The sequence below is a fragment of the Gavia stellata genome, chromosome 6 (assembly GCF_030936135.1).
Source record: "Gavia stellata isolate bGavSte3 chromosome 6, bGavSte3.hap2, whole genome shotgun sequence".
In the NCBI taxonomy this organism is placed as follows: Eukaryota; Metazoa; Chordata; class Aves; order Gaviiformes; family Gaviidae; genus Gavia; species Gavia stellata.
The window spans coordinates 7,779,430-8,356,145 of NC_082599.1; the positions used below are offsets into that span (position 1 = coordinate 7,779,430).

Below are 576,716 nucleotides of genomic sequence, written 5' to 3' on the forward strand. Positions count from 1 at the left end.
AGGCTCAGACTCTAGTTTCACATATAGGATACAATTTATCCCAAACACATCCTAAAATGCACATGCAACATGATTACATCTTTTCTTAGTCTCAGTGTTGTTCCAGTGTAGATCAAGCCTATGAAGTAAATTTTGTGTTTTGTCCTTCAGGGGCTGAAAGTTAGGATTATCCTGCTAATCTCAGTCTTTCTCATGACCACTTTTGCTAAAACCTCAAGCTCACACATCTACTTCTAGAGGACTGTAAGGGGAGAACACGATCAACTGAAGTGTGCTCCTCCCCAGGCACAGGTCTATCAAAAGAAAAGCTTTGAAGATAATTGCAACCTGGCCCAGCATACCAGTGGGAGCCCACACAGAGGCATTCCCAAACAAGCACATGTCCCCAGTCCATCTCTTAGACCACCTACAGAAAAGCTGAAAGGACACTGGAAGTCTGCACATCCAGCTGGACCAAAAAAAGCTCAGGGAGTCATCAGCTACTTAAGCTGGACTCATCTTCTGTTATTGCCGGCCAACCGCACAACGAAACCCTACACGGCTCCCATGCAAGCCATGTGTCAGGCCTTCCCAGTGGCATCCAGGTGCTCCTTCCTTCAGAGTCTTCTTGGGGACTCCAGGGAGTGCTAGAGCAATTCTAAGATTTCTCCCAGTGATTCTAGGAATTCCTTCAGTATCCTGATGAAAAACTAACCCAACCAGTTGAATTGGTCCTCACAAAGACATATCCCCATCCACCGTTTACTCTCATGTAAACCCACAGATCAAAACCATTCAGAAATGACCACGTTTATCATTTGCTCCAACATGTCCATGCCAACAGCTATTGCAGAAACGCTCTCAGAATTTCCCTGCCTCTTGATGGTTGTTTAAGCCAAACACCCCAGTAAAGTTGTAAATGAGAAAAACAAGGCAAAACCCCGATCTTATCATCCATATCCTCAAAACCAGTCCAAGCTGAGAGAAACACTTCAGGCACCCATGTAATGCTTTATAGGCATCATTACTGGCCAGAGGTTGAGCAACTGAGATTTGTACTATTGACTGAAGACATTTCTTGTACGATCTACAAAAGGAAGGGACAATTTATCATTTACTTTATTTTTCTAAGTAGGAATGTAGCAAGAGTACAGGAAAAGGAAAACATGATTGACAGTCCATATATAATTCAGTATGTTTCACTTAGGAGATCTCAGAGCATTGTAATTAGTGAAAAATAAATTTTTTTGCCAAAGAGCTATCACCAAGTCAACTCACAATAATTGCAGTTTCAGTTGAAAGAGTGAAGGATTAGTTTAGAGAATGCAATTTAATGTTACCCCAATTGATAAGGCTCTTAAGCTTTGCTAGTAAAAGAGCCAAACCAGCCCAAAACAAACCACAGCAGACCTCCCAATGACTGATGACACTCAAGTACTGTTTGTTAATACATTAATATTAATAGCAGTCCAGAACCTGCATTATATTGCCAACAACAGCAATCTCCACAGGTCACGTTTCCCTGCTGATATCCATAAATATTTTTGACCACAAATACATATTACATAAAACTAAAGAAATATTTACATCAATTACAGCAACTAAGAATGACTCTGGGAAAAACATCCTACTTTCCTGAAGTACCTCAACACCTTAAAATGGTAATTTGGTTCTCTTTGTTGCCTGTTCCATGTGGTTGTAAGGTTTTTAAGCAGTTCCTAAATAATGCCACCTTCAAGCCAAAAAAGCCTAAATTCTGGAGGCAAGACAGCCCAGCAGGCAAACGCCCAGGGTGCTGGGAGCAGAAAGAAATTCTGAAGCCAAATTGCTATTCAGAAGTTTGAAAATAAGTTAGGAATTTCCCCCAGAAAAGCTCCGCCTGGCTGAACTGCTGGCTGCCAGGGAAACATGAATCTGGACGGCTCTTCAAGGGACAAGGCATTCACCTGCTGCCAAGGAGCGACAGGTCTGCTCCTATTCCTGAGCTGCCAACAGGCTGAAGTAGCTTTTGCAACACCCAGGGCAAATTAGCATGAAAAAGAAGTGCAACAAATGAAAAATGTCATGAAGATGAAGGCAGAAAGTGGTCACAAATTAGCATTTTCCAGGCTGCGACTGATTTGTGGGTTGTTCTTCAATTATTCTGGGTTTACAAGATCGTTACTATAAATATACTCATTAAGCTACTGCAAATATTTGGTGAAGCTGCTCACCTAGTATTCATTTTTATGGAATCACATAAGATATTCGTAGGCCAAAGTTTAACATCAAAGTTCAGAGAAATGCTGATCAGGTTAATAAGGAGTGGAGTTCACAATAACGTGCAAATAAAACTTCTCACACCTTGTTCTAATTCATCTTCACAATAGCTCTATCAAGGAGATAAGGACAAATTATCCTCCTTTTTAGAAATTAAGGAAAGAAAAGCAGAGAAAGTCATTTACCCAGAGTCACTGCGGGAGCAAGCAGGAGCTAACAAGCTTTTGATCTTTAGTCACGCACTAGTCGGCACATGTCTTCCAGATCTACCCAGGCACCGTTTCCCACCGCAGCTACCAGATCTGAGGCGAATTTCTCATTGCAAGGTCCGCCTCTGTGTCAATACTGTCAACCAAAATTTCAACAGAAAGACATGGGAATACTTCCTAATGAAACAGTTCAGCAGTGAGATGAATTAAGGACCGATTCTCCTTGCAGGCTTGGCACATAAGTCTCATTAAAGTTAACAACAGATATGAGACTCATGTGCAAGGGAAAGCGATTAGAGCCTTAAATCCAATCAATGTCAGGTTTACTTCATTGTTCCACTTCAACAACTTCTTTACTGCCTACACTGATGCTGCTTTCCCAAAGAAGTTTATTTGTACTTGCATTCTTCTTTCTGCAGCAATTTTTCTTAGAGAAATGCAAATATTCTGTCTTTGGCTTTGCCAACAGGGCTGCCTCTATGAGTAAAAATGGTCACACCTGGATAACTGGAAATGTGAGGATTAGGGACTGTTACAGAATTAAGGACTTCAAACAAAACTATAAGCAAAGCTCGTAATTCAGTGAAGGCTGAGAACTGCCCAGAGGGATGAAGATGTACACGTGCTCCTTATTTCTTTGTTCACCATGGCAAAAACGCACTAGGAGATTTTGGGAAACAGCAACTTTCTTCTTGAGCAGCAGGACTCCACTTTCAGAGGCAGGATAACTCAACAGTTCCTATCTCTCACACACAAATATATACAGTTAAACAGCCTAGCACTGTGTTTCTTTTTTTACCAAAAATAGCTAGAATCAACCCAGGGAAGGACTACATAGTGGCATTTTGGCCCCACAAACCCTGCTTTGCCTACCTGCTTAGCACAAGGCTGCTCACCTCCCCACCGCCCACCAAAGCCCCTCTCCAGGTTTGATTCCACATCCCAGACCCTCCAGGTCACAAATGAACAGCCAAGGCTGTCTTTTCCACGACCCTTACTCTGTTTACCTGGACCCAGTGAAAGCTTATAAATGGCATATATGTATTACACAAGAAGAAAAAAATAAAGCTAGTCAAGAAAATATGGTTTATACACAGAAGCTCTAAGATGTCAGAGAGGTCATAAATCAGGGAATATTCCTAGAGATGTATGTTGTGCTACATGATAGAACAGTCTTAGATTGGCAATAATACAAAGCTTGGTAATTTTTAAGCACAGACAGAGAAAAAAAATTGTGTATAGAAGCTTTTCCAACGTGCCCGTAGCAAAATGAAATAATGTTCTGCTCTCCACCAGCATGAGAAGCACTTTCCACCCTTCTCAAATAATAGCCATACTGTCACTTATGTGACCACCAAGGTCTGCAGAGGAAATCTTTAACTCTTTTCTCTCAATCTGTATACAGGCAGTAAACAAAAGCATCCAAAAATATGTATTAAAAATATATATATATATAAAATAAGTATGATTACACTGTAGTTTTTTCCTCTCTGACTGGTACTTTTCATCATTCAAATCAGGGAGTGACAGAGCAGGAGGCATAACCCTATTCTATAATTTAAGATTCTTTTGGGGGATCAAGAATTACTGCAGCTATCCAGATGAAAAGAAGATAAATATCTTACATGGGTTTCTTAAGAATAAATCACAAACTAAACTAATTTAATCTGAAGCAGTAAACAGCCTCTGAGTAAAGAAAAAAAAAACAGCAGATACGATACACCTTGAATTCTGCAAAGATTCTTACATTGTTGCACAGGTCATTCTCATAACCAAATTAGGGAAATAAGGTATAGATAAAAATTACCATGAGAGTGTCCCCTCTCAAAAAGCCCTCAAAAGGGCAACTAGTAATGGCTTGCCACTAAGGTTGGAAGACTCCTGCATAGCATTACTGTTGGCCTGGTTGTAGGCAGTGCTTTTATTTATTATCTGGAAAACAGATTAGAAAAGATTATTTCATAATTATTATGAAATAATTTCATTTAGACTGCAAGAGGTTTCTGAGCTTTTTTAGGGACAGCAAGAGTAACCAGTATGATCTTGCAAACTGGATAAATGATCCTAATCCGTGAAATGAAACGCTATAAACTACAAAGTGCTAGAGAAAGGAGGAAGGAAATGCGTAAATATGAAGCAGGGAACAGCTGGCTATTAGCCAGGCTGCTAAAAGGGATAACTACTTGAGGATGAGTCAGTGACATGAAATCGCTGCAAAAAAGGACAAATGTCAGAACAGATATAGTAGGAGAGCTGTCAGAAAGTATTAGAGGCAATTTTTCCACTTCATAAGACTCTTGTGAGTCCCCTGCTATATCTTGTTTGTCCAGAGCTTTTTCAAAACACGGTGCCCCAAAATGGAACAGTCCAGAGAACAAGAGGATTATCAGAGATGATCTATATGTTGATAGAACTAGGGTTTCAAGACTAGGAAAGAGAAGACAAGAAAGAACCAGTCAATCATTGTCATAAGGATGTCAACTAGTCTCCATGGTCACTAAACCAAGACCAAAAATAAATCAACTTAATTTGCAGGAAATAAGATTTAGGTTGGATACGAGGAATAATTTTCTGTCAAGATGATGACAAAGTTTAAGGGACTACCAAGGATACTGCAGAACCTGATGCTTTGGAAGGTTGCATACCCTACTAGTAAGAACTTCAATCAGAAATGGTTTAGCTAGAGGTGGCCTGATCTTGTTAGCTCTGGAGCCTGGATCCAAGTTTTGTAATACCCCACACACCCCACTTTCATGGAAAGGGTGGTCTTGGACGAGGGAGGCCGTAGCATCATCTCCTCTTCCCGTCTGGATTCAGCAGAGGCAACTCTTCAACCTGTACATCTGTCTGTGTGCAGGACCAGGATGAGAGAGTTGGTTGTGGGAGGACCATGTGCTGCTTAAGCAGGCGTTCCCTCTTTTCACCGGTCCTGCTGGCCCTGCATGACCTATCAGCCATCCATGACCCCAATCCAGCCTAGCTACATCTATTCTGCTTTAGGGCAAGAGGCTGGACTGAGTGATCTCCTATGGTCCGGAATGGGAGGCCAATGCTTCCAGAAGGTGTGTCACAGAGACGGGGCTTAAGACCTTGGCTTTGATTTCATAAAGGCTGAATCCATTCTAGCTTCAATTGTTTTCTCCCATAAGAGACAATTTAATTACGAGCTGTCTGATGATGCACAGCAGGAATGAAATATAGTTTTTGTAACATTAGCCCTGGCTCCCTTCACCACACATCACAAATGGAAAGAAAAATATATATTTGAATAGTCTTGGTCTTAAGTGACTCTAATAGCTCTCTCACATGCTATAGTCTTTGACGTATTCTTACAATCACAAAATTTTTAATAATTTTTTTCTTTCATTCAGTGCTTACCTATTCAAATTATTCATGCTAGAGAACAACTTTCCACAAACAGGGTTCTATGCAAAGTCTATATTTTTCAACAAACTACATCATTAACATAGAAAATAATCCCTGAAGCACATGAACAAACACATAGATACTGCTATCCATTCTTGATTGTTCCTTCAACCACATCAACTCCATTTTGCCTGTGCACTCAGAACTTTAACTGCAATTAGTGGACAGTGGGTTTTAGCCAGTCCACTGTTCCCACAGTGAATGGGCAAGGTCCTGTAGGTGCCAACCTTTTTGTCTCTCAAGTCTTCTTGTCTGCACAATCCCCTACTCTTTGGCGCCAGAAACACGGCATTATTTTGGCAGAAACCGCACCTTCCCTTCAGCAAAACCCAGGGATCACTTTTGGGAAAGAGAACTCCACAAAAAGTTCAAAGTTCAACTCACAAACAGGTCAAGTAGATTTTCTGACCAGGTCTTTCTTTATTCTATGTTTACATTGCAAAATGCTCCAACCAGGCTAAAATCCCACCCAAGGTGTTCACCAAACACTTTAGCGACATCTCAGCATTCTTGCTAAATACACAAGCACTTTCCATTTCGCTTATAGTGAGAACACAGTACAAAGACTGCCCATAAAGTCAATGACAGATTCAAGAGTAAAAAGTGTCCTGACTCATTCATGTTCCTCAGCTAACACACCCTTCTGCAACCAGCTCCATAACCCATGAGAAGATGAAGTCTGGAGTTGGGAGAGGTGAACCGGTTGTCACCATACTATAACACTAAGTCACACCATTGTCCTTGTTTGCTTTGCCGCTTATGGATTTTTCTTCATACGCTGTCTGGGTAACACTGATGAAAGCCCTGTTCCATCATAGTGGGCTTGCTGCGATAATATTTATATATGATAAATAGGTTCTGAGAGTGCAAGGGTGAAATATGACCCTGGCACAGTACGACATTTAGTAATTAACCAAGTTTTGGAGTTTCAAGGTACGGAAACCGTGGTCTGATTAGCGTCAAAGCAGTAAGCACTGCCTTTCAAAGTCTTTTATTACGGGTGCAGAAATGAGGAAAGATAGTTTCAAGCAGCCAAAAATGTAAAGCTTTCATTTCAACACAGTTCTTTATTCCTTTTGCTTTTAGCTGGAGAAACACAGGCATGATACAATGCCCAACCAGCCATGCAGCAACCTGCTCAGCTGCAGTGCTCGGCAATTTAAGGTTTTCCTTCAGGTGCTGACAGTCATGATGCAAAAGGAAAGCCACATGACTGATTACACCACACACTCTCTCCAGAAACACAGAATAAAAGAGGGACGGGGGGAAAAAAACCCCAAATCTTCCTGTTTAGGTGGAGTTCAGGAGCTAGACAAAGAGATTGTTCTCTTACATGTGTCCATCTTTCCTCCCCAGACTGATAAATACATTCCTCGGGATGATGACAAGGAAAGCCCAGTGTGGTGAGAGGTCGGGCAGGCGGAGGATAGCAGGTTGGCAGTCATGAAAGCAGGACATGCATCCTTTAGCCCCCAACTGTCCAAATATCAGATGCAGATTTTAACTCTCTGGTTACCAACAACAGATGCCAGAAAGTGGTAATGAGCAGCATGGTCATCTCATTGAGAAATGGGGCCTTATTTCCACCAAACAAATTTTGATCCACTAATTTCTAATTCTGGTCATCTCTTGTTTACCAATTATTTTCTTAAAGTAGGCCTTAGGGGTATCATCAAGCCTAAATCATTCTTTTGCTCTGAACCTGTATAGAAAAACACATGTTACTTCGGAAAAGTTAGAGAACAGGCCCTGAGCAAAGCTTTCTGTCTCATTTTTTTGGAGAACAAAACCAGATTTACAGTCTGAAGCTTTCTGTACCAAATTCAAAATTTTAAAATATGGGTCAAATTTGCAGTGTAAGGACCTTAATTATTCTCTTAAAACACAACCTATGTTTTCCCACAGTTATCCTATAATGCACTATACAAGTAACCAGCCCAACTGTACAAAGGAGGCTGAGAAAAGAGAACAAGTTTTCACCATGGCATTAGAGTGACAACCACTGGTTACCAGACTTCACTGACAAATTATTTCACCTGCTATTGCAAATCCTGCATTCCTAAGCACTTTAGACAAACCTCTTCATAAACCTCTTAATCTGCCACTTGAGACAATTCCCAGGCTGGAACATTCAACTCAAAGTAATATAAAACTAACCCTCACCAAAGAAAACTCACAGCTTTAAGAAGGTGTGCTCTACAGGAAATTTAGCTTGAGTCAGACACTTGCAAGTTCATTCAAACCCGACTGATCTCTAAAGGCAGAGGTTATTCTTTTAAGATGGGAAGAATTGAAAGGAAATTAAAGGTTAAAAAAATGTTTAAGATAAAAATCACACAAATGAAGAAGCCAGAAAGAAACAGTATCTGCCAGCCAGTTATTTTTAACAAACCCCAAAATACCAAGGTATAACTATAAGGTTGAAAAAGGTAACCCACTAAACTGAAAATATAGATGAATTCATATAGCCAGAGAGTTTTCCTTATCTGTTTGGAAATTAAAATATGTGTATATAAACCTGTCCAGGTCAACAGCAATTTTACTCCTGAATTAAGATGCTGTTGTTGGGAAGTATGAAATCTTCCCAGATGTAGATTACAATTCCTGAATCCTGGAAGATTGCATCATCAGGTCAACAGGACACTGAATTAAGAGTCATCTCTGTCACTGACATACTTTCTGACTCTTAGTAAGTAATTTCTCCTGTGTTTGTTTCCGTTAAAGCCCTTCCTCAGCTTTGATCATAAATAATATAAACTCCTCAGGGTAAAATTTTTCATTCAATATATGTCTATTTAGGGCCTAGCACCAAGAGGAACCGGGATTTTACTTTAATGCAAGCAGCAACAAAGAGAGATTCATAAATCCCTCAAAGCCTGTTCTTCCCACACAGTTTGATTTCTGCAGAGGCCAAGGAATGTTATACGATAATTTCTCTATTAATCCCAATCCAGGTGTTCTACCTGTTGTATCCCTTCCACTGGTTATCTCCAATTCTGAATGTAACTGGCACTGAAGCCTCAAAAACATTAATTACAGGTGGAACATCTGATGAGGAATTTAAATGTAAAGCAAAAATCCAGTCCTCTGTGAGTAGAGAAGTTAAAAACCATCTGCACTAGAAAGACTATCTGATGTACTATCACCTGATAACTTACAGTCCGTGTCTGGCAAGGACCTACTAATGCTTATTCAAGGTCATAAAACAATTCAGAGTGGAAGGGACTTCCAAGTCTCTAGTCCCACCTTCTGCTGAAAGCAGGGTCAACAGTGAACTCCAACCAGGTTGCACAGGGCTTTAGCCTGTGAAAACCTCCAAAGATTCATAATCTTTGATGATCTGCAAGAAGCAATCCCCTGTCAAAACAACCCAGGAGGTTCTGGCCTCAAAACAAAGGTTTGTGTGTGCAACCCCTCCAATTCACTCTGACGTGGAAGCATTATACTATTGAGCTGAAGGTGTTTCCATCTCACCTTCTCTCTTTTAGCCCAGCAGCCTCAAAACGCATCTGCAGCCTTAAAAACCCCAGACGTTGCGTTGATGATCAAGTGAAATTCTGTGTACATGTAAGCTGGAGACGGAATTTACTCAGGTTTCAGTAGAGCCAGTCCTTAGCTACGGGGCCCCAAATATGCAGAGATATGAACATAAACCTAGAAATTCCTGCTTAGAACTACAGTTCATAATTATATTCATTTTAACGAGACAAACTGCATTTTCAGCAGCATATCAGTTTCTTATTCAGCAGATGAGTTTAAAAGGCATTGCTCTAAGATCCAAAGATGATAAGATCAGAAGATAGTTCAGGTTGGAAGGGATCTACATAAATCATCATCCCAACCTCAAGCTTAAAGCGTGGTTAGCTATGAAGTCCGACCAGGGGTTTAAAAGAAAAATATAGCCACACCATCAAAGTGACTCTACAAACACCCCATTTTTCAAAAAAGAAAACAAACAAAAAACCAAATCATATTTTTAATTCAATATTTGGAAAACACATTTGGAACATTCAGTTTTGGTTATGCAGGAAAACAGACAATATTGGGTGGATGGTGAATTGTTTTGGTATTACATAAGACATTGGTTAAAAAGCCATGTGACTTCAAAGGGAGATTACACAAGGTTATAGACCTAGGGTGAAATTCTGGCTCCGATTAAAATCACTGGCAAAAATCCCACTGGCTTGACCACTGCCAGGATTTCACCTCTAATCTGAAATGCCTGTGTTTTACCATGCAAACTCACGCATGCAGACCCAGATGTATCTTACAAGTGCACTCTCTGCGACAATAAAGCCTGGAAAACTTATGTGATCTCCCTCAGAGCTGTGGGTTTTGTCTCATTTTTAAGATATTCTCTCTTCCACTGTACATTTTTCTTTCTATACAAATTAGGAAGACTGTGTACACAAGCAAAAACAATGGAACTGTCTGGGAAAAAAAGCTGTGAAACAGATTTTTCTGTTCTTTCAGGCCATGGCTTTAGGAATAGGGAGGAGCACAGAAACCTTCCTCCCATTTCACTGCCTTTCCCACCACCGGTGAAGCTGGAGAGACCATGCTCCATCTTCAATAATGGCACAAGTGTGTTTTCCTGACACACAGTAGGTTGCAGAGCATCCTTTAGAAAAGCACCCTGAGATGAGCACAGTGCCTCTGAAACCCAGGTGAATGCAGAGGTGGGAATACTGTTCACATCAGCATTTCATCCGCACTTCTGACATCCACCTTCTCCTTTTTAATGTCCACTTACCTCTCCCACAAGGATGCTATCAGGGGAACAACTCCATGACTGAAAAAAACAGTCAAAGAGCAGTCACGGAAGCACCAGTAATCGTTCTTTGTACCACAGATAATGTTTCACGTGGAGACCAGCAGCCCAAAGGCAGTCAGATGAAAAATAAATTCTGATCCTGATTCTTACAGTGTTTCCTCATTCCCCCAGGCAAATCCTGTTTGACTGTTCCAGCGTGTCCTGCACCAGCAAGCTAGTGAGCATGAGGCCAAAACCTCTACACGTTATCAACACAGCAATGGAGAGAGACCCAGGAACCGCCTTCCATGCTATTCCAACAGGACATCATCCACTGCTGTCAGTGCATAGTTAAAAACACATCTTACAGCCCCCTCAGATGCTGTCTGGGGATGCTTGCTCTTCCCAGCAAGTATAGAGTTTATGCATTATCATATACTCCTCCCTGCCAGGTAAACCCAAGACATCCAAATTTATTTCAGCAAAAGGCATTGCTGTAGTCCATCCCAATGTCACCAGTCATTTCACTCATGCTTCCAACACATCTCTGCACTTCAGCAAGAGGTTTCCCCAGCTAAAAAATGAGCATAATGCTCATTTACAACAAAAGCGGTGTGACAGTTAACTGTGTCACGCTTGTGAAGACCTCTGAAAATACAAATCACTATAGAGTTGAATTATTAACCTTGATTATTATTGCTTATGCAGAACTTTGGGTTGGGGTTTACAAAGGCATGAGAAGATTAATTATAACTTGTCCTAAAAGCAAAATAGGAGGAAGTGGAACACCCTCAATTTTGCTCTCATGAAAAAACGCAGTCACTTAGAGCAGCCTGAAGATGCTGAGATTGCCCAGCTCAGTAGCCAGCGTACCAGAGTGCTCAACTGAGCACTAAGCACACAGCCCACAGGAAAGGGATCAGTTGATTCCTGCCTCTCAGCGGCACACAGAGCAGCAATACAGTTTCCCAAACACATCAAATGCTCCTTCTCAGACTGGCCAAATGACAAACCTTAACATGTACACAACTGAAAAGCATCAACTTGGGAAGATCCTCCTCCCAAAACCACAGCTGTGAATTTTGTCATAAAGTTTGCTTTTTGTAATCTGCTACTGTCAGGAACTTAACATAGCAACAATAATTTAAATTCCAGGGTTCATAGAAAATATCAGAGTCTTCAATGCAAGTTTTAAAGTTTTCAGTGTTTTAAATATACACAGTGTACTCTTCTGTGCGCAGTGCAAACACTACGTGACTGTTACACCGCTGGGCTGTGGAAGGAGCAGAAGTAGCTGCGGTTGTGGGGAGATAGGTGCTTTATTAGTGCGTGCTCAGAACTGATATAGAAAATCCAACACAACTTCTATGTGAAATTACACCCCTTGTAATTCTGGAAATGTGTAAAGCACAGCATGTGAAATAGAGACAGCACCGGTCTTACTTTTAGAGAAGTTAAGCAACTGTCTAGTTTCTTCAAAAGGCCTGTAGGATCCTCAGATTTTTTTTTTTCCCCCCTTCTCAAAATACTCAAATCGTAGATTTAAATCTATCACAGACATCTTGCACTATGAACTCTACTCTCCAAAACTATTGACATCCTTGTACTTATCATTGTCCAAACAGATGAAAGAGCTAAATAACAAGAATAATCCACGTCAGCACAACAAGAAAAATTAACCTACTGCTAGCAATAGTCAATAACTTTTTACCTTGATCATATCTCCCTAAAGAAGGAAGCACTGCACTTTAGAAGACCTCAATACAAAGATTAACACAGTTGAGCAGTTTAGGTACCTCTGCAAGTCAAACTGTGGTTCCTGTGCTGATACTGAAAAACTTTTGCCGGCTGTAGCAGCAGAGCGAGCTAATTTCTTCAGAGGATGGGGGCTAGTAGCTTAGACCTCTTTGGCTGAACACACTGTATGTGCTAATCAGAATTAATACGCTTGATTCAGCCACTATTTCTTTATTTGGATCTAAACGTTCACAAAATCAGCAGGGATTTTTTTTTTTTAATCTTGCTGCAGATGGAAATTTCCATACTACAGTTCTGCAATGATTGTAAACAGGAGACTGGTTTCAACATCATCAGATCTTAACCCTTTATATAAAAGAACAGTGGCTGAATAATCCGTAGGGAAGGGAGAGCAGGGCAATCCAACAAGGGCTCTGTGCAAAAAGGAGGAACTGAAACAGAAAGCTACATTTCTGCTCAGCTCCCCATTTTTAAACTCTAACGAAGACAAAGAAAAAGGAAAAAAGTAAAAGAAAAAAGATAAAATGAAACAATAGGTCACTAACTTTGTAGAACTTAACACTTTATAGTTAAAATCTGCATCTGCTCCTTAATCCAATATTATATATTAGCTTGTACATGACAAAGTAAACAAATTATAAGAAAAAAACTTGTACAAATTCTACAGGACTCCTTCCAACTCCCTCACCTCCTAGTTCAAGAGGTATATACACTTTTAATACTGGATGACTTCATTTTTGAACCATGGCATCCAAAATTTGACATCTTTAGTCTTTTCTCATTAACCTGAAGAGTGAACAAGCACAGAAAATGCATCCTAAAATACAATCTTTCTCATTCACATTACCAGACTGATGTGTGGAAGGAGAAGCAGACGATGCTGTGGGCTTCCACCATCCATGCTCCATATCCCTCCAATTTGCTGTAAGTGCTGGAGAAGCAGCGACTCTGCCTCTGTCATACCTTTAATAAAATACGTGTACACAGGAAAAAGAGATGGGGTTTCGGAGTTTCCAACTCTTGTCCTATGCACAGCAGTTGATATTTAGGCTACTTCAGGATTTGCCTCAGTCTTCAGACATCAATGGAGGGATTAAATGTTCCAAGGGTGTATTTATGTAATCCAGGTCTAAGTTATCTGAGGGTTAGATTATCCCTGCCACAACTCTCCATGGCAGCAACCAGGCAGGTTTGCTTTTGTTTTCCCTCCAAGGAATAATAGAGTGAAAAATAAAATAACAGTTTTTAAAAACACAATATCTAAAGAGCTAATGAATTTCATAGTGATTTAGGGTTAAATCCCAAATTCTAGGTATTTCTTAAGGCTTAAATTATAAAACAAATGCAAAACTGTCAAAACCTTGTGTTACATCAAACCCATGAAATACAACCAATCTGGTTAACAAACACACATTCCCCAAGCAGAGATGTTCCAGTTCCTGACTTCTGTACTTCGTACCAAGAAGTGATCCAGCCGAGGCAGCCTTGTGCGAAGTTTGCAATCTCCGCTGGAGAGGATTTCCCCTAAAAGTCTGACTTGAACGTTCTCACCTTTCAAAAGATTTACTAGACTTGTTTATTGTCCGTTGTTTAACATGATACTCTCACAAAATCCTCTTGCTATGCTGTTACAGCAGTCTGAACAAAACCAAAAGCAAGATCCAAATGTTTAAGCCTCCTCCTACTTCTAGCATATTTTTGCCACCAAGGGACTATACCATTTGGTCCCTATACTTCTACATCCACTAATTGAGAGTGCATCTCATCTGCATTGAAACATTAACAGCACAAAACCAATCATCAACCATCTATCACACTTGTGAACTGAAATCTGTGAAGTATCATACCACTGATAAATCCAGATATCACTGTGTCCTTTCAAACTAAGATTAATTTTCTTCCTCGCAGAGGGGTTTCCTTTTATTTTTTGCTTAAACCTAACTGGAGGGAACTGAAAAGCCTGGCCCTTTGTGAGTACCAGTCCCTTGAATTCTATTTATTTGACCATTTTGACTTCTTTTTCAGTTCTGCATATGTTACTTGTGGGCCTGTTTTCACTAAACTGGCAGTGATCCCCATTAAGTTAAATTTTGTATTTTTATACACATTAACATGGATACTTTTTGAGACTCTGTTTTTATTTAAAAAAAATAATAATGCTGCCAAAAATGGCTACTTTCATACACATGTGAGCAGGCGATATGGTTTGCTGCTGAATTATTGCATAGATTTGAACACACTGCTCCGAGAAAAGATCTGTAATTGTTTAGCGGTTGGGTTGCTGGCAGAATTCCCTGCCTGGGGCTGTTTTTATAAATAGGCCTGAGGACAAACAAACAAGTTACTAATAACAAGTCGACTGTTCTGTTTTGAAGCAGCCCTGCTTTGTGTTGTCCAGCACACGAGAAGCTCAGATGGCAAATATAGCAAAACCCGTGGCAAGAAGTATGGGTAGATCATGCCAGGAATCAGTGGCACTTCTATTTCTTTAAAATGCTAAAATTTTAGTTCACTAAAATAGCTTAATTTGGGGGAAATACCAAAATACACAAGGCTGTGTATGGCTGTGCTGTTTCAGATCTCCTCTTCCACTATTACTAGGTAAAGTTAAGAAAACAGGTAAAATGGCTTATTAACAGACATCACTAACTCCAAAAAGCCTGGTGAATGCCTAAAGCAGGCTGGTCTTGCTTTTTCCACCAGTTCTTTTCACCATATCCCACTCGTCACTACGTCAAAGATCTGGACAATACTCAGAACATCCTGTTTGATCTTAGGAAGTTCTCAGATTTGTCAGAAACACTATGGTATCTCATCACAACTTTTACTGGGATCTTCTCTTTCCATAGGTAATCCACTGGGTGCTTAACCAAGAGCAAAGGTCAGATTTTCTGACATCTCTATTTCAGTCTGTTCCCCTAATCTCATCACACTGCAATTTTTTTTTCGTGGTTTCAATTGTCTTGTGAGGATGATTTAGGCTAAATACTCAAACCCATTTGTGGTCCTTCAGTACCTTCCTTTGAGAAAGACACACTTTCTTGGATATCTTTCTCTGATATTTCATATACTTCTTTCTTTTTCAGGGAGTAAGTACAATATCAGTAGAAGATATTGTTCACCTTTGGCCTTGGAAGCTTATTTGTTACGAATCAGTGGAAGCCAGAGGAGTTTATACACGAACAACACATCCTGGTGTAGTAATTCTTCCAAGCATTGCAGCTATAGTAAATTAGTTTGGAGGAAGGTAAGGAAAATTAGGCTCCTTACCCTTTTAAATTTCTCTTCTATTGCTTATGGATTTTATCTCTCTTACTTGGAGGATGATCTTCACCAGCCTCTACTGGCCCAGGGTTCCCTGATGTAGACATCGTAATTTTGCTGCCTGCCGCCCATTGTCTCTGCTAAGCTTCCTCTTGCAGGGGCTTATTTTTTTTCCATAACTGCATTGGGTTTGCTTTGTTTTGTCTTTTGTATCCTCCTTGGAGAGCATACTTTGTCCCCACAACTCTCCTCAGACACTTAGCAGCTCTTTTATCTCTTTCTTTATGTCATTCAGCGTTAGCAGCTTAGTCTGTGAGAAAACAAATCCTCTTTTTTCCTGATAAGAAGAGCCACTTATGCTCTTCCTTCCCCTTTGTTTTCTCCTCTCTTGGGAAGGAAGATCTAGCCAGTTCTAATGCCACTTCATGAGATGACGCAGGCAAGAACATGAAGTCTAGTGGACCATACGCAATTGCTACAGAGGTGAGCACTTTTCTGATAATACCCAGAAACGATGGAGTCAGCATGGATTAAGGAAACAACAAAGCGCTCAGCATTTATGGCAACACACTGACGCATTTCGGGGCACGTGCTGCAGCCCCAGGGGAAGCAGGAGTAACATTGCTAACATAGATGAAAAGACTCTAGGTAATAGTATAAAACCACGCTTGCCCAGAAGAAAATCCTCTCTGGTAGAACTACATTGGTCCTAACAGCAGCAGAGCAGAAAGAGGAGTTGGTAGGAATCATACTCGAGAGAGCAGCAGCTGGTTTCTCTCCAGAATCACCAGCCACAGAGACAGAGTCCCCTTGGCATGGCAAATGCCATGCAGCCCTCCCAGAGAGTGCCCTCACAAATCAGCTTCACTGCCACGAGATGAATTTGTACTTGGTTGAATTTCAAATGGTCCACAGCCTGCAACATAAAACTATCACAGCTTTCAGCAAAGCATAACTTCTCAGACCTCCACAGGATGGTGGTAGGGTGAACAGACACCGAAATGGACACCAGCATCCTCCCAGTATGGTCTAGATTGACAGATGAGCCAAAGACAATGCCAGGCCAGGGGCTAGACAGTACCTGCTCCGTGGATATATGGACTACTACAGGGCTGTTAATTCAGCAACTTTTCCAAAAGCACTAAATCCACAGGAAAAAAAACCCCTTACTAAAGCATAAGTATTACTCAATAAATTACTTAAACATTTCACTACATTAGTTTACATACATGCAAACAGCTTTCTTCTTGAAATCTTGCTGCTTCTCAGCAGGTATCTATCAGCACAAGAAAACCTTCAGAGCACCTACTTACACAAGAAGGGGAGAAAACCACATTCTTTTTCAGTTTTAAGGAAACCAGTTGTTTCTGCAAGTTTCTGCCGTCCTGCTATCCCCCAGCTGCTCCAGCCCCACCGTCAGCTTTAGCCAATTGTAAGTCATCAGTTTTCAGCACACAATGCAGCCGAAAGCCAATTCGGCTGGTAGCACTGCTGGAGACGACTCATTATTTGCCCAGATCTTTTATTAACCTTTTATTTCCCTTGAATATCACCACTGAAAAGGACAGCTCACATCCTGCAAAGAGACCAGAAAATAGATAGCAAAAAGGGGGGGGGGGGGGGAGAATATAAGAAAGGGAAGCAGGGAGTAAGAAAAGTTTATAAAATGTAGCAGAAAGAAAAAGGAAACAAAGCTTTAAGAATTATTCCAAGCATTATCAGCCTCTCAAGCCAGCTGGAGAAGACCCTGAAGCAGAGTCTGAGCAGCTACTTCAAATGGGCTCAGCATCTCTCAAGAACTATATACCCCATCAATAAAAGAAGTGTGAAAAGGAGGTTACCCTAAACAGAGGGAGACCAACATATAAGCAAGTTTAGCTCCAAAGGTCATGTTGTTTTAGCCAAACCACCAAACATCTGCCCCATCCGCTTGCCCTAATCACTCTCTACTGTAAATTTGAAGCACTAGACAGCTACTATTGCTGCAAGGATGACAAAAGTAGTCCTAACTAAACACATTTAATTCTGTCCTAACAATCTGGTCAGTTAATTAGTTTGCCTTCCTGCACTAAACTGATCAATTTTCACTTATAGCTCTACAACAAGAGGTCTATAGGCTATACAACCTATAGCAAACCCAACCCAAATACTTAGCAAACCCAACCCCTGTTTTAGTGGGCTATAATTTTACAAACTTTGGCAGACGTTCCTCTCAGACATACATTTTTTCAAGCTAAGTTTTAACTAAAATCAGGATAAAAAAAGGCAAAGTTAGAAAAAGAAATTATTTGTCAAATTAATAAAAAAAATACAATATTGAATCAAAAAGACCTATCACTGCCACCAGGACCATGAAATCTGGTGGGGTCTCATGGGGTAACACAGGTCTGTCTTGTGCCATCTCTGTGAGACTCTGCCCAACTATGGCCTAGTGATAAGCCAGACAGCTGTGGGAGAGATCTCAATTTCTTAATAAATTCTTCCAAGATTTAGTTTGTACACAGCAAACCCTTTGTTACCCCCTGTACACCCTCTTGCTGTTTCTCTTTGCCACATTGGGCCACTCAAGTGCCAGCTATCAGAGCTGACAGCAAGGAGAAGTCTCTTGTGCTCTCTCTTGCTGGCACCCCGGGCAGCATGGAGGACAACAAATAATTTAACGTCCCTAATGCAAAGAGAAGCAATAATCTCTCCATGAAACAGTTTACTGAAACCTAGGCAAACAACCTCAATATGTTTAAGCTAAGCCAGACACCTTGGTAATGATACCAAGCTACTGGGCTCACTCCCTAACGGAAGCACCAGAATATCTCACAGGAAAGACTGGATAATGTCACTGAGTGGAGGAACAGAAATCAGGTTAATTTAATCAATTTAATTCAATTAATTTAGTTTAATCCCTAAATTATGTATTTATAGACTATAATTTTGCCTAAAACTTGAGCATTCATTAGCTAGATAGAGACAAACCAAAGTGTACCTGTCTTGAAAGTTAACTAGAAGCATTGTAATACTGCTATGGATAAAGCAAGTGTGATTACAGCACGCATCAGGAAGCCTCCAGAGCAGAAAAAAAGCTTTAATACCATATATATATTAGCACTGTGAAAACTCATCTGGAATAATGTGTACAGTTCTGGTCATCTGTGCTCAGGAAAGGTTAATTCAGCTGGGAACAGGTGCACCGAAAGACTATTTTGACGATGAGAGGAACACAGAGTCTCCTTGTGGGACGTGACTAAAAAAGCTTGGCTCGCTTAGTTTCACAGTTGACAGCTGAGAGTGTATGTGATCCCTTTCCAAAGTTACATAAGGTGGATAAACACTAACAAGGGAGAAGAGAGATAAAGGACACTTTGTGGGTGCAAGCAGAAAATGGAAACTGATTGTGAATAAATTCAGGTTGGAAATTAGGAAGGGAAAAAAGTGAAATTCTGGAGGAACGCTTTAATGAGAACAAGAAACATAACTGCTCTTCAGACTGACGGAGCTTATTACAGGAAGATATGATGGGGCTGCCTACAAGATTTTCCTACAGGAGGAGGAAACAGAAATAAATGGCAGGTTAAAGAAGGCTCCTTCTTGCTTTATGCATCTTCTACAGCAAGAAGGGCAAGGAGTGATAATTATTTATAGCATTTTCTTCTAGGCTCAAGAAGTTCTGCTCCTATTGTGGAGACCCAATAGCTGACAGATCTGCAGAACAGAAGCAGTGCAGATCTCTAATGACTGAAGGTGAGGAAGGGCTGCAGACATCTGGAAAGAAGTCATTCTAGGTATAATGCAAGGGTCGACATAAAAATATAGGATGATTCAGAAGGCTAATTCTGGACCGTTTTCCAAATTTGGAAAGAGACTGGTACACAACACATGCCCACATGTCAGGGAACGACCCTTTCAGTCGTTCAGACCTACCTCAAGACATGCTAAACACGTCATAAGAAGTCCTTGCTCTCTAATGCCATGCTTTTGATCCTTCTCAAAAACATCACATCAAACGTCCTGCAAGGATTATATGCAAAAATACACATGGAAATATGGGTGTATGCAGGCACACCCATATATATATATATGACAAACATGGGATACTACTCATAAAAATATATCATTTGCTTATACAACAGTTTCAAATGTCCCAAGATTTGATGAAGAGCTGATTAATGACTCCAAAGTGGAATGAAGATGATCCCACCTATGTAAACTAACCAACAAGCAGAAATGATCTCTGTAACCTACTGAATAGCTCAGAAAAAAACCAAGCAAGCAAACACTATTTCTGTCAACCTGAAAGAATTTTTTAAAATAGATTTAAAAGAGAAGCACAAAAAAGAGGAAGGAAAAGCTTTAAAAGTGAAATTACAAGTAAAACAGGACAGAAAGAAAAGAAAAAAAAAGCTTCCTGAAAATGGATGGGAAAGGGAACGTACCAACACTGTTTGTTGTTTTTCTGTTTCAAGCATTTGACCAGCCATCACCATGGCCCTTACTTTCACCTGTCTCAGCCACCTGGAAGACTACTTTTACCACATCTAGAAAAACCAGACCCTCATTGGGAGAATGCTGAACTGATTTGTCACCGTCTTTCCAGGTTCAAACCACAGTTCCCACGGTGAGGGCGCCCTTCGCAGCACACGCTCTTCCTCAGCTCTCCCCAGGGCTTAGGGAACAGCCAGGTCTCCAGAGGCATCAGCTGCTGTAACTTTGGGAGTCTGGTGACCTGTCTTTTAAAATAGTGGGAGTAACTTCCGTTGCTCCCTCAGCAGTGCTTTTATGGATCCAAGAGCATGCCAAAACACTTCTTGCCCTTGCACACAACTCGACTAACAAAAGAGCAGCTGTACTCAGTTTAAGGCAAGGCTATACTTTCCCACCCCTTATTTAACGCTGGCTTATTTCCATCAGCCTTAACAATAATGAACGGCAGAGAAGGGAGGTTTTATGAGGAGCCATAGGCTCATAGTGTCGATTCTGCCTCAACTGGGTCAAACTGACTTCATCTACAACTGAAGGCAGTAAATCTATTTACATAGGAGTCTGGCAAGAGACCTCATCACAGGTAAACTCTTGAGGCCAGAGGGAGCCTCATTACAGTTGATCTTATATATGAAAAGCTCCATACAGCATCAGTGCAGAATCAGGAGTAGAGTGGGCCAAGACATCTGCCAGTGCTGAATTACCTCGAACAGTCTGGCTCTAAGCACGATGGGTTTTTTAGCTTACGCGTAAGACTAGGGAGCCATTGAGCTCGACTTTCCAGCTTGCTATAGACTTGGGCAAGTTACTTGTTGTATTTTTGCTTTCCAAGCTTTAAATCAGAAATAATGATACTTCCAGGGCAACATGGGTATTACTAACTCAACCATTTCTCCTAAACATTTTGAAATTTGCAGAAGGAAGGAGATGGAGGAGGGCAGTGCATTAGGATTATTATGTTATGTTGGCTCTCTCACCAGGCTTTCTTTCAAGGCGAGTTTTAAAACAAATACTTGGATCAAATACCCCATCAATAAAAACCTGGATATCCTCCAAAACTCCACTTCTTTGGCAAGTTCAAATAAAGCAGGTCTCCCTGCATTTAAGGTGTAAGCAAAAACTTGAGTGCACAGAAGGTTGATATTAGAGGGTACACTTGTCTGATAAGAGCTACGATCTACAGAGGATAAACTGAATAGCATATGGATAACAAGATGAGACTGGGGATTATCAGGATCTTGCATGTACCTGAGAATTGACAGTCCAATGATTGGTGATATTTTACATTTCGGCTTCAGAGTAATTAGGACATTGATATTACTTGGTTCACCAGGAACCCTTCCAAACCAGGGCCAATGCAGGCAGGCAAAATGCTACAGAGGCACTCGAGTTCACACGGAATGAACAAAAAAATATTTTTCTCTAGACACAGAGAAGTAAACCACCTATGTCCATTCAAGATCTCACAATACTTTCCTTTAGAAAATGAATTTTGACTCCAGACTCTGTTCCACACATTGCATTTTTTGGCAAAGTCCTCCCTATCAGATATTCCAGATGAAGTAATTTTCTTGAATTCCTGCATAAATTTTCCTAGTACTGCTAAGCACCAGTGAAACACCTAGTGATCTCTGTCCCAGATCTATCTGTATGTCAGTCATATAAGGCAAAACAAAACTACTAAAGCACTTCAGAGCTTTTCATATGAGAAGGTTTGTATCAGTTCCAGAGTTTAGCCCACATACTCTGTACCCAGCAAAGTAACTAACTGCCAGAAGGTCAGTGGAGCGAGCACTTGGTTTGGGCTACATGCTCCCTTCAAGATCAAGAACAAAGCCATCAGGGTGTTAGGGTCAAGACTGCTGTGTTTCATACTTCAAGGATATCCTCTTCCTCTACAGCCCTGACACGTGGAAGGAGAAGCACAGCTGGATCCAAGATAAAGCAAGTTTGTGGTTAGGAGGTTATACTGTTGCTTGCAGTCTGCCTAGACTTGGCCTTAACCACCAAATAGACTGTGTATTTTTGGACTGGTGAGGAAACAAGACATTCATGACCTGATTCAGAAATGAAAGCTTTGGACAAAGTTTTAGATTAATCTGTTAATGAATTACCAGCAATAGCTGAGTTTATGTTTGACTGAATTTCTATGGTCAGCTTAATGAATACCTATCCTCAGAAAAGACTTCACCAAGATGAACGTTCATACTCGCTCTGCTTTGAAGTTATACATAAAATATACAAATATGTTGCACCAGTCACAGTTGCTTTACATGTACTTTCCCAACAACAGAAAGTCAAGAGCAAGGAAATGTTAAGACTATTGCCAGAAACTTCCTTCCCAAAGTTATAATCTCCTGTGCAGCCCAACCAATGTGCCAGACCAAGAACTCCAGCCATCGGAGGTAAATCCTGTCCCTCCATTGGTATCACGGATCCTTTTCTGAGCAGTTCTGTAAAATGACACACAGGCAGACTCATGGACACAAGTGCTGAAAAGCCTGAATAACAGAACATCCTAGAAAGGAAAATATGAACTTCCTAAGGCCTATTTTTAATTAATTACCAGATGGAAATGAACCTTTCTCAGAACTTCTGGAAGCTTCTCAGAAAAGTCAAGCTGTCCTCGGAACTGGCCTTGTGTGCAAATCGGGACAGAAAAAAGAAGGTTTTTTTCTATTAAATAGATCATGATAAATTCTGACACAGTGCTCAGAAAACAACATTAACTAAATCACCATGATGATTCCAACAAAAAAAAATCTAGCCAAGTATATGTACTACACATAAAAAACCTCATATATTATGCAAACATACATAAACCAGTTTGAATTTACAAATCCTCAGCCTGTGCACAAAGGCATACTTTATTTAAATGACTGTTATAAATCCATATAAAGTACAGGACTTAGCCTTATAACTGTCTCTTGATCTCATATAGTTACCAGGCCTCTATTTAAACAAAATACGGTCTGTCAGAATTCTGTTTGGCCTTTTTGTACTTTGTCTCTACAAGAGGGATGTGAAAGAGAAAGGCTGAACATATTTATTCTGGTCTGGGCACCTTGCCAATACTCACAGAGATATTTTAGGTTTTCTCGCTTGCAGTGAGTTCAACCTCTTACCTGACTCCCTGTTTAGACCTCTGGAAGAAACCACAGCTGCAGAATTACAGTTTTAACAGAATCAGAATAGCAGGGAGGGTGAATCATAGCATTAGCCATATATTACCACCCTACCCTGGTTTCACTCTCCCATCTCCATCGCAGATCTCTTATATCAGGCATTTTGCACAGTCCTGTTAAATGTGGTAAGATTTGTGGCAAGCAGCGGTGTAAAGGTTGTCTGCAAGGAAAGAAAGCCCTCAGCAGAACATCCAGAAGAATCTTAGATGTTTGTCAAATTGAATTATTACAAAACTGAAAAAAATACTCACATTTTGGTATCTATTGATGAGGTATTTACCTGTACATCATACTTTGCTCATTTATACTTTATACACTCACAAGCTTCAGGTGGTTCCTTCTCCCACCCCTCTAACCTGCAGAGCCTCATAATGAAATCTTAATATTTTCATCTTGTGCAGAAATAGTGCCTCCAGCTCCAGCCCCATTGATGACAGCGGTTTCAGTGATGACAGGGAAAATATTCCCACTAAGGCAAGTAACACCAGAATCACACCCAGCACGTCTCGAGGTGAGCAGCTCATACAGCTGGAAAGCATCTTCCAGCAGGTTCAGCAGCTCCCTGCTCTGCACTGAACAGGTCACTTAAGGCAAAAAAATATTCTTTAAATCCCCTAAAATGCTAATTGTGGGTATCCTCCATGAAACAGCAGGAGCCTTGTGGCTCCCATTAGCATTAAGCATCCCACCCTTGGGCAGCCAAAGTCACAAAAATTTCTGAAAAACCTGATATTCATCCCTAAAGTTTGCCCACGGCTTAGGGATGTAAACAAAACTAAACATCCTTCCCATAAAGACCCAACACGGAACTCTGTGAGACTGATTTCTGTGGTCTTTGTATTTTGTGATTGTGGTGGGTTTTAGAACCGTATCTAGAGACAGCAGCTAGTGCTTTTGGCTGGGGGGATACTGCTAAGGGCATATTATCTCCGTAGGGGTTACAGTGGCTTTCAGAAATCACAGGATTACAAAAATAGAAACACATAATAAAGAGAAATCTGATGTGAAAACTGGAAGACTGGGAAGAAGACTGAGAAAATAAGATCTTTTGGCAACATGCTCAAAATCAGTCTTAGTCAGCAAAGACGTTTAGGAGATCGCTGTGAAGTGAATTTCCCAGCCCAGTGCCAGGAAGTCGGATTTCCACGCTACAATGATAAATATCTTCAGTGGTAATTGCTGGAAGGCCAATCCTGCCTGTCAAAATAGAAGCACCACAATGGACTGTTGTGAGGAATTTTATATGATGAACTTGATTTGCGCTCTGAGCCACAATCAGTCTTCAGGGCTGTCCCCGTGATAACTTTCACAGCACTGAATTTACATAATTTTAACTAAAAAGGGATAAATCTGAGTCCTTGGACAAACCGTGCTATCTTTCTGCATTCTCACTTTTCTGCACTGCTATCAGCAATCATATTTCTACTAGTAAATAGTTTTCCACCTTCTTTAACTCTATTATCATTTTCCATTTAAAACACACTCTGGCATAATCAGACTGCTTTTCAAGATCAATCAGTCCTGGTAGGAACAAGTGTCTGTCTTGGAGAAAAAGCCATTACATTGGCATAATCAAGTTACTAATGATAGGCCCATTATATAATCAACAAATTGGTGTTTCTGCTGGCTATTCCCTTTCCCCTTGCCTCCGTAATAGTTCTCGGTTCAGTTAGACATTTGCGATTCATTTACTAAATGGATAAAGTGAGCATTTGGATTTCTACCAATTGTGTTGCATCGTGCTGATTACTAATTGCAGCTGCTGCATTTCACTGCAGAAATATCTACTTTTCAGCATAAGTATGATGATCTTTCAGGCACAGGTGAACATGCAAGTGCCCTGTGTATCACTTGTGTTTTCTGTCTCCTTGATGTAAAGAGTCTTTTCATCTCCAGGGGATGATGAATGCCAGAATGGGCTGGTAGTTTCCCTGTGTAGCTAAAGTTCCACTGTGTAATAAAGTATAAATCTACTCATTTTACTTTATGAATCTCACTAACTTTACTAACTTCATTTTCAATTGCTCATAATTTTGTATAGCTCCCATCCTATAGGATAAATGTTCCATTTTCAGGCTCATGCCACCAAACGGTCATCCCTTCATCACTGTCTTTACCTGATTTTTTTCAGTGTTTAAGCAAAATACAGTGTAGATATTTCAGCACAACAGCTCTTGAGAGGAAATTCTATTTTTCATTATGAATAAAAACCCCCAAATATGACACTTTATTCTATTTTATTTATTCTATATAATTGATCTGCAAAGCACTTCAGCCTGCTTTGGGTTAGAGGACACAGTATGGAAGAGAGTCACTTAGATATTTAACTCCACTTCAGCAGAATATATTTTGAAATGCTACTACCATGTTACATTAATAATGAATTCGTTTAAATTTCCCATTCCTAATGTTTAGGCAATACCAAATAACTAGAACCAAAAATTAACAGATAATTTCAAGCTAGCTCAGCAGTAAATTGCCACTACCTGTTATAATTCATGGTTGCTGAAGTCTACATCCCCAAATAGCCAAGAAAGCCTCTAGAGGTAAATAAATAAAAAAAGAAACCTTCTCAAATTATCTGGCGGGGAAGACTAAAGCAGAGGATTCCTGTTGTGGGAGTTCTCCTGTGCAACATGTACATTCCCAATGAGCAAGCCTAGGCATATTTGTTTTTACACAGTCGTTTCTACACCAAGACACATTTCCATTCCCCCCTCCCTCCTTCTCCTTTTGTATTCCATCGTCCACATCAACAATTAGTGGAAGTGCCTGGCTGTGCCTGTTCACATTGTTCCCAGACTTTTCTCTCCCCCAGTGAGCTCTGAAGACCATGCGTTATTTGACATGACATGACTTGGAGGCCTTCTACAGCAACAGCCGTATGCAGGGAAGCAGATAGAGACAAAGAAGAAGAAAGTTAGTCCCGGTTACAAGTACCTGGGACAGCAGGACTGAAATCAATGTGTTAGTCTCTTAGCACAATACCCCAGGTGACTGGACTTTAAATTACGTAGTCTTGTAAACCAAAAAAACCCAAACCCCACCAGAAATAAAAACAGCCTAAAGGTCAAGATACAAAGTCAGCTCGTTGTTCTATTTGTTTTGTGACATTAAAACACAGGATATGAAATCGAAAATAATCTTAGTACAGCTAGAAACTAAATCCAAATCCAGATGTTTTAACATCAGGAAGAAGCATATTCATAACGTGGAGTTTTTCTGAAATAACTAAATATCTATTGCACTTTCCATCACAGTTCATTTCTCTGCAACATAAGCAATCTGCCAGCTTGTAAATACACACTGAATGTATTCAGTTTATAGTAAACAGCTGCGCACAGGGCAGCTTCCCTTCACACACACAGGCTCTGCACTTGTGTCCTTACACGTTTTTTAAATTAACCTAGTCAAGTGCACAGAACATTCAAGACCATAAAACATAATCAAAGGTACCTCTGGAAATGAACTCTTAGAAATATCTTCTCTGAAAATGGATGTTTCCTTAGAGTGTATACTTAATATTTCCTCTCATTTTGTGGTTAAAGTCCACAGAAATTAGATCTTACTGTTGCTCCAAGAGAAGGTAATGCCCAGACATATGTCCCCAGATGTTCAGCCTGTGTGTTCCAACTCTCATCCATTAAAGTGCATATACTGCCATTGATATTACCAGCCTTCGCTTTTACATGTGGGCCTCTTCCTGAGTTACTTCAACCCAAATACAGTCAAGGCTAAAAGCTTGTTTTACAACTGATATGTATAGAGACATTTCGAAGACTAAGTTGGTTACCCCATCAGCTTCTCACAACCTGAGGAGCTCCCCTGCGTCCTCCCATCTCTCTCCGGTGACCTCAGCAAGCAGCAGCCCACAAAGCAATACTGACACTGACTTTCAGAACTCCAAATATCTTTAAACCCAAATAGCTCCGCTTCATAAACATGCTGACAAAAAGTACATGCAGATTATGGCAGTGAAATATATTTTTCCTTTTAAAACATTTATATTGGAAAGTAAATTTTAAATAACTATCCACAGTGAGTCTAAACACATTAAATGCCTACAGTAGTTCACAAAACTTTAAAAGTTTACACAGGTAAAAAATATATAAATAAAAAATCCTCTCAAATTTTAAATTATTGCAGCTTTTTCTCAAGTTGCACTGAAAAGTTGAAGGAAACAGAAAAGGAATTTCTTTCTGAAGTCTTTATCATATGTAATACTTGGTCACTCTCAGTCAAACATAAGGTCGTACATAGACTTTTATCGTGTGTCACAACGGATTGTGCTGCACTAAGTATCAGTATTAGTTTCAGTCTTTATCATCAAGAGAACAGCTGCTATTTATCTCTTCCCAAATTACTTCCTAGTATTACTTTCAATCTCTGTTCCATAAAAAACAAGCTTCTGACTTGGGGTTTTTTGTTGGTTCTTTTTCCATTTTAGCTATCAGGCACAAGAGAATGTTATTGGGAGTGGAGAAGTAGGAAAATCAGCTTCTGCTTTGTAATACAGGTATAAATAGCAGAGGGGGAAGAATGGCAGCTTGAAAGATGTAAAGCTCAATTTTCAAATGTATTTAAGGACATCCTGATGCAAGTGGACTAGTAGGATCTTCAAATACCGCAAAGGGACCTAATGTGCCTAAATTCTTTTGAAAAGCCCATCTCTCTGAACTACTAGGCTTCTTAGCACCTTTTTTTTTCCTCAGTGATTGACCTTGTGAATGGCATTTCAAGTAAACTCGAGTCATCTGTTGTTCTCGGATTTTTGGATCTCAGCTTATAGACAGATGGACATCAAAAGTGAATGAGTTACCAAGGCTTACCAAATTACCACTCACACCATGAAAACAAAACATGTTGGCTAACTAAGAAGGCATTGTAAGGCAACATGTTTTATTTAGCACTGCGGTGGGATAGGAGGATGCACATAGTCTGTTAATAAAGCCAGCTGGTGAAGAGCAGCTTGCTTTGCCTTTGTAACTAATGGTTGAGGTGCACCAAGACAGCTGATGAATACTGGGTGAAAAATATTTTTTTCTTACTAAGTAATGGAGACTAGCCCACTACTGTACATGGTTAAGTAAGGCATGTTTCCTCTTTTGCTGACTTCAGTGTTTTACAGCTGAAAATCAGAAGAGTTCATTCAACTTTTGCATGCCAACTGATGATGCCTCCACAGGTCTGCCACAGTGAAAGGAGCCAGAACTCTAAGTACACAATACAGAAAACAGAATTGAAATAATTGCAGTTTTTGAATTACTGGTATTACTTGATATAGAAAAATGTTGGCATGTACCCTCCTGCCTCTGCATAGTTTAAAGCGCATACAGTCATTCTCAAAAACATAAAAAATACAAGGAAAATGTGTAATTAATCATCACCCAACTAAAAGAAGTCTATTAAATTAATATTTACCTTTAACATAAACTAGCTAAATAAAAGGGTAAAGAGAACAGCTGAATAACATCTACCTCCTATTCATTTCTGGCTATAAATCTTATGTTTATGAATAACGTTGGCTCAACTTTTCAGATGGCAGAAGGTCTCCATTTTCCCATAAAAATGTAGAGTTGATCTAGCATTAGTAGAAGGAGTATCCAAGAAGAATAGTGTTGAGATCATGCTGGTATTCTCTCTCCTGCACTAGCTGGCAGCAGTATTGGGGAATGGCCAGCTCCAGCAACTGGAAGGACAAGTCAGTGGCGTGCAGGAATGAAGACAGGATGCCTGCAAACTCTTTGGAGGGTGCAGTACATTGAACGTGGCTGGTAAGGCACTGTTTCAGATGTCCCAAACCCCATCTGCTTGAGTTTATAGATTACTACATGCTAAATGGCTGCAGAAGCCTTGTTTCAAGAACTCTACAACTGATGTGCCACCAGCTATTCAGAAAAAACAAGACTAATGTTTCACAGCTTTCAACAACCACATGAACCACATGGAGGGTGTGATAATTAGGCACACTCATTGAAGTACCACTTTTGATGCTGGAAGTTAATACAGTCTCCTCTAATTTATCTAATATCCTCAATCCTTGGTCTTCCTGATCAGACTGCCTAAAGAGTGTTATTTTAGGACACAGCGTGACTGTCTGTAGACATTAGACTGGAATCCTTTCACTTCACGTGTATTTTCAAAAAGCAAAAGGAAAAATACTTTCCACCACTGCTGACTTAGGTTGAGCTTGCACATGGATCCTTATTGGACAAATACCATAGGAAGAAGGTTGGGTTTATGGTTAGTGAACTAGGTCTCAAGACTTCATGAGTCGAACTGTCACACTCCTGTAGAACATGGGGCAAGTTGCTTAAACTCCAATCATCTACTTGAGTACCAGTACTGCAAGGACAATGCCATTTCCTCTCACCTACCTCCAGTCTATAACATCTATCAAGGCTTTAAATTCTTCAGAGAGTTTGTCTTTACTAACATATGTATCCTTATGCATGCATAGCCATCTAGCTCAGCCACATTCAGTCACGGATGGAAAGAACATCCCATGAGAGGTTTCAGTGTTTCAATGTGGCATAGTGATACTTTAGAAGTTTATTCTTTGTGGACCTCAAGCTTCAGCCATTCAGCAATGCAAAGATTACATCAAGGACTCTCCTCTGCCCAACCTCAGGCAATACAGCAGATAGAGATTCAGACAGCTAGGTGATGATTTAGTGCTCTTATCCCTGAACTGTCTTTCCTCATGCTTCTTGGTTTAGATCACGCTTCCAACCCAGAAGCCATGATTAATACTTAGTAACAGCAAATCCCCCTCTAATTAATTTATGCAAAAGGAATGACAACGCATGATGAAAACCACATTCCAGAAGATGCAATGCTCTACTGAGAAGCTGGCAAACTCCCATGCATATTGTGATAACACTGACTAAGCACCTTTTTTTAATCATCTCTTCCTTACTGTCCCTTTCTTCCACAAGCCTTGCTGGGACTATTGTGCCTCCAGTTTCAACTCCCATCTCAGAGCATGCTCTTCCCAGAAGTCTCTACGCTACACAGCCAAATCCAGTTTTAGTCCCCAGATGGACACTATGCTTTTGGGACAAGATCCAACCAACTGTGGAGTTAAATTCAATGTGCCAGTGTAGTGGCTGAACAATATTTAGTCTCAAGGAGCTTTCACTTGCCCAGATGCATTCCTTCAGAGCAATGAAGTCGTGCAGTCTCCATCCTTGAAGATATTAAAAATCTGATGGGACACAGTCCTGAGCAACCTGCTCTAGCTGACTGCAGGGTCAGCAGGAGAACTGGACTAGACAATCTCCAGAGGTCTCTTCCAACATTAACTATTCTGTGATTCTGTAAAAACACTTGTTAGCAGTTACACCTTTTAAAGGCCACATCACCAAAAGCAAGGTAACACAGACTTAGCAAACATATTAAATGCACAACTATTTAAAGGCATAGAACAGACCTGAATGTGGGGAAACTTGTCAAAGATTATGGCTAGGTAGCAAAAATAGAGTCATCATAATACACTTCAGGATTCTGTGCATCATTCCAGGGGTCTTTCCCGATTTCCATGTAGAATCCATTCAAAGTAAGTGGCATGCAGGTAACAATCCATTTCTTCGACTAGACAGGCTATAGGTCATACTAATACCACCTGTTTAGTCCATCACATTCTTACAACTATACCTTTTCTATGGAGAGTTTGTCCTCTGTGCTGGTTTTGGCTGGGAGAGAGTTAATTTTCTTCATAGTACCTAGTATGGGGCTGTGCTTTGGATTTGTACTGAAAACAGCGTTGATAAAGCAGGAGTGTTTTCGTTACCACTGAGCAGTACTTGCACAGCGTCAAGGCCTTTTCTGCTCCTCACCCCACCCCACCAGCGAGTAGGCTGGAGGTACACAAGAAGCTGGGAGGGGACACAGCCGGGACAGCTGACCCCAACTGACCAAAGGGATATTCCATACCATATGACGTCATGCTCAGCATATAAAGCTGGGGGAAGAAGGAAGGGGGGGATGTTCGGATTGATGGCGTTTGTCTTCCCAAGTAACCGTTAGGCGTGATGGAGCCCTGCTTTCCTGGGGATGGCTGAACACCCGCCTGCTGATGGGAAGTAGTGAATGAATTCCTTGTTTTGCTTTGCTTGCCTGTGCGGCTTTTGCTTTACCTATTAAACTGTCTTTATCTCAAGCCACGAGTTCTCACTTTTACCCTTCCGATTCTCTCTGTCATCCCACCTGGGGGGAGTGAGTGAGCGGCTGGGTGGTGCTTAGTTGCCAGCTGGGCTTAAACCACGACATCTTCACTGAAATGTTTCTTCATGCTTGGATTCAAATTTTACCCCTAATCTAGCTCACCAAGTACTGATTTCTCTAATTCCATGGAAAACATGTTTCCAAACTCTTCTAAAGGAATCAACAGCATGTAGCTTCTACAAACCAGATCCGAACTTCAGTCATTCATAAAAGACCACTACTAAGTCTACAACTGAGCAGGAAAATCCTGTTTTGTAGTGCTGTAAGCCAGCACTCTGACCACTCAGATAGCTTTTCTTTCTTCAGCTTGCAGAAGCAGAGTATTTTCTTATTTACATTGTTCCAGCAGCATTACCAACATGAAAATATGACTGAAAATTGCACAATGCTTGTTGCGAATAAATTATGATAAAGGCTTCATAACATGGCAGATAACGCTTATAATGCACACACTTCCTCCTAATGAAACTCCAGATCTATGAATGTGTTCTCCAGCAGCTTAAAAAAGGCATATAGCTCTATCACCCTGACTGCAAAAATAGATTAAGTCTTCAGCTTATGACATAGGTTCTGGTTTTGGAGCAGAAGGTCACAGGCACCCTTTGCAATAATGACCATAAGGTCTGAACAATCACGGTGTGTGATATGAATGACAACCATGAAACACATACTGCAATGCATTTGCTATGCATCCCACTAAGTCACGCTTACATAACGTAATTTACTGTCATGCTAAATTATATGAAAATTTAAAGGACGCTATATACCATTCTATGAATCCTCAATGTCAAAAACTGAAGTACCATGTTATGTTTCGGTTCTCTACCATGTAAATAATGCTTTCATGCTTTAAAGATTTCATATGTAGTTATATGCAAACAATTTAAGAGAGACAGTATTACAGAAGCAAACACTAAACCGAAGCATTATATTCCAGTTTCTACAACTACCTGAAGAATAAACACAGAAATCATTCTGCAGCAAAAATTGTCATATACATCGCTGTTTCAACCCACTGTTAGTACTAGAAATAGTTAAGTAGTAGCATAACACTGTAACACCAAACTACCAATAATAGTTTATATTTATTGATGGCATCTTACATTCATGTGTATACATAAGTTCTCCTTTCCAGGGGAAAAAACCATACTCCATTCAAGATACATTCAAGCTGCTTTTTCTTTTTGTCTTTGAAGACATGCATAACTCTCCCTATTTGTTAGGCCATAACACTTTCTCCAGTGTGTCTATAGCACAAACAATAGTAGAAAATTGAGACAGCAGTCCTCTGCAACCAGATCAGGCCCTGAAAGCAGGCTAATTGTCAAAGCCTGATGATCAGTTTAGGGCAACGTAGCCCACAAAGGGCCTATTTCTATGCCAGACAGACATATTCTGTGACATCTCCCGTCTGCTACTGATGTCTTCCTTGATGCTTTATTTCCCTTGTAACCAACTCTGCTCTTTCATTATTCCCTATGCATTGGATGCCTTTTGGTAGAAATCCAGCTCTTCTTCAAAGGGCTGAGAATTATACGTGGTACTTCACTCAACATGAATGTCCATAATTTGGTCTACCAACAGCCATGCTGACACAGTTTGGGCTTCTTTCTACTCCCATTAGCCCTGCCAAGCCAGCACACAGGCACACCAGCCCACTTCCAGGACAGTCCATACATTGTCAACAAAATGATTGTTGAACCCTCTCTTCAGCGTCAAATTCTGCTTTTGGTCACATCTGAGCAGCTCCCTTGAATGCAATGCAGTACCCAGGTGAAAATGGGCATAAGTTGAACCTTGCAGGTCTGTTAACAGGCACTGGAACCTCCCAGGTGGAGATCAGTACTTTCCACTTCACTCCTGATTCCTCTAGGAGCACGACATTTTCTTCTGTTTCAGTAATTCCCAACACAAGCATGGTGTGAGTAACCTTCCCTGAGGCCAAAAGTCTCACCAACCACATTTCTGTGAGATTCCATCCACATTTGTGACTTCTTCCTCCAAGGAAATTCACATTCCTCTGAGCCCAGAGTCCTCACAGGCTCACAAGTATAAATAAAGGAGATTGGATGAGACCACTCAGGAGCAGAATGTCCTACCAGAAAAAGCGATGTTTTAAAGAAGCAGTACTTTTCAATAAGCTGATGATCTGTTTGTGTTATGCTTTAAAACCAAGAAGACTAAGAGCTTCCTTAATTACAGTGGCAGCTGTTATGACTGCAAACATGAATCCCTTCTTCTTCCTTGAGATAGATTCAAAGTGCAATCTCAATACTCCTGAGCAAATACCTCTTGCCCTTTCAGATCCTTAATATATCAGCCCTTTAGGGAGGAATCCAAATTTAAACTTCAAGGCCACAGAGGCTCAGGACAACTCAGAGTCTGCCCTATGAGAGCAAGGGGGAGGACAGTTGCAGATTTAATTTTAGGGAAACATTTCTTTCTCCTCTGTCTCCTTCTCTCCCCACCTCCTTTTCGCAAGAAGCAAACATTTTTTTTCATTCCTAGATCACATCGGAAGCCGAGTCCCTCATCTCCTTTGAAAGAATTGACCAGCTTATTCCTCATCTGCAGCTAAAGTGATCCCTAGACTGAAGTGCTGTTCTCACAAGCCCACCCAGCAATTAGCAGGAGACAAGAAGCACCCTGCAAAAACTGTGACAGCACAAAATCATTTCACAGTGATTTATTAGGCATGCAGCCATTAATGACTTTGCAAGTGTGGAAAGCAAGATGGAGGGGCAGAGCCTGAGCCAGCACTAGCTGTCAGAACAGCATTGTCATCTATCGGTTTAGAAATATTTAAGCCATCTGATGTTTCAGCCTGGCATCCCGATATAACAACAGGCCTGGAAACAGCAATAAATTTGCATATTGAGGAGTCTGTTCAAAATCATAGAGGCTGACAAAGAAATGGGAGAAAGTGTGCAGAGATGTTTGTTTGTGTGACATTGAAAATAAAGGATCACGATCTCCAAGAGCATCCTTCTAGTGCATTGACTCTGCTGTCAGGGCTGAACTAGCAGAGGCAACAGGCACTTCACTGTTTTTATATTTGTTTTCAGATGTTATTTTTGTCCTTATTGTGAAAAAATCTCTTGTTCTTTTGAATAAAAGTCACCTTGTGATGTATTTGGGAAAAATCCAAGGAAGTGCCAAGGTTCTGCAATTCCCACCTGCTGGGAGCAGCAGGTGCTTGGCACTTGCCATGGTGAAGTTCTTGAGACAGGTTCTGTCCTCAGTTGTGCTGGTGTAAATACAACATAACTGTGCTGGCACTGACAGAATTATCCCAGATGAAATTCAAAGTAAGCAAGAGCAGAATCTCCCCTTTTTCTCTGCAGCAACATGGGATTACAATGGTAACGTTAACATTAGAACCGATCAATTTTGCAAGATGACAAAAGAACATACTGATCTCACCGCTGTGAGCTCCTACTCAGCAGACAATTGCATCCTATCTTAGAACAGAGTTTTTTAAATGTTCAAAGCAATGTGCAAGCATTAACTTCTAATGGCTTACAAAGGAATTTTATAACGCTAATGTTTTCATGTTACAGATGTAATGCATCTAGAGAGCAAAGGTTTCTATTCAAATCTGTAGCAGCTTTCAAAGATATTTGGACCAGAAGTTTCCATTTTGGCATCTCTAATTTCAAGACCTCAGAACATGCTGCTGGGAAAGACAGAGGTGACCTCTACTTTACAAAGGCTCCTGCAATTACATTATGGTCCATCTAAATAGCTAGTTTGTTAGTCAGTTGTGTATTTGCAAAGAAAACAACAAACAAACAAACAAACCAAAAAGTTGTTCAATCAGTCCAGCAATTTAGCAAATACTTCCCTGCCATGCTAACAGAATACAGTGGCCCCCACTTTATTCTTGGCTACTGAACGACAAGTGGAGAGCAGCTAGGAAACCCAACTGGCAGGAACTTAGTGGTCTACCGCTATTCCCAGAAGCAAGGGTTGGGCACCACCCACTTGTGCGGAAGGAGACCGAGCACAGAAAGAAGGTGAAAATAGAGTGTTTCCAGACTTTTTGTATCACGTCTTGCTCTTGCTTGAGAAAGATATACCTGAGAAATGCCCTGCAGTGTTGCAAGACACAAAACCAGCTTTCTTAAATTGATCCATTTTTTCCCACTGTCACAGGCAAACCCAAAAAGTAAAAATATGTGCGAGGGGGAAGAAAAGCATACAACTTTCTTTTCAGACATGCCTATTATTCCACAATCCTCTAACCTAATTGTAGCATATTTTGCATTATTATTTTTTTTGCACAATTTTTGTCATACTTTTTCAGTCAGCATTACTGTGTGACTAATAAATATGTTTTAGGGCAGCCTGCATCACAACAGTACCTTTCTGTCCCACTGCTTTCTCTTTCAGAATCGACTCCTCTCTCCCCTCCTATACTCAGAACTTGTTAGTCCTTCTCTTGTTCCTAATTTGAAGATCTCAATGAGCAAGAATTACATGTCTCAGCAATAAACATGATCTCACAGAAAAACAAAGAAGAGGATGAACAAAATAAAAATTACTGTCTGGTGAAAGCTCCCTTGACAACTACAGCTACACCGACAGGCGCCACTGAAATAATAGGAATGATGCTTCAAAACAACAGCCAAGAAAACGTTATGAAAGAGAAAAAAAAACAGTCTAAATGGATCTTTTCAAATGCAGATTCCACTGTCAAATGAGGAGAATGAGAAAAATGTTCTTTCTTATAGCACAGTCATATTTAAACTCTGCCAGATAACAGACAACCACTCAAAATGGGAGTACAACCTGAAAGATCCTGGGCCCAATAGTCCATTTCAGGAATGCTAGAATGATGCAGAATGGAACAGAAGGGTCATATTTTGGGGGTGGAAAGGAGGGATGGAAGGTGTTATCTCATCACCAAATCTTGAATTGCTTCCAACTGGGTGAACAATAAAACTTGTGTCGACTTCAGTGCAATATCAGGCATTTGCAGGCTTGTGTCTGAATAACTACCACTACCAAGGTGACAAACTGCACAGCAAAGAAGCCAAGAGATTAATGAACATGAAGAAGTATGGCCCACTACTAATGTTCCATCCAAGACAGAACTAAGACAACACTCATGAAGAGAGGTTGTCTATGGGCTTAGGGAGGCAATTAGGAGAAAGCATTAGCCTTCGTCTGTCAGTAATTCTTAAGTGCAAATGAGTTACTTAGGCACTTTTTCCACCTTAGCTTCACAACCATAAAATGGGGAAAACTGCTGTAACTACTGGTGTGGTCAGAGTTGTCTGGTGGTCGGAAGGTATTTCAAAAGCACCAGATGGATCCTGTAAAATCCTGTAGCAACCGCAGCATCTCCCAAACCACCTATGGCTCTTCAGCAGGCAGAAAACGCAGCTTTTCGGAGCAGAGGTGGAGCTCCAGCTGCACAGAAGTTCCTGGCTAGACTGAGTCAGAGGTGGGGGGCTATGGAAAGAGATGGCAGAGACAATGCAGCAGGCAGTGTAGAAAGGAATAAGATGCAGAGGGTGAATGTGGTACATTTTATTTTCTTGGTATTTTACATTCCTATTGTGAAGTACTACCGATAACACAGCAAAGACTATTGCCTAAAAACTCCGGTCACAAATACATAGGCAACACCCATGTTAGCAGGAACAGACCCTTTTCTCCTAGTACTGGATGCACTCAGAGCACCAGAAGTTTGGCTTAGGCTCCTGGGCTTGCATTCCTCTCCCGAGAAAAATGAAATCTGCAGAAGAGCCATGCATTTCTCCTCCATTTTACCCTACACACTCAAGACACCTAATAAATTTGCTTTGACTTCTTATTCTTCCCTAAAACAAAGAAAAACCAGAACCAGAAATAACTTTTTGCTCCCTGGTGGCCTGGCAGAGACACGTGTAGGATTGTTTCCCACTTTTATATAATGCGATTAAAAATTAAAAAAAACCCAGATTGCCCAGAAAAAGATACAGGGACTCCTCCATTTCTTGCCAAAAGCACTGAAACTAAGAGCACATCAGGACTGAGAATAAAAAACTAAGTAGTTACATAGATAACAAGAACGTCCTAATAGTAAAGAAAAACAAAAATCAAAGTTTTGAAAGGCATGTAAACTCTGAAGAAAGAGCCAGCCAGCCTTTTAGTACTCACTGGGAACAGAGAGAAACTTTTGGTCTGAGGTTATTCTGTATCTATATACTACAGTTCCTTGCGTGTTTCTTTATAGTGTGGATAGACGAAAGAGAACAGATTCAGTGAACAGACTGCATGGCTCACTAGTCTGCTCCACCATGGCAATACAACTGTTCCTGCTCTTTCGGCAATAAACAGACTGCTTGTGTCCCAATCTGAGCGAGCTCTGGCTTCCCCAGCCCTGGGAAATTCAGATGTGGGTTAGTCCTGAGAGAGGGAAGAGTCAGATTAGACACGGATTCAGCCACAAGGCACGGACAGTTCCCAGAGCCAAACCTGGCGATGCCGGGACCCGCATTCGGGGGTGAACAGCCCTTTCGCTGCGAGTCTGCGTGAGAACTGGATGAGGCACAGCGACCCAAACCCGCAGCCCAGGGCAGGGAGCCGTGGTGCAGCCGGAGCTGTCCTCGCTCCTCCGCGCCGCGGACCCCGCACCCCCCGCACTGCACGGGGGGCAGAGACCACGGGGCCCCCCCATCCTCCAGCCCACCCCAGATGTGGAGGACTTGCCTGTTGCATGGGCTGCACCCCCCAGCCCAGCATCCCCCAAACTCCAGACCTCAGCGGCAGGAAACACCTCTCCCGGCCCTTCGCTGCGCTGCGTGTCAGAGAAAAACATGCCCCAGCGCCCGAGCCACGCCAGCTGCCGAAGGGGAGGAAGAGCAGGGAGCCACTTACGGGGATGTGCACTCGCAACATGAGCTTCTTCTGGCTGGAGCTTTTCCTGCTGCTGCTGCTGGAGGCATCTTTCTTCTTGTCCATGGCAGTGCTTCCCATGTCTTCACCCAGGCGTGGTGCTGGGCGGTGGGTCTGGAGAGGGAGGCTCCTCTTCCACCTCTCCCCACCGTCCCACCGGCCGCAGTTACTCCAGGCTCCTTATTTTCTTTTTTCTTTTCTTTTTTTTTTTTCTAATGGCCTTAGGAAATGGGGGGGGGGGGGGGGGGGCAGGGGGAGGGGGGAGGATGGGAGAAGCAAAGGGAAGGGGAGGAGTTTCTCCAGCCACGGTCTTTAATCCCAGCAGCGAGGTGTCAGGGGGGACCTTCTCAAGAGCATGAGATGCCCTTACAAACGCTGCTCGTTTTCTCACTCTTCCGCCCTTTCAAAAATATCCGGAGCATCCTGGGGGGGTGAGAAAGTTTCCTTCCCCTCGCCCAGCCCGGCTGCACTCTCCCCGAAAGAGAGGAAAAAAAAAACAACCCAAAAAACACCCAAACGCCACAAAAGCCCGAAAAGGGGAAGGCGCTCGGGCGAGGCTCCTGGCAGACCGGCGGCCGCGGGGGGGCCGGGCCGGGCCGCGGAGCGTGCGCGGATGCCCCGCGGCGGTCCGGCTCCGCGCCCCGCGGGGAGCTCGGCGGGCGAGGGCTGCCCGGCGGAGCGCCGGGGGGGGCTCGGCCGGGGAGGGAGGAGGTTCCCGGGCGCTGCGGAGAGCCCCGGCCGGCACGCCAGGAAGTGCAAAACGAGCACGGCACAACTTTCCCCCGCGGAGAGCTCCGCAGCCCTCCGCGTGTGCGGGGCGCGCTGCACCCGGCCGCTTCCCCCGGCTCCCGCTCGCCGCGGGCCCCTGTGGAGGGGGGGAAGAGGAGCTGGGACCGTGCCCGCATCCCCCGGGCTGCGGGAGCACGGGGGTGGGCGAAAAGGCTGGGTTTCACCTTGCCAAAGCCGCACAAAGGCGGCGCGGCTCCCTTCGCTCCCGACCTCACAGGCTGCTTCCTCACCTCCCTCCCCCGGGCTTTCTCCCGGTCGTGCCCTAAAGGACGGTTCTTTCTCCCGGAGGCAGCCCCTTCCCACCCCTCCGTCCCCGCAGCGCCCCCGGGCCAGCAGCACCCTTGCGCAACCCGGCTTTGCACAGCCCAGCCCGGCTGCTGCAACGGCCCCGCGGCCCAAGGGACGGCGCCGGGCACGGGGACCAGCCCGGTGCCCCGGCCAGGCTCGCTCCGCCTGGGCAAAACCACCGGGCTGCCCTCCCCCTTGCTGCCAGGGAGCTTGTGCCAAGCCCAGGAGGGCCCCAGTCCACTCTGGAACATAGGTTTTTCCGCTCCCTCCCTCCAAAAAGCCTTCAAACGCGAATGCAAATTCAGCCGAGCAAAAAGAGGCAGATCACACCCCGCGGGCAAACGATTTTGGCGTTACGGAGTATCTGAAAAGGAAAGGCTTTCAGAATCCACTTCACCTGTGGCTGCCCCGGTTGCTGGCGTTTGGGAGCGGGCTGCGTTGCAGCTGCAGAGCAAACCCAGGCCAACGCCAGCCCTGCTGCCAGGCCGGCTTTCAGGGCTGAGACTTTGGGACAGCGGAGAGAGATGGCTTTGCCTCATAACAGCAAGTCGTTTTCATCCACATAGAAACAAACATATATTCTGGATCAAAATACGAGGTCTTGTTTTAGAGGTGACACTCTTCTTCCCTTGACAATCTCTGCACCATTTTACACTGTCTGAATCTGACAATTAGATCAAGCCCGTTACAGCCACAGGCCTTTGATCACGTCACTTAAACACAAATTTTCACTGGGTTCAAAGCTGCACATGTATGTATTCACAGAGTCTACATCATAATTACCTCCAACAAATCTTACGGGATTCTATGAAACAATGATTTATAAGCATTGAGGGGAGAAAGGGAAGTGGTTTCCGCAAAAATGTTATCTTCTGAAAAAATATAGGACTGCGATGGCTATCTTGAAGAAATACAAGAATTCAGATTTATTTCCCTCCTTATGGAAGTCTCAGCATATAACAGATGCAAAGCTAGGTCAGGCATGAAGTCTGTAGCCACTTCTCTAAAACCGTACAGAATCACATAAAAATATGAACCACCTTCTTTAATGCTATATATAACTGTCCTATAGGTTCCTACAGGACATCGTGGAAGGCAGCAGACCCAGAAATGAGACCGCAGGGGTTAACAACCTTGTCACTGGATCAAAAAGGGATATCAACGGCACACGGACCAGGGAAGCAGAACTCCCCCAGACAGTAAACGGTGCCTGGGGCAGCCTTGGAGACCCCCTGAAAAAGAGGAGCAGTGTCTGTAACACGCTTTCCCCCAATATTTATATAAACTCTTCTGCCAATGCAGTGGTGCTGCTGAGGGATACGGGAATGACTGACCCCTGGAATCAAGAAGTGAGAAAATTACTAATAAACATGTCTATCAAAAAACTGTCATGATATTTTTCATTGCTAGTATGGTCTTGAAAGTTAAAAAAATGAGGGGAAAAAAGGTAGAATTTCTTTAGAAGGATTTTAGCACTAGGTATCGTAAGTAAGCAGATCTCCTGGCTGTTCTTTAGTAAATTAACAGACATTTGAGGTAGAATAAAATCTACCATATATAAAATCCATTCCCTTATTTATGCAGAATTGTTTCCTACAATATTATGATTTATTTTCCACATTTAGTATTTTAAATCTAAATTCATTCCTTCTCTTCTTGTAGATTATTGATATGAATAATGGTGGAAAATGTAAAATAAGTTTCAGGAAGTAACATAAAGGCAGTATGACCGAACTCCCAAACCTAAAAATACCCCATTAATTAGCGCCCCCCCCCATCATGATATCACCTTAAGCATATTTATAACTTTAATAATACCACACTGTGGGGTTATTCTTATTTTTCTCCTTTGATCCTCTAAGATCCCAAATACAACCTTTGATCCTCCAGTCATATTTTTAAACTTTTCATTGCAGCTCTGAGGATTAGAGACACACTTTAAAAAAAAAAAACAAAACCAAAATCCTCCTACAACTGCTAGACTTCAGGAGCTTGACTCCCCATAAAATCAAGTGTTAATAAGACCCTGCTATAAAATAAAGGAATCACCAATTATTTCAGACAGTAAGGCATCATGCTTTTATCCTTCTTCTTTTTATCTTTCAGGGACAAATGCAGCCATCATATGAACAAGCAACATCGCAAATACTTTCAATGAGAGTTAAAATTATTTTTTCCACATTAAATCCTGTCAATTTGACTACTAACAACCGTGTTTTCAGGGCATGTAAGCATCTAAATTATTAATTTCACAGACAAATGGGTACTAAAATACTTTTGAGAATGTCACCCTAAGTACTTAGAGGTTTCACGCACGCACCCAGGGCAGGGTGGGTGGGGGGGTGTCACAGCAGAAGAGGATCTCAAACACACCAGCCCCATTTTGCCTCTCCCTAATACCATCCAGGTGCTCCCCATTACCAATCCATACCTGTGACTCAGCCGAAGTAGCACTTGCATTTTGGACTACACCCCATCACAGGACTTGTCCTAGTTATTCCTTAAATACAGGTTGAGTCGATTTTTCCATGATAAATTCCCAGAGTACATTCCTAAGTTTATAAAATAGCCATAAAACTTTGCTTTGAGCCTTGGTTGTATTGATTGTAGTTGCCATAAGTAAAATAGTATGTCACCAGCTCACTTTTGTGCTGAAATTTCACATGCAATATGTAGAGATTTTTTTTAAGACTTCAAATTTAAGTGGAAAAGTGTGTCTAAAAAAAGTGGTGCATGGGGACAATTATGTCAGTTGCAGGGGTTTTAAAATCTTTATTAAAACCAGTGTTTTTTGCTAATGCTTTAAAGTTTGTTTTTAGTCATATTGCCAAGCACTTACATATTTTATTAGCGAAAAAAAACTATCTATGAAAATAACTATTGTTCTTTCTCTTCAGACTACATATATTAATCTTACTGTAAGCATTTCATGTAGATTTTTCATGCATGCAATCTGTAAGTATTTTGCAGCCACTAAAACCTGCAGAAATCCCATTTTTGGGGACTAAATTTCCTACTATAAATAATGCCTATATTACACCAGGATAAATATTGTAATTTCTCGGATCAACCACATTATTTCTTATGAAAGCGTATACATATATTCTTACTTGGGACTTTCAAACCTTTTTAAAATATTTCCAGGATTTAAAGACAAATATTTGAAAATCAGTATCTTTTGAGATCTGGATGCCCAAGAACTTGTCTGGCTGTTACTGGTACCCAGTATCCCAGAACCTACTATGCTTCATCACAGCTACTTTTCTTGTTATTTTCTTCTTATGCTAACTTTTGTCCACGTTGGTCTCTGCAGTTCCTCTTCTGCCTATCCCTTTCTGCTCTGCTTCATATTCCACCTCTTGTTCTCATCCTACCATTTTTATTCTCCATCTTTCTCTGTTCTCCAGTTTGCTGCTCACTTCCCTGAGCATGCATAAAGTTGATTGTTCGGCTTCTGTTCAACACATTTAATAGCTTGAATTCGACCCTGCTGCATAGGGCTCCTTAACTTAATCAACAGCACAATGTAATTAACACAACGCAGTAACGGGATGCACAAGTCTTTTCTGTAGGGGCCAGCGAGGACACACCCCCCTACATCTGTCTGCCCCTACTCACACTCTCATCTGCTACATGCTGACACTCAGCACAGTGCAGGGAGCAGTTTTCAAGTCAAGTAGAATACAGTCAACATGCAGAAATATCTGTAGACAGCTAAATTGCATTGTTTGCAGCAAAACTGCAATTAAAATGGTCTTCCGTGGGAAAATTTGCAGGGGAAATTGCAAGCCTGGCAGGAAAGCCTAACTGGCTGAAGGAAGGTGAGATAATGAGGTTAATGAGAGAGGAACTTCTGGTCCCCAGGAACATGACAGCAGCAAAGACTGACAAATGTTTATGCTGAAGGAGAGAAGTTGTGTGGTCAGGTGGCTGTGCTTCCTCTCCAGGCTGTCAGACACTTTCTGGTACATGAGTGGTTTCTGAAATAAATTCTCTCTCGTCACCTGAAGCCCAGCAGCATGCGGTGCTGTTTTAAAGCTGTTTGCTTTGGTTCAGCCATTCTGCCCTACAGCCCTCTCCCTCTTGCTCACACCATTTCTGCTGGTGGGCTGGTCACTCCAGAGCTGCTGCATTGATTCACCCACTGAGTCAGCGAGATGTCTTCTCATCCGGACCATACTGTGGAGGAAAGGAAGTGAGAAAGAAGCAGTTTCAGACGAACTTTCTAGGGTGTTTCTCTAATTTAATCTGACTGCTAATTTCTCTCCAAACAGCCAAGGGCAGGGGCAGTTTTTTGTTTCCTTTCCTAAAAGTGTGTCAGTTGCAGATCTTGTGTAGCTTGACAATTGATCCTGGGTGTCAAAAAGTTTCAGAAGTCTTCATTTGAAATGAGTAGGCCCATGCAATGGATTAATTTGGTAGGTAAAGAGCCATAGCATGGTTGGCATGGGCACTGGTGCAAGGATTGGCAAGAGGCTCCCCGCTTTGCCAGATGCAACGCTTGCCTCATTATCTCCCATCTTCATGGCTCCACAGCCATAGTCCTCCTGCAGTTGCCTGCATAGTCCATATACTGACACCACAAGAACAGATGCAACCACAGTAAATCAGATGGGTGCATGATGATGTGACCTGAACCACATTGCATGGTGCACATTAGTGCCAGCACTGTACTGTAGACTATGGTGACAGGTAAGTTCAGATCCACATTTGCATCACTATAGTGTAAGAGTAAAATAAGAGTAATACTCTCAGTGTCATCTCTGCATAGAAAGTAAGTGTCTGTCTGGGAGACCTGATTAGGTAAAAACATGAAAAACACATTTTCTTTTTTGAACCATGACAGCTTGATAAAAGACCTTGAAGCTGATTTTTAAGGTTCACACAACCTCTGTTGGTTCTGAGAGCCAGGAGAGCCTTCCAATGATCAAAGTACATTCTGAGATAAATAATATCTTTTTTTTTATATTGGTTTCTACGTACAAAAACATTTCCATTAACTGGAATGATGCTGTTCAGCCTCAAGTTTTCTTAGTACTGAGGAATCACAGAAGAGATGGACAAAGCCCTGTAAAGCATCTAATTTCCTCCTTACCGATACAGGAAAATTTATTTTTTATTTTCTACTGATTGATTGTGATTCAGACTTTCTGGCTGTTAGCCAGACACAATACTTAGTGCTTTTGATTTGCATATATAGGCCTACAAGTTAGACAGATGCAATCAAAGTTTAATATAGCAGATTATATGCAAAACCAGTGAAAAGATACTCATTTCCCATACAGCACAATTTTTGTCAGTCCAGCAAATTAACACAGAGAAGTACAAATAGGCTTCAAGAGGAGTCTGCTTTTCATTTTCTTTTCCAACAGTATGCATAATGCAGTACATTCGCTAAAAGAGCATTTAAAGGAGGCAGAGGCATAGTTCTACCAGATATGTGTGGGCACAAGAACAAAAAGTGTTTTCAGCAGTAAAAATCTGAAAATACTTCCATGTTCTTCCCAGTGAACTGGGAAGAATTCAGAGAGCTGAAGAATTACAAACGCACGTTCTATGAGCCTTCTTTGTGCAATAATCTCAGAATTTATTCCTTGGCATAGAGTGTGTTGGGCCTCAGACAGTACTGCAGGCAGTAACAACGCTTTCCTTCTGGAGCAAAGTGGGTGAGACTGCCCCAAAACCTCAGCCTGTTACTGCTCAGTGGTGCAGATGTTTCCAAAAGCAATCATAAGCAGTCAATTTCAGGATGGTCTGTAAGACCTCAAAGAAAATAATTTTTGCATGTTTAGTTTCAAGTTTATTATGCTGCGAAGTATTGGTGGCAAGGTATCCTGAAACATACCTGTAGCAGTGTTCCTCCACTTGACCTCCGCCCAATGCCAGTGTTAGGGGAAGCAAAATTGCATTTACCAAGAGTATTTCCTGCATAAAACAATTCAAACATGGTATTAACTAATAACAGCAGAGCACCAGAAATCACATTATGTGTGGAGAACCAATGAGATGGTGATCATTTATGGATGATACAGAGGAGTGAATAAAAAAGGAAGAAGCCCCAGAATGATATGAAACCTCATCTGCACAATGGCTTCCAGAACACACACTGAGACTTCGCTGGTCTACACAGCTTGGCAGGACCTATGGATGTCACATGCGTGCAACAAGATCCAAACATCAGAAAAGCATGAGAGGTGAATGCCAACTTCTTGTTTTCATAAATAAATTGTATTTCTCTTGTCCCAAGAGCACAGTCTTACCAAATTAGTCCTGCTTGCAACAATGCCAACACATTATTTAATCCCCAGCTAGCTGTTCTGTCTAATTGAGGTGCTGCAGAAATTGTTTTTAGGCTTCTCCATGAGTGATGAGCACAGGCAAGCAGGATGAGCAGGCGTGAAGTGTGCATTGATGCAGATCCAAGATGCCATCTCTCCAGAACAAAAAGTGACATGTTGGAAAGGTTGCTCAAAAACAGTACTTTCATCTACACTAGCAAACTAAAGAGCATCAGTGCACTGAGTCAGTGCCTGACCACTGTCCTGTAGCTGTCCATATTGTTAAATTGTTCACACAGTCTCTGCAGAATTTTGGCTCAGGCCAACTACAACTCTCCAAGACATTGCCAAAGCATGGTTCAAGAATTAACACCAGTCAGAGATCATTCCCAGTAGGAAGCTTGGACGCGGCTGCTCAGTCTCAGAGGTAGGAGTTATACTACAAGCCTTGCTGTAACAGTTGGCCTCAGGGCAAGAAAGCCATCTGAGGTCTGCAGCCTGGACCTGTGCCAAGAGGATGGAAATGTCAGATCCTGGCTTCCCTACATGCCTGGGCTCTCTGCAAACAAAACTGAAGTTGCTCCTCAGTCTTTTCAAGGCCTGTCAGCAGACCAATTCCATAGGAAGAGACAAACACAATGTCCTACTATACTACTACTGTTTTCAGCAGAAAATGATACAAGGAGGAATGCTTTTCACATTGTGCTGAGGTGTATAATGCTGAAGGTAGCAAGGGTCATAATTATTAGCAAATCATTCTGACACATGAATGGCGATGGATATATCCAGTTAAAGACCGCAGATTGTGCATTACCATAGCAACAACAGAATTCCAAAAGAAGTATGTATTTATAACATAGCAAGCACAGGTTTAACACATTTAATTTTTCAACTCAGTCTGAGGTTCTAAAGGCAGGAGAATAGCTTTAAATCTCTCCAACAGTGTTAGAAAATGGCAAAAAGGCAAAAATGACAGTAAGGGAAGATTTATGGTAATATAATTTTATGTCAGGAAGAACTTCTGTTTTGAAATATCTCAAAATAACTGTAATATTTTTCTTAAGATGATATTCTAAAATCTTTACAGAAGAATTTTAGAAGCAACAAATGTCTAGAGATGATCCTAGAACATGAAGGTGCTCCCCACCCTGGATCCAAAGAGCTCCCAACAGATACTAGTTAGTGTGATTCAGTGTAGCTTCATTGAGATTATGAATTATTTCTCGATTAAATTTTTGATTGTGTTTTATTATGCAAAGTACCTGGACTTCAGAGTCTTAAATGAAAAATGAAAAGCGAACACCAGAGATGCTTATAAGCTCAGTAGATACATGTAGGATAAAAAGCGAAATAAAGAAAAAGAATGGCTCAAGGAGAAATTCTAGGTGTTGGAGATAGGAGACAAAACCAAATAAAAATCATTAATTGATTGTGTTCTGTCACTGATGAAACGGTTATAGTTGTAGTGTTCCTAGGTAGGGCAGGAAATAACATCTGAAATGCACAAGGTATGGTTAACATGAATCCGCAGAGGTATGCTGGCCATGCAATCAGAGTATTTTCTACTGAATGTCCCCCATGAAATGAAAAGAAAACCAACATGAAATAGTTCTTACGTTTGTAAGTGGTAACTGATAGGTCCCCATTAAGGCCAGCTTAATTACTTCCAATAGAAAGCAGTCAGTCTTCCCAGCTGTCTGGCTACTCAGTGCTGCGGGGAGAGCACAGAGAAAAACAGTCTTGAATTTATGTTACTTTAAGTCAAATTGACTTCCCCATTTGTGCTGTTTACTCCTTATTCAGCAATCACCTTACAGAGTCAAACAAACAGAAGCAACCAGCAGGAATATCTTTTTTTTTGTGAACGAGGACACGGTCAGAAGCTCACACAAAGTGCTGGGGAAGTGTGGAAGACAATAGGAAGTATCGATATAGTGCAATTGCCTGCAGGAATCATGAAGGGATGGGATACAAAAGATCTGCTTGGAAAGAACAGATGTCAAGGTCATATCCAAGGACGTCACACTTCCAAGGGTGAGAGACAGGGTCAGGTGCTGGAGAGAAAACTGGCCAAGAATCAATGCAGAAAGCTCTCCCAGCTGGAATATGTGATGGACAGCTGCCAACCAGACTGAAAGAAAAGCAGTTTCTTAGTAAAAATTTTGCAAAATAGCACGTAAAGAGTAATAATAAAGTCCTAAAATGCCCTGAGAGGTCCCCACCTACAGACTAAGCGCAAACCCAAGAAAGTGGCATGTGCTTGAACCGTAATTTAGAGACAAAGACCATCAGGTGTTTATTTAGCAGGAGAACTGGTGGAAAGTCAACTGGCTGAAAGGACTGTAGAATCCCCTTAGCATCACTAATACAGGACACTTGCATGGGGTGACATGATTGGACTGAGGCCAAGCAAAGGGCCACGTCTCCTCCTCTTCCAGCGCCCTTCCCTATTCACAGAGCAGCTAGATCTGGCAATGATTAATATCATGAACTACTAAAATCCTGCAACAAAACAGAGCTCCTAGTGTGAAAAAGTGGTACTGCTGTATGACAGAAGACTACAATCAGCAAACACTTGTAGGAGAGGAACAGAACCTACGTACTGGAGGAGAATGAATAGCAGGAGGAAGATCAAAACAAGGAGATTAAAGTCCTGTATCAGGTGAGATGTAAACAACTTCTGCATCTGTTTCTGTGAGCATCTCTGCAAGCTTCCCAGATGACAGGAAATGTATAACCTGGAACTTATGGTCTTCTTTTTAAAAATACATTTATTTTCTTTTATTTTCTGGCATACATAAAAACGTGGGTGGGAAACATGGGAGACTCTCTAAACTGAGTGAAACATGCTCATTATGCCCTAGCATTACTGTGGTCCACAGAAGACCCATTTCCACTGGGAGATGATCATGAGGTGAGGGGTCCCAAGAGTCTCGGTCCTCCACTCCAGTCTGTCCTGGTAAGCAGTTATGGGACCACAACAGCCTGGGTGAAAGGAGGGAGAGAGCAGTCCTTTCAAATTCCTGTCAAATTCCTGTCAAATTTCTTCCTGCCCATCAACAATACTCCTGATGGCATAAGGCTGATCATGTGGAAGATTTTTCTTCATTGCACAGTAGTAAGCTCTACTGAGCATTATTCTGTTGTCTGAACTGATAGTAGAATTATCAGTTATTCAGAATAATCACAATTATGAATATCTGAACTGATACTTAATATATAGGAGGTTATAATGGCAAGCATTTTGTGCCTGGGAACTCCAAATCAGAACTGTAACACATCTGTATTTTGACTAGCATATACTACAAGAGTAATTAAATAATGTATAACTAATTAAGAATATAGAAGAACCATCCATATGTAAAAATCACCATAGACAGGTCTAATTTTATATTAAAGGCAATGCCAAAGTAAAGATACAGAATTGCTAATATGCAGACATAAACATATGTGCCTATGTGGCATATATATCCCAAACCGGTCTCAAGCATTCCATACAAAATTGGCCCCACGGTAACTATATATTTTCTAGTGAGGAAAAAGTGTTGATAGTTTTTGCTGGAAGCAGGCCATTAATTACTAAAGTTGGGGCTAATCCTGCAATCTTATCACAACGAAAGTTTTGTTTTTTTCAGGACTTCAGGATCCATATTAAACAAATATCTCACTGCCAAAACAAAATGCAAAGTACTTGGTACAATGTGTTTGATTTAACAGAATATTCAGGTTTGTTATTCAGATGCCACTCTTAGACACTTGATGCTCCGAATTTACTTTTTGCTATTTGGACTATCAGTTACACTATTCTTCAAATCCCTAAGGTTTGCTGTCATTTAACTCAGCAGCAAGACTTGACTCCTGGGAGGAAACTCGGACATTTGATTTTAAGCTGTTTGGAGATGAAGGGACAACTTTTCCCATTCATCTCTTCAGAATCTGACAGTAATCCCTTAGCAAAAGGCTTAGTCCTACCAGAACACAGATGTCCCATGAAATTAGGGCAACTTCAGGAAAAATATTTCTAGTGCATTCTGCTTATTAGCACTAAAAGAGAAGCTGAGGAAATCCCAATACCCAAACAAGTATATATCAAAGTTCACACAAATATTTATCACTAAATCACACAAAAAATTACAGCTTCAATGGTAATGTTGAGTGAAGGATACCATTTTCTTATCTGTAAAAAATTATGTCTCTCTAATTCTTTTCACAGTAAAGCTGCTTCATTATTTATCCTCTGGATAAGCAATTACTAACAAAGTTGATTCTGAGTAGTGCATGCTGTTTTTCTCTTTGATATCTACTAGGAGAAACCAGATATTTCAAGTCACAAAAGCCAAATTAAAACAAACTCCCAAAACTGAAGAATTGCTCTTAAGCAAATAAAAAGCTTTTGGTATCAAAGCATCACTGGGCAGGAGGAAACATGTACTTTCTCCTCAAAGACAACTGGAGAGCCCTGGCATTACGGATTTATAAGCTCTTTCAAAAAGCATCAGCCTGACTCTGAAAGTTTTCTCAGCTCCAACTCAAATCAATTAAGCTGAAATCTAAAGTTGACACAAGAACAAATGTAAAAAAAAAAAATTGGCATGTATACATTTAGTACAGAAATTAGAAGAAGTTTCTTATATATATGAGAAAGCAAGTTCTGGAATGGATTTTCAATGAGAAACTGGGGCAGAAAAAAATAACTGCAATATATTAATGAAAGGGATTGTATACAATATGATATGAGTTATAACAGGTGATTGGAATATGTTCCCATGCAGAATTTAAACATCTCAGAATTAAGGCCAACAAGGTGTGACTACAAAAAGATTAGTGTCAGATTCACAGCTGGATACCACACCTGCATCTGCCCTGCCATTATATTGTCCAAATATAGCCCCCCAGTTTACCTGTTATTCAGAAAAAAAAAAATGTAACCCTTGGTGCTTTCAAGCTAGAAAGCCTATGCTGAAAGCACCACAGACTAGCTCTTCTATCAAGCTCATTTTGAGTTATAAACTGAAATTAAAGAATTTACTCATTTGAGTGAAAGACCATTATTCCCTTAGAATAATGTGGATAGAAGCTAAACTATTCAGATGCTCCAAGTCCTCTGAAGTTTTCCCAGAATATATGTGCTTGCCCAGAAGGAAAGGTGTGTTCTCCCAAAATTCACTGGGAAAGAATAAGAGTGACTTATTTTACCACAGTCCTACAGACTGTGAGATAGTTCTGAACATTATGAGACTCTTTCAGAGGTCCTGGCATCTCCTGGAAGTACCATTAATCCAAAGAAGGTATGGCACTACCATGAGCGAAGCAATTCAAAATGACTTCTCAACCAAGTATCAATTAGCCCGGTAAAGATTACTGTCATGAAAGTAAATCTTGTGGTATGAAATCTGTGGAAGTTAAATACTTCCAGGGCACAAGGCAATTCTAGTTGGAGGAAAAGGAGTACAATCAGTGAATAACAAAAAAAAGCACACAAGTTAAGGAAGGCAAACAAGGGTGGAAGCCAAATCAGATCTCAGCTGCCACTGGACTTGAGAGTCCCCAGGCTACATGCCCTCTGCCACTAGTATTGACACAGGAATGCATTGTCCTCTTTATCCCTCCAAAACACTGCAAGTCACTGAGAGCTTCTCCTCCAAGTCAAATGTCACAGTTAAGCTTCAGTTTTATAGTGGTTTGCAGACACAGTTGTGTAAATGCGAGCACCTCATGGAGCCCTCAGAAACTTCCTGAAATCAAATGCTGAACTTGTCTCTTGTGAGTAACACAAAACCACAAACCAGTCTTTTCATGTGCCTTTATCACATCAGATCTTCAGCTTTTTTTGTAGTCTTACAATGAGCCAAAGTAAACCTATTTTTCATGCATTACCGTTAACCTATAAAATCTACATTTTGTCTTTTGTTAGACAGAAGAGTTTTGGAGCCCTTGGTGATAAACATTGATAATCATTGCTCAACATTTTAAAATGTGCCTATTTAAACTTGGTATGAGTATTCTGCAGATTTTTTTTTTAGTGTCCCTCCAAAGTGTTTGCCTGCTTTCTGCAAAGAAAATAAACAGAACAAATATTATGGTACCACAAGTTAGTCAATTATTAGCCTTTGCATACCTACATCACGGCCTTTCTTTACAAGGACACATGTTAATATATAATAGAAGTGTATTTCAGTCCTTTTTTAATTGATTTTTCAGACGCATAGTGCAATCTTATAAGGTCAGCTGGAAAGTAAGTTGACCAAAGAGAGGCCTTTCAGAAAAATGAGCAACTAGACACACATAATGAGAAATACAACTGGAGCTAAACATATGAAAATTATTTTCATTTCGTAGCAGTCTCAGGCTGGCATTCAACATGCACCCACCAGCCTCACTTAAGTCTGAATGAACTGTCCATAATGGTCTTAAACTGTGATTCTAACACTTCTCAGATCAGAGGGATGTAATAAATGTAGTGGGCCAAATTTACAACCCACTTTTTCAGGATGCTGGTGCCTACCACAGCTGTGACTATCCCTGTGAAGATGCAATTGCTATTTAATACACAGTCGTCATTTTGAGGATGTAGAAATTGTAAGTGGTGAAACAGCAATCAAGTTTAATCTGATTTTGTGCATAGGAAATGAGGTGGCAGGGAACCCAAAATGGCCAGACAAAGTACGCACAGCATTCAAAATTTTTGTGGCTACGTTCAGAGACAGAACTAGGAAAATGTGAGAGAGAAAGGTTTTATTCTGAGACAGATTAAGGCAAGTCAGAGTTTTGTGACCAAAAATATTCCTAACACATAGTCACAGATAAAAATGACCAGAGAAAAAATACGAAGAAAATTGGAGAATGGTAGCCAGAGAATAGCAAACTGACTCATGCAGCCTGAAGACAAAAACTGAGCCAAGGAACCAGAGACCAAAAAGTAGTCTGGACTCACCTGGCTCACTGGGGGACTTTTGATAAGATAAAGAAAATCGTATCAAAACAGTCCACTTCAACTTCAACAAACTGCCTGAACTTTGTACTTTTGTGTCAGATATGGTCAGTTTTAATGCAAGAAGGACTGTATTACAGGTCATCATAATGTTCTCAGACCACGTTTATTCTGTACCAAGTTCAAAGTCTTAAAGATGTAAAAACACCTGAAAAAAGTTATACCAGAGGTGTAAAGGTATGAGGACTGTAAACTACACACAACCCTGCACACAAACCCAAAGAACTCATGAGTGGTACATTCAATATATCTGGTGGCTAAATTCTCCCATTTCTTCACTAAGCGAAGGTGTGAGGGGCTCAGGAGGAAAAAGGCCCCTGTAACTAAGAGTTCCTGAAACTGTCTGTCTAGAAACTCCACTTCCCAGTTTTGCCATCCATTTATCTTCAAGTATTGTATTTAAATTGCTAAAAATGAGCTGATTTCAGCTGCATTTTCAAATGGAATTATAATAATTTATTATTTATGAATTGCACATTATATATTTATAAGTTATGATTTGCAAAATTTAGCACCCTGTCTGAAGGGACCTGTAAAGGAAAAAAAGAAAACGCCAAAACAATTCAAAACAGAAGCCAGGAATGTGTTCTAATCAAAGCATAGAACAGAAAAATTAACTAGGCACTTTAAAGACAGTAGTGTACAGAAATGACCTGATCTCCTTCATTGACATAAGTCTGAGTGTCCTATCATAAGAGGTAAGAAGGGAAAGTGTTACCAGGGATAGGTGACAAGACAGTCTGCTTTAGGCTAGAACAGCTGTTCCAGGAGACTCTAAGTAACTTCTTTATCACTAGAACATGAAAGATGTAACTCTGTTTTCTAGGTGAACCAAGTCTGATATAGACAGCAGAAACTAACCAGTCTGTCAGCATCTTACTGGAGGAGATGTTGGAGCAGCTATGAAAGGGCTTTAGTGCCAAACATAATCTTAGTGACCCATCTTGTATCTTTTTGTAATCTTCTCCATTATTGAAAATCTTGTGTTCTTAAGTCTTGTTTTATCCCTAATTCTTCTCTAGTGGTAAAGCAGATCCTACACATCTGACATATGAATACAGCACTCCTTTCAGCATCATGAATCTATTACTTGGTGGGTGAATGGCAAACTCCTGCAATACTTATCGCATACCAGTTGTGGGACTCCCACAAGTCACGAGGCGGATCTCCCACTGAGCTGCAAGGTCTGAGCCCCAGGCAGACAGCACAAGTTCCTGGGGTGAAAAGCAGCACTTGCTTAGCAAGTTTTAGTCCAAGTCTCCTTGGCAAGCAGTGAAGTAATGGAGGGGTTGGAGATTTAGGGTCACCACTACAATGTTATTTTTCAAGCTGACAATCTAAATTACATCTCAACTTATACTGATGAGATTCTGTAATGTTACATATCTCATGTAATATGTTAGTGAGATGCAGGTGGATCTAATTAGATCCAGAAACTTGACAGAAAAACCAAAAAGAATTTGGAACTGTCTGGGTAAACCTAGGACAGAAGCCTGAATGCAGCAAATGCTTTTCTGTTCATATTGTCTTGGGGTTTGAAGTGCGTTCATGTGAGTTTGGGATGGGTCCACATGCTTTATGAGTTTGTTTTTCATTTTGTTGCATCAGAAAAAAACTATATATAAACCCGGAAACCTGAGATACCTATGTTTCTTTTAGCAGTATAGACTTTAATCTGGCCATACAACACACGCATACATGCTAAAAGTAAAGTTTCTGTCTCTTAACAGCTGTGAGGAAAACCTGAAGAATTTGATCAGCACAGACAGTCAGGTGTGCAAGGAACCTGGAATAAGAATTCTGAGACCTCTATATTAGCTCAAATGCCTCCTAATGGCAATCTGAAGGCCAACATTGTTAAGTAAGTTAATCATTAACTTATTAATATGCTTATCAATCATATTTTTTGTTTATTATTGTTTATTATTTTGTTTATTATTGTTTGCATAAGAAAACAAAGGCAGGTCAAATGCCTTCCTTGGTACCCCAAATTGGATGATGTATCTGCTGTTGTACCACATTCCCTACCTTCCAGTCACAAAGAAACCAAACTGGCAAAATAACCGAGATGTCCACTGTCAGTTTTAGAAGCAGTTAGAGGATGTCTACTGCCAAATCATTCAAGACCTGCGTTTTGAGAGTACTGTGTGCTCACAGTTTTCACTGAAGTAACTGGGAGCTACAGCAGGTCAGGTTATATCTCCTTGCCCCCTGTTCTCAGCAGGGACCCAATCCCACATGGTTCATTCACCATCACTGACATTAGCAATCTGAGGCAAGAACAAAGAAGGCAACCGACTCCTCCCATCTGGGAATTTTGCCCAAGAGAAATCTTACGGACGTTAAATTCTGTGCTATTGTTTTCTCATTTGTAACCCAGGACTTATAAGTCTTCCCTATTTCAAAGGGCTGTGGAATGATAAAGGGTTTAACACAGATACACTCCAGTAATAACATAACATGCTACATATCCATGAAACATTCTCTGGGAGCCTAACAGAATTGGACAAAAATGTTTTTAAAAGCCATAGCTGGAAAAGCAAAGCTGTCTTTTCCTTCTGTTCTAAGTCAGCATTGGCAGGAAGGGATATACTGCAGAAAGCACACAATAATTTTTCTGCTTTCAAGTGTGGAAGAGAGTAAGAACTGTGTTACAAGAATATTGCATTATAAAACGATCATCTGAGAAAGCACATGTCATGTAGTTTACACAAATATCACTGACCTTACTGTTTCTCCTGGTTTTGCTCAGGCTCTCTCCTGGACAGCACGTGGGACACCAATAATCTAGTATCTGCAAAGAGATAAGCACCTCATTCCAGGTGAACACTTTTGCCTATGGAGAAACACATTAAAGTCAGTGGAGCTAACCATGCACAAAAGCATGGTAATTGTAGTCCAGCTATAGCATTAGACTTTTGGATCCTGCCCTTAGCACCATATTGGACTCAACCCTTCTGGCTTAAACTTTGCATGACAGGGCAATTTGTATTACCATTACTCTAAGGGAATTTCTCTCTTCTGCCTGCTCTTGCCAACAATGTTGGCTAGTGAAGACTTCTGTGTAAAGGAAAAAAATATTCTGCAGCTTACCCTCTCACTTCCAACTCCTCATCCCTAGAATATGCAGTTTTAAAGCAACCTTTTGTGCAATACACAAAATGAAACAGCTGGCTGCCCAGAAGGCCTCACCCAAGACAAAAGAGTAACAGTCCTTCAGTTAATCTATCTCCCTGGCTCAATCAGACACCAAGGAATCCAGAGCCTCCCAGACTTCTGGGAAGCAAGCAAATATCCTAAAATGCCGTAGGTCAAACCATCTAATGCTTCTTTGCTGTCTCTGATCCATAGCTGTTACGGAACTGCTAGTCCTCAGACTGGTGGCTATTGCTGATATGCTGGTGGCAGCATTAGCTGGCAGGACGCTGTCACTGCTAGGATTGTGCCATTCCTGTTTACAGAGCAAAATGAAATCACCTCCCAGACTGCATTCCAGAAAAGGCCAGGTAGCTGAAAATGCCCCTTTGTAAAAAAGGGTGGGGGAATAAAAAAAGGCAAACAGGAATGTGCGTGTACTTTGTCGAGCTTCTTTTTTTTTGTTGTTTAGCTAAATACTTTTGGTGTGTTGGAAGCAAAGAAATAGCCTTGGGCTAATACCTGCAGATTAAAATGTGAAGTTGATCACTATCAAAAATACTTTGTGACCTAAAATGAAGCTCTCAGTAATCATCACAAGTGGCAATAAGCAAAATGAAGAATTAAACTTCTTTAAACCATCACGGTGACTTTGTCAGACAGAGTACCCAAAACTTAAGTTCCACTTTAACTCTGACAGCTTAAATAGTTTTTACTTTGCGTGGTCTGGCTTTCTTCACAGGGACGGATTTCACTGTTATACGACGTGATTTGATGGCAGTGTACCAGCAACGCTCTCCACATTTCTCTGCTGTTAGAAACTACTCTCACCATTTCAGTCCTGTGTTTCAGTTATTTATACGGATCTCTATTACTAGCAGATCAGAAAATCTCACAAACTTACTTCCCATCACTCCTTATCTCTGTTTCCTGTAAGTCAAGATCATAATCTTATTCCCACTGAAGAGCTGAGGAATGGAGGCACAGTGAGAAGTGATTTCTATATGAGAGTTGGTGGTCTAAGAAGAAACGGCATGCATCTACAGAAATCCTGGTTGGAAGCCAAACCAGATGACCACTTTTGAACCGAATCGAACTAAATTAAAAAAAGACTTTCTGCAGCACTCAGCATGATGTTATTTATGCCTTGAAATAGCATATCTGTTCCCCAGATCTTCCCATCCAATTATTTAAAGGCTTGGTCCAACAGAGATAACGTACAGAATCTGACTGTCAAAAGATCTGCTGCCAGCTGCAGTCACCTGCAGGGACTGGGAAGAAAGAAATGTCTGATGATAGCATCAAGACTTTGGCTGAGACTGTTAAGCTTCATAAAGCTGTCATTGTTTGAAAAGTGATGTCTGTTCCTTCTGCATCGTGATGGAACCAGCAATGATCCATCTCTTGGATTTTACCCAAGGAAAGGCCAAAGAGAAACGTGAAAAACAAAGGAAATGGGCAGACCGCTGTTGCCTGCCTCTGCCCCCAACCACAACCCACACGAGCTCAGTTTGTTGTTTTGGCAGGAGAGCAGGCACTGAATAAGCAAGAAGAGTTGAAACTGGCAGAACAGTCAGAAAAGTATTTAGAGTTGTTTATGTATGAATGATTGCAGGGTGGGAAGGGCAGACATCTTCTATTTGGATAGATCAGGTAAAGCCCTGGGGGCAGTGCTGAAAACAGAGCCCTTTGCAATCAGATGAGTAACATGATCCTGGACTGCTTTCTCTTTTCCCTCTGTGCAGACTCCAAGTTACAGTCGAGCTTTGCCTTGGAGTCCTACTGAACGCTGCAGTTGCAGGCATTTGTTAAATCCTGCTATAGCCCAGAGGATGCCTACCACTTTAATCCTCTTTATTAATAACGCTCAAATTCTCTGTGTTGTGGCCAAGGTGTGCTTGCTGACTCTCAGTCTCAAGAGGCCTTCGAATATTTATATGGTATATTTACCTCCCTCTGATTTCATTACAGTAGTGATACTTGGCACTTCTATGCAACCTCCTATAAAGAAAGGACAGGTCCATCACTAGTAATACAGGTGTGACACCACCAGCTATGCTTCATGCTTAAATTCTGAGTAGTAAACAGGGAACCAGTCTAAATGTAATGACTGTTTTGCACAGCTAATAATCTGACTGAGAAACTGCTAACATTTGAAATATTCACCATTGCCTTTATCATGAGCATTATACCCTTTGTAAACACAGCCACCGTGGGCAGCAATACATAAGCATTCATCAATGCACACAAAAGTTTAAGTGTGCTTTGCATCTCCCAGGGCCCTGATGAGGATGGTAAGTGTTGTTACCCTCTGCCTGCAGACAAGGTGGCTGATGCAAAGGTTAAGCGGCTAACAGCCTTTGCTGTAAGCATATTTCCCCAACCAGGGTGACTTAGTGACTTGGGATCCATTACAGTTTTTGAAGGTAATGTTGAGATAACACAGCACCAAAACTGCTTTACGTAGTTTATATGTCTTTTCTGAGAGATGTTGTCAACAACTCATAGCCTGAGGATGTTTGAACTTCACTTGCACATGGTGCCAAATTATATGTTCTCAGGAGGATCACGCCTACATGCAAACAGGCAAGTTGCTATTTGCTTTTGCCATTTTCCCAGAGGAAATGGTGGTGCCAGACAAGTGTGAGCAGACCAACCTCATATAGTATGTCTGGCTTTGTGGTTTGTAACTTTGTGTAATTGCCCAGGGACACAGAAGGGTGACTCTAATCCAGGAGAGCATGAGATCCCCCTACCAGATCAAGTCTCCAGGCTCAGACATACATGAACTTTCCAAATCTGAATCAAACTTTTATCAAAATTTCTCACTGTTCCTCATTGTCCTGGATTCCTAGAGCGTTTGCCCTCAGCCTAGGTGTAGATTTGGCCCAGAGCTGAAGAATGGAGATTGTAACTGATACTAGCTTGATGATGAAGAGATAACTATTGGAGCTCATAACCATCACTTAGACATAAGTAAACTAAAACAATATACAAGCTATTTTTTTCCAAGTAGGGATTCTTGCCATCAAAATGAAGACAAGGAGACCATTAAATCTGCTTTGGGTAAAACACAGAAAATTCTATCTACCTACTTGCTAAAACCAGGAAATCAGATGTTATAATCACTCTTGAGGATTAATTTTGAGCCAGATCTCTGAGGTACTACCATGCCTCTGTGTACTGTGACAGCCTTTCTCTTGTCTTGCATTAATGATTTGTCAGACCAAGATTTTCTGAGTTTAAATATATTCAATAATGATTATCAGTTTTATTTAAGTTGGTTACTGAGCAAGAAAACGATCAATTTTAGTTTTCAGCTTATCTTTGTAATACATAATGCAAGAATTTTCTGAACCTTTCTTTGCCCTCTAAACATAAATCACAAAATTTGCACTTTTTGCTAGACTTCTGCATGAATTGTCTTACCAAGTCAAATAAGCAGATGAAATAGATTCACTTAATGAGCCCGGATAAGAGGGGGAACAAAAGAAGATGAAAAAATAAATCCAAACCTCACAGTAATTGAAATGGACTGTTTTGATTTTCTTTATGTAGGTGCCAAGATATGAGAAGTGGGCATTGAAAAGGTATCTTTAGATAAGTCCCCCAGAGGTAAGAGTTATCCATTCTAAAATTAAATCAATGCTACAGACGACACTATAAAGAGAGCTAGCTTTAAGTGTACAAGCCTGAATGTCAGAAACAGCCTGGACATGACAGTGTAGAGCTCTCTGCAGGTTAATTGATTCTCTTTCTTTGCAAGGTGAAGACACAACCTAGCTACATGCCTCCTCATTCAGAGCACCATGACTTCTAAAGACCATATAGTTCAAACTATTAAAATTAGCAGGGTAATAAAAACAAAATGCTGAATAAAAAACAATAGAAGATATTTCACTTTGTCTCTTTTTTTAATTAGTTTTTAATTTGACTCTTGATGAGCCATCATTTTATGTTATGGGTGAATTAGCAGGAAGAGCTGCCCTGTTCCTGACTTACAGTTTTCTCCCAGGTTGATGTGACAGATGGGGGCTGCACCAGGCAAGAATCACATTCAGACTTTGGTGGAGAAGGCACCACAAAGGGCTCAAGACCTACATATGTCCAGCTTTTATGCTACTCACCACTGGGTTAGATGGGCTTTCTAATAGGACATTAAAAATACTGCTAATCTCTGACTTCTTTCTCCTTAGTCTTCTCTATGGGGCATTATGGGTCAGAGAGAAGTGAAGTTTTGTGTTTGGGTTTTGTTTGGGGGTAAATCTTTTTTAATGGAAGTACACACTCATATAAAATAATTGTACTTGGCAAGAAAATGGCTGAAGATTTTAGCTAAAAAAGTCTTTCTTTTCTTGTGTAGTCAGTAAATACCTAACACACATGGAAAAAGATGATTTTGTTTTGTTTTGACTAGTATGGAAAGTTGCAAAGCATTAAAAATTACTAACTTTTGATTTTTAAAAGGAAGAACATATGTAATGTTGCTAACCAACCAGCTTTGTATCACCCTTTGAAAGGTAAAATAATTGCAAAACTTGATAGGACTGAAGATGACTGGCTACAAGATGAGCACATTCGTTTTAACTTCCAGTTGAAATAGGTAAGTTAGAAAGGCAATAGTTCTAGGAAGATCCCCAAGTCCGGTCCCTTTATGACAACTTCCCAACACTCTAATCAGTTTTTTCAATCACTAAATTGTACATCGACACATGTGGTGCAGTGAACTTTTGCCAAAGAAAGTGGTAATAAAACTGACTGGGAGATACATTTACCTAAATGTGTTCAGGCTATTCAATAAATTGCTTACCCAGTGTACTGTTGTGGGGACCCACCTAGTGAAAGCATGAAGAATTGCACCAAACCAGAAAATGAAAGAAAGGGAATATTGAGCCAAGGAGACAAATAATTGAACAATATAATTTAGAAGGTTCCAAGTGGTGAAACATGTGGCAAGACGAGAGAGACCACAAATTCCAGCCAACCTACAATCACCATCTGGTATTACTTTGCAACTCTCAGATAACTTGGTTCCATAACATGGTACAGCCGAAGCTTGCACTTAGGAGAATGAATAATATATTTTGTTTTAACTGAAATTGGTACAGTGCCAGAAGACATATTTGGGAATTATACTCAGTATTACCAGCCTGAGCACTAACAAAACCAGGAGTTGGTCTCTGTAAAATCAGAAGAATGGCTTTATTAAAAACCACCAGAAAATACTTCACTTTGTCTCTTTTTTAAATTATTTTTTAATTTGACTCTTGTAGGATGAGCCATTATTTTACGTATGTGTCAAATCTTCAAGGTTTTATTCCTCTGACCACAAGGGCTGGAGGCTTTCATTACAACTAAAGCTAGAATTTTTACCTTATTTCTTTTAGCAACAAAGGCTATAAGAACACCACTAGGATTGTTTGTTCTACAACAAATTTTTACATAATGAAGTGCTGCAAATTTTGTTACAACTAAAAACAATCTGTTCAAAGGGATTTTTCCTTCCTCGCTTATCTAATCCACAAGACAACCAAAAGTTTCATAAGTAATAAATCTCCAAGATATGTAGACATTAAAATCAGACACCTGGCTAAACCATGGGTATTTTCTCTTAATGACACAAGGTGATATGCTCTTTTTTCCATTACAAGGACATACAAAAGGGGTAGATATTTGGTATTCATTTAGTATTGAAAATAGCTTGTAGTACTCTTTTTCTGCTTGAATGAAGCAGCAAACTTCTTTTGGTTTGCCATCTGAAGTTCCTCCAAAACAAAGTTGCAAATACTAAATATCCAGTCACAAATAGCTATGTTATAGTGTAGGAATTCCCTCCAAACTCTTAGAATCACTTGCTTTTGATTCTGCTCTTGTCTATACATTTTTAGGTCCATGTGGTTTATGTGACGTTGTTTCCAGAAAAGTCGTGGATAACCAACCCCACAGAACCACTTGCTAGCATCTGGAACTGTCACTTAAGTTTGGAGAAGAGCCATACACATTTAGAGGCAAGAACAGAATTCTAGTTTATCTATCCTAATTACAATTTTCTTCTCTCTTTCTTGACAAGACTATTGCAAGAAAATCCTGACTCTTCTAAATCCTCCTCATGCCAACCAGCCTAATCTTAGACCTTGAAAATATTTTATTTCCACTTTTTTCTCTTCTTATCTTTTTCAAGATACTACTACTTATTAGCATTTCTCTAACAAATGATAATTTACATAAAATTCTACCTGAAAACTAGGGCTCCTGTAAGAGTGTGTCCTAGTAGCCCGAGCACTACTACTTGGGACATGGGGACTCTCCTCATGGTTCTGGACTACAGAGAAACATCAAGGCACGCAGGCCATATTTGCCTTCTGCCTGAACAACCACTAGTGTCTCTGAAAGAAAGGGAAGCAAGCATGACTATTAGAGCACTCATTCTTCAGAGCAGTGATTTTTGACCCCAGTAATAGGAATAGAAAGCCTTGCTCCCTAAGGCCTTCCTCTTTGGCTCAGCACCTTCTATCCCTCCCTTCCCCTTTGCTGAAATAGTTCCTTTTCTCCTGTCCCCTCCCTGCTTCTCCTTCCTCTTCTCAGCAGCCCCAAATAAGTAGAAATGGCTGTAGGAAGAAGACAGGATATATTGTTGCTTGTGGTGATTGGAGTTGAGACACACAGCTGCAAGGGCAGGTCTGGGGTTCCCATAACCCTCACAGTGCTATGGGTGAAGGAGACTCCTCTCTGTGTGTCTCTCCAAAGCCTCCTCAAGCCTCCTTTCCATCTATAGCTTCCACAACATGCTGCTGACCCATTCCCCACCTGGATCCCCATCACCATACAGTATCCTCTAACTCCTGCTACTGAAAATGTTACCTAAAACTGAGAAGCTAATTCTTCTTATTGTAAATGGCGGTTAGATCCTAAATGGCATTGCTACCAATCCCTCTTCTGCAGCTTTGCGGCCTTCTGTAGCTTCCATTTACCTTTTACACTTTCTTATCCTCTGTCGATACTTTGGGTGTTTTATCCTGCTCTGACCATGTCCAATGTCCCAACAGAAATAAACAGATGAGCTTTGTAACACCAGGGGGCATCTCACAACTTGCACAGAATGTTATGTTATCCCCTCGTACAGCACAATGTCTATCCAGGACAGATTTTAGCAGTATTCAACTTCCATTTTCACCATTTTCCTTAGGCAGTATACTTCTTTCAGAGCTTGACATTTTCAGATAATGCAATAATGGTTTCCTCCAGTCATTCATTTAATTGCCTACTAATCCTTCACTAAAGTCATTAACACAAAGGTCATGTTATTTGTATCAGGGTTTTTTAATAGGCCCCAATATTATCTTGAGATTTTTCATCATACAGATTTTTTTTCATGCTAAAATAAGGAGTAAATTTACAATTAACTATTAGCTATAAGAATAGAATTTCTCTTCAGCTTCTCACATATGCATAACAAGATAGGAAACACAACTACTATTGAATTTCACATATTCTCCTTTGAAAAAACAATACAAAGATGAGGTATACTGCTAATACATCTCAGGCCTCTGAAAAAGAAGAATGATTTAGAGTAAAAGTTTCAAAATGGTTGTCTGGTTGTTCATGAAAATTGTTGTGGATTTTTTTTAGGATGGGTTACAGAAACAGCAGACAAGAACGACAAACTGGAGAGGGGCATGGAAGAAGAAGGGGTACAAGCCCTGTAATTCTGCAACAGATAGTAAAGTTGGTACAGAGAAGCAGGAACTGCCCCCAGTTGGTATGAATCAGCATAATTTTGTAAAACCAATGGGAAAAATAGAAGTAAATTGAAACTATGACTATTACTGAATAATAATCTTTTGCTTGTTACACATACTTCCTTTTTATGCTTTTTTCAGTGCTAGGAAAGTGAAAATCCCATCCTTGAGAATGCAGAAAGCAAAACTGTAGTACGAAAAATAAAATAAAGGCTCAGCATCCCATTGTACAATAGGTATGGGGCTAGAGGCTGAGGTATCTTTTGATGAAATATACTGGGAAGATTATACCTGCTATGAGAAAGAATAACCAAAAAGATACCTGTACAATAGAAGTGCCACAACTCAGGCTTGGAGTCTTTGTCTCAGTTTGAACTCTATCTAACCTCTGTTTACGTGACATAACTAAAAGTTTTGGTTTCCATGCTTCAGGAAGTCTGAATCTTTCTCACATACTTACCTATGAAAATCACATTTCAGACATTTTCATCAAAACAGGAAGACAGAGTGATGCAACAGAGTAAGCACTGAAGGACTTTGTTCTATTTTTTGTCTGCCACTGCTCTGTTGGATGACCTGGAACAAACAACTTCATCTTTCTGTGCTTTAACTTCCCCATCTGTAAAAAGAAGATAATGAGACTAACCTCCTCTGCAAGTAAACTTTTTTCCTCCTCTTATCAAGGAGTAGAAAGAAAGATGGAAGGAAAATCTTGCTAGAGTTCTAATATAATTCATTGGGAAAAAGCCAATTCAGTTATAAGATTTCTGAGTTTTATGGGATTGTTTTCATTCTCAAAACTTTGCAAAACAGTCCAAAATGGAAAAGAAATCAGCCCAGGCTGGCCCAGACCCCAAGCCTGTGAAGTGATCTGAGCACAGTTGAGCAATGCTGGACAGAACGTTTAGCCAATTACCTCCCTCCACAGATTCCAAGGAATGTTTTATTTCAGTAAAAAAGAAATGACAGAAAATGTAGCATCTCGCTCCCAAATCTTAAGAGTGAGAACTTCTGAATAACAAAACCAGATGGAATTTTGTCAGCAACACTTCAAAGATAAAACACAACCTTTCCACAGTTCTGGAGAGACTCTACAGAAAATATCAGAAAAGAGGTGTTAAGAAGTACAGAAAAATAACACAGATCGGGCTGAAAAAAGAAGGAAAAAAGTTGAAGGGAATTGAATAGAGCATGACAATACTATTCTTCGCTGTATGGTCAGTGCTGCAATTCCTCGCTAAGACAAAACAGGGCAAGATCCTTAGATCTGTGAATTCTCCCAAGCACTGTCACTCACGCAACTGGCTGCTTCTTCATGTTCCTGCAGACTTTAGGGCCACATCACACATGCTCATCATTCCACCCCACAACTTCTTTCTTGCTTCATTAGCATGGGTTAATGTTAATATATTTAGCTGATTGGTAGATCTTATCTGTGTCCCGTGTGTGGGAAAAGGGACAGGGCCTGCCCATTATATCATATTAGGTTTGTTCTTGTCTATGCCTCATCATAGCTTGTTTTAAGATAGCCAAAAAACAAAGTCAGAGCTTGCTGACTTGTTTTGTTAAAACTTTCATCAGCCCAAGAGGACAGCACTAGTGCTAAAAGTTTTGTCTTTCCAATGAGAAAATGTAAATAATTTGAAGTGTGAGAGATTGAGGAAAAAACTGATTCTGCTTTCCAAAGCTCATCTAATTATCATCTGGCTTTTCTAGTTACCTTTCCTTCTAATTTCTTTGGCCTGAATATTAGCCCAAATTCTTCTTAGGCAAGTTCTGCTACTCTAACAAGATCTAACTGGTTGGATTCACAGAAGGGTGTAAAGCCTGTCATCAACCAAATTAGTTTTGATTTACCTTCGTGAAAAAAATCCCTTTCAGTTACAGGATCTAATGGCTTAAGAATTTGTCATTCTGGTGGCTTCATCAGCAGTACATGTGGTTGCCCCAGGACTCTTGGCCATCGGGTATCTTCCAGGCTTACGGAGTCACGCAACTGTGTTCAAAACGTCACTACACATCAATGCACCATTATACAATGCACCATGAATCTAAACCTTCACACAATCCTCATATTGTCAGTAAATCTGAGTATCTTAAGAACATTTTTCATACATAATCTCCTGTAGTCTTCCCCTAAATCAATCCCAGATGAATCAACTCGGTGGTCTGACTAGCTAAGGAAACTTAAGGAAATAGCATTAAAAAGCTAAGCAATATACCTTCTGGTACAGCCCGGCAAAACCCATAAATTCTGACACCTAGACAGAAGTGTCCCCATGCAGATGTCTTCACCTGAATATAAGTTCCTCCTACAGTTCATAGAGAACTACTCAGTAAAGTTATAGAAGCTGAGTTCAGCTGTTCAAAATACACTGATATATCTACCTTAAGGTGGTCTGAATAGCTTGTGGTATCAACTATGAGCAGGGTTCAGCTTGCTAACTGTACAAGCTTAGTGACAACTGTGATGGTTGGAGATATCAAAGACTTCCACGTGAGACTTCAGATGCGACAGGCTTTTTAGGAGACCTGCTTCTTCTTGGAGCAGGAGGCCAGGTAGAAAACTCCACAATGCCTAAAATGGCATTTGATGCCTGCATTTATGTAACTAAATCTCACATTAGTTCTCTACTGAGTATAAAGGGAGCTTAGACATCTGGTTCACATGGAGACACCTACACACTGAAACCCAAATTTAGGTGTCTTAATCTGCTGGCTGAATCCACCCCTTTACTTGGAGATTTCCTGAGCTGGCAGCTGCATTAGCATTATGTTTAAGAGGCCTCAATGGACATTTTTTCCATTTCCATTTCTAATCCACTCATGAGCACATTCATACTTTTGGCCTCTACAATAAACTTGCAGCAATTTACAATTGTAACTCAAGAGAAAACATACTTTCTTTTGTTTCTTTTAAATTTACTGCCCGGAAATTTCACTCCGGACACCTAAATCTTGTGCTATAAGAAATACAGGATTCACGCTCTCTATGACAATAGATTTTTATGCCATTATCACGTTCCTTCATAGTCCTTTTCCAAGTCAAACCATTCCAGTGTATTTAAATGCCTTTTTTTTTTTTTTCTTTAAGGAAGCAATTCCATACCTCTGATCAGCTCATTGCTTTTCTCTGTACCTTTCTTGGTGCTTTAGGGAGAATTCCACAACAATATTCAAGATGTACAAGCACTTTGGGTTTTACAACAGTATTCCATCTTATTCTTCATTCCTATCCTAACATACCTAACATCCTTTTTGCCTTTTCACCTACTACAAAGCACAGAACTGACGTTTTCAATAGACTAGCCACAACAGCTCCATGGATTCTTTCCTGAGTGCTCCTAATGTATTTAAGGGTATGTGGAATGAACTTGTTCTACAGGCTTTTTCCCAGCAGTGGATAACAGTCTCTCTCTTCTATTCAGACTTCTATTTTTGCAAAGCTATTTAGAATATAATCTCTTTGACATCTCTGCCCACTGTCAAGTTTGATTAATATGGCCCAGGATTTCAAAAGTATTTGAGAAAAGAGAGCAGATCAGATAAACCCATATACAAATTCTGAGTTGTCATTCAGCCTTCTTTCTTTTGGAAAGCAGGCAAAAAACCACGTTAAGTGATATGCAGCAAAAGCAACAGTAGGAAGGAACAGTCTGAGAGCAACCAGATAAATGTCCTGCTTCCTCAAATACCCCAACTAAACTGTCCAGCACTTAAAGGACTTGTTTACTCCATTCAAAACCATAATCACATAGAAACTCTGCTAGGGGATGTGCAGACTCTGACTTCAGTCATGGACAGCCCATAGGCAAACTATCATAAAAGGAAACCACTGAAACAAATGCAAGTTCTCCCAGTTATTGAAAGAACAGTTAGAGTTTCCTCCAGTCTTCTCTATCACAGCTGGTCAACAAGGTCTACACATTACTTGGAGAAATTTGTTCTGAATGAGTTGGATTTAGAAAACTAATATACATTAATTCTGTTTGGGTTTGGGGATATTCGCTTCCTTTTTCACAAAGTAGAAGAGACAATCTAAGAAATGAGACAGAACTTAAGGCATATCTTTTGTAGCTCAGTGTCCCTTTCTTTTGTGTCATTTCTGTGTCCGAGATGTGTCAACAACAGAAACATTTAATAAATGAAATTTCAGTGCTAGAGTACATATGGATCCCAAATTCTGACCTCAACCCATATTGACGGAGGATTACTTTGGGTAACGACTTCTTGCCAGCACTTTTATATGAGTTCTTGTCCCTCGCTGCGAGCACATAGGAAGTGGGTCAATTAGTTAACACTAATGAGTTATCATAGAGTATATTAAGCAATTGGGCTGGGCAGATTATCATTATCAGGGATTTTGAGAAATGAAACACATGTCTCAAAGACCTTACAGTAAATGACGCTAAAAAGTAGCAGTTTATTAATTCTGTTAATAAAATGATAATCCAAGCACCAGGGAAACTCTTTTTGATAAGAACTAAACCAGCTATTTGGGTAGATTAAATACCTGGAATTACAAGGTAGGCAAGAACTGGCCAGATTAGAAGGACTTCAAGGATAATGGTTCTGCAGAAAGCAGATAGCATACATGCTGAGGTGGCTTTTACCTAAAAGAGCTTAACACACACCTCCAGTCCTCAGGCTAAATTATGATATGAGAGAGATCAAAGCTGCATATTAGCCATTATGAAACAGGAATTATGAAAAGCTGGCTGATGGGGATGCTGACTATGTGGCTATCTCATTTAACTGCACACATTACTTTCATCTTGATCCCTGCTACCTCCTTGTCATCTGCCTACTAACACCTCCACAGACTGTCACTCCTTTTTCTCTTACTGCAGCTTCTGAATATATATTGCCTTTTTGCCCTCTGTACTTTAATGCTGTAGGTACAGCTTTTTGCCAAATTCTGTATTCTGCTCTATTTGTGTTATCATAAAGCACCTTGCCATAATCTCTGGACACCAGGGGCAATATCCACCAAAGAATGGGCTCAGGTGTGTCAACCCTGTTTAATTTGCACTCTACTAAAATAAAATCTGCCATCATCAAAGTGTCACTCAGCAGCTCAAGTTCTGTATCTGGGTATTCACAAAAAAGCTCCCAGTCCTGACTACGCTGAGCAAATCTGACACTTAGTTTGATCTTAAACCTCACCAGGGTTTACAAACCCAACATGCCTTCCAGTTTCACTCCTCCTCCACCTACCAAGTCAGGTCCTGCACGAAGATGGATCAATGGTGAAGCTACCCCACCACCCTTTTGTCTAGTAAATCAGCAGTTAGGTCACTTAATCTGGATACGAAAGATCTGAGGGTTCAACACACCTCTCCACCTGTGAGAATATAAACTCTTGTCACTATAGATGTACATTAACTGTCAAGCTCATACTATTTTAGGGTAGTTGTGGCTGATTTCCCTCAGCTAGCTCCCCCTTCCTGCCAGACAGCTACTCAAACGACAGGGTGAGGAAAATGTTGCTAGTTGGCCCAGACATCCTCCATCAGCCTCACCTACACCTCTTTTCCCCCCTTCAAAGCCCCTGGACAAGTACTTCCAGAGGCTATTTAAGACGATGAAGCCCAAAGCAGACACCTCCTTGAGGGGCTGGAAAAGGCTTTAGTCCTCAGAGAGAGCTGCAAGGGAACTCCTTGCAAGCCTAGGGGCTACTGCCTAGCGGGATGGGCAGATGCACAGCAACTCTGAGGGGAGAAGGGGGTTGAAGGCAGCACATTCACATCCCTCCAGCCCTGAATCCCCCCATAGCTTCATGGCCGTGCACCGCTCAGCAAAAGGGAGCCAGGCAAGAGCCCCACAGCCCCTACCGCCCTCCTCCCTCAGAGATCGCCATCTTCTCAGGCCGACCCGGCCCCGCCTGTCATGGCGGCCGCGCCCCAGCCTCACGTGACGGCGCCGGCCGGGGAGGGAGGGGGCAGGAGGCGGGAGCGATCACGTGGCGCCACCGCCGCGCGCGAGCGGTGCGCGCCGCCGCTGCCGAGGGCACGGGGCGGGCGGAGGGGCGATGCCGCCGCCGCGTCCCGCCGGCCGCCACCGCCGCGGTGAGTGCGGGGCCGCCCCCGCCGCTCCCGTGTGGTGGGATGGCGGCGGCTCCCGGGCTGTGAGGGACCGGGTCGGTGGTGGCGGTGTGAGGGATGGCGGCCCCAGCGGGGGAACCGGCGCCGGTGTGAGGGAGCAGCCCCGGGGGTTGAGGGACAGGGTCGGCGGCGGTGTGAGGGGCAGCCGCGGGGGGTGAGGGGACGGCGTCTGTGGCGGTATGAGGGGCCGGGGCCGGCGGCGGTGTGAGGGGCAGCGCCGGGGGGTGAGGGACGCGATCGGCGGCGGTATCAGGCCGCCCCTGGCCGTTTTCCCGCCTGCCCTGAGGGAGGCGGCGGAGCCTGTCCCGGGGGCAGTGATTCCTGCTTCCCAGAGGCCGGGTCACATGCAGGGCTTCTCCCTTTCTGTCCAAAGTGAAAGGTGTGAGCTTATAGTGGGGAGGCTGTGCTTGGCTGGGTCGCTGGGTGAGCCAGCCGCAGGGTGAGGGCGATTAGTTTAACCTGACCAGCAGCACTCCCCTGGGGAGAGACCGTGAGGCCGGCGTGGGTTGTGCTACATAGGATGGAAGACAACGTGATTGCTATCTTTTTAGTCTAAATGCATGTGAAGCAGCGGCAGCCCGCCTGCAGGTAGACTGTGAAACTATGCAACTGTCAGCCCGAAACGTGGGGATCTGTACGTGTTAGTTTTGCTGGCGCTGCTCCTTTCATTGATTCGTTTGCAGGGTGAGGGCAGGCGTTGCTTTTTGGAAGGCTGTTTGACCCTGTGGTGTATTAAAGCTTTCTTATCTTTATGACTGGGAAATTTATTTTTAAACCGTTTTTCTTTTTTGTTCCCGTGGTCTTCAGTATATACCTTGCAACATTGAGGCTTTCTTTTTCCTGTAAGCAAATATGTGTTATTCTACGTGGCTGGTCTCCAGCCCTTCTAGTGAGTTCCCGTTGCCATGTGGTATTTTTCTTCTTCTTTTTTTTTTTTTTTTTTTTTTTGTGTTAAAGCTTACAAGGAAGGCTGCAACAGAAAATGCTAATAGCAAATTAGCTGTCTCCAAATTACCTGGAAGGCAAAAGAAAAGTTCTCTGGTCCCTTGTTTGCATGAAAACAGACTGAGCTGAGCAAGTAACCAAAAGCTCTGTGCTGCTATTAGCAGGGGGTTTAGGAGGTTGGATTCTGCTGTAGTGTGGCACTGGAAGCAAACACTGCATTCAGAAGCTGCCTTTCCAGATAGCTACTTCACCTTTGTTCACTTCTCCATAGGTGTCAGCCTTAAAACTGCCATTGAGACTAATTAAAACACTAATGCTGTCTAGTACAGCATCTCTGCCAAACTGTATCCTGACTTCTTTTCAGTATCAGTTGCAGGACAGCTGCAGTAGACCTTACAGAACTTTGTTGTATAACTAGATATAAAGTGCAGCCCATACTCTTCCAAAGAAAAAAAAAAAATCTCATGACCTGGCTTTGTTGCTGCTCTGTAAACAATCTGTACTTCACCTGTTTGGTCTAGTGTATTTGGAGTAATGCTTTCTGTTTAAAGGAATGGTGAAATCTCTTAATGCCAGTATGGTAATTATGCAGGTGGGCAGGATCATCATCACTGCCAATATGCTTTTCTTTTTTTCTCTGGAAAATGCATTTCAACATAAGATCAAATCCCTTCTGTCCTTACTTAGAAAGAGTAGTCTGTAAGTGACATTAAATATTCTTGAATACTTTCTGATCTAGGATCTGCTTTTTTTTTCTTTCATATGGGTCTCATCTTAATAGGAAACTGCTCCCAGACATCTCTGATTAGCTTAAGCTGATCCAAGTGCAGGCTGTGCCCAAGAAAGGGTGGTACCAACCTCTCCCTGACAGTCTACTTCTGCCCTGTGACCCTGTGGAGAACCTCTGCGTATGTGAAATAGTGCAGCTGGGATTTCTAGACCTCATTTTAGAACAGCATAAAGGTCCAGGTGGTTTCACATAAGAGGCTTTTGATTAACAAGCAATTGGCCTCCCCCAGTATAACTGTCTCTGAAGAACTGCATGCCTTCTGCATAAGCTTTTCCTCATCTCTGGGTAAGATAAGCTCCTGCAGAGTTTTAGGAGCTCTTCTGCAGCAGGGAAGGAAAGAAATAACACTGCAGCTCTAATGAGCCTTCATCTCTCAGCCTCAGATGAGGAAGCCAGCAGGCTATGTGACATGTGTTCTGGTTTAAGAGATTCTGACTGCAGATTTCAGGGCCTGTTGCCTGTCTTATGCTACCTAATCACTTTGTCTCGGAGGATGCAAATCAATACTCCATTATGCATAGGAGTAAAATGGAAAGAGTTCCTGATAAGCTGCTGTGTAACAGTAGTTTATGAGAATGGGTGAATCTGTTCATCATTTTCATAGTGATGTAAAATAACAGTAGGTGTGATTCAAGCTTTTTAGGAGGAAGAAAGCCCTGAAACAACGTGGCAAGGGAAATAAAGATGACTTACTAGTATTTTGAAAATTTGTCTATACAAAACATGCTTCCTGATAGTAGATACTAGAGAAACAAAAGTTTTAATGGTAGTTATGGGGCATGTGTGTGGAGCATGGCAAACTGTGGGTCAAACGGATGAGATTAGAAGTATCTGAGCAGACAGTAAAAATGGGGATTTCAGATCTTCCAACAAGAAAGAATAGGGTACTGTGGGGATGAAAAGAACAGAGGGAGGATCATTCTCACTTTAGTTACATTACCTTGGAAGGTACTGTAAAAAGGTTGTGGTCTGAGCAGCAGGCAGGCTGAGTTTGGCAGTGTGGCAGCTGCATGTTGATTACTGAAGCAGACAAGTAAGGGGAGACTTCCAGCTGAAGGGAAAAGGTAAAACTTTGAAAAAAATATGATCATTCCTTTCTGTGACACTTCAGTTTATTGACTTCCTAAACAGTACCGCCTGTCTGGCTAGACAATACTACAGTTACAGGTATCCCTAAAATCAAGCAATTTTCTTTAGTACCATTCATTTTGGAGAGGTGCTGCAGTACAACTCTGTTAATTGCTGTTTAAGAGCAAAAGTATGCTCACGTATTTCAAGTGCAGAAATTAATTTTTTTTTCTTTCTCAAAAAATACTACAGAGGTGAAGTCTGTTTTAATCCATGTTAGAGTGTGGGAGGTGGAGAATCTGTCTTGATTCTTATCTGAGGTTTCTTTTCAAAACATACGGTGGCTTATGGAGATGAATGCATCTGCTGTTGCAGCTACTGTGTTAATGTATAAAGTACTGTCAGTACAAAGGCCTTGGCTGTTAAACCAGTGTTTAGCAGCGTGAGTAAATGCATTTGTTCAGTGCATTTTGTGTAAGAGTTAATAGCATCCACCACATCCTTCAGCTGTGCTCTAGTTTCTAATGTGAGTCAGCATTGTTTAATGATTAGTGTAAATATTTTATTTGAAAACTCTGTAAAAACTAGAACTATGCTGCAACGAAAAGGGAGAAAATTAGGAAGCTGATGATACTGTTTCAATCAAAAGTTGACTTCAAGTATAGTAAGTTTCAGATATTTTGTTCTATGAACTTCTGAACTCTTTCACTGAGATGTGGTAATATGCTAAGTCTGTAGGTTAAACAACTGATGGTGTTACCAAAATGCAGAGTATGGATCGAAATGCCCGTAAGAGTGATGTGCTGTATCTCAGCCCTTTCTTGTGCAGTCTAGGTTTTTTGCAGGCAGATACTTTGTGCGTTTGAAACTGGAATACAATGCTCAGGGGTGAATCAACTTCTCCATTGTTTACACTAGTTAGAAACCCCCAATGCAGGGAACCTCAGGACTTCCTACTGCCTGCTTTATGCTTTGTAGTATGAGCAAGAAATAGGTGTGCAGGCTAGGGAGGAATCCAGACCCCACTACCCCATACTGCTTACAGCTGGGTACTTTGACAATCTTTGCTGGCTCTAAATTCAGTATGGGGCAGGTAAGCTGTTATGGTTTTCTCTCTTGTGGCAGTAGTGGCATTGCAAGTTCTGTGTTTGAGATTGAAGGTTTGCTATGACTGACAAGTTATACCTTATCAGCTGTGCTACAGTGACTGTTCATGTGCATGCTCCAACTCCTCTTGCCATGGAGCAAGCTACTTTGACAAATATCATTTCTCTTGCCGTGCAAGAGGGAAGGAGTAGGTGCATGAAGTAATGTTGCAGACCGGCTGATGGGAGGTAACTGCTTACCTGCAATAACTTTTTGTCATTCCTAAGACTTCAACTATGAGACACTGCACTGTTTAAGAAGTTGAATTTTAAATTGACAGGTTAAGCTAATAAATTTGCAGAGGCATGCTAAACAGAAGGTACCTCAGTAAATGATTGCTATGTGCCAAACTGATTTAAGGAAATACTTAATGAATGTTAGGAGCATGTTCATAGAGGTCTTCTAGTTTATGTAAAACCATCCAAGTATTGCTTGGCTAAATGACACAGATCTTGTGCAGGCAAGGATTAAATTAGATGCTTTAAAACTTGGAGGTGGCCTTAATTGAAACAGAGATCCTTTTCCAGGAAGCACAAAACTATCCTGTTTTGATACACAATTCCTTATGAATCAATCTTCGTAGGTATTTTGACTATTTTGCTAATTCCTGAAGTGTAACATCAAGAATAAATGATGTCACTGTCTGATACCTCTTGTATTTGTTCCTGAGTTTGCTTTCTGGAAGTGCTGTTTTTAGTTTTCTGTTTCCTGGAATACCTTATTTTTGTCAGTTAACATGAATCTCTTATCTCTTGCGTCAACAGACGCTGAGACTCATTGCCTGTGAAGCAAGAGAAGACTAAGTTTTGGATTACATGCTAGCCTTCTGTGCTAGCAGTGTGTTGGAAAGCATGGCTCCTAGTGAAGTGGGAAAATGTATTTTTGATCTGCTATTCATTCTGTTGCAACATCCTTGATTTCCACATCAAAATCCTGAGTATGTTTTCCCATTAGAAACATTGGCAATAGATAAGTAAAAAGTGACCAACAGGGGATGGAAAAGGAGTGGTCCACAACTCCATCCTCAAAGGAATTTCTTTGGAGAAGGAGAGAATTGAGTCTGTAAGATCATGTAGAAAGGGATGAAAGACAAAGAAAACTAATTTTTGGCATAACTTGCAGAAGTTTGCTCTCCCTACAGACAGTATAAAATCTCTTTATGCTAGTGATTTATCATTCTAATCCAACATTTAATGTCCACAAAAATGTTTTTTTCAGAAGCATGCTAATAGAAGGTCTGTTTACTTACATATTTGGCAAACTTCATACCCTATTGTCAAATACAATATTTGGCAAGATAAGCTTATATTAAATTGATAGCTTAGTTTAGAGGTCTGAGTGAAAGTGTTTTCATTGACTGCATCTATATGTACAGTTGTACCAGCAATGGTACCTCTTTGTTAATATTACTGTATTGTGTTGAGGAAGGGGAAAAGAGAGAATGTTTCCTATACAAGAGTTTGCTAGTATAATTTAGAAATAGGCTTGCTAGGGCAGCAGAAGGAATGAGTTATTGCTGCTCTAACCCAGAGCCCTGCTTGGTATTTGTATCCTCTCCGGTTATTGTGGCCTCAGAACCTTTGATGTATAGGCATTAACACATCATTCAGTTTTTATAGGTGGGAGCTGAGACAGTGAGTTGCTGAGGATCTCATCAAAATCTTTAGCAGAGCAAACAGTTCAACCAGAATGTCCCATGGGTCAATCTGATAACTATACAGGTGTCCTGGTTCACTCAGTGAGTTGAACTGAGAACAGGTAGTAGGTGTATATCCTTAGGATTCCTCTCTTATATTAATGGCTGGGGACATTAGTGAGAAAATGAGAGAAGTAGAGAGAAACTTGTGTACAGAAATTACTTTAAATTTCTGTTAAGAAAATGGATCCAAAAGCAAGAAGATTGCAGGGTTTTCTGGTCTTTCTGAGGACGAACTCCTGAGTGGCAAAAAGGAAAGTCCCATGCCTCTTGTGTTCCAAATGGTATGGGTACTGTGGACTCTGTGCTAAAGAGTGGAGTGAAAAACTCCAAGTGACCTTTGTTTCTGGACATGAGAATGCAAATGGACATTTAATTCAATCAACACCTGCTTTTAGTATTTCTTTCTGTTCTACTTTTTTTAACAATGGCCATCCACCCAGGAAAACTCAGTTAGGACATGATGTATTGAGGAACTCTCTAAGATAGTGCCATCTCTTAATAGCGTGGAGAAATGTAACAGGAGTTAAGAACTCCAAGTGGTTTAGAATGAGTTAAATATTTTCCTATCATGGGCAGTTTGTGGATTTAAACTGTAACTTGTTTTAACCTCACTCATATTTCTGGTGCTACATTTCATCTCTTATTTTAATTGAATAATGTCTGTGTATATTAATATTAGTTACTCAAGCTCCTTAAAGGTGTTTGGACCCGTGCTAACCAAACAGTTGCAAGGACAGACTGTGGTGCTACAGCAAGTAGCTCACAGGCTAGTGTTACCTTACTGTGGTAATTTCTGACATCTGTAAGTGAATGTAATGTGTCTGGGATACAAACATGGCACTTCTATTGTATTTTACTGTTTAAGTTTCTGCAAGGTTTTCCTTTCCAATGTGCAGAAAAAGAGAAATTAGGTAGCCTTGTATGATTTGTGGGGAGTAATCTTGGAGGTCTATAATCTGATGCTGTAGAATAAGATGCAATGTAACCATTCTCACTGTCAGCATTACAGAGTTTCCAATTCTGTAGTAGTAGCAGTAACTTAATTGCAGCAGTTTTGCATTTCGTAGAAGTTCAAGTATAGTCTTTTAAAGTTTCTAGTCTGAGTTTGCGGATGTGTTTAGTGTATTTGTTGTATACAGCTGTTGATTTCATACCAAGTTCTGCACAAGTGGATGGTGGATGTCTGTTTGGAGCTAACTGCAGAACTGGGATTTGTAGACAACCTTGTGCAAAATGCAGTGTCCATGGGCAGTAGTCACAGGTTTAAAATTGAGACGGGTCAACCCCAGTTTTCACTGTCCCACTCAAAAGTACTTCAGTGAGGTCTTGTTTTGTTGCCAAATGTGCTGCCAGCTTTTTTGGCAGGAGGGCTGTACAAATGAAGTCTGAATTTTTTTTTTTCCTAAGAATTGGAAAATGCATTTTCACTTTGCTTGTAAAAGACTGGAAAAAAGCCCAAAGCACTTCTGATGAAAATTTCTGAAGATGAACAGAAAGCATACCTAGAAAATTTCAGTCAAAAAGTGGAAATTTTATAAAATTACTAGTGATTTGGAAAATGAGGAGTAAAGGAATTTTTAGAATTGAAATGTGTATACAAACGTAATGATCATTTTATCTAGCGACAGTGTATGCAGTCCAATGAGAAATAGCCTTGCAGCATTCATGTCCTAAGATCCATCCAAATTAGCCTGTTGTCATAGAGAAGCTTGTGTTTGTTACCCTGTTCCCAGTTAGGACTTGCAAGCAGTACTCAGCAACAAAGTGTTAAGTTTCAGGCTCAGCGTTTTATTGTTCACTGAGAATGAAGACACCAACTGGATTTGACTGCTACTGCGGTAAATGTGTTTTCACTATGTAACCTTGCACTGCTTCTTTAGTGCCGACTCTTCTGGAACAAGGTGAGCGTTCTACTGTTCTGCTGTTCATGTAGAAGTGTGTCTTATATAATTATTTTGCACGCATCTGTATTTTTACTGTTATTATGGTGAGCTTTGCAGACATAAAATGTAAGGTACAGCTAAGTAGATTTTAAACATTTAGGAAAGGTATTAAGCAGCTTACTTGTGTGTAGTTGACCTTGTAAGCTCTATTACATTTTGCATTTGTATATACCACTGGAGGGTTGTTAAACTAATATTTGGATACAAGGATCTTTAATGTGAGAGAGATGCATTGAAAAAGAAGTTGTCAGTGTGGGTTTTTTTTAAGCTTGCTGTTTTCTAAGATATATGTGAAGAAGGAAGGGCTGTATTACAAAATGCATGCATCTTTCTTTGAAGACAGTACATGAACATTCTGGCTTCCTTGAGAGCTGGTTTTGCTAATGAAAAGAAAATCTCACTGTTTCAATTGGAAGAAAGTATTTATTAGCAACGAAAAGGAAGAAGGTATTTTTAGGACTCCATGAATGGCATGACATGTATTTATATGCCAGATGGCTTAAAGTAACATTCAGCCAAACAGCCTTATGGTGCAACACTTGGTAGGGGGATAGGTAAGAAGATTCCATGCATATAATTGTGCTTTGGGAAACTAGTAGCTTTTTGAGGGGGGAATAAGGACACTGCAGCAGCATGCAACTGTCTACTGTATAGCACTTATTTACTCAGTATTGAGCACTAGGATTTTGGTAAGCTCATGTTTCTAATCCAAGTGTACTTGTTTTCTCTAATCAGACGGGACTGTTATGTTGCTTTTCTTGATGCAATGTTGTGCCACTGGTTGTAACTAAAACTGGTGTTCTTTTCTGTTGTTTGTTAACATGAGATCCTGACTCTTATGAAACTTTTTCTTTCTGAAACTTGTAACTGCTTTTTCCATTAAAATTGTGTCCTTAAATGAGAGCCCTTGTGAAATAGTCTCACTCCTTAGAGAGGAGGAGTATGTGGGGAGAAAGGTATCCTTTATCAGTGAGGAAAAAAAAAATCTAGTGTGTTTTATTGTTGATAAAGAAGTGAAAGATGTTACTGCAGAAGATAAAATTTCTTTAAGGGAGCATTTGAAATGGAGGTGGGAAAAGAAGGAACTTTACATTTTTATAATAGAAATGCTAAAGTGTTTGCATTCACTCTGGTATGGCAGCCTGCTAAGTAAAGCTTTTTTACTGGAGTTGAGAAATTCCAAAAAGCTTGATAAACAAAGTTATGTTCCTAGAGGAGGTGTTTTGATATGTAGTCTACAGATTTAAAAATGATAGTATGCAATATTTAGACATCTCTGGTTAAAGTCCAAAAACTGAAATACAAATGAGTATATGAGTCATTTGACAGCAGTAAAATAGTGAGGAGTGAGAACCTAAAGACATAAAGAAGATGAATTGTTAAATTTTTCATAAAACACTTGATGCTTTTCAGGCTTAGTATACTCATAGTTTCTTAGGTCTTCAACAATTCATGCAACTAGTCTATCTATGTGCCTTTCTTTATCGATAAAGTATAATGAAATTTATTGGTATTCTAAGGTTATTTATCTGTAAAGTGTTGATCAAAATTTTGTATTCATTCCATCTTGGTGGCCTTCCGTTGAACTTATTCTAGTTTACTGATGTCTGTCTTGCACTGGCAAATCCCAAACTAGGTACAGTACTCTGCCTTTGGTCTTATGAGTGCTGCGTAGGGTGGTGTAATTGCATCCCTCAGTCATCTGGCTGTGCTCCTCTTGATAAGCCCGTATGCTGTCAGCTGTCGTTTCTGCAACTGTGCGCTGCTGGCTTGTGTTCAGCCAGACCCCCCAGGTGCTTTTCTGCAGAGCTGTTCCCCAGGCTGTGTCAGTGGCCAGGGAGTTTGTCTGTCCCAGGTGCAGGACTTAACATTTGTCCTTGCTGAACATCAGGAGGTAGGTTCCTGTAGGCCCAGCCTGTCCTTACATGAGTACTTGTCTGCCTATATTGTATCAAAAATAGCCACGATTCATAAAGTACAATGACCCATCCCTTCTGTAAGGTCAAAAATTAGTGGTTGTTTTTAATTAAAAACAAACTGGCAGGTAGATCCAATTTCGTGCTAAAACAGTTCAGTAGGAGGGTTTTTTTTATAAGGAGTTAAATTGGATTAGATTCTGGAGTACATGAAACACTAAGCTTTTATTTGGAAATACCTCTGGCTTTTGTTCTGAATATATGTTCAATGGATATTGCTCCTAGTGATGTGTGTTGGAGTCTGAAACAAAAGCTGCCTAAGGTGTCCCTTTTTCATCTTGCTAGTCTATTAACTGTGACTCTCCCTTAAGACTAGTTGCAATGTAAGGCATGCCTGGAAAAAACTAATTCTCATAAAAGTGCAGAAGCTACTGTGAATGGCATCTCCATTTGTGTGATGAGTGTATTATTGGAGTACTACTTCTTCCTAATCTGGCTTCTGTTTGTTGTACTGTTAATGCTGTTGTTTGCTAGTGATTCAACAAGAAAATAGGAAAGCCTGTTCATGCTGTTGCTTGTTTTGGAAAAGGAGCGATGGTAGCCATAACATCTTGGAGGCCAAGAAATATATAAAGAGTTAAGGCTATAAAAAGAGCAAAATTGCATTTCTAAGTAGTGTTACTTTATCTTCTTGGGTTTTTCTCTCCCAAATAAATAACAAAATAAAAATTAAAAGCTTCTGTAGAAGGTCATGCAGCAAATTATCCTAATAATCTGTAGGAAGATAAAATTAGTTTAGTGATTTTTTTTTTACTAGAATGTTCTTTAAAAATGAAGATTATACACGTCTGTTCCTTCCCTTAATATAGGTCCAAAATATACAGGCAGTCGTGCAGGAAATCTGGGTAGTATGAGTTGTATCTCTGTCTTCGTTTTCTTTTTTTTTTTTAAGAAGAAAAGCTGTTCTTGGAAAAACTACAAGCAGACTTTAAGGTTTTCTCAAATAATTCTTACTCCTATTTCAAAAATCTTGAGTTTAATCTGATCCTCTGTTTGACCTCTGACAAACATGAGTTTTGGCACAGTCATGAAATATCTAGTCATACGGTGTGTTTACTAAACCGTTGAGGTTAATCCAAGCAGATGTCAGTGTTTAAGCAGTGGCTGGTCATAGAGCCTGTAGCTGCTTTTGCTCTTTAAGCCAAAATATTGTGAAATGTGGTTGGCATTTTTTTCATTAAAAATATTGAAGGCCAACACATTGGGCCAGTGTTAGAGCTGCACAGGTTACTAATTATTACAAACTCTCCCAAGCTGTCTGGGGGAACAGAGTTGTATCATTGTTGGGCCAATTATTAAATGAATGTAAATGTTACTGGGTTTGAAGTATGAAATGAATGTCATGCTGGTGTTGTAAGTATGCTACAAGAAGCTGGTGCAACGTGGAAAGCAGTATTGCACAGTAATTACTGAAGCTCAGGTCTGGCAGATAGGCTCCTGGAGTTTTTTTCAGCTTTGCAATTGAGTGACTTTCAGAGACTTTTAGTGAGTGACTAATATTTAACTTTTGTTGTTCTCTTCAATTAAAAAAAAAACAAAAAACCCAACAAAAACCACCAATGATTTACTACTTGTGCAAGGAACTGAGACTTCTGTACTGGAATTCATGGAAATTAGACAGGAATATTTTACTCTTGGCATTTCTGGCATGTGGGTCTGCAAATTCAGTTCAAAGGCTTTGCCAAAGTCTGAAAACTATCAGGCAATAAATATGACAGTCAAAACAGAGCAACAAGAGAGAGACTGAAAGGCAGAATATTTGGTTAGAAATTCTCAGAATACTGTGCCTTCCATCTTGGTCTCTTCTGAGCTGATGCTGAAGGGGGCAGCTTCTAAGATGAATTTTTTCCTTTCTTGGTCACTCCAGTTGCCTCCAAAATGGATTGTAATTTCCTGATGTAGGAGATGCTGCCACCTTGAATGATTTATGTTTGTCGTGTTGAAGTATCTCTGGATTCCTAAGTATACCAATGTGAACAGCCATAAATTCCATGTATCGTGAGGATCTTGTGTATGTGAATGAATGCTTGTAAAATACTTAAAGGTGTTATCATTTATTATTTGCTGTGAAAGCTCCTGTATTGCCAAGGGATAAGAAATCTGTTCATTCTGGATGTTCTTCACCACATGAGTTTTTGGGAGAGACAATTGTTTGAGGTATTTTGGAAACTTACTTTTGGCAGCTGTGTTGCTTTTCATAAATGGATGGGAAAAATACGGTAGACCCTTCAAGCCTAGTCTCAATTACCAGGAAAATCTGTGAGGAACTTTATTACGAAACAATTCTTCTTGATATGTTTAAATCATAGATTTTTTTTTTAATGGCAATTAGTATTTTTGTTTGCATTTGAATGAATAAGTAGAAATGGGTTTTAACTATACCGTGCAAACAGCAATTTATTGGTGACTGGACTCAGTGTTACAGTATTTATTGCATAGGTGAAAATTATTCTTACGAGCCCATTGACATTATTTAGATAATGCAATTCTGCTTTTTTGATTTAAGTTGCTTCTGTCTAACTCTTCAAACCTGCTAGCTCTGCTTGCATTAGCAGAGCTTTAGGGCTGTTGAGTTAAAAACATATATAATCTGTTTCTCTCATGCGGCATGTATCAGGGTTGAGAAAGATTCTAATACTTTGGATTTGAAAGGCATATCCTTTGTATCTCCTGTATTCAGGAACAGCTTGTCTGCATTAAAAAAAAAGGGAGGGAAAAACGTGGAAAAAAAAGAAGAAAAAAAGAATGGTTTGGCTTTGCTTAAGTTTCAAAATCTTGTTTGGAGAAACCAGCTGGGAGAGGACGGATGTTTAAGACAATCATCAGGGTATTGTGACCATGCATAGGCAGTCAGAGACAGTTGTTGGGTAAATTGGCAAAGCGTGTTTCCTAGAAGACTTCACAGAACTGGAGAGTGAAATAGTCTGGACAGGGTAAGGCTTTTATTCACTGTGTCTAGATGGCTTGCAGAAGAAAGACGTACATAGGGAGATGGATGAGGTAAGAATCAAGGGCCAAGTGGCTGCCTCAGTGAACTGACTGTTTCCTCCTGGGTCCTTGCGACCAGCTGAATTATTCTCTCCTTCCTTCCTCTGGTGTGTATCAAAGTGGTTCTTTTTTTGTTCCATGCTGAAATGAGTGAAGGGATACTTGTTTCTTAGTATATTGAGGAGAGGCAGAGTTGTATTGATGTGATTGTGCTTTGTATGCATAAAAGTATAGGGTTGGAAGGGTTCTCCTGGTTCCTCAGAGCAGGTCTGAAGCAGGACTGGCATTGCTTAGGACTTGAAAACCTACTGTGGCCTCTTTGATGAAACACATCTGTAAGAAGTGATGGTCAACCTAAAACTGTCTAAAACTGGAGTGTGCAGCTCTGATGCAGATTGTGACTTCTGTGGCTGCTTAAATGGTAGAAGTGGTTGAAATCCATAGGACAGTAGTTCTGTAAATGCATATGTGTTGGTGAATAAAGTAAACTAATAAGCCTCAATGTGCTTTTTGTAGGCAGGGTTTAAATTTTTTCCTTACTGCCTTCAAAAGTGTCTAACAAAACATTTGGTACTTAAAGAAAATAAATAATGAGTCCGTATTTTCCTGCCAAATGTATTACTAAATGTCTTGGTTGAATAGCAAGCTACTGAAAGGGCCTAGTTTTCTGCATTGTGGAGGTTCTGTCATTTGATTTAAATGCAGTATTTCAGCCTTTGTATCCTTTTACAAAACTGCGAAACAGTGGAGGAGGGGAAAAGAAGGTGAAACAGTTCTGCTCTAGCAAGGAGCATGTGGAAATAATACCATGCTCAGGTTTGTGTTTCTTGGCTTTGTAAGAGTAACCAAGTGTATGCTTTCAGCCTGGTCAGAGGGCTTTCTGGAGATGGAAGGGATGTACAGCAGTCTTTTCACTGTGGTGATTACTCATTTATCCCTTTCTCTTTAATTTGTGTATGCCTGATGTTGGTCACAGCAAACTTTAACTTTAGTGTGGCTAGAAGTGCCACAGCAGCAAGGTGGAGCTCCGAGCTGTAAGAGAGATGCAAGAAGCTGGGGAAATACTTAGTCCATGATGAATTCTGCCCTGCGTGCCTGTCTTCCTACTATTACCTGAGATAGCAAGGGTTATCTTTGGTTTTCCTGTGCGAGCTGTAGTGTAGATGTATCCTTAAACAGCTCTGAAATGAAAAGGTTCCTTCTCTGTTATAGTAATTTTTATCTTATTAGAACAATTATGTTCCACAATGTAAGTGCATGTGCCATGATGTTAGGATTGTGCATCTGTGTTACCATAGTGAACGGAAAAACAACTCTAGCAGGTTTTGAGGAGCAGTATATTAGACTTGGACAAGTCTTACAGCAGATGACCTCCTCGTGGCCATGCAAAAAAAAAAAAAAAAAACCTGGCAAGCACCCAGATCTTCTTTTATGGATAAGTATTAATTGTCTGCAGACTGTCAGGCAAGAATAACTATTATAATTAGAGGATACAACTGTTTATCTATTCTTGCTCTTTTGCAGCCTTGCATGCTTTTTCTGAGCCAGATTTGCCTTGCTATGATCATTGACCACTGCTCGCACAGGGAATAAGGCATTGGGGATAGGTGGTCTGTACCACTCCAACTGGTGAACTCATTCTGCTAGCTAGAATGATGTTTTTTTAAATCATTTCTGCCCCCAGAGCATTTGTTGCCTGACTAATTTCATGGCCCTACAGCTAAGCAGCAAGATTTCTGTGTGACAGTGTTAGAGAAAGAGCCTGTTTCACAGAGCATACAATTCATCTGTATGCACAGGGTCAGTATGAGATTTAAACCCTGTTTAAGACCTTTTTAAGCTCCTTGGGCTTAACTGCTGCGTAGATTGTTGCCTTGCAGAAGTGAGGGAGTTTGACATGGCAAGAGTAATGGGTAGATTATTTTTGAGGAGGTTTGGGTTTTTTGCTTTATTTTAATTTGTGGATATTTTATTTTTGGAAGGGAGACAATGACCTGCTGCAGTCTGGGAAATGTGAGCTTGAATTTTGACATGTATTCTTTTTGGATGCAAGTCACTTAGGACTCAGAATTACATTGCCAAAATAAGTGGGATCTTTATAGGTTTCTTTGGGATCATGCATGCCTTCTACCTCTGTTTAGTAGTTTTTCATATTGAGAAAGGAATAATCTGTTTGTACTCGTAATGTTGTTGTGGTTTGTTCTTTGCCATGCTGACCTGAAGACTTCTGGTAGTTTCTGACTTTTTGAGAAGTCTGAAAAATGCATCAGCATAAACCCTTGACTCTTAAGCCAATAGTTTATTTTCTTCGAATAAATGTTTAGCTAATTAAAAGGTGATTAAATGGTTTGCTTTTTGTTACTATGCAAAGAATTTGTTGTGATTAGATAATGATGAGACAAATCTAATTCTTTGAGTTAGTGTTTTTCTCAGTTTTGGGAACTGAGCTGTATAGTTTGGGTTTTGGTTTTTTTTTTTTGTTTGGAACCTTTTTTAGATTTGAGACACTCCAGAAAGTTTACCTGATTCTCCTGGGCCATATATAAAATGTCATCACCAGCTTCATATGCTTCTCTTCAGGGATTTGCTTACAATATTAATTTTCAATATAGCTTGGGGAAATTGTGTTAGTGGATGGGTGCCTAAATTAAAACTCTGGCCTTGGTTGCTTCCTTCCAGCTCTAGGTGGGCATCTCCTCCAGGGAGTGTGGAAAGCTCTTCTGCAGTCAGCAGAGGCCTGCAGGAACCCAGTAAATTACTTTGGAACTTTTTGCTTTTTCCCTATCCATGTTTCCTTTCTTTCTGCAGACAAGAGTGTCTGTAAATGTGACTTATCTTGGTTCTATGTGTTGTTACATTGCACCCCATGACTTCTGGTATTTCTGGGATGCTCATGATGGCTGTTCTTGAATTTGGGGCAAGAAGGACTGAACTATGTAGCTTTTTGAATCTGTATTCTCTCATTCCATGCTTTAGGATAGGAACTGAACTACAAAAATGGACATGTCTGGACATACTCTTGGGCAGCTGGCTCCAGGTGGCCCTGCTTGAGCAAGGGGGTTGGACAAGGTGACCTCCAGAGGTCCCTTCCAACCTCAACCATTCTGTGATTCTGTGAAGAATCAATTCCCTGCGTGTAGTATATTTAGTTGAACATTGACATGTTTAAATGAATGCAGGCACACAAGGAATGTACTGTTGTGGAAGAGAGATAATTATGTAACTATTATGAGGAAAAATTAATAATTTTTACCTTTAATTGGGATGTGTCACTGGGCTCTTAGTGATTGTTTGCTTCATGTTTTAAAGCGGTAGTATCCACACAGAATGTGCAAACTGGTCATGTTTATTTTTGGAATGGGAAAGTGAAAAGGGATTTCATTCTTAAGGTCTGTGCTTAAAGTTTAAGTTTCAAAAATCATTTAATGGAAGAGCAACCTATAGAATGCATTTCCTAATTTATCCGCCTGATGAGGTAACAGGCAGCACTCTCAAAATGTGTGTTTTCACTCTCTTTCAGGTAATTGAGAATGGGTCCTCAACGATGCTAAGTCTACAATGGGAAGTGTCACACTTCGCTATTTCTGCTATGGGTGCCTTTTCACATCCGTGACCTGGACACTTCTGCTCTTTGTTTATTTCAACTTCAGTGAAGAGAACCAGTCCTTCAAGAATGTGCCCGTCAAGGGGCTGGAACCTCAGAGGCCATTTCCAAAAAAATTCTACCCCCGTTTTACACGGGGGCCTGTTCATATACCTGAATTGCAACAGAAAGAGAATAAGATAGGAAATCCTCTTGGAAATCATGTCCAGGACCCAGTTAAGGGGGAGGTGGAATTCTCTCCTGAAATGGGTAAGTGGTTTTCAGTGCTGGTGACAAAATCATTAAAACAGTAGAAGAAATGAGATATTAAGGTTGGTTGGTTTGTTTGGTTTTTTAAAGGATGGCAGGGAAAATTGTGTAATGAATTAGTTTTGTTTGTTAAAGTGCAGGTGGTACTAGTGGCTCTCTTCATTAGGAATTACTTGAAATTTATTCTATTGTGTTTAATCCAAAATATACTATACCTAATATTTACAGCTGTGCTGTGTAAATGCTAATGAGGAGGACTGGATTACAGCAAGGTGTCTACCCTTGATGTAGTTTTTGCTTTTGGAAGGTTCAGTGTGTGCTTGTTTCATATCTTACTCCTGTGTTGACTCGGCTCAAATACATGAACTTTTATTAGCCACAGAGAAACCCTACTCATATGCAGTAATTAAAAATAGCTTGATAACAATACACAGTGAAGAGGACCCATTGATTTGGAGAATATCCTTGGAGTACTAAATCATCTACAAAAAATGTGTGTGGGACAAATTATAACGAAAGATTTATTGAGATGACAGTGGTTAGGGCCAAATCCTGCTTACTTTGCACCAACAAAGGTCTGTGTGTTTCGTTGGAGCATATTTAATCAATGAGATGATTTGGGTTTGTCTTCCAAACTAAAATGCTTTGTATATTTAACTGCTTACAGCTTAGTGTTAGCTGTTGTGTTCAGATATGCAAACTGAGGCATGTTGCATACTGGCCTACAAACTTGCTTTAAGTGTGGAGGCAGACGTTGAGTGTTCTGGTACCAGTGTCTGCTGCTTTGGGAATTATGGCATAGTGCCCTTCATAGCCAGGAGTGTAATACTCATATCTGATTGAAGTCCTCTGTCATTGCCTTGGATGAATGCTGGATCACCAACTTCAAGAGTTTATAGAACTTTACCAAACTTCAGTTTCCAAGTTGGTCGTCAGATGTGTGGGAATATATAGGAAAAATGCCAATTCACGTTGCCCTGTGGCATTACAAATGTTTATCAGTTCAGTGCAAAAAGCACGAGAGCCAAATGAGGTGAAGGCCAGTCCAGAGGTGGCCGTTTCTTTCCAACTCTTCGGTACTGGCCAGGAAAGAAATTGGACCTTTTTAACTGAGAAGTCCCTTGATCTTCAAACCAAGTGACTGACTGGTTTGGTTGGTGAAAGCCAAAGGGAATTATAGTGCCAGGATAAATTCCACATGAATCATCAGGAGGCGGCTCGCTCTGTGTTAGAATTAGATCAGGTGGTGCAGGAAAAGGCTTCCTGTCTATCTAGGGTAGAGCAGTGATAAACACACAAAGCAAAAAAAAAAAAAATGAAAGAGTTTGGCATATGATAGCCAAAACCAAACTGTCATCTGGTAGAACAATCTCTTTTTTATTTTTTTTTAATCTGGGAGAGCCACATAACACTGCTGAAGTAAAGCCTAAACTGATGTTTCAATTGGAAACCCCTTATTTTCCAAGGGCTTTCATCTGCTGTTTGGACTGAAATCGTTCAGGCCTTTTGCATGCATTTTGGATATTGTTCTTCATGAGAATGTTTTAAAAATATTAGCATTCCTTCTTATCTATATTCAGAAGATCAGAAAAAAGTAGTTAGTGATTGGTTATGAATGGATTGTAGAATGAAACATTTGGTATGTGGTTCTTAAGCTCGTCCTTGGTATAAAAAAAATGTTTTAAGTTGACCCAGTGGCACAGTGTTACTGTGATGCTGAGTATTTAAGAATGATTGAGCTGGGTGTCTGAACTGGCAAGCCAGAAACCTTACTTTGGAAATGCACATGGTTCAAATGAGGACTGAGTGACTGCTTTAGACTGTTGGTGCTGGAAGAGTGGCACTGCATTGTGAACAAACATCATTCCTGTCCCCGTGATGCAACTTATCTGCAGTGGGAGCACTCATCCGTGAGCATGATAGCGTCAGTCACCACAAAACACACTATGTGGGTGTATCCCACGTCTTTTCCAGATAAGACTACCCAGCACTTCCCACTTGCTCCTGCACAAATGTCAAGACATCTACTCTTGAAGTGTCTGATGGTGCAGCTGCATTGCCACTGCTGTACTAAAGACTAAAAGTGAGAGATGGAAAATGTAAATTGTGGGAATGTGGATGCACAGAATTCCCTCTAGAAGGTCATCTTATACCTGTAGGTAGACTTTGTTGCTGAAACGCAACTGGTGGTGACACAGCTGTGCTCTGAAGGCCAACCAGGACTACTTGTTTGAAAAGGAAGAAAGCTTCAAAACTTTTTAAATGACCTTTTCTGTTCTGTTTTTTAACCCATCTCATTTTCTCTGGGCTTGAGCTCAGCTGGCTTTTGCATAGCTGTTGAAAACTGGAGAACACGAGGCATGAAGAGAGGCTGAGAGGATTTGGTTTATTCTGCCTTAGAGAGAAGGCTGAGGGGTGAGATTTTATTGCTGTCAAGAGCAACTTAATGGGAGGCTGTAGGGAAGATGGAGACAGACTCTTTCCAGAGGTGCATGGGATTATGATAAGAAGTTAAAGCAAGGAGATTTCTGTTAGATAAGAGGAAAAACACTTTCAGTGTCATGGTGGTCAAATGTATGAACAAGGATATGAAGTTGTAGAATCGCCATCCTTGGAGATACTGGAGGCTTTCAAAACTTAACTGGACAAGTTCTGAGCAACCTGATCTAGTTGGACCTAGTTTGAGCAGAGGATTAGACCATATGTCCCTTCCAGCCTAAATTAGTCTATGATTCTATGAAACATAGTATCCTGCATGTATGGTAGCATGTGAATGAGGAGCCCCCTTGTTAATTATTTTCTGCAGATTTTGAACCATAGGGAGATGATGGGCAGGGTGGAAGGAGATAAATTACATGATCCTCGCTCACTTACACTGAAATGTCAGTGAAATTGCCTCTGTAGCTTGATAATAGCTGGAGAGGATGTATGCATCTCGTTCTGTGCAGCCAGCTGAACAGAGGCAATAAAAAGTCATTGCTCTGCTACGTGAATTGTTGCAGAAGTGGCTAGCAGACACAGCTGGTGGCTACCACTCCCCTCTTCTCCCTCCTTTTTTTCTGTAGAAGAGTTGAGTAAGGACCATAATATTTTGTTTCTGTTCACACTGGTGAGTATATGGCTCAGTGAGAGAGAAGCCCATGGCACTGAGTCAAGGCAGGCAGGATGGCATTGAGGATTTCAACCTTGGCCTCTAGCAGTGTACTTATTTATAGCAGCAACTGCTGCCTCTGCCATGCTCAGCAACAGTTGATGCTTCTGCTAAAATAATCAATAGAGAAAGAGCTAGCTCTGTTGCTATTTTACTTGTTTATATCACCTGGGACTTTGACAGCAAGAATTTTACAGTTTTTTCTTAGCTATTTTTATGTTACTGCAGACTTGAGAAAACAGCATGAAATTGGAGTTGCTATTGTGAGGGTTTTTCTACCATTGTAAATGTATTTTGTCTCTCAAAAATCCCATTACAGACCCTTCATCTGTATGGATAGGTGCTGATGCATTGTGTGCCAAAGTCTATCCTCTGTTGCTTGTTTGATGTTGGTTTTTAGGTGGTGCTAAGAATTAGAGGCCATTTAAGTGAAGGGAGTCTGTCTGGTAAGGCAATAAACACAATGGAGCCATCAGTCTTTGGAGAATGATTTCATTTTATTATAGCTGCAAGGGCTACTCAAAGTACCGCCTATTTGTGAGCGATAACAAAAATAGTTGCACAAAAACACACATTGCGAAACTAGAGGGATTTTTGAAGAACATAATGGGTTTTAGGGGAGGTTAAAGCATATGTTTCAATCCTTGATTGTTTCCAAAGGATATTTTTGAGCCTGTTAACTGATCTTGGTGTGTTTTTTTCGCAGGAATGATTTTTAATGAAGAAGATCAGGAAGTAAGAGACTTGGGCTATCAGAAGCATGCTTTCAATATGCTTATCAGTAATCGGCTGGGATACCACAGGGAGGTGCCTGACACAAGAGATGCGAAGTATGTACTAATTTTTGGAGAGAACATGGTATAATTTCATATGTTTGAGGACTCGTTCGCATTATACCTGATGTAGTATTTAACATTTTTGGTATTACATTCCTGTTAGATACTGATTCAGCCTCCTGTGTTGCTGAAGGCAGATTTTCAGCTGTTTAAACAGGAGTGCTTGAGATTAGGATTTCTATTCTTTGGACTCTTTTGTCTTTTTTGACTGAATATTGTTTCTGGAGATACAATTTTTTGCCAGCTGGAAAAGGTAAAGCCCCACAGAAACCAGGCTCCGTGAAAAAAAGAAAGACTGTTACTCCCTGAAAGCAAAGTGTTTTACTGATTCTTAATTCACTTTAAGAATGCTTAATGAAGAACCAGATTGGATATACACTTATTGAAACTTTTATCATCTTAATTTAGATGTTGTGAGTAGTAGGATTGGCAGACAGCTATTTTGATAGAAAAAAGATTCTGAAAATAATACTTTAAATAAAAGTCAATGTGGAAAAGACCTAGGAATCAAACTTTCTTTCCAGCAATACTAAGATTACATGTCCTATATCTCTCTCATCTTGCTAGCTGTGTACTCAGTTACTTAAAGCACGCTATAATATTTTTGTTTTTTGAAGCTTCATTTTGAGATACTCAGTGCTGTAACTACCAGAAGAGATGCTATAATTCTGTTTGGTACCTTTGGAAGATGGACATTAAATGTTCCAGTGTCCAAGTTAATGAGAGACTTTCCCCTTTTGTACTATTCCACATTTGTTTTAAGCCTACAGAGGATAAGATAGAAGAATGACTGATGACAAAGGCTCTCTGTTTCTCAGTTAAAGTCCTTGCTTGATATCTGGATTGCACTGCTCTGAATACTTTCTATTAAAAAGCAGATATTTTTTTCCTATAATCTGTCAGATGCATATGGGGGGAAAAAACCCACCACTGTAACAACAACAAAAACCCCAACGTTGAACTGAAAAATAAATAAACCTGCATCTGTTTTTCTAGTGGTTTCTCTGGTGTGGTTAAATGTAATGCATCGTACTTGCTGAAATGTCTCTCCCAAGAGCAAAGTTCATTTCAAGTCAATGAAGACTTTTCTTGTATACTTCTGGGTTTTCATTTATTGTTCCTTATTTTTATTGGATTCTGTCATGCCTGGCATCTTCATATGGCATTAATCTGTGATACTGTGCCATATTAGAGTATGGAAAAAAATTGAAATATGGAGAGAGAAAGAAAGAATGACCTTCTGCTTTGAGTGGGATGCAGTTTGCAGATTAAGATGCTTAGACAGCTGCATGTTAGTCAGTTGTCTCTGGTTTTGTTATAACTAGCAGAGATCCAGTCAATGCAGTTAATGGAGCATGCAGAGCTCTTCAGCTGACAAAATGCACTTGTCAGCCTTAGGGTAAGCTGACTCCACATGTACTCCACTGACAGCAGTGACTAGACTTAAGTGTCTTAATCTGCAGCCTGAATCCCAGCCTTGGTTGTCTAAATAGGTATTGAGCACCACTGGAGGTATTCTGGGATATCCAACCTAGTCTCCAGCAGCTGGCCAATAAAGTTGTGGGTTTTTTGTAGGCCTCATGTCATATTTGCCATTCCTGTACATGTCTGAGGTACCCAAGGGTACTAGACAGTGTTTTCACAGCTGAAACAAGCCCTTAATGTTTCCTGTTGTTTATGTCTTGAGGATCTGTGATTCTCACTCCTACCCCAATCCGTCATATCCTCTGTTTTCTAACAAGTAGCAATGTTAATTATAAGCCTGTGTTATGTGGAGAGTAACTGACTATTCTGAGCCCTACTGCCGATGTTACATGCCTGGGCTCTTTATGTTCAAGTTAAGGGTTCTTCCTACACATGCAATGTTTGCTTGTTATTTATGAAGTTTCACTAGTGACCTAGCCCTATGGAAATCCCACCGAAAATAAAGTGATAACTACTATATTTCTGTTTGCAGATGTAGAGAGAAGTCCTACCCTGCTGATCTGCCATCTGCCAGTGTTGTTATCTGTTTCTACAATGAAGCGCTTTCTGCCCTACTTCGCACAGTACATAGTGTCCTGGATCGCACTCCTGCACACCTTCTTCATGAAATTATTTTGGTAGATGACAACAGTGAATTGGGTGAGAGAACCTTTCAGTAATATTTTTGGTCAGTGCTTATACTTCTTGACCTTCTTGTCTGTTCCTGTGCTTTACTGAGTGCTCAAAATAAAGATGTGGAAGCCATGATGCAAAACCAATTTGTACTGCAGTCCATCTCCAAAAAGTGCCAGGCAGTACAGATGCGTGATGTTCTGAGAAGCCCACAGTGACATCCACTTTGACACCGGTGCCATTTTGCTGATGAGCTTTGTATCATACAGACTTGAAAATTCAAAAACAGGTTTTGAAGCTAATAACGAGGAGTGTGTATTTGCGGAGGGGGTGATTAAGCAGTTGTTTATAGTTTAGCTGTCTTTAACAGTACCTTGCTTGGGCTGCTCTGGTGCTCAGAGCAGATTACACTGATCTTCCCTTAAACTTTGTGGGCCAATACTAACTGTGAATGCATCTGAAAAGAATTGAATGCACATAGTCTCAGCTGCGGTCTTGCAAATAAGTTGATGTGGCACTATGGAAACAGTGTGTCAGTGGTTTTGTACTTGCTCAGCGTTTCAGACGGGCGGCGTGCTGGGACGGGGGCTCGGCCTTTGCTGAAGGGCTCTGCGTGGCTCTCGCACAGCCTCTTGTGGCCACCCTAGGAGTAGCTGTCCCTGGCTCTTGGTGGAGCAGCCTCTACTCCCTCGGTCTGGGAGGGGCCCTAGAGGGGTAAAACTTGCAGAATTGCTTTACTGTTGCTGAAAGATTGATGCTTCGGCATTTTTCTCTCAAACGATGGACAAGGCAAAGACAGACACGCAATTCAAGCCTTTTGGCACTTCAAAAGCAAAATGCCTGTTGAAGAACGTGTTAGTGTAGCAGTACTTGCAAGCAGGACCGTGCAAGTTCCCTCCTTGCATCTGTACAAGTCCACAACTTTTTGCATTTTTAAAATTATTTTTAGATCGTATTTTTTTCAGTACGTATAATTAGTTCTCTTGGTCTCATCATTTGGTTTCTGGATTAAGGTCTCACTTGCTCTAGTGAGAGAGACTGATTTTAGATATGTATAATGGAGAATGAAGTTCTCTTGTTAAGCAGCTAGTTTATTTCTCTGAGGTCAGATCAAATGTTAAGATACAAGAGGGACAGTGTTTGATCTTTGTTCTTTTGCTGATGATAATGCGTAATATCTAAAAGCTTGTTTTGTGTTTTGGAAGCAATATACACTCTTTGCTACAAAGTCTCTTGTGCAATTTGTTGTTTTAAATTTTCGTAACATTCATATTCAGAACTAAGCTTACTTCAAAACCCCGTCTTTTGAATACGGTAATGCATTTAGTTAATGCTTCTGTTTAGGCAGTAATACCATCACTCTTCCGGTCTGTTGCTAATTTGAAGGCCAAATTAGGTTCAAAACCTTCAAGTAGCTACTTTTGCCTTTCTGACTTCAAATGAACATGTTTTAAAGCCGAAAATGGGAGGAGATATTGCTGCTCTCAGTGATGATGATACTACCAATGTTTGCACTGCTGCTTAATTATAATGGATGGAATTTTACAGCTGAAGAAAAACAAAGCTGGTTTGGTGACTGAGGAAATGGACAAAGACTTTGGCTATGCCATGGATCTTATGTGAACTTGGGCAAATTGCTTTAATCTCTATGACTCTTTGATTATTTTTATTTAAATTCATTTTCCCTTCATTACATACTTCCTGAAATGGTACCTTAGGTGAAATTCTGCCTATTTCTTCAGCTTTAAATATAGGAGCTCTGCTGCACGTCAGTGCTGTTGTGCAAAGCTTGGGTCTTTGCATCTGGTTTTGCCTCAAAGCTTCTTACACTCAATCATCAACAGTCTTACTAGCTAAGCAGGCATTTCCACGGCTCAGCTGAGCCCACTGTTACATTTTTCTTTCCCTTTGCTGCAAGGCAGGATTTCTTTTTCTAGTACAAGCACTTTCTCCCTGATTTAGGCTTTACCTGCAGGACATGTTGAAGGCTGTTACTGGAGGCATTCTTCTACCCAGAAGAAGAGACTGAAGAACAGAAAAGGAGCAAATTGTCTGCAACTCAGTACTTTGAAATAATAACACCCCTGACTCCCATCCTAGATTTCTCTTGTTTGGAAGAGCCTTCATTACATAGATATGGAGCAAGATAATGGCTAAAGTAATCTTTGGAGTCTCCAAAAAAATCTTTCCTATTGTCTCTGACAGATTATGTTACATTCAAGACCACGGGAGAGAATTCCTATGACCCAACTGAATCCAGTCTGCATCTCTCCAGAGACTTTTCTTTATCCTAGAATATCCTCTAGCACCATATTTGCTATTTGGTACTGTATTGGCTTTGTGTGGCAACGTTTTGGTAGCGGGGGGGGCTACAGGGGTGGCTTCTGTGAGAAGATGCTAGAAGCTTCCCTCATGTCTGACAGAGCCAACGCCAGCTGCCTTCAAGACAGACCCACTGCCTGCCAAGGCCAAGCCAATCAGCGACGGTGGTAGCGCCTCTGGGATAACATATTTAAGAAGGGGGGAAAAACCTGCATAACAGCAACTGCAGCAGAAGAGAGGAGTGAGACTATGTGAGAGAAACAACTCTGCAGACACCCAGGTCAGTGAAGAAGGAGGGGGAGGAGGTGCTCCAGGCAGCAGAGCAGAGGTTCCCCTGCAGCCTGTGGAGAAGACCATGGTGAGGCAGGCTGTCCTCCTGCAGCCCACAGAGGTCCACAGTGGAGCAGATATCCACCTGCAGCCCATGGAGGACCCCACGCTGTAGCAGGTGGAGGCCTGAAGGAGGCTGTGATCCTGTGGGAAGCTCATGCTGGAGCAGGCTCCTAGCAGGACCTGTGACCCTGTGGAGAGAGGAGCCCACGCTGGAGCAGGTTTTCTGGCAGGACTTGTGACCCTGTGGGGGGCCATGCTGGAGCTGTCTGTTGCTGAAGGACTGCACCCTGTGGAAGGGACCCACGCGGGAGTAGTTTGTGAAGAACTGTAGGCCGTGGGAAGGACTCACATTGGGGAAGTTTGTGGAGGACTGTCTCCTGTGGGAGGGACCCCACACTGGAGCAGGGGAAGAGTGTGAGGAGTCTTCCACCTGAGGAGGAAGGACCAGCAGAGACAATGTGTGAACTGACCTTAACCCCCATTCCCTGTCCCCCTGTGCTGCTGGGAGAGGAGAAGGTAGAGAATTCGGGAGTAAAGTTAAGCCTGGGAAGAAGGAAGGGATGGGGGGAAGGTGTTTTAAGATTTAGGGTTTTTTCTCATTATCCTACTCTAATCTGATTGGTCATAAATTAAATTCATTTTTCACAAGTTAATAGAATCATAGAATGGTTTGGCTTGGAAGGACCTTAAAGATCATCTAATTCCAATCCCCCTGCCATGGGCAGGGACATGTTCCACTAGACCGGGTTGGTCAAAGCCCTGTCCAACCTGGCCTTGAACACTTCCAGTGTTGAGGCAACCTGTTCTAGTGCCTCACCACCCTCATGGTAAATAATTTCTTCCTAATATCTAATCTAAATCTACTCTCTTTCAGCTTAAAGCCATTACCCCCTTGTCCTATCACTACATGCCCTTGTAAAAAGTCTCTTTCCAGCTTTCTTGTAGGCTTCCTTCAGGTGCTGGAAGGCTGCTATAATGTCTTCCCAGAGCCTTCTCTTCTCCAGGCTGAACAACCCCAAGTCTTTCAGCCTGTCCTCGTAGGAGAGGTGCTCCAACCCTCTGATCATCTTCGTGGCCCTCCTCTGGACTCACTTTCAACAGGTCCATGTCCTCCTTATGTTGGGCGCCCCAGCGCTGGACGCAGGACTCCACCTGGGGTCTCACGAGAGTGGAGTAGAGGGGGAGAATCACCTCCCTCGACCTGCTGGTCACGCATCTTTTGATGCAGCCCAGGATATGGTTGGCTTTCTGGGCTGCAAGTGTGCACTGCTGGCTCATGTTGAGCTTCTAGTCAACCAGCACCCTCAAGTTCTTCTCCTCAGGGCTGCTCTCAATCCATTCTCTGCCCAGCCTGTATTTGTGCTTGGGATTGCCCCAACCCACATGCAGGACCTTGCACTTGGCCTTGTTGAACTTCATGAGGTTTGCATGGGCCCACTTCTCGAGTCTGTCAAGGTCCCTCTGGATGGCATCCCTTCCCTCCAGCGTGTTGACCACACCACACGGCTTGGTGTCATCAGCAAACTTGCTGAAGGTGCACTCAATCCCACTGTCCATGTCACTGACAAAGATGTTAAACAGCACGAGTCCCAGTACTGATCTCTGAGGGATGCCACTCATCACTGGTTGCCACTTGGAAGACTGTATTGCCCGTGACGGTAATTGCTGAGTGATCTCCCTGTCCTTATCTCAACCCATAAGCCTTTCGTTGTATTTTCTCTCTCCTGTCCAGCTGAGGAGGGGGAGTGATAGTGCTTTGGTGGGCACCTGGCATCCAGCCAGGGTCAACCCACCACAGGTACCTTCTCATTCTTGATCCACAATGCTGCCTTGCAGTGCAAAGGCTGAGACCTTAACATTTGGAGTTGCGTCTGGGAATCTCATTTTCAGTCTTCCTGCCTGAAAGCTCTTGTGCTCCCGGAAGGTTACAGCTCTTGCTTCCACTTCTGTTCCTTTGGCATTTAATCTTGTTAGCAGCAACTTTAATGTTTGAACTGACATTCATCAGAATAATAGTATTTATTCCAGCATATCCTCTGTTGAAAGTCTGTCTACCTCTCTATTCCAAGGTTCTCTATGAAGTCTCAGCTAGCTTTTTGTTTTTCTTCCTCATTTTATAGTCCTCTTTATTTCTTCATAAGCTTACTAACTTCTGGTTTTCCATTACTTCAGTCTTCATGTGTCCATCTTCTCTTCAGTGGTAAAACTTTGCTGCCTGCTTTAATGTTACAAACTGCTGTCCTTGGGGGGGGGAAAAAAGTATTGTTACTCTTAGAATCGTCACTGATGTTAGTTAAGTTACAGTAGTGCTTATAGACTTCAGCGAACTTTGCTCTCCTTCAAAAGCACATGCTTGCCAGCAGTGTCTTTGATCCTTTTGGTTTTTAAAAAAGCAACCACCTGAGACTGAGTTGTAATTCTTAGTATCTGCTATTGTATCAGCTAAGCAGGTAGTGATAATGAAAGGTGTCTTCATGCTACTTTTTAAAGGTGTCAGTGTTTGTTTTAGTGTATGGAACACAGTAATTTAAATCACTTGCCTGTGTGAAAGGGCTTTCATTGCTTCTGGTGCAAATGACAGTCACCATGAGAAGAATTTGGAAAGAGAAATGCTGTTTCTTTGTACAGTGCCTTTTATTTTATTTTTTTTTAGCAGCACTAATTCCTTTTAGCATAGAGTCTAGTAGTTCCAGTTAACTTGAGTCATATTGTACTGCAGGCTTTGCGAACAGAACAAAAAGATAACAATCCAGTCTGTATTAAGGAATCCAACGCTAAGTATAAAAACCGGAGACAGTGACAGTGCATAAAAATTTCGTTGGGAAAATAGAAGGAAGTGTTTATCAGCAGAAATGCGCCTTGGGCAAGGGTCCAGTCACATGGTCCATCACCATTTTCAATGCAGGGTATGTAACTGCTTTGTCTGTGTGGGTTTCCACAATGCAGCAGGAAAAAGTGAAGCAGTTAATAGGAAAATGTGAGAAAAAAAACAATAAAAAAAGGCCACAGGAATTGGAGGGCAGGTGTAGGATGTGGGATGGCTGATTGTCCTTTGGTAGTCTTGGTTTGAAGCTGTGCTGTATTGGGATAGCTTTTTGATCACTTTTTTGGTCCTTTTTGAATTGAACATCTTGGGACTTCCAACAAAGCTTTCACAGTTTCCATCCTGTTGTTGAACTTTCTTTTCTCAGCTGACTTGAAGAAAGACTTGGGTGAATATGTTAAAACTCAGCTTCCAAAAACCACGAAATTGGTAAGAAATGAGAAGCGGGAAGGCTTGATTCGAGGCAGGATGATTGGAGCCTCTCATGCCACAGGTATACGTTCTTGTTTCTCTTTTCCTTGTGTACTTTGATTATATGTTAATTGGGTGATTTCTCTTTCTGTAGCGCAGCAGCTCTTTCAGATATTGAATGTTTGACCTGTGATTGCTTTAGCCCACTGTAGGGGCTCTGCATGTCGTGCCATGTTCTAAGCTACACAAGGGGAAGAAAGACTTGGGATAATGCCATCTTAAGTGAGAGACATTTTAGCAATTGTTTCAGAATATCAGAAACTTTGAAATGAGTTAATTGCATTGATCTTTAGCTGTTATATTAACCTATGTTGCAACAGCTACACAAAGTGTCTTCAGTAATACCTGTATAATGATAATTGGAGACCTTAACTAACATTACCTGTGCATTTAAATGTTTACATCATGCAGTTGACCATGATCTTTATAAAGCTTTCTCCAGTATTTCCTCATAGCTTTACTGAATTAGTCCTTACTTGAGGTTTTTCTGTTACTCAATGAGAAGGAAGCAAGGAGGACTTGGTACTTGCTTATATGTAACTATAGAGTAGATATAACAAATTCACTGTTTTTTATAGTGTGTAGTTAACTTTAGGAAATCTATGCTGTGTAAGAGAGGGGAGATGTTTTTTCAAGTCACCCAAACAATGACTTCGCAAATTTGGAGCCAAATTTGAGTGTATCTTAAACCTTGTCTGAACTGTTGATTTGTATTTTTTTTTTCTTCCTGTGGAAGTTTGCTTTCGATAAAATGAGTTAATTTTTTAGAGTGGGTCAGTGAAATGGTAAAACAAAACCAGTGCTTGACAAAATTTAGTGAGGCAATGTAGAATTTTCCCTATTCCTGCCCTGAAAGAACGTTGTCTCAGGAATGTCTCCATCTGTGCTAGGTGTTGTGGTCACAGAATGTTTTCTGTATGTTTCACTGAAAACTATTGCTCTAAAATGGCAATCTGCTTCCTTGTTAAGGTACACTCTAATCTGGCTTCTAATTCATCCATCTAATTGTAATGTTTCTCATACAAAGCTTTTCTGTTGTTGCACCGAGTGTTAATTGGGATAAACTATATTTGGCGCTTTATGTACACTGTGTGCGCCTTTTACCATAATATGCTTCCCAGTTAAATTCTTTGGCGTCTGAAAAACTATGTGCTACTTTCTCAAATAATTTTGAGTGGCAGATAAAGTCTCTTAATTGGTGTTTACTCATTAGCATTGTAATGGCATAATCCAGAGAGAAAATTGTGCTTGCACTTTCCAAGCTGTGCTACGATTCATTTGAGTTAGTGCAATTTTAAGTCATATTATTGCTTTTCTGAACTGCTGGAGTCTGTTGGTTTTTTTTCTCCTCAGTCAAATACTGTCTGTTGTTCATGGGTGACTCATTATATTTGTATGTTTCTAAGCTGTTTTCTTTAAAGCTCTTTCCCATCTCTTCCACATTATTCTAGCATTACATAAATTTTATGTTGTGTCATAAAAATTCAGATGGCTTTTTAGACTGATTGAGCCTGAAGGTTTCTCATGGATCAAACTATCGTCTCCGACCATGGCGGATAATCCCCATGTAAATTGATGGACTGAAGTGTTGCTTGGTCTAATACTGGTGGATTTGACTATGCCCGTTTAGGGCATTCACTCTCTCCTTTTAAACTGGTATGAATCCACAATCCCTCTAGAGCTAACGAAATGGAGAGATGCTTTATCTTACTCCATATTCAGGAATTGAAATGCTGTGGCCTGTGTCATGGATGAATGCAGATTAATTAATCAGAATGGCTTGGTTTAAAATCCACAGATCTTAGCTGCAACAGTAACTGGATGGATGCTGAAGTGTGATACGAAGCGAGCCCAAGGCAATTACAGTCAGTGGACAAAACTAGCTTTGTCAGGGGGATAATTCATCCAGCGCAGTATTTGTCATCTTCAGCTATCTCTGTAGTCTAACTCAGGCATGGGAGATGCTCTGCATTAGGACAAATGCACCACTTGACTCTTAGAGTGCTAGTCTGATGATGCTTCATTTAAAGTGCAGTAGCTCTGCTGAATCTGGGTAGAACATGTGATGAGTATAAAACCCTGTCAAAGAAATGCAAATAACGGCTCACTTGAGCAATTCATAGCTAAATGTGAATAGCCAGGATCTACCTTCTGCCTTTGACTGAACTAGTCCCTGCGGAGTCTCTGGTTTGTCAGCGTTTCCGAGTGCAGATGGTGTTTCCCCTCTTTTACACAGGGTGGTGAGGATACTGCTGATACTTTGCTGCTGATATAATTGTGTATGTGTTTGTGTGTTTCATGTTACCATGGATCTTTGTGTTTTGTGTGCTTTGGCCTCTGTAGGGAAAGTGCTGGTATTCCTGGATAGTCACTGTGAGGTGAACGAGATGTGGTTACAACCTCTGCTGACTCCCATCAGAGAAGATCGCAGGACTGTGGTGTGCCCTGTGATTGACATAATCAGTGCTGACACGCTTACCTACAGCTCTTCCCCAGTTGTGCGTGGAGGGTTTAACTGGGGCCTGCACTTTAAGTGGGATCTTGTTCCTTTGTCAGAACTGGAAGGACCCGAGGGAGCCACTGCTCCGATCAAGTAAGGTTCCTCCTATGTGGTGTGAAGCTCTGTATAACATATGGATGATCAGAAGCATTTCTTATGCGTTATGGAGTGTATCTGGGTGTGCAGTTTTAGGAGCAGATGCCGAACCTGTCAAATATGACTTGTTTATTTTACTGAGAAATAGTTTTGGTTACTATTACCTATTTCAGTTTAATTTCTTGCATTAATCACAAATTAGATATATCTGTCTTATTAGGTCAAGAAAGCACACTTTTAGAGAATGCTTGTGCAACAGCAGCTTTTGCTAAAGACAAAAGTCTTAAGGAGCTTATGCTATTCTGTATTAAATCTGTCCAATAATTTCACTTTTGAGCTATGCATTGATGTTTGTTTCCAGTTGATGTTTCTGTCGATGTGTTTGGCTTAATGATGATTTTGATAACTGCCTTTATGCTAGTAATAGCCTGCATATCCCACTAATATAGGCTCTATAGTTTCTGCGATGAAATACTAAAGAATTGCTAGATTGGGAAAACATGGTTTTGCGGTAATAGGAAGGTGGTTTCCTAGCTGATGGGAGAGAACATCAGAACATATGGTAATTTTCTATGTCAACATCATTTTTTTTGCTTTAGATTTCATTTATATTTTTCCTCAAACAAGCAATTATTTTGTCACAAAGCTTCCTAAATGAACACACATGGATGTGAAAACTATCTTTAAAATATTACTTATGTCTTTGCACAATGTGGCAAATGCCTAAAACTGTCTGTTGGAAGCCTGTCCGTATTGTTTTTGTGGTCTGAATTGCTTGAGAGTTGTTCTGAAACAAAAGGCTTGGTAAAGCTTAACACTAGGACTTGAAAGTTACCTTCCTTAATCTTTTAGCCATTGATGGTTGTCTCACCTGTATAGAGCTGGCAATATCTGGTTCCTGCTGGACACGTAACTGGTGTCAGTAGACACCATTTTTTAGTAGCAGACACATATGGTTCAGGCATGAGAATAGAAGCTGTTCCAGTGTGAATCCCTTTGTGAGAAGGGCCAGTGCTGGTAAAGAAATGGCAAGAAGCTGATTGTGCTTTTTCTAGTTGCAGGTATCCATCTCAGTAGAGCATTCAGGTTTGTAAGGTGGAAGAAGTTTACCTTTTTTACAGACTGACTCTTTGCAGCGCATGTGGTACTTCTGTAAGATTTCAAAAGTGAATCAGGAATTGGGCAGTCTCATCTCTCTCTCATTCTCTTCGCTTGGTCTGTAAATGAAGAGCATTTCAGGCTGACGCAAACAGCTCCAGCACAAGGTTTTCTGCTGTGGTCTGACAGCTCTGCAGTTAGTCTTTCCATGTCTACCCATCACAAGATTTGGTCTGAGAAGCCAGGAAACTTCTTAAGTTACTTAACAGTTTGACTGGCTTGTTTGGAAGGTGTCACTGTGGCAGTTTCTGAAGCTAGAAGGGAAAGGACAGACGGGGAAAATCTGAGTGGGGAACCAGTGTAGACAGTCTTAAAATCCTTATTCTGTTAAGGACTGTTCTCACAGTTAATCTGGAGCATGCCCGAAGGTTAGTTCTTGCTGTGTTCAACACTATTGTTGCATTCCTTCAACTCACTTTTAGGAAAAACTCCCATAGAAAAGGTAGAGGACTTTAAAGGGAGTCTAATAATCTAAAACGATTACATTTTCTGACTATGAAAGTGACTTCCTACTTAGAAGTCTCTGCCTGCTTTGAAAAAGAAGCTAGATTGCTATTTAACCTTTGAAAATGGCTTTCCATCAAATGGAAAGTCTTACGGTTTAAGTTTTGGAGACCTTCATAACGAAATATTTTGGTGTCAGGGATGGAAAAATTGAGAGCAACCTTTCAACCCAGGTTTTAAAGTGACAGAAACTGTAGCAGAAAATTGTGTGAGAACAAGCCAGATTAGGCTTGGTTTCATCACAGATTTTTATTAACAAGGATGAGAAAAAGACGGTTTCCAGTCCATTGTATGTTACGATTATCATATCATATTTATGTAGTGTTTTTACTCTCTTTTATACTATTCTAGGGCATCCACATGTTATAAATTTGTGATACAGTAGCAATTCAATTTAGAGACTGTACAATGGGGATCATATACAGATTTTTACAAAATAGAGCGCCATTCCAATAACATGCAGGCAAGGCAAAAAACTGAGGAACCCCAAAGAGAATCTGTGCAAATATAAAGACTGTGAATAACTCATTAATAAACTGATCATTGCATCAATGATGAAACAATGCTGCTCCTGGTATTTAATTTCTATCTATGAGATAGAGTAGCATTTCTTTTAGCAGCCTCCTGGCTTGTGTAATTTAAATTTGCACATTGTTTCTTGATGTAATTTAATATGGGAAAGTAATGTATACTCTGGATTCTACTCCTTCTGCAGTTCAGTCAAGCCTGGTCTGTATAATTTCTCCCTGTAAGAGGGGGAAGAACACATTATTGTGTGCAAGTGTACGCATTTGTAACTGTAGGGGAAATAGCTTCTGGTAAAGACAGATTTAATTAAATGCAGCTCCTAAATTTCACTGTAGAAAACTTGATGGACTCCAAACTTGCACAGGTTTTTACTTTTTTCTCCTTTAGCAGAGAGACAGCCACCCTCTTTCCCTGTCCTAGCCCTTTTCCTCAAGTTTACTATACAAAGAAATATGGTTTATAGGTATTGGAATAATGAAGGATCACAAATACCACTTCCAGATCTGATTTTGAAAATGTTTTGAGACTAGAAGTGTGATCTGATTTCTAGTGTCTGCAGGATTTAACTTGTATTATGTAGGTTTAAATTTAAGCTTTGAGACTAGCTGATTCAGCTAAAATTAGTGGTTCTTTCTCTAAAAGAAAATTAACTTCTTTTAATATTCCTTTTTAGGTCACCTACTATGGCTGGAGGCCTATTTGCCATGGATCATGAGTACTTCAATGAACTTGGACAATATGATAGTGGCATGGACATCTGGGGAGGAGAAAATCTGGAAATATCTTTTCGGGTAATCTAGCTTTTATGTGTATTGGAGTATGAACCTCAGTGTCTGGCTGCTTCTCCTTATGTACAATTTCTTTAGCACTGGACTAGCTATTTACACACAAATTGGCACTTTTGTTCTCAGGAAGGATGCCTTCAGTGCATAGTAACTGCCTTTACAATAATCTTCAAGTTAAGTTTTAATGGAAAGTTTGAAGAGAATTTTGAGCTCTGTAGTTAAATGTTTGTGGCTTTTTCTTTGTTTGGTGGAGCATTTCATAATACCTATAGAGAAGCATAAGAAAAGAATAATTATGCAAATTTCTGAGAGGAGTTTATAAGCAATGTCTAATGAATTTCACAAGTCGGTTAAAAAGATGAATGGCTCACAGCATCATTAGTAGTAAGTAGGCTTATTATATTTCCTTAGACATGTATGGGGCTTTTCAGACACTTCAGCCTCCTTTTTGAGGGCCTGGAAATGTAAATATTTTATAACTAAGTTAAGAGTCATATAGAGGAGTCAGCTTGGTTGGGAAGATAATGAGAAAGTTGTAATCGGGAGATACGTCATTGGGCTTCCTATATTTTATCTCATCTTCCCTGTCACTCCACTGAAGGAAAAACAACTTTTTGGGCTCAACGTCATGTTTACCTCTTCACTTTTGTAAAGTGGATTCATCAACAGGTTTGACAAGAGTCCACCTGAAAATGAGATGCTATCATGACAAATATGAAAAGGGGCTTAAAAAAATGAAGTTAACATTAAAAAAAAAAAACCAAACCCAAACACACAACCCCCAAAACTTTAGAGAAATCTGTCAAATTGGTTCATTAGAGAAATCAAGATTAGAGCTCAAAAATAAGAACTGGCATTTCATAAATTTGAGTGACTTTAAAGGGGTATGTACTGAATAAATAAAATCTTTCAAGTTTTCAATACAAAATATAATTATTAGATATCTGAGTAGAATTGTATGGAGTGAGAAAATTATTGTTGTTACTGTGTAATACACAGTTTCAATAAAAAGGGCTTTGAAAAATTGGAGTACATTCAGAGAGCTTTATAAGGTCTGGAAGCTCCCTCTCCCTGAGGGAGAGTTGTAAAGAGCTTTAGTCTTTATCTTATCTAGGAGGCGTTTTAAAAGTGAATTGATTATAAACTGCTAATGTGAGAAGACTTTTTTTTTTGAGATCAGAGAGCATGTTAGTCCAACAAAGGGCCAATGATGATAATTTGCAAGAAGCTGAAGTTTATAAAGAAATTTAAAAAAATAAATGGAAGTAGAGTGTAAATTGAAATCTAGATCTGGGGTTCAACGGAGCTAGATTAAGACACCTAAATGTAGTATCTGAATGTGAACTGTATTTCTGAGATCCCGTATACTTAACAGAAATAAACAGCTGTGTAAAATAGGTGCTTATACTTAGCTGAAGAACTCTGCAGGCTCCTTTGATGACATTGATGGATCTTTATTATCTGTTGTGGAAGTGTGAACATGTAATTCTCATGTAGGCAAATTAGGTATCTTAATCTGCAAGTTGAATCCCAGACCATATATTTCAGTGTTTTCTAACAGGTCATTAGACCATAACATTTTAGAAAATTTACAATTTGTTTTGGGAAAGCCATGATGTGTTATGTGGAAAGTGTGATGATATGACAAAAATAGTCTTTTCTAACCTGAAGATTTATTAATTTAACTTGTCAGAAAGCATGATGTGTAGGACAACATTGCTGACACCTAATCACGTCATCATGTATAAACCTACCAAAGTGTCCCTTGAAGAAAGGGAAGAGGTAGTGAGCCTTGTCAGTATACGTACAACGAGGTGTGTTCTGGTTTTGTATGGACAGATCTGGATGTGTGGTGGTAGACTTCTGATCATCCCCTGCTCCAGGGTGGGACACATTTTCCGTAAAAGGCGTCCCTATGGCTCACCAGGGGGACAGGACACTATGGCTCATAACTCACTGAGGCTGGCACATGTGTGGATGGATGAATATAAGGTAAGAGTTAATTCTAGGTCATGAAATGATGTTATTACCTGGCTTGCTTGACCAAGGACTGTATCACAGTGGGGTCTGTTAGCATCTCTAATGGGGTCTTCCTTCTGTAGTCTGATTTCCTAATGTTAATTTTTGGTATGAATTCTTAAATTCTGTAGGATTGCTGTTTGGTTTTTGAGTGCTCAAGGCTACTCCCTGTTACTTCTGCTGCCTGCAGAAGATTCAGTTTTCTGCCTTTTTAATGAAGTAAAATATGCCAAATTAAGTTCTTGTAAGCTCTGCATTGCATTGTGTCCAAATCGGTATTACATGGCAGCCATATACCACTGCTATATGCCTTCAGGTAGTTTCCATGTTGGTGAGACAGGAATTTTGTTGGTTGGTTGTTTGCTTTCTGTTTTAATTAGCAGTCTGATTCTTAGTCTGTCTTGCCCTGGAAGATCAGTCAGGACTGACTTCTGGATTCAAGGACAAGTATTCCTTCCTTGTCTTCAGATCTTGGTAATGGTGGTTTTAAATGTAGGTCAGGTTTTTGTGAAGCCCTGATCTCTGTGATACTTGAGGACGTTTTGCCTTGTGAGACCATAGGATTTGCTGTGTGGCCAGCTACTGTGGTCCCTACAATTTCTTTACAAGACGTATTTTATTAACTCTATATTCCGTAAATGTTTATGTTTCAAACCCCATCCTTTATCTTGATGTTCAGTCAGTTTGAGGAACCCATTAGGGATCATTAATTTTTATCTCCATTCTCCATCTCCACAATGCGTTGGTAGATTTGATCTATCACTTTCCCTTTTATTGGTGTCTGGGCATTGTTGTTTTGTGATTAATGATGCCTTTCTCTGAAGCTTGGAATTGATTCTTTGTTATAATTTCCAGCCAATACTGCTTTGTCGAACAAGGACTTAAACCGCTGATTCTAGCAGTCTCTTATCACAGGCTTGTGTCCTGAACTTTTCTAGCTGTTTCTCATCTAATTCTCTGATAGTTGCCAGAGGCTGTCATTATGACAGATTTATGTATGGAAGGCAAGCCTGGAAATATTTTTGTTTTTATAAGCGTAATGCAAATATTTAGGGCCAGTATCATTTACTGAAGTGATTGTATGATGAATAGTACGAAGATGAGACTTAAAGGACCTGTTTTGCAGCAAAGAGCAAATATCAATATTTAATAAACAAAATTCTATAATGGAAGGGAAACAGCAAAATTTTCATAACTGTTAAAAGCAAAATGTAAAAGTAAGTTCATGTATACAATGGAAATAAATAATGCAGAAAAGGTAAGATACTAAAATTTGATTTTAACCAGGAAAGAGGCAATTGGAATAGCAGAGCTACTTTTTTGAAGCAGACCAATATCTGATAGTGATGTCCAGTCTATCTCCAGACTTCCTCAGAGTTGTCCAACAGTCCAATGTACTTAATGCTTCCCCCCCCCGCTATTAAAATAGCAGTGATACATTAATCGCATCCAAATGCTCAAAGATCTTGATAAGGACAGATGTGTAATGTGTCTTGAGATGACACTATCTGTCATCTGAATATCAGAGATAGCAGTAGATAACTGAAAACTGTCAGAACCACTTTATGGTAAGTAAATTCCAGATGTCTACTAGAGATTAATCCAGCAAAATACCATAGTTCAGTGCCCTGAAAACTGATTTCTAAATAATATCTAGTAAACAAGTTAATGTGCAAATACAATGCCTTTTCTATGAGCTCTGTAAATCTAGCTGGAATTAGACTCTACAAGGGGATTTTTCTTCTAGTTTTGGTAATAGTATTCATGCCACATTGTACATTCATGAATTCCTGCTTGTCCCCATTGTCTCTGCATTAGATTTGAACAGCACATAAGATTGAGCTGGAATCTTAATCTGTCCTTGTCTAACCAGGTACAATTCCAAGTATAATCATAAATTAGAATATGAAAAAATAACATTGTGGGAGCCTTTCTGGAGAATGATGCAGATGAATGGGAAAAACTGGGCTTCACAGAAAGCCAAGGTGACAGTTCCGATTCTTCATGTGAATAAATGCATGGTCCCACTGAACTTCACAAGATAGTCCTATTTATAGGTCTATTCCGATACGGATTTTTTTTGCCCTGGTAACTTGTAAAGTTGGCTGGAAACTGTGGAAGACAAAATACACTTGAAACCCACAACAACAAGAACAATCAATTGGACAATCAAACTAATTTAAAGAAACCTTGGCAAGATGAGGATGGTGACAGTATACACATCTGTTTCTGACCTCATGACTCTAGGATGCCTTTATTGCCAATGGAGTGCAGGGCTGATTTGTTTCCTCCTCAAGTTGGCATCTAAAAAAGGTCAGCAGATTCATGCCCAAGAACTGTCTTCATCAAAAAAAGCAGCCTAGAAAGGTTAGAGTTAGGCCAGATAAATCTCACCTCCTGTGGCAATCTAAACACTGGAATTTCCTAATGCTAGTTTCAAATTTAATGGCTGAAATGAAACTCTGGGAGTCCTGCAAACAGGAAAAAGTTGGAAATCAATAATCTGAAAGTCTTTTCCCCTTGCCCCCACCCTGTTTCTTTTAAATACAGGAGCAATATTTTGCTTTGAGACCTGAGCTAAGGATGAGGAACTATGGAAATATTACCGACCGCGTAGAATTGAGAAAAAGATTGAACTGCAAGTCATTTAAGTGGTATTTAGATAATATCTATCCTGAGATGCAAATATCTGGCCCCAATGCCAAAGCTCCGCAGCCAGTTTTTATTAATAGAGCACAGAAACGACCGAAAATAATCCAGCGTGGAAGGGTAAGATAAACTTTGTTAAAAATATGGAATTCTTTTGTTTTTAATTATTTTGAGATTCTTTCTGAAAGATTTGTTCAAATACAAGAAAAATAGTCTGCTTCTATAGAGCATGGAGTTTTAGTTTTGCAACAACTGTCTTGAAAATAACAGAATTTGTGTCTTTATCTAAAGGCAAATCAGTTTCACTCTTATCTATATTTCAGGTCCTCTTCAGACTAGATAGTATTCAATGAGGTTTCTTACCTCAAAGCTCGGAGTTACGAAGTTTTGATGTCTTTAGAATGCTCTTTCATGGCTGTTGGTTCTGAAGATGGATTTGGATAGAGAGAAATTTGGCCTCAAATATTCATGCTCTGTTGGTTTATGATAAGAGTACAATGTAATTAGTTGCCAAATTCACTACTTCGCAGAAAATTATCCAGTAAAAGATGAACATTTGCATTTGAGACTGGCTTTTCTAGTCTTGACTGTTAGATAATGAACAAAAAATGAGTATTGCTCCTTTTTTCTTCCAAGTAGAAGTGAAGAGAGATATGTTTACGTGTGTTCATGAAGGAAATCATGATTAAGTTCACGCTTTAGCTCTGACACCTATGTTTATGGGTTTGTATGCAGGCAAAGCCAGCATACAGTTGCATCTGTTCTCTCCAGTGCCAAATTTGTCTGATGTGTGCTTTTTATGCTTCCCAAAAATAATGGATAACTTCAAATCCAATATAACTTTCTCAAGGTCTTCTCTGTGAAAGAGAAGACCTTTGAGTAAACTATTTCATGTGCACATGGATTATGGTTAGCAGATTCCTTTCTAGCTCAATAACTGGAAGCATTAAGTAGGGTTGTAGCCCTCTCCACAAGGTAGCACAGTCTGCAGTAGCTGTTGACAGTTGCTGGTCCTGCGAGTAGATTCAGGCTGGAGGACCTGAGTTCATGCAGAATCTATTGACATCATTAGATTTTTGCTTGGAAGCAGCTATCTGGGAATCCACAATTTGTGCAGTATTTTTATAATTGTATCCCAGCCAAGCTGTAAAGTTATTTATTAAGGCAAACACGTGTAGTTTCCCTGAATAAAACTGACACAATGGGCTGATACCCCTACTTGTTAAATGCTGTTATTCCCCTAGTCAGACCTTTTTTTTTTATTACATTTAATAGCTTTCTGCTTTCATTCAGACAGAAGTTTAACTAAGGAATTGCTGATGTGGGGGAGGCTACTGAGGGATCTGAATCCCTCAACAACACTTAAGGGGAAATCTTCCTAGCAATAATTTCCCATGGTTTAATTCGGAGACAAACTTTGTGCACCCTTTAAGAAGAGGGGACAAGACACAGAAAAATGCAGTTCCTTGGCTTGGTTCTCCAGGGTTCAAGAATTATACCCAGCATTGTGTGAGAGAGTCAGCTTTGGCTCTGATGATTGTATAAACTACTTCCAGATGCCTAGAAGGAACAGAACGATCAGCCAATGTCACCACTGTGTGCCAGACTCTTTAGGATTCGGGATGAATCACTCCAAATCTCAGCTTATTCTCAAAAACTAATTGGACCAGAGATAAGTGCTGGTTTGACAGCTGGGAAGAACTGTAATGATCGCAAATTGTGACAGTTCTTAACAGTGTTATCAAATGCTGATCATCATGGCCAATAAAAACAAGGACAAATCATATAAAACTCATGTAGCTGTATGGTTTGAAAGCCTTCTGTTGAGTGAGGAATGATGAAAATGAGATCTCTCCTAGAAGTCTCTGGAGTGTGAGGAAATATTACTTAGAAGGTTTTGTGTAATTTGTTTCAGATGTGTGTAGGGAACTGGAGAAACATGGTGCGCTTAAGGAGGCTGTTGCTGTGCCTTGGGACAGCTATTTCCAGAAATGGTGTTTAGTGAAGAATATGATTTGGTATTTGCGGTCTCTAATTTTGCTATCGTGTGATGGAGCATCCTTTCTTTTTATTACTGGAAGTGTCTTTTTGTTTCTAAAAATCTGTAGAATAGATACAAATGCCGAGACAGCTATGTATGTCTTCATAATAAAATGCAGCTAGCTAATTAATCAGCCTGGCTTTGAGTTCAGGACAGCGAATTCTTTTTTTCCTCCACAATCAGCTCCAGATTGGAAATAATTATTTTTAAGGTGGATGCCAGATCTGGGGCCCTGCCATCTCCCACACACGCGCACACACAATGGCTGTCAAATGCACTCCCATGCACTTTGTAGAGAGCAGGGCTCTTCGCTGCGAGGAAGGAAATGGCAGTTGTGGCCATTGCTAGAATAATTGCCTTTCTCCTTCACACCCTTGGCTGCATGCAGTGCAGTTCTTGATGTGCAGACTGCAATTGCTGCCTGAATAGCCTGCCACATCAAGGGAAGAAAAATAATTAGGCTGAAAAGTCGTCCTCTGTTGGTCACCAGTTAGTTCAGGGCATGCGCATGATTTAAAGCGAGAATAGAAGTGTTTTGTCTCATTGAGTAACTGTGGAGATACATGATGATCTTGACTATTCTTGACTGTTGAAATAGGACAACCTAATCTTCAGACTCTGCAGAAATCCTCTTGGGTGAGTTTTAGGGTGGGCATCGTTGCCCAAGCCAGGAGAGAGATTGCTAACTTGCTGAGAACCTCTTTGCTTGCTTTGATGGTAGATGCTTCCAGTTTTGCATCACAGGACCTGAATCTAGTCCTCTGACACAGCATTACTCCAAATCGGACTAGGTAGTGCATTTGAACTAGAAAGAGCATTTGGATGTTTGTAAAATTTTCTCTGCTTCCCTGATCTGTCATTAAAATAACATAGCTGATAACTGTGGCTTTTCAGTTACTAAATGCTCTTGAAAATCAATTTGCAAACAACATAAGTATCTGAAGTTATTTAAGTAATTCCTTCTCTGTTCTCAGAGTTAGTCCTGCTTCATGAAGAGAGGCTGTAGGAGGAGATTTATGTTTAACCTAAACTGTAGTAAAATGTAGCTTATACAGTACAGTCGATATTCCTGAGCTAGTGAGTATTTGGGGCCTGAGACTTCCATGGAGAGTGAAGAGGGGGAAAGAAACTTGACAGAGTATGGTCATCATGTGCTGGGCCAGGTTGTGTGTACTGCACTTGTACCATAAAGAGGGAAATCTTGATGTAATTAGAAAGCAAAATGGAACTATTTAATGCTGTTTTTTCTCCCTTATGTGAAAAACAAAATGGTATTTTAAAAGGGAAGAAAAGGGGGGGGTTTATTGCAAGGGGGTTTTTTGTGAGCACACTGAGTTCTGGGGCTTCCAAAGCATTACCATATGTTCCCTTTGGTATGTGATGCTTGTTGTTTACTCTCTCCATCAAACTGTTTTCCTTTCCTAGTTGTATCACCTTCAAACCAACAAATGCCTGGTCGCCCAGGGCCACCCAAGTCAGAAAGGAGGCCTGGTAGTGGTTCGGGAATGTGACTACAACGATCAAAACCAGGTATGATACTTCTATTTATATTGAATAGTGATTCACATCTTACAAATTGCTGATATGTTCTCCGGCTGGCAAAATGCCCTAGTATAACATCTCATGAGCAAGCAGGCTGATTTCAGAGTATTGTCCAAACGGCAAGGCTGGCCGAGGAGACTGTGGAGCTTGCTGCTCTGTACCTACTAATGCTGAGTGTTGGATATTATAATCTCCTATCTTTATGGCATGAATCTCTGTATGTGGCTGAAGACTATCCTTAAGTGGCTCCTGACAGGTTCATAATCCACTGATTGACACTTCAGAATTTGTAGAAGCTCTTTCAGTCCGTTCCTCATACTGGGATTTAAGGCAGCCTTTTCCTGACCTGCTGTTCTTTGTGTACTGTACAACTAGTCCTCTGCTGCTGGAGTGGCTGTAGTTTGGGGTGAATGAATGATTTGTTGTTATCTTTAAATAGAAGGAATTATAAGGAATTTAGAAAATTCTTTGGCTACAGGTGAGCATTAATTGGGGATGGATGTGAAAATCTAACAAGAGTTTTTATATTACTACATGAAGCCTTTGCTATTCCACTTCTATTCTTTCAAGCAACAGAAATTCAGGACTTGGATAAACAATCTCCAGGGTAGAGAGATCTTCACCTAATGCCATAAAGACTTACCTAGCGAAGAACTACATTGAGAACATTATTATTTAGGAGCCTGTGGGACCTAAGTTTAAAAACTAGGTCATATCTAAAGAGAGAAGTAATCAAAGACACAAAATAAATGGAGCATGGGATGTGCTAGAGTAACTTGATACTTTATGAAAAGGGCAGTAATTTTCAGGATATGGAAACTGCAGCAGTAGAAGCAGGATGATTTGTAATAGTCCCAAACAAAAAGTTTTATGCTTTGTCAACTAATGGGACTTTCTGCCTCCTACCTGTGGTCTCACCAGTTGAATGTGACAGAGGGAGACAGTGTGATGATGGGTGTTAGCCAGCGTCTGGATGAGTGTGGTTGGCTGTAGATCTGTGGTCTCCAGTTGCCACTTAGACAGGACCAAACAATACATCCCTGCACTTTGCCTGTGGAGTACCGAGTAATCATCTCTCTAACCAAATTGTAGGTCCCTGTTTTAAAGGTGGATGAATTTGAGCTGGAATGGGATTCAAGGTTTTCCTATGTGATCTCTTCCATTAGCTGCAAGAAAGCCAGCAAATCTTACTGCGTGTGTAAATGTAATAGTAGCTGATTGGCACCAGTGATTGTACATTTACAGTGCCAGAGGTGTTATGCTGCTTTCTGAGCCATTCAGTCTGTGAGTGAGAAAGCGGCAATAACCTCCAGTGGATGATGTCCACAGTAAGAACAGATGGGTCCTCACAGTTACTGTTTCCCTTCTCCTTCCTGCAATATTTCTAATAGTGAACTGCCACATGGCTGGAGGAGGAAGACTTGGTTTTCCATATCAAAACCTGTTTCTCATTTTTTCTCCTGGAGACAGAAACTTCATTTAGCGTTTTGGTATAGAGAAAGACGAATTAATGCTTGGATTATTGATCTTTAGCTTCTTTTCTCATGAATCTAGTTTAGTAGTGGTAAATTAAGGAATTAGTTCTCATAAAAAACCACTGGCTGCTATCTTCTTTCACAGTGATCTTGTTCTCCAACCAAGTATGTTAACCAACACTATGATTTTCTGCCGTTGGACTTACTTTGTTCTCCTAATAAATCCCAAGAGTGCATTCAGCCAGCTTTCTTTCATATCCTCTTGAACAATCTTGCTATAGACATGTGAGAACAATGTAGGGAAAGACAACACTTAATTGACAGCTTCTGCTTATAAAAATAGCCAGAAACTTCCTGAGTATTGGAAGCTTTTAACTGTTGTTTCTGGTAACACTCAACCCATTGGCATTTTCAGCTGATTTTTGCTCTAGAAACATCTGTTTTATGCCTCTGGCCTAATAAGAAAGCCTGTGTTGTGTCTGGTGAAAGGCAGGTAGCCAGCTATCCTGTCCCCTGGATGCCCACTGGCAGCAAGTTAAGAGTGTGTTGCTTAATACACACAGTGCAGATAGTTATTCTGGAAGATATCAATCTACACTTCGTGAGCAGTATTTTTGTGTCTTTTTAGTGTTTTTCTGAGCCAAAGATGGTATTTTTGTAGAATTTTTGCTTTTTCTTGAGTGTCTAATTGTATTTTGACCTCATGTAAGTTTTCAGCATCCTGCAGCAGTGAGTACCACAGCTTAGCTGTGCTTTCTGTGGAAATAATTTGATGCCACTTGGTGCTGATTTCATTTGATGCCAGCTAATTTTTCCCTGAGGAACAGGTGTAAATTATCACTGTTTATCTCTTTCCAGGCTGCTTTTTCTCTGTGAATAGGTAACACCTTCCTTGAAAAATACATGCCACTGCTCAGTAAGTTGAAGAGGCAAGGTGCAGTCTACCTGGGAAAGCACACAAAGGGCTGGGAAAACAAAACTGGGCTGCCTTAAGACTCATTGATTGCAGTTCTTTTGGTTGGAAAATGGTCTTCTGTGTAATATAGACGATTCATGCATGTGAGAGCCGACCTTGAAAAGTGTGTGTTAGGAAACCAGACTCACTAAAGTAATGAGACTGTCCTTATAAGCAAGTCTGTTTTGCCTCTAGTTTATGCTTGCTTTGTTTTCTCTAGCCTTCATGGCTTCTAAGAAATTTCAAATTCTCACTTAAGTCCTGGATTTAAAAGACGCAACAGATGTTGTGTAACTTGTAGTTGTATCACCATTATGGGTAATACTTTTAATTGAAGTTGACTTAAATGATCATCATTAAGTAAAGTTAAAAATTACTCAAGCACACCGAACTATCCTGTTTTCTAGGACTTGACACGACAGTGACATTCAGTTCATCTTTTTGCTATAGAAAGAAAAAGCAGTAAGAGAAATGGTTCTCACAAAGGTGGTGCATCTAGAAAATATTTAAATTTTTATCTTTCTCTAAGTTATAGTAAAAACTAGGACGTTTCATTAACTGTAACAGAAATACGCAGTCTGGGATATTACTGGGGATTGAACACATATCTAGGAATAAGCGATGAAAATTTTGTAGTTAGAAATAGCACAAGTAGAAGAGGTGACAAGATCTTATTAGAACGAAGGTCAGCGCAGAGAGGTCTGAAGTAACAGAAGAAGCGGAAAAATTGATTGTGAATTTTGCAAACAGAAGACTAGCATGGAATGAGAAATTTTGTGGTTGAAGAGTGGCTGTGTGAAGGAACTGCCAAGATTGCCAAAGTAAACACCTTCCTGAAATTCAGTAGTGTGTCTGACCTCTTTCTGGAAACAAAATGAAAATGCACAAGGTAGTGCACACCGCAAAAACCTTGGTGTTGAAGGATGATAGAAAATATTTAAGCGCATTGAAAGATCATCATGAATGACTAGAGATGCCTGAAAAGTGGAAGTAAGAAACTGTGGTTTAGATCCTAGCCAAAACCATCATGCCAAGGTTAATCAGGTGGTGATTATGACTCAAAGATGCTGAAGCAGACTTTTGGCTAGATACTGCCGTAAAGGAGGAGTGGAAGTAGTTACTGACAAACCTGGAAGAGAAGCATCAAAGAACACTGAAAAGGAAGGTTTTGGAGTGAAGCACAATGGCCAATATAGAACTGACGAGTGGGAGTGTTTGTGATCTAACAGCTAAAAGAAGATTGGGTTTGTGATGTAGCTAATGAGTGCTTGCCTTTTTCCTCACCTAAATGCTTAAAGCCAAGTTCCTTTTCCAAAAAAATCTCCTCTTAAAGTCCATTGAATATGGATTTTTTTCTACTGTTTTCAAATATGCTAGGTTGAGTCTTAAGCTTTTACTTTCTGTGTTGTTATAACCTCTCCTCTGTGTGTTCACTTAATTTCAATAATTTAACCTTTCTCTTACTCAGCAATATATTAAGCTTTAAAAATGTGACTGCCGTTCCAGCTGGGGATGGTGCTGAGGTGTCAAGGCATGTGCGTCTGTGCTCTGGGCCTTTAAAAATTAACTGATTTGAGCAGGGATTTTCAGAAAAGCTCTGTTAACACTCTTGTAGCGCTTTATAAACGTAAGAGTACGTACTTTACAAACTGTTCAAGAGTCAGAGTCTAGAAGGATACGCTCACATGTGCAGTTCTTCTGTAAGATCTTTGTCCCTAAACCTCTAGATCATGGCTGTTAGTTTGCTTTTCTGATACAACAGATGTCTAGAGTGAGTGTGAAGACGTGCAAGTTAAGTCTGCTTGCTGCTTTTCCATAAACTATTGAAGGAACACAATTCTTCAGTCCCTTTAACAATTGTCATGAAACATCAGCAACACACTGAACTGTGAAACAGAAAGTGTGTATCTGCTTTGGAAAGACCTTCAGGAGGACGTTGGGTTTTGAGGATAACAATAGATTAAAATAATGGTTATAGACCACCAAACTTTGCTGTTTCTGATGATTTTCACAAGTCATTTGGTGCTGTGATGTCATTGTTATCCATAATAACAGGAGCTGGAGTATATGCAAATAGCTGTGATAATGCACATTGCTAGGCACATCTCTTCCTCAGTGCTGAAGCAACTTTTCTGTGCTCTTAAGCTGAATTTTTGTCTTTTAAAAGCTGTCTGACAGAATAATACAGTAGTGTCAATCTAAGCAACAGACTGTAACTGGTGAAATTACTGGAATGCTTCTCCAGTTGGCACGGTTCACGGCAGGGATTTTCTTTCACACAAAGGGCTGTTTCTGTAGTAGTTACTGTCTTGTATTTACTGAAAACTTTCAATGCATTCCTCTAGTGCTAATGCAATTTGCAGACCAAATAAGAGTGTATATCCACAAAGCTTTTGCCAGCTGGCCAGCCATACCTTTTGCTACACTCCACTGCACTCTGAAAACCAAAGGGTAGGCTGATGCTTCCTGGTTTCATATAATTTTGAAATACTTGTTCCGTAGGAACAGTGAGCTTCCCTTGTCTACCTACTACAGATTCTTTGATTTATTGTGTATCCCTAGGTCCGGTGATAGGTTTTGTTTCAATACAGTTGTCTGTATTGACAATGGACTCAAAATCTTCTATAGGCAACTCAATTTTTCAAAAGGAAATGATAGTATGGGCCATCCTCCTAGATGATGAGGCACCATTTGAGCCCTTTCCTCACTTGAATTTCCTCTGAAGTACTTCAGCTAGCTGTTATCTATTTACATTAATTAATCTCATTGTAAAAATAATTTCATTTTTCACAAAAAAAGTGCAGTAACACAGCCTTATATCTCTTTATCATGGTAAAAAATAATCCCAGAGGGGGATCACTGGGATATACGGGTGTATGGAGTGAGTGAAGACCATGCCTCCTTTACCAACCTGAAACCAGTTAGGAAATCCAAATATTAGTAAAATGAGAGAGCAAAAAAGCTCCACTATCCATTTTTCAGCAATGTCACACTGCTGTCCTTGCACGGAGTTAAACTGTAGTCATCACTGAAATTATTCATTAAGCTGTATATGAGGAGAAGCTCTGTTTCTACCCACCTGTCTGTATGTAAATGAGATTAATGAAGTCATCTTAGCAATCAATCCAGGAGAAGGCTGGGTGATTTGTTTGTGTTACATGAGGGTTAAGTAGAATCCTGAAGATACTAGAAGCCCTAGGAAACCTCAGTCTTAAATCTGTAAATAGTCTGAACTACCTTTTGAGGGGACTAAATTCAAAATCCAGTTCTTCCTAAGCTGCACATGCATAAAAAAGGTTTATACTAACAGAGTTCATACTTTGGACCTCCTTCCATGTATTTTGTCCATGAGATCTACTCTAGCACATGCTGTGCATCTGTCTGTAGGTGACCAGAAGGATACACTGGCCAGCTTTGCTCTAGCAGTGAGAACACTTAACCCAGATCTGTGGGTCCCAAGGCTGAAGTGGTCCTTGCACCTTTCCTCTTATCCTGTTGCCTGTGTTGAGAGGCAGGGAAAAAAGAGCTGCTAGGAAAAGGCCAATCCTACAGCATTTGCCAAATTAAATAATTTATTTAACCCAAAACTTGATCAGTTTCATTACGGAGAGAGGTTTTTCCGTAATATCTGCCACTTAGGTTTTATTTGAAAACAGAAACAATTCGTTATATTCTGATTGCATCCCGGTGTTTTTCTTTGACTCCAGTGAAACTGGTCAGTGATTTTCCTTAGACCTGTGGAGCAGATCAGTCATTAGCATGTGTCTCTGAGGGACAACAATTAAAGGTGCTGCTTTTGTCTGTGGTGGGAGCTGGGCACAATTCCATTTTTAGAAACCGGAATCTGACAGTCATGCTCTCCTAGGTGTTAGGACTTGGATGCAGGATGAAAATATCCTGCACCTCGTCTGTTACCCTTTTTTTTGGATAAAATTTTTAAAATGTAATTTTTTTTGTGGAAAATAAGTAGGAGTATAAAACCTGACATCACTCAGAACTGAGATATAAATCCTAGGCAAGCACCTTATTGATTATAGACTTTTGATATTGTTCTTGAGCTTGAACACAAGCAAGTCATGGACAAAAAGAAAATGAGAGCAGTTTATTCTCCTTGTAGATCACATGCCAGCAGTGCTGGCTGCTAGGAGATGTTTCCTTCCTATACTGGGCTGTTGCTCCTGACAGCCTATAACAACAAGAGCTAAACATCGTTCTTCCAGTCTTCAGCAGCAAAGTAGTTAATAAATTTTGGACTATACAAAGGCTTACAGTTATAGGACAAAAAAACCCCATGGGCTGGCTTTGCTTTCCTCATGCTTGAATCTGTTAATAATCTGCAAGTTCATACTGATACTTTAATCTGAGTTTGGAACCGTAATATGTCTCAAATTTGGGCCTTTTTTCCTCTTTGCTTTGTTTGCTACACCAAACACATAATTAGTTTGAAATTAGTTTTGGCTGTCTTGTATAAGCCTTCCTGGAGAAGGAAGGCCGGATTTAACCACTGTTGTGTGTTCTTTGCCATTACTCAGCTTTTGATTAAAGGTCTGCTCCCTGTGCCACTGCAGTCTTCTCTCTCAATTCTTACTGTTTACATCTGTTGTTTGGATTTGGCTCCATCATTACTCTTCTTTTAATAATAATACTCTTCTGGCAAGTCCTGCTATTTCTCCATTCTCTCCTTCTCTTTAATCTTGCCATGGTTTCTTTCTCATGAGAGGGTTTAAACAGAAAAAGTATGTTAGAAGGCACAGAACGCCTGAGGTTAGGGCAAATTTTAATGTAATACCTGCACTTCCTCAAAGGAGGCCTTCACTGTATTATAATAGTCACTGTGATAATGAATGAGCTGCATGCTTTCCAATCATGCTGTCCAACTGAGGCAGTGTCCTGAAACACAGCTCCTTCCAGAAGGCTGTTCTTCGTTTCATCAGACAAAAAAAAAATAAAAATTAGAATTGTCGTCTCGTTTGCCTGACTTTTATGCCTGGAATTTGATATTCTATACTCTGAGTGTGAAACTTGTGCAGACTTAGTGGCTAAAAAAAATAACTTGCACAGTGGGCATGGTTACTGCAGCACTGAGCTGTGTGAAATCAAGGCTGACCAGGACTGTAAGAAGAGAGCACCAGAAGAACTTAGCATGCCTGTAGGTACAAGTACTTCTGGTACAGTTATGAGGGGCTCAATTCCCTCTCATTCAGAGGCAGAAGTCAGGGACAAGGAAGTTGATGATGGCAAGTGAGGCGAATGAGCGGGGCTGCTCCTTGTACACACCAGCCTGGGGTCAGGTCTGGGAATGGCAGCAGATTGAGACCTGGCCAGCTGTGCTGTTGCCTGCTGAGCATCCGGAGAGGTTGGGAGATGCTGTCCAGGTGCTGTGTGACTGCAGGGGCCCTGCTGTGCTATCAGAATAGCAGTTGTCTGGTGTTTAGCCAGATGGTCTCTGCAGACTCTCCCTGCACTGCAGAGTTACAGTTTTCACATACTTCTCCTTTTCCCTACCCCTATGTAACCCAGGATATTTTGAGGTGCACACACCGAAGTTCCTTCATTTCTTTGCTTTCTGGCATAGGGGTCAGTCTCCTGTTGGTTAAGAGAGCTCCAGGTCCTCTGCCTAACTGATATTTGACTTTACAGGCCTGATGGCACTGAAGGAGGAAAAGGGGACTATAGACTCCTGCATTTGGACCAGGGTGATGGTCCAGCTTCCCTGAACCTTTAGCTGTGCCAGACGTGCCTCACTCCAAAGCAAGGTTTAGGCAGCCCAGTGAGAGCTAGCAGAGTATGGGTATGAACTGCAGCAACTGAAGGCCTAACACTTTTTTTTTATGCCAACAATAAAAATACCTGCTTCTGCTAAAGTAGCATGTGGGAGAGGATAAACTGACAGGTTGAGTGTGTCTTTGCTTCTTGTTAGAGGTGATGGTGGTTTTCAGTGTGATAACAGAGAAACTCCTGTAATGTCATGTAAATTCAGGAACCCAAATGCAGTTGAAGCTGCAAATGTGAACCAATGCATTCTTGCTTTATACAGGTGGGCCCCAGGGAGGGGCTGAATTTGGTTCCCACCACTGTGTGAGCTGCTAGGATATTGTGTAGGTCCTTGAGGTCCAGATCAAGACATTTTCATGTTGGTTCAGCTAAAACAAAGTGGGTGTGATGTGGGAGGGCTAGTCTCCCTCTGAGCATGGCACAGAGCAAAAGCAGTTTGGCTGGGGAGCAGAGAAGTACATAAACCTGTCAGTTATGGAGCATGTAGTTTCAGAACAGGAATTGTGAAGCAGTGATTTCTCTTGCTCCCCGGAGAGCAGTGTGGAAAGTTTTGATAGCACCTGGATGTCAGCGATCATCTTCTAATTGAGTGAAGACCTTTGAGGACCAGGCCACCAGCTGTAAGGAGTAGGACCTTGGGACCAGTGTGGGGACTTGTGTAGGCTATCTGGCACCAGAATTTGCACAGCTGGTTTTGGTTTCTACAAGCTGACCCCAGAGCACAATGTTAAATAAATTCCTATGTGTTTATGGCTAAATGCAGCAGTTTCAAAGAAGATTGGAGATACCTTTTGACCTCACATGCCTGCCAAGCTACTTCCCCACAGCTCTTGGGCCATATGCTCTCATCCAGCGTCCTCCTCTGGCCCCTTGCTGGCTCCTTATGTAGAGCTGAGGCAATCCACCACAGCCCCTCCTTCATGACTAAACGATCATCTTTTGAATAAGGAAATTTACTGCCTGGCTTAATGACTTGGCTCAGAGAGTGGCTGGTCACCTGCTCAGAGATCCACCACTTGCCTGTCTCGTTATCTTGTCTAGCTGCCTGGACAGAAGGAACGTATGGGGTCTGCTTGATTTTAAAAATGCTAGTTACAGGGCAGAAACACCATTGGTCCTTTTAGTGCCTCTGCGTGGGCTAACACTGTGTGATGTTGGGAAGGCAATAGAGCACTGCAGCTGCATTTCAGTTGCTGGAAAAAAGGCAGCAAAGAGGCAGTGGGCGTTGAAAGGCACATCTCTAACATGCAGATGCTAAAGCGCCTCCTCTGTAGCTGAAAAAAAGATGCGAGGCACCTACCCGGAAACATTGGCATAAATCTCTTTCTATCTTTTCTTTCAGGTCTGGATTTACAATGAAGATCATGAGCTCATTTTAAATAATCTCCTTTGCTTGGATGTTTCGGAAACTCGCTCGTCCGATCCACCTCGTCTCATGAAATGCCATGGGTCCGGCGGCTCACAGCAGTGGACATTTGGGGTAAGTGGAGTGGCTGGTGTATAGCATGTTGCTTCTAATTAATGTCTTAATAAGTGACAATAGCACTAACAGGACATCAGGGTCGAGTTTAATTATGACCAAACCTCAGATGTACAAAGTAAATTGTACTGGACTAGGCCTACCCCACAGTCTAGGCAGCCTGTACAAAAGTTGCATGGGCTTTGGTGGCTGCATTTCAGCCTGAATAAGACTTTCGCTGAGCTCTGGGACATGCAGGCTCTCCTTTGCAACACAGGAAGGTTTCTGCAGCCCTGTTTAGCCTTTTTTTCTGCTTGTCACAGCCACCTGCAGCACTTGTGGCTCACAGGGACATGCTAGAGAGAACAAAAATGACCCTGCAGCTTTTTGTTGTCTTGTGTTTGCAGGACTGGGAGACAGAAGCAGTCCATGTGGTAATTTTTGCTTAGTGCTTAAAGATGCACAGGGCAGAGCTGAGGATTGACAGAGGAGGTTTTTTGCAGTTGCTTCTGCCCTATAATTGCATTGCGTTAGCTTAATCGCTTAGAGCCTGGAGTGGCTGATTTCACAAAACTGAGCCAGTGCTGCATACATGTGAGATTTGACTCCTGGGTATTAACTCAGAGGCTGCTCTCTCACATGCCCTCCACATAGCAGTGAGTCTGTAGTACAGATATGGTTGAACAAAGAGGAGGGCACTGCCAGAACTGCCTGTTGCGCTTCCAGGAAAGCTCTGCATAAACTGTCTTGGGTTCATACCATGCTGCTTGTTGGCAGCCCGAGTTCCTAAGTGGAGTCAAGTAAGGAAGGCTGTTACAATCCAAGATGGTTTGGAGATACAGAGGCAGATATGGCGTGAGCCCAGGGTTGTGCATGTCTGACACCTGCAGAGACATCTTGCAGCTCTGCCACAGTCTGTACCAGCAGTGCCACAGCCACGGCTGCAAATGGTGGTGGGAGTAGCGAGCTGAAAAATTTTACTGCTGATAAGAGATTATTCAGGGTTCTTCAGTTTGAGTTAGGGGACAAAGATTTTACAAGGCTGAGAGAACGGCCATTGAAATTCAATGCACCTATCTGTTAGGTGCACACCTGTGGTGGTGGTGGAGAATCTGGGCTTCATCTGTGAAACGTGGGCTTTGAGCTGGCCATTGCCACTGGGGGTACAGGCAGTAGATCTGATAACGGTGTCAGATTGGTGCTTGGTAATGATCAACAACAAAAGAAAGTGAATCAAGTATCAGATTGATTAGGAAAGGAATAGGAGCCAAAGCAGAAAAATGTCATCACACCATTGTGGTTTGCCCGTACTGCATTTGCTGGTCGCCTCCTCTCAGAAAGGCTAAATTAGGGCTGGAGAAGGTTCAGAGATGGGTGGCAGGGCAAATTGAAGGTGTGGGGCACCTTTTACATGAGGAATATGTGAGCAGGCCATGACATTTTAGGTAAGTGAAGACTTGTGGGAGCAAGGAAAAAGACGTTAGGTGTGTGAGTCACTGGTACAGACAAAGGCCAACTGTGCACTGTCGGTTACAGTACAAGACTCGGAGGTGGGGGGGTATTCTGAAGAAGCTTTGTATATTCTTGCCATGTCTTCTCACTTCACTGGGCATCTGCTTATGGCCATAAGCAGTGACAAGGAGTGTGGTGGAGCTGTTCTCACGTATCTGCTCCCTCCATGCAGGAGAGCCAGACCGGAGGTTGCTGCCCATTGAAGCTGTTGGTGCTGTGCAGAGAGCCCTTTCCAGACAGAAAAGGGGCCTCCAAAGTGCCCAAAGCAGCTGCAACAAGCTGTTATGGGGTGGGGTGGGGTGGGGAGGGATGACAGGGTCCTCTGGGGGGGAAAAAGAGAAGAAGGATCTGTTTCCTTCTCACACTTGACTTAGCGTCTGGCCTTGCCCTGGTTGTTGGGACCCACCATGCAGGAGAGGCCTGTCGCCCCGTGCGACAGCTCCCCAGCACATGGGTGCTGAGGGCAGCGGCATTGCTAAGGCTTGGCCAGATGCCGAGCAGGGACATGGCTGTGCTGCACTGTAGCCTTATAGGCTTTCCTCTTTGCTGCGTGCTGGGAATGGTTTTGATCATCCCTCTACCTCATTAAGAAACTACGGTATAAGCAAAATCCAAACTGGGTCCCTGTAAGGACATGAGCGCCTTCATTTCAAGGTCTGAACGTGGTTATGGGGTGTGCTGTACTGTGGCTTTTAAATGGTGCTGCTGTGGGTCTGGTGCGTCAGGGAGGCTGCTGAAAGCTCATCTGTCAGGAAGGAGCATTCCCTCCCCTTAGGCATCGGTTTTGTCCTCAGTTTGACAGTGGAGTAGAACAGAAGTTTTCATAAATAAATCCCATCTGTCTTTCTCTCTCCTCTAGAAAAACAACCGCCTCTACCAGGTCTCCGTGGGGCAGTGCATGAAGGTGGTAGATCCGCTTAGCCACAAAGGGTACGTGGCCATGGCCATCTGTGATGGGTCCCTTCCTCAGCAGTGGCATTTTGAGAGCTGAGACAGCGAGGATGCGGCTGAGAAGTGTTAAGCCAAGACCCGATTCTCCTTCAGCCATGATTTTAAGTCATTCTGGAGGGCTTTGCAAGGAGCCCTTAGCTGCTACACCCGGCACAACCATTGCAAGGACCCTTTAGAAAATCCTCTGCTATAAAGAGCTGTGTGCATGAGAAGGTCCATGTGGTCACCGGTCCCTGGTCAGGTGCAGCAGCCCCACTGCTGAACAACACGTAGAAGTGCAATTTATCAGCGGTTCCTTGGATTATCCTGGATTATTGAACTGTTTTTAAGTAAGAGAAATTATTAGAGCAATGTAATTTAAATTGTGAGATTTTAGCTTTGTGGATCTTTTAAATGACAATGACAGAAAGGAGTCAACTTCAAGTATTTCATGTGCAGTATCTCATTAATTTACGTTTTTAGTATGGTTTTACTGGCCAAATTATTTTACTTTTTCTGGAAAAAAATTTTTATTCCCTTTTTTCTTCTGAAAATTGTCATTTGTAATATTTAAATTTAGCTCTTTTAATTTACAATTTTAGGACATTTCACGTAGTTTAAATTCTTAGCTGTCATTCGTCACCTCATATTTAAAACAAAGTAACTATTACAAAGTCTATTTTGATGACTCATGACAGTAGCTGCATTTAAAATAAAGTATCATTTTTTTATTAATCTGTATGGCCTTACTCTTTGTAGCTATTGGACCAGAAAGCACCAGCTAAGAGATTGATGCAAACTAATGTTCACATGATTTGTGTCTTCCCTTGTTTTCACTCCCTTTTCTTCACAGCCGGCTCTTTCTCCCTCTCTCATATCTTGGAAGGTTTGACAGATAATTTCTCTCCCCCCCCCCCCCATTTCTCTGTTTCCTTTCCCAAGTTCTTTTATTTCACTTTTTACCTTTCTTTGACTTCCTGCCTCAGGCCCGGAGTGCACAGAAGCTGCTGCAGAAGAGAAAAGCCGCTCTTACCCAGTGTATTTTTTCTTAGCCATGTTGGCCTTGTTTATCACGCCGCAGCGACCTGCCTTCCCTGGGAAGCATGCAGTCCAAACGCCGCAGCGCCAGGACAGCCTTGCCCTTTTGCTTGGGCAGCGGAAACATTTTCCAGCTGCACAAATACTCCAGCATCCAGTTATTGACATTTGGGCAGCGTGAGGCAAATAACGATAATGTTGGAGTAATGATAGACCCACGTCTTCCCGCAGAGAGGAGAGATTCACTTGTGACAGATTGCATTTGGTCCTTCAGCCGTCTGCCAGTGCAGCCACCCTGGGGGGAGAAGCGCAGGAGGAAGAAAATGAGCAGGTAAGAGCGGTCCCTGGCCACTGCGCAGTTTCTTGCCTCCTTCAGTGGAAGCAGTGAGTCACAGGCAGGGAGGAACCAGCTAAGTAGGGTTTAACTGTAAACCAGAACAATAGGCTGAAGCGGAAGTTCTTCCAGATAAAGCATTACCATGGGAATAATTAAGTCAGACAGCAGCCAAGTTCCTTCCTACCACCAAAAGTCTCTAAAAACAACCCCAGCCCCCTTCAGCAGCTGTATGTCGGCTGAGGCCTGTGCTGTGCACCTTGCTGGGTTAGGCGGCCCTTGTAGGGACACCCAGAGTCTTGAAATTGGTTCCCAAACCGCTGTTGCAGCGCAGTGTGGGGCTGCCCGGCCTTTGGGGCTGGAACAGATTTGCACAGTGTCAGCTCAGAGTGGCCTCTGAACCCTTTCAGCGGCGACGAGGGTGGCATAGAACCAGCCAGCGCAGTGTGCGGACAGCTCGAGAGCGGGTTTGTCCTGCCTGTCCTTGCACAAATACCTGCCTCCTTCAGGGGGGACACCTGGGTGGGTGTTGTGCATGGAATTAATTCCAGTCCTTGTTGGGGATGAAAGGAAGGGTTGCAGCTTTGTTTACGCCTGTCTCGTTAACCCCGACTGCTCCCACGAGCGAGCGTGAGGCAGCAGTGGGTGCTGGTACAGCTGCTCCCAGCTGTGGGCTGGGCTTTCCTGTAGGCTGTGAAATGTGTTTTGGCTGTCCCATTGGCTCTGCAGTAGCCTTGCTCTGCCTTTTTTTCTGTGGCTTTAAAAAATAATAAAAACTCAAAAACCAAACAAATCCTCAAACAGGCACAGCAGAAGCTTGCTTTATTTACAGTCCGAGTCTGTTGCCACAGAGAATTTTTGACCTTTTGCTCCCAGTGAGGAAATTTGGAGGCTGCTGTCAAAACCAGCTCAATCCATGTGGTCTTTTAAGCCTGCACTAACAGACAAGAATGTAGAATTGATGGACCACTGAGTTGCAGCTGGATTGTTCCTTAATATAAAGAAGGTAAGATAAACATTCAACCTCATTCTCATATAAATAATAGACCTTTTTTTTTTTTTCCCCTCCCTAAATGAGCAATACCCATGTTGGCAGCGCTGCGTGCGTGGGCCTGCAGCTTCAGCCGGAGCTCGTGGGGCTGGGCTGAGCCCTCCCACACAGGCCGTGCCGTGCTGCCTCCGCACGCCCAACCACTGCCAGGACCTAGGGACCGGTGCTGGTTTCCAGGAACAGATGGAGGCAATGGCATTTTGGACAGTGTCAGCCATTTCTGCAGTGAACAATTTCTGGCCACAGCCATAGCTGTTCAGTGCTGCAGCTGCACAGCCAGGTCATTGCACGTAAAATTTAAACAAGCAAGGGTTATGACTCTCTTCTGTGCGCACCCAGTCCTGAATCAGTTGCCTGTTCTCAGCTAGGCCTGGCCTGGGCTGCCTGTGGTCAAGTGGAAATTCTGTTTTCTTCCTATATTTGAGTGACCACTCACAGCTGGCCCTTGGGAATTTGGCTGAATAGGAAGACTAGAAGGAAAAGCCTTATCCCGAGTTAGAAGCTGTCACAGCACTCAGTTTGCCATTGCCATACTGAGAAATTTATTATTTGTAAAAGAACTGTGCCTGGGACTAGTTTTTAAGCCTCTGCATCAAATGTCTCCTTATTGAGGGCTCATGGAGTCGGTAGTGACCGTGGCTGACAGCAGCTTTGCTTCGTGGCTCATTTCTGTCATGTTTCCGAGGTTGGCCTGCCCTGCGTGAACTTGTGGTTGCAGGCCAGGGCTGAGGTGGGCATTCAGGAGCAAAATGCAGCTCCTCGAGAGCTGCTGAACTAGCCACTGCTCCGAGCTCCCGCCCCCCTTCAGCTCATCCTGAATGCCCACACCACACATTCTCAGGCCCTGGGCAGATGACAGCTCCTCTGCCTTCCAGCAGCTGAAGTGCACGATATAAATAACTAACACTGGAGAACAGCTTTGGCCTGGCTTGTTCCCACTTTGCTGCAATAAATCTTGGAGCCCTTTTTTAGCCTTGACCCAGGACTGAGGTCTTGATAGAAAGAAATACCTCTGGTGTCAGGCAATTTCATTGCAGCAGTGTCATGGTTTAACCCCACACAGCCCCTCACTCACCCCTGCCCCAGCAGGATGGGGGAGAGACTTGAAAGGGTGAAAGTATTAAAAACTTGTGGGTTAAGATAAAGACAGTTTACAGGTAAAGCAAAAACCATGAACACAAGGCAAAGCGAAACACAGCATTCATCCACTTACCCACCGACAGGCAGGTGTTCAGCCATCTCCAGGAAATCAGGGCTCCATCATGAGTAACTTGAGAAGAAAAACACCCTACTGCTGAGCATCTCCCCCTTCCTCCTCCAGCTTTTATTGCTAGCTGTGACGTCCGAGGGTATGGAGTAGCCCCTTGCTCAGTCAGGGTCAGCTGTCCCGGCTATGTCCCCTCCCAACTCCTTGCCCAGCCCCAGCCTACTCGCTGGCGGGCTGCAGAAAAGGCCTTGACGCTGTGCAAGTGCTGCTCAGCAGGAACTAACACATCCCTGTGTCATCAACAGTGGTTTGGTCACAAATCCAAAACACAGCCCCATACAAGCTGCTGTGAAGAAAATTAACTCTAGCCCAGTCAAAACCAAGTACAAGCAGAAGAGAGCATTGCTGCTTTTTTAGCATCTTTGGCAGATTTTTGGGGGGAAAACATGATTGTGGGGAATGATACCTGGTAGGTGCTCAGGACATGGCCTCACAGCGTCGACGAGGGGAATGGAAATGTTTCTTGCTGATGGAAGCAGACACTGAAATCCTGAAAGAACTAGAAACCAGACACCCCAAATGAAAACAGGAGGATATAATTTATAGATGTAAAATATTTTTATTTGTAAATGCTGATCTTCTAAATCTGTTTCCACAAATTCCAAAACCCATAACACTCTGTATACTTCAAAAAATTCTTTTTTTTTGTGTTGTTTTTGTGTTTTTTTGCCAACATTAGATACTATTATACAGAACAGAAAAAACTGTAGGACAAATACTGGTAGGATGTTGGAATATTGTACAAGAGAAGAAAAATATTCAAGAAACAATTTCATACAGCTATTTATCAAGAGAAAAATATATACAATTGATTTATTCTGTAAGATAAAAATACATCATGCCATATACATTACAAGTTCAGAACTGTATTACTGAATATACCAACAGTTTACAGTCCACTTTAATTGTGCACACAAAAAAAAAACTTCATTTTTTTATATTTAGCCTGTGAAGTGTCAGTACCAGAATTTTAAGTACAAAATAAAAAGCTAACCTGGTTCAAAATGCTGATTAAATTTCTACAAGCAAACACAAAACAGTGTTTATTTTTTTAAAGAAATGTAAACAAAAACAATCCATACAAACACATCTTTAAATTACATTTTCCAAACCCCTATTGCCAGAGTCCTGCAGCTGCAAGCACGTTACATCTAATTTTTTTCCTTGTTTTCCTTTTAAGAAGGCTATCATATCAGACTTAAGCTCCAACTACATGATTCTATGCTGTTTACATGATTTAATGTAGGCTGAACAGTCACCTCATCTTGACTACTTTTGCTGAAGAAAAAACCATGTCCAGCCTCTATTTTGGGTGGTTTTAGCAGTTATTCACAGTTATCACAAATTGTAAGCACAAAAAACCTGACTTAAGAAATAGGGATGCAACAATATAATACAAATAAAATTAATCTAAATTACCCAAACATCTACAAAAGTCAGAGGTGTAATATACATGCCCTTACCAGGCTTAAGGTTTACTTAAAAAAATTCTAATAAGACCACAGTTGAGACTGCTTGAAACATAAAAAAACCCCCTCTCTTTAAATTGAGATTTTGGTTATTCCGTAATTGTAATCACATGTCTGGTAACACATGAGATCATATTGTAACATCCCTATTGACAGTTTATAATAAGCACCCGAACTGCTGCAGAGTCTGGTAGCATTTGGTCAATAACTATTTTTATACTGTATTTTTTTTCTCAAAATATTTACACTTTTGTACAAAGTAACAGAGTTTGTTAGTTCTGCAGGTAACAGCAGCAGCTTGGCTTTCTTCTAACTTTCTTTTTAAAAATAGCTTCATTCACTTATTCAATAATAAATACAAAAAGGTTCTCTTATTTTACAGAAATCAAAAACTACAATAAACTGACTCATGGAATCAAGTATTTAAATGTATTTTAGTGCAAGTTATTTTTTCCCTTAGCTCTATCCCTAAGGAAGTCGTTTCAGTACATTCCTTGTTCAGTGGTGTCTACTTTTATTTAAAATTTTTCTTTAATTAGAGGGCCTGCCCCTTTATCAAATAAGGCTGTGGCCAGCACTTTGGACTTCTCCCTTTCGCTGGTGATTTCAGTCTTACATTCATATATGCCCACCTGCACTCCCGCAGGTCAGCCATCGGTTCTTTGCCCAAGTTAAACAGTTTCTCCTTAATGAGCTCAAAAACAAAAGTGCTGGACCATTCTGTTAATTCAGTTTAACCTCCACGTGTCTGGAAAGTTAGCTTCAGATTTTGCCGGCTTGCTTCTGGTGCTTGGTTTGGTTTTTTTTTCCTTTTTTTTTTTTTCTTTTTAAATACTTGAGTAGAAATCTGTACTTCCAGAAGTGATTTTTTTTTTTCCCCCTTCAAAAAGGCAACAATTTTCCGTCGACAAAATCAAAATGTGAATCACTTCTTCCTAGGGACAAGCAACCCTCAAAGACAGCAAGGAATGCATTCTAGTTCATCCACTTTCGGCAGTTTACAGCTCCACAGTGACATGGAATCTTGTGCTGGTCATCTTCGAAATCAAACTTGTAGTCATAGCAGAGCTGGAAGAAGATGCAGGAGGATGGTTATGGAAGAACGATCTACCACAGCTTTCCTTCTACCTACAGCTTAAATAGCAAACCGCGCTAGAGGCTGCACTGTTAGGAACTGGCAAGGTTTAAAAGGGAAGAAGGGAAGGGAAATGTCACCCCTCCTACCCCAGCACAAGTTGTGCTACTGGCCGTGGACATCACCCGACTATCTAGAAATGAACGCAAGGAGCAACAGGTAAGTGAGAACAAAGGCGAGCGCCCTACCTCCTCCCCCTTCTGGATTCTCCTGCTGGAGCTAATGATAATCTTGTGTCCTCTCTCGAAAGTTACCACCTCAGCCACACAGTTAGGTGCACACGAATGGTTGATATACCTACGAAAACAGAGTTTAAGAAAGGTAACCTTTTAAGAAAACGCACCTCTTGAGGCAAATCTAAACCAAACCTTAGAATGACCTTAGCTTCAGGGGCGCACTGACTTCCCAGATACAATTATATTACTCTGTACTTGTTTCTTTACCTAGAAAACGTCAAAAAAATCAAGCGTTAAAAAAAAAATCCCATTCTTTCTTCATAGCTGCCATGAAACAAAGATGAGCAAAGCTAATGAAAAAGAAGACATTATTTCAGTGGAATAGTCCGAAGACTGAATGTACCAGCTCAGAGCATAAAAACCATTGAGAAAACCACAAACCCGAGTCCCTCACAAAGAGCCCCAGGCCAGGGAGCGTGGATGACTCCCCAGAAGGAGGTCAGAGATCTCTGCAGAGCCACCCACCTTGCAGGACCTCCCGTCAGGGTAGCGTCGATGACGTGGTCATTGTCAATGCGGAACATGTACACGCCGCGGTTCTGAAAAACAGAATTGGAAACAAGATTCTTGGAGACTTTACGTAATTGTCAATGATCAAAACGAGGCAGCAGGGTGGGCTACCTCCGAGTGTCCTCCGCTTTCGGGATCAGACATTGCCCACAGGCTCAGGAGGGAAAGCGCGAGTCGCATACTGCCCTTGCCCTCGCTGGCTTGTGAGGGAGTGGATGGGTCACAAACATTAGATCTCTGGTGAACTACCATTTCCCTAATAGCTTCTGTACTGCCTTTCATCCAGGATCTTGAAGCGCTTCACAAATATGTGCTGTTACAATACCACCGAGTTGCACACAGGAAGTTGCTTTAAATTTAGATGTTCTCATGAAAAATTGAGGTCCTGGCATCTCTGTCAGAGCTGTCTTTGTCGTCTGGGACAGAGGATATATATTACCTACCTGGCCAGGGTGCTGTGAGATTTATTAAACATTTAAATACTCTGATCCTTTGATAAGAAACATTGTAGACTCCTCTGGTTTTATTTTTAGCCTACTGCATTTATAGCACAGCAGAAAACAGAAATCAGGGGACCCGAATTCATCAAATAGAAGAACAGCATTTGTTTTGTTGTATGAACGTTTGAAAGGGGAAGGCGAAAGAAAGAGCGAACAAACACCACCCGTACCTGAGATTCATAAAGCTTCTCCTTCCTGTTTGCTACCTCATTCCGGATAATAGTTCCAATATATTCAATGACCATAGTGTGCTTTTCAATGTCTCTAGCAGCATATAAGCCCAGGCCCTACAAAAAATATGTTGCTATTTAGAATTTTGTAATAAATTTACATTTACATTGCATTCTTCACCGTGCCCCAAAACTGTTCCTGCAGAAAATCATGTGAAAAGTAAACTACCCAGGAAGAATGAATCGGCCCCGATAGGTAACGGATGCTGTAACAGCCCAGATGCAGAACCCAGCTTCACGTTGCATTTTCGAGATGCAAGAAAACATACTTGGCTTCTATCGGGGTGAGAAAGCTTCTCTTACACCTCTGACACCTGACTGTGTAAAGATTATAAATCCACTGAAAAATAAAGCCAGCCTTACTAGAACGGAGAAACCTAATAGGAGCACAACAGCACAGTTAAGTCCAACCTAAAATAAACAACTGTGTTCATAAAAGATTAATGACAAAGCTTTCGCAAAATAGTCTGTGGAGCAAAACCACCAACATGATTACATAAAGCAACAAGTTTATTATTTTTATGAATGCAAACAAGTATTGGACTCTCCATGCTGGTCTCATACCACTTCACTCAGCTTGGTCTGAGCATGTCATACTTCCACTGTATATTCGTATTTTTATTAAGTTTTACTAAGTTTTTGAGAAATATGCTAAAAAAACCCCAAACCTCCAAAGAAACTTTTTTGTCTAGATGACAGCAACAAATGAATTCTTAAGATATTGACAATATCTTAAGTAAGATTTCTTTCTAGTTAAGTCTATGGAAGTGATTTGGCCCCAGAAAAATTGCCAATTTGGGGACGAGAGTTGAAGGAATTTTGCAATTCCTTTAGTTTTAAATATAAATTTTATAAAAATTTCTACAGAAAATATACACAAATATAAAATTTGTCTAAAATATATGTAAATGAAAGTATAAGTAATAAATTTTAGTATACATTTCCTAAAATGAGAACTGACCTGAATCCGAGAGCGAGCTAGATACACATTGGACTTCCATTCAGTTTTCATTTTGCGGTACTGAGAGGACTTGGAATGGACGAACTGCTTACTGTAAGGCGCGTTCAGTTCTCCCGTAACTGTGCTCTGAAATGACTTCGATGTGCTGGTGCTATTCAAGGTGTGAGGCCTGTAGGAATTGGGCATGTAACGGGAAAGAATACAAGAAAAACTGAAGATTTCTCTGAAAACAGTCACAAAACCCATTCAAAATTCCTTTAGACATACAGACACTGAAAGCCAGCTAGCAGAGACAACAAAGCAGTTCCTTTGATTCGGGCATGCACATACACAGCCAACGACGACAGGGTTTGTAAGCAGCAGACGAAAGCACAAATAACCCTAAGCAGCCTATAAACCCTGGGCTGTACTATGTGAAATTAAAACAAAATACCTTAACACAAACCTCTTGACATGGGTACTCATTTTAGGCTCGGCACGGGCACAGCCCGTGGGGTTGATGGCAAGAGGGAGTTCCATTAAGGGGTTTCGGCCATAGCGGAAAGTGTAGTTCTCACAGGCCTCAACCCCTGGCAGCTGCAAAAAAACAGACAAAAAGAAAAAAAAAATCCAAGTAATTCTATGTTAATCGTGGGTAACAAAGTATTTACTTTTCCACACTTATTCCTGTTCCCCTTCTCATGTGTATATCCAACAATTTGGGGTGGTCCAGCAAGAACTGGGATGGTGAAGACTCACCGACTCAGCAATCCTGGCCACTGCAGAGACTGTCAAACCAAAGAGGTCTTCACCCTTCAAATAGCCGGGAAACAGCTGGAGCATTTCAGATTCTTTTCTAACAGAAGCAACGGGCTCCAAGATTTTATCCCACACACCTACACAACCATATGGGAAAGAATTACAGGGATCAAAAAAATAAAAGGCTGTCCTACTGGTTTTCAAACAAACGCCTGAGGCTATCAGGAACCAGAAACCAATACTGAAAAAGCATTCTGTCGTTGGTTGCATACACAAACAGGCCGGTGTTTCAAAAGTGAAGCGGAGAATCATTTGGCAAGTTGCTATTTTGTCCTGAACAAAATCCCAAACACACACAACATTTCCACTGCACCCTCGATTCTCAGGAATGGACTTGTAGTATTGGCAGCATGGAAACTTTCAGTCCTCTGACAATAATAAGATAGACAGATTCTCCTGAAAAAACCTGCACAAAGTAGAATTTTCTGAAAATAAACTATATATTCTATTTCCATTGATTGATTAGTCAGCTCTCAGTTGTATGTGGGCAATTCGCCCGGCAGTGGTTTGACGGGGCAGAGCGAGACTGAGCGTGTCAGTACTCGCAGCACGAAGGGGTTAAGACCCAGAGCATTACAGGCCACGCACACGTTCACCCACCATGCTCCCAAGACCTGCCTGGCATGTTCACAGTCTCAGGTATCATTCCTCACCCCACCAGAGACAACGTTACCTGCCCTGAGAACGACATGGTCAACTCAACCGTCTTTTTATTGCTTACTAACTTGAGCACAGCTGATTTGAAGATAATTGAGTAATGATAACATATTTAAAGAAAGTCACTTTTCATGAGAGGAAACCTATGCTGACATTCCTAATATTTTAATTCACTTTCAATACTCAGTCCTGGGTCTCCTCTAGGAACTTGTAACAAGTCCTATTTGCAGCTTATACAATTTGTTCAAATGTGTCCTCAGTCTTTGTAGCACGATATTAAAAATGGGCCCTGGAAATGGGCCTAACTCTAAGCGTTACATTAGAATAGTCTCTGCAACATGTTACTTGAAACATCTGTCATACATCTGGTAAGTATCAGCAGCAACAAAACTAACAGCAAACCCACAAAAGTCACGATCTTAGTTCACAAACTTTACCTTTTGGTGTGGTGTCAGTAAGGACCAGATCTTCGTGGCCTTGCTCCACAACCTTGATGACAAACAATGGAAGCCCGTCCTTCTCCTCAATTGAACAGAGATAGCGACAGCGTCTGTTTGCGTATCTCATGCTCCAGTACAAGCGGCTGGCCTCGTAACCCACGGGGAAGAGTGCTTTTGAGGAGTGGAAGGCCTGCATCTGCTGTGGCAGCAGCTGACCGACAGCATGGAAAATCAGGCTTCCCACACGGAAAGTGTGGTCACGTTCTCCTCGCTGAACGATGCTAGCGATCTGCCGCACTTCATCACGCTGAACGTAGACCCTCCTGAAGACTGCAAAGTAACTAAGTTCTTGCTCATGAGTTCCCTTTGGTTTGTGCATGGGGCAAAGCATGGTTTTGTCTTTAAAAAACATGCATTGTGCTTTAATGGCACAGGTAAAGTGATAAATATTGGTGCACCTTAACCTGTGACAACCGCTGGTGGCACCCATTTTGTGACAAAACATGCATTTCATTTGCAAGCCTCTTCGCAGTGCTAGTTCCACGTTTATTAAGGCACCAGCTTGTGTCTCGTAGACTTCTGTAGACCAAAGAGCACAGTTCAAATGGACCCAAAGGTCTAAATCCAGGTTAAGAAGCCTTGCTGGTCCATCAGTTAATCCATCACCTTCCTCGTGACAGAAGCAACATTTCCTGTAGTCCTTAGGCACAGGATCTGGTTTAAGGGTTGTGCCCAGTTTTTTAAGAAATTCATCTATTTCTTCTTCACAAGGAGGTTTGAATGATCCTTTAGGAATCACAATCTGAATGCTCCACTTTTTCCATTTCATTCCTTTCCATTTCTTACTTGGAGGCCGACAGTCATTAAGACTACTGTGTATTGCTTTTAACCTAGGTTTTAGTTTCACCGTTACCTTAAGCTCATCCGGTTTTGCCTCTACCTTGGCTGCTTCAAATGCAGGGGGGAACATGATGGGAGGTGATGATGGTGGAGAAACTTTTTCCTGCAACTGAGGCAGACAGTGGACATCCAGAGTGGAGATGTTGTTGCTGTACTGATGGAATGCTTTAGGCGGCCTCTCTTTCATCGGCGACTGTGGCAAAGATGGAACCGACTCCTGCTAGATCAATAGAAAACTCTTAAGAAAAAAATCTCAAACCGTTAACCATTAAATGTATCTTGAAAACACTGCCAGGTCAGTATGGAAAAGGCTACTCAGAATGCCTAAAATTCATGATGCAGCAACAGAGAAAGATGGAAATTACCCTGACCCGTTGTGGTGGTGCATTCCTTCCCCCTTTCCCTTGGATAGCTCTACGATCTCAGAAATTCCAGCTAGGCCCTGGCCTTTGTGTAACGAGTTGGGTGGTCAAGCGTCCCTTGACCGCATCAGGGACTCGTGCATGGCTGAGGCAGGGAACAGCACTGACTGTACCGGGCACTCCTGTTACCTGGCCGAAGCGGGTAACCAGAGCAAGAAGAATGGGATGATCCGTCATTCCCTGACAGCCCTGGAACACTCCTTATCAGGATCATAACCCAAGTGGAATGACACCATAGTTATCAAAATTCCATCATTTTACTGATGACTAAAGCCAATCATCTCGCCAACCTATGAACAGTGGTCCCAAGTAAGGCCCTTTGAGCTCCCCTGGACCGCAGCGGGCTGTGACCAGCATCTCCTGGCGCGGGACGCCTCTCAGAGTTTCGCAAACTCTCCAGTTTGTGAATTTTGGAGGACTGCGCCAAGCTGGCGATGGGACCTGGGCTAAAACCCTCTCCTCCTTGAGGCTCAACCCTGACCTGTTGAGAAATGCTGAGACATTGGAAGTGAATATTTTCACGGAACTCGAGGGCAATTTTTAACAGGTATACCTTTGTGTGTGTGTGTGTGTGCGTGCATGTGTGAATCGATCTGTAATCAAGTTATCATTGTGATTAGCTCACTTTGGAAATCTTAAACTAATCCATGATTGTTGCTAAAATCTTATGATTTACCTCAAACTGTAAATGAACCTCAAATTGCTGCTAAATACATATAATCCTTTATATAGAGCCCGTTGACCAAGTCTGAGTCTAGAACTGGACCTATCTGTACCTAAACTCCTCTCTGAGAAGTTTAGAAAGCAAGGGGGCCTATTCCGAACATTGTGACTCAATGGGAGGATTTCTTTGTTCCTTGTAGCCTCTCTTTTCCTTTAGACATAAACCCTTGACTAAATCTGAACTAAGTCTGGATTCACCTGCACCTAAACTCCTCTTTGAGAAGTTCAGAAAGCAAGGGAGCCCATTCTGAACCTCATGATTCAATTGGAGGGTCTTCCCTACTCTTTACCCCTTTTGTTTCTCTGCTCTCTCTCTCTCTCTGTATAAAACATTCTATTTCTGTTTTAATTTAATCTTCCTTTGATGTTTTAGTAAGTAATAGAGTAGACCTTGCCATCAAATGCTGTTAAATCACATTTTTACAAGCTTCTATTAAAATTGCTTTTGCCAATACCCTTGACAGTGATTCTTTAAGTGGCCTAAATCACTCATTCACATCACCCGTGTCATCACAGCTTGTACCAGGACACAGAGCACAAAAGTTCTCCCAGTCAACCTAGAACATCATGCCCTTTAATACAGAAGAGGAAGCACAAATAATCCTTTGTCCAGGTTTTGAATGAAAAACTACTCAATTGCCCTACATAAGCTAACTGACAGATTTAGTTCTTAGGTATTTTTAGAAAGTTTTGTTACAACACAAAATAACCTTAAGATATGGGTCACAGAATTAATTTAAAGAGTAAGAATCTTGTTATTTGGTAGAAGCAGAAGATTTGGAATTAATGCCACATATTTTTCCTGGAAACAAGTAAGGAGGAAATTTCTGCAGGGCTCTAGATTAGATACATCTTGAGGACTTAACTATTCAGTCACAGTAAACAAGAATTATACCTGCAGAGATTTGTTAATTAAAAAAAAAAAAGAGAGAAAAAACAAGAACAACAAAGGAAGTTTAGATTAAGAAGTGCTTAATGTGGTTTGTATGATTAATATTGAAAGACTAAAAGGAAGGATCAAGAGGCTGAACATGACATGTAATCAACTTAATTATATAAGTGCTGATGCATTTGTGCAGAAATGTTACCCTATTTAAATACTAGTGAAATAGAGTTACATGGGATACTAAAAGGATGTGGATGTACACATGTTTATCTTCTCCAGGTTTGTTTTTTTGTTTTTTTTTCTTCTGAAAAATAAGTAGAACACATTTGAAGGAAGGCTGCAATTTTTGCAGTAAATATAGGACTATGAAGCACATGGCCTGTTCTGTCCACTGGTTTAAGAAAAAAAAAAGGTACATTTGAACTAGAAAAAGCAGAAACCAAGCTAGTCAAAAGAAGTACTCAAAAAATTTTATCTACGAGAAAATAAACTTAGCAGGATCATTTATTCTTGAATGGAGACTATTCCACTTCTGGTCATTAAACAAACAGAAAAATTTAAGTGATCTTCCTTTGAAATGGAATGAACCTGGACATAGCAAGAAATAACGCCCTGTGTGGAAGTGCTGAATTTCTCTAAGGTGTTGTATACCCCTTGCAGTGTCTGTAGGTAGAGAACTACAGCCTACTATTTGGGACCACCTGAGAAAAATCCCTGGCCTAATTCCACTTTCAGCTGAACAAATTTCTTATAATGTCTTTCTCCAGTAATTAGAACCTCTTTTTCCTCGTAACTGTCAGTTAGCAGGCTCTTTACTAGTGTTTTGGTAATAAATGCTTTAAAATGGCAGCTTTGCCCAAATAAAGTAATGGAATAGGATTGTATTTTTCCAGTTACATTGAATAAATAGAAGTCTTTTTGCAAACTTGCTGTTCGGTTATTATTTGCACAGTTGTAAATCTTACTGTATGAGCCAAATCAAAATGTGGAATATGGCCCTTAAAGATGTACCTATGGTTCTGTACAATGCCCAGAGAACTTAAATGACTACATTTTGAGACTATATCTTCAAAGCCTGTGAGGACAGCAAAAGGTGGCTACTCTTCCGCCATGCACCTCTGTCAGACAGGAAGTTCTGCAAATATGAATTTTACTTCATGCTGCTGGTTCAGAATCTTAACGTCTGAATACAGAGCAGCTCATTTATAAACCTCTAAAATGAAGTGCAAACTTCCCCCTCGGCCCCTTTCTGTTCTTCAAAAGAGAGCTGCAATAATTTCTGCTCACTAGGGTCTACCAGCATTTGATACTTACTTTGTTCTCTGAGTTTTTTGCTTGCACAGCTGCTGAATAAAGAACAAAGCAGTTGTTGCTACAGAATACAATGTCCTTCATTTTATCAGAGCCTTCTTGGGAATCCTGGGAATCAAACATGGAATATTATCAGAAGTGCATTTTAATACCATTCTTCACATAATAAGTGTAATGAAACAAAGTCTTCCAATCTGGCTAGAAATTCTCTATTTGTAGAACATTTGTGAAACAGTGAGCGATACTGTGATATAAATAGATTATTTGACAGATCTAACGTTACCTCCACCTACAAGCTTGTTCTTCAGCATTTCTTGCCTTTAACAGAAGTTTAACAATCAAAATAAAGCATTCCATACCATGCACCCATCTGCTCTGTAGGCCCACTTGCAAAGTAAAACCCATTTTATTTTATCTTTAGATGGCAAAAGAATGTCTATTTCAGCCTAATCAAAGACAGAACTTACTGTTTTATCTACTGATCCATCTGCAAAACATTACTGGGAACTCAGTGCTTTTCTGACTACATGAACCCATTACTTGTGTATATAACTTTTGACTAGATACCTTCGTTGCATAATTATTTCCATCTCATTGAAAAAGCAATGGTACTTTCTGAATGAATGACAGTTCCCAATGTAAATACAAGAGACTGAGACTGAAATCCAATTCCTGCTCAAAAAGGGTACAAGTATTCTTGCTCTTACAATACTTCCTGACATGGCAATACGGTGTTGCCTTACAAACAAGCTTGTTTTGAATTAAGGTCCCTGAAGTGGTCATGGAAGGAGACTAGTAGCAGAATTTAGGAAGCTGCCATATATGGGACCTATTTTATGAAACGTACTGAAATTCATTTTACAGAAGTAACAACTTTCACCCTTCTTATTTGTACTATGAATGTGCTTGAATGTCCCATCCTGAATTAGGACACACATAGAAGGGAGACTACAAAGAAACCTGGAAGTGGTATCAGTCGGCGTGACAAGCAGTAGTCTTTGTTGCCTTTGTCTGCTCATTCACCATTGCATGCAAGAAACTATACTTCCACTGCAGTACCTGTTTAAGGAAAGGCAGGTCTTTGAAGGACTTCCGCACACCACTACCAAGGACCACAACTTTGCAATGAGAGCACCATCGAGGTCTCAATGCTGAGCCTTCTGCAATATTCTGACTGTGATCCTTATAGCCAGCTATACCTAGAAAATAGGTAAGTGTTAGAAGCTGCATCTGATTAAACAAAACTTATGAGAAGTCACAGTATTTTTCGGTGGTCTAAAGGAGTAGCATCCTCCTGGATAGGGCATGGAAGGCCAGCTTGAAACTACGTCCTGATGGGGAAATGGTTTAAACTAGACCAAAACTAACTGTGCGAACAAAAAGGCAAAAATACTTTCTTGTATAAGAAATGAACAACTAAACCAACACAGGAATACATGCTTTAACAATTGTGTCAAGTTTTCCAGCATAGGAACAATCTTTCTGAATGATGGATTTAAAATCAGACTGGACAAAAAAACCCCTAATAATGTTGGGAACTACCGGAAGAAATATCTCACCGACAGCGACATAGACAATATGATGGAAAACAGAGATGAATCAGACCTATTAAGTTATGGTTAACATCAGGAGCAGGTCCACATGTACTGATCACGTAAGAACAGAAAAGTATTATTTAAAACATGAATCAATTATTTAATTCTAGAGCATGAATTTATGAGGCTGAAATGCATTAGTACTGACTCAGTTAAAATTTTGGTACTGAAAACTTGAAAGAATTAATGCCCACTCACCATTGCTGTTTGCAGGAAATGGCACATTAGGTTGCTTCAGTCCGTAAGAGCCTAGGATCCTGGCAGGTCCCATGGATCCTGCCTGAGGACCCTGGAGTAGTAAGTGTTGCCTGTACTCCATAGATGGGTTTGCTCTGTGACTGTTGGCGGTTGCCATGGAGGATGGGATGTCTGGAGCATTACTAACCTCATAACTGTTGGGAATTCTGACGTGGAGCAGGTTGGAGAATGCCGCTACAACGCTACTAATGTTCTAAAAACAATAATAAAAACATACCTTTGTTTTCATCAGACAGGCAGTTAAGATAGCAGTAATATAAATTATTAAAAGATTGCAACAGCTGCTTTATTGTACTATGCTATAACCCCTTCAGATTCTCTATACATAAAATACATTAACTGCTGTTGTACTTTATATATGTAACACAAGCTTATTTCTTTTACCTCAGCAGCTGTGGGATGTAAAGTAATTGCTACAGATATAAGGCCAGATTTAGGACCATTCTGGGATGGTCCAAGCTGAGAGGCAAAAAAGCCAGAACCAGCTAATGCTCCTGAACCAGGTTCTGATTTTATGTAATTCCTTTTGGCTTCCGAACCTGAAAATAAAGCGAAATACACCAGGTTAATCCTACACACATGTGAATGCAAAAAAAAAAGCCTAGTTCTAACTGTTCACCCTGCTGCACTCTCACCTTTTCCAGTACTGCTAGGTAGGATGGGAATGATGGGAGATGGTACAGGTTCTGGGTTCTCCTCCTTTACAACCGACAAGTCTGGATACCTACTAATTTCCATTCCCACCACGCTTTCAGGAGAGGAAGAAGGAACAAAGCTGTCAGGAGTGTCCCTGTCCTCACAGTGATCTTGAACCCTGGAACAAAACCCAAAAAAGCTGTTTTGGAAACGGCCTAAAAACCTTTGGTAAGCCAAAGTTATAAATCATGACAGGGAGCTATAATGAGCTTGCTTCTTGCTACTAGTCATGGAAAGCAATTAGGTGGTAGGCCACTCCTGGGTATCTCATACTCCACTGCACATGGTAGTTACTTGGGAAAGATACATAAATAAAAACAGAGGCACTAACAAAGCCCAGGCTCCATCATAGAACTGTCTGCTCCCCACAGGTCTACCTACCTGTGTAAAAAATTACTATTTAATATTTAAACTTTCTGGCTTAAGTGTATTCATCAGTCCATCCCCCCTCATCCACACACAGGCTTCAGTGCTTCAAAGCCACCCAACTTTTGTTTAGGCAAGGTAAATGGTGGCAAAAGGGAAGTTCTTTGTAAGGAGACTCATGTTCTAGCAAACATTTCTCACACGGTAACAGAAACTGAGTAGAGCTGGAGAGTTTTCAGGCTGACTCTTGCACAGTACTGCTGTCTGGTACAACAGTCATGGACTGTCATGGTGCAACAGCACCATGCCGCTCCAGGAAAAATACCAATTTGTATAGTTTTCGTCCACTTTTAAGAGAGCAAGGTAATGAATTCTTAACAATTTAACAGAATCTAGAGTCTAGCAATGGCAGAAGTCACCTATTTCACTATGCTGCTCTCTACACGTGGAATGCTAAGAGTTAACCAGGACAAATTATCCCAGTTCTCTGCACTGTGGGGCTGTGCACAATGGATTTCATTTCTTCACACCTTCAGAGTCTCATGTCCTACTAAAAAAATCACAGAATCTGCTCCAAATAAGTTTTTGAAGATGTCAAGGAAAACCTACCTTAACTCCTCCTGATTGTTGTGAGGTGGTGTTGGAAGTGAAGCAGGCACATCCACAGTTTTAGGGCCCTGAGCCATTGCTCTTGCTAATAAATCATCTTGTGGTCTGAAAGGCAACTGGAACTGCTTTGGTCCCAGAGCTTTGGTAACTAAAACCAGAAACGCACAGCACAATGAGACATCTGTACAGCTCTTCCATTGATATATATTCTGTGTATCGGGGTATTGGTGGCTCCCTGATACAACCAAGGCATAACAGCAGATGGTGACACTTCCATCCAACTTGTAGTTTAAAAATTTGTGACCGTTCATGATTAATCTCCATATTTACAAAAACCTGCAAATATTCAGCAAAAAGGGCTTGAAAGGCTTTTGAGTGTGCCTTCTGCCAGTATGAGGATTTTGTTTTTACTTAAAAAAAAAATAAAAATCAACAACTTTGTAACAACAAAGGAAAAGGGGTGGGAAAAAGGATTTTAACCACTGAACAGTCCTTACGAAGAGGCCGTATAAAGTTTTATGTAATAGAAAGCAATTCTAATTGAGCAAATTACAAGCATCAGAAAATATATACTGACTACATACAAAGCCTGCTGAGGATACATTTTGGGTAGGCTGCTTTTGAGCTCACTCAACTAACTGGTTAGTCATTTGTACTGGACATAAAAAATGGATTTTAAGGTTTTCATTTCTTAAGAGTGCTTCTAGCTCTCAACATGTTTTCAGAAGGGAATAGGGAAAATCATTTGACATTATAGTGGTGTAAAATAAAGCTGGATCATAATGATTACAACCTTAAAGGGTCTAGGCATACTGTTTTTATAAAAGAAGACTATAGCAACTGAAAAGCATCCCAGTTATCTATTCTGTAATTTGCTACAAACTTGATTCACTTCTTACAGAAACAATACGTATTAGTCTTACCATCATGACCTCCTAACATACCAGCCTTGCCAGCAAGTTCCTCAGTGGTTGCAAAGCCATTTACCAACTTCTGGCACGCCACCGGAGGTGGTGTGGGAGGAAGAGAGGCTGGAGGTGTTGGAGGATTGCTCAGATTGTTCTGCTGCATGAGATTAAAGAACCGTAAATCAGTCATGGAACACATACTAGATAATGTAACCCACTCACATATTTTTACACCTAGAGGTAGCACTGATAAGCAGTGATAGTTAATTCTTAAGTATGTGACCAAACACATAAAAGTATCTACTATAAAAGACACAATGCTTTGCTTTTCTTGTATCAATGATATTATCAGACAAATAGTTTACATGAGGAGTATACATTACTGAAAGAAGATATAGCTAAATTATTTACAGAAAAGCACAAAGAACATTTTTAGAAACAGTCTGGGAGCCCCAGCAAGTTCCTAAAGCAAAGGTCTGAACTTAAGATTGAGAAAGCTGTTCCGCAGTAACTCTCCATCACCATAAACAAGTGTGCTGGTTTTGGCTGGGATAAGAGTTAATTTTCTTCATAGCAGTTAGTATGGGGCTGTGTTTTGGATCTGAGATGAAAACAGTGTTGCTAATACAGGGGTGTTTTAGTTACTGCTGAGCAGTGTTTGCACAGAGTCAAGGCCTTTTCTGCTTCTCACACCACCCCACCAGCGAATAGGCTGGAGGTACACAAGAAGTTGGGAGAGGACACAGCCGGGACAGCTGACCCCAACTGACCAAAGGGATATTCCATACCATATGATGTCATGCTCAGTACATAAACTAGGGGGAAAGCTGGCCGGGGGACCGCTGCTTGGGGACAGGCTGGGCATTGGTCAGAGGGTGGTGAGCAATTGTTTTCATTTGCATCACTTGTCTTTCTTGGGTTTTATTTCTCTTTTTTTTGTTATTTTGCTTTTCATTCCTATTATTACTACTATTATTATTTTATTTCATTTTTTAAACTGTTCTTATCTCAGCCCACGAGCTTTCTCACTTTTGCTTTTCCGATTCTCTCCCCTATCCTGCTGGGGCAGGAGGGGAGTGAGCGGGCGGCTGTGTGGTGCTTAATTGCTGTCTGGGGTTAAATCACAACAACAAGTCAGCTTACCCGATTTTCACTAAAAGGGACGCTACCTCACATTTAGCACAGGATGAGCTTTCATGGAAGCAGTTACCATGGAAAAGCAGATACTCTGCAAGTTCACACTCCAGGCTACTTCTCGCTAGCTTACTGAACTGCCCGTATTTTAAACGAAAATTAAACGAGAACTTCAGTATCTGCTCTTGTTGCAGTCATGCCCACAAAGCTAATACTTATTATTCAGTTTTGACCACAGCAACTATTTCTGCTAGGTCCCATTCTCAGCTTACATGCCATGTGAGGCTGGAGTAAACACCACTGTTTTTTAGTAAGTTACTGAAGTTTTTTTATATTAGGGTAGCCAAGCAGCAGATTTGATTCTGTCTGTTCGCTATCTTGCTGCTCTCCCAATATTGCCACTCTGATCTCTGAGACCGAGTTTTAAATTCTGGGGGTTATTAGCTCATCAACAATCAGTCTTATTTTGTTCAGAGTTGTCAGGTTCTTAGTTAGGGCTTAGTGGACAAATGAGGAAAGTCTATTTCCCATTTAATTCACATTAAGAAATACTTTAATGCTTTCAAATACTTTGCAAAGTACTGAGAATTCAGCCTTTTCTGCTCCATGAAACTGTAATTACAATTTTCACTGTTTAGCGTCCACTTGTAAAAGGAATACTTGTAGTTTTTAATTAGTTTACAACACAGTTTCCAGAACTGATCTCCGCTTTCAGAGAGTAAAACAATGGTGACTGTTTCACCACTGCACTGTCTATCTAGTCTAGCAACAGAAAATTATTTTCTTCTGGTTGCATAAAAGGCAGGAACTCTAACCAACTAGTAGTAATAATGTCATAAATTTCTTTTCCCGCAGAGAGCACACAATAGAAATCCAGATGAAAACACGATGGAAATCCAGATTAAAACAGTACCTTGTAAATGAGCTGGGAGTAGTAATCTGAAGCCCCATCAAGAGTAGCACTACCAAAACTTCCTACAAGTCGATTTCCACCATTTAGCTGGCCACTGCCGTAGGGAAGAAAGTGTGCAAAGCTCACTCCAATTATTGGTTCCATCAAAGGCAGAAGAGAAAGCTGCTATATTAAAAGAAAAAGAAAGTTAGAAATTACTTTAACATCAAGCATCACAAATCTCCAAACATCAGTAGAGTGGTTTCTAATTTAAAAAAATAATTGGAGTTTACCCACTATCAGAAAACTGTGTCAAACAGAGGGCTCTCTGGTTGTTAAGGAAGGTGGTCCCCTGCCCATCGGAGCCGCATCCCTGGCTCCCTGCTAGTTCAGTAACAGAGGTTGCCAGGGCTGACAAGAACTCCATGACTTTGAGACTGCCAAATGCCTGCCATGTCAGTAGATCTTCCAAATGGAAATAAAGCCAAAACTTAAAATTTCCTAGTTTTGTGGAAGTTTTCATTTTCTCCACCCTGTACTCAAAGTTCAACTTAATGATCAACTTCATTTCCATCATGAGAAGCCCACTCTTTCAAGTGTCCTCTTGATGCATTACCCAGCATCTGAATACCTACCTGTTTTAACTGGATGAATGTATCAGCGTTAGGGTAAATAGTTTGCTTTTCTTCTTCCTCTTTTTTTCTTTTCTTGGACCGAGGAGCTGCCTTCTCTCCTGTCCGCTGAGTTCGCTTATTTCTCTGTTTCTTGGTTTCAGGTACTACATCTGTTCTCTGAAGCTGGCTGTTACTACACCCAAATGTACCTTGCACCTGGTTTCCTGCAGTTTGCTGGTATAAAAAAAGAAAGTGAAGGAGAAATTTTGACATTTTAATATACAGTTCATTCCAATTTACTGCACAATAGTCTAAAAGAACACACACAGTATAATAAATCTCATTGATAACAAACTGTATTTTACGGTTTGTTTACTTTGCTGCCTCACTGGCAACTGTAACTCCTGTACTGTCCCTACACACAGAATTATGACTTATCTTTAACACCACTGACATCTGAAAACATCATTAAAAACTCACAGACCAGAAACATTTTCTTTTGAATACCCCCTAAAATAAAGTTACATGTGCATGCAACCTTAAGAGATTTTCACGAGGGCCTAATGAAAGGCAGATCTGGTTACAGAAAAAAGGCGTGTAAGTTAATAAAATACAAATGTATTTTGAGGTTAGAAACAAAAACAGTGTTGTGAAACACTTCTGGGTTGTACCATTTGCTTAAATACTTTCAGTACGAATTTGCAAAGCCATTCTTCACATAAAAGGATAGTTGTGTAAAAGTAATCAGAATGGGATTTGGTAACGCCACAGATAGTGGCAAGCCGAAAGAAAGTCCAATTTCTTTTTATCAATTATTATTTTAAACAGCTCTACATGACCCCTACCACGAGTACTCTCACCACTATTCCTGTCATACGTGTTTTAACCGTGGATCTTTAACACTTACCTAAGTTACCTGCTGCTCACAATTACCTTTATTTTTATCAGTATTCATTTTGAATGCGTTTACATTTTGCCTCAAGGATGTATTTAGAGTTTAGGCAGTCAGAGAACAAAACTGAGACTAAAGTCTACAATAAAACGACCAACAAATCTAAGTGTAAAGTGTATCCTACCTCCACAGAAAGCAATTTTCTTTAGGTCTGTTTTTAAGAATCTTATAAATTATTAAATCATATAATGCCATTAATATAAAGAATTAATGTTCCCTTCCATTAAAATAAAATTCATTAGAGAAATATTCTATAACACAGAAATCCAGCAACTGTAGATTTAACAGTTTCACACTTCTGCCAAAAATCCTAGAGCATAGTCTCTACCAAAATTAGAGACAATATATGATTTCCACAGGCAAAAAACGAGCATGGACTTGGTTCCTTCACAGAACACTCCAAATGGTGCAGCTGAAAGGGTGTGAAGCCCAGCCCTATACCTCTGCAAAGGCACACAGGTCATCCTATACATGACTAAGGTGGAGACACAGAAGAAAGCAGCATACAGACATACCGTACACTGTGCAGAAACACAGCAGTAGGTAATTAAGAGTCGTACTGTAAAATCTTGCCTTAATCTTGGTAAATATTAGGAAGTGGAATTTTTTTAAGATGATTATCTATAGAAAAATAATTTTTTTGCATTTTAATAATTTCTGAATACCCTGATCTATGAATTCATACTAAAACTTGTTCTTTTTGTAACACAGATGATTTACTCATGGAGAAAAGGCAGAAAGGGGGGTAAAAACTCCTTAAAGCTTTTTATTCCACCCTTGTGCAGGTAGGTTATCCCCCCACCTTTTCACAAATGCCCACGGTTAAGGCACAAGCTAGCCTTTGATTGTTGATGACCACTGTATAACAAAACCACTAACAGGCTCACCATTCCTTCAGCTGGATTCTGCTTTTCTGTTAACCTCTTATCCCCAGAAGCCTCCTCTTCTGTTCGGCCGCTGTTCTCTGATTTCTGACTTAGAAGAGATGAGGACTTCTTATTTTTAAGCAGATGTTTCAGCAATTCGTTCCCTGACTCCCCTTTCGCTGCTGGAACGCTAGCTGGTTGTGCTGGACTCTGAGCTGAAGAGGCAGGTTGTGATGTGACCTTATCTTCTTCCACCTTAATACTGCTTGGATTTTCTGGTTTAGGCTCACCTTGACCTGAGCACTGATCAGTTTCTGCCTTCTCTAGTTTAACTTCTTGAATGCTGGTAGGTGTATCTGTTTTAGCCTTTTCAGTCTCTGTATTTACACTTGGCTGTTTCTGTGGCAGACTGCTGTTGGGGAGCTTACATTCCAGCTCTGGAGAGGTCTGGCTCTCTCCTGTGTTCGATGCTGATGGGCCCGTTAACTCCACTGACTCTTGTTCATCTTGATGACGTGAAAGTTCATTGGGGGTGTTAACTGTGGGGGTGGAGGTAGAATCAGAAATGGTTGGAGTTGATGGTGCAGTTATATCTGAATGTGGAGTTGACGGGGCTTTTATTGACTCGGCATCATCATCCTTTTTCTTTTTTCGTGTCCTCTTCTTTTTTCCTTTCTCTTCTGGGATTATGTCAGAATATAGCTGTATAAGAGACTGGCTTGATCCAGGGAAGTTCGCTGCCTGGGGCACACTAGTGTCTGAACCACATGGGGCACCACTACTGAGTACTGTAGATGAAGGTACAGCAGAAGCAAATGGAGGCCTGACTTGGTTCTGTGTAAAGGTGGCCCCAGGAAGATTCCCATGAGTTTGTTTTACATTATGGAAATTAGGGGCTCCACCTGGAACAGCAGATGCATCAGGTCCAAAAGTTGTAGGTCCCACTGACCTTCGCTCACTGCTTTGCATAAAATTTGTGGCAGGAGGCGAGGTCACAGGACCTTGTTGCAGAATTTGCCCCATTTGTTGCTGCTGTTGATGCTGTGGAGACTGCTGAAGAGGTCGCGGAGTTTGTATGAAATCACAAGGTAGATCAGAATTAAAGAAAGGTATCTGAGATAAGGATGTTTTGTTATTTAATTCAGACCCTATCATACTGTGCTGTTCTAGTTCCATTCTCTGCTGTAAAGCCCTCTGTCGATCTACCTCCTGCATAAGCTGAATGCGCTGCCGTTCCTGTTGCTCTCGTAAACGCTCCTTTCTTTCCCGCTCTTGAAAACTTTCACTAAAAGGGTTATTGTCCTCAAACTCCACCCTTGGTGGTGGCCCTGACTGTGCAGTTGCATTTGGACCAGGCACAGGAGCTGGTGTACCAGGAGCAATTGGCAACAGTGTCATTGGAGGCTGCATCCTTGCTGGATTCATGGAAATATGACTTGCAGGGGCATTTGCAGATTGCCATCCAGATAAATTTGGCATTCTGGTTGGGTTGGATTGCCCAGGGATTACCACTGTATGCTGCTGATGCTGGAGCTGTTGTGCCACCATGGGGAAGTTTTGCTGATTCATTGCTGGTGATGTTCCTCCTGGAACCATTGGTGGTTGAGCCTGGACGCCTGGCATTATAGCATGGGGTGCCATTCCACACTGCTGCTGCTGCTGCTGCTGCTTGATTCGATATTCCTCAATTAGTTCTGCATGCTCTTTCTGCTGCTTTCGAATCTAAAAATTGAAAAAGTCATTATTCATCTCTGACATGTACTGACTATGTAAGTACCATAAAACATGTTACTCACCATTATAATTTTAGTAGAAAATGAACCTCAGGCAAAAACAGCATTTCTGCACAGTCTTCTTTTCTCTCCCTTTTAAAGCCTAAATAGCCATAATTTCATCAGAAAAACTACCCATCCCAAAATTTTAGAAAAAGTAACAGTGTCTTGAAGTTCTAATTACATACCAAGACGGCACTGTGCCAGAGAATATACAAACCTAAACCAAAAGTGATCCCTGTCCTACAGATCTTATCATCCATGCACAGGATAACAATAGTTGAGAACAGAGAGGAAAAAGGAAACAGTGAGATGGATGATCTTCACACATCAGGAAAAATTTTTAGAAGATGTAATCGAAAAGGCAAAGTTTGCAGGAAAACAGTGAGGTAGACTCCCATTTATGCACAGGCAGATCCTCAAACATCACACTGCAGATGAAAATGGCAACCACTGCTTGAAAATTTTAAATTTTGGGATGAAAATAAACTTGACTTGGACACTGAAAGTTAAGCCTAGTAGTTTATTCTTAAGGCAAGCAGGAGAAGCCAGTGGAAGGATATGACAGTGTCAGCCAGACACAGATACCCAATTACACTGCTCTCTAAAAAAAATAAAACAACTTGTAATCCACTGGTTAATAATACATACATTATTCGTTAGATTATGACTTCTACAACTTCCATTTGCTGTTTATACTGACAGAAAAAGTCCGTAACGTAATTAAAAATGTTTGATAGCACTCTCCTTTATCTGGGGCAAGAGACAAACCAGAAAGTTCAGGATACCAGAGATATTACAGGTGACACTCCAGAATGCAGGACAGATGCACCCAAAAGGCTATTTACACGGGAATCTCAGGTCCAAGGTGATTTACAAGCTCTGGCTGGGCGTTGACACCACCAGATAAACAGTGCCGCTGCATAAAGCCACCAACCGGATTGATCTGCATTGCACAGTGCAGTGCTCCAGGGGGGTATACAGCACTAAACCTGTGTTGGCTCTGTATGCCTACACAATGAGGCATCCAAAGCACTATGCCCTCCCAGGATCTGCAGTGGCGGATCAGCCACATGACTGTACTTGGAATTAGCTGAGATCTCAAAGGACCAGCACTGACTACACCCAGCTGGACCTGAGCAGACCTGCGCAGATCGACCTGGTGATTTTAACAGTGTAGGGGAGAACAAGGCAGAGCTTATTAGCACAGGCACTGTGCCACACCAAAGCAGTTAAACTGCCCTGGCCGCAGAGACAATATGGTAGTGTCTGCATGGCTCTGTGCCTAAGCCAATAACCCTGTCAGACATAAGCTGGTGTTGCACTAAGTCAGCTCTGGTTTCTCTGTGCCTGTGTCCAGGACCAGCAATTCACAGGGATTTGAGAGCCATTTTCTCTATATATACATATATAGACTTTGCCCTTTTCAAAAACTAACAGAGGTTTGATTACAGAAATATTACTTGATCTGATTTGAAAGAGTGGTGAATTGCTTCAAATAGAAGGTCCTTAAAAATATACTTTAATAAAACCTTATTTAAGCTCTTACTAGGTATGTAACAAAGTGCCGTCTAGGATGTGGACGACTGGTCTAAATCAGTAGTTGAAGGGGAGTGGAGGGCATTTACCAGTAGTATATGAAACTTAAGTTTAAAAATGAAAAATAAAAGAACCTTAATTACAGTGCACTAAAGGAATCTGACAGCAATGTCATGATTAGCAGCTGTTACTGCAACATAACTCTACCGTAAGACTAGACTGACGTATGTATGATAAAGATTGGTTAAAGTGGTTTTTTTTTGCATTTATTCTACTTGTGACTCATTGTGGAAGGGAAAAAAAGAAAAAGGAAGAAATGATGTAGACATAATTTATCTGCTCCATCTCTCTTCCACACAGTGAAAAGACGAGCCAACTAATATTCCACCCATACTTTGTGTTGAAGCAACACAGGAGCAAGAACTCGAGGGTCAGATATCACTTAGGACTTCATTCCAAGCAGCCCGCTGCCAATTTTCTCCCCCATATTAATAAAGGATAATTCTGAAGCATTTTCCTGTTCAGCAGGTCTAGCTGATCCTGACAATCATGCCAGATAATTTATAAACAACGTCTGGAGGAACACAGCATTCAATACTGTTGGCCAAAACATAGATTTATCAAAGCTATCACAGGTTTAACTTTAATCTCACTTACTGTAATCAGAGTTACAAGATGTAGCAAGCAAAATTCCAACTGAATATAAAGAAAGAAAAACAAAACCCAGTGAAAGTGGTTACACATTGGAACAGGGTCCCAGAGAGGATGGGAAATCTCTGCCTTTGGAGACTTACAAAACTTGACTGACAAGGTGCTGAGCAACCTGATTTAACTGTGAAGCTAGTTCTGCTTTGATCAGTAGACTAGATGATCTCCAGATATCCCTTTGACCTCTATTATTCCATGATACAGTAACAGATAACACACACTGATGATCAGCGTCTAGGAACTAGACAAATCATAAAACTAGACTAATGCTAAAGATACAATGAAAAGAGATTTTCAAACAGTAACATTTAACGGACATATAACCAAGAGGTTCTGATTACGTAAGGACACCTAAAAAGACTGAGTTATGAGGTTCATTCAAGCCTGAAACAAAGCTCTGCACGCTAAGACTTTCCTCTGAATCTTTCATTTATGCTTTTCATGGTGCCAGGAACTCTGTTGCAAGTCATTTTGCCAAGCAATTTCCCCTCTTCCCAAAGTACTAAACCAGCTGTTTGTCGTAATATTTGCCACAGCATAATCTCCTACAACTCCGGTGTCACCGGTAATCCAGAGTAATGCTGTTACACACACAAAATGTGATGGGGAGTGGCTCGCTTTAAATAAGCTCCACTGTATTTAAGCATTTCAACTCACCTTTTAGAAGATTTAAAGGAAAGAGTCGTACCAGTATGACAGTTTAGTATTAAGGTGATCAGTTTGCATTCCAGATGATTACCTGTTCTAGCTGTTTTTGGACCATACTTTGCTGCTCAGTAACATGTTTAAGCTGTTCTGCATCTTCTTCTGGGAACTCACGGCCAGCTTTCTTGGCTGTACGCTGTTTTGCTGAGAGTGCCTTTTTCGATTTTCTGTGTGCTCCAATTTGCTCCTCAAGGTACTTCTGTTGCATTTGAAGAAGTTGTTGTGTTTCTTGCAGCCATTCCTCATATTGCTTTCTTTGTGAGTCATCTAGAGAGAAGGGAAATTAAGTATGATATGATCTCATCCTGGGGGTGAGCTCTCTTTAGAGATGAAGTTCACAATCAGGTTCCCCCCTTATTTTAAGAAACCATTGGCCAAGTTCAGCCAAATTTGACAGTGGATTTGGTATCTCAAGAGATCCTGAGCTCTTGGAGTGATTTGAGTAAAAGAGACAGAGATCCAAATTACCACATTTGTTGAGAGAATGCAGTTTTAACATAGTCCCTTAATTTCAAGATACACCAGCCCGCTGTCTTGCCAGTAAATGTGCACTTGCTAGCCAGTGAGCAAATGTAGCTTTGAAAGTAGCTACAGAACCTGGTGGTACCCTGCTCTGCCACAGAAGAGGGGACATGGAAGACCTCTGGAAGTACTCAGATAGAGGGAAAGAGATTAGGGAGTAAGGACACAAATTCACAGGAAACACGGCCTCATTAATTCTGGTGTTTGCAGAAGAGTCTTGTACATTCAAAATATATTTTTATTACTACTTCTAAGAAAAAAAAATTAAAATTATAAACATCCATCAAATATTCATGAAATGGAAGAAAGATATTTTCTTTGAAGAAATAACTTTCTGTCAGTCCTCTGCACAGGGCCTTCAGCACCAGCGCCTTTTCCTCCCCACAAACAAATGCACTCTCATTTAGACTGTAACTGAGACATGGTTCTTTTTATAAATGAGAAGTGCTCATCTGCTATGAGCAGTCCATTGCTCTCAGATGTTTTTCTCAAGGCAAAACAATCATGTCCAATAACAGTTGATCTGCACTAAGCCCAGAAGGCAAAAGAGAAGGTTTGGTGATGGTTATCATTTGTCTCCTGATAGCATTGTGGCAATGAGCTGGGTAACCAGGAATACGGCATGGATCTTCCTTGTAAAGAAAGTTTGTTCAATAAAGATACCTACACAACAGTATGATTTCAATATAATCATGTCCTCCTTGTGCTCCAGTCCCTACCACCTTCCACTTTAACAGTCACTGCGGCAGCGACAGCCATCGATTAACGGCTCAACTAAATCAATTCACAGAGCTAGCTACAGTCTCGAGGGGCGCGCACTCTTTCAACGATAAATTCTGCGAAACTAATCACATAACCTGAGGGGACAATTGAGTGGAAACAATGGAGGCTAACTGCAGATGGGAGCAGCACGAAAGTGCAAATGAAAGTACTGAAATATTAACAAGTTCCAGGTAAGAATAACAACTACTGAAATGAGAAACAGATTTTCTCAAGTGCTCAGAACCACCACCACCCAACCAGAGCAAGGCCACTGCTGAGTACCATGTCAAATCTCACCAGAAATTAACACAGATTATATTGCAAAAGCTCCTTATTGCATACTCAGTGCTATTCCAGTTTCTGGAAAAAGTGAAGGTGTTTACTTCTGTTTCTTATTCATAAATATCAAGCAAAGTTTTTGCAGTGATAGAAATACTTTTTTACATGTGGTCTTCCTCTCCCAACATATGCTCAGTTTTAATTTCTGCTAATAGATCGTTCTCCATCATAAGAGACTAGGATTTACAATAGATCTAGGGCAACCAGAAACAAGGAACACAAAATACTGGTGCTATATATTTCTGCTTTCAACAACTGTGGTTCCCAGCCAGTCTCACTTAACTAATGCCTGGAAAGCTTTTATTTGTATTTGTTAAAATGACAATGATGCTGCACAAAACTTTTTGCTTCTGAAATTAAAAAAACCCCCATCAATATAGACTGTTCTCACTGAGCTCAGAATATTGCAACACAACCAAAGACCAGGTTTTTTACACAGCAGTCTATCAGTTAATAGATTACTGTTCTCATACAAATCCAAAGAATGCTAATTTTCTGTTTATTCTGTTTCCCTCTTTCCTTGTGGTGTTTCTTTGAGGACAGCTTCTAGAAAAAATGTTAATAGCATTTACTATGCAACCCTTTATTAGTTGGTACCGTAATGATGAAATGACTGAATTTTAAAAGGATGAATTTTTGAGAGACAGGTACATTTATGGGTATTTTATTTTAAAGAAAACAGAACTGCAGAATGAAACATCAACATACAATAAATTATTAAATCTGTACTTACTGACAAAACCAGGACCAAAATTGGGAGGATTAGGTCTAGAAATCTGAGGTGTCAAACTTCCATCCTAGAAATTTCAGTAAAACATACAGACAAGGATATTAAATCATTATTCAATTAAACCCCCAAAACCTAGTTATTATTATTAAAGACTTTTGTTTAAATCCCATATCAAGTTGTATTACCTGTGTAATTGCCTGCTGCATATGATTTTGACCTTCACTGGTCTGAGCCCCTGGCACTGGCTGACCCATAAAGGGAAACCTATTGATATATAAACAGAAAGTGGAATTATAACTTTTAAAACTGGTGGGTATTTTAGGAGAGAGACAACCTTTTGTATTACACCAAACTTACACAAAGCATCCAAATGTTTTATAGACATTTGCTTGAACTTCTGTACCAAACCATTTCAATGTCTGGAGAATATTAATTCTCATTTGATGCTACAACACTTTGCCCTTGGTTGAAACCACTGCATTTTACACTTTTCAGAGAGATGAAGTAAATGTGATGTACTGTGCTCAAACAGTGAAGACGCACAAAAAAAATAAAACTGTATTTGTGTTTTAATATATTAAGATTAAAAGAAAAAAGATCTAATGGATTTAGGTATCATGGTCACCAGCACAGTCAACAAGAGTTGGGTAAATGTACACCTCTGATAAGCTACGTATTATCATGTAACACTGAAGTATGTGTTAGGAAGGAGACAAGGGCCACACAAAAAGAAAAGATGCAGATCCTTTCTGGCCCATAGACTCCTTACCTATGGTAAAGGCAGTCATGGTGAAATCTAAACAGTTCATAGCTCCTTTTGTCTTCAGAATGGATTTATAGAGAGGATGAAATTTCCATTACTTAGGTTAAATCTTAATTATACTTAGCATTAAATGATATGCTGCAACATGAAGTTTAATCGTTACACAGCCATCAAGTTTTCAAACGCAACGCGTGGGAGATGTGTCATTACATAATTAGTAAGTGGGAAAACAAGAAAAGTATCAACAGTGAAGCCATGTTGACCATGTTGACCAATGACATTATAACTGGAACACAAGTCTGATGCATTTTAGTACTTTTTATAGTTTCTACTGCCACACTGGTTTTATTCTTCGGAGATAATCTTGTATTAGCATGGACTATGAACTACATGACAAAAAGATCTTTTTCCACTTTTAATTTTTTTCTTTTCCTGTGCACAGCCTCCCCTAGCTCTATCATTTCCTTTTCCATTTTGTAGCCCTAAAGAATGCTATCAAGCGCTGCCTACCTGTTCATCACCATTGGTGGCATCCCCATGTTACTCTGCGCCATGACTTTATTGATCCCCTTAAGAGCTACCATTTTTGCTTTCATTATAGGATCAGTAATTGCATCAAAGTCTATAAAAGAAAAACAGTAAAAATGAATTACATAGCTGAACATTACATGTTATTAACTGGAACTGACTTGTTTAGACCTAGTTCATGCATAAATCATCAGTAAAACAACATAATTGCATTACTATTTCACATTACTTGTCCTCTCCACTTTGAAATTCATCATTAATATGTAGTTTCATGTATCGTCTATGGAAAGTTACTCCAGCAGTAACTGTCCTTGTTTTCAGCCACAACATGCAAAGAAAAGCAGGTCAGTCTGAGAAGGGCTCTAGACCAAATTTGGTCTATGACCCAACAGATTAATAAATTCTATGTATAGGTTTAAGAATCAGGAAGAAGAGTTGTTTCTGTGAGTTCAGTTGGCAAGACTAACACACCACCACTAACATACTAAGAAAACAGTTTAGCCGCTCTGTAATCACCAGTAGCACTACAGGCAGAAAGGCATACGCCCAATACAGCATCTGAAAAGACCATAAGCATGATGAACTCCGCCTTTTTGCTGTCTCTCCCGTTAGGTGCCTCACACAGAGCAGTATAAACGGGAGTACTGAACAGCTGAGGTTGGAAGTGACCTCTGGAAGTCATTTTAGCCACCTGGGGTGGCTACAGCAAGTTCTAGCCACACTACAAATACGGAACTGTGCCTTAGGGGATAGGTTAAATTGGTCTTTTGAATAAACAGCCTTGGTGACCAGTGTAGTTAATAATAACACATTCCTCAAAATTTCGTATTTCATTAATAACAATTAAATGATAGTGATGGTCTTGATCTGAATGCTCAAACTGCTATGTTATATTAAACAGGAAATCACAGTTTATCTTAAACACTTTTAGTATGTGCAGAATTATTTGTGATGTTTCTGGGCCTTGCCTATATTGTGAGTTAGTAATACAGCTTTCGACGATGCCTTTCCTTGAGACACACTAAAGACTGCAAAAAAAAGTTATAAAACAACCATAAACAGAAAATTGATAGATCAAATATCAAAAGGTCAGCTATTGCACTTGATCATTTAATTTTGTTTACAAAGGGTGCATTTACTCCATATCATGTATGAGAACCTAAAGGATAAAAAGAATATGCAACAGAGCTGATGACGGAAAAATTAGCAGTCATGCAGAGTTAACCTGATCCTGGTAATGTCAACCGGAGCCTTGCCATGGAGTTCAGAATTCCACCTACATGCTCAATTTCCATACTCCCATTGTACCTACTAGACAGGTTGTATTTTGTTATGCCACTTTCAAGCTCCACATATCTACCTGCTTCTTTCAGTACTGCGGATTATTTAACTATTTATTGTTTTATTTTTAAAAAAATTAACAAGAACACAAACAAACAGATCACCCACATACCAATACTGGGGAAAAATGGCTCCGAACGCTGGCGAATCATGGCTTGCATCTGTCGCTGCTGCTGCTGCTCCTGTCTTTCCTGATCCAAAAGGTCCTGCAGAAGAAGTGGCTGTTCCTCTAGCAGAAGTGGTCTCTCTCGATTTTGTTGTTGAGCTAATGGTTGAGGAAGCATTATCTGTTGGGGACCAGATATGCCACTAGGACCAGGACGGTTTGTTACAGCCACAGTTTGATTAGGTGTCTGTCCCGTCCCAAAGTTATGATTAGATGACTGACCCTGAATAAAACCTGGATTTGGTGACCCTTGAGAAAAATTATGGTTCATTCGTGGAACCATGGTCAAATTTGAATTTAAAGTGTTTTCCAAGATCTGTCCACCAGGTGTCATTAGTGTTTGTGGAATACCTGATGCATGGTTCATTTGTGTTGCGGGCAAAGATTGAGATGGAGATCCTAGAGTCCTTGCTTCAGCATTATCTGAGCTTTCATTAGCTAGCAAACTTGAGAGGACTGGTGTGGACCCAGAAATACTGCAGGAACTTACTGCTGCTTGAACAGGCAATGAAGCAGATCCCTGAGCATCCGGACTAGGCACAGTTGTTTCTTGACTAGGAACAGCAGTAGTTTTCTCAGGGAATTCGGGGTTAGCAGGCTGCGCAGGAGCCTTTTCTCCATCCTTTAACTCCACTTCAGCAGCCTGCTGAGTACTTGTGGATTCAGCATTTCCATCACTTTTTTCATTTTCATTCTTCTTTTCCTCCTGAGTGTTTGGGGAAAGTACTTCTGTTTTAATTTCATTTTCTGTAGCAGATTTCTTCTGTGGAGACTGGGTCTCAGGAGGGGAAACAGTTCTATCACCTTGTTCTTTCTGTTTCGGTTCTTCTGTCTTGCCCTGGATATCAAGTTTGTCGTCAATGGGGACACTAAGATCTAGTTCTTCATTAAACATTCCTTTCTTATCCCCCATATCAAGGTCTGGGTCTGTGTATGCAATTATATCAAATTCCCCAGATCTTAGAAGATCATCAAGGTGAGGATCATTGGTTTCCAAATTATCTAAAGTGTCCAGTTCATCTCCTTTCCCATCCTCTGTGTCTAGATTCAAATTTTCCAGATCCTCATCATCTAAATCCTTGACTTCAACCCCATCAAGGTCTTTCACATCCAAATCTTTTACAGCAGGATCATCAGGATCCAGCTTTTCTTCTAGACCATCACTCGGCTGGTTGGGAATCTGTAAATTTGGAGATTCATCACTTGGTGCAGATGTAGACAAAGATGGTCCTGGGAATGCATCAGCAACTGGTGGATGACTTAGAGAACGTATTACAAGTGCAGGTGGGTTGTCAGGATTGATTTGATCCTGCTGGGATTGTGATATATGCTCCAAACTTGTAGACATCTGCAACTGGTTAGGTATACCTTGAGCATTATGTCTTAGTGGTTCTGCCTGTCTTGGGCCTGGAAACTCCTGCCTGGGTATAAACCCTGCATGTCGTTGATGTTGTGCTGCTGCATCCATAACATTTGCAGCAGAAGGATTAAAGGGCAGCCTTGGCCTCCCATCAGGTGCTCTGTGACGTAACTCAATAAATGCCTGACCCAATATATTGTGCTGCTGAACTGGAATTCCCTGTGGAGGAAAATGTTGAGAGATCCCAGATGTATTATTTATTTGCGGATTGTTCACTGGCCGAGGCATATCAATAGACAGAGATCTTCTCAGCTGTGGTGGAACTCCAGGGCGTTGCATTGGCTGCTGAGGACCAAGGAAACGTTCTTGACCTGATGGTGGACCATGGCCACCTCCTGGAAACCCATATCTAAAATAAAGTATGAAAGATAAAATAATCTTTTTTCTCAGGACTGCCTAGTCTGGCATATTTGACTAAATAACTATTCACCAAAATGCTTTACATGATACATTCATTAAGATATTTAAATAAATATTTTGACTAATTACGCTTACATTTAAATGAGCTTTATGACTACAATAAAATAATTGCTTTAATTATGTTTAATAAACAACCTGTTTTCAATTCCAATAATAATAATGGATAGAGAACTCTGATAGTATGAACTATCTTAGCAAATAAACGAGCTGTTAATGCAACTCAGCGTAAAAAATAATATTGTGTGGATTTAGAAATTACTGAAATAAATCCAAAATACTGAAAATAATAATTCCTGAGGTGACAATGTATGTCAATACTGGTATTAATTTTACATCATAGCATTCACCGTAAAAATGGCACAGACAGAAGTTGACAGTTGATTACATACTCATTATAAATGAAAACAAGAATATTACATTTATTCTTTATTAAGACATCAAAGCTAAAGTCAGACCTTTCACTTTTTTTTAAAAAAAGAAATGCCCCAAAACCACAGGCAACAAGATCTTTCAGGTCACATAGCTTTCACAAGTATTGCAGTTTCTCGATTTTTATTTCTGATTAATTCCCAATAAAAGACAGTGTAAACCAGTGTTAGTGTAAAATATACATTCTAATGTTTCAGATGCTTACAGGAAAACTCACTATACATACTGACTTCAGGAAGATTACTAGCTACTGTAGACAACACAGATGATTTTTCACCAAAAAAACCCCTTTATCTAACAATATATGTAAATGTAGAACTACTCCTATAATATCCTGTTTTAAGAGATCAAAGAGCTTACCTAAGACCATGAGGTCTCATCCCCATGGCATTCATATCGCCTGGAAACTGGGGTCTATTGAACTGCCCATCAGCAGGAAATGGTCCACGTTGGTCTTTTGGGTATATGGTAAACCTTGGCCCACCTGAAGGGACAACAGAGGACCTAATATTCCCAGGATATGGAGGAGGAGGGCGGTTAAAAATTTGATTTAAGTTGTCTTGCTGCCAATGCTGAAGAGGAGTTGCATGGGTAGGAGCTGCTGCATCCTGCAAGGCTTTTTCCTGACGAACCGCATTCTTCTTCTGCTGCTGTTGCTGTAGAATAATTTCACGTAATTTCTGGCGCTGTTTAAAAAAAATAATCACTGTGCTTGACACTGCAAATGACATATTTTGAAGTACTACACTCCACCAGGTTAAGCCTTTTGGAGGAAAGAAATTCTTCAATTGCTACAGAAAAGTTTTATAAACTACCATAATCACCTCAGAAATTAGAAGAGGGATCAAATGGTGCAAGATGCTGGTAACTCAACTTAATCTCCAGACCACGTCAGCCAACTGAAAAGTTACATGTCTAGTCTGAGATCTTTGGCTATACTCCCTTTTTCAGTCTGTGAACAAGTCACTGACAATCAGTTCTACATCTCATCTACTATAGGATAGAATTAATTGTCCTTTCAAGGTGGGTTTTTCCCCCTCACACTGTAGATAAAAGAGCTATTACAGACAAATTGTCTACATCTTCAGTGGCTTCAAAGAAGGCCTTTGCTTCCTTTTTGGATCTTGTCCAAACTCCTTAAAAATTACTGATGTTTCTATATTCTATATATTGTGGTTCTATCCAGGAGGACCAAATTAACATACTAAGTGAATGAAGATAATTCTACATTATATAGCTATGTTTAATGGCAAGAAACTTCCAATATTAACAAGAACGGGGGAAATTCTTCTACTTATGCAATTTTAATACCATCAGTATTAAACATTATTCTCACCTGCCTTAACTTCTCAGTATCTGCTTGAGACATATTCATGGTATTCTGTGTATCTGTTACTCCTGTAGTGGGTGCCGGGCCAGGAACTTGTGAAACTTTCGGAAATTGTTGTCCTTGAGAGCTCATTGGAGAATTTCCAGATGCACTGAAGTTGCCCTCAGATCCAGGCCGTGGCTGTTCAGCAGCATCATGGGCCAGCTGACCAGTTCCAAAAGATTCTGGCTGAGGTCTTGGAGTCATCGGTGGTTGCTCATATGGGTCACGTGCTGGAGCAGCTGGACCATGGCTAAATGAATCTGTTATTGCAGGTCCTGCAGGTCTGGGAGTTTGAGAACATGGATCTGATGGCCTGACAAAAGTGCCCTGCAACCTGTTCTGTGGTGTCTGCAGGAAAGGATCTCTATTTGGTATTAGTCCTGGTCTTGTCATTGCAGGTCTGTTAAAACTCTCTGGAATCCCTGGCCTTGGAGTTGCTGGTTGCTGAGAATAAGGATCACTGAGAACAGGCCTTGGTGTTCCAGGAGGCTGGGCGTATGGATCAGAATGTCTCTGATTTGATGGAGACTGAGCAAATAAATCCGCTGGCTGAGCAGGTCTTGGTGTTGGTGGTTGCTGCATATATGGATCAACTGCGGTGGGCCGAGGAGTTCCTGGAGGTTGGGCATAAGGATCAGCAACTGGCCGAGGAGTACCTGGAGGCTGGGAGTAAGGGTCCTGAGAAGCTGGCCTTGAAATGGGTCCAGACTGAGGGAAAGAATCACTCTGTTGTCGCACTATCCGGGGTGGATGGGTAAAAGTCTCCTTTATTGCAGGATGGGGAGTAAGGGGAGGCTGGCTGTATGGATCATTAGGCTGATTATGGGAAAAGTTATCCACTGGCCTTGGTGTCAAAGCGGGCCTTTCATATGGATCAACAGCAACGCGCCTTGGTGTAGTTGGCATTGATGCATATGGGTCTTGCGGGGACTGAGGTGGGCGCATAGGAGTTTTAAAAGGTCCAGGGCTGCCATCAACAGGAGTAGGAGTAGGAGTCAATGGTGGCCGTGCATACGCATCAGCAGAAGTTACTCTCTGTCTCTGAAACGTATCAGTTCTCGGAGCTGGCTTAGTAAATGGATCACTGCTTCCAGCTGTTAAAGGAACCTTCCCTGACTGTTCCATAACTATGGGCGATCTTGGCACCCCCAGTGGTTTGGAGAACTGCTCTGATGCCATGACAGGCCTGGGTGTGTCTGGTGGCTTTGCATAGGGATCAGTACTACCTGGAGATGAAGAACATGAATCCCTGACTGGTGAAGGCCTGCTTCCTGATGGTTCAGTTACCTGAATGGGCCTAGATATGGATGACTGTGGTGCACAAGTATCTAATGGTGCAATGGAACTTCTCCTAACAAAGTTTTGGTTAATGGGTGCTGGTCTAGGTGTTCCCACCATTTTAGCATATGGATCCATTGGAGAAGGAGGTCTCGTGTTTGTGGAACCTGGAGAAAACATCTGTTGTGATGATGTCTGAGGAGTCTGAGACTGAGACAGTGAATCATGTACTGGGATTCGGGTTGGAGTAGGGGGTGGGGCTTGTGGTTTTAGGAATACATCATCTGAGGATGCTGACGTAGGCGTAGCAGGTAGCTGCTGCTTTGTAAATAGATCCTTATGGAATGTCTGTTGTGCAGGAGACATACTTCCATTGCCAGTCTGTGGTGTTAAGGGGCTCTGTATCCCACTGCTAGGTGTGTCTGAGCCAGACTGGTTCAGAACCTGTTGTGAACCAAACTGCTGCTGCTGCTGTTGCTGCTGCTGTTGCTGCTGCTCATTTTTCACTTGTTCAAGCTTCTGCGTGGCTTCTATTTTGGCTTGCTGCTTACTTTTTTGCCGCATTTGCTGTTTTAAAATCATGAGGAATAAGGTTACACTTGTAAGTCCAGGGTATACAAAATCCTTCTGATGACTGAATCTATAACCGAACTTTAGGACACGTCAAAGTTCAATTATAAATTATTGTAAATTGCAAATCTTAAATGCAATGGGAGCAGACGATCTAGCTAATTGTGAAGTTCAATTACCTTGCCATGCACCCTGATTACCTGGGAAGAAGCATTTCCCAGGTTGCCTAAAGAGCAGCACTGCCTTCCAAATTTATACTCTGAAGATGAAAGGTTACTGACAGATGCAGCACTGACGTGAGGCAAACAGGCTCCAAGAGACAACCAGCCCAATCTGAAGCAGCAGTCTGCAGGACAAGGTTACTGCAATATAGGGTATATAAAAACAAACTACTGCACTAGCCAGCCATACAGAGAAAGAATAACCCATTTCCATAATAGGTAGGATTTAAGAGTCAAAGTTTTAAAACAAAGTATTCATAGAATCATAAAAACGTTTAGGTTGGAAAAGACCTTTAAGATCATCGAGTCCAACCATTAACCTAACACTGCCAAGTCCACCACTAAACCATGTCCCTAAGCGCCACATCCACATGTCTTTTAAATACTTCCAGGGATGGTGACTCAACCACCTCCCTGGGCAGCCCCTTCCAATGCCTGACAACCCTTTCAGTGAAGAAATTTTCCCTAATATCCAATCTAAACCTCCCCTGGCACAACTTGAGGCCATTTCCTCTTGTCCTGTCACTTGTCACTTGTAAGAAGAGACCAGCACCCACCTCCCTACAGCCTCCTTTCAGGTAATTGTAGAGAGCAATAAGGTCTCCCTTCAGCCTCCCCTTCTCCAGACTGAACAACCCCAGTTCCCTCAGCCACTCCTCGTAAGACTTGTGCTCCAGACCCCTCACCAGCTTCGTTGCCCTTCTCTGGACACACTCCACAATGTCCTTCTTGTAGTGAGGGGCCCAAAACTGAACACAGCATTCGAGGCGCGGCCTCACCAGCACCAAGTACAGGGGCACGATCACCTCCCTACTCCTGCTGGCCACACTGTTTCTGATACAGGCCGGGATGCCGTTGGCCTTCTTGGCCACCTGGGCACACTGCTGGCTCATATTCAGCCGGCTGTCAATCAACACCTCCAGGTCCCTTTCCACCAGGCAGCTTTCCAGCTACTCGTCCCCAAGCCTGTGGCGTTGCATGGGGTTGTTATGACCCAAGTGCAGGACCCGGCACTTGGCATTGGCCTCGGCCCATCCATCCAGCCTGTCCAGATCCCTCTGCAGAGCCTTCCGACCCTCGAGCACATCAACACTCCCGCCCAACTTGGTGTCATCTGCAAACTTGTTGAGGGAGCACTCAATCCCCTCATCCAGATCATCGATAAATACATTAAACAAGACCGGCCCCAAAACTGAGCCCTGGGGAACACCACTTGTGACCAGCCACCAACTGGATTTAACTCTATTCACCACAACCCTTTGGGCCCAACCATCCAGCCAGTTTTTTACCCAGCAAAGAGTGCACCCATCCAAGCCATGAGCAGTCAGTTGCTCCAGGAGAATGCTGTGGGAAATGGTGTCAAAGGCTTTACTGAAGTCTGGGTAGACTACATCCACAGCCTTTCCCTCATCCACTAAGCAGGTCACCTTGTGAGAGAAGGAGATCAGGTTAGTCAGGCAGGACCTGCCTTTCATAAACCCATACTGACTGGGCCTGATCGCCTGGTTGTCCCTGGTTCTAACATTTACAAGCAGCTTCTCTTCTGATAGCATCTATTTTCTTCCTATGCAAAATGCCTAACTTTATACACTTCTACAAAGAAAGATTAAAATTGATTTTACTACAACAGATTCCAACAATGCAATAAAAAGCTAGAAGAAAAATAATAAAACACCCTAAATGCAACACACCTGTCTGAATTTCCATTCCTGCTCATGTTCCGATTCCCTCTGTTTTAATGGATCTTTAAAGAGGTCGGAGTCGATGCGTGAGCTAGGATCAATGCTATCCTGTTGCTGCTGCCTTTTCATGGAGTCATTTGACATCTGTACTTTATTGATGCGCAAAGCAGCTCTATTATCTCTGGCTTTTTGCTGGGAAAAGATAAAAAAAAAATGCAGTTAGCCTTATTTTCTTCTGCTAAGTGTGAGCACTACATCTGTTATTCCTACAAAATCTATCACCAGATTATCTGTACAGCCTGTTTTAATCACACACACGCTTGTGAAAACTAAATTACGCACTTTAAAAGGAATTCCAAAGGGAAAATACTTCATCTCTATAGAAATTAACATACATGGAAAGAAATAAGGAGTTACTAGCAGTAGAGATCCTCTATACTTTAAGAGCGTCTGTTCAGGTACTGCGCTGTGCCAAGAAAGCATGAATCCCACCAGTTTACCTTTCAAATCACATATTGGTGTGGTCTGCAGTCTGAAGACATGAGCACAGCAGATGATGTTTGGATCAATAAAGGCCCTTAATGTGGAGAACTTCAATGACAAGAAAAATACAGCCTACTCCATTAAATAGCCTCTACAGATCTCAGTCTGTGTTAAGTTAGCAGTATAAACATAGGATATGGGCTTATGGATCAGGAAAAATTGGATGAAAGAACAGCAATTCCTCTTCAGTGAGGCATTTTACAGCCATACTGACATTTTAAAGCATCTAATGGAAGTTTTACCAGCAATCTAGGATATGATTCCTTTTCTGAATCAAACCCTCACATCTTCTTTTTCACAATTTTATTTTCAGTTGTCAAGTACGGGTTGCCTAGCAGAAAAGGCTTTAATCCTTCCTCACCAACAATGAAACAGTGACATGGATGAGAGCACCAGTGTCACAGCAGCAGAAAAATTAGTGTCATTTTCCCCTATAAGTGATGGGATTGTGCATACTAAGGAAAGTAAAAAGCCAACAGTGAAAATTTATCAACACTCTACTGAATTTCATTTCTAAAGTAGACTTTACTCATCCCCACAGAGTGTAAGCCCCTCAGGAGAGGTACCACAGCAGCTTCCTGCGTCCAGAATGCCAGAACACTAGCAACGGCTGAATAGCAAGAGTCCACAGACTCTAACTTCTGTGAGGAAATAACTACTTCTTGCTATATAAATACTTATGTGTGCATGTGCGTGCACATGTATGCACCCTCCTCCCAAACATTAAGGAAATGATTTTGCAGCTGCTTTTTGGATATCCGTCAGGAAGAGCAATGAAAAAGAAAAAAATCAGTAATAGAAATAACTGTGAAGTGATAAATGCCTGGATAAAAAAATCACCCATGTAAGTGGATAGTATCTTATAAATACTACACAGAAGGAATCACCAAGATTAAAGATTATAGCATGGACAAGATGACATAGAGGTCCAAAGATGCTGAAGTTATAGGCCTGAATAAAAAGCAGAATAATGATGATGCCTCAGTGATACAAAGACGACAATAGAGAATTGTTCTTTTAACTGGAAAGGTGTTCAGAAAGATCCAAGAACTCCATTTCCCACATTGAGTTTGGGGTAATGATTTATCCTCTAAAAGTTGTCAGAGAGATAAGGCGTTTTTTTAATTTGGACGGTAGGAGATGATGTTGGTACTGTTAAGCTCTGAGTCATCAACATACAGGGGAATCCAATTTGCTTACTAATGAGACTGTATTAAAAAAGTGCAGGTGGGGAGAGGCTAAGAGACTGAAAACCTAACCGTGCGAAATCCAGAGAAATCTACAAAGTAAGAATGATCATCCAATTGCTGTTGTGAAGAAACAAAGAAAAGATGAGAACCAGGAGAGAATGGAGTGATAGGAAATTAAAGAAAAGTACATTTGCTAACAATGGCTGGGAAGGTCAAAAAGAATTAGTAATACAGGTTCTGAGATTTGGATGCGGACAGGCTTCAACAAGAGGTTTCAACAAAGCATAAGGGTCACCCTTTGAATGGCAGAAGTTCTGCAGAATGGAATCAACGATCACGTAACTCCAGATAGCTACTACAAACATGTGTGTTCCCTTGAATCAGATGCAAAGAAGGTGACAAAATGGAAGATATCAAAAGAGTTTCCACCACAAAGCAACAGAAGAGAGTAAGTAGTGAAGGGGGACAGTAAAGCAAGAACACAGGAGTAGAAGAAAATGCGGAAAGTAGGGCTGCGAGCACTGACATCTCTGGAATGGTTAGTTCAACAGCTGAAAAACTTCAGCAACTCTAATGGGGCAAAAAAAAAAAAAAACTAGTGAGAGGGGAAGATGAAAGAGGGGAAGGTCACATAGTGATTTGTTATTATCCTTCTGAAGAAACTGATGAGATCATGTGCAGAAAAAGACAGCAAATAAGACTTGAGGTATGGATCAAATGTAGCAAAGAGGCAGTGGGAACCACAAATGTTCTCATCTCAGCTGACGTCTTTAGATTGCACAATGCTAACATAGTTTATTCCAAGGATGTAAAGCAAAGAAAACAGGTAGAAGTATTCAGAGTTAGAAGTTAAATTACGAAGGCATTCTTGGAGAATGTGAACTTTCACTAACCCTAGAAATTAAATTTGTTTTTAAAAAAGAATAAAAATGAAAACCTTATAGATTAAATACATATTTGCTGGAAGTAGGGAATGCAGGTGGTAGTTGCTCTTACCACATATGGAGCCCTCTCCTGTGAGCTTGCTTTCCTCCACAGTTTAGCAATCTGCTTCACTCTTGTAGCCCAGTCTGCAACCAAAAAATGTGTTAATACGCAAGGCTTCAATAAGTCTATTTTACATTCTTTCAAATCAAGATGCATAATTTGCTACAAAATATTTAACTTTATTCAGTAAATCACTCACCTGGGAATTCTTCCTTTAGGTTAGGGAAGTTGATATTTGTATAGAGAACAGGTGCTACTGTTGCCATTTCACCCAATGCTTCTTCTTTTTCCCACTTAAGAGTGCTTCTTTGAGCATTGGACATTGTATCGCCTTCACCTTCCAAAGGTGGAGCAGATGGTGCCCATGAGCTGTTCGGATCACTTACCATTGGATTGAACGCTGGATTCTTATCCCTGACAAATCAGAAAAGGGTTTTGTTTTATAGACAGATTGCTCTCAATATAAAAAAAACCCAAAACCAATTAGCAAAGTACTTATTCTGTTTGCTATTTCAGTAGTGAACAGGCTGCAAGAATACAGAAGTTTTTGTAGTGGCTGTCAAGAACTAAGTAGTTAAATACTAATAATATCACAGTATTAATAACAACACCACCCCCCAAGTGATAAATGCTAAACAATGGATATTTTTTATTTCCCATCTTGACTTACCTGGTATCAGTATATGGTTGCTGTGTAATGGGAGAGAAAGTGCCCAGTCCACCTCCAGCAGTCAAAGCTGTATGAGGGAGATGAGGGTTAGGGCCAATCAAACCATTCATAAGGGGCACTCTTGGAAACGTATTCTCTCCTGGAAAGAAGTAGTTTACTGTTTTAAAGGGTGACTACTTTTAAGGTAGAGGTGGAAATTTTCAGTGAAAAACTGATGTCTCATCTAATGACAAACTAATTGCTTTAAAATTTCATAGCACTGACCTTACATTTTTGGAAAAGATTTTAAATCCATTTACATTGTTTCCCTACAAGCTTAAGGGGTTCTTTTCTACTGTATCACATCCCTGCACAGATTTTTTTTCTTGTCTGAAAAATCAGTTTTTTTAAAATGGATTTCCAAAACTTTCGCAGTAGCCCATGCTATGGTACTGCACTTTATACTGAGGAATATTTGTAAAGGCTAATGGTCTGTCATATTTGTTATACCCAGATCTAAGCAGCAAGCATGGAGAAAGTTGCTTTTGGTCCTTGCAGAATTATAATTAGCCAACCTGAATTAAACATCTCCTCTTCTGAGACTTCTGAGCAGTGTACCAACGTAAGCCTCATTACCTACTAACTCCCTAATTTGTAACCAATGAAATAGATAAATCTAGTCAAATGAGCATCAGCATTTTCTAATTAAATGTCCAGCTCAGCAGTATGAAGGCAGAAAATTTTATTTATTTGATTACAATATTAGGCAAATGTGGCACAGGCAGATTCATTCCAGCAGTTGGTCTTTGCAGATATTCCTACACAGAATTAATACTGGCCTTTGAATCTCTGTCACTTAAGTGTGATTACAACCGTTGTCCCAGTGTTTTCTTAAAAGCACAGAAGTAGCTCAGGAATTAGATGCATCTGTAGGATAACAGTGTATCATTCTCTCATGCTTTAGGAGACTGTCTTGTGATCTATAGGTTACATACACCATGTAGAAAATATAGTTCGGATGAAAGTAACTCAAAATTTAAGAGAACGTGCTTTATTATAGATGCTAAACAGGTAGTATACGGTAACTGTGAAGACCTGGCAAACAAACAGGATGGAGAGTCAGGCCTCTGGTTTGCACTGTAGGATCACATATCTTTATGAGAAGAGAGCATTGATTTTGTTTGAAATTGCTGAAACTTGATGCAAGCTTCCCCATTACTGAAGCATTTATCTCACAGAAACATGTGGATCATTACACCGTAACAGAACCAAATTATACATCTAAAACTTTGGCAGTTCCCACAGGGAGAAGTTAAACAGTCTTAGAGTTCACATGCTGAAGTTATCCCAAGTACTCAAGTAACTGGGAAACAGACAAAGATATCTGTATTATTTTTTGCTTTAAATCACCTCATTATTTGCTTTAAACTCTCTCCTTTTTAAGACTTTTTAGTGTCTTTCCTTTTTAAGGAAATTCATCCAACTAGGAAACCAATCATTTTTCTTCTTATGATTAATTCACTGGTGAAATCAATTTGCATACTACTTATTGTAGTACCAGTATAACAGAATGGGCACTCTTTACATGAGCTCAGGAGAAATCCACTAGAGGTGATGTCTGATGAGAAAAGTGTGCATTTAATTATGCTCATACATAGTGCTAAAAAAAATTAAATAAAAATGCTGTACTGGTAAAATAAATAAAAAATAAAATAAATCTGTCCCTTGCTTTCAATATAAGAGGAAGAATATGCTGTATCAACTCATGATAATTTTAGTAGCAAAGAAAATAAAATATAATCTCCCAGATACATTTCAAAATTACTTAGCCTTCTCTCTGTATTTGGATAGGACTTGTTAACATGTTAAACTGAATTCTTAAAGGAAATTAAGATGCAGTAAATCACTTTTATACAGACTCTTTCCTTACCCTTGAGGAGGTACTCAAAAGTAATTGAAGAGTAAAGTCAGAAGAGAACACATGCTTTATCACAGATTTCAAAAATATGAAAGTGTCAGCTAAAATAAAAGCTCCAATATGTCAGAAAAACATAAAATAACTGTCCCTTTCTATTAGCAATATTTACATGCATGTTAATTACATACTGCCTTCAGAACAGTTTTAGAATACTATTTCATAAATGAACTATGCCAGATTCCACAAATTAACGACAGCAGAAAGTAAGGCGTGTCCTACTTTCACATCAGTATTTAAAAGAACTCCCCTGACCAGACTGCTGTTTTTAAAAGTAACAAAGGAACATACCTTGACTGTGCAAAGACATTAGTTGTGGTGGTGGTGGAGGCTGTGGCAAAGGAGCTGGCTGCGTGGTTGCTGGACTTAATACAGCTGTGAACAAATCTTCAACATCCTTTCCTCCTAGCTCTGCAAAAACACCATGCATGAGTTGGCTGGCATTGTATATAAACTATATTTTATAAAAGATAACAAAGATTAAAGCACATACCTGGGATTTTGTACAATTTGCCAAGAATAGCACCTGGACAAAGTAAAGACAACACAGAATGAGTAATCATCAAAAGATGCAATAAAATTTATTCTGCAACCAAGTCCAAATAGGTATGTTACAATACATAGATAAGTAATTTGAGGAAAAAAGAGTTTTCTACTTAAGTCTTCTAGAAGACCAAGATCAAGGACAAAAAAATTACCGTCTGTGACCATTTTGTCTAGTTCTGGACTCAGGATTCCATCCAACTGTTCTTCACTCAGTGGTCGTGAACTTTGGTTGACATTCGGCTGAGGCAGAGAAGAAGGATCATCAGAGATGGGACCAATATCCAATCCAGCTGAAGGAAGAAAGAATATTAAGTTAGACATAAATAGTAGAATTTATTGGTACAGAATAAAGAGCATAAAACCTTTTTTTTTCTCTAGAGCTGAGCTATCAACTAAACCAAGACTTTCTAAGATTTCAAAGGTAATGCAAAATAAGACAGTCATTCAGAAAAAGTAAACAAAACTGCCTCCAGTTTCCTGTATTGTTTGAGAAATGTTAATTGACTGGAATGCAACTGGAAGAACGGGAAATTTTTGTTGAAATAAGACTACTGAGTTTAGGTACAGCATGTTGTCGAGTGTATAGTTTTCGGTATATAGGTTCCACTATAACTATTTTTCACATTTTAAAAACAATCAAACCAACAGTCAATATGGTTCATCCTCATGTACCTTAAGGTTCACCTCGAATGTTCTTATAGTAATACCTTAAATATCTACTGAAGTGCTGTTGAATGTAGTCAATATCAACAAGTCTTAGCAGCTTCTGTTTCGAAAACAACTACTGTCTGATGTAACCCAGAATATTCAAAGTGATTTGTTGGTACTGAGAAAACATAACTAACTAACTACATAAATTTCCTAACATTCTTTACAAGTTAATAAATCTCTCAAATGAGAAAGGTATTTGAAAAAAGAACTACACGCTTCAGTATTTAAAATATATTTCTGTATTAGATACCAAATAAAAACAAATTTAAAATAAAGAAACATGCCGTTCTACTTATTGTCAACCTGTGTTTTACATAGAGTGATGAATCATCATCCAGTGGAAGCAAAAAGATTTTATGCTGACTGCTTTATTAATGCTTTAGTATATTCACATTGTTAAAATGCTTTTAATTTACAAAAGATACCACTATGATAAAAACTACACACTACTACTAGAAGCAATATTAAAATTAACAGTGACAGCAAGAAAATGCATGGTTTTGTATCATGAAACACAAAAACTCAAGAAGGTTTTTAAAAGCTGTAAGCAAAACTTTATGCAGTACTCTTAAATGCGGAGTGCAGAGTTTATAGGTCGTGTTAAGACTCAAACACCACAGAAAGAGTGGAAAATGAAAGCATGAATTAGTGACACAGTAAAGGAGTACTAGTTTCTACACATGCAGTTCTTTCAGCTAAAACCACTAGGAAAGATGACTACTTCTAACCATGGATCATCCATTGTTTAGTTTCTTACCAAATGGGGAGGGTGAGTTCTCAACCTGGAAAGTGCATAAATCAAGACCTACAGGACCCAAACCAGATAAAATGGATGATTATAACACGAAAACAAAAAAAAAGTAAAGAAAAAGCTGCATGCTGAAAAAAGCTACGCAGATATGATAGACAACGGCAGCTACATTTTATTCTCTCTTAAGCAGCAAAGCAAAGAGCCAAGTAAAACAAAATGTTGAAAAGGCTGAGGATTTTTTTTTGGTAGAAGACAACAAAATCATCTCAAACTGAGGTATTCTTAAGATATGAAAATTGTATCTGAAATCACCTAGAGTGTAACCTATAGATATAATACAACAAATACCTCTATAATAAAGAGAAAAAAAGAAAACAAATACCAGAGAGACCTTACAAACATACATACCTGAATGATCTCCAGACTTTACCAAATCATCAGAAAGTATTCCAAGAATATCATCATCAGTATTTAAGACCTCAGAAAGATCGGCTAAAGGATCGTCGGTGCTACCTGTATAAGACGTAATAAATAAAATCAACGAGTCGTGGCATTTATACATGACTCCGGTGTTGTGCTATAGCTTGAGCTGTAAACTCACACACAGTTTTACCAGGCTATAAGGGCCTTCTATAGTGTGTTACGTACTGTGAGTCACTCTGGGGTGAGAGACTGTGCTGACTAGCATCCCCTCCCAGCCAGTACTGCAGCCATCTTCACATGCTTACATTGTTTAGTATTTTCTCCAACACAGTAAGAGTGATAACGTAATCAATCATGTGGAAAAAAGACTGGATGATTTTAGAGGAACAAAACCCAAGATCTAGTGAGAACCTGCAACCTCTAAGACAACAAAGGCCTATGAATGTAAAAGTCAACAAACGGGTTTTATAAAGGACACAGCTCACAGCTAATCAACAGGGAATCTTTATTTTAAAAAAAAAGGTAAGAAAGTGATCAGTTACTTCTCTTACCACCACTATCTTTCTTAAGACTACAGAGCAACCAGTTACTACACCCTGATAGAGAAGCAAAATGTAAAAGTAAGAAGCAGTAGTAAGTAAATGGAAATTGGAGATGCTATTTTTAAGATCAGAAGAAATCCTGAAGAAGTGAGAACAGCCAGAGGTAGAAATGTCATGTTTGTTTGTCATCTAGGAAAAGCTGGCCTGGTCCTAGCAATAAGTTATTTAATATTGAATAATAAATTCTGGATATGATTATCTTCTTGACATCCAATTCATTAGAGAAAAAACCTCAAAATGGCCCATCCGGTTTTACTAACTAGTTTTTTGAGACTATTACAGATGTGCAACAATTGAAGAAAATTGTTTGACAAATAAAAGTTGAGAAAAGTATTTTTCAGAAAAACTGCAGACTATCATGACTACATGAGCAACCACTGCAAGACCAGTGAATCAACAAAGAGATGGTAAAATACATAAATACACATGTAATTAAACAGAGGAAAGTGATTAATGTAAATCATACAATGTACAACATGGAAAACAAATACGGGCAGGTTGAAGAGGGTCAAAAGAGAGTCAAAGAGCAAACTTATTTCATAGATATACGGGTTATCTTTCCCACTGTTACAACCCGACTGCCCCAAGAAAGTATTTCTAGCTTAATTCAGAGAACTGGTGCCAAGGATTTACTTGTATCATGAGGCTGCTTGCCAAGCTGCTAAATTTTAGCCATTTAAGTGTTCCTTCTGCTGTTTTTCAGAGACAACCCCTTTCCCTTCTGCCATTATTTTTATCCTTTGTAATGCAGACAAGACGATACCATCCTAATCAATTAATGTTCTATGTTTGCCAATCAACTAGGTGGATCAATATGCCAGTGCAGACCAGTCCGTTTACACGTACATACAGAATACGGTTCCTATTGATATCAGAAGTATTAAAAAGTGCCTCAAAACCACATCACTTTGTGAGTATAGTTATTTTGTGTACCTGATAAAAAGTACTATGAAATGTAAGGTTTTAAACTGAATGTAGTTGTTGGGGGTTTTTTGGTGTGTGGTGTTTTTTTTTTTTGTTTTGGTTGGGTTTGGGGTTTTTTTAGGTACTAGTTTTCCTTCTGGCAATTTGGTCTAATTATGCAAGTAACTAACTAACACCAGGCACCACAAGGTGATTTTAATGACTTCAGCTGGCTGGTAGGCAAAGGATTGACTTTAGCTGTTCTTTAACTTCCCTGAATTCCTACTTGAAGGCAGGTAATTATCAGGGAGAAAAAAGTCCTTATGAAGGAAGCATCGAGACTGTATTAGCAGCCTTTTAATTCTTGTGTAGTATTTTATGTTATGGTGTTATTCTCCACAGCCCTTAGTAATGTGCATGAGAACAGTCCCTAAAAACTCAACTTCTGATTTAAATATAAATGTATGGAATAAGTAGCTAGAAAGAGCTGAGGTGGATAGATGTAACTGAAGAGTTTCCTGCTTGTACCTACGAACTGGCTGAATAAATTCAGGCTTCAAATTAGAGGGCTCCTAACTATTAAAGCAATCGGATTCTGTAATGGCCTTCCGATGAGATTAGTAGGTTGGAAAAAAGCTACCTACTTTCAAAATGGAGTTTGTTAAGTCTATAAAAAGGCTGTTAGCGATAGCAGAGGGCTAGACTCTATGATCCATAAGTCTCATACAAGACATCTAATCTAAAGCATATTTTTACATTTTTCTTCTATTTTTTTCCTGATTTTAATTCCGTGTGTGCTAAATATTATCTTGGAAACAACTAAATCACTTTAGTCAGCTGCTTCAGATCAGAATCAATAGCTGGTTGACATCTGCTGCGAAACAAATAGCTCAATACTGCTCATTAATTTGACTCTTTCAGGATGGAGATGAAAACTAAGACAAAGCAAAAAGGAAAATAATTTGCTTGTAATGTTGGATCTCTAAGAGAGCACAGTTCTACTGCTATCTTGTGATCCTGATTCCTCTGATGCATTTACTTTTATGTATTTATGAAGTTCTAAAAGAATAAAAACACCTCTCCCAGGGCAGCAGCCACCCTAAGATGTTTAAACATGCAATAACATATCTAGGTATAAAATGTCCCAGCAGCATTTGCGTCACTTGCACAGAGATTCAGATGACTCCTCTCATTTTGTCTAGGAAGAATTTCTTTAGCATTCTCTGGAGACCCTACTTAAACAGATGACTTTTTCGGCATCCCTAGAAAAAAATACATTGAATTTAAGCTATTTCAAACTAAAGGAAAGATCCAATTGCCAGAGCCTTCACAGAACACCTCGCCAAGTGGCCTCTTCTTCATCAGAGGCACCCAGGTCAAGAAACTCAGGAGAGATGCGGACAAGTCCATGGACCACTGAGGACGCAACAGATCCCAATCATAACCTTCAACTTTACTCGTGAACAGCCAGAGAGACCCTGGAGATCTGGTGCTCTGTGTTCCCAGTGAGCAACCCTTCACACTCTGGTCTAGCATGGTCTTGGAAATTATTTTAAGGGTTGGTCCCATGCAAAATACACTGCGTAGTGTGCCACACGTTATAAAACCACAGAAACAGTGAGTCTTGTAACTGAAAACGAAAACTGCAACCTCTTTGCCAGACAGAAATCAGGACTGGGAGCCTAAAGCTCACTTCAGTCACAGTTACTAGAAATTAATAGCAAACAAAGGACTCCAAAAACCGTCTTCTGGCTATCATTGCCAATCCCCATCACTACTGCAATCTTGTCCAGCAAAAGGTTCAGCTACCCTTAACCAAGCTCTAAGAATAAATAGTCACAGAACATGCCACTGAAATGCAGTGTCAGCTCACAAGCAGACTGAACACATCACTGTTTGACTCCCTAGCAGCCCTACGCACATGCTGAAAAGCAAAGCAGATAGAGTAACTTCTCTTTAGAAGCTTGAGAGCTCTTTGGAAGATGGACAAGTATATCTAACCCTTAATCCTGGGATTAAACAAGTGGAGTTTCCAAAAGAAGAACATCTTCCTTGTGGAAAAGACCTATCAAGTTAAGCAAGGACTCTCACAGGAGTCAGCAATCCTTGTGCAAAATAGCACTGTAGGAAAGTAACACAGCCGGTAACACTATGGTCCGACAGACTCCCAGTGCAGTGAATAAAGCAGTTCATGTGGTTCCTGCTCCAAAGGCAGGTCTGTATCGAAACGACGAAAATATCACAGGTGCTCTCGGACACCGTTCTCACCTCCAGCTCCTCTGCAATACCAGCCAGAAGGGAAGATGGGACTGTTGCTAGCTCAGCCATTAGCCAATTTACCAGGGTCTCCACCACTCAAAATGAATCTGGCTCTCTCACACATGTGGATGCTGTTGTGGAAATAACTGTCTCCCACAAAGTCACAGTGAAAGAGTTAAGAAAAATTGCAGTGGAACTGATCAATACTGGCAGATGACTTCACCCACTGGCGCTCCAACTACAACAAACAGCTCCGTCTGGACACAATTTTGGCTGGAAATCTTAACAGTTGAGAGACAATTGTTGGGAACATTCCTATGGCCAGAAAGTACTGTCCTTTGAGTTGCTCGTATATAAAATGGGAAAGACAGTATGTTACCCACTAAACCATTGCTAGTGATTTATTTATTAATAGCCATCTCATTATGATTTATTTCTGAATAAAAAGAAGAGGAAATGACAAAGTTTTACAACTTTGCTTATTCATAAAGAACAGATTTTTTAAAAATTCCTGTCAAACTTTGGAAAAATAGAACATTAAATTAACATCAAGTTCATGAATTTCTAAAACTTTATACTAACATAATATATGAGTATTAATGACTTTAATCTTGCAGTTGGTAGGCCAGTAAAGACTTCTGAATCTGTATTTCTCTGGCTTCAGAAAAATGCTGGGGTGTGAAAAAGTCTACATGAGCGTATTTTCTTGTAGTGTTGGAACCAATGAAATACAGACCTTGAAACACTCCACTTGCAGCAGTTTCCCCTTCAGGGGAAGATAACTTTTGCATTCTCTATTACTCACCATCTCAAATGTATAACAATCAATGTTTAATTATAATGTAGCCTTTTGCTTTTCATTTAGCAGATTTTCACTAAGTAACTATCACAAACAAGCAACCTCTCTTCAAATGACTCTCTGGACACAGGAAACTATACTGATGTGTACAAACATTTTTAGATGGAAAAATTTGTGAAGATGAGCTGAAACACAAGCCACAAATTAACTAACATACACAAGAAATAGTAACAGTTTAAAAATACAGAATGCTAAGACACCTTTAGCTAACAGCGCATACTACAAGACACAGAGAAAAAAGTAATTTGGAGGGGACAGTAAGGTTTGCACTTTTTATTGTTCCTTTGTGTGAAGCTACCCTTTCAGCAGCACTTTACAACCCTCTGGCTATTTGCAAAACTCTCAGCAGCAACTTCAGTAAGGTTTTGCAATAGCAAAAGCAAAAGATTGCCTAGGGGCTACAAACTGTACCTGGAAAGGGCACTCATGTTCAGAAAGGACATGGTGAACCAAAAACTCCAAGGAGACTGGCAACCTAAAATAATCTAAAACATTAAAGAAAATAAAAGCTGGATGATATTCATCCAACTAATATTCATTATAGTACTAAAATTATCTTTTAATTAGATTATTTTTGTCTTCTTCTATAATGGATCTGTAGGCTTATTCTCACACAGAATTAATTTTCCTGGATTTTACAGACATGGACATTACAGTCAAGGAGTTGCAGATTTGCATCAAGTGCCAATTGTTGTGCCATCCACTGCTCTTTCTGAAAAAGCTGAAGCCCTGGAGCTGAACATCAATGATTATCAATGTAACTTAACCTCGCAAGTACAGTTAATACACAGAATGTTGAAAAACACATCAGATAAACATTGTGAGAATAGTGGGAAAGAGAGCCCCAGTTGCAACAACAAAATCAAACTACTGAATTATCACTAACTTTAGCTTTGTATACCTTGAGGTCCCAGTTTTGCCTGAGCTGGCGTGGAGGCTGAGCTAAGAAGGGGGTCAGATGAAGGATCCAGGAAATTGGTGGTCAGATTTGTTTTACATGAGAGCGAAAGTGATTCTTCAGGTAAATTATCTAAGCTCATCTTGTTTTGTCTACTGGTATCTAGTAGGTCTTTCCCAAAGAAAGCTTCCTGCAAAGAAGACAAAATGATTCTATGTAGGAAGAAAAAAGTTGCATTGAAAAAGTTGGGTAAATGGCAAAGTTAAAATTAAAAGCCAATGATTACTAGAAATATAAAAATACATTCTCAGTCTCACATGCCTTCTGGTATGGCAGTATCTCTTCCAGGCTATGAGGCGTGGATACGGTGGATACAACTTACCTGAGGTAGCTACATTATTATTATTTTATTATTAAATTCACACCTTAAATTATATAGAAAAACTATAGTCTTTTTATGTATATGTGGCACAGACAGTTCTTCAGTATTTAAAATATTTCTCCTCGCTCAAAAAGGACAGCTGAAGAAGGGGAATACCACTGAGCAACTTGATCAAGGCCACACAAGAAATTTATGAAATACCTGCAAGCGCACCGTGCTCCAAATTCTAGAACGATCATACACTGTGTTTCACTTAGCACAAAATCACCCTAATGTCAAACTGCAATAACAAAACACCTAAAGCTGTTTAACTTACATTAGTATCTTTCAAAATATTATCACTCACCTAAGCCTGAGTAGTCAGTAATTTGACAACAACCTATCAAATTTTCAAGCCGATTTTTATTCATTATATAAGAACTTTTTCTGTTTTCACGTAGTCTTTAAATCTTGATTTAGGATACAGCTGGTAAAAATAAAGCTAAAGGTAGATTTTTCCAGTATCAGTTATTCCAACATAAGCAGAAGAAGAATGTAAAAAATATTCTATGTTTTACAGCAGTAAAATGTGCATTAAGAAAAAACTATTTATCCTTATTAATCCAAAGGAAATGTTACTTAAGTATTTTCTTTCCAATTCACTTCCCCACTTATGAAATACAAATTATTTTTAGACAGAGATTGTTCTGCCTCTCTGTCAATTCTTTGCTTTCAATCCCAATATAGTCTATGTCATAAAGTTTGGTGAAAATCTGCAAGTTGATAAAGTTTTCATGAAAAGGTGGCTCAGAAGAAGAGCAAGCCAAATAATGTTCTCAGTGAGAGATATATATAAACCAATCTGTTTATAAACCAGTTGAAGGTAGGTAAGTTGCTCAATCACCATTAATATCCTGGTTATCATCGACAAGTGCTACCTCTTACCTGCTAGGGACATCACAGAATTAATGGGGGGAAAGAGCAGAGATTATTGTGGTAGGGAGATGCAGGGCATATAAAAACACAAAACTGTAGGAAAACAAGTTTCCCCTATCAAATCATGTTCTATAATCTTCTGAAAAGAAAAATTAGTATCATGAGGAAACAGCATGATCAGGGCTAAGACATCCTACAGAGTTGAATGCTGAAAGCGTCGCGTGTCAGTTCAGACAGAAAAGAAAGGCTTTCTTCCCCCCTTCCTCCCCCTTTCAGAACAAGTAGAGATCTATACATTGAGGAATAATACCAGAGGACTGGAGATTTAACGTAATACACAGCTTTCTGTACAAACTTGTGAATGTTCTTTACAGAAAACCCATTTCATTTGAATGATAAAATGGGAATCTGAAAAGAAATATTAATGATTTAAATGAACTATGAATCAAGACACATAAAGATTAGGTTTTTAAATATATTTACACAAGAAGTATAACAATAGCTTTACCTGCAAGTAGGCAGGAAAGGTTTCTTCAAGTTTATTTTTCTTTTTTCTGTAACGCTTTTTTATTTTCTCAGTACTTTCAGAAGCTGGGGTAGACTCCTCAACTGGAGTGTCTGGCAGCTGTTCTGTCCAACCTAGAAAGTAACATTCAGGCACAAATAAACAAAATACTCGGTATCTTGCTCTAAAGATACAGTGGCAGCACGCCTAACACATCTTGCTACCTATCTGGGTGCATGGGTTTATTGAGTATCACTCTAGATGTATTCTAAAGGTGGCTTTTACCTAGCCAGCTGTGAACCGCCACCTGATCATCTGAGCTCTGGCAGTAAGAAATACCGTATGTGACACTAGTCACATCACTACCTTGTTGTACCTCAATGGCTGTAGATACACCTTTAACTTTTATATCTCCAAGCCAACCTAAGAATTTGGTAATTTGAGAGAAATTGTAGGAGCCATTCAACCAGACATTTGAAGGATAATTCCAAAATCATCCATGTTGAGTTACACATTAATCACCTTTCATTTCTTACACTAATTTTTCTCCAATTAAAAGTAAAAAATAATTTTTAAAAAAAAATCCGAGAAATTACTGTTGTATAAATAATGAACAGGCCAGAAAAAGAAATCTATAAAGAAGCCCTTCAAGAAAAATTACATATTTATTCAACTATTATATTCCAAAGTGGCACTGTTTTTTCTAATAAACGCAAAAGCACATGTGCTCATCAATCATTCAGTACTTATTTCAACAGACCAGTGAAAACTCCGCAGGTAAAAGCAGAACTTTAAGTCTTCTACTTCTGTCTTGCCAAAGCTAACTACATTAAGTTAATGACCCTGGAAAGTTATTTAAGAAACTATATTATTGTGGTAGTAAAATCAGCTACGCTTTGTACTGTAGTGATCTCTTGTACCATATTCAGAGGACAGTGAGTAGAACGAGGCTCACCAACACTGTGACCTCTGCATTGTTTGAGAGTGAGCTTTTGCAAAGAAAGGGGATGGAACATGATAAGAGTAGCAAAAAAACTTGGGAAAGCCGATGACTACTGGCAGCTGAGAAGCAGGCTCTCAGCAAGCTACAATGATTTAAAACATACAAAGACTTTTCTGAGTTATTTTTTTCTTAACAAGCAATTGTGTCTGAGCAGACAAAAAGAAGCTCAAATTTTAACTGTAGAATACTTGTTCAAGAATACCTCTTTTTAACAATATGCATTGTACTGTTACCCAGAATGAAGAATTAAACTTTTTAGCCTTTTTTTTTTTTTTTACTTAAAGGAGCAGATCCCTATAGAAATGAAAATCTTTAGAGCAAAATTTTCAGCACTACCTGAAACAATGTGGTATACTATACTGAAATAATGTTTACAAAGCAGAAAAACATAGCTGTAACACTAACATTAAACAGAAAGCAAGCACTATGTCTGAATAGGGGACCCAGCTAGAATACTGGGTTGCACTGATAAAAGAAACATTTGCTGGCTTCATAAAGTAGTTCTACAAATGCAAGCAAGAACAACATTTAACCATTAGTTTTTAATACCGCCTGCTTGCTGCAGTAAAGATCCAGTCTCCACCATGTTGTATAAATATATAGCAAGAGACTGATCTGGCTCTAGAAAGGTTACAAACTCAACAGCTAAACAGAGAGGAGAGATCAAAGGCCAGAGTCTTCTAATTGAGATGATATCAGCCAACCTTTAGAAGCAGCTGCCTCCTTCTACTGACTTCATAGGAAAGAGGCTCTGAACTAAACATATTCCACATCTCACCTTAATGATACCTCAGTATTTTCTAGATTAGATACTGTGAACAAATCCAGATGGATGAAATAATTTAGCCCATAAACAAAATCTGACTTCTTGTGAGGTGCCCAATCTACCGAGTACTACAATGTCAGGGGGATTAAAATGGCTTTGCTATGAAAAGAAAGATCAAACAGAGCAGGATTCTCCAGCCCTGGAAAAGACAACAACTGATGGGGGAATATGACACATGTCTAGAAAATATTTTTGTATTAGATTAATACAGAATGTTTTTTTTTTAAATCATCTTTTGTAACATAAAATGCAAGGGTAGCTTATGAAACTCTCAGATATCAGTTTATAATGAAAAGGAATTATTTCTTCATGCAACAACAGTGTATCATTGAACTCATTAATATGGCATTTTCCAGAGCATAAACAGATACATAAAAATATCAGACACATCTGTGGAACATGGACTACTGGTGAATATTAAAACTGATGGTTCAGAAGACACCTCTGGATCAGGACTACATCTGGAAGAAGCTGTATCAGAAAGAGGATTACTCTAAACCCACTTCATTTCTTACACTTTTTTCTGTCTTCTACTGGTCAAAGCTAGGTTAAACAGAGCTCTGACACAATACAGCAGTCCTTATAATCCTCACTGTTTATCTCCCACAATAGCCTGCAATTCATTGTTTCAGTTTCTTTGTAAATCACGGGCTCTGCTGAAATTATAAGTATGTAGGAATGAGTATTTTCAATTGAATTAATAAAGCTATCACGACAAACATAAAAAACTTTTTCCTTTGTAGCACATCTCTGGAAAGAATTGTATGTTGATGAGTTGCATTATTTTTATTGCATTAAGCATGAACAAAAATTTAAAAACAAGTTTCTGCACTTACCTTCATCTCTGCCAGGCAACTGCTCAGACACAGATCCAGAAGAATCTTTCCTGGAGAGAGATCTTTTAGTCTTCCCCTGTCCCGTACGACTTCTCTGACGTACCATAAATCCACCGATACCTAACAAGGAAGCAAAAATTCAGTATATTGACTAAAAATATGTTTCATAGCAAGAATGAGAGCCAAGATTATTCTGCAGGTAAAGGGTACTACTGCATCTGTAGAGGTCTAAGAATGAATCTGAGATACCTGAGGAGTTTTCATTCAGAGTTTTACGAACCATTTCTGAATTTTAATGTCTTGGTGGGTACATATGTAATTATCAAAAAGGTTCCAAACTTTAGGACTGTAAAACATCCACAAGAAGTTCAAACCGTGAAACCTGGCAACTTTCAGATGTTGGTTTTCCCCTTCCTTGGCAAGCTGATGAATTGCTAGAATTAAAAGTCAATCTACCAAATGAAAACTATTAAAGAATCTTAAATGACCATAGAAAACCTCTACAAATTGCTCTAGAGAGCCCACCACTCCAAATGACAGTACAAGAGATGGACGTATCACAAAATAAAAAGATAATAATCAACATCATATTGCCTGAAACTCCAGAATCCTTCACTAGAGATTGACTGAGGTGCTCCTGATCCTTTACAGTTGGTGTGTATATATATGCATGAATCAGATTCAGGTTTCATTTTTCAGGGAAACTGTTGGCTGCAGAAAACTAACAGATGGTTGCTCAACTCATGATCCAAAACCACTCCGAGCAAAAGAAACTCTCTTCTCTTGAGGACCCAGCAGTGGAAATAAATAGCTTATTGAGGTACATTACTTGTAGAGAAAAAGGAAATCTCTGTTAAGTGATGTGGGTTTGTCCACCATCTCCACAGGGTGGAACATGATGGACGGCAATATATACATGGGCATGACCTGCTGAGACAGGGCTCTTACTCAGCAGTGTGGGAAATGACACGTAGAGGGTAAAAGGTGGTAGAGATCTATTTAGCTACTGATAGAGAAGCAAGAGAAACTGAGCCATGTTGTAACTTCTGCTTCATTTCCTTCCTTCACTGTATTCCTCGCCTTCACCTCCTCGATCATATCATTGCCTGTTCTCCTCCCCTACTATCTTCATGATCAGAGGATATGGCCTGTTACAGCAAGCAGGATGGGTGTGACTGGCAAAAACAGTATTTGTGACTGCAAAGACTACAATCAACTTACTATCCACAGTAGTGGGAGGCTGCATAATGAAGCACAAAACCAACACGTAACACAGATTCTGAGACATACCAAGGTATGGGATAGAGGGCTCTTCAAAAAGCCAGGCAGTGTCTCAGCAGAGCTTATTATCTTGGGTTCAGTTTTAGCCCTAATGAATCAGAGCTACCTCCTATGGAGTCACTTAGGTACCTCTATCTTTTTCTGCTTGGAGACAGCTCAAGTGTTCCTGCATCCAGGACACATAGCTAATCCACAGTCAAGATAATTAAGAGTTGACTGCACTAATAAATTAAAATAAATTAATTCTTCCAATAACTGAATTCATTAAAATTCACTGCCAGAAGTCATCTGCAAATATTTAGTAAATTACTCTTATCAAGTATTTCAGAAAATAAGTAGGATACCTGCAAAAAGTTCTCTGAAATTCAGATATTGTCAAATATATACATACACACACAAAAAACCTGGCCTTCATCAATTATATAAATACAGTACATTTTCCTATCAAGTTAAGAATCAACACAAGGTATAGATATGAACTACTAACCAATAATTGACAGCATACTAAAAACAGGCATACTGCTGAGCAGCAACCTTTGGAAATGTATTTTGATAAGAGGACTAAAAATTATTTTAAACAGAACAGGGGAAAAAAAAAAATCTAAACTCAACAATTAGCAGTAGAATACTTCAGAATTCCATACTAATTTCCAATGATTTTTTTTAATTATACAGAAAAGAAGTGTTAAAACAAACAAGGGACACACATTCATATCACTTATTGCATCCTACCAGGTCTATATGGTTTTCGCTTCCTTTTTTTAATCCCGTCAGCTCCTTCTGACACTTTGGTATCATCATCCACAGCTTCCCGTTCTGGGCTGGAATCTGATTTTCCATCACAATCCATAAGATCACCTTCTGCAGAAAAGAGGCAATGGTAACTTCAACTGGAAAAGGGAAACAAGATATTTTTCCAAAATTTCTACATCTGACTGATTTCTGAGAAACTGATTGAGAATGACAAATTTTTCAAGAGGGTGAAAGATACCTACACTCGCTAAACACTTTTGGCAAACCCACCCTATCTATACACAAAGACACAGTATATACATACATTTTCTGCGAGACGATGGCTACACAAACCCAGAGAATAAATGCTATCATTACTATATGTGAATCTGAGAAATCTTCTTGGTGTCCCTTTCAGAAGCCTGCGCTATTGCATTTTCTAAGTGTTTGAGCAATCTCTAGCCATACACCAGGGAATATGGATACAATTTACCATGCAAGATAGAATTCATTTTGTTTACTGTCCTCCTAAGTTTTGTTTGGTAGGGCCTTTTTTAATTGAGAAGACAGACTGAAAAACTGCAGCCTGCACTTGGAAGGTAATGTATAATGACTCTTAGTTTGGAGGGTTCTTGACCTGAAGCTGTGTGACTGACTGAAAGCACACTTATCTATGCAGAGGAGGTCGACTTACATAGTAGAAAATACAGCCCAAAGGAATTACTCAGCCTTGAAGATGAAGACTGTAATTTTGAGTTTGAGTTTATATTCTTTGGGAAAGCAGAGTAGAAACAGATGTAAAGTACGATGGCATTAAAAAGCCTTTGGTGTGGAAGAGAGAGTGAGTTAATTCTGTTTCTTATATCACCAAAATGTCAATATAATAATGACCTTACATCTTCATTTTATTGTAAAGCTTTCGAAGCATGTTAAATACACTCTTGCCTCCAAAAAGATACTGGAATTCAGATTCCCTGCTTTGGATTTAGCTGTACAATTCTATATGGTCTAAAACCACATACAGTTGTAAGAGGGAGAAATACTGTTGTAGCAGACAGAGCTGGACTCTTTCATACCAATTCTGCCGTGGTAGAACTACAACCCTTACTCTTCCACAAGCTGGGTCACAGAGCAGACTTTTCCATCGATAAAGACTTTTCTGAGTTCTACCAACAAAGCTGGTGGCTTGGCAAAGGCAGTCCCCACTGACCACCACAGTCAACTCCCTCCTCCCCTTAAGAGCATGTGCGAGCCCTCTTTGCAACCTGCCCGCTTCTAGCGGAAGAGAAACCTGCTTCAGTGCTAACATATCCTTCTACACAAAGCAGTGTGCCGAATGCTAAACCCCACAGTGGTCCTTGCCCATCTACTTAGAAAGCATACCTCTACAAATAGTAGCAGAAGAGCCACATTAAGTCTACCAAAGCTGAAGCTCCCGAAGCAAGCTGAATTTCCAAGTGGACTTTAAATAATGTGGAACACCTGATCAAAGGCTATAACAAGATGGTAACAGAATTACCACAAGCTCAGTTTTCTCAGATACAGCACCTTTTTTCCATCGGGAGCTTTGGAGTGGCAGTAAGGGTTATTCCTGTTTGCCAGGAATTACTACACTACATTGCTCCAATCAAAGCTGTGGCACAGCTTTATTCATCCTGATGCCCACACCAAAATTTCAGACATCCAGAGTACAGGAACTGTTCCACTCTACAGTGCACATGTAGAGCTTCCTGCCAAGCTACCATGTACATGCTGTGCTGTTACTGTCACACAGATGAATGTGCTCTAACTCTCAAAAAGGCAACGAAAGGTGATCAGAACCAAAACTAAAGTCTGTGGAAGCCTTGGCTCTCCCTTTCATACTCTGCTATTACATTTATGTATCTTGTTATCTAGTTGAAAAGGGATACCTACAAAAGCCAGCAAGCAGACAGTTAGTTATATAGAAAACAGGCACATGTTTGTAAAAGTAAAGATGATTAACACTGAAAAAGAACAACAAGGGGAGTGCTTAATTCTCTATCTTGATGCCTTCAAACCAAAATCAAAAGCTTTTTTGCTTTCAACAACCCACCTGACAGACTATATGAAAGTATGAGATGAAATTTAAGAGTCAGTGTAATGCTAGGATAATGTACCAAACCCTGTGAATACTGAAGGAAATGAAAGAAAAGCAACTAGTTAACTGTTTGAAAGGTTATAAACAAATAAAGGGAAGCCATTATAAAAAAAATACACTTCTAGTCAACAGCAGATGGTTAAGACTGTGCTAATCAAACAACAGGAACGATACTTATATCAACAAGTTAACATGGAAACTGCACTGATGGTTAAACTACACAGTTATCTCAAGTACATTCTCTGCATCTAAAAAAAGCTTCTTATGACATTTAATCTGATTAACAACAAGGCCATGTTGCATAAACAGAAAGCACTTTAGATTGTGGTGAGGTGGAGTGCCTATGTTCCTCTCATAACAGACACCTGCATGACTAATGTAATGACTTTCACACCTGCCATTTAAGTAAGCCTTTCCCCAGGCCACGGATTAACACCTATTCTACCAACACTCTTATCAGGACCTACAGCCAGACCATGGCAAAGAGGACAGAAGAATGGTATTGTACCATGCTGGCTGCTGTTTCTAGTGTTGAAGAGTGGGGATTTGAAGAGTGGGGCTGGCTGCTCCTACATGCTTCTCCCACTCTCATCTCCCACCTTTTGTCTCCTCTGGCTGGGGCTGCTGTGCTTGCTCAGCTGTGAGGGATGAGGGAAGCAGATGAGACAAGTATTGGTGGCCTTGGGATGCATGGATCTTTGCTTCATGTCTAGACTTGTGGTGGAAGGAGCTCTCCGAAGGGCTTCTACCATTGACTGAAATGTCATCCCCATACACAGAGATGTGTCTGGGTAGGCAAGCATAAGCCCAGATCCCTTCATCTCTCATTAGCCTTGGAGGCCACAAAAACACTGTTAAATCTTCCCCTCCCTCCATACTACACAGACACCCCATCCTGGAACCTGAAACCCTTCACTAGGGCTCTACATACAATGTCATCTACTTGAACTACAGCAACACCCAGAATTCACTTCTAAACTCAAATTCTGTCTTAAATTCTATTTTGGAGATGAGGACAAACAAAACATTCATTTCATCTACGGAAATACAAGGAAATTATTTTTTTCTCAGTCTCTCAGGTCAGCCCACCTCATTTCTTTCAGAAAAAAGAAATAGTCTCAGCAAAGACCTTTTTACTCCACTTTCCCCTTTGTTTTATGTACCAGCTTTACAGTGACCTAGACGTTGCTTTGCTGAGCCAACGTTACCACTTTCAAACAGCATTTGCACTAGATTTGAGAGCCTCAAAATACACTTGCACTCAGTGAGTACGCAATATTTCCCACAGGTAACCCAAGGATTAGACAAAAAGGCAACTCCTATTTCCAGTGTTGCCAGCCTTAGGAAGTTGAGTTTCCTATAAGATGGATGACCCATAAACAGAACAACAACAAGAAAAACCCCTGAAATGGACAACAACGAGCCATGAATATTGTCCAAGTTATTTCCATACAGCATTCTGACCAGAACATACGAATATCAGATAATAAAAACTCCCTGGGATATCTGCAATATATACATGTACTGCAACACTCCAGGATACAAGACATGCCAAAAGTCGACTGCTACCTCTACTGTCATCCATCTCCCCATCTCTTGAGTGTTCTGACTGGGCATCTGGGGGTGTCTGAAGCACAGCCACACTGTTCTGATTTATAATCTTCAATTTAAGCTTTGGTTTCGTCCGTTTTCTTCTCGGTACTGTAACAGTTAGGCTCTGTAACTGAGACATGCCGGATTCTGTCAAGCAGACTCCATCCTGGGTGTATGTCTTCGGTGGGTCTATAAAAGTTAAATGAATCATAACAGCAATATAAAACTCTTTAACTTACAAGGCTTAGATTTTTAGGAATAGCACTTTTAAGAGTTAATAATCCACATGTATGGAGCTGATTCATGAATGAGGGAATTGGTATAAATAAAAGAGAGATATCTGATACTGTCTTAGACATTACAGTTACAGCTTTATAATTTAGAGCCTGATGTCAAATCCAGCAACAATCCATTATATTGCTACAAAACAACTTATATCAAGGACTCATTAGAGAGTATGATTTGATTATGGAAACTGGTGCCTTGCAGGGTATTTCTGTATCCCTGGCACTCACAGAAAACTGTGCAAGTCTTACTTTGGGTCCCTGTTGCTTATCGGCCAAGGCCCTCATCCAGCCCTCAGCACTGTACCTTCATCTTATTAAAGACCTTAAGCCTCCCAGAACTCTTGCTAACTCAGGCAAGTTATTAGCCCTACTTTACAGGCAGACAAAAACCAATTTGTATCAAGTGAGCTGCTCAAGATCAAATTGGAGAAATCGTGGGCAGAACCCAAGTCTCCCAAGACCTGCAAGACTGCTTCTTCCTCAAGCTATTACATGACAATTGAGTCTACCGATAAACTCTAACATTCCTTAACTTACCACGCAGAAAGGCACTGTCACCTGTGCTAGGGCCCTGCAAGTGGAGGTTTGGGAACTTTCAGGGAATTACCAAATAATGAAGAGGCTACAATGATGCTTCTGCTCTTTGGAGCCAATTAAATAATGATTTGATAACACAATTTTTGAAAACATAGAAACATCGTAACTTTTGTTCCCTTTAACCAAAAATATTTTCTTATGTAACATCTCACACCTCAAAACACAGCTGGTTCTGAACACAATTCTTCCTGGATGACAGCCTTCTTACATTGAACTACAAAAGGAGTGTTTGCTTTAAAAAAATCGCATACTCTTTTTCTGATTGAAGATTTGAAGGGAGAACCTTCTCTCAGAACTACATTTGTGCGGTATCAAATGGAAAAAAATTCTCACATGATGGAAGCTGTCCTAACATGATAGAAGCTGTTAGGCACTATCATTATAAAAAGTGACTTATGAGTAGGCTTGTCAAGATTATAAAACCCTAGCACAAACCAGACAAATACAGAAAAGTTGTGTCCTCCTACAGCTCGAGCCTGTCAACATTTGTGTACATGCTTGACTCAGCCCCACTGTGTTATCACCACTAATATTAAGGCAAGCAACTAAGTCTGCAGGATCAAAGCACAATTTAAAGTAATTATTATAGTGCAGGTATGGCAGGCAAAAGAGAAGAAAGAAGACAGAATGAGGAAAAAAAATAAGAAAAGCATGCTGCGGTAACTGAAGGATAGTTAATGCTGTGTGTTATAAAATCATAGATAAAGGAATCTTTGTCTCATGTAAAAATATACCCTTGAAATATGCTAAATGATCAAAGATTAACCATTTACATTCTTTACCTAGTTCTTTTGATTTTGAAATAATCTGAGCTCCAACTGATGAATCACAACAGTCCAAAGAAGGCACTGAAAAATATAAGGAAAATAATTTCAACTTTTAAAAATGGTGACTTGATTTAAACTGAAACTGTCAGTTAATTTTCCTTCAAACAGTTCTGTGAAACTCCCTAATTTATACTGTTGATAACATTCACTACCACCTTTAAAATAAACTGGTTTTCAGCGCCACAGAAGATGTGATTACAAAACAAGCCTGATACCAACTGAAGTTCTCCAGCTTCCTAGAGCCAAGAATGGCACCGGAACGGCACTGAACTCAATGGTAAATGATCTCCTTCTACTGAACCAAGGGCAATGAATACACTGGATCTATTAGATTGGAAATTAAGCTCTACACTAGTCATGACGTCCAGGTTTTGCTGACCTAAGCACGAAAAATGGGAGGGCTTTGTGAACTGGGGATCGATTGCTGTCGTATTTCCCCGAGGAGGGGCAGGGACACTCCGACAGCTTTGCACACAACATTTCAGCTGTGTCTATGCTGTCAGGTCTCATACATGAGAAACAAAATAAGGCTGATAGATCTGAGAACAGATGATACATGACTTGTTGAAGTTAACAGGGTAATTCTTATTCAAGATAAGAATATCGATAGATGAACAGCAAAACCTCAATTTAAAAACTACAGCTTGTGCGTTTCAGGGAAGCACTGGAACAGTATGTCTGAACAAATAGTGATCAAGATGTCCTACAACACTGTGCTACTCTTGTGGGTAGAAATGCTCTTCCCATCTGCCTTAATTACAATAACCGTAATCATGCCTCACTAACTTGTGATGTGCAGACTAGACTTTTAATATTAGTAGTGACTTTACAGAGATTATGTAGACAGAGTAAGTAAAGTGAAAATTAGAAGCTTCTATCTCACAAACACTGAGAACTAGAATCAGAAAACCTGTTAGTTTGGCATGGTTAGCATTACCATATAGTCAAGTTTATCCACACTTTTTTCGCCTAGAAATCTTATCCACACTGAATTTAGCACTCAGACAAACATCTGGAGTATTTACTTTGCATCTGCCACACAAGATGAGACCACTGAGGCAAAGCACGTGTGGGAGGTTCAGCATTTCTCAGGCATATCAGACCACTGCACCTGTGCTGCTGCTGACCATCTCACACACAATATGGGAGTCGGGGGCAAGACTAGGATAAGCACAAAAGCTTTCAAGTAACATTCGAATTCTTTGCTAAATACAACAACTAATATGAAATCCAGAAGATACTTTCTAAGCAGATAAAAAAATACAGGGAAGTGAAAGTCTGTCTTCAAAAACCATAGTCCTGTGGAAGTTTTATGTAAGGTGTAACTAAAATATATAACCTACAGAAAACCAGTATTCTATGCAATTGGTGAATGAAAGCAGCCTGTGAGTTACTGAAAAACTGAGACACAGAAGTGGAAGGAAAAGACAAGGAAGAAAAGAAATTGAAAATGAAATTTTGAAAGAGATGCTGAGCTGGAAGAAAACTAAAAAATATGGGACAAGCTGCAGGATGGAAGATACTCAAAAGCACTGTATTGAAACAACAGAAAAAAGGAAGATCGTAAGAAATACTCAAAGTGGAGTAAGACGTCATCTGTTCATTTAATTGGTTATAATTTACAAGATGTTTTAAGACAGAGATAGCAATTATTGACTGGGAATCTAAGGTAAAGAAAAAAATTCAGAAAGACAGCTATGAATGGGAATTTGAAATCCTTATTTAAAAGTCAAACAACAGGGAGCGTTCTTCTGGTCCAGGTCAGATTGTGAACGATTTTAGCTTTGGAGACTGAATAGAGTTGAAATAGTCAAATAAACAAGCTGATAGTGACAGAGGTGAGGCCTTCAGAGACCAATTCACAAAAGCTGCACAAACAAACTGTATCTGAAGACAGTATCAAACAGATTTCCAGAAAAGGAGCCAATTAGAGTGCAGATTAAGGATGAAAATCGATAAAATGATTAAGAGACAAACACAGTACTGTTAGAGAAAGACTGTTTGAGGGCAAAAAGAAAAGAAAAATTGAACAAAAAAGTGCTTTCTGAGGCAGTTAGCTGAAGTTTAACCAAAATTATTACAGTTGTTTGCAACAGGGTTTAAACATGCTGAATATCATACAGCATTTAGTAGCTTCAGCTGAAAACAAATAATTGCACAGAATACAATACGATGAGAAGAATCACAGTTTCAAAAAGAAAGGGAGCTGCCACTTGTAAGGCTGTAATAGAAAACAACAATTCTAGGAAGAAATTAGATCAGCGTAAGGGACAGAGCAAAATGGTTGATGTAGAAACACAACACTAACAGAGCTCTATTGGATGCCTGCATAACTGTGTGCATGATGCAGGGATTTCTTTGTAAATACAGTAACTTACAAGAACATAAGAGCTGACACAATAAACATAGCAAATAATAAAAAAAAAAATCAAAAGTTCATTTTGTAACATATAGTATTATGTTGCTTTTGTATCCTGTATTTATAAAGCACACAGAATTAAGTTCCAAAATGAAGAAAAATTTAACTACATTTCATAAAAATTGTACAACAGAGGCTCTCAGCCACAATATGTGTATCACTGGCAGTACCAAGCATCTCTGAATTAGTAAGTGAAACGAACTCGTTGCTCCCTCTGTGGGCATGCTTACTTGAGCCACAGGAGAAATACAGGCACACAGGCAGCTACCAGAAACTGGTACCAGATCAGCTGTAACTAGCTAAAGAAAACCAGGCAGAGCTGGTCCCTTTGCGTCCTGCAGAGAAACAAAAACAGCACCAAGGGAGGAGGAAGCTGGAGTATGTGGATGGGGAGAGCATGGGAGTAAGTTGGGAAGGGATGAAATTTGCAGAGGGGGCATATGACATACAAGGGCAAATGACAGAAAGGCAGAAGTGATGGGTAGATGGTCAAGAATTGCTCTAGGCTAGGAGTGAATGTAGGTGATGAGAGGTGCACGCACCTCCCCTGAATGTGCGGGAATTACATACAGCACAGAGGAACAGCTGCTGCTACCTAGAGCAGCTGCTAGTACCCAGTCATGATAATATTCAAGCAATCTAAATTAGAAAAAATTTTCTAGAAGGCACAGCAATATGCTGGGGGACATGTTATAACTTGAGACTATACTAAAAGGAAACTGATGAATTCCTGATCAGAGATGATTATTTCAAAAGAATCTAGTAATGAAGGCTTATGGTCTACTACTTCGGAGCAAATCTTACCACACTCTGGCTTTTGATATTTATGTATGTTCAAGAAGAAAAAAAAGTATTTATCTTCTATTTCTGTTTCCTGAAGAAAATGACTTCATAAGATTATCAGATATGCATCTGATGTTCTTAAGATGATACAGGGAAGAGCTCTTAGAAATTTAAAAGTTCCCATTTTCTGAAGCGAGAAAAATGGAAGCTCTTTCTCAACACCTGCATGCTGGAAGTATTTACTCTTTACCAACAGTAAACCTGCAATGTACTGGTAATTTACTAGGTTGAGGGGCTCTTGCTTCTGCTACAAAGTAAGTAGTTAAAAAGCTTGCAATAATACTTGCAACACTTTAATATCCTCTGTGATACATCAAATGGAAAAGAGCAAGAACCATCCCAGTAAGAAACACACAATGTAGTACATTTTAAGAAGCTTTCTACTGTTAACTAACATTTGTTTCTCTAAGTTTATCAAATGCTAATTGTTCTCACCTTGAAACAAAAAATTATAGAAAATTTTCAAAGGAGTTGTAGAAGAATTAATGGAAGACCGAAAACATTTCATATAAAAGTACATGCAAGTATTTCTATGAACATGCATCAAATGACATACTCAGACATGCAACTGTGCAAATGTACATGTGTTAAAGAGGTATTATATATACTGAGTCAAAACATGAAAGAATAAGCAGAGAAACTTGCCTTATAAAAAAAGGTGAAAAAAAACCCTGCAAAGAAAGCTTGGGGACTCCCTAATAGGTCTCACGGGACTGGTTCCTATTCCTTGGAAGACAAATAGAAGCAACACAACTTCATGAAGATGTTGCAGGAAGGACTAACTCAGGGGCCAGCTTATGCCCAGAAGTGAAACGTCTCTGATACCATCTTGTGAAGTTGTTCCATCTCACATATTATGGGCTTTAATTATCTCTAAAAGGTGGCTCTGCCAGCTCAAAAGAGAAAGGAAGAGGCAGTATTTCTTACTTAGACCTTTTTGTTTTAAGTGCCCAAAGCTTATTATCAAAATAAACAAAAATCTGTGTTATATCTGCAAGTTTCTTGTTTTACCACTTACAAAACCTCTTTCTTTTTTAATTTGTCAAAGCAGATATCAAAAATGAAATGACTTGCAGAAATATATACGCATAAGTCACTCTTACTTCTAATAGTGACAAAAGTGGGATACTTGGAAGTGTTCCACAACCATGTGTAGTTGACAAGAGAGTATATAAACCTCCAAGGTCACGTCAGTAAGTTACAATTACTGCCACACCGTTATGAGGACATGCCAATGTAAAGGGCCGTTAGATGCTCTATTGAACTTTTCTTGGCAGACCTCCTGAACACACACCTCATGAGATCTTCAATCTTGATCAGGAAAGCCCATCTTACCGCCACCTTTTTGGCAGATACGCACATTTCTTGAAACATTTGCTTAGTTCTTGTACCTTCCTCCTACCATACTCTCATGATACCCCAAGAAAGGGTTAATCTAAGCACTTCAACGTGCTAAAAATGGCTATAGGTGTCAACGCTCTGTTAAAGTAGCGGACTGAAGCAGAAGCTCCTGTGAGCTGACATGCAGAGAAAACAGACCTGGGATACCACTCTTCCAGCAAGAACATCAATCATGTAACAGGCCAACCTAATTGCTGACAGGCCACTCACAACAACATTAACCAGTACCATCCCACAGAAACAAATGCTGTAGCTGTGCTTAAAGAGAAAAAAAACTGCAGTAACCTCAGCTCCTGAAGTACCACTGCTACAGAACTACATAATACAGACTAATGAGGAAGTTGGTATATCTATTCACTGGTAACATGTGTGGAGAAGAGCAATGTTCACCAGAAAGAACTATACTTTTTAACTAACAACAAAGCGGCAACTCCCGAGCAGGAAAGTATGGTGAATTCTTTCAAAGACCGCAGCTAGGGAGGGAAGCACTGGTCTTAAATACCGGGAGAGCTGAGGGAGTGGCTTTAATAAAACATGAGGGAGGAGGGGAAAAATGCTTATATGGACTACTGTTACAGCTCCTGCTGCTTCAGACGGCCTCAAAGTACTGAGATATAGAAAGTTTTTCAGCTTGGAATTGATTTTCAGATTCTTCTGCAGTTAATAACTTCAGACAACTGGGCTTTCTTCCTTCCACTTGACAAAGTGAGGTGCCTTTTACCCTTTCAATACCAAATGCTTGTAGTCATTTACCCAAATTATCTTCAATAAATCTCTCCAGAATTCCCCCTGCTAGGATTTCTTTGGCCTTGCAGCCCATCACTAGAGGGTACGAAAGAGCTGAGGAGACTTCCAGAAGGCCCTTAAAATAAACACGAAAAATCTTGCTTCTACCATGAGCCCAATCTCCACCAGAGAAAAGAACCGTAACACATTCCCAAACCTATTTATTGCAGTGTGCAATCCTGCCATTGGTTTCAATTGTCTTCTTACCGTTTGTTGGTGGTATGTATGGCCTACAAATGGTACAGTCAAAACCCATATCAGCTATGTTTTCCACTTCCTCCTCTGTGTTTAAGTTCTGACAGATTGCATGCATCCATCTAGAAATTAAGTGGGGGAAAAAATACAATTTAAAGGAAATATGTGGTGTTTTAGGAGACCCAAATATCAGTATATGGTCCAAGTAAATGTGAATACTTGTTTAAATTCTTTTAGGGAGTAATGATGAATCAGGTTCTCCATATATAGCATTCCCCTACGGTGGTGTGTGCTAAATACTGTATATACAGTATCAGATTACCTATTTTCCTTCACAGGAAGGAAATCTCTATAAAACAATGTCCCGGAAACAAATATGTCTTAGTATTATAATTTTCTCCCTATATTGCAATAATTTCAACTACTAGCTTCATACAATGCAATCTAGATTTAGCCTCACAACAATAGCCTTGCGAGGTAAATTAGTTTTGTTTTTTCAGAGGGGGAAAATGAAGCACAGAGTGATTAATTAATTTGCCCAGAGTCGTATAGTTAAGTCTGTGGTACAACTAGGACTGAACTAATAAGAGACTTCTGAGACTCAATCGAGTGCTCTTTACTACAAGACCACTCCCTTCATCTTTATGCTTTTACATTAGGGGAAAAAAATTAAAATAAGCCTTAAACAGGAAAAACCTGTAAAATATTAGAAATCCTTACCGATCACATTGTCTACACTGAATTATAAGCTCTTCATCCCTGTAAGTGCGATAGCAGATTGGACAGGTAGACAAACTTGCGCAGGGAGCACACTGTGTGTAATTATTTTGCCATTCACATCTTAAACCTGGAGAAGTTGCTCCACAGTGTCTGCACCAAACACACCTGCAGAACAGACAAAATAATCTATTACTTTCAGTTCACAGGAAGATTATTTTGTGGCTTTAAAACCCTCCCACTTAGAACTGGGTGAGTAATTAAGTTTACATCACTAACCATTGGGGGGGGGGGGGCACGGGAGGCAGAACTCATTTCAGGTCAAACAATATTTTAATTGAATGAAAATAGTATTATTTAGATTTTGAACATTACCAATCTTTTTCATACTTTTAAAAGAAAGTTCCTAAGTAAGAATTCCCTTCAATCTGCAAAAACAGGCAGATGGGTGTTTCTAACAGCTCAACAAGTCAAAGGAGTCCCTGCTTCCAGTTGCCATTCACTTTGAGATATGGAGACTTAACCATGTGAGAGGTTTAGTCCATCTGTGTTTCACCCTGGTAAAACTAATAGTTTTCAGAGGGTTTTATTTTGAGAACAATTTGGTGAAGTACCCATTCATTTTTCCAACTGAACATTGACATGAATGGTCCAAAGAATGCAAATTGGATTTTTTTTGGCTAAGAGTTTCAAAAGAAAATTTTTGTCCACCTCTACTCCTTTGGTTTTTCGCATGAAGAAACAGTATTAAGAGGAGATAACAGTTTCCCTATTAAATTGATAATTCAATGAAACAATTGAGGAGTATTTTGTTTGCTCTGTTTAATACACCGGACTCAAGTACAATTAAAACATTATTACAATTCAACTGACACTGCAAATATGAAGTGACAAAACGAAACCAAAGAGGCCAGCAGTCAATATTTCTGACCCCAGAACCAAACACACCATTTGCACTTCCAGCCTCCCTTTGGAACTGTCTGCAGGGGCGGATCTAAACAGTATGTGTGGTAGCTGATGTCACAGTCATCACAGAGAAGCAGTCTTCCTGGGTCTGTCGCCTTCCCACAGGCTTCACACACTGTGCACTCCAGGCACCTCCAACCTTTGCTAAGCACCACTTTAGTAATCTGCAAATGGCAAGGTGAAAATTATTTGAAAACTGCTCTATCAAGTGCGATCGTTGTACAAATTAAGGTCTGGCTAGCAGAGCATAGGATGCTCTTCTGTGCACACTATCCACATCACAAGTAGCTGTTTATCAATTAGACTTTCTGAAGCTTCAATAAATGGGAATGGATTAAACAGAAAAGAACTATAATTACTGATAGCTGATACTGTTCCAGAATATAATTTCTTCAGATAAACAAGCATACCAGAGAATATATACTGCACTGGATCTACATCTAGGACAGTTTACTCCTTACAGGAGTAGCTGGTTCAGTAGGGAAGAAGAAGAACATAAAGCTGCTTTTTTTCAGCTACATAGTAAAGCCAGGATTCAGCTCAATTTAAATACAGTATCGTTCCTAAATTATCTGTGATAACCAGGGCTGGGGTTTTAGTCATCTGAAGCAAACGACTGATCTATTGTAATTAATAGCTAATGTAAGAGTAGTATATAAACACAAAGCCAAATTATAGTTGCATGAAATACACATATGGCATTTTGTAAAGTACATTTAAAATGAAGTTTTGTGACATGTTTAAAAAAATCCCATTTTTACATTGATGTACTTACATAATAAACAATAGAGTATATAGCGTATATATTGCAGTAAATAGCTTATTATGTGCTTGCTAAGTCATCTCATACCATTCAAATTTAATTTTCACACATTCTCTCCTAGACTAATGAATGTAAAATGTATTAATTAACCACTCCAACTGCTGTCAACTCTGACAGCCAACAGACAAATTGAATCAACTAAACCTTATGCCCCTAGTAAATGAAGATGCAGTATACTTTTTTCCTTTGTTTTTAATTCTGCTTGTATTTAGGTTTTAAGCTTATATCTCAAACTGTTATTTTAACCAACTGCTGGATAATCAGTGCTATTTATGGTTGCAGAATTACAAAAAGGTTAATTTCTCTTGAGGCGATGCATACTATAAAATGACATTTAATTAAAGTCTTTCACAAGTCGCATACAAATAATCGTCACATTAGCTGATGAATATCTAACAAGTTAATGACTTCCCTAATTACCACAAAACCAAAGGCAGCGTAGTGCTATTGAAGTACAATATGAAAACAGTGTAATCAAGTTAATTTTTTTATGTAACAAAAGCACTCACCTTAATACTGACACAGTATGGATGGTAACACTGACCACACTGAGAACAGGCAAGCAACCTGCCCTCAGCACCTTGGCCAAAACTCCCACAAACTACGCACATATCCTGAAACGATAGAGAAGAGCAGATTTTCAACATGTCAGACACTAAATTCTGAAAACATGTAACTGTAAAATCCAACTAGCTTGCTGTGTAATTTAACTCCTAAGGAGCATTCATTTACTTTTTTCTAACTAAAAGCAGAGAAACAAAGTGAAAATACAGTAACTATTATCCTAACCTGATGGAGAGTGAACTTGTCGCTGTTAGAGAAGAGGACAACTGTATTATGCATTGAGTTTTCTTCCTCATCTTTGTTAGCTGAAATATCCATAGTTGTGACCTATTAAAAAGACCACAAAACATAAATAGCAAGAACATCACATTTTCTGAGACATGAGACAAGATGAAACTTAATTCTCTCAATATGTTAATTTTTAATAGTACCAGAGAATACAAGCTTTGCAAATATTTATTTATACAGTATGAACTTTCATAAAAGCTACCTTCATCAGAAATCACTATATTAATTCACATTTTCACATCAGTACAAGCATCATCACTATTTCAGTTTTACAGACACATTCCCTTCCTCTCCTTCGTTCACCTTTACACATTACCCCATTGCACTTCAAAATGGAAATGGAAGGGAAGAGGTAGTCTAAGAAAAAATATAAATCACTAAGCAGAAATTGTCATACTGTGACCAGTCTGCTCTGTTCCCTTCATATAAACACTGAAGTTCTTCTCATCAAAGTTAATTGCAGCGACATACTTTTGAGTATTAATTCAAAGAGCAATTGCAGAAATGTAATTTGTCCCATATTGCTTAAAATGTGGTTTAGCTAATGTTCCAAGTATGTTAGAGGAATAAGCAAGTGTTCTAAAGTTACAAGAGCTAAGATACTCTCCGTAAGCAGTTTCTTTATGAGGCTAATCTATCCTGCCCATAAAAACTTGCACTGAACTTGCAATGGCTGTTTTGATCTCAATCCATAAGCTCTTACTGTAGATTGTCGTTCTCTTTTTGATCAAGAGATTGTTATTCTGACCTTCCCTTTATTAATTCAGCATATACATGTACATATAGCTTCTCAGGAAAAAAAAACATGCAAAAGAGACTTCAACTGTGTTCTGACTTCCATGCAAATCTTGCTATGCAGAATTTGCTATCCATGAATTCTAATTAAGACGCCTAACTATTTACTCTCTGAACCAGTAGCAGCCATGGAAGTTTGGAAGAGCACACAGTTCTATATAAAAGAACAAATGCATGATAGAGAAATATAACCTTGTTTTACCAGATGTTCTAATTTTATAAATGTGGATTGTTTTAAATACAGTTTAAGTCTTACACAGATAGTTTTGTTTAAATAATAATTTAAGTATTTTACAAATCCAAACATCACTCTAGAGGCAAATCTAAATACCGTTACAACAGCTACAGGAATCCTTCTGATACACTGTTGCTGAAAAATCAGCATTTACTGAGAAACAGCTAAAAAGGGGATATATCGTTAATGCATTTTAATTACTGTATGGTTGAGAGCACTGCAGCTATAACTAACTAAATAACCAAAAAACAGATGAAACACCTCTTGATACATTCAGGGAGAGCTTTTCCCTCGCATGTTATTTCCACAGGTTTCGCAAAGTTCTTGGGATTGCTTTCACATACAAAAGAGCAGTATTTGAAGGACTGAATCCCTGCAATTTTGATGCTTACTTAATGCCAGCCGTGACCCAGCTTGAGTTGACCTGTACCCACCCTCTTACCCATTCCCATAATATACCAAGATATTTCCAAATTTGTGTAGTTGTCCACTGGTGATAATCTCATGCTGAGGAAGAATCAGTTTGTGCAAAGGGGCTGAAAATACTCCCATTTCAAACATTTATCTGGCAAAAGGCTGATCTCTTGGTATTGTTGCCTTCATCTTCTCTATCACAAGATAGCCACATCTCTGCTCTCTAACTCTGAAGCTACCATTTACTTGATGAGTCAAAAGGTTAAATTTCTATAGGAAATTGTGGAGAGTGATGTCCATTTTGTATTTATAGCAATTTACCAAACTCAGTAACCTCTATTCAGTTACAAAAAATTTTAAGAGTTTGTTCTGTAAAACCCAACTTCCCTTGAAGTATAAATTTGTGCTTTGTAACATAGAATCATAGAATAGTTGGGGTTGGAAGGGACCTTTAAAGGTCATTTAGTCCAACCCCCTTGCAACAAGCAGGGACATCTCCAACTAGATCAGGCTGCTCAGAGCCCCGTCCAACCTGACCTTGAATGTTTCCAGGGATGGGGCATCTACCACCTCTCTGGGCAACGTGTGCCAGTGTTTCACCACCCTCATTGTAAAAAAAATCTTCCTTATAGCTAGTCTAAATCTACCCTCTTTTAGTTTAAAACCATTACCCCTTGTCCTGTCGCTACAGACCCTATTAAAAAGTTTGTCCCCATCTTTCTTACAAACCCCCTTTAAGTATTGAAAGGCCGCAATAAGGTCTCCCCGGAGCCTTCTCTTCTCCAGGCTGAACAAGCCCAACTCTCTCAGCCTGTCCTCATAGGAGGGGTGCTCCAACCCTCTGACCATTTTTGTGGCCCTCCTCTGGACCCACTCCAACAGGTTCATGTCTTTCCTGTGCTGAGGACTAAATAATTATGTGAATGCCTCCAATTCAACAAGGTACCTATGACTAGCCTGAGCGGAATTCATCCTTTAAATTTAAAATTATGTATTTGCTTATGAATCTTGACCATTCAAATGTTTAAAAGGGAACAATGATAGAGATGTTTGTTCCTTTCCCAGATCACAAATATTAGAGTATTCCCAGAAATTATTATGCAGCCAGCAAAAAGTGGCACAGCGCTGTATAAACTGAAACAGATTGTATGTTAGAACACAAAAAAGCCGCTCTAAAGAGAGTCTGAATAATTACTTCATAAAGACATAAAAAATGAGTTAGTCCTCCTCTGAACATCAGGAACAGGATGCCTTTCAAAATCCACAGGGCTGATTGATAATCAAACCTTAAAAGGTATGTTCAAATAAACCAAGTCCGTAGCAGGAAAAAAACTATTAATTTTTTGCAGTCCAGATTTCCAACAGTTTTTCATACCAAAACCCCTCTTCTTATGAGGAGCAGATCGGGACTGTGTAAGATTTAAGAGTTTTAAAAGGACTCCAAGTATGAAATAGCTTAACTATCAATTGCAGTGAGCAACGACTTGCTTAGAATCACTTCAGTGCTGTAGGAATGGGAGATGGCAAATTGAACTACCATTTTCTCAAAAGTTTCTGAGGGGAAGCTGTGTACCGTCCTACAGAATATGAGACATCTGATCACAACAGAGAACTTGCAGCCACGCTGATATATATTAGACTTTGTTAAAGAGTCAAGGAAGCTTTAACTATGGTAAATCAAGATCTATCAGAGCTCTCAGCAAGCCTGGGGACAGGGAAATCTGATTGATGTAACTTATTTCATTACCAAATTCTTTTGGCAAAGTCCTTTGCCAATGCTCCTTAGAAAAAGGTAAACTGACACAGAATTAGAGAAATGGTCCCTATATTGACAGAAGACACGAAATAAAGAGTAGAATAAATTATCAATTTTCTATGTGGGAGAACAGCACTAGTGCAAATCTGATAGGGGATGTCTGCTAAGAGGCTGTAGTGTTCAACACACTCGTGCGCAATCTGAAAAATCAAGCTAGGAGCAAGGTGACAAAGCTTGCCAACAGTATTAAGATCTTCAGAGTAATAAAAAACGGAAGACAACTGAAGAACTGCACAAGAACTTCATAAAGCTGAGTGCTGGGCTATAAATGGGCAGATGAGAGTCCACAAAGTAAAAAAATGAACATGACAAAAACAACTGACAAGGATGATCAAAAATATGGAATAGCTTCCATAAAAGGAACAACTCAGAATATTGGGATTCTCCAGAATGGGAAGGAAAGAGTGGAAGGAAAAGGATGGAGATCTATAGAAACTGAGTGGCGTGGGTGGAGGTGAATAGAAAACAACTCTCCACCGCCTCTTCTGAAGAGCACTAAGGAGCAGGCTGTGAAACCAGCAGGCAGCAATTTAAAACAACAGGCTGATGAGCTGTAGAACTTAAAAGTTAACATGGTTTCCAGAAGTTTTTAAAAATGAATAGACAAATTTATGAAAGAAAGCTCCAACACAGGCTGCCCAAGACAAAAATGCCACCTCCTGTTCAGCAAGTCCCCAAGCCACAAACTGTTGAAGTGTCTCCTTCTCTAGGCCTCTTCTGTTTCTGCACTCTTCCCCCAGCACTCAGTTCTGCTTCCCTGGGTAGAGGAGCCTCTGGTCTGATCTCCTATGGCTGCTGTTACATTCTTATGCACAAGCCTTGCTCTCTCCTTTTCTGTTGTTCCAGTGAGTGCTGCCTTTACCCAGCATGTTTTCCACCCAAGGAAATGGAAGGAGTACTCTAAGCCTCCCAGTAGTTGTCCCCTTAAGTGGCAAGAGCAGCATAAAATTGCTTCAGGTCCATTAAGCTACAGGGCTCTAATTTTTCATTACAAACACTTAATAATAGCCAGGCTTTATCAAGTACCTCTGCTTTTTAGTGCTCTTTAGTTTTATACAGTATTTTAATACAATAATTATAGCTGAATAAAATCATGTTACATTAACAGAGTGCAATATAACTCGAAAATAAATGTTCTTACCCCTGGAATGACTACAGTCCCAACTCCATTTTTCAGTTTTGATCTACCTCTGCCGCCTCTTCCTGAAAGACCTGCACCACGTGGCCTCCGCTTCCCTGGGAATCCTGATCCACGGCCCTATTCAATATAAGATAACAATTTAAATGCGACCTGAAGTTCTTTTGTTATATGGGATTCAAGCTTGTTCAATGCATCTAGAGAAAAACATAAGTAAAAAACCACCCTATGATTTCAACTGCATTATGAGCACACTAGGCCATAGTCATTACATCACTACATAAACCATTGTGAAACACCTTTAACTACTTACATGACATAGTATGATCACCTTTATCACCAGTGAGAAAGCAGCCAAAACCAGAAATGTTTATTTTCTGCTCAGGAATAACTGGAAATACAGAAATGTATTTTTTCCCCCCAGTTACCAAGTATCCAGAATAAATATTCTCTATTCTACGACTCATTTTTCTTTTCTTTTTAAACAGTCAGCTCAGACAGTCATGGGACTTCTGAATAGGGTCTGGACACTCGATTACTTGCAATCATAGATGCTTTTCTGATGCTACGAATAATCAAGTAAACACTGGAATGTATTAGGACTCAATCCTGCTCACAAGGCAGGAGCTGGCTCCACCAAACTCTCTTAATTCAGCAGATACAGAGAGGGCTTTTTATATTAATTACATCTATCACGCTCAATCAACGTTTCCCATAATACAATGTTTTTCTTACAAAATATCCACTCATTTTCAGACAGCTTCTTTTTCCCCCTTCCTTATCTTACATGCAGACATACGGTTGCAGTGTTGTGTGCTCTGGAATACTCACAGTATGTTCAACTACAATCAACTGTGGAAAAGCAAGCATGTTTTTAATAATAATTACCTTATGTTAATACTGTGATTTAGTTTGAATTTCGTGATGTGTTTTTTTTATTTCAAAATTAACTAACCACAAAGAGGACCCCTAATCCTCATTAATATTTTTCCACAGAGAAAAAGAACATATTGACAATGTCCCTGAGTTCTGGCTGGTATGTCAGACACCTTCACAACATGTTTCAGAGCCTCTAATCTGTGTAAATGACGATAATTATGGTATATGCTCAAATAAGCATACTATGAAATAAGCAATGAGATTATTTATTGCATTTCAAATTTGTGAATAATCTCGGCTCCTAATATAGCCCAACTCCATCCACCAAGTAGCTAGATACGGTGTCTGTACCCAAACGTTTGCTGGAAACTACTTTTAATACCAAGACAAAACATATACTCAATAAAACAATGTTGACGGAACCACAAAGCTCCTTGGGGATGGTGTCGCCAACAGACATGAACAGTCTTTACTGATGCAGACAGGAGTTCCCTGGATGGAAAGCAGCTCTATGGGCTCAATATTACCAACAATATTTTTCAAATATGCCAACTCCTGTTTTAAAGAAGATATAGAAGTTTATGGTCATAATTAAAGGGAAAATCCAACATCCCAATGTTAAAATTTTATTAACATCCATCTATTAATGGAAAGAGAAATTAAATTGACTTACTCTTACACAGCGAGGAAATGTAACACAGTGCTATTTTAGTAACTGAAAGGAAGGATGCTACTGACGGCTTGAGTATTTACATGTACTAAGGTGAAACGAAAAAAGTTGTCCTTACATATATATGGAGTTAATACATATGCACACACAGGACATACAAGCATCATTTTTTTAAGATGTAAACTCTTCTGACATGTTTCGTATTTTGTCTGTTTCGGACCACGTATCAGTATTGTTATTTTCACACAACTAGTAACAGGAATAAGCACATACTTGTATCAATGTTAATGCTGAATATTAAGCTGAAAATTAATGCTTGAAGCAGCAAAAGCTAAGCTAATGTCAAATTAAAATAAAATTAGCATGAGAGTTAAAGTGAGATGAAAATAAATCATTGGGAAGCTACAGCTATTTGCCAGAGTTTCATCATTCACCTTTTTTGCCTTTATTTAAAAATAATAATTCCACTCAGTTTCTTCAGGTGTTTTTAATGGTAAACGTCACTGTGGATGCAAGCTTTGGTCCATCTAATCAGGTAGGAAAGTTTTTATTTATTCCCCCATAAGCTAAAAATGATGTCACTTTGAAGCCACTCTGCAAGATTTCTCCACAGCAACAAATTCAAGCCAGCCTTCAGATCCCTGCTCCTTTCCGTGCCTGGCTTACCTTACTGCCAGTCTTAAGGACATTCTCCTTCTCAGGTAATTTATTTTGACAGCTACGTAAAGCCAACCACAAAAAGTGATGTACTAAACACATACAAAAGATTGGTAATACAAGCTATTCTTTGCCACTCAAAATCAGGGCAATGCCATCATACTGTACACTCTGGAACGCATACATTTTTTTAACCTGAAAGCTCCAGAGTTTCAGTAATTTTTAAAGGCCTTAAACAGTAATACAATGAAAGATTTATTCAGTTGTGAGATACAGAATTTCATCACTAGTCTCTACAGCAGAAAGATAGCAACGGATACATGAAAATAAATTCAAGTTATTTACCACTTTGATGCTCCAAATGGCACTGCCAGGAAGCTGTCTGGATTTAAAAATGTCCCGACCTTCTGAAATGTCTGGGGACCAGGAAGGTGGGCTGACTGTATTATTGGTACTCCAAGCCCCCTAGGATACGGTAGGTGAGAAAATAGATGTATAAAACTTCGCAACGTAAAAAAAAAAAAAAGAAAAAAAGAAAAAAGCAAGCAACAACAAAAAAAAAATCTGAAAAGCAAAGCACATGCAGGCATAGGCATTTCTATGTTAAGCAGTCAATTAGTTCACTGAGTGAGAGGAAGGTGGGAAGTTTTTAGGTTATCATTGAAACATACACTGAAACAAATATTCACCTCCAGCAGATGGTTAAGTATATCAAAATGAGTTTTATAAACAAAGCATAATACAAATCAAAAGCAATCAATTGTAACAACAACAAATAATACCCCTAAATTTATTGCAGCAAATGAGGAAGACAGTAGTTTGAGATGGTAACATACCCTTTTACACCTCAAATCACATTCTGAAAGAATAGATGGCCTTAGTTGACTTTTGAGTCTAAACTATTAACAATCACAGCAACAACTAGTTTCAGAAGCGTGTGAATCAAAAGTAATATAAATAAAGCATTGGAAAAAAAGAAAAGAAAAATAGCCATGGTAATTAACAAAGTAGCTCTTTCCTGCACGTTTGCCACTAATAAACCATTATAAAACCCCACTACTAAGTTTTTTTCACCCCCGTGTTTTCATGTTACAGTATGGTATATATTTTTAATACGTTATTATATACATGTAATAATATACAACCATATGGTATACCTACAAACTCGTTTAAACTAATTGATTGTTGTCCCTATTTATATAGTTCCCATCATGGCGAGACATTGTATAACTCTGTCATGAGCAATATGGCAAAACAAGAAGAAAATGCTAAAATGGACAAGAAAAAAAAGGCTGAAGTTCCTCATACACATTAAAATCTGTGGAAGACTTCCTCGAACCCTGAGTAAAGGCTGCAGGAGACAGCCATCAATGACTTAATAAATGACTTCATTCTATATTTACAAATTAGATTACTTATAGGATAATATGTTTTCCTAATTCTAAGTCTGTGAAAGCAAGAAATAATGAATACCAAGATGAGAAGTAAAACAGATGAAAAGTATAGGTTTCCCTTCTCGAGAATGACATCAGCAGTAGAAGCGCATGGATGATACAGAATAACCTCATGCATACTAATATAGTCCCAACTATTCACACATGCATAACTGCTCACATGGGCAAGCCCAAACACATTTACTCCTTTGAATACTAGTCTATACAATAATAAGCATTAAGAAAAACGAGACAGCTTTGCAAAATGTGGGTTTTTTCTGAAATGAAATATTCTCCATCAAGAAATGGTTAGCAATCTGCTACACCACTTAGACACCCACAAGTCTATGGGACCGGATGGGATCTGCCCAAGGGTACTGAAGGAGGTGGTGGAAGAGCTCCCCAAGCCACTTTCCATCACCTACCAGCAGTCCTGGCTAACTGGGGAGGTCCCAGCAGACTGGAGGTTAGGCAAACGTGACGCCCATCTTCAAGAAGGACCAGAAGAAGGATCCGGGGAACTACAGGTCTGTCAGCCTGACCTCGGTGCCGAGGAAGATTATGGAACAGATGATCCTGAGTGATATCACTGTTCCCCAGGGCTCAGTACTGGGGCCAGTTTTGTTTAATATCTTTATCAATGATCTGGATGAGGGGATTGAGTGCTCCCTCAGCAAGTTTGCAGATGACACTAAGTTGGGCGGGAGTGTTGATCTGCTCGAGGGTCAGAAGGCTCTGCAGAGGGATCTGGACAGGCTGGATGGATGGGCCGAGGCCAACTCTATGAGGTTCAACAAGGCCAAGTGCCGGGTCCTGCACTTGGGTCACAACAACCCCAGGCAACGCTACAGGTTTGGGGACGAGTGGCTGGAAAGCTGCCCCGCAGAAAAGGACCTGGGGGTGTTGATTGACAGCCGGCTGAAGATGAGCCAGCAGTGTGCCCAGGTGGCCAAGAAGGCCAACGGCACCCTGGCCTGTATCAGAAATAGTGTGGCCAGCAGGAGTAGGGAGGTGACCGTGCCCCTGTACTCGGTGCTCGTGAGGCCACAACTCGAATCCTGTGTTCAGTTTTGGGCCCCTCACTACAAGGAGGACATTGAGGTGCTGGAGCATGTCCAGAGAAGGGCGACGAAGCTGGTGAGGGGTCTGGAGCACAAGTCTTACGGGGAGAGGGTGAGAGAAGTGGGGTTGTTTAGCCTGGAGGAGAGGAGGCTGAGGGGAGACCTCATCGTTCTCTACAATTACCTGAAAGGAGGCTGTAGAGAGGTCGGTGCTGGTCTCTCCTCCCAGGTGACAAGTAATAGAAGAGGAAATGGCCTCAAGTTTCACCAGGGGAGGTTTAGACTGGATATTAGGAAAAATTTCTTCACTGAAAGTGTTGTCAGGCATTGGAACAGGCTGCCCAGGGACGTGGTTGAGTCACCATCCCTGGAGGTATTCAAAAGACATGTGGCGCTTAGGGACATGGTTTAGTGGTGGACTTAGCAGTGTTAGGTTAATGGTTGGACTTGATGATCTTAAAGGTCTTTTCCAATCTAAAAAATTCTATGATTCTGTAATTCCAAGAATGTGTGGGAAACAGTTTCTTTGGAATCAACAACTCATCAAAAGATATATTCGTCTCAGACTGCAAATAGGTATTTTGCTAACAGCTGTGCTGACTGAAAATAGGGTTAGCCTTCAACTGATTTCAGGCCAGAAGGATCACAGGCAAGACCTCCCTAATCCACATAAGGCACAGCCAGGTTAGCTCAATCTGCTGATAAAGGTGAGTATGAGCCAACATCTTGCTCACCCTCGAGCACATGAGCTTACGTGACGCCTTCTGCTTGCAGAGCTGGGTAGGCAGTAACCTATGGCTGCTCAGATAGCTCAGTATCCAAACAGGTATAACAGATCCAAAAGAAAAAGTTTGTCAGCGACCTAAAAGTCTAATTACGCATAAAAGCTGCATTTTAAAAATGCCAACACTGCCCAAGTGGTACAACCCACATTGTGGTCACAGTGGTATTCAGTATAAATCTGCTTTCTAGGAGTTTAGTTATGCCTGCATGGGAAAGGGAATATGGACAATATAGCACTTAAAAAAACCCCCACAACAAAACCAAAAACAAACCAAAAAAACCAAAACCCCCACCACTTTACAAGTTTGTCTGCACAAGGGCGTATGCAGACACAAAACCTACAAACCGCTCAGTGGCCAGAAGATTAACTCTGTGTTTTCAACTTCCCATCATTGTCCTCCCTCTGCCAAGGTGCTTCCAAAAAATACTCCAGCTGAACTGCTAGTGCCAGCAACTGCTCACCTGCACTTGGGTTAAAGTGAGTATGCTTGATTAAACAGCTTATATTGTAAGATTTTGCTATCCCGGTTTTTTGCTTGACTTCAGTTAGATGGTCATCACGCAGACAACTCAGCAGGTCAAAAGGATCAACAACCTCTAACAGGGGAATAGTGTTGAGCAGAAACCTTCTGTACACGCAAAGCTAGAGAGGGATGGACAGAAGGGCATAACATTCACGTCATAACATGTGCACAATTACACCAAGTCGGAAACAGGTGGTAAGAAAGCAAGGAAACTTCCACAGAAACGGAGGCTTGATACACCTACCAAACACATTCCTGGAGTGACTCCTCTGAAACACACGCCAGCCTCTACCTGTGCTGAACCACCCCGGGCTCCCTGCCAGTCAGCAAAGGGAAATGGGTGCTTGCAGAAGGCAACTCACCACATGGGATGGAAGGTGTCAGATTAGTCTCACCCTACGTGCCCCTACTTCTCTCCAGTGACTCTAATGGGAGCCTCAAGGTGACTACAGCAGATCTTTAATACTGCAGGTATCTGCAGTTGGGTGAATCCCACTCCTCAAGCCCACAACAACTTCCACCAGGCAGAAATGGCAAGACTGAAGTCTGATTTTGCTATATCAAGAGGACTGTAGCTTATTAATCAGTTCTCTGTCGAAATCTCATGTTTTTACTAAGTACTGTCACACAAGGTAGCAACTATATCAGGAGGTTAGTGACAATAGGAAATTCAACTTTACTATTCTAGCCACATTTTTAATGTCAAAGAATGTTCCATTTTAACATGATAAAATTAAAAATTTCATTCAATTTTAGTTACAGTTTCCCTGTATTTCTAAAATTCATAATGCATAGTAATTGTTCTTATAATATGGCAACTAGAAGAAAATCTGTGTAGCAACACAAAGAAAACCTGTCTATCGTAGAAACAATCTTTACATCAATCTGTAAGGGAGGACATGCTGGATAAAGGTCAAAATTCAAGATCTCGAACATGCTGAAAATACTTAATCAACAACTAAAACTACCTACTCTTATTTGGGACGTACAAAATTATTTTCCTTTTAAGAAGATACACTTCTCTAGTGATTAAGTATATTCAAAAGATTAAAAAGCTAATAGAATATTAAATCTGAATATGAAATATTCGGTCTTGCAAAACAAAATGAATTGTATATGATTCATGAACCATATTGTTAAGAATTAAATTGGAAATTTAATCCAAGTTTTATTGTAGATCAGAAACATTTGAATTCTTGGTCAGATAAACTTAATTAAAAACACACGCTTCCACAATACTATGAACAAATGAATTACATCAAAGAGATGCATTAATTATATTTTGGCTTTTAATTAATGCCTACTGCCACACAACAGTGAAAGGAAAGTTCTATTCAGTTCATTTACATCAGAACCACGGCAATAATTATGTACTATGACAGAAACAGGAAGTTCTAATTCTCCATCATATTCTTGAGTCCTTGAAATCGAACAACACAGCTGCAAGTAAATTATAACAAAAGGAAACCCAATGTCAGCAAGGGTCAGGAGATCTCACTAAATTACCACTGACTGTGTTTGGCAGCTTAGTGCTTTACGAAATCTACTGCAATCACAAGTGCACAAATCTGGATTTGCATTTTAATATTTAATGTAATTTTAGAGTTGTGAACAAAATTTAATCTGTTCAAAATATAGCTCCCTTCATAAAAAAAACATAAAACCCAACAAAAACTAATCCTGGAAAAAGATTCTTTTTGATCTTTTTTTCCTACATCTACCACTACAACAATGTACTTAGTGGTACCATGTAATTGAAGACAGCAAAAAAGCCATTATACCCAAGAAAGAACATACATCCGAACCCATCACAGCGCTTTGCATTTTTCAGTGTCATTTTAGAAAAATCTCTTAAAACACCTAGAAATATATAGGGAGCCGTATAATAGTGATCACTAATATCTTCATGATGAAAGTTAAATACCTCTAATAATAGTATTTTCCATGGAATGCATTCTAAAATAATACTTAGGATAAAACAAAAACAGTAGGTTATTATTTTCTATTCAATATTACTCTACAGACTATTCTCACCTCTTTGCCTACCAGTCTTACAATCCTGCATATGTTGTAATGCCCTCCATTTACCGACTTCATATTACACTTTCCAGTACACGGTACTGTTGCAAAAACAACTATTTCAACTACCTAACTATACACAGAATAATATAATAACTACACGTAGACTATACCCAATACCATTTAAAGTATACCTCCACAGAAAAAAATACCCATTTTCCTTGTGAAGATTTATTTCAAACTAGTTATACGTCAGATTAGTCATTAATAAACTTACACAATAATTTCTTTTAAGACTACTACTTCAGAAAAAAAGAAATATGAAAAAGATTGAAGAGAGGTCCTGCCCTCAGCACAAATCTGCAGTTCGTAGGCAAGGGTGGAGAATCTGCATATTCCATGGAGAAGACATTGTACAGACACAACTCTGAGGACAGCACTATAAAAACTTTATCACGCCGGCAGCTACTAGCGAGTATCTCTGATCTAGGAACAACTATCTTTCGGATATATCTGAAAACCAATTTGGCTCCATTACAGAGTAAGATAACAGAAACAGAAAAGAGACAGCCCATGGACCAAAACCCATGGGAAGTCAGTGAAATGCTAAGCCTGGCAGATAGAGGGTCCTCTCACTGGGCTGGATGCAGGTTTAAAGCTTACCTGTAGCTGAAGGTACGGATAATATGCTATCCTAACAAACACTGTTAGCAGAAGTGCACTTTACTGACAGGTGTTCTTATATTGATTTATACATAGTACCCCTTTTGATTAGAAGATGGATTTTCTCCTGTTGCTTCTAACCAAAATAGTGATGCCTGCAAAAATGCTAGGGGGGAGAGGGGTAGTGATGACAGTGACACTGATAGTGCAGCCCTGGAAGGGACTCATGAAGCCTTCTTAAACAGGATATTGTCTTTACGGTTTGTGAGATGGGTTTTAGTCCTTTCAAAATAGGAGTGATGTAGTGGTGTTACACATCACTAAAGCCTATTACAAATGCAAACTACTAAGATCCAATACAGGAAATCACTTCAGATTATGCATAACTTTGTATTCAATAGCTAAAGTGAATAAATTATTCAAATATATTTTATTAGCAATTGTATCAATAGAATTTGAAGAAAAGGATAATCATTCGTCCTACTGCCCAGCACAATATATTAAATCTAATGAAAACAAATCCAAATCAAAAAACTATTGCTTTCCATGGACTCCACTGACTCCAGTGAAGTATGCCTCTTTTAAAATTGAGGAGCAATATATTCAGGTTCCAGAGAAATTTTTTTCCTAGTCTTCTTCCTACGAAGTTCCATAACCCCATTGCAATGGATTTTTTTTTATTATTATTTTTTAAGCAGGAACAGGACATTACAATAAGGTAAACTAGGTATTAAAACATTTAAATCTTCTAGGAGAAAGTGAAGAATATTGCCATCTATGGAAACTGGCTAATGTTGACTTGTCTTTGGGGTCCACAGAGTAATCAGACTCTTTATGAAGTATGTATTTTAAACCTGTGCAGTCCTGGACAAGCAGCCAGTTCTGCAATGACAGTTCCTTCGTGCAACAAAAGAAAGCGACTGTGGAGCCAATGTTAGCTTTACCAAGTATAGGAGCCACAACCTCTTTAATCAATAAAAATAACCCAATCCTGCTCGTGTAACTTTTCTCTGTAATTTCACTGCCCTGTAAGACACCTTGCTAAGATATCACCCAGCTGCAAGGTAACATTTGTATCACGTAACCTAGGTCCTGACACAAAGCAACACAACAGCATTAATGTTATTTTTTAAACAGAAAGAAGCAGACCTCAGACTTACAAAATTAACCTGCTTTTGAGAAGGCAAATCTTCTTCAGTGACACCCAGAGAAGAACCACGCATGGCCTGGTTTATTCCAAACTGCTATACCTATAACTTCATAGAAGCATTTTTTCCTCAGAATTGTTTTCCTCACTTTTTATTTGTTTTGGATCAACGTGATCATCTTCAGACAGACAAGCACTGAAACACTGTGTTAGGCTAAAATGTTTTAAAATAAGTTTATGTCCCTTCTTCAGCAGTGAGCCCACACTTGGCATAGAAAATTAAGATGGAATGGCAGAAAGCAGCACTTTTCTCAGCTGCCAACACCTGCCCAATATGATGCTCTCCCTAAGCCAAAATTGTGAGAAAACATCCATTTTGAAGTGTCTGTAGAGCATGACACAAAAGAACAAAAGGTCTTAATTCTTTGGTTTTATACCTGGTGAAAACCTGCTTACTTGCCTTCAAACCTGCCCCAGAGAACTGTCCTGTAACAGGAAACCAAGCCAGACTCCGACACACATAAGCGTCTGGAGAACATTGATGGCAGGCAAGAGAGAATGTCAGAAGGAAGATTACAGTTACAGCTATGAGGCTTCTTTCTTTTGCCAATTTGTGAATCAGTTTCTAAAATCATACATAATGAGTTGCTTATCAAGAAACTCATATATAGGGCTGCTGGCGCAAATATCAGAAAAATGTAGCATTTTTTCTCCTGAGAACTAGAACAAATATTAACAAAAAGATCACTATGTGTAAAGTGTACTTTTTAAGATGACATAAATTGAGCAGAATTAGATAAAAACACAAGGTGTTTGTTGACAATCAAATACATTTAGAGGCTTCTGCTCCTATCCACAACTCTTGATTCAGAAATGTACACAATTCTTTAAAAAAACTGCACATTTAGAGCAAAAATACTAATTAAAAAACCCCCAAACCTAAACCAATTTCTGTGTGCAATTCAAAGGCTAAAACATTTAAGCACATGCTTTGCCTATCATGGATTTGTCCAATTACATATTGCTCCAAAGGAAAGCACCTACCTGTAACTGGACATTTCTAAATCTCTTTATTTATACTCTACAGACGATCATTTGAGAGGTTTCAGTCCCTCAGCAAAGGCCCAGAGCAGGAAGTTAACACGGCAAACTTACAGCACCGGAGATAATTTTGTCACTGCTTAAAGCATATACATACTTCTGCAAATATGATATATACCTTACTGCACAGTGACCTGGAAAAATCTAACTGCAGCAAAATAAACACAGAATTCCTAAACTCAGAGGAAGCATAAGTAAGGTCCTAATAATAAAGCTGGTTTTAGAAAACATCTATTATAGACAAGCTTTTTCTCTTTTTTCAAAAGACACATTATCTACAGGTACGAGACTTGTATCTTCATGTCCAACGTGGAAAATGAGATGAACAAAAGTAAAAACTGACTGATGAAGAGTCTGAAAAAGATCCCAAAGCCCAAATCCCCACCTAGTTAAGCTGAATTTAGATTAATGGTCAGAAAAAGTGTATATTTTTCACTAATCAAGTATCCACAGGGCCTTCATTTTTTTTCAGTCCTTACTCAAGACAATTTTTCGTTGCTTTCCACAAGGTGCCGATCTGTGCTAAAACTAAATAATCAATGGAAAGCAAGAAAGTGAACCGGGACTTAAAACAAAGTATGCACGTGATTTTCTTACCAGAAAATTGGTATTCGCTTCACAAAAGTTGCCACTTTATAGGTGTTTGAAGTACAAGACAAAGATAATCAAAATCAAAAGAAACCTTCATAGACTTCCAACATACTTTTACAAGACAGATCATGAATTTTACAAGTAACTGGTCCAATTCTACAACTGGTACTGCTAAGCTGCTAACTACCTTTTTATTTTAAAATATAATTTGCAAACTGTTAAACAGATTATATTGATTTAGCATCTCAGCTAGGGTCTTGTGTTACACCTGACTGATGAACTGTAATTCAACTCTTTTATTTGCATTACTCACACCACGTATTAAGAGGTTAATGTCGATACTCTTGTACATAGAATATACAAATTGCTACTTTTACAGCTGATTTTTTTGTTTGTTTTTTAAGATGCATATCTATTCTGCTACAGGCATTTACAATTGGGGTCAGCCTTCATGTCTTCCTGAGTGGGTTCTCTAGTGGTTAACTAATTTTATTACCAGTATCATGACGCTGGTTCCCATGCAGAACAGGGGCAAGTTGCACAGAAAAATAAATACAACTCTTACTGGAACACGTCAGAAGACAAATAAACTTCCCCAACAGAAAACCTGAATTCATTTTAGATTGCCTAAGAACGCCACCCCTCTTCAGTTTGCCTGATAAGCTGAGAAAAGGCATTTAATTTTTAAGACAGTACAGAGTATTAAAAAAAATTATTTTTATACATGCTTGTATATGAGGGTAAAAAAACCACCCAGAGATACTCTAAGACGTTCCAAATGTACCTTCTTATATTATGTTTGTTGCCTTTATTATGTATTTTTAACCCTTTCAGAACACTATGTCATACCTTTCTTAAGAATCCAGAATTTTGAACCCTTAGGTAACACGTAAAAATGGAAAGAATTGTGCAATATATAAAAAGCTTTTTTAACACTAAATTCAGAAAAGCATGAAATCACCAACCTAGAAGTCCCAAAGGCTAAAAATAAATTGTGACGAGAACAGAAATTAAACACTAATTTGTCACACTGACACATTTTTTGTGTAGAACTTTGCAAACACAAAATAAATCCTACAGATTCGTGAACTATTATCCCCACAACTACGCGACTCGAATAGAGAGCAAGATGTTGCAGAAGGCGAAAGACTTGAGGATTCTTTTCACTTATCAAATTTAATCCTAGTCGAGCCACGATTTGTACCAGACAGTTCTTACATGGTATTTGCTAATATAACAAAACCATCAAATTATTTGCAACACCATTAAAAATGTTGATCAAGATAGTATCTGGCAGTGTGACGGAAACAGGAGCTGTTGCAGGTTCTTCTATAAAGCCAGTGTCAGAAACGTTAACACACTTTGAAAGTACTAGCCAAGATAAATGCATGTATGAAAAAGATTAAGAGATAAGTTAAAAGACACAGTATTATGTATATCTGCATTTGTAGCATTTGTATTAAAAATATAACAAATTTTCTTTTATTTTGCTCTAAGCATGAGCCAAAAGAAACTTTAATTCTCTCTAGAGAACCTTCATGATGTCTGATCTCTCAATTATTTAACATGAAGTTACTTTCTGGAAGAAATAAACTACACATTCACTTAGAAGAATAAATGCATTCGATGTCCTAAAAAATAGGTGAATTTAATGCATTATACTGAAATTTGAACTATGTGCTTCATAAATGTATAATGAATTATTCTACATGCTTACCTGTCTTGATCTGGGTCTTCCAGGAGAAAACTTGCGTTTGGTGATGGCTGGTTTTCCCATGCCAATTTTTGGAGTGACTGATATGTAAGTCGTTGGGAGAGCACTGCCAGCAGTGGAAGGCAATGCTGGGGGCTGGCTGTGCTGTACATCTCGTGCAGAATGCAAGTCTAATGAAACATCAGGTGAGGAAGACACATTTGTCTTGTTTATGTTAACTGATGGGGGAAGTGAGGGGTAAGTCTCAGCTGGTGATTTTATGGGTTTGTCTCCAACTGGTGAACTACTTGCAACACCTTCATTTGCAGAAGTAGTTTCTACTTCTGGAAGAGCTGGTGTTTCTGACTTTTCATGGGTTTCTCCTTTTTCTACATCTTTTTGCACTTTTATTATTTCCAGTTGTTGTTCTACAGGGATACAAATATCTCCTTTACTTTCAGTCTCTTGTATTTCTGGTGTCTCAGATACTGAAGACAGAGATCGAGAGTCTACTGTGGATACTTCTGACACCTCCACACTACCTTGTGGCAGCTGTGTCTCTTCCACTTGTTTGTCTAACTCCTGCTGTATTACAGCTTGAACACCTTCCATCACTTCCATCATTTTCTCAGTCTGACTGTCACCAGATGCTGGTGTCTTTTTAGGAGACATTTCCATTTCAGCTGAATTAATTTCAACAGAGACTTCTGTTTCCAGTTCTGTGGTCTTCTCTTCTGGTGATATGCCTGTAACTGAGTACAACCATATTAAAGGCTCAGTGCAAAAAAGACAAACGTACACAGGTGTACTAGTCAACAAGTATACTTGGTACACATCAAGTACACCAAGTATGTATCACTTTACTTAAGTAAATTTAACACGTAGCTTATAATATACTTCATAAATACCTTTCTTTGCACCTATGTTTATAGTAGTCTATGTTTTTAGTATTTATTCCTACTGTTTGATCATTATTTTTCTCCCCTGGAAACACAGCATAGTAAATCACAAGAAAATAGACCCAATATTCATTTTTGAGGAATCTGAACACACATTTCCAGGTAGGCAGCTAAAAGTAGCTTCTCCTTTTTCATTTCTGTGTACTGAACACGTATGGTAGCATAAATTAATGTATTTTAAGCAACTGTCCCAACACTTCCAAAAAGTAGACAGCTAAGAAGAACAGGACAAGTACAAATAAAAAACATTTCCCTCCTAGTGCTCCTTCAGACTTTAGGAAATCACCTGAAATGAAAACAGCTGGATTTCTTTACAAAAATATTTGTCTAGCCTTCCCTTGAACCAAATCAAGCACCTTTCATCCACAACTTTCTTCATCAAGGAGTTCCAGCGTCTTGTATCTGTTCCATGGACAACCACATTCTTCGCTCTGAATTTGGCTTTTCATAACTTCTTTTGACGGACCCTGATTCTCTTACAGGCCACTTGCTTTCTATTACACTTGCACTCTTCTTAAATTCACACTGCTACAACCTCCTTAGCCACTACAGTTCAAAGCCTAGCATTTTATTATGAATGTGTCTTCACTGGTAGTTTTAAATCATGGCACTTACACCACAGGCTGTGATGCATAACAGAGTGATCACAGCTAGCCTGCAAGGTATTTTTTTGCTCTGGCTTTAAATGCAGGTTTCTTGATTGCCCTTAGAGCAACCATCCTCCAACATGGCTGGAGGTGGATGGGACATACTAGAAAGTTCTTCGCCATTGACATCGGTCACTAACACATTGAGAGAACTTGACCCAGAAACCATTCTATTTGTATCCTTTTCTTTAGCTGGTACTTCATGTGTGATTGAAAAGATGCATTTATTCCCAGAACATAAATGATCAGCTACTGCAGCACACCCTATCTGGATGAGTACGTTTGTTTATTGAGCAAATCATCTTTTATTTACAAAGGGAAAAAAGAAAAGAAAAGAAGAAATCCTTAACCAAAGATACTTGTGGAGTTACAACCACAAAGCACATAAACTGGAAAGAAGTTCTACAGTGTGTCCCAGTACACACCAGGGAAAATTAATCCAATCCAGTTATTTGCAGCTACAAATAAGGAAGACTTGAAGAGAAAGTGTGAGTGACTGTATTTGAATAACAACAAATAGTGGGTCTTACTATAAACCTCCAGTGTACAAAAGCATTTAACTGTATTTCCAGCTTTTGGAGAAAGTCAGTCCCAACAAACAAGTAAAACAATTTCCTACACAAATATTCTGAAGACTTATCTTTGCCTTCAATAAAATACTTCTTCAGCAAAAAAGTTAACAACTCTTCCTTCAGAGTTTAGATAGTAGAACTGATGTAATTTGTCTCCTACTGCTTTCCAGGCACTTTTTCTCTTAAATTTATAAAGTACCACAAACCTCACTGAATGGAAGAGGGTTCTGAAGGTTCTGTACTGGCATTTTCTCAGACTGCAAAACTCTTTCTTACCGTCTGTGACACATCCAACAGCTGATTCTTGACCAGGGCCATCACCAGTAATGGGTTGTTCCTGAAATGTCACATCCTCTCCACCACTTTCCATTTCCATTTCATTTGCACAAGCTTAAGGAGAGGCAAAGAAGTTATCAAAATCGATATGATGTTTATTCTATTATTTTGGCATCAGTAGTTGCTGTCGCTGTTTTACCTTTTGGCTAAAGAGAATGATATTTAACTATATGATAGGAGTTAGGACAAATCAGGTCAATGAGAACATTAGGGAAACTATATAGTACTCCTTTAAGAGTCTTTTTCTCATTAACACTGAAGCTGTTTTATACCTTTCAGACAGTGAAAAATGTCTGTAAAGCAATTATATATACCTAATTGTGGAAATTAAATTTACACGTAGTCACAGACTATTGCATTACCTGAGCAATACAAAAGGTCTTTTGTCAAATTCCAGTCTGCTGAATTCAACAGAACTTGTAGCATGAATTTTTATGCAAATACAATGGCTTATGGCGTAGATATGAGGTTCCATCTACTATCAGCACTTGGAACACTGATTTTCAACCAATCTGTTCAACAATATGAAAACTAAGTTTTGCCACTTCAGAACTAGGATGCCTTCATCTGTGAGTTCCTCATCTTAAATAAAGGAATTTGCATGGAAAAGGCGCTATTGAGCACTTCTTTGGCTGACAGCATTGTTACAGAGCACAGAAACAGGAAATACTGATTTTTTTTCCTGGTGTAAAAGCTTTTTCAGTTAAGGAAATTCATTAAAATGCACTAGACAAAGTAGCAGCAGGAAAAACAAAGTATATAGTAAGTGTTAACTTAAAAGGAACTGATCCTCCACGGATGTTAGCACAAAAAAAGTCAAACGAATATAGCTTTCTGTTCAGGAAAGTCTCTTTAAAGTTCAAAAAGCCAGGAACTATTAGGTGATGCTACTTATAGCACCTGAAAACTGCTCTCAGACTCTGCCAACTTTAAAGTGGTATTTTAACTTTGAGGAAATGATCATTTAGATTGGCTCCAAATCTGATTTTAATGTACAAAAGTGCTCTCCTGGGTATAAAACACTGCATGACTGCACTGATGTAATAGCTCCAAATTACTCCTAGCAGCTGAGATGACAGTCCTGTTCTTCCTTGGGGAGAAGAGTATACTTGTCAATGCTTCTACTAGCTAGAAATCCTAACAGAAGTATTACTTAAAACTTTAGCCTTCCAAATAAAACTGTTACTTATTCAAAAGGGTTTTCAGAAGATTGGGAGTTTTTCCAGTGTAAGTTTTGGATATTACTTGGATATCTTCCTAAATGTTCTAAACACACTGTCTGAGAGCCCAACAGCCTCTACTTTCACAATGGAACTGGTCTTCAAAGGTTGAAGTCACAACTTTCTCCTAACTCAGTGCGCATGTTCATTGACAGAATTCTTCCACTCATTTACGTACATCTACCTACTGCCACTGCCCTTCCTCCAGAATCATCTTTTTCATCATTTCTTTACTGCTCATGAAAGGTATGCACTTACGTGTACAAGCTAACATCAAAGAGAATGACCTGTTTACACAAAACATCAGTTTGAACACACAAAAGTTACGAGTTTTGTGGTAGTCCAGTAATTCCCCTTTCCAGTCAAAAAGTATTGCGCTTTTGAGAACACAGATACTTATGCAACTGAGCTATCTCTTTGTTTTAAAAAAAGATCAATGCACAAGCATTGTTGTTTAGGCATCAGAAAAGCACATGGCAGTGGTAGTGCAGTTTACAGAAGTTGGAAGGGACCCATAAGGATCATCGAGTCCAACTCCCTGCTCCTCACAGGACTACCTAAAACTAAACCATATGACTAAGAGCATCACCCAGATGCTCCTTGAACTGACAGGCTTAGTGCCATGACCGCTTCCCTGGGAAGCCTGTTCCAGTGACCAACCACCCTCTCAGTGAAGAACCTTTTCCTGATGTCTGATCTGAACTTCCTCTGATGCAGCTTCATTCCACTTCCTCATGTCCTATCGCTGGTCACCAGAGAGAGATCAGCACCCCCTGCTCTGCTGCCCCCCTTGAGGAAGCTGTAGACTGCGATGAGGTCACCTCTCAGCCTTCTCTTCTCCAAGCTGAAGAAGCCAAGTGACCTCAGCCGCTCCTCTTAAGTCTTGCCCTCGACGCCCTTCACCATCTTGGTCACCCTCCTCTGGACACAGTGATAGTTTGATGTGCTTCTTATATTAGGTGCCCAAAACTGCACACAGTACTCAAGTTGGGGCCGCACCAGTGCAGCGTAGAGTGGGACAATCTCCTTCCTCTGTTAGATTTTACCTTGCTTCCAAATTTAACCACAACTGTACTTCTCTTAGGAAACTCAGTCTGCATGACAGTAGGTGTTATCCAACAGAGCACGTGGTGTGAAATACAGAGGCATTCAGTCAGGAGTTTGTTACACAGGTCTTGTGGATGACCCACTGGACTCAGATCAACAGGTAAAAGTTCTCTCTGTGCTTTCCTTACTGAGTAATTTTTTAAAAAATACTTCACCTTTTTCTGCAACTTCCTTTTTCACCTTTTGCTTGCTTTATCCATTTAGACAAGAATCACTCAGAAACAAGATGACTAGTCATATATTATTTTGAAAAAGGACACTCAATTAAAAGCTGTGCAGTTAAATATACCCATCCCTTGAACACAGTCCAGCTTCCATTGCTGTGTCCCACCTGGACATAGTGAAAAGAATGGGCACTATGAGACTGACAAGTAGCAAGAGGGAAACAAACAGGAAAACTGGACAGCTCCAGGAACATCTACCAGAAGCTGGCTTGTGCCTGGTAGTTAGGCACAAATGAATACAACAGTTAGGCTGTCAAATGAATACATTTATGAACTGTACCATATAAAAAAAAAATTGGAGACATTTACAGCTACAGGCTGGGAAACTGGAGCTGGAGGGTTGAGAGCCACCATTAAGGTGCTTACTTGCCCATGTGTCTAATACAGGATCCTGAAGCCAGAAAGCATGTTGAGAAGACGGTTTACCCATGGATTGCTTGAGAAGCTGCTGCTAAATAAAGGAATGGATGAACTCCACAGAGTAGAATATGAGTTGCTGGTTCACAAAAGACTTAGTGAGACAGCTGCAGGTATTTATATTTATGTTAGCATTTTGGAAATATAAAGATTACGTTTGATTACCTGTTATACTGTCGGGTTCAGGAATGAGTTCAGAAGTGTCCATTACATCACATGACTGAGTCTGATCCCCTTCTCCTTGTTTACAAAGAGTGCAGATGTAGTCTTTCAACTGAGACTCCAATTCACTACCTGGAGATCTGTCACATTCTATGTGAATCCATCTGGGGAGATTAACTTAGTGTGACTATGATTTTAATAGCAAAAATATAAAGTATCCTAGTAAAAATCAATTAAAAATAGCACTGTTTTCCATTCCTATGGGGAAACAAAAATTTCAACCGATGCTTTATTACAGAGAATTTTAGAGAAATAAGCATGATACATCAGTATGTCAAACAGTGAAGAAATTTAAACACAAAGACCTAAACTATCACTAAAGCCAACTGGACACCAGAACATGTATAGCAATATCAAGGTGTTGCACAGCAAGATACAATAGCATCGAACATGAAACAGTCTACATTCTTAGAAGATTCCCAACAGTGCTTTTTTCTTTTAATTACTGGCATAGCAAAACACATAAAATTAAATAGAAATACCTACTTGAAAATTTAACGTAAATATACCATTGCAAACAACCCTGTTTATACAACAGTCTTTACAAGTGAGGATGATGACTCTTCTGGTCTGCTTACTCACAAAATAGATGCAATGTAAGAAGCAGCAGCAACAGCACATATTTCTCTGTACGCCTCAGGTAACTGCCAATTAACACTTATTTGATAAGACTAAAATAAGACTACCTACTATTATTCATTGTATTTAGGGATGAAGGATCATAATATTGCAAAACAAGATACTACAGCATTGTACATCAAACACAGTCTCCACCCTTCACAGAAACGTATCAACGTTATACAGCTTGCCATAAGCTTTAGGCATTTTAGTACAGTTTAACAAAAATTAGGATTCTTACCTTTTGCACATGTGACAATGCAACATATCTTTCTGGAAGTCTTGGAGGCACAGTTTTTCACAGAAAGGACAAGATAAGTTGTCTTGCTGTTGGTAACAACTGTCACATACCAAACAATTATGGTGCCACTGACAACTTGTTCGTGTGCCACACTCAGCACATACTCTACAGTTCTAGAGATCACAAGAATTTAGTTGTTAATTATGGTATTTCGCAATGTAATAGAATTGCCAATAACTGACATTTTCCTGTTTTGAATTAAATTAAATAAAGTTTCTGTCCTTGATAACACTAATAAACTATCCAGGATCTGGTAATAGAGCATGAAGAGCCTGTGCAACAGCAAGAAGAGCTTCCTTGCACTACTCCCTGACTTGAAAGGAGTATTTCTTGTGATACCAAACTTTTTTATGCCTAATCTCGGTCACCTTATGACTGCCACAAACTGACTATGAAATTACATACATCTCATGCACACCGACTTCCCTTGTTATGTATTTTTATTACTACTTACACTTACTCACAAAGTTACTGATTAAAGAACAAATTCATCCTGCCTTCCTGAAATGCAGAGGAACCCTTGAGCTGCAAAAATGCTGTTCTGGTAAGCCCGAAGTAGTTGAATATAAAGAGCCTTCAAGTATAGATTACGCATACTACTGCATAGGTTTTAGTTTACGTTTTAGTTTACATTAGATCATGAGAGCAGCTGTCATTAAGTGAAGGTTATCCACTCCACCTGGATCCTACACTTCTCTTTTCCCCTATGGGGGTTGATTTACTCTCCTACATAGCCTGCTTCAGCCACATTAACAGCTACCCTCACAGAGCAGCTGTAGAGCCACATGATTACATACAAATGGGATTCCTTCAGAAATTACAAGTTATGTTACACGGCAACAGCAGTCCACAATACACCTAGAACAGCATAACGTGGGTAACAAAATTTGGGCCCCTATGATGACAAGGAATTATTCTGAAACCTTTCAACTTACTTTACATTTCCAACCATTTGTTGGTACAGCGTCCATAACTGGTTGTAGACAGAAAGTATGGTAGCCTTTGTCGCATGTATCGCACACCAGCATCTTGTTGTCTTCCCCAGAATGTCTAAGAAAAGTAACAAGTGATTAAAAAAATTATTTAAACAAGCCATAACAAAAAACCTATTTAATGAAAAGTCTAAACAGGAAGGCACAGAGCTGAGCACATCAAAATATATGAATACCACTTACAAATAGCTCCAAAGAGAATGCCCTCAAATTCATATTTAAGTACGAGTTAAGACCACTATGCTTACTTTAACAAGTGCTGAGCCTGTGCAACCATTCTGACTCGTAGAAATGGGCCCACTTTCATTTACACACGTGTAGGCAGATTTAATGGCCTTTCTGTACTGAAATCAGTTCAAAACCTGAAATATGTACTTTATTTCTTTCTGAAAAGAACATGCAATTGTACTTGTTCCTACAAACAGTCTGACCGTATTTTTTCCAAAGAAGAAAACGAGCCATCACCTCTGACTACCAGAGCTCCTACAATGTCAACCAACATGACTGCACAAACAAAACAAACGTTAAAGTAAGAGATTTCAATTTTCCTACAATCATGTATTACAGAGCTCCACCACAAATTTCAATGATAAAATAAATTTGCGAAGAACAAGACAAGTAGTTTGGTAATATCTAAAGGCATTGTGTTCTGCCTTAAGTAAGAAAAAGCGTACAGGCAGTCAGAGTTTTGTAAGTGAACCCTTATAGTATCACAACAATTATGTTTCGTTGCCTCAGTATTTGTCTGGTGTAACAATTCAATCATGGTCACTCGTGTCACTTTTTTCCTTTGCTCAAGTAAGCCATGGTTTTGTTTTCATAATGACTCATTAACTGCCTCTGAAAGATATTACGAAATAGAAGAGAGGGCCTAATGCAGGGGACCTACTCAGTGTGGTACATGCACAGCTGAAATGTCAGCTGAGTAAGTCCACAGGTTCCCAGACTGCAAAGGCACTACATTAAACTGATTTGTTAATTTAGTAAATTTGAGAAAAATCCTCCTGTATAAAAGGAGGAAAAAGTAACAAGGTTTTGCTGCTCTCCAGAACCCACCAAGATGACAGTAACTCTGGGGATATAATGCACAGGCGTTCCAGCTCGGCTCTTTTAGAAGAAAGTTCCCAACACAAGGGTTTGTTCAGCTATTTAATATAGTATCATAACAGATGTATCTGGGCAAATAATGTATACTTTTTGGAAAAAAAGAACAGTTAATAAAATAGATGTTTTAAAATCACAGCAGATAAATCTCACACCATCCTCCTCCACGTCCTTTAAGTCTCACTTACTTGCAGTTCTGGCACACTTTGCAATCAGGACACTGCCAACCTGCTCTTTTTAAAGGTGTAACTTGTATGTCCAGGCACATCCCATGGTAGTGCTGGCCACAGGTAGTACAAAAAAGTTGATCTAAGAGGTCTCCAGGGCTGTCGCACACTGCACAATTTGCTTCTTCCTTTGCTACAAAGAAATAATTTTTTCAATTATTATTTCATTCAAAATTATGAACAATTCAATGAACCCAATGAAGCCAAGAAATTCTTTAGTATTTCTGATACATAAAAAAACTTGATCATTCTTATGAAAATCCAATTTAATTAATATACTTAATAAGTACTCCTTTCATTTGGTTTTCTGATAAACTCAACTAATCTTCTCATAACAAAAATACATTCATTTTAAACCTTAATAAAGTCTTACCAAAAGAAAGTTTTATTCTCCTCAAGATAAAACTGAGAGCTTTAGGACCAACTCTTCTTTGGAACAAGTACAAAATAAAGCTCCTAACGGATATAAAACTATTATTTAGCTGAAGTGTTTGCAACATGGTTGCTCTAACTTGAGTTAGGGCAAGTAAGCAAGCCTATGGATTTGAACTAAAACCTGATGGAAGACAAGCCTTATGAGTAAACCCTTCCCATGTTCTGTCATCAAAAAAAGAGAAATACTAACTTTGCTGTGCACCACTATCAGTCTTTAAAAACAGGAGAGTATGAACTTGCAACTTTCTCATACCTGAACATACATGAATTCTTGGGTACATGAACCGGGAAAATAGGTCTAAACAAATGCACTCTTAAGCTGATCCTACCATAGAGCAGTTTTCATAAAACCCAGTACTAACTGCGTCATTTGAATACTGCGTACTTACATCGTTCAGGAGCCTGATCAATGTGGTCTGGACAAAGGAGGGACAAGTTACTGAAATCCTGAAATGTGCCTGCTCCAGCAGCACAGGGGTAATGGTACATCTGGGTACATTTCTCTTCACAGCATTTGATAGTGGCTCCAAGGTGCTTACAATATGCACATCGCTGAAAAACAAACATAACAAATCATTCAAAAACTATTTTTTCTTGTCATTTTTCAGCCAGATCTGTTCCCCAGCCTCGTTTAACAGACAAACACCTTGGCCAGTAGACGGGAGTGAACACTGAGGAGAAGGAAATTAGTGCCTGGGACTGTGTCTTCCAGTGACACTCCCCGTTCTTTCCAACTTAAAATGTTTAACGAAACCCACTCTAAATGCACTCTGATGACCAGGACTCTTCTTTTCCCAGAAAAGCATTTTTCTTCTATATGTCATCTAACTTGAGCTATGCCTTCAGTAAAGAGGCTTGGAGACTTATTCTGAGTAATAAAGGCAGACCATGCTCCACTGTCAATAGGTTATAACTAAAACCACACAGCTCTGTAAGTTGTAATGTAAAACTGTAGACACCGTAATCAGAAATGCAAATGGAAATGAAATATGTTCTACTGAAAACCTTACTGACATTATACAATTCTCTCTGGGATGATAATACATTACATAACCTAGCACTTTCTTCTCATCTCTCCTTTCAAGGCTACACACATATCACCACCAAATTTCAAGGACTCATAAATAAGCATGATTATTATTAGAGACCACAGTCACATTTGTAAAGAAATAATTTCTCAGAAAGAACTACCCAATAACCCTCCAGTTCTCTAGTCAAGAGGGAACAGATTCCATCAGTCGGCTTGTAAAGTATCACCCACACCCTTCTGATTCAGTTAATCAGTCTTTTTTCTTTCTTGGATACATTACAGTCCCTGAAGCACTGTAACATGCTTTTGCACTTTTTCACCAAGGCAACAATACCTTTTAAGGCTAGAGCACAGCACTGTAAGATCTGGAGTCAACTTAAGAAAAAACAGGTCAGTGGCTCACAGGAAGGCATACATAACATAAAGCAACAACTCAGCTCAGGGACTTTCATTTTTCATAACAAAAATATAATACTAACACACTGGCATGTTTGATTACTAGCTCAAGTGTCAAGTAACATCCAAATATGAACATATACCAAATCAAAGGAAAGTTACATACTGCATCTGCTTAATTTTTAGAATACAGACAATATTTATTATCATAATTCTTCTGTGTTTCAAAGCCTGGCATGAAATCAGGCATGAAATAGTGCTACTGCAAGTCCACAGATATCAAAACCAGCCCATACAAAAATACAAATCACAAAGCTGCCTGTGTTAACAGCTACACTGATAATCTTAAAACCTGATGAAATTAACATCTTCAGCAAAGTATCTGCCTACACCACAACTCATGGACAAGAGAAAGAAAAAGTATTAGTTTATGCTAAACACAACCGCAGTGTAAAAAAATAAAACGCTTCGGCACAGAAATTAAAGCGGGTCACTAAGGATAGCTACTGCCATGTTTCTATGCTGCAATGCTTAGTCTAATCTTCAGATCTGCAAGACATCTCACTGCTACCCATGTCTCTAACACCTACTAACAGTATGGAAAAGGTGTATTCTGCTACTTAACTAGCTGAAATGCATAGGAGAGGAGGGGGGACAAGATGAGCAAACAGTAACATGGAGTTCCTGAAGCAGGTGAAGAAGGTAGCAATAGTAATTACAAAGCCAAAGTCATGCAAGAAACTCATTTTAGGAAACAATATATTCAGTAAACACTCACTGAGGATGCTGTAAAAGGTAAAACCTGAACTTAGATACGAAATCATGAAAATATAGCCCAAAGCCTCCAACTTCATGAACTGCAGCTGCACACTAAACAGCATACAACCCGCTGCACTATTTTGTACTTGGCACTGCTACAGCCTACTGAGATGGCCCAGATGATAGCTAAGGCTCAACTCTTACAGGCCACACATTTTTCAAAGATATTACTCAGTAAGAAACAGTCGGAACAGGAACTTGGGAGGAGCCAGGGTCCGAAACGTGTTCCTCAAGAAAGTATTCAACAGAGACTTTGTTGGATCCCACAATTAACCCTTAAGAATTACCTAATCGGGAAAGAAAATGATGAAAGAACTGCAAGCACTCAAAGAATCCAAGATTTACTAAAAGCTGGGAATAATGGATTAAATAGCAATATAAATGGCATTTTTAAACATCACATCTGTTTTTCAAAACCACCAATCAACAATGGCACAAAACAAATGTAAAATCAGAATATACCTTTTCCCAAATGCTGTATGATTGAATGATGAAATTGTTAGAAATGAGCAAACTACAGGATTACTACAAAGCCTTGAAAAATGTTGATGTTGGTTTAAGGAACCACGTAAAGATGCTGGAAGAAAAATGGAAGCCCAAATTACATTTAATTGAACCCTTCAAACCCATCTGGTAAACTGCTCTGGCAATGAAAAGCATTTGGCAGCTAAGTAAAACACACACTTTAAAAACAATGTGGTATATATCATCTGAAGCAAATAAAAAGCACAGAATATCAACATTTGCTGAATTTATAAGAGAGATAAAGCAGTCTGAAGAAGCAAATGCCCAAAGGGATTTTTCTGGCAACAGCTGTGTATAAGAAGAGTTTCTTTTCCAGCAGTAGAAGCCAACACTTCTCCGAAACCAGACCCCAGAAGAACAAGTATACAGCTATTACGATTAACTAACCTTCATGAAGAAAGTAAGGATATGACAGTGAAGTACATTAATTAAAAAAAATAATTAAAAGCTCTGTTAAATAAACTCAGTAACAAATACTACTTTACTAGTCTATTGCTAAAATATGGCATCAGGACAGTAGGAGGTGGAAGAAAGGAATAAATCACATAGCCAGTGAGATGCAAGTGTCTTTACCACACTGTATGAGGACAGTAACAGAGACAGAGACAGTACGGAATCTTCAATTTCATTAGCATGAGCACAAAATAAGGCATTACGTGAAGGGGGTGGAAGGTGAATCCAAGTACTCAAACGGTAGGTATAGGAAAACGGCAAGCTGTCAAAGCAAGCCAAACACTGTTTTTTTCATGGATCAAATAATTTTACAGTCCTGTTCTGCAGAAAAAACTTTACAAGGTGTCAGAAAGCTAGAGAGATAGTTCATTACTTATTTATAATACATTCAATAAAATAAACGTCACTAAAGAACAGTCAGCAGACTATTTTCCTACTCAAAAAGTCCTTCATTGGTTACAGACTGTTTTCTTCAGCAAGCTCCTAGTGCACTTGCCCATGGCAAGAAAGCTCTGATCCCATCCATACTTCTGCTACTTCTTACTCTTGTAATTTCCATGATTTAAAACTGTCCGCACCTCCTTCTACTTGATCTTTTTCATGTTTTTCTTTTACATCTGTTTTTTTTAATACAGACAGAAAAGGATCTCATTTTTAAAAGCAACGAGCTATGAGCTCTTTCAAATTTCATTTTAAAATTCCCTTTATCCACTAATCCCATTGGATCAAATATGACATTGTTATACAAATACAGTGAAAGAGGAAGAACTAAGTGAATTAACAGAAAACATAAGAAAACCTAATCAATCACCTCCTCTCTTTTCTAGTTTTATGGGAGTACATCCTCCATGAAATAGAGTGGCAGAAACCACACAGAAAATTTCGGGGAAGACAAAAACTCGTACTGCCATGCTGGAATCATAATCGCACCAAAATCAACTGAACAAAAAGATTAGTTCTGCCTGTGGCTTGGAAGCTCAGCTGAATGTCACAAATGCTCCTGGCTTTAATGCAAACAGATGGCTAAACTGTAAAACAGTGACAAAAGAAACAGCTTACTGTTTACATCTTTCTAACCTTCCTACATCATTAAAAAAAAAAAGAATTGACAAAAGATGTATTCCAACTTTACATAAACCTTCCATACTTTGAAGTGGTCCAAAACTGAGCCCAAGTTCAAATGAAGAAAAGATGCCTGTGTTTACGATACTGTAAGATTTTAGCCAGATAGTACTAAGAACAAATCAGAGGTCATTTTTTGTCATTATTTTATTGCCCTTAGAATTACTTTACAGTATTATTGTCTCAGCAGCTGGACAAGTAACACCCCTTAGGAGGCAGACATTAAAGAAAGGCTAAAATATGGACTTTGAATAAATACTTATTTGCGACCTGATTAGGGCAGTAAAGTTAAATGTTAGTATTAGGTATTGCAAAATGTTTTTTAAGCAAAATGACAAAAGGTTTTCACTGATTATTAACTTATTTAGCTTTCAAAAGGTCAGCCAACAAAACCTATGATAACAATAAGCAATTTTAATTTTATGATAGTGTTCCCAAAAATGCACACAAGCCATCTGTCCTTAGTTAAACAATTTAATGTACTACCTGTAAGAACAAATTTCAGACTGTTTAGCTACTGAAAACTGCTATCATACAAACCTGTAACTAAGGAGAACTGGACCTTAACATCCTGTCATTAACGAGACCACAAAGAAATTTCACTATAAACAGTGATTAATGAACTATGTTCTCTAGTAGTTCTGATAATCTTCATTGATTACTCCATCATCTAGAAAAAGCTTTACATTGCTTATAGACACTAATCACCATTAGCACCTCTAATGTCAAATACACCATTTTAAGTAACATAAAGCATTTAAGAGCACAATGCAGTAAGATGGCAACAGAAAAAGAATTAATGGCTTCCAACTGAACTGATTAGAAAAGGTACTAAATAACACGCATTTCCAGGAGTACTGGAAATCACCTCCTCATTTTTTAATTTTGTATTAATCATGTCACAAATTTGGACATTAACTTCAATTTACAACAAGCAAGTCAATCAGAGATCGGTTATTTTTATTCCTCCACCCTTAACACATACCAAAATTGAAGAAATTAAAATTCAGATTTCTCTCTTATAACTGTAATTTAAAACTATAATGTTCTTGACAGAGACAGCATATATTAAAACTTTATTACAGTATCCACTTCATGTTCTGAGTGCTCTGAAGTAAGCTTAAAAAAATAAAATCACAATTGTAGAAACAAACTATAAAGTTTTGCTTCTAAAACTGCATGAAAAAACATGGACAACCAGAAGAGATGCAATTTAGCCGAGCTCAACACATGACTGAGAAAGACTGTCTTCTAATGCAGAATTCTTGACTAGATACTCCATCTGTCCCTAATCTATCCAGTTAATCTGTACAGGAATAAGGAACAACGGTAAGAAGATACAAACAATGATGACTAACACCACTATCAGTGACTCAACACATGTAATCAAGATAGAAAGCGAAAGTCCCTTTAAGTGTGGAGATTTCAGGCTTTCTACAAGTCACTACTTTGTTCCTCCTTCCCACCAGTTGCCTCCTTTTTTCACCTTTATAAAAAAACTACATTAAATAAATGGTGTTGATACCAAGGCATCTAAAAATTGGGACAATAAAGCATTCATGTTTTGCACGGGTGTTTTTCATAATAGTTGTGATAGGTTAATAACCTGTTAGAAGCAAGTTTCCTAAGGGAGATAATATTTTTCATCTGAAACAGGTAGAGGAAAACATGCAAACTTTATGGCGCACAAATCCTTTGTCATATAATCTGAAATGTTCCCAAACCCTGTCTATTCAGAAGTTCCACAGAAGGGTTTGTGTGCCTTGAAGTTGTATTATTCTCATTGTTACATAAGCTAGTGGAATAACTGCACGCATACAATTTCCTCCACATACTCTGCCTTTGCTGCTTTTTTCACACTTTCATGAGGAAAAGCATTTTTTTTATTCACCTCCTTGCCTTCTACAAGATTTAGGATAATGTAAATGTTTTGAGTGAGTCTAAGGTTTCCCACAGCTAACAACCAACTATTCCCTTAATTCTCATCTAATATCCACCATGACAGAAAGGCACACACAAGCCTTTTGTTTAGTTAGCGTGTCAACAATGAGAAGGTCAGTAATGTTTAATGTAATTTAAATTGTGATTATTAGGCCTCAGCATCAGCAACTTCAGGACAAACAAAGCAAGAACAGAAATCATCAGCTTTGGTGTAAGGCTGCTTTCTGGCAGGCTCAGAAAACAGACTATTGTGCCAGTTCCATTTGATTCATGCTCGGAAGGTCTTAAGAAGTATGTGTAGACATTTCTTTTTGTTGGCAGAGCACAGTCTGAGCCACAAATGGTTGGAGGCTTGAAAAAAAATAATCGGGGGAAACATTGCTACATGCTTGTTGTTTAATGATCTTCTCTAGGCATCTGTTACTGGTCATTGCAGAAGATGCTGGGTTGAAGTCAACTTTCTGTCTAATCCAGCACAGCTCCTACATTCCTAAATCACGTATAGGGATTCTGAAGTGGATTAAGCATTCTATAGGTTATGTCTATGCTACAGATCCTCTGTAGCTACAGCTAGGCTGGCATAATTACATTTGCAAAGCCATTTAAGAGAAACTCAGTGAAAGGAGAATTTACTGCTGAGACAGTCACACTGTGCTTGAGATGAGGACATCTAAACTTCAGGCTCGGAATTTTGTGTCTATATATGAGCCAAGTGTTTAAGCTCCCATTACACTTAATAGAGACTTAGTAATTTTATGGAATTTACTTCATAGCAATTCAGCTGATTGAACAGTGAGTGTCCATTTTCAGGCTCCATTGACAATACCGGCCAGACCTCCATTGCCTATAATTCGAATTTAAACACAGCTCACAGGTACATATGTCCACAGGGAGGTCTAAATTTAGATTACAGTCTTGAGCTGAAGCCTGCCTAAAATACCTTGACAAGAGTTCTGTATTGGTAACACAGCTAAGTCCACATCAAAGGCTTTGTCAGCGTGGCACTATCAATGAAGGGATGGATGTGAATGGGTACTGCTTACAAAGACTTCCACATAAATTCTGTTCTATTCATGTAAGTTTTCTGAATGATAGAAAGTTGGGCTAAAGCTTCACATAACACATGCCTAAATTCTCTTAAATACTTTTGGAACACTTAGTCAAAACTTTCCAGCCATTTCTGAGAATAGAAAAGTCAGTAAGAAAAACATTTTGCTCATCTTAAAAACAACCTTACTCACAGGCCTTGCAATTTGGCAGAAATTTTAGTGTGGGAGATGCAACTTTTGCCCTTACCCTGCAGATCTATCCAGATGTGGCCAAGCTTGAGAAAACTATTTTTTTAACATAAAACACTTCCAAAAGTTTGTCAGTGAGGAATCACAGAAAAATCTACTCTCATTGATCATGACTGATCCTCTCCAGTTTCTAGCACTGGTCGGACTACATGTACCTTCTTCAAAGATTGCTTCAGTATGACGAGGATTAGAGAGAGGAAGTCTGTAATAAATACTCTAAAAGCCTAAGCACAATAAGCCACTGGAATGGAAAGCAGACATCCCTAAGGCTCTTCATACTACTGTCACTTAAATTGTCTGGGGAATGGGAGTATCCAGTACACAGGCAGACGGACAAATACAGGCCAAAGAGACAAAAAGGCCTAACTACACTGTGTGAATGAGTCTGATGAGACTGGGAGGAGAAACCATGGACTGAGATGGACGCTGAGGATAAGGATGGCACTTCAAGGGTGAATTAACTAAAACCGGGCACTAAAATTGGATAAAGAGCTGGGGAAACTGATGTGCTAAGACACAGGAAATGGTGAAGGGACAGATCTCAAAAGGATCTGGTGAAAAGGGAATAGAAAGGTTAAGGAGGTGGGATGCAGGAAGAACGAGGAAGAGTGGAAGTGGCTAAAAAAATCAACTTGAACAAAAAGTCAGAAGTCTGCAGCAACTGAAATTGGATGAAGACTACAAGGAGGAAAAAGACACTGTCCTCTGACTCCTAGTGCTATATCGCTATCATTTAGCCAGCTCAAATAGCAGAGGTCTGCATGTAGCCATAAAGGTTTTAGACCTGCAGTTTGGGAAGTCTGCCTTTTCCTTTTTTTCACTGATGGAAGGAAATTATATAGTCAGCCAATTACAAGGCAACACAGATACATAGAGACACAGATGAAGGAATGAACACATGTGCACAACTGTCACTATGTATTGTAAAACACAAAAAGGACTGCAGATCAAACATGGATTTAATGCATAAAATAGACCTCTTAAAAGGAGTCTCTGCATTAAAGAAACCTGTTACTGCTAGGACTGTGCTTAATTTGTAGAGAGAAAAAAGTATGTATTGCAACAAGTTGTGAATTGCTTGCGGGAGAAAAAACCACTTAGTTATGGCAACTGAATGATGACCTGCAAAACAGTTCTAGCTTCACTTCTTTCATAGAGCTCCTTTACGATATCGGGCAGGGCACTAAGTAAAAATTTTAGTCCTTAACCTTACTTTTAAAAGCTTGGGGTTTTTTCCCCCCTAAAAATACAGTCTTGATTTCTACATAGATTATGTGCTCACAACTCCAACAGAATGAAGAAAGAACTGTGATATCAGTGCAACTTTATAAGTAAGTCTGAGCATTTTTATAACTCTTTCAATTTGCCATCCAGATATGGATATTAGCAGATATTTTTAAGTAGAAGAAACAAAAATATTCAACTTCTTTTTGGGAAAATGGAGCCCAAGATGCATAAAAAGGCCACATAAATCTGCTATTTGGAAAAATTTATAGACAAGTTATTCACATGTTTACTATAGTAGAAACAGCATAAAGAAACTCATGCGGAAATGAGTAATTTGAATAGTCTACATGAAATGAGTAGTTGAATAGTCTACATACCTACACATTGAACAACAATGAAAAAATGTAATATTGAAGAGGTTTTTACTAAGACAGCAATGCCCATCCTATGGGCTGAACTAGACACTAGCTGTTCTACATGTGATAATACAATTAAAGACTGCATAATCAGACATACACACAAAGGATATTAATCATGTGCAAAGGATATTAATTGTGTGCAGACAACCTGTCTTCTGGCATGTCCTAAGTTTGTGTTTGATTTTATAGTCTTAATAATGCGTTCTTTTAACAAAGGTTTTGTAGATATATTAACTCAGTTTAACAGAAAGTTAATGTTGGCAAAAGTCACTATATACACTCAATGATATGCCTAATTTACAAGGTAATAGTAGGGATGGGGTTACAAGGAACTCTGGATTATGTACAGACATAAAAAAATACAAGAATTTCCTGCCTTTAATACCTTCCTCATTAGCGAGCACCTCCTTAGTATTCCTTCCCCACTGACTGCAATCAGTACCTTATTGTTCATAATTCCTATTTCCTTGGCTGTTCCTAAATTGCGCTCTCCAAATGGCACAGAGTCATCGTAAACAAAATCCTACATCTTCAGTTCACTAATTTCTGTAAATTGAGCTCAAATAAAGCAATTAGATGGCATACTTTGAAACTACCAGCTTGAAACATTAATATAATTTCTTTTCTAATAAAAGCTTCACATGTTTTATCTGGCTGGGGATTTTAAGTTTTTTTCAATTTGACTAAATTAGTCACTTACACAGATTTCTCCCATTCCTCCTCCCAAAACATGGTATCCCCAAACATTACATATCCTTTTTTAATTCACTAGGTACTGAAATAAACAAATAAGCCCCTTGTCTTTCATCCTATTCCATCACTGGCATTCCTTGGGGAAGCATCGTGAAGTGCGACATCTTGACCTAGAATTTAAAATCCTGAAATTACCGGTCAAACATTTAGCAGGCAATTCAACAGTTGCTCTGGGGGTCAGGGAGGGGAGGATAAGAAGGGGCTGTTCATTTCATTTTGCAGCATGCTGCCTCAGTAGCTTGTGAAGAAAAAAGCTGCCAAATTTTGTAATGAATTCCACAGAACATTAAGTCTGATGCTTAGCAGAAGCCATAACTGTTAAGTAAATTATATCCTTTTGATGAATACCCTTATTTGAAAACAACATTGATTCTTCTAACCCTTTAGCAGTGTCCCAAAACAGATGTGCACAACTGCAAATTCTGTTTGCTTTCAGGTTTACGAAGTGTGATGACATTTTTACAATCATGCATGAGCCCTTTTACCCAGGAGTAAAATAAAACACAATAATTCTTCTCCATCTGTTTGTTAATTTTGCATTCATTTAACTTTGCATTTTAAACTAATAATCATTTTCTTATAATATAGTTTGTTCCATTGGTAGAAATTACAGCTGTTCAATTAAAAAAAATGGTTTATAACAATATACAGTTTTCCTCTAAACACTTCCATTGCTCTTAATTATAGAGATATTAGGGCCATCAAATGGAAAAAACTGCCAGGAAATAGTGTTATGCTTTATATGTCACAGATTCCCTTAGTAAATGTATATATTTACTTCTGTTCCAGCACCAATTCCCACCTGGTCTCTTTTACATTAAAATTCCTTTTCTCCACTACAATATTCTGTGTCGTTTTTAATGTTGCTATGTATAACAGGCTTCTTACACTCTTGAAGGAGTAAGGCACAAACATATGAAGCTTCTGTTTCATATGTAGTGTAGAGACAAACGAAGCACAGTCCTATTTCTTCATAATGCTTTTCCTTAATCTCTCATGACAGGCCAAGGAGGTTTTGATATTTTTATTCTTACCTGGTTACAGCTAAACTAGGACTAGAATAATGTCCTAAAAGCTTTTTCTCACAACGTTTACACTAAAATGGGGAAATCCCATTCCTTCATCAAAAGTAAAACCACATTGAAGTAACATGAATAATACATCAGAAATAGTGAAGGGGAAATAATTTGAGTCTACAAAAGACATGGGCCTGGAGAAAGAGCAGGAGCCAGCCTGGGATTCTGAGAGTCATATTTTGCATTCTGCATTAATCTCTGGACAGCGCATTTCCCTGCCGGTGCACACAGACCAGGCTGTAAGTCCACAGTGAGGTTACAAGTCCTAAACATAGACTGTCCACATGCTAACACAGTGGAAAGTCTACTTCATTGTGGTTCCTAGGCTCAATAATCATCATCAACCTCAAGTAAACTCTTCAAGAGACAAAGGCTGCTCAGCGAATTCATGTGAGCAGTCCAGTAGTATTAAAGAGACTGTTCAGATAGTTAAACCAATAAAGATTCAATCCCTGTTTTCTAAAGCCAATTTTATCTGATGGCATGGAAATCTTAGCACCAGATGATCATCCTAATTCTGTGGAGGTGTCAAGATAACAATGCTGTCACAGTACTAGGATGAATACTTTACCAAAAACACCCATAAAGCAAGAGATGGTTTACCACCAAACGGACTTCTTTCAATTAAAGGAGTTCAGCAAAGGCTGAAAAAGATCAAACTGGTGCGTGAGAGTATAACAGTGCACTCACCTACAGAAATGAACTTCCAGAAGTACCAAACACAACAGACTCACATAAAATTAAGAGTGGAAGTACAGCCATATGTTACTGTGATGCTCAGCTTCTAGCCTTACCAGCATCTTGAGTATTCTGACCTTTTAGTTTCTCAGATGAGTGAGCATTGCTGCCAGGTCCGACCTTTACTGGGAGATTTATCCATCACAATATTTTACATCTGACAGAAAGCAAACATTCTGGAGGTGCCCAAGGCACATTCTGATGTGATAAATGCGTAACAGGAACAGTCTTCCCAACAATTCACCATCTATTTCAAGTTACTCTCATTAAAAAGACTCACCTGATACATTTGGGAAACCTGAAACTCTTACCTATTCAACGCACCAAATCCATTTACATTTTGGAAAATTAGCGTTTTCCTCACAAAGATCAAAAAATTATGATAGCAACTCAACTGTCTTCTTGTATTATTTCTCTAAAAGCCTCGCTTTTAAAGGTTTATTATTTGTCAACATATCTCCCTGGAAATACCATACAAATAACACCTAATATTGCCATAACAACCTGCAGTAATTGAAAGGAAAAAAAATACCAACCCAGTATTTGCTTGGGTATTTGACAGCTGTTTATTTAAATCCAGATTCACTATTTACTCTGCAGTATCTGCCACTCTCCCCAGTTCTCTGCAAGGCAATTTCATACGTACAAAAGCCGAGTGGGGGAAAATTTTTTAAATGGAAGGAAATATTATTTTATGAATTAAAAACTGAAGTGAGAAGGCTGGATGTGGAAATAACTGCAGTGTTATAAAAACAATTGTCTAGATTGCAAATTGAACACATGTATTCTCATTGTATCTGAAGTGAGACCATGTCAGAGCAATATATGTAGTGTGTATCAAGTTGTTTTACCAATGTTAGATGCTCCAAGAAGCAAGTATTTATTTATTTCGTAACAGCTACTTTCTCCCCTCGATGTACTGAAGAGGAACATGACATCTTTGAAGGAATACATTTAATATCACTGAACAAAAAACACACCAGTAAAAAAGCTTATAGGAAGTGCTGATTTGAGAATGTGCCACTTCATCAGTTCTTAAATTAATATTATTAAATAAGATTCTTATTATTAATATTAATCATGACTATGATTCATGGAAAAACTATAAGTTCATTATTGACAGCAGGCCTACCACTGTCTGCCTTTTTATTCCCAGGTCAGATCTGCAGAATGATGAAGACAATTATATAAAGGCAAATAAACAATATTAATTCTTTCACATGAAGAGTTGACTATAAATAGTAGCCTAGATCATTAGAAAAAATAGCTTTAATGCACGTAGTGTCTGTATTTATCACTGAGTGTTATGCACTTGCACATGAAGGGCAGTTGGTCCACATTTGTGAAGATTCATAACATGTCTCTCTCATGCGTGATTTGCTCCATGTTATTAAAAAACCACTCAAGGACACCTGCATTAATGGGACTACTTCATACTGATGCCTGCAATATTTATGCTCAATCTGCAACTCTGGGACAGAACTTACACTAATGGAAGTCAATAACAAAATCTTTAGGGAGTTCAAAACTATTTTTTGCTAATGGTTTGATTTTGCAAGCTGTTGAGTACACCAATCTCGAAAGCAGTTTTTAGGCTACTGCTTAAAAGCAAACCGATGCCAACAGACTAATATGAGTACTCCTGAGTTTTAAACTAAAATATGTTTGTATGATCTTTCTGAGGATGAGTGAAACCCCAAATGAAAACCCATAATATAATTTATAATGGCAGGAAAATATATTACTCAGACTCTCTTCATTGGAATAGTCAAAACCACTTTATAACTCTAATTTCATTAAAGAGTCTGAACTTTAAAGTTCTCATTCAACAAAAAGTATGTGACCCACATCCATGAAAAATTTAAAAGACATGCTTAAATAAAATACTATTTAAAAGGAAAACTGCTACAAAACCAAGATTAGAGTCAATTGTCTAACACTAACCAAACAATGTTACAGCTCAGCGAATATACCTACAACTTGTCCCATAGGGGTATTTTTTCCTTTTATTCATGTGCTGTTAAAGAGGAAGCTTCTGAAGGCAAGGAAGATGCCTTGTTATTCCTATAATGCTCAAAGCATAATGAGGACCCGTCCTTGACTGAAACTAACCAAGATTAACTACAAAAGACTGATTAATCTTTTTTCATAAATGTAACAATCACACAAAGGCAAAATTAGACCCTTAAGCACTAACATTAAAAAAACGAACAGATCGATCCACATTAGTTATAGAAAAGACCAAATATAAAATATTTAAATAAGAAGCAGCCACGAGTGAGGTGGCAGTAAGGTAGGAAAATGAGGGTTGCATTCAAATACCTACAAAAGTGAGGAGATAGGCAGTGCTGCTGCACTTCCCTGTGTAAGTTTCTATGGGCTTACTGTTGGCACGCTCGTTAAGAGATGGGTACGGTTTCCTGCCTTTTTTTAATATATATAGAGAGCTCCAGTCTTCTTAGCTGCTGAAAATATTAATGGAATAATAATTTAAATAAATTTCTAAATATTTTCCTAAGTTTTTAAAAGAACATTTTGTTATTTCCTTGTTCCACATTTAAAATTTGGGGCATTTTATTGTCATTTTCTTAGTTTGTAGACCTTAAAGGACTATGCTACTGTTGCTGAGCACAGACAGATTGTTCTACAAGGAAGCACCAAAATGGGTCAGTCCCACCAGCCCACTGAAGCACTAGCTGAGAAAGAAGGTACAATCTTTATTTAAGAGACAGTGCGATTTTCCTTTAGTGGGCCTTCTTCACTCTTCAGAGATCAGGTTCTCCCTGTTTTTAACACATAAGCCCCCAAAATAACTTGGTATAGATAGATTATAAAATCTTGAAATGAACTGCCCAGCAACAGAGCGCCACCTCAACGTGAACTAGTATGTCACTGCCTTAAATGCTTAGGGTAACCTTTAAGAAAGACACCCAGCAGGGATGGGGTGGGAAGAGAAAAAGAATATAGAGAATTTCTTTGGGCGTATTATGAAAAAAGTGTTTTCTACTCAAGTCATGCAAAAAGGAAGAAAAGGTCTTTGTGAAACACACTTCACCAGTTTGGAACACACACTAAACAATTTCACTTCAGAGCTTTCAGTAAATTATTTCAGTGAATGTTACTGAATAAAGGAAACCTGCACTGGAAATTCCTTCAGGAACATAGCCCTTTCATGTTTCTCAGCTAGGCTTTTCGGCTTTCATTTCTGGGCTATTGCTGCTTCTCTCTCAGACTCTCTCTGTGCCCCTAGTCCATTTTGTCTGCTGCCTACACCTCACAGACTGCCCTTAGCATCTGCAATGCTTATCATCTATTCAGCATCAAAACCCCCTCAGAAACATCTCTGCAGCAACAATCTCTCTCCCCTGATTCTAGTACCCACATATTCGACATCTAGGGTTCAAGCAAGGTGCATCTTTCAAAGCATTCATCTTGAAAAAAATCCCACAGATTGAAAACTCTAAGGCTGACTCTGCTTTCCGACTTCAGTGCCAAGGGAGCGCTCACAGGGCGAGGTCCCACAGAATAGCCTCCTGGCACCACAGCAGGAAACCAGCAGCACCACTGCAGTGGGAGAGAAAAAGGAATAGGTGAGGCTGAAAAATCAAACACTTTCCTTTAGATGAAGCCATATGAACCATCTCAAGGAAAGACGCCTTGTACTGCCTAAGTAACCCAAGTCTTTTCCCTCCTCATTTGCTACCGTGTTCCAGAAATGCAGTTATGATGGGAAAGATCATTTATGTAGATTTGCCTGCCAGAAATAACATTGTGCTTCTGTTCAGGTCTGCAAAATTGCATGGAGAACCGGCCAATGAAGTCAGAGAAATTGTACTCATGCACTGGAAAAAAATGATGGTTTATGAAAAGTGCTCTCTTACTCCAAATAAAGTTTATTACTTAACCCTAAAATGTATATATTAGAATACATGCACTACTCATTGTCTCTTGACAAAGCTGGCACGGATTAAGCTCTAGCACTTATTTCTTACAGACCAAAGGAGGAACAAGACACAGTTGCACTCTAATCAGTGAGTTATAACGTGCACTGACAATACTACTTGCTATGCAGACAAATTCACAATTTTTTTTTTTTTCCATATACTTGGAAACAGAAAGGTAGGGATACAAACACAGCTGTTATTTCACAGAAGGCTCAGGACAAAGCAAATCAAAAGGAAAATCTCAAAAAAAAAAGTTTAAAAATGTGCATCTTTTCTTTTGCTTCATCTGAGAAGACAAATGCTCCTCCGAACTGTGGTTCATAAATTAATGCCTGCCTTCCTCTTGTAAATAGAACCCTTGAAGACAATACAAAAATTAACTACAGCTATATTGGTCTCACATTATCATGTGCTCTCTTTTCTAATCAACAGGTCAGAATCATGATGATAACAGGTTATAAAGCGAGGAACTACTATAGAGACTAAAAAGACACGTAAGTATTTGCACTTGTTACGAATCAAACTCCCAAAATAAGTACTTAGAAAAAGCGCTAAATCGAACACTTTGCCAACATTTGGTACAGTGATACTCTACTGTATATTAGCACATAAACAGGACAGTGTGTTTTATGTCTCTAAACAAAGGAACATTTTTTGTTCTTGAGACGCTAATTAAAAAAAAGTGCTAAACTAGGGATGTGTCACATAGCCTTGAAATAAGTATCTCTTCAGATTTATAATACACTTTTCCACTCATAAAAATTCCAAAGACCTTAACACGCTGAAGCACAGTACTAGCTTTACTGGAAGATTAACAATAAATATGTTAAATAATGGGAAAATAAGTGAAAAATTACTTATTTCTTTAAATTAAATTCTGGATAGACACAAAGTCAGACAGCCTAATAATTATCAGATTATTTTAGAAACAAGTTTTTAAATAAATAGTTTCAGTTTAATACTGTATCTTTTTATCCCCTTACTTTTTTCACTGGCTGTCTGACTTGAAAAGTTATTTAAAGATAACAGCATATCTCACATCAGATAGATTCATATTTCAGATTTATACTATCTAACAACTGGTGGGGAAAGAAAAAACAGATCAGCTATTCATTCAAGAAACCTCAATTAGACTATCGGAATCAACACTTATAAACAATTTCTCCTTCAGTAATGTACACAAACTTACTTGAGTATCGAAGTATTCATGAGCGAGCAACAATTACATCAGAAACACTAAGAAAATAAATGACGTTTTCTTTCTCAATAAATGGAAAATTCAAAATTAAAATCTATTTCAGACCCCTTCTTTCATCAAGTGTTTAGACTTTACATTAGCCACATTTCTTCCACATGCTACTGCCTACTTCATGATCATAATGTTCAGACAGACCGCTCTAGTTCACAGCCATCCTTTCAAACTTTTAAATACATCACTGAAGATCCACATCCAAGTGTGGAGTCTAATTAGATCCCAAGGTACCCATACTGTACGTGCCAAAATAATTACAAAAACATATTAGAAGCAGAGAAGCATAAAGTTCTTGATTCACATTTACTCAGTTTAAACTATTACTTCATTTTCTTAAATATCAGCAGGGATATGGAAAAATGTATTTTATTTTGTACTAGAAAATGTGGTCCATGAGACAACTGGGGAAACTGAAAACTATCTTTTGAAAGCTGAGTCCTAAACTCCATAGTTTTAAAGGTGTCATGTTTTGCTAGGGAACAAAGTTCTTTATCTGTAGCAACTGTAATTTAGTTTTTTCTGTTCTGTGTTTCACTGCAAAAGAAAAAATAGAATGCACAAAATCCCACTGGGTAATTTGAAACAAAAAAAAAAAAAAAAAATTTGGCAAAAGTGACTACAGGGTTAAAAACAACTACTAGGCAAAAAGCTAGTGGGTGGTTGTGGGGGCTTTTTGCATAAAGTATATTAAATTAGAGTTTATTTGCTTTGGCTCCTAGAGTCAGATTATAGGTGAGAAGAAAATGGGAAAGGGTGAATTTTTCAATAATCCTAGTGATTTCAAATGTCAGCCTTCTTCCTTCTTTTTATCTGCTTGTTCTCACTTTTTCCCTATGCCTGGTTCCTTTCTTTTGATGCATGCTTTTCAAAGCAGCTGCTACAGGACAATGACTTCAAATGAACAACAGTGTGTCACAGCAAAGCATATTTTGGTTCAAATTAAAGAATACATTAACCACTGCTCATGTGACTATTATTGAGAATTAAGTTGTAAATCTTACTAAGCAGGCAAATATCTGTTCTCAAACTGCTGGACCTGCAAAAAACTGAACACACATACAGGTCTCGAACCTGAGCAGATTTATCAAAGCTGTACTGACATCATTTATGGTGTACAAAGGTGTTAGAAGAATTACACGTACTAAACCAAAAACAATGATGATAATTTTAAGATATCACATCTGCTTTGCAAAACTTGGAAAATACAGTTATAAAATAATTGACATAGTGTTTCTGATGCCATTAAAAAGCTGTAAGAACCGTCTGATTCATGTTCTCCATGACACAAATGATCTGGCTTTAGGTGACTAAAATCCAAACTGTTCTGGAACAGAGTAACTCATGGAAGATAATTTACAGTGTTAAAATGTTACCAAAGCTGTACCCTTAGTCACTACGCCTTTCCTTGAAGTACAAAGCTTGTCCTCATTGGCAGGGAAATGGCTACAGATCTCTAGAGAAACTCCAAAATAACAATAGGAAAATTCATGCAAAACTGAAATACCTCATGGCCCCCACTGCTGAACTGTTACAGTATTTCTAAAACATGCTAGGAACTGAATGAAACTACTAAACTGACCAAAAGCATATGGAAGTGTCTTCTTGACGAGACATATGTCACTATTCCTCTATTCTTCCTCTAGCACTTTCTGTGCTAGAGTTCTCTAAAAGACAGCAACCCGTGAAAAAAAGTAGAGATGTTATTTTGGAAGAACACTCCCTGCAGTACTTCGTTCCTCGGCTGCAAGACAAAAGTAACTACAGGACGAAAAAAAAAAAAACACCTCTGTAAGATAAAATCAGAAGGCACTCCAACAGAGCAGCCAGGTAGTCAATCCCAAGCTGCAGTGAAGGAAAATGAAGAGAAACCAAGTGCCTGTGCATGCAAAAGTACCATAAAAAACTCAAGAGTTCGGAGTGGAACTTCTGAATACCAGAGCTGCTCATTTAGTATCATGTTACAAAGCTTCTCCTTGAAAAATGGGCAAATAGAGGACTCTGCCCAGAAATGGCATAAATTATGATAGATTATGGTTTTTATGCATTTTTCCCTGGCTTTAAGAATTACTAGCTCTTCCAATAATGAAAAAGGAAGAAGGGAGCTTTCACAGCGCCAAGGAACTGCAAATCCTGCACTCTTATCTCAAAAAAAAGACATCGCTATGTGCTCTGTTCAGCTAGGTTGAGACATATATGAAGCTAACACTGTCCCTATCTTCGGGATTCTGTCATCTAAACCATTTTTCACACACACAGTTTTTATGTGGACAAAAAGTAAAACTAGCTGAAAAATTGCTATGGCTAAATGGGCACAATCCTCCACAGTGTAAGAAGTTAATAGTATATTAAGATGTTGACGCTTATCTTTACATACAAGGAACAATGAAAGGAAGTATCAATTTAGTCAAATCAGTTTTCCACTTAAAGCAGCACAAGTCAACATACACACATACCACTAAAAACACAGTCAAGTCTCAACAACATGAGAAGTGTACTAAGGCTATAGGGTGAAAATACATTCAAAATATGAACAAACACTTTAAAAAAAGTCCCCTCAATTTATTTCTTTATGGTCTAGCTTGGTAAGCATCATGCTAGAACTGAGTCTTGAGCAAAGAATTAAAAACAGTAGATGGAAAGGGCTTTAAGAAACAGTCTGAGTGAGATATTTAATATGCAAGCCTTGTAACATTGCCCCAACTTGGAAGCATCTACAAACAGTGCAATCTCCTGCCTCTGGTGACAGAATTCAAGGGAAGCTGCCTTAAAAAAATTTTCAAGATTGCATTACCATGTGAAAAGGGCTTACAGGAGAGGAATGTCAAAACAGCAGATCGTTTTGAGTTTGGAACAAGGCAAGGTACTATTGATTAGCTTGCCTCTATGCAAAGCAACAACTCCTACAGTTCTCAGCAATGATACCATGCCAAACGCAAGCCTGCAGAAACTTAGCAGGAGCTGTAAACAGCTGCCTTGTACAGAGAGAAGATACTGCCCTGATTAACTAAAAAAAAAAAAAAAATGGATGGGTGGGAGAAGGCAACTGCAATTTTTCAGCTGTCTGGCTGCAAGAGTCTTGGTCCTGAAGAAACACTTGACTATTACTGGAAAAATGAAAGCTGTGAAGTAGATAAATATGCAAAGAGCTAAACAGAATTTCAAAGAAAACAGAAATCCACATTTTATAAAATGGAAACAGAGTAATGCAGTATTTTGGAATGACTGCTTCAGACACTTCATTATTATCATGTTTCCCCTACTCAGTCCCTAAGTAGATAGGAACCTCCTCCTTGGTTTCCACCAATACTGTTTTCTTTGACTTTAGTGTCCTTGACAAAGTCTCCCAGATGTGTAAACTGCTTTCTACATCTTATCAGAAGAGAAAGCTGGCTGGGAAAGTTATCATTGCATTCCTTTCTTGTGCACAGTTTGTTCAGAAGTGGTTCAAACACATCATTTACTGAGTCTTCCTTAAATTCACTTCTTGAATTGAGCTACTTACATATTGGGGGGAAAAAAGCAGCCCACCTTATTTGGGACTTCGTAGCATACACAAGAGCTATGGCTAGATAAGGTAAGGCAGACAAGTAGTAAACGTCATTATTTCCTCAGCTGACTGTAGAGAAACAGCCACCTACTCAATATACGTGAAATAAACAAGGAATTTATAAGGCACTATTTAAAAATACCTGAAAATATTTCAGAAGCCACTCTTGTTAAAAGCTGAGCAGATGCAAGCCCTGAAGGCCTCCATTTTAAATCGTAATGCCAGTAAGTTCACACTTCCAAATATCAAAAAGCACTATAGTTAAGAAACCATAAGACTGAAGCCAGAAATACAAGAAAAAGCAGAAAACTCTGCTTGTCCATATCTATTATTTTTTCAGCAAAAACCCTGATTTCTGTTCAATCAGTTTCCTTTGCTTAGTTTACCTTACTAAGATACCGTCTTTGCATCTTACCACAAATATCCGTAGAAACACCTTACTGATAAAACTCCATCTTCACAAAGCTGACAATATGACCGCTTCTTTACTATGGCAATTTTTATGTACTGAGTAGAGCAGTTATGAATTATAAGACAATTTAGTTAAATTTTGGATGAAGCAAATCACTGGAAGTTTTCTCTCCTCCTGTCTATATTCCAAAGAGTTATTTTCTTTCAAAACTTGAAACAAAATTACTCCAGCATCCCATGAAAACCTATTAAAGTAGCAGGGGAAGGAACCACCATGTCTGGGTGTTCAGGCTTTTTAACTTAGATACAGTACAAGGTCCAGAGATAAGTATGTGAATTCGTAAGAGTCATCTTGAAAAAAGCTCTGACACTATGCTTGTCACCTGGATCACCTGTTCTTCCTTATGACTTTTTAAACTTAGAAAGTGGTTCTGAGAAAATCCATGACTCTCACTTGCTGAGATAAGTGAGGTAAGCAAGACAAGCAATGAGATGAAATGACTCACCTATACCACCCCTAAGGGCTAGAGCACATCTACTACCACAAACCTAACTGTATATTCCAGCTTTTATTTGTCAGTTGTTATAAAACAACACGATGCACAAGATTTCAAACACTTCACGTATACAGATGTATGTATGTGCACTCATTAATATTAAAAGAGAGGCAAACCCAAGACTTTGAAAGAAAGTCAAAGAACCCACCTATGTCTAGACACAAATATGTGTAACGAACTGGTCAGACATCTTTGCCAGGTCCTCAAAATGAGTGAATAAAAAGAAAGAACTGAAGAAGAAAGACATGCTAAGCAGGGTATTTTGTGAAACATGCACAGATACTGAGAACTCCATAGTATCGTATTTTAAATCTTCAGCAAACACGGGTCAAGAAGAAAATCAAAATGAATTAACATACATACTTTGGAATAGGTCAATGAAATATGTCCACACGAACTTTATTAATGCAATCACAAGTTCAGTGAAGCCAAATGGAGATCTCAACTGGTAAACAGAGTAATAAGAAACACTGTCACATCCATTTAAAACAGATTTGCAAACAATAGGCAGCCTAACTAATGAGAAACATGAATGTAACTTATAAGTTAAAGAGACCCTCAAGGTAAGAACAGCCCCAAAACCCTCTCCACTGATTAAAAGACCTAAACCAACGGAATACACTATCAAGAAAAAGTTTGTTACATGTCAAAAATTAACCTGTACATGAACATGATGTCAATGCTCCAGACCACATCATAAAGCCATGTCATGCAGAGGCACTTCCAAGAAGACAGAAATGCCCAACCAAGCAAACAACAACAACAAAAAACCAAATCTGATGGCAAGTAGAGGAAATAGCATTCAGCTTGTTTTATTTAAACTATTTTTCTGTATGGCCTGAGCACATACTTGCATCTGCATTGCCAACAGTATTGAGAACATTTAAATAGAAACTTTACTTTTAAAATGCAGTAACATCACATTAGAAAGAAGCCCAAAATTCTAGCAAAGAACAAGCAGCTATAAAGGCAAAAACACACAGTAAATTAATTGCTATACTTTTTGTTCAAAACTTTTTAAAATATTTCGCACAAAGAAAATTTCTTCCCTTAAGCTTTTCCACTATCACATAGGATAACCAGCACCTTATACTTTTTTGTGCCTTCTTTAGCTTAGTGACAAGTTAAAAAGCAGTAGAAAAATTGTTACCAAGCACTACAGCCTGGACAGAAGCAAACACAGGATTACTTGGACTCCAAAGCAGTTATACACAAACTCTTTGAGCAACCCCCACATTGCTGCTCCATAGTCAAGAACAGAGAACTAAAGAAGAGTTTGCTCCTTATTTCTTGAAAAAAACTAAAAGCAAAACTTCCCTGGTGTGATCATGGGATAAATATGTCCCATTTCATCTAGCTATTCCTCTAGAATCAATCACAGTTGTGCTTTTACTCTGCTCTCCCTGGGGATGTCACAAGAAGGATAAAAGAGAATAACCAAAACATCATTCTTTGCTGACTGACTGCTGTATTACAGCAAAGAAAGTTTCTCAACGGTTTCAGCAAAGATTGAATAGAAAATATGCAGAATGGCATTTGATTCAAATTTCTCTCATCTCTCTGCATTGCACCGAAACATGTGCAACGGGTTCTAAAAATTATTTGCAGAATTTGAAAAGATTAGTAGAGAAGCTACAGAGCAGCACATGGAAAGATAGGGTTGAAATCGAAACTGTCACACCAGAGAGATGTAGGATTCTTCAAGAATTCTTATTTAAATTTTTGCATTATAAACATCTACACAAAACTTAAAATGTACTACTGATGTGAAGGTGAGGCACCAACACCCTGAGGCACAGGGGAGGAGCAAGGTACCATACAGAAAGAAATGGAACTGAAATAATGGAAATAGGATGGAATTCAATAGAGCAAAATAGAAGCTTGAACAATGCAGCAAAGATTTCTGTTAGAAACCAAAATATCATAATGAAAATTACTGCAGATGGGAATAAGCTGACAACAAAATAACTACAAGCCACCATCACCAGCCAAAAACAAGGAGAAAACTTTTCAGCAGGAGGATTTTTTTTTTTTTTTTAAAAAAGTAACCGATTTTGGATGTTCTTTCAATTCTTTTTATAATTTTTTATACACGCACACACACAAATGCTTTAACATCTTTAAGCTCATTTAGAACTTCATACTGTCAGGTTCATTCATTCTGAATAGTCTTTTATTTTGAAAGCAGATACACAGAAATCAATTAAATTATTCAAAGCAAAGCATTTATTCAATATGAGTAAAAAGCAGAAGGTGCAAGGAAAGCTGTATTATATGGCTTGTATTGAAAGACTGAGTTAAAGCAGCTTTTTAGTCCACACAATGGAGAACATTTACTGGTACCTTCTGCATAATTTTTTTATTTTAAATATAATGCATGAAAAACTTTAAGAATCAAGTACAAACAAGCCTAAGCATGGTCATAGGAAAACCAGCAAAAATTACACAAATTTGTTGATAGCATGGCTGATTAATATAGAAAAAACCTAAAATTATTAAAATAATCTACCAGACATGATTAAATACAACCAAAAAATATAGCTACACATGGTAAAAACCAATGTGAAATAGGTCTCTCCATCATTTCAAAATGCTATCAGAATATGACACCAGAAGGAGCCTGTCCTTTTCAAAGGTACCTACTTTTCTAAATACATTACCATTTCAAATTAAAAACCTAAATATTTATATATGTATTTCTATCAATATTTAAAGTAACAACATAGGCTTTGCGGTAAACACTAGTTTTCCTATGCCAACCTGCTTTTTGAAACTGGTATCAAAGTAATTGAGAAATTTTTTACTATATTTGGATCATATAATTTCAGAATATAAACTGGCAAAATAAGTATTTCCTCTACCTAGCGGGGCATTTGCTAATTTGAACTCAACTTTTCTTTTGTCTGTATTTTGTTTTGGTCAGTCAGGTACTTCCTACATTCTAGTTACCTCAGAACTAATTAGTGATATATTCCATGCAACTTCATAAACGTTTTTAGCAAATTGCAACAGCAGATTTTATCATGAAGACCTGTCCAAAGACACCTTATTATGAATGTGAGCTCAGAGATCCGTATGTGGATATTTTTGGTCATACCTCATACTGCATTAGTCTACTGTCTTTTTTGTCAACCCCACCCCCTATTTTCTTGCTGGCTTGAACATTCAATTCTTTTTACTCACTTCTGTGCTCCCTGAGACAACAGCTTTGTCCACGTTCACCGATAGCTGCTCTTCAGTCTGGCAGACTCCCAATGACCACTCCGCACAGCGGTGATGAGCCCAGCAATGACCTAATGCATTACAAAAGAAAAAGAGCTTTGGTTGTACAACTCTGTCAAGCGCTTCCTGTAAGTATGGAACTTAGGTCTAGTAGTAAATACTTGCCAGATAAAATGAATAGTCTCTCTTCCTCCTGTTTTTCTTGTTGCAACTTTTAATGCCCTTATTATCATACACTAAATATCATGCAGTTACTATCAGACCCTAAATATACTGCATTTTTTTGATACATAACACACCTTCCTCTTCATTTCAGCACATTCTGTATATCTGTTTCTAATTTTCAGATGCCTGATCATACAATTATAACAGTGGGGTGTATATGATTCTGTAATTCTATGACTTTATGATTCTATATGCAATGCTTAACACACACACAGAGTTACATTTGATCTTGTATTTCACTGTAGATAACATTTGTCCATGTATGCACTCTTTAACTTATGATTCCCAAGGACTAGGTACAGATCTGTATATTAATGTAGAACATGCTTGCATGATGCTTTAGAATTCTACACAAAACTTTTAAAAGCTCAAAATACAGCATGAACAGAAACACCATATAAATGACTAAGAGAACTATGTCAATACAATAAACACTTTATAAAGATATAATTAGAAATGTTTATCTACATAACAAAAAAACCTAATCAGAATTTGCAGAATTCAACAGGTATCTCTCTTAAAAGAAGTTTCGAATTCAATTCTGGGAAAAACAATGTCAATGATACATACTTCCAAAGGAATTCTGTGACAGCTTTATACTGGATTCAAAATGATGTTTTACATTAGCTGTTGAAATTAGGTACTTAGTCAACTTGATCATTCAGCAACAAAAAAACTCCTCCAAAAATATCTGTAAGAGCCTGGGAAGAGTCATCTACAAATAGTAACAAGAACTTAGAAAAACTTAGATTGATAACCATACACACAAACAGTATGGTATAACTATTTAAAACAAACCATTAAATTATATTTTTTGTTTTTAATTAGACTTTGAAATTAATTTCCACACTCATGAAATAATGACATCTATATTATTGCACAAACGTATTTCCATTTTTGAGGCAAAATACGTGAATAGACTACTGGCATCAAAGCATTTGGACATAGATGCTTTCTGAAAAAGTAATTCATAACTGAGTAAAAAGAAAAGTTCCATTAAAGTGAAAGAGCAGATGACAAACCAGACAGTTTTCTGACAGAAAACCTGCAGATACTGGAAACATGCAAATATATTATGCCTCTATTGTTCTATCAATACTGCTCTTTTAAATCTCCCCTTCCATTATTTCCGATAACCACGCATTAGCAGCAGGAGATTAGGTAAGGCTACAAGATCAGGACTTCAAGAATTATATTAAGCTGTATCTCATTTATTTTTCTTTTTCTCCCCAAAATAGAATCACAATACTGAAGATATTACTACCTGAACACCAGTTCAGCAGAAGATTACAAATATTTCCCCATACAAAGCTGACAACGATTCTGTCCAGTACTTGCAGAGGAGACTATAAAAAAACACTATGTAACATTGGCAAAAGCTACAAAAGCATCATCAAACACTTGACAAACACCAGAGCAAAGAAAAACAACAGCTGAAAAACTTCACTCACTGTCATTGTAGCTACTGTACTACTACTGGATGGGAAAAAAGGAGAATAGCAACACATCTTACCTGTTGGCTCAAATAAGGCTTGAACATCAATGTCATCTGGTAAGCCAACTAAACTGAGTTCATCCCAGAATTTGACAACCTGATCGTCAGAAGCAGTTTGGGTGCTCACACTTGTACATGATGCTATACTCGATCGAGATCTGTATCGGGGAGCAGAAAAACAAACTTAGAAGTGACCACATTCTTTGTTCAATTAGCTAGATACTTGTAAATGATCCAAAACTCAGGGAAAGTGAGTATAATTTTTTCCAAACGTGCTAAAATATAGATCAACATGAACAAAAGTCGTTCTTCCTGATACTTCAGCCCAACATTTTTCCCCAATAAAAAAGTTTTCAGTTAAAGCTGCTATTCAGTAGGCAAGAAAAAGTGCTTGGTAAAATGCCCCTTCCCCCAGCCTGCTCTCTTCCAATTCTTCAGGACACATACGCTTCTTTTTTTCAAGTCCACTTCTGTTTGGTATTAAAACTTGCCTAACCCTAGGAACGGAGAATTAGGTAACAGCACACAGCCTGTATTAGTCTGGGGAAGAAGAGATGTAGAAGAAAGAAAAGAGAGGGGTGTTAAGTGGCGAGCACCAGCTGCAGCTTTCATGTGGCCTTCTCCTTGCAGTCTTAACAGCTGGGTCCAGGGCACAGCATTGGCAGTATCCTCAAAGGAGCCTGCCACAGCCAGAGGTAAGGTGCCTGGATAAAATACAGCAGCTATGGGGGAAAGGTAGAAAAAAGACCAGGAGTGAAAAATCTGCTTGGAAAGAAATATCTTTATCCAATGCCATCAAGATGTTTCTAAAAAAAAAAAAAAAAAAAGTTGGTGTAGGGGAACATGAGGAAAGGAGTGTGGGGGAACCGAAAAATGCAGTGATATAAAGACTACTGTACTGTGCTGACATGGGAGGATCTAGTTTATAACCTTATTAATTTGTTCCCCAAATTCTAATCTCAATAGAAAACAGTTAATAAAACTCAGATTACTCCATTTAAAAAAAAAAAAGAAGTGATGATTCTTCCTCACTTACTTCCTGCAGGCAAAAAACTACCTTGGACATCGAAGGAGCTGCATTAAAGCTTACTGACAGAAAAGACCTGATCTCTGATGCTTCAACGGTAAGTAGGAAAGGCAGTGCTGCGTTTTCTATTAAGGTTCTTTGAATGTCATTATTCTCCCCCATTAATAACTCAAATGTATGCACTTGCTATTACTTCTGAGTTTCTAGAGTTGAGACAGCACAAAACCACCTCTCTTTCCTGACTGCTTATAAACTCTAAAAAAAGATGCGGAAAAACAACCTATCTCCAGTAAGCCAAGAGATACAGTAAGCACTGGAATTTTAACCTGTGATAACTTTGCTTCCTGAAAACCATGCATGCTTTACTTCAGCAATTACATTCAGAAATACATGAAAAACACTTAGCTGGGGGCGGGGGGGAGAGGGGGGAGTACCATCCCTCTTGTACCGCCAAAGAAAGTTTAAAAATTATTACGATACCCTCATAACCCACATCATGACAGAAGCTAAACATCAAAAAAAACCCCAAACCTGTTAACTCTGGCACTATCATCATTAAGACTCCCCTTACTAAAGCATTAAATTGACCCATTCTGTTCAATAAAGCTGGTTCCTGAACACCGCCACGTCCAGTGGAGCCCCCTCTAACACGGAACTGCTACTCAAAAGACAGGCGTTAAAACGAACATTAAAAAAACCTAAAACCCAATTGACCAGGCATTTTTATTGAGGTGAAAGCTCTCTCACAAGATTAAACTGAGCCATTGAACGAACATCCCAATTTAATCTGCAATTAAATATTTCTGAGTGTATTTTGGCCAGATCTGAAGAACAGCGGCCCGGCCCGGCCCGCGACGCCACAGCCCCTCAGGAGGCCGCGGCCCCTCAGGCGGCTCCGCCTCACGGGCGGGCGCGGCCGCCGCCTCCCTCATTGTTCCCCTTCCTCGGCCGGGCCCCGCGGGCTGGCGGCGGCCCCGCGCCCGCAGCCAATCCCCGGCCTCCAGCGCGGCGCGGCGCGGCGCGGCCGGCCCCGGGCCTGGCGGCCGCCCACAGCCCCGCACCGCCCTCCGGAGCCGCGCCTCCCCCAGGGCCGCCAACGCTCTGCCGCGCTGCGCCACCCGCGGGTTCACAGGCAGCCGCTGAATGAACGCGTCTGACTGCGGGGACAGCACGAGCCCACGGCGACAGAATCCCTACAGCTTGGGAAAAACTCGTCTGCAGACAGGTTTAAAAACACGCTTCTCCGATCGGTCACATCTTAAGTGCCACCGCCAGACACACAGAATCGCAGAATCACTACGGTTGGAAAAGACCTGTAAGATCATCAAGTCCAACCATCAACCCAACACCACCGTGCCCACTAAACCATGTCCCACAATGCCACGTCCACACGTTCCTTGAACACCTCCAGTGAGGGTGACTCCACCACTTCCCTGGGCAGCCTGTTCCAGTGTCTCACCACTCTCTCAGGAAAGAAGTTTTTCCCAATACCCAGCCTGAACCTCCCCTGGCGCAACCTGAGGCCATTTCCTCTTGTTCTATCACTTGTCACATTGAACAAAACTTCACCGTGGAGCTGTGTATGTGCCTGTCAGAATTACTGAAAGGTGGAACCAAAACCTGAGGACTCGGGAGGCCGCCCTTCAATGGCTAAAACCAGCCTGTTGGGAGACCTGCCAACGAACCCCGCTTCTGAAGGGTAAGAAACACGCGCTACGTGCCTGCACCAATACTGCTGCCACTGCAAGAGCCAGCTTTGGAGGGCAAGGGGAAAAAGCTTCAACAAGGTGGGCAGAGGCTTGTAGTTACTCCGGACTACAAAATACACGAAGTGTCGGAAGTCCCTTATCGTCTACTCTTGTGTATACTTTTACTTCAACCTCACAAGTAGATCTGTGCTTTACAGTAACTGTGTTTCTTTTCTACAGTCTTCCAGAGGCAAGATTCTCACTGGAGGGGAGAAACCAACCAATCTTTAAAAAGCAGAAGAGACAGCTATTCCTATACCGCTTGCATTTTTGGTTTTTTTTCTCAAAAAAAAAAAGACTAATATTAACACACTGCATTTTCACAAATACAAGTTATGTGCCTACTGCAGTACAGCATCTGTAAAGATGCTTCCTGAACGTCATGCAAAACAACAACAACAAAATACGTATTTATTGTAGAACGGACTTACTTCTTCTGTCCTCTCTGTTTGCGCGGCACTGAGTTTTGCCTTGGAGTTCTCTCACAAGCTCCATCAGTGCTGTCGCTGGCTTCACTCTTATTTAAAGGCTGGTTTTTCCATGGGATAACATACCCAGGAGTTGGACTGAATTGTTTTAAGTCTCCTTGTCCTAATGAGCTCCGTTCTCCACAGTAACAAAAGGCGCAGAGTTGTTCGCTGTGAAAGGGAAAATAATTACTTCTTTTTGGGGGGAGGAAGCAGCAGAGGATACCCCATCAAAGAGCAACTTTCATGCCAATTTAACCCTTTATAACAAAACAATAAAAGCTCCCAAGTGCTGTCAGCTATGAGAATTCAGCATTCAGAAACACTATTTCCAGCTAATTTAAAGTTACATTAAAAACTTTTTTTGTTCACAGAAGTGCATGATTAACAAAACACAAACCCCCACATATAACATTCAAATGATTAATATAACCTTTTTATTCAAAAATTCTGTATCTCTAGACATACGCTTGCTAAATGGTGTTGGAAAAACAGGACAAAAAAAAAAAAAGAAGAATGGGAGGAAGAACTTTAATAAACACCTCACACCCATTAAAAAGAACTCAGCATTGCCATCACAGAAGAGGCAGAGCTCTGCCTTTTGGAACACAGTTAGCACATTACTACACATACACCCTTCTGTAAACCCATACACCTTATGTGTAACACAATGTGCAAATACTATACACCAAAATGTTTAATGAAACATGGAAAAAAATGGAGTAATAAGAAAATCACAGCAATGGCTACAGCCACACATACCACTGCATACGACATCCACAAATCCAAATATCCTTGTTTAATTTAGTATTTAAAAACAAAACAATAGTTAAAAGTTTTACTAGAGGAAATTTATGTTTACAGAACTGTGACCACTACAATATCCCTGTACCATTTGCAATTACGTTTTAACGTGTGTAACATAGCAACAGCATTGAAATGACAGCTCTGACAGCGCTCCTTGTGTCACATCATATGGAAGCTACTGAAAAATATTTCTATAATAAACATACCCACAAACTTAAAATGTGAACTTCTGCAACTAATGCAGTTCGCATTAAAGGAAGGCCATTTAACACATCTTTTTATGCTTAAATGAGCAATTCTGTTTTCTTCATATTTACACCCCTAATACCCCAAAAAGATGCCTCAGGGAATCAGGCACTCGGAGAGAGGCTTGGTTTAGCCTGGATCCCATTTGAATAGATCTCAGTGCATCTGCAAGGTGGCACATTTGGGTTTGGGGCACTCTGTGTTGGGTTGGTGGAGGGAGGTAAGGTGGGAGGAAGAGAAAACCTTAAGGCTAAACTCCTGTATAACATTCACTAAATTCTGGGGGGAAAAATTAGAGAGTGCCTGAGCTGTTCAGCCAGGTGAGGCAACAGCAGCAACAGGAAAAGGCGAAAGTAGAAAAGGAAAGTTCCGGTTGAGAACAGAAGACACTGAGAATCCAACAAAGCCCCTTCGATTTGGTTTAGCATACTCTGGGATGTGTCTTTTTGCCCTCACCGTACAGCAACACGGGGCGGGGGGGTAGAGAAAGAAAATACAAGTGGGTATGTAAAATGCCTTTGAACTGCTCTACTATTACAGCACTGGTAATAGCAGGCAGTCAGATGCTAAGGAAGGGAGCAGCATGTCACAAGTCCAAAATGAAGCCCAGAATGAAGCCACATACTTTTACTTTACACGCTCTACAGGTAGGATTGCACTTTCCTTAAGGCAGACAGACCTTTGGGGACATGCAGGTTGGTGGGCAGGTAAAATAGGTCCCCTCATGGTACTCAAATTAAGACCCTAGCATAGCACTGTTAGGAAACATTCATCCTCACGTGCATGGCCTCGGTTGCACATCCCTCGCTGATCTTGCCTGAACACAGGACCAGCATCAGCCAGCACAAACCCCGGAGCTGATGGTAAATGTCTGACATGTTCCAGAAATCTTTAGAAAAAAGTACCCGGAGATAAAAAGATGCAAAGAAAATATGGATAAACGTAGCATAAGAACAGGGGAAAAGTGCATAGTTACAGCTAAATAGTACATATGTCTATTTTATAAGCTAGTTTTCAGTGTGACAGAGCAACAAATAATAATTTATTTGTATGTCAGTGAATACAACCACTAGACTACCAGTGAAACCTCATCTGGCTTCGCAGGCAGAGTTTGTAAGAAGGAAAAGCAAAGCTATTTATGCTAGTTGAGACTAGAGAGACTTGTGAGGAGACTTAAGAGATTTAAACAGGCAGCACCACAGTATATAAATTACACCAGTTACAAACACAAGATTATCCACAGTGGAATAAATAATTATTCATGCATCCTGTCAGGACAGACTATCACTGCTCATTAAAAGACTCAAGGATAATTATGACTAAATAAACAAAGCTCCTTAAAGTGAAGTCATAGGAAATATGCCATAATGTTAAGGTTTATAAAAAAGAAATATGGAACAGTAATTAAAAAAAAAATTTTAAAGCGGTACTATTTGAAAAAGGAATACAGGGGTAAAGCAGCTATTTCTGGAGCCTGTAAGGCAGCTCCTGTATCACAACTTCCAGCAGCAGCTTTCTGCAGGCAGAGTGAAGTGAAGCAACAGGAGCAGCAAGTTTCACAGCTACTCTGCAGCGTGGTGCGGACAGCTGTGAAGCTGTCAAGAATCATATGGTTTGTGCTACTGCTCCTGCTCCAGCAAAGCTGGGGACGGCAGCTGAAGCAACCGCTCGAGCGCTCGCCACGGGGAGGGGGCTGGGGGGACCCTTCGCTAAAGGTCTGCGAACACACAGATGCAGAAGTTAAAGACAGGAGCAGCAGAACATTCCCAAACCACAGCCAAGAGACTGTGGGGCTGAGATAGAGGCAAGGGAGTATAAAAGGGGGGAAAAAAGGTTTCACACTTTCCAGGAAGGGTAAGCAGAGGGGCTTCAGACATACCAGGCACCCAAATACCTAGAAACAACCTGCGGCAGCGTGCTCCCTGCCTAGCATCTGGATGCTAGAGAGACCCTCTGCAGGAAAGCCACGGTCCTCCACTTCCCAACATGTCACACTGCTGATTTGTCATGCAGTACAAAGTGACCAGTTCCATCACGTTAGCCTTTTAGGTTTAAGTGCTCAGTAAATATTTTACGTTATGTCTGTATGGGCAGAAGGTAGTTTTTTATTCCTATCATCTGAGGATTGCAGAAAGTACTTACAAATCTACTTTCCATATGTCAATATGCAATTAGAGGGTCTAAATCTGTGATGCAAGAAGAGCTTTCATATTGAAGATAACAAAATTGAGATACTGGCAACTCTTAAGATCAAATCCTAGATCTGTTATCATAATTAGCATATTTTCAGAACAGGCTAATTCAAAATGGGATAACAAGCAAGAGACGATGTGTCACATATCTTTTTATAAGCTACTAAGGAAAAAAAAGAGAAAGCTCACCAATACTCCATTTAATATACATCTATGATGCTCCAAAACAAAATATAAATTCATCATTATTCAAGTCAACTTAAGTCCTAAACTCTCCCAGAACAAATGCCTCCTTTTTATATAGGTTTAAAATTCCACAGGTGGTTTATTACCAGAAGGTGCTTATATACCTCACCTCATCCCAAAGGCTTTCATACATCTGTATGCGCAGAAATCTTAACACATAAGGCAGAGGAAAAAAAATATGTTCAGAACAAACCAGACATACAAGTGGGTTTAGGCGATGCAGTAAGAGGCAATAAAGTTAATAATGTCTGAAACTAATGTCTGTTCCTACCAAGCCATGAGAGGAGATCCAGACTTGGATCCTGGAAGAAAGATGCCCCTTCTAACAAGAAACACGTAGGTCTCAGCACTCTGCCGCAGCCATTTTCTTCTGCAAGTTCTTATTTCATTGAGTTGTCTGGTCAGCGCCTCTTCCTCATGCAGAGTTTACTCAAGCCCCTGACAAGAATCGAAGATGCTACAATCCTCCCCAGTGCATATCCAGACAAAGGAAAACAAAATGCCCTCCAGCCAGTTAATCCTAGAGGAAGGGAGAAGGTCACTATTTCCTCTACTTGATCAATGACACAGTCATTAGGACTCATCCTAAAACACAGACTTTCCCATTGAAAGGAGTTCATTTCAACACAGGCAGTATTGGGCAACTAGTTGCACAATATTAAATTACAACCAGAGAAGGAGAAACATCTTCTGGTTTGCTTGCAAATATTCAGTCAGAGAATTAAGGTAAAATTGACAGTCCTCAAAACTTTTTTTAACAGAATTAAGGCTGACCATCAGGATTACCAACACTTCAAGCGCACCAAGTGCCGCTGTAGTTATACTCCCAAGAGTAAGCAGAAGCCCCTCCTGGATCCTTCTGAGTTGGGAAATGGCACGGGGGTATCCTGCGTCAGCCAAAGCTCCTTGATAATAAGCAGATGTGCAGACTGACTTATGTAAACATGTTTTGTTTATGCGGTGTCCCATATCTCACAGATCTACACTTGTGTCTGCATGAGTACCGTGCTGTGCAGCTGGTGGAAATCTTCAGACTGGCCCACATGAGTTTGTGTGACCCTCAACAGTATCAGATGTGACCTCTCACTCTCCTGCCTATTTTTCATACCTGGATAGAAGGCACGACAGTCTGCAAAGATATGGGGCACTGCCATCCACCCGCAACTCTGTGCATACAGCTGGGGGAATAAATTTGCCTTCCTCATTTTCATAGGAATAACCTCCTTCCGTGTCTCCAGGATCCCCTAACAGCTAAATGCCAAGGAAGACAGCAAGTGGCCTATGTTGAGCATGTCTATCCATAACACAACTTAAAGTTACACAATGCTTCTACTACTAAATGGCGAAGGAGGCGGACTAAAGAAAAACCTGCAGCTGCCTGTTCTCCCAGAGGTATTCAAGGTCCCCTTCTTTCACGAGAACATGCACGAGGGAATCCAAGCATCCTACAAAGATGAACGAAAGCTGACCACAGCAAGAGAAATACAAACTCATGGATTCAGCTCAAGAGATGCTCTCCTCCCACCCCTTCTCAAATCCCTCCCAGCCTACTGTGGGACACCAATTATGAAAGAAGTTTTACTGCGCATTCACCTTTTCAACCAATCTCATTAAAAGCAGAGGTTGTTGTTGTTGCTTAAACCGGAAAAGGCACTGGATTGTATCTGAGAAAACCCAATGCATGACAATTCCAGTAAGATCTGCTAGCTACAACCATCGCTTTAATATTAAATACTAAGTTACAGGTGATCACTACTGCCATTTGCCATGATAACGATTGCACTACAGTTAAAAAAAACCTGGAAAGTATAAAGATCTATTTCATTCATGCTTTGGGTTGAAAAAGAAGGTGAAGAGGGTATAATTTGATTTTTGCTATGAGTTAGTTTGTTTTTAAAGAAATTATGCAATAATTTTCCTCAGTGTCTGGAAATGCCTTCAGGATGTCTTTTTCACACACACCTTAGCATTTTTGAAAGGTGAAACTGAGAAGCATAAAAACTTGGATTGTGTCGACAAAGTTGTTGGAGAAATTTAAAATGTTTTTAACATCCATTATTCACAATTAAAATTAAGCTCAGCACAATGAAATGGAATATTTGGAACATCATTTGTACTGATTACTGAAGCAGGCTGATGAGAATTGGCCTTGAGAATTCTTCTCCCACCTAACCCTGTTAGTAGTTTTAACATATGTTAAAAAGGCTAAATTGAACACTACAGGGGACCTACTATTTATTTAGCTATGCCAAGTTGTGCTAATGCACAAACTACTTTGCCTTCATTCTCGTTTTATGTTGTATTATTTAAAGAGTAAATTGTTTTTCTCCTTAGTGAAGATGCACTATTTTATCATTCCTGTAAATTCAAATCAAGACCTGCAAGTCGCGTTTTAAGTGAAAAAATGATTTCTGGCTTAAAACAATGCCAGGGGTCTGCATCAGTGTGAATTTTAATATATGTGAGATATTCACAGAGGTGAAGTTATTCTAAAACTCAGGGATTTAAATATCCTGTAAATATCTGGACCTCAATAATGAAGATGCTTGAAAGGAAACTCCCGAAGAAAACTCATTAGGAGATGCATAACAACTTCACATCGATACAGGCTTAACAACCCAATAAATCACACTTCTGAATGAATGATACTAAGGATAGAGAAGGAAGAGAAGCACAACATAGAGCTACCACAAAGAGAAAGATGCAAAAGTTCTCAGCTGCAAGCTGTATTTAAGCGTTTGACATGCACAGTGCTTTCTTTCCAATAGGAAACGGAATCACAGAACAACTTGAAATTTTGAAGTGGTTTGACACTATTACGCAGAGTTGGTTTTGAAACAAGTATTTAACTTGTGCAGCACAACTCCTTTAAAAAAAAGGAGGCTGGGAGGGAGTTCATATGAACTTCAGGTGAAGAATTTTAAAACTTCAAGTTTGCACAAAGCAACTAAACTGCATTAGACAATAATTGCTTTCCGATTTTTTCAAACCAGCACAGTTGGAGTTCTACAGCCATATAATTAACTTAATGACACTCTTCTCATTTGAAAGAAAGAAAGAAAACATTACGCTCCAAACACCACCACCAAAACAACACATTTTACTGACATTTTAAAATTTAAAAGATATGAAAATATGCTCTTATTCACCATCAATATGCATCAGCTTTAAATTAAACAAATGTTTAAAGTTCAGTTAGGATTTCACAAACCCCAAATGCATGAGGGGTTACCAGAATGCCACTGCTGAATAAAGTGAATTTAGAGGTCTACTCCAAGTCCATCTAGAAATCATTCTTTAATGTCTAATTGAACTTATTTGTAGTATGAAACAAAAATCCCATATAAAATGCAACTGTGAGCATACCTGAAGGGTGATAGAATCACACAGAATCACAAAGGTTGGAAAAGACCTATAAGATCATCAAGTCCAACCTAAAAAAAAAAAAAAAAACCAAAAACAAAAAAAAAAAAAACCACCACCTAGAAAAAAAACACAAACTCACACAGTTTTGAGAGGCAATTTATCCTGCGAGTGATAAAACCCAAACAAAAAGTATGGTGGCCTGTATCTTCAGTGTGCCTTTGTGCCCGGAGAGTATTGTCTGTTCAAGCCAAATTTCCTCTCTTGGCAAATCAACACAGATCACACCAAAACCACATGAACCTCACAGAGGTGGCAGCACCTCTTAGGACGCAACTTCATATGAACACTAAGTAGGGTCTTACTACCTGAAAATTACTGAAATTTAACATATACCAAGCTGGCTTGAAATAGTAGTTTTTCAAGAAAGTTTCATCAAAATTGTTCGGTCACATTAGGGAATGGAAAAACATGCTGTTCTGCATAATTCAAACTTCGTATTTTTTCTTTGGAGATATGTTTACAGAAGAGATGAAATACAACAGAGTGGGGCTCTTTAGTCATAACTGTGCTGGGTCAGATTAAAGGTTCATCCAGCCCCATATGGTCAGTGTTAGAAACAGGATAAGCAGATGAACAGGGGATGTTAAAGAGCAGGGCAAACATACGATACTACCCATACCTCCCAATATTTTCAGTTCATGGCCTCCCTGAATCAGCTGTGATTCCTATATAGTCAGTAATTCTCTATTTCTCTTTCATGAACTAGCCCAGTCTGCTCTTGAACTCACATAAATTTTCAGCAATCCACAACATCCTTTGGCAAGAATTTCCATGTCACTCCTAGACAACTATCTGCTGTACAAAGAATCACCTCCTTTTATCTTGCATCTGGCCCTTAAAAGTTTCATTTGACAACCCTCAGTTTCTTGCATTAGAAGAAACTGAACAGCCAAGATACAGATATGCAAGAATGCCATCTATGATTTTGAAGCTTATCTTCCTCCTCCATCCTGTTTTACAGACTGAAGGGTCCTAGATTACTCAACTGGAAGCTACTCCAGATCTCTTATCAACCCTTCTGCTGTTCTGTGAAATTTTTTAAGTTTTACTATATTAATTTTTGAAGTTACAGATATACTTTCTATAAGTCTATGAAAATTAGTCCAAACTCATTTCTCTAAATGTTTCTAACCTCACCAAGAAGATCACATGTGCTCAAGCAAAGCTTTAGCGCCATCGAAGCTACAAGCTCAAAAATTCTCTCTTCACTAAGCATGCTCCAGTCTCTTTCAGCCCTATGTGCAAGCAGACTCCACATGCACCATCCTTACCCTGTGAACAAACATCCTATTGGCAAAGGTTAGAGACGCTCACAGGGATCATCTCTGCAACTACAGCTTAGGGATGCTGTGAGTCCAGATTTTGCCATTTAAATTACCTGTACTTTCAATCAGCTGTGAAATGGAAGCGAAGGAAGGAATGATGAATGAATGGGCAGGGCACGACAGGGGACTTGCTGTGCGAGGGAAATGGAAGGCAATGGGGAAACAGAACAATTGCTTGTGGGGAATAATACAGGTCACACCAAAAGTCAAAGGAAGCGAGAAGAGAACACAGCCTCAGTTGACAAGGAAAATGAACAAGAAAAAGGAGAAAGGAGCGAGAAGAAATATCATGCCCGAGAACCACCAAAGATGGAGGGAAGGAAAACACAGATGAGGCAAACAGCCAAAAAAAAGAAGAAACTGCAACTGAGTGGACACTGAAACCAGGATTAGAATCTGATGAGCAGAGACTAGGATTAGAACTAAAGAGAACAGGAATATGATGAGGAGTCAACAACATGAAAAAAGACAAGAGTCTGACAAACAAAGCTAGAGGCTAGAAGGCTGCGATTAGTGGCACAGAGTCTAGTTGGAGGTGTGTAACAAGTGGTGTTCCCCAGGGGTCAGTCCCGGGTCCAGTCCTCTTCAATATATTCATCAATGACCTGGATGAAGGGATAGAGTGTGCCCTCAGCAAGTTTGCTGATGACACAAACCTGGGAGGAGTGGCGGACACACTGGGAGGCTGCGCTGCCATTCAGCGTGACCTGGACAGGCTGGAGAGTTGGGCAGAGAGGAACCTGATGCAATTCAACAAAGGCAAGTGGAGGGTACTGCACCTGGGGAGGAATAACCCCAGGCATCAGTACAGGTTAGGGGCTGACCTGCTGGAGAGCAGCTCTGTGGAAAGGGACCTGGGAGTCCTGGTGGGCAACGGGATGACCATGAGCCAACAATGTGACCTTGGGGCCAAGAAGGTCAATGGCATCCTGGGGGTGCATCAAAGAGTGTGGCTGACAGGTCGAGGGAGGTTATCCTCCCCCTCTACTCTGCCCTGCTGAGGCTGCATCTGGAGTGCCGTGTCCAGTTCTGGGCTCCCCGGCTCAAGAAGACCAGGGAGCTGCTGGAGAGGGTACAGCAAAGGGCTACGAAGACGATTAGGGGACTGGAACATCTTTCTTATGAGGAAAGGCTGAGGGACTTGGGTCTTTTTAGTCTGGAGAAGAGAAGACTGAGGGGGGATCTCATAAATGCTTCTAAATCCTTAAGGGGTGGGTGCCAGGAGGATGGGGCCAGTCTTTTTTCAGTGGTGCCCAGTGACACGACGAGAGGTAACGGGCACAAACTTGGTCATAGGAAGTTCCATCTAAACATGAGGAGGAAGTTTTTTACTTTGAGGGTGGCAGAGCACTGGAACAGGCTGCCCAGAGAGGTTGTGGAGTCTCCTCCTCTGGTGATATTCAAAACTCGTCTGGACACATTCCTGTGCAACCTGCTCTGGGTGAACCTGCTCTGGTGGGGGGTTGGACTAGATGATCTCCAGAGGTCCCCTCCAACCCCTATTGTTCTGTGATTCTGTGAAAAGATGACATTTGGAAGAACTGAGAGCAGACACTGTATTCACTCAACACTGGAACAGAACTAACGATCCCAGACTCTTAACACTGCTTATGACTGACATGTCCCTGTGCAATCCTCTGACGAAGGAGGCATCCCATCCAATTGTGAGCTTGCTCTACGTGGGACACTGTGTAACAAGTACTGCTATCAGTCCTTCAGCATGGTCTGACAGACTGCCAGCCATGAAATCCTGCTCATGGGATGCTTCTGTTTGGCTGACTGCCATCTCTCAGAGGAAAGATGGTCTGTCCAGTCAACAGAACTGACCTGCCAGCACTAGGGTTGCTGCCCACCAGTGCCAGGACAGCTACATGTAAGCAGCAGGACAGACCCAGGTGGAGACAAGCGGCCTTAGTCAGATGGGAGAGAGACAGAACAACTGCCTAAAAACCTCCGTGAGAGGCTGAGAGTCGGACTCCAGAAACCTGGAGCACCTGCTCACGCAGGGCAGGAGACATTTCTTAGTATGGTTTCTGTGGTTGGACCATCTTATGTAACAGATTAATTCAGGAGCAAAGGTTCGTCCAACTTAAAGGCCTGGTCATGAATGTCATTGCTCATGGGTGTCAAATCCCACAAGGCGCATGTTCTACATGAGAGCATTGAACTCATTATGGTCACAATGTCAATTGTTCAAACTAAGAAAAAGGCAGGATTAAGGCTGCCTGTGAAGCCTTTCTTTGGCCCCATTTGTGCAATATGCCTTCTGTGCTTCAAGAAAGATGCAGACCATCTGGAGAGAACTCAAAACAGCAAGAAAAATCAGAGCTCAAGAAAACATCATCTAGAAAGAAAGTATGAACAAATTTGGGATTTCTGTTATGAGGTAAAGCATGCTGGGGAAATAAACTGAGAGCCTTTTGCAGAAACCTATCCTCCATTATCCTTGGCAGATGGTAAAAGTATGGGATAATGAGATAAACCCAGAATGAGGTGAGTGTGGGTTAGATGTGAGGAAAGTGTTTCCAACAGTAAAAACAAAGAAGAGACTGGAAGGGACTGTTTAGGGAAGATCTGGAGTTTTTGTTATTGGAAGATTTAAGAGCAGTTTATGTAAACTTCTGTCAGGAATGACAGCTGTGGATATCTACCTTGGAAAAGGAGGTGAACTACATGACTTCCAAAGGTCCCTTCCTGCCCTATGAATCTGACATAGAGCTGCTTTAACAACAATCCATCATAAAACTCTTCCTGAGACCATTTCCCTAGTCAATGTATGAATAGACAGGATGGACAATAGTAAATATTTAACTTTTTTCCCCACTTTCCAGTGTGTAGTCTTAGTCTTTACCTACTGACAATATTCCAATTTTCCCCCTAAGCCAAATCAGTAATTTCACTCTGGACTAGACTGGTCATTGATATAATGCTGAAATATTATTTCACTATTATTAAATAATTTATTTGTGTAAGACGAAAGAATGCTATCTCCACTTTGCAGATGCAGAAGTCAACCACTGACTTCAGAGGAAGATACTGTAAATGCTTACATGGTTCTAGATCTGAAAGCGTAAAGGCAAAACTCTGCAATGATTTCAAGTGCCCTGTTTCGTGCGTATGGTCCATTCTCTGCAGAAAGAATTCTTGTAGAAAAACATTCATGTATCTCCTAAAATATGTGCTTGCCTTTGCAACATTAACAATTTTTTAAATGTATTTTCAATATTAACTATTTTATGTAACTCCCTCCTGCCTAAAGATCTAGCTTGTCCTTCCATCACTGCAGTGTTATTCTGCCCAGATTATCTAATCTCTCTGCCACTCCACAATTTCTTTTTCCACTTAGTGTTGCAAGTTTCGTAATGCGCTCTCTTTAAAAATTAAAAAAAAAAAAAAAAAAAAAAAGAAAAAAAGATAAGGAACAAAGATAAAGAAGTTCACTGCTACTTTTTCACCATTTTCTTTGTTCACACAATCAACAGATGTTCACCAACCACTTCTTTTCAATGCAATAAAGCACTCCAGCCCTCCACCTCCAGACTCCAAATTTGATCTTAGCAGCAGCAACAAAATAAGGGGAATAGTGCAATTGGTCTGGAATGAAAATAACGTGCTTTGTCCAATTACAAGTGAAGCAGGAAAGCAGGAAGGTGTGTTGCCAGGGTTTTTTTGTAGTTTTAGCAACAGTCTCACAAGAGCAGATATTTAGCAGACCAAAATCAAAAAAGCTGTGTGAAAATCTCAGCTTCTACTTGTTTATTTTAAGAATGTTCTGTCTTCATGATTATGGCAAAAGGACTAAAAATGTGCAATTAATGCAATTTACAGTCTCCGAAAGTAGACGGAAAAGAAAATGAATCAAAAGGTGTTTTGTTCTTCTATGAAATTGTGTTTCTAGGCCATTCTCGTTAGCTTTTAATGCTTGCAGTTGACAATGTGGGAAACAGAGGAGGAAGGTAGAAGTGGGCTCTGCTGTAAGTCGCAGCCGGTTTCTGGCTGCTTGCCTGCCTCATAGGCTGCACTTCCCCTGCTCTCTGCAGGCAGCACAAACCAAGGGAGCAGATTCCTTTCGAAGAAGCTGGATTCCACTCAGCCATAAGTCCTGGGCTGACAGAAGCTTCTCACAAGGCTTATAAAAAGAAAAAGGGAACAACTGAAGGAAAAGGCTCCAAAACCCATGATGCTCATGATATATAAGAATTGGCAGCATTACTTTTACGACTGCCAGGCTTGATAGTTTATCTTTGCTTGATGTTATCGCCCCTCCCCACATGTGGTCAATAATTTACTCATTCCTTCTAAGCATACACACACACACCCCCCTCACCCCTTTCAGCCTCCTTACCCCAGTATGGCTCAGATACTATTTATTTTAATGGGTTTTAGCACATTGCTTTCTGAGCACTAATCCTAAATCTGTTGTTCAGTTCCCCGCCCCAATCCCATGTGAAGTTAATAGCTCTCCTGTACTCCCACATCCCACCTCAGAAAGGTTCCAACACTGACCATCTTCTCTCTCCCCTTTCTCTTGAATGTTCATAATTTACCCTCAATCTCAGGAGGGATCCAGAGAAAAATACCACACAAGCCAAGCTTTGGCTAATCTCTCAGCTACTGAAATCCCTATCCTAGTTCTGATATATCCCACTATGTTCAAATCACTATTTTTCAATAGAAAATTATTTAATTATTTGATTTCTAAGACTTCATTTTATGTTCCGTGTCCTGTGCTTCTCTAACTCCTTTAACTTCACTACTAAAGACAGAAACCCAGAATTGTCTTATACTCAACTCTGAAAATAAGTGATGCAAAAGTAGCTCCACCTACACCTGCATCTACTTCTGGTGGAGGCTTTGGTTCTTTTCAGTCTTCAAGGCAATTTCTGCACTGTCTGTTATCATATACTCTCATAGTCCTCCCATGTCTCACATACCTAAATTTAATTCTAAATACATAAACATTTCCACTGGATTAAGTTACTTATACTGTAAAATAGTGTCCTGTTCTTGGCTGGGATAGAGTTAATTTTCTTCCTGGTAGCTGGTATAGTACTGTGTTCTGGATTTAGAATGAGAATAATGTTGATAACACACTGATGTTTTAGTTGTTGCTGAGCAGTGCTTACACTAAGTCAAGGACTTTTCAGCTTCTCACACTGCCCTGCCAGGTGCACGAGAAGCTGGGAGGGGACAGAGCCAGGACAGCTGACCCAAACTGGCCAAAGGGATATTCCATATGGTGTGATGTCATGCTGAAGAAAAAAAACAACTGGGGTGGTGGGGGGAGCTAGCTGGGGGAGGGCACGGCTGCTGCTCTGGAACTGGCTGGGCATTGGTCAGCGGGTGGTGAGCAACTGCATTGTGCATCACTTGTTCTGTATATTCTTCTATTATTATTATTTTTCTTCCTTTTCTGTCCTTATTAAATTGTATTTCTCTCAACCCACGAGTTTTAACTTTTCGCCAATTCTCTCCCCCATCCCACTGAAGGGGAGTGAGTGAGGTGCTGTGTGGTGCTCAATTGCTGACTGGGGTTAAACCACGACAAATAGAAACAGAAAAGCTTACAAAAAAAGAGAAGAAGCTGATGAGTATGATTAATTCACATCAGCTTCAAAACTACTTCCCCAAGTTACAGGTTTAGAGTGTCTATGGAGTCACACCTTATCCTAAATCTTGATACATTTCCTCCCACCATTACACAACCAAACATCATCAGTGTGTGTTACTTCATGTGTTGCATTTTCTTCTAAGAGAACAGAGTTAAGCCACCCAGAATCCAGCCCTCCTACCCCTGCATGGCTTGGTGGCAGTGTCAGCACACCACAGACAATGATACAGACGATTGATCAAGAAGTCACAGACCAGAAGAGGCTTTCTTCTGCTAGGTTTCAAGACACAGTGCCAAAAAGATCCCTGACATTTGGGTTTTTTCCCCCATTGTTATGAGGACATCAATGACTTCTGCAACTAACACCAATTCTGCATCTACATCTGGAAACAAAATTACCTGGGATCAGAGAAACCTATGACTCCTAATTAACTGTTTCACATCTCCTTAGTACATTTCCTTCCAAAATGTCAGAGACAGGGTCTGATCATCGTTATTTTAATTAAAAATTAGTAGCACTTAGCTTTTTAATTCTTTGATCAGCCAAAGCAATGGGCCCATAATGGCCTTTCAATCTTGACTAATCAAAGTCAACAGTTTTGGTTGGAAGGAAGAGTAAGTTGAGGGCAAATAAGGGCTAGTTCAGAACTATGCAGAAGTTTTTTTAGAAGTCTGTTGTCCAGCTTTTAAGAAAGTTTATGGCTAGGAAAAGTGCTGTAATCAACTATTCATGATAACAGCAAGAAAGTAACCTTGAGAAGAAGAGAGCGGATGAAACAGCACTAAAACTTTTGCAAATGATCCAAAACAGGGTCAAACAAAGAACCAAAACAGCTGTTCAGTTCAAGCTGCTCTACATATTTACTGCAATTTAATACCAGCTTTGGAAAACTCCATTAAGAACAGAAAATTTTGTGTATTTCATTCAGGTATACACACAAGATATATTTAACAGAAATTCTCTGTAAGAAGGGAAATATCTATTGGAACCTAAGAAGTTTGTGAGCATGTAAAACATGAAAATTGTATCTGCAGAAAGTAGATGAATTTTTTGTGCATCGAAAATACGCTCTGTGTCAGACTAAGAGGAAATACAATGCTGACGATGATTCTTTCCAAGTCTGTCAAAATATAATTACACCTGTAACTGTCTGTTAACTGGTAACAGCAATCTCTGCAGCAGAAGAGACCCGCTACTGGGTTAAAAGCTGTTATCAGGGCTTCAACAGAGAAGCTCTGCTAGAATTCTGTGATACTGTGATCACTGACAGTGTGTTTTGGTTTCCTTCAAATAATGTAATTAATACTTTCACTGCTTTTTGGGTAATTTGTATTGATAAAAAGTTAAAGAAAATACAAACATTATTTTCTGTATTATAAATTCTGAAATAAGGAAGACCATAGTAAAAATGACAAGAAATCTGGTTTACTTTGTTCCTGAAAATATAGACATACAAGCTGAAACTTCAGAAAGAACTTTATATGGATTTGCTAATACACCATTTACTCAGTAGGGACGCTTCAGTAATCACGTTTTATCTCCTATCGCTTATGTCTGTTTTAATTTAAACAGCTAACATGCTGTAATTCAAGGTTTTACCAGTGTAGTCGGAGGACAACACTCAAGGAACATGCTTTTCACCTTGATCTCTCTATACACCAACTCAGCCATGAGTCTCAAGCACAGGCTGCTGTTGCCAGCACTTCAAAGCACCAGTAGCATGTCCCAAGCCTGCACCCCAAGCACTCTGGCACCCCATTACCAACTCCCAGCCCTGCCCCTGACTCAGCACCTGCCTCCTTGCTCACTAACCTGGTTTTAGCTTCCACACCCACGGAGGCAGTGGAGCTTGCAGACTCCTCGGATACTGAGCGCTGAAGGACTGGTGTTAGCTGCTTGGTGCTGTCCACTTCCGTTTGGGCATCCTCTTCTGCAGATTGCTCTTTGACGTCTGTTAATATATAAGTAAATATTATTCTTATGTTTCAATTTTATTTATTTATTTAGACTATAAAAACTTCTGTAAGCTTTCCCTTGTGCTGCAAACATCCATTTTACTTAGGTAGATTAACCCATGTAACCATATTCTCAGACACAACAAAATTAAGAGTAGGAAAATATTATCCTTCACATCCAGCTAAAACGTGAAATCGAATGTTTATAAAGTCACGTCCATAACACAGCACGATCCATAACACTGTGAACTGAAGATGCTCAATAATAATGAGGAATAGGGCAGGGGGAACATGTTCAATGACAACCTTTTCATAGGAGGCTGCAGTTTTAGACAATCTCATTCTCTCCACATCTCCTCTTGTGTACCTGCTCTGTCACCCCTCAACAAACATCAGGGTGAGCACGCTAATCCAGGGTATAATAAACCGTTCTCCTCTCAGATTAGCTTTAACTTTGATAAATCCCCTGCACTAGTTCATTCCTGATTACACTAACTTTACGCTGCCACAGGGTTGAGGAGGTGGGGGAAGGAAGGACACGGTTTATGCCAGCTTAAACTTCATTCCAAACTGTAGGATTATAAGCAATTTTTGCAGCATCGTTTTAATTTAGGTTAGTTGTTAGACAGAAATATATACATCTATAGCTGACAATGTTACTAGTTGCCTAGAAAGTTTGTTTCTGCTCAGAAACGTGAAACACCAAGTTGCCACTGTCTGTGCAACTTAAGTCCTCTTCCCATTTGCTTCTCTCCTTTGCACAGTGAGGGATTTGCCAGGGGGACATGGCAATGCGCCGCCCCAAATGCATCCGAATGCACAGGAACAAGGGTCTAGACTGTAGAGCAGTAAAATTTGGTATTTCCGCACTCTCCATACTTTGATTTGTGAAACCCAAATAACAGAAGTATCACAGGGCTCTGGCAGATGTTCTTTGGCATATCCAGCTTAAGACACAACTGCCTCCTCCCGTCTGTGTCGATGGCTGCCGCATCTATCCCTGCAGCAGAGCCAGACCAAGGACCTGCGCCTGGGTCGCACGCCGCAGTCCAGCACGCCACCTGAAACTTCCAGTGAACCCCGGTTTGAGCTAAGAGGCCAATACATACAACTCTTTCAAAGAAGTCCAGTTAGAGTAAAGCAACAGATAATTTAGAGGACTTAAGCAGAAGATACATTCACTTTTTAAAAAAATTAATACGTAACATGACAAAATATAAACAAATATTGCAATGGATAAATGATTCAAGTGGATAAACGGATGGGTAGAAGAACCTGCAACAGGGGTGGGTGTGCACAGAGTCCTGCTACAAGCTTTCATCTTATTTTTAAGAACAATGAAAGAGAGGAAAATCCTCAGAATATAAAACTGCACAGCTTGGTCTGTAATACTGAAATAATACACCCACTAGAGCACATCGAGAAGGGGAAATCTTTCTTGTTTGATGCACAGAGATTGAAGTAAAATTATTCTTTAACCTAGAGTGAACTCATTTCTAAAGACAATGGATACCGTTTAAAACCCTCAATGAAGGCATCTAAGACATACTGAAGAGACCCACAGAATTAAAAAAAAAAGAAGAAATTCCTGTTCATGACTGGCTGTGCCAGATAATTATTTGAGCTGGTGTAAACTGGAATTGTTTCACCTATTTCAGTTAAGCTACTCAGTAACATATATCTGAAATGTTTTTGGACATCCGAAACATGCAAAAATGACTACATGTCCGAAAGCCAAATGGTTCTTGTTAAACCTGGGCCACCAACCTATCCTGGACAAACATCTGACACTAAATAAATATCCTGTTGGGAATACAGCCCTTGTAATAGTAAATGGCTCTGTACAGCAAACAAAACAAAATAAACCAAAACCCCACACCCTTAGTTTTTGGCATGTCTGAACAAACAACCCCTGCAATCATTCCTGGACAAGGATTCCCAAAGCAGGCAGCATCCAGCAGAGCCATTCTAACGATCTGTAATGAGTTTTCAAAGCATGTTGGGTCTGAATGATAATTTTGTGCAAGTAACCCCCAAATTTCTAAGTGCAGCCTCAATGAAGAGTACAAAACACAAACACCTGTAAGAAAGGCAGAGGCCAAATCGCTAAGAACAAAACCCACACACAGCCCAGGACAACCACACGTGAAACGCTCAAGGAAGACCACTAGAAATTGTGGCTTTGCTCTGACCCATCTTGGCAACTTTATTTCACCTAGTTAAACTTTGCAAAAGGAACTCTGCTTTATTGTGTGCCTGCAGAAACTTTCAAGTAAGCAAAAGCCATTTACTCTTTGCCAGCTTTCTTCTCATTATACATTAATGGGCACCCATTACACTGGGAAGGCAAAGTTCACAAGCACTAACTCATTCTCAAGAACTCTGGACTGTGTGAGAAGACACAGATTGTTTCACTACACACTGCAACTATATGAGCTCATATCCTTATGGTGCTTTTCCCCCTGCTGTTTGCTTCCCTAGAAAAGAAGGGACCCAAATTATACTAAATGAGACAAACAACATCTCAACTGCTGTCTCTGCAATAAACCAAACTGTGTCTCAATATGCCGTTGGAAGACTGAAAACACGGTGCTTACCAAACAGAATTAAAATAGCGTTTATGTTAGTTTTGTGTGCCATACTTCAACTTTGTGAAAGTTTTCCAACGGAAGATTAAGGAAGAACGGAAGTAATGCATTTCATGAGTCAAACTCCTAGGAGATGGGAGTCCGGCACTGGCACGGCAAAGGGACAGCAGATACCCTCATCACTCCCTTAGAGATGTTCTTGGAAGCATCTGGCCACAATCCATTAACTGCTTTTCACTGTATTTAATGAACGTTCATCAGACTTGGTTACAGCATCCTTCTTTGAAGCTTCTGGGAATGAAGGAACCATGAATGACTAATAAATGTGAAGCTCATTTGTAGATTCATATTTAAGGCTTTATTTTGCATCCTATTTTCATGACTGCTTCTGTCACAGTGAAGGTCTTGCCCATGTATAATGAGTTGGTGGAGGAACTGAGAATTAAAAAAGCTAATTGCACAATTCCCAAATGTCTCTAAGCTCTTTTTTAATGTCTCTATCCTTTACTAAAACATTAGGAAAATACTAGGAAACATAGCATTTTGAAAGTTTTTATTATTTGAAGACATCAATAGTTCTTCCCCACCTGATCGGCAAGGACAGAAAGGCCTTCTCTTATTAAAGTTAACAGAAATCCCCAAAAGTACAACGAGTAAAGTTCTTATCCACATGGGCCACCAAAAGACTTGAGACTTCCATATGCTTTACAACTCGGGTAATATTCACAGAATCACAGCATGGCTGGGGCTGGAAGGCAGCCCGGAGGTCAGCTTGTCCAACCCCCGCTCAAGCAGGACAACCCCAGAGCCGGGACTATGCCCAGAGGGCTTTTGAGCATCTCCAAGGATGGAGATATGAAATAGTAGCAATTAAAAAAAAAAAAAAAAAAGATGCCTAACATGGAGTGGGGACAGAGATGCAGGAAAGTCACTAGGAATTAATAAGATTTACAGCATGCGCATTAAATTTCTCTTTGAATTAACACTTTCATCACGTTTGCCTAAGAAAGATGTATACAATGGGCTTTGGGTTGAAAAGACAAGTCCTTAAGGTTTTAACAATACTGAAGAAGTCATCTGAAATTTTTCAAATGAGGAAAAAAATATCTGTATTTTAAGCATTCAAAAATTTCTCCTCTTAATTATTTTTATTCCTCTTTCTAGAGCAAAACGCAGTGAATACTTGAAGACAGTAACTAACAGCACATACCATTCTCAGTCAAGAATACGCATTACCCACTTTCCTAATAGTAGTTGGTCTCCTTACTGACATGTCTTATTCTGAACATTATAAATCTCTATATAACAACTGTGTTGACAATTTCCTCTTTTCCTTCTCTATCTTCAAATGCCTCAGAAACCCCTCCCCATGTGAAAGACATGCGTGGTACATGGAGACTCACAGGTGGAAGCCCTGGTTTTTGTAAGCCCATCTGTGGCAGTGGTTCCCCTGCAGACCATCACATGCATCCTTGAGGGAAGGAGGAGATTGGTGATGGCTGGAATTTTATTACATTATCACAGATTTCTTTGGGGATGTGATGAAGCAAGAGTAATGAAGTAACACCGACTGAAGATCAAAAATGTTCTCTTGTTACAAACAATCCTTTTCTGTTTTCTAGTAATCACAAGACGCTATTCTGCAAGCCACTTGGGTAGACCTGCAGCAAGATATGGAGATGTATGTGTGGGCTCTGCTATGGCAATCAGGCAAAGAAAAGACACCAGCATATCCAAAAGTTTTTTTAAAAAAGTTAGAAACTACTTTCCAAGTCAAAAACTGAAAATACTGTAAGAGTTCTGCCACAAAAAAAACTCCTTTAAAATCTTATGAGATAATATTCAGTATATAGTGACACTGAAAAAAAAAAAAATCAAAGCAGCTGTCACAAACATAAAACAAACATTCCACTGCTGTTTAGATGCAATGAGTTGACTGTTTAACCAGTTTACTGGTTGGGACTCCACTGTCAGACCTACTGCTAATTTGGCAGACAATGAAACAAGTGTCATGAGCTTCTAAAACTTTCAGTAAGACAGAAAGTATTGCAGGCTAGAAGATACCAGTATCACCAAACACAGCAGGTACATTCCAGGGGTCTCATCTGTTGCTTACCAAGATGTTCTGCAAGAGGGAATAACAAGTTTTAACCAGCAGATGCCATTGTTATTTTTGCACACGCAAGGGGTAGCACTGCGTCAGAAAACGGCTAATGGGACAAGGTGTTTTACACAGCTTCATAGGGGTCTACAGAAGTACAAGCAACACCAAAACACTCTAGTTCTAGTAGTTTAGGCAGATGAAGAAACCAGGTCAGAGTAGCAACAATATGAAAAGAAATCTTAACAAGGGAATGTAAATTATGAATTTAAAATGCCCATCTAGTACTATAATTACCAAGTTTCACTCACTGTCCCAATTTAGGAACAAAACAAGTTTCCACCAGTCAGAGTTCGTATTTCCATTACTGTTCCGGACACAATTTCACAGAAACATCACCTCTCCTGCTAGTGTCTGAGGAATTCAGACCGGCATGCACAGCAATCACTCATGTGCAGAAATCTTTCATATACTATAACTTTGTATACATAGGTTTTAGCAGCTGAACCCAGGGGAACAAACGGCCATGCTGTGGCTAACCAGTCCTGTGCAGATCACCTGCAACCCTTCCGGACAGCACCGAGACAAGCCAAGGTGTATTGAAAGACACGCTAAGGGTGATGGTTGCTGACAGCTACTGCCATTACTTGGGCTGCACTGAGTTTGTAGCCATCTATTCTTGCCTGCTAAAACACAACCAGGGCAGAGAAAGGGAAAAAAAACGTACTGAAGTCTGAGTGAGACAGTCATAACCACATGCAAGAACCATTTCTCTACGGACAGATGCATACTTTCTTCCTCGTAAGTCAACATTGTAAAATTTTATTCCCAACAATAAACAACAAAACGTACAACCGCATGAGAAGTGTTTTGTTGGGGTTTTTTTTAAGTGCTGCACGTTGTATTTTCTTTTGAAACCACCACTTATCCATTTTTTCCTATCTGAAGGACATCGCAGTGATTTACTTACTGCAATAGCTGTTATATGGAGATGCGAAGAAAGCCTGCAGCTATTCTTTTTTGTGCATTTCAGTATGTATTTTGATACTTTTCATTCAAATAGAACTCCTATTTGTTAAATATGTTTTATACAGAAAATAACTTAGTGCAAATTTTGTACCAGTTATAAAATAAAAAAAAGGTTTTCAATGTAGGACCATTTAAACTGTAATCGTGGTCATTCTAAACACGAGACACCATATTATGGATAACCAGGTCCCAGTGATCCGCAACAGAGGAACTTCCTAAGCTAGGGGTGGTATTCAACAGCACTCATCTGATTATCTGATTATTTTTCCATGAATTCGTTCAGGTCTTTTTGAAACCCATGTAAAATTCTTCATGCTCAAAGCATCCACTAGCAATGAATTCTATAATTTAAGCAGATGCCAAGTGCAAATGCACCTACCTTTATGCTCTGAACATGACCTGATGTCCCCTAATTTTTGCGTTGCAAAACAAAATGAATCATCATTTCCTGTTAATTTTCTCCAGACCACTCATCATTTTGTGGGACCCTATTAAATTCCTCCCCAGTTGTATCATTTCAGGCTGAAGTCTTTTACCTTAACTGATCCCCACACAGAAGCTATTATTTACTTCTTGTCATACTCGTTGGCCTTTCCTGTACTTTCCCAATTACTGTTTGTTCTTTTGGAGAAGGGGAAGCAGAACTGCACATGGCATTTAACATGCAGTCATGCCACGGCTTTATAAAGCAACAGTAAAAAAAAAAAAAACACACTGATGCTTTTTTCCCCTTATCCCTTTGCCAGTAATTCTTAGAATTTTACTTCCCTCTTTGAGTTACAAAAGCTACTGCAATTCTCAGAAGCACTACCACACCACTGGCTCAGGTGGCAACAGCTATTTGAAAGCTGATTTTTGTTTGTTTATACAAAATTAGAATGGTGATTTTCCCCTGCATGTTCTTTTACATGCGCTGCTACTGAATTTAAGAGTCATTCAGTTTTCTGCGGTCAGTCTTCAGTGCCTTGCAGGTGGGTACCTCTTTTATTACCCTAAATAAGTTTATTTTGCCTGCTACTTTCTTCCCTTTTATACCTGACCTAGAAAAGGCTTATCAGGGCAGATGCTTATGGGACTCCAAAGCCAACCTGGCTTATACTGTGATTTTAATCAGGTGGGACTGGGGTCTCAATTTCTCTAGTATTCCTTCTACCAAACTGGAGAGTTGGCCTCAACACAGCATTATCAAAAAATGAGAGAGAACCACAGAACTAAAACGTACACAAAACAGCACTGCTTCCAGTGAGGAAACAAGCATACAGCACACAAGATACATGCTACTATTTCAATATACTTGACTAGTAATGTCCACACAAATTCCCTCATCGTGTCACTAATGACACAGCAGCAGCAGCATTAAGTTTCAGGGCAATGGGAAAGTGGAAAAATCTGGGTCCTTGAAAACTCCTTCCAAAACCCGTTGGTTGTGTTTAACAAAGCACAGTTTGATAACAAAACTGGAAAAGCAGTATTGAATAAATAAGCAAAAACAGAGGGTGCATTTCAGAAATAACCTCCACAATGAAAAACTCAGTGAGGTTAGAATTTCACAGAATCATTGAGGCTGGAAAAGACCTGTAAGATCATCAAGTCCAACCATCAACCCAACACCACCATGCCCACTAAACCATGTCCCACAATGCCATGTCCACATGTTCCTTGAACACCTCCAGTGATGGTGACTCCACCACGTCCCTGGGCAGCCTCTTCCAATGCTTCACCACTCTCTCAGTAAAGAAATGTTTCCTAATATCCAGTCTAAACCTCCCCTGGCACAACTTGAGGCCATTTCCTCTTGTCCTATTATTTGGAAGTAACAGATTCCACCTACTATAAAATATTCCACCTACTCTCAAAACACCCGAGAAGAGATATCAATCAGAAGGAAAAAGAAAAAAAATCAGATTTTTCTAAATGGCCCATTTTAAGCGTGCATGATGATAAATGTTATTACCAAGTAAGCCTGTAATGATTTAAAGGCAAATACCAAATAACATCCTGCTGTGTCTGGTTTCCTTATTACACACAAATTACCAGAATACAAAGAAAAATAATAAGATGCTTGTAATAATAATAGCAACATGCCTCAGTTCTGCTAGTTTTCCCAGTGGCCAGACAGGTAGGAATCAACTGCGTAAGAAAGAAGGAACTACTCCTTTTATAGTGAGTACAGGGAATATTAATTGCCTTAAAACGTATTTAAGCACATTTTTAAGCGCGTATTTGTCCCAAATATTTATGGACAAATTCCATCTACAGGCAATGTCCTCAGTGGTGTCAATTCTTCCTTTCATTAATTTTAGAAGTGATAAGCGACACAGTGACAAGGCCAAAGTATCTGTCTGAAAAGCACAAAGTGTATTTTAAAAGGTCTTTCGTGTTAACAAGTTGACGAGAGCTTTTGCCATTGATTCACCCAAACCAGGACTTGCTCGCAGGTGTGCTTTACTTGTCTTTGTGGGAGGCTCTGCTCAGTATGTTTCATGCTGGTACAAAAGGTGACTGTATTTTCTCTAGTAAGTAGGATATTGCAGTAATTTTTTTCTCTAGAGAAGTGCTTTCCAGGCTGCTTCAAAGCTGATGAGATTCTGAATTAGTCCAAAATTCTTTGGCAGCTTCTACACGGATAACTTTTCTCCACTGAGAAATGTTTGTTTCTAGTTCTTCTGTGCTTTGCCCAGAGACAAAAGAGGCTGATCAGAGGAAGGCTTATCTTCAGGGAGTTAAGGTCAAGTCCAACAAGAAAGCAACTGGCCAGGCAACATCACTGGGTCGGATAGTAACGTTACTAACGATGATAACGCAAGCAAGAAGCTATCGGTTGATAAAATCATCCAGATTCTTTTATGTATTATCAATTCTGAAGTCTCCAGACACCACGAGGAGGTAAGGGTATGCTACTAAGTACTGATTTATTTTAAGAATTGGTTGGCATGGTACAGATAGTAAACAGAATACCCAATGGATTTACTATGAGTTTCCCAAGAGACTCAGCAGTTAAAATAAACCTATTTCATTGCACTTCTTCCAAATCAGAGCCTGAATATCAACATTTTCATGTAACACAAAGACAGGAAGAATTACAGGCTCTAGGATGAGTCACGTATTTCACAAGTGTTCTCAAAAAAAAGAGGGAATATTCAAAGAATTAAGACACAGGATTCAGTTTCAGCCAACTTAACTGCAGAACCAAGAAAACACCAAGTACAGAAACTTGCTGAAACTAATAGAAGATGGGGGAAAGAAGCAGAACACAAGTCTTCATTTATAGCAAAGGGCCACCAAACCTACAGAAAGCTTACCAGAACATATTATATTATTTCTTTCTTTAGATTAGCAGTTTTATATTTCCATATACGTGTGCGCACAGAGGCACATGCTGTCCAGACTTTTGTGTTTTGGTTTGGGGTTTTTTTGGCCGTTACAGAGATTCACTCATCAGAATAAAACTCCTCTTATGGAAAGGAACAACACAAGTGGACCTACAGGAAAACACAGTATTCTACAACAAACTGTATTTTACTGATAGCTAGAAAGGTGGAAGGTGCCGATGGCTGGGTCTTGACAGGACCAGAGGCCATGGGCACAAACTGATACACAGGAGGTTCCCTCTGAACATCAGGAAACACTTTTCTACTGCGAGGGTGACCGAGCGCTGGCACAGGTTGCCCAGCGAGGTTGTGGAGTCTCCATCCTCAGAGATACTCAAAAACCATCTGGACACGGTCCTAGGCAACCAGCTCTAGGTGGCCCTGCCTGAGCAGGGGGTGGGACCAGATGATCTCCAGAGGTCCCTGCCAACCTCAACCATTCTGCGATGTTGTGGGTGCCAAAATGACGGGAATGATGGTTCCTCAGTAGCGGTTGGATAGAAAAATACCTGTGTAAAGTCACTGGTGGGAACCACAGTGAAGAAAAATGGGTAAGGAACAGACAACTGGAAAGACCAATATGAAGCTCAGAAGCAAAACAGTCAGTAAGGGAGAAACCAAGAAATCAGCAACAGAGAGAGGGCTGGTGAGTAAAGGAAAGTAGTCTGTCTCGAGGTTTGCAAGAAGCAGTTGTCAGCAGCATTTTTTAGGAAAAAGTTGACTTAGCTCTAAAAAGACCTTTTTTCAAATTCTAAAAGTTAATTTTTCCAATTCCGAATCCCTATTCCTCTCTTGCCATCCTTAAGAATTCTATGTTCATTTATATTAAAGTGAACATAACACTTGGCAGAAATTAGGCGGGGCTCAGAAATCACTAGTTGGCGGGGATAATAACCCATACTGAAATGATCAGAGCAGCGCACAACTTACCCTACTTCACTTCCAATTCTGCCTCTTTTTACATATGCGATTACAGTTTTGTTAAGGGTAGCAACTTATTTCCTGGACTGCCATTAGAACGGCCGTGCCTTAGCATTACTGAAGAGCCACTTCAGGAAGACTTTTTGCTCCTCCCCCCCCCCTTTTTTTTTTCTTTTGAACAAACATTTCTGTCAACATTATGAACAGAAATAATGTTTAGTACATAGATCCCCCCCTTGCTTTTTTCCTCACAAAAGATTCGGCAGCTAGAAAACGCCTCTTTATTCTAGGTGGGATTATATGGGACATCTCCTCTTTCTGTCCCTGTGAGAAAAGTTCTCATTCCTCCTGCATTGCTCCTTCCCCTAAAAGTAGTGCTCATTACACCAAATACAACATTATTAACATGAATTTCTCTCATTTTATTAAAACAGTGCTTCACAAAAGGGCACCAGTAATGCTAGACTCCACAAATAAAATAGAAACAACTTCCCAAACCCAAATAAACAAGAAACAAAAACCTCACACAGTAAAAGAATTCCTGATTATACTCAACACATGAATCAAACAATGGAAAAGAAGCTAGAAATACAGAGACTCAAAGTATGTCAGAAGTCGCACGTCAAGAGTTTTTTATACGTTCAGATGATCTCATTCTGTGTTTTGTAATATTAGTATATTATGTTTTGGTTTGCCAACTACTACAGCAAATTGTTGGCAAGTCCACTACTTGCAAGAAAACAAAATAAAAGACCTTTTTAGTCAAAGTAGAAATTCATAAACTAGAACATAAATACACTTCGATTTGATTAACGCAGTTTTACATGGAGCAACAAACTGGGATTACTCCTTCTCCCACACTTCATTATTAACACAGATAGGCACTTAGACTAAGTTTTAGAGGCAGCAGCCTTTTCAATTAATATGATTAAACCTCTATTAAGTCACATGGTGTTCAACTTTTAACATAATGTGATTGCAATTCTGTCTCTATCAAACTGCTCAACATGATAATGCTCTTTCAAGTCTATTCTGGTTCCCCCTGTCAAAATGGGATTTCAGACCTACGTATTTTTACTAGGCTTCTTTTCACTTCAGACTACAGTTTGCAAAACCATCTTGGGCTCAGTACTGAAGTGATAGTGCATCGCTTCCAGTGGCAGACCCAGCGGAGTCTTTATCAGGATTTCTAGCACAGTGTTCCACTGCTGCCTGTACCTTTAGAAATGAGCATCAGCCCTGTGTGACAGCCAGAATGATTCTGATGAAGGATAATGGAAAGACTTATCTATATACACTCTTGAAGCCTTAAAACTAATTCTCTGTGTCCCTCTCTCCTCCAAAGTAACATCTGCTCTCAGATCTCTGTTGAGGAACTTTGTTAATAATGACATGTAAAGCCAAAAAAATACAGCTATCACTAAATCCCCTACACAGTAGTGTAGCAGCAGTTGTTAAGCTAGAATTTCTTTTTGGTGTGGGTTTTTTAAATTTACAAAACTTAACCACTTATAATCATACTTTCTGTCCCCTTTGCTGATCTTCGTAAGACTGTTTCTAGCCCACGAGACAGGAAGAGTATTAAACAGAATACAGGACACAATCAGAACTAGCCCTCCTTTCCCCTACTCTATTTTTCTACAGACAAATACCTGCTACAAGTTTTTCACTTTCAACTTTAATAACTGGTAATTACCTACTTGTAGAAGCTGGAAAAGACCATCTCAAGTTCAGTACCACCAGCAGCTTATTACCAGGGGCAGAAAAACAACAGACAGACTAAAACGATGAAACATCCTTGTATTAAGCTTTAATCTAGACTCCCTCCACAAACCATTAACAACACTTAAATTCAACACAAGTTGTGACTAAACACTCATGACATTCCCCAAAGCCTAGAGTCTCGAGTACAAAGCTTTCTCAACATCGTTCACCATCTAGCAAGTAAGAAGCAAGAGACCAGCATATATAGTCAAAGCTCATCCTCCATCCACCTGAGAATTTCAGCCTCGTCTTCTATGGCTTTCACCCCTGCAACCATACTCCTTTATGGTCTATGTAAGATCTTGCTGCAAAAATGGCTCTTTTGAGGTCCTCTACTTGTTCTGCGTATGAATCTACACTAACCACAGATTCTTGTCTTCATCTTTAAGGACTTCACAACTACTTCCTTTACTTAGCAGCTATGAGAGTAATTTGACAACTCCCTTCTATGCAATTGCCTCCCTGGCCACCAGTTTCTGCTGTTACTACCTCTGCACTTCCTTCCAATTTGCTCCTTAGACATATAGGGCCACCTAATTAAATTTATAAACCCTTATGTCTCAATGCATTATTAAGGCTTATTTCTGTCAAACCAAACTTCCGCCAGTTGGCCATGGCTTCATCCTTCCTGGCAGGTTTCATCCTTCTACACATATTCAGTCCCTGGTTAAAAACAGGCAAATGGCTACAGACGTGTGCCTGGCAAAGAGATGACAGTTCTTCACTACGGCCTTTATCTTGGGTGTTAGCTCATCTGCTTGTCTCTTTAGACTCTTAACCTGCCAGAACAGAACTCACAGACTGTTACAACAGTACTCGGTCCAGTACAATGAGATCCCTCTGGTAACGGAAGCATTTGGGTACTATCATAACAAATATTTACAAAAGCAAGAACAGAGATTTATCCTGTTTCCTAAGCAGCAGTAGGAAGCATTAACACTTGGTTATCCCGGTTATCCCTTTGGTATACAATCTGCTGTAGCTAGCTGAAGATACAGGTCAATAAGTAATACTGTATTTTGGCAAGTATTCTAAAAATATCAGCTACCACTTCAGAGCTTGTATTTTTGTTAGATACAGGCTTGCAAAACCAGAAAAAGAGCCTTTACATAACTACACTACGAAGGCATACCCATTAGACCATTTAAAAGCAATAGGTTCAAATAGCTTTAATTAATATAGGTTTAAATAATATTGGGGTTTTTTTCTTTTATATCTGCCAAATGCATATTTTCTACTACAAAATTAAAGAAATACTTCTTGTCTACCAAAGTCCTGCATAATTAAATGCATTTCCGAGACAAAAGCAATAAATAACCAGACAGCATCAACACTGTACTCTCATTACCTGTTTCCACAGTGTTTTCTGTTTCTGCTGCCTCCAAACCATCCATACTGTCTTCATCCTCCACTGCAGTTTTTCCTCTACTCCGAGGCCTGCAAACGTAAGAAGGGAAAATTCTTTTTAACTAAAAGCCCTTTTAAAACTTTGAAGTTTTAAATTTAAATTAGGATTTAAATAATTTCATTTTGAGGGATAAATGTCCGCACTAAATTATGTAACATTTAAGCTAACCCGTGATTTAAGTCTTGTACAAATCAGAAGTTTCCTCCCCTTTTTCCCAGTTCTAGGTAATGTTCTCAACAACATACACTTGAATCAGCAGTTGGCCCCTTAAGTTTTTCTGATTACTCTTACAAGAAAAATACAGTAACAAACTTTCACTGATCAAAAAATACATTAAATCAGCAGGATTTTAAGATACACGCATCCTGTTTGCTCTGCCTAGGAAATAACTATAGATAGACATGACAGAATCCAATCCAAAATCTGGCCAGTAGTTACATATGCTATAAAATAGATACCGGTCCATTCAGAGCAGCCTTGGAAGAAATGTCTACAGAATAATGACGCTAAAGCAACTAAATTGAAACATGTATTATTTTCAGTGAAACAAATATTTTGACACATAAAATAAAATGTTATGAGAGATGAATAAATGTCATCACATTAAAAAAGTCATCACATGAGGACAGCACATAAAAACTAAAATACCCAGCAGATTTGTTTCAGTTTCAACCAAGGTCTGACGGAAAGCAGACAGGTTTGCGCCACAAATTCCAGCCTTTTTTCCCTGCCTGGCTCTTCAGCAACTAACGTGGTGGGCTATTGAGAAGCCCAAGCATCCAGATTCCCAGCTGTTCAGCAGCCCATTTGAAAGGGTGCCAAGAGCTTGGCACCTTGCCTCCCAAATTTTCAGGCTACTTGGCAACTTGCCTGGCATGCTGACAGAAAGCCTGGGAGACCCTGGGAGCTTCTGATTCCAAGTACACAAATTCTGAGCGGTTTGGGGTATTTCGGTGGTTCCAATGTCCCAGAGCTCCCAGGCAACCATTCACCCAACCAACATGCCTTGAATCAGGATGCCACACAGGCCAGCACACGGGCACCCAGCCTGCCCCCCTGCACAGAAAACAGCTCCGCTTCCTCTTTCACAGAGGACTCTGAAAGGTTTGGGTTTAGTTCTATGTTGGGGGGAAAAGGTGTGGGGTTTTTTTTAAGTGATTAAATTATTCCAAAACCAGCATTTCCTTTTTTCATGCAGTCTCTATGAAATACTTGTATCTATGCAAACTCTTTCCACAGAACTAGATGTGCTAAATTGGCTACAAAATAAACTCTACCGTGCAATGCCTTTGGTTCTCATGGATCAAAGAGGATAACTTGCACAGAACTGGAACCATCTTTTGAGTCTACATGTATTGCTGTCCTGCTAGAAGAGAAATTACTGTCTTGGACTACCTAACAAGACGACCCCTTCAAATTGTGTCGGGACCACATTTGTCTCTGCAAAGGAGGAAAAGAAGCATTAAAATGAGGCACAAACCAAAGCCTGAAAAAAACCACTCAATTTACAAGGAGCTGGCAGGAAGGGGAAAGCAGGAAGAGATGAAGGACAGAAGGACTTTTCTTGGCATCCCTATGAAATTTGTTCAGGACAATGCTGCAAAACCTGGGCACAGTGGGAACCCTAGGGATACAAGGCTGTCTTTCCCCTTGCCTGCTTATCCATAAGCAGTGACAGCATACACATAACACACAACGTAAGTAATAGCCTTCGTAGACCAGAGGGAAGCCAGCATCCCCTTCAGTTATTTGCCACTTTACAAGCTTCCAGTGCAGTTTCTTAAAACCCATGTTTCACAAATATTTAAACCAGAATAAACTGCACCAGAAGAAACTGAATTACACTCCTCCCTTCAGCCACCATGCCAGCCCATCCACACGTACAGCGGTTGGTGAGCTGACCGGAAGGTGGACACGTGTTTTGGAAGTGGTAAGGACACGAATGTTTCTCTCAGCAGCATCTAGGATCGTCACACAGATTTATTCCCATCTGTAATGAAGAGTAGGGAGTACAGCAAATGGATCATCATACTCATTGGACAGAATAGGTTCTTCCCGCAAGACAGAGATACAGCAAGAAAGAGGTAACGCTCTTCTAACACTTAGAAAAACAATGCAGCTGGCAAATGCTCTTGTTTTCTGAAGTATTACATTTCTTGTAGTTCTTCGCAACATCCCAGCACATCAGCCAGCACTGAATAAAAGGATGGGAATGCAGGTAAGTGAAATCACTTCCCTTGGTGCAGGAATGCTCAAAAGCTTTACAGAACACAACCAGCTAAGAACAGGGATTATTTCTAAATCCTATCCCAATTAGTCTTCTACCAACTATCCATCTGCAACACAAAGTTACAAGTTTTTACTAAACCAGGATTACTTTGAAATCATCACAAACGTAAATGATAATTCTGCTTTCTCTGAAAGTACCCCATTTAAGTATTCTACAACACAACCCTATAGGTGATAGTGGAAGATGATAACTGTTTGTTTATTTAGTAATTTACATAGAGCTTTAGATTTTCTACTAAAACTACATTGCATGTATTAAACACCCAAGTACCTCAACAAAGCCTTTTTAAACATTTCGTTTAAACAAGAGCAGTATTCACTCCTCAAACTCCCTACCGTATTTTAGCAACCTATTTAACACTAAGGAAAATCAGACGCTTCAATTAATTAAACATAATTGCTTCTTTCAGCAAAAGATACAACTATGTCTGGTGTTTTCTTGCCATTCCCCTCCCCCAATATTCTACAAAAAGCCTTCATAATGCTGTGCAGGTTTTAAATAAAACTGAAGAAGTGGTGGAAAAAATACCAGATTATATCATTAGCTTATTTTTGCTAGTTCCATTCATTTTACTATCATCAGAAGAGATTTTATAGCCTACAAATTTATGTTTGGCTTAGAGAAAAAAATAATTCAAGTCACAAAACAGTCAAATATACACTGTACTGACGACTATAATTTAATGTTTCCACAGAAAATGCCATTTGAGAAGGCCATATAGCACACCTGATTGTTGCAATCAATATTTGTCATGAGAACAGATTGTTTAATGTTATTTGCATTAAGCTTATACATTTTATTTAATAGTTTTATACATAAAGCTTTTAGCTGGTTTGCATAACACTAGATTTTTCCATTGACGAACCCTGCACATTTTTTATTTTTCTATTTACGTATTCCACTCCCCCTTAAATACAGTGGGAAGAACAACCTGTGCTCTGTTCTCCACCTGGGACTTGACTTTTTCTTCTGAAGTTCATCCTTCTGAAGGAGGATGTGAAAAGGCTGCTGGAGCAAGACAGCGGCAGGGCCAGCTTTTGCTGCCTTAAAACAATTACGGAACAACGGCCCGTGACTATTCCCCTTCACTGACACAAAGCCAGAGAGTACCGACCTGTAATTGCTATATTGAACATTACAACCTCCGTTCTGCTCTGGATCTCAAAGCTCAGTCCCAAACTCTCTTACTAGGAGGGGTAACTACATCATGCTTTTACATATCATTGCAGAAACCCCATCAGCTCGTGATGGCAGAAGTACCGAACACAGATGAGCCACGTCTCCAACAGCTTACAAACCAAGAACAAAATGTACAGGCAGAGCCTGACCAATACGGACTCTCCAAGAAAACAACAATAAATATTAGTCAGTACAACAGGCAGCGGGCTCGATACACAGGCTGAACTGCTGCCAAGGTTTCCGCGATTGGCTTTCTCGCTTGTCTTTTTCCTACAACGGAGCTCAATTTAGAAGGAAAAAACAAAACCGCCTCTATCTATGTTTAAAAGAACAGATCCACTGAGAGAAATATAACTTCTTTAAGCATTTAAAGCACATGCAGCGTTTCACGAAACTAAGTCAAGGAAAGACAAAACTACGCTTTTTTACGTATATAGGACCCCAGTTGAATATAATTACTGTCTACAATAATTTTACTCATATTTGCATAAAATAGAGTCATTTATCAAAATCCTTTGTGACCCACTCCTGAATTTGTTATCAATTAGCTTTCTTAGCTAATGCCTTTCATTAATCTCCATCTTTAAATAGACGGTAGTAAACAAAAATCTCGTAATTCTTCTCTGTGTAAGCAACTAATTAACTTTAGCCCAAAGGTAAAAGAGCCCAGAAAAACCTTTTGCAGGGCTCAGCAGGGCATTAGGTACTCCCTCCGCTCTGGTGGAAAGCCTTGCTGAGGCTGTCTCAAAGCCTTGCCAACTTCGCCAACACTGGAAGATCACCTGAGCGGCTTCTGCTGAATTGCACGGAAAGCAGCACGGATGCACAACGCTGGGAGACAATGGAAAAGTGTCTTATTCACCTGCCAGTAATCAGATACTACTACTTTTAGTCTTTTTTTTTTCTCCTTTCTTTTTTTTTTAAATGCATGACATTTTTTGCACGTTTGGGGTTTTGGTTTGGTTTGGTTTGTTTTAAAGGTGACAGCAATAGCACCGTAACATGACGAGTCCAATGTAGGTCAAAAGTACATCTTGGATCTTACTCATTCTTTCCACAAGGTGAGCAGTGATGAGGCCATGGGCCAACATCTCCTGGAACCACATGAAATAACTGACAAAGCTACTACCCTCAGATGCCTGTCACCGCCAGGCTGCTAGTTTATGATTACCCAGAAGTTATGGCCAGACACCAGTTTCTGCAAGTTCTCTGTAAGTTGCTCCCAATGAAAGCAGGTGACGATTTGTTCAGGTGGAAACTACCTTACTAATCCAGTGCATTTTGTTTCAGGCTTATGAGAATGTGAACATATGAACCGCTCCAGAGTTTCCCTCTCTTTCTCAAATGCTAAAACCTCTGGATCGTTCAGGGGAGAAACTACCTTCCTTCCTATACTTTGCAAACTGCTGAGCACAATGATGGTACTAAATATATAAAATGGGGCCAATAACCTTAAAAAGCGGTGTAACATCTGGGATACAGTAACATCCTAAATCAGCACAGATGTCTTGTTAAATGAACATCTGTCCGCAGCCTTACCCTTGAAGATGGTACAGGAATGATCTATAAAAAGGTTCAATTAGTGCTGCCGTCAGCACGGCTGGTAACTAATTAATGTTCACACGACAGTTTCACAAGTGAAAGCTGTTACAGTCTTTTCAAGAATCTTTTTAACAGGTGTGCAAAAGCACATGCTCCCACTATTTCTGAACCATAAGTCGTAAGTACAGCTGTAAAAGTTTAACTGTGCTTAACTGTAAGCTAGAGTACCTAAGGTTCAGCTCATAGGCCCATGCAAAGGGAACTCCACCAAGCAAGTAAGAATCAATTCAAGGAAATATCTACAAAGAAAGGGATTTTTTCTCCCTCTCTGAACACTGCTTTTCAATGCAGACCTTATTACTTACAAGAATTGAGAAAATTCTACATCCAAGTCTGGATAAAATGAACAATATGGCTCTGGAAGCAAGGCAGATGCCAGCTAGCTAGAACAATTTCAATAGCTCTAAACACTAACAAGCCTAAAATAGGAAACTCGCTATCATATTGTCTCCAGCTTCAAACTGACTGGGATTTAAAAGATTCTTAAGAGGATTTTTTTAACTGAGCAATCAGTAACAGGGGAAAATATTTTCTGCACTTGCCCTGCACAACATTTTTTTTCGCATGTTATAAAAAAAAAGAACTCAACATGTACTTTCTTCCTATTTACTTCTTATATTAGATATGTGTATACTAAAGGCAGAATGACCCCAATGTATGGAAAAGAAGGACCCCAATGTATGGAAAAGATGTGGAACAGAAACATCACAAGTGATGCAAAGGCAAAAAAAAGTTGACTTTTTAGTAATAGAGAGAAGTGAAAGACTGTAGGAAACCGTTTTTATTTAACATCAACAGAACCAGGCTTATTACAATCTCATTATAGAACTTGCTCAACCTTCGGTTTCATTATTAAAAGATCTCAAAAAAATACTCGATATTGCCTATTAGTCTCCTGGTACAATCAAAGAAAAGTGTGTCTCTTAATTCTTCTAATTTATTATCTTTCCATAAATTACTACATCAAAGAGAAGCGACCCAGCTTACGTTTAAAACCAAAACATTGCAACTTCCCATCTTACATCTCCTTTAACCAGTAACGATCTAAAAGACATTATTCATTCACTCAGGCTGTAATGTGTTCAGAGCTGAAACTTTTTTCACATCTGTATTTTATACAGTTACCACTGAGAGCACTAAACATCTGAAATAAAAAAATATTACAGCCCTTGAGATCAGGGATGTCTGAGAAAAAGCAGGAAAAGAACCTAGCCTCCGCTTGACGATTCTTACCTAAACTTTTCCAGTACTCCCCTGTGAAAGGGAGATTTGTCAAAGATTTCCTATGCTACTCAAAGAAAGGCAAATAGGGTCTTTTAATAATTATTCGTACTGAATGTCGGAGATGCATCTCTGCTCTCATTCTAGAGTACAGTCACTGTTGATGAAAAGTAAGCTAATAGAAGGGAAATGAACTGATGAATGCAGAGCTCTTGAAGAAAAAAATCTGTCCCGAAACAGGTTTTGAGTAAAATACCGTGTGTCAAAACGAATTTGCATTGCACAGTGCTAACAACAATTTAAACGTCAAATGAATTAGTACGTTTAAGTAAATGTAAAGTTTCGGTTATTTGTATTTTCAACTTCAACTGCTCTTGCATAGCTACCTGCACTATGTGGGCTCTCAGGCCAATACTGGAGCATAATTACTTTCCATGGGAGATGGAGAAAAGGCAAACAGGATGTCCTGCCAGCAGGCACTCGTCAGAACTGTCTACCCGAATCAGAGAGGCATAATTACTGTAACAGGAATGTCATCTCACTGTTGGAAAATCTTAATCTCAACTCAATTTTGCAGAAGGCTACCAGATCCAGGAGCCTGAAGCTACACTCTGTTGGGTGATGAGGCTGGTCTGGCCAAAGCGACTGTCTTCAGCATTTTCTCTGCTCTTCCCTGAAGTTACAGTTGTTCTGTTTGAGTGTGGAACTGCTCTTCTAAAAGATAGAGCAGATGAAGACTACCCTAGCTGAAACAGAGCCTTACTAACAAGGCCATGAGATCTTCTTCCCAACTTGTTAACCATTTGGGAACATCCTCAGTGGGTTGGAAAGAGAGACGGAGGGTCACAGCAGCCAAGGACCAACCCAGGAGGAATCATTATCAATAACAGTCGCAGGCACACAAAATAATAAACTCTTCACAGGAGCCCATAAAATACCCATGGAGTCACAGCTCTGCTACAGCCAGTTACAGACTGAAGTATTGAGGCTAGGGCTACTACACTGCAATGTACTTCTGCATACCTTTTTGTGACACCATTACATGAGAAAATCTGAGTTTCATGTTAAAGGCATGAAGCCAGGTTCCCTGACCTACATGTATGGACTGTTCAGTTTGGAGAAATCTCTAATAACTGATTGAGAAATCATAAAAATGGCTTTCAGATCTTTCAGCTTTCTTTTTACTTTTCAAACTGACTTTTTAGACATCTATAAATTCTGTAAGCGAAAATTACTTTTAGTCAAATATCTGTCATGTTAACTGAGCAATATACAGCATCAAAAGTTGCTACAGGTTCTTATTTCTCAAGAACTACCTTCCCATTGATAGGCAGTCTCATTGCCTGACTTGCAGTTTATAGTTTTACATGCAGACCTTAACCATTATACAAGTTTCAAAAATAATTATATTACAAAAAAATTTCTGATGCATTACAACCTTCTGACATATTATGTATTTGCAGCTCTGCACAAAATATATCCTTCACACATTTGTTACCAATGCACTTAGCCATATTCACTATTAAAATGATGCAAACCAACATACTAGAATTTCAGCACTGGCACTATTTTTTAAAACCTTTTCTGGAACCAAATTAGACAAATCTTTGGGAGCACCAGCAGCTACAAGCAGAGCCATCTGCAGGTTTCCAACCCCAGCTAGCTCTGTGTATCTACCTGGCTCTAGACTTGCTAATGGCTGTATTCTTATGACACCTGTGGACAACAGTTCGCGTGAGGCTCTTCAATGAATTTGCTGAGCAATGCTTATGAAGATAAATTTGCTAAACAATGCTTATCAAGACCACTGAATGATTTCACATGTTCTATTTTTACAGGCAAGGAGAATGAAATGGCAGCACTAACAGTTGAGAGACCACTGGCATTGTCAAAAACACAAATCTGCTAACCTTCGCAGGAGTTTCACATGTGCACCTGCACCATCAAACACTGTACTTGTCCACACTTCTCCTTCCCTTAAATAAACAAAACGGCATCAAAATATGCTATTGCACCAAACACTGTCTTCTTGATGGGAAGCAAAACAGCATCCACTTGCATCAGAACACAAGATTTGTTTCTCCATGACGACGGCTATGGGAAGCTTTAACTCCTCCAATCTTTCGACAGCCATGATGCCTAAAATTTTTTACCCACGACAGGACCAAGCTCTTGCCTTTTGGAAGAATTAAGAATTATCCAGCTACTTGCTCTTTCATATGTTGCAGGGTTCCCTGCTACTCTCTTCTCAATAAAGGTGGCAATACAATGGTAAGGGCTGTAATTCTCATGTCTGGTGATTTCAAGATCCCGTACATAAAATTCAGCAGATCTGAGTCATCATGCATGAGAAACAGCTGCCAAGTACTTGGAACTTGTTGGAAGTTTTGGTCTCTGAACAGATTTTTGTAATTTTAGCACCGTTAATTAAGAGTCATTTTCAAAGATTTCCTTTTGAAACTTTGCAGTCTGCCAGAGTCTTACCACAGTAAGATTGTGAAGATTCTTTCAAAATGCATTTGTCTGCTTATGTTAAATATTCTCACTGGATATATTCAGTGCAGGTGCAGACGGTGCTGCCTGCCATAATACCCAGCCACACGCAATGCAGGTATACAAACAACCAAATGATCTCGTACTGAAGTTTTTACTCAAAAAATTGGTTTTGTACCCAGCAAGTACAGTCTGCATACAATGATCATAAAAAGCTCTAACCATTCTTTTTAGTCATTGTTAATTCAGTTAGGATAATCAAAAAACAATGCAAATATTCAACTCTCACCTCTTTAAGAGAAACTAAATCCTGCTCACATGACATTATTTTGAGAGGTTTCCGTATCTTACATCGATCAAAATGCATCAGTCAACTCAGAACATCTCATTCTTTCTCATCAAATAAAGCTCAGTATCTTTTGTCCCAAATCAGTTTTACTGGTGTCTTTAGAGCTAAGAGCAAACACAAGTCTTCCCATAGATTACATGGAAAATAACTCCATTCATTCTTATGCTTTCGAAATATTTCTGATCCAACCAATATCACAAAAAAATTCCACCTGTCTGTTCCTCAGATGGGTGTTACAGGATTCCCTGAGAAAGGCGTCCGTCCTCCGACTGCACCTGAGCTTCTGTTCACAAAAGGCGATGAAAAACCTACGGCAACATTACCGGTGTGTTTCCCTATTGCTTTCCCCAACACGTCTGCAAGCTTAAGCTAGAAGGATCAGGACATGAAAGGAACGGCAGTATGCAAAGTGATATAAATAACCTGCTTTTATGCAAGATGCTGACCTAGAACACATTAGGTAGAATTTTCTTAATAATACCCAAATTAATTGACGGCATGTAAGAAAAGTAGTTCTTGCGTGTTAACTACAGTTTGTCATTACCAATCTAAAATGGATTTAGACAAGAAAAAAAACACAACAGAAAAGAAAGTCAGATCACCACATATCTTTTCCATCTGTTAGCACCCTCAGTGCTTCTTATAAAGAAATACATTTGTATTTCAGATAATGTCAACAAGTATTATGAAATATTTTTCTTTCAATAAAACTGCTAAACCTAAGAAAGCCAAAGGGAAAAACACAAGATCTGTTTGCTAATTAAAAATCCATTAAAACTTATTCAGAAGGCTTGGAAAACCTCAGAATAAAAATAGACCTGAAAAGAAAACGGGCAATGTAATCAGATGGGTGTCAGTGTAAATTTATAATTCACATAAATTGTTTTTCTTTTACCAAAATTGTTTTCAAACTAGAAGTAAATCCTAAAAGCCAGATCGTGGAAACTATTTTTATACTAGAGTAAATAAAACTCTGGAAATACTACTGTGAAATATAAACAACAATACAAGTAGCATAATAAGCAATGCTCCAAAGCACAATGACAACTAATACAAGTCTTCAAACATGTTTAAAAGCTTCCGTATAAACAGACACAGCAATCTCTAGGGGCATGGATACAGCAGAAACGCTGCACTCTGCTAAACGAAAACTGTCTTAACACTTTTTTCAACCCCTGAAGAGGATTCTTCTAACCTGGAGACACAAACTTGCCTTCTGACAATTACAGCTAGGTTACAAATAGCCCTAAATAATTACAAGAGAGAACTTCTAATCTTCTGTTCAAAGGACTGTTAAATTACCATCTTTCTTTGTGACAATGATCTTTGCTGTACACCGATGTTCTCAAAATTTCACCTCTTTTTATTTGAGACCATTACAAACCATACCAAGCTACTTTCTCCATTTTTCTTCTCCATGCCAGTCTTCTGTCCATTAAGATTAAACACATAAATCCACAGTATTTTTCAAAAACTGTTATTCCCTCATGTCTTTAATATGCCTTTAAAGAAAAACCTGAAAAAAGGTAAGTTAAGTAGATGGGTCTTCCAGCACTTGATGCTAGAGGAGTTCTACTACCTGATCATCTCCTTCACACCCCCCAGCATGAGATGAGATCAGGCTGTGACAGAAGTCCTACCAAAAGAATGATCTATTGCTCAGCCTACGTCATATGATACAGGTCAGAGTTATAAACAAAATTGTATCTGTGTCACACGATAGGGGCACGTATCCAGCAAACCTTGTTACAGCAACTACTACAATGGAAGTCATCCAAGAGGACCAACTGATACCTCCAGGTCAAGTTCCTTTGAGGCCACCATCCAAGGACACACAAGCAGTAAGCATACTCCATTTACTGCACTGCAAGTTGCAAAAGGTCCTCAAGTTCTGTGACTTCTCTCCAGTTCCACAGATATCCTCAGTTTAAACAGGCAAGGAAATGTGTTTTTAAGGTAGTAGGAAATTAATTCTCAAAATTTATGTTCAGTATGGAGAAAAACGCCAAAATGTTCAAGATTCAAACACGCTAGAAATAATGGTAAAACAAAGTTTAAGAATTAACACAGACTGAATGTGTACCCAGCAAAACAGAGATAATTTTCGTCCAGATCAGCTTATTTCTCTCATTGGAGGTTCATGAACATTTGTGCTGGAAGCAGCAAGGGAGAAGAGCAGTGATAGGAAAGAGCTGCTAGAGAAGGAGGAGAGGGAATGAAGCAAGTGAAGCTTCTTTTGGTGATGATGTAAGCTATGCTGTCTTAAAGGATTTGGAAATTACAATCTGAATCACTCGCTTCGTAACTTTTTTCAGAAGTCACCAGAAAAACAAGGAATGAAGATAATCAGAAATTATCCTGAAGCTGTTTTATAATGGGACTATTTGTATATTTACCTAATCTTTTCTGAGCATAGACCTTCTGGAATGACAGCTTCTTAGATATTTATACTTTTATTTCAGCTTGCTTTTTACATATACACATATGCTTCTAATTAACATTTACAGCACGAAAGCTCAGTTCTACTCACCAGACCACATAGCCTCAAAAATTGTCTCAAACCTTTCAGAAATACTTCCAGGTATCAAAAGTTGGCAGAGCAGCTCTGCACCAGCTATACTTGCAACCAGTTGTGAAGACAACACTGCCAAGGGAAGCGCATACAGCTAGCTGTAACTTACAGTGGCCCTAAGGCTACTCAGGTTTACCCAAGTACTGTCTGGGTATCACGACAGGACAGAACAGGGGCTAGTTCAGTTTGGCCACACATAAATTTCAGCAGTAAAACCATTAGGTTTTGTTACAGTACTGCTTCTGCATAACCGATTTCTTTTTTTGCTCTGTTTTTGCACACTGAAATGTCTCCTTAAAGTACCTGAAAGCCTTCATGATGACAGAAGAATTACAATTGAGCTATACTGTGACCTCAGAATCTTAGAAACCATTTGTATTTTGCGATCAATGTATTAAAGATTACATTTGGGAAGAATCTTTGAGCACAAAGATGTTCAACATTTATTACACCACCATGAAAAAGCTGCTAAACAGAGTGCTATCAAAACAGAAATCCGACGGCTCACAGACTCACTGGATACAATGCCAGAATCATTATCCACGCTACTCTAATACCTGTAAATACCACTCAATAACTGTAACTGATTGAAGCCCATCTTTCAGAAAGGCACTCACTTTGCCGTGCCCTTTGTCGTTTGTTCCTCCTCGTGAATTTGTGCTCATTTCTTACGTGAACTTCTCTGGTTTCAGTTTTCAACCGCTGGCTCTTTTATCTTTTCCTCTTACATTAGGGAACCCTTAAGAACTCAGTATTTTCTCTGCTGGAGATATGATCCACTGTAATCAAGCTACTACTTAGTTTCAGGGTTTGGATTCCCCACCCTCCCGTAACTGAACAGACTGAGCACCTTTACCTTTCTCACCAAAGGAATTTTCTCCAAGCTTTCTACAATCTTTGGTCTGCTTCATGACTTCTCACCAACATTTCAGTCTTTTATTTGTGGATACCAGAATCCCACTAAATAGGGCAGCAGCCAATCTCACAAACTCTGCGATAAACAGAGCTTCAGGACAGAGCCATAAACATCCCACATTCTAAATCCCTTTCCAGAAATGCGTCTTTCTGGGCTGCAGCCCCCTTCCTACACCTCTACATGGTGACACCATTCCTCTTCTTATGTTGAAGTGCATTTTGTTTAACTGTGCTTACTCAAACCAAAACCCACTTTTGCCTCTTCCCTATGCTCATCCACGTCATTCCATATGTAGATTTCACTAGCAGTAACTGTTACTAATACTGACTAATACCAGACTTCACTGCCGGAGGCCCACCCAAAAAACCCAAAGCAAGGCAACAACAGTTCGCAAAGACAACAAAGTGCTTTGTCAGCCAGCCCTTAACCCAATTACTGTAGGTTTTATTCCACTGAATAATTCAAACGAATAGTTTTAATCAGAATATAAAACACTGTTAGGCCCAGCACCTTTTAAAGAAACTCACTTACATTACATCTTTATAGAAAACTATGAATAAAGGATCACATCAGGTGACCCAATATCTACATTGAAGGCAATTTCTGAAACTCACATGGCAGGTAAGAGACAGGATGAAAAAGAAGGGAAGGATTAAGAAAAAAACACCAAACTTAAGAGTTTCTGCCTCTAAAGAATGTACTAAATAAATATATTTCCAAAATAAAAATAAAAAGTTAGAAGCCATCAATTCTCCACGCGTCTTCATTTTTCCATTTTTAACCATCGAGGCACAAACTACAGCCATCCCAACAGCAAGGGACTTGCTCTCCCAAAAAGTCACGCCTTCCACATCCTCTTGATTTCAGCGGGAACCATAGGATTTCACTGTCTCACAGAAGTAAGCAGCATGTACTTCAATATACTTTGTAGCATAATAAAATATTCTATTGAAATTACGCGATCTAAAAAACAATGACTTTATTGCTCCTTACAACTTTTTCCACTGTAAAATTCAACTCCAAGGTAGCAATTGGCAGGGACAAAATTATGTAGCAATTAGGGCATGACAGCAAAAGCAAACAAGAACTGAAAATGGGTTCGACACTTCTGGTAACAAGCAGGTAATTATCACAGCAGCTTGAAAGGGGCATAATCAACCAAACTGACATCATCCCTCCCACATAATAAAATGTGAAAACCCTTTACGTGCAGCATAGCTCTTACAGCTGGTAAATGCTGCTAGTCTAGTCTCCATGTCTGTGTCTGCAGAACAGCTGAGGTTACGTTTGGGACACCTGAACAGTGGATAATTTTATTTATTTATTTAGAATGATGATAACTATTACGTGTTTTCACCCATTGGGGACTATAGAGATTATTTCTAAAAAATGGTACGTTATGAAAATGCCTTCTCTTCTCTCAACATAACTTTGTTTTCAAAGTTCCAGAAATATAGAAAAAAACCTCTTCCTAAAAGGCACAGTTACCGTTACACCTCCGCCTACAAGATAAAGTAAGTTTAATATTTTTAATACAAAACCAGAAAGTTGCTAGTTTTAAATATACTCAATTCTGAACTACTAGATTTTGCCAACACTTTTTTTTTCCTCCCCCATGACACATTTTATTTAAACTTAGGCGTGAGCATTAACCGATATCTCAAAGCAGCACTATCCTGTGGACATGCTTGTTGTTCATATCAACATGAAGTCTAGCTGTTTCACAAACGGTAATGCATTCACCTTCATAACATATTTGAGGTAATTAAAATACGATCTGTGAAAAGCATTCATTTATCTGCTGTCCCTTTTCAGCATTATTTTACTGCAAGATCTCGCTCTCATCAGCGCCGTGTTTGGAAAACCCATCAGCCCTAACTGATTCAATAGTGGTTGCTTTATCTGTTAGAGGAGGTTGTGGGGAACCTCCTTCTCCTTTTCCTATATTTTGTATATTCCTAACCTATGTTCCTCTCCATTTGCTCTCTCCTTGTGTTGACAAATCCATTTACCTCCATACTGTCTGTCAATACCATTATCTTGCTGCTTCCGCCTTCTTCCAGCTCATTAACAACAGCAAGGCTGAACCCAACACTAATCCCTACAGTCTGCCATTAACTGCTTCTACCCAGCTCCAATCTTTCAGATGGGTTTCGTTCCTTGTTTCTTGAATACAAACAATTTCAAACGCACTGGAATTGCAGCTCAATTTGTATTGATTTTTCAAGGAAAATTTCCACAAAACATTTACAGAGTACCTGTACCTATCATTTTCTAAACTGTGCTGCAACTACCATAAGTAAAATATATGAATTATTAACACTTTTTTCCTCATCTTTAAAAGCTCAGCACTAACACATCACACCATGAATTCTTTAGACACCTGTTATCTTGAGCAACCTATTTTTTTATCTTTTTTTTTTTGTTATCTTGAGCAATCTATTTTTTTGCACAAAATTCTCACAAAGATAACCCAAAGCTGGGTTCCTGGATCTCAACTTTTTAAAAGTACTAAGATAATTTTGAACAACATTATTCATTGCAAAATTTAAATTTGATGAGTGTGTAGCCTAGACAGGGCATGCCTTGACTTGTGGAAGGTTTAGTTCACTGGCAAGTAAAACAGATGTAGGCTGTTTTAACGGGAGCTATTTGATTGCTGACTATATGTTACTGACGTGATAAAGATGTTAATACTATACCAAATCCTGTCTTTTTTCTGCATATCTGAAGCATTTAAAATCTTAAATTACTGACAAAGGTTAAAATTTTACAAGATCTAAAATTTTATCAAGAATCCTGTTAACTAGAAAAAAATTATAAAAGCACAAATTCCCCTATGTAAAACTACACCATAAAAAGTGAAGGGGAACATCGACCTTGAAGCTAAAAAAGGTAAAGACTAAGTAAAAAAACCAAAACCGACAAAACCACAAAAACTTAAAAAAACCCAAAACATTTTCTTTTTAAACCAATTGCTATCAAAGAGACCTCTTCCTAGTAAGCACACTGCTTCTGTGAATACTATGATTCTACTTGAGAATCCACAAATACGAAAAATAGCTTTATACGTAACGCTTCAAAAAGCCACCATAGGTCAAAGCAAAACTAACAGGACTTGGACAATGGTCAAACATTCACCTGAAGTAACACGTAAGCTGCACGTACCCTTTACAAATTGAGGTTATACTGTCACAAGCGAGTTCGCAGCCAGGTTCTCCACGCAGGCATGCTAGCAGTTGCACTGGCAGAAGAACAGGGCTGAGCAGCTGCAATAAAAGGCGACTGCCTAAGTCACTGCTGCCAGCAGAACAGATCTCTGGAATCGTGGCCTTAAATGCCCTGTGAATATAAAGCTAACTAGAAAGTTTCCATTACTAACAAAACATGGGTAAGTAAATTACCAGGGAACAGTTCCTCAGAAGCGATGAGGTGGGAAACCTTCAATAACCTTCACCACCTTCTCCATGTATCTTTGTTCTGTTTCAATGACAGACTCCACTAGAAATGCCTTTTTACTGCAAACTTAACAAAGTTATAATGGCTTCCGGGCTCTGCAGCATTCAGCATATTGGAAAATGGATATTCTAGGATACTTTAATTCTCAAGACTTGGGAGAAAATCTAAAATACCCAGAAATTTCAGGTGCCAATGTTCTGTCCAACAAGCTGCAAAACAAGCACATGAAGTCATCTCACAGAGGAACAAATACCGGTTCTCTTCTTCACATCCAGAACCTACAGTAAAGGTAACGTGGTTGGTTCAATGTCCCCAAGGGAAACTTTCCTCATCTGAACAGCTGGAAATAATGTTTTGTTGGAGAAAGTACAGTATTTTGAAGTAGAGCTCCTCTCAAGAGCTCTGCCAGGATGCCAGGTAAACATAAAATTAATAGTAACACCAAAAATTTTACCTTCTTTAGATACAGGCACACCCCAACCCCTTATTTTCTTATATCCAATTCTATGACCCAATTTGCAAATATGTTGAGGGTTTACCTCTTCCAAAAATGAAATTAAAAAATTGAGGTTTAGCTTCCCGTGGAAAATAGAAAGAAACTAGGGCTTCAGTCTCACTAGACACACCCCACATTAGCACAATCCAACATTTAATTTATTGTAGAGTGACACTAAGCTGGTAACACACAGCCTAAGAACTTCAACTTAAAGAAAAAAACCACAGAAGTGTGCTATCATTAAACAGCACTGCTTAGCAATGCCACTGAACTAATTCTAAGCTTAAATAAAAACTATCACCAAAATGAACTTTGTTAGCTAAATAAATTTCTGTTGTTTCACTTCCAAACCAAATGAAAGAACTGTTTAAATGCTTAGCTTTGGATATGCACAGTAAAATGAAAGTACATGAGTCCGGGATCCTGCCTCAAAACTACCACACTTGCATGTGCAGTGCTGAATAATTAACCTATGTTCTTTTTCAAGGACTGTCTGAAAGCCCTTCTGCCTTTTATGTTTTCTGTTATCAGTATCATTCAGATAATTTGGATTAAAAGCCTATGCAATTCTAAATGATTATGAAAGCATTATTTTTTTTCTGGATGAAAAACTACAAGTTCTGAAGACTTCTTCATGAATTCTTCTTCTGAAGAATCCTGTGCTTTTTTTCCAGTTTCCTTTGCCATAAATTTCATATTCAGGTTTACTCAAAATAAATCACAAAAATTAAAACTGTTCAATTTAATACCTAATAAATACATCTATATCATCAGTACTAGAAGGCATGAAAGAAGCAATCAATGGCTTTGATTTTCTAAATGAATTACAGCATGCCTTAGAAGATATACTGCTGAAAAATGAATCAGGGGAAAAAAACCCTGAAAAATTTCATACATTCCTAAAAATCACAGATAAAAATAAATTTGCTACCCTATTTCACCAGCTGCAAAATTCAGAATCTGCTACCTTGCACACACTTGAATATTATATGATCATTAGGAAGAATGATGGGCAAAATACAATGGTGGTCTGATACATGACTTACGATCACCTTAAACACTAAGAAACATTTCTGTTTCTTTTTATCAAGTAGTTGCTCTGAGTGAGGACAGCAACTACGGATGTTCTTAACACACGTAAGAAAAACCTGTAAGTTATAAGATATTAACTTCTTAAGAGACACAACAGAAACTACCAAGGCCAACCAGTTCTTCTACACAACAACTGTATCAAAAGAAAATGTACTTAAAATAAGTGCGACTCAGATAAGCAGCTACTATGGGTTTACAACAAGCACCCTGTTTGAATAAAGCAAAATGAGTTACAGCATTCCCCTACAACCAGATTTTTAATTCTTGCATTAAAGCTAAGGAAAACAGTCAAGCTCTTATTACACACTCTTAAAAACAGATTTATAAAAGAAGTACGTCTGAAGCCACATCTTAAAAAAATTAACAGCCAACAAACTACTTAGAAATTCTCATCCTATTATTCAGGAAGATCTAAGAATACCAAAATATTTTTAAAACAATAATAGTAAGTCAAGATTTAGGCCACATTAGAAAACCCTCCCCTAAAGCTTCCAGTTATTGCAATACTTCTAAAGGCAGAGTTTCATGACAAAAATACTTTTTTGTGCAGCACAGACATATAAAAGGGTTCTTCGGGATGCCAAACACTTTCAGAACTCTCCAGTGATGACTCATCCTGTTATGTATACAAAGCTTTCATTACAAAAAAAAAAGTCAGTTGGCATCATTACAGATTCTCAGTTCGCAATCTTCAACTTACTGTTATTTCTTGTACAAAGTATTCTAAACACTCTGCAATAAAGTATTCTGGTATGCTAATTTTGGGGAGGAAAACGTGCAACTTCACTTGAATGGCCTTTCTTACACAAAGAGTTTCTACTCTAGTTCACAAAGTGCTCCAAGATGGCCTCGAATACAATTTTTAGCTAGACAGAAATTCTTTGTTGCTCCATGTCAGTTCCTTGCCAGTTGCGCTGATCAACTATTTTGCCAAAACAAGAAAAATAACTCTTTCAAAATGAGTCTTGATGAATGTAACAAGAAGAATCACTTCTAAAAAAAAAAGGGGGGGGGGGGGCGCAAAGTTTAACTGCCCCTGAAAACTTTGAAAGCGTTCCTTCTGGCTGCCTCCTTGGAAGCATCATTTGACTCCCACCCACAAAGGTATTTATTTAGATTATCTGTTGTACTTCAACAAAATCGCAATAAACTAAAAACTGCCACATAGGTACAAATAATTGTAATGAACTGTATTACCATACTGACAAGTATTTTCCAAGATGACAGCTTTCTTTTTTTTATTTCATTTTCTTTGAAATATGGTGTGTTTTTTTTAAATGCCTGTTGTTTGCTTTACTTACACACATGAATGTTTGCAAGGTGTACTAGAAACCAGAAGCTTCCCACAGCGCTACATACAGCACAAGCATCCTGCACTTTGCTCCATCAAGTGCTGGATCTGGTCCTTCCAGACCAGGCTTACAAATCGAGATTATCGGGTTTTTTCATGCCTGTTCACCTTCTACCTGCAGGCAGAAGGCAGCCACTTACAAACCCAGGTAACAGCAGCTGTGGAGCTTTAAATCAAACAAACATTTACCTTCTGAAACTCATCTCAAGATTCACTTCGCACACGCAGCTAGTCTGGAGTTAGCAACCCTCCCACAGTACCGTCTGGCCAAATTCAAACGAACAAGCAAGATACAAATAATTTCCTTTATGTTCAATCCCTCCAGCCACTCAACTTCTCTAATAATCCAGTTCCTAGTGTTGATCCTTTCCTAAATATGGCCACACATGCATAAGAGGCGAGCCTCAGTGCCAGCTATGCAATTTCTCTTTCCCACTGGGGACACACTTTCCAGCATCTCAAATGTTTTCAGAACAGACGCCTCCCCCACCACTGCCACATATACATTTTATTTCTTATAAACGCCTCTTACCCACAGTACTTACAAGTGCCAAATCATCCGATTTCACAGAGTGTCAGAAGAAAAGACAGATCTAAGAACTTATATAGCATTTTCTACCCCTTCTTCTTCTGCAACTTGTTGATTTGGAAATAATACACTTCATTTGCTCAAATTCCAAAAACCACAAGAAGTCAGTTGTCCCTCTCCATATGCTGATCACAGGACTTGATCAACTATACCATGTTTCCAGGAAGTTTATGCTTTCCGTAGGTACTGGCAAGGCTATACCTGATCAAAGATACAAATTAAATTTGGGGATTCATACTCTGAGTCTTTGAGCTTGAAGCATACTGATTTCTATGTTTCACAAAAAATAAATTGAAAGAACAGACCATTTTTTTTCTGCTCTCAGACAAGATAAGAAGACTTGTCTTAGAAAGCATAACTAAATCCTTTTGATTTTTTTAATTTAGTCATTTTTGTTATTCTCTCATTATTTATGTACTACCATAGATGGTCATGGCAAATTACCAACATAATTTATGCTGTTTCTCTAACTGTAAGATTAGCTTACTAATTAAATACAAAAAAAAAAGGCAACAATCTTTGGTAGTTAAAAAGCAAAGGTAGAGGAAAATAAGATACACCCCCAGTCAACAACAGGAGCTTCATATTTCATATTTGTCTTCAGAAGACTATATTTTAAATGAAAGCAGACACCATTTTCATTTACTCGCATTTAATCGTCAGTTGATGTTAAGAGGAGAGATGAGTAACGGCAAGCCAGCTGAATGCAGTGCATCTTCAGCAGAGGTTTGAATGAGGCTGGGGTTTGGGGTGGTGAACAATCAGCTCCACAAACAAGGGAGACATTTCAAAACACACAGCACAAACATAACGGAGGGTCCAGCGCAAAGCATGGCTTGGCTCCATCTAACAAACAAAAGGGGATACGTTAATCGTATTTTAATGAGGGTTTGCACGTGACCTGGTCCATTAGATACTGAAATGCTGCTGCAGTTACCATACAGCCACCTTAGCATTTGGTGGCTAATGATCAAACTGGCCACTACAGTACCCCTGAGGAAGGAAAAATAAAGAAATAAAGCTGCAGCAGCTTTGATTGATAACACCATTAATATACCAGGGGCTTTAAAGATCTGTAGATCCACAGACATCAGCATGATCAAGTGTGAAACCTAAACTCACCGATAATCAGTTCTATCAGGAAACATAATATGCAGAATAATTAAGTCCATTTATGGTAGATATAAAAGAGGTTCATCATCCAGATACAAATATTATTTAACTAACAGAATGACTCAAAACCTAAGCTATGTAATATAGACATTTACTATCAGAAAACAAGATCCCATAATTCCTTAAGGCTGCAAAAAGTGAAAAAATGTACTGCCCTAAGAACGACAAGAAAATTTGCTAACAGTCCAGACAACCTGCTTTTGGAATACATTTGTCTCTTAATGCCTTCAAAAAGCAGTCCTGTTACACAAACACACAATTTTTTCAGTTTAAATAAAATTCCCTCATGTAACCTGGTGCTCTCAACTACGTCTTTGGTATGTGCGCACCTCTTTGAGAAATCTACAGTCTGTTTTTCCTGCACATAAATTTTCATGCATCTTGATAATTATAATCACAATTCACATTAAAAAGGCAATCACAGAATTAGCATTTACTGTCTCTTCCAACACAGCTACATGGCACTGATGCTAGCAGGTAGAAGGTTCAAGAAAACCCCAAGTAAAAAGGGGCTGTTCTTCTATCAACATGCAGCTGAACTGTGGTACTCCATGCTCAGCACGTTCAAAGTTTGTGTGATTGAGGAGAGGCTGGACGCATCCAAAGGAGATGTCTAATGCTTAACAGATCTAACACAGAGATAACATCCTTGACTCCAGAAATCTCACAATTCTTTCCCAACCTTCTGCAACTAGTGGTTCAGGGAAGTATCATTACAGAACTACCCTTTCCTTATTTTCCTTCCTAGGTATCTGCTACTAACCACTGCAGGAAACATGATGATGGGACACCTAGATCTCTGATCTGACGCAGTACAGCTGCTGTTGTGACACAGGTTAACTCCTCCATATTATCTTCCAAACAGACTCTGAACCAAGAGTTAGGAAAACAAAGCTCATCATATTGCCCAAATTACTATCACACCTAAAGACTGTCTTTAACACCACCAACCTTCATTTCCAGCCTCGTATTCAACATCCTAAACTGTGAATAGTGAACACGCAATTATGCAGCCTTTAATGGTTTTTAAAAGTTTCACTCCTCTAAAAGACTTGTTCCTGATTTCTGATGTCTTACACAGAATCAGTTCATCATGGTGGAAGACAAAGCAAAAAAAAGTCTGAGCATCCTATGCACCCTCCCATTGAGTAGATGGCTTATTAGGATCTTTGTCCATATTGTATTGAAAAAATTATACTAAGTGCCATATATGCCTTATCCCTTAGTCAGGCGGTCATTATCTATGACAGTAAAAAAAAAAACCTCAAGAACAGAAAGCTTCATGTCTTACAATCATGCCTTTCAACAAGATGCTTTCACAGTCAAAAAATACCTACTTTTCTTGTATTCAAGCAACACTAAGCTCTTCTGGCAGCTCAGTGGATTCTCCTAAGTCACCAAATTCCTTGCACAGCCTCAGAAATAACCTAAGCATCACGTGTCATGTCACTGAAGGAAGTCAGGTGACATTTTGCTGCTATCTTCTAATTGGAAATACTATCCAATCCTAGTATACCAGCATTCTAACCTTACTTTTTGTAGGGAATTTATAATTTTTCTTTTTTTGCTTCTTGTAGGCAGTTAAAAGATGCCCAGAGAGATTTGTGGGAGTTTATTTTGCCCCCTGCCCTGGATCAAGTAATATAGTTAAGTAACAAACAAGCTCCTGGACACAAAAGCTCTTATTTGAATACTATGCAGATTCCCCAATCTTCAAAGTTAAAGCTGTGAACCTATGTGAGAAGACAATGCTTGTAGAGAGGGCTGAGGGAAAGCTCATAAGACGGTTGTCTCCTGGGGAAAAGAGATGGAGTAAGAGGCAATTTATTATCTATGGAAGACAAAGAGGTGAGCTTTAGGGCAGGGGTGCAGGGAAGGTATTATTAGAGTATGATTGTATTTTGTCATTTTTCAATTTGTCAGGCTCCTGACTTTAACCATCCCACAAGTCCTGATTTTCAGTACCCAGGCTCATCTTTTTGATGAAATTTGGCATGTACCTTTGAACACCAGGACCAAAGAGTAAAGGACAGTTTTATGAGAAACAGTTGGTGTTCAGTAACGGTAGCCAAGTTCATCCTCATACCTAAAAGTTACTTAATTTCATCCAGCCACTTTCCATGAGGATGTGATGAAAGTTCATGAGGAAATCTAGTAAAAGACAAAGTATATTATGCAGAACCTTATGATCTGGGTGATTCTGTCTTGGAGCGCACATACGGGGTGGTCATTCAGCTCTGTTGGCAAATTACACTTTTGCTGCTCAGGTACAATCTGGGTATAGGATGATCTGCAGCAAGTTAGCTTCTGATAAGTTTAGCAGGCTTAGGAAGCTGTTGGAAGGACTGGAAAGGAGATTCCAGGAGAGATTATTTCAAGATTCGTCTTCTTTCAGTATAGGTTGCAACCACTGAAGAGATTCTGCAAACTGATTTCAGACTCCAGATGTAGAAAGTCCTTTCTGCACTGACATTAAGTGCTTATGGGGCAGCTGGACACTTTGTGAAAAAACAGCACATATTTCCTTATGTGTGCCTAAATGCTCATCTGTTTTACCCAGTTACAACAGTTTTACATAAGATGCAATCGCTCCCCCCCATCCTTGCTTCTCTTATAGCCTTAAGAGACATAACACCACCACCACTGCTTTTCTGCCCTGAACTATACCACTACGGCACATCTTTCAAATTCCTCACAAATAATTTCACGCTCAGAGGATGCTACAGAACAGTCAGAAAAAGTTACCCTTACAACCTGCTGAAGAGACCACAACTATCATTGGCTTTTCTACTGCAAAGGAGATCTACAAGACAGCCCTCCCCAGAAAAAGTCTCCTACTCTTCACCTACAAGTATATGTTACTTACCTGGAGAGCCAACTAAGTAGCTCTTTATCTGCTTCCTGGCCTGAAAATTCTGGCACAGGAGATGGTGAAAAGTACAAGGATAGGATGTGGAGTCCTACGTGCAACATTATTCAGCCCTACATCGCTCTGAAAAAAATTTAACACATAATATCAGTACTTATGATGCTGCTGTGTGTTTGATGAAACTGTGTATCAGACAGCAGGCTGGGTCTCAGAGGCATGAAATACACGTCTAGCTCAGAAAGAATACAACCAAACAAACCAGTTCTCACTGAGTGGCCCAGAAGTGCCCTTCATTTTTCTTCTCTCTACACACAACAGGACTGTGATTCTTGTCAGTATCTGGAAGCAGTGGGAGTAAAACATAACTAATTGGCCATTAAAAAGAATAATACAGAAATCCAGAACAAGTTTATGCAATTTATAGTTGTTACGATTTCAGCTTACCACTGTTTCATGGAATCTAAGTTGACAGAAAACTAGTCTCACATTTTCTTGAAATTTGAAGAATGAAAAACTATTCTGCAATGTCTGGTTTATTTTTTCTAAAGCATCCTGTTCCCCACACTTTTTGACCATGCAGAGCAGCAACCGGTTAGTACTATTCAAAACAGTAGATACAGAATGGACTGGACTATCAAATTCTTACTCAGACTGATGAGCATTTACTCTCACCACTATTTTATTTCAATGGAAAACTTTCTATTGACTTCAGTTGTCTGTGAAACAGAATTGTGTACCTTAGAGAATACCCTATCATCCTCATTAATAATTAAATGAATCCATACAGTACTTATTCACTGACAGTTCTTTATTTGGAGGTCCAGAGGCATCAATAATGAAAACTCCTCCATCGCACTAGTGAAGCTGTCAGCAGCAGATGCTGAAGATTAGGCAGCCGTAAGGAAAGAAATAAATATATAAATATAATATAGGACTGTCTACATATGAACTGTACGTAGGTCTATCAATGATCAGGAGAACTACCTCCCCCTAACCTTCACCTCTCCCAGCTATCGCCAGAGGAAACAGTAGCAAAGAACCTTCATCAACAGGGGCGAATGCAGCAGATGTCACAACTGGCAATAGCAATTTCTGGCTATGCAGCACAGTTCAGAAACTCTGACTTTCCGGTAACATACTAAACACAAGTCAACTGATTTCAAAACATCCCCAAGGGAGGCAATAGAACTGCCTAAAATAGTAGCTATTCACCGATTCAGCTCTAGGATTCCAAAACTTTCTATGGAAAAGTGACATAACCATCTCAGTAACTGAACCACGGCCATCAAGGAATGATTCAATAGCTATATGCATTTCTGAAAAATGAAGAGAGAAAATAATTAACTTACAAACTCCTCTTAGCTAAACATTCTACATCATTCTAGGTGGATTTTACTACCTGAAGACAAATATACTGGGAAAAAAAGATATACTTAATTATTTTACATTTTGTAGACTAATACATAAGCTAAACAAGATACACAGGCCAGACTCCTCTCCCCAGCCCAGTTTCAAGAATTTGTTCACGTAAGACCGCTCCCTGAGCCACACAAACCACCTGAGAAATCTTCCACGCTTCTTCACCATCAGTCTTTTCTCCTAAGAACTAGACTGCAAATTTTAATAGTGGCTACTTCTGGAGCTGCGTAACACTGTCTTTATATCATTCTTTAAACTGTTTATTTTTCTTTAATTAAAAATCTCGGCTTCCTTTAACAAGGTGAAAACAGAAGACGACAAGGGACAAATGGAAGGGAAAAGATGGTTAAATGCACTTGAAAAGAAAGACTGCGCACAGGCAAGCTACTGCACCAAGACGGATTAAGGTGAAAGAAAAAGACTGAAGTCTATGCTTCTCATCCGTCTGTCTTCAAGATTACGTTCCTGCAACTCCAGATTCCCCTTTTCTGATCACTGCAAACCCACAATTCTTCCAAAAGCACTCTACCTTGGCTTTTGCACCCATTCCTATGTGCAATCAGCCTTCTACTAAAATATCACAAAGCCAAAGTGAAATTTTTGAAACGAGAAAAAGTCTGTCAAAGGTTAAAAGAGTACTTACTGTTCAATCCAGACTTCCATTGTACAACAGTTCTGAACATATAATGAATGACTTCTGCCATGACTGTGACTAAACCTTCTGTGCACAAGGCAAGGCTGACATGGCAGTGACAACACCTAGCACGCCTTCTATTATTTGGCCCAGATCAAGTAACCTTTGAAAGTATCAGAAAATATTCTAAACTCATTCCCTCATCACTCTCCTTGACCACCATCGGTATCTGCTTCCTTGTTAAACTCATTCTCAATGGTGCTATAAAACTGCATTGCCAAAGTGGCCCAACTCAAGTGGAAGCGCAAAGTGACTAAAATAAAGCTCCAAACTAAGTCCTTCTTCTCATTGCTCCAGATCTGCCGTCCTTGTATAGTCGCATCCACCACATCCCTTCCCCCTGCCCCATGCTCTTTGTTCTGCCAGTTGTATCATATCCTTCCACCCTTGTCCTCATGCTTGGAAAAACCTCCAAATTCTGTCAAACTCAATACCCTCGCAAGTAATTTGATTCAAAGAAGGTAGATTTCTGCAGAACTGTAAGCATAAATAAGAATTCCGCTCGAGGTTTTCTGATTTCTGGAAAAAACACAGTTCTCCTTTCTCCTGGTCTAATCCCATCGCAAACAGATCCCCCATGGAATGATTATTCCATAACTGCCCACTTCAGAGTTTGTCACATTTTTCTCCACGGCATCTGGTGTTAGACACTAACAGGGGGCAAGAGTACAATTGAGATCGTAAGCTGGTTGGGACAGGAGCCTAACTACAAACCAGGCAGCAATAACCTGCTCTTACATTCAGTTCTTCCTAAAAAGAGCCTTACAAAAGCAATCCACACCCTCTTTTTACAGCACTGGGGCATTTGGGGCACAAAAATTAAAAATAAGGAAAATAAAAAAAAAATTTAAAAAAGAAAAAAAAGAAAAAAAAAAGAAAAGAGAAAGGGAGATCTGGAGTAACAACAACATGGAAGTGTTTGTGGTTAGGAGGAACACACTGAGTTCCATCTAAAACAAAGAATTCCTCCCTGAAACAGAATTATACCCAAGAACTGCAAGTCCTGACTAAACAAACAAACAAACAAACAAATACACAAGCAGACTCATCTTCCATGCCTTCATCTTCTATGAGTGTCTAATTAAGTAATGTTACTCAAGTATTTACCTTCCAATGCTTGGTAACCAGGATGAAAACACGGGTCAAAGTAGCCAACATGAAATCTTTTATTTTCTAGCTATATTACAAAAGCACCGTCAGCACAAACCACACAGTGTGTAACGTTTCAACAGCGAATACAGGCAAGAGGGAGACGTCACCGAAGAGACAGACAGAAATGCAATGCGCTATGACTAACTTTCAACATGTCTTATGGAGGAGTCAAATATCCTCCATATGTGCAGTATCATCTATGCTTTGGCCTGGCACTGGACCTTAACTTTGAGATGAAGAGAAATCCTAACAAGGCCACGTATAATTATGATCCATTTTTAAAATCAAAGATATTTCCAAAGGAAAAAGCTTAACTGCGATGTTTTGCCACTCATTTTGATACGCATCCATATCTAAGATGTTAGGAAAAAAATCTATCAAGACCACTCGGTCAGAGACGCATCTGTTTGCTGAATACATTCCACGTCAGATTACCAAACACAAAGATTTGAACACTCTTAAACAGAAGGCGCTCACCTATTCCCAATACTACGTGACTGTTTCTCTGTCATACCACTTTCCCTACCAAATTTCTATGACATTTCCTGGTTCACCTAAGCCGTCCCAGAGAGCACCACTGCGGCACAGCAAATGCCATGAATCGCAAGAAGACATCTGATATCCGTGATATCACATGCTGGGATACTGCCAGAGAACCACAACATGCCAAAAGGATTTCACAGAGGAAAGACAGAATTATAAAAGACTAGCTAAAGGCCCACTGTCAACTGGTTTTCAATACCTCTTTCTGAAAACACGCTACCTCCTAGAGTTTCCAGAAGCCTTCATAATTACTAAAATTGGAATGGCCCAAATAAAACAAAAAAGTATCTTTCAGCCCGTTTAGCGTGTGCTTTTGACAACACTCCAGAGCCAGCTTCCCTTCTTCTTGGGCTGCATATTTTATACTGAATGGTATACAAAGTATATACAATTCTATACTAAGAGTTTTCTATCCATACTTCAAGAACAGGAAAACAGAGCTGCAAAGCCATAAGATTTCAGAGCAGTGATGATTAAAAAAAAATACTTGTACCATTATTTTTAAATAGCTGACTAAATTTCAGGCTGGAAATACCCTGTAAAGCACATGCCAAATGGTCCTTTTAGCCTGAAACAAAAGCAGAAATCAATACATGGCTGCTTTTCATTTTTGCTCAGCCATTTACCTTTAAGAGATCATTTTCAGGCAAGTCCAATGAACAGTCACATTAAGAGAGCGTACATGATGCAACTACTTTCTACTGGCATATTATGTAAATGACAATAATGCCACCCCTTGCCTTCCCCTCCCAGAAAAACTCTCAAAGAACATTTTGCCAAAACTCTGCAGGAGTTTCTGTTTGGGAAAGAATAATACAGAAGAAAAGAGGTAAAAAAAAAAAAGAAAATAAAGGATGTAAGTCAACTGAGTGCACAGCCTGACAAAATAATTATGCCAAAATTCAGTAACAATTCCCACAAGAAGAGTATTTTGCCCTAAAAGCATCTAGATTTAATGCCAACAGAATATTACATATTACTTTGCACAGAAAAGATACAACATAAGAAGAGTAGAGTCATAAAACTGTTTACAAAGATGACCTGCAAGTGAGGCAAGCAATTAAAAACTCCAGATACTCCAAAAACTCCAAAACATATTTTCAAAAGAAAGGACATTTTCAATAAAGCAGTAAAGGAAGCATACACCAAATACTTTAAAAATAAATGTACAGTAGTCATTAGTGAAATTAATTAATGGCTAACATAGACGCAGCCTATCACATTAGCACTGAGAACTAAGTCTATCTTGTCTCCTGCCTCCGTTTGTCTTACAAATAGATGGTTAAAATATCTGCACTAAACAGTCTGGGAGCTGCAGCTTTTTTCTGTAGCAAGTGTATTTTGTTGTGCAGGAACATCAAACACAACATGCTAACATCACCATGATGTACAAAACGCACAAAGACCCCTACATGTAAGCTCCAGCTTAGTAACTGTGTTTATTTCAATACACGGTATTTTATATAGTCACTGAGAATCTTTAGATGTCTGCCTATTTGTTTCAGTTTTGCAATAGGAGTATTAACCCACTACAGCTTTATTTCTTCAGATGCAAAAAACCCAGATTATTTTCATGCTGATCTTCAGTTCTTTCAAGAACTCTAACTATGCCAAATAACGCTATTCTACAGAACAGTGAAGTTAAAAAATAAAACTAAACTAACTCAGGAACATTTTTCAATTATGTAATGAATCTGGTTACAGCATTAACTAATGATTCACTGGTGAGTATCTAGTATTCAGTATCCAGAATTAGGTACATGACTGAAACTGTTTTTTAGAAAAATAGGAAACACCATACAGATTAACTGGCTCACATTTTTAAAGCATAGGTTGTTTTGGTTTGTTTTTTTAAAACCAACCTGCTACAAAGTAATCCCACTGAAAAAAGGGAGAGCCAGCCTCTCATTTTGTCCAGATCAAAAACCAAGAACAAAATAGACTCTTCTTTTCCTTTACAGTTCGTATCAAGTTTGCTAAAGCCAGCCAGTTACGTAACACTTACTTTGACTTATGACCTATTTGCTTACCGCTCATACAAAGATCAACATATATGATGGTCTGAGCATCCATTACGCGCTAGGAATATAGTATATTTTTTGAAGTGCTTTTTTTCTTTAATTTAGAACTACAGATGAAGGCACCTGGGAGGATCACCTAAAACTAGCACTATACAGGTATGCTTTGAAATTATGCAAAATTAAAATGGTACTCTTTTCAAAAAAAAAAAAAAAAGCGTGTACAGAGTACTTCAAAATATTTAAGAAAAATGAATCCTGTCTCATTTTCCATCACTCCAGAATTCACACCAGGAAATGAGAGTGCTAAAAAAAAAAAAAAAAGAAGAATAAAAAAAAAAGAGTTGTGCTACAGCTAACCATATAAAGTCATAATTTTAAAAGAATACGTGTGTGTGTATAGGTGCACAGACAGCGAGAAGAAATGCCCAGGCGGCTGGCTGCAGAACCCGGGTCAGCCCCGAGCTGGGCTTTTGTGTTTGTTGTTGCTCCCACCCCCACCCTCCTTTTTTTTTTTTTTTTTTTTAATTAAATGGTCGAGGATTATCTAGTGAGCGTGCAACTTGAACCTACACACCCGCCTCTGTGTGCGGTAGGGGGTTTTTTGGCGTAAAATGCCCTCTCCCGGGTGCCAGCGGGGCCCGAGTCCCCCCGCCAAGTTTCTCGCCCCGGTCCCGGCGGCTCGTCCCCCCGCCGGGGGACCCCCCCTCCCCCGGGCATCACCCCGCAGATCGCCGCGCACAGCTCCGTGCCCGCTGTCACAGTTTGCCCGTCAATACAAAGAAGTTAAACGGCAGACGTACTCACCCCCGGCGAATTGGTTTTGCGCGACATAGCCCAGCCCCGCGGAACCGCTCACAAATCCCCTCTGGAAAATGGAGGGGCTGGCATCCGTGCCCGCCCGCACGATCCGGAGGAAAGAGAAGTTATTTACATGTTACGGCCCGAGCCCAGCGCCGTGCGGAGACACCGACTGCTCAGCACTCCCCGAGATCAGCCATATTACTCTCCCAGACCCGCCGCGCGGTAGGAGCGCTTCCCAGGCCACTGCCCCGGGGCCTCGGCGCGGCCGCCTCTACAGGGCCCCCATGGCGGCGCCGCCGGGGGCGCGATCCGCCACAGCCCCGATCGCCTCGGAACTTCGGCTCCGGGATCCTCCCCGAACCAGGCTGGAGCCGGCGGAGGAGGAGGGCGGAGGGGGAGGGGAGCGGAGGGGAAGGGGAGGGGAGGGGAAAGGGGGGAAAAAAAAAGAAAAAAAAAAAGAGCCGAGCGAGAGAAAGTAGATCCGACGCAGCCGGGCGCCGCCAATGTGCGGACCGGAGTCCTGCGGCAGGAGCCGGGGCCGCCGCGCCGGCTGCGCTCGCGAGGCAGAGCGGCGGCGGCCGGAGGCGCAGCGCCCCCGCCGGAGGCTCCCACCGCCCGCGCCCCCGCCCCGCACCCCCCGGCGCGGCGGGGACGCTGCGGCGCTGGCGCCGAAGGGGGCCGGGGGCCGCCGCGGGCGGGCGCGGAGCGGCCCGAGGGCCCCGCACGTCCCGGCACGCTGCGGCGGGCGAGCCCGGCAGCCGGCCCCGGCAGCGCCCGGTCTCTGCGCCCGCAGGGCCCCGTCCTAGAAACCCCTTCCGAGCAAGGCGGGCGCCCGGCAGCTCTCCCCCGTCTCCTTCTCCTTCCCTTCCCCCAGCGCCCGCACTTTCCCATTTAACAAAGCCGCGCAACTGAAAAGTTACAAAACGTTGCCATCGGTGCCGGCCGCCTCCTCGGCTGTTCGGGGCTACTCTGGGGAAAAAGAGGATTTCAGCCTTCAAGATTAAGGTGTGACTTCGGGGATCGGCTTTTCTTTCCCCCCCCCTCCTTTTTGACATTTTTCAGGCTGCTCTACGCTTCTCCAGAACCCATCTGGAACGGAGCAGCTAAGAAAGCAAGCTTGACAAATGTCCATCTACAAACGGCTCTTTCCCAATCTTTCAAATGGTCCCTGCCAATTTTCTTTTTCTTCTACAGGGAGAAAAACAAATCAAGAAAACGTTACGCAACTATCATTTCACTCGTATTGATAGATACTTGCAAACCGAATCTGTCTGCCAATTTAAGTAGTAACGCAACTACCTTTCTTCAACTTCCTTCACGCAAAAACCCCAAAACAGCTGTTCTGTAATGCTTTGCTTCTGTCAATCTTCTACAAGTTTTCTTAAAATTTGTTTAAATATCAGACATCTGCAAGACACAGGTTGACACGATGACAACAATACTCTAACTTACCTGCCAAACAAAAATAAGATCGTCCATTATGTCTATTTTCTCACTCATCTGAATATATATATATTTTTTTTAAATCAAATTCTGTTCTGTTACACCGAGCTGCAATTGGACATACTTAACCCAGGGCACCTTCTGCCGTGGACAAGTAAGCAAGTTCAGCATTGCCTTATCAGTACTGGTTAGAGAAATTCTCAATAAATGCACTCAGGAAGTCAAAAAGACGATTTCACCTCTAACTGAGGACTGAAGAAAACAAACCCGAAACCCCACACTGATTCACACAGCGCGATCTACCCAGGTAGAGGGAGTGGACCAACGCTGCCTATCATTACACTTTCAGTTGAAACACGCTCTGGGTGCCCGGCCTACAGGAAAGTTTTTATCAAACCAATTCTCCAGAGATTAAGATAAAATTTTAAAAAGAAAGCACTCACATGAAAAAATCTCCATGTGTTTACTCTGAAACAAGTAACTATTGTATAAGAGCCATTGTGCCATGTTAGTACAGGTACGGACACATAAATACATTTAGCTACAAGGAGGTATCAAGCTACTGCTTATCAGCACATCTCTGGTAACCACACGTGTTAGCACACTTAGTCTGCTGCAATGAGAAGGTTAAATATGTTGGTCAAAACTTTAGCAAAGACAGTAAATGTCAGTATTTTATTTTGCAGTAAGGGTTCGTTATTTTGGTCCGAACAACAAGTGGTGAATTGCTAAACCACTACTGAGACATTCATCAATTTGCCTATTCCCTTTAGCTCATAGCCCTTTAGGTTTAACCAGGACAAACCCCACTTGGACACACATCTCCATACAGTTTAAATATTTTTCTGACCGGTTATTCTGAGATTAACTAAAATAAGCTCCTCTTAAACCAAAGAAGATACCCAACAGTGGAGAGATGCTGTGTATTTTCCAAATCGTATTAAATAAAATGAATTTCGATGTTTTTACTTAGCAGGTTAAGTGAGGCTAGAGCACCAAGTTTATAGCATGTCAGCTATCGCGTAACTGCCTATTTATACAAGCTTCCACTGCAAGACTGGTGCGGTACCTTCTGAGATGATATGCCCGATGCACCATAAATTCACAAAGTTGTTTGTGCTGCTACACCTTAAACCGGTAGATATTTCCAAACATGCTACACTCGGTAAAAAAAATGCATGTTTTAACATACCAGGTAATGGGTCACCTGACAAGTTTAAGTATGTTAGCACAAACAAGACAAGTTGCAATTTAATAATAGCTGGTTAAAATAATAATAATAAATTACTTTCAGTACTTTTCCCTGCTGTTCATGTGACTCAAGATGCAAGCTAACAGGTATGAAGCTGTCTTAGCTGGCCTTGTTCTTCCCGAGAGCTTCCAAGATGGAGCTGCATCTTCTCTCACATTCAAGATGCGAGATTTAGTTTTTACTGTAAAAGCACATTAATTAGTAAGGACAAAACTGTAATTTTACTACAGCACAGTCAGACGTGGTCCAACACTGGTCATGTTGACTAATTACAACTTTGCCACACAAACTGCCCCTAAGTTGCCTTCAGTAGGATTATACACAGAGCTAAAAGAACAACTCGGGGTAGGGTTTCACGTTCGGCAGCAATTCCAGTTGAAGCTGATCCCACCCCATGCCTCTTCTTCCCAGCCTCTGAACTGTGCCCGTTCAGCTCTATGTTGGATCATGTTCTGAACCAGACGAGGGGACTGATCCGGCTGCAGGGTAACCCAGCACAAAGCAGTGGGACCGGACACTGAAAAAAGGCAAAGCAATTTTGTCTGCATCGATTCCCTGCCCTGATTCACACATCTCCACAAATGTGTGTCACCATGATGGCAAGGCAGAAACTGTTTAAGCCAACACTTCTGCCAAGAAAATGTACATGGGAAAAATGGGATCAGTCATCTCTCCTAAGACAGACTTTTTTTTTTGTAAGCAACAGAAGCGATGGATTTAATGATTAAGATAAAAACTTATGTCTATACATATGGTGGACTGTTTTCTTCCAAGCTGATTAACTTCAGGATACAACTCTCTTGAGTTAATCAAGACACATTTAGTGAAGCATGCCTTATCTGTTCATGATAGGCCCTATTTACAATTCCTAACTTTTGGAGAATGGTACTTCGCAGCAACCAAGAGAAAAATTCAGACATAGATACATCACCACGTCCAATATATTCCAATCTAAATTTCAGGTGCAATACATAATACGAATAAGAGACACGGGCTTCACAACAGAAGTATTACTTGGTTACTCTAGTTAGGTCATACATTTGATTTGCTACTTGATTGATTTTTAAAACATACAAAGAAGAATATATTAAGAAGCACAAAAATGTGTTTGTCTTTTTAAAACATTTGTTTCCTCTTAACTTCTGCTGACCTGCTATTTCCAAGATCTTCAATGGGTTTCCAGTAATATTATGATAGAATCATAAGAACGACTTGAGATTAAGCCGTAAGTATCTAGCTACAAAAAGACAAGCAGAAAAGGAAACTGAAATATTTTTCCTCAGCCTGGCAATTCTACTGAAATGTAAAGGCAATTTACCTTCTAGCACCCTTCTATGCTTCCATGCTACAAATCAACTTGAACTACCTACCCTCTTCTGTGAATACGGTTTCTCTGTTAATTCCACTTTTCGTGCCAAAGCATAGATTAAACAGAAGTAGTCTGACTTCTTTTTTTATTGCATTTGAAGGGTTTTGGAAGTTCTTAGTTTCCAACCTGTACTAATACAGTCTCTGGAGAGAGACTCGATTTCTAAAAGTAAAAAAAAAAATAATAATAATAAAGGTTCCAAACAGTTTCCAAACCATATTTTTTCCTCTTCCCTGCGCTCTCTCTTCTTGTGAGCATGAACCAGATCATATCTGGAACCCAAGATAGGTGAGCAGCACGTCATACAGCCAAGAAACACATTTTGTGCATTAACTACATACCCACTTTAACATACTATTATAAATTTGATTTTAAGCCATTACATCGAAGATGTCATATCTAGCAAGCATGCTGTTAGAAATAAAATTCAAACAGTAATGTAAGTTAGGTAATTGAAATAGCTTTCTACATAGAAAGCATCAAATTCTGGCTATTCTTACGGCTTTGACAGACAAGCTTTGGCAAATATTACTGAAAAGGCTCAAGGTGTCTTTCTTCCCTGATGTCTTTCCACGCTTCAGCCAAAGGTTACCGTCCCTGCGACAGAGATGGCAGAACAGGACATTCCAATGCAAAGCCTACCATTACACTTAATTCACTGATGAATGTGAATTTGAGATAGAAACCCTGAACAACAAGGTGGAGTGTACCCTTTTGCCTCTATGGCTGACATCTTCCCACAGAACATCAGCATAGATGTCTCAAGGTAGCTTGAGCTCACCAAATGTCACCAGATCTTGTCCAGTAACACAATGCAAACAGTGATATCAATGGAGAAGCACAGGCTCTATCAGTTGTTTCCTCTTAACTTCTGCTGAGCGTTTCTGAAAACAATATTTGAAATAAAAAAATAGGTCTTTAAATCTCGCATTACCTCTAGAAATCTCAGATTTCCTTACTCACTTCTTCACTTTCCCAACAGCACTACTTTACCTGGTGTTGAAGTAGCACGGCATGTGGTGCTTTCTTATAGAAACACTGCACAAGCGACAAGAGTCTCATGAGCTGTGTCCATTTTACACTACTACTAAGTGCTGGTATGGGTAAACTCTGTTGTGTAACTGAAATGATAATGTAGTACTGCTTACCAGAAATGGAAATAAAGGGGTGAGCAAATTAATCCAGAAAGGACTAAAAACCAATATAGATGAATAGACCACAAGTGGAAAAGAAGATGCAAGAGAAGAGGTAGAAAAGAGGCAACACCTAAACACTCATGGGCCATCAGAAAATGACTCATTGCTAATGACATGCGTTGTTAGCTGCTAGCACAGGCAGGACAAAACTGTTTTCTACAGTGCATGATGGAAATCCAATGAGAATACAAATTCTGACATATTTTCTTTAAAGTCATCAAAATAGCTCTACCCTTTTCTACCAGATAAACTTTTAAAAATACCCTTTAAGAAGAAAATCTGGAATGCCAAGTGACACAATTTCTAAAAAAAAAAAAAAACAAAACAAAAAACCAAAAAAACAAAGTAAGGAAGTAATAATTTATTTAGTATATGTGGAATCACATAGATTAATAGATAAAGCAAGTATCAGGTGTTCAGGTGACAGAGGGAATAAGGAACACAGACAATGAAACAAAGAGATTTAGTAAACTATTTTCTTTAAAGAAATAATACAGGAAAACACCTTCTACAAAATAAAGGTTATTACACATCATTCACTGTGTAAAAGCAATGGGTACAACATAAGTAATGGACATGACCATCAGAAAGGATGCTCATACAACAGGATCATTGAATAACTCAGGTTGGAAAAGACCTCAAAGGTCAGCTAGCCCAACCTGCTGCTCAAAGCAGGTCAGAGTCAGTTCCCCAAATGGTTTACAAATATTTTTGAAGTTCAATTCGTTGTTTACACAGCTGTGTAATTATACACAGTGCTGAAATCTGATGGTGGAACCCTATACGAAATAACTGATGCCCCCAACAAACCAAGTACAGACAACAGAGATCAGGGCATAAAGGTGATACTCAGATGACCTAGATCACACCTCAACCCCTTCGCCAAGTATTTCCTATTAGATGGCTCTAAGGAACTCCCCACTCAGACCGCAATCCTTCTGAATTGCATTTCGGAGGTACCTAGTTCTCTCTTCTGACTCAGCATAAAGACTTCAGCAGAGTTTGAGCACACTTCCTCCTATTCATTAGTAAGCTCCTTTAGAGTAGTAAAATAAGTATCATTATTCTTTTAAAGCTTTGAAAGAAAACAATTCGGGTAGAAACAAGACCATCACAATACTGCTGAAAAAGAAACCTAGGTGGCATGACTACGGGAGCTAGAATTCAGTCACTGCCCTGTCCCCAAGGCCCATTACTAATAGCTGTTACGGAATACGCTCCCACACCACATGATGTGGTCACATCCATGCAGATGTATATTCCCCAGGTTCAGTTTGGGCTACATACTGGGGGACAAAAAGAAAAAAAAAAAACAACAGAAAAACTCAACAACTTGACCTAACAACATTTATAGTCTTTAGATAAAAGCCAGCTAACAAATGTCTATCACAATACTTTCTCAAATTCTAGTCAAACAAGGAAAACACCTTAGAAGATAGAGGATAGCTGAGAGCCCAAGCTTCAACTCAACAAGTCTATACATGTCCAAGACAGTTACGACTTCAACTTTTTTGAAGTGTGAGCTGTTAACTAAGTATAGACAAGAAACTCTCATTGGTCTAAAGAAGCCTTTAAAATACTATGGTCATTTAAAAACAGGTTCTTTTAGCCTATCAAGACAGTCTAAAGCAAGTAAAATGGAAAAAGACACAGTAATTGAAAAAAGTAAATGGAAAATATTCTTAAAACAATATTTATTTACATTAAGTTATCAGTAATTTAAACCCTCACTGACAGTGTCTGGTTAACGAGCCTGGAGATCAAGATCTTCTGCTTGTCCATAAAGTAGGTATACAATCAACAGTACTTTCTCTGTTCTGTTCTACCCGTGTATCCTTATCTGAGAAGATGACATGTAGAGCGCACAAAATACGTGAGTCAGTTTACCAAGTTTTTGTATTCATTCTTTACCAACAAACACATTCAAAACAGAAATTATTTTATCTCCAAGCTCTACACAGCACACGGCAGGACAAAGAATACTCTCCCATTCCATTACAAAAAGAGGCAACAGAAGAGCCAGCCATGAGCCAACACTCACTGCTACATGAAAGGCCTTAGGGAAATAATTTCTTTAAATAATCTTGCTTACAGATCATTTATTTCTTGAGTTACCCCCACATTTCGGGGCCCAGTTCTCTCCTAAAGGGTTTCTGGAAGACACAGGCAGAAAAATAAATTAGAATTCCCGCTGAATCTGTTTTGCACTTTCCTTTGTATAAATCTCTACCAGGATGCCTGATGCAAGGTTAATTATGCAAAACATGAACCAGGAAAAACTGTGTGTCAGAAGACTGAAGTAGCACTGAAAGCCAGCGTTTACCCGAGCCTTATGGCTTGTACATCCCATCTCCTCTGCTCCCTCTAGAGCAATTCTGCTGTGAGCTGTTCTTCCTAAACTTACATCCCTACGGGTTAGAGAACATTAACTGTGGCAGTGTTTGCCCAGGAGGCTGAAAGTAAAACTGATGAGAATTCTATCAGTTTCATTGAATTCCTGCTTTAAAAAAAAAAAAAACCAAACCATCCGTTACAGTTATACTAGTAAATTAAACATAGTTGGTGATGTTGGCCTTGAGGCCAACTAGCACAGAACAGCCTACATCCATGCTAGCTAATTCTCAAACTCCCAAACAAAGCAGGCACACATAAACTACGTTGGGAACAGTGCATGGCCCACACAAACCCTTGGGCCAGCCCTGAGAACCATTCGGAAGGGTGCTGGCAAGGCCCAGGTCAAAACTGTACAGGCAACCGCTGCAATAATCTGACAACAGGGACAATGGCGTCCAGTGACTCCAAGCATTCCCTGTTGGGTTTTTTATGAGCACAGACACGGCCACTGTGAAGAAGCTGAGTGCTTCAGGTGCCAGAACACTATTGCTAGCTACAACCATGCCACTAAATGATACAAAACACAAGCACAGCCATGAGTTAGCCCAATTTATAAATGGTGAAATTTAAGGAAATTGAAATGAACAGTTCTTTTTTATTTTGAATTTATTTTCAAAATTCCCTTTTCCAAGCATTTCTTCACAACGAAAAGCATCTGGCCCATTTCTAAGTGAAGTTCTAGTCTCGTGCAGGCAGTTCAGTGGGTAAGAGAAAAATACTATACTCACTCGCTTTTATTACAAGGAGGGGAAAAAAAAAAAACAGAGAAAGAAAAAAGCTGGAGTAGAAACAAAAAACATAAGCAACAGAGAACAGGAACTAGGGAATAAGGAACTGGAAAGGCCAGGAGAGAAAAACTTCCACTGACCAAAAGAGGGGAAGATGGTAAGCCTTTTGAAGCAACTAACAGAAGCTTTCAGAGCACGTATCTTGAGGGTAAGAGGAGGCCTTCATCATCCAGACGTCTAATAGAAAGCCAAAATAACAGAACAAACAGCCCAACATGTTTGTGAAAATGTGGAGGACAACTGTTTCACAAAGTTGAGGATGCCAGAAGAGCAGTTACTTCACACTTCACTCTATTAGGGCAAGCTCCATTTTAAACATCTCAATGTGTACAGTGATTTGGCTGGAAGTGGTAACGAGAAGCATTCACTGTGCCAAGGAAGGGGAAAAAATGAGAGCAGTAGAAAAAGGAGAAAAACGAGAACAAATTTTTATCTTCAATTAAATGAAATCAGAAAAGCAAATTTCAACAAACTCTTTGAACTTGTTGCTCGAATCTCTTGAGAATGCAATTTAAAGGAGGACTGGCAGTTATTGTACTGGAATACGCACAACGGCAAAGTATTCCAACGCAGGGGAGAGATAGGAAATGTAGTACGAAGAATACAGGCTGCATCAAAAGCAGCCAGTAATAAGGGTCTGAAACTAGAAAGAATCATATTAGGAATGGAAACAAGGGCATTTTAATGAATGTAAAGGAACAGCATAAACTGTCAGGGATAAAAATCAGAAGAGATAAAAGCACAGCATGCATTATTACCACTGTGCAATATAAAAGGCAAACAAAGTTTCAGAAATATTTTAGAAGTAAGAATAAAAAACACAAAAGTCAGTACATAACAACGTTAAAGAAGAACAAATGGATAACAAACGAGAATCAAATGCCATTCTCTGTATTTCAGCCTGCATAAAACAGATTTACTGTAGCTAATACTAAAAACTGATTTTGTTATTAGACTAAATAATCAGGGAATTCAAGTCAGCAGGACTGGAATAAATTCATACTATACTTCAGAAACAAACAGAAGTAATCTCTAAACTATGAGTGATCATATTCCAGAATACAGTCCTGGTGAAATGGCCCTAAACAGGTCGGCAACAATGAACTAGAGCACTCAAAGGGTATTTATTTGGAAATTATTTTCAATGAGGGTGGGAGAACATTGCAATAAAGTTCCTTCCTCCAGGACCTACATGAGGAAATTCACACACATAGAAGAGTTGCATACAATACATGGCTGAGGCAGGGGCTATAAACATTTTTGAGAACAAGATCATAATAAAAATCATTCTGATAAATTGAACCAAGTGAAACTTAATAAAGACTAGCAAACTTTCGAAGGGTAAATCAGGTAAGTCAACATTAGGTTGCTATAGAGGTTAAGCTTGTTCAGTGCAGAACAAAGGAGACAATCTCCTAATAAATAGAAGTTGATTATAAACATTGTTTTCCATATCAACCATGGAAAGTCTTAACTGTGAGTAGTACAAGACAAAACTGGCTTAATGAGCAGTAAAGAATATTCATTTTATACTTCAGAAAATTAGTTACTGAAACCAATTGCATAGCGGTGCAGTAGAATTGCATTCACCAAATACTTTAAAAACAAGTTGGAGAAACATTTTTTAGAAATGGTGCAGATGCACAACACAGAAGGATGAGCAAGATCACCCAGAAGTCTTTTTTGGCCATACAGTTCCATTCATCTGTGGTGATGTAGCAAAACCAAATAGTCATTTTATTTAAAAGAATTTCATTGTGCTTCTGAACTCCATACTTCAGGAAAAAACCTAAATAATTCACATTCTGTATTTATGAAATGGCTTACTAATAAATCTCCCAAATTTCAATACAGCATCACTCCCCCCTTTATTAATAACAATATGGAGCCATCCTATCATGTTTTGTTGAGAGAACTTTCACTAAGAACACTGCAGACAGCCTTCACTGCCAGACAAAGACAGGAGGGTAGACACCATTATCAGAATAGCTGGGGTTCCATGAACCCTGGGATGTTCCAGAAGTCATTCTGGATTAGCTAAGGCTTCCAGACAGTACTCTCAAACAGTCACATAAGATGCCGGTAAAAGGTTTAGCGGCCAACACTGCACATTTGGACCACATCTTCGCTACCAAAAATTCCTTTTATTTTACTGTGCCATGCAAGTGATTCAACTGCACATGTTCCAAGGAATATAAAAATATAATGGGCAAAATGAAAAAATGGTAAATTTTCCTAAAGCTGATTTTTTCTGAGACCCTAATTAAAACTCTTTTTGGCAAGAATTTATTGTCAGTAATGATGCAGCAGAAGAGAAAAAAGGCCTTTTTTTTCCTCCCCCCATCCAAAACCAAAAGTGGTGGGGGGGCGATATCCTAGTTTGATAGGGTTTCCAACAGTTTCTTCAAGAAAAGCAATTAGAATGTTGATAAATACAGCATTGAAAATCAGTAATTATATATTTATATTGGAATGGCTGGCAATAGGATTTGGTGCATGTGCGATTCAATAACAATACTTCCAAAAATGTGAAAGGGAAGAATATTCTGAAAGAAGCAAGATCTCGTGTTATTTTATTATAATGCCCATACATTGGTATACTTGTAGGAAGGAGCTTTTGGAATACCAGAAACTATTGTTAACATAAACCATTTTACTCATACTATTATATTAGGGTACTTTGAATATTTGATTTAAGAATGATTCTGAGGATCAAAGTGAGAACAAAGTTCCTTATTTAATCAATGCCAACGTTTGGGGCAACAATCAGTTAGATGAGAACAACTCGTCTGACTATATGCTATGAAGAACCCTCTCAGCAGCATTTTTTTTTTTTTTTTGAAATAACCAACCAGCATACATAACATGACTACAGGCTGTAAAAATCTCTCACAATCTCCTGTAAGAACTCCTATATTGAAGAATTCAAAGGAGTCAGGCTAAAAACCAAACACCCTCAAATTTCAGACAACCAAGGCTATAGCTCCACAGATACCACTTCAAGCTGGCAGTGCTACCAAAAGCCATAGCTCTGCCTCTCTGCAGCCTGGCCGCTTGCTCTGGCCTCCTCCCTCATGCTATCACAAACACGTTTCTTTGCCAGGTTAGTTTTAACCCAGATCAGTTTCCCAATGCAAGTTCACCACATGGCTATATAAATGCCTTGGTCAGCACAAGGGAGAGAACAAACAGCTGGTAGCAGAGGGAGGCAGCACTGCTGCTTCTTTTCACTGCCAGAACCAGCTCAAGATTTATGGTGTTTGGGGAAAATAACCACCTGATGCACTCCATGCACTCACTGTCTATGTTTCTCTCAGTAATAAACATTCTAGATTTTAAGGGTTTTTTCCTACTTCATCTCTCTTTTCTTTCAAAAGCACCAGTGCTACTAGAAGAACTTACTCAATGTAGTTCTTGAAGCAAGTGCCTGAACTTATTTTGACTAACCCAGGAAAGGCATGAACTGGAATGTCTAGTGCCACCCTTCTAGTAAAAGACAGTAAAAAAATTTAATAAAAATGCAGAATTTAATGCAGGTTACTAGCAAACAGTACTTGCTACAGTAAAATCTTGCTTAACTGTATTTATCCAAACTATATGAATCATGCAGATTGCATGAATTGATAATCAAGTATATTAAACATAGAAAGGAGAAAAGCTTTCAGTATTTTTTGAAATTGTTACTTGCTTAATTGTTTACCGTTTCCTAACATTTTAGTGTACCTATGACAACATTCCTTAAAAAGTTAAACCCACAGCATCACTGTATAGTAACATAAGGGAGCGATCGTTAGTGGAAGATGAGGAAATTCTGTTTTCCCTAGTTATACATGACCGAGCTACCCCTCCAACATTGTTGTGGGATAGCTGGGCAGAGGAGGAAAAAAAAACCAACTACAGCCTGAGAAAGGCAGAGCTTACCTATTCTCAGCAAGCCAACTACCTTGGAAAACCATCTCTCAACTCAAATTATGACAAAGCATAGAAATGTCCATTTCCAGTTACTTATCTTACGAAAGAACAATGACGGTAAGTTAACAGGAGTTGAACACGCTAACAAGAAAGGGAAAAAAAAAGAATATCCACAAACAAAGCCAAGAAAATTGAAGTGTTTTACTGTTTTAAGCTGGGAAGTGTCTCCTCTGTCATTGAATACAGGACGAAAAGATGATTGGTGTGTAGATGGCTCAGAGACTAGAAACCAGGCAACTGGGTTCTTATTCCTACTTCTGCAAAGACATGCTTTATGACCAATATACCTAATATGTTGAGATTTCACAGACTGTCATCATGCTTGATCTGTCATCATACTGTCTGATAGCTCTTGGAGGTCCTCTCATGACAGGTGCTACAGAAGTTCAATAGATCATCAAATACAAACATTAAAAAACTAACAACTGCAATGTCAAAAAAAAAATCTCGAAGAATTATTCATTTGCAAGTGCAGTCTGCTTCAAGGTGTGAGAACTGCAGGCTAAGGTTATAGAAAAGTATCTATTTCCAACATTAAGCCTAATCTCACTCACCCTTAAGACAGTAGTGAAGACATCATGTTAATCAGTATTTTAACAACTTCGATAATGTGGCAAAACAATTCTGTAAAACCCACTATGTGTAACAACTTTCATGGTCATCCATCACATAAGTCCTATCAAGAACTGAAAATCAACAGATTAATACAGAGATCATTTACCGGAGATCATTTACCTCCGAAGCGAAATAGTATTGTGACCAGTTTAAGGCAGGCTCCTATGCAAGAACTACGTTAGACAGTTGGGGAATTGCTTGGTAATATGAATATGATGGAGGAAGTAACACAGCATGGGCTGCCAAAGAAAATGGCATGAAGTTCCCATGGGACCTTGATGCGTGTAGCTCGGTCCTGTTCTACAATGGCCTAGAAAGGCCTTCAAAGAGCCAATGTCATGTCCTGATGATGAAGCCTACTCCAATGCCTCATCTTGTCACACTGTGTGATCGAGTACGTACCTTCTGGCTTTTGGCCAAATGTTGTCACACCTAGCTTGTACAGGCAGAAGTATAGGCCACTGTTTGCTTTAATACTTTAACCCTTATCCGTACAATAGTTGTACAAAGCCCATCCATCGAAAGACTTCCATCTTGCCAGGTACTAATGACTTTCCCTAACTGTGAACATGTATTTAGGAACATTTTTATTGTGTAACACCATATAAATTTTACATTTGCAAATGTTAAATTTTGAAGCGAGAAAAGGGCAGGCAAGTAAAGATACCTTTTATGTAATACTTATTTGTATGTGATGAACTAAAGAAACACAGCTGAGCTATAAAGAGAATCCATCCAACATGTTAAGGTTCTTTTGAAATGAGCGTAGGTATCTTTAAATATTGGCCTACCCTAATGCAAATGCAGCTAAAATAATGATAAAAAGTCTTAAATAATCATTTCCTGGCAAAAATACTATGCTTACGTGTCCTCAAAGCTATCTGCATGTGTGAAATCTACGGCCTTTGAAAACCTACTGCAGCTTACATTGGCCAAAGTAATGAAAAACTAGGACGAAAATTAAAACATAGGTAATTAAAAATAAACACACAAAAAGTTTGCCACAAGTTTCATGCTTTTTTAAATCATTATTCTATGCTGTTTTAAACTACACACATTTGCAAAAAATAAATGAAACATACATCAAAGCCTGATGGATGCTGAAAATAAAATTTAAAATGAGCTTAGATACTGACTTACAAAGTAACTGTTATCATGATCACAATCAATGAGACTTCTGCTACTAAATTGTTGCTAAGAAGCTACATCTGTTTGTGCTGCTTATAACCTGTATAGATTAAGAAAGCTCTAGTACTTAAAATAGATTACAAAAATGTTTACTGCACCTGTACAATACTATTCTGATACATTTTCATGAGTAACCAGCTGTTCATACAATGACAATATAGTTAAAACGGAACCAATACTCTTCCCCTGCAACTTCGTTTTGATCACTTCCTTATCTTTCAGGTCCACAGCCTGGAAGCTGAGGTATAATCCAAGTGCAGGAGTTACGTTTCCAAGATTTCAGGCCATATGATGAGATGGCCCCTAATTATTTCCGTTTTTCCTATACAGCACCAGCAAGGCTGCTTTTTTAACCATGTGCCGGAAAGCTTCTTTATCCTGCATCACTTTGTATTTTCAGTAATGCAACTTCATTATCTTTTTTTCGCTTTTGTAAGTGCAATCTCGCCACCTTTTAAATTAATTTGAAAGCTGATACTTGCAAAAATATTTTCCTCGTCCATTGCTTTGGTTATAATTCTGTGTGTTCTTCCTTCCTTCTGATGAACCATATAATGAACAACCTACTTGCTCTCAATTTCAAGGCTCTGCATGGCCTTTTCTAGCTCTACCTCTTAAATCTGAACTGCTGCTCTATACAGATACCCAGTTGTCAAAATGTAAGGAAGAAAAGACAAGTGCTTGTCTAGCACTTTAGGCAGGAAACAAGCTGTCTGTGAAAATCCTCAGGGTGACAATGCTACCGTCCTTTAAATGTATCCTCCAAGTCTGATGCCTGTGAATCATTCACCAATGCTGAGATAGCCAGGGCACTTGAACTTCTGCATGTTCTTTTGCTCACAGCATTCTCACAGCTACCTTGTGCTTTCCCAATACATTTCTTACATTTACATGGTGCCTTATCTTTACATTTAAATTAAGAAACTGTTTGTACAGAAGCGATCTTTGCTTATGCATTTGTACTCTATGTAGTATAATGGTGCCCTGGCCTGTAGGCACAGTTACAATATGAACAATAAAAATGAACTGTTCACCTAAGATTAAGTCTCCTGACAATGCTATTCATGAAGCTATACCCTTCAAACAATGATAAAAAGCTGTCCTAGCATCATGCTCTACTATCAGCAACTCTCCAGGTACTGACATCATAAAGCAACTCACTCCTGGTTCCTCTCCTGTAGGAAACGTCAAATGTTCCCTATACGTACCTGTGGCCACAGCACCACTGGAATTTTTACTGATAACCAGGTAAAACGCAGGATGACAGAGGCTTGCGCAGAGCTGTCCTGCTGAAGAACCCTGTGCTCCCTCAACATAAGCCTACTTCTGGGAAGAGTTGAGAATCCTTGACATCTCACAGCAGCAGATTCAAGGCAGTTTTCCATCTGTCTGCTTAAAGTCATCAAATTTGCTTAACAACATGGCCTTCAAGAAGGTAAAATACCAACCTACAGCACTCTCCAATATGGTAATGTTCTTTAATGGAGGCATCCATAGCTGAGGAATTATTCTATTTTGGCTTTGTTGGTTTAATGCAGGGCTCTTCGTTTTATCATTACTTAGACTGCACTTAGACTGAGCATTCAGTAGAACATTTCCTATAATGGGATAAAGCGGTTGAACAATTTGACTGGCTAATAGTGATTTAGACATGTGATTACAGTACAGAAAATGGTCTGACATATGCTCTTTTATCTGGTTTACATGAGGCACATTAATCCAACTGGAAAGCACAGAAGTGAAGACAGGACCAAACAGTCATATGAAAAAAAACCAGAAAATACTTTTACTTCTTCTATTTCTACATTTGCTTAGCTAATTGTAATCAGTATTTTGTAAACAGCAAAACTTATGAAATAAAACCATTTTTCCCCAAAATGGATGCAACTAAAAAAAGACCAGTCTATATCTACTCTGCGAAAGTTAGAAAAATCACTATTTTTATGAAATCTTAGTTTTAAAAGCATTTATGACTTGTGACATAAGGTCTTTACCAACATTACAGGTTTTCCATAAAGATAGAGAAGGACACCAGCCCCGCTTAGCACCATGCCAGACAGGAATAATCATAGTGTGAAGAAAAAGAGTATTGAATAATTTTAATTTTTGTCTCAGCTCATTTCATTTCTGTCTCTTACACAAACGCTTATATCATGTCAGCATAAGTACATATTTTTACAGGAAAATTTAATTTCCTCCTAGAACTAGTCCACAACATTTCCATGACACCAAAAATCTAACTGAAAAAAAGGAATTACCTCTTTAGCACCCACTTTTCATCAAGAGCATGTACACAACCTCAAATTGGCCTGCAAGATATGCCAATTTCCACAAATAACACTGTTTTGCTTTTTGTGCAGACTGGTACATTTCATTTGCATTTTTCTTCCTAAAACTTATTTTAAAATAAAAACATTCAAAGGTTTCCTACGTAAGGTTTGGATTCTGTATGTAGAAATAAAACCAAAGTACGTAAAACTAAGCATAAAGGAGATGAACCTAAGAACTTTACTGCATGTGTATGTTTGCCAACTACTTTCAACTATCGCTATATAAAAATTTGTACCAAGCAAATACGTAAGATAATTAGGGAGCTGCAAACAATGCGTCTCCACCAAAACCAGGGGGTGAACTTTAAAATCTTTGAAGGGAAACTTCCATCAACACCAACAAAAAAAATCCACATATCCCAAACTAATGATAGTCCTGTCCTGGGGTATTTACATAACACATATTTGTAAAAACAAATTATAATAGAGGAAAGCATAGTCTTTGCGTGCGTTTCGGTCCAGCCCAGCAGAATCCCCTGCTCTAGTGTTCTGGGCTTCCACTGTGACATTATGGTTGGACTCGACGATCTTAAAGGTCTTTTCCAACCTAAATGATTCTGCTTCAGACACTGACGGTGAGGTCTGGGGTGGGCGTTCAGCGAAGCGCCCGCAACTCACCTGGTTAAATATACTCAAGGGGTGTCAAACCGAAAGCGTCCCTTCAAAACAAAGGGAAACAAACTCTGAAACCCCGAGGCTCCAACAGACTCTACAGCGCAGAGGTTCCTTTGCTAACAATCATTACGTTTCGCCTCGAAACGCGCTCGCCCGGCTTTGCCCTGTAACTGCTGCCATCAGGTATGTCATGGCCAAGACCCGTCCTACTCAAAAATAACCCGCGGGGAGCGCAGCCAGCACGGCAGCGGCACTTCCACGGAAGCGGCCACCAGGCCTCCCCGAGCCCAGCCGGGCTCGGCACCTCACGCCTATCAGCGGCGGAGCGGCCATACCTGCCGGTTTGCCCGGGTCTCTCGGCGGGGAAGCGGTCGTTGGCACGACGGGCTCCCCGTACCCGCGCCGTGGCAACTTGTACGCGCTCGCCCGGGGCTGAGGGGAGAGGAGCGGCCCCCTCAGGAGCGGCTCCCTCGGGGGGTGGGGGGGGGCAGCGGCGCGCCGCGGCCGTTGGGGTGACGAACGCCCGCGCCCCCGGCGGGGAGAGGCCGCGGTGAAGGGAAACCTGCCAGAGCCCAGAGCCGAGGAAGAGGCACCCTCCGCCGCTCCCCCCCCCGTGTTTGTTGTGCTTCCCCACCGTCCCGTCGGCGCGTCCCTCCGTGAGAGGCTGCCGCCTGACAGCTGCCCCAGCCTCTCCCCACTTCCGAGCACTCGGCGGGGTTGGCGGCGAAGAAACTCCTGCCTCAACTTTGCGTGTGCGCGTCCGCACCCGCCTGTGTTGGGGGGGGGGGGGGGGGGTTGGTTCTCCTCGCCAGCCGCCGAGAACCGTCTTTTCTTTCCTCAAAAGAGGAGGGGGGATAAAAAGGGAAAGCGACGAGGAACTACCGTCAAGCACAGGGAGTAGCCAGACGACGCTGAAGGCAGCCGAGCGTCCTGGAGAAGAGACCCAAAAAGGAGAAGGGGGAAGGTGCAAAGGCAAGGAAAAAAGGAGGAAGAGGGTGAAGGGGGAAGAGCTAAAGAGAAACTCCGAAGAAGGAGGAGAAGAAAGGAATAAGGACGGTGAAAGAAAAGTGGAAAAGGGAGAGCAGGCGGAGGAAGACAAAGGTGAAAAAGGAGGAGGAGGAGGGGAAAGTGCAAAGGGGAGAGGAGGAGAAGAAAGAAGGGCCCTTCTCAAAATGGCATTAGGCAGGAGGGAGGGGGCGACGGGCAGCGAGTCTCCGCTGACAGCTCTGCCTGCGCCTGGCCGCCTGCCCCCTGCCCCTCTCTGCCTCGCACACACAAGCGCTGAACTTACTTCTTTCTGGCTCTCTGGAAAGGGGAAGCGCCATCTTTGCGAGGCCGGCCCCTAGGTCTTTTGTCTGTGGCTGCTGCTGCTGCTGCTGGGGGGGGAGCTCCAGGCTCGGGGGGCTGCTGCTGCTGCTGAGGCGGCTCCACCACCGCCACCACCAGACTCTTGTCCTCCGTTGACATCCTAGTCAGCAGGACGAGAGAGACACATGGATGATGATGATGAGGATGAAGATGAGGATGGTGATGGGGATCCCGATGCTCCTCCTGCTCCCGCGGCTCCTCTCCTCCTCACCTCCGCCTCCTCCACCTCCGCCTCGCATTGCTGGCCTCAGCCGCCGCCGACCAGCACAGGTAGCAGGGGGAGCAGCATGGGGAGAGCAGGAGGAGGAGGGGAGGGGGGGCGAAGAGAAAGAGCGCAGAGGAAGGAAGGGTCTCACACACAGTAACACCCCTCCCCGGCTCGGCGGGGTCTGTCGGGGCTGGGGGGAGGTGGCGGGCGAGGTGAAGAGAGCGAGCGAGAGGCGGCGGATCCCGCCGCTGGGCGCCCCCCCCTCTCAGAGGCCCCGGGAGCTGGCGGCGGCTCCGGCTCCTGCGCTGCCCGGCTGCGGCGGCCGCCGCTTCATTGTACACTGGCCCTGCGCCCTCCCCCCGCGCAGAGCCCCCGGGGGCGGAGGAGGAGCAGGCGGCGGCGGTGGCGGAGGCGGCAGGGGCCGAGGCCGAGCGGAGGAAGTTTTGACAGCTCCAGCTGTTGTGTGTGCCGAGGGCTGAGTCCGGCCGGGCTCCGCGTCCCCTTCCCAGCCGGGCCGGGAGCAGGAAGTTTAACTTTGGGGAAAGAAGGAGGAGGAAGGGTGAAAAAGGGGGAGGAGGAAGGGGGAGGAGGAGGCTCCCTCCCCGCGGGGTGGAGAAGGGATCCCGGCGCTGCCGCCGCTGCCCTGGTGTGTAACCCTTCCCCCCCCGCCAGTGCGACACATAGACACAGAACCCGCCCGCCCGCCGCCCTCCTCCCCCTGCCGCGGCCCCACACTGCGCCTGCCCGGCCCGCCCGCCCACCGCCCGTCCACCGCCCGTCCCACGGCGCAGACACCCATCCGCCGCCGACACTGACCTCACGGGCTGGCTGCTGCGGCGGGCTGCGGGGAAAGCGCGGAGCGGGGACGGGACGGGATGGGACGGGACGGGCCGGGAGGCGACGCCACGGGGCGCTCCGCGCACCCACCCCGCCCCGCGCCCCGCGGGGGCCGGCAGCCCGCTCGCTCCCCCGCCCTCACCCCGCCCTTGTTTTTTATTTATTTTCCCCACGGCCCCGTGGAAAAGAGAAAAAAAAAAAAAAAAAAAAGCCCCATCCGGATGAAAGTGGCCGCTTCGCAGCAGGGCGCCCCCGCCCCGTCCCCGCACATGGGCTGAGCTCCCCGGGACGGCGGCTCCGGGGGCAGCGCTCGATCCTCCCGAGCCCCGGGGGAGCCGGGGCACGGCGGGCGGCAGCCTGGAGGCGGGTAGCCCCCTTTCCCCCCGCCGCGCGTCTGCGGCTCGGGGCGGGGTGCGGGGGGGAAGGCAGCGAGCGGCGGGGAGCCGCGGCCGCCCCGGGGGAGGGGAGGGAGGGAGCAGAGTTCAGCGCTGTGTGCGAGGGAGACAAAGTCTGGGGAGCGTGGCCGCTTTCCAGCAGCTCCGGCTGGAACAGCTGCGGCCGCTCGGGGCGGCGGGGGGGCCTCCCCCGGGCAGGGGCCTAGCTGGCTGGCTGCCCGCCCGGCTGCGCCGCGGCTCGGGGCGGGGTTAAGCCTCATTACACGGGATTTAACGTGTCCCGCAGGCCAGGAGGGACTCCGGCGCCGAAAGGGAGGGGGAGCGCTACGGCCTTGCCGCCAGAGAAAAGTCCGGCCACGGGGCGAGCAAGCGGGCCGCGCCCCCGGACTTTCCTCCCGGGCCCTGCCCCGCCGCGCACCGCCGCCCGGGGCGGGAGCGGCAGCGGAGCGGGCCAGCCGGCGGGGAGCAGGCCGCGCCGCTGCCCGCCCGGCCGAGGGGCCCCCCGCCGCCGCGCCTCCGCACCCGGCGCCGCCCTGAGGGCAGCCCCTGCGGCGGCCTCCCCTCCCCTCCCCTCCCCTTCCTTCCCTGCCTGCCTGCCACGGCGGGCAGCGCCGCGGGGCCCCTCGCCCCCGGCCCGGGCGTCCCTCCCTCCCGCTGCCCGGAGCTGGAGCGGCGCCTGCGAGGGGAGTAAGTCAGCGCACAGATGCTGAATCATGAAATGGGTCGTGTGGATAGAAAAGGAATGAACCTGCTGCCCTGCAGCGTGCACAGGTGACTCATGCTTGGGGCGGGCGTCTTTGGGAACTTCGTCGGACTTAACAGGAATCGGGGGGAGCGATACCTCCGAGATCCGGACACGTACCAATACGTCTTTGGGAGCCCTGCACTGGATGTTTCTCCCCTGTCGTCTAGGTTTCTTGCTCTCTGAATCCCAGTCGATAGATAAAAACGGCCTAGGGTAGCACACAGGTACAACAAGGAAGGGAGGGAAGGAGGAGCTAATGTTAGTCACGATTTTTTTGACGTAAAAATAAACAGAGAGCAATCCAGACCTTTACTCTCCTCTTCCTTCCCAAAAGTTTCACTTGTCAGCTCAGAAATACTGAATTAAGATGATGTGCTGTGGCAAATACAACTTTTGCTGGCCTGTCTTCCTGGGAACCATTCCATAACAAAAAGCTTTCATTGGTTCATTTCCTAGGTTTGTGAAAAATTAAATTAGACCTTTGTGACATTTTTATATCTATATGTGGAGACAGATGTAACACATTTATCTCAGTCTATACACATATGTACACATATTATTATATAAAGCCATCCCTCTCGCTCAGCCATGCAAGGACAACAGCTGGATTGTTGGCGTGGCTTTCTTGGCCCTATTACTGAAAATGTACTCGGTTTTGCCAAATTAAAAAATACATCCTCAGCTAAATGTTTGCATTATGAAGTCTGCAAATGACAACATAGGTATTCTGCTCATATGACTTCAGATATGGGAACTTACCTGTTTACATGTTGTCTAACACAGAAGAAAGTGCCTTTGAATTTTGGTAACTCAGGCAAGTTAGCATAATTTAACTGAAAACATTTAATGCTCTACAGGCCTAGACTTGGGTGGAGTAGAGAGAAAAAAAAACAGGGAAGGGGAGGGAGTGGGAAGTAAAAGGCCACAGCCTCTGCACAGTGGGACGGCTGGTGTGGCATTTGCTAGAGCTGCCAGGTTGCCATCTGGTCTGCTAAAAAAATGGCCATCTCCTGAAACACTGACTGTGCATGTGCGGGTCTGCTGTGCATGCGCGGTGGCTTGGGTGAGTCTAGGATGTGTCAGAGCTACTATGCATGTGCAAATTGATTTGAGCTGAGGCACGTGAGCATGCTGTGGGCTCAGATGAACTGCTAGGTGTGTGGGGAATAACTGTCACATCCCACAGCAGAAATGCGTTCAGTGAAATCACTAGATTCACTTCTCCACGCATGGTTCATCAGGTCCTCCCATGCAAACGTTGTTTGATACCTTTAGATCACCTTTAAGTGGTTGAGCTTTGGGCTTTGCAGATGTGTGTTTTTAACGTTTTTCTCCTTTTTTTTAATATTAACCATATGTAGCTATCACAACATAAAATATGAGTGGAGGCAGGACAAAGTTAGCTTTGGTGTAGCATGGTCTAGGACAAGAGCGTGTTAAGACTTACACCTGTTAGTTACACTACTGTGCCTTATCTCGTTACGTGTCCGAACAAAGCTGGGCAGGTCTGTTCTGTGAACTGCTGCAGCCATTGCTGTGGCAATCAAAGGTGTGAACAGCTGTGTAGGACTGAGAGAGACTTGTGAGCAGGAACCCAAAGCGGACATGGAATTGTAGGAAGCTGTATTTGCTAGCATGATTTATCACCCAGTGAAGGCAGGGGGACAAGCAAGGAGAAACTGTGTCACCAAACATAAATCCAGTGTAGAAGTGCTTTGTTGATTGAGGACATTTGAACAGTTGTGTCAGGAACGTTTTTACATTTATATCTGGCCAACACTAGTCACCTATTGTAAATTATCTCTGTCTGGAAAACACACATTTTTACAGCAAAGATGTAATATTAAATGAACAGGTCCTCTGCTTTACTGAATGTTAAGAGATCTTCCAGTTCATTGTAAACTAACTCAGGTGAACTAACACACCTAATTTTTTTTTTAACTTGCAAGGGCAGGCAGCTTTGAAACTTTCAACTAGAATTTTACATTCTAATCTTCCTTAAAGCAAATATTTCAGTGTTTTTGGAATTGTTGCTGAAATATAAGTGAGACCCTTGCAGTACTTATTAAACAAGGCATGCTAACGGTTTTAACTTCAAAACATCTTAAGTTGTCCCAATGTGCTTAATGACAAAGAGCAGTATTTTCATGCACAATAGTAGAACAAGTTGAAGATGGGACACTGTCTTAAATCAGCTAGTTAAGGAAAATGATCCTGTTATAGAAATAATCAAAGGAAAATGACAACTGGTATATAAATACTGTTGTACGATACAACTAAAGCAGTGTATGTAACACAAATAGTGAGAAAACTATTCCAGATTCTATCAAGAATGGGATCCAGATACTTTCTTTTTTATTACATTAGTTCAGAACTCTGCCAGTTTAATGATCATTCACTACTCTACATAAACCAAAAAGTTCAATTTTTGTTGTCTTCCCACATGTGTTTCCATTGCAGAAAAGATCACCAAGTTCATAGAATCATAGAATAGTTTGGGTTGGAAGGGACCTTTAAAGGTCATCTGGTCCAACCCCCGCTGCAATGAGCAGGGTGGATCAGGTTGCTCAGAGCCCCGTCCAACCTGACCTTGAATGTTTCCAGGGATGGGGCATCTACCACCTCTCTGGGCAACCTGTGCCAGTGTTTCACCACCTTCATTGTAAAAAATGTCTTACTTGTATCTGCTCTAAATCTATGCTCTTCTAGTTTAAAACCATTATCCCTTGTCCTGTTGCAACAGGCCGTGCTAGAAAGTCTGTCCCCATCTTTTTTGCAAGACCCCTTTGAGTCCTGGAAGGCTGCAATAAGGTCTCTCCAGAGTCTTCTCTTCTCCAGGCTGAACAAGCCCAACTCTCTCAGCCTGTCCTCATAGGAAGGGTGCTCCAACCCTCTGACCATTTTTGTGGCCCGTCTCTGGACCCGCTCCAAAAGGTCCATGTCTTTCCTGTGCTGAGGACCCCAGAGCTGGAGGCAGTACTGCAGGTGGGGTCTCACCAGAGCGGAGTAGAGGGGCAGAATCGCCTCCCTCGACCTGCTGGCCACGCTTCTTGTGATGCAGCCCAGGGTACTGTTATCACAAAGGCTTCATTTAAGATACATCAGCAACATGCGAACATATTAAATGTTCAGTGTATTGAACCACTTTGTCTTTAACTTGTGCTAAATTGATAATTTACTGTAGTGAACATCTGCTTACTTCAATATGCTGCTCTGAAAACTGGGGAAATTCTGGTGCCGGTGCACATCCCATTTGGCTATCCTTGCTGCCAGAGTAGCAAACTGCAGGAAGAAGGTGCAGTGGGCAGTTGAGGGTAGTAACCACATCAGCTGCCCACGGTAGTTTTTTACATCTGCATTTGTATTCACCCAAGTAGTTCAGAAATAGGTGAATAACTGTTTTTTCAGTATTAAAAAAAACAACCCCAAGATAATTTAAAAGAATTTTAGACAAAGCCTAAATCAAGTGGCAAAACCAGGATTACATCATACAAATACGTGATTCCTAGTTTATTTGTACTAAACTTGGCTGGACTAAAAAAAATGTTAGCATATGTTAATTGGCATATGCTAACAAATGCGTTGTAGAAGTCTAGTTTTAAACTTGAAATGTTTGTTTCTTCTTTTCATCAGTTTTGCTGACTTGTCATCTTGTAGATCTGTCTTACTTTAGGCAACAGCACAGCCTGGATAATGGGTACGACTATCCAGGTACAAGGGTGTATCAAGGTACACCCTTGAGTGATGGTGACTTTCCCAGCAGTTTGGTGAGATGCTTGTTGCTGCAGATGGTGGGGGATAAGCCTCACTTCTCATCCTGAGCAGAATTCCCAGACAGCTGGAGAATTCCAGTTACCAGGTGCTCCAGAGCAACGGACACATAGTGTAGAGGTCCAGTCCCCCCAAAATCCGTCTAACTGGTCTCTTTGGAGGCAGTATGGTTCACAGTCTATGAAGAAAAATGTTTCATTCTAGTTCCTGTTTTCTCACCTGCTACCCACCGTGAAATATCCAGATTTATATTCTACAACAGCTACTCCCCACACAAACTAATCTAGCTTTTGTATGAACAGTCTAGGCTCCCCATCCCCTGCCTGCTTTAACTTGATTAGTTTAGTATGCGTTAAAGGCAGCCTTGCCCACGCTGTGATGTATGTGCTAACCTCACACCTTTACACCTTAGTCTCGCCAAAGCCTAGGGCCTTTTCATCATATTAAGCTACTTTGACGGGGCTAATGTGACTGAGAAACACACCTTTTTTTATCCATTAAGACAGGGCCAAAAATGTTAAGTGCTCAAGATGCAAGCCCCTAGGGCTTGTCTATATATCGAGTTAATACACGTGGAGGCTTTTATCTTCATAAGAAAATGTTCTTTTTGTGCACGCCAAAGTGTGAATTTAAAACTAGTGGTTATAGTATAACCCTCACGCAGACTCATTCATTCTGGCATCTTCTGGCTTTTTTTTTCAGATTAACGCTAACTTCTTTAATTCATTTCAATGAAATGAAAAAAGTACTTATATCAGAGTGGATTTGTCCACATGAGGAATTATGCTTGCCTGACTCAGGTAGCATTATTAATAATACCTTCCTATGTGGAGAAGCTTTGTCTATTAGGAATGTTAATTTTGCAGAGGTTTGCACTTAATAAGAGCATCACTTGTTTACATTTGAATCTTGCTATTTGGACAAGTGGTAGCTGGTGCGCTGTACTGAAGTTCATTAAGTTGGTCCATACCAAGGCCGTTATCCTGGGGATGCTAAATTAGGCAGATAAGTAACTAAATCCATAAATAGTTTCACTGAAGACAACTACCTCCTGAATAAAGTTTGTTCTGTGTTTAAGCATTTACAGAAATGCTTAAATTCTTCCTAAACTTGTAATTTATATAATTTGTTCTTACAAGGGACAATGGACTGTGCTATATTATGTTGTATTTTGTTAGCATCCATGTGAAGTCATATACAACATCCACAAGTTACTTAGGAACGTCAGTTCCTTTCTTTGTGACTTGCCTGCCTAATCCGCTGCAATTCATGTCTTGTTTACAACTTTATGAAACTGTGATTTTATAAAGTTTAATATTCTGAATTTTAGTTTTGACATATATGTGGTAGTGGGTAGCAGAGAAATAATCTTTTATGACATATGATTAGTTGCATGGGTTTTTTATCCAAAAAGGAAGAATGCCAGTAGTTTGAGTAAAATTGAATTAGTATCTGAAACCAGTACATGCTAAATGCTGGCTGCACTGCAGATACATGCAAGCCAGGAAAAAACCCACAGCCAGTAGCAAGCACACAGGGCAGTAGCTGGCCACTTTGCGTGCACCTCTGGGGAAAGACAAAAGACTGGTGTGAAGTTAGGACTTTATCATGCAGAAAGTTAAATAAATGTCTGAGCAGTGTTTGCTGTTTGCAGGAGTGGTGCACTACACTCAGATTACTTAACAGAAATAATACAAACCTGGCCATGAAACAAGGGAAAGGATTTGTTTGTGTGCGCGTTCAAGCATACATTTTTCTGAGTAGGACTATGTTTTTATTCGGTGTTTTGTACAGCACCTAGTGCACAGGGGTCCTGGTTCCTTATATGAGATCTTGGGTGCTATGATAATAGGAATTTAGATACCATTATTAGAAATAACCTTGTCATATATTGCCAGTTTTGCGAGGAAGTAATCTCTGTTGGCCTCACTTTTAAAGGAGTTTAATGTGGGAGAGGCAGGTAGGTTGTAGACAGGTAAACACTGGGAGCCCAGTCCTGTTTGCAGCTGTTTACTTCAATAAAACTACTTGAGTAAGAAGGGCAGAATTTGACCTTTGGTTTTTGAAGTTAATTGCAAACAATTAATGAGGACGTGTCACCTACATGAGGTCCAGCCAGAATTCAGTCCTATACTTCTTTAATAACTAATGTTTTAAATCAATTAGCTACATACCCATACGGAAACAATAGTAGAGCCTCCACAGTCAAGACTATATTGAGATTCTAAATTATAAAGGCTGTGCATACATTTTCTGGCTGAGAACAATGTTATATTTCAGCCTCAAGCAAAAATTTTCTCCAAGCCATAGCCCCTCAACAAAAGCACACTTTTTAATGAAAGTCCTGACACTACCTTAATTACAGTGCAGCAAACATTACCATCGTAATCCCATTTCATCCGTAGGCAAGGAGAGCACCCTAGGGGCCTGGCTGCCTTTCTTTGCTGCTGACCAGTTTTGCAGAAACGGCCTTTTCCCTAATGCATTTTTTTATTTATCCTCTACTGCGCTGCCCAGGGGAAGATGCATAGGGAGCTGCCAGTGCTCAGCTCCCCATGCTCCTTGCATCCCTCCTGGCACTCCTTGCAGCCCTGGGCCTGGAGGATCAAACGGCACCTGGGGATGCCCAGCCTGCAGCCAGCTGCTTGGCCCACACTCCCTCCGCCTGCCTCCCATGGGAGCCCGGCAGGAGCCAAAACTTCAGCCCCTTTGTATCACATGGGTTTCACCCTGACTCTATCCAGCAGCCCCCAAGCTCTCTGCTTTGTATGTGCCAGTGCCCAGAGACAATCCCCTTTTTTGCTGGCCTGCCACACTTCAGAAAAGTCCTTGCTTTGGATCCAGTAATGCATGGGGGAATGGCTCTCCCAGTAGCAAGTCCTAATCCAGGTGGGTGAGGATAGAGCTGTTTGAAAAGAAGGGCTGCGGGCACACTTGAGCAGCCTGCACTGTGCCCAGCAGTAATGCGTTCGTTTCACAGAATCACACAGAATCACAGAATCATTAAGGTTGGAAAAGACCTATAAGATCATCAAGTCCAACCATCAACCCAACACCACCATGCCCACTAAACCATGCCCCGCAGTGCCACGTCTACATGTTTTTTGAACACCTCCAGTGATGATGACTCCACCACCTCCCTGGGCAGTCTGTTCTATTGCTTGACCACTCTCTCAGTAAAGAAATTTTTCCTAATACTCAGCCTAAACCTCCCCTGGTGCAACTTGAGGCCATTTCTTCTTCTCCTATCACTTGTCACTTGGGAGAAGAGACCAACACCCACCTCTCTGCAATCTCCTTTCAGGTAGTTGTAGAGAGTGATAAGGTCTTCCCTCAGCCTCCTCTTCTCCAGACTGAACAACCCCAGTTCCCTCAGCCGCCCCTCATAAGACTTGTGCTCCAGACCCCTCACCAGCTTCGTTGCCCTTCTCTGGACAGCAATGTCTCCAGGCTTTCGCAGTGTTTGGATGGGTAAGTAAAATGTGATTAGTTTCTCACTACCACATTGACTCAGTGAGTAGATTTTGTGTGTGGACTGCACTATTGACAGGACAAATTTACAAGGCTATTTGAAGCTGGGATCTTTTCCTGCCAGAAATACGGGGAGATATATATGTACATATATAAACACAAGGGTATACTTGTGGTTCTTACATTTTTTCTCCTGCCTTCTTAAAGTAATAAATCTGTATGATCACCAGAACTAGAATAATCAATCTCTCCTTACATAATTGATCTGAAAATCCTAATTAAGGCTAGAGAGAAAATTAACATAAGGTTTCTTGTTCTCTCTACAACATTGTCAAGTACAGTACAGTCTTCTATTACGGAACTCCTACAATTCTTATGTACAGAGTAAAATCATGCAGCTGAGATACTTTCCCTAAAAACAAGCAAAAGCCCTGTGTCTGCTGGGAGGACATTTCTGTTAGCCTGTTCCCTTCTATTTAGGTTCTCATATGATGTTAATCACCATGGTATCTTACAGCTTTATAAAAATACAGTGCACCATATGTGATAAATCATTAATATTAAGAATGAAGATGCTGGATAAAAATATTCTTCACAAATCTAAAGCAGAAGACGTGTAGTAATGGACATAGCCTGACAAGCAGCCTGAGTAAAAGGAGCATGTGTACAAATACAAGAGATGGGGTCAAAATCATTCCTCAGGTGATAATATTGCATCCAGTCACTGTATGTGAGTGTGAATGGCATACTTACTCCTTTCTTCCCTAACCCGTGCTTCAGCAGAGGGACTATGTGCAAGCTATAGCCTGTTCCCTGCTTTGCACTGCAGAAGAGTACCTGCCTTGCAGTGTTCAAGGTCGTCAGTCAAAAGAAGATAATTTGCCGATAAATGCAAAGTAAGCTTGTGCATTAGTTGTTAAATAAGTGCACACATAATCACAATCCAAACATAAAGCAAAATGAGGGACCGTACTTCCATTGGAAAGAATGCACTAGAGTGGTCATAAGTTACCCCCCAATTGTTAATCTCAGTTACATTATTTTCTCAGGTTTTTCATTTCCCGCTTAGTTTCAGCCAGATCTGTTTTCTATTTCTATTGTAAGTGTCAACAGAAAAATAATTTTCTCTGTTGTATCCCTCACTACTAAATTCTTTTTCATGATGGAATTGCAAAAGTAATTACATTTATAAATGGAATGCCTGTTTTGCCTAAGTATCACATATAATTTCCTTCTCTAAGAGGGATTTTTATAATTCCTCCAAAAATGTCTTGGCAAGGATCAGCCCACCAGCTGGTAGTGTGGATCCAGCCTTTAGGGACAGAACTCAGGATTCTGATCCCTTCGGCCAACAGGCAGGAGGGCACCACAGAAAAAATGCTCTAGTTTGTTTGAGAGAATGGTGCTGATGTTAAATACGTGGGGTTATTAAGCACCCCAGAAAGCTAATTCACTGAGAGTTGCTTCCCACCTGTGGATTTCACTATTCAGCACAGAATTATTTTGGCAACTGGAGCATTCTTCATTGTGGATGGCTGTGGGAAGATATTAATCCTGCTCTTCAAGTAAGATATACTCACTGCTCTCGTAGACCTGTTCCACCTCTACTGTATCATATTGTGAAAGGAAATCAAACAAATCCCAAGTGAAAGGATGGGTAATCTCCAGTCCTTCTTATCCCCTTTCTACCTTCTTTTTCAGCTGCTTTCCACAGACAAGTTCAGATGTCCCTTGCTCAATAGGGCTAGAGCAGAGGGAGATCTGTTGTGAGCTCTGCATTAAGGGAAATGCAGTTTTTCATCTCTGGGCACTCCTTGAGAAAACCTCAGTCAAAATCATTGTATGGGGATGGTTCACAAATAGTTCACAGCTTGCTTGAAACAGTGACAGGCCTCCTAGAGCAGATCTGCATTACAGGAGGAGGAAATAATTATTTTCTTACTGGGTTGTGCTGTCTATATGTGCATGTGTATGCTTTTATTGTAGTTTCTCGAATATTTGCTTTGATTAAAGGTTATTCCAGGGTACCTACAAAGCAGGGAGACATTCTATTCCTGCAGACATGGCAAGCTTGGGGAAGGTTGCATTGGAGCATTCAAAAGCCATGTCCCGTGTGGTTTGGGAGCTGCAAATGCAGGGGTCTATGTGGAAGATATGTGGCTGATGTAAGACAAGAGGTCCTTGGCAAAAAGAGTGCCTAAACCTCTAGAGTCTCACAGGGTTTGATACAGGACCCTGCAGTGTGGTTAGCATTTCCAGGGGTACCAGTTCCTCAGCTGCTGGAGCTTCCATTACCCAGTTTTCACTGAAACTGTAGAGTGATCAGCAGAAGCAAACAGATGCTGCTCCTGAAGCTCAGCAGCTCGCAGGCTGGTATCTTTAACATAAATCGGTTTAAACTAACAGGGAAGTTTAATAGCCACATCAGTGACTCAGCGACTAGCACACATTTGCATCTGCCGTCTCTGCAGGAAGGGGTCCTCCACTAGAAATGTGGATGTCACGTCTTCAGCCACTGCAATGAAATCCGTAAGGGTAGTGAGCAAGAGTCCCAGGAGTGCCTGTGCTGCAGTGGCCTAGTTTATGCAGATGCTTTGAACAAGTTAGCTCATGTGCCTCTAACAGTGTTGTTCCAGCAGTGTCAGCTACAGAATCCATCAAACTGGGTATGCTCCTGGGTGGTTAGCCCCGGCACTCCATGGCTCTATTGCTATCCTCTTAGTAAGTCTGACTTAGCTCCTTTCAAGCTCTGGCTACATAAGCTGCAGCCTCTGAAGTACAGAGGAACCCAAGTCTATTTCCCACTTCACTGTACACTTAATCAGAGGCCTCTCAGAAGTTTTAGACTGTAGTCTTTCCTTTTCCCTGTGTACTCTTACTAAGGGTTCATGTTTATTTAAGATTTAACTTTATGAGCAGTTTTACTTTATCTCAGTAATTCGTATATACAGTGCAAATTCGGTCTGTTCCCTCAGCTTTTGCATTCAGCTGGTTGGCTGATCTAACATTGCTGATTTACTGGTATAATTTAGCTTGTCTGAAAAGAAGGAAGATTGATGTTGGCTGAAATAGAATTCTGAGATGCCTATGGAGTTTTATTGCCCTAGATTTTTGGATTGCTGTTTATTTAAAAAAGTAGGCAGAACCCTGACTTTAGATTTTCAGGAATGCCTACATTATGTCACTGTTGCTAATTCTTTGAGTCAAGTCATTGCGGTTAGCCCATCTTGTTTTCTGTCTCTGTGGTAAGATTTTAAATCCAGAAGGCTAACCTCAATGCTCCCCCAAGAAAGCAGGCAGAGATGACAATGCATTTCCTTCTTTGACCTCTGTAGTCAAGTTTTATAGAAAGATGGAATCTATCAAATTAGACCGAACGCCAGATCGCCTGCATGAGAATGAAAGGGTCAAACTCCATTCTTGTAGCAATATGTGGAACAAAAATGGACTGAAACATATTTTTTAAACTGATTTCTCTTTTAAAAATTGTTTTTCTACTAAATTCAGACTATGAACTGTAAAATTCTCTCATGCTTCCGAGTTACACATGGTTATGTATCACGTCAGAGCAAACTTGAGTTTATTTGGATTTCTGAATTCTGCATTTCAGTACTGCAAGATTGTGCATATACACTTGCCTTGAATGTCCTGAATTTGTAACGTTTGGGGGGGGGGGGTGTGATTATAATATTCTGATTTCTTTACATATCTCCGGCTTAACATAATTTCTTTGGGGAAAATTCCTTGTTCAATATACACTTCTGATACAGGGAGGGGAGGAGGAAGGTTTAAGGGAGATCCTCCCCTGCATTAACTTCTGCCTTCGTCACCTTTCCTAGTGCTGATGCTAGTTCAGAGTGCAGAGTTGCAGCTTCATATGAGCAGTGCCAATATTGTGGCTGAAAGGGTGGGCAAAAATACACCTTGTAGAGGGCCTGGACAGCCCTGCTGCCTTCGCACTGAGCGTGGAGCCCCCGCTCAGTGATGCAGCATGAGAAACAGGTCTGCTCCAGCTGGGACAGTGCTGGGCTGAATCATTGCTGCTGTGACAAGGGCCACGTTGCAGACCCTCAGCACCTCCTCTTGGTTCACGCAGGAGTTGTGTCTCTCCTTCCAATTAGCAACATAATCATCCATGAACATGAGCTAATGAACTCAGTCCCACCCAGATGGGACTGGAGCCTGTTTAATGAATGGAAGATATATAATATCAGCATTACGTCATTTAAAAAACTTGGGCTTGTCACCATGAAATCCACTTGCACGCTCTGCTTGTACCACTGGAGCTGTGCAAAGCAGCTGAAGTGAACTGGCCATTTGGACCAGGCTTAACTCCTACTTTAAATCACAGGTTTATCATGAGAGAGCAGGGGTATTCATTGTGCTGGAGCTGCCTCCTAACTGGCCACTGTGCAGCCATGGCATTTTTCAGGTCAGTGACAGATCAGACCAATGACAGTAGGTGGGTGGCCAAGAAAGCCACCAACGACAACACTTTGCATGTGGTTGAATGGACTGGTGAGTACACAGTTCCCGCTAACTGGAGGATGTCAAACAATAAAAGCACAGTTTGGAAACTAACGCTAATAGTGGAGGGACAGCTGACCACTTTGTCACCGCTGCCACTTTGGCATTACTTAAGATTGACCTGAATTCTTGATCTGGCCAGTCTGTTGATCTATAATCATAGTGATCTGTTAATTACTTTTAGCTTAATTACAGCTAATTTATTCTAGTGAAAGGTTTAACTACATGTAGATTTTTAAGTTTCCATGTTGTTCTTCATTGAGATAATTCTGAGGCATAAAAGATACAGCAAGCAGTACCTTATAACCACCTGTTTCATGAAGAATTGGAGCTTTACTGGTAAATTCTCAATACAATATTCTTCACTCAGGCAGTAAATATCATAGCTGTGAGAAACATCCTGTATTCTTCACACACACACACACAACAGGGGACTGGAATCCCTCTCAACACCATTTCAGCCATGCACTTATGACCTGTACTTCCATAATACCTCTTTGCTGTGATATTAGCGCCAGGTTTACCATTGGTACAGCTACCTTTTCATGTTATCTCTGATAGAAAGATGCAGTTAGCAAATGGCATCAGGTATTAATGCAGAAGTGACCTTTTAATGTCATGCACAGATACACAAAGAAAGAACTGCCACTGAAAACTTCTGATTAAAGATAAAAGTAGACAGCCTGTAAAAACATTAAGATAAAAAGTAAATCCATTTGCCCTGAGTTTCCCTTGATATCCCACCTCCTACTCTAAATTGATGTTGTCAGCACTCATGATTTTATCACAAGTCTTGTGATGTTTGATGTTTCACTTACACTCCAGCTACTAGAGTTGTGTAATGAGGTTAGAAACTCGGCTTTCCTCTTTCTTTTTTTCAAGTAAGTTTCTAGTCCTAATGGTTAGAATATAAACCTTGCAAATGTGACCCAGGTGCACTCTAACGGCTCAAAAACCAGAAAGCAAAGTAAAAGAGCTCCACATTTATCATTTTACAGACAGGCCTATGATTTTGAGGGTCAAACTGTAGTTCTTGAACATTTGGAGCTGGCAATAGTGGCTTGAAAAAAAAGCGCCTGAACAAAGTACCACAATATGTTTCATTTTCCAGGGAAGCATAGTAGTCATTATACCAACAGTGATAATTCTCTTGTCAGACATGCACATTTTCCTATTTACTTTGTCACACAGCATCTCAGGGTTCAGCCCCAGCCTGACTGGGCTGGAGGGGATTGTACTGATGCGTAACCACACTGCTTGATGTTGGAGGGCTCATACTGCTTGCTTGTGCTAACATAGAACAAAAGTTTTGCAGCGCTCCTTAGTCCGCTGAGATGTCGGTGCTTAACACGTGTAAAACCAGGAATGTTCTGATGTCCAGTCTCGGAAGGTGATCTGCCTTTTATAAAGGTCCAGCAAGAAACTAGGAATAACCCACCCCTGCCAGTCCACCAACAAAGGGGCAAACCAACCAAGCAAATGCAAATATTTAAATATGATAACATTAAATACGGTTGGTTGACTTAAGGAGCCCAAAATACACCAAGTGCGGGTTTTGATGTGCAGACCAAAAATACTCAGCTTTTGGTTTTGGAAGACCAAGCTCCCAACAGCAACAACTCAGATTTGAAAGAGGCACAATATTTAAAGGAGTTCCAAATTATCAAAGGCTTAACAGTATATTGCTAAAAGTATTAATTATACCTAGAACTGAAGAGGTACCCAAAGCAGTGAGCAGAGCCTGAGCGTTGTATGGGCACATTGGTCAAAACTTCTCTGCAGTCCACAAACTGGTGATCCCAAAGGTCCCTCACTGCTTGCCCTAAATTACTGTGTAATCCATTCTGGAGGTGACAAAATTACAGATCATTGTGGCAAAGTCTAATTGCAAAGAAGAGGTGGAAGTCTCAGAGATCCAACTTCTGCATGAGTAAGCAGAATATATAGGGATGTTATGTTTCACAAATATAAACATATGTGACAAAATAAAATTTGATAATATTTTCAAATAAGTTGTATTTGAAACTCAACTAAAGAAGCTCAGTTGCTCCTACACTGACTCATTAATTTTGACCTTGAATTCAGCAGTAATTTCCATGTCGTAATTTCCATGAGACTACCATGTTGCTTCTAAACTGCTTCTCCTGTAGAAAGCTGAAGAAATCATTATTGAATCTTGATCACTTTGCTGAGTGTTTCAAAGGGCATTTTTGTGCATCATGACCCATTTTACTTAAGGCTACGGACTTACATTTTTTATCTCTATATTAAAGCATTGTGGAAAATCTGTCTTGCAAGAGGTATATTCTTCAGTCCTAGGAACTTCTAAATAACTTGGAAAAGTAAACTGAAAATTCATCTCCAGGTTATGCAAAACATTGGAAGGGTCTACATCTTTCTTACATTAGTTTCTGTGAAGAGGAACTGCACTTTCTCTTCATGCTCCCTCTCTTTCTTTGTAATCCTTTCCAGCTTCTTTCTAGCTCTATTATCTCTAATTACTTTCAAATATACCCAAATCATCATCCTTGTATGGAAATGAACTGTCTCTTATTCTCAGCTATGCAGGCCTCTGCTGCTGTGATACCAAAGTCAGGTGTATTTCTAAAATCTAAAATGAGTGAGGTTTAAAAGATTGTCCCACCTGTATTGTTCCTGCTTCCACTGCAGTCTATGGCAGGACTTGTGTTGCTCTGGCAGGACAATTTAATGCTAGTTGTGGTTGTTTTTTAAATAATGGAAAGTGTATAAACTCCTTGTGGTACAGCTCTGTGTAGATAAAGCTGTGTTCAAACCATTGATTTGACTTTGAAACTCCACAACATATGAATTAAAAAGCTAGAATTCTGCCTCACTAAGCATTAATTATTGTGGTCTCAACACTCTGTTCTGCCCTTTTCTTCTCTTTCCTCCTCCCCACTGTCACTCCCAATGGCTGGGGAGTCTTCCCAGTAAAGCATTCCAGTTCATCTCCCAATAAAGGGCCATCAGCCAGCACATTCTGGGCCTAAATTCATCTCATAAATATTGGTACAGGCTTAAATAAATGCAGTCCCTCAGTTAATGTACTAGAGTTCAGTGGAATTACATGGGGAATTAATTTTCCTTTGTCTGTAGTCTGAAAAACAATAAAATAGGGAAATGCTTAGAATCTATGGCTCAGCTTTCCAAACTGGTTGAAAGACTGTTCCTTGCATGTTGCTCACGAACGTAGACTGTAGCAAGATATTCCTGACATTCATGTCCTTGCTATACAAACACCTAACATATGAGGCCTTACTGATAAAGACAAAAGCACCTCAAGCTGGCAGCCCTGTTGAAAGTCAGCCTGTAGACCTGCATGGTTATTTGTTACGTGTAACGGCATGTGGTTTAGTATGTGTGTGTCATTTCTGCTACATGTGATGACACCTATTTTTGCCTGTTTATCTCTTTGGATAATAACAGTTAGCATTTATGTAGCACTTTACAAAGAAGTGTACCAACAGCAGTTGCAGGAATTCATCTGACAAGGTCCAGCAGAGTGTATACAGTTGGTCTGGCATGTGCTAGTGTATGTAATATTTTGTTAACTTTGTGTGCCTTGTGACTTGCTCTAGTACCTGAGCAAAAAGCCGAATATCAAGATATTCTAGTACAACTGGATGGGAAGACACACAAATAATGAACCTGTGATGAACTTTCCAGCTAGAACTTCATTCCCTTTTCTTTTCTTGATTCCATTCATTCATCTCCCATCCTTTCTGTCTGCATATTATACACTCTTCTCCTTTTTTTTCCCCATTGCCCCATGCCTTTTCCTTCCCAGATGAAACATCCTTCTTTTCCCATTCATTGCTCTTAGTAGGTCCTCTCCATGTAGTTCATAATTTCTCTCCCACACTTCCTCCGCTCATCCCGACATCTTGGGCAGGAGTGATTGAAGCAATGGTTTCTCAAAGAGCAAACCATTCTCTAGATCATTATCTTTCTCTCTGTGTTAATGGAGAAACAGAAAATGTGTGAATACAGTTGATAGCATAGTAAATGTGTAGATGAAAGTCCTTGTGCTGAAAGAGGTATCATAGATATAAGGTACTTACAGATATTTGATCTGAGCAAAGTCTTCCTTAACTCTTAGTATTCCCATTCCATATCTATGTATAGCTGATGTCTGTAGGAACACACTGAAAGTCCAGATCTGTGCATTAATGAAATAAATGGGGATTTAATGTGGAAGATGCAGGAAAATATTTTTTATCTGTTCCAGAATGGGCAGCACACAAATTGTAGTAATTTGCATGCGGATTGTTATCATGATAAAACTCAATCTGTCCAAGAGCCTTTTGCTGACTCTTCATGGATCAGTTAGGTCTGTTCTCACAGTGAAAAGTGTTTGAACTGTAGCATTACCATTTCAAATTATTTTCTAACTGCTCTCTGAAAATAGAAGAAAAATAAGAGTACAATAGTCGGGACCCCTTATAAAATCTTCCTGGAGGAGTCCAAGGATACTCACCATTGGTCTCAGTGGAGCTTTCACACATCCTTGAAAGGAATTCATTAAGCTGGAAAAGCTGGCTAGAAACCAGTCTTCCTATAATGTCTTCCATAATTTGCTTCAAGGGACACATTTATAGTCACTCAGCCTTTTTTATAGATCTTGTGCAAGATGAAGGGCTGAGTCACAATTGCAAGACTTTAATGAATAGATGTTTGTTGCGTGCTACAACCCAAATAATTTTTGAAGCATCTCAGCACAGTGCAGACTTTTCAGTATGGACTTTCCCAAGGATATGCAACAGGATGATAGCTGCAACCTCTGGAATCACAATGATACAGTGACCATTTTTGTTCCAGGTGCTTCTTCTTCCATGCTGACCCATTCAGATGCAGAGATAAAACATCCAGCAACTGCAATTTCTACTCTTGATTCTTTTCAAGGACTTGAAGATTTCAGCTATTTCTTTTTATGCATATTAACTTCCCTACAAGCTTGTACGGAGACAGATTACAATAGAAAGGTTCCTCCAATTAACAAAATATCACTGAAACTTTGGATATCTATGAGACATGGCCAGATCTCAGGATAACATACTGCTTTTCAAGATAGTCCTGAGATCTTCTTCATGAAGTCTGCTTAATTTATGAGAATTGTCGTAATTTATGAGAATTGTCGTGTCATTCCCATTCCACCAAATGATGCTGTTGGATTATAATGGTTAAAGAGAAAGGGAACAACAACAATAAAAAAAGAGAGAGATGGTTTTTGGGTGTGACACTCATAGGAATTTTAGAATAGGGAAGTAGATTTGGCTGCTGACCTTTGATTACCACATACATATTCAGTCAGAAACTTTTTATCTGAAGGTAGCCCAAATTAAGAACTAGCTCCCTTCCTAATTCTCCTTATCTTTCTGAGAAAACTGGGCACATTGGCACTGGACTTTTTTGCTGGACATAATCCACCTGGTCACAAACATGGGAAGTTATATCTTAGCAGGCTAAGCCAAGTAGCTATTGCACAAAGAAACACTTGAATGCATTTATATATTGCAACAGAAACAGCCTTGAGTCACTATATTGATAGAAAAAGGATCAGATGATAGTAAACTTTTTATTAGCAGCCAGGAATTTCTTTTGAAAATTACTCTTTTTCTTTGACACCCCTACATATGTGCTGAAGGATGCTGGTAGAGTTCTCTTTCTATCAAAATAGGATATAATGTGTGACTGTGTTCTAGAGAAGTGTTACCTTTTTGAACAGATTTATAATTTTTTAATGTCAGATCACCACAAAGCTTTCAAGCAATAGCTGCTGGCCAAAATTACATTAGGAAAGTGCACGTTACGCTCCATTTCCCTCAAGGAAGGGGAGGTACACATAGGCAATCTGGACTGGGAGGGCCAGAGCAGAGGTAAGGGGGTGGCCAGCTCCCCAGCGTCTTGGCTTTTACTGTACTCTTCCTAGGGTCTCTGCTGCATTGATCTGTGGCAGTTTCAAAGAAAGATAACAGGGCCTTCCCTGAAATGATCAGAGCGCTTTGCTTTCACGCCTATATCCATATTTAAGACAAATTTGTCTGTTAGTCAAGAGAGGTAGCTGGTCCTCAGCTTTCCAGGGCAGCCCTGTTGGGCTCTGCGCAGACACAAGCTCCTTCTGCCCATGCTTTCTCAGCAGGCATATTAGCTTGGGCACTGAGCCATGCTAATACAGCTCTGTGGCTCCGAGACAGGGGCTGGCACAAGTCCGGTTGGCTTGGAGTGCAGGCAGGGTGAGCTCACATCTGTCTGCACCTGTCTGTGCTGACAGAGTTAAAACTCCGGGTGGAAAAAGAAACAGGAGAAAACCTAAATGAGCACCTCTGAATCCACCTTGCGTTAGCAGCCGGAGTGCTTGAAGTCGGGGGGATGCTGGGGTGCAGCCACGTGCACGGCAGGAGCTGTTGGGCTGGATCTTGCCTCTGCAAGAAAGAGAGAGAAGCTCTGGTGCCTGCTCGTTCCACATTGCCCGCAGGAACTCAGCAGGAACAACAGCTCTTGCTGAGTTTCTGCAGGCAGCCCATACACCCATTTCTTCCCGAAATGGCAATACAAAAGTAGCAATACAAAATACCAAAGAAGGGATATTGTATTCTGCTGAATACCAGCTACTCCGAGGAACGGGCAACACAGTGTGATTGTTGCATCCTGAAGGAGAGATGGAGACAGCATCCACAAAGGCGGAAACAGTATTTATGGTGAATTAACACTGCTGACAGACATACCTGGTACACAGGGCTGGTGGATGCTGGTCCTTCAGTCTGCGGGGAAGAGCAATGCACTGTAAAGCTCAGTGGCATTTTGAAATACCTGTAAAATCTTGACCTGAAACTATTATTATGCAGTTAGTCACGGTGCTGCTAATTGCAACAGTCACCTTATACCAGGGAAGTTGGGTTGAGGAACTGAGCTCAGGAAAAAAGACCACCTAATTTAGGTCCCCGTTAGTCACTGCAAAAGCTGAAATTAAGGGGCTGACTCCAGCAGGACAAGCCAGGTCATCTAGGTTAGACACTTAGGCTTCCTATGCAGAGAGCGAGTCAAAAAGCCAGTCTGCTTTCCCAGGTGAAGGAAGTCTTGGTGGGATGTAGCCAGTGCTAAATGCTGCATTTGCGTTCACTCCCCTCCGTTCCGTCCCTGGAGCTCCAGCCCTTGCCTCAGGGCTGCCCACGGGAACTGCTGTCCTTTGAGCTCTTGGCCCTGGAGGAGACTCTTCTGTTGCGTGCCAAACTGAGCTGGGTTTGCTCTTTTTTAAGAAACAACCAGTGGCAACCTGAGCAGAGCCTACAGTGCACTTCTGCTGCTTCCTGAGTGTGTGTCCAAATTGCTATGAAAAAGATGGGGAGAGATTTCACCTTCATCACTGTGTTTCTGTTAGCTTTTGTCGGCGTCTTCTGAGTATGCCCTTCCAGTGATCTTTCAAGTGATCTGTAGGATTTGGCCTAAATCTAGGTTGCAGAAGAGCTTAAGTGGGAGATGAAACAGGCTTTCAAGCTGAGCAGAAGGGCTCCTTGGGGATTAGGCAATGATGGTGGTTAGGCAGTGCTCCCTTTGGCACCTCTGGAACTAAGGTGCCTAAATTCTGCCTAAATCCAGAGGTTAAGGAGCATGGATAATACTCTGAGTGCCTTTCTAAAAAAGCAGTCAATACATAAATTGCTTCTCCTGCCCATAGACAGCCTGCGATGTTTGGTTCAGTGGCAGAAGGAAGCAGGGTCAGGTGTTTCTTTTGTGCTCAGTGAAATGGTATCTGTCTGCCCAAGAAGCTGGAAGGGATATCTGAGGTCACCGAGTTCAGCCCTTCACTACTGCAGACAAACATGATGTAATCCCTTTCATTACATGAGCAAACTCCCATTCTAAAAGTAGCTAGTTCTGCTTGTTTTCCTTTTTTTCTCCACTTGTTTTGCTCTCCTCTCCTCCTGCAGAGAAGTTATGCCCAACCTTACTTTTGATTTTTGAGTCCAGGCCAGTTTTACCTATTATACTCTTATGTCTAGCCCGTCTCCACATTTTTTGTATTTCTGGTGAGTGGAAATGGAAGATTAAATCCACAAGAAAAGGGTTCAATATCACTGTATTTGTGCATATGAAATACTCAGCCCACTAGTGCTTGATTAGACAATTTTGAGATACAGGCAAATGATAATTACATTGGTCACAATACATTTAACTGAACATCTGAAGTAGCCATTAAAAAGAAAACCCTTCTAGAACAAGAACTTTTATTTTATTAAACAATTTATAATTCGGTCATACAGTTCTTGAAGATACTTATAGCTGAATTATAAAGTAGCTTATTTCACTTAGTGTCACTTTGCATTTTACCAGTTGGAAGATCTGCAGAGTGTTTCACAAGGCAGAAATAAGTCTCCTGGAACCTTCCAATTGCATCTGAAAAACTTGGGCTCCTGTGCTCTCCCTTAGTCTTAGCACATTCCAGCTACCAGCGATGTACCAGTCAGCCAGAGCCCTCACCAGCAATCTGGCATCTTTTTGCTCTTCATCTCTGTCATATCAGACTTGAGACATGATTTGAAGCCAGTTTTGTAATGGAGGTAGAACAGAAAAGCATGGGCTTGGGAGCAAAATGATGAGGGTAGAAAAATGTTTGCTAACTGTGTGCAGGTGACTGTGGTTAGAAAGAAGTGTGAACATTTGCTGGCTTGCCTAGCACAACAGAACACTTCGAGCGGCCTTCCCTTGTCATATGTTCAAGACAATTTTATGTTGAATTTCTTTCCAAGTAAAATTTTAAACTTGTTTTTTGTTCAGTTTAACACATTGGTCCCTGGGACATTCTGCTCAATGCCTGTAAGACTGCTGCTTCTTCTTCCCGTCCGTCCTCAAAGCTTGGCTCTCCCCAGTCAGCTACAAAATGTAAAAACTTGGATAGGTGTAATCAGCAATACATATATTGATTCACAATAATAGAAAACCAGTTGGGGTTTGTATATATGCATAATCAGCACTACACATATTGATTCACAATAACACAAAGCCAACTGGAATTTATAGATACGCGTAATCAGCATTGCATGTATTGATTCACAATAATACAAAACCGATTCGCAAATATGTATGTACTCCTGAATTGCACACAGCCATTTGGATGTCTCGACTTGTAGTTTGTGTGGAGTAGTCACTTCTGTAGGCCAATTCTGTAAGTAGTTACATAGGTACATGCAGATCCTGGGTGCACCGACAGCCTCTGCAAAACCTCGTCCCCCCTCCGAGGGTTTGGCTGCTGGTGCTCCAGGCCAGCTCAGATGCGGCGCAGCTGCAACCTGGGAGCAGGCTGCTGGGAAAGGAGCTGCGTGAGACGAGCTGGGAGAAACCCCATCGGGGTTCGAGCCCTTCGCTCGGGAGCTGCCTTTGCTCCAGCCCTCACCCCGGGTTCTTGCCTGAGCGGTGCTCCAGCTGCATTTGAGCCTGGCCACATCCCGCACTGACCCTTGCCTTCCTGGCTTGGTTTCGCAGCAGCCTCATCCCATGCCCCAGCTGGTGCTCCCTGACCCTGCGCACAGGGCAGCTCCTGTGCGTGAAGCCAAGAGACGTGCTCTCCTCGCCTGCACCGGGGCGGTACGCGGTGCCTGCTTTGGGGCAGGGGAGGCACAGGCACATATTCCTCGCATCCAGGATTAGCAGTACTGGGCCCTGTTCCTGAGCAGGCACCTGAGTGCCGTGGTAATGTATCTTTCTATAAATTATTACTTCACTTCATCACTCGCAGCCTCTTTTCATCACCTCTTTTCCTTCAGACTGATGACCGTTTTGGGATGGAAGGCTTTTTTCCTCTCTAGCTGGACCAAGGCCATTCAATGGAGTGAGCAGCAGGAGGTACTGAAAGAAAGATACTGTTAGCACTGTTTCCACATACCCAAAGACTGATCTTTATGCAGCTGAGACTACAAGGGATATCCCTTAAAATAAAGGCCAGCTTATTACCCATCTTCTCCAACTCCTGTGGAACTAAATATCCTGAAGTTGAGAGAAGCTGCTGCACAAAGCTTCTTTATAGCTCTCAGTGTGCCTTCTTTGCTGGCTCCAGCTGCCCCTACACTCTGTTTTTCCTCAGTCTTTTCTTCAATATTTTTTCCAGTTGACTTAGTTATTACAGTACATGGACCAGACTGAGGAAAATACACTGAAGGTTGGAGCTGGCAGAGCAGGGAGAGCTGCGAGGGAAGTGCTTTTGCCATCCAATGACATCATCTGCGCGTTAATTGGTCACATTCCCGCGGATGGGAGGCACTGCCCAGCGTCCTTGGGCTTACTTCCGTGATACAGAACAGAGACGGTGCCTGTCTCCTGCCAGCCTCTTTCATTGCCAGCCTTCTGGCAAAGCTTAGGACATTTATAAAAACAGTACAGTACTTTATTTAGCCTCTAGTGAGAAAAAGTCACTTCACAGCTCCAGTTTAGGTGCAAGGCACTAACAAGCAGATTAAAAAAAAAAAAATCCCTTACATAAAAACATTTCAAATGAATGCATGAAAGTTGATTTGTATTCCAGATGACCTTGCAAATCAGGAGATTGAGCTGTGCCTTTTATCTCTAGAGAAATGGGTTCAAATCCTGATTAGTCCACAGAGGAAATTCCATTTAATGGTCTAAATTTGGTGGGCTGAAAAGCTGTTCCCTGCCTAGAACCACCATCTATTATGGCATGATTGGCAGTCTGTGTTCAAGACAGAACAAGAACTTCACCTCATCTCTTCTCCTATTACTTCATCCTGCCATCAGCTCGCACTACCTAACCCTCCGCTTCCAAAGAGCCTGAGAAAATAGGCAGGGTTTGCGGCAGGAGCAGAGTCACCACAGCTGTGCCCGGGCAGAGCAGTGCATGTATGCGGTTAACGGGGGCGGTGGTGGTGCCAAGAGGAGAACGGCGAGGTGGCAGAGGGGAGCCTGAGAAAATAAGAAGGAAGCTGTTGGAGGAAAGTTTCAATGGAAGGAGATGGAAAGTAGACAACAAGGGGAAAAACAGGGAAAGAGGATGGACAGGGAGAGGATGCATGAATGAGCAAAGGGTGGGATGCAGGTATACCCAGGGCTGCCAAAACTCCATCTAAACAGCAGAAAGAAACATCAGCTGTGGGAGGGAGCCTCTCAGGGGCACTTTCCTGAATGGTCTCACTGTGTCTCGTGGTCCTGGTTGGTATAGAAATGCCCTTAGTCCTCAGCTTGTGCTGAGGACTGTGACAAGAGTATCTTAGCATTGTTGTGTTCCTAAGTCAGAGCATGAAACCCTCTGTTCTGCAGAGGAGCAGAGGAATTGTTTTGGTGAAACACTGGAATAAGCTGCCCAGGGAAGTGGTAGAGTCACCCTCACTGGAGGTGTTAAAGGAACGTGTGGACGTGGCACTGTGGGACATGGTTTAATGGGTATGGTGGTGTTGTGTTGATGGTTGGACTTGATGATCTTACAGGTCTTTTCCAACCTTAGTGATTCTGTGATTCTGTGATTTGCGAGACCAATCAGCAGCCAAGTCAGGTCTCCATCATATCTTTGCAGGAGCCACAGATTAAGAAAACAAATGCTCATCTCCAGTCTAATCAGTACAGTATTTCCAAGATGTTCGGTTGTATTTCTCCTACCAGCACGAGAAGCTCGCGTGGTGTCCTGCTAGGTGTTCTCTGTAGGCAGGGCAAGTGGAGGAAAGCAATAGAAATTTGTACTGTGACACTAGTAAGCCTTATGACCCTGTTCTGTGCAGTGCTGTGAGCAGACACAAAACATTGTCACTCTAAGGTGGCTGCAGAAGTGGATGAAAACCTGTGGGTGATGGCTATGAAGGTATTGCTGTCACACTAGGGCATTTCAGCCAGGCCTTGCTGTTCTCTTCGTGCTTTTCATAACCACCTTGGGTGTGAGAACAGTGAGTGTGTTTACAAAATACCACCGTTTGGGGTGGTCTTACTAGGGACTACAAAATCTGAATTTAGAACGGCATTGATAATGGGGAAAAATATTATAAAATCAGCCTGATGATTAAGTGTGAACTACTCCACTTTGGGAGGAGAAATGCAAAAGGAGACCTCCCGGCTGGGCAGCAGCATTGGGAGGGACCGGGGGCTCAGACTGGACTAAAGGCTGAATATAAGGACGATATCAGATGTCCTTTTCTGGCTGCAGTTACTCCAGCTGTGAAAGCCGCTGTCCATAACCCCTTTGCTCATCATCTCCTCTCACCTGAGGTTTTGGCTTCTTTATACCTCCTTATACCTCAGCCTTACCTGGGTCTGTTAAACTGATGATTGGAAAAGACCTGTTATTTGAATTACTGGATCTAACCTGGATCGTTTAGCCAGATTGTGTTAGGGAGCGATTATACAGCAGTTATGCTGGTTGACCTGGGAGGGGGAGAGCCTGCAGCTGAGGGGTGGTGATAAGCAGCTGGAGTGGGTGAAAAGTTTATTTCTTTTCACCCAGCTCAGCTGCAGGCAGAACAGGATGTGTGACTGCAACCTAAGACATAGGAGATAATTATTCTACTCCACTTGGCACCGGTAAGGCCTCAGCTGGAATACAGTGTCCAGTTTTGGGCACTGCACTGTAAGAAAAATGTAGACAAACTGGAGACAGTCCAGGAGAGAGACACTAGAAATATCAGAGGCATAGAAGGAACAACCTAGGAGGAAATGTTGAAAGGATTGTTTGTTTAGTCTGGGAACAGCAGACTCTAAAGAAGAGCCATGATAAAAATCTTGCAATATGTTGAAGTTTATTGTAAGGAGGATAGTGATAAATCTTTCCCCATGGCCAGTGGGGGATAGGGAAAGAAGGAACCAGCTTCATTTGCAGCTAATAAAATTTAGATTTGACATTAGGAAAGTTTTCTAGATAAGAGGGCGATGGAGTAAAGCTAGCTAGGGATTGCATGGGTCTTGTTAAAATTCATAATAAAGAGGTTTTATTTTAATAATGAGCATCACAAGAATAAAGATGTTTCTTGTTTAAATAACTATTTTGGGCTAACGCCTGGGACTGGATTTCCGCATGTCGACAGTACAACCATGTGGATGCACTTGCAAGAAATAGCTCTCGGACTGCAGACTCCAGAGCATATACTCTTTTTTCATGATCAGCATGTACGAAACCCAGCATCTTGTGACTGATCTTTTATTGCGGGCTCTCTACATATTGCTGCAATACAAATAAGCCATCATGTAACACAAGGATCTGTATAAAATTTTACAAGTACAGAAATAACCGTTCTCTTATGATTTCATTTCTGGCTCCACTGTACTTTTTTCCTTGCAGGTTCATATCCTATATCTCTAATCCCTTCTTTGTAGATTTGCTGTCTGTGCACAGCTAGAGATATATCCACTGATTGCTGTTAATCCTTTGAGTGTTTTTACATTATACGGCATATGTCCAGTGAAAGTTCTGTCATATGGTTTTAATGATATTTGCTGATCCTCCAGTGACACTACTGGAAACAGAAAATTGCACCATCGTGTTTCCATCCCAAGAAGTTCTCAGGCTGTGAATTGGGTTTTCTTCCACAGCAGAGAATCAAAGAACCTCTTAATATTTTCAGAAGTTCAGTCTAATGTATTTGCAAACTTAGAAAAGAAACAGAAGGTTGGTCTAAAGGCTGAATGTGGAGGTAGGAAGACAGCACACAGAGGTCCCACACTGGGTCTTTGGACTTGCCTATGACCTTGCAGAGGTCAAAATCTGTGGCTGTAGCTGGTCAAATTTCTTTCATGAGACTTATGACAGAATATGGATTTTTCTCATGAAATAAAATCTACCAGGGAATATATTTGCTGCGGAATGCACTTTCTAATCTAACCTGTTTGGATTTTAAGTGTACCTTTAGGTGTGAGTGTTTTGGATTTTCTGCTGCTTGGTTTCAGTTTAGTTCCAAAATCTGTTAGATGTGTTTTACTTTAAATTCTGGATATATGTGCTTAACATTCATTCCACCTTGAGGTAGTTTATCTGTAAATGAACACTAATCAAGAAACCTGAAGTCATGGCTACTGTGGAATAGTCATGGCTACTGTGGAATAATGCTAATATTTTGAAGATGAGTAATATTAAGCCTAAATCCCATCTAAAGAGTATATTCACTGGTGTAGTAGAGCAGTACAAATCAGCAAAACAAAATAGCCAGTTAAACTGGGTTTATAGCTGCTTTGCCTTCCACAAAAGCACAGAGCACCCACAGGGTATTAATTACCATATTCATTAACAATTTTTTTACAGTTCTTTGCAGAAGATAGGTGTCTATCAGCATCTGTTGTGAAGAACCAAGAAGTGGTCAGTCTTGTCTGTTAAAATAAGCTGGGAAAGCAAACCATATCTCATGAATCTCCTCTGCACATTCACTGGGTGACAGAACTTCTGGAGATGGTTCGAGCCCACAGCTCCATGGTGAGCCTTCTAGCCCCTAACTCTTGGTTGTTCTGCGGGGGATTAGGATAACTGTGTGCTCCCAGGTCTTCCTGTTAGAGCTGCGGCAACATGAAAGGTTTACTGGGATAGAAAGAGAAGATGGAGAGGGGTGGAGGGAGGAGAGGGGGAACTCATCTGCCCTGATTTAGATATTGAACAACTGGACTTCAAAGACTCTGTTAGTCACCCCAGGCTCCACGTACAGTCAGTGGAGAGGAAGAGGAACTCAGGAGAGATATTCGTCTCCTTTCAGGACAGGAAATGCCTGTTTCTCTGCTGCCTGTATGAGATCCAAGTATCTAGCTACTTGATATGTGAAGTTAGCCGAGATGACCTTGCATGGCCTATTGGTTATGGCACTTTCCTGGGAGGCAAGAGCCTGAGCTCTAGCCTCTGCTCCAGGGACTTCTGATAGAGTTTGTGCAAGTTACAGGTCATACGGACACAAGTAGTAATGAACGCACGGTCTCCTTCCTTCCTCCTGCCCAGGACAGCACGTTATCGCAGGGGGTGAGGTATTGCCGAGGAGGGTGGGAGATGCGTGTTTGAACATTCTCCTACAGGAGAAGGAACTCAGTCCATGCGCCACTTCCTGGAGAGTGCTCTCAGCATTAGGCAACTGCCTGAAAGCGGGAACCACCTCCTCTGCAGTCCCTGCTTTGCCTGTGAGGCAGTAGCGACTGCCATTACCTTTTGTAAGGAGGAAGACTACCATTGAGGTCTTGCCATGACCCAGAAGCCCTGACAGACTGGTTGCTTTAGGGGGTTTAGGCTGAAAAGCAATTTCAGAGGTCCAGGTGGACTTGGAAGTAAGCTGGGTGCCAAACTTTTCACGCTTGTCAGGCCTGAGGCTCTACCTAGGCAGGAACATGAAATGTCCAACTTAAAAAGATGCCTCTTCACTCATCCATACCTGACATCTAGGCAAAGCAAACCTGACATCTCTCTCACAAGGGTATCAAACCGAGCTCTTGCTGGCCTTCCCCTGGGTTTCTGACAGCCCCTGAATGATCCATGGTGGATCACAGGGATGAGGCACCAGCTGAAGGGCTCTAGGTGACGGCAGCTCCAGGGCACTGCCGTTTTTCCAAAGCCTTGCTGCACACCACAGTGAAAGCCTTGCAGGCAGAAGGCTGTGCTGTGGGCCGGTGGGAGGGAGAGTGATAGGAGGAACGACACAACGCATTACAGCCAGAGAAGAGAAGAGGATTCTGCATCAAGGATTATGTAACTTTCAACATGTCCTATATATCACGATCCAGCACCAGGGAGCTAACACTGTGCCATGCCATGTTAGCAGTGCTTACTTTAGACAGTTGTTGTTAAATGACATTACCATCTTCTCAGAGGTTCTCCAATTTCATGTCTACCATGTCCTTAGATAACACCTGCTATGCGGCACCGAGACGGAGCTGCACGTGTGTGTGCCCCGACAGCAGCAAGGGAAGCCACTCTTATCTCCTACTTCAGCTGCTTGCAGAAGGAGGGAGGCTTACAGACAAGCCCTTCACCCTACTGCAAGCCAGCACCCATTAGGACCTGGTTTGCATTTAATTGCACCTCAGGAATAGGAATCCTCATCGTTTGGGAAGCAAAATCCTTTGGCACTGTAACCAGACCAAACCCATCTTTGCTGGCTTTATGGCCCCTGATAGCTTTTCCACATTTCGCATGGGACTGGGCTCTCGAATGCTTTTTACAAACTTGACCAACTCCCTCCAGTGTCTGGTGGGGTTTGTTTTCCCGCTGATAGTTTGCTTATTCCAAATGAACTCCACACCTTGATTTTTTTTTTTTGATTTTTTTTTTTTCCCAGCAGAGAAATGGGCAAGTGAAAGTGCATCACGTGTAACGTCTGGGAACAGCGCGGAGGCAGCCAGGCAGCCGTTGCAGGGGTTTGGCACCTCGCACGGGAATGAGCACATGCAGGTAGAATGTTATTCCGCTGCTCCTGCTGAGTGCTCAGCAGTTGCTCTCTGCTGAATCCTAAAGTCGAGCAAAAAGCAGCTGGTTAAGGTGGAATTTGAAAATCAGTCATAAGATAAACAGGTTGCAACATTAAGCACTCTCCAAGGGAAAAGCAGTGTGCAGCATATGTTCTTACTTTGGAAGATATTTAAAAAAAAAACTTTAATGGACCCTTTACTGGCTTATGCTAGAGGAGCTGTTAATTAATTAAATAACTATATGTGAATGGCATCCATTGGGAAAGAGCCTCACAGCTTCCAGATGCCAGTTATTGGCCCCATTATGGGCCTAAAACTATTACAGTAAATCATTACATGCTCCAAGATGAACTGGCACACGATTGCTGTGAGGAGGGATGGAGCTATTCTCACTTGTGCCATTTTGTGCCAGTTTGTATCTAGTGAGATTAATTAGTACTTTTAGTAGTGTAAGTCAGAGCTATAAAATATTAAGGAATATTCCATCAATGGAGTGGAGACATGCTTAAGCAGGGCTTTTAAAACTTTTGGATGTTGACGGATAGATAGGAGTTGGAAGAGATAATGAGCAACATCTGATTTTTATTTTTTCTTTAAAAAAGGGTCAGATTTATAGCTAGCAGGACTGCATGAAGTCTCCTTTGTGTGCTGTGGGAATACTCAGAGGAGGACAGTGAAGTTTATCACTGAAGTTCAGGTGCCAGGTAAGCAAACAGTTTCTCAGGCCAAAACCAATCATTTAAGGCAGTTACTCCAAATACAAAATCAACCAGAAAGTATTAAATAACCTTTTAGCCTGGATCCCCTGCCAGGAGGGGAACATTTCCTGACATTGGATGGCAGCCTAGAATCTATGATCTGGCCTAGCAGTGGCTTTTTTTTTTTTTTCTAATTAATAAGCTATAAATTTTCACCCCAAATGACCACTATGGACCTTTCTGTCTTTTTAGGCTGTGAGAGATAAAACCACTGAGTCACCTACATCTTCCCTTGCCCAGACAGACCGTTCTTTGAAAATCTTCTTGCCTGCTCGGTCTGTTTTGAGCCCAAAAGCTGAGCACTGGAGAGGCACTCCAGGGACTGTTTATACAGTTTACCCAATAATTAGTTCTTAAAGACATCAATTCATGGGTAGAGACTTCCTCTGAGAAAGTATTCCACAGCAGAAAGTCCTCCCACAGCTGGACGAGGCATGCTGAGCACACGGCCCCGAAGACTTTACAGTCCATCAGCCAGAGCTTGGGAAGACCAGTGCTGAGGGAGCCTCCACCGTCATCCTCTTGCTCTGAGCCCCGATCCAGACCACGCGCAAACTCTCTTGCCTGAGCGCAGTGGTTCGAGTGGGGCCAAGGGGCTATAGGGAGCCACAGCAGTGCCTTTACTGATGCTGATAACCAGCGATGGCCCTCCCATGCAGCCCCGCCGGGGCAGACTGAGAGATGCCATCACTGATAGACCTCCGCTGCTTACCGCAACAACCTGTTTGCCCAGAAGGAGAGACGAGATCTCCCACGGCTCAGTGGGAAAGCGTCCCCCACCGCTCTGGCACAAAGAGCCTTAGCATACGCCCCTGGGACACGTACAGGGGGTGGCAGAGGGGCTGCAAGTGAAATGCAGTTCTGCTGCTTGGCCACTTGCATCCAGGTCAGGCCAATTGCTTGGAGGACAACATCTCTTTCCTACAGCATGGTGTACAAGACACACTGTAGACTGTGTGTCCAATAACTCTTCACCATCGGTAGAAAAGCTAGGTCTTCACTGGTTGTGAGGAGTCACAAGAGAATTGGTATCTCAGGAAAACCAACCTTATCTTGCTGCTTCTCCCAGTGAGAAGGTAAGGCCACAGTCAGAAACTGCATTCACACAAATGCTACCGGCAAGCGTGACTTAGTGTATGAGAAACACATGAGTAAGTGTTTGTTGACTAACCCCTACTTAAAGGAAATAAATCGATTTATTACAGGAGCATGACAAATTGAGGCACCGGTCTTGCAAGTTGGGCTGTGTGAGCAGATCTGTGTCCACGTGGCTCTGATAGGCCAGTAAGGCTGAGAACTGGGTGTTGTAGTTGCCAAACTGGCAATATAGCTGGCTCGATAGAAAAGGTTGGAAAGTTTGTGTTTATAAACGTGCCTGAGATTTGAGTGGGAGCCACGGGACCTACAGGACCTAAGCTGAAGCACAAGGACAGAGAGCTGCTTTGTCAGCAGGGCAGCCTTCCCCAGTGTGTGTGCTGGTAAGAACGCGCTGCCTTTTCTGTTTTTAAACGAAAACAAATTGCTTCTAGGACCTTGGATCTGAGAAGGGGAGTGTCACCATGTGTCCAACACAAACAAAAAAACGAGCTGAGCCAAGAGCAGCCCAGTGCTTGTCTCCCATTCCCTGGCTGTACACAAGAGACTCCACTTGGCTTGTGTGAGAGTGGGAGGGAATGCAATCACCAGGCAAAAAATGTTGTTTCTACTTGATAGTTTAACATTACGTAGGCAGCAGCTATGCTTTTCTACTGAGCATACTTTTCTACTCTATGCAGTCTTAGACTGGCTCATCCTTTGCAGTAGAGAAAATAAAACTGAGATAGGAAATATACAGCTACTTTTTTTCTGTGACACAGATTATTATTATTTTGTTCGTTTGTTTTTTTCTGAGTGGAACATTTATACCAAAAAGACTAGCGTGGTGTTAAGCCATCAACATGATGACTGATGTGTTTGATGGGAAAGGGCTACAAGCAACCAGGGCATGAATAGTATAGAGGACTGGCAAGAGAAGATGTTTAGATCATGGATTTTGATCCAAAACAAGGTGCAAGTGAGTGCAAGTCATCACAGTCCAGAATGGCCTCTGTGCAGTGAGGCTGTGGGTACCGCTACAGGCCTCTGAATTGCAATGTGAGATGACAGCGACTGTCAGCACAGCCTACCTGCCTTCTCCAGCCATCGTCAACTGGCTCTGTGTGTGCATGTGCTTGTCTAGCCCCCACAATAATTGTTTCATGCCCCATGTTCTGAGTATTTTGGGAAGAAAGTAGGAGAAAGGAAGCCAGCCATATATGATGATTGTACAGTTAATGGTGGATTTTGAGTTTCCAGTTGGAGGAATAATGGACTACTGTTAGAAATCTGGTTCAGTTACCTATATTCTGGCAGACACAGCTGGAGAAAAGCTTTAGGTATAGATGCAAAGTCCAGTTTGACTTTGTAAAGATGTATGCATACCCTTAACTTTAAAGATACAAATTCTCCCATTGACTTCCCTGGAAGTATTCATGCATTAAACATATGCATGAGCCTTTCTAGAAATAGGGAATATAAATGAGACTACCAAAATAGTTAACCAGAAGTACTTTCTGTACAATGGAACAGGAAAATTTACAAGGAGAGTGCGCATAGGAGCTCTTAGGAATAGATAAAATCTAGGCCGCATTGTTAAACGACAAGGCATTGTTGCTTATGTACCAGAGGGTGTTTCCAACTACCCTCGTGCAGACTAGAGCGTAGTTTGCATTTGTTACGTTAATTAAGCAATTTACTGGAATGTAGCATGCGGTGGATTGGCAGGAGGCAACTTTAAATTGGGTTGTGGGGCTGAGATCCTTTCATTGTGTTGATGACCCTGAGTCATGACAGCAGAGCAGCACACTCAGTAATGCATTTCTGTTGGTGGCTTCTGTGCAAAGTCAAAGTTAAACAATGCCACTAGGGCCTGGCAAAGAGAATTGATAAAAATGAACAAGATCTACATTACTTAAGCAGTCTGTTGTGGGCAAGATATCCAGAGTCTGAAGATAAGTAACAAGTTATCATTCAAGGAGTAGCTTCTCTGGACTAGTAAGACTTCTTCTATTAGTTATTAGCCTCTAATTTTATTTTTTTATATTCACATGGGAAATACTTCCATTTTTATTGTCTGTGTCTGCTTCTTCACATTCTTTTAGGTTTTCTTGAGAGGTTTATTGTTCAGCTTACGCTGTAGTCATTAGCATTTAAATCTATAGGTTGTTCTGGAGTTACCATGGCCTATGTTTGTGAATGTTAGCTACAGAAACTTCCAGCAAATAAGCAATATTGTGACTCGAGCTAGTGGTTGGAGAGGAACATGAACCCAGCCTAAAGCACTATTGAATCCATTTTGTGGCTGAAGGCTACTAGTTTTTTCAGAGCTGCACTACGCTCAAACCTTTTAGACTTGTGTTTGCTAAATCATCTTAAAACAGACCTTTAAGCTTTGCTGTTTCGTGGCAGAAGTTTTGGCAAGCTGCATTCTCAACTATATCTTCTATGTTTCCTTTCATGCATTAAAAATGGATACTTGAACAAGGCCATCAGCTGTAAGCCCACAAAAAAGGCGACTCCTTATTCAGGAGTACTTAAGGCTTTTTATACAATTGCATAGGATGGGGGGGTGTGATTCTTTGTATGAGGACTACACTCTGACCTCTCTTTCCTTCTGTATTCAAAACGTAATGTCACCCTACCCAGGATTATCAGGATCTGCTTTTGAGTGTCAAAACCAATGAACTAGTGAGAAGGAGACCCGTGGGGAAACAAGGCAAGTCCAAAACGAGGTGAGGCTCCAGTCTCTGCTCCAGTCTCTACTTGTATTTATTCTGGTTTACAAAAGGCTTCTTTTGGCATGGGGAGATGCACTGCTCTGAGCTTTGGCACACTGTTGCAGACAGGGAGGAAATCTGGGACAGGAGACCACAGTGTAAGAAAATGTACCTTGCATTCAGTTTTCATTAAACATGCTGGAGCTAAAGGGTTTATCCGTTCCCTTTGAATGTTACGCTTCGTATCGCGATGGCTTTGCAAGATGAAATGCCTTCTGTCCTATTTGTGTGTTGCTCTCATTCATAACAGTCCTAGAAGCAGCTAAATGTATGTTTCAGTCTGGGGATGGATTAACAATTTAGTGTTAGTACATCCTACCCCATAATTATATTGCATCGTTTTTGGAAAGAGAGTCTGAAAACCTACCTGGTTCCCAAGAATAGTAGTTTTGGCCTCAAATAAATGGCAGGACAACAGTGACACTGACATCATCCAGAGCAGAGATTAGCCAGTCACCAGTTCTAAATACTGGGAACTCAGCACATTTTTAACTTTTATACTGGTTTTTGGTGATTTCCTATCCTAACAGAAAGCACTCTCATTTGTGTTCCCTTTCTTTTCCTAGAAGCTAGACCTTGCTCTTGGAGAAAACAGGTTGTAGGATCAAAAGATCTAGAAAGTCAGCCTTGCTGTTCTGTGTCTGCATGTTTCCATCTTCAGGCTCTAACAGCTCAGCCGTGCTGTATATTTAAAAGTGCAAATTCAGAAGGAATAGTTCAAAGTTTTACTCTTGGCTTTCAGACGTTGCAGAAGTACTGCCTCCTACTTCTCCCATTGCCCATGATATCTTTGATCAATCCACAAGCGGAACAACACTTTGCGTAATGCGCAGTCCAGACTGGAGTATGGCTTCAGTCCAGAAAATAAACCCAGAGACTGTGTCCCTTTCTTGCCTTTCGCCTCTCAAATCTCCTGTGGGTAGGATACCACACACGCTGTATGACTTACCAGAAAAGGAAGTATTGGGAAATTTTGTTTCCTGGAAGAGATATTTGTAGTGGCAATAAAACCCAAACAAACACCAAAAGAAAAGCCTGCTTTGAAATCTCGACACTCTGTTACGCTGCTCTGACTCGTTAACATTCAGTTCATAGCCAATACTGCTAGGGTAGGGTAAAATGTCATCGAAACTGGTGGATACAACCTCTGCCCTTCATTCAGAGCAGCAAAACCACTTGAGTTTCTTTACAAAACAAAAGTGACTTCAATGCAAAACACAGGCACGTGATTGCGTCAGAGCAGAGCCATGCATATGTAGAGCCAAGGAATTTGGTCAATATGAGAGAAGGGGGTTTACTTGGTGGTTTCTGTACTCCAGGACGGTAGTTAGGAGTCGTCACTGCCACCACATTCAAGCATTTTGCTCTAGAGAGGAAATTGCTCTAGAGAGGAAATGAGCCCGCTCTGCCCATGCCACGAGGAATGTCCCTCCAGGAGCCATGCTAGACCTCCCAGCAGATGCCTCCGGGTAAAACACTCCTTTGGGATGTGCTGCTGGTGGTCAGTCACTGGGGTGAGTTTACTGACATCAGCGTGAGTTGATCTGCAACCAGCAAAGACCTGATAAATTCAGTTTCCACCACTGAGAAAGGCTAATTTGTTACTGTGGCGAACATGGTGAAAATGGGGCACATTAGGATTTACCTTCTGAGTCCAGGGGGGGTCCCACTTACTCCCTTGCCATGGTGGGACATGAAACCTTTGCTGAGCATTTAGCAGCCAGCAGTGGCTTTTCATGGTGGCCACTGGCTGCTCCTGCAACCTCCTGACCATTTTAGAGTCTGTTTGCTGTTTCCAGCTAAGCCATTTCTTGCCATTGTGGGCATTTTTCTGAAGGCTCTTGAGTGAAACGGAGCCCTTTTCCTGCCAACTTTTGATAACCATATGGCTTTCCTTTTTCCCATGCTTTAGCAAAGCCTGGAAGAGTTCCCCAAACAGCCTCCCCTCTTCTCTACCCCTTCCCCTCTCACTTCCCTACTCAATCTGGGCAGTAGTTAACACCCAGCTTCTGGATGGTTGGGCTGTGTGAGTTGCTAGCCTTACTGGATGAGAAATTAAAAAGCTCTTACTCATTATTCAGCTTTGCAACAGACAATTTTTATAAAATACTCTTCACAGTTTTATACCCCAGAGCCTCTTCCCACTTGTGGCATAGCTCTACCTCAGAGACTCTTTCCCAGCTGCCCTTCCACATAATTTGAACCTGGAGTAGAAAAAACCTCCATCATTTCAGGGGTGGCCTCAGGTGTCCGAAACAAGATGGGTTGTTTCTCCACTGCATTGCATTTCATTTCAGTGAGGCAGTATGTGATCAGCCTTCAGATTAACTCTGTAAGGAACCCGCTGAAGTCCAGTTAGGAAGTGTCATCATACTTGCACTACTACAGCCAATACGTTCATTGGAGGGCATGACCCTCTCCAAGAACCAAAATAGTAAAGGCATGCTGCGTTTTGAAGACTAAGGCGAACCCAGCAAGTGACATACCCCTGGAATTCACTGGACTAACACCTCCTGATGTTGTGCAGCTGGGATGGCACAACTGCCACTGTGCAAACCAGTAAGAAGGTTCTCCTGACCTTATGTTGGGGACATGCTAGAGTAACTTCTGTACCTAAAAATCCCATTTTATATCCCCTGGGAAGATGGTAGGGATTTTTTTTGTTCTGCTAATGCCATCTTATAGCAAGTTGTCAGTCCCTCTGGGACTAACCTTACTTGTGCCTTGTGAATTGTGGTGTGCCACGTGGTGCCTTGTTTACTTACCTCTGCAATCGTTCTTTACTAGATCAGAAAAACACTCTGCTAGTATTTTACAAGTCAAAAGCAACTTCAGAGTTGTTAAAACTGTTTGAGATTTTACTGAGCAGAAACCAACCTGCTTTGACGAGATCTCCACTGATGTACACTGATTTTCTAAACCCATTCATTGCATAGTCCAAATACAGCAAAGATTTGTTAGACGACTGTGGGATAACACTTGAAGTTGTGCACTTCTGTGAAAAAGGATTCTGCGTTGAACCTGGTGAACACACAGCACAAGAGATTGGGGTCAGCTGGGGGCTCAGAGATGGTACTACTGAAATGCTGACCGAGTCCAGGGGATGGGTCTGCAGTTGGAGGTCTGGCCGTTCAAAGGCTGTGCACTTGCTATTGCATTTTCACTGACCAGTGTCACCACATGGATATGCAGAGGACTGTTAAAGTTGGAAAGCGTGGCTCAAACCTGCCCCAGATGACAATGCCCAGCACCACCTACCAATGTACACCGTATCACTCACGTCCAGTAAAGGCAAATGTGATGATGTTCACTGATCTCTGCAGCACTGCTGTTCATATTATGGAGGAGGAGGCTGGGAGTCCGTGGAGATGTTGGGCTGCAGACAGAACTGTCAGTGATGGAGTTTGAGCAGAGCTTTTGAGATGCACTTCAGAGACAGCCAGTACTGCCCACCGTAGCACGGTCTTCTCTCTCAGAAGTATGATAAAGTATGAGAGCATGCAGTTATTCTAAGTCAAAAAACCTATTCACCCCTTCACAATATGGACAGTTGGTAAGGGAGACGTAGAGTCTGTTCCTTGACCTTGGCCAAGCCACCTTTGAGGCCTTGATGTGTATCTGCCACTGCCAGGAACCTCATGGTCTTGCTTGGCCTCTTTTTGTAGCAATGGTCTATAAATCTTGTCCTTTTTATACTCAAAACCCAAGATTTCTTCTCTTTCATATCTCCCCCCCAGGGCTAGGAGGTCTTTAGCACAGGCCCAGCTAGTTCTGTAAGAAAGAAGCCTGGCAAATGGTTTAAATTAAAAACTGTAGTGGTTGTGCCAACTCCTGCAGTATGAGAGTGCCAAGATCCAGAACATGGCTGTTCACCAGCATTTGGCAAGGCAGTGACATCTTGTCACTACTGTCTTTGAGCACTGAGGCCCACACAGGTACGTCGACCAGTTGGTCGGCGCAAGATGCAAAGCCGTGTGGGAAAGCAGAGGGAAGACTGCCAAACTTTTCCCAAGGAAAGTCACAGCCATGTTTTTTCAAAATCATCTACTCCAATGTGACATTACTCCTGATTGCAAAACAGAATGAAGTCTCCAAAGCTATTTACCAGTTACACTGATGTGTCACATGGGTGCACTCTTTTATATTCGGGTATCCTAGTCTGCGCTGGTAATAAAGAGTGTATACATAAACTCTCAGCACAGGAGAAATATATTCAGTTCCAGTAAAGCACTGTCCTGACATAGAAAGCTGTGAGAGTGCTTTTAGAACTAAAGTGCTGACTGTTGGGAAGGCGCCTAGAGCTGGAGGGGAAAAAAAAAAACATAAAAAAAGGAGTCTGTTTTTACATTTAATTCCTCCCGGGTCCAGAGGAGCAGGGTTTTATATCTTCATTATAAATAAGCTATACAGCATCTACATAGTGGAATCCATCATCAGTTTCATCCCTTGGTGGGAAGAACCTGCAGGTCAACTATGACCAGCTTTATATTTGAGAGCATTACCATGCTAGACATGTTAACAGTTCAAGAATCCTTTTGTTGTACTACACGTTACTCATAGTTCGGTGCCACTCTGCTGTCTTCTTTCAGGCAAAGGGATGGCCAGACCTTTAACTTTGGAGACTGCTGCAGGGCATGAGAGTTTTCTATCCAGAAGATCATGCAGATGCATTGTACTGATGCTCCTTTTGCTGTCTGACAGTTTTTTCCACTGCCAAAAGCTTCCAAGCTCTTCCAGTGTTTCCCCTTCTTTACAAAATGCACAAGTCCTATGCTATTCTATAGTTCTTGGAAACATTAAAACTGCCTGCAGCTTTGACACAGGTGAGCTTTCACTGCAGCTTCCTACACAAGCTTAAGTTTGGTGGCACAGCATGGCTTTCTCCCGAGGTGGGCATTAAGTTTGGCATAAGGCTTGCTGATCGCAAAATGATGTTGCCCATTGCCCCAGTGTGATATCCACATATCAAAAACACATTTGAATAAAGAGGTTCAAGAAACAATTATTACAGCAGCCACGGGAAGTAACTCAAGTGTCATATTCCTCTCCAGGACATGGTCCAAGCCTTATGTCCAGCAGCCATCAAAATGGTATTGCCTTCTGCCTTTGTCCATTAGTCTCCAGTAAAAATAGAACTGCAGGTATGTTTCCACGTGAGAACCTTTCTCTTCTGCCACTTCTAAACTCTATGGAAAATTAAGTGGCTGGCATCAGTTATGTTAGAAAAAGGAAACCTGAATTTCATGTGCAAGTAGAAACTTAAACCAAACAAACTGTTATTTGTATTTTATTTGCTCTATTAAAAAGTCTAGGAATACAAAAAACTTTTTGCCGAGTATAAAAATGACATTTTCTTTCCAGGTGTCCATAGAAATACTGGTTTATTTAAAAATAAATATAAAACCTGCAAAATACCTTAATTTGGTTTTGCTAAAAAGCTCTCTCATTATAAAAAGGGTGGGGGAAAAAAGGGTGAACTAGTTCCTCTTGCTTTCAAGCTTGCAGCTTTTATTCGATGTTACATATGAAGCAACAAAAATTGTAAGGAATGTAAAAAGTTCCTATGCCTACAAAAGCCTTAATAATACAACACTGAGCTGAGGAACAATGACACAGGCATGAAAGGATTTTCATTTCTAAGAAATACCTGGACAAATTAGAGTTTAGGAATACATGCATTCTATCCTCATACTTAACGATATGCGGTGGCACTTAATCTTTGCAGGGCCCATTTCCAGCGGCATAGACCTACTAACCCAAAATGCGCTTCCTCCCTGGGAGACTGAGCTGCAGCAGCACAGGTCACTCCAGGTTAGACAGGGGGCCGGAGGCTGGGCAGTAACTTAGGTCTAGGTGAAAGAGGAGAATCTGGATTTAATATTATATACTAAATATAATCCTATGTTGAATATACTGTTCCTGGTTCATGAGGAGAAGCTGCATTCTCCACCAACTACAATTTCTATGTGGTTTTAATGGAGAAAATTCTCCATTAAAAAAATGGTAAAAACCATTTTTAGTACCCACAGTTAATTAAGGTACAAACAAAATTGCTGCTTCCCAGGTTCTTTATTACTGCGTCTTTCTTAGACTTGTATCCTAAAGGTTCATTTTTCCAATTGGCATAATTTTGGCAGAGGATAAGTTCAACCCACTCCCAGATTGCATACTGCCTATTCCTCCTGCAAACTTACAGGGATACGCAGTTGCTCAGCATCTCTGAAAGCTAGCCTTGCTATACATCTAAAACAAATGGGCAGAGCATGAATATTACAATTACCAGAGAATGAAAAAAATCTGTCTGCATTCAAAATAAAAATAAAACTGGGAAATTTCAAAATTTCCTGAGGTGCTCTTTTTGATCAATTAGAACTTTGGCTTCATTTCAGTTTAGGCATTTATTTTACAGTACAATGCAAAATATAAACTACATTGTGAATAATATAAAAGCTTTTTTTTTCCCAGACAGGAATGCCAGAACATTTCCATTGTATTTTCTCAAACATATTTTTTAGCAAGTATGATTTTATAAAGCAGTTAATCTTCAGTGGAGCTGTATTCTCTGACAGAAAAAGCAATTGATTTTTTTTTGTAGCAGAAATTGTGTAGTCCTGTAATTTTCACATACAAAAGTTCTGTAGCTCTACTTGAATCTTCCCAGTTTTTAAAAAAAAAAAAATGCAAGTATGCCCTTATCATAATTCCCAGTGGAAGTGTCTACTCATGTTAAAGCGTCTAACTTGTGTCCAGTCTAGGCTGAATGGTTAAGTTGCATGTTTTTCAGGTATTTGGGTACGTATGCAAGTTCTGAAATAAAATAAATATTGGTGTTGATGGAAGAGAAAGCATAAATGAAATGACAGTCTATAAAATCATCACCTTCGCAGAGATGTTGAAAAGACAAAGTTCACTCATATCTCACAGTAAAAGAGCTGACGGCGTGAAGAAGTGATCAGATAGCAGGTTTAAAATGAGAGGGGGAAAAAAAGGAAGTTTTCCCACAGAAAGAATAATGAAACAGAACTCATTGTGAAAAGACAGGGCGCAACGCAAGAGGGTAAGTAAGTTAAAAATGCATTGGGTGAATTCACGGAGGATAGGTCTTATCCATGGCCATCAAACACTGGTCTGACCGCAGGCTCTGGTCAGCAGCTCCCCAGGCCCCATGCTGGGGGAGGCTGTGCCACTGAAAACTCATTATTCTCACACTACTCCCAAAAGCTTTGGTACTGGCTGCCGTTAGAGGTAGGACAATCCTCGTCTTTGCAAAAATCCAGCCAAATCACAGAGATGCCAAATTTTATAAACAGCAGTATAGATATACACTCCTAGCTCTATAGACAGAAGTCTGGGAATGCACACGGAACTATATGTAGCTGGGAATCCAGATATACATTCAGCTTGAAAAAGCTGGCTTCAGAAGTCCGGAAATTAAAAGTTAAGTGTCTCACAATACAGCTTTTTAGGCATCTTCCTCAAAAAGATACTGTGCTAGATACTTCTTCTTAATATGCATTTTTGTTAATAATCTGTTCAATCTAAACTATAAAACATGCTGTGCAACATGACTGAACGAATATTGCTGTGAGAAATATTTTCCCCTTGTTTGAGTAATTTAAATTTGTAAGCTAATGTAAGTTTTTGTATTAAATAATGTACTGTGTGCAATTTTCTTTCTTGTAAAGCACTTTGAAGCTTTCAAAGGGCACTCTAGGTTAATAAATAATATGGTATTCTTTGCCAGAACTGTAGGGCATTTCCCATAAGTTCTGAATCTTCTTTGCCAGAATTGCAACATGTTGCATGCCAAATCCTGCACACCAATGTTCTACATGTGGCAAATACATATTGGTAAAGACCAGAGGCATGGCATTCCTGGATTTCTTAGAGAGACTGGGGGAAGGGAAAGAAGTGGGAGGGAATAATGAAGGAGGGTAGAGAAAAAAAAATGCCTGTGCATACATCTAAAAAAAAAAAAAAAACAACAAAAACCAACCCCCCACACCCAAAACAACCCATAACCCACACTTCATTATTTTCAAAGACTAAACTGTTTGCTGCATACAGCACAAACTCACAGGTACCCAGAGCTGGGTCTTTAGTTTTCCTTAAGTTATGGAAATCAGGACTCCATTTCTGTGATAGCTGTAGATTCTTCAAACCCAGATGTCTGGAAGGGTCAAAACACCTGCAATCTTTGCTTCTCCAAGCACATGCTAATGTAAACAGAGAGGCTTTGAGCTTGAAGAAGCATGGTCAGGATTACCACTATTTAACAGGCTGTGAAAATGAATCCTCTTCTTCAGGCAAAGTCGTGAATGCATTTCATATGCCCTAGGCTACTGGGAATAAACCAAGACCAATATTTATTAAGAGCAAACACTCGCCTTTTTGCAGTCTCCCCCATGGACAACTAGGCTCCTATTTCTGTAGCTCGGAAGAGGAGGAGTGAAAAGCAGTAAGACCCAGAAATGAAGTTAGTGCATTTGGCCGCATATTACATAGGTTAGATTACTGAAGGATACTAGGAGTTTAAGATCTCTTTGGTTATAATTTTCTTGATTTAATCTCTTTATGCATGAAGCACAAACAAGTAATTTCAACACTCCTCACTAGTTTGGACTGAATGTCTCCAGTAATTCAAAAATTTTCCCATTTCCTGCCCTTCACTAGATTTTAAGAAAATGCTGACAAAAATTCTTAATCGCCCAGCAACAACCAACTAGTTTAAAAGGTACTAAAAACTACTTAGACCTCATCAGGCCTGAAGCACCAGGATTTGCTACACATTTAAAAAACAAACTGAAGTTAAAACTGAACTCCACATTCTGCAACACTAAATGAACGTTTTACTACATGGTTTCTTTTGAGGTGGCAAGAAATGACTGTAAAACCTTTGCTGTTGCCAGAATGACATTGCTTAGAGAAAAATATCCTGTGGGTTACCATTTGTTGCCATGATTTACAAAGATAAGGTCTATAGTCTGCATCAGTTTCATGCTGAAGTTTTAAAGGAAAAAAGCTTTCTGCAGAGTTTGTAGACTTCTGCATAAGTGTCTGTGTTGTTGCAAAGAGGGCTAAGTGATGCTCTCTCACAAGCTTTTCAAGAAAGTTAGCACATTTCTTCAGATTCATCTCCTGCAAGTTAAGACTCTCCCCTCCATTGCTTCTGTCTATCCAATAAAAAGCTGATATGCTATCTAAAATCAAAAGGCAGAGAGAGGGGTGACTGCAAAACATGTTTTCTAAAGAGTAGAGAGTGAGGAGTAACTGAGTGCTGCTATTGCAGTTGACAAGAAAAAGCCTTCCCAGGCACTGCTTTATCATTTCTTCCGTCCTTTGCACCAATCTGTTCTCAAGAATTGTAACTAGACGAAGCATATCAAAATGGTAGTCTGTATCAATGAACATGACTTCTACTTCCAGTCCTCCTCCTGCTTTTGGAATGATGCAGCGGGCTATTAGGTGATAAAGCATTTCTGTTTTTCCTGTTCCTTCTGGACCATGGAATTCAATGACATCTCCTGTTCAAAAACAAAGCAGCAACTTGTCAGGTAAGAGCATTTATAGCTCAGAGTCAGTTTTCAGTGTTTACTGAAACAATGCTCACTATTCCACTAAATGGAAAATGCATTTTTGAAGTTTGATATCCATAAAATTGTTTAAATCCTGGTTAGCATCTACCAAGAGAAATTTCAATTTTCAAGAAAGGCCTCTAAAGTAAAGAAAATCAACAGGGAACAAAGGTTGGAAAAAAACCCTGCCAAGAGCATCTAGGACACTGATACCAATAAAAGGTTTGCAATTGGATTTCATTTATCATTACAAGTAGATGAAGGCTGAAAAGGAAGCTGCTACACAAAATTGGCTAAGAAACCATCTATTGACACTATGTGCACAAAATTAAGAAATAAAAAAGTAGAGGGCAAGCAAAACAAAAAAAAGTTGACATATTAGAGGTCCAAATCATGTTGGCACATCTACTTTTATAGCACAGACTGTCCTTCAGCATTTCATGCCTGCTATATGCTTGTTCAGTATCTGCGCACGTCACAAGATACCAACAGGAATCTGTGACCAGTAAAGAGAATGCTGGTATATTTATTTAGCACTTATATTCTTCTGTGGTTATCATAATATGAAACTGCTTCTTTTGACAAGGGGGACTCGCAAATTCCTTCAACTCCAGGCAATGACTCTACTGTCTGAAGCAAAGGATCTCTGTTCATAAACAGACTCAGCCTAACTGCCTGATTCATCTGGGTCAATAAAATACAAGTCACATAAATTTAAAATGTTAATTAAAAAAAGCATTACACTTTACTGGGGAACCAGTTCTTTTGTTGGATGCGAATGCAAGATACTCTAAAGTCTTTTCCAAAGTTGTCTTATGTCTTAGAGCAAGACTCTAAAAAAAAGTTAATTTATTAGTTGCTTTTTATAAATTTCTAATTTAGGAAACTGGATCATTTCTTTATGACATTTTGGACTTTAAGCAGAAGGGTAGACATGCAGTATGGAGAATCACACAACTGTAATTGCAGGAAGGTGAGAGATCTCTATGGCCTTGGCAAGTGCAAATGGCATAACAGCTTTTCATAGGGAGGATGCAAGAGTAGAGAATTAATTGCAACTTCACTTAAACATGTTTGTGCCTGCCTGAGTTAACAGGGTTTTTCAAGTCATTACTCGGCTTCCAGAGGATGTCCTTGTTCATAATTGCATATAATGTCAAGATGCAGCATGGGATGAGGGGCAGAGGGTGGTGGGGAAGAAACGAAGCTCTTACTTTACCCATTGCAAGCGCTGAAAGCAATTTACACCTGATGTGACAATTCTATCCATTTCAGTGACACTCAGACTGCCCGCCTCTCCATAATGAAATTCCCTGCTGCTCCACAACTGCAATTCTGTTTTTATGAATTTCTGATACTTTGAAATTTATTAAAAAGCTTGATTGCCTCCCAAACCCTTACTTATCTGTTCTGAATGGCTCTCCCCGCTTTTGAGATGAAAGACGACTACACCTCCTATGACATAAATCTTTGTTTTCTCTTCCTGTTCAGAGGTCACAATGTCCAACTCTGCCACTTGCAGCCAGCAGCTGCTCTGCTGTCACACAGGCTGTGCCAGTGACATAACCGCACCCTGTTAGATTAAGATACCAGCTTGGAAGAACTCTTCCTAAACGTGCTGGGTAGATCGTGCCCTCATATTTCAAATCTATTGAAATATTTTAGAACAGTTGCGCAAGACACCTCTTGTTAAGGAACAAAGTGTACCTTCTGTCTGCCACTGGCTTTGGCACAAGACTTCTGCCACCCTGACTGGCATTTCTGAATCCAGACCAACAGCTGAATTGGGCCAATATGCAATACAGATTGCTTCACCTACCTTTACAACAAAATATGACTTGTTTGAGAAAAAACAGCAGCTCTGTACAGCCACTCAGAAGCAGCAGTGGGCAAATGTGAGTTACTGTTTGGTAATGATTCAAAAAAATTGAAATAAATGATTGAATTTATTCATTTGAAGATGTTTTATCAAGATGTCTGTGTGTTACTTCCTATAAAACTATAAGGGAGCTGTAATGCACAGAATAACACTGGATGAGCTTTTATTGGCAGAACTAACAAATTTATTTAAGTGAAAATTCTAAGTTGAAAGAAAAATAATTCTTAGGAGGTTTTGTGGTGGTGGTTTATGAATTTCAACAGCAAGACAGCTAAGCACCCTTCAAAGCTTGTTGAATATCGCTGAATAAGATACACATCCGGCTTGTAGTTTGCCCAAAACACTTAAGTTACTCTGAAAAGAGTAACAGTTTGGACAGTAAGATAACCTTAAGAGAGCTGGGGATTTCTGTGCCTTCATGATTATCAAAGAGGCTGCCCACAAGAAGAACGGGTGCAAACCAGAAGCCATTTATAGCAACATCTATAAATGCAGGGTTTCATTAAATTAGCAACCAGGCTGTTACAGTAAGATAAGAGGGGAAATTCATCCTTCTGGATCAGAGCGGACAAACCATGACACAGCAGAGGGGGAAGTGTGGCCAGCAACGTTTTCAAGAAGCCTTTTGACACCCTCACAATAGGTCAGGGAAGAAACACAGTGATCAGTATTAGCATCATCCATTAATGTCACACTACCTGGAAAGGAGGATTAGTAAACAGATACATGTTATGGGATGGAAACAGTCCGAGAGGCAGAGTAGGAACAGACACTTTAACATGGAAGAAAGTTAATGGGAAATTTTCCTGTTAGAATTGGTGTTGCTCAACGTTAAAAATAGCAGTATATCAATGTTCCACTACTCGGCAAAACGTGTAGAAGACAAACTAACTGATTTAATATAGACTTAAGACTGTGAAGGTTTAACAGATCAAGATGGATGAGCAGAATGATTTCATATGAAATTCAGCACTGACGAATTCAAGTGTGTTTTAAGGAGTAACCCAACACATTGCTTGGCTCACGATAGCTTGAACTGGCCCACTACGGTCAGACTAAAGAGTACAATAGTCCACTGCTATGCAACGCCACACAGGATAAACTAAGTGATGTTGCATAAACTTAAATATTTATGTAACACTAATGTATCTTTAACTGAAACACTGTGCTCAATCCTAGTCATCAATTCAGTGTTATCTCTTGAATGAGAAGAGCTTTAAGTTTTGTTTGTAATCATTACACTAGCAAACGTTGGTTAAACTATTTTCTGATGCTGCAGTTATAAACAGGCTATTAGAATACTCAGCAATAGCTCTGCAGGTTTCACATCATCAGGTACCTTGAAGTTACTGGACTAGTAATTTACAATACTGTGCAGCAGCTGTCACTAATATTTGTACCATTTATAAGTGAAGTAGAAAGGCCTAATATTTATTCCAAGTTAATATTGGGTGTCATACTATTGCTGAACATCAGAGCTTTATACTGACACCTACACCTTCATACCAGTGGCATAGGAGAAATATGACTGGCAATAGTGAAAGATTATTTAAAGCTTGTGTCAGTTTTGCTCCATTCCAGAAAAGCTTAAATGGTATGTAATTAGTATGCTTATGTGTTCTTAAATATGCAAGTCCATCATAATTAGAAGCAGTGAGTAGAATATCACAGCAGTACCTATATTAGCTGTTCCTGTTTTATAGTACTCTGACATACATGTTATGAACACTTAACTATGATGTAACCTTTGGATAATTTAATGAAACTTCATATGTATGTTTGTTTGTTTCAAATACCATCAGGAAAAAAGAGTAATTTAGGTCTTTACATTGCTTTAATCATACCATGTTAGACTAAGAGCTGTTCAGTACAGACTTCATGGGCAATGTATTACAGTATTCCACAGCGACCTACTAAAAGTCAAGTTCATGACAAATGGAGAGGTAGGTCTTCAACAGGGATTTAAGACTGAATAATGAGAACACACATCAAAATAACATATGGGCTCACTTAAATACCGTGGTATTAAAAGACAAAGCAAAAATGTAATAAAAGGTGAAGTCCATTTCTGTATATAAAGCTAAAGATCTGTGCTAATATGTTATGCAACTTCACTAACGGCAGCCAGAAAGCTTGACCAATACAGGTAATAATTGATGCCATTTGTTAAAAGCAGAAGAAAAATAGAAGTGCTTCAGAAGCTCAATGACTGTGTTGGCACAGAGAAACCAGTGATGAATTTAGGTTTCCAGCTATCTCAGAACTGAGGTTCTGGAATAGTCTTTGGACAAACACGAACAGCCTAACACAGCTTTTAGATCAAAGCTGATAATTTGATGAATGGAATTATGTAACACTGTGGACTGTGACGGCAAGGGAAATTACTGACCCCCAGGAAGGCTTCTTACAGTCTCTTCTACCAGAACATGGCCAGTTTAGGCTCAAACATTTGTTTCTTGCGTGTAAAGTTCATTAAAAAAAATAGAGTGAAAGATCAGCATTTTCTATTACTGCATTTTTTCAAAACAAAGATATCTCATCTTTTAAAAAACTGTAAAGACTTCAGGAGCCTTGCGAAGCATATACCAATTTCGCTACTGGTTCTTAATTCTTCTTGTGGGTAACAAAGCAGTTCAGAATTGAGAGTATTTAAATAATTTTCTCTGCTGCAGTTGCACTGGCTTACCAGTATTTCTCTGCCCTTTATCTTTGTTATATCCTATTTGAAGCATTCAGGGGCAGGAATCATATATTGCTAACCCCCTAATGTATTCTCAAGTGCTGCAAAATAATACACGAATAGTCTCACAGTGACTGCATTTGTAGACTAAGCATCATCTCTCATCCAATTACCTTGGTTCTTTTTATTGCTTTTTCTGCTATTTCTTCTGAACCTTCTACAATTTGTGGGAATTCAAATTGCAGACAAGTATGTTGATGACCGTTGCAGCCACATACGTTTCATATGAAATCCATTCATTCATACATACACTCAACAACTGCAGTACCTCACAGCATGATCCTTACAGTTTGCCATTCACACTCCTTTTTTACTATGTATTTCTAGTTTTGTGCAATCAGAGTTGCCTCTTCCATTGTGATATCCATGAAATTTCACACAATCTGGAAAACCAGTCTGACTTCCTGAATAACCACGGAATTACTAAGTGTGCTAATTTCTGTTTAGCTCAGTAATTTCTTTCATTAAAACATCCAATCTTAATCGTAAAACTTCTTGCTAGAAGAATCTACGTTAAACTTGTACCGGCATCACTGGGAGGTAGCCCAATTTCTCCAATTTAAAATTCTCATTTATTCACTGATGGTCTATATAAGCCATTTTGATCCTAACAGTCCACAAACTCATTCAGTTGATTAGTACCTGTTTTCGTAATGGAATTGCTTCCAAAGTTTCATCTAAGTATAATCAGGATTTTTCAGGCCAAGACTAAATGGCTTGATGACGTGGCTTTATTGAGAAATAGTTTGCTCATGCCCCTTTTCCTTACTGATCCAGACCACTCCGTATCACGGACCTCTTTGCTATTTACTGAACCTCGAGTTCTTTGCAGATTTCTGCAGTTATGACTTTGTGGTGTTTTAGATGACTGATTAAAAAAAAGGTTAAATGACAGAATCTAGAACAAAATTCCGTAAAACTACTAGGAACAGACCAACATGCTTGGTATTTACTCACCTACACCTGTGTTTTGATACCTATAAAGTAGATATTTTAGAGTCCATTTAATAATGTTCGGAATAGTGATTTTGCATTATTTCATTTTATCTAGTTTGCATAAAACTACATCAACAATTAAAATTCTGAATCCAGGGCAAAGAGATCTACTTGTATGCTTAGGTCTGTCATATTGTTCTGAGAATACTTTCACATCAACATTTTTCCATAAATGGTAGAAAGATACATTTTTACCATGAACAGGAGATCCTTCCTCAGCAAACAGGTAAGGTTCAAGATTCTTCAGAGAACTTCTGCCCTCAAGTCGTGCAAGTAGCTTTTAAAGAAAAGACAGAAGAGACATGCTGTTAACTCAAAATAATGAACCTTGGGAATCAAATTTAAAGGATTCTGAGAACTGGGAGTTTTCCATGGCAGCCCTATCAAAAGATTAGTTTGATTTTAAAAATGTTTTCATGAACACATATGGAAACCTATAATCTGAATTACAGCAACAGAAGGTTCCATCCTTACAAACAATTAGCACAGATTCAATGGCAATAAGGAGTGGATATACATTAGTGGAAATAAAGCTTAAAAAAAAAAAAAGAGAAAAAGCTGCACAGGTAGACTAGCAAGAAGGATCGCCTCCGGTATACAGCAGTGCTACCATTTGACAGAACAAAGAGAAAAAAGATCATTTGTAAAAACCATCACCTCCACAACAAACTACTGGTTGAGAAGTGAAACATTACCCATCATTAGTCTCCTGAGTCAGTCTCTCTGCACATTTATAAATAAAACCACGTACATTTCATCTGAAAACTTACACAGGACTCTTCTGGACTACAATCCTATTATATCATAGTTACTTGTTGCAACGTAGTATGGATTAAGCATGGTCAAAAGTAATTAGCCACCAGTGGCTCTGCAAGAACCTTTCTAAAGCAAGCTTGAATTTGTAAAGCAACTTCCTCCAAAGCCCCTTGTAACGCAAGTCCATTGTAAAGCAAATTAGTCCAAAGTTCATGGACAATTTCTTAAATTGACAGGTATTTGCATAGCAAGTAGACAGGTATTCACATAACTTGTGTTACTTGTAGTTCTGGCATACATTCATAAACCAAGAATGAACATTTCGCCCAGTGCTAGAGCTGTTATTCCCTGTGTTTATTAACACACACGGGAAAGGACACTATCAGGATGCTCAGAGCATTGCCGGAGCACATACCCTGGCGCCAAATAGTTCATTCTCCAAGACACCCAGCTGTCATTTAAAGATTTAAACAAAACAAGTCCCGTTCAGTTTTATCCCATCCTCCTTAAAGCCATCACCAAACAAGCATGCACCACATGCTGCCTTATCTTGCTTTCCTCCCTGCCGCATCCATGAGCGACATTTGCTCTGAATTGCCTTAAAAGTTGTTTAAACAGTTGTGTCTGTGTGCCTTTAATAGTAGAATAAAACTCCATTAAATGGCCCTGAATTTACTTCAAGTGATCACGATGGGAATCAAAGTGTGACATTTTCATTGACATTTTAACATTCCCTTCCATTAACAAAATGTCAATGTGCTTGCCTTTGTTTGCCTGTTCACATGTATTCAGGAGGGTTTTCTGACACGTCCACCAAAGGGCCATAAAAACACTTGAATTGACCTTGCTCTGCTTATGTTTCACACATTTCTGCAGCGCAGAAAACACTCATACGGTGAACTCTTGAGTATTTTGGAAACCAGCAGGGTTCTGTGAGCTGGACAAAGCAAAAATCCGGATGGACATATGGACACAAGAACATAGGAACATATCTTGGGGCACGTAAACCAGAAGTTTGCAACTAGCACGAGGGCCATCACAGATCCTACATGTGAAGCCCTCTGGTACAAGCAGCCGCCTGTGCCGGCCCCTGGCAAGGAGAGGCTGTACTCACCGCGGAGACGGGCCAGGAATCTCTCACCCCCTTGTCCAGCCGTGGAAGTCGAGAGAAACAGGAAAACCACCACAGGCTGCTGCTTTCTGATGCTCCTCATTTCTTAGTAAAGGAAGCACCGCTCCAGCACTCGGCGATCACATGGGCTCAATTATGGGCACTGCTGGGCCCACGAGTCACAACTGTTGTTGGTCTAAACACATTTCCACAGCCTCCTGTTCCCACATTTATGTCTACATTAACAAATACATCCTCTACAGCTTATTTCTTCTGGAAACGATGAGCCCCCGTCTCTTCTTAGACTATAACCTCTTACTATGCTTACTGCTAGAGCTTTGGAAATACATGGTAGATTGATCGCTATCGTTTAAGTGTGAATCTGCGGTTATTTAAATGACAAGTTTATATATTAATTTTAAATAACTACAGGTGCTTACTCTGAGCACTGCTCATGGAGGCAATTTATGATAATTCGCTGATGATAGCACACCTGTGTTTTTATCAAACTTGTATTTACTTCCGAGTTCTGAAGCAGAATCTCCAAAGGCACTTGCCTCATTAGTGTCACGCTGAGAGCAACGGGGTTCCTGGCAGAAACAGCTAACAATTTTCCTTCAAATCTAACAAAGGTTTGTCCACACCACAGCAGAAATGACGGAAGCAATGCTGAGATGAGACACTAGACAGGCATCCCTCACCTCTGCCAACACTAAAGACAGGGACAACGCGGGTTTTTCCACATCGGCAAAAGCCACCTTGGCTCCATTCCAGGGGAGGCACTTCTATTTTCCCTGCTCACATTCTCTTCTGTAAAATGAGGAGTAGGGGGGAAATCTACAGCATTTAAAGGGTGATCTGGATGGTGGACGTCAAGCACCCCGAGCTTTGTCACAAACAGCGTACAGAATGTAACAGCAGAACAGCACCGCTGAAGAGGGCCTTTGAGTGGGAAAAGCATGGAAAAAACCACCAAAACAATTTCAAATAATGCATTAAGAGACTTCAGATTCTGTAATTTAACTGTAGATGCTAGGTTCTTCTTTCATAATGCTCTTTTTATCTTCTTTTACACAAACCCCCCACCTTTTAGCAACCTGCTAGTGGTAGGTCTTTGCGCTTAGGTGTTCTTCAAAAGTGTAATTATACTAGCAAGAAACTGCACATGTGAGCAGTTACATGTAGAAAACAAGCTATACAGCAAGAGTCAGGCAACAGTTGGCTTAAACTTCATTAATGACAAGGCTGATGGGTCACAAATATTTCAACTATGTCTTTTATAGTTTATCAATTTCATCTTTTTAATGAAGAAATATGCATATGGACAGTCCCACTGACTAATACATTGTATGCTTATACATATACATATACTATACTATATTGGTTTCAACAAAGCTATGCATAAATGTAAGCATACGTGTAGGTCTTGTCAGGAATGAGATATTACTTCATTAAAATGTTAAAGAAATTCAAATTGAATACTCCAGCTCTGTTAGAGGCTGTGAGCTAACCTACAGGCTATTTACAAATACAAACCTATCTCAAGCATGAGACAAAATTTAATTTTCAACCACTATAACCACTCTGACTGAGCTTTTATGAACTTGGGGCACGAAGACATATGCAAGCAATTTATCATTTATTTTATTGTGATATACCAAAGGTGTTTTGTGAGAAGTTCTAATTTGTTGTATTAATTATGTTCAATAATAAGAGTACAAGACTGCGGTCTCAATATAACCCTCGCTAAAATCTGATCTTAAGCATGAGGCTATTTGAGGAAGTATTGTTTTAAATTAAGTATTTTCTGTTTCAAGGGCTTTTACATTTTTTTTCTGGACGACGTACTCATACATTAACCTTTCTTAACCCATCGGTTATCAGTTCCTCCCTCGTTCAGGTTTGGTTATCCATTCCATCACAGGCAGTTGCTGCCATGCGGATTCCGTTGGCACTGCTCATGTGGACAAATAAATGCATTTACCCACTTGGACACAAAAGCACAAGTCAAGTCCTTAATTTGTGTGTATTTGCTGGTAGCGGGCAGCTATTGTTTGGGGTTTTTTTAAGGTGTCAAAAGGGCTTAAGAACTTAAGTCCCCCTGAAAAAACATGGAGCTTTAACAAGAAATAAATATTCATTATCACACGTTTCTATGTTTTTATGTGCACTAGTGTGTTCTGATACAGTAACACACAAATCTCCAAGTAATTAACTTGCTTACTGCAAGCAGAAGTGATTAACAAATAAACCATCCAGCAGCGAGAAAAAAAAGCACCAACAAAACCCCCAAACTCAAAACCATTTTCTCCGAAGAATTCCACCTTCCATACTATTTATTTAAACCAAACCTTCCTCACCGCATCCACTCCAAAGTTTGGGAAGGAGAGAAAACATTTATAAAGAAATTACTGAAACACTGGAATAACCTCTCCCCGTGCTGCAAGGAAGCGCCGTAACAGCATTCAACCCGAGTCCCAGCGCCGCAGCCGGGGACACAAAGGGACAGAGACCCACGCTGCCCTTACCCTGGCTGAAGCCTGCAGCCTCAGCCAGAAGCCAGCCACCCGCTGAACACCCTTCCAGCAAAACCGAAGCGCTTCATGGGCGACTGAACACCCCGGGGCGCCGCCGGCCGCCCCCGCTGCTCCCCTCAGCGTGAGGGGCACCCTCGGGGGTGCCTTCCCGCACCGGCTCCGGGTTAGGCAGCGCCGGGCTGGCGGGGCCCCCCTCTCCCCTCACACAGGGGAGGTGACGGCGGCGGCCGACGGGAGGAGGAAGGGAAGCGGAGGCGGGAGGGCGCGGTTCTGCGGCGCGGCTCCCCCCCCTCTCCCTCACACACCGCCCCCTCGGGAGGCTCCGCGGTCGCCGGGCGCTCCCCTCCGCCCGCCCCAAGCGGGTGGGGGACGGGGCTCTGGGGGCGGGCGGAGGGGAGTGCCCGGCGCTTCCCCTTGCGCGGGCTGCAGCCTCGCCTCGCCTCACCCTCCCCACCGCCCGGGCACGGCGGGCACGGGACGGCGGTACCCGCGCCCCGCGGCTGAGGGGACCCCGGGGGGCGGGAAGGAGGGCAGCGCCTCACCTGAGTGCCCGACTCCGCCCTCCGGAACGCGTCACCCATGGCGCGGCTGGGGGAGGGGGCCGCAGCTCCCACTCCAGGCCGGCAGCAGTTACCGCGCAAGCGCGGTGCCGCGGGCTTTCCCCCTCCCCAGCGCCTGCGCCCCCGAGCGTCGCCCAGTCGGCCGGCCAGCGGCTTTGCGCATGCGTGGTTCAGCCCCCGGGGAGGGGAGGGTGGGGTGGGGTGGCGTCCACGTGTTCCTGCTTCGCGGGTTCGAGTCCCGCCTCGGGCTGATTCGCGCCCGCCGCCTTAGCGCTGCTTGGGATTCCCGAGGGACCGGTCACGGTAGGGAGGCGGGTGTTTGTTTATTTTTAAAGGGCCTGTCTTTTTATAGGTTGGTGGTTTGGGTGAGTTTTTTTCCGCTCCTGGCGAAATGGGGGCAGGTGGCTGGGTTGGTGTGACTCAAGGGATGCTCTTCGGTGACACTGGGGTAGGTGTGACTCAGGGGAAGCTCATCTGCACGGCCGCGATTAAACTCTTGACGCCTGCAAAACGGCTCTTTGCAAAAGCCAGCTATCAATTACGTTTGGGATTAAAAGGCATCTAGAATATCTTGCATCCATGCACTGAACGAACCAGGCTCGTGCGGTGCGCCGTGCTCCAGGGCAGGAGCCGACCGCCCGGCGAGTCCCTCGTGTAGGCAGCTGCGTGCCCGTGGCCGGCAGCAGGACCTGCTCCTCCTGAGGACCACGGCCCAGCTACTGAGGTGGTGCAACCTGAGGCAGGGAGAGGGATGAGCACGGGAGAACGCGGAGAACCTGTTTGTGTTTTCCATAGGCTGAACGCAAAACCAGTAGGATAAGCATAGCAACTCCCCATACCTGCATATCAAAGAGCAGTAATGATATCATCCCTTTGGGTTTAGCGAGGTTATCGGTGATACTGCACGTTCTTACAGTTAGGGGAGAAACTGGTGGTGGAGTTCTTTGTTTCTTCAAAGAAATCATGTTCGTCTGTATGAAAAGTGTTTCTCCTAGCTTGGTCCTGAATACACCACAAATAAGAAGAATCTAACCTCAGATGCAAGGCGGTGGCTTTGTTTACTCTTCCAACCCTCTTTCAGCCCAAAATACATTGCCCCCTCTGTTCAAAACACCCTGTTGTTGCCACCTGACTCTAACTCAAGGTTTTCAATGGATGCCACCTGCCTCCACAAGGTCAGTCAGATTTAACCCAGCTCAAACCAGGACTTTTAGTGTCAAGTCCTAATACTGCTCATTAAAGTACAGAAAGGGGATGGTCTCTTTGGACAGCTGTGGTAGCCTTTCTGCTTCGCTGTGTGTGGATGCACATGCAAAATTATGAAGAGCGTGGAAGGTGGTTCTCTAGTGAGAAAGACTTGGATGACTGCAGGGGGACACACATGGCACAAAAATGCAACTACAATACTATTGGTCTAATTTTATTAAAGGATGTATTTTGCCTCGCGTTTTGAAAGTCAACATAAGGGAGGAACAACCTTAAGAGCTGTGTGTCTGACTGTTGTTATAGAGGTCTGGGCCATGTTCCCTGGAAGAGTTCAAAAGACTTCTTAATTAGAAGTGATTGCCCTTGAAGCTGACTGATGGTTGAACCTAAGCCAAGAGTAGAGTGGACTCGCTGTGACTTATGACAAAGACACTACTCACTGCATCAACCACATGATTTATTTTTTTTGAATTATAGGTTCTTTGTTGCTGTTCTCCTCTAATTAAAGCCATTGCACTAAATTTTAAAAAGTGGCTGCTATTTGAATTCGGAGAGATAGAATATATAGCACAGATAAATGCCAGTTGACTGCAACCTGCTCCCACCTCATCACTTACCACTGCCTGTGCCCCAGTAGGGTCCTATGGGAGCTCTTCTACTGCACGGGTGAACACAGTTTTGGTATTACAGTCTAATGCAAGATGAAGTATCACAGTTCAATGGAGATCAAGCAACAAAGATTCAAGAGAGGGTAGAAACACTGAATTCACCTGAGCAGTAGAAAAAATGGGTATTTAATTGCTTGACGTATTGAGTAGGTAACAGAACTGTGTAAATCAAATACACTGGTCGCCTTGATAGGCAGATTGCCGTAACGACCTCTCATATGTTACCTTTGCATTCATTTACTTCATAGAGTGTGCTGGCATTATGAAGTTAGAAAATTGATACTTACTTTGACAGCACTCTGCCTTAATAAAGACTCACATTGTGCTTTTTCAATTTATTTGTCAGTACTATCATTTCTCTTCTTTGCAGATCAAAAGCTTTAACCCCAAACGAGCCTTATGTAGATCTTTGTCGATCTAAACCCCTGCCAGCTGCACTTCATCAGTCAGCATAGCTGGCATCTTACTAAATTTGATATTGTCGTATTTTCTCAAAACTGTCTATGTATTTCTCATCCATTCATCTTTTTTTTTGTTTTTCTAGCTGCAGAGTAAATCTCTGTATTCACCTTGCTCCTTTGGAGAAAAACAGTAACATAGGTAACTAGGAGAACTCTTTACCATTGGCTTCAGCAGAGCCAGGATTTTATCCTCTGTTTTTTAGGTTTGTGGTGGTTATGGGGTTTTTTTGGGGTTGGTAGGTTTTTTTAATTCTCTCTGCATTCTTTCATATTTCTCTGCAGCATTTCTGAGTGATAGTGTGCACCAGGAGTATAGGATCCTACCCTCTCCTTATTCTTCCTTAGCAGGAACCTCCTTAATGCAGAATCCTCCTTAATGCAGTATAGCTATAAGTAGCTCATAGTATCCAGGGGCTCTGTGCCCCAGCACTCCTGTTTCTACAGGCAGAAAATTAGTCTTCCTTTGTTTGGCATGTGGGGAGCCTGAGGGTGCCCCTTGAGCCACAGGCACTGTTTATGTAGCAATTCAGCAGCAAGAGCAATGACTTTTCTAATAGCAGAAAGATCAGACTCCAGGGGTATGCATCTCCGTCTTTATGAAATATGTGTTGTGGAGAAAATTCCTTTTTCCCAGTCTTGATTTTGAGCATCTTCCACACTGAGATGCTGTTTTCCACTGCAAATGTTGAAGACCTTCATTGTAGGGACAGAAAATGACAGTGCAAGAGAGAAGGTATTTTAAGTGGAGTTGCAGCCCTGAGCAAAATAATTTTTTTATTATTTGGGGGTGGGGGGGGGAGGTATTTGCTCACTCCTATGTTCATCATTGATAATTTCAGCCAACAGAAGGAAACTGGGCTGGGTTCTGGGGAAGGATGGACTACCCCAAGTGTCCCGCAGCTGTAGAGAACAGAGTCTACTGTTTATAGAAACATTTAATTTTTTTTAAGAAGCAAAGACCTAACTTTAAATTGCCAGTTGGTCTACAATACCGAGTCAGTCTAAAGAATTAACACCCTATCCTGGAACAAGGCCTGAGGTAAGAGCTTAAATAAAAGGGAAAAGCATGAAGAAAACCGATGTGGTGACAAGAAATTTAGATTGTGTGAAGACGTTCGCAAAAACACATCAAACTTTTATATTTAATTAAGTAATAGCTAAATTAGAAACTGGAATGTAAATGCTTCCTCCTTTAGGCATTTTTTTTTTTCAGCCATAGAGATTTTGTTCCAACATAAGCTTCATCATTTTGAGTATATTGTCACTTAATGTTCCCTTGCAAGATTTGTGTGGGTGACATTCCAGCACAAACCACCTCCAAACAGATCTTCTAGGTTGAAAACAGTTTGTCTCTGTTCGTATAGTTGAATTAAACTCTTTCAGTAAAGTCAGCTGTTGTTTTTCTAATTAACCTCTAGACTCTTAAATACCTTCACTCCAAACATGACAAATTGACTATCTGAAAAGTCATTAAACAGAAGAATCACTCCAAGAAACAAAATAGAAAGGTCTCGTTTTCTAGTTCTGTCTTATCTACTCCTTTGTGTAGTAATGCTCAAAGTCCAAAAAGTTTACCAGCTAAAGACCATCTCAAAGTTGTAAGTAGACCTCAGCAAGGAATAATGATAATAATGATGATGATAATAATAATAATAGTAGTAGTAGTAAAAATTAAGACTTAAGGTAGATGTTGAATCTGCATGTGGCAAAGCAAATGATGAACTGCCCATTGGATTATTTGCAACCTCTCTGTTGTGTGACTCCTCTAGTTTCATGCGGCCAATTACGGCCCCACTGTTCCAAGTTTCTCTCAATGAGTGAAGTGATCTGTCACTGGGTTTTATTAGATTTTTTTAGAGCAGATGGCTGAATCTTTTTACCTGGAGAGCTGCCACTTTCTTTAGATGCATCTCAGTTTTATGGTAGTCTAATTTATCTGTTTACTTGAGAAATAAGTAACTTAAATTACAAGGCTGTTATAATTTCACTGAACGCAAAGAAAGTGATAGATTTGCTCTGTAACCTGGGAAAAAAGAAAAGAATTTAGTCCATTGGTAGATGGACTACTAGCCATGAAAAAACCAGCCCAGGTCAACACTTAAGTTCTGGCATCTGTGATAGTTTCATAGGTGGTTGCTGGATATTGTGCTTTACGTTTCAGCTTGCAGAGTTACATCAGGAATAAACTTGCTCTATGTAGCCATTCACCTGTATTTATGTCTAGATTTCTTATTTCTGCAGGTTGCCTTTTATCACTTTGTATTCCTGAGTTGGAATTATGCCTTGTTTGTTTGTACCAGGTTGTTCTTTTCCTGCTGCTTCTTCCGTCCTCTCTGAGTAATTCTGCACTGGCTCATTGCGAAGCTGCCAGATACTCCTCACTCGGATGTTAATCACACAGATAAGGACTGTTTTTGTATTGGTGACCTGGACAGGGGTATTTTCTTGCTTGTCTTTGGGGGACGGTTTAAGGTTAGCAATAAATAAATAAAGGCTTACAGAGAAGAGCACATTATTTCTAAAGACACCTTCCTAGCCAGCGGTGACTACAGATGAAGTTTTGTTTTGAGTACTTGAGCTCTGACCTGCAGCGCACAGAGGGAGAGGTCTTGCGTTTGACCTCGTGAACCTCCATCGCTGCTCGTACCCCACTGACGGGAATAATGCAAATTTTGCCCCAGTCAAACATGCTTGTGAAATGTTCTCTCCCTTCTACAGAGCTGTTCAATGAAGTATGAATAATCTTTCTAAATTCTACTCTTGCGAGTTCCTCTTTGCTTGAATGTTGATGCCCTTACAAGCCCCAGATTTTACAAACATGACAAAGAAGCCATGCAGGCAGTATGACCTTGCTGAAAAAATTAACACAAATCCTAGGCCTGTCAATAGGAATGAATCAGTATTTTAATTAATTAGCTGGTACACCCTGGGTATGCTGATAAAAGATGCATCAAGGTAGCTGGCACTGAGTCCAAGCTGACTGGTATTCCTTGGTGAAAGCAAACCAGAATTTGCCCCTGTGGTACAGAGAATTAATGGTCCAGGTTGAGTATGCTTTTCTAACCATGAGATAAAGCCCAGGAAGAATAACTGTATAATCCAGGCCATTTCCTTTTTTCCTTTTTTTTTTTTTTTTAAACTGACTAGGGAATCCCCATTTTACCCTTTTTACACAAATTTAGCATTAAAGTTTCTGTTTTCTGTAATCCCCATGGACCTCCTGTCAACGTGAAATATACATCTATTTCTTTTCTTTTTGATCTTAACACTTGTAAGTAATAAATAATTGATTGCCAAAGGAATTCTGGGAATATATTCAGCCTTAAATTGAGCACTAAACTATTTGCGAATGTGCTTAGGCACTAGCCCAAAAGATACATCAAAAGAATGTCAATTGGATATTGGGAAGTGAAGTGCCATCATATGTTAGAATTAGGAAGCATAAAATACAAGTAGAGAGATAACAGCTGTCAGATCTGCTACTGGTAGTAATAGAAAAAGCTATGTTTTTATAGAAGGCTATAAACTTTTGTTCAAGCTAGACCACACGTTCACCTCAGTAATGACACTCCAGACCCTGTTCAGGGAATGCCTCGTTTTTGACCGTTCTCTTGAAACTGGGGCTTGACAGTGCACTCACCCCGGAGATATCTACAACTTAGTCTGAACGGCCTGTGAAATAAATCTATTAGAAAGAACCGGGGTATATTTACTGCAGTGACTGGCCATCTTTGGTACTGATGACAGATTTACTATGGCAGTCTTGTTTCACCATGGCTATAAGCCCCAACGTAAGCTCAGTCAGTAAAGCTATAGTCTGTGCTGCTGTGGCCAGACTGTTTGTAGGGTCTGGGCTAACCTGCCTACACTGCTGCGCTTGCAACAGAGGCATACCCCAATACCTGGATATCTGTGAATAAATGTAGATGTTGTATGATGTTGGTCTTGCCACTGCAACTAAAGCTCAAGTATGCTCTTCATGGGACACGTCCTCTTGGAATCCATTTCCAAATATGCCAAGAAGGTAATGACAAGGAAGAGTGAGGATGGATTTATTTACCAATGGTAAATCATGCTTGACCAGCATTTTATGGTGAAATGGCTGGCTAAGAAGATGAGAGGAGAGTGATGGATGTAATATATCTTGTCTTCAGTAAGGTTTTTGTCACCATAGCATTCTTAGCTGAAAGCTGACTAAGTGTAGGTTAGATGAATAGACTGACAGATCAGTTGAAAACTGCCTGGACCATGAGGTTTGAAGAACAATTATCAATGGCCTGATACCCACTTGGTGGCTGGTTAGTAGTTGTGTACTGCGGGGTTGATACTGGGGCTGATACTGTTCAGCGTTTTCATTGTGATCCGTGAGAACGCACCTTCAGAAAACTTACACGTGATGCTAAATTAGAGGAAACGATTAGGACACTGAACGATAGAGCTGCAGTCCAGAGGGATCTTGAAGCACTTGTGGATTGGACCTTAAGACGTTCAGTAAGGCATGTGAAGCATGGTACCTGGAGCGGAATAACCTCATGCAGCAATACAGGCTGGGAACTTACTGTGAGAACTGGAAACTAAGGGCAAATTTGAGGGCAAGGGCCACAGTTTGCACCTTGGGAGATTCACACTTGACATTAGCAAAATTTCTTCAGTAGGAGGATAGTGCAGCACTGGAATACATTATTTGGAGGAGTTGTGGAATCTCGATCCTTGGAGGTTTTCAAGACTTAGCCAAATAAAGCCATGGCTGATTTGATTTAGAGTTGGTGATAGTCTGGCTTTGAGTGGGAGGTTGGTTCAGATGGCCTTCAGGAGCTTATTCCAGTTTCTCTGATTCTGTAATCTTTGTTTCCACACAGCAGCTGGAAGAGTCACAAGTGAGTTTGCGTACGACCTCCCCAGATCCAATAGGTTTTTCTTGCTTAGAAGTTTCTTGCATCTGTGCAAACTGGACATCTGTGACCATGGGTGTAGATCAAAGATGGCTTTGCACTGGCTTTGTCAGAAGCCGTTCTGTCTTCTGGTACTATGGAAAGCTGTATCGTCTATGATCTATGTTACATCAGCATCAGAGATTCTCTGGTGTAAGGCAACTTGAGTAACTCTTATGAAGTTGCACATACGGAGCACTGCAAAGAGAGCATACTCCATCCACATTCATCTGGCATACTCATGGTTCTTCTGTTATGAGAAAAGGTGGTCATGGTAATGACATAGAATAAAGTCAGTCAAGAGTTTACTGATCAGTAGTTTTCCTATCAGAATACACTCTGGTGGAAAACAAAAAGTTCTTGCAGACTGTCTTTTGATTGACTGAAAATGGGTTGGATGGATTTCTCGTCTTCAAAACTTCAGGGGGAAGTTTTTTTGAAAGTTGTTGAGACGTCGTTGGTTAGCAATTTCAATGTGAAAACTGTCTTGTGAAACAATTTTTCTGATAGATCTCAAAGTTAATTATACTAAGAGATTTGAATGGAAAAGGGTCATAGTTGAAATGAAACATTTAAAAAATGTTCATGTTGGCTCACTTGTGGATTAGAGTACAAGACTTTGCTCTTTTGATTTTGAAATCCTGAAACTCCCTTAGGATGGGAAACCTCCTCCTGCTGTTGTAAAAGAAAATAGCCATCTGAGGTTACATTATGTTAGGGTAGCACAAAATAGCCTTGTTGTGGCTTGGGAACATCATCCTGTATTTTGATTTCCTATATTTGGTGCGTCCTGACACTAGTGCAAAAAGTCACTTTGGGATAAGTAGCATTTCTCTAATTATTATATGTATGCATTTTGCTTGTGTTCATACCTATTTTAATGCTTGATTTTCTGCAAATGTTCTGACAATAAGCTGCTGATGGGAATGTTCACTGAAACAGCAAATTTGTAAGTGAACATTGAAGCGTATCTGCAGAAAATGAATTCTAACTATATATATATATAAAACACCCCATTTTTTTCATCAACTGTATGAACTGTGCACTCACATACGTGGCGATGGCCTGAATTTTCTGATGATGCATGTTTATAACAAACTTGCTGAGGGACAGTTTACAGAAGGAGCCTTCTTACAGAAAAGTCTGGGGAAAAAAGGTTAAAACTGAGATTTGGCAATGGTAGTTTCTGGAGAAAAAAGTATATGATAACTTTATTTCTCTGCAAATGGGGTTTTCTGACATACTTTCTCAGATTATGTAGAACTTGAAAACATGGTCACCTCTTTCACTGCCGTAATCTTCAATAAGCAGTGCAGCAGTGAATAGCGGTGTGTTGAAACGTTAACTGTGAAAATTAAGCACTTCACTAAAACAAATCTAGTCATTTAAGATTTTTCACTGTGCGGGCTAAGGCTGCAATTGCCTGACTGCTTTAAAATGACATAAATTCAAGGTGCTCCTGCAAGACGTGATCCCTCTCTGAGCTGCACGTTCTTGCTGCCTCCTTTGGGCTGTGCTGGTGGTTGTGTACTGAACCAGCTCAGCCCTGCGACCCAGCTGGGAGCTGATGGAGGGGAGGGGAAGGAGTCTGCCTTTGATTTTGGTGCTCAGTTCCCTGATGTGGAGATGACAACGTGAAGCCAGAGGTGAGAGAGGGCAGGACTGTCTCATGCTGGCAGCCTGTATTTAGGTTGGCCAAAAGTGAGCCAACTACAGAGCCAGTTGCAGGGAGACCTCAAAGCACTGGTTAATCTCAAAGGTTAATTTCTCCTCCATGAAATTTATGGTCTCAAAAACAAAGCCTGAAATTCTGAAGCATGAAATGAAGCGTCTAGAAGAAAACACTGTGTTGCTAGGCCATCCGGAGGTGATCCAAAATGGTTTTTGTGCCTGACCTAACACAGGGCAGTTTCTACCCTTCAGTTTGTGAGGGAATTGCAATAGATCTGTAGGCTAAAATAATTTCTGTATAAATCCTCTGACAGCAGCGGAGTTTCAACAAGAGTGATTTCACCCAAGGTAGCAACTGCAGCATGAAATGTGTTGCAATGCTTCCCAAAGACCTGCACGCAAGCACTAGCTTGGATTTATTAAATGGATGGTCGATAACAAAGAGAACCATCTAAGACAACATGGCAGGTTGGGAAGTAGTAGCAGACTTGTGGGAGCTGCACAGCCCATGACCACTGGTTTGAGTGGTATAAGGGTGCTGAGAACAAAGCACTAGGAAAGAACAGGACCGGTTTGCAGGGAGAGAGAGAAATTGGGGCTGATATGGTTAGGAGTCTGAGATTAACACCGCATCTTCTAATTGAACACAACAGCCACTAAAACTGGTGAATTTTTTTTCTGAGTTTAAGAATAACATGGATTATTTAGAGAGTGACAGAGTTATGGGCACCCAGAAAAGCTCTTCTCACCCCATAATCTTCAGCTGACTGTCATGTTTGCCTGCCCTTCTAAAGTGAACCTAATAGCACTTTCAAAAATAGCTTTAAATAAAATAACCAGAATCTTTCTCTCCATTCCCCTTTGCCTCTTGCCATTGGCAAAGCCCTGACAGATGAAAGCCTTCCCTAGTGTAATCCCCAACTCCCAAAATTAACTTAAAAGGTAGCATGAAGGTAAAAAACCTGGGTGATTTTAACCATTATTATAGCCTGAAGGCTGTATGAGCAAGTGTTCTCCACCTTCTCAAGAAATGAGGTGCCTCTGAGGAATTAAACAAAGCTAGATAGATGAGGAGTCTCAGAAGCAGTGAAAGGGAACACAGAAAAGGTCAGTTTACCTTCCTTGCAAGCAGCTCTGCTAATGTTTTAACATAGACATAAATTAGGGGCCTGGAGAAGGAAGGGGAAACAGTCCTGGGAAGTTTGAATGATTGTGGAAGTATCTTTTGGAGGTAGAATTCCAACTTTATCTGCATCTTCAATATTGTCCTTTTTCTCTTGGGATGCTGTCTTGGAAAAAATATCATATTTCACAATCCAAGGGAATTAGCCAACAAATCTGATTTAAATCATTAATTGCAAGCATATCTGCTTACATATGACTATACATTGATCTTTGTATGGCTAGATGAACTCCTGTTCCACAGCTTTCTTGTATCTGGATACATTGGAACAGACTTCCTAGAGAGGTGTTTGATGCCCCAAGCCTGTCAGTGTTTAAGAGGCATTTGGACAATGCCCTTAACACCACGCTTTAACTTTTTGGTCATCTCTGAATTGGTCAGGCATTTGGACTAGCTGATCATTGTAGGTCCCTTCCAACTGAAATATTCTCTTCTATTCTAGTCTATCTTTTTATCACCTCTTATGATCAGTCTCTTTCATCCTTATGGTGTGTTGTCTTGCTGTGCTTTGCCTGTAGAGTATTTCAAGCCAGGTAGCAGCCGTGGGCTCCCCTCTTCACAGGCAGTTCTTTGACTTGTGTCCTTTCCCACCGACATGCTCAGTCCTCCGTGGAAGCAGTGACGGCTCAGGAAATGATGGCTGGTGGATTATCATAACATTGTCTTCACAGGGGCAGCCAGGTGTTGACCACGGCAAGAGAAATAAATGTTGATTTTCTTTTTCTCTGGGTCATCTACTCCCTTTCAGTGAAACAAGAGGTGAACCAGGCCCCGCCACTGCTGAGATGTCTGCTGACGTTCTCCAGCTGTGCATTTATCACCTGCTTCTATTCTTTGTTTCCCCCCCTCCTTTTGCAGGATGAAAGTAATGACAATGTGGGATTCTAAATATATCCGAGCTGCTTGCAGGTTCTGTGATTGCGCTGTGGGCTGTGTGAAATCTGCAGGCAACAGTACGCCCGCTTGCAACGTTGCTTTAGGTGAGAATCTGTTTAGTGCCCTAAGACAAAGTTAGAGATATCCAAAGTCCCAAAGGCTGCCACGCCGAAGGAGACGTTGGCAGTGTTTGCCGAAAACCCTCTGTCTGTTAGCAGGTAATGTCCCCGCTGGAAAATGAGTGCATTCGGTGGTAGATCTCCATTACAGTGAATTAGACACTCACTGGCACACCAAGATTCATCAAGTCAAGCATTTCAGGGAGAGAACACATCCATCCTCACAAGGGCACCTTAGGAGTACTTGATCCCAGTGAGGTAGGTAGTTTTTTTAGGCTGCAGGCCTCAGACCTGCTGAAGCGGTCCCTTCTGCTCCCTCACCTCCTCCTACTCCCAGCCACTCCTTCCCACTCCCTTACTCCTCCTTCTGCTATGCTGGCACATGCAGTTGGGCATGTGGTGAAGTGCAAAAGGAGAGCTAATCTGGCTGAAAAAATCCTGCCTGAAAAAGAAGGGGTGGGGGGTTAGCCAGCTCAGCTCCCTGCTCTGATTTATTTGCAGCAACCTTGGAGGTACAAGGAGGAACGATGTAGAGGCAGGGACTCCTTAAGCAGACAGAGCTGCTGAAAATAATGCTCATCGGGCTATGACAGGATTTCCTTTTTGTGATGACTTCTTGCCACCTGCAAGGAGACCAGCCAGCCCTGTTAGAGTTTGCTTGGAGAGGATGGGGAAGAAATTACCTGCTCACAAGTGCTGGACTCCAAACTGGGCATCAGAGGGGAATTTAGAAGAAACTGTCAAATAATGGTCAAGATATTTTATATTCTTGTTTGTTTGGCATATAGTTCAGTTTAAGATAACAGTTTTTAACTAGTGAAGCTCTGCATGGTTTGAACCTCACTACCTCCGAACAGAGGAACTGCCACTGAGTTCAAAACACTGATAAGAGAAACCAGTGGACCATTAGAGAATCATCTACCGAAAGGGAAATGTCTCCTTGGTTTGTATCAAGGAGTACCTCACTTGTACTCAGAAACTTAATGGTTTATCTAATTTGTAAAATATCTGTCTATGCTTTTTTATTGTGGTGTTAAATATTATCATGATGTTTATGTGCATATATACATATATACCCTCCCCTCTTTTATTTTTCAATCCTGCTTACCTCTTGGCCTGAAAAGATAACTGGAGGCTGTAGGGAGCGTTTTCAAGGAGTCAGTTTGAAAGTTACTCTGGGGATCTGAGGTCGCACAACTGCTTTAGAAAACACGACCGAGGACTCGAATATTCCCAGTAGCTTTAGGCACTGGATTAAAGTGAAATAATGATTTAAAACTAAGTCCTGGCCGTCAGGCAGTGGTTCCAAGCAGCTGACCCAAGTCCTGTGGGTCTCCACATAGTAAGTGAAGGCAGAAAGCTCAGAGGGCATGTCAGTGTGCCTGAGGCCATACCTCTCCTTCTGTGTGTAACGAACCTATGGGATGATGAAGCCTGTGGGCTGAGGGAGAAGCTCTTGGACCAGCTGATGGGAAGTGATGGATGAAGATGTGCCTGAGACCAGGTGCCTGATTTGGGACTGCCTGGGGGGTGCCTCTCTCCCTGACAGATCAAGAATACTGCGCTCTAGGAAGGTAGGTAATGATAGGTGGACTCTTAAATGGAAAAATACAAGCAGTCCTGAGTGAGAACCAGATTCCTGCCTTCTGGATATGTTCATCAGTAAGGAGTAAAATTCATGCTTACTTTCTCACTGACCCCTTGAAAGTTGTCTTCTTTGCAGCTCAGCGTGCCAGCTGCAGTGGGAGATGCATGGGAGTGGGACAGAGCACTGGGTATTCTGATGGCTGGAAGGTCTTGCTGAGAAGTGGGAGCTGGGGAAAAGAGGAGTCTGGGTCTTCAACATCTTAGGAGTGTGCTGCAGACACTGAGTTATGATACAAAAGGCTACCACTATCTTCTCCAGCTGTGTTCTGCAGCGAACTCCCGTGTAAGACTCACTTGGATATACTAAGGTTTTTTATTTTTTTTCAGGGAGTTTTACAGGAAGCACAAAAGCGTCACAGCAATTTTGAGGCAGCGTTTCGGGACTCAGCATGTTTCTTCTTTTACAGACCTCAGGTAAGTTTGTATGCCAAAGTGATGACAACTGTTGAGATAGATATGTACACATGCACATATATATACGTATACATTTAGTTCCTCTAGCAGCTATTTGGTACTGCAGTAAGTGGTCAGAATCACTATCTGAGAGTGAGTTCCCCCAAACTGGCTGATTCTCTGGTGATGTAGGTGGGGGGGATCTGGCCTTCTGGCTATTAAATCAGGCAGGCATTTTTGTTTTTTTTTTTTTTAAACTGAATTGTGTTAGAGAAGTACAATATAGAACAAGCCCCTTGTCTTAGGCTTTTTTCTCATTCCAGCAGAAGGGCGGGGGGCAGGGGTGTGGCACACAGAGATGAGCCATGCCTTTGTCATTAGAAAGTAAGTAAGAGTTTACAAAGCGATGATGCAGTGGCTGTGTTCCTGCAGTGTGCTGGGCAGATTGTGACTGCTGGATAATCTTTAAACTATTGCCTCACTCTCTGTAACTCCAAGCTCCTGAATTACATTAGAATCCCATATTTCATCTGTAAAGCTGTGAAGCAGATAAATTTTTCAAACAGTAAGAAACATTTTTCTTTCCTATTTTTGTTATGCCGATTCCATACATTTCCTGAGGAAGTGCCTAGAGTGCCTGGCTAAGTGGAAAAGTAATAGTAGGTCTGCGAAAAATAGATAAGATGAAAAAACTTGCTCTATTGTAAAGGGTGCAGCTGCTTGATTGCATCTGCTTATTTTGTCAGTGTGTGATATCCACTTTCTTGTTGTCAGGCCTTGAGATTATTAGTACTGAATCTTCACCTCACTGCTTGCATCTACTGATAGTCTTTATTTTTTTCAACCTCATGATGTGATAGTCTCAACTACTGTAATGATAGCTGACTTTGTGCAAAAAAAACCCCACCTCACAAACAACAAAACAAAACCATGTGAGGAGAGGCACGGCACCCACACAAGTACCACAGAAGTAATTCTTCCTTAGCTGCTCTAAAAAGTTGCTACAAACCTTAACATTTCTCAATGAGGCAAGAGGAAATTTGGTACTCAAGGACTTGCAGAATAGCGGAGTGGCCATGCATGTCTGCCTGAGTTAGGGGTCTGCTTGTAGTGTGGGTAAATACATTTGATTTACCTGTGATCTACTTTGCTTGGGCAACAAGCAGGGTGAAGAGATCAATGGAAGAGCCACCCACTTGGTTAATCACCCACAGCCCACTCCATACTGCTGCGTCGTCACTGCTACCCATAGCTGAGATATATAGATTAGGAACAGTTTGCATATGTTTACAGATGCTGCAATTGTTTTTTTTTTCCAGTTGCTGAACAGACCTGTTGCTTTGTGATATGTGTGAAGGTATCATGTGAAACCAGGTGTCCACAGACTTGAAAGTCTTTGTTTTCGCAAATGCTGAAGCTATGATCCAGGAGACTTGAACCATCGGGTTTTGCCTTTGTACAGTAGTAGTATCAAAACATTTTGTAATTCGTTAGCAAAATTCTACACTTCGTGGAAAAGTCCTAGTTTGTCTGGTAGTTGACATATATTTCAGCCCCCAAAACCAAGTGGAGCTGGATGCAGGGAGGCATTAGTGGAGACACAGGAGCTGAGGGGGAAGAAGCAACAAAGAGTATTTGAGAAAATTATCTTTTTCCATATAGCAGAAGATGAAAATACTAATTTGGGAAGATGGGTTTCCTTTGATATCTCGTGTAGAGAAATATTAAGTTTTGATCATGACTGAGCTTGTATAACTTAGAGGAGCTGAGGCTGGCATAAACCTTTATGGTGCTTGGAGTAGAGAAGCAAAAAATGTGTAAATCAATGGACAGTTGTCAACAGGACAACTACCATAGGTCTGAGCACTCTGCAGTAGGGGACAGCTGTTGGATGTTGGACCTGTGAACTTAGAGTCAAACCAACACCCCATACTCAGCATTTTTACTGCTAAACGGATGAATGCTTGCAGTGACTTAAGTCCAACTAGAGTTTTAATATGCAAGTGCCCAATAAAGGTGTATTTGCTTGAGTTAGAAGTAAGGTCCAGCTCCAGTTTTTGTGAATCTTTTTGTGGGAAGGCCTTGGAGAAGGAAACAGCCCATTCCTCTGTTGGCGGAAAGAATATGCCAGGATTTTTGCGTTACTGAAGAGAATTAGCCCCTGGCCTCCATGGAAGGCTGTGTTTCCACCTCGAAGTACTGTGTGCCAGTACCAGCCTCAGAGCCCTTCTGGTGTGTGACTTGTTGCAACCTGAAAAATTCACAAGATTTTCCTCAAAAGCCTTTTTTAAAAACAGTTCTGCTGCTTGAGAAAGTCAAACACAGACTCAGAAAGATATTCGGTATAAATAGCAGGGGTTTAGGAGATGAAGAATGGCATGTTGCTTTTAATGGTGCTTCAGACCAGTTAGTGCCCTACTCCTGCGGCAAGGCTTGGTCAGACCCCTTTTTGTGCCCCTGGGGTTGATTTCTGTCATGTGCAGTTTGGATCTCTGTGATTTTGGACAGCTGTATTCAGCTACGATAAATGTTTTCTTAAAGCCTGATTAGATCAAAATGATGTTTGTGTTGTGTGTGACAGTGCTTGTGGTGACTCGGAGAACCAAAGACTTCATCTCCACAAAGAGGCTTCTTGATATCTCTGGTTTGGCTGATTAACAAATGCATTTAGTAACTGGAAAAATATGTTGCTGCTTTGTTGATGTGTTGACTCATTTGATGTATTTTAAAAGCAAACAAACAACAAACTGATTTGCTTGTCCAAACGAGTATAGCTGACATATCTGCAGAGGTAGGTTGGGCTGGAGGATGTCAAGATCGTCTCTCATCAGATTATTGTGATCTCTTGTTTGCTTCACGGTCTGTATGAAGAAATCAGTTCTGTATTACCAGCAACTCTTCTGGGCCTCAGATGAGGTTTCATATGGCATCGTTGTGACAAACAGATCTATGCTTTATGAACAGCATGTTATGGGAAACTTACCAAACCGTGAAACTTGAGCATGTTTGATACTGATAAAAACTACATTGCATAGAAGTTATCTGAATGGTATTTTAATGACTCGGACAGTAATAGGAGAAAATATTCCATTCAGGGCACAGGAAACAAGATGTGCAGTTTCTAAGCTAGAGTAATAGAAGGTTAGTTCAATCTGCAGGCAATTTTATTTAAGGATGGAAACCATTGGACAGGAGGTTCTGCACATACATAATGTGTGCAGTTGCTTTTGAATGACGCACTTCTCATAGTGGGGGTGGTTCTTATATATGCGGAGCTGGGTTATTGTTTGCATCCTGGAGTACCCCTGGAGGAACTTCAACCTCTCTCTTTTTTTGGTGTGTCTAAACACCCTGAATTGTCATTTTTGGAACTGGCTGTAATGCTTCTATTTCCAGGCAGATAGATTTGTATGGCCATACATGCTTCAACAAGGACAAATTCATCACCATGTTGCTGCGTTCTGTGCTGTTCTGATGGCTTTCTGTAGCTGTTTCGAGCAACTTAAGCAAATAGTACTTTAGAGAGTGGCACCTGGGAAGTTGCCTCTGCCATGTTAATTTGTTGTTGTCTAATGATACAGCTGTGCTGATGCTGCAGTCTCTCTGTGAGGGCAATACTGGCCTTTCTCTGTAAGCTTCTTGGTTATTTTCTTTACACAACTACTGGAAATGTTTACATCTTTCAGGCTTCTAGCCTTGACTCAAGCTTGGCTGAAGTTGCCTGGTGAGTTCAAGTTGGAGGGAGGGAAGAAACTGTCAGATAGTACAAGCTTTTTTCCTAAGAATACTGAACGGAAAACCCAAAGATGGAATTTGAAAGCAGTTAATATAAAGTTAATATACAGTTAATATAAAACCTTGAAAAATACAGCTGACTGTGCTGTTGCCATGTTCAATATGGGCTGCCTTTTTTCCTTTTCTTAAATTTACCATTCGTAAGTGTGTATCACTGGTATTGTTTAGGAAGATGGAGTAGTTCATCCTTAGGTACTTGCTAGACCTTCTGTTGTTTTCCAGATTTCTTCAGAAGTGCAGGGGTAAAATCCCCTGATAAAAACATAGCTTCTGGTGTATTATTTTTAAAATTAGAGGTGTAATGTTTGGCAAATTCCATGGTGCAGCATCACAAACTACACAGGAGTATATGGAACAAAATTTTGTGTTCCATTTTAAAACCATGTCATGCAGTTATGTCGTATATATACATATACACATATATATGCAGAGTTTTACTGTATAGTTAATAATAACCAGATTTCAAGGTGGACAGGCTTGTTAACATAGGTGAAAGTGAGCATAAGAGTTTACTGCAAGTCTGCTGCCTTTGCTTGAGTTTGAGGAACCGCTGCTTTCATTAATTATGAACATTCTCTATCATAACATTTCTCTTAGAGTAAGCGAACTATCAAAATAAAAGTGTATTATTTACATAGGTGTCAGAGTTACTGCAGTTGACATTCTCAGCTAAAACTGGGTCCCAAGTCATGCTGGACTGGCTTCAAATTTCAGACTGTTAATTTACAAAGTGCAAAAGGGTAATATCTCAGCTGGGGTAAGCTGAAGTTGTTAGAAATCAGTTTTAAAGGCAAAGAATCAGAGTGGTTTAAAATAAGCTTTACATAGCCTCTACCTCAAAGATACTTTCTAAGGCATTCAGCTACCATGGTGATGAATGTGGTATAAATAGAAAATGGATCAGATAGAATCGAAAACGTTTCTGAGTAGATCTAAATTAACAGTGGCCATTCAGGAAAAAGAGGTAGGAAGTCATTGTGCAAAATTTAAGAAAATACACGCCAACAGTAAATCTAGAGTGGTTTATAGAAAAAGGAAGGTAGAAAGCAGTTGCTAATGGCTGGTAATATAATACCAACAGGAGTATTGAATTCTGATTCTGTTTAACCCTAGCACAGAAAAAGCAGACACAGGAGATGTTTTAGAAACTTGAGAAGCACAGAAAGATTTTTTACCTGCGAGACAAAAACCTCTTTTGAACAGACAGGTGCTAGAAATGGCAACATTCCCCTGTGTATCCATTTAGCAAATAAGGATCCCACAACAGTGGGATACACAACTAGGAAAGACACTCAGAAATAAGTCACCTATTCTGCAAAAGACCTACATCTCTGTCCTTCCTCAACCAAACCCTCTTTAACTTGTCTTGTAACATAAAACCCCAATATAAAGCCAGCAAGTACTTTTTAGTCTGTTTGCATAAGCAGTTTGTAGTTTTCTGCCACAATATATTAAGGTCAACTGTTTGCTAGGAATTAAAGCTTGTTGAGGCCCCCATTTGCAATCTTATTTAAAGGACATACAACTTTAGGGACATGGATAATTGTGTTGTTTTCAGTGGGACTATTCACATGCTTTAAATTGCAGGTGGACTGAAGTACCCTGCTGAAGAATGGTCTTAGAAATACCCGTGTACAGGTCTATGTAGATATAAATAATATACAACAGAGATATGTCTTTGTATGAATAGTTTGGGCTGTGTTGCTGCTTTTTTGTGTTTTGTTTCGTCTCCAGCCAAGGGGAAAGCTTAGCTTCTCCAGCAATTTACTTTCCAGTGATGGAGTAATACTCTGTGATTGCTAGTGTGTGAACACCATTACTTGGTGACCTTTCCTAGTGATTGTATGATGACAACTGCATAACAGCTGCCCTTAACCTAGCCTCATGTTTGAGATGATCAAGGGATTAAAGACCTGTCTTTCGTGCTGCTACTTTTTGAGCTTCTGAATTGAGTCTTTTTTATGTTGTCATCATTTCTGCTAATTAGAAAGCAAGTTGAGACTTCAATCATGTATTTGTGACCAAGATGTAAGCACTGTTTTTGGCTGGTCAGATGAACAAAATCAGAGGGTGCAGTTTATCTAACTCAAAAGTAATTCACTGAATTATGATCTGATAACAGTTCTCCACTACTTACAAAAAATCAAAGTTTAAAGGAAGAGTGCTGACCAGCCACTTATCTGGAGATTGAACTTTTAGATTTGAAAGTAATTTTTAACAAAATACATAGCTGAAATTATTTTGGATGGCTGATGATAGCTGGACAGAACAGAAACTTCAGGGGATGTGTGATAGTGCTCCCTCACCCTCATGTTACTCAATTCAAGATACTGATGACCTCACTTTGAGGAGGCAGAGGTGCAGGAGATTGTTCTCAGGGCCCCTATGAAGGTGTCCACTAAATAAGGAGCAATGGAGGAATATAACCCTACGACTATCCCTTTAACTAGAATTCACCATGAACATGTGGCTGGCAGGTAAGTTGTTTAGACAATGTGAACCTAAGTGCCAGCAGTACAGTCCTTCAACAGGCCTTAGGTCTTATCAGTACCACTAAGACAGCCCCAGCAATGAAGAAAAGCTGACTGAAGCTGATCTCAAGCAGGGGAGAGGTTATGTAAACAAAGGTAGTCTCATTTCTTTGAGGGTATGCAAACACAATTGGTTATCTTGCTAATTAATTTGGTGATGTCCCTGGACTCTGAGCTGTCACTATGCTTGTGCATGCATTTTGTTTAGGAACCCCTGTCTCCTCCTGGCAGATTACATATGTAACCAAAGCTGGGTTTCCATTACCCCTTCTCTGAAATAGCAACGTGATATATCTCGGTATGACACTATCAGCTTTGAAGATGCATGATCTAGAACACAACGTGCAGTTCATCTTAATAACACAAAGCTAGCATAAATGCATCAAAAGCACCCTCTTCTCACATACTGGTTTCTCATTGCTAAGTGCAAGCGCTTCTTCAAAGTTATCTAAGAGTTTCTTGGGGGCTGTTCTGTTACTGTTGAATAAATTCTCACGGGAGTAAAGGGTTATCAAAACTTCAACACCTTCTACTTCTCTAGATAACTTTCTTTATTGTAAACATACAGTAGCATCAACACTTCAAGATAAAAACCCTAAAATAAAAAGTAAAAAACCAATCCTCTCCTGCCTACACAGTTCTCCCTTTGAGACTGAAATGAAAGCCTGGCAGATAGTAGCCACATCACTTAAAACATTCCTGGAAGGCATTTGGATGCTGTGGTGAAAAGGGGTGTAGACAAACCAACGTAAAACAGCATACCTTCAGTCATGTAACTCATGGCAGGCTCTGCAGATAGTCAAATGAGACCCTCTACACTTCTTGGGTGTCCATTTCCCTTTCAGTATAGGTTAAACTTGGCTAACTGTTGTGGCCTATATGGTGCAAAGGGTGGAAAGACATCATGATCCCTGTGGGCTTAAAGTGTGAAATGACAGTAACAATGGCTGTGTTCTGAAGGAGAGGCCGTGATATCCTCCAAATGCCGCATGATGATGGTATCAGAAGAATCTGTCATTCACTAAGCTTTATAGATCAGGTGTCTCCTCCTTCCTCTTCTACCTGAAGAATTAGTTATCATTATTGTCATTTAAATAATCATGAGATACTTAATCTCTAATATATCACTGGGATGAATGAATGTTTTCACATTTCTCATCACTGTAAGACCATCAGCTGATGTATGTTATCATAGTTTCATGGCACAATTTTTGTTCCAGGTTTTCCAGGGACTTGTCTCGTTGTTACTTAGACTATGGACAGATGTCCTCTTCTGGATCCAGCTGGAACAGCTTAAGATGTTACTGTGCTTTACCCCTCCCCTCACTTCTCCTAACAAAGCAACTTGTTTGAGTGCTCCCTAACCCACTTCAGGCACAGTCAACTGCGTTAGCTCATAGCTCCTTTTTAAACTGTTCGAACTATCTCAGCTGATTCTGCTTGAAGTGGGTTAAGGAGCACTCACACAAACAGCTGGGAGAGCTATGGGGTAGTAATCAATGCCTGAGGGATCCTGATAAACAGCTTGTGAAGAGAAGGGCAGGGCACAAATGTTTCAAACCTCTGCAGCTATTTGCAAATTGAATGTCTACAGAAGAGCCTGTAGGCTGCGTGTGAGCTATGGCAATACCTCTGCTTCTAGATGAGGCGTTCTCCTCCACTGCAACAGCTAGCAACTTCTAAAAAAAACAAAAAAAAGGAAAGTTGAGAATCATAACAAAGTTTACAGTGATGTGCCTGTGTAGCATATGAGTAGATATTCTCTGAGCCCAGCACAGCATATTGTGCAACAGCATGGGAGAGGGGAAATTTTGGCCAGGAAAGCCAAAGCATATTCTTTCTTTTATCTGTTGGATGCTAAAGCAGTGCCATTTTGATTTGACTGGCCTGAAGAGGAGGGCAGACAATTTCTATCGAGCTTCAATCCCCAGTCCTGGAGCCTACTTATTAGAGTCTGAGTGTTAGCTGTTTCAACCCACTGATAAGGGAGCCCTTCCAACAAACAAATTGGGCTGCCTTCCACCACACTCTGTACCTTCCAAAATCTCTGAGGGGAATGCAGTGAACAAATATGTTGAACGAGTGTGCTCAGTTTGTGGTAAATGTCTGAACACCACCCTCCCCCACCCGGGCATATGCGCAGTCTAGAGCCGTAACACCAATGTTGGGTCTGAGGACCAGAGGATACATCTCATTAATTTTCTTACACAAGCTCTTGGTCTGCATCAGCTTCTGGTGTAGCGATGCAGAGCTAGGAGAGGGTGATAGAAAACTACACCCTCATGGGAAACACACTTGTTCTCGTGGTTTATGTTTGGGGCCAGGCAGCTGGAGGGTCTATTTCTGGCATTACCACGCACTTGCAGTATGACCAGGGCTGAGTCACATATGAGACATCATTCTCCTGTATGTAAATTAGGTATCAACAACTTTGCAGGTGATGTTTGTTGCGGCCTGTTCCCCCCCCCCAAGTGCTTTAAGTGTACTAATATGTTGTATTCTGGGCCTGTTTACGGCCAACCCAGAGGTTTTGTGGGCTGTAGTGTGGCCACCTGCACCCAGAGGAACACAGCTTTGTGTTTTTTACAATTGACTGGTTCAATGTTGTTTTTTTTTCCTGGGGCAAACCCCACCTTCACTGAAACGTGAACTGTCAGGCATGCCTTGCTCTGAAAAGCAGCAGCATCTGCAGTGTTTGCTGTGGGGTGGTGAACCCTTTCTTCCCCCCCAAACGCACTGTATCCTTTGTGGTTATACGTGGCTTGAAAGAAGCTTTTAAGCTGGTAAAATCCACCTTGGCGAGTATGTCCTTGCTGGGGCCAGGCCTGGGTGACAGGCCCGAGGCACTGATCTGGATGAAGGAGCACCCCTCAGAAAGCTAGAAGGTGAGTACGGCATCAAGCCCAGAACAAGGCTACGACCCTGTTGAGACGTATGACCTCTCACAAGCTTCTCCACCCGCCTCTAGAGCCCGTGACAGCGGGCCAGGGCCGCCCGCAGCACCCTCCCGAGCCCGCAGCCCTGCGCTGCCCTGACCTAAGATGGCGGCCCGCGAGTGGCGGGGGTGAACGGCGGCGGAGGCTGCGTCACGTGGCGGCGGCGGGCGGCGCATGCGCCCTGGAGGCGGCGCTGACAGGCGGCTGCATGGTGCCTGCCGACCCTCCGCCGCCGATGCAGTGAGGCCGGGCCGGGCCGGGGGAGCCGGCGGCGGCCTGGATGGTGGCGTAGGGCCCGCACTGCTGGCTCCCCAGCATGGCGAGCTACCTGCCCCCCTGCGTGATAGACGGAGGCACCGGGTGAGTTCGGGGAGGGGGGACCGCCGCTGCCAGTCCCCTTTCTGGGGAGTGGGTGGGTGTCTCCGCCGTGCCGGCGCCCCTCAGCCGCCTCCTGCTGCCGGCGAGGGCCCTCAGCGGGGAGTCCCTCCCCCTTTCCACGGGTCTGGGCTCCTGCCCTGTGTCCCGGTCCCCTCTCGGCCTGTCGCCCCTTCAGGCGGAGGGTCTCGCTCCCCTCCGGGCCCCTCCGCCGCTGGGGCGGCCGCTGCTGCCCACCGCCCTCCACCGAGTACCCTCCTTCACTTCTTGTCCTTCCTCCCCGTTGGGAGCTCGGAGGAGCACAGTCCTGCCGTGCCCCAGCCGTGTGCCCCGGGCAGGCCGTGTGCCTCCGGGGATGGGGTGTTTCTATGTGCCCTTTTCTCCTCTTGGGTCCAATTTTTGTTTGTGTTCTCTGACTTTAAACTACTGCATGACTAAAATGCTAAAATTGGGAATGACTTGTTTCAAATGACTGCCTGGAGAGACGGGACACATGTTTCCTTTGCCTGGGAGCTGTGAACCGGCACTGAGCGTGGTCCAGGGGCAGGTGAGCTGTGCTTGCTGGGCTGCGGCGTCTCCTTCGTGCGCAGCTCTGGGACCGCAGTGGCCTCGCTGGATTGCATCTGGCTGTGCCTCTAGATGGGATGTACATCTTCTTGAACCTTTCCAGGTATTATCTCTGGCCAGCAATGAGGGGGGAGCTGGCTGTCTTATACTAGTGGTACTTCGGTCATTAGGTCATCCCTTCTTCACCTTTGTCAAATTGGTGTGAGATTTATTCTACATTTAGTCAAACCACAAGTTTCGTAACTCAAGTCTTTGAGGACTAAAGTGAATCTAAATTGCAGAGGTGGTGCGTGGGAGGTGTTTCAGGAACAGGTCTTTCCTACCTGTCTGTGGCTAGAGGAGACCCATTCATCATCTGATAGACGAGTTCTGCTGTGCCTCAGGAATGGGAGGTGTCAGAGCGAGCTGCAAATGAAGGTGATACTGAATATATGGTGTGCTCTTGCTAATATCTTTCTTTCCCTTGGCCCAACAGTTATGGACAGCTCTAAGGAGAGGAGACACCGGTCCATGAGTAACTATTCAGCCAATAGCTTTACTTGTCAGGCTGTGCCTCAGTGTCATTGATTGCATCAATTTATTGCAATGATAGACCTTTCCTCTGCAGGGAATTTGCAGCACTATTTTCATTTATTTAATGCTTGGAAAGTTACCTTTAAAATTTCCAAAACTGAGCCATCTTAAAAAAACACAAACCCAAAACCAAGCCCCGAGATAACCAGAGGATGTACTTTCCAATGATGTGGTGTCACACTGCCTTCTCCCGAAAAAGTGTTTCATATTTTGAAATACATCTTTATTCAACTGTCACAAAATTTGTAGAAGTATCTTGCCCTGTTTCTGCTTATACTTTATCTTACCAGAAATCAGCTCTGTCCCTTCAGTGGAGAATACTGGAGTCCACAGCTGGAAACTTTGGGAGTAGAATAGAGACCAGGTTCCATCTTGCATGTAGTTCTGCCTGTGCATTAGATACTCCTTGGTAGTTTCCCAGGTTCCTTCAATTTATTTGATGAAGATATTTTAAATACCTGTTCTCCACGGAACTGTTGGTGTTACAGGAATATTACTTGACAGTTTTGAGGAGTTTTTCAAGGAGAGAAAGGGAAGGTCTAGGTGGATCCTTTAAAAAGGTTACAGTATAAACTACAAAATCCAGAACATGCATTAAATGCAATGTCTGTCTCTTGAAGGAGACCTCCTTTGCTCTCAGTTTGTGGAGTGATTCCAGTGTTGCACTAGAAGTAAATATTGCTGACCAACAGTTGTACAAAATAAATAAGGACAGGAAATGGTTTATTGTGTCCTTTCAGAGAAATAATAATTTAAGTAGAATTTCTAAAATCTATTCAGTACTTACATGGGAAAAACTGGTGGAGTTTGTGTGTGTGAGAGCGTGTGTACAAGTTTGTTTCAGGAAGGGTTTTGATAGTCCCTGAATGATGCAACTTCACATTTCCATGCCTCCAAATGATCTTAATTCATATGAGACAACATGGTGTCTCTGCTGAGGGGACTTCTGCTTGACTTTGCTGCAGGGCACTGAAATGTGGAAGACTTTTCAGCAATGAGATTATTGAATTTGAATTATCTTGCAGAATTCAAGAAGAAATAAGAGTCAGAACCAAAGCAGCCAGAAGAAGTAGCTTGACTCATTGATACTCAGTCTCTGGAATTTTCCTCTGTGTGGGCTGAAAACCACCTTATTGTTAGAATGAATCTACTTTGGGTTACAAGCTTCAAACAATTCATTCAAATTATTCATGAAAAGGCTTTCAGATGAAAAAATTGGAAGAGCATGGTGGAAAGGAAAAGCTATATGCAGACATGCACTGTGAAACATTATGTATATAAAATACACTTTTCTACTTACATCCCTGGTACTGAATGAGGTGCTTTGTCCAGGCACTAATCCCTCTTATTTTCGTGTAAGGGGATTTAGGAAGTTTGTGAAAAGACTCTTGATGTTGTTTTGCATGTAAGGAGCTTGGTTTAATTTGCTGTTGTTTGCAGCCATAGGCCTCAGTCCTGTAAAAAGCTGGAATTTCTCAAAAAAAGCAATGACAGGTGTATAGAAAAGAGGTACAGACCTTCAGTGAGAAATGTATCATCATAGCAGGACAGGATAATGTTCTTTTTCTCTATTGGGTAGAGGATGTGAACTTTATGAATAAAGAGTGAACAGTTTATGACAAGTTTTGCAGAAAGTGTCAATAATTTGCTATCATCTTTTCCATTAGTATTTGTAAATGACTTGTCCTATTTCAATTTTGAGGCACTACATTTTCATTTTCTTTGCATGAGGCTTTCCTCGTGATCAGTTTACACATTGCTAGCAGTCTTTTTGTGGAGAAGGGCATGCTATTTTTAGTTTCTTAGGACTACCAGGCCTTTCCGGTCTTGTTTAAGTAGCTTTAAACTTCATAACTAGTTTTATTAACTGGCATTTAGCTGTGGGACATCAGAACGCTAGTAGGTGGGTGTGCAAAACCAAGATGTCTTAAAATACCTCTCTCCTCTTCAGTGTATGTATTTGCAGACACTGAGGAATACTTCTGTTCTGGGCGTATTTTATTGATGTCACTCCATTTTTCTTTTAGTAAAGAAAAACTACTTCAGTCTTACTGATGAACTTGGAAGTAAATACTTGATTTCTGGGAGAAGTGGCCTGGACTTGTCTTAAAACTTGAAGCTTAAGGTGTTTTTTGTTGTTGCTGGGCTATTAAGGATAGCTGGAACCTTAGAACATGTTACATTTTCCCCCTCTTACTGTATTTCTGATGCTAAATGAGTTGTTTTAGCCAACTATTACCTCTGCTCTTTACATGTGAGACTTATGAACAGGCGTTACTGTAATTACTCTTCTGGGACTAAGGAGCCTGGGTTAATTAACTGTTGTTTATAGTCACAGGCTTCAGTCCTGTAAAGTGCTAGACTCTCAAAAAAAGCAATGGCTCTAATGTAGTCTTTATTCCTATAGTGGCTGCTGGTGCTCTTGGGTAAATTGAGCAGACATAATAGATTTTTTCTGTTTGATATTTTCTTCTCCGTCCCTTCTTTCTTCATTCCCATTCTTTCACCACATCTTCCTTCATTTCAAAAGTGCCTTTCCACATCTTTAAGAAGACCTTGTGTTGCGAGTTTCTCAGGCATATTTGTAATAATGATAATACAGTCTGTGTATGGCAGCATGGCATCACAGGTGTTCTGGCCGTAATAGCTGTTAGTTATTTAGTGTCTTAGCTGTCAGAGAAAGTGTTTTCTTTACAGAGGTTATTTTTTGTTTGTTTCCAGGACTTTCTTAGAGCATTTTGATGTTTTCAATCACTTCATATCTATCTCTTCAGAGCTTTTTTTTGTGGATGTAACACATCGTTTTAAAGATCTGGACCAAAAAGCAATAGAAATTGGGGAAATGCTAAAACGTTCACAGCTGAGCTTTGGTCTTTTGCATACTTGTCCAGAGAAAAATTTGGATGTCTTGTATTTTGAGATGGATAAAGCAACTGCCTGAGTTTGTCATTTCTATATGCCTAAATTACGTTGCTCTCATGCTTTAGTAAGAATTTTCCAAAATACACATCTGCTTTTTAAAATGGTTGAGGTTGCAGTACCTGCTTCCAAGTTTGGTCCATTTGTACATCTTTGCAGTCATTTTTCTACGTAAGTTTTTCCATTTTTTCGTGGTAGGACCTCAGAAAAGAAGAGAGTTAGGACTTACCATTCCTCAAAGCAAAAGCTAGTGAAATTGATTTGTGTACTAACTTATCACCTGGGAAAACCAGGATGTACTAAGGAACAATCTTTATTTTTAGAAACTGCTTGTTTCAACAATATGTAATTTTCAGATTATTTTTTTTAAATGAGTAGTCCCTTCAAATCCCCTTGCATAAAATAGCCTTAGTCTGTTGATCGGTTTTCTGCTAATCTTTAATGTAGTCTCCAGTATCCTATATTCTGGAGAGTTTCCAATAGATTGCTATCTCACTGGCAGTAAATCTGCTACTTTTAATGAAATTAAGTTGGAGTACTGATTATCTCCACGTTCCCTACAGCTGTCTCTGTAATTTACAGATCACAGGATGTTGCATTAGTCTGCTAGGCTGTAACCCAGGAGAAAGAAAACCATGTTTTAGATGCTTAAATATTCATTGGAGAGGGGACTGGAGACCAGGTAACCTCTTTAACTGTTTAAGTCCAGAGCCTTTCAGGTCAATGAATATTTAAATATCTTGTATAAAAGGGAAAAATCTCTGTAGGAGGTCCTGGAAGTGGGTCACCCAAACGCTTTAATGTACTCTTGGGTATGTCTCTGGAAAGTGGAATGTGTTTGGGTCCTGCTGGGCAGAAAAAATATCTGGGACTGAGTCTGCATGTACTGAGTGAATAGGCTACTGGACGAGAAAGGGTGGCACAACTGCATCGTCTCTTCCTTCTGTTCCTCAGTAGTTTTGAGAGTAGTTTGTTTCCTTTCCTGAAATATGTCCGCTTGTTCAAGTCTGTCTCTTGTTTGATCCTAAATAGATTTTTTTTAACAGCATTTTTTTCACTTCCTTGCTTCAACATTCAACTGAGAATTTAGTTATTCTCATAGTTCTAGTATTAATCCTTCATGGATTAATGCCATGCAAAAGAAATCTTACCAGCTGTTATCTTCTGTGAGATGTGTTTTTTGAAGAGAACTGTTTTTCACTGATACTGAGAAATAAGCTTATCCTGTAGTTTTGACTGGGGTTAATTCACCTAATGAAAAAATAAATCTGCAAAATACTGAGCTATAGGCTTTTGGTAACTTTATAAGTTATTATAGTAGGGGGATCTGATCCCTACTTGAGAGAGAAGGTAAAGCTATTGCAGACTGATAGCCTAAGTTGACTTTTAGAGGGTGTTTTCTTTTTAATACTCTCAGTGGGTGTGAGTTTAGCATGTGTGTAGAGGATGAAAAGATGGCAAACTGCACTCACCCCTCAGCCATTGTTTAGTTTAAGAAATGAGTTCTGGTTATATTGCAGGAACCTTTTAATTTTGTATATATGCACACACATGTATAAAAATTGTGTAAAAACTATATATACATGTTTACATGCTTATGTGTATGCATGTATGTGTATATACTGACCTTGGTTTTTGTCACTGGGGCTTGAAGGGCTATTTTCATGAGGTTTCTGCGTGATTGCCATTTCTAAGTCTTAGAACTAGGTCTCTTGAATCCAAAAACAGTTTCCTTGGTCCTCACTATGTGCATTTGAGTAAAACTCATTTCAGAGAGAGAAATGAAGAGGAAGTATCCTGTAATGCGTCTTAAATCCCATTGTAACTCCTGTTGTTCCTTGTTATGTATAACAATATTCCCTAGGTAGGCCTCGTTCTAAAATGTGAAGAAACTATGCAATAATAATCATAAAAAGAATTCTTACTAGTAATGGCCTTCTTTATGGATCAGGCTAATGTAATGTCCTGATTATATTTTTTGAGAGCCACGGAAAGTATGCATAAACATTTTGGATTAGACTGAAAGCATATGCCCACATAATGATGATTAAAAATACAACAAACCCTTGCCCCAAAACACAGTCCTTGTCTTTTTAGCCTTGGGGAAAATGGCTTTTTTAAACTATTATTTGAAGTCTGTTGAAGCTATAGCTTTGAAGAGATGTTGAAAATATAATATTTAAATTCCAACGTCATTGCTAATTCAGTTTTGATTTAATTCCTTTATCTAAGCAAACTGACTCGTAATGAGTGTTTTTATACCAAATATTCCATAAAGGGGAACTTACTGTTTAAGTTCTTCATGAAGAAGCAACCCTCTGCTTTAGCAGTGGCATACTATTGTTTGCAGATATTGAGAGGAGGATGTAGACAAAGGCCCTAAATTCACTTTAGGATCTATATTGTGATTGGTCTCATTTAAGAATGTCATGGCTTTAGGTTTTCATGGTAAAAATGGATGTGAATAATGCTAATTTTGCTCAAATCGTGCTATTATTGTACTTCTGTTCCAATCTAATGACAATATTAGAGAAAGACTTCAGTCTCTGCAACCATTCAATTAATTTTGTTGGGTTTTCCTTTTTTTTGTTGGAAACTGCTTCTCAATTGTGTTCCCTGCCCCCCCCCCCCCCCCCAAAGTACAGCTGTTTTTCGTAGTCTGGGGTGTTAATTATTTCTAGTTGCTAAAGTCCTAAACTAGCTTGCAGCCAGTAACACCATGTAGAGATTTTAGGTTTTGTGTGAAAATTCCTTTTCTTTTTTCTTCCCCAAGTTACCAAGTTTTTTTCTCTTCATCCTTTCCTTGTTAAAATAGATATTATATGTATATTGAAAGAGACAGACAATGCTTCATACCATCTGCTGCCCATTTCTAAAGCATTTTATCAATGCATGCTTACTTTCATGTAGTATGTACATATTACCACACACAGATACTATTCCTGTGACAAAGTGAGTGGTTTGTGCAAGGCATGAAAGGGAATTGTATCGGGATTGCAACTAGAGTTCTGAACTGTGGTTTGTACTTAAGACATTCTATTTTTTTCTGTATTTGATGATAGTAAACAAATATGTGAAGTCTAATGACATCTCTGGTCATGGTAGCTTTCTGAAAGGTAAGATCTGCACAGCCCTTTTATTACCAAAGGGTGGAATGTGGCTTGGCTATCTTTTGTCATAGCTGGTCAACAAGCTGGTCTCCAAAGTAAGAGCTGAGTTTTCAGATTTCATAGTTTGGAAAAAACACTACCAAAATTTGTAAGCTGAAGATGTCTGACAAATAAGTAACACCTAAAATATTTACCACTTCTGAGTTTTCTTCTCAGCAGGATGATACTTGAAGGCATAACCCAGAAAATGTTGATGTGGTATGCGATTGTTTGGCCTTCACTTTAAGTAGTGTAGTGAATTGAAAGTATTTTTTTCTTTTTTTTACATCTAAGTGCATCTAATGACCTCATGATCATTCTTTTTCTAGGTATACAAAACTTGGCTATGCAGGAAATACAGAACCTCAGTTCATTATCCCATCATGTAAGTAATTTTCTGTCCCTCCAAATTCTAATATACACTGCTATCACTGAGCAGTTCCATGAGTAAATGATGTGCTTTCCAACTCCCAACTCAGCCTTCATAGCCTCTTGTCCATCTGGGAAGTGATATTCATTGCATTAGCATCTTTGGCTAGAGTGTAGCTAAACAGAACTCCTTGTTTGCAGTTAGCTAGGACTGTTGCTCATTAAATCAGCTCTTGGTTGCTATGACGAAGATGAAGAGAACTCCAGTCCAATTTCCTTTTTATCTCCATTATTTTTCTGCCAGGACTCTTGAGTAGACAGAATGCAATTTACCTCCTGTCTACCTGACACCATGGTTACTGCCCAGATAATCTGGGGAAGGCTTCCAATCGAATTAAGTACTGAAGTGCAGGTGGTGTCTGCCTTATTTACATTGTCTGGGACTGTAGACAGTTTAATATTCAAAAAAGTTGTTCCTATTAGAAAATGTTCTTTTTGGGTGTGTGTTTACCAATTAAAATGGGATTGCCCATTTAACATGCTTTTGTTGAGCAGATTTACTCTTAATTTTTTTGTATGTTAAACTTGTTTAAAAAGTTACACTTTTCTGGTGTTCTTTACTTTTAGTTGTCGTCTTAATATTTTCTCCTAAATGGTATATATATTTATAAACAGTAGCATTGACTACATATTTATGTCTATAATGGCATCTATTATGTCATGGTTATCTGCACTTCTGTTAAACACTGCCTTTTATTTTTTAACTCTGTCAATTAACTACTTATTAGTGCATCTAGACTGCCTTGTAGCTGTTCATAGTAGAAGGTATAAAGATAAGGAAATAATAAAGGTAATCTGGGGCCAGAGTGGTGGAGGGGTACATGCTCTTAACCAGATGTAGCTGCAGTACTGGTTGTAGTCTTACTATTTTAAGTATTGTAAAAAATTCAAACCTAAACCACTGGTAAAGATTTAAATGTCTTCTCTTAAAGAAGTAGGATAGCAGGAGTTTCCTGTGAATTTGTTATAAATCCTGTTTTATAAAACTATAAACCTGTTGGGGCTTAGATGTGTTTCCAAAAGAATTGTTTGCCTGCCAGTAATTTTTGGTGCTGATAGTATTTGGCGCATTTGTGGATGATGCCTGTCTACTCTGCATTTTCTACTGTATGTTGTTTAGATCCTGATTATGACCTATTAAAAGAAAACTGTATATAAATAAGGTTACGTTTTAAGAGTACTTTATTCCATTTTTATTTATAGCTTGCCCCAGATCTGTTTTTTTGCTGTCTCATCTTCTTGACTATAGCAGCCATCATCTCATAATTTTAGTGATAGTTGCAGCCTGCTAATGGGAAGCATAAGTGTCTCCAAAGGTTTCTCTGTAGTGCTGCAGATTGCTTTCTCCCTCCTTCTCACCAGCTGGGATAATGACTCCAATACTTATTTCTGAAGTAGATAGTTTATTTTGTTCTCCTGTGCTCGCTCTTTTAATTCTAGAGTTGAAACTCAGAAAACCATGTTGCTTCCTAGCTTAAAGAGTATCTCCAGTGGAATGCTGCCCTTGTGCAGGTTTAGTGACTGCTGTAGTCTGTAACAGAATACATTTTTAAGATTTTCTCTGAGTTATTATTTACATTAGTGAGGGATGGGTGACCGGAATCCTGCATGATGCAGTGAGAATGAATTCTGCTGTATTGGCTTGTCAATAGATTGCTTACATAATTTCTACTTTCTGGAAAATATGCTCTCTATATCCCAATTTTTATTTCTGGAAAAGAATACTTAAGGAAATAAATATTCATTACTTGGTATTTAGCTGTTTTAATTTTGTTTTGGTTTGTTTGGGTTTTATTTTAAGGTATTGCAATCCGAGAATCAGCCAAAGTAGGTGACCAGGCTCAGAGGAGGGTAATGAAAGGCGTTGATGATCTGGACTTTTTCATAGGAGATGAAGCCATAGATAAACCTACCTATGCTACAAAGGTAACCATTGAGTATTTTTAAGAAGTCTTTTGGAAGTTTCACATTTTTATTATATAATGTTCTAGGACTTTTTGATAGCCATTTAAAACACATTTGCTTTTTTGTAAAGTATTTTTGTTGCTTTTTAAAAACTGCATGATTTGGTTCATGGCTTTACCTTTTCTTAAATGTCGGTTTTACTAATGCTGCCCTGTATGATTGGTGCTTGAACCATTGTGTAAATATCCATTGATACAGTGCAGCTGTTCAGTTTTCAAAATTATTAGCTATTAAAATAGTTATAAACACTGAATATTTAAATTCTTGCTAAAAGTGTATTCTCTTAACATGGCATATGAACTGGGGAATGTGTTAGATACTTTTGCTTCAGGGAATGTCACAATTGTTTTGTGGAGGGCTGTCTTCAATGCAGCTTTTCTGTGAATCATATTTTCCATACCCTAGTAAAGGACTTCTTGTACTTACAAAATGTTATCGGCTTATGAATTATGTGGAAAAAATCATATTTTATACATCTTACTGTATTACTTAAATGTCAGCTGTGTTCTTAACATTGAACAAAATGTAAACATCATCCTTGCCAGAATTTTTGTTGAAAAATATCTAGCCTATATGGTCTTTATTTCTTTTTATAGATTGGAAGGCATATTGAAGCCAAGTATGAGTCTCAACTTTATAAATGATAAAATTTATCCAAACAGAGATTAAAACACACTGCTGCAGTAGAGCAATAGGAGTATTGGGAATAGAGTCTAGATTCTGGCTTCTAGTCCTGCAAGATAGAATCGCAATTTGAAGTACCTGGGGGCAGGAGATAACTTCAAATACTGCCTCTAAATTAAAATTAAATGGAGGATTTGATAAGATAGCGATGAGGTGAGGTGTTTCATTCTTGCAGAAGATGTAAGGGTTTGGGGACTTAGGCTGTTCCTATTTCTGGGTTTGTTTATCCTTGTATGGTCTAGAGTGTTGACAAGTTTTCTTGCTTCAGTGGCCTATACGACATGGTATTGTTGAAGACTGGGACCTCATGGAGAGGTTCATGGAGCAGGTCATTTTTAAATACCTACGAGCTGAACCTGAGGATCACTATTTTTTAATGGTGAGTTAATGAGACTCGGTAGGAAAATATTTTTGTAAGAGGAAAACTAAATAATGTTCCAAGCACAAGTAGCTGCTTTGGAGATTTTTTCTCTGTATGTGTCTTTTATTTCTTCAGCAGCCCGGGGGGTGGCAGGCAGGGAGGAGAGAGTGGAGGAAAGTAATCTGTAAAGCTGCATTATAACTAAATTCTGTTCATTTTGTGATGCAGGTTGGATTTTGTTTTTGAAAAGCTTCAGTCACTTTGTTTAAGCTAAATTCTGTTTGAAATTTTCTATTTTGAGTGCACTGAAAATTTTGAAAGTTTGATTACCATGCCAAGCTAATCAATGCATGAACCGTTAGGACTCTATTAAGGTGCTTTTCAAAACTTTTTTTTTTTTGCAGACAGAGCCTCCACTGAACACACCAGAAAACAGAGAGTATCTTGCAGAAATCATGTTCGAATCATTTAACATACCAGGACTTTACATTGCTGTTCAGGTGAACAAAGTGAATATATACTTTTAAAGTGCAGTGTAGCTGCAGTATGTATAGTCTTCTGCATGCACATGTCTAAAATGTTTGAAACAGTATTTTCTGAGATTGTAAATTAGCACACTCTGCGTTGCTTCTAAATATAAACTCTTCCTCATGTAGGCAGTGTTGGCCTTAGCTGCCTCCTGGACGTCACGGCAGGTTGGAGAACGCACTTTGACTGGAATTGTCATCGATAGTGGTGATGGAGTGACCCACGTAATTCCTGTGGTATGTTGCAGGATGCAATTTGAGATTATCAGTGGTTTGGACAAGTACAGGGTTTGTTTACTATAGATTTAAATAAGAGGTGTCAAATGAAATTTTATTTTTACATTTTTAGTGTTGCTTGGTTGTTTGGGATTTTTTTACTCCCTTAGGATTGTTATGAAAAGTATGTATTTTATTATGTGAACTTATTTATGCAATTAATTTAGCTTGCAGACTATAGGAAGGTCACAGTAAGGAATCATCAGGCCATCTTTTAAAGGCTATTTCTATGTAAAACCTTGTCTTCTGTTACCGTGATGCCTCCGTTCTGTTTAATGCTTATCACGGTTTTGGATTTCCTGCCTGCCACCAACATCTGACAAGAAATGTCCTAACTTTTTTTGATGTCCTGCATTTTGATTGTTTAATATAGCTGATAATGTGTGCTTTTTATATGATTTTATTGTATTTTAGAAGTTAGTGAACTCTGCTTGTGTGGAAGAAAACTACAAGCTTGTGCAAATGAATGTTGTCAACCATATACATGGTTGATCTCATACAGCTTAATTATGTTAGGATGTTAAAAATATAGAATTATCTGTGCATACTGACATCTGTTGATGTCATTTTGTGTATTTCTGAAGCATATAGTATGCTTGAATGATCAGTTATTTTAGAAATGAAAATTTGATTCCCTTTAACTTCATATTGCATTTTGGTATTAACCTGGTCTTCTCAGTATTTTCTTCATATGGGAAATGCTGGGGAAAAAACAGCATTTACTGTATGAAACTCTGAAAAGTGGGGAAAAAAAAAAAAGCCAAAAACCCCAAAACCAAAATAACCAACAGCAACAAAAAAAAGCCCCAAAAAAACAACCCACAAACAAACAAGGGTAGAAATAATGTTGGCTTAGCAATACCAGTGTTTTCAGTAAATGCATGTTGAAAAAAATTCAGCAAATAGAGTCCTTGTTTTTATTGTGCTTATCGTTAGATACTATTTCATTTGATTTTTCTTGCCTGAGAATTTTAATGAATTTTCTACTTTTCCCTATTAATTTTTCACTCTCAAACAAGACACAAGTGGTCTATTTATATTACATTTGCTTTTCAGATCATGCCTAAAAGGAACCATCTGATCGGACTGTCTTCTAATGTGTGCAAGATTTTTTTCTCTATCACTTGTGTATCTATTAGATAATCAATATCCATTCATATGTAGTAATTAAGGTCTTTTAAATAAAAATAATATCCACTTTGCAGTGCATTGCATGTTTTAATAGTAATTTTACAGTTTAAAGATTTTACTTATAATACTTCATTTTGATTTTTAATTAAAAAAAAGGAATGTTAGTTTTGCTGTTAATTATTGACACATAGTAGGTTTTTCCCTAAATATTTTTTTTCCTCTCTTCCTACGTAGGCAGAAGGCTATGTAATTGGAAGTTGCATCAAACATATTCCTATTGCAGGTAGAGATATTACTTACTTTATTCAACAGCTCCTAAGGGAACGGGAGGTGGGAATTCCTCCTGAACAATCTCTGGAGACAGCAAAAGCCATAAAGGTACATCCTTCTTTATCTCTTAATAAATACATAAATAAAACTCTCTGAGCTAATTTTTTGGCTTTAACAAGTTGCCAGTGGCTCTCTTTAAAAATGCAAATGTAGGCAGTGTATTGTAATTAGTCAAGCTTCTGGTGGTTTATCCAATCAAGTGCGGGGGAAGGAGAAAGAGGAAGAAAATCTTCATGCTAGACTGTTTGGAGTGAATATGTTCTGCAGATTAAATCACCATTTTAACCTTTAGATTTGTTTAAAATTTGCTTTTTAATAAAAATAAATGTATGTAATGTCAGTAGGGTGATTGTGTGGGTCTGATATTGCAATGAAAGCTTGCCATTGAACTACTTTATCGTCACAGACCTGATGGTTGTGATGTTTTCATTTTGAGAGAGACTACTCTAGGTGAGTCGGCATGCAATCTTATTGAAACAAATAGGCCATGTGCCATTGTCTGTAGGGTTGAGTCTTCAGTAGTCATTTGGGTGAGAACACCTGTTGAACAGCCCCATCTGTAAGAATGCTCATGTTTTTGTTTTCTGATTGTCTTGCGCTTTAATTCAATGATGGAATAATTTATTTTGGCGATTTTTAATGCATGGTATTTCTTAACAGGAGAAATACTGTTACATTTGCCCTGACATAGTGAAAGAATTTGCCAAATACGATGGAGATCCTCGAAAATGGATCAAACAGTATACTGGCATCAATGCAATCAACAAAACCAAGTTTGTTATAGATGTCGGTTATGAAAGGTTCCTTGGACCTGAAATTTTCTTTCATCCTGAGGTAAGAATAGGGACTAGCAATATGAAGTTACTGAAATGTTAGTGTGGGAGTGAGGGGGGGGAGGGAGGTACTATCATTTTTGGTGCCAGCGCGCCATCCTGTGGAAGTAAGAGACCAGTAAGTCTCCGGACCGCAAGCCATGTACAGGCTTAGATAACTTAAGCGCAGGAAAACGTGAGCTCGGCAGATAATTATTTTTCTAATGCTCCGTGTAACATTTAAAACATCTTATTCTGTTTCTTTAAAGGCAATCTAAAATCGAGAAGAAACTGTTTGAACTTACAGATTTTATATAGTATTTTCCTTCTTCCTTTCAGTGTTGGTGTAAACCCTTATGGCTTTATACTGTGTATTTGATTATGTTGCCAATCCCTTTGGGCACTAGTCTGCATGGTAGCATTGCATGGATAGTATTTTAAATCTTGGACACTGACTTTTGATACTGAGTCAATTTGTAAAGCATGGATGCTAAATTTGTCCTTGAGGGAAGTCCATTGAAATCTCTGTTGGTGTGGTCATAAGTAACATGTATAATTCTGAGAAACATTACAGTACCTAGTCTGCCTGGTTTTTGGTAGTTCAGTTTGAGTGAGCTTCAAGATATTGTGGGAGAGAAAAGAGTCAAGTTTTAATATGTTACTGCATAGCAGAGAAGGTCCTCTCCGTTCCTATGCACTCCATGGAGTTTATTGCAGGCACCCATAACCTGTAATAGTATTAAAAATTTAATCAAGATTCACATTAACACTGGTGAAGTTTCCCTTTGTCTACTCTCCTCCTATCAGAATAATATTAAAAAAACCTCATTCTCTCAGCTTTTGTCTAAATTCTGGCCTTAATCTCCTTGTGGTCAGTTCGTAGCCATCTGATCTTGTGCCAACATTAAACCTCTGGGCTAAATAGTTTGTCCTCCCTGCTGTTTACCCATGTGATCTTACAGAGAGGCATTGAATCCCATGTCAGACATCATTTTAATAGCTCCTCTTTCCGTAGTCCCTTCAAAGACTGTTAGGAACAGGATAAAGGACTAATTGCCATTTTCTTCATTTCTTGATAGTTTCTTGGCTCTGTATTGAAAAAAAAAAACTGAACTGACTTTCTAGACAAGAAAAACACACTAGATGATACGTACTGCATCCAAAGAGAATTTCTCGCTGGACTTCATTAACTCCTCACTTCAAAGGGTGTCAAGTTAGCTAGGTAAAAGCTGCCTTTGGTAAAGCTGTCTTGTAATCTTTTCTTATTTTCAGTTTACAAAACTTGTTCTGAAGTCTTTAATACTCTTGAAGTTAGGCTTTGGGGTTTGTAGTTATCCAGATTATTTTTCCACTTTTTAAATTAGGTATTTTACTTGCTATTCTCCAGCCATATGGTATTTGCTAGCAGACTGCAATTTCATATGTCAGTTCTCTTGTCCCTGTTATGGAAGCATGTTATACTCTGCTTTGGATGCCGTAACTCTCATTTCTACTTATTCCTTTTGCCCTGCTGTTTTATCAATATCTTTATGGAGAGCTCAGGAGAAGTTTTCAGACTGTAGTTCATTCAGACGAGAACTCTCCATGTGAAGCAACACCACTTCTTTCTTCTCTTTTAATTTATGTGGCTTCATGTTTTAGCTTCTTGCATGATTAATTCTTACCATGGAAATTAGCTTGAGTTCTTGGGGATTTTTCACATCATTCTTATGGCTCCTGATCTCCAAGCCAACTTCCTTTGCTAATTTCTCTTTCAGTTCAATGTATACTTGCTGTGTTTTGGCTTTTGTTATTCATCTGGTTAGATAGGATGTAAATCCCAAAAAGTTTCTGCACCTTTGGGAAAGCTTTAAAGTTATATAATAATACATCTATAATAATATATCTATAATAATATATTATTATGTACCGATAATTCATTTGATTTCTTGAAGTTTAATCTCTGAAAGGGCAAAACCTAGGCTATGAACTGTTCTTTTTTTTTAAAGCTCATGTTAAGTTTTAAGTGGAAAGTAGCCACTAGTCCAGGAATGTTTTCTAGCATTAGCAATTCTGACTCTCTAGTATTTACAAATGCAGAAATTTACATTAGCACTGTATTGATGTTTGCATTGATAGGGACTTCCACTCAAGAACTTAGAGTATTTATGCCTTTTTGAATATTAGAGTTTTTCTGTTCTTGGAAAAAAAATCTGACTTTTTGGTGGGAGTTTAACATAAGTATTTTAGTAAGGTTGAAAATTTTTTACAGGGGAACATTCCGATTTGCACACTGATATTTTTGATTTCACTTAAAAGGAAAGACAGGACCACATTGCGCATTAACAGTGTATTTAATGTTGCGGGAGAACTCAAACTCATGTCACGTGCAATAGTAGGTCCACAGTGCATAAATTGTAAACAGTGAATTTATGACCAATCTGAATTTCTCAGCAGAAAAAAGAATTCTCATTTCATGTTAGAGCATAGAATAAGTGGTGAGCAGGAGTAATACTGACTTTGATTCCCACCCGCCCCCTTTAAAAGTAGTATTAAAAAAATATCTCTACGGTCTCACTTCTGTCTTTTTGTTTCTCCATTCTTGGGATGAAAAGTCTAATGCCTATTCTATTTCATTTTAGTTTGCTAATCCTGATTTTATGGAATCCATTTCGGATGTAGTTGATGAAGTTATACAGAACTGTCCCATTGATGTCCGGCGTCCATTATATAAGGTATGGTCTTTTTGTTGTAGGATTAACTTAATTTGTATGAAGACTAAATATCATCATCATCATCATGAAGCATATATTTGTAATGTGAATTCTTGTGCATGAAGGTCTTCGGCTTTTGCCCGTTTTAAGGGTTACGTCATGGTCTCACCCCTCTCACTCCTCTCCTCCACTTGCTTTATTAAGCAGTGATTTCAAATACATATTTTTTCATAGTCTTGACTTGCATCTGCCCACTCTCTGCCATTTTAGCCAGGTATTGAACCCAGTATTAAAGTACATGAAGACTTAAAATCTTTTAGGAGACAATAATTAAGCCTGCTTAAATTTGCCCAGGGTATAGTCCAGAGAGTACTTTCAGTCACTGTTTCTTTAAGAAATGAAAAGGAAGGTAGTGACAGGCATAGCCTATGGCAAGCTCCCTCTGTATTGGCAGCACATCCTATGCTTCCTGGTTGTTCTCTGCGTGTGCAACAGCAGTGCCCTTTTGGAAAGAACAGCATAAAGTAATAGCATGGAGAGGTTTGCTTGCTCATGTTAAAGGTGGTAGTTTTCCTCACCTATCAGAATGACTGTTAAGTTCCAACTAAGTTGCATCTCAAGATAATTCGTAACTATTAAAATTTTGCTGTATCTTTTACTTGTCTAGTAAACATACTGTGTAATCTAGAATGAGACATAGTGCTTTGGAGCAAAGCTGTGGAGCAGGTTAAAACAGGAAGTTAAACTACTTAACAAGCTCATATGTGGAGTGAATTTTGCGGTAGATGTCTTCAGTGGCTTCAAGCTTAGGTATGTTGCAGAAGGTTTTAGGAAACTCTTAATGTCTGGTTGTGCGTAGGGTCTGTGCCTTTTTCCTGAAAGACCAAAGTTGCCATAGAACAATAGCTTCATTGCTTGGTAGGGTAGGGATTAGTACTGACTTCTGGAAAGTGGTATTTAAAAATTGAGATTAAGTTACTCTTTCCTACCATAATCAGCAGGCAAATAACTTTGCCTTGGTTTGCCACTGACTGATACTGTTTTTCCATTTTCTGTTTTTCGTTATACTTGCTTAATTAAAACAATGTTACACAATTACCTATTGAATGTAGTGATAGATGTCAGTAGTTACTAATGCTAATAGTCGCTATGTTCTTTAAGCAAGGTCACTGCAAAGGGACGAGCATCTCTGTTCTCATTGTTTAGAACAGTGTATATGCGCAGAAATCTGCTCATACTTTCTCTTAGTTTCTGTGGTTTATCAATTTCACTTGCCCACAGTGCTGCATGGTGGCCAGCCGAGGCCCTGTGCTTTGGAGCTGGGTTTCCATCAAAGGTATTTGTATTCTTCCTCAGTGTTCATGCAGAAAATAGCTGCAAGTACCCTTCTTGCGAATTATATGTGGTATGTAGCCTTTGAAGCATTGTTTCACAGCCCATTTTTTGATGTCCTATGGTATTTCTCTTCCTTAGTTTTATTGCTGGTATCCCTGTTTCCCAATCTGATCAACTTCTCTCCTATGAGGCCAGTTATCTTATGTTGATGTTTAGACCAGCAGGACCTTCATAAGACTGACTTCTTCAGCCAGATCCCGTAGCCTGTAGCTGTTCAATACTAAGCACAAACATGCTTTCACATGTGATAAAGCCTTTTTAATTGTATAATGGTTGCCAGCAGTGCACTCTTAATTCCCACGATTACATCATCTTAATGGGATTGCTTGGAAGAATTGATTTATGTTCTTGTGTCTCTCTGTGTCTCTTAACACAGAGTTGAGAATTCTGGATTGCTTGGGCTGAGCTGCTTTCTGTTAAAATGGAAGAAGACAGGTAGGCTGCTGGGTTTGGAACTAGGGGGCTTGCATTGAAATTTGAAGAAATAAGGTGGACTTTTCTTTTTAACAAACCCAAATCTTCAGAAAGCAGAATGAAATTTAAAGTGAGTGCTCAGGTGAAACGATAGAAGAGTAATTTTGGATCTTACCACATGGCTGAAATAATCTGGCATGCTTGCTTGTTGATCATTGCTGTGTGTTTGAATTCCATTGAAAAATGACCCATCCTGCATGCCACTAGAAATGTGATCATGCTTTTGTGGGGCTGAGTGAGGCATTGCATCACCCTTGGCATTCTTTGGGAAGAATGGTGTATAGTTAGTCTAGCTCTATTTTTTTTTTTTTTGAGAATTCTTTAGCTTCCTTTTTTCTTAAAATACTGTTCCACAACTTTTCTTTATACTTATCTCATATCAGTTATATAGTTATATAAATATCATAGAAATACAGAGAAATTAGAGGGAGAGAGCAGTAGCACAATGGGGACTATGGTCTGCAGAAAAACACCGTCCTTCCCCCAGCTTTCGGGTTGCCGTGAGCATACTGCTAAACACAGTGTAACTAATGCACACTCAGCTTGCATCAGTGGGAAATGTCTGCTCTGTGGTATAGCCACAACAGATGCTAGTGTTGGATGTTTTCAATAGTAGTTGCTATTTAAAAATATCTTTTCAACCTGGAAATGCTCTGAAACTTGATGTTTGTCGGTTAGGGCATGAGTTTTGGCAATTAGTGTCAAAAAAGAGTAGCTGAATTTAACAGTCAGCTAGTGAATATAGTTGTAACAACTTTAAAGGTGGACAAAGGCCTTTCAGAAGTTCTAAAAACTGCTTGGTATTCTAATAATCAGAATTTTAGTTGGTTACAGGTTCGGAAACTGTCACTCTTACTCCACACTCTACTTCATCTTCCTTTTTCCCCATCCAGGGTCTGTCCACAGATAATTCCAGAGTTTAGATGGTAAGAGGAGATGAGAACAGTCTTGACAGTTCCGAGGTCTGTGCCTTCTCCTGGTGGAAAGGATGTAAGTGTAGGGTCATTGGCCGTCCCAACAATTGATTTCTTTCGACTTTTCTCTGCTGTGTTTTTGGCACAGATATATGGATGAAAGAATTTAAGATAAGTGACATCTGAAACTAGGTGAATTCTGTCAGAAATATCTCTGAAAGATTCTAGCCAAGCATGTTTAAATTCTCATGATACAAACAATAATGGATCAAGTTGTAACATCCTCGACCTCAAAACTTTTAAGCTATCTTCTCAAGCTGAAAACATTGCACAAGGTGGGGTCTGTAGTATATTGGCAACTGTGGTGTTTTATTTTGGATAAATCATTCGTGTTTTCGGTGGAAATGCAAGTGCGTGCAGGCAGGTTTTTAAGGATATTGGCTCTTCCTTAGAGAAGAGGACTTATAGCTGGGTGTGCGGCTATTGTGGACAGTGGTGAACTTGAGCTTGCTGCTGTAATTAGGATTTGGACTAGACTTGTATCTCTGTTCTCTTGGAAAATTAAACTGTTGACTGCTCAGCTCATAACAAACCATCCAAAGCCTGGAGAGATCTGGGATGTGGGAGGGTAAATGGGTGATAAACGTATGCCTAATATCATTTGTAACTTGAATTGCTGGTAAATTCTTCATGTGAAAACAGCTTCACGTGCGCAGCGTGGTGTGTAGATGGCGCTGTCAGACTGCTGTGCGGCGTCCGGCTGGACATCTGCGAGCTGCAGGGAAAAATACAGTCTCTGATGGTGCCCAGCTTATTTGCTGTATCAACCCTATTCTTGCCTTTCCCCTCCAAAATTGTAGGTATTCTCAAGCACAAGACTGGGTAGGGTTCAACTGACTTCCACTTACCTGTGCTTCAGCAAAATGACAGTGTTTGCTATGGAGTACTAAGTGCAGAGCAGGGGGCCTCTGTGGGTGAAGTAAGGCTGGAGAGTCTGCCAGGCCATTATACCTGCATCATATTGGCACTGGTGATAAGACGTGGGAAGGGAAAGGTATTTCTCCTACCTCACGTGGAAGCCCCAAGTGATTAACATTGTTAGCGTAGCACAGGAGTACTGACGAGAAGCCCTGTTTATTTCTATCACAGCTGTAATTAACTTTGTAACATTACCTGTGCTAGCTGGTTTAACAGTAGCTCAATACATCTGCATTGTTTTGTGGTTACTTTTGGGTCTGAGTGCAGGCATATTTCTGCGGAACAGCATGATCACAAGTCATGCTGAAATCTTTTGCTATCGCTCAAACTGTTAAATGACCATTGAAAATCATGATTTTAAAGAAACAGAAATTGTTTCTTCATCATTAAAAATCAAACTTACTTAAAAAAAAGTGTCTCACAATACATTTACTTCTTTGTAATATATTTGTTGTTCGATATGTATAATATTTCTCCTTATACTTTCTATACAATGTTGGCAAATATTGCCCTGTTCTAACTGAATTAATAGAGGCATGTAGCTTAATTGATTCACTTGCTCATGAAGTGCTTTCTTCAGCTTGTGAACCTTCCCGGTTTTACCCATAATAATTTTTTATTAAGTCATATATTGCTCTCATTACATGTCTCTGGTGGTGTGGTTGTGTCGTGCTAAACAACTTTAATTTAGGCTGTCATTTGGAAGGAAGGGAAACTGGGATGTGTTGTTGAAATTCGTATTTACCAGAAAAGCAGTTGATGCTTCTCAGTTTGGTGCTGCAAAGTCTGAAGTGTCCAGCTGAGAGTGCGCTTATACCACGTTACAAGGTGCAATGCAAAGATGCACAAACCAGTTCAGCACCTTGTGTTTGGTAGTATTGAGTTCTGCAGAAGCTAATTTAACTTTCTGGAATTTTTATGTAAACTTTATTTAGATAGAGATTTCTGTTACAGTAACTGGGTTGGTTTGTTAGGTAGCTTCATATCTCTGCAGCACTACACTGTACAGGCATAATACCAGCAATGGTATGGAGAGAAACTCAGTATTGTAGAGCTCATAAGAGAAGCAAAGGGTATGGATCAGAAGTGAGAAATTTCTTGCCAGCCCTCTGAGATGATTGGTGTTCATGCCCTGGCTTCCTTTCAGAAGTGGCCTACTTTTGAGTTGTTGCGGTTAGTGTTTTCAGCTGTGTGGAAGGTCTTCATCCCTCTCTTCTAAGGGAATACATTCTTTTGAAACAACTTAAATTTTCACCCAGTTAGCTATAAAAGTAAAAATCAGCTGGAGCTTCTTTCTGTCAGATGATACGATAATCAATGTTAGCTTGAAAGGTGTGGTTTGCTTAGAGCTGTTATAGCAGCCAAAGTGTGGCTGAGCAGAGTAAGATCAGAAGAAGTCTTGTTTAAAGGAATCGGTTGGAAACAGATACTTATATCCTAACTTCCTTGATGTCTTTTTCTGCGAGGCCAGAGAATTCCCAGGCAGGCTGAAAACCCAGACATCACTAGTAAGCTTTCTCCACAGACCTATTTAGCATGCTTCATTGTTACGTTTTCCATTAAGTAGTTACTGGAATTACACTCAGTTATTCTAGAGAAGGTATTTGCTGGGGGGGGTGTGGTTTCTTGGGTGTTTTGGTTTTTTAGCTGACAGTCTTTTCCCACCTTCATTGCGTCCTTTGTAATTGGTGGGTGTGGTGTTTTGAGGGGTGGGGAATGTGTATGGATCCTGCTTTCATTGTGAGTGAGGACTACCTGGGCTTCTGACCTCCTTGCAGAAGACTGACCTGCTGAGTTGTGATAAGTTACTGAAGCCCATGCATGTGCAGTCTTCTACTGAAGAGTTAGCACAGGTTTGGCCCAGTGCTAACAAGAACTGCAGGGAGCAGTGGAACTGTGATTGTATAATTAACCATCTTATAATGGCAGTTGGTGTCACCTAGCTACTTATATCCAAAATTCTGCTTGGCCTGGCTTGTCCAGATACGTGATAATGAGATGACTTGCCTTTTCAACAAGTATACCCTAGTGCTTCTGTTCTCCTTGACCAGTATTATTGCTAAATTTATTTCAGTTTGTAGAAATACTTGAATAATCATAATCTGAAGAAGGTGTAACCTCTTAGCTTCTAGCCCTGGAATGATAAAAGGTCCTCCCAATGTTACTGCTAACTCTGTGGTTGCATGAGTTGATCTTGGATGTATTCAAACAATTATTCTCAGGTGTATTCTGAAATCTATTTTTAGTGGTAGCATTGTCCACTTTATGGAGTATACTTGAAGTTTAATTTGCTTGAATGGAATTACTGCTTTCACTGTCTTCGCCAACTTCATTATCTCCAGGTAATATTTTCTGATGGCATCTTTTTAATTGCTATTTCATCACTCAGGTTGGTTGTTGTCTTTTTTTCCCCATTAGCAATTTTCTTTTCCCTCGCGGAGTGCGTGACCACTTTGAGGCAGGGGAAGAGATGTTCTTGTGTATGGAGGAGCAGGAGGAATCTCCCTCCTACTTCAATTTTAGGACCAACTGTGGTTTCTGGCTCCTGCTTATACATATGGCTCCTTTCCTCTTCTCTGTGCTCCTCTTTCTTTTGGGAAATGTTTCAGTAATGTTGTGGGGATGTGTGCTTTTCTTTTAAGTACATCTGCCTTGTTATGCACTCTTTTATACTGTAGATAATCTGAAGCTGTGAAGAAATGAGTTTTTCCTACTGTAATGGTTTTTATGATGTGCAGAGATTTTTTTCATGAATAAACAAACAGCTTTCTTCTCACTTTACAAGTTACAAACAAGGTTTTCCTTGTTATCTGTTGCTTAAAATCCAAGCAGTTACTTCTGCACCCTGCAAGTGTGAAGGCTTATTATGCATGTCTTTGACTCTTCAGATCTGTGTACAGGCTTCCTGGCTGAAAACAGTGGTTCAGGGATTCTTTCATTACATGCACTGTCTTGGTCTGCAGTGTCAGAAACTATTACTGAGAGATAATCCTTTGACCTGTGCATAACGAACTCTTGATCTCAGCTGAGTTCCTTGTGGACGTGTGTCTAAGGCATGTAAGTGGTTTTAGCAAGCACTAATTGGCACTTTGGTTTACAGTTGCAGCAGTATGCAAGGGCACACATGCAGTTTTGTCACATGGAGTTCATTTTTCTGATTATGAAATGCATTTTTGCCACCACCAATGTTACGTTCTAGGGTTCTTGTTTTGAATCCCCCCACCTTTGAAATGACCTCTGCATTATTCTATGATCCTGCAACATTATCAGAAGTAAGGATGGGACATTCTAAACCCCCTATTTAGAATCGAAGTGCAAGTCCAGGCTAAGAGGCTTTTGGTTCTGCTCTGAAAACTGAGTAATACCACGCAAGCAGGTATAGATAAGAAAAGTGAAAAGGCATTGTACATTTTCCTGTACTGCAGTCCTCTTCGGAGTTGTGGTACCTTTTTGAAGAATTATTGAACTTGCTAGTTGCATGTTTAAAAGTTTAACTCGGAAAATAAAAAAAAAAAAAGGAGTTCTAGAAAACTGTATAGCTTTTGGAAAGACGCTAACAGTAATATGATGAGGCCAGAGCCTTATTTGGTATCGGGGCTAAAACTGCTTACTATGAGCATCCCTGGGAAACTTCTTGATGTAGTGTCTTATTTCTGCTGCTCTGCACATGTAGGGTACTAGCTCACTGTTTAATGGAATCCTTCTCTTTTGTAATAACATATTCTACATAAAACTCTTCTTTAAAGGGGGGGAAAAAAGAAAGTAGGGGGCCGTGGACCTCCTATGGAAATTAAGCAATGCTTAAGGTGTTCTGTGTAGCTTGTTGGCTTCCTAGTGATGTTAAGATCCAAATGGTCACTTCTGCAGTGTTGGCTTTTGGGAAGCTCGCTTGAAGATGGATTTAAAGCATGCATCTTTAATTTCTGCACAGAATGTGGTCCTCTCAGGAGGATCCACGATGTTCAGGGATTTTGGACGACGACTGCAAAGGGATTTGAAACGAGTAGTGGATGCGAGATTGCGACTTAGTGAGGAACTCAGTGGCGGTCGGATAAAAGTAAGTAAGCATTTCAAGTGCATTAATTATATGAGTAGTGAAAGAAATAAAGTTCAAAATTTTCACCTCACTAGTGAAAATGCAGTGTTGTAAAATGAGTAGTATATATGTATGTGTTGTTAAATGTGTTGGTAGCCTTGCAACTTTAAGATTCCTGTAAAGACATGTTATAAGTTACTGTGAGCAGTCTCTAAGGGCAATTCTGGTTTCTCTTCTAGGAGATATGTGATCTTAGAAGTAGGCAAAAGTGATTTAACTGTTGTGTCCTTCAGCATATTAATTATGAAGCGTTTTATGACTTGGTCTCCTAGGGAACACGGCAGACTGAGTAATAAGTGTGAGATAGTGATGTGAATGGAGGGGTGAAGATGTCTGGGTCTGAGCATTTTCAGTTTGTAAGGATCTTACCAGAAAATGTAAACCAACTAAATAAGAACTGTTTTTCTTAGCCCAAACCAGTTGAAGTTCAAGTGATAACACATCACATGCAGCGTTACGCAGTTTGGTTCGGTGGTTCCATGCTGGCTTCAACAGTAAGTCTTTATCAAAATGGTTCTCAATTTTTTTATTACATGTTGTCTTCTGGCTGTATTTGATCTGAGTACTAAGTTGTAAACCTTTTCAATGCGACAGCCTAAACTCTGTCACATTCTGGAATCCTTACCCAACTTTCATCTCAGTAAAATTTGTTCAGGGCAAGTGGGAGCTTTACTTGAGTAAGGATATAATGATTTGACATAATTCTGAAGTAGCTTTTATATGATAGTTGCAATATAGTCCCTTTATTCTTGAAGTCAGCACTACAGATTAGTTAGGACTTCAGGAATACAGGATCCAAATCAATTGTCTTAAATGCGAGAGAGAAATGAATACAGGAAAACAGGAGCGATTCCTGTCTCCAAAGTGGGATTTCTTATTGTTGTGTTTAAAAGCAGTTTTCTGTCCAGACAAACTTTTCTTGATTAATTTTATTCATATCCTAATATTTCTCACTTTATTCTGTTTCAAAAATGTAATACCACATCATAAAGCTGCAATCTACAAAAAATGTTAAGGCATTAGTTTATTTGTTGGTTTTTTCTACTTGATATATTCTTATGCTTTTGAGGGGATTTGTTTTATATTTTCATAGCCAGAGTTTTTCCAAGTATGTCACACCAAGAAAGACTATGAAGAGTATGGCCCTAGTATTTGCCGTCATAATCCTGTTTTTGGAGTCATGTCATAATGCTCGTCTAATGGAAACAAGATCTCTGATATCTTGCTGGTGAAGAAACTCATGTAATGCAGAGGAAGGCAGCAGATACTGTAAATACTGAAGCAAGATGTGGTTAACTCTTGGAAGCATTTGGATCACCACTGTGCACTAAAGCACAACTTACAGCCCCAAGTCATTTCAGTAAAAGCCATTTCTCTGCTGACTACTTCAAAGCCTATCCTTCTTTCTTCCTAAATGTGAGGTAATTGAAAATAGGTAAGTCTCGGTTTAGGAGGTTGTGCAAATACTACTGAAACTGAATCTAGAAGAATAGGGCAGTGTTTTGTTGCTTGTGCCCTGATTCTGCAATCAAATCTTTAGCAATGGAGCACTAAATACCACATTGCCTTCAGGGGGGTTGGAATGGATGCAGGTACCTGCCCAAAACGATTAGATTGCAGGATTGGGACTGTACTTTGTAAATGTAGGTTTTTCATATCATTTTGTATTTTATGATATTGGTAGGGTGAATTGATGACTAGTTCTAAGCACGAACAGCTATCAATGTCATGGAGTGATGTTACACATTTCCAGGTGTGAGGCATGTATTGGAGTTGTGCTGGTATTTTTTTGGGGGGGGGAAAAGCTATGTATGCTAGAAACTGATTTGTTCTTGTTTGGATTACACAAACTAAGTGATTTACAGTATTGTATGAAGTTTATTATAGCCACTGTTACTTTGTTTTGAATTTTCTGAAACTGTTTTATAGAAGATGATGTTTTGTTTTGATGTTGGTGAGTGGTGGATGACACACGGGCCTTGCACCAGTGAAATAAAAGCTGTTAACATCTTTATGAATGTTTGTGGTAGTCCTGATTTATGTACTCCTCCACTTTATCTCACAAGGTTAGTTTTCCATTTACATGTCAATGTACATGGAATCATAGTAACACTGAAGTTGGAAGGGACCTCTGGAGATTTCTGGTCCAGATTCCTGCTTAGTGCAGGGCTCACTTCAATGTCAGATCCGGTTGCTCAGGGCCAGTCAAGTTTCAAGGATCTCTGTGAGTGGAGGTTCCTTAACGTCTCTTAACTACCCTATGATGGGTACATGTTCTTGTTGTGGACACAGTGTTTGTTTTTCTATGTTTTAAATCTAAATAGGTAGGAAATCCTACTTATTCTATCTCTACTGATACTTACCTATCTCTGGCAGCAGAGGTTTTGTAACAGTTTGTGTAGCCCAATAAGAGTTTTGCGGGACACATCAATTTGGTTTTAACTGGTGTGGAGAGATTGAGACCAAGCGATTATTTGTTCAGCATAAATTAGAAATTCAGCAAAATGGGACTCCATGACTCGAGCCTGGTTCTGACTGCTTTTGAACTTAAAGCTCAGCTCTCAGGAGAAACACATTGAAGCTTACTTTTCTCAATCCTCTCACTAAGAAAGAAATGGGTAATCTAATATAACATGTACTGTTTTAGCTTGTTCCAGTGTTACATCAGCTTGTCTATGTTTAAATCTATGTTTCAAGTTTGTCACTGCACTGCTTGCTACTTGGGTTTTTGGCCTGTACAGCAAAATCCAGAACCACGGGCACATGGCTGGAGTCAGGCTTCAGAGGAAGATTTACATGTTTAGTGCGCTGAGTAAATGTGGGCTGAAACACTGTTGTGCTCACTTGGTGCTACAAAATAGGGAATGCTGGGGATGTGGCATAGTTACTTGTGGCCTGCAACTAGTTTTAGCCAGGCACTGAGATACCTTAGACTTAGCAGGAGGTGGCCTTTTTTTTTTGCTCCACACTTCTGACATAAGGCATGGGCGCCCATTTTTTGGGGGAAAGAAAACTTCTTTCAAAATGCGAGCAAGACTCGCTTTGAAAACAAATGCGGAAATGTGCTCATGTTCACTGTTTATAAAAAAAACGACATTGATGGTAAGAAAACTAGTGGATGTTCAAATGTCCTGCAGCTGCTTTCCCCTGTTCTGCACCTTTTGGGAAGACTGACCCTACCTATCACACACACTACAGACCACATGATTGGGTGGAAAAGAATTCAAAATGAGGTGTGACAGAGGACAATGCAAAGCCCCTTTTCTTCTGTCTTGCTGGCTACTGTTGGACTAGTTTAAGCTCGTTGTCAAGTAAGCTTGCCTTTTCAGTTACTTTTTATGGATTCCTTGCAGTTAATGAATAACCACAAGGACCTGTGAACAGCAGGTTGAAAATTGATTCCCAAACTGTTTTGGGCACTCACCTGAGAAGGAGCACATGCATTGGGTTTGAATCCTCTTGGACAGAGGAAGGAATTGAACCCAAGACTTAAGGCCAGAAGGGCCAGCAGGTATCTATTCTGCCTCCAGACACTTACACACCAGCAGTTACTAGTGCACTTCCACAAAGTGTGATTTCTTGAGGAGTGCTATCTCTAAACCTAATGCATCAGGGCAGATTTCTGGAACCTGGTGAGGGCAATAGTTTGCTGCTCTAATAGCTGTTGTGGAAGTGATTGTGGTCCTGCTTTGTGAGCAGGCTCTGGTGATCACAGGACATTTCTGTGAGACGATTTGACATGGTAACCTTGCACAATACTCCTCCACCCCTGTTTTCTTGAATGCAATGATCTGTTAGATTGGCTCACCATGTTTGGAGAAACTGTAAGTTTGCTGAATGGAACAGTGAACCTGGACCTAAACTGGTCTTAAGCTTTGCTGCTGGTTGCTTAATGAGTCTTGTGAAGTTGGTTCCTCTGTTTTGTTCTTTTTTTATTGGCTTGTCAGATGCCTTGGAAATCTATTGAAAAGCACTGCAAAGATCTAGGTCAACAGCATTGCCTCAGTAGTGGGACTGCATTGAGACAGCGTAGGTAAGCTAAATTGCAGCAAGAAGTTCAGTCTGATACTCATCGTTAGAATCAGGGCTTCTGACTTTGAGGGCTTATGGTACCATATGCTCATTAGAAAAGGGGATTGCCTGTCCTCATCAACCAATTAGCAAATGATGTGTTTTAGCCTTGATTAACTTTGACTTGATTTTGAGTCAATGCTCTAAAAGTGCAAGGTATTGTTTCCCACTACTGAGCCTTTTCCTTTTTTTTTTTTTCCAGTAGTATTTAAAAGCACCTTAAGTGCTTTTATGAATCTGAAGAGCACTGTGCATATGTTCAGTGCGGTACTTTCAATTAACTACAATTAGTGAAGTCTTGACGTGAACTGGAACACTGATCTTTCTGTAAATAATTCATTCTTTATGATCACTGGGTTCTCTCTCATCTGGAAAAATTAGTGTTGTGCCAAACAAGTGTTGGAGATAGAACAAGTGAAAAGCTTATTTAAACCCACCAGGGATACTGAGCAGAGACATGCAGCCTCCTACTTAATTGAAAAGTGCATTGCATAATATTAAAAAGTGCTGTGTGATAGCTGTCAGATAGTTACAGTGAATGAAAGCTCAGGTAAAACTGTGGCAAAGGAATAGCCACTTACCTCATTTTTGTATGCTGGTCTTTAGCCAAGAGCATTTTTACAAAAGGTAAAAAAACCCCACAAAGTAGTGACGGGGAGTGTTCATATAATTTTTCAACTTCTTAGGTTTCTTTCATGCAAGCTGAATGTATGTGATGGAAGAAAGAGGCTGAATTGTATGTCTTCGCAGCTTGTTTTTGTGGCCTCTTCTTACTGTTTCAGATTTGATGATTCTCCTGTAAACACTCAGGGTCTGATCCAAAGTCCGTGGAAGAGACTTCTCTTTGGCATTATCGATCCTGTAATGTTCTAGATTCCTTTCCATATCTTACTGCCACCTACCATGTCAGTCTTGACCATGCTGCGTCATTTTGGGAAGTGACTTCATTTCTGTATGCTTTTTCCCGATCTTTTCCTAAGGAATGCTTCTTAGGGAATACCTTAGCATTTGTCTGCTCTGACATAACTAGCAAATCCTTAGGTGCAGGTGTCTGACTTGGTCACTTTGGCTTCAAAGAGAGTAGCAGAATTATATCCTGAGGGCAAGTCATCTCATCCTAGGATACGCATCTAAAAACGGGTTGGTTGACTCATCCCTTGGCAATGCTTTCTCCATTCAGTTGGCTATAGAAGTCTATGATGTCTAGCATAGATATTGCATCTAATTCTTAAAGGGTCAAAGTTAGAGGAAAAAAAATCCCACCCCGATTTTGGTTTCTGGGGGCTATGGACGGTACACACTAAGGCAGTGTGGTGAGGGAGCTGGCTTACTGAGGAGGAGGGCTGATGCAGTTCACTGCACTATACCCATGAGAAGTGGTGAAGGATGAGTGCTATGCTGCTTTAGCTTCCAAATGACTTGAGGATTTTTTGTTAACATTATGTAAATGAACAACCTCTGTGGTCCTGCTTGTGTATTCAGAGCTTTAGTCTAACTGTGCCAACCTGTTATGTGTTAGTTACACCTTCTACCTGTTTTTCTGAATGGTTTAAGAATAAATCCTGTAAACTGCAGCTTATTCATGTGCAAGGTAAGGGTGTGCTAGCAGAGCATTTTGATGTGCCTCAGGAAACGCTGAGCGTCTCACAGCTGCCGTGCTGTGTTCTTACAGCGGTCAGCACAGAGCTCCTGTGAGGCAGTGGCTTTCTCATGTGTACCAGCGCTTGTCGCATTGTTCAGGAAGGAAATTTTGTCCACTCTATATGCAGTGTAGTTTCAGTGGCATTCGTGTCTTGCAGCACTCTCCTGCCAGGCAGATGAAAGGCTCCGGAGCCAGCCTAAGAATGTCTGCTGCCTTCAGCTATTGTTGAAGTAGAGGTCAAGCTAAATCAGGATGTTTGGATCATTTTTCAACTTTGCCTCTGGTGGAATTGGGAAGAAGAGAGAGCACTTTGTAATTCCGTAGGGATTTAAATGAGACTTTCATTTTTTACCAATACATTACAATAAAAGCTAGGTGTCATACTGGGGAGAGGCATGGGCTTCAAAAGTACCTGTAAATAATTAAACAAACTCCTTATCACCTCTCCTGTTTCTCTGGTCCTATTTCCCTTTAAGTTCTCTTGAGTTCAGCTGATGAACATAACTAGGTTATATTATTAGTCATCGTTTCTTCCTTATGTCTAGTTTGAAGTCTGCTGCTGCTTTGCTTGTGGTCCCAGGAGCCTGTTAACATCTTCCCAGTTACGTCAGCTGTTCTAAAATTAAAGATTTTACATTTCCCAACAAACATAGCATCTCATGTTATAAATGAACTTTCAATTTATCACTTTCTCACTTTCAATTTATCTTCCTCTGTAATTAGAACAGGGAAGTGACAGGGCTACCAGTAATGGGAGGAGTTTAACCCTTTGATGGCCTGGGAAACAGTGAGCTGATGTGGATTTGAAAAGTCAGAAAATAGAGGCTATTTATAAGGATGATGGCCACCACACATCTTGAGTTTGCCATCATGCACGTCTTGTGTCTGTGATGCCTGTGCAATCATCTGCATCTCCACTTTAAGAAGTACTGCCCTTTTATGTCTGTTGTACACCAGTAAATAAAGGAGCAGTGTAGTTTTAACTGGAAGGCTGCATTCTTCTCAAGCAATTTTTCAGCAGGTTGCTGTGCTGTTTTTCTAGCACCCTGTGGGGTAATGACAAGAGTTGCAGTTACTTTTACAAAGGGAAAACTTCACTGCCTTTGACAGGTGGTAGATGCTGTATATGAGAAACATACATTTTTAATGCAAACTTGTACTGCTTGTAATTCTATTTCTACTGGTAATCTGTAGTTTGGTACAGGAAACAGATGCTTTAGGTCAGTTCCAATAAGGATGTAGTCAAAATAAAATAGAAGATACATTGCTGAGGTGGTAGGCACCTACCTGGCCCACAGAGTAGCTCCAGAATTGGCAGCTGGGTGGTAAGAGTCCCCTGATCTGCACTAGTCACTTAGGGTGACAAAAATTAGTTCATGAGCAGGGACACAGCCAGCCCCTAGGAAATACTAGGCATGACTGTGTCCTAATTCTTGTCCTTTTTTCTGGAGCATCAAAGTCCTTTAGGTACACTTCGATCCAGAAACAGGATGCATTTGGGGTGTGTGTGGTGTGTTTATATTACCCTCCTTAAGAATTTACTAACTTGGCAGGGCTCAGCCTTTTTAGTGTGGCAGGTGATGCTTGCCTCTAAGGTACCAACCTTGTGGTAGGAACAGCTGCTGAGGAAACTTCTCATGTGAGAGGCTGGATCTAGCATCCAGGTCTGGAGTGGGCAAGTTCTATTTTCTACGTTTGAACTGTTTATGTATTTGTAGTAGTAATTGTAGAATCATAGAATCGTTTAGGTTGGAAAAGACATTTAAGATCATCAAGTCCAACTATTAACCTAACACTGCCAAGTCCACCACTAAACCATGTCCCTAAGCACCTCATCCACATGTCCTTTAAATACCTCCAGGGATGGTGACTCCATCACCTCCCTGGGCAGCCTGTTCCAATGCCTGACAACCCTTTCAGTGAAGAAATTTTTCCTAATATCCAGCCTGAACCTCCCTTGGTGCAACTTGTGGCCGTTTCCTCTTGTCCTGTCGCTAGTCACTTGGGAGAAGAGACCAACACCCACCTCTCTGCAACCCCCTTTCAGGTAGTTGTAGAGAGCGATGAGGTCTCCCCTCAGCCTCCTCTTCTCCAGGCTGAACAACCCCAGTTCCCTCAGCCGCTCCTCATCAGACTTGTGCTCCAGACCCCTCACCAGCTTCGTCGCCCTTCTCTGGACACGCTCCAGCACCTCAATGTCCTTCTTGTAGTGAGGGGCCCAAAACTGAACACAGCATTCGAGGTGTGGCCTCACCAGTGCTGAGTACAGGGGACAATCACTTCCCTACTCCTGCAGGAAACAGTGTCAAAGGCTTTACTATAGTCTAGGTAGACAACATACACAGCATTTCCAGCACATCACCAACCCCTGGGTCTTTGCTGCCCCGTGGGTCTCCATCCCCTACCTCCACTGAGACGGCAGACCAAAGACTGGCACCAGCACATAGTCTTTCAAAACACTGGTGTGCCGCCCCCAGGCTTATTTCTAGCAAGCCTGGTTTTATCCCTTTCCCCTTCAAATCCAGTTTAAAGCTCTTTCAAGGAGCCCTGCTAACTCCTGTGCCAGGATCCTTCTCTCCCTCAGAGACTGGCATTCCCCATCTGTCACCAGCAGGCCTGGTGCCATATAGACCGATCCACGATCAAAAACCCGAAATTCTGCCGGTGACACCAGTCTCAGAGCCGGGTATTGGTCAGCTGGCTCTTCCTGTTTCTTCCCTCATCATTCCCTGCCAATGGAAGGATGGAGGAGAACGCCACTTGTGCTCCTGATCCCCCAACCAGTCGTCCCAAGGCTCTGAAGTATCTCTTGATCACCCTCGGGCTTCTTGTCGCAACTTCATCGCTGCCTACCTGAAGAATCAGTAATGGATGATAATCTGAGGGCCGTACCAGGGTAGGAAGTTTTCTTGTCACATCTTTAACGCGGGCCCCAGGGAGGCAGCAGACTTCCCTAAGAAGTGGGTCCACTCTGCGTATCGGGCCTTCTGTTCCCCTCAGGAGAGCGTCCCCCATGGCAATGACCCATCTTTTTTTTCTTTTTCGTTGTGGAAGCTGTTTTTACACAGGGCATAGGCCAGCTTAACCTTGGTGACACCTCCAAGTTAGGTGAACCCCCATCCTCGTCGTTGTTTGGTTCCACTTGCAGAGCCTCGTACCTGTTATGCAAGAGGACCTGGGAAGGTGGGGTGGTAGCAGAGGGGGCTGGCCTGCTGCGCCGGGCCATTGCCATTGCCCCTATCCCTTAAGTCACCTCCTTCTGCTGCGTGGAGAGAGGAAAGGGAGTTTTCCGTATCCCGTGCCTTGTCTGCCTGTTGAGCCTGTCCCAGGGAAGGTAGGGTGCAATTCCAATGGTCTGTCTCCCTCTTGCACTCCCTGATACTCCTCAACGTAATCCCAGAGCTCTGCCACTAAGTGGGGGAGCTCCTCTACCTGGGCCCACCTCCCACAGGTGTGCTCGCTGCTGCCGTCGCGGGTTAAAAGTACAAGTAACTCTTGGATCAGTGAAGAGATTCTTGAACACTGCATCACTACCTGAGAATAATGGCTAGGTTCCAAATTACCTTTCCTTCCAAGATAATTTAAGATGAAAAGATCCTTCCTTTTTCTTTCTGGTCCCATACGCTGTATATGCTCTTAGGCTGTAGATAAGCAAAAGGTTTAAGCAAACTTTCAGCTTCCTTGGCTCTAACTATCCAGGGTAAAAACAAAGTGTTGACAATGTCAGTGTGGAGAACATAAATAAGAGATGACCAGAAGAGTGGTCCTTAGTAGCGCTTGGGTGTATGGTCTGTTGTGGTTTCACTCCATTTTGGACTGGGTCAGCATCTACTGCAGTTTAAGTCCTCGTAACTTCTTGCCAAAGAATTGCTGGAAATCTATTTCTGCCCCTTGCTTGATGTAAGTGGCAACTTACGACCGATTTCTTTCAGTAGTTTTAATTTGTGTCTCCAGTAAGGTACTCTAGAAAACCAACTATTGGTGCAACAAATACACGAAGTGAGAGTAAAAATCCTGATGTTTCTAGGCTGCATATTCTGATGCTTATTAATTGTGCTTCTTGTTTAATAGCCTGCATCACTGGCCATGCTATCGCTTTTACTGTGGCTTGCTTGCAGAATGTTTTAGTACATTTGTTCATCTAGTCGTATGGTATGTCTATAATGCATTAGATGATATTGGCAATTAAAGGATTACAGCTAGGATATAATTATGGCCCTGTGGAATAAAGTTTTAAAATTATTCTGTTGCGGTCTATAATTATACTGTGTGTGCCCTGATGCCAAGGATTAATATGGGGATTACAAGCTGTTTTCCTGTAACATACAGTTCACGGATATGCAGTTTACAGTTCACTGGCTTTAAGGAGCTAGTGACCTCTCATGGGAAATGTTATTAAAAGGCACTGTCCAGTGGAATGTTTTTGTGTTATATTATGCTTATTTCCCTCCCTCACCCTGAGTTTATCACGCGGTGACTAGTCAGGGTAGCTCAGATCTTGAGTAGACAACCCTTAAATTGGAGTATGCACTGTTAAACTTGCTCCTCTTTTGCACTCTTCCTTCACACCAGAGACATCTCAGCTGGATGCTCCGGATTCACTGTCTCCATGGAGTGGAGATGGGAGCCTTCATGATATATTGTTACGTATTATACAAATAGCAGGATTTAAACATTGTATTTCTGTATATCTGAAAATGGTTTACTCTAAGAACCTCTGCAATCAACACTTCTCTGAGGAACTGTGGTTGTTTAGTTGTAATGAAGACGAACCAATGTTGATGCTATTTAAAATGGGTGAGAATGTAAGTGAAGATGATCTTTGAAGTAGCAAAATAGTGCTGAACTGTTAGTTGAATCCCCAAATGGGAAACTTAGGCTTCTTTCTGCCAAATTACAAGTAGTAAACTGAATGCCATTTAATTTTCTGTGAACTTGGATGACTCTCTTTAAGGGTAGCAGCAATCCTTACATTAACTTTGAAATGCAACATCTTGCTTCCCATGTCAGTTCTGAGCGGTTATAGCAATGCTTGTCAGCTGAACGGGCTCAAACCCCTTCTTTGGCACTGAGACCAACTTGCACGAAACAGCCTGTTCTTACTAAGCTCTCCTGACTTAGCAGTGAAGTGGCCACATGTGGACTGCCTTTTGGGGTGGCCTCTGGACTGTGCTAATTCCTGAGCTGTGCTCTGCCATTAGTTGGCTCAGTGACAACCGGCCATGGCCAAGATGGTCCCATGGATCATGCTTACAATTTAACAGTGTAGTTGATGGCATTCCAGTGCCTGGGAATGTTCCTCGGCACTGTTTAATTTACCAGCATAAATTGAACCTGTGTATTTTCAGTAGCAGAGTGATGCCAAATATTTCAAACAGGCTATTTTGCTATCTTAAGGCTCCAGATCTTTGTCATGCTGTTTTTTACATGAATCTGATTTATGTTTTAGGAGAATGCTTCTACTATAGTTGCTGAAGAAATGTGAACCTTGGGCTGTCAGATAACAATGACAAATAAAGACTGTCCAGTTTGTTTTGAAAAAATACCGTAATTTTTAAGACAGTGTTACGGTTCTTAATGTCAGAATAATATTTAAATGTCTAAGTTGTACATGTGTAAGAGTACAGGTCGGCTTATACTCTTAACTTTCTGTAGTGTGAGGTGGTGAGTTTTGCAGTTTTTCATAGTTAACAGGGTTTTTTCCTTAGTTTTTTCATTTCACTATTTTGCATGAGTTACCATCATAAAACCTCAGTAAGGCTCTCATTACAGAGGTGTATCTAGCATCTAATTTGTCTTTGAGAATCTTTCCTCCTGATGGGAGCATGTGAGAAGGAAAAAGAACACAGCTTGACTTTTACATTTCTCCGGATGGCTTTACGGAACTATAAATCCAACTATTTGTTCTGGACTATTGCCACAAATGAGGCCTGGCAGCTGGAACTAGCCCGCTATGTGCATTGCATGAACATTAAAGCTCCTATGTCTTTCTCTTCAAGCAGAAGCTGCTTTGCAATTGTAGTCGAAATTCTTTTTTCTCCTTTCATGTCTGTCTGGTGTTTTCCTGTTCCCCCCTGCCCCAGTTTTCTTCCATCTTGGACCTAAGAAACTTGCATGGATGTTTTGATGAAATGATTCAATTAACAAAAAAGATGGGCTGTGACAAAATGGCACTTTTCATTGGAAAGGGCAAGACTTTCTGGGCAACGCTCCTAGAAGTAGTTTCTTTGCGTAGTCATTTTTCAGAAGAAGGAATACAATTCCCAGTCTTTGGCAAGATGCAGTCTTTTGAACCTGTGCATTCCCAAATTGGTCAAAGTAATGAAATTGTGAAGCAGAATTAAATACGCTGCTCGATGCAGTTGCCATCGTGGTTTGCGTTGCAGCAGAATAGCACTGAAAAGTAAATTGTTAGTATCAGCAGAAGACAAGTTTAGTGGCGTCATTCTTTTCAAAGCCAAGCATTGCTTTCTCTTTCATAGGCTAGGCAGTATGCTCGTAATAAAAACCAAAGCAAGCAAATCTTTCACAGAATAGTAATGTAAATCTGTCCTGTGAGTTAGAGACACTGGGCCTGAGTACTCCAGAGTCTTAATAATTGAAGGTAACACTGAAATTAATTCCCCTTTCCTCTTCTGGGGCCAAATGTAATCGGGCAAGAGATCAGTATTATCATCAGTTAGACTGCACAAATGTCCAAAAAATTCCAGTAAGTAAATTGCAGCAAAGCCAACTCGGTTCTTTCCCAAGGAAAGGCCTGCTTGTTCCAGTCATGATTTGCTTCATGGCCTTTTGTAGCTGGACTGCAAAAATCTTATAAAAATTGTATTAGAGTAGGATCAACCACCCTTAAACATATCAGGCTTCCAGCTGTGAGCAAATTTGTCCCAGAAGCCCGGGGAGTTTTGTGTGAGGTTCCTAATTTTCTTAAAATCTCTCTTTAATGCTGTCTATTATTAAAGCTATTTCTTCCTCCTGGGTGTGTACAGAGAAACAAGCAACTCGTGATTAAATGCGTCTTGGCGTCCTGGCCGTAGCACTTACTGATTCATGAGCCATTGTGTCTTCAGCAGCAAAAAGCCAGTTACGCTCCAGAGAGCACACTTTAATTGTTCAAACAGGTACATTAAACTTTTACACTAGAATAATAAATTATGTGGAAGTAGATCTGCCTCTTTGCAGCTGCTTTTTATCCGCTCCAGCCACCACCAGAAATCAGCAGGCAGAGCAGCAGCCCGCTGAGATCATTCAGGTAGCTTCTGACCGCGTCCTGTGGGTCGGTGCTCCCAGGTTGCCTTTTTCAGGGTTGCCTTGTGGCTTCTGCTGCCTTCAGAGGGATGGTTCTGTAGCTTCTTGAAGTAGCTGTCATTTGAAGTGAGATGCCCTGAAGTAAGCATTAATGTTTTTTAAAATGCGTGTAAGAAAAGAAAAGGGTTGGCTGGAGTGGAAAAAAATAGCATTGAAAATGGCTTGGTTATTGTATTTTATGATCAGGCAGAAGTGTAATAAGGCTCAGCACTTATGAGCTGGAGAATGATCATAACAGGCAAGAGCACACATACTTTGTGTGGACATCAAGGTAAAAGCCACCTTTCTTTAAACGAGGCAAGTTTAAAATAAATGGGAATAATCCATTTTCCTCATTCACCCCATTCTGGGCTCTGCTGAAATTCCCAGTAACATATCCAAGCAGCATCAACTATGAGGATGATTTCTGGATTGGCACAACTGGGAGCTGAACTGGGATCAATTAGATCGTGGGAAAGGCACAGTCCTTGAGCAGAACCCCATTAGCTTTGGCTGTCCCAAAGTGGTACTGGTTTAGTGAAGGAGGATTCATGATGGGCTGCTGGGCATTTTCTCAGCCAGATGAGGTTAGTCCAAAAAACATTTTTGAGCAAACACTTTTTCATGAAAGGAGTCCTTTTTGTGTGGAAAATAAAGCATTTCAATCCCCAAACTGAACTTGTTCTTTTCCAAATGATGCTAATATAAGTATTATAAATCACCACTGTTAAGCTGCAGTTTCACTACAGATTGGCTCCGGTTGGGGTTTACCTTTCCTTTGGGACTACAGGCAAGTGCTTCCAGGATTTATCACCTTTTTTTTTTATTTCCCCCCTTTTTTGGTTGTTGGTTTGGGGTTTTTTTTGAGAATAAGTTTTAATTTCATTTGAGAAATCTTCTCAAAAGAGTTTGGTCGAAGTACTCTCTTGGTTTTGTGGGCAAACCTCCAATAAACCTAATGTTTTGACCAATTTTACGTACTGTCAGAGATGCACTCAGCATGCTACCAGACCTTCACAGCAATAATTAACAGCAGATTCTAATTTTCTTCAATCCGGATGATCTCTGATATTATCACGGGAATGGTGAGTGCTGACTGGGAGGACAAACATATGGCAGCCTGGCATGCCTGGGCAACACTAGCATCTCTTGCTCCCGATCTTTTTTTTTTTGTCTTGTCAACCATGCTGTCACAGGGTTTCAGCTCTTGGGGCACCTCTGTGAAGGGCAGCAGAATGAAGATAGGTGTGGGCAAATCCACCTGGAAAGGGATGTATTGTGAAAAACGTGTTACTTTACAACCATGCCTTCTGCTGAAGGTGTCAGCTTTCAGGTGAGGAAACTGGTCGTCGCGTTTGATATTCTTGATTCCTTAGCGGATATTCAAGTAACTCACTGTTGTGTGCTGAGAAAACGGGGTTATAATCCTGAGACAAGGTGCTATTTTTTAGGACACAATTCATCTGTTCCACTTTATGATTCTCAAAGATACCTAAATCGGAGCTCATCAGTTTAGGCTCCCTTTATAATCCAAGAAGAGAAGTATGTGCCCATGAGTGCAATTCACACAGGTCTAAAATAGGTCAGATGAATGACTCTGTGGCACTGCCGGTTTCTTTTAATGAAGTTAGGTCAAGATATGCAGCTGAACTTAGGTGAGAAGAGTTTTCTTCCCAGAAACTCAAATCTGTGTCAGAAACTTGGACTGAAATTTTCTGGTGGTATATCTAGTTCTGACAAGAACAGTTATTTGCTAACCCTTCTTCAGAAACACTGGATTTTTTCTGAGTGTGAGAGCATCAGGTTAGGACTAAAACCTCTGAGTGACTGAGAAAACCTGTTTACTCCTAGAAGCAGGGAAAGACCCTGCATTTCTTAATGAAATTTCTGATAATGTTTTCATGTCCTGAATTTGAGTCGATTCAGACATCCATTTACCAATTACCAGCTGATAGTAGCACTAAATTGAGTGTAACGGTCACGATCAGATAAACTGTGTTTATTCTTTCCATGCATCCTTTCTACATTATTCAGTTGTACTTTGTGATGGTGTATTTTTCTGCCCGGTGTAATTTGTGTGAGTCTGAATGTTACACATTTTCAAAGGCGCCGGGTTGATGCAGAGTGTCAGAGCTGAGAAGGTTCATTTCACATTGCTGTTTTTTGTGACAGTACTGCTTATGTTTAAAGATCTTCTTTTGACATCTCTGAAATCATCTTACTTCTGGACTGTAGCTGTTCTTGGGTCCTTCCTTGTTTGTGTTTCATGATTCTTACCTTCACGGAGATATCAACAGCTCTTCCTTCTAAGAAGTAATGCTGCAATGACTTGCTATATTGTGATTTATCAAGTGCTAGGGACATTTATTGTAGCTTTGTAGTTCAATAACAAGGAATTCAGGTTCCGGGATTCCATCTTATCGTCCTAAAAGCAGCTGTCAGTTCGTTAGTGATTGTAATTCCCATTCCTGGGTCTGTATCTGTTGCCACTGAAGGCAAAGACCAAACTCCTAAATAGCTTTATGAATTAATTTCGTATCATTTGGGATTGCTTTAATCTTTTCCAAAACAAGAACCAGAGCTTCTAACTAAAAACAGACAGCAGAGGAGGAGGAGAGTAATGTGTTAGAGTTTAAATATGTGCACACTGAAAAAAGATGGGGACTAAAAGCCTGAGCAACCCTGTGGGGGGGAGGAGGGCAGCCAGCTCTCCAGCAGAGCCTGTTTTATCAGTGTTTGCTAAATGGGTGCTAAGATGGCAGGTGCCATAGGGTCGAAGGGGCACTGTTGCCTTGACCCTGATATTTTGTTTCTATTTTAATCTTAATGGGAATTATTAGACCTGAGACAGCCATGCCATGGCTTTGGCTTTGCTGCACGTGGCCTTTTCAACAGCTGCCTGCTCTTTTTGACATCTCTGCTTGCCTATGGTATTGATGAAGAATGTGACTAGTATTGACAGAGCTTTGAATGATAATACCCAGCTCAGAGGTCCTTCTCGTATTCTTCCAGAAAGCAGGTGATGTGATGCTGAAGGTCTTGGTAAAAAAGCTGTGCTCTGGTTCCTGTGGTGTCGGCTAATGTCCCTGTGCAATCTGTTAGCTGTTGGTGTAGCACGAGCAGAAGTAAAGAAGAACTTGGAAGTCCCAAATATTCCCTTCACATAAATTTTAAACAAATAAATGACTAGTGCCAAATTCATTGGCCAATAGTTCAAAAATCACTTTTTGCCAGTCTGAAGCATCACCTGTGGTTAGCTTAGCACTTGCGTTTGGACAGCTACAGCTCAGTCATGTTTTCGTTGTTGCTATAAAACTGAATGCAGTCTTTCCATTCCCTGCTCTCAGCTGCCGTATGATTTTTGTTATTGTACGATGGCCATCTACCATTCAAGCTATTCAGCTGCACAACATCCAGCTATTTGTTTTGCATTGAAAATTACTGCCAAGTGTCCTGTTGTTTCAGCCATGTTTGCTTCTTGTAAGGTCATTACCTGTCTGATCTACTTATGTTCTGTAGTGAGCAACAGCAATTGCCATTGACATTAGAGTGCTGTAAGTCAACTGTCTTTGAATTTTGAGGCGCATCCCAAATGCTTCATCACAACGTGATTCAAATGGTGAAGGTAAGTTAACCCATTAAGAATGACTCCGAAGAAGCAAAAGGCATGTGCTGTTACCTACGCTTATTTGTACCGTTATACCTGCTCTTCAAACCACATCATGAATTGTGTGGTTAAAAAGGGTGTGCTCGTAACAGAGAACAATATATTCCATGTCACAGGAATAACACCCTCCACTTACATGTGGATTTCCTTTTCGCAAGTCAAGAATTGTGCAAGGTGGCTAACTATTTTTATGGCCTCTTCGCAGATGGAAGAACAAAGGCAGAGGACAGTAAATGACTTGCTGTAGAGCATACAAAGGATTGGTGGCTGTGCTGAAGGATCAAAGGCTTCTCTCCGAGCCGAGACCGGAGCTTTCTCCTGCTTACACACAGGGCTATTAATATTCTCTCACTGTGGGCTGCTGTTGTACCAGGATGTTACTCTGAGGATAAGCTTCTAATTAAATTGTTTACAGATGAGTGATTTGCTGGACTACCCACATGGTGTCTTAATAAAGCTGGCTTTCCTGAGGGTGTGGGGCGTTACAGTAAGAGAGGTATTTCATCTGCATTGATCGGGACTGCTGAGCACATCACAGGGCTTTTAGGTTCATTGCAGAAAAATTTTCCCTGTGAATGCACCAGAGGAAGTGCGGCAGCTCAGCCCACGCTTGCTTTTTCTGAATGACTGACAGAAGCAGCACAAGCAGCTCAAATGTTGGTCCTTGTAGTCTATATTGACACTCTTCAGGATAACACTGTTTTCTTCATCTGGACATCTGGAAATCCATCACGTGGATTTCCAATGTGCTGTAATAGTGTCTTTTGAAAGCGTACCACAGCTATGGGATTTTGGTGGTTGTAGCAGACCAATATTTCATGGGTAAATGTTCCTGAATAATGTTCATTTATTTGGTTATTTGTTGGCAGCTTTAGTGCAAAATTTGTGAGACACCAGCATGCACACAGGGGCATATGTCTCTTACCTCCTCGGCTGGGAAGGATCTTGACAATAGATGTTTCTGGCAGCAAGGTGGAGCTCTGGGGTGCTTGGGAAGGAGTCACTTGTAGAAAGCATGCACTGGGGAGAAGGTAGCAGCCAGGATCAAGCAACTGCTGTTTTTTCCAGGCTAAAAATAGAAGAGTAACAACCGTGGTTGCAAACAGGATCTGTCACTCACTGGTACTGGGGAAGGTGTCTTCAGTTTATCCTCTTGCTTGGGAGCACAGTGCAATTCTGTTAGTCAAGCTGTTATAGTACATCAGACATAATTGTAAGAACTTCCTTAGGGGGTCAAAAATAGTGTTAATTCACTCAAGTGTCTGCATTACTCTGGACTGTGTTGACTTTTGAACACCAAGGGTTATGGGGCACAGAGGGACAGGAAGGAGGGTTGTGCTGACATTTAGTATAAAGCCTGTGGGCACCTGATACTGTTTTCTCTGCACATCTTTACTCCACAGGTATGTGTACCTGCTGGGTGAAATTCTGTATCCATCATCTTTTGAAGAGTGCTAGGTTTATTGTAGCATTACATTTTGTCCTGCTGATTACTGCAGTACTTCTAGCCCTAAGCAAGAACCTAAGTTGCGGTGCAGGTTCATAACATGGGAAAGCATACACTGATTTATCCCCCATGATCACTAGGGAAAGTGTTTTTATTGCTCTGTAATTTTCTCTAGGGAAGTTGCTAGAAGTTCAAATGCTTTTAAAAAGCTGATTTACTTTTGTCTATTTGTTGTTGTTGTTGTTGTTGTTGTTGTTGTTGTGCTTAACTGGAATAAGAATTTGAAAATATTTGATTTTCCTAATTTTGATGAAAAAAGTTTGTATGAAAAATTTCCCTACAACTATCCACCACCACCTTCCACAGTGTCCATTAACCTGTCAGCTCTTGCTCTCTAGTCAGTTTTAAATTCTTCTTGTAGTGTTAAGATCCTGCCATTACACTTAATAATTTTAAAAAATCCAAACTTCTGGCCAATTCATTGCACGAAGTTTTAACTGATGCAAACCTTTTACTCTTCAGCTAACGTTTGTATAAGCAAAACTAAATTGGACCACTGTGGTTAGCCTACAAGGTGCAAAGTCATAGCTATTGGGCAGCAAATTCCCTCATTACTCTGATTTTTTGTGTAGGTAAAGTACTTCTTGTATATTGCCAGCTGTTTTTTCCAAGGTCATTTCTGTTTAATGCATCGTACTGCTTAATTCTGCTGTAGCTCTCCCTGAGCTGAATTATGAATCTCTGTATGGTGTAACAGCATCTTCTGAAAGCATACCTTAGTTATACTTCTCAGAATAGTGAAATGGCCAAGTATTAATAGGGGTGCTTTTTCAAGGGTTTTGAAGATGTTAAAAAAATCTGTCATTCACCCTAGTGCTCTTTGCTGAAACTGGGGCATTTGATGGAAGTGTGGAGGTAGCCCAAGAGCCTGGACTTCATTTACTTTTTCCGTTTCAGAAGTGAGTGGGAATCAGCAGAGGAGAGCTTTCAGGCAATGTTGATAATTGGGAATCTGATGGACAGATATTGCCATTTTTGTCTGCCCTTTATACAGTCAAAACATGTCTCTCATCAGTCTTAGCAGGATCCCCAACTCTCAGTAATGATTCCACCTAGCACTGTTCAGTGCTTGCTGTCCCACTGGAGTTCAAATACAGAATATAATGTTCAGCAGTGAGTTAAACTGGGTCTGGGAAGGCTGCTTGTTCCTCATCTTCTATTTTCATCATCTGCAGAAGAGCACAGTTGAGGAGAGGTGGTGGGGTAGGAGGATTCAATATCCATGGGGATCTTGCAGCTTATTTGGGGGAGAGTGGTCTCAGTTCTCCTCTGCTGCCTGTATAGGATCCTGAACATCGCAGGTGTAAATAGCAGCTTCGGGTCAGTGCAATCAGGAGAAGCTAGAATACAATCCGGTGTTTGATGCATAGCTACAGTTTATATCCCATTTAGGTCACATGCACAGTAGCACTGTGTATGCATAGAAATGCTACAGATCACATAGCCTGCTGCTCCTTTTCCCAACCACAGAAATGGCTGCATAGCCATTAGTGCCTATAACTAACATTTATGCCTTTGGTTAAAACAAATCTGGTAAGAAAACCCTTCATTAAAATAGGTAGAGGTAGTAGGGTGCTTTTCGGTTTTTCTTGTGCTTTTCGCAGAAGACCGTATTTCATAAAATTCAAAATTCTGAAGCCAAGAAGAGGAACATTAGGGTGAGCAGCACCAAACGATCAGGGAGAAATAGCTCAATACACCTGTAGAATAGCATATTTTAGTTGTGCTTGCTTTTACTGACCAAAAGCTCCTATTTACACCTGCCTTAGAGTCTGTCAGTCTGTGCCACAGACAGAACACACTGTGTTTAACAGTGTCTGTTGTGTGCATATATTCATCCTGTGCTACTTGTCAACCCACAAACCACACTTAACACCTCATTCGCATCCAGGTGCCCAGGCAGGGGCGTCTTCTGTCCCAAGAAAGGTACGATGGTCTCCATTACAATCAGAATTGTGCCGACTTCCCTTCTAGGAATCCTTCTGTCTTTCAATAGGACCAGTTAAATTTGGGAAAGCTTCTGAGCGCCAGCAAGAGTTTTCCATTGGCTTTGCTGGGCTGCGTAGGGGAGGAGTGGCAGGAAGGGAAAACACAGTTGGATTGTGAGTTTGTAAATCCTAGTTTCTAACTTCTTGCTTTTAGAAGTTTGACTTTTTCATAGCTTGATACTGTGGGAGGACATGTGATGCTGGATGGTAATTTAAAGTTGAAGCTTCTTATCATGGAATAATGAAGAAACTTTAGTTTTTGATCTGACCGAAGACAGGCAGGAAAGCGTGTGTGAACTACAGCCTGGCGGGGGTGAGATTTCACCTCATCCTACCCCATCCTTCAGCTGTCCCTTCTGCCCAGCTTACGCTGTGCTTGACTTGACAGCCTTCTGTTTGGATTCAGTGCAGCCCAAAATACCAAAGGACCCCAGGAGTAAAGCAGAGGTATTTGTGAAAGCCTTCTTGTGTATTTGAATGTTTTACAACAGACATATAGTTTGCAAAACGTTTTTGCTATCTTTCACCTACTTCTCCTCTAACCAGAAGCACCCTGGCCTCCTACGTGATGATCGTAAAGGGTTTAATTTCATAATAGAAATACACCATGTAGCAGTGTTTGGACATCGCTGCAATGCAGTGATTTACCCGATCGGCCATCTGCTCGTTGGTAGATAGGTGTTAGAATCTCTGGGACTCTGTGAATTAAAATAAACTACCAGCCAGCACTTGTTTGTTAGTTATGGAAAGCAATTAAGGTACTAATTGGAAAGGGGGTGCATAAATTTGACTGGCATGAGTAGGAAATGCCTGAGGAAGCTGACAATCCATCTCTACAATGTTGTTCCTCAGAAATTCTAATTAGAGATAGCAATTGGGTTCTTTTAATTTTCTTCCGTGTGCACTCCAAGCAACATGAAACCAATTAACTTTCTTACTGCATCGATACATTACTTTATGTACAGAACGTAGTGATAGAAGACATTTCTATTTTAATTCTTGCCTTTTGGCCTTTAATAGAAAATCAGATAGTTGCAGCTTATTAGACTATTAGAAAGTATATAGGAACGCAAATTTTTATCTTTTTTCTACCAGAAAGGAAATCCTAGACCTTTCTACTTCTAGAAACTTCTTTGTACAGTGCTTGTGATTTCTCAGCAATTTTCTAAAACCTGATAAGGATACACATTAATTAAGTTTAGATGAAGGAAAGTTCTTTGCAGTTAATCTCTGACGTCCAACTGCTATTCTGTACGTAACGCTCTCCTTGGCTAGGAGTAGGTATTTAACCAGGATTTTGTTTTGGGGCAAGGAAACATGCAAGCTTAAGTCTGAGCACTGTCCACATTCATACAGAGGATAAGCTTCAGCTAAAAATAAGTGTTTTGATACAGCTTGGGATGATTAATAGATTTAGTTTTTCCCTTCCTGGCTTTTTTCCCTTTAGGTAGGACTTATTTCTCAGGGAAAGTAATAGAAAGCTGTAAGGTAAAGTCTTATGGTGATCCTGATTACTTGATTAGGTGCTGCCCTAACGAAGAGAAATACTGACTTGAGTCTGGTGGGAGGTTGGGAGGAGGCAGGCACAGATCTGTCTCAAGATGTTGTTTTACTTTAAGCCCTACTTCCATTTACTTTCTTTATCAGTTCTTCCTTCATGGCTCATAAATCAAGAAGAACAAACATGATGACTTTTGAGAAACAGTGTCTGTATTTGGGGACACTGAACAAAGGGTGAAAATTGACAGAGACTGAAGTACCTGGCACTGCCTAGGTATAGCTTTATGGTGTTACAGACCCCCAGCCACCCCCCGCCATGGCCTCCTGTGGAGCTGCCTGTGCTCCATGATGAAGAAGAAGGAAGAGGCTGCTCCTGATGTAGGAACCTCCCCAGTCTTTATCACAGCTCTATCCAGCTCTGATAGACACCCAGCTCTCTGTTCAGACATCACCCCTCAGGTGCAGTTGACTGATAAACCAGTTTCTCTGTTGCTCAGTAAAGCAATACAGGGAACCTGTACTTTATTTTCGTTGTAAACTGTGCTGAGGTCCTTGGCAGAGGTTTAAAGCACGACATGAATCCTTATTATTTGCAGCATTGTCCACAGAATCACAGAATGAATGATAGGGGCTGGAAGGGACCTCTGGAGATAATCTAGTCCAACCCCCCGCCAGAGCAGGTTCACCCAGAGCAGGTTGCACAGGAATGTGTCCAGGTGAGTTTGGAATATCTCCATAGAAGGAGACTCCACAACCTCTCTGGGCAGACTGTTCCAGTGCTCTGCAACCCTCAAAGTAAAGAAGTTCCTCCTCATGTTTAGGTGGAACTTCCTATGAGCAAGTTTGTGCCTGTTACCTCTTGTGCTGTCACTGGGCACCACCGAAAAAAGACTGGCCCCATCCTCCTGGCACCCACCCCTTAAGGATTTAGAAGCCTTAAGAAGATCCCCTCTAGTCTCCCTAGATTTGGGGAGTGTGACCCCATCCCCATGATAGATGTATCCAGGGATGTAACCATCTTTGCTCTCTGGAAAATCAACCGTTCTCACCTCCTCTCCCACCTCCCCTGCCCCTCCAGCAGCTGTTGCAGCCACTCTTTGGTACCTACCTCGTGCCTGAGGTTGGGAAAAGGAAAGTGGGGCAGGGTGGGATGGTTGCTGCTACCTAACACACAGTGCAGGGATGTTGCTGCTGGGTACATGGGTGTTCAAGAAGCAGAGACAGTAACTCAGACCCGTGTTGAGTCTGCGCAGGCTCAGGAAGGGCTGGTAGGGCAGTCAAGCTGCTTTAAGACCTGCACCCCATCTTTGCTGGGGACAAGGCAGCAGGTCAGTCAGTAGGTTGGCTCATGGACCAGGAATCAACCCTGAATTTATCAGCATTCAGAGGGATTTTGAATAGGTGGAATCAACCTTTTTGGGAATGCAGAATGGTGTTAATTAGCATGGCTGTAGTGAGCGTAGGCACTGCCCTCGTTAGGTTCCTAGGGGTCTATTTTACTGGAGGAGTACTTGTCCCTTTCTCCTGGCCAGTAAGTAGCTCTGTATCACAATTAGTCTGTTTCCAGTGTGTTCATTACAGGCGAAATGCTGAATCTCCACATTTGCTTTCTAAAAATGGGAACCATCCTTTGGCTAGTGCTGCCAGATGCATTTGAAGAGATCCTGCCTCGCCTCCCTAAAATGGCTACGTTTCAGAGGTAATTGAACAATTTCTGCTTAGCCATCTCCTCCTGGTGAACCCAGAGAGAAAACATGGGCTGCATTACACAGATTGACATAACAATATTGAGAGCTGTGATTTTTTTTTTTTTGGTAAGATGCCGAGAGAGTTACAAGAAGTGGCAAAACTCTTTTAAGCCAGATTGGATTTAACATTAAGAGAATAACCTCGGAAGTGACATCTCAGGAAGCTGGACTTAATAGCTTACTTGTTCTTATTTATTGCTGTTCTCTAACCTGTGGGGTGATGAGAAGTCAACTTTCATACTGCATATACACTATACTGCAATACTTTCTGTGAAGTACGACTTGCGTATGCGCAGCATGGCTCTGTGGTGCTAGAAATAGTTTTGTGCTACTGAACACTATTTGGTTAGCTAGAGGGAGCTCTGTGCCTAAGGTATATGCTCTTCCAGCGCTGCTTTTTCTCATCATTAAACAGTGATTTTAATATCACCAAACTGTCATGACTGTTGTTTTCCAAACTCATTTTAAAATGGCATTTAAATGTTTGGAATAGGTTTTCTGTGTAAGAAACTGTTTTTTGCTGAGTTTGTTTGCCTGTCTGATCTCCAGAAAATGTTTGGTCACCCTGGTAGGTGACCGGCTTCCCTTGCGATGAATTCCTGCTACAGTGGAAAGGCAAATAATTTGATATCTGTTTAAAAAAAATCACCTTTCTAATAGCTGAAGTTGGTAGAGCTGTATGTAAGTGGTGTTTTCCTGTGAGAAGCACATCATGCTCATGTGCTCACGTGCTTGCTCCTTAACAGCCTGACCCAAAGCTCTTTGCGGTCCATGCGATGACGCTCATTGACTTCAACAGTTTGACCCCAATTATTTCCTGCTGGAGTTGTGGCTCCGTCCAGGAAGGTTTCTGTGTCTGTTTTCTTCAAAAGTTTGGGAAGACTCTGTAGGTTTTCTCTTATAACAGCTTCTCCCTCCTCTCACATTTGGATTTGGTGAAAAGGTTTTGGTGCTTTCTGAATCTTGAGTTAGCATTTTAACGTGTTCAGATCATCTTGCAACTATTAATGAAATAAACCCTGCAACATCACACGAGCCCAGCAATGCTGGTGTTCCCAGTTTACAGGTGGAAGAACTGAGGTGCAGCATGAGCCAACAACGTACATGGGGACACGCAGGATTTTTGTGGCAAAGCCATTGAATCCCCAAACCTTCCTGTTTTCCTGCCTTTACTGTGCAGCTTGAAGTACAGTGCTTGCAGGCTTTTAGATGTTTGCATGTGTGTCAAGAGTGCAACTTGTGACCCTTTTCCTTTCTGGTCAAGATTTTGCTGTTTTGTTTCTGAATATCAGTACCTCCATGAAATTCAATGTGGCAGAGACAAAACAAACTGCCTGACTGCCCCATACCTCTGTCATGAATGAGTGGTTTAGGCCGCTCAGAGAATCACCGTCAAGGGTATTGGCAAAAGCGATTTTAATAGAAGTTTATAAAAACGTGACTTAACAGAATTCGATGGCAAGGTTCACTCTGCTACTTACTAAAACAAACAAAAGAAAATCAAATTATGAATCAACTCAGAATGATTTATACATAGAGAGAGAGTGGAGAAACGAAGGGGTAGAGAATAATGAAGACCCTCCCATTGAGTCACGAGGTTCAGAATGGACTCCCTTGCTTTCTAAACTCCTCCTCAGAGAGGAGTCTAGGTGTGGCTAGCTCTAATCCTAGTCCTGGACTTGGTCAATGGGTTTTATCTAAAGGATTATGTGTATTTAGCAGCAATTTGAGGTTCATTCACGGTTTGAGGTAAATCATAAGATTTTAGCAATGCTTAATCATGGATTAGTTTTAAGATTTACAAAGCGACTTAATCACAATAGCTTGATTACAGGTTGATACACACACACGTGCACACACAGACATATATATATATGTATATATAGGTATACCTGTTAAAAATTCCCCTTGAGTTCTGTGAAAATACTCACTTCCAATGTCTCTGCATTCCTCAACGGGCCAGGGTTGCATCTTGGGGAGGAGAGGGTTTCAGCCCAGGTTGCAGTCCTCCAAAATTTCACAAACTGGAGAGTTTGTGAAAATCTGAGAGGCATCCCACTCCAAGGGAGATGCAGGTCGCAGCCCGCTGCGGTCCAGGAGAGCTCAAAGGGTCTCACTTGGGACCGCTGTTTATAGGTTCACGAGACGATTGGCTTTAGTCATTAGTAAAATGATGGAATTTCAGTAACCATGGTGTCGTTCCACTTGGATTGTGATCCAGATAGATAAGGAATGTCCCAGGGTTGTTGGGGAATGACTGATTATTCCATTATTATCACTCTCGTTACCCGCCTCGGCCAGGTAACAGGAGTGCCCGGTACAGTCAGTGCTGTTCCCTGCCTCAGCCATGCACGAGTTCCTGGTGCGGTCAAGGGACGCTTGACCACCCAACTCGTTACACAAAGGCCAGGGCCTAGCTGGAATTTCTGAGATCGTAGAGTGGTCCAGGGGAGAGGGGGGAGAAGGAATGCATCACCACAACCTCAAAATCCAGTTTGTTGAACTAGAGCAATAGTGAGATGTCTCAGATGTGTATGATGGATTCACATCTGTACATCTTTTACAGCAAGCTGCTAACTCGATCCAAAAGTGTAATGTCTTAAAACTGGATTATTGGTATTTGTAATTCAAGGCTGCAGGATACATTTTTGTGTGTGGAGATAATGGGTATCAAGTCTAAAAGACTCCTGCACAAAAGCAGCACTAAAATCAAGTGGAGCATGGAGTACTTTTCAGTGCAGATGAAATCAATGACTTTCAGCTCCAGCTGCCACACGTGATGTCCCAGCCAGGTCTGTCTGTGCAGGAAGCCGGTGACGCTGGGAGGACTTTCACAGGCAGAGGGTTAGGTCAAGTACCTGGTTTTGTGGAGGGTCAGGAAGAACTGGCTGTGTAACTCCACCATTGCCATGAGCCTTCTTTCTCAGTGAACAATTTGTTCCGGGCAGCACAAAACATCATTTCCATGTTTCCATTTCAAAATAAATACATTCAGCGTGAAAAATACATTTAGTTTAAACACAAAAAAAGCAAATAAGTTAAAAATAACAAAATAAAATACTTTGTAGCTCTTGAAAACTACCTTATTTTTCCACCTCAAAATAATTCAGATAAACTCATGAAAAATTTAGTCCCCCAAACAGAGATTTCTGTTGTTAAGAAGGGAGTTGTCTGGAAAATTTTGCCCAGCCCCAGGCCTCAGCCCAGCATTAAATGGCTCAGTTGCATGCCGGCTGAGCTCCAGCTTGAAGGGGGTGATGCTGCATCTCAGCTGTGAAAATCAAAATCACAGTTTGAAATATTTCTTCTGAACAACCTGGAGAGGCAAGGTGTGGTTTGCCCTTTCCTGTCCCCCAGGTGATTTTTGCAGGACGCGCTTTCGAGATGCTCTTTAGGAACATCAGTCAGTCAGTTTGGTCTGTAGGGGAGCACAGATAAAAACAAAATTTTCTTCCTTATCTGCAGTCAAAGATGCTTCAATTGGCAGCTGTTGCTGAAGTCACTTCCAATCTTGTCTTGCAGAAATATGCTCCCAGTTAAATACACACTGGCTTTCACTTCTCCCCATTACGGCTGCAGCTGCCAGGAGCTGGGGCTGGTCCCAGTGGGTAAACTGGCCACCGAGTCTGCAAGGTGATGTGTGTATAGAGCAAGAGAGAGAGAGTGGGGAGGTAGAGGAATGCTTTTTCCTATGGATCTCATCCTAGACTGGGGATCCTGGACTTGGCAATGATTTTCTCTTCTGTTTGTTACTGTCGAGTCTGTTTTGCCTGTAAGTGCCTGCCCAGGGACAGCCTCTCACTGTGTGTTTGTGCAGGGCTCGGCATTTCTGTAGGACAAGGAATGGCAGCAGCAGTCTGGAAGCTGCTCAGGTTGTGTGGACAGCAGTATCCATATGAAACTCTTCTGTAGGAAAGAGGGGCTGTGACAACATTCATCGCAGCTGCATCTGTGGACCGTACATATGAGCACAGATTTAGAGGGGACAGGTTAAGAAAGTTACAGTCCACCTTGATCAGCACCAGATGCTGAAGCATATTGCCCCATCACCTGGTGAGGACACAGCTATGTAGCTGTGCGGTCCTCCTGCTTATATCACGATGCATACAGCCCTGTGGAAAGGCCGGGGGCATTCGCAGTACTGCTATAATTGTTTTCTGGCTGGTGAAGCATTGAAACTGCTCCACAGCCCCAGATTTAATCTCTAAAATTCCCAGGCCTGGGACATCTGCCATTAAATAATCCCTGGCTGAAAAGTACCTGCCAGGTTAATGTTTTCAGGCCAGGTTAGGAGTCTTCTGAATTGTTTGTCTGTGGTGTAAATAACTTACTGTACATACATATGGTGTAAATAACTAATTTTGGGAAAAACTTTTAGAATGCAATTGTTGAGAGATATAAGCCAGGTGGTGTAGGCTGGAAGTCTTGGAGCTGCCCCAGAGGCTTGACTCCACTGGTTCAGTGGAAAACAATGAAAATTATATGGGGAACATTTGATATCTGGTTCAGATACCAAAGATTTTGTGGCTACAGTGTAAGCATCTGCGAGCGAAGCAGATGTCTATGCTCTCATAGATGATGAAAACATAGGCAAAATAGTCAGTGGAGATGTCTGCTTTGCACTGAATGGAATAATTCTCTAAACTCTGTTGATTGACTGTCAGCTACATTGGGATCTTAGACACCTGGCTTCCATGTATAGACCTATAGGTAGTCACTTACATATAGGTTCATTCATCTGAAGCTTAATCTTACTGTAACTTAATAGAAAATATAATCTGGAGAGGTTGAGAACAATACAGTAGCTCAGCCTAAATATGAAAAGACTAAAGGGGAGTAGTGCTAGTCTTCAATTACACACAGGACTGCTACCAAGAATAACTTGTTTTCCAAATCCCTGTAGGATAAGATGAGAAATGATGGATTTTGGTTGCAACAAGGAGGATTTAAGATTGACATCACAAAAAACTTGGTAATGAAACACTGAATAGATTTACTGCAAAGGATATAGAGCTGTCAATGTTTGAGGTATTTGTCAACAGGTATAGACAAATATCTGTCAGAGGAGGTTGGTTTAGATTCCTTCCAGTTCAGTGACTGAAAGATAAGATCACTTTACTATTGTAATATAATTGAAAGACAAGGTAGAAAACACTACACAAATCATGGCTTCATTTACAGAGACAGTTCCCCACCCTGGGATTGGGGATGTCATCAGACTGGGATGGTCCCCATGCGTAGGTTACTGACCGTGCTTACATTTTCCTGAGGAGTCGCTGGTGTGACAGCAAGAAGAGATACGTCTTTCTGGAGCAATGCAAAGGCACTTTGGTTTTCAAAAGCTTAAGCTACTTATAAAACGAAGTGTAAGTCATCTTTAAAAACAAGTGATATGAGCATTTCTGCTAGCATTTTGCCTGTTAAAGAAATCCCATCCACCGTTTTGAAACTGTAGGCCATCGTGTCATGCAGAAGCATCTTCTGAAGCTGCAAGAGTCCTGGCAAAACCTGTGTGATCTAAAGCACATCGCACCACTTGTGCTCTATCTTAAGGCTGAGAATTTGCACATAAGAAATGCTTGGATACTGGATTTTCCTGGCGAAAAATAGGGAGAAATGAAATCTTCAAAGGCATTTGACATAAAATAGTTTAAGCCTTGTGAACTGCTGACACAGCATGTTTGAGTAGGGCTATCTACCATAGCTATTATAAATATCAAGCAATATATTACTGTGGCTGTGTTATCTCTGACAAGATTAAGTGCATTCCTGTCAGAGAGAATTTTCTGATAAAGATTTCAATGCCTGTTCCCCACATACAAAATGATAAGTGACCCTGATATTTCTCTGCTCCACTTTATCAATAAAAATTGTTCTGGTTGGATTATTTTTGTTTGTCTCCTAATGAAGTGACATTTTGTGATGTGTCAGTCAATCCTGAATTGAGAAAGACATATCAACTCGAATCCACATCCTAAAAGTAGTAGATACGTACCACACACTGAAATATGCTGTGCTTTTAATCTGCTTTACTCATAAAAGCATAAATCACCCATTAAAAATAATTACTGAGGTGAGGGAATAGATTATTTGATGAACCAGATTGCTCACTGTGAATCATAGCATCACTTGCTGAAACAGACATATGATGGCATGGAATTGGAGACATCAAAACTGATTTAGGAAGAAACACTAGCAATGTTAAATCAAAGTTACTGCTTATAGAGCAGAATATATGGTTTGCTGGGCAGACATCCTGGGGACCACATGGGGTCCCATGAATATTAAATATTCCATGCCGCATGTGAAAAATGCAACAGAAAGTTCTAAAATATGCACAGAGAGCTGAATTGATGACAGTGGCTGCTGCATCAAAGTCTGCCATTGTTACCTTTTCATCATGCACTCATCCGAATGCATCCATTTCCAGGGAAACTCAGCAATGCTGTGACGAACCCTCCACAGCCAGTTGGGCCCAGCACAACAAAGGCAGTTGGGATTTCCATGTTGGCACAGGTGAGCTTACCCAGAATAAAAGTTACCCCTTGGTATCTATGTAGATTGGAGAAGCTCATGACGGCTGAGGCTACTTTCCAGGGCTTCTTGTGAAGTGTGAATCCCATTTTAAGAATATTTTTAGCAATGGAGATGGTTTGAGGGAGTCTGTGGCCAAAGAAGTAGAAGCTTGGAATACCTGACCATTCCTGGCTTGGAGTGTTAGGGAACAGCTGCAGGTGGTATCTGGTGGAGATTGCAACCAGAGTTACACCTCCACAGGGCACAGACCAAAGCACGTGTTAGTCCCCAAGCATGAGAGGAAGAAGGTGGAAGAGCATTTAGGAATGGCTGAGGCTGGTGGGATTGTATCTATCTGATTTAGAGTGTGGAATTTGCTATCTAAACTGAGGAGTGGAGCAAAGCAAAGAGCCAAGAAAATGGAGCAATGAGCTGTGACTAGAGAATTGACACCACGGCATGGGTGAATGATTGATTACTTCCATCCAAACAAAGACCTGTTGGTTCTTCCTAGACCACTGGCTGTTCTGGTGGCCTCGGACTACCTGAGTATGAAGACCAGAGACCGCGAAAGTCGATGTGAGTCTGCAGCAGTTAGTGCCGCTGGTTCTAAAGGATCTGCTGCTGTTTTCATAGGTGACATAGTTTTCATTGCCCATTATGGTGTCAAGTGTGTTAAATTTATGACACAATGTGTTTATTTTAATGTGCAGTGTCTGCATCTCACCAGCCACATATATTTCAATCTTTAATGTAGCCATCTCTTCATATTATAACACTCTTGCATATTTACTCACAGTCTCTCTGAATGGAGAATTGAACAGTATCTCATGGCATTTTACTAATTAAATAGATTGTGTGTTTTGCTGGCAGTGTGTTGTGAACATTAACTTCTGAAAGCTTTTTCATTTGTCATTGTCTCATTCCTTGGCATTATGATTACTGCAATTTTATATGTGATAAGACTTTACAGCAAGTTAGACTGTATGTCAGAAATTCCTGCCCGCAGCAATCTGCTCCATGAGATAGAAGTGTAATGGGATTCATAATGTTCACTCACACTCTCTCTTCATCAGCATTTCCTCCCTCCTCTTGACTGGGGGTTTTATTTGTGTCTCTCCCTGTTCCGTTTGGACTGTGGGGAGGGGGGCAGTGCTTGTTTTTGATTTCCTGCTTTAACCTTGACTGTGAAACACTCTTTCTTATCAGTAAGCTGTTAGGTGGTTCAAAAAGGCCTGGATGCTGGAGGAGCGTATAGCTGGGAATAGGATTTGTGCTCTCACAAGTGCTATTGAAAAAACCCTGCCTCTTAGGGTGTGGAAGAAGCTACTCCATCCCTAAACCTCCAGCTCGGTGGCGCTGCTCTGGCAGAGTGTGAGGCACAAACCCACAGAGCTGAGCACTTGCTTGCTCCTGGCACTGACTGAGGTTTATGCAGCAGTTTATAAATCCCCATGTTGGCTTTCGGGTTGGCGCTGCTCTTGCAGCACAGTGGTGTTGGTACCTGTTTGTGCCCATTTTCTACTGCAGAAAAGCCATGGCCATCAGTCTGAGTGGCGTTTATATCCCCTAATTTAGGACGGCTATGTTATAAAATTTCTCCTCAACTATAATCCAGTATGGAATGGAAAAAGGATTTATCTTTGGAAAAAGAGATGTATTCTAGTCTTGATTTCCAAAACTGTTGGTGGGATTCAGTTTGTCCTAAATTTAGAGATAGTTAAACTCTCAGACCAAGTGGCTGTCTGAGTCAGGTGCCTGAACTCCCATTTTGATCCTTGAAGATCCAGTTGATGGAGCCAGCAGAACGCAGAGAGCTGTTCAGCTCTTCATAAATGTAGGATGAGATGAATACCTTCTAGATTTCACTACCTGTTTGGGCTGGCTCTCTATGAGATGTAATGGAAGCTTACACGTAGACATCTCCATGTAGACACTGGCAAGATGTAGTGCCTGGAGGTGACGGTGCTGGATGTCAAAGCTACTGTCCTAGCTGCAGTCTGTAACTGTGATATCTGTCCCTAGGGATGGCAGGGACGTTGAAAATTGCCTTCTCCAGACACCTCGTATTTCCTCATCTGAAAAAGAGAGCCCTTCTAGAAAAGCTGTTGAGGTGAACCAAAGCCTGGACACGCTTCTTTCTTCCTCATTGATGCTTCCAAACGCCACGGGCTTTGTGTGTGGCAGACTGCCTCCCACCTAAGCAACGGAGTGTGCACAGCGGTGCATGTGCTGCACTGCTCTTTCTGCAGGATTATTGTACCTTGACACCTGTTCTCAGCTGCATCTCCAAGAGCAATCAGTCTCCTCCAATCTCATGAAGTATCTCCTTCTTCCTCCCTCTCCCAGTGGCCTCATCGCCTGATGACATGCCTGTTCATGAATGTATGTGTCTTGGAGCCCCTCTAAGCACTCTGACACTTTTTTGTGCTTGTTAGGCCCTTCTATTTCTTTAAGGTAGGGAGCTGCTCTTGTAAGTTATATTTTTTGAATTGATTTTTTCTCAGGCAAAATAAGATAAATCAAATCATATGGCTAATAAAATTGATAAAGAACCAATAAAATCCCAGTGACACACCATCTGGCATGCTGAAGATGAATGACGAGAAAACCAAGCCACTGCTCAAATCTTAACCTTCCTTATCACATTAGAAGCTCATTCACACTTCATAATAGCCCAACGTTTCATTTCAGCTACTGAGATTAATGCCAAAGAATACATAATCAGACAATAATTCTCTGTATCTTTCTATCCAGATGCATCGAGTGGAATCATCAAAATAAACAGATCAGCCATTTATGCCCCCCCCCCCCCCCCGCCCCTATTCACTAGCACTGTAACAGCAGCAACTGAAACAGAGCCTCTGCAGGAACAGGGGATCCTGCTGTTAAACAAAAGGCAGCTGGAAAGAGCAGATTTTTCCAAAGCATCATAACTATTTAGGAGGAGAACCCCTGTTAAAGTCCACAAAAATTCAACTTGTATCTCATGGGACCTCATGCTGTCAAGTCATCAATGGGCTTTTGAAATTTTCACCTGATCCTGCCAAGAAGGATGTTGCCACAGAATATAAAGATGAGGCTCGGATGCAGATCTGATTTGATGGCACCCCATTGCAGTCAATGGAGTTGTATCTTGCCAAGGGCTAATTTTGGCTTTCAAACGTCAGAAAGAAATTGCAAAAGCCAGATAGGGGTTATTGGAAGTCATAGCACTGAACACCCACATCTATAATGTGAGTGACCTTTTAGAAACTGCATTTGAACGTATCTGTAATATGGGTTGTGACCCTGATGCACCTTGAAAATATGGGTTATTATAATAATTATTGACAAATTGTCAGTATAATCACAGCAGACAGGGCTGGAGATTTGACTGCATATTTAAAGCACAGATTGCTAAAGGCTCCTCAGTTACGCCTGTCCCAGTACTGGCCATTCCTCTAGTAATGTGGGATATCATGTACCCATCTGCTGAAGTATTGTGAGCTGTTCACAGTCCAAGTGATGGGTTTCAGTCATCTATCACTGCAAGCCCTAATCAGAGTGCTGCTCTGATCATGATATGTTGGTGTAATACATCTGCACACAGACTCGGGTGAAGATTGCATACCTACACATGTGGCAAATGCATATGCCCCACGTGTTTATAGACGTGTGTAGAGGTGTGTATGGGCACACACACGTAGCTGTGTACTGTTGGTCTCTTTGGCTTTAGATTAAAATTGCATTGATGTTTACAGCGTAGCTCAGGCCTCCTGGAAGACAGCGATATGTATCTCTTGAAATGCCTACGGGCCAAAGTAATCCTTGGTGTATCTGCCCTGAGGGATGACATGAATTGGGACCAATCACTTTGGGGAGAGCATTATAGCAATTGCACCCGGTGATATTAAATGACCATTAAAGCATTTATTAAACCTCACAATAAATGGCATATTAAACCATGCAAAATGTCTTAAAAAGCTGACTTACCAGGAGATCTAGGTGAGTAGTTATACATAGAGTGTAGCTTAATGCAATACATTTGTTAATGATCTAAAGGAAAAGATCAGCTCATTACTAGCAAGGTTTGCAGTTTGGAGCAATAGCTGGCAGTGGTGAATAATGCTAAGGGAAGGGCACTTATGCATTGTTTTGTTAGCTGGAATGATTGAAAGAACAAGTGCTTTTAATGTAACCAAGTGCCAGCGTATGCTTCTGGGAAGTGGAGATGTGTGTAGTGCTTACAGGATGTGGGGCTGCCTCCTGGAAGGCATTGACTTGGGGAGGGGATGGGAGGTCATGGTCAATAAACAGCATATGACGGTTGTCCAATATAATCGTGTGGCTAAGAGAGCTAAAGGGAGCCTCGGGTGTATAAACAGGGGAAAATGGAGTAGAAGGAGGAAAGTGGTATTGCTGCTGTTTGCTGCAATAGTATGCCCATTGGTCAGAAATGATCCTGGTGTCTGAATAAAGGTGCAATGCAGTAATTACTACTACAAAAACTACAAATATTTTTTGAAAATTATCTGAGTTTAGGAAAAAAGCTTACTTACAAGAGGAACATTACTCAGAGATAAAGATGCATCTTACTCACAGACTGTAAGCACCTATGTAGGGAAAAAATAACTGAATGCAGAGGACTGGTGAAATGAGCAGGTAAAGACATAGTGAGATCCCGTGCCTGGAACTTCAAGCTGGACATATTCAGGGTAACAATATGAAGTAATTTTTTACGGGGTAACAGCCCTGGTAATACTATGTCTAATGATTTTGTGGATTCTCCATCACGCCTGGATTTCTTTTGGTAAGCTTTAACCTGTTCAAGCAGAAGTTATGCAGGAATTACCAGGTGAAATGTTATGCCCTGTGTTATGGTGCTGTCATACTCACTGATCATAATGTTCCCTTCTGGCGTTACAAATCTATGAACCTAAAAATGAATGACTGAAGGGCAGCTATGGTGCAGCTGCTGCATTCTTAAGTGGAGAAAGCTATCTGGGTCGTATCTTGGGGAGAGAGACTGTGTTATGCTGGGGAGATGAGCAGAGGTGAGAACTGACCTTTGGCTAGTTTACAGTGACAGGAATTGCAAATACATGTTCTTTGCAAAAATACGTCTTTTTCCTGCCAGTCCCGGGAAGCCTTGCTTCTGCAAAGGTCTGCTGTAGACACTACCCGACTCGCTCTGCCCTAGGCTTTGAGAGGGGCCACATAGCGGGGCAGGCATTTTTGCAGAGGAGCATACATAGGGGTTGTAGTGGAGGAAGGCTATGTGGGTGGCCGCTGGGTGAGCCAGCATGTTTCTACCCTATTCAAGCAACATTTCAGACCAGTATTACCCACATTTAGCACTGTGCCATCCCCTGCTGGCAATGCTCCTCATAATGCAGCCCAGGATACCATTTACCTTCTTAGCTACACAAGGGCACATTGCCACTGAACTGGCTCATGTTCAACTTGGTGTCCACCAGGCCCCCCAGTGCCTTTTCTGCCAAGCTGCTTTCCAGTCAATCGGCCCCCAGCGTATACTGGTGCATGGGGATGTTCCTCCCCAGGTACAGGACTTTGCACTGTTCCTCTTGACCCATTTCTCCAGTCTATTGAGGTCCCTCTGGATGGCAGCACAGCCCTCTGGTGCATCAACCACTCCTCCCAGTTTTGTATTGTCTGCAAACTTGCTTACCAGTTCACTAGCTTCAGCAGCCAAGCTGCTGGTGGACATTCTGCCACCTGAAGCATCTATCAAGATTTTCACCAGTGCAAGGAAGGCATTGTGCTCCGGCAGCCTGACCTCCCCAGGGCTGTGAGCTGAATGCCACATTGGGACACCTCTACAGAGCAGGTTTGTGTGACAGCAGCCCCCTTCACTTACACTGGTAAGTGGCAATCAGTGGGCCAGGGACACAGGAATCTAGGAGAGGACTGATAGTTCCTGTGCTTCATTTTTGCCTGAGCTGTCAAAAATGGCCACATCTCCTTAACCCCCTTGCACCCCTCCCTAGTGCAAAGCTGCACTAAAGACCATCGCTTGATCTATCCCGCCTTTAGTCATATCTACACCTTGTAGCTGATTACAGTGCAAACATCAGCAGGTTAACGTGGAGTTATCTGATGCAGACATGTATCATGTGGGCTATTGAGTCACGCAGAGGTACTAGCTCAGACCCTAAGAGCAATTCATAGCTCTTAGCACAGTGATAAACTCAAGCTGATAATCTCTGCCTCTTAGCAAAACTAACCTACTGAGAGGTAGGGCTGTGCTGTTCTCGAGCCCGGGTGGTCATCATTTGCTCTGGCATTTCTGCTCTGTTCATCATGGTGTGATGTAGATGCACTCTTAGATTCTTTTCAGACTCACTAAAACTTGTCAATTCCCAGGAACTGAACAGAGAGTTGTGTTCTCAGCTCCCTGGAAAACTAGGGCTATTATATTGTCACATCAGCAATTGGACAGGCATTGTTATAGGCAAATAATAGCAGATCTCGTGGGGAGATTGAAAGGTGTAACCAATAAAAAGAACAAAGTAACAGGGACGGAAAATTGTTGCAGTGCAGATTAATTGCAAAGCAGTTAGTTACAGATGTAAAGCACAAGTCAAACAAGTCAGATGATAGGCAAAAGAGAGCTTGACAGACAAGGAATAAAATGCAAAGGACAGGAACAAATGCAATTTCAACAGGAAGTTTTATGAGGAATTATTGCCCTGAGGTAAAGGATCTGAGGCTGAAAGAAATAGCGAATAAAGCAGAAAGAAACTAGTTCATTATTTGAAGAGGTTAAGGTTTAGGAGCAACATCTGTGATGGTCCTCTAATATCAGCAGAGATCTAAATGCCATTATTCCCCTGGTAACCTTAAGACACCTCTGGGGCTTCTCCAACCTACAGAATGAGACCAGCAGTAGCCTGCCCCGTTCATGAAATGATTGTGGGTCCCTCCCCATGATTCAAGAACAGAGGACAGTGAGAAACCTAGAGGTAGAAACTGTGAACCTGAAGGCCGAATGAATTTGATGAATAATTAACTTGTGAAATTTATTGCCCTGGGCTGTCATGGAGCCCACCACGTTGAGACAATTCATTGAAAAACTAGTCATAAGGAGGAAGGCTACATTATGTTGACAGGTTGACATTACAGCAGAGGCACTCTGGCCTATTGAGCTGGTGTAGGCAGCGTGTACCAGTTTTTTCAGCTACTAGGCACGTGATGCAGCTATCATCTGTTCGATGTAGGTAGCAGCTCCTGCAGTATTCGCAGGTAACATTCCTGTCATTGAGGCTACTTGACAAGTCCCACTATAAGATTGTCATATTAAGGTGGCATAACTTTTCCAAACATTAATAGTTAGAGAGAAACTTTCTTGGATGGACAGTTTAAGGAGGATGGGATTGGTGATTTTTGTCTTCCTCAGCTTGTCTCTCAACCATGCCCAGCTCAGTCATGGGTATATGATAACAGGCTTGTTTTGGGGTCCCCTTGGGGCAGCGAAGGCCAGTTGCCTTTGGCCATTGGCATATTACTGATGTGTTAATTTTCCTCATTGCTGCGAAGGGTTCCAGCACACAGTTACAGAGGTTGTGTGTGCAGGATTTGTGTTTCCAGGTAAAGAGGAGTTTGACATCTTTCCCTCCTGGTGACTAATGCAGAAGATTGAAACCTTTCACATATACAGATGCCTGATCCAAAACCCACTCAGCCAATTGCAGTCTTCTGATGAAAAGCATTTTACAGAAGGTGCTTGAAAACCTTCTAAAGATTACCAATGTCTTGCAGACTGCATGCTGCCCTATACTAGATGAAGGTCCCTGGAGAGCTTACCCAACAACTCCATCACTTCATGTGTAAATGGCTGCCTTAAGTACAGAAAAGCTTTCTGAAAAAGAAAAAAATATCCCATTTATACCTTCTTGGTTTGTTAACTTGTCCATGTAATATGAGGAAAACCATGCTGACTATCAGTCTGAAGGGGGGTCAAATAGTTTCTGCTATAAACTTTACTGAATGAACAATTCATAAGAACAAGAGAATGACCATACAAGGTCAGATCAAAAGTTCGTCCAAGCCTGTGTTTGGCACAGCCAGTAAAGGTTGCATAGGGAAAATGTGGAACAAAAGAGCAAGCAGACAATATACCCTCTTTACCGCCAGCACTCTACGGCTTCCTTACACATATACCTTTTTTGGTGGTTTATTCTCTTACCTTCACAAACACAGATCATGGTGCTGAAGTCAGTAGTCATACTCTAGTTTTATATAAAAAAGTCTGTTGCTCTCATCAGGCTGGGGTCAGTAGTGCAAGTCACCCCTAGGCAGACCTGCCACGCTGATAAAAAGCCCTTTCTGCAGGAAGAGTCCAGACCCGGAGGTCTTCAGTGGTTAGATTTAGATACAGTTGAAGACTAGATAGGATTGACTGGCTCTCTGGGAACTGAGATACCTATTTGACATTCTGTAAGAGTAAAGATAGTCCTGTTTGACCTACCAGGGATTATATTTCACTAACAAATAAACTCTGGTAGTGAATTCCCTCAAACAGCTGTCAAAGATGCACACTGGTGTTTCAGTAAAAATCAGAAGCCTTGATGATATAACAAAGCTGATGTACTAAAGCAAATGAAATTTTCGCCAGTGAATGCTTGAAGGTTCAGCTAATCAGTTCTTTAAAGCCAAGAGCATTTATTCTTTTCATTACTGACTTTAGTCATATCATAACAGTAAATACAATAAAACTTGCTATAAATTGTGCTGGTCGTGTACGGTCAGATTATTTGTGGGAATGATTGCTACATGGACTAGAATTACATTACCTTAGGTTATTGGATTACATATCATGTCCTGCTGAATTTTAATATAATTTTGTTTAAATGCAAATGCTAAAATGAATGATAGCTTCTGCTTTAGGGCTGTGGATTAGTTATTCAAGATGATCTTACTATTAACTGTGCAGGGAAGATAAATCGGTTAAAGGAAAAACTTGACATCTTATCAATTTTTTCTATATAGAGGCTTTAGTGGAAAAAAATGCTTGTTGCAGCAGTTTCCTTTTAGTTCCTTAATCATGTGCTAAGTAAGTCTGTAGTAGGAGTTTAATGCAGAATTTTAAAGTGCTTAGACCTAATGAAATCACGCTGGACAGTGGCACTGCGGCAGCAGTAGGGCAAGGCATCTTACAGTAGGAACAGCCCAAACAAGTCACGTCACCGTTCCTCCTTCCCAAAAACAATTTTACCAAAGCATTTATGGTGCCTGATGGCACCGAATTTGGGTGCCAGAGATTCACAAGAGAGGCTGCTAAGTGCTGTGTCCTCCCAGGGAGGGAGGGACACACAGTTGTGCATCTGTCCCGGAGAACAGTGACATTTTACAACTCTGTATAAAAGTTTTGAGAGAGTTTGAGTAAATTGGGGAGATCAGAACACAGGACAGGGAAAAATGAAATGAAAGGCAATTTAGAGAAGAAAAACCTGGCACAAAACCCAGATTCAATGGAAGGACCAAGCATGTAAGGAGTAGTAGGAAGCGGTGGGAGTGAGAGCATGGGTGGTGTGGCAGAGAGCCGTGGGGTGAGAAGGCATTGCCTCCACTCTGCCTGAGCTGGTGTGCCTTGAATTTTCTGGTCGCCCCGAGCAGGTCATAACTGGGACACACTGATGGACTGGATAGAATTCAAGCACAGATAATAATAAGGGCTGTACAGCAGGATTTATGAAGAAAAGTTAAGCACCAAATGTGCACAGTTTGTCTCCGTGACAGCCTGGCATTAGAGCAGTGTAAATACAGATGAAAAGGAAGAGGTGTCATTTAACATAATAGAAAGATGCTGTGAGCAAGGGCTTTCCCCGGTCCTTACTTCAGTGAAGACTAAACTCACTCTTTCTGCACGCTTGGCTGCTGCTGAGATCTGCCCCCCCGCCCCTAACTCCACAACCCTCCTCCCTGTGCCCTATCCCTCCTCCCTGGAGGGAGATCACTCTCAGTCACATCCAGGTGGGATGAAGAGGGAGTCCCTCCCTCTCCTGGGAGTCAGCCAAATTCCCTTCCCATTTCTCCAGAGGCTCAGTATAAATCCCCTTAGTCAACGTTATGCTGTACACAAGCCCTGCTCTCCTATAGCCCGTAGCTCAGGCTACTTTTTGTTGTAGCTATTGAGCTTGTATCTCCAGTTACCTGACTGCTCTAATAAAACACTGTTCACTGGGGCAATGGCACATAAAGATCTGGGTACACTTGTCCCTGAGGAACCACTTAGCCAGCGAAATGGGTCACAAAGTTACCAAACCTCAGGAAAAGCATTGGAGACCATCAGGTGGAAAGAAAAACCTGTCCACAGGAGCTGTGCCTCCTCTCCCTGTCTGCAGCTCTTTTTCCAAACCTTGACGTTTCCTTGCTCAAGGGTAGCAGCCGCCTGAAAGCTCCTACAGCTCAGAACAAGGCAACTGGTGCTCAGCTATCAGGAAAGCATCCAGAAGTAGTAATTTCCCATTATTTCTTAGATTGCATTTTAATTATTGACAGGCAGACAGCCAGCATTGGATGGTGATGACTGCAGAGAGCCCAAAGGCATTCTGTAGTAGGGGGTTGAATTTCCTTAATGATCTGAGTTTCTGCCAAAGTCACTGCCGCATATCACGACTGACACTAACTAGACTTGGAGGCTATTTCAGTTAAGTGCTTGCACTTTATTTACATGAACCATTTCATATACTGCTGCTCAGAAAATACAGAAGAGCACAGAGGAGAAGAAATAAGGATGGGTGAGTACCTCTGGATGGCTGACCAATTTCCTTCCCCACATTGTGGAGTTATTTTTCTGAAGCTGGGGAAGAAATTAGCTCTTACACTGTCATAGTTATTTAAGAAAACTCCCTCTTTCCACTGTTACCTGCCCTTCTGCCTCCCATTCCAGGAAAGAATTTTACCAGGGAGTTTGGAAATTTTTGTACAAGAGGAATGTTATGATTTTTGGGTCCCTTTCTTAAGTGCTAATGTGTCTGTTTTCTTTTCCGTTAGTGCTCCAGCCCAAGCAGTCACACAGACAGTTTAGATTCATTACTTCCCTCAGTAAAGTCTCTTGTGACTTTCAGCTTCTTTCCTGGTTACCAGATCCATCTCCCCCCACCCTACCCTTTAACCCCATAGGGTTGCAGCTCAGCACATCTGTATTTCAATTTTACGCTTACCCCTGCTGTATTAAATTCAGAGACCCAGCTACCCATTTCAAGTTCATTTTCATCCTTCCATTCCCCACTTCTGGAAAACCATCTTTCTTGCTCTACTTAGGGGTTTCCAGCAAACCTTTATGCTATTTACCCTTCCCAGAACTCTTGGTAGACTCTTGTGTCTCTCATGCCAAAGAGGATGGTACTGCTGCCACCAATTTCTTGGCCATGAGGAGGTTTTCCACAGGACTTCAGTTTTTCCCACCTCATACATTCCAGAGGATCCAAATTAAATTAATATAGCACTGACAATACATTCAGCAAGTGACCTAAATGTACATGGTATTGCAACAGGAGATGATGGTGACAAGATGGTCATTTCAGCTCATCATTCTTGTGGCCAAGACTTTTGGGGCCCGTTGGCAGAGGGAATGGGGATTGAATTGCCAGCCAGTCCCATTCAGCGTCAGCCTTGCATTTGGAGAGCTTGCCTGACCCCTGCTCTTTCCTTGAGCAGTGGACGCCCATGCAATACCTTGCGAGGTGGTTGCTTGGAGATTGAAGAACATGTAAAATGCATACTTACTGCCTATACCCACACAGCTTGATTACAAAGTCAAAACTCCTAAGTGGGATTTAGGATTGAGAACTGTGAGATAAAAAATTGTGTGACTTCTTACTTTAAATCAAGAAAGCAATCATCTATCAAGGCAATCTATTTTCCCTGTTTTGTCTTCTGAGAAGAAATGTATGGCTGATAAATTTATAGAAGTTAACATGAGCACGTGATTTCAAAGGAAATATTCACCACCCTCAAGAAATCCTTTCCACTCAAATTCGGCTGGCCACCAAATGTCTTGCAGAAAGGCTAGTACTGACTGTTTTAAGTTTCCCTCCAGTCCTCCACAGCTATGTATTCTTAATCCCTCTCTTTGGGTTAACCTCCACTTTATTCTGCAGGGTGCACAACTGGGGAGAGGAGATACATCTGATCAGTACAAGAATATGCAAACCACATATGTGCTAAATGCTACAAGAGGAGAAGCAAAGTCTATCCTGTCAACTGGATTTAAGCATGATGGGAATCATGATGAATGTCTGAAGCATGATGGCTATTCGTTCATTAATGTATCTCTACTTGATGCTTACCTGCATGAGTCCCTGTGATCATTGCGCTGTGAGTGATCTGCTGTAAAGAACTAACTGGGGCTTCCTCTCCTGTCAGCCTCAGTATTCCTGCCTCTTGACCCTGTCCCTGGATTTCTTTGGCCTCTGGGTCTCTGAGTGGCTGCACCACCTGCACGCTTGATGGATCTTCTTGTACTTACACTCTTCATCTTCAGTGGTGTCTACCATGAAGCTGATGTCCAGAATGGATCGGATGAACCGTATCCATTAAGCATGCAAAGACACCGGAGTCATGAGCTCAGCTTTAAAGACCTTCACTGTAGACATCCAAAGTCTTGGTGCCTGGTAGCCCCACTGTCCCCCACAAGTATGGGGTCTGCACTTCTCACTTGGTCAGTCACACCTGAAAGGGTAGCCTCTTTGTTCCTGAGGGAGCTGCCCATGACCCTCCTGAGAGGGACCTATAGGGAATATAAATTTAATCTGTACGTCTTGCTTAAGACAGCAGGAAAGAGGTGAAAACTCTGTCACTTTGCTGAGATAAGCTAAAATGCTGTACTCATGTGACTACACAGTCTTAATAAAACCAGCTATTAATGCTCTAACTCTGGTGGAGTTTGTTTTGTTTTGTTTTCTTTTTCCACTTCTTGTATAAATAAATGTCTAAGTGCAACGTATCTCATTAGTGATCTTGGTTTATATTAGTTTAGTTAAACCAGGAGAGGGCACTGTATAAAGCACTTAATTGAGTAACAGGCTTAGTACTAGTATACTGGGGAAACAGAAGAATTCCCAGAAGGCTCTGTGCTCTGTGTTTAGCTCACTGCCTTACCTAGTTCCTTATCCTGGTAATAGACTCCCAGTAAAGTAAAATAATGCTTACTAAAACTTACACTTGAAAAAGTAATTTGCTTGGGCTATTGATTTAATTAACTTGAGTCCATTTATTTAAGCACTGTTTGTGTTTTAAATGCATAGCACGGGACCTACAGAAGAATGTTCCTCGCTGCAGCTGAGTACTGCGTAACGTGCTGCAGGGAGGTAATGTTTGGTGAAGAAGTTTCCCTTTGCATGTGCCCTGTTGAAAATCTAAGCGTGGAGGGCTAAAATAATCTGTCAATGACCTTGGGCCCTGGTTCAAAACTAGGCTGTCTACTGGAACTGTCTGTCTACTGGAAGCTCTTTGCGTGCTTGGTTTAATGGAACATGTGGTTCTAGTAGGGAGAGTTGGCAACTTTATATAAAAGGGCATTTTGTCTGAAATTGGCTGGCTTTCCTTGTTATTTCAACACAAAAAAAGGCCTTTAAAATACCATGAAACCTTTCAGGCTTTGCAAAGCTGATGCCTATTCTACCAACTCCCTCTCTTTTTTTGTTAAATTTACTCAGCTCTATTATTTTGCAATGCCAGTATCACTTCATTAGCTATGAGTCACACCATTCATTAGATCTGATTGAGTACATGTTCTGGAAGACCTCACCTGTGAAAGATCTTTGGGTGAGAGGTGGAAAGGTCCTTCCATTTTGCCATTTGTAAAGTGGAATTGCACTTTCCTACTTGGTTTAGTGCTGGGAAACAGTTTTCAGGTGGAAGAAGCAGCAAGTAGAAGAAGGTAATTTTAGGAAACTTAACTCTTTAGTACAAAAGTATAGAGACAGGTTGCCTTGGCTCTATGATTGCTAATAAGGGATAGATGAGATGTCAGATATCTCATTTTCTCTGTGTCTGTTTTTAAGGCTGAGATGTGGAGAGTGCTACTTTCAGCAGTGGCATTATTCCCATCACTCACTCTGAACTGGGAGTCAGTAGTATTCTGTAGGAGTGTCTCTCAAAACTACAGAACTGATTAAAACTAATATTTCTGTAACATTTTGCTGGGCTGGTACAGAATAAAAATTGTGGGGGAAGGTTACAACTGCCTATTGAATTCTATGCCTCTCTCTTGTGGGCATGAGGCTAAAGAACTGCAATTTTCCTAAATGACTAAACTTTCTTTGTACAGAGAGTTGAAAGTAAAGACTGTTCACTCCTCCAAGCACTGCAGAACAAGGTATCACCACTCTGTCATCTGGGGACCCTGACAGGGCCCCAGAGAATGGCCACATCACTTAATTTTTGCCTGGAAGGCTCTTCAGCCCCAATTCCCATTCATGAAAGTTGCCTAAATATATTTGAGGGTTGACACTCAGTTTTTGAGAAATAAGGGTGGCATGAGAACCTGAATAGGACGGAGTAAAAAAAAAAGAAAAATGTTTTTATTCTCTTTCCTGTTTAGTGCACCATATTCTTCATAAAACTCAGAAGGCGGTTTTGATTTTCTTCTGGCATGATATACTTGTATATTTTGTCCTGATATTTAATTTCCCTCCTCAGCCGCAAAGTTGCCATTTTATACTACCAACTAATTGTTCATTAGAGTTGAAAAGGGGAGAGGAATTAGACACCTCCACAGAAATCCAGAAGTCATTTGGTGTCTGTGGTTGGGTTCATGTAGCTAAATGGACAGGTTTATGGCGCAACTAGTAATCTGTACTCCTTTGACAGTCAAAGGAGATACGCTCCATCAAGCCAATGAAGTGCATCTAACTAAACACTCTCATTAGGTCTTGCAGTGAGGGCCTCATCACATAAGCTATTGATATTTTGCTTGGAGAACTCTCAACATCCTCGAGCTGCCTGATGCTTACAGACTGCTGGCCTTCATGGTCAGTGACGCTAATGCTCAGTTAGTTACGAGCAGGTTCATGCTCTTAAAAAGTGTTTACTGTCAGAGAAATGATTTCACGGTTAGCAAAGGTGTGGACAGGAAGAGCTGTTGGTATTATTCCTCTTCTTGATTTAGATTCTTATGGCTTTTGTAAATGTTTTGATTAGTTTATTTAACTCCCATTAGTCAATATCTCTATGCTGAAAGAGAACTCGAAGCAAGAAGACACTGCGATTTATTATATCTATTTCTTAACATGTAAGATATGTCAGAATGTTTTAAGATTGCAAATCCAGATGTAAAGAACTTAAGAAACTACAGCCATATTTCTCCCTCTTTGTGCATCATTTAATGAGACATACATGGAAAAAATGTATGAAGGTGCAGTTAAAGATTACATCATGATGTGTTTCTGGGACAGACTGCTTACTTTGTACGGAATTTCACTGGGCTTTCTTCTTAAAAATCTGAGGTCGTAAAATTCACTGTGTAACCACTAGCATGATATCTGTTGGACCTCAAGACAAGATCTGAACACTGGGAAATTGTTGCTTCCTCATAAGTATCACCCTGTGATCCTCTGGAGCTTTGAAATCTGTCCTACTAGGTGCAGATATTGGGTTTTTCATAGCAACATAGCAAAGATTATATATGAGCTCTAATGTAAGAGCTGTGCAAGATGCAGTATAACATTACAAATTCCCTCAGCCATTCTACGTACTGCGAGCCACTCTGCTCCTCACCAGTTCAGCTGTGAAAGCACCGTTCGCAATGTTACTGGCTGTTCTGGGTAACCTCTGCCTTGAAGCTGTACAAGAGGGGAAACAAAAAGGGAGCTGGGGGACTGTTGGTACCATGTTGATCGTGTCCAAATCTTTCTCAGTGCTGTTGAGAATGAGAATAAAGAGAAGGAACAGCTTTTAAATAATTAATAATTATATTAATTAACTAACATTAAAGCAAGTAAGTGCTAGCTTTGTTTTTGTTACTTAATAATTTTTTTAAAAAAGCTTATTGTCTGGCCAAGCAGGATTTTTACTGCCTTAATGAAAAGAATCATAAAATCCATAATTTGTCCCCTTCCTCCCCACCATCTCCTTGTTGAGCTACGACATACTTGGCCAACTGCTGCAGCATACTGATACTTTTAAATCCAGGCCATCCATCTTGTAATTGGTTGCAATCAGTGAGGTCAAGAAAGCTTTGCAGAATCAGCTTTTTTAGGCTCAATACATGTAAAAAAGTTAAAAGCCCATACTTTTGAGCTGAAGAATTCATTCAGCAAATTCTTCCTTTAATCACAATCAAGCCAGATTTCTATTAAAACTCACTCAGCATTTGACTGCACATGTTATAGGAACCGCAGTAAACGATGAGGTATTAGTTGTTTTTTCCCTTTCCTTTTCCTTTGACCCTTAAATCTGTACAATATCTATTGAGTGCAACTAGCCACAATCCCTGTATTTAATCTTAAAATGTAATTAAAACAAAGAAGTGTGAAATGAAAAGCAATCAGACAGAAAATATGGACTCCAGTCACAGCACTTTTGTTTTGGGAGTATAAATTGGACTAGTTGCATAACTTGGACCAGTCTAATCAAAGTAGTACTGGAAACCCAAGCCAGGTTTTGAGGAGAAAACAGATGCAATCCATAGATTTTCCAGTGTATAGTGGACAAAAAGCAGCCAACATTGCAAAGTCTTCTCTGGTGTTCAGTCAAGCTCAGACTATAGGGGATGAGCCTGGGCTGGGAGGCCACGGAAAGGCTCTGGTTCCCACTCTCCAGGGGAGGCAGTGCCAGCTCTGCCAGCTTTGGTTATCACTCTGTAATCGCTACGTCAGCAATTATAACAGTGGGCATGCACTCTCAGCCAAATGAACAGCGGCAATGTCTGTTTTGGTTTGGCATGTTTCTCAGGTCAGATCGTAGCCATGTCCTCCTTTGGATTCCTATCTTATCTGATCTTCACTGAGGAGGCTTTGAAGCCATTAAACAAATAGTTTAATGCTTAATCCTTTCTGTGCCAGAGTTCTCAGCCTGCAAAATAGAAAAAGAAAGAAAAAAAGAGAAGATAATTCCTGGTTTTGGGAACTCTTTGGGCAAGGTTTGCATGCTCTATATGTGTACATCTCCTGGCCCAGTGGGAGCTTCATCTCTCTTGATTATTTTCATGTTACCAGGATCCGTATAATAAATGAACAGTTCGTGGCCATGTTTTTTTTTATAGATCAGCCCATTTGACTCAAAAATCAAATAATAATAACATGAACATCAGGTACTGATACAGATAATAAAGCTCTCAACCAGCATATCTAAGACTGCTTTATGGAGGTGGTCAGGTACAGCAGTAACTAGTCTGCAGACAAGGCAAACATGTAATACCCAATGTTCTGTTTCTCAGAATAACAGACAGGGGTCCATTTGTCCTTACGTCCATCCTTATTGTGCACTGGTTGGGATATAAACTGTTCAAGTAGCAATTTATTTTTTTTACGGCATTATCTATAGTCCCACAGTGGGGAGGCGGCTGGTAATCTTACATGGATGGTTTTAAAACACACCTACTCTGTGTCCTCTCAAGAACCTTAAAATGAAAGGAAGGATCTCCATCACCTTTGGCAGATTTCACTCTGTTGGTAATTTCACTTCAGCATTTGGCCTATATCTACCATTAGTCTTTGGCAGAATTAGGATCAATTCCATTAGCTGCACCTCTTGGATGGACAGTGCAGGGAAGCATGTGAATATCCATTGAAAAATATCTTTCTGCATGGCTATTTTTATCTTTGTTTCAATCAGGATTGTGAAAAATCTCACCACCATATTGTCCTTCTAGTCTGCTAATCTAATTAACATGAGCTCAGGAAGTTCGGGTGTTAATCCTGCATTTATCTATTATTAAGGGTAGAAAGTGAAGTGTAGAGAGATGTGCAGCTGCAGGAAGAAGGACAGCCTCATCGCCTTGTCCAGGCTGGTACACCTTGGTTTGTGGAGGACCTTGGGAGGGAGGATCTGCTCCTTCCCAGCCAGCAGCAGAGCTCACTTACCTGGGGAAAACCCCCTTGATGTGAGGACACAGCGTGCAGAGGCTGGGAGACATGCAACAGGGCTGTAGAAGAGGTGGTGACCAGGAAAATCTGAAGGTAGTCAGGGAGCAGATCCACATCCAAGCCTTCAAAGGGAAGGAAGGAAAGAGGCATTTCCTACAGACCCTGAGGGATGCAGAGTCTTCTGAGCCCCAGAAATCACTGAAGGTTGCTGGGCTGAGATCCATTTGAGAGGAATGGACCCACCATGTGAGGACCAGGACAGATCTGTTTACAAACCCTTTACTTTCTGGTCCTGGTCCATCGCATCCGTAAGACCCAAGTTTCATCCACTTAAAAATTGCCTCCTGCTAGTGTGTGCTCTGACAAAGTGCAGAACTTGGGCTTCAAAGACCTCTGGGTGTTTTTGATGGGGGAGATGGAGGTAGAGCCCCCTCAAAGCCTGATGCCTTCTCACAGTGCCAGGGAGCCCAGACAAGCTTGCTTTGGGAGTCAAGCCATACTGTCCAGCAGGGACTCAACCCTCAACCTTCCCCAGGCAACCTGAGAGCCTCCCTGGCACCAGGTGGTGGAGGAGAGGAGTCCATCTTGTTATATGGGAACACCACATGCCTGGAAAGAGTTGGGAAACAGCTCAGTGCAGCCAAATTTCTGACCACGAAGCCAGACCTCCCCCAGGAGGATTGAATAGAGAAGAGGGAAATCCTGAAAATTACCAGCAGTGCCTTCCAGTTGATAATTTCTGTGGTTTAACAGGAAGGATGACTCTGTATCTTTCATCTGGTAGTTTTAACGTGCGTCATGGCTTCAGTGCAAAGGGAGGAGGAAAGCAGGTGAAATACAGTGTTGAATGGAGTGCTGCTCCACCGCTGCTCCACTGCTCATTGAGAGGGTGTGTTGGCATTGACTAGAGGAGAGGTGCTGGGTTTGGTTAGGATCTCCGACTACCCACCTCTCCATTCTGGCAACATGACAACAACACAAATTAATTTATGTTCCCCATTCTTCTCACTTCTGGTAGCTTTCTCCTCTCCTTTCTTCTTTCAGTTTTCCTGCTCTCTGATCCTTTCCTCAAACTTTAAGTCTCTCAGTGTTTTCCTCCCTGCACTGCCAGCACTGTCTCCTAATTTCTCCTTTCATGGCAGCTCCCTCTTATCTTCTTTTGAGCTCAAATTACTTTTGTTTAGTACCACCCAGTGTTCTCTCACTAGCTCTGTTCTTCCTCTTTACAACCCAAACTCTGTTTTCCCAGGAGGCCTGGCTCATCCCAGCTCTTTGAATTCAATTAATTGATCTTCATCCGCTAGATTGCCCTTGGCAAAGAAACCCAGCACGCTGACTGTCTTTGTGCTTTAACTTCTGTTTTATCCTCATTTAATTTGTGCCCTTTGCAGCTTACTGAGCCCTAGCTACCTCTGCTACCACCTTACCGTATTCAATTATAGCCTTCATCTCACTGACCTGACGTCCCTGTCCTCATCAAATCTCACCTCTCTGACTTTGCCCATTACTTTTGTACAAAGTCAATACCCTCCACGGGGACCTCAGTTCTTCCCATCTCGCACTTCATTTTCTTGCCTACTCCCAAGCATGAAGGACATGCTTGCTTTGTGTTTCTCTGCCTTCACCTCTCCCAGCTATCGTGGGGTCCACCAGAGCATGGACAGACCAGTGGCACTCAGGCAGCGGCTTCAACCAGAGCACCTTGACTTGACTTGAGGAAACCTGATCTATACACCAGCATTTTATAGTAAGGGTAGGAAAACCTCCCACACCCACTGCCCAGCTGTGATAAACCCTCCGATGCCCATAAAAAACTATTTAATAAAATTTTCGTAATGCTTTTCTGGTGAAAGCTGTCCCACTGGTGCCTGGGTACCTCCTCTCCTGCTCCTTTCATTCCTCTTACTAATACTTCTTTTCCCACCGTCCCATCCCACTGTTGTCAGGTCACGATCCCGAGACATGTCTCCTTCAAATATCCTAAATTTCCCTCATCCTTCACTCCCTGACCTATTTTTGTTCTGTTCCTGCTCCTTTCCTTCTTACTAGCCCATCTATAGTGTGGAAGGGAGCTGCACACTGGCATAGCATTTCCTTTTCTCACACCTTTGCTGTTCCTCCTCTCTCTCTCTTCATTCTGCTCTGTTTATTTATCCCTGATTTTGTTATCTTCTCTGGAAAGGCCGATGACTTGCTTGTAGCTAACACCCTTTCCTTTTGCCCATTTTTTACCTTTATTTTCATATGCCCTGGCTCCCATGATGGTGATTTCTGAGTGATTTATGGGCTGTTATTTGGAAGTGGGGATGGTTTACCACTTGAAAGACGGTTAGCCGCAACACAGAAATGCCCTCAAAGGTTTACTTCTCACTGAGTTGATCCTTCAAAGTGCTTGGGTTTGACCGTTTTCCTCCTCTCCATCTCTTCTTGCCTCTTGCTCTGGAGCCCCTTCATATGGCTGAACTGGGCTCTGGGTTATGCCCACAGCTCCATCCTCCTCTTTCAGCAGGTTTCTTGTCAGTGCTTGTATCTCTGTAGGTCACCAGAAGCAAACTTTATCTACTGATGCCAATATACCATGGTCTGTGGTGCCTCTGTATCTGTTAATTCTACTCATCTCATTAGTGCTTCTTGAAAAAAAGGAATTCTGTGACTGGTGACTGCTGCCGTAGTGCCTCATGTTGGGGATGTTATGGGAGGAGAAGATCCAGGCATGAGCCCAAGTCTATTAAAAAGTGTCTATTTGTGTAATTTCTTTCTATTTTTGTAATACATCTCAGAGGTGAGGAGGGTCTGGGCAATTACCCTTTCTAGGTTGCATGAGTCCCAAATTCATTAATCAGGTTTCTGTTTCCTCTCAAAGGTCTGATTCCCATTTCAGCTCGTTTCTCTATTAGATATTGAGCTTGTCACTGACCCCATGAGCTCCACTCTTCTGGTTTGTCTGAAGAGAAGTGCTGGTTTCTCACAGTGCTGTTGGTGAGAAGTGGCCATGAGGACGTCTGCATACCACAGGCGTTGTGTTGTAGGGTGTCTTTTGCTGTGCACAGGGAGCCAAGGGCCAATGTCCTGCAGCTGAACCCCACCTCAGGGAAAGTCTCCAACAACGACTTTGAGCTTCTCTCTCCCACAGTGAGAGCTATTGCCCTGGGTGGGAGGGTGGCTCCTGAAATCACATGCAAATTCTGCACTTGCTAGTGCAATCTCAGATGAACACTTTCCTACGAGGGATCAGGCTGTGAGATTTTCCCTGAGATATTTTCTTACTTGGGGCTTGCTCCAGAGGTGATGAGCAGAGTTGCTGCTCGATCTCTCACTTGCAAAGGAGTGAAACATAGCACGCCAGGTTCTTCCTCTGACCTTATGTTAGAAGTGAAAGTGCTTTTTAGTACTTTTTCTTTTTGACATGACTGTACTCCTTTGTCTCCTTCATGTTCTTCCTGACCATTAAGCTCCTATTGCAATCCCCTTGCTAAGCACAGAAGTCCTTTTTTCCTCCCTCCCTTCACTCTGCTGTGCTAGTAGAGAGATACATGAGAATAAACCAAAAGAAAGTGTAAATTTGGAAAATACAGAGCTGTTTTGATTATCTGGTTGCTTTTGTGCCTTCCTTGAAAATACTATTTCTGTGTAGGATACTGGTTTTTTTTTTCAGTCCGAGAACTTTCTGCTTTCATTGCTCATTGAGATGTTTTGTGGTACACACAGGTACAATAATATGACAGCAGAGCTTCAGGTATGCTCAGATTCCCGTTTATCCCAAAGCTTTGCATGAAAGCTAAGTATTACGAGGTCATTGAGCAAGTCTCTTTCTAAGACTCCCAGAGCAGGCAGTCTGAACCCAATTCCTTCCCAGGGCACGGCACGGTGAAATGAGATCTTTGGTCCTATTGCAATATTTATCCCAAGGCATCAGAGGGGAATGACAGAGCTTAATACTGTAAGGTATTACAGTAGCATTTTTTATCATGTCCAACTTATGTCTTAGCTTTGCGTTAATTTACTTACCTTTAAATTTAGTGTATTTATGCTTCAAATGTGTACTGTGGCTATTTCTGCCTGGTAAAAAATAGATAACGTGTGCTTACAGCTTCTCATAAATGTGTATAGAAACACTTTATGAGGGTCAAATTTTCAGCAGATACAAACTAACCTCGGTTCATTAACGTGTTTGTAATATCAGCCAACTTCCACTGCTTAGAGATATTTATAGCTATTTCCCCTTTATATAATGTCAAGGCTGCCGTTACCAATAAAACTGTGAAGAATTGGGTCAGACTGGAGTGTCTGCACCTGCTGCAAGATGGATAAACTACTTAAAAACAGTGATGGTGTTACAGGCCCCAATCAACATATAAATTGGTGAGCGTTAAGTGTGTGGGCTTGGGAAGTTGGTGTCTGGAAGGAGGGATTTTGGCACTGGGTGGTTTACCCAAGGTGTTGTACGATTCGGGGCATATCCTTAACCCAGCCACAGCCTCTGCTCACTGCGGTGAAATAAAGGTACTGCTCCTCTCCTCTGTACTGAGGACCTTAGAGAAGAGCAGCTTTTATTTTTTAACATAAAGCCCTCATTGAGAAAGACAGGTTGTATCGGTACTGATGCATTGCCTGTGAGGGTGAACGCCAGAGCTTGTCTGTTTTGACAGTGAATCCTAAGCACTACTGCCAATTTTTGGGTTCCCTGGGGGAACAGGTAGAGGCAAATCTCTATGACTTCCATGAATACTAAGGTTCTGTGAAACCTGCTCCTTTCCTAGCCCAGCTAATGAAGGCTCTGCCTTGCTGTCGTGAAAGACAATTTTACGTGTAATGCGCTTTCACCCCCCACACTCCTCCTGGCAATTTTCTTCCAAAGCAATCTCAGAGGGGTAATTTGGGAAGCCATGCTTTAAGTTTCCAATTCATCTGTTGACAGACCTCTCTCAGAGTCCAGGTCAATCCTTTAACGGCGATTCACCTTTTGCCACCCTGAGCAATAGGTTTACTACTTCATAAATTTAAAGTAGGCTCAAAATGACACCTTTTGTTCTGATGTGCAGGTAGAGCTACGGCGCTGAAACATGGCAGGAAACCCCAGCTCATCTCCTCTCGTTTAGGAGCTCTGCCATCCTTTGGAGCAGGCAGAGGGGTGTTTCTTACCTTCTGGGACATTTTCTGCATTTTAGGCATCTGTCATGCCTTCAGGACGTTGCGGCACTTTGTGCCCTGTTTCCTTTTAGGGTGGCTGCATGGGAGGGGAGTGCAGATGGCAGAGGGTGTGCTGAACGTGGGGTTTTACTGCTGGGCTTTGGCTGGGAGCATTAGTTGCATATTGCTCTGAAGCCTGGGCTGGAGTGAGGAGGAGACAAGGGAAGCGGGTGTTTGGAGATGCTAAGGATAAAATGGTAAGGAAGGGAAATGACTATTAAGAGGGAACATGGTCCTCTAAACAGGGTCTCTCCTGGAGAGCTTTGCACAGGAAAAGGGACTGTAAGCAAAGTGAGAAAAATAGCTTTATTTTTCAATGGAAGACCTTCAGGAAGCTATGAAAGGCACTGACGAGTGACAAGAAAACAGTTCAGTCCATTTTCGATATCTGTATTAATTATGTGTGCCTGACAATGTCTTGGGACCAGGCAGCAATTCCGTCTTGTTTTTGTGCTTGGGGGGCGTGAGGACCTGAGAGCCAAGACCCCATTATTCAAGGTTTCCTGTGGCTGAAAGACAGCTTCATCCTAGCAGGCAAGGCCTGGGACATTCTTCAGTCTCTCATTGACTTTCCATGTCCTGTGTTCAGCTGACAGGACTTCGGGTGGCATCACCAAGTACACAGAGCCGAGTTCCCAGTGCCTACTCTGCTCTCCTTCCCGGCTCCTGTTTGCAGATGACTTAGTACAAAGGGGTTACTAATTCAGTTTAGAGCTTGTCCATGCTTTTCCAGTGTTGCTGCCAATAATGATCAAAGAAACTTAAAGGTTAACCTGCAATGAATGAGGTTTCCTAAAGAATAATTCACTAACTTCCCAGGATCATACCTTGCTGAGACATTTCTTGTCCTTGGGGAAAACAAAGACGTGACTGGTGCTAAAACTGGATACAGGGCATATTCTGTAGCTCCTCATCTTCCTGGGAGCTTTGTTCCAGGACCACTGGTAATTTCTCCAAGGCTGATGATGTTGAAAATTAATAATTCCCCGCTTGAATTAATTAATGTATTTCAATTGTCTTAGTATTGGGAATGTAATGAAGAAAAAGTGGATGTGGGGGAGGCAAACCCAATTAAAATGTAATTGTTCCATTCAATTCACAATCTTGCATTAGCAAATACTGTGAAAAGGAGTTTTATAATTAAAAACAAAAGTAGGTTTGGTGATCACCACCACCACATTGGGAGTCCATCTATATTAATTTACTTGGGGCCATCTTCAAAACTTGTAGTTTAAAACAATAAAAAGAAATTCAAGACGTCTGTGCTTGGAAAGAGCACCTGTTATCTGTTATGTGCTTGCTGACTTTCTGACTTGCTAAGAGTTTGTTAATTGTTGACACGTGAATAAAAAAAGCCAGTCAAAAGAAGAAAATATATCATGTTAGGCAGATCTTTTACCATAATTTCTAACGCTGGAAATATGTAATGCATCGCGACGGGGACCCTCCCCCAGCACGGTAAGGTTTATAAGCTTGTTGAAATGACTACCTACTAACTAAATTCCATCTGTTCAAAATTCTTCAGGAAGCACTGTATTGCACTAGATTTTGGCAAACTGTTATATGAGGTTCAGCCCCATATTAGCATTTTAATTGCTGGCTGATTGCTTTTATGTTGCAAAACTCAGTTCACGACAGTATGTAAGTTGCAATTAGTTTTTACTGTGTGATTCATTAGTTCCTATAAAGCATGTCGTGCTGCAACATTTGGAAGGTAATATGCTAGAAACATTAGCACTCGCATTAAAAAGTGTGGAGTGGCGTTGAAAATGTACTAGTCCTGCCTTTCACAACCACACAGCCCGCATTTGTTGGCAGGACATATTCTCTCAAATGAGATTTAGCTGACAGTTGCAGATAAAATTGTTTTATATTGACAGGTTTTCCATGTAAACAGCATCTTGGTCCTGCAGTCTATCCGTATGGGTTTACATCTGCCTGGGATTTGACCGAAGCTGGTGGAATGGACACAGGTGTGAGAGTTCCTTTATGAGGGTTTGGCTGCCAAGCTCAGCCCGGTTTGCGGTATTCCTCCGGGGAAGTATCTGACATCTTTGTCATGCCTCAAGAATCGCATGCTTCTCCGGGAGATGCTGTCTCGTTCACATTGCTTGTGATGGGGAGGACGTGTATGTTTAAGTTACATTAATCAGTCCTGCCTTGAGAAAGGGGGATAAATTAAACGGCATCTTTAAAACTTTCCTATCTCTATCATCCTGTATTCCTTAGGCAAAACAGCGGGTATTTTGACTGGGTTAAAAACCAGTTACGAATTATTGGCTCCATTCTGATAAGAACTGAGGTTCATTTTGCCTTGTTCCACATCTTTTGGAAACTGCTGTATCTGGCAGAAAAATTCAACAAATAAAGCTTGAGGACACGATCAGCAAGTTTTCCACTGGTAAGCACATGGTATGACAGCTTTCTGAGTATCCATGTCAGTCACATACTATTTTTATCTTCCCTGACTGGATGAAACTACCCTGGAAAAGTTATTCTGTGTGTGGGTGCTGGCAGTCCAAATTGTGAATCCAAGCTGTGGACGCTCTGTCTGGGTGGTGGTGCGGTGTCTGCTGTGCCACACCACTTCAGCACTCACTGTTAGTAACTCAGTGAAGGGGTGAAGCTCAAAACATAGCCTACACTTTTAATAGGGTATTAGAATTTTTCAAGACTGATGAATAAAGAGTGGATGCAAAGAGCAACAGTTGAAAAATCTCCCCTGTAGGCAATTTCCCATGGGATTTTCTAGGTTTTCTTTCTCCTGTTTTCACAAAAACCCTGAAGATTTGAAGTCAAACTTTTGTCCCTGTTGGCTGCCAGAAGTTTTACACTGGGAGTGTTTGCCCGGTCAAGAAAAATACTGCTTATTCCTGCAGAAATACACTTCAGCCAAAGTAAACTGGTACATTTGTAATTACACAACAAAGTAGGTAAAATACAAACTTTCAAGACTTCAGCTCAGACTGCATCAACTCACTCAATTTTCTAGCATATGCTTTACACCTGTAGAAGTCAAAAGCACCTGCAGTTGTTCAGTTTTCCCCGTTGATTTGGAATACGTGGCAGCTGCCTCCTAGCCCTGATTTTGAGCTCTCGGTTCAAGCATCTTGCTGCTCACACCAACCTGTAATGCAAAGTGTGGTCTATGCTGGGAGATTTTAAATGTATGCTCTAGTTATATGTTGATAACTCTGGTTTTGGAATAATAGTTTCTTAATTTGTTTTAGCTTAAGCTGTGCAACTCGGTCCTTGTTGTGCTAGGACAGAATGACTACCGAAAGTGTGAATGCAGAGGTCAGAGGTACTGATGCAGAAGGTTGAAAAGCAGGTGAGATGGATGACTCCAAAGGTTTTGTGTTAGGTGTAACTCAGAAACTCAGGATTTATGGCTCTTCTTATGTTTTTGCTGCCTGGAAAGTGAAAACCATAGGAGCGGTACTGACAGCAGCAGAAGTAACACCAAAATGAGAAAGATAGAAATCTTTCCCCTGCTGCCTTTTCCTGTTTTTATAGTTTATGGAGCGTGGAGTCTATCCAGCCAAAGCTTTCACTGAAGTCTTGGTTGGTTGTCACGGAGGGTCTGCTGTATCAGCAGTGCCCACGAATAATTTCTGTCTGAGTTTTTGTGCAGTGAGAGCAGGTGGGATTTCCTGAATGGAGGTTTGCCTTGCTCAGGTTACAGGACCAAATTCCTTTTGATTGGCATAAATCAGCTGCTCTGATTGCAGTGAAATATGAGTGACTTTCCTGTGTGGCCTCACTTGGCGTATTTAAAGTCTTGCTCCAAATATGAGAGTGTGTGAAGCAATGGCCAGAGAAACCAGCAGCACCATTTGCTCTGCTGATCTACTCCCCGCCACCAGCACCGCGGCGAGCTGGTGAGGCTTTGTGAAAGTTTATTCTTTCAGTGGGAAGGTGGAAATAATGCGGGCAGTGCAGAGCAGGTAGTGTATGTAGGGGAAGGGAAAGTGATGGGCAGAAATCTGAATAGTGCAAATGCTTATTTGGTGTCTAAGATAGAGGAAAGTGGGCACTGAGTCTACTGAACTGCTGGCCTGTCTAGTTGCCCGGGATTTAGTCATGTGTTACCCAAACTCTCCCTGGGATGGTGCTTATTCAATATCCAGCAAAGCTGATCTCCCCGAGAGTGGCTAAGACTCTTGCGTATCATGAAAATATAACCATGAGGATGTAACTCCCTTGTAGATCCTCCTCTGTTGTAGTGAAAATATTTTTTTCAGAACAGCTTAAACTGGTTAAAATGACAAGCTAAGCTGGAAAAAAGGCCATGTTACGCTAGAGTAGGAGTGTCTACAGGGTATATGAGTATAACCGTAAGTAACCAAAAACTACAGGATGCGTTATAGTGCTCAAACTTCACTGCAGAGGCAAATCCTTAAGCTGGAGTTGGTAATGTCTTTGTTGTACAGCATGGCAGGAAAGGAGGTTTTTCCACAGTCATCTTTTTACATGTAAGCTGTAAAGGAAAATGGTGATTTCTTTGATGTCACATAAATTTACATTTAAGAAATAAGTAAGTAAACTAAGAGTTTTCTCAAAGTGCAAAATTATTTTCTTTTTTCCCCCTTTCCCACTATTTATTTGGTGGGGGATTGTCAAAACTTCTGTGTTTCATCCCAGCACTGTCGGTTTGTGGTGGACTTAGGGTCTTCCATGATCTGTACTGAATTAATGATATGCAGCTTCAGATGGGAAGCTGCTTCTTAGTAAGCTAAAATGGAAAAGTGTATTTACATGTTAGGCACTTCTTTGTCTGCTGGGTTTTTTTTGGTTTTTTTTGGGGGTGTGTGTGTTTTTTTGGTGGGTTTTTTGTGGGTTTTTTTTTTGTAATGGTTGGACTTGATGATCTTACAGGTCTTTTCCAACCTTAGTGATTCTGTGAAAAGTGCCTGAACTCACTAAACTCACTCAATTGAGAGGTGTTTCATTTCAGAGGTTTCCTCCTTCTTGGCTGTTGTTAGAGCTGACCTCAGAGACTCTCTTTGCAGGGATAAGGAAGATGTTTGGAGAGAAGACATTTGCTTTCTGCTACCAAGAGGAAAAAAGGAGTAAAAACTGATGATAACATAGGTCTTGGTACATACTTCTTCTTAAAAAATATATGGCAGCCCAGTGCTGCTCAGATTTCCGGCTTTCTTCTTTTATTCTTTGTTGCAAGCGCAAGCTGTAGGTGGGGAAAGTTGAATGGAGGTGGCAGAGGCATCTTGGGTGAATCTCTGCTCCTTCTAGCATACCCCACACATCCCTGGCAGCATTAGCCAGCACTGCTGTTCCATGAGACTTCTGATGGTGAGATAGCGGTTTGCTGAAAACTTTCTGGATGCCCAGAAATCCCGGAGAGGGCCAGATTTTCTATTTCATTGTGTCTTATGCATTGTTTTTCAAATGTTGTTTACTTTGGCGGACAAATGAAAAGCTTAACTTCTTTGTGACTGAATATTTAAATCGTATGGCACTGCGAGGGAGGGGAGTATTCACAGTCCAGCTTTGAGTGCAAATGGAAAGTGGGTGCAAAATTCTGTATATGGGAGAGGAAAACTTGCCTCTCGCTTGGATGCCTGTGTGGGCTGGGGGGAGAGGAGGTTAAGGCAAGCCTGGGGTCAGCTTGGTGTGGGTGCAAGGGAGCATGTCTGGTGTCTGTTTTGCTCTGCAAGGCCATGCTAGGTGAAAGGAGTGGACGCATCTTCAGTATTTCGGTGTAATGGAAAAAATCAGTGTAACGGACAGCCTAATGTTCATATGAGCTGCAGGAAAACTCCTGCTCTCCTGGAGGAAATGGGAGCAGAGGAAACTGTACCTTTAAGGAGACTCATTATGTAGAAATGTTAGCTCAAAGATGGCATAAGGCAAATGTGTGAAGAAAAAAAACTCCCACACTTCTAGTATTGGAGTGAGACCAGCTGTATGCTCCAAGATGCCCTGGGAGTGTCTGGTGACAGCAAAAACTCATGGGAAGGCAAAAATAAAAATATGGCAGTCAATTTCAACCTAGCAAGCTAGCTGATCTCAATGCTACAGCAGATCAATTAACAGTCAATTTATTTATCCATGTATTTCTCTGGCATACCGGGCCTCCATTTCTGGAAAAGCAAAACATTTGTGTATTTGCAGCATGTAGGAGTTGATGTGTCAGTGGAGCTGTTCAGGATGTTAGTTAAGTGCACAATAATTGTGTGTATTTTACTAAGTGCAATTCATCAGAAGCAGTTCAGATTAACTGGGTAGAGCTACAGTGAACACAATGGCTTCTGCAGATAAAAAAATGACAAATGATGATATTACTCCTGCTCTGTGATTCATTGGGAAGAACTCAGAAGCCAAGCATTTTTTTTCTTCAAACAAATTATTCAGTGAAGATTGAACAGCGACTATAAAACAACAAAAACAGCTCCTTTGCAATGGTTTTAAATATTGGTGTACATAAAATCTAATTTATAAGGTATTAAAGGCTTTTCTTTGGACTACAAATCATCTTTGGAAAATGCTATCTTCTAAATGGTTCATGAGACACATCTCAAACACTTTTATGATTATTAGTAAATGGAATTAGAGCACCTTGTAGTAGTTTTATTACATTTTACACAGCCGTAATGGATTACAGAGGCTCACGCTGCTCTAGTTCAGGCTTCTTAGCAGGTGCTAAGTCAATACATGCTTTTCATAGGTTCTTTGCTTCTTGGGAAGATACACCACTTTGCTCTGAAATGATCCATGCCTGATCTCAGCTGAAAGTGGGAGTGGTGGAACTTAGCTGCCTAGGTTTGTTAAGAAATCGCATTAGGTGTGTAAATGCCTGGTCTCTATCACCTGTTTTTGTTTCTTGCATTATCTGGCAATTAGAAGGGGATCTGCTGCACCCCACTGAGCCATTAACAAGGTAGAAGGCAGGGAGGGGTTCACCTTTCGGTAATGTTGAGTGTCGGTTGTGTAGGGTTTATGTGATCTCACTGCCTAAGCTCCCATGATATGCAGTGGTGCTAAGGGAGTGACTGCAGACCTGCACCCTTCTGGGATGGCAGCTGGTGGCCAGACATGACAACCCACAGTGCCCAAACTGGTGCTACGCTCCTATGTTTATGAGACTGAATCTAGCCCTCTGTCTGCAGCTAAGCTAGTCCATGTAGGCTAGGCTGGAGAGAAATAAATCCGTTTAGGGCATGAGTCATCTCAGTTTAGATGTCTACTTTGTGGCATGTTAGTCTGCAACATGAATGTCTTCATTAGTTATATAGATAGACGGGTAGCTTGGATGGGCACGTGCATTTGGCTAGGTGAAACCCATGTGTTTAACCTAAATTAGTTCTGTGGACTTTTCCAACAACAATGCAGAAGCAGAGAGTGGTTTGTCCTACCTTTCTTGGAAACCTTCGGATGGGATAAATTGGTATCTAGAGATGTTCTCCATTGACCACAGAGAAATCCTGGGTGTCTTGCTTAGACAGGATAGCTAACCTGTAGCCAGCTCAGGTCACATGGGATGAATTCTAGCTTTACAGGGCTGAAGAAAGATATCTGCTATCTGAAGTTTAGAAGTTTTATCCAACTACTTACCATGTAGTAAGAATCACAGAATCACTACAGTTGGAAAAGACCTGTAAGATCACCAAGTCCAACCATCAACCCAACACCACCATGCCCACTAAACCATGTCCCACAATGCCATGTCCACATGTTCCTTGAACACCTCCAGTGAGGGCAACTCCACCACCTCCCTGGGCAGCCTGTTCCAATGCTTCACTGCTCTCTCAGTAAAGACGTTTTTCCTAATATTCAACCTAAACCTCACCTGGTGCAACTTGAGGCCATTTCCTCTTGTTCTGTTACTTGTCACTTGGGAGAAGAGACCAACACCCACCTCTCTGCAACCACCTTTCAGGTGGTTGTAGAGAGCGATAAGGTCTCCCCTCAGCCTCCTCTTCTCCACACCGAACAACCCCAGTTCCCTCAGCCGCTCCTCATCAGACTTGTGCTCCAGACCCCTCACCAGCTTCGTTGCCCTTCTCTGGACACGCTCCAGCACCTCAATGTCCTTCTTGTAGTGAGGGGCCCAAAACTGAACACAGCATTCGAGGTGCGGCCTCACCAGAGCCGAGTACAGGGGCACGATCACCTCCCTACTCCTGCTGGCCACACTATTTCTGATACAGGCCAGGATGCCGTTGGCCTTCTTGGCCACCTGGGCACACTGCTGGCTCGTATTCAGCCGGCTGTCAATCAACACCCCCAGGTCCTTTTCCGCCAGGCAGCTTTCCAGCCACTCGTCCCCAAGCCTGTGGCATTGCATGGGGTTGTTGTGACCCAAGTGCAGGACCCGGCACTTGGCCTTGTTGAACCTCATAGAGTTGGCCTCGGCCCATCCATCCAGCCTGTCCAGATCCCTCTGCAGAGCCTTCCGACCCTCGAGCAGATCAACACACCCACCCAACTTGGTGTCGTCTGCAAACTTGCTGAGGGAGCACTCAATCCCCTCATCCATCGATAAAGATATTAAACAAGACCGGCCCCAAAACTGAGCCCCGGGGGACTCCGCTTGTGACCGACCACCAACTGGATTTCACTCCATTCACCACGACTCTCAGGGCTCGGCCATCCAGCCAGTTTTTTACCCAGCGAAGAGTGCACCTTTCTGAGCCACGATTTGCCAGCTTCTCCAGGAGAATACTGTGGGGAACAGTGTCAAAGGCTTTGCTGAAGTCCAGGTAGACAACACCGACAGCCTTCCCCTCATCCACTGGGCGGGTCACCTGGTCATAGAAGGAGATCAGGTTGGTCAAGCAGGACCTGCCCTTCATGAACCTGTGCTGGCTGGGCCTGATCCCTTGGTTGTCCTGCACATGCCCTGTGAGTGCCCTCAGGATGAGCCTCTCCATAATCTTCCCCGGCACCAAGGTCAGGCTGACAGGCCTGTAGTTCCCTGGATCCTCCTTCTGGCCCTTCTTGTAGACGGGCATCACGTTGGCAAGGCTCCAGTTGTCCAGAGATGCTATTTCCTCCAGAACTTGTGTATTTTTTGTCCTTTAATCACCATAGTTACAGTGCCATGACTAGGTCACTCTAGAATCTGATTTCGGCTTCTGAGTTAATAGATACTTTTGAAAATATAAGGCATTACCCAAGTAGTATGGTATCTTATCCCGGTACTGTCTGGCCCAATACCATTGGTAGGACAGTTCTTACAGCTTCCAGGTTTTTCCCTATTCACGAGAGGACTTATGTGCATGCTAGATATGTGTTGAAGTTAAGCGCACACATAAGTGCTTTGCTGAACAGGGATTGATTAAAATACATGCTTTGGGGCCTTAGTTAATTATGTGTCAGGGACTGCATAATTGGCACTATACTGAAGACATCTAATAGCTTTCTTCTGATAAATCTGTACATGCACAGCGGTCCTGAACTGTAATTTAGCATGATAATGCCAGCTTCACCAAAGCCCATGAAAAAAGCAGGAAGACATTTGGATCTCTTGAGTCCTTGTGAGCTGACTGAATTAGTGGTTGCAGTCTCTGATCTGATAAAAAGCAGTTTCAGTGTATTTTTGCACTGAAATTGCTTCTTACTTGAGTGGAACCAAGGAGCCCCTGCACAGCTGGCAGATGCTGAGCTTCCCCAGGTAATAAGGTGAATTTTCAGCCAGTAGTCAGAGTCATGCTGACAAACAGTGGCACATGACAAATTCACTGCATAACTTAGAGAGACTGTAATGCCTTAAATATGTTTTAAATAGCAGTCCAGTACCTGATGTGCAGGACACTCACTAAAGCTTGGGTATAGTAAAAGACATTAAAATATTTCTGAGCCCTCTGCTCTGTATTTGCAGGGTCACTAGGAAACTACTACACTAACAGCAGCTATAGAGCCTCACAAAATGCGCATATTTAGTAAGCACCTTTCCCTGAGACCGAGTTGTGCCTGGTTTCTTCCTCTTTCTCTTGTAATACAGAGACAAAAAGACAAACTCTTGTGTTGTCAGAGTGCAGGGATGTGTTGATGCCCGCACCGAATTCAATAAAGAGAGGGGAGAGAGACCATTGAGGAAGGTGCAAGCTGTGATCCAAAGGTTGCACGGGTCAGCCCTCCAAATAAGAGTCCTGGATGTAACCGCTGATTTGTCATTCCTAACTATGGACAGGGTTTACAACTTCTCTTCCCTGCTGCTGTCTTTCTTCTCTCAGTCATTCTGCAGGGCAGCTCTAATGTCTGTACGCTGGTGTGATCCTTGCTGAAGAAAGCCCAAACAAAGGCTTGTAAGATGTGTTGTGTTGGGAAGAAATGTGTTTTTCTTTACAACTGAGAAGGCATTGATGTGTATGTTCGAGTTTTCCTGTGTGGTTCTGGAGCTCAGCATGTGCTGTATTGTGTAGTGCAGGGAAATAAGCCTGTGCAATATTAATATCCCTGTGGCCAGGGAGTCCATGGGGGGTGCAAGGTCCTCGCTACCTCTAAGAGTCTGCAAGAAGCAGACAGGTGAAGCGAGAAGTCATGAGATGTTTAAATTTGTCAAGAAAATCAGCATTTGACAAGAAAAGCTTTTGGACACCCACCATAAAAGTGGGAAATGGTTGCTCTGGAGGATAACTTGCTACCTCTAAGAGCCAGTGCTTCACAGCTCATGGGGAGGAGGGGTCTGCCTGGCTTGAGGCCCATCTGTGGGTATTTGTCATGGGGTTCATCCCATCATCCCATATTCAGGGCCTCATTAAGAATGTTTTTTCCATTGAGGGGAGAGCTGATGACTTGAGTACGTATTTCTTTCCTGTTCATTTACAAGAAACATTCAAAAACAAGTCCCGCTCCCCTAAAGGTCATAGAAGTATGCAGTAGTGGAGGGTTTTAGTACTAGCAGTTTCTTATTCTGCAGCAGTCCATCCACAATATGGTCTTTTCCCTCACTCAAGCTTATAGGAAAAATATTTGGCTTATTTTCAATAAATCTGAAGGCCATTAAATAGCGAGAGTTTAGGTTTATGTGGGGATCTATGTGTTGTCACAAAACGAGGGAAGGAGGGAAGTTTGTCTTGTGCATACCTAAGTCCTACAGCAAGGATATTTTTCTGCAAGAGCAGAGATCCAAAATCATGTTCCACTCTAAAGCTGGTGGAAGGGATATTTCCTCAGGTCTTCCCCTGTGCAGGGAAGGACCCTACCTGCTAAGCTGTCAGAACTGAAGGGTGACCTGGAATGCACCAAACCTGCCACAACATCTCTCTTCTGACATGTGCAACTGTAATCCGCTCAAACGTGCTTTCTTGCTCGGGCCTTCAGGAAGATCAGTGATGTGCATAGTGGCTTCTGCAGTTTTGAACTTCAGGGCTCCATGCATGAACAATGTAATACCAGGCTCAGAGATACTGGAAGTTTATATCTGTAATGAGAATTATGAATAGCCTGCACATCAGAAACACTCACGTTTACCACCATACCTTGTATATTGGTATTGAAGTTGAGAGCTTTTGGGGATGTAGAAAGCATTCTTTTTGAGGGGGGAAACCAAAACAAAAAAAACCATGACAGCCAACGCCGCCCCCCCCCCCCCCCTCCCCGCAACATCTTCTTGAAAATTGATATATTGCATTGCTAGGATTTACTTATAGCACCTCCAGCCAAGACTGACCAGATGAGCCACTGCTTGATGTGACCTTACACTGTCACAGCCCAAGGAGATCTGCCTGCAGGCCGTTCACAGACAAAAGCATCCTTGGATGCTCCTGCTTGCCTCTGAAGGCATGAGCACAGCCTCAGGTGGAGCTGAGACTTCCTGAGCGGTGACCTAGAAGACGTGAGAAGATCTGGACATGCTCACTGTTGAGCTAATAGGGCCGTAGTGTCCTCAGCTGCCGGCATGCTACATGTTGTGCAATGGGAAGGGGCAGCACAGACCTACTCCACCTCCAAGGGAGTGTCTACAGCTTAAAGGTCATCCCGGTCAAAAGGCACTGTGAAGCCTGTGTAGGCTGCCACATAGCCAAAGTCCATGTACAATCAATGAAACACAGATCCCAAAGATACGGAGAAAGATGCACGCCTGTCTGGAGGGCGTTTCCATATGTGGACTGGCTCAGCTTGCCAGCAGCAAACTGGTGTAAGAGACGTGGCAGGAGGCCTGTGGAGAGGGCAGATGGCACAGTTCTGGTTATGGCTTTGCGTGCTAAAGGGAGAAGCTTGTTGCGTGAGACAAAGGATTTGCAAAATTCTCCCATGTTTATTATATTTCCAAGAATTTAAGATACTGAATGTATACTATTCTTCTCTTTTTCTTTATTATAGCTTCTGCTGTTTAGATGAAATTAATTTTCTGTCAGCCTCTCTAGCACTATTCTTGCAGTGTGTTTGTACATTGTTAGGACCAGCTTGCATAAAAGGAGGTTAAATAGCTTTTCTTTGTTTATGAACATACTGCTGACATAAATATTTTAATATCATTAAGTGGCTGCTCCTCTTCATGAGAGCTCTAAATACCATGCAAAACTGAAATAAATGTTATATCAGGGAACTCTAGGGAGTGGTAAGAAAAATAGTCTTTAAAACAGGAGCAGAACAGTAATTTATGTTTTTACTTAATTCTGTTTCCCAGGAAATTATCCAGTTTTATAGTCTAAAAAGAGTGATCCTGCCCAAAGGGGAGATATATTTTATTAAACGTTGTATAAGCTTAAATCAGGACTTACTGTTTCTTGAACAAGGTGGAACAGATGTTAGAACAGCATAAAAGAAAACAAAGCGTCTTTGACAGTCACCTGAAGTTAAGCAAATAGGGAGCAATTGTTAAATGGAAGGTAGGAAATGGGATGTAATTTTCAAGTAGAGTTTCTTCAGGAGGAAAAAAACCCCCAAACAACAAAATTTCAAGAGATTTGGGAAAGGTGAAAGCTACAATCTGAAGAGCCATAATTGTCTTAACTGGAAGCATTTGCTAAGCAAGGCAAACAATAGAGTAGGCACAGACGCAGGCACTGATCTCATCTAGTCCTTGCTTCTCAGAGCTGGTGCCTTCTGTAACTTTAGGCAGCACACAGCCATTTCAGGTAAGGTTTCTTTGACTGCATGAACCTTTGGAGTCCCCCTGTCATCCCTTTACAGTCAGTGGAAGTTCAGTACTCAGTCGTAGAGACTGGATCACAGTCATAGAGTAAGCATCTACAGCAAGCCATTGTGTTCTTAAGGCCCTTTCATGGGAAGGAAAGGGATTTTGGGCTGACGGCTCAGCTGCAGCAAGCAACTTCCAGCAGGCTCAGCAGCCGTGGCATGGGTGGAAAGTTTTTGGGCCATGCTGTTCACGGCTGTTGAGCTTTAGCATCCAAGCATGAGTGCTGCTCAAGGGAGTGGGAACTGCATGAAGCTGTGTGGGCAGGGCACAGGGATGTCTCCATGCCCTCCTCATCCTGCAAAGCCGCCCTGGCCCTTTGCTTCAAGAAGTGTCACATCTATCGGTAGGACTACACAAGATGAATGTTAGGCATCTAAATTTAATGAAGAGTGTACTGCAAACAAAGTAGGAGGATTATTAATTTAATGATAGCGAAGGAGCTAATAGAGAATCACAAAACTTCTGGGAATAGACAGTGATGAGGATTAAAGAGTTGTGAATTACTAACTTTTGCAATCAGATGATCAGAAGCAACTGATCATCTCCACTGCTTCTTCCCTGCTATGTGTGACTTACATCCACCTTAGATTACAGAGTGCTATTTAATTTTCATGGCAAATTGCTAAGAACATTTCAAGGACAAAGGTAAAACCATGAAGAATGCTTCCACCTCAGTGGATGCTGCTGCTCCGCAAACAGTGAGTATTCACCCAGCGGTTCAGATTTGCACCCCAGGGATTTCTGCTGCAGATTGGTGACAATCTCACTGTTCCTTCAGTCCCTGCATCTCCTTTGCAGGAGTGTTCCTTTTGATACGCTCCTGCAAAGACAAAAAGTCTGTGTAAGTGAGCATAGCTCCATCAGTCAGAGAGATGCACTGTTGTAGCCAGTCCATGTGAGACTCCCAGCTCCTTGCCAGTACTCTGGCTGTGTGTCCCCAGTAGTCTCCCATTGAAATTGCCCCTCCTCAAGTACCTGAACACTGCTCCCGTCTTCTTGCCAGCCAGATGGGATGCTTTTGCCCAGTTTCACCATGAGAGGGGATCTAAGTGCTGTTGAACGGATTCATCCCCTGTCCTAGCTGCATGCATCTAGAGGTACCAGAGAGCAAGCACGGGGACCCCTCTCTTCCCTGCATCCCAGCTACCTGCTGTCTTTGTCAGAAGGTGAGTTGAATCAATGAATGACGTAAGACCCTTTTATTTTCAGCTGAATTTTCAGCTGTCAATACATCCTGATGTAGCCTGAAAGAACAGCTTAAACTGCTACTGCCCAGCCTGGCACTGAAATGCCCAGACAGACAGTGCAACCCAAGGCTCGCTTATGAGGCATGATTTTGAGCTTGCGTGACTTTGACTCTCCGCTGCCTCCTGTGCAATATCTTCTCCTTCATGCTGCTGCTACCAAAAAAGCAGAGTCGGGGATTGCTCTTGCAGCAGATTTCAGGCTGATAACAGCCTGTTGACAAATGGTGCTAGGTAATACCAAGCTCGTTTATGTTCTGCTTTGCTCAGCTCTGCTATCAACTACCAGTTGGTTCTGGTTTCATTATTATCAGGCTGCTACAGAGACCTTAGCGTGAAGTGGAATGTAACTTACAGACAAAGAGGTGTACCCAATAATTCATTGCCTTTCTCACTTCTAATTTGGCATTAGGAGAATATCACTTCCTAATACAGCATTTGATGGCTGGCCAAATACTAAATTTAGATATTCATTGTCTCCTGTTTACCATTTACATGCAAAGATAAATATTGCTCATCGAGTCACTGTTATTACCTTAGAAATAGTTCAGCTGCCCTAAAAACTTAGTCCTTAATTGAAATGGGCAAAAGGTGTGTCAAGTACAGAAAGCAGAACAGCTAGCAGAGGGGATGACGCCATGCCCTTTCCTTGTATACAACTTGATTAATTCTTATTGTTTACTGCCTGGAGGGAAACGGTGTGCATCACTTCTAGGTAAATATCGTAGGGCATGACTTCATTTTTAATACTGGAGGCTATGACACTGCATTTATTATCACATTCTTAGCTATTGCAATTTGTTTTTCCTGACAGGCGCAGGTCCCAGTGTAGTTTATCTCACAAGGACATTGATAATGGGGAAGCGGTTTCTCCTGAATAGGAACTCTTTGTGGGAAGGTTAACAAAAGAGCTGCTCCTTACCACTCTTCCCTTCCCTTGCTGACTCTGATCAGCAAATAGCAGGGGCTGACCACAGCTTGTGCACAAGAGCTTGTGTGTCTGCAAAGTTGTAGGGAAGTGTGGGGGCAATAACAGCTTATAGCTATGGGTATAACGTAACCAGTGCATGGGGTTTTTATAGGAGAGACAGGAAGATTTGGAGACGATGTTGCATTCTGAATATATTCATGCACAAACCTATAGAGAGAGATGTCCATAGCCAATGCTTTGTGATTAACGATGCAACATTTAAATAACAAGTAAATTGGAGACTGGCCCAAGAAGTTGACACAGTCGTGACTGTGATTTATGGTGAGCAGCCACTATCCATCTTGCTGAATCACATTGCTTCTTTTATATCTTGTACTCCTGCATCCTTATGCTCAGTGCCAACTCCTCTTCTACTCCGTGCACCGCTCAGAAAGGACTCCTGTACCCCATTGCTGGTGCCATGTTTTGGTTGTCTCCTTGGTTTTCCTTCAACATTTTTGCCTGCTTCTGGGTCCCATGTTATCTGCCAGACACACATTCCTCCAGCAAACAACACGCGGTTGTCCCCAACACCCATATTCACAAGACTTACCTCCTGACCGCCTGGTCACAGCTTGGGACTCCTGGCTTCCTAGCACATCAGCTGTCCTACACGTAGGCTGTGCCCTAATTCATCCAGAGGGAGGATGGTCACCTACTCATTGACTTTGGTGAATTTTCTCCAGTTTCCTGTGTGGGTGGGGTTTTTTTTTTCCCTTTTTTTCTTGTCTTTGGCATAAGGATTATCTCTGCTCTGTTTTTGCAGAGCCACCCACAAGGGAGATTTGGTTCCTGACAGAGGCCCTGGGTGCTCCTGCACGTGGGTGAGCCACGAGTGGTCCTTTCTGCTGCCAGAGTAGGTGTCAAAGCCGCAAGCTGATGTAAATGCATAGCTCAGGCTGTGTCTGTATCCCTGCCATTTCTTTTCTTAGCTGCTAATGTGCAGAAACAATGCTACGAAGGTGATACAGCCTTAAGGTGCAGGCTCAGTTTTGCAATGGTTTCTACTACGAAGAGATGTTCAGAAGCTGGAGAGTGAATTTTGTTTGCAGACCATGGCTGCCTCTTGCTCGCTCGCTCGGCTGGCAGGCACAGGGGAGACACAGGCCACTTGTTTGCTTCCTAGTTTCTATGAGAGAGCGTGGTGACATCTGTTCTGCTTGACGTTGTCGGTGCTGTGCGCAGGATGCTGAAACACGGATTTTATGACTGCTGCCTCTCTGGGAGCTCCAAGGAAATTAGATAGTTGTCTCACGAGGCTCTTCCAGGGGAAAAAAATATTTAAATAACTGCACAAGGCTGGAGTGATGCCTTCTTTTCCCTTAAGATGAGCAAGCAGATTGGTTTGCTTTTGGCCCTCCACCTCTGCTGTGTGTATTTTTCTGTCTCATACCCAGGCTGATGGTTATTGCTCACAAAGAGCAAACAGGCTGATTTCCACAGTGCTTTGGGCAGCGTTTACACCAGTTCGTATGTACCAGTTGTAACACCAAATGAAAGCAGTACCTGGAGATACTTAGATTTATATGAGCATCACAGGGCAGCGAGAATGGCTTTTTCGGCGCACACCCATGCTACTACATATATGCCTGTTAGTTATTGGCCTGAATGAGTTAAATTTGACAATAACTGCCTATGTCTGCATTAGGAAAGACAACGCAGAGGAGTTGGTGCTGGGTCCCCCTATAGCTACGTACTATGATGGATTTTATTTCAGACCAAATTTAACCTGGTGCTCTGGAGTGAGCATTTTTACCTTATATGTGGCTTGAAGCTGTCCAAAGGACCAGTCCTTGGTTTGCATCCCTACACCCCATTTGGCAGTGGGATTTGGAGTGCATTTGGTGAACACCTGGGGAAGAGCTTCTGCTGTAGTTTCCTCCAGAGGAAATTTATTTCGCCTGTGCCAACACCGAGCTGCAGACCAAACCGATGCATTGGAAGTCAGGACCACTTGAGGATTCACATCAAAAACTCATTGCTGCTTTGAACCAAAAAGCACCCTAATGCAGACGCAACCACCATGAATTAGACATGACTGGGATTTTTTTCACATGTGCCCTGTCCACATTAACTAGAACAGATCTGCCTGCTCCCACCCTCTCCCTCTTTTGGCTGCAAACAGGCAAAAATCGATTAAAAAATGCTACTGTGATGGCACACAGGAATTGGACTGGAGGTGAGTTGTAAACCCTTTCTTTATGACTAGGCTGGGTGAGCTGTGGTCTTGAGCTGTATGGGATTCATTATCTGCAGCCCAGGATGGGAAGGGCGGCCCAGCCTGGGGTCTGGCCCAAGTACCAGGACAGAAAAAACGGCACCAAACCCACCACTAGAGACTGCTGAACCACACTAGAGCCTGTATTTTGGGGCAGATTTTGTGAACTTTCACTCTCTCTCTTCCCCACCCCCACCCCCACCCCCCCTTTTTAATTCACATTGGTTTAAGCTTTTCATTTAAAGTTCGTAATTATCCTAAGAGAATGCTTCGAATGAGCACAATTTTCCAGAAAAGGACATTATTAAACATTTTTGATCATCCCTGTTGATTGTTGAATTCTTAAAGATTGCCTCTTGGCATGGTAATTCAGACTTTAAAAAGGAAATTTCTTATGAAAGGACTCAGTAGTTGGTTATAAAAAAATGCAAACAGATGTGGTTAGCAATAAAATCACACCATGATGTCTTTTAATTCCATATTAATACATAATTGAGTAATAAAGTAGTAGCCTAATGTTTTGCATGCTGCAGTTTTACATACCCATAATTTAGCCTGTAAAGTTACCTGGCTTTCTTAATCTCATCACAGTATAAAATTGGAATTTCATTATTGGAATTAAATTCTATTTCTGCTACACTTTCTGTCTGAGTTTGCCAGGCAGTACTGAAAACCTTCAGGACAATTAACTAGAAGCTAAAAGTGCTGTTTATCTTTCTGCATAAGTTCTATATTAGACAAAACGACAACTTCCAGTAATGTGGATAATATACAAAAGCTGAGTGCTATTAAAAAAAAAAGGGGGGGGTGTTATTTATAATTAAGAGTAGGATGATCACTAAGCCTATAAAACCAGCATCCAGAGTTGATACTGAGATGTTTATGCCACAGATATTCTGGGTTTTTTTTAGGAATCTGTAATCTTTCAAAAAACATACAAAGCCCTAGAAGCTCTAGGAGAATTACTCGCCAACCTATTTCGAATGCAACTGCAAGAGGTTTCTTTTACAGCAATCTTTTGGTGAAGCTTCTCTGTTGCCTGTAGATTCAGTTCCCTCTGGCTCACCCTTATATCTAAACATTTCTTACAGAACAATCTTCCTGGTTTTGATGATACACTAAATAAATATGTAACTGTGCTTATCCCTATACGTCACGACAATTTCCATGGGATAGAAACAATACATACGTGATTTGTTTGAAAGTGGTGTTAACACAGTGATTGCTGCTGCTTCAAGTGCTCTGCTTTTGGCTTTGGCAAGAAAATTAAATTAAATCCACAAAACGGAGATCATCAGAAAATTTTGGGTCTCTTTCAGTGTCTGTAAACTGGGCTTTTTACAGATGTCTTACCTAGGTGCAGTGTTTCTAAATTGTAGATTTTCCCCATTTCCAACAGTACATTTAGAAAAAAATAGACCAAACATTACATGGTTAGTTAATTTATGGTTCGAGCAAGCCATAAACATTGCATTTCAAAGCAGAGGTAGATTTGATTTTTAACAGGAGGTGGTGTTATCTGAAAAGCCTTGCTGAAAACTGAGGTTTGCTTTTGGAAATGCTCATTCAGCAAAGACATGTTGCCAGAGGCAAAGGCTTTGGGAATGGCCTGTGTACAGCATCGGAGGATGTACAGCACCTTTTGGGACTAACTGGCTTTTTGCCATCAGATCACAGCCATAGGGAAAAGGTCAGAGCTAGGATAGAAACACAGAAAAGTGCAGAAAAAGGCTTTATTTTAAACAATTTTCTAGGAAAATAACATTTCCCTTGGTATATCGTGTTTCTTATCTCAAATGTGTATTTCTACTGCCTTCAGATGTACTGTTGGTCATCACAAGCCTCAATTTATTGGTGAAAATGCTACATGTTATCACTTTTCATATATTTCAGTACATTTTGTTTTCGTAAACCTACTCATAAAAATCCATACCTGTTCCACTAACAATTTTAATGGAAGTTCAGCCTTAGCAGAATCTGTATTCAGCAAGCTGCTGTCTCTCCAAATCCATTTACAGAGAAAAATATTCTTTCTGTTGCTGCATTAGAGATAGGACAGGATGTAATAAATTCCACATTTTAAAAAAAAGTTGAGAAAACTGATGTTGAAGGTTCCGGAAGTTTGTGTGTACTCACTGTACTGAGTCACTAGGTGCAAGGTATTTCTAACACAAAAAGTTCAGATCCAGCCTTTTATTAAGGTTTGGCCCATCAGTGCTTGGGATAACCTTAAAAGTCAACATTTTTTTGCCAGAGAAAATGACTGATTCAGGGTAAGATTATCTTATTTGCTGTGAAATTGGGTATCCAAGAGCCAAAGTATATCACTGAATAAAATTATTTTCTGTATTTTCTTTTTTGCTCTGAGGTGTTTTTAGGTAAGTTACACTTCTGACTGAAGAATTTGTTCTGTTTTGTTTTTTTTTTTTTTAATAACTTGCTCTTAAGTGAATCCTTTATGTCATAAACTTGAGTACATCCCATATAAGACTATTCTACTTCCAAGACAGCACCTTGAAATTTTTAGCATGCAATTTTAGCACATAATTGGTATTCAGTCACCAAAAGTGTCTTTCCACTATCTTCATCTTTGCCATTGTGAAGAAAAGGTAACTCTCACTTTTTCTCTAAAGAAAGTGATAATTGTTAGAAAATACTTAAGATCCTTTCAATATACATGTAATTATTTGTGAGGGTGTGCCTCAACATTTTGTTGTGCTGAAGGCTAACAAACAGATTTCCTATAATTTTGAAATTCCCTTGGCAGATGACAAGTGACTGAAAGCTCATGTTACATAAATTTCCAGATCAAAGGATGACTTTCTGATCATGCTCTGCTGTGTTACACAGTATGGGAGTGAAGCACCTGACTGGAAGCAAATATTTATTCTTGTTTTCCTTTGAATAGTAGATGCATTAAAATTAGCAGCTCCAAATGAGGTTGTGTTTTCAAAGTCCCAGATATTTTTTTTATTGCAGTAACCTTTTTACATCTGCAAGTATTCTAAATTAAGTTTCACTGCTGCCTGGCAGATAATCGGACAGTGGTTTGTTTCCCTTTGAAGCACAAAGTAACAAACAGGTTTCAGAGACATTTTTCTATAGTCATGATTTCAAGTATTAGTGGCTACAGAGGAAAAAAAAGCTATTTTCAACACAGAATCACACAGAACCATTAAGGTTGGAAAAAACCTGTAAGATCATCAAGTCCAACCATCAACCTAACACCATCGTGCCCACTAAACCATGTCCCGAAGTGCCATGTCTACATGCTCCTTGAACACCTCCAGTGATGGTGACTCCACCACCTCCCTGGGCAGCCTGTTCTAGTGTTTCACCACTCTCTCAGTAAAGAAATTTTTCCTAATATCCAGCCTAAACCTCCCCTGGCACAACTTGAGGCCATTTCCTCTTGTCCTGTCACTAGTCACTTGGGAGAAGCGACCAACACTCACCTCACCACAATCCCCTTTCAGGTAGTTGTAGAGAGCGATAAGGTCTCTCTTCAACCATTTCACGTGTTGTTTCTTCTAATTGGGAAAGGTGTATTTATATGTATAAGGCGTATGGAGGAAAAGCTGATATATTTTTGGCCATGTACAAAGCTACTGAGATGTATTCTTTTATCTCTGAGTTTTGTTTTCCAAGATTCACCCTTACCTTTGCAGTTACTCTTGGGAAATCCATACGAGTGATTGTGGGCAAGGCTAAAGGACACTTCTGTCTCTTCTGTAACCATGTAATTGTCTATCTTCTCCTGGGTTCTTGGCATCAAAGTGTTTCAAAAATTTTGTTCTTAAAAGCTATAGAAAATTATCATGATCTGCTGCATTTGCATGCTGCCTTCTGAAGGTCCACCATGAGCAACTGAGAAACTTTGCCTGCATAAACTGCAATAAGCCTTAAGGCAATTATTGCTTTCCTCGGTGATCCATCAAAAATCATATCTCCACTCATTTAAGAAAATGTAAAGCTTTTCCTTCCTTCAGGGCTTATTTCTTGTCTTGCTGATGGGATGGTAACATCTTTGTCATTGTACTGGTCATAAGCTTTTTAAGGCTGTAATGCAACCAACTGTAAAGACATGAATAATCCACTGATTTGAGTTTAGCTCAAGTTCACTCAGTCTGCTTGCGCTCCCTCTGTGTTGGCTCATAGCTTCCCAGACACTGTGTCTAAGTAGGATTGGTACTCACTATGGACAGTTAGTCCATGGTTGAAATAATTTTTGGAAAGTAAAAGAGCATGTGCATGTGATAATCTTTATGCACTAATCTTCTTTCTGGCCAGACTGTGGCTATTCTAAGAAATAATTTCATAGTTTTTTTTTTTTTTTCCATTCTCTTAGTAAATTAAAGAATTACCTGTACTATTCTACAGGTTTTAGCCTTCGGAAATTAGGATTTGTTTCAGAACAAGATGTTGTGTTTACAAGAAACATTAATCTTGTGTGTTTGCTACTCTAGCTTGGAGCAACACAGGTAGACTGGAGATGTGTGTGAGTAGGTGTCTACTTCAGACTGAGATGGGTAACTCTGTTGATTGACTTTTTTTACCCGATCACTGTTGGCTATAATGGGAATTTAGATTGATGTAGACACATTAATTTAGGTGCCTGCTTCTTGAGCTGAATCCCACATGCAGAGATAGTAAAGGCTCAGTTCAACTGCCCACTCACAGACATCTATCACCATTTGATATGTCCTCAGGTATCCTGCTGAGTTACTAGTGCCTTGCATGATATACTGCAGCTGGTATTTACTTTTCATTCATCAACCTGAAATCCAGAAAATGGCTATTATTGCTGGAAAGAGTAAGACGAGAAAAGTGAACATCACAACACTGTATCTGCAAAACAGTATTAAAGAAATGTTTTTGGATTTCTGCTTTACAGATGATGGAAGAGATTGCAAAAGCTGCAAGTGAGCAAAGGAGAAGAATCTGCATGCTCACATATAACCCCAAATAATCTCATTTGCTGGCTATGGGTCTGTACTACTAATAGAGCGAGTGTTCTTGAAACAATGAGTGGTATTAAGACATTAGCTGAATGGGATGTTTCTGATCATTAGAGCTCTGTGAAGAAGCAGAAAGTCATAGAATTAACGTAGTGTTCAGTATTTACAAGGAAATATCAATTAAAAATGCTGAGAAATGAAATGGGTTTAAGCACAAACATGTATTTCAAGAACACCAGTGCAGGTTACAAAATCCAAACTATAGGCTCATCAGCAAGTCAAGCCTTACCACGTTCTAGCTAGATAAATGAGGGTAAAAAGGTTACAAAGATGTGGTATGCATGTTGTCTATAGTACTTGTGAGCCCCTCTGATTCCAGTTAATTTAGAGCACTGAAAAGAAGGAGAACTTCTGCAGTTGTCTGCTGAGGACTCATGCTCCGGTGGTTTTCTGCATGCACTCTTTGTGTCCAGTAATGGATACAGAACAGTCAATCAGAGCTGAAGAAACAGGCAATCTTGGGCTCTCTGCCTTGTTTTCAGCAATGGTAATCACTGCCCGGTGTATAAAAAGTTGGAAAAGACTTGGACATGGTTTATTGACATTAGTGATTTAGCATTCTCCTTTGAAACCGTTGCATGGAAAACACTGTTTTTCCTGCTTGACTTTTTGGGGGACTTCAGTAAGTGGGACCTTATTACAGATTTTGCTGGTAAGAGAAAGCTGGTAAAGTGAAAACTTTTGCAAAGTCAGTGTCAGTGAATGCCTTTACCAACCCTCCTGCGCCAAAAGGAATGCATGTGACACTAATCACCCTATTCCTGCGTGTGTGATGTGCAGACCATTCACAAGCAATCAGGACAGGCTTCTGACAGTGGGGACATGGTGGTGGGCATGACAACTGTGCTGTTGATGCCAATGAAGTTTGTTTGGGTGGGTCATAGTAGCCAGATGCAAATCTGCCTGGGAGACTATGAAATGCAGCTGTCTCCATTTTTGGCAAATCAGTGAATGCAGGTGCATTACTAATGTACTTGAGTGTGCAGTGATGCACAAGTATTACCAATCAAAAGGCTGATGGCTGAAGATGAAAAGAGAGTATTAGATCATTTCAATGAAGATAAGAAGGAGGAAAAGAATTACCACAGTGTTTGAAGTATATATCAAGTGTCTTACAAGTGCCTTACCATATGTCTGGTGTTCTTTTATCAGAAGAAAATATTGGGTTATTTATGTCACTTTTAAAAAGGGATACATTATATATTTTTAGTTCCTTGTATGTATTTCTGAGTAATAAGTAGCAAGATTTAAGTGCAAATATAAATTTATTGCAAGATTAAAGATTATCATGGTTCAGATTACCATACTGCTTCTGAGCTATTCTTCAGGGAAGGATATCGTATCTAAACTATGTCTCTGACCATAGATACCTTCAAAGAGCATTCTCAGTGTTTGCGTTTAACACGTAAAGTGCTAGCAACAACTACCTTTTCTGGGGTTGATTCACTGATTTCCAGAGATTTCTTCCTGTTGCGTGGCATTTGCTTACCGAATGCAGGAGTACTTACTGGGAGTAAATCACATTTTCAGAAGTCTTAAACAGGAAGCTACACCCTTATTTTATAGTTTAGGTTGACAATTCAATGTAGAACTGTCCGATTCTACAAAATCGGACAATTTTGTAGAAAAAAGAGCTTTCCTCTCTTTTCTTCCTATCACTTTCTCTTGGAGTATGGGGTATGTAGCCCCCTTTTCTGCACCCCAGCCTCTGACCTAGCTGTAGTCATTGCTGGCTTGGACAGCAAATGCTGGGTTGTCATGCTGCATGTGTGGTACATGGACAATTCTCTCTTGGGAGCTGACCAGAAACTACATTGCTATAAGTAAGTGAATAACTTCTTAACGTGTTTATTGGACATATGTCAATTGTTCAGTGGCCTCAGGTCTAACATGACTTCTGTTTTCAAAGGACTACTGGGACCATTTTAAAAAGGCAGATTGTAAATGTGTTTGAAATACCATGAAGCCATTTATCGGATATATTTTTTTAGCATTGCTGGACTTAAGGGCAAACTCCCAGGCTTTGAAGGTCTATTTCTGTCTCACTGAAGTTAGTGGGTGTTTTGTTATTGATTCCCACAGAGGGAAGGCTGAATCATGCAGCATGCGGCTTTGGTTCCGTTGCTTCATTTTCACAGTACTGACAGAGCGATGATGTGGATGAGAGCAGAGTGGGTGGTTTGAAGCTGCCAATTAAGACATTGATCTTAGTTTTAGGTCAAAAGCAACTGTGCCCCAGGTACCTAATGAGAAATCCTTATATGAGGCCAGGCACTTAGGCCAGAGTTTGACAGGCCATCCTCATTGAGGAAAATACACTGCACTTTGTAAAGTGTATACCCTGCATGAGTCCCGTGGAGTTCAATGGGACTAAAGCAAATAACTGAAGTTTCTGCAGAGTGGGAACCTCTTTGTAGCACCCTTTCACCCTGCCCAATGTATTTGGTGGCTACTAAAAGATAATTTTTTTAGCATGTGGTGCTAGAAGGTACAACAAACTTTCATCTCCTTGGGTTTGTTCTGGTAGCAGCTTTTTCCCAGTATAGTTCAGATGCGTGTGGGGAATCCCTCTTTAATTTGGCAAGAGTAAATAGCTGCAGAGCTATTTGAATCATTTTAAAATGAGTTGTTATTAGGGCTTTCTTCCAGTCTCCTTAGGATTCCTGTTTAGTTTTTTTATCACTGAAAGGACATTGGTCTTTTGGCTTTAGACGGAGAACAGAAAGTTTAGGACAGAAATAATTTACTGAGGTTTTTTTAGTTCTTTTTTTTTTTAACCTTAAATGTTGTTGTAGTGGATACTTTCCATGACACTGGTAATAGCAATGAAAGATCATCCATAGATCATAGAATATTATGATGTAATAAGTAATGAATTAAATGCAACTGCATTTTCTTTTATTCTGAGTCAAGTTTAAATTAAATGTGACATTCAGATCAATGAGGTGATTTTTATATCAAATATCCTATTACCCTCTAATGGAGCAATAAATACTGACATAGGTGTTCCTAGATAGTAACTCTCCTTGGAATATGGTCTATCTGATCGTAGAATGCTTTAGCTTTTAGTTCATAATAACATTTAATATTTTTGTGTGTTAACACAATATTTTAAGATGATTGGCTTCACCCTTAGGAAAAAGAAAATGACAGATGCAGATCTCTACATGAACTTGATTATCACTCCCATTTTACTTAGTCTCTCCAAGGTTTTTGTCCAAAAAGGTACCAAAACCAGTATGCAGTTAGGCTTGCTAAATAAACAGCAGAACAAGATGTAATTTAAGTGAGTCACAATAATGAAAAATAGACTGCATAATTAGGGTATAAATCACAATGATTTAAACAGGAAAACAATGCCACATCTTCATACCTCTACCTCCTGGTTCTCTGTATGCACACGAGAGCAGGAGGCATTACTTTCAAAGTGGAAATACTAAAATTGAAAGATTCGAGTGTACGTTGGGTGTCCTGTCTACATGGGGGTTGACTGGGGCCTTAGAAGAAATTGGAAAACAGTGGGAGCTCCAATAGCAGCATCCAATTTACTGCAGAGCGACAGCTGGGGATACAGGGCTCTCAAGGAAAGATCTCCAAGGAAAGGAAGTCAGTCACTTTCTGGGCACTCACAAGGCTGAGAAGATCAGTAAGACTGTAGCCTACAATAGGACCACCCCTGCAAGGGGTACCCTGAAGGCAAAGAATTTTTCTTCAGGACTGTATGGCTAGGTGGGTAGAGCAGGTCTTGAGAAGGGCTTCCAACAAGATAAAAAAATTAAACACACCAAATAGTAACAGTGGGTTATGCTTTAACCTGTGTCTCTTCAAACCTTTCTGGTTCCAGTTCTTGGGTGGTGTGAATTATCATGCATTCCTTTTTCCTTGAGGGAGTGTTTTTTTTTGGACTGTATCATGTTTTTAACTTCCAAATTCTGGACAGTGGCAATCTGCCTTGGGGAGAGCACAGCTGTATCATTACCCTAACAGACATGCAGTGCTATGGGAAAAGAATTGGCTGTGTAACCTTGGGGTTACACAGGCTCAGTGCACCTAGGACTCAGTGGAACCAGAGACCCACCATCCAGCATAAACCTCTCCTGTGAGTCACTTCTGAGGTCTTTTAACTCATAGACTTATGGACAACATTTTGTTGGTCGTGTATATTCTGTTGAGGTAAAACATTTGTTGAAGTACAAGTGAGAAAGTTATACTTGCTTGGGTCTGATCCTATTAAAAATCTTCTGAATGTTACAGTTATCCATTGCCTGCAAACTTCAAAGTCAGGCTGACTTCAAAGACAGAGGGGATGTGAAGGAGTATCTGACCAGCATCCAGCTTCACAAAGAAAATAAATGTGGCTGGCTTGTACCGGGATCTCCCTTCCCTGAGTTTCCTCCTGCAGTCCTTCCAGGGATGACTCTGCCTCAAAAATGTGTCAGGTGGTAAACTCTGAAGGTAAGATTAGTGACAGAAGTCAGAAGTCACATCATGCTGAGTGCAGTCTGGGAAGTCCATTTGGCAGCAGCAGAAATTCCCCTAACTTGGAAGCAGCTGAAGCTGAGGTTAGAGAACACTCATGTTTTAACAACTTGTTAGACACAGGTCCGCAGATGCATTGTCTTAAAATGATTTCCCTCTACTCATCCGTTTTGAGTACAGTGGAGGAACATGTTTTATACAGCATTCATGACTACTACAGTGTTTTCAACAGACAAATGTGGTAAATAATATATAACAGCAATGGTGTCTCAAATCTGCTGCATGTACTGGGGTGAAGTGGGGCATGCCAGAATATTTCACTTTCTGATATTTTTAGATTTTTGATCATTTTTTCTCCTTCCTAAGTGTCCAGTTTGTTTGGCCATTGAATAGAATAGGAAAGCAAGAAGGTTTTACATGGGTTTGGATTTTCAGCTTCCTTTAGATTTACTTTGGAGTTTTTGGATGCAACACCAACAAAAACAAAGCCTGATCTTGGGGTCTGTGTTATTCCTGTGTTTAGCTTAGTGTTAACCCAGTCCTCATTTCTTGAATGAGAAGGATGGAGCCAGGCTCTTGTCAATCCAGTTAAACCTCCTAGGTATGAAGGGTTTTGTCTGTGAGCATTGCGTCATGACAACTCATTTAGTCAACTAAAAAGAACATATGGGAAACCTTGTTTATCATAGGCATGCACAAGACTGCTCCCCTGAGTGCATGTATCCTCCACTGTTGCTTGTTACATTACATTAAGCAAATGGCCAGTGTCACATCTCCTGCCCAAACTTTGCTGAGTAAGTTAATATGCTCAGACCTTTGTTTCCATTATGGCTAGCCTGATCTTAAACTCTGGTCACATTTTGGTTAGTGAGTGTATTAAACTCTGATCTTGTGATGCAGCAAGAAGGAATAATAGGACGAACAAGTGAATTTCTGTCAAAATATGTAAAGCATAGCTTAAGAAGTTTTGTATCTGACTCTGAAGCCTTAAAGGTTTAAAGAAATTCGTGCATATCTTCTGTTTACGATCAGTGGGCAAAGCCCCAATTCCAGTTACATGTGTGGATCCAAAATAACTTCCCTTAAAACAATAAATCAAGGGCTTGGCTTTGCTGAAGTGATCCCAAATTTACCAGGGTAAAGTAAAGAACAGCATCTCGCCTAATGAAGGTGTCTAAAGGACTGAAGTAAGCAGTCACTGGGACTTCGCTTGAATAAATGAAAGAAGAGTTTGACTGAAAAGCTAACTACACACCAAGACATGTAGTTACAGGGGATGAGTTAATATTATTCCTCTTTTCTTGCTTTATTTCTGTTTACTTATAGCCAGGGAAGGAGAGGAAATTAAATGTTTTTTGAGAAAATAGAAATGTTCCTGCTGAAGCTTTTGATTCCACAGCAACTATTATTTTCCACTGGAACTAACATTTTGACTGACTCTGATCATTCCTCTGGCTGGCAGTTTATACTGCAGCTCTGTATATTTGCTTTTGGTGTGAGCTTGGTGTATAATGTTGTGGTCTTGTTTCCTCACTGAGTAGCTGTGTGTCAACACTGACTTTAATCCACTGTGCTAAACCAGTGGCCATCTTAATCCCCTTTGTACTCAAGTTGAGGCCAATGTATTCTGAAAAGAAGAAATCAATAGATAATTGACATCTTGGAGGAAATGAAAAATGAAATGTGAGATGTGAAAAAGCACTACAAGATATACATAAATATGATGGTGAAAATGGCCTTAGGCAAAATAACTTCACCTGATTTGCTATGCCTTTCCTAGAGAACTGGTGTTTGTTGCACATTTACCAGATCAAGCAGAATTTTCTGATAGGCATCATTTCTTATACTTAATGTGATATTGCTCAGGTCACTGTCTTTGCTGGTCTGTCTTGCCTCCTTTTCTCAATTTGATGTGTTTTAGTAGTTCTTTATAATTTGTCTGCTATTCAGAGACTGCGCATTGTTCTGAGCCTGCCAACATCTTCTACCTCACAACTTTCTCTTTTTATCTTTCTCTTGCTTCTGGCATCCTTCTTCCTTTCATGCAGCACTCCACACTTTTCATATCGTTATCTTGTGTGCTGATTGTGATCCTTATCCTTCTTTAAATCTCATTTATTTTCTAAGGCTCTAATAAAAATCCCCTAGGCTTTAACAAAACCTTTTGAAACTGGCTGGTGCTTCTTGCATTGACATCAGCAGCCTCTGGATGAGTCTAAGCTACTTTTCCTTAATATCTTAATTCATTAAACTGCAAGACCTTGCTGGTGAATAGCCTTGTGTTCTAGCCTGCAAATGCTAAATATTAATAAAGTTGGCTAATGAGTGAGTGAGTAAGAGTTAACTCGCTAGTGCTGAGCCTGCGAGCATTGAGAAGAGTTGCAGAAGTGAGATCCAGACAGGTTTAAAAATACAAGAGTTTGCTCTGTGACCAAGGGAACTGAAATCTTGGTTTCCTTTGGCTTTATATTGTGTGGTTGGATTATTCTCCTTCAAATTAAGTGTAGGTTCTGACTGAAACTTTTCCTGAATTTGTAACAGCATTTGTAACAGTCTGCACTCAGGGGGATTCTCTGATGTCTAACTCCATAATTAAACTCACGCTGAACTAATTTAAGCTTCTGTCCTCCACATTGGCACTTCTTTTCACAAAACTTTTAGAGACTAAATGCATTTAAGGCTTCAGTTCCTCTCTTCAAATTTTCACTGAAACTGGCTGAGCAGTTCAGATGTTAAGAGGAGACACAAAGGCAGTGTGATTGCCCAACCCCTTTTTGTCTCAAACCAACCTTAGAAAAACGGTTGGAGCAGGACTCATGATCCAAATCTTTTGAAACTTGATGGCAGTTTCCTAGTTATGGGAATGGATGGAGGATTGTCTGAATTACAAATATACTGTCAGTATCCATCATCCATGGGCACGCATTAAAAATCATCTTGGCATGTCAGAAGATGTAGAGAGCAAGGCTTATTCTTCTTTTACATATAATTTGTTAAGACAGTTTTATTCTAAGCAAACAATGGGAAATAGAACTTTGTAGCAATGTTGAAATATCTACCCTTTTCACAGAGACTTATTTTTGAAGAGTATTCCTATAAAATCGGGAAGCACGGACAATTTAGTGTATAAATGATGTAAATAGCAAGAATGTAATTTGCTTTTTGGAAATTGTTAAAGAAAGAAATCCAGACTTTTAAGTACCCAGAGGGCACTTGTGTGCTTGTCTTTGGAAAGAGATTCAGCTTATGTGGGTAGTGTACGCATCTGGCCTTTATAGTTATTGGACAGCTCTGAAGGGCATGCTCACTTTGATTTAGGTACTTGTTCTGAATGGGGAAAACACAAAAGGGGTTTGGCAGAGTTTGGGTACTGGTAGAGAGTGGGAAGGAGTGGGTAGCTGTGGTGTGTAAGCAGGAAATAAAATACTGATGTCTATCTTTCTAAGAATGCTGTTCATGAAAATGGAAAGGACTGGTTCCTCCATCCCACAGTTTTTCACTCTCTGATCAACCTAGGTGGTGTCACAGAGTTAAATTTGCCCCCATTCACTGTGCTGCCTTCCTGTGTGTTGGACTTGAACGTTGTTGAAGCAGACATCATCTTCCTGCATTGAAATCCCGGCTGACGGCTAATGCCTATCTATCTGCCTTGTAGAAATGCCAAGTGAAAAAACAAAGACGACAGTGAAAAAACAAAGACGACGTGGTTCCTGATGTGAAGAATCACTTGGATACCAATTTCTATAGTGCTTTCTGAACACAGCATTATTTTCCTCTGCAGAAACACAGAGGAAGCGAGTGCCTGTAAAAGTATACTGGGATTTAGTCAAACCTGTGTTGCATTAAGTCTCCCTGAATGAATATTATTTCTCCAAAACATGTATTTTAAAAAGTTTTTTGAATTGCAGGGGATGGCTAGTGCCTTCTAGTCATCTGTAAGCATCCTGTAGTGATTAATTTTTCTCTCCTAAAAATTTGGGTTTATTTCTTGCTGGAATTAGTTTCACTTCAAACTTCAGACTTTGGACCACGTTATGACTTTGTCTGCTAGCATAAAGATCCTGTTAAGTCAGAAAAATCTCATTCTTTGAGTAGGTTTTTATAGAATAATTCATCATCCTAGCCACACTGAGTGTTTTTAAATCTCATGGTGCACAGCTGATTTTACAGACCTTTACAGCTCCACAACTATCCCAGACAGAGTGTTGTTAAGACCTCATCTGACTTATAGAGAGGAGATGTATATTTATTCTTTTTGGCTTAATAATTTAATGCTTTGCCTCTTAGGCTTCTCTGGCACTATAAGATAAACCGTAGCATTTTTCTTTTCACCCTCCTCTCTTCAACTTGCCAGTTTATCTGAAAATTCCACAGAAAATAATTTTTGAAGTAAGAAGCATATGTTTAGGGATAGAAAAGTCTCCCGAAAGGTCTTGCCTTCCACTCTTCACTGCATCCCAGCTAAGTCCTAATGGAGTAAGGCCGATGAAATAATGCAATCACAGATGATTCAGGGAAAGCTAGTAGGCAACTAATCTACATTCCTCTTTACTTCATTGTGTGTTCCTTATTCTGGTGTTATCAGGCAGCAGGGTTAAAACATTTTTTCCACTCACCAAATATATGATTATGTCTTGGAACTTGTTGCAATGGAAAACTGAAAACCAAGTGGGATGGGACAATTTCACACAGAGTTGTTCCACTTTTAGCTATTAAACACAATGATCCAGCTGCAACCCTCAATTCAGAAAATTACTAGTCATCATGTCTTCTTGTGAAGGAGACTTCTGCAAAGTTGTCAAAGCCAGCTCAGTGGCTATCAATACCCTGAAGATAAGTTTCTACAGCATGCGATTCCCATACTGTCAGCTTCTATCAGCACTGCTAATGAGAGAGAGAGAGGCATCCCTGCCAAAAGGGGTTGCGAGCTTCAGAGCTACAGGAATGAAAGGATTTAAAATGAAATCAAATGAGAAAAGTGGGTTTGTAATGACTGCAAAACATTTGTTTCTCAGTGTTGCTTGAGTATCAACAAGTCTCTGTGACCTCTGCTCTGTAGCAAGCAGTGTCTCTGTTGCTTCAGGCTTTGCTGGGGATATACTGTCCATGGTGAAACAAGCTTCTCCAGAGAGAAGTAACGTGGCGTTTACTCCTGGGTTTGGTCCTATTAGTCTTCCCTTTTTTAGAAGCACTCCAGCACAGCACACTCCAAGAAAGGATTTCAGTAACAGGAACAGAGTTCAGGGAGCTATCAAGTTTCTACCTCTCTCTGGGCAATAACCAGATGTACTTTCTCATTACGGAGCTTTGCTGTTGGCACATTAATCTGAAGCCAGGAAGAAAAGACCAACAAGTACTAAGGGTGATGTGGGATTTGCTGATGTTTCATGAAGGCAGGTAGATTGCTGCAATACAGCTGGGAAATAGGAATATTAAAGTCTACTCTAAACTCTATTTTACTGTAATGATTCATAAAATATTGGTTCTTTGCTTTAAGAGACTGTGGCTGTATAGTGACTATGCATTTCTGGAGAAAGTATCTCTAAGTAGGGTACTAAGACTAACTTATCAAATTGAGAGGAAATGACTGAAAGAGATTATTTTTTGTTAAACCCAAATATGATTTTTCTGGCCCCAGATTTTTGAGTAAAAATTGAAGATAAATCTTAAGGAAAGAAAAAATAGACTATAAATGTAATAACTTGCTAGAGCACTTTATGAACCCTCAGTACAAACAATATTTCTTGTGATAGCTTTGAAGATGAAATTTGGGTCATATTTCATGTGCTGATGCATACAACAGGAGCTGTAGTATGTGACAAACATCAGATTTTTCTTGAGAAAGCCTACATCCCATCAGCACAAAGACCCACCGCCTAGAACTAATATTGCACTTTGTTATCTTGTTCACTATAAATCTGCAAGTATTTTGTCGAGGGGAAACAACAGCAAGAAGTTGGATTATAATATCTTTCATTTTCATTGAGTTCTTTCTTGCACTCATTGGACTCCAAGTTAAAGTGGACTCTAGAAACGCTGTTTGCAAGGAAACCATGTCAAAGAGCCAGCTCTTTAATTCATGAAAGTAATGATCCTCCGCAGTGCAGCTCCACAGAAGTCAGCAGAATTGCTTCAGATAACCCCAGCGGAGGGTCTGCTCCATCTGCTCAGTGTCAAAACAACTTAATGCAGGGTTGATATCATTCTTCCTAGGTTCAGTTTACTGAACAGTTATTAAGGGTGACCTCATCCTGCTCAGCTCTAGATGTCTGTAATCTAGTCATTTGCAGCTGAACCCAGCCAGGCTCTGCTCCTTTTGGTCAATAGCTCAGGTGAATTGGACCCTAAAAGTGTCTGTTCCAGGGAGCTGGACGAAATATGAAGTAGGGATCTAACCTTTGCGAAAGGAGGCAGAATACAGATATGTTAAGTCTTTTGTAGATGGATATGAGCTTGCTTTGCTCTTGATCTGCATCTGAAATCAATGTACCCATATTAACGTGACTGTATCCTGCGTTTGAGCAGGATATACACCAGGTTTGAGCAGGATATACACCTGGGCTGTATACCAGCTACCCATAGTTACTTGGATTTGAGTTTGGAGCAAGAGAAGAGCAAGCATATCTTCCAGCACAGTGCCTCTGTGGCTGCATCCTAGCTATTGCCAACCCCATCCCATGTAAGGACCCGGCATGAATTACATGTGCTAATACAGCTGGCTGGCTGAGCGGCTGAGGCAGTACTACCCAGAGTACACCTGAGCTGTGCAAATCCACAGCTAGGTAGTATGGGATATGAGAAAAGCTGCTGCAAAAGTGCCTTCTGGCTATTTTCACTCTGCAGACCACTTGTGTGTTTCACAGACATCGTCTTGCACATCTCAGTCATTTGAAGCAAGTATCCAAACAGGGGAAGATGCTCAATGCAGAGTGCATAGCCCCCGGGACTAACCTGCTGATAAGTAGATGGTACACAGCTAGATATCATGGAAGTACACTTATTTACCCTGCACGTTTTCCTTTCCCTTCTTTTGCTGCTATGAAACTCCAGCTTAAGGAGGCTGCCTATGTCTTTTGTTGCCATAGAGCCTGCACCAGCCAGGCAGTGAAAATGGAGGTGGGTCAGAATAACAATTTTTGGCCTTTTGTGATTATTGCAGTCTAAAGAAGCCTGAAATTTGTTGTAAATGTGAGGGGAATATGAAGGAGGCCTGCCAGCCATCTCTTTGCATTTCCTTGTCATTTGTGCTGTTTTATTTTTCAGCACCTCATCATCCAGCTCACAGTAGCTGCCCAGTGAATAAGCTCAAATACAGCTTAGAGCTCTCAAGCAAGGGAAGGAATCCCAAGACTGACCTTGTGTTGAAACAAGGACCACGGTGCTGTGTGCCTTGCAATATTGTGGTGACAGGCGATATCAGTGTCCTTAAATTTGAGTTTACCCTCAGGAGCAGATCCTGGACAGCAGTTATTGCAGGAGGCTTTAAAGGGAATGATCAGGGTGGAAAATACTCTCCTAGAAAGTGATTTCTGCATGGTTCTCCCATGACACCTGCTCTGTCTTTTCCAGCACAGCTCAGGAAAGATGTGAGGGAGAAGAAGCAGTTGCCCCATGGGGACCTGTGTGTCCCTGCCAGGGCTGCGTGCTGGGATGGTGGTTCCACTGCTGAAGGAGCAACGTGAGGATGTGTTTGTAGGGCCAGGTGCCAGAAAATTGTAGCTGGTCCTGCCTGTGCCCTGAGCCGCTTCCAGTCTTGAAGTCAGAAGCACAGTGCAGCAGTGCAGCTAAGGCAGCCTGTCTCCTCCTGTCAGCTACAGGATATTTTTCCGGAGTTAGTTATTTGGAGAAAAAAACTCTCTTAAAAAATCCTTAAATCTGTGTCTAGAGATGATAGAAATTATATTGGTGCACAAGTTAGTCTGCCTCAGGAACTGGGCAATAATCTAAATCAGTCCAAAATACAGCAGCAAAATCTGCAGTGAAGAAAAAAAACATCTTTTTTCCTGAGCAATGACTCCAAGATACTGATAACATTTAACCTTCTCATGTCTTCTGTAAATATCTGTCCCTTGAGAACCCAGACAATGTTTTTTAAATCCAACTGTTCAGTCCAGCAGAGCTCCAGAGACATCCTGCTGTTCCAAAATGGTGACTGTGAAACAGGATGGCAATATGTCTTATTATAAAAATTCCCTGTAATACCATTTGGGAGTCAATTTAGTATGCAAGAAATGTCTTGGAGCCGGATAGAGGCTTTCTCATTTTTCACTCTCCTCTGTGATATTATCTACGTGGGAGGCAGCTGTTGGAGGCCTGCAGGAACTTGAGAATTTGACTGAAAGCCATAAAGTTGCACAAATATATTCAAAAGCTTTGGACAGTTTCCACTGGAATCTAGGCTGCAAGTTTATGATGAAAACTTTGTCTGCCTATTATCTTTTCTGATGTGAATGTTTTGCAACATCTAATTAAAATAAATCTGGAATAAGGAAGACATATAAATACATTCCAGGAATCAGCCCCCATGCAAGAAATTAATTACAGAAAATAATTCTCTGCAACAGCTATCCATACATCTATTTGTATATAAGGCTGCTGTTCGTTGCCCTTCAGAGGTACTTTCAAACTGTTTTGCACTATCGTGTTAATTAAGATGATGTTTTCATTAGTTTCAGTTCACATATTATTTTAATCTAGATTTTTGAAGAAAGGGATTTTAGCAGATAATGGAATGTGGGCAGCATGGTGGAGGCTACAGGGAGCTCATTACCCTTTTCTCAATTCATTGTAGTTTCATCAGTCATTAATTCCACTTTAAGCTTCCCTGTTGTTAGAATGTACATTGCGAGTGACTTTATTTTTCATATTCAACAATGTGCCACTTTCCATACATAATACAAAGGTAGAATGCAATTACTGGCAGCATTAGAATACTTCAAAAGGTTTAAAGACGTGGAAGAAGGCTCCCTGAGGAGGGTGCATTTGAGAGTGTTTGAGACAGCAACACAAATAACCTTGTAAGGCTGAAGAAAAAGGCAGAGGAGAAAAGGGATGATGTTGAACTTGCTCTCTCTTATAGCACAAAGTCATGAAGTGAGTTAGGTTGGAAAAGGCCTCTGGGGTCCAAGTCCCTGCTTAAAGAAGGGCTAACTTCAGGGTTAGGTCAGGTTGCTCAGGGCTGGGTTTTGAGTATCTCCAAGGATGGAGATTCCCCAGCCTCCGAGGACACTGATTACAGGCTTTGACCAACCTCGTGGTGATAAGCTTTTACTTGTATCTAAAAGGAATTTTCTTTGTGGCAACTAGCACCTATTGCTGTTCACCTCTGAGAAAAGTTTTGGTGTGTCTTCTGTCTATAATCCCCCCATTAGGTAGTTAAAGGCAGTAATAAGATCCTCCCTTAGATCCTCTCTCTTTTCCATGTTCAACCAACCTGGCTTTTTCAGCCTCTCGTGGTACTTCATGTGCTCCAGGCCCTGTGGTGGGCATCTGCTGTACTCACTCTGGTATGTCCGTGTCCCTCTTGTATACGGGAGCCTCAAGTGTGACGCAGTACTCCATATGCTGTCTTACAAGTGCCAAATAGAGAGGAAAAAATCACTTCCCTTGACTTGCCGTCTGTGCTTTTGCCCAGTATTTGGTTGCTTTTATTTGCTGCAGAGGTGCACAGCTCACTTGTGCTCAATTTGTCCACCAGGACCCATGGGTCCCTACCTGTGGAGCTGCTTTCCAGCTGGTTGGCCTCTAGCCTGTGCCACCATGTGGGTTATTCCTTCCCATGTATAATGCTTTGCATTTGCTGAACGCTGGGAAATTTCTTCCAGCTCATTTCTCCAGTCTGTTAGGTCCCCGCAAATGGCAGCCCTCCAGCATATTGACTCCTTCTCTCCTGTTTGATGTCATCTGTGAAATTGCTGATTGGAGTCTGTGCTTTTGCCCAGGTTGTTAATATAAATGTTAACACTATTGGCCCTAGTATCAACCCCTAAGTAATATCATGAGCAACTGTCCTCCAGTTGTTCTTTTAACCTCTTACTAGTACTGCCAGTGCCTAACAATTCGGGCCATCATCCACTCACCTTTTAGACAACCCATTTGGTCCATATCTCACCAATGTGGCTATAAGGAAATCAGGGAGGATATCAGGATATCACCCTGCCAAAATCTTTGCTGAATCAACATCCACTGCTCTTTTCTTGTCCTCTTATGGTAGAGTGCAATCAGGTTTGTCAGGTATGATTTGCTCCTGGCAAATCTGTGCTGGCTGATCCCAAGCACCCATCTGTCCTACATGTAGTTGGAACTTGCTTCAAGCAGCATACGCTCCATAGCCTTCCCAGGACTGGAGTGAAGCTGGCCTGTCATTCCCCAACCTCCTTTTTCTTGCCGTCCTTGAAGATGCGTTTGATGTTTGCCTTTTTCAAATGTTTGGAAGCCTCCCCAGTCACCATGACCTTTCAAAGATTTAGAGAGCAGATTCATAATGACATCAGCCAGCACCCTTGGATGCATCCTGCCTGGTCTCATATACTTTGGTACAGGCTTACAGAGTCCCTAGCTTGATGATCTGCTACCACAAGCAGTACTTCACTGCCCCTGACTCTGCCCTAAGCACAGGAACGTGGGAGGACTGAGAGAAGTCCTTTCCAGTAAAGACTAAGGCAATGAAAGCGCCAAATACCTCAAACATTTCTATGTGGAGAATCAATGTCCACATGCACATAAATTTACACGTATGTAAATGTATGTATGCTTTATATCCCACTCCACCTCTCCCTGATGCACACACAAGAACCAAAGGGCACACACATACAAAACTTTGTGCCCTGACTTCCCTGTCTCCTTGTAACCCTGCAAACGGACCATATGCATATTAAGGCCCTTACCTGGGAGCTGGAAGCAAGCTCCCCAAAATGGACTGGGCTGGTAACAGATTTACTGCTGGGCTATGTTTTATTAATAGATTTACTACCCTCTTCTGGTTGCTTATGAGGTGTCACAGCTTGGTCAGATCCAGAAGTGAAGGGTCCCCCTAGAAAAGTGAAGTGATGGCTGGTTGTAAGTCAGCTCTCAAGCAGATGCACGCAGAGAGAGGTAGGACAGAGAACTACCAACTATCAGAAAAGCTGAAGTATAATCCTGGCACAGTCCTATAACTCACAGAGCGTATTAGGTGCTGAAATTCTTATTCCTCATTTTCTTGACAAATGATGCAACAAGAGCAGAAAATGGCTAATATGAATCTTGTCTCAAGACTATGATCGCAGCAGTAATAAGAAATGATGTAAACTTAACTCATTCTTGTTACAGAGCACTAAAGGGAGTGAGCAGCGTGCAGCCAGTGCAGAATTCTGCTATGAAATAGCTCTTTAATCACCCTTCATATTTTTCGAACTCTCTTTAGCATGCGCAGTTCTTGTATAATAATCAAAGTGACAGAAAACAAATTCTTCTTGGCTGTACCTTTTGACCGTCAAAGACAATTTTGTTTAAAGTGTGTTGGTTGTGGCTGGGGTAGCGTTAATTTTCTTCATAGCAGTTAGTATGGGGCTGTGTTTTGGATTTGTGCTGAAAACAGTGTTGATAAAGCAGGGATGGTTTAATTACTGCTGAGCAGTGCTTACACAGAGTCAAGGCCTTTTCTGCTTCTCACACAGCCCCACCGGAGAGTAGGCTGGGGGTGGGCAAGAAGTTGGGAGGGGACACAGCTGGGACAGCTGACCCCAATTGACCAAAGGGATATTCCATACCATATGACGTCATGCTCAGCATATAAAGCTGGGGGAGGAAGAAGGAAAGGGGGGACATTCGGAGTAATGGCGTTTGTCTTCCCAAGTAACCGTTAGGGGTGATGGAGCCCTGCTTTCCTGGGGATGGCTGAACACCTGCCTGCCCATGGGAAGTAGTGAATGAATTCCTTGTTTTGCTTTGCTTGTGCACGTGGCTTTTGCTTTACCTATTAAACTGTCTTTATCCCAACCCATGGGTTTTCTCACTTTTACCCTTCTGATTCTCTCCCCCATCCCACTTGGGGGGAGTGATTGATTGGCTGCGTGGTGCTTAGTTGCTGACTGGGGTTAAACCACGACATAAAGGAAGAGCATTTTGTAAGGATATAAGGCCATGAAGCACTTGTTCACAGGCAATATGTTCTGGCCAGGCCCAGTGCTGGTCTGCTTTGCAGAAAACACAATATATGATACAGAAATCATGGGAAAAGGAGACTTCTGTTCCTGGAGAACTCTCCTTGCTGCTCTGACTTTTGATCCCTTTCTATATTTTATAAGTAAAATATTACTAAACTAGTAAGCTCTAATGAATCAAATAACTGACATAGTCCTTTAGTTTGCTTTCACGCAGCTTTAATGTGTCTCAGTGTCTTAGGAGGGCACAGTCTTTCTAAGCCACTGTTTTGCAGGGTGACAGGCTGCTGAGCAGTCAATACAGGGATTATCTTGAGCATTAGTTTTGACCCATGCGCCCACCCCTTTGGCTTCTGTCAAATTCTGAGGACTCACAAAAGCCTGATTCCCTTAAAGGTCTCATCTTCATCTCTCATTAGTGACTGTGATTGAAATTATTTTTTCTGGAATGTGATAGCTTGGCTTAGGACTGTCCATTTTGTCAAATTCTTGCTTTTTTTTAAAACCCGTGGAAACACTTCTTCATTTTTTTGAAATGCTTTGTTTTCAACATCTCTGTTCTTTTGGTAGGTTAGTGTTTCTTTAATGCCTCTATTTATCTGTGGCCAAATGAGAGCTATCTTGCTTTATTGGGATTTTCGGATTCTAGTATTCATTCTGATATTTTCCATTCCATCACTGTAGGATTTGGTTTGTTCAGCACTGAAAAGCATCCCAGACAACAGTGTTAGTATTTTGATAGTGGGAATATGCACACAGACTGATTCTCTTCTATTTGCAATGTTTCTTCTTGAGTGATTTGTTTCTGGTTCATCTTGCAGACTTGCAGATTCAATGCAAAGCTTTTTATCATGTTTGCATGCAGGTTTACTGCTTGTTTCAGATCATTAGCTGCTCTTGAAAGTGTTTGTGCCATTACTAATGGCACCCAAGCTGAACCTCAGTTGTGATGAAGTACTTCGATATTTGCAAAATCCTCTTTGGTGATATCTGTTAGAATCTCTCGTTTGGTTCTTGCAACCAGTGCTCATTGATTAATTTCTGCTTTAAAACTGCAACTCCAGAGGAAACTTGGAAATGTTATTCATAGATCCTTGCTTAGGTCAATATAGCAAATGTACCATCTATTTCAGTTTGTGTACACATCTTCAAGTAGCTCTCAAACCTGTGGGTGCGTAAGAGGCTAATAAACAACTTGCTCTATGATTCTGCAGCAGTACGGCTCCCAGCCCTCCCTGCTGCTTCTGTGAAGAGAGTTTGGTGTCTTTCAACAGGTCAAAAGTTGGTGTTTGCTGCTAATGCCTAAAGGTTCTTCTTTTGTTGGGCTCTTCTTGTGCTGTAGCATCAACACCCATTCGCTAATCTAGCTGTGAGCTTTTCAGAGAGCTTACATTTGCCCCTCTGATTTTTGAACCATTTTATCTTCCAGTCTTGGCACATGTGATCTTGCTTGAAAATGAGATTTATGGGACAAGGCTTTTTGCACCTGAGAATAATATGGCTCTTGCTTGAAAGTAAGGTTTAGTCGTCTATGGCTCAAGACCCTTTGCTTCAATCATTCCTAATGTTTGCTGCAGCTCAAATCCCTATGCCATCAGCATACCCTTTCACATTTCTCAGATGCACAACATCTGGCTTGTTGTCTGGTGAAATTTCTTTGGAGACAAACATATTCCTATAGAATGCTTAAATTCTGCTTCACAGTGGTGAGGTGGGCACAGATGTAAGGGCTTCAACTCTGCTCATAGATTTAGCTCTCTGCTTTCCCAGTTTCTCTCATAGCACAGAAGCTGCAAAAGTGTCATTTTGGATTCTTTGCTGCATCCCATGGCCTTGTCATGAGGGAATGAGAATGCTCAGCTCCTTCTATTATTAATCTTGATGCTTCTACATCATTTTGACCAGTTGCATGTCAGAACTGAAAACTGTGTAGTCCAAGATAATAGCCCAGAATTCTTCCAAGGTGAAGAAAATGGTACCTACTGCAATAGCAGTTACTGTGCAAGGGAAATGTGCTAGAGGGCCACCTCCCTCTGATGGAGTTTTGTAGGTACACCTAGGCTATCTACATATGACACTTGTCCAGCCTGTTTCCTAAAACTCCTATGTGAGGAAGATTCAGCGGCTTCTCTAGGTGGTGTGAAAAAGGTTTTGTTAATTTTGATATAACGTTGCCTTCTTCCTTGCTTTACTAGTAACCAAGGAGAAACCAGATCTGTTGATTTGGCTCTTCTCTGAATGATGTCTCCTACTTTTGTGTAGCAGGCGCCGCAGGCTCCACATCTTTTCTGAACTGCTGTGATTTTATTGATATACTGTGTTTGGTCATATTTGTATTCTGGGCTCTGTATAGGATACTCTTTTGGAGAAAATTAGCTCCCAATGTGTTTAATTTGGTTGCTTTCTTTAGCTATGTATACTTGTCCCTCTGTGTCCATCTTGTATGTTTTATGTGTGTTATTGGGATACTATTTAATTAACAAGATCTCTTAAGAACAGTGCTTAAAAATTCCTTTCTGTGTTTAAAACATACACCTCACTGACTTTCCGGTACACTGGAGCATAAGAGTTGCACAAAAACATAGCCTTTTTTTCCACTGTCTGTGCAGCTGCCTGAACAGGGACATTCCTGTAGTCATGCTGATTGCTGTGATACTGGCATTGCTTCCTGATTTCCATCCTTTGCAAAATCCATCAAATACATCTTTGTTCCTTTTGCTTCCCAATTTTGCTTGGGATGCTTATCGATATATCTTCTCGGCCTTTCTCTAGGGTTCTGTGTAACTGTTTCTTTTGCTGCTTGATATATGCATATGTGTATATATCTTGACTTCAGTAGTGTCAGATACATCCCAGTAGAGCTCACAGGCTTGTTTTTTAATAGTTATAACCTGTCTGGTTTTTAATAAGAAAGTCTTTTATGACCCCATCTTCACAGGAAAGGGTCCTTAAATTAGCCTCTTCATTTCATCTCCTCCTGATTGCAATTTTTTAATAAGTAATGCAGAGTGCTCTAGACTGGCTATGGATCTGTAAAGGCATTTCTGTCTTTTCTGTGTTTTTATATTAATTTTCACAGAATACATTGCATTCTCAGGATTAAGAAAAAGCAAATGAGACTTTCTTCAAACAATGGGCACAAGCCTCATGTTCACAAGCCCTAGGCCTTATGGTGAACTTAAGCCACTATGATATCTGCTGGGAGGGCCATGCATCAGGGCACAAGCAACCCAGGAGGTTTCTGGAAGGCACTGATGACAGCTTCTTGACACAGGTGATTGAGAAGCTGATGAGTGGGAGACACTCTGCTGAACCTCATGCTTACAAGCAAGGAGATAGTGCTGGGGGACGTGAAGTATAGCAGAAACCTTGATGGCACTGACTAAGTGATGGTAAAAGTCAGGATTATGAAAGGAGGGAACAAGGCAAAAAGCAGGATCACAGCCTCAGATTTTAGTAGAACAGACTTTGACCTCTTCAGGGACCAGGGTCTTGTCCAGTCCAGTTTGAAAATCTCCAAACCTGGAGATCCTCTGAACACCACTCTCCCTGTGAGTGTCTTTTTCCCTCTTCCATCATCCTGTCTTCTGTCCAGCTACTGGACCATCCTGGCTCCCTTCAGCAGCTTCACTTTCACTGAACTGAGTCAACGAATCTGCTGTGGTCAGCCGTGTACAGACACAGCTTTCAATTTCTGTTCAGGTTTCCTGTTTTGCAGGGCTTTTATTCTCTCCAGTGAACATTTCAATACCGCAGGTCGAAGTGGTCATAAGGCTGCTGGGGAGAGGCAAGGATGAGAGGAACAAGGGCACAGCTGGTGTTATCGTCAGCCCATTCAGTCTGGGATCAGTGTACAGGGAGTGCCAATATGCATCTCGGAAGTAAACGCATGGCTACATACAAGGAGGCCTTTGTTTTCCTCACCCAAGAATGATGTTCTACACGGTGATGAGCAAAAATGGAGACCAATGAAGATCTTTGACTTGAATTAATCAGTCCCAGAAGTAGCATAAACAATGATGACTTAGACGGACATAAAAACCAGGCTGGGCTGTTCTTCATAAAGTCATAGGACTGGATAGCAATCACTGGAATGCAAGAAGGATGAAGAATAAGCAGAAGGAGCTGAAAGTCTTAATGGAGGTTGTTAGTTACCCACATATCTGTTAAAAAGACAATGTATTTCAGAGACAGTCTGTTTAGCAAGTTCTTTGAACATGCTTCTGATGAACTTTGGTAAAGATTAGTAAGATAACTAGAGTAGGATGAACTTTGATCAGATACTGAACAATAGGAAAAATAGTTTGTTTGAGAATGTCTAGACAAAGGCCAGGTTAGGTGAGAATGATCATGAAATGATACATTTATGTGTCATAAGACTTGAAGGAAGATAAGTAGCAAAAGAGTAAGAATGGATTTCAAGTAGGAAGACTTCAACACCAGCAAAATTGGTAGGTGTTGCCTGGGAGGCAAGCCTGATGGAATAGGGAATTTAAGAAAGCTGGCTGTTCCTTAAAGAAGAATATTAATAAATCACTCTCCTTGTGGAGGAGAGATAAGAAGTCAGTAAGAGATCAGCTTGGCTAAATTATGAGCTTTTCATTGACTTCAAACACAGGAGGAAAGGATACAGAAAGTAGAAACTAGGTGAGTCTACTAAGAAGGAGAAAAAAGGCATTACAAGAGCTCTCAGTAATCAAAAAGGTCAAGATATAAAGTGAGATGAAATAGCAAGGTGCATTAGTTATGAGAAGTCCAAATGTTGGCACTTAATAGACAGAAGATTTGGCGAAGCCTAAAGCAATGAATGCTTTATTCTGTATTGATCTTCACTCGCAATCAGGTAGGTAGCACTACTAATACCAGTGCCTAAAGGAGTGAGATGTCAGCCCAGAGCAGGAGAGGAACACAGCAGAGGGAGTTTTTAAAATGATCATGCAAAGATTTTGTCAAATCCATTTTAGCAGCCCTTAGCATTTTTTTTCTGAGAGTGTTTAGAGGTAGGCAAGATACTCACTGAGTGAGGAAAGTAGATGGAGACTACAGAAGTACAGTCTACGGGAAATGGCAGTAGACTGATTAGTACTCTGAGAACAATGTAGCACACAAGCATTTCATGTTGAAATGAAGGATATTGTCAGTGAGGTTCTTCAAGAGCCTCGTCTGAGTTTGGCTCTGCCCAGCGTTTTTGTTAGTGACCTGTACAATGGAGAGGATACTGAGATGAGAATCCCTATCAGTACACTGCGATACGGATCATAATTAAAAATGATCTTGACAGAATGGATGAGAATATTATTTAATAGGGAATGACTATATATTAATGTAGGAATAATCAAGTATGTGAATATAGGATGAGCAGAAAACTATCTGGACATTCAGAGATGGGTGAAGAGGTTATGGAGGACTGCAAACTAGACACAAGTGAATGATGGCAAGCTTTTTCAAACCAGTTAGTGTCACAGGGAGAGTATGAACAGGAGCACAGTCTGAATGTGATGTAATTAATTCTTCCACGTAGCGAAAGGATGGCCTTACATGGAGAATTTTGCCATTTTCGGTGCTGCCCTTCAAGAAAGACATGACTTATTCTGTAGCTGAGAACAGCTAGAAAGATGACCTACAAGGAAATATTGAAAGAATTGAGCTTGTTCAAGATAAAGCAGGAATGATGAAGAGAACATAGCCTCTTCCTTATTTAATTTTCTTATTATTTTTTCCTTTCTCCCCCCTGCCCCCCTTTCCCTAAAGAAAAAAGATAATATCTTTTGTAAATTCATTTTGAAAATGGAAAAAGGAAAGAACTTGACCTGCAGCAAGGAAGGTTCAAGTAGAGCTATGGAGACTCCATCATTAGAGCTGGTTTCAGAGTGGATTTGACAAATATTCATCAGGAATGTCAGTAGGGATCCTGCCTTAGGCAGGGAGATGGGTGGACCAGTTAATGCCCTTTTGGATTTCTTCCAGCCTAATTTTCTACAGTGTGAGTGAATGAGATTTTTATTTGCATGACTATATGGAGGCAGTGACTCTCCTTCTTACTAATGCCATACTGGCTTGTGAACAGAACAACATGAGGATGAATAGGAATACTGCTGACAGTAACCATCTGTTGTTGCCCTATCTTTCATTTCAGACACCTAGTCACTGAAAAGAGGGGTAGTATCACTTGACATAGCTGACTGCTCACATTATACATTGAACCTACACCACACCTTTGACTGAAAACTGTTTAGCTCTGGAGAATACTTATGGGTAAATACTACATTCTAACTTCACAATTGATGAGTGAGCAGAAAAATAAATATCTTTGTAATCATTTGTTCATAATACAGACAAATCTGTTCACAGTATGAAATGAAATCAGTTTTACCAGCTTCTGAGAATTTTTTTCTATGTTCATTATGCTTCAGAATTGATTAAATCTGAAAAAGCATTTTCAACAGGCAAAATATAATTGCTGAAGATGGAAGTTGGCCAGCGAGTTAGGACTAACTTGTCTATCATCTGTGATCTACCAATTGTAGAGGGGGTATAGATGGCTCTTGTTAGACTACGAAATGGATTATGTTAAGACAGAGTTTGGTGTGTTCAATGTCACTAAAACTGTCCTTGAGGCAATATGTTTCAACCTTGTGTGCTCTTAGTTCTTTAAACTGTGGATAGAATTTCCTGGAAATAAATGCTTCTGTGGGTTGGTTAATACATACAAACCCAAAGCCCCCAAAGACTGTTTGGCAACTAAAAAGCTTCTGAAGAAACAAGGACAAGAGCGAGACTTTTCTTCCTAATAAAGCTGTTCTCATGAGCCATGAATACTTATGATATCTGGGACAATTTTTTCAGGACAAAGAGCATCACACTTCAGTGTTTGTTATGGTTACACTTGCATGTCGTTTGTTCCAGTATACAGAAAATAGCTGTATTCTGTTGGGGAAGCTTGTTTGAGTGCAATCAGAATATGTAATAATTTTTTTTTGTTGTTTTTATATTTGTTATTGCTTGTGGGAAGTTATGCATAATGCAACATGTGAGAATACCTTTAACACCGCTGCTAAAGAAAATCCATTTTTTGCAAATCTCAGGATTTAATGAATGCAGGAATATGTTATTCCTTGCAGTCATTATTTTGAAGATTATCCCAGGTTATTAGATTTGATTAAAGGATTTTTATGCTTGGCTTGCTTGAGAGCTGAGGATTAAGCAATAAGGAGCTTTCTCCTATGCTGTATCTTTGAGCTTATCATTTCAGTACTGCAGGGCTCTGATTACGTACCCATTTTTGTAAAACATACAGATTTTGTTCATTTACAGCTTTTTAGATCAGTCAGAGCTATTAAGCCTACTAGGTGATATCCTGGCTGACAAGTCTTATTACAGGCTAAGTTTTCTTCTGTTGGCTTGACCAACGTAAGTCCTTTGTCAATACAGAGCACTCAGCCCATGTAGCATCTACAGGGACTTCAGTGACAGTGGGGATTGAACTTGCCTCCCTGTTAGCAAAAACACAGAATGTTTTGGGATCAGAAACATTTTTGTTTAACTAATATGACTTGATGTTCTTCAGCTTCACTCAGAGATAAGGACAGATACTTAAAATGGTTTGGAGGATGCCTGGCTGGATTGTTTGTCTACCACACTGTAGAACTGCTTCTGACCTGCCTTTGCACAAGACCAAGCTTCATCTGGAGCTTTCTTCTAAAGACCTCTTGTAGGGAAAGGTGAGGAATCCAGATGCTCACTTCACTGTTACAGTGGTTTCCAGGCAAGAGAACAAGTGCATTTCCACTATATGGAGGCTGGGAACAGGGGGTTAAAGTGCTGAAGACATGTCTGCAGCCCAGTCTTCCCAGATACTCTGTCAAATATCAGGTCAAATTCAAGGATGTGGGTTTGTGTTTTGTGTTGATCTTCAACGCCACTGGATGCATCTCACGTAAATATGGTCTTTGCCCATGGCAAATTACTTCCTTTGTCCCTAGACAGCTGCCAGAAGGTTAGAGCTTGTGTTTCCTGGACACTGTCTTGTGATGGTCCTTCCTCTCATTTCCAGTGTGGGATGAAGGACCTTGGAGTTTAAAACAAACCAAAACCTTTGTTTCTTCAACATAACCTGCCACAGACAGAAGTAGCCCAGAAGATTGCCCAGGCTGCTTTTTTATATTTCAAAAACCTGCATACTTACAGACTCCTTGGGATGCTCTTCTAAGTATGTGGGCTGGTGGCCACTTTAGTGTTAAACTTAAGTGTAAAGAAGCAGATAAATACAGTTGCTGAGCTTTCACAGTCGCTAATGCATTTAATTGTTACTGTCCCATCTGACTTGATGTTCCCACTTTGGTCTTTGACTTTAATTTTTTTTTCCAGCTTTGACCTCTTTTCTATATCAAAGAGCTGAAAACCAGACACCATTCTTTTCCTTTCTGTTCCCTGAGGTCAGTTCATAACTTATTCAGCCTATTAATTGTGTGTTGCATTGTGCTTGGCTTATCCTTCTTCAAACAACTCATTTGCAGAGTTGCAGTTCAATCCTCTTGCTAGAGCTCTCGTGCTAGTTCTCATTTAAAAGGACTTAAACCTAGATTCAGCAGAAAACAGTGCCTATAGCTAATAACCCATGGGAGTGCAGGGAAAGCTCTGGACTGCACAGCTAGAGTCAACTTCTAATACGTGAGGTGGTCCAGGCGGTGAGGGTGGTGTAGGAAGAGTAAGTTATAGCAATGACAGAGAAGAGGTGTGAAAGGGAGCCAAGACATTTCTGATGCTGTTCATCATGTATCTTCCTTTGCTTCTCTTACTTGCCGTTCCTTGCCAGGACTCTCTTTCTTATCTACATACTATCCTTGGTAGAGGCATTTTGGCAGGTTAGATAGTACCAGAGTGCATGTTTCAACATGAGCAAAATGTTCTGCTCAGCTGCTATGCGCTCAGTTGTCCCTTTGTAAGTTTGGGAGGGATGGACCTGGGTAACTTGAGGGAACGGTGGATAAATTACAGCGACTAATAATTCAGAAACCCTTCCTGCCTGAAACACATCACTTTTGTTTTTGTTTTGGTATTGTTTTAATCAACCAATTAAACTTATTAAAATATGAACTGTATTCACAGATTAAATGCCTTCCACCTAAAATAACTTTAGATAGAACCATTTTATTAGTATTCTTAGACCCCCAATGAAGAGTAATGATGGTAAATCATTAATATATATTCTACCATTTTAAAAATTAAATCTGTGCCATGATGCGTTTTACTGTGTTGTAGCTATTATAGGAAGCCCCTTGGGATGTTCTCATAAAAGGTGCCCCATAAATTTTATATAGCCTTGTACTGCATTATATTTTATTGCAATATTCCAGCTTTTCAAAAAACCTCCAAGGCATCTTTTTTTCCCCGAAGGCCTCCATGGGAGAAAGACATCAAAATTTGTGTTGGCAATTTCTAGTAAAAACACCTACTGTTTGCAATTGTCATCTCTGTTCTCAGTGACACATTGCCTTCTGTAATCTTCAATGGAAAAAGCTTTGGTGAAAAAGATACAAAGGGAGATAGAGCTGCAAGAATAAGGGGGATCTCTTTTTGTGTGTGTTTCTGCTGTCTCTGATTACACATCAGTTCATTTCTCTCTGCTTGTTTTACCCTCCCACTGAGCTTTAGCATGCTTTCCTGCAGTTTAGCTACTTCTGTAACGGCAGACAAAGGCACAATCTACAGGGTAGGACAGAGGCAGATGCTGGGTGTGGTCCACACGCTTCCAACTCCGAATGATTGCCCCTGGGGGTAAGCAAGGCAACCCTGGGGCAGCATCCAAGCTTGGTGACATTGCCCCATAACCCCTCTTGGTAGGAACAAGCAGAGAGATGCTGATTTTGTCAAGCCTCTGAAGGCTTGTAGACCTTACAGAGGAGAGGAAGAAGGGTCTCATGGATGCTAGCCTGAAATTTAGTACTCAACCGTAACTCCCGTATCTGCCACAATGGACTGTCTGTATATTGGTGTAATATCGGAAGAGGGCAGGTTTTTAAGGTTATTTTGGAAGCCTAAAGATGCAGATCCTCTGTGCGCTTTCAGTATGGGGATGCTGCAATGTTATGGGGTGCTTAAATAATAAAAAATGAAGTTTGGTATGTGGAGGAGCCTCTGAAACAGATGTCATCTCACTCTGAGTGTGCAGTGCCCAAGGCAGTGGTGCCTGAAGGGAAGGGAGTCCTTCAGGAAAGGAGCACTGCCGGCATCTGCGATTCTTGGATTCCAGAAACAGCAGCTGCTCTGGTTGCAAACTCATATGAGGAGGGATTGCAGAAGCCCGGCGGCTCAAAATAGACTTTTGCAGACATTGGGGAATACAGAGGAACTTCCTCTACACTGTGAATACTCTTCGGCATCACATCAGTTGTTTCTTAATGTGGAAATGAGTTTGCCGCTGCCACTTTGCTTAAGGATTGAAATTAGTCTTTGCTTGAATTACTTTGGGGCATGCAGGAAGGAGATACTTTCCAGGCCTTTCAATTTCTTCAAGAGCCATCAATGCTTTTCCTTAAAGCTTTACTTGTAATGATTCTCAGTTATCAATTAAAACACTCCCCTAGTTTCCAAGATAAGATCAGAAAACATTACAAATCAGAATTCTTAAAGCAAAAGATACTTTCAAAAGGGTGTAATGAGTTTTCAAGCTCCTGATGTTTCTGAGCATTTGACAGCCTCTTCTGTTATTTTGGGCAGAACCATTGATGTACCAGCTAACTCTGCCCATCAACAGATCTCAGACAGTACAGGACATATCAGAGTTGCTGCCTCTGAGCGAATTGCTTGAGAAGAAATATCTCTTAAGTTGTGCCTTTTGAATGATGCATGTATCTTCCACCCTCTTCAATACCTGCTTCAGCTATGATCTAATTCAAAGAGTGAACTAGAATCGGAAAAGGAAAAAAGGTTCACTTCTTTTAATTTTGCCTCCTGAGTTTTTTCCCTTGTCATCTGGTTCTGCTGTTGTATTAGGTGTGCTGCTGTTTTTAAGGCCTCTGTAAGCCCATTTACAGTCCCACTATTTGCGATGCTCGATTCTGTTCATCATTATTTTCCATCCTTGTCAGCAATTTTAATCACAGTGATGAAACCAGATTAAAACTATTTAAATATGCTAATATGGTGACAGGCAACTGAATGGCTTCTTATAAATGATTCAAAATCAAACATAGCTTCCTGTGCCTCGCACAGCTGCACCTTATTAGCTTTGATATTTCTGCTTGTCAAATACATTATATTGCCACTTACTTTCTTTGTGGTCTGACTTACCCCTTTGATTGCTGTCGGTTTATTTCATATTCTTCCCAAATTGCAGTCCTGCGTTTCTCTCATCACAAAGGTGACTTTGTAAAACTGCACCACAAATTGCACCTAATTGCATTTCTTATGCATCATAACCTACCAGAAAAACAGGTGATCGGCCATGAACAGTTAAACAATCACTGAAGGGCTTAAAAGGCTAAATCATGAATTCTTGCCATCCATTTTGCAACTACAAAGACTGGAGATTTAAATTCAAACTTTAGAAACCACTGACTAGCAAGACGTAGGAATACAATGGTAGCACAGAGTTGCCAAATCTCCTGGTGAGGGGTTTCAGCACTACAACAAGATAGTTAAAGGGCTGATTTCATTGCCAAGCTTAATTTGGTCAGCTAGAAGTATGACTTCATTTCATGCTCCTGACTAACCTAATTACAGTAGGAAAACATGGTGCATTAGCAGTCTCCAGTGTAACCCTAAATGAAAAAGACAGCCCAGATCCCAACAGAGAACCTAGCCTGTTTTATAATTCTGGCAGAGTTAGAGCGAATGGGAATAGAAAAGTGGCATATCTGTTTTGTGATTGCAGCAGGAGTGCTTGTCTTACATGGAGTTATGGGGGATGCAGACTTCGCTAGAGGATGGGGCCTCTAGACAGCTTTACTCAAGAATAAGATGTTTTCTTCAGTGTTTACAAATCAAGCTAGTAAAGAAACTGTTTGGAAATTCATAACAGAAAAATTGAAAATATTGGATTTTTTTTGGTCTAGATTGCAATGTTTAGAGAAAATTAATTTGTACAATCATCGAGGGAAAGTTTTTCCAGATATTAACATTTCAGAAAAAGTAGGAAAGTCTAATTTTATGTTTTGTCTTTTTGTGATATCTTTGTGACCCCTGGCGTACTGTGCTGTGCTATTGCAAACCCATACGTTGGGCTCGGAAATGTGTATACGAATGCTTATTTGCAAGAGACTTTAAGCCCATGCACGTTGTTAGATTGTAGATCTAACTTAGATGTCAGCTGCAGTGTTATATACACATGTTGGTAAGACATTTAAAGAAAATGCTGAGCAATTGTAGAGACCCTGGAGGATGAACTCCAGAAGCAAAGACCAAGAAAATATGACCTAAGTCTTCAATTTGCTGAAAATAGGGAGTACGAATTTTGCAGTGTTCTAGGAGTTGGACAAGAAGGAGTGAGCTTAACCCACAGAAAGGGAGATTCAGGTTATAATGACATTCAGGTTAGGAAAAAGTCTTCTTGGAAGAGCTTTAGAGCTGTGTGAGAGATGCGCAATATCCATCACTAGACGTCTCTGAGAAGCACTCAGCTGAGCATTGCATGGGGTGGTTATGGCGCAGCAGATCTTCAGCTGCGACATAGCATGTAGGTCTTCTAGAGTCCCTTGTTTTCTAATTACTGTATCATCAAATGTGGTAATAATGAAGTATAAAACCACAAAAAAATGACGAGTTATAATTTTAAATACAAGACTAACAACAACAACAACAAGATATCTGAAAGGCCAGAAACTCTTCTTCCAAATGAGTTCCCAATTCTAGACTCTGGATAAATTAATGGTAGATGAGTTCCATGAGAAATGTGGAAAGTGTTGGAGAGATTAAAACCGCAGTGGTTTGCACCTCCTGAAAAATCTTAAGTCTGTCTTCACTCAAGTAAAAAAGTCTCTTCCTGTCATGTACACCTGCGTGCGGTGCGACCAGGTGAACGATCTGCTCAGCCTGGTGGCAGAGCTGAAAGAGGAGGTGGAGAGGCTGAGGAGTATCAGGGAGGGCGAGAGGGAGGCAGACTGGTGGAGCCACACCCTACTGTCCCTGAGGGAAAGGCAGAGCATGGAGGCTCCACGAGAAGCAGAGGATCCCTTACCCTCCTGCCGCTGGGCAGAAGGAGGGGACCCAAGAGGCGAAGGGGAATGGGAACAGGTCCCTGCTGGGGGCAGCAGGCGAATCCCCTCCCGGCCTCCCTCACCTTCTCAGCTGCCCCTACACAACAGAGATGGGGCTCTGGAACTTGAGGGCCAGGCTGACGAGGGTATGGATGAAAGTCCATCCAGGGGATTGCCTAGGGTGAGACAGTCTGCCCCACGCATCACAACCACCTCTACTAAGACAAAAAGGAGGGTAATAATTGTCGTAGGCGATTCCCTTCTGAGGGGAACAGAGGGCCCAATGTGCCGACCAGACCCAACCCACAGGGAAGTCTGCGGCCTCCCTGGGGCCTGGGTGAGAGAGGTCACTAGGAAACCAGAGGCTTGTGCCGTCGGAGAAATTTTGGTTTTTTTGACCACGGGGCGGTTTACACAGCACCGGGCCTGCTGGCAGCAGATGGAGCTAAACTATCCTCAAGGGAGAAAAGGGTTCTCGCTTATGAGTTGGCAAGACTCATCGAGAGGGCTTTAAACTAGATTCGAAGGGGGAAGGGTATGAAACCAGGCTGCCTAGAGATGAGCCTAGGGGTGGCATGCCGATGTCAGGGGCGAAATCAATAGCCCAACTCAAATGCGTCTACTCCAAATCACACGGCATGGGCAGCAAACAGGAGGAGCTGGAAGCCATTGTGCAGCAGGACAGCTATGACGTAGTCGCCATCACGGAAACACGGTGGGTCGACTCGCATGACTGGAGAGTTGCAATGGATGGCTATAAGTTCTTCAGGAGGGATAGGCAAGGAAGGAGAGGCGGTGGGGTGGCTCTGTATGTTAGGGAGTGTTTTGATTTTATAGAGCTCAATGATTGTGACGACAAGGTTGAGTGCTTATGGGTAAGGATGAGGGGGAAGGCTAACAAGGCAGATATCCTGCTGGGTGTCTGTTATAGACCACCCAACCAGGACGAAGAGGCGGACGAAGCATTCTGCAAGCCACTGGCAGAAGTCTCGCAATCGCAAGCCCTTGTTCTTGTTTGGGACTTCAACTTACTGGATGTCTGCTGGAAATATAACACAGCAGAGAAGAAACAGTCCCGAAGGTTTCTGGAGTGCGTGGAAGATGATAACTTCCTGACACAGCTGGTAAGCGAGCCTACCAGCCTACCAGGGGAGGTGCCCTGCTTGACCTGCTGTTGACAAACAGAGAGGGACTGGTGGGAGAAGTGATGGTGGGAGGCTGTCTTGGGCTTAGCAACCATGAAATGATAGAGTACTCAATTCTTGGTGAAGTAAGGAGAAGGGTCAGCAAAACCACTACCATGGACTTCCGGAGGGCAGACTTCAGCCTGTTCAGGACACTGCTTGAGAGGGTCCCTTGGGAGATGGTCCTGAAGGGCAAAGGGGTCCAGGAAGACTGGATGTTCTTCAAGAAGGAGATCGTAAAGGCGCAGGAGCAGGCAGTCCCCATGTGCTGTAAGAAGAGCTGGCGGGAGAAGATGGCCAGCCTGGCTGAATGGGGAGCTTTTGCTGGGACTCAGGAAAAAAAGTAGAGTTTATCACCTTTGGAAGAAGGGGCAGGCAACTGAAGAAGAGTACATGGATCTCGTTAGGTCATGCAGAGAGGAAATTAGAAAGTCAAAAGCCCAGCTAGAGCTCAATCTGCCCACAGTCGTAAGGGATAACAAAAAATGTTTCTATAAATACATTAACAACAAAAAGAGAGCCAAGGAGAATCTCCATCCTTTATTGGATGCGGGAGGGAACATTGTCACCAAGGATGAGGAAAAGGCTGAGGTACTTAATGCCTTCTTTGCCTCAGTCTTTAATAGCCAGACCAGGTATCCTCAGGGAATCCAGATCCCTGAGCTGGAAACAAGGATGGAGAGCAAAATAAACTCCCCATGATCCAGGAGGAAGCAGTTAACGACCTGCTATGCCACCTGGCACTCACAAGTCTATGGGGCCTGATGGCATAAACCCAAGGGTGCTGAGGGAGCTGGCGGAAGATCTTGCCAAGCCACTCTCCATCATTTATCAACAGTCCTGGTTAACAGGGGAGGTCCCGGATGACTGGAGGATTGCCAACGTGATGCCCATCTACAAGAAGAGCCAGAAGGAGGATCCAGGGAACTACAGGCCTGTCAGCCTGACCTTGGTGCCGGGGAAGATTATGGAGAGGTTCATCCTGAGGGCCCTCACAGGGCACATGCAGGACAACCAAGGGATCAGGCCCAGCCAGCACGGGTTCATGAAGGGCAGGTCCTGCTTGACCAACCTGATCTCCTTCTATGACCAGGTGACCCGCCCAGTGGATGAGGGGAAGGCTGTGGATGTTTGACTGGACTTCAGCAAAGCCTTTGACACTGTTCCCCACAGTATTCTTCTGGAGAAGCTGGCGATTCGTGGCTTAGACAGGTGCACTCTTTGCTGGGTAAAAAACTGGCTGGACGGCCGAGCCCTGAGAGTCGTGGTGAATGGAGCGAAATCCAGTTGGTGGTCGGTCACAAGCGGAGTCCCCCAGGGCTCAGTTTTGGGACCGGTCTTGTTTAATATCTTTATCAATGATCTGGACGAGGGCATTGAGTGCTCCCTCAGTAAGTTTGCAGATGACACCAAGTTGGGCGGGAGTGTTGATCTGCTCGAGGGTCGGAAGGCTCTGCAGAGGGATCTGGACAGGCTGGATGGATGGGCCGAGGCCAACTGGATGAAGTTCAACAAGGCCAAGTGCCGGGTCCTGCACTTGGGTCACAACAACCCCATGCAATGCCACAGGTTTGGGGACGAGTGGCTGGAAAGCTGCCCCGTGGAAAAGGACCTGGGGGTGTTGATTGACAGCCGGCTGAATATGAGCCAGCAGTGTGCCCAGGTGGCCAAGAAGGCCAACAGCATCCTGGCCTGTATCAGAAATGGTGTGGCCAGCAGGAGCAGGGAGGTGATCGTGCCCCTGTACTCGGCGCTGGTGAGGCCACACCTCGAATGCTGTGTTCAGTTTTGGGCCCCTCACTCCAAGAAGGACATTGAGGTGCTGGAGCGTGTACAGAGAAGGGCAACAAAGCTGGTGAGGGGTCTGGAGCACAAGTCTTCTGAGGAGCGGCTGAGGGAACTGGGGTTGTTCAGTCTGGAGAAGAGGAGGCTGAGGGGAGACCTCATCGCTCTCTACAATTACCTGAAAGGGGGCTGCAGAGAGGTGGGTGTTGGTCTCTTCTCCCAAGTGACAAGTGATAGGAGAAGAAGAAATGGCCTCAAGTTGCGCCAGGTGAGGTTTAGGCTGGATATTAGGAAAAATTTCTTTAGTGAGAGAGTGGTGAAACACTGGAACAGGCTGCCCAGGGAAGTGGTGGAGTCACCCTCACTGGTGGTATTCAAGGAATGTGTGGACGTGGCATTGTGTGACACGGTTTAGTGGGCATGGTGGTGTTGGGTTGATGGTTGGACTTGATGATCTTACAGGTCTTTTCCAACCTTAGTGATTCTGTGATTCTGTACACCCAATGCAGTCTCTTTGAAAGTGAGTTGAGACAGAGTGAGCGACCTTCAGCAGAAGACTGTTGAGGAAGCCTTGGGATGCCTCATCTGGTTACATCACCATTGCATGTACTAAGAGAGTTTTTTAAGAGGTAACCAAAATCCAGCTCTTACAGGGATTTACAGTCCAACACGATGAATCATGTTTGCTACCCAGGCATGAGAATTATCTTAATGCCATTACTACTACTCATAAAATCAGGAGCTTGCTTAATGTAGGAGCAGGCATCAAAGCTGGGCAAATAATTTTAGTAATTTTATGCCCTGGTATGCATAAATACAGCAAATGAATTTACATGTGCAAGAATGCAAGATTTGCCTCTGAGTTTAAAAAGCTGATGGAAATAAATCAGCGTATATTAAAACAAGAGACAAATGTAATTAATGCCTCTTAGTGCACTCTTCTTTAAATAAGAAACCTCTGGCAAATCCTACACCTGCAAGGAACTGGGTAGTGTAGTGTCACTAATGGAACTCTCAGTACATAAAATGATGAGCTTCTAGCCATAGGTTTTATTGAAGATGTTAAATAGTTCAAAACACACGAACAGAAGCCGAGCTGAATTTGCTGCTCAGCTTTGCCAAGTGATCAGCAAAAGGGATTTAAAAGGGAGATGGCAGCAAGCTTCCGCCCTGGATCCTATCACCTTCCCCAGCCAGGGCAAGGCTCTTCTTTATGCTTTCTAGTGTTTGTCCATATATAAGCTGTGATCGAAAGGGACAGATCTAAAGATAATTACACATTTTTTTTAAACATAGCTTTGAATCAATACAAAATTAGTGTTGGGTGCTGAAGTGCTTTTATTGCTTTTTTGAATTCTTATTGTCTCACTGATTTGGACCAGCCAGGAGATTTTTGGATTTTTGTTACATAGATTTATTTTGCAGTATTCTATGATTAGAGCAGGAGGAATGTTGCATTTCAAAATCTGCCAGAAGTCTTAATATAAATGGACTTATAAAAATCATTCCTTTTGTCATCTTTTCACTGAAAAAACCTCCTGAAATTCTGAGCTTCAGCTTTGACTTTTTCTACTTCATTTTCACCTATTTATATTCCAAACTGTAGCCTCAACAACACAAAACAGTGATGTTTTCTTTCTTTCTTGTTCTTTCCCTTTTGTATGTCCCAAAGCTTCAATGCAAGGGGCCAGCTATGAAATGTGGCACTGGTTTAAATTCCGTTCCCAAAAGATATAATTTGGTCCTGGTCTGTACAAGATCTGCTTTCCGGAGGTTCTGTTTCATAGAATGTACTGTTGAAGGACGCTTTTCCATCTCTATGAATAAACAGCACTAGGCACAACAGAGTCTCAGTCTTGACTCCAGTCTTCAGGATTTTTTTAGTAAAAATAAATAATAATTAAAAATTAGTGAGGACATACTTACAAAGCTATTACTCAGCATCCACAATCAAGCACTTTCCCTTGTTCCCATCGTTAATAGTGTTCAGCTAATCCTTTGGAAGAGTTTTTACTGCTTATACTGAATTCAGTTTATTTCCCATTTTCACTTCTATTTATCTGTTTTTATGATAATGAAAGCTTGATCCACCATTCATAATTCCTGGTCTTAGTATGATCCATTTTTGAGCATTTTAATCTGATTATACCAGTGATGTAGCTCAGGGAATTAGCACAGTGAAGTGTGAGCAGCAGGACATTGTGTGGCTTTTCTTTTGGGTGGGTAATTTTTTTCAGGTGGTATTTCTATTTTTTTAATGAAAACAAATGAAATGATAATGCTGAAGGGGAATGTAGGAGAAGGGAGGATTAAGCACAAGGTTAAAATGGGTTAATAACATCCAGGCAGAATAGTTGCGTGAGAGCTTATCAGCATTGCTCCCTCCCTGTAGAAAGGAGCTTGGATGCTGTAACCATCTAGGTGGGGATGGCTCCCCAGTGCTCTGGTGACTCATTTTTACTGGCTCTGTATAAAACCATAGAACTAGGAGAAACTTTAGAAAAGAAGATATGAGTAATGCTGTCAAAAGTGACAAGTGACGGAAGAGACCAGGCCTGTTGTTGATGTTACATAGACAATTTGAAGCCAATGTCTTGTTTCTTTCAAGAAGAATAAGACCTGAAGGGTGGTTGTTGTTGGCCAAGGTAGTTGTATTGATGAGTATTTGACTGGCAAAATGCAGGCGACTTACATTGGGGAAGAGAAGTTTCTGCTGCCACAGCTTATTCCTTTCCCTTGAGCATCATAGTGGCAAAATTACATGTGCTTTTGTCAGCAGAGCTGTTGGTCACAAATCACAGTTAACCCAGCAGCTCGGTGAAGTAAGTAAGTACTGTAGCAACAGCGGGTGCCCAAGATCTCTGCTGTAGGTCTTGTCCCTCCAAAAACCCCTTCCTGCTGTAGCAATTCTGGCAATACAAGCAACCCAGACCTTGCTTCACTTACGCCAGTCTAGATGCTATTAAAAGTTAATGTTAGTTAATTATAGAGCTATTTATTATAAAGCTTTTCCACTAGGTTGTATTGGGAACTAGTTTACAAAGCTTGAGCAGAGAGAAAGTTGAGGTAGTTCTTCCTTTGGACATAGTTGGGTCAGTTCCCACCAGAACTTTTTAAACCTTGCCAAAACCTTTCTTTGCTGTTCAGTCTTAATAGTGGCATGCTATAGAAGCACCAAGCTATAGAGGTTTACAAGAACAATACTGCACAATACAACAACGATACAGGTTATTAATTACCCAGATAATACTAACAAGGTGAGAATAATTAGTTGGTACACATGGAAAATTAAAATAATGGCCATTTCTCTGCAACTTGTAACTTCCTGCTGCACAACCATATCCTGGTCAGCTCAAATTGCCACTTTCCTCTGTGACACAATAAGTTCCAGATGTGACAAACTGCTTCCGTAAGATCATTTCTTTCATTCATTTTTGCACTTCTTGCAGAGTTCTTGTGTGTTTGCATGCCTGTGCAGTGGACATCAGGGGGCATTTTGCTGGCAATCCCCAAACTGCCAGAGCAGGGTATGAGTCAGAACTCCCTCGTGTAAAGCACATGTGCACACACACAGGTCTACTACTACTTCCCACCAAGTAAGACACATTAAAGACATTATTGAACAAGGCTTTAAGATACTCTTTGCCTCAAGTCTTTTATGGTATTGAGGCTTCAAACTCCCTAATGATTTTTCACAATCCTCATCTCCCAAGTCTACTCTAAAACCCTTGCCCTGTAGAACAGGGATTTGGAAAACATACAAATTACCTGGATGACAGTGACAACCAACCTCAAGGTCAGCTAACATGTTCCTAACCTGGATAAAATATGAGGGTGGAGTGATTTAGCTTCAATTTCCACTCCACAGATTGGATTAACTTGAATTGCATCATGCTTGTTGCAGGCTGTGAGTTGCCTATTCAGAGCTAGCAATTGTAAGAGCGTGTCCATGTGTTCAAATCCTCTTGTCGAAACCAGAACCCAGATCAGTTCAGAGATGGAAAAGGTGGCAGTCTTGGTAAGCTCCATGTAAAGAAGACAAAGGAGAGAGAAAAGAAAGAGGGAGTAAGTTAGCAGGCATATCTGTGAGGGCAAGAAGCTGCTCTGAACGTCAAGGCAGGGGATGTGCTTCAACAGGGTCAGCACAGTCAACCTGCAGACATGTACTGGTTGTGGCTGGGGTAGAGTTAATTTTCTTCATAGTAGCTAGTATGGGGCTGTGTTTTGGATTTGTGCTGAAAACAGTGTTGATAAAGCAGGGATGGTTTAATTACTGCTGAGCAGTGCTTACACAGAGTCAAGGCCTTTTCTGCTTCTCACACAGCCCCACCAGTGAGTAGGCTGGGGGTGCACGGGAAGTTGGGAGGGGACACAGCCGGGACAGCTGACCCCAACTGACCAAAGGGATATTCCATACCATATGATGTCATGCTCAGCATATAAAGCTGGGGGAGGAAGAAGGAAAGGGGGGACATTCGGAGTAATGGCGTTTGTCTTCCCAAGTAACCGTTAGGCGTGATGGAGCCCTGCTTTCCTGGGGATGGCTGAACACCTGCCTGCCCATGGGAAGTAGTGAATGAATTCCTTGTTTTGCTTTGCTTGTGCACGTGGCTTTTGCTTTACCTATTAAACTGCCTTTATCTCAACCCACAAGTTTTCTCACTTTTACCCTTCTGATTCTCTCCCCCATCCCACCTGGGGGGAGTGAGTGAGTGGCTGGGTGGTGCTTAATTGCCAGCTGGGCTTAAACCACAACAAGGCATTAAGTAGAAATCTGGGGGGCAATACAAGCTGGGTGGAGCCTAGGGGCCTGAGAGAAACAGCACAAAAAGAGATCATGTTTTAGGCAGATTTATGTAGAAACTTTAAAGAAAAAGGTGGAAGATCTGGATTTGATCTTTCAGAAAAGAATACCTGGATTCAGTTGGACAAACAGTAGAAAGGACATTTATGGACTCCTCCGGGCAATGTTCAAGAATGTGGCTTCTTGTTTGTCACTCCAGCCAGTCCTATTTCCCCTGACCATCTTTTACTGAAATATGGACCTCCTAGGAAGGTAATGGAGAGAGGCCAGAGCGCAGAGAAGTTGGAGGGCAACTGGGGTAAGGCTGATGTAAGTGTGGATAATGGAAAAGGCAACAATAGAGCTGCTGAGATTCCTGAGCCAGCTAATCGACATCTTTTTTGTAAAGCTAAAAGCTCTTAAAGATCAGCCTGCATTTGATGGGCAAGAGGAGGGAATATGGAAAACTGATTATCTTTCCAAAAGAGGACTAAAAGCTAGTACAAAGTCAGAATTATGCCCCAGCAATTCTGCCACGAGCCATTGAATTTACAGTGAAATATGAAAGTGCCATTTTTGGCCAGATTGGATTAGTGAAACAACTGCAGCTATTAGCAAAACTTAAGGCACTGTGAGATACAGTTATCCTATGGAAAATAACGTGCTGCAATATAAAAGGTTCATTTGGCATTCTTGATATCTAATGGCTTTGAAACTGCTTTTGTTAAAACAGTGTGGGGGGCTTATGAATAGGAACAAAAATGCTCTTGTGTATATATTAACTGTGAAGTGACTTAAGGATCATAAAGAAAACAGTTTTCCCTTGGTAAGAAGTTCTTTCTGTCCTTCTGTGTTGGATTCTTCCTCCATTGTCATGTTGTCATAAATAGGATGGAAAACATGTTAGGTGAATGGACAACTTGCATTCCAGCTCTGTCACATTTCATTTTTCAGTGGAAATGTCCCACCTGGGACGTGACAGAGGATACAGCTTCCTCAACCCAAATTTTCAGAGTCATTTTGTTCAAATGGAAAAAAAAAGTTTTCTAGAAAACATTATACAGTCTCACATTGTTTCCATAAAGAGGAAACAAAGCATTTTCATCCATGTATTAGAGATGCGTGCCCAGCTCCGCCTCTGAATTTGCCACAGCAGATGGATTGCTGTGGTAGGACAGGTAAAGCTGCCTTGGGCAGGTGGGGAGGCTGGGTCTGCCTGGAAATCCACACGGGGAGTCACAGTAACAGCATGTATGGAAATGTTGTGGTTATCAGGTCTGGCCCTGGGACTGTCCAGTACTGTCCTCTACTGCAAATAACATTTCTATGGTTTCACGTCCTGGCCTACTGACTCCTTAAATTATTAAAGTAGTGGGGTTTTTATCCTGCATTTATATTTCACAGGTATGCCACTGCTCTCCATAAGCAGACTACACAGCATGGACAATACAAAGAGCTTGATTAGTTTTCCTCTTGTTTCTGCTGCGTTTTGTGTCAGATTCTCTTCCTGCATGACTGTAATGTGCAGTTGGGAGCACTGTAGTGGGATATTAATTGAACTGTAAAGACTGTTTCCACTGGATTAAAAAAAGTAATAGAAACATTAGAATCAGGTTTTGCCTAAAAATAAAGTTCACTGTAAATGTTAAATTTTATAGGATAGTTTCTGTGATGCTTGGGGGAAAGAGTCAGAAAAGCTCACAACATGTCTAAACCCCATTCAAAAATGTCCATCCTTCTTACAATGCAATGATATGATTGCTATGAAAAAACAGGTTAACTAACGAGCAGGAAAGAAGCATGGAAATATCCAATCTTGTAAGTGAAGAGAAATCTCAATAGCTCAGATTAAATGAGCCGGAGATGATAGGCGTCTTCTGGACTATGAGTATGCGGAAATACTAGCAGTCGCCCGTGCTTAATGGTATTGCAGCATCCCAGACTGTGTCAATATATCACAATGAATCCCGAGATCAATACTTACTTGTTTTGCATACTTGCAAGGCTGAATGATTAATTTAGCAGACGAATATAACAGAATGACAATTCCCTGCTGGAGACCTTTAGAGGAGCAGCATGATTCTCTTTTCAGTAGAGTTGGAGGCCTGTGTCTTTTGTTACGGCTGGTTTCCAGATAGTGCTGCTTAGGTGCCTACTTCATCGCTCGAACAAGAGGTGATGCATGAGAGACTCCCAGTGCTCACAGGTGAGGGTCTGTGTGACCTCTCCCTTCTGGTATTTCCACTGGATGTGGAAGATGGGATAGAGGTTACCGTCTCAGTACTCTGCCTGCTGAATCCTTCTCCGGAGAGAATGGTCTTGCTCAGAAATTCCGGTACCACTGCCATGCTTTGGGCTGATTTTCTTTTTTTGCACAGGTTTCAGCATGTTACTCACTCATTGTTCAGCTATCTCTTGAGATGGAGAGTCCAGCATTTTACTGTGTTTATGAGTATTTTATACTTCCCATTCAAACTATGCTTATTTATAGTCTGAAATTATACTGCTTCATTCTGCTTTATACATCTCATTGTACTTTCAGAAATCCTTTTTCTCTGTGGGACACAAGGCTGACACAGCCACTCTCTATGACCCAAACTAAAACCACACCAGAATCCCTGAACTAAGTAATTTCAGCTATGCCTACTGAACTCCTCACAACCAGCCTTATATCTGCTGTTGAGCTCGTGTAGGCAACACACTTTCGAGTGCTTCGCTTACCTTAGTTCTCAGAGTTGGCCGCCTTGACTTTCTGTAGCTTTCAGTAGGTGACAAGGTTGAATCTTCCCCCAGAGATCCATTCATAGTCCTTATTCCCTCTCAGTCTTTTACACAGGCCTTTGCCCTCCCATAACATCACTTTCTTGGAGATGCTGTGCATGCCAGGCTGAGATGCTGCTATCGCTCCTTCTGCACCACCTCTTCCTCTGGGCTGCTTCTCAGCATCTCTGCTGTCAAACCCGGCTGCCCTGGACTCTGTTATGGACTTTGAAGTACAGACTGAATACTATCACACAATGTTTGACACTGAGGTATGTAATGAAATGATGATGGGGAAGCTGCGTTTGTTGTTGCTTTCATTCCTCGCTCAGGGTGACTGTAACCTTTAGAAAATGTACTTCTCAGTATAGAAATTGTAAGTACTTAAGTGGCATTCACATTCCAAGAGGAGAAATGAGGTGGTATTTGAGCCACTTGTTATGGTAAGTTCTGCACTTGGCATAGAAATGAGGACACAGCAGCGTGCATGTGTATGCGTTACCTCTGGAGTCTGGGTGGAGGATGTCAGCTTGCACTTTGGCAGAAACATGTTCAAATCCCCGGCTTGCCCAGCTGATAACAGTGCTTTCCTGTCCTTGTCATCCTGAATCTGGTAGAATGAGGGCTGAATGTATCTCTGCAGGCATCCAGCTCCACTAATAACTGTGTTTTCCACCCCCAGCCTCTGGTGTGAGTTGCAGGAACTGCAGAACCCTTGCCAAATTTTCTTTCTGATCAGTTCTGTACAGAGGAGATATTACAAACAGTTTATTTCCCAGACACGTGGAGTAGTGGAAATAGTACTTTCTAATTAAAGATGGAATTGCCACTTAGGTAGCCAGACAGGCATTAAGGCACCTTCTGAGCTGAAGGAAATGGCTCCGTGTCAGAAAACAGGCATAAATCAGCTGGAGAGATAAGCTTGAAATGGTGTGGTGGGTTGATAATATAAAGAACAGCTCTTACAGCTTTTCTAAATAGCCTGTATTTAGTTAAGAAATAACATGAAATACTGAAGGGATATGCTTTAGACAAACACTAATTATTCAGCTTGATGCAGGAGTATCTTCAATAAAGGCAAGAAATTCTGTGGCCAAGTGATACAGGAGATAAGAGCTGATGCTATAATTGATCTCTTCTGAAGTTACAATCCATGAATACTGCAGGGAGAGGGAGAAGAAGCTGATATGAAATTTGCTTTGGGAGACAGCTGAACCTGTGAATGCCAGAACTTAAGGAAAACAATCAAGAGTTTAACTCAAAATGGGAAAAACAATTGTATTTAAAATATCGGGCCTTTTTGTGCTTCTCCCTCTACACTTCAGCTTCTGTAATTTTATTGAAAGATTCAGAAATACAAAAGATACTTACGATAGGTCATATCTCTATCACTTTGTTAGTAAAAGATTATTTTTGCCAGAAATGCTACTGTTGTGAGCCACTGCCCCAGCGCTCTGCTCTGTGGATAAGTCCCAGTGAAATCAGTCAGTGGGGGAAGGTAGGAACAGGAATAATGATGGAATTGGTCCCAGATATTTGAGGATTAAAATAGATTTCTAATCAGAGGGATTATGTCACTCATGACCTTAATTCCCTCACCATTAACTGTGGTGGGTAGCACCTCCTGCATGTGTCTTCCCAATGAAACCAAATGTGGTTTGGGGTTTTTTTCGTGTGTGTAGGCTTCATTTAGTGCAGTGTAGAGGACAACAGTGTCTAAGAGTTGAAACAGCTCATGACCTCTCCTGTGAGTAGGCTGAGAGAGAAAACAGTTGCTCTGTGTTTTTTCAGTGCTCACTGGCAGAAAATACCTTCTTGGAAGTTGTCTAGAGCCATTAGCATTTCAACTGTATTAGTATTCTTCCTTCATGCATGTAATCACAGCCGTTGCCACTGCTCCTCTTAGACTTAGCAAGAGGAAATAGTTATCAAAGTGGGAAAGGAGACCTCAAGGTCAGGTTTCTATCGGAGTGCTTCATATTTCAGACACCAGCAGTGACTCAAGCCCTGGGACCTCCCTCATAAGCCTTATCTTCCTAAAAGTAGGTGTCTCGTTGGTGGAGAGCAGCATGTTGATATGTGTCCTCCATAAAAGTAGAGGTAGTCCGGACGTCTGCCTTGGCTTTGTCACTTCCAGATGGTTCTTTTGGGGTGGAATGAACCCTTCCTTCAGTGATTAAAAAGAATTCTCTCTGCTCTCCAAAAAAATGTGGCTTTCAAAGGGTTGGGAAGTTGGTTGCCAATGGGACTTCTCTATGCCCAATAGAAGTCAATCAGACTAAAACTTGGAGTTTTATATATATAATTTATATTTATATATTTATATCAGGTACTAGAGTGTGTCCAAAAAAAGGCGACAAAGCTGGCGAGGGGTCTGGAGCACAAGTCTTATGAGGAGTGTTTGAGAGAGCTGGGGTTGTTTAGCCTGGAGAAGAGGAGGCTGAGGGGAGACCTCATCGCTCTCTACAACTACCTGAAAGGAGGCTGTAGAGAGGTGGGTGCTGGTCTCTCCTCCCAAGTGACAAGTGATATGACAAGAGGAAATGGCCTCAAGTTGTGCCAGGGGAGGTTTAGATTGGCTATTAGGAAAAACTTCTCCACTGAAAGGGCTGTCAGGCATTGGAAGGGGCTGCCCAGGGAGGTGGTGGAGTCACCATCCCTGCAGGTATTTAAAAGCTGTGTGGATGAGGCGCTTAGGGACATGGTTTATTGGTGGACTTGGCAGTGTTAGGTTTGCAGTTGGAATTGGTGATCTTAAAAATGTTTTCCAACCTAAATGATTCTATGATTCTATATATTAAAAAAAAAAAAATTTACAGGTACGTAAAGTATTTAGAAAAGCAATATGACACAGGCCTTGATTCTCCTGTTTGGGGCTTTGCCAGGTTTTTAAATCTGTGGAAAGTGGGAGCAAACTTTGTTGTTCTAAATTGCTCTCAGCTCTCACTTTTCAATGTGTAGAAGAATAACATACAGAACAGAGGACAGTTCAGTCCCTTAAACCTGTTGTATGGACATGAAATAGTCTCAGTTCCTTATATGATGGCAGCTCATTAGCATTGCTGCAAAAAAGGGTGTGACAGCCTGTTTTTCTGACACCAGTAAAACCTCCTTCTTTTTCTGTAATACTTCAAAGCTGCACCTTCCCTCGGTGGTTGCCTGTCTACTGCTGTGCCCATTGGCTTCTAGTAAATATTTTTCTCTTATACATCAATCAGAGGGGAGGGAATTTTCAGGAGAAGTAAATGCCAGATGGAATTTTTGGTAGCTTTTTGTGGACTTTTCCGAGCCAACGTCTTTCTCCCTTCCCTTCATCTGAGAATCAGTGAAGGTTGCCTTTAAGATCTAGTGCTGTTTATACTGACCCATGTGGAATAGCAGGGCTAGAAACTTCACTGGTTTTACTATCATTGTGCTCTGAGAGACGTGCTGTGAGGATAGGGACTCGACATAACATTTCTTTTCCTGTCATCTCTGATGATGCAGATGAACAAACGAGGTTCTAGCTGTTTACTTGCATGTTAATTTTAAGCTTAATTAGTAACACAAGGGGTGCGGGGAATTAGTGTTTGACAAATGGAAAAAGACATGTTTGTTAGGAAAATGAAGCAGCATTTATTTTTAAGCTCCTAAGAGGCTGTTGGAAACTATGAAAATGAAAACAAAGTTGAACTGTAGGAAAAGTACTTGACAGTCTGTCCTTGCAAGTACTCCTTCCTCTAATTTAAAAGGCTAATGACTGCAAATACAAAGAATGCCGCAAATTTCTCCTGTATTTCATTTGCTAGAGGAGCAAGAGCCAGTTTGAACCTGACTGTTCTTTCCCCAGGGAAGACATGGGACTAAATTACAAAGGAGGAAACATTATCTATAACCTCTGTGCTGGTTACGTCCTCCTCCTAAAAGCAGTGAAAGTACCTATCTAGTCAAGTTCAACTGACAGAGAGAGATTTACATTTTAAAACGTTTTGAAACATTTATACTCTTCCTAGACTTTTCCTTACTTTTATTTTGAGGGTCTTACCTCATCCATCAGCCATATTGAATCACTGTAGAGTGCCTGATGTATTTTCTTTTAGGGGCCACATGTCTGGGTGCTTTCCTGTTTGTGACTGTGTCTTTGTCCCAAGGCTTTCTTGTGTTCTTCTCTTGGTGCTCTCCAGGCATGCAAGACTGCTGCAAGTTAAATGGATTTCATAAAATAAAATTCATGTTTAACTTCTACTTAAAAGATTTGTAACTCCACTAGGCTGAATCTGCCTGTCCTACTTCTATTTTGCTTTTTCTTGCACTGACCTATTTGTTCCCTTTTGTTAGCTACATTCAACCCAAAGCTGGTCTTTGTCAATTAAGAAAAGTGCATTTCTACTGGAAGATGTGCTTGGTCCCCCTGTGGCCAGCAGGTAAGTCACGAGCTACAGGGAGGGACTGGTTGAGGATCCAACCTTTCCTTTCACATGGTGGACAGCCATCCCACCCCACTGCCCTGAACATATCAAGGGTGTAGAAATGGAGCCTGAGAGCTGGGCTAGGAAACATTGGATTGGGATTTAAGTCAGGAATTAATGGAAGAAGGCATCCCATTTATCCACTGGCCCCTCTCTGATTCCTGTAATCCATTAATGGCTTTATGCCAGCCTTGTGTTGGTTAAACAGTTAACAGAAGAGATTGTTTCTTCATCCCTGTCTAGCCACTGCTGGGGCACAGGGAGGATGGCTTTAAGGATACCTGTGAATCTGCTTTACCCCTAATCTTTCCCCTTCCTAACTGAAAAGCAGCCTTTGTGAAGAATCTCACCTGCTGTTATTTCTAAACTCTTTCTTAGGCTGCAAAATGGTGCCAATGGTCATGTAAAAACTGATGGAGAGTCAAGACCTGATCTGAGGGGTAAGATGTGCGTATGAGCACTAAGCAATGGCATCAGTTATTCAGAGGACAGGATTTAACACTGGCTCATGTCGTACTGTTGTTCCCAGTGTGTTTAGAGGCAATACCTCACCCCTTCCTGCTGTACGTGCCACTCGCTCACCTGGAAACATGGAGCAGCAAGATCAAAGTGCGTGAAGCAGCTACATTACACTTGCAAGGTACTTTAAAGTTTTGCACCTCTGTTCTTGGGAAGACTGCAAGCTGTCGGTTCTACAACCTCAGCAAAACACGATGGTTTTGCTCCACAGCTTGCTTTTGATTTCTGAGAGACTCTGGAGGGCAAGCACTTGATTTAGGGTTGGAGAAAAAGACGGCAAAAGTTCAGTAGGAGCAGGTGAAGGGTGGGAGTTACTGCACAGCTCATGCAGGAAAGCTAAGAGGTCACAGTTTCTTCACCATTTAAGCTTTGAATGATTATCTTTTCGGTACGGTACTTTGCACAAGAACCTTGTGTCAGGTCCTCTCAGCAGCTGGAGATCCTTCTGTTTTCGTTTTGTTTAAAATGCCATTCAGCAACTCTGATGAGCAAGGGCATGTGGAGAGGGCACACTCAGTCACCCATGCTGAAGGTCATGAGAAACAGCTCAGCACTTCTCATCACCAGAAAGGGCTCCTTCCACCACTGTCCTCCAGCGGGACTCTCTTCTTAGTGCATTTGTGCTGTTGTGAGGGCACCATGCAGAGTTGCCCTGTGAGGCCTGTTTTGCTCCATATTGCCTGGTGTGTTCCCAGGTGTTCCTCTCACCTGTGCTAACTCTGCAGGGAGAGGGAAGTAAACTAGCACCTTCGGGTTTTGCTGGTCCCTGGGAGACATCTCACAGAGACATCAGGGACCTCTTCCATTTTCCCCACTCTACAGGTCTCATTGAAACTACAATGGCCAATTATTGTTGACATGTGGTATAAGCATTGACGTTCTGCAGTTTCTTCCTTCATGGGCAAAGAGTTGAAAAGTAAAGAGTGTGTCTCTGCCACATATCTATTTCTGTATCAATCTGCAGTCCAGGTTTGAAATCCACATGGGCTCTAAGTCCTGTTGATGTAGTTTGGGTTTGGGGTTTGTTTGTTTGTTTGTTTTGTTCCATTCCCCTCCACCCCCCCCCCCCCCCCCCCCCCCCCCCCCCCGGAAAATACAACTCTGGTACTTACAACTTTTCTTAGAGCTTCAAGCTGTTAGGGTATTCTGTAGTTATTTATGGATAAATGTAGTATATGGCATATGTGGGGAAATAGTAACCTGCAGCAGCCCTCTGCTGAGTTGCTTAAAAGGAAAAAGCCCATTCCATGTTTTAAATGTACCAGCTTTAATAAAAGTAAAAGGCATAGAGAGATTTCTCCTTCCTCCTTCAGACTGAGCTGAAGCCAAATATTTTCTGTCTTCCACCAGGGACTGAGTGAAGGATGCTCAGAGCTTCCTCAGCAAGGTTTCCTGAAATCACAGGGGAGGCTCTTCTTGTCATGAATTCCAAAGGCATCAGCACAAACCCTGGTTCTCAAACCAGCACTCACTAATACTTTTTTCTCTTTATGAAGTCAGCTTTCTCTAGATCAAAGAGGGACTTTTCTAGATCTAAGAGGCATGTAAGGATACGTGTTCTGGTTATATTCTCTATGCATAGGTTATCTGATGTTGTTCCAAAAAGTTTCTGGACTACTGCTGCAATATTTTTATTGCAGTCTTTTATTTTTCCATTTCTTAGCATTATTAATTGACCTAACTATTCCAATGAAATGTCAGGATGAAAATTATAACCCTATTTTCTTCTCCTGCAAAAAGAATGGTAGGTTTTGAATTTTTTTTTGTTTTGTTTTATTCACTTATTTTTTTTATAATGTCAGGATATAACTTCTTTTTACTGGCAAAGTTTTGGGTCACAATCATCTTTTGAGTCTATGGCAGTCATAACTGAGTTGAACCTGATGACTTTTTGTCAGTCTTCTGCAGTTGGATAATTATTCTATGGAGATTCATGTTACAATTCAATCGCACTTCACCTGCTTTTGCCAGTAACTCATGCTCAAGTAAATCTTATTAATAAGACATAATGCTACAGACCTGTGCTGACTTTGATCCTGTTCTGCTTTAAGGATAACTCCCACCCCCTTCCCTGTGATATCAGTTTCCTGTTTTTTGTGCTCCTACAGATAATATACTGTATGCTTTAAGTTTTTGTCTTGGTCTTTTTGCTGTACTTCCTTTATGCATTGTTTCTGTATATTTATTCTGCCCACCCGATTGAAATTATTGCAAAATTTCTCTGCTCAAGCCTCTTTGCATTTTTATGAAAGTTCATATTTGCTCCCCTCAGAGAGACTCTCATCTCCAATTTGCACAATAACTTTGCCATGCATTTAATTTTTTTCCTTAGAAAAGGAATTTGTATCCTCTCTTAAGCTATACATTAAGATTTTTGTTCTGTTCCATACATTTTAATTTGGAGAATGATAAAAGGTGATTCAACTTGATCCAGATGGAAAAAGACAAAGTTTTTAAAATCCAGAGGACATTTCTGTACAGCTTGTTCCTGAAAGCCATCCTTATTAATGATGTTCCACTATCTGGGAGCCCATTTAGGGACTAAGTTACTGCCCATATTTTAGAACATATGTAGAAACAAGTACTAGTTTCCCTGCTGGTGAATGCAGTGCTATTTTCTATTTTGTGCATTCGTGCCTTTCCTTCCGCATCTTTCTAAGTTATTTATGGAATAGGATTTCTACCTACTTCTAGAAAAAGAAAAGTGATATTTTCTTCTTTCTTTCACAGACTGCTTCTTCCCTTGATGAAAACCTAGCTGTTTGCACTACTCCTCTTCATGCAGCAACTTCCCTCCTTACTCCAGTTCTTCTTTTAAGGGAGACTTGTTGGTTCTGTGTTGTCTAATCCAATAGTTCAGGTGTCTCTTGTTGGGCTGGTTGGCTGCATTCCCATCTCCATATGTGATGCTATAGCACTGCTTATCAAGATGATAGATGAGTATCCTGGCTCTGTGGGATCTGAACAAAAATAATAATATGTGGAAGGGAGGATTAATGAATTAAATTAATGAAATAACTTCTAGAATAATGATGTTTCCTGGTCTGCATTCTGTGTGATATTCCCCTAATAGAGAAGATATTATCCTCACATATTTCCCTATTATTCCCAGATATCCCTCCTTTTCTTCTTCCCACTGAGGTGCTGTGTGTCTTATTCCTGTGCAGCTCCACAGCCGAAGTCCACATGGACCAGGAGCAAGAGCAGAGGGTGATTCAGACTACATGAGGTTTTGCCTAGTAGAAGGTTGTGAGGCTCCCTGTGATGAGTGGGCTGAATTTCTCTGACTCTTTGGAGAGACAGCGTGTGTGTATATATGTGTAAGGGTGTGTGAGAAAGAGCTGGCGATAGAGTGGGATAGCAAAGCCTTCTGTTGGTATATGCTCTTTTGGGAGGGAAGGACCGAAACATCAGAGTGATGGAGCTGGAATTTTAATTTTGGCAGTGTAGGAAATGGTCAGAAAGAACCACCAGTTTAATGCTAAATACTCCATAGCCTAATGCTATATCAGGCTGGTCTTTCTAATTACACCTTCCCCTGAGCCACTACAACAGACTGAGTGTCTTCTGACAGTACTTCTAGGTCTACACAGTTCATAGCTAACAGTCCTTCATACGAGCTCAACAAAGCTTTTTTCTCCTTTGGTATCTTGCTTTCCCTGGGGCAAAGTTAATTTGCATTCACTTTTGCTTTCCTGTACTGCTGTCTTTCCTCATCATGGAGGAGCCCTCATACTTTTCCAGTGTCTGTTATCAAGGTGTGTTGAGGAGACCTAAACAACACCGCTTCTTCCTAAATCTTCTGCTGTCGCTGGTAGTACTCCAGAGGTAGACATAAATCAGGCCTAATGACTTTTCTTTCTCTGTTGTAATACACCTGGCTCCATTAACTTCAGAACATGAGGCCCCATCTTTCAAAAAGCATCACTAGTTTGACGTGTTCAGGGCCTGATGCGAAGAGCCTGGTGGTGAGGGAAGAGGAGAGCCACATCCCACCCAACCTTCACAAACTATTTCTTCCCTGAAAATGCTTTTGTTTATTGATGTTGATCATGAGCACAGGGAAACTCCAAACAAGGAGCTCAGCATGAGCTGGAAAACAGCAATTTTAAATGAGAGGCAATTTCCAGCAATCGGCAGCAGCCATAACAGATAACTCAAGGAGGCACCATTCCCTTCCCATGCCGTTAGCATCAAGGGCAGCCACCATGCGGAGGGAGCCACAATGCAAACAAAACAAAAGAGTCAAACTGTCTCTCCCATGGACTCTGTTTCTACCTCCCTAGAGGCACAACTAGTCTCAAGCCCCACTTTGCCTTCCAGTGTCCCAATGCGGATGAGGGCTTTTTCCTGTTTCTCCCCATTTTATAGCCAGGACCAATGCCGAAAAGCTTGGGAGATGAACCTAGGCCTCCTCGTTCAAAAGCTGCTACTGATTTCACGGGGCTGTTGTCCTTTGCTTGTCTTTCTCCAGAGATTGGGTTTGATTTCTTTCTAGGAGGTGCCGAGTAAGCAAACATTAAAGAATTAAAAAAATGTATAAATAAGTGTCTTAATTTGTAGTGATAGAAAGAAATAACTTAGCACGGTACTTCTTTCCCCTGCTGTCCCACCTCTGTTATCTGAGGAGAGTGTTATAAGACGGTTCAGAGTCTGGCCCACACTTTGCAAAGCATAGATTGTCTTTCCCTGCAGTGGTGCTGTGAAATGGGTTTTTGGGAGGAATGTCTTGGTTTCCCCTGGGATCTCTCATTTTAATCTTCCCACTCTTCAGCTCTTGTTAACATTACCTCTAAGCTTAGGGAAGGACTAAATGGCCGTAAGAATCACCTGCTCACAGACTCTAAAGTCTTTAGACAGATACCAGAAATCATTCATTCCTCCAACATAAAAACGTGTTTGTATTTCTATGCTTTCTCTCACTAGTCGTCTGGTATTGGGATGCAAATAAATATTTTTATCCATTTGAGGACTTTTAACTGTCATTTACTGGTGAACACATCTATGAATAATAGCAGTAGGACACTTGTATCTGTGCCTCCTTCACTGTATTTCTGTACTTGAGCTACAGCAGCTGAAATGAGTAGTGATATAGAATAGATGGGGCAGCTTGTTTAGGGTGTACTGGAAGCACAGCTGCCCCCAGAGCAGCATGGAGCAATTGTGTGATGGGGCTGATGTTGTGTGGTGTTGTGCAAGGACTAGGAAGTGTCTGATAATACCCCGACTGCCTCTTGTGAACTAAAATGCCTCCAGTTTGTCAGCCCTGGAAGCAGCATCTCCATGTCTGTTCAGACACACTGATGACAGAAACATCTCATTACAGGAGACTATCAGAAGCACATCTCCAGCAATACTCTGAGCACTTATATCAGCAAAATGATGGCAGTTTCACAATGTGAATTATTTCCCAAGTGAAAAAATTTAATAATAAAATGAGTGGGTAAAAATGATAGCTTAAAAAAGTGAATCTCATAAAAGTAAATTGAGTTCAGTAAAGTCAAATGAGATACGACGGTCTCTTATTTTTTGGCTCCCCAAAATCTTGTTAATTTTAAGTCCTGGTCACTGAAGTGTTTTATATAATGAGATCACTAAGAATAATTAGGTATGTGTTGCTGATGTAAAGGAAATTCCAGCACCAATTGTATATAAACTGATAAGGAATTGCTGCTAGTGGAGTTCTTGGAAATTGGAGTTGGAAGGAGGATAATTATTGTAGAAATCTTGTTGACATTAGTCAGTGGTTACATAAAACTGTCCTGGTCTGTTAAAGGCAAACCCGTTTCCTCAGAAATAAGGCAATATTTTCCCAACAAGGCTATCATTTGGCATTACTGATGGCATGCACCTAAGAAGAACCACATTCCCTTCATGGAAGGAGAAATATAACGAACCCTGTCTGTACATATGGAGCTATAATTTGGGTAGGATTCTGTTTCAGATGAGAAGTCAAAAGACACCTGAATAATCAAAGCTGGGCTCGTGGTTTTGGGTAAATTCTTATCTTTTCTTGCAATTATCAATTATTTTAAAAAAAGGTGCATCTCACATCATGCCATTTCCATCTACAAGATCACAAGGGGCTGGTAGCTCGCAATTACCGCTGCGTATTTGGGGAACTGGGGGCAGAGGAGGTTGGGGGTACAGGTGTCATTACAGAAGCCTGTAGGGCCATGACCTGCCTCTGGTACCAGCCATCATCTCCTGCAAGATTTGGAGGCTGAGCCAGAGCTATGGAGAGCCCTAGGGCATGGCCCTGCATAGCCCAAGGGCCAATTCTCCATGGTGCCCAGCTTGGGGCCAGCCATGGGGGCAAGTCCAAAAAAACCCAAGAGAAGTCAGACTGCATTTTCCCTGCTAATCTTTTTCAAAACAGCTGTCCCAGAGGGTCATTTGCCAATAGCCTGCTTTTTTTTTTGAGCCAAGGATGACCCAGGCTCTTGGGTCCGTGATCCTCCTGTGCAGAGGCTGGTATCTGTTAGGTGAGCATCTCCATTTCTCCTCATGCTGAGGTGCCAGGAAGGCTGCAGGTTTGAGGGTGTCCTGCCAAGTTGCATAATGAACTGAGCAGTATTTTGTTTTGATGCTTTTCTGCTGGAAGGAAGGAAGGCTGTATTCACGGTGCTGCTCTGACAGCGGCAGGTCTTCTGAAGAAGCACAAAATCCCGTGCACGCAGGCAAGGTTCACAGTGAAAACATGGAGACTCCATGGGGGCAGGAGTATCCTTGTGGCAAACACACTGCCTGCTAGCAAGCGAATCCCTCCTCTTTGCTCTTGGCTGCTACTAACCGCTGATCTTGGCGTGACCCAGTTAGTTCTCAGCCCTCAGAGCTGGGCAAAGGGCTTTGAATCCTACTGTCTGCTGCACAACAACTGTTTTCTTTTGCTGTCAGCTTTCATATAGACTGATAATGTCTCGTTTTGGAAGCTGGAATGCTCTATTCCTTGGGAGGCTCAGGTTCACTTCTTAGCAGATAACTGAGTCTGAGTGTCACTGAGCTCAGCTTCTTAAAATGATTCAGTTTGACTCAGTGCTCTTCCAAGAATTTGAAACTATTCTTTTGTTTGCTTCACCTTTCCCCTAAAAGCTTACACCCCTTCAAAAGCAAAGTCCAGGTAAAACGTGATTGTTAGAGTGCCAAAACATCATGTTCTGATAAATCCTGGTTTTCAGGTAAGCTCTGTATGAGTCCCACCATTTGAGAGTCATTAGAACAACTTCTTTTAAGAGGCTGTTTGCGCCGAGCTCATGCATATAAGGAAAAGAGAAGCATGAGCTGAAATCTGGATTTCGGTAAAACTGCTACTTGCTTAAATGGGAGAAGTTGCTTCTGGAACTTACGTTGAGAGAAGGGTGATGCCATTTTCAGTTACCGTAAAAAGTGATTTCTTGTGTAAAATTAATCCAAACTGTCAAAAATGCCCTCTTAAAAACCGGGGAAAAGGCTGCTGGAAACTGGTCTAAACTTAAGTTCAGTTACCAAGCCATAAAATGTTACTCTGTGTTTTTGAAAAGACAAGAATAGAATAGCAGAAATAACTCTGTTGGGAGCACTCTCAGTCCTGGTACATGCGAGATAATGAGGCTTAAGCTTCTTCCACTGAGATGAAAATAACTTGTATTACACTGTACTTGCTGTGGGCAGCAGTGCCTGTGGATGGTTATCAAGGTTCAGCTAGCCCATGGTGGTCGTTCCTCAGTAACCTGACTTTAAATCTGAACCTAAAGAAAAAAAAAGAAAAAAAAGTAAAGGCTCTGAACACTTCATAAAGCACCAGGGCTACTGGGACTGGAATTTTCCTTTATCATTATCTGGAAGATCAAAGCTCTAGTTTGTCTTCCTCTCTCATAGCATGGCGAGCAGCCCATTTAACCCATAGCTATGTAACAGATGATCAAGATATTTTATGTTTTTTCTGACTATATCAGCTAGTCTAACAAAAATAAAGTCATCTTGCCCTATGCACATTGCATCCTGTGTATCCTTAACAGCCTACAGCATTATCACTGCCATATTCTTAACACATAAAAGATGTGAGGGGAAACAGATGAGAAATGGAGAATTAACTCTGTATCATTTCTGCCTGATCGAGGATAATGCTGTGTCATTCCTGCCCACCCGGTTAGGAATTCATCTAATGATACACTATCTATTTTAGTTTTAAGAGTATTCAGGTTTAATTGGATAAAATATTGCCTTTTTGATATCTCTTCGTTGGCCCTGATCTGATCCACTGAAGTCTTGAAGCTTCTCTGTTGACTTTAGCAAGCTCCAGGTGAAAACTATTCAGCAGGTGGTAGAACCTGCTCAGAACTATCTGCAGTTCAGGTAGGAGACACTCATGCCTGTAAATATTGACTTTCTCCTTTGTATGCTGCTGTGACTGGCATTTGTTGCTCTCTGTTCTCTCTTTAAAGTGCAATTACTAATATCAGGGGAGCTCAGCATAATCCTGATCCCTTTTGTATTACTGAGCCAGTGGCTCCTTTTGTAATATTGAGCCAGTTAACCTCTGATCTATTAATATTAAACTCTAAAGTTCAATAAGTAGGGGCGAGGCTTTAAATAATTGAGTACAGGCTAGCAGGGTAATTAGATATTATGAACTGGGGGTGAAGAAGATCTAATGATCTGGGGGGAGACACAAATCCATAGAGAAAACTTCTCTAGAGAATTAGTCCTTTTTCATTTAGGGGCTGCTAGGCAGACAACGTGTAATACGTATGCCTGCAAACTAGTCTGCCAATACTGTGTAGGTTCAGGGGGACAATATGTAAAATGCTAACATGACCAATATGGAATATGTGCCGGAGTCCAAATCATCCAGACGAATATTTCTTAATTAGCTTAGGAAACATGTTGTAATTCAAATATATGAACACTCCTAAGTACCTTCATGATTTATTTACAGCTATTCCTAGCTGCTATGGGAGCAAACCATGCCATACTACAAACCTTTTAGCTTCCTGTTGATAACAAAACCAAATCCAGAGGTAATTAACTCCTTATCAAGTTGTTAGTCCTGGTGTCCCAAAAGATTTTTCTCAGGCAACGCTGCGGGGAAAAGGTCCAGACCCCAAATGTTGCCTTATTTCTGATGTGTTAAAATACTTACATCTGAGTAAGTATAGGATCACTGCAGTTGGAGACCCCAAAATTTAGGGCAGGGACGTAAGGTCCCTTGGTAGTCACTGGAGAGCTCCTGTTGACCCAACTGTGTTTGAAATCAAGCTTTTGATTTCTTGAAAGCCACTGGTGCTTGGATCTGAAGATTTTCAAGGAAATCGTGACAAGTTTGGTTAAGTAAATGTTTCTTGCTATTCCCTCCTTATGTTTGCTTGCGAGAGTTGAGCCAGTTTGCACGTACTGTTGAAATTGCCTACAATTATCCACCAGTTCACAGCAATTGCTCAAACTGTGATAGAGAACAATATTTCAGTGTGATTAAGTCAAGATGGAGTCTTACTGGGCTAATGCATTTTGAACTCAATGGGACTGCTCATGTGGTTAGAATTAAGTGGCCATATCAGCTCCAAAATTAGTAGACAATGTCTAGATTTTACTATCAGTTTATTCACTCCCTTTTTAAGGGCATATAACCAGATATGCAAATTGTACATCAGAAAAGGTGGCTGTGAAGGGCACCCTCAAGTAACTTTGAGTCACTGTCAGCACTTCATTTTAAAAAACTGGATTGGAAAAAGGGGTATTTACTGCTCCTGAAAAGAGCAATTCATCTTCCTGAGCGCCCACTGTTCTTAAAGAGGAGAGAAAATCCTCCAGACAGTTGAATTATTGACATCTATAGCTGGACTAGTCATCCCATGATTCAGCCCACTTTGTGTGTTTGAGTTGCTACGTGAACTCGTTGCCATAGCCAGCTGTATCCAGGGAAGATACGCTTGAACTCTTTGCAATAAGAAGCAAAGGAGAATTCAGGCTTATATCTTTTTCTTCTCGCCCCCAAAGTTCTTTCTATCCAGGGTCCCACATGAAAAATGGTGAACCCTTCATCTTCAGCAGGGAAAAAACAGATGGAAGTGCCAATATAGAAGCTATTCTTGTTCATATCGACCATTTGGACAACTGTTTATATTCCATGCATATTCATAATGACCTCAATAAAAATTCTGAGGCCCCTGGGTAGCACACAAGGCAGAATCTCTTTTCTTAAATTAATTCTATTCAGGGCTTCCTCTGGAGTCCCAAGTAAAATCAGAATGATGTCAATGTCCCTGGAAAGCATGAAGAGACAGCTTTGGAAGTAAACTCAGCATCACAGCTCAGCTTTGGCATTTATTCATTATGTGGTAATTCCCAGTGAGGCTCTTAAAATGTTCTGCCGGAAATATATACAAAAGGAAATTTTCCAAAAGAGGGAAAATAGATGCTGTTTATAGATTAAAAGTAGGTTATCAGGAAATTAAATTATTGTAGTAAAATTTTGGCCGGAAATCTTCAAGGTCTCTTAGGCTGAGACAAAAAAAAGTTTGCACTGAATTATTTCTGTCACTAATTTCTGACAACTTCAGTGGTCTGTAGAATTATGCCCTCTGTGTCAACAACAGTGTTATACAGATCCAAATGAAAACATATTCCTCACCTTGAAGAGCAGACATTAATGCTATAAAAAGAGAAACAGCACAAAGTGTAAAAGAAAATTCCCTCTTTAATCCACTTTTATATCTATGCTACAAGTCTTGCTGCAAGACCCTTCATACTGATCAGTCTATACCCTCCTTTCACAGCTTAAACAGAAAAATGAATAAGTGATTCAGCTTTTATAGGGTCTCCAAATACAAAGCTCATCTGCTTGTTTGTGAATCCTTTCTTTGCTCTTTCTTAATTGCATCCATGTGTATTAGCAACCACTAATGTCTCTAATAATGTGGCAAAACTTGCAAAGGATGAACGCCAGGAATGGAAACACTGAAGTGTGAATCTAATTGTGCTAACTAACACTGTGTTCTTTTTTGTTACGGGGGGGTGGGATTTTGTTTTTGCAATGTGCTGCAGAAGTGGCATCCCTCAGAGAAGAAGAGATTGTTTCTTGTAACCCTAGCCAAAAGAGGAATTAGGAGTAAACAAGGGGTTTTTTCCTTTTTTCTTTATTTTTTAATTCTTTCTAAGGTTGATTTTATGTGAAATAAGAAAACTTGCACTTGTAATAAGTTCTCAGTGTTATATTTAAGCAGTAAGACGTGTCCGGCCTCACATATTGGGGTGATAATAGTGCATCTCAGGTGGCAATTTATTTATTTATTCATTCCCAATTTCTACATGTACATTAACAGAACACCTTTTCCTGGATCTAGACACCCTACTGGATAGTTAAAAATCCAACCAAATTAAGACAAGAAAGAGCACTAGCAAACTAGGAGAAGCCTTTTGGGCACTAAATAGGTATCTGCAAAACCCAGATTTCTCCTTCCCACGTTTCCTCCAGATCTTCTCAACCCTTATGTGCAAACACACCCCCCGGACCTCTGAAGCCCTGTAAAGACTGTCCCCAATGGGATTTTCATGTGCCCTCAAGAGCAGTGGACCTGGGGTACTTTGGAAGCAAAGAAAATGAGGATTACAAGCTGCAGCATTCTCAGAGAGCATAGTCCAGCAGCAGCTTCCTTTCTTATGCTCAAAGCAGGGTTCAGCACTTCTGTTGGTCTTATCTGTGAGAACATAGGGAGAGAGAGTTCCTTGGCTTAGAAAGAAGCTGTGAAGAGAAAATACACTGATCCAGAGATGTAGAAGTGTTGCCAAATGCTGAAACAAAATAGTGCAAACTACATAGAATTATAAAACTTGTACCCAGGCATTTTAAAAGACTTGGCCAAAAAGTCCCACTCTGATCTTTCACAAATCTTGGAAAACTGGAAAAATCCCGGCTTCCTGAGCAAGTGTAAAATGTTTGGGATTTATTAGTAGTTTAACTTTTCAAAAGAGCTCTTTCAAATCAGTTCTTATCCCTCAGTGTGTAAGGAAAAGGAGAAATAAACTGATAACATAAGGTTTGTCAGGAAAATGTTATTTGCCATCTGCCTTTAAAAAACTAGCATGAAAACCCTCCTCCCTATCTCATCACCCATTCTTCCTAGACTGACCAAATTCTTTTGACTTTCCTAAAATCCAGATTTATGTGTAGGTTTCTACTTTGCTTTTATTCATGTTGGTTTCTAGTGGGCGACTTCATAATCTTCTGCTAAAGAAAAATACAGGGATTATATCTGACAGGCTTTTAGATGATCAGGAGTGGAATTTGCCAGCTTCACTGTGTATTTGACAGCTTTTTTCAAAAATGTTTAAATGCAGTTCACTTTTGTTTATTCATTTTTCAGACAAAATCAAGTGCCCATGTATAGGATTCACTATCTTTACCCAAATGTATTTTGCAAAGCTATTAAATATCATGTTTTTTGATAGTGCTTTTGTGTCACCTGTCAGCTAATTCCATTAAACTTCATGCTTATTTTTTGCCACATTATAAACTTTGTAAACATTCATAAAATATTAAAGTAACCCAAATATAGTGCTATGTGTGATAGGAAAATTATAGACAAACATCGAAGCTGCCATTTCTTGCAGTTGCCAAGACAGCTTTTACACTTGGAAGAAATTATCTTAAAATGATAGTTGTATAGACTGAAAACTGCTCTGATCTGTCACATCAGGGTTGATGGAAATGTAGGCTGTGGATGTACTCTACCGAGACTTCAGTGAAGCCCTTGACACCGTTTCCCACAGCATTCTCCTGTAGAAAATGACTGCTCATGGCTTGGATGGGTGCACTCTTCGCTGGGTAAAAAACTGGCTGGACGGCCTGGCCCAAAGGGTTGTGGTGAATGGAGTTAAGTCCAGTTGGAAGCTGGTCACAAGTGGTGTTCCCCAGGGCTCAGTTTTGGGGCCGGTCTTGTTTAATAAATTTATTGATGATCTGGGTGATGGGATCGAGTACTCCCTCAGCAAGTTTGCAGACGATACCAATTTGGGTGGGAGTGTTGATCTGCTCGAGGGTAGGAAGGCTCTGCAGAGGGATCTGGACAGGCTGGATCGATGGGCCGAGGCCAACTGTATGAGGTTCAAAAAGGCCAAGTGCTGGGTTCAGCACTTGGGTCACAACAACCCCAGGCAACGCTACAGGTTTGGGGACGAGTGGCTGGAAAGCTGCCTGGCGGAAAAGGACCTGGGGGTGTTGATTGACAGCCGGCTGAGTATGAGCCAGCAGTGTGCCCAGGTGGCCAAGAAGGCCAACGGCATCCTGGCCTGTATCAGAAAGAGTGTGGCCAGCAGGAGTAGGGAGGTGATCGTGCCCCTGTACTCGGCGCTGGTGAGGCTGCACCTCGAATGCTGTGTTCACTTTTGGTCCCCTCACTACAAGAAGGACATTGAGGTTCTGGAACATGTCCAGAGAAGGGTGACGAAGCTGGTGAGTGGTCTGGAGCACAAGTCTGATGAGGAGCGGCTGAGGGAACTGGGGTTTTTCAGTCTAGAGAAGGGAAGGCTCAGGGAGACCTCATTGCTCTCTACAATTACCTGAAAGAGGGTTGCAAAGAGGTGGGTGTTGGTCTCTTCTTCCAAGTGACAAGTGACAGGACAAGAGGAAATGGCCTCAAGTTGCGCCAGGGGAGGTTTAGTCTGGATATTAGGGAAAATTTCTTCACTGAAATGGTTGTTAGACATTGGAACAGGCTGCCCAGGGAGGTGGTTGAGTCACTATCCCTGGAGGTATTTAAAAGCTGTGTAGATGTGGCACTTAGGTTTATGGTTTAGTGGTGGACTTGGCAGTGTTAGGTTAACGGTTGGACTCGATGATCTTAAAGGTCTTTTCCAACCTAAATGATTCTATGATTGTATGATTCTATGAATAGTGTCTGGGTCCCAGGATGCCAAAGCCATTTAAAAAACTCTTACTTGCTACAGTGTCTTAATCTTGTCTTTTTGTTAGTGGGAGTAAGTGTGTTAATATAAGTAACTTTCTGAATTAAACTCTGAGCTCATGCCTTGGCCATATTCTCTCTGAAGCTGGTCAGGTCAGGTCAGGTTAGGTGGGTCTCTGGACGTGGAGGCAGGATTGTGTTCCCTGGCACAATGCTGGGGTGCACAGTATTCCTTTTTCTTGGAAGTGGATGGTTATTTCTCTGACTGGTGCTTAGAACAAATAATCCTGCTTGAGCAAGGCTGACCTGCAACGTTGCACTTGGCAATAGCAGAGGGACTCCTTTTTTGGTGTGTCCCAGTGTGTTCATTCCTTCTCATAGGGCAGAGAGGACCAAAAGGTTTTGCCTCTGCTGTGGCATGCAGCTGCCTCTGGTGTGAACTAGATTTGCTGTAAACTGACTCCAGAGATACACGTTTTGGGGAATGGAGGAGTTCTTAAGGACCAGCCCTTTCACTAGGTGCCCCTTGGGACATCGTGTCTCATAGTGCTGAATGGCGCGAGTGGTGTTGAGGGAGCTGTAAATCAGAGAAAGAAGAATCAAACTCTTTTATTTCAATTAAGATAATGGTTAGTAGAAAAGCAGCTGTAACTGCTAAGTATTGTTATTGCCCTAAATGATCTGCAGAGACTTTGGAGGCTCATTTTCCCTTATTACAGAAGACACAGCTATGAAACTCTTTCTCCAAAATAGATGCACGTCTTGGGCAATAGCAAAGATACTCACCATTCCAGTTCCATGCTGTGGAACATCCAAATAATTGATTCAGTAGTGCAAAGAGAAAAGAGAGTAAGAGAGTGAAAAGTAATGTATAGAATTAGTACAGAGTTGGGTTTATAAGGTTTCTTTCATAGCCACAGTAACCAGATGTCCCATCTGTAGAGAACTAAGTACAAGGTGATAATAAGATTCTTCTGTACCTTAGAAGTTAACTATGAATTGAAAAATGTGAGCAGTGTGGCAGATGTTCAGCTGCTGAAGCCAGGCACACGTGTAGCAAGTCAAGTAGGAGCTACACAGTTCTATCCTAAAACAAACTATGCTACCCTAAAAGAAAGCCTACGTGGCCAGATTTTGTTGGAGAAGCTATAACCAAAATGCCTTGACTTCTGAAAAAAAAATTGCTAAACCTCATCAAGTAGTAACAGAAAGCCAGTATCTGGAGACAGTCCAAAGCCCCTAATCCATTAAATAAAATCTAGGAATTCAGCATCACAAAACTTGGCTTCTTACTCAAGATGCTTAGTGTCCCCTTTCAGACCTGTTCAATGTGATTTACCTTACCTGTTGGCGATGCAAAGAGCAGATGGTCTGGATACTGCTTCATTTTAGGCATCATTAATAATCTAGATGAAGAAATTACAATCATTTACCGTTCTGCAGCTGTGTAGCAAACTGCACCAAGGATAATAAGGGTTTATTCAACTTGCGGAAGCTGTATGATGGGAATTGCTTTTTTCGGAAGTCCAGGATCTGGTTTATTTACAATACCAGTCTGACTTTTCAGACCTGGTGGCCCTATCACTTCATGCTAAATTTTTGTCTGTGCTTTTGGCTGTATGTAGTACATATTAGCATCATCACATATTCTCATATGAAAGGAGACAAATATGTCCAATGTACCCATGACCATTACAATTATATTAATGAGAATATGAGGTAGACATACCCATGGTTGTAAAGGAGGTTAATCTGGAAATTAAAAAAAATTCAATAAAAATACATTCCATCATTCTAATTGTAGTACTACTTCTGAAAAATAGTTTGTACTTTAAGCAGGGGCCCCTTCATTATGAAGAAACCTTTAGATTCTCATCTTCCTTGTGGCCACATGTAGAAATGCAGATCCTTAGACAGTGACTCAAAGCAGACCTCTTATTACTGATCTCATCCATTTCCAGCTGCAAAATCCAAAATGAACTCAAGGAATGGAATGAATCATCCAAAACAGATGGACCGATGATCAGTTTAAATTTCATACGGGTTGCCTCCCCAGCAGTCATTCAGTAGAGCATAGCAGCTTGACTTATCCCCCAGAAGATGGAAAACAACCTGTCAGGAGGACAAAAATGCAATCCATTCAAACAGCGATCTGTGCTGATAATACTGGTTGAAACTTGACATGATTGAACTGTAGGGTGCTTGAATAAATGTCCAATACCTACCAATAGCTCAAAACAGAAGGCAAATTGAAGGGCATATCTCAGGTTTGGAGTCTGGTGTGGAAAGAGCCTGAAATTGAGCTTATTATTCACAAAGCTTACCTGAACTATCCAGACCTCCAAGCCCGAGCTGTGAAAGAGATTAAAGGAGTCTTGTAAATTCTCTAGTACTATCTGATTAGTGCTGGGTCACAGAAGACAGGACAATTTCACTCCCCTTTCTTTGTGCAGTTTGGATGGGTCCTAGCACATTAAAGGCAAGAGAAGAGTCACAACCTTGCTTAGGCCACAGCCAGCCAGGTTTCAAAGTCACTGCAGGAGTACATACAGCTTTAAAGCTCCAGCATGGTGCATCAGCTGAACTGTGAGCACTGCCTACGTGCATGCTCTGTGCCTGTGACAAACAACATATTGCAGTTTAGCTTCATCTTGTTTCACTGCAGAATAAGATGAATTAAACTACTCTGCAACTGGTACAGTGGCTAAGCTGGTGTGCAATAACATTGTGGTCATGCAATCACCTTGACTGAAGGCAGATGAATTACAATTCAGGTGACCCGCCCAGTGGATGAGGGAAAAGCTATTGATGTTGTCCACCTGGACTTTAGTAAAGCCTTCGACACTGTCTCCCACAGTATTCTCCTGGAGAAGCTGGCGACTCGTGGTTTAGACAGGTGCACTCTTTGCTGGGTAAAAAAACTGGCTGGACGGCCGAGCCCAGAGAGTTGTGGTGAATGGGGTGAAATCCAGTTGGCAGCTGATCACAAGCACTGTTCCCCGGGGCTCAGTTTTGGGGCCGGTCTTGTTTAATAAATTTATTGATGATCTAGGTGAGGGGATCGAGTGCTCCCTCAGCAAGTTTGCAGACGATACCAATTTGGGTGGGAGTGTTGATCTGCTCGAGGGCAGGAAGGCTCTGCAGAGGGATCTGGACAGGCTGGATGGATGGGCCGAGGCCAATTGTATGAGGTTCAACAAGGCCACGTGCCGGGTCCTGCACTTGGGTCACAACAACCCCAGGCAACGCTACAGGTTTGGGGACGAGTGGCTGAAAAGCTGCCCTGCAGAAAAGGACCTGGGGGTGTTGATTGACAGCCGGCTGAAGATGAGCCAGCAGTGTGCCCAGGTGGCCAAGAAGGCCAACGGCATCCTGGCCTGTATCAGAAAGAGTGTGGCCAGCAGGAGTAGGGAGGTGATCGTGCCCCTGTACTCGGCTCTGGTGAGGCCGCACCTCGAATGCTGTGTTCAGTTTTGGGCCCCTCACTACAAGAAGGACATTGAGTTGCTGGAGCGTGTCCAGAGAAGGGCGACGAAGCTGGTGAGGGGTCTGGAGCACAAGTCTGATGAGGAGTGGCTGAGGGAACTGGGGTTGTTCGGTGTGGAGAAGAGGAGGCTGAGGGGAGACCTCATCGCTCTCTACAATTACCTGAAAGGGGGTTGCAGAGAGGTGGGTGTTGGTCTCTTCTCCCAAGTGACTAGCGACAGGACAGGAGGAAATGGCCTTAGGTTGCACCAGGGGAGGTTTAGGCTGAATATTAGGAAAAATTTCTTTAGTGAGAGAGTGGTGAAACACTGGAACAGGCTGCCCAGGGAGGTGGTGGAGTCACCATCAATGGAGGTGTTCAATGAATGTGTGGATGTGGTATTGTGGGACATGGTTTGGTGGGCATGGTGGTGTTGGGTTGATGGTTGGACTTGATGATCTTAGAGGTCTTTCCAACCTTAATGATTCTGTGATTCTGTAATTTTCTCTTGAAGTGGGAGTTCATTTTTGAAGCTGCCCCACTTCCTGTCTGTCCTTGGGCTCATGTTGGAGAGAGCTCTTGGAGCACATGAACTGAGCTGCTTGCCGGTGAAAACTATCCCAGAAGATGAGGTCCAGGAGTGCATCTAATGTGCTCCAGCTGCTAATAGATGGGAAGAGACCATGGGAAGCAACTTAAAGCTCTTCTGAAACAAAACCAGTAATGCATATATGGTGCATGTTAGGTTATAGTGCTGTTTTTCTCTGTGTATCTAATCCTATCGGGCCACGTTACTCACTATTTTAACAACTGCCATTATTTCCTCTGGTTTGTGTCTTATAGAATCATACAATCATAGAATCATTTAGGTTGGAAAAGACCTTTAAGATTGCCAAGTCCAACCATTAACCTAACGCCACCAATAAACCATGTCCCTAAGCACCTCATCTACACGTCTTTTAAATAACTCCAGTGATGGTGACTCAACCACCTCCCTGGGCAGCCTGTTCCAATGTCTGACAACCCTTTCAGTGAAGAAGTTTTTCCTAATATCCAATCTAAACCTCCCCTGGCACAACTTGAGGCCATTTCCTCTTGTCTTATCATTTGTCATTTGGGTGAAGAGACCAACACCCACCACACTACAATCCCCTTTCAGGTAGTTTTAGAGAGTAATAAGGTCTCCCTTGAGCCTCCTCTTCTGCAGACTAAACAACCCCAGTTCCCTCAGTCACTCCTCACAAGCCTTGTGCTCCAGACCCCTCACCAGCTTCATTGCCCTTCTCTGGCCATGCTCCAGAACCTCTTTGTCCTTCTTGTAGTGAGGGGACCAAAACTGAACACAGTATTAGAGATGTGGCCTCATCTTGAAATCCATCAGATCCTAGAAATCTTCTTTAGATGTCAAAATTGGCTGTGATAGATTATCTTCCTGCAAAGGAAATGAAATCTGGATGTTGCTTTTATCGCTGCAGTGTTTAAAGGGGGTCTCGGTTGCAAGCAGAGCAGGAGCATGACAGGTGCTGTGCAAACCAAGAAGACAAGACAGGCCCCGTTCTCATCACTTTGGTGGACAGCCCAAGAGTATTGCCAATACCAGCAGTTTAAAGGTCATGAATCAGGTTCACATAAGTTTAGACTGCAGCTTTAATTTACTTCCTTTTCTAATGTTGAAGTCTGGGTTCTTTTAGTTTAGCTTCTGGTAAGTGAACCTTTGCCTTTTCTGTTCTCAAATTTTTGGGTTTTGGTGTTTTTGTTGTTTGTTTGTTTTGTTTTTTTTTTAATCAAGGAGAACGAAAACTATGTTTTGGTAAATGAAAGAGAAATGGCAGGAAAAATCAAAGTTGGTGACACTCAAATAAAGCACAAGAGAAAAACATTGATGCTGTTATCCCATTAATTCTGGAATAAAGTTGGCATGCCCTTAGTCTATGAGTATTAATTTCCTCTAAAAATTCCTTGTAAGATTAAAGCCTTGAAGGAAAGATTCCTCCTCTCGTAAACATGAAAAATCTCAAGTTCTTGAGTAACTTGATCACTCTTCAAAGCCTGGCTTTCTAAATACTGAGAAATCTTTAGGTAGGGGCAAACTTCATTGATCATAAATCTTTAAAGATGAGATCTAGTAAGACAAAGTGTTTGAAGACAGACTTTCTAATGGGCTTTGAAGTTGCAGGAGGCAGAAATTCCTAACTGCTAGGGAATTTCCCTCTAATCAGACTCTTATCAGATCATTCAGCTGAAGTTTTAGTATTACTAAAGCTATTGTGTAAGACATAAATGTGCATCCTGGTTCTCACAGGGAGCCTCCTGCAGCACAAACAGAAATTATTACACTATTATGTCTTCGCAAGGATTTTTGTAA

General features: G+C 40.9%; 4 protein-coding genes across 7 annotated transcripts; 2 read left to right on the forward strand and 2 right to left on the reverse strand.

Moving 5' to 3' along the window:
- Positions 1–85,841: 85,841 nt before the first annotated feature.
- On the forward strand, positions 85,842–124,644 carry GALNT11 (polypeptide N-acetylgalactosaminyltransferase 11). Of its 2 annotated transcripts, XM_059818396.1 has the most exons (11): positions 85,842–86,149; positions 90,007–90,130; positions 92,094–92,260; positions 98,080–98,205; positions 100,527–100,776; positions 103,643–103,760; positions 105,594–105,746; positions 108,324–108,542; positions 111,889–111,993; positions 121,553–121,690; positions 124,041–124,644. In XM_059818396.1, the coding sequence occupies exons 1-11, from the start codon at positions 85,855–85,857 to the stop codon at positions 124,170–124,172; spliced, it is 1,827 nt and encodes a 608-aa protein (XP_059674379.1). In that variant the 5' UTR covers positions 85,842–85,854; the 3' UTR covers positions 124,173–124,644. The 2 variants fall into 2 exon arrangements, with proteins under 2 accessions (XP_059674379.1, XP_059674380.1); XM_059818397.1 differs by lacking the exon at positions 98,080–98,205.
- A 3,718-nt stretch (positions 124,645–128,362) lies between these two features.
- Positions 128,363–333,930, reverse strand: KMT2C (lysine methyltransferase 2C). The gene is made up of 60 exons (XM_059818961.1): positions 333,755–333,930; positions 284,961–285,049; positions 271,696–271,834; positions 255,994–256,200; positions 252,806–252,945; positions 251,029–251,138; positions 226,727–226,889; positions 225,864–226,035; positions 224,515–224,629; positions 223,520–223,692; positions 222,604–222,764; positions 219,411–219,524; positions 216,981–217,702; positions 206,287–206,406; positions 203,739–203,855; positions 199,275–199,376; positions 198,995–199,099; positions 197,645–197,826; positions 196,700–196,864; positions 195,992–196,101; positions 190,291–190,356; positions 188,601–188,813; positions 184,913–185,041; positions 182,900–183,019; positions 180,238–180,368; positions 178,436–178,622; positions 172,897–173,001; positions 172,495–172,542; positions 171,179–171,316; positions 170,974–171,006; positions 170,772–170,891; positions 168,527–168,665; positions 168,056–168,270; positions 167,866–167,939; positions 165,146–165,328; positions 161,350–163,230; positions 160,374–160,699; positions 157,691–159,513; positions 156,220–156,331; positions 155,132–155,210; positions 154,950–155,013; positions 152,628–152,860; positions 147,891–149,591; positions 146,073–146,285; positions 145,459–145,623; positions 143,427–143,568; positions 142,504–142,651; positions 141,468–141,646; positions 141,217–141,371; positions 140,773–141,025; positions 140,039–140,178; positions 138,983–139,087; positions 134,735–135,854; positions 133,581–133,717; positions 133,276–133,418; positions 132,843–133,011; positions 131,822–131,938; positions 131,107–131,180; positions 130,594–130,702; positions 128,363–130,338 (listed from the first exon to the last, which is right to left on the reverse strand). Exons 1-60 carry the CDS (start codon positions 333,928–333,930, stop codon positions 130,246–130,248), a joined length of 14,964 nt encoding a protein of 4,987 aa, XP_059674944.1. The 3' UTR covers positions 128,363–130,245.
- A 43,394-nt stretch (positions 333,931–377,324) lies between these two features.
- XRCC2 (X-ray repair cross complementing 2) lies at positions 377,325–388,952 on the reverse strand. The gene is made up of 3 exons (XM_059819017.1): positions 388,914–388,952; positions 384,163–384,244; positions 377,325–378,301 (listed from the first exon to the last, which is right to left on the reverse strand). The coding sequence occupies exons 1-3, from the start codon at positions 388,950–388,952 to the stop codon at positions 377,586–377,588; spliced, it is 837 nt and encodes a 278-aa protein (XP_059675000.1). The 3' UTR covers positions 377,325–377,585.
- Positions 388,953–411,619: 22,667 nt separating this feature from the next.
- Positions 411,620–438,010, forward strand: ACTR3B (actin related protein 3B). 3 transcript variants are annotated; one of them, XM_059818553.1, is made up of 12 exons: positions 411,620–411,708; positions 419,261–419,316; positions 421,162–421,286; positions 422,278–422,388; positions 422,775–422,870; positions 423,027–423,134; positions 424,539–424,682; positions 425,295–425,468; positions 428,068–428,160; positions 435,832–435,957; positions 436,407–436,490; positions 437,090–438,010. In XM_059818553.1, exons 1-12 carry the CDS (start codon positions 411,665–411,667, stop codon positions 437,183–437,185), a joined length of 1,257 nt encoding a protein of 418 aa, XP_059674536.1. In that variant the 5' UTR covers positions 411,620–411,664; the 3' UTR covers positions 437,186–438,010. The 3 variants fall into 3 exon arrangements, with proteins under 3 accessions (XP_059674536.1, XP_059674537.1, XP_059674538.1); XM_059818554.1 differs by lacking the exon at positions 435,832–435,957; XM_059818555.1 differs by lacking the exons at positions 435,832–435,957; positions 436,407–436,490.
- The last annotated feature ends 138,706 nt before the right edge of the window (positions 438,011–576,716 follow it).

Coding starts and splice junctions, on each gene's coding strand:
- GALNT11 (XM_059818396.1), top strand. CDS start 85,855: ATGGGAAGTGTCACACTTCGCTATTTCTGCTATGGGTGCCTTTTCACA. Junction 86,150..90,006: donor GGAATTCTCTCCTGAAATGG/GTAAGTGGTTTT, acceptor TTTTTTTCGCAG/GAATGATTTTTAATGAAGAA. Junction 92,261..98,079: donor AGATGACAACAGTGAATTGG/GTGAGAGAACCT, acceptor TTCTTTTCTCAG/CTGACTTGAAGAAAGACTTG.
- KMT2C (XM_059818961.1), bottom strand. CDS start 333,930: ATGTCAACGGAGGACAAGAGTCTGGTGGTGGCGGTGGTGGAGCCGCCT. Junction 171,007..171,178: donor AGACAAAATGGTCACAGACG/GTAATTTTTTTG, acceptor TACTTTGTCCAG/GTGCTATTCTTGGCAAATTG. Junction 131,181..131,821: donor AGAAGCTTTATGAATCTCAG/GTACGGGTGGTG, acceptor TCTGTTTTTCAG/AACCGCGGCGTGTACATGTT.
- XRCC2 (XM_059819017.1), bottom strand. CDS start 388,952: ATGGGTGACGCGTTCCGGAGGGCGGAGTCGGGCACTCAG. Junction 384,245..388,913: donor GGGCGGAGTCGGGCACTCAG/GTGAGGCGCTGC, acceptor TTTCTTTAAAAG/CTACTTGCACGACTTGAGGG. Junction 378,302..384,162: donor GGAAGGATCTCCTGTTCATG/GTAAAAATGTAT, acceptor GTTTTTGAACAG/GAGATGTCATTGAATTCCAT.
- ACTR3B (XM_059818553.1), top strand. CDS start 411,665: ATGGCGAGCTACCTGCCCCCCTGCGTGATAGACGGAGGCACCGG. Junction 424,683..425,294: donor AGACAGCAAAAGCCATAAAG/GTACATCCTTCT, acceptor ATTTCTTAACAG/GAGAAATACTGTTACATTTG. Junction 425,469..428,067: donor AAATTTTCTTTCATCCTGAG/GTAAGAATAGGG, acceptor ATTTCATTTTAG/TTTGCTAATCCTGATTTTAT.